At 43.6% G+C, this 576716-nt stretch overlaps 8 protein-coding genes, 2 long non-coding RNA genes, 4 other non-coding genes and 4 pseudogenes across 26 annotated transcripts; 8 read left to right on the forward strand and 10 right to left on the reverse strand.

Moving 5' to 3' along the window:
* Positions 1–8470: 8470 nt before the first annotated feature.
* Positions 8471–9713, reverse strand: LOC143685777 (somatotropin). The gene is made up of 4 exons (XM_077162980.1): positions 9630–9713; positions 9279–9395; positions 8928–9089; positions 8471–8745 (listed from the first exon to the last, which is right to left on the reverse strand). The coding sequence occupies exons 1-4, from the start codon at positions 9711–9713 to the stop codon at positions 8545–8547; spliced, it is 564 nt and encodes a 187-aa protein (XP_077019095.1). The 3' UTR covers positions 8471–8544.
* A 7603-nt stretch (positions 9714–17316) lies between these two features.
* On the forward strand, positions 17317–17423 carry LOC143689111 (U6 spliceosomal RNA). Its single transcript, XR_013178580.1, has one exon. It is a non-coding gene; the product is annotated as a U6 spliceosomal RNA (small nuclear RNA).
* Positions 17424–32864: 15441 nt separating this feature from the next.
* CD79B (CD79b molecule) lies at positions 32865–36287 on the reverse strand. 2 transcript variants are annotated; one of them, XM_077162982.1, is made up of 6 exons: positions 36149–36287; positions 35415–35465; positions 34442–34747; positions 34060–34178; positions 33553–33594; positions 32865–33451 (listed from the first exon to the last, which is right to left on the reverse strand). In XM_077162982.1, exons 1-6 carry the CDS (start codon positions 36213–36215, stop codon positions 33353–33355), a joined length of 684 nt encoding a protein of 227 aa, XP_077019097.1. In that variant the 5' UTR covers positions 36216–36287; the 3' UTR covers positions 32865–33352. The 2 variants fall into 2 exon arrangements, with proteins under 2 accessions (XP_077019097.1, XP_077019096.1); XM_077162981.1 differs by having other exon boundaries at positions 35415–35468.
* Positions 36288–39573: 3286 nt separating this feature from the next.
* On the reverse strand, positions 39574–69406 carry SCN4A (sodium voltage-gated channel alpha subunit 4). Of its 4 annotated transcripts, XM_077163573.1 has the most exons (24): positions 69134–69406; positions 68924–69042; positions 68690–68779; positions 68360–68488; positions 67862–67953; positions 65055–65351; positions 64216–64279; positions 63871–64012; positions 62953–63162; positions 62217–62367; positions 60421–60659; positions 58480–58653; positions 57222–57578; positions 52840–53310; positions 50392–50527; positions 49563–49717; positions 48893–49066; positions 48226–48348; positions 46575–46853; positions 46249–46302; positions 45869–46006; positions 45245–45349; positions 44445–44715; positions 39574–43596 (listed from the first exon to the last, which is right to left on the reverse strand). In XM_077163573.1, the coding sequence occupies exons 1-24, from the start codon at positions 69404–69406 to the stop codon at positions 42371–42373; spliced, it is 5469 nt and encodes a 1822-aa protein (XP_077019688.1). In that variant the 3' UTR covers positions 39574–42370. The 4 variants fall into 4 exon arrangements, with proteins under 4 accessions (XP_077019688.1, XP_077019686.1, XP_077019685.1 ...); XM_077163571.1 differs by lacking the exons at positions 68924–69042; positions 69134–69406 and having other exon boundaries at positions 45869–46003; positions 68690–68876; XM_077163570.1 differs by lacking the exons at positions 68924–69042; positions 69134–69406 and having other exon boundaries at positions 68690–68875.
* LOC143687010 (uncharacterized) lies at positions 65127–95860 on the forward strand. The gene is made up of 5 exons (XR_013177354.1): positions 65127–65366; positions 67105–67190; positions 93779–93946; positions 94783–94859; positions 95671–95860. It is a non-coding gene; the product is annotated as an uncharacterized LOC143687010 (long non-coding RNA).
* Positions 95861–103471: 7611 nt separating this feature from the next.
* Positions 103472–111287, forward strand: PRR29 (proline rich 29). Of its 2 annotated transcripts, XM_077163576.1 has the most exons (6): positions 103472–103567; positions 103842–103917; positions 104115–104221; positions 105605–105828; positions 105987–106057; positions 106232–111286. In XM_077163576.1, exons 1-6 carry the CDS (start codon positions 103508–103510, stop codon positions 106258–106260), a joined length of 567 nt encoding a protein of 188 aa, XP_077019691.1. In that variant the 5' UTR covers positions 103472–103507; the 3' UTR covers positions 106261–111286. The 2 variants fall into 2 exon arrangements, with proteins under 2 accessions (XP_077019691.1, XP_077019690.1); XM_077163575.1 differs by having other exon boundaries at positions 105987–111287.
* Positions 107034–143694, reverse strand: ICAM2 (intercellular adhesion molecule 2). The gene is made up of 5 exons (XM_077163574.1): positions 143626–143694; positions 111369–111473; positions 109474–109740; positions 108028–108348; positions 107034–107365 (listed from the first exon to the last, which is right to left on the reverse strand). The coding sequence occupies exons 2-5, from the start codon at positions 111427–111429 to the stop codon at positions 107178–107180; spliced, it is 837 nt and encodes a 278-aa protein (XP_077019689.1). The 5' UTR covers positions 111430–111473; positions 143626–143694; the 3' UTR covers positions 107034–107177.
* A 2047-nt stretch (positions 143695–145741) lies between these two features.
* ERN1 (endoplasmic reticulum to nucleus signaling 1) lies at positions 145742–263421 on the reverse strand. Of its 2 annotated transcripts, XM_077163580.1 has the most exons (23): positions 263223–263421; positions 262123–262257; positions 226488–226608; positions 209666–209699; positions 208605–208677; positions 204229–204301; positions 201180–201302; positions 197764–197865; positions 196600–196861; positions 195252–195330; positions 194000–194165; positions 190745–190863; positions 188175–188366; positions 186460–186727; positions 185369–185459; positions 184942–185131; positions 182969–183068; positions 182487–182686; positions 155462–155609; positions 154272–154399; positions 151721–151844; positions 151197–151264; positions 145742–150421 (listed from the first exon to the last, which is right to left on the reverse strand). In XM_077163580.1, the coding sequence occupies exons 1-23, from the start codon at positions 263262–263264 to the stop codon at positions 150209–150211; spliced, it is 3051 nt and encodes a 1016-aa protein (XP_077019695.1). In that variant the 5' UTR covers positions 263265–263421; the 3' UTR covers positions 145742–150208. The 2 variants fall into 2 exon arrangements, with proteins under 2 accessions (XP_077019695.1, XP_077019696.1); XM_077163581.1 differs by lacking the exon at positions 262123–262257 and having other exon boundaries at positions 263223–263419.
* Positions 212671–213299, forward strand: LOC143687016 (large ribosomal subunit protein eL13 pseudogene; annotated as a pseudogene).
* An 11684-nt stretch (positions 263422–275105) lies between the features above and the next one.
* On the reverse strand, positions 275106–300077 carry LOC143687017 (uncharacterized). Of its 2 annotated transcripts, none has more exons than XR_013177355.1 (3): positions 299389–300077; positions 298924–299003; positions 275106–275317 (listed from the first exon to the last, which is right to left on the reverse strand). It is a non-coding gene; the product is annotated as an uncharacterized LOC143687017 (long non-coding RNA). The 2 variants fall into 2 exon arrangements; XR_013177356.1 differs by having other exon boundaries at positions 299203–300077.
* LOC143685779 (enolase-phosphatase E1 pseudogene) lies at positions 277039–277551 on the forward strand (annotated as a pseudogene).
* Positions 282210–283200, reverse strand: LOC143685780 (myeloid leukemia factor 1 pseudogene; annotated as a pseudogene).
* LOC143689280 (small nucleolar RNA SNORD104) lies at positions 299680–299750 on the forward strand. Its single transcript, XR_013178724.1, has one exon. It is a non-coding gene; the product is annotated as a small nucleolar RNA SNORD104 (small nucleolar RNA).
* On the forward strand, positions 299934–300065 carry LOC143689303 (small nucleolar RNA SNORA76). Its single transcript, XR_013178745.1, has one exon. It is a non-coding gene; the product is annotated as a small nucleolar RNA SNORA76 (small nucleolar RNA).
* A 960-nt stretch (positions 300078–301037) lies between the features above and the next one.
* TEX2 (testis expressed 2) lies at positions 301038–432845 on the reverse strand. Of its 3 annotated transcripts, XM_077163579.1 has the most exons (13): positions 432727–432823; positions 418616–418668; positions 373543–375211; positions 341863–342063; positions 339821–340160; positions 334945–335192; positions 327538–327684; positions 322564–322663; positions 314049–314181; positions 308119–308244; positions 306446–306655; positions 304075–304195; positions 301038–302512 (listed from the first exon to the last, which is right to left on the reverse strand). In XM_077163579.1, exons 3-13 carry the CDS (start codon positions 375184–375186, stop codon positions 302390–302392), a joined length of 3393 nt encoding a protein of 1130 aa, XP_077019694.1. In that variant the 5' UTR covers positions 375187–375211; positions 418616–418668; positions 432727–432823; the 3' UTR covers positions 301038–302389. The 3 variants fall into 3 exon arrangements, with proteins under 3 accessions (XP_077019694.1, XP_077019692.1, XP_077019693.1); XM_077163577.1 differs by lacking the exon at positions 418616–418668 and having other exon boundaries at positions 432727–432845; XM_077163578.1 differs by lacking the exons at positions 418616–418668; positions 432727–432823 and adding an exon at positions 391724–392120.
* A 43600-nt stretch (positions 432846–476445) lies between these two features.
* On the reverse strand, positions 476446–535213 carry PECAM1 (platelet and endothelial cell adhesion molecule 1). 4 transcript variants are annotated; one of them, XM_077163582.1, is made up of 16 exons: positions 534950–535213; positions 534834–534860; positions 523735–524028; positions 518839–519144; positions 515538–515813; positions 509880–510128; positions 508283–508558; positions 504682–504969; positions 503935–504042; positions 502775–502802; positions 501981–502057; positions 498528–498581; positions 497350–497412; positions 491669–491725; positions 482163–482185; positions 476446–477531 (listed from the first exon to the last, which is right to left on the reverse strand). In XM_077163582.1, exons 1-16 carry the CDS (start codon positions 535011–535013, stop codon positions 477502–477504), a joined length of 2220 nt encoding a protein of 739 aa, XP_077019697.1. In that variant the 5' UTR covers positions 535014–535213; the 3' UTR covers positions 476446–477501. The 4 variants fall into 4 exon arrangements, with proteins under 4 accessions (XP_077019697.1, XP_077019699.1, XP_077019698.1 ...); XM_077163584.1 differs by lacking the exon at positions 491669–491725; XM_077163583.1 differs by lacking the exon at positions 482163–482185.
* Positions 535214–547701: 12488 nt separating this feature from the next.
* On the forward strand, positions 547702–548367 carry LOC143685781 (U2 small nuclear ribonucleoprotein B'' pseudogene; annotated as a pseudogene).
* Positions 548368–562203: 13836 nt separating this feature from the next.
* On the reverse strand, positions 562204–562308 carry LOC143689184 (U6 spliceosomal RNA). The gene has a single exon (XR_013178646.1). It is a non-coding gene; the product is annotated as a U6 spliceosomal RNA (small nuclear RNA).
* Positions 562309–576716: the final 14408 nt, after the last annotated feature.

A 576716-nucleotide genomic window follows, 5' to 3' on the forward strand; every position in this document is an offset into this window, starting at 1 on the left:
GTCATCTATAGAAAGATGTTTTATCTTCAAGACTTGAGAAAGCGGCAGTCCCACCTTCTCCAAGGGCTTAGGCAGCGGCCCTGCTCTCTCCAAGCACTAGGGTGAGGGTCCACTCTGAAGGGACCACCATGTTCTCGGCTCCAACCTCTTTCAGCTTTGAGGCAGCACCCGAATTCTCTGCCATCTCCGAGACACACTCTCACCCCTTTAGTTAGTAGGGTGATGGCCAAGTTCTCCCCAATCCCTGGGGAATGTGCTCCTCCATTTGAGGCCTGGGGCAGCAGCATTCTTCACTGAACAATGGGGTGACCGAGCACCTCACAATTCCCCGGGCATCTGAGAACCCTGGCATAGAAACTTTCTGAAGGTCCACCCTCTAAAAACTTCAGGGTAACCCTCTCCATGTGCATAGATGGGTCTGCCCTCCTGGCCTGAGGTTTCTTGGTTCCAGACCTTAGCTTCCATGGTTCTACCTTTGAAGTAATTTTTCCTTCCATCTGTCCTTTTCTGTTAGTTCAGGCTGCCAATGGTTCTGTTCATACAGATCTCACAAAAACTTCTCAGTTTGACATGCAGCATACAAGGTTCTAACCATGAGACAATAGGACTTTCCTCAAATCCCTCCTGGATAACCCCATTTCCAATCCTGGCTTGTCCTGCAATGGCTGGCTGGTTCTGTGTTTGTTTAAATCTTCATGTAGGGCACTACTCTCTGGAGATGCATTTTTCAAATGCTCAGAATTTTCCAAATTATCAGTTTCTGGTTTCTATGTACCCAAGAGTTCAGTTCTTAGCTTATCTCTTTCCTCTCACATTTTTACTATAAGCTGCAAGGAGAAGCCAGGTTGCATGTTTCCACATTTAGTTTGGATATTTCCTCAGCTAGATATCTCAGCTTGTTGCTTTCAAATTCTCCCTTCCATCCAACACCAGTACTCAATTTTGCCAAATTCTTTGCCATTTTAAAACAAGGGTCGCCTTTCTTCCAGTTTGCAATGACCTATTCATCATTTCTGTCTAAGGCTTCATTGGAAATACCTTTAGAGTCCACATTTCTACCAATAGTCTCTTCAAAGCAAACTAGGCCTTTCCTACCAAGGATTTCACAATTATTCCAGAATCTTCCCCTTTTCCATTTAGAGAGCCTTTCTAGCATTTTTTGCTATTTGAAAATTGCTGCACCCTACTCCTGACACCAAAATCTGTTTTGGTTTGCTAAAGCTTCCGGAATGCAATATACCAGAAATGGATTGGTGTTTACAAAGGGGATTTGTTAGTCTACACATTTACAGTTCAAAGTCCATGAAAATGTCTTAATTAATGCATCAAAAGGAAGATACCTTCTCTGAGGAAAGGCTGCTGACATTTGGGATTCCTCTGTCACATGGAAAGGCTTATGGCGACATTTGCTTGTCCTTCTCTTCTGGATTCGGGTTTCAAAATGGCTCTCTCAACTTCTGTGGGTCCTTCTTGCTTCTCCTAGGTTTTTCTTTCTCCAAAATGTCTCTACCTTTTATCCCTTCCTAAAAGACTCCAGGAACAAGACTGAGACACATCTTAAATGGGTTGGATCACATCTCCATGGAAACAACCTAAGCAAAAGTTCCCACCCATAATAGGTCTGCACTCATAGGGATGGAATAAAAGAATATAGCTTTTCTGGGGTACGTAAATAACAGATGTAAACCAGCACACAGGACTTTGTCTGGCTAAGGATGACTCTTTGCTTAGGTTTAGAGATTTACAGCTCTAAGAGTTCATCCTGCAAGGCTCTTGCAAATTGAATTTGACTGTTCTTCCTATAAAATTGGAACCTCTCTCTCCTTTGCCTCCACAAATATCCATACAACCAAGGGTCAGGCAGCTTTTCTTTGTCAAATCTTTTTTTTACTTGTTGAATTCTTAAAGCATAACAAGTTTCAGCTTTCTGGTATAATAGAGATGCTCTCTTCCCAGCCTTTTAAGAATAGCTACTTTCATCATCTCCAGAAGGCCCACTCTGCAAAATTTGATTGTTCTCTTTCCAGATAACAATGCAACCAGCTTATATTTAACTGCAGTTACTCTGATTATCTCAAGGGGAAGAGAGTTACCTTTAATACTCCAAAAGTTTACTCTCTTAAGGATAATCATGGTGTCTTTCTGGCATCTCTCTCTGTCAAGCTGAGAAAATACTAGTTAAATAATCAGTGTGGCTTCTTATTATAAGGATAATAACAGGATTTACCTTATTGGATTATAATTAGAAAGAAGTGACATAGTACCTGTAAAACACTAGTATGGGATTGTATATGCATATTCATAAGTGTTAGCTTTTATTATCACACTAATAATGGTGGTGTCAGGCAATCATAGTCATAATTATAATCATAAACTCAAAGCAAGAGTCAGTAATCCATGAGAACTTTTGAGGACCATCAAAAGTCATACACACCATATACACTGTCTTTCTCTTTTCCATCATATTCTTTTTTCCTCCTTTTCAATTCCTTTTCTTCTATCCTCCTTCCTCTACTTTATTATTATTATTATTATTTTTTACCTCTTTTTATCCCTAAGATTTAGGACTATGTTTTGGTTTTCTAATGCTGCTGGAATGCAATGTACCAGAAATGAATTGACTTTTACAAAGGGGATTTATTAGTTTACAAATCTACAGTTCTAAGGCCATGAAAATGTCCAAATTAAGGCATCCAGAGAGAGATCTTGTGCAGGTTTGAAAGGATTATGCACCCGAGAAAAGCCATGTTTTAATCCTGATCCATCTGGTGGAGGCAGCCTTTTCTTTTAATCCCTATTCAGCACTGTAGGTTGGTAATTTGATTAGATTATCTCCACAGAGATGTGGCACCCAATTGTGGGTATTAACGTTTGATTAGAGTGAGATGTGACTCCACCCATTCCAGGTGGGTCTTGATTAGTTTACTGGAATCCTTTAAAAGCTGCAGAGCCACGAGAACCATAAGAGTCGACACAGCCAGAGACCTTTGGAGATAAAGAAGGAAAACACCTCTGGGGTAGCTTCATGAAACAAGAAGCGTGGAGATAGAGCTAGCAGATGTCTCCATGCTTGTTACATGTCTTTCCAGTTGAGAGAAAAACCCTAAATGTCATTGGCCTTCTTGAACCAAGGTATCTTTCCCCAGATGCCTTAGATCGGACATTTCTCTCTCATAGCCTAACTTGCAACTTGATAAGTTCTCCTTTTTAAAAGTTGTTTTGTTGCTAGTATATCTCATTCTGACAGCTAGCAAACTAAAACAGATACACCTTGACTTTGAAGAAAGGCTGCAGGCATCTGGAACACCTCTATTAGCTTGGAAGGCATGTGGCTCGCGTCTGCTGCTCCTCACTCCCATTTCATTGTTTTTAGCCTCTGATTACAGTGACTTTCTCTTTAAGCATCTTAGAGTCCTCAGTTAGCTTCTCCAGAGCAAACTCTGGATTTCATCTCTTAGCTTAGCATGTCTTGGTTTCCTCTTTCTGCTCTCTGTGTCAGCTCTCAACTCTCTGTGTCAGCTCTTTTAAGACCCACCTGGAATGGGTCTTAAAACTAATTAAGACCCACCTTGAATGGGTGGGTTCACAGCTCCATCTAATAGAAAAGTCCCACCCACAGCACTAGATAAGGATTAAAAAAACATTGCTTTTCTGGAGTACATAACAGTTTCAAACCAGCACAGACTACCAGCCCTTAAAATTTAGGACTACCGGTAGCATGACCAACAGTACCAGTTTGCATTGAGCTGAGGGTTTCCTGGGATGCAGGACTTTCAGTACTGAAACTGGGAAAGTCTCAGGCAAGCCTGGATAAGTTACTAGATTGGTTTGCTAACGCTGCCAGAGACCATATACCAGAAATGGAAAAAATAAATTTTTAAAAAGAATTTAATAAGTTTAAAGTTTACATTTCTAAGGCCATGAAAATGTCCAAATTAAGGTACCAACAAGAGCTTATCTTCACTCAAGAAAGGCTAATGCTGTCCAGAATGCCTCTATGAGCTGGGAAGTCACATGGCTGGCATCTGTGGGTTCTTGTTCTTGGTTCTGTTACTTCCAGCTTCTGATGTCAATGATTTCCTCTGTAAGCATCTGTGGGCCTTCTCTTAGCTCCTCCAGGACCCAGCTCTGGGTGTGGCTTGCTTAGCATCTCATGGGAAGGCACATGGTGACATCTGCTGGACTCTGCCCATGTCTAGGCATCTGTTCTCTGTCCGCATTTCAAGCATCGCCAAACATCCGTATCTCTGTCAGCTTTGAAACAACTGTACTCCAAGCTTCTGCATCTGAGGTTTCTAAAAAATGTTTCCCCCTTTAAAGTACTCTAGTAAACTAATCAAAATCCACCTTGAATGGGTAAAGTCACATCTCCATCTAATCAAAAGGCCACACCCACAATTGGGCATGCCATATCTCCATGGAGATGATCTAATCAAAAGTTTCTATCCTACAGTATTGAATCAGGATTAAAAGAAACAGCTGCCCCTACAAGATTGGATCAGGATTAAAACATGGCTTTTCTGGAGTACAAAATAGTTTTAAACCAGCACAGTTCATAACCCTAATATCATAATAGTATCATTCAAAGTATTTCTCAGCCATGCTGAGAAACCTTCTGAATTAAACTGCAAGACTGCTTGGCCCAGAAGTCCAGCCCCTGTGAAGAGAGAGTAAGTTATCATTTCTGCTCTCAAATATGTACAAAGGGACCAAACTCATGTTATGTGTTTCAGCAGTGCTAATTGCTGAAATTCAGAAGTGGTCATTTTAGGTTAAAGTAAATTCTAAAAAGTACATGGAGTCAGAAAAACATAATCCAGGGGTCAAGGGTTACCTGAGCTTTGTCAATTAAGCTCTTCCTTGTGAGAGTCTCACTAATCTGACCCTCAGGAACATTTTTCATTAGAAAATACTATTTAATGACAGGTTAGAATTAGAAGTAGGTTGCTCCACGACAGCCCCAGGTCTCTTGTCTCCTTTGGCCCTGTCTTATCAATACAATAAATACATAGACAAGTGTATCTGATCTTTGTGGTCCTTAGCTCAGTGTTTCTCAATCTAGCTTGCACAGTAGAATCACCTAGAGAGCATTAAACATACTCATTCCTGAATTCCATCCCAGACCAATTAAAGTAGAAACTCAGGGAGTGGAGGTTAATGCATGAAATGTTCAGATGTTACTAATCGGAACAGGTGTTGGGATCCACTGCTTAATCGAAGAACTGGAAGGCAGAATGACAGTTGGCAAACTAAAGACTTTAGGGTAGAGGGTAGGTGGTCTTTAAAGTCTATTTAAATTCTAAAATTTCCCCAAACCAGCTAGCATTTTGTAGCTCCCCAATAGCAGTGGTGGCGTTGATTCTGCTGTACCTGAGAGGAGATGGGTGCACACTCCCTGCAGGCTACCACTGTGCTCACAACCTCACTTTAGAAACATCTGGAGTGGCAGCTCTCACACTCCTCTGAAAGAGAGTTTGACTTTGTAATTTCCCTGCCACATTCACTCAACAGATACTTAAGATGATTCACCTTTCCTTTTCAAACAATTACTCAAGCCAGAGATAGTTATATTTGTGTTCATTACACCAACCTTTTAAAACCATAAGATTTCTAAATAATTCTAAGGCCAGATAAGGGATGTTACAGGGAGATTGATTTTAGCCTAATGTAATACTGAAACCAGAGCTGTCTAATAATAGAATGAGTTGCCTTGCAAAGTAGTGATTTCTTGGTGCTAGTGTTATTCAAGTAGTAGCTGGAATGCACAGGTATATAGATAAGGAAAGTATAGAATAAGATTCCTAAATTAGGAAGAATTAGGATAACCTATTCGGCTCTTCTAATTCCAAAATTCCATGACTCTAAAGCCAGATAATAAATGAATAATCTAAGGCAAGTGAATGGTTTCTGAGCTATGAAATTAAACTCTAAAATTCTGATCATTCTAACTTTCAGCCACACCCAAAGACTTACTTACTAAATATAAAATATTATAAAAATGAACACGGGGGTCCTTTTTAAAAGGAAACCATTGCAGCATATAAAAATCCAACCTTCTCAAGAAGATTACTTGGGGGTTATTTGCATTATAAAAGGATTATTGACTTTGTAAAACCATTCACACTTTGTGAGTAATAATAGAGTTATAGTTGTGCCTCTAAGTATTGATTTACAGGCCATTAGCCTCTTAACTAAGGTCTTGGGAGACTGAAAACTTAACTCTAAAGTGTTAACTGGTATTTTTAAAGTTCATTTGATTTAACAAATGACTGTGACTACTGATTCATTATATAGATATTTCTTTTTAGTTTCTAGTGTTTTAGAATGGCCAGAAGAAAATATCTGAGGTTGTTGAACGTAACCCAGTAGTCCTAATCTCTGATAGTGTGTTAGTTAGATTCACTTGTCAACTTGGCCAGGTGAGCATACCTAGGCTTGTTGCTGCGGACATAAGCCAATGGTACGTGACCCTCATCTGTTGCTAATTACATCTGCAGTCGGCTAGGAGGCGTGTCTGCTGCAATGAGTGACGTTTGACTTAATTGACTGGTGCTTAAATGAGAGAACGCAATGTAGCACAGCCTAGCAGCTCGGCATTCCTCATCTCAGCACTCGCAGCTCAGCCCAGGCCTCTGGAGATGCAGAAAGAAGTCACCCTGGGGAAAGTTGTTGGATCCCAGGGGCCTGGAGAGAAGACCAGCAGAGACCATCCTGTACCTTCCACGTAAGAAAGAACCTCAGTGGAAAGTTAGCTGCCTTTCCTCTGAAGAACCAACAAAATAAATCCCCTTTTATTAAAAGCCAATCCATCTCTGGTGTGTTGCATTCTAGCAGCTAGCAAACTAGAACAGATAGTAATCATACAATTAAATTGAAAAAAAAAAAAGTCAGTTGCACGTATTTGCATGGATCTACTTCTGGATGTTTTGTTTTGTTCCACTGATATAGATATATGTCAGTACTATACTATCTTAGTTAACCTACCTCTGTTAAGTCTTAAAATTGGGTACACTGCAATATTAGTGCTCAATAAGAAGGAGGAGTATGGAGTATGGGATGTACGGGTTTTTTCTTTTTATTTCTTTTTCTGGAGTAATGCAAATGTTCTAAAAATGATCATGGTGATGAATACACAACTATGTAATGATATTGTGAACCACTGATTGCATACTTTTGATGGATTGTATGGTGTGTGATAATAAAATTATGTTAAAAATTTTAAAAAATTCACTTGAGATTAAAAAGAAACAATTGAGATGCCATAACAGGATCTAATTTATAAATAAGTATTCAAACACTATCAGGAAACTTGAAACACCCCAAAATGCCATGCACAAATAACAACTTCTTGAGTGCTGTAATATGTCAATCACCTCAGAAAAATCATGCCATTGAACCCTCCTACAAGCCTTGTAAGGCAGCATACTATTATCTCCATTTTATAGGTGAGGAAAATGAGTCTCAAGATGATCGAATAATTTGCTCATGAGCCCAAATCAAAGTCCAAATCTCTCCGATTCTCTTAATATCAAGTTACCCCAATTCACTACTCTTAGAACAAAATTGCTCACTGACAGCTTGAAGACTGAATATGGGCTAATCACTGTTTGCCCATAGAATGCTTTCAACATGAATTAGTTGCCAATGTTTAAAAATTGGATTTCACATAAAAGTCTGGATGTTCTGCTCCTGGAAGAGGCCAGCCGTCTGATGGCCCTTCTCCAGCAGCCCTGAATGGAGATGGGGCTGGGTGGGGTCTGTCTGGGAAGGGGCCTGAGATCTTAGGGTTGCCCTGGTCTCCACCCCGTGCCCCCGCATGGCACCCACCCCCAAGAAGCCTGCGTGTCCTTGAGCCTGATCCCTCACACTCATCCCTCACTGAGTCAGCTCCAGTCTGCACCTGCTGGCACTGGGTCAGCAACCCCCAAGCGAGACCCTCACTGCCCTTCACTTGCCCCAGTTCTAATCCCAAATGCTCCGGTTCTGTTCCTTCCAAATCCAATTTTGCCTTCTTCCCATTTCCCTAGGGCAGCTGGGCCTGATGTGCCTTCATCATAGCGCTTCCGTACCCGGGTAATTCTACGATTTCTCACCATCCTACAGGGAGCATTTTGTTTCTGCACTTAACAGCTTGTCTGGCTCTCGTTTCTTCCCACTTCTGGGGAGCACACGGATTTGGTGGTGTTAATGGGAGAGGAAGAAACGCTTCCGAGTGTTTGGTTTGGGGAGTGGGGGCTGACCTGTAACTGATATGACTGCAGAGTCCACAGACTTGGGGTAGTGGGACTTCCGTGTGTAATAGAGGAGTGGCCACGTCAGCTTTGTTCTGGCCCGGGGAGAGCTGGGTCAGTTATTTTTCCCTGGCCTGGTTCCCAAGAGCCTCGGCAGGCCTTGCCAAAGCACCCTTGGGTTCATCCCCCTCTCCTCCACCATAACAGCATGGCACCTCTTCAGACAATGTGATGCAACTTTATTTTATTAGGGCAAAGGACAGCAGGCACGTGGAGTGGGACATCAGGGAGGGCTGAGAAGCATGCCTTGTGGCTAGAAGGCACAGCTGTTTTCCACAAAGCGGCGACACTTCATGACCCGCAGGTACGTCTCAGCCTTGTGCAGGTCCTTCTTGAAGCAGGAGAGCAGGCCGTAGTTCTTGAGCAGCGCGTCATCACTGCGCAAGTTTGTGTCAAACTTGTCATAGCTTTGCTTTAGGACCTGCCCCACCCGAGGGCTGCCCTCTTCCAGCTCCTGCAGAAGGGAAGGGGGAGAAGGAGAAGCCGAGTCCTGGGCAGCTCTTCCCCTCCCCATCTGCCTTTCCCCCTCCCCTCCGGAGCTTAGAGACAAGGGATGGAGGATTCAAGTGGGGAAACGAGGAGTCCGATGAGCTCTCCTGGGTCGCGGGCTCAGGGCGCCGGAAACCGGTTGCTCACCCGCATCAGGGCCTGGATGCCTTCCTCCAGGTCCTTGAGCTTCTCATAGACCCGGTCCGAGGTGCCGAACACCAGGCTGTTGGTGAAGACCCTGCTGAGGAACTGCACGGGGCCCAGCCACGACTGGATGAGCAGCAGCGAGAAGCGGAGCAGCTCCACGTCCTGCGGGGAGAGTGGGCGCTGCTGGGGGCGCGGGAGGGGCGCGGGGCTGAGGGGTGGGGAGGCCACCTGGGGCCCGGGTGCCGGCGGGGACCGCGCAGCCCCGCTGCTCCGGGGGCTCCGGGGGAGAAGGGGGTAAGGTCTCAGAAACCAGGGAGGCCCCTGTTCCCCTGCCGGGCCCCGGCCACCTACGGATCTCTGCTGGGCCTCGTCCTTGCCGGTGGGGGCCGGGATGGTCTCCGAGAAGCAGAAGGCAACCTGGGCGTTCTGGATGGAGTACCTCTGTCCCTCAGGGATGTAAGTTCGCTCCTGGGATAGGGAACGGCAGCCAGAGGTCTGAGCCAGTGCGCGGTTCTCACCGCTACCCAGCTTGGAACCCCCCACCCCACCCCCACACTCCGCCGCCCTGGGGTTTATTATGCTTCTTTGATAACATCTTCACTTGGATGTTTTTAAAACCCTGAACTTGTTAGTTTCCTCCCAGTACTCCCCATTCCTGCCCGCCCCCTACCCCAGCCCCAGGCCCATTCCTCGGAAGCTCACAAACTCTCTGTAGGTGTCTGCGGCCAGCTGGTGCAGATGCTGGGCTCGGAGCACGGCGTTGGCGAACAGGCTGGACAAAGGCATGGCGGGGAAGGCGCCCACCTGCCGAGACCCGGGCAGGCAGAGCAGGGCGAAAGCCAGGAGCAGGGAGGGCTGGGAGCCTGCAGGGAGACTCCGGGTGAGGGAGGGGTCCCCCGAGGGTGCAGCAGCACTTCCAGCTGCTCCCTGTCCCGGGGGGCTTCTCCTGTCTCCCCTTTGACCTCTCAGCGACTGGGAACATTTTAAACCTGGCCAGGTGTCTGGGCCCACATTCGGAAGCCCCAGACCCCAGAGGGCTAGTGTCACGGTCCCATCCACAGGGCCGGCCGTCTCCCTCTGTACACACCCAAGCATTTTCGAGTTGCTTACCTGCAGCCATCGCAGCTGGGTGAGCTGTCCTCAGGACCCTGAGTGGTTTCTGGAGCTGGGTTCTGGGATCCTGGAATTGGTCTTTTGCAGGCCCTTTTTATACCCTGGCCCCTTCTCTCTCCACCCAGCCCCCACCTATTTTTTTTCCTATACATTTATACATGATGGGCTGTGCTGATGGATAATTTAGAATCTCTTCCCACTCATCCTGTTCCCGCTCCTCTCCTGGGGTCATGTCCCCTGGGCTTGTCATCTTCCCTCCCGATTGCCGTCAGCCCCGTGACGCTTGTGCACACACTGGGTCTCGGCTAGAGAGAGCCCATCCAATCTGTCCCCTTTTTAAAGAAGTAAGAGCCGATTGAGTCCAGGATTTGTGGGTTTGTCCTCTGGGATGAGGAGGGTCTAACCTGATCCCCCAAAGGAGGGCTGTGTTAGGATGGCTGCTCACATGGGAGCTGTGCAGACCCTTCTCCATTCTCCATCCCTTATCCTCCTCCCTATACTATTCCCCTCCATGCCCCAGAGAGAATGTGTGTGTTGGGAAAGATTCTGGGGTTTCTGGACACAGTTTAGCGTCCCCACCATCCCCCTTCCCGGTTGGGCCTGGGGCAGCTGGGTGCAGTGCTAACACTGCCCACTAGAGGGGCACTGACCCTACACAACAGCCCTTCCCTTTAGGACCAAAACTTAAGAATTTGCCCCTGCTCCTCAGGACCCTCCACGGAGATGCACAGCAAGAAGCAGAAATCCCGGGAGCAGACATGGATGACATGTGCTTCTCCTGCAGAGAATCTCAAATTTGGAAGAGCCCTTGGGAGCTTGAGCCTCCTTCACAGTGCTGGGGAGTCTTGTAGCCTCCAACTCTCTTTTCTCCTCCTCTTTATAGTCAAATGGAGCTTATCAGGTAGCAGAGAGCTCTGCTACGCATTCTCACAGTTGACCCCACGCCCATCCCATGTAGGGAATATTATTACCCCCTTTTGCAGAGGAAGAGACCGAGGCGCAGAAGAGACTGAACTAGCTCAGTCAAGGTTGCAGATTTCCAGTCTTGCTCTTTCCCTACATCATGTTGCATCATCCAAAGCCTTTTCTCCAAAGCAGACTGTGCTGGTGCCTCTCAGTTATTTTAACTTCTAAATCACTCGGAATACAGGAATCCTGTCCCTAACCTAAAGGGCATTTTGCTTCATTTTGTCCTTGGCTAAGGCACAGCGTGTTCTCTCTCATTTCCCAAGTTAGAAAGGTCCTAAGACTCGGGACTGCTTGGGCCTTGCCACCTGACCCTCCAGACATTTTTTGGACCAGACGGTAGAACTTCCATCGTTTCCCAAAATATTGTTCAAACGGCTCTGTTTCATTCTCAGCTGGGGAGGGTTCTCCGGGAGCTGGTCTCCAGGCAGGACTGTGGAACGCTCATAGTAGGTTTGTAACCGAAAAATCAGGATTTAAGGGATGATTTTGATTACTGAATCATTATATATATATTCCTTTATGCTTTCTGATATACTGGAGTAAACAGAGGGAAATTCTTGAAATCTTTGAACTGCCTTGATCTCTAATAACGATTGGATAGCCTTTATCTTCTGCCTCTGTGATTGTAAAAACCTTGTGACTAACCTTCATCTGTACCCAGTTATCCAGTTTTTCAAATACTTTAGAGTTTTCTAATCACTAAAGACAGCCCCTAATATTTATTAATGAAGGATCTTGGGTTAGCCCAGAACCAACCCTCCCAAATCCGAAGTCATCTTGATAACAGAGACAGGATCTAACCAAAATGGGCCTGCCTGACACGTGCAGTAGCTTAGACTTTAGCCTACACGTCACCTATACCTCATTCTACTATTTTCTTCCATACGTTCTCTAAGCATGCCATCAATCTGTGCATGCTCAATAATTAGATCGCCTCTAATTACATCAGCTGGGGCTACTGTGCTCATTATCCTAAACCCTGCCCATCTTTTTCTCTAATAAAACTATCAGAATTACTGCAGTTCAGAGAGACAGATTTTGGGCCGCTAGGTCATCTGCTGTCCTGCCATGTGCCTAACAACAAATTCTTTCTCTCTTTGAAACCCCGGTGTCTCAGAAATTGATTAATGAGGACGTCTGGCAAAAGAATCCATCGTCTTTATCTTGTAGCAATTTGGCAACCCAGATGAGATGAATGCCCGAGGCTCTGGAGCCCCAGCAGAGCAGGTGAGCCAGGTGGCCCAGCCTTTTGCCGCAGCTGGACTGATTTTAGGCTGGAGGCTAGGCAACCGGGATTCTCTGTTCTGCCAGCACTCCAGAAACTTTGGGCACCTTAAAAAGCTTCAGAGAGAGAAACCGTTTCTAGTTCCATGTCCGGACAGCTGACTGAGTGAGTGGGTCAACAAGGAGTGAAAGTGGATCAGGGAGTGTTCTAGTTTGCTAGCTGCCGGAATGCAATATACCAGAAAAGAGTGGCTTTTAAAAAGGGGAATTTAATGAGTTGCTAGTTTACAGTTCTAAGGCCGAGAAAATAAAACAAGTCTATAGAAATGTCCAATCTAAGGCATCCAGGAAAAGATACCTTGGTTCAAGAAGGCCGATGAAGTTCAGGGTCTCTCTGTCAAGTGAGAAGGCACATGGCAAACACAGTCAGGGCTTCTCTCTCAGCTGGAAGGGCACATGACGAGCAAGGGGTCATCTTCTAGCTTTCTCTCCTGGCTTCCTGTTTCATGAAGCTCCCTGGGAGGCATTTTCCTTCTTTATCTCCAAAGGTCGCTGGCTGGTGGACTCTGCTTCTCGTGGCTATGTCGTTCTGCTTTCTCTGAATCTCTCTCTCCAAAATGTTTCCTCTTTTATAGAACTCCAATAAACCAATCAAGACCCACTCAAATGGGTGGATACATGTCATCCTCTAATCCAGTTTAACAACCATTCTTGACCAAATCACATCAACCAGGGAGATGATCTCATTACAGTTTCAAATATACAGTATTGAATAGGAATTATTGTACATTTATGAAATGGGATTTATATCAAAACATGGCTTTTCTTAGGGGGCATACTTCCTTTCAAACCAGCACAGGGAGTAAATGTGGTTGTTCGAGTCCCCTTGACGGAGGCCGGGGTCACGCTGCCAGGACGGTCCCCTGTGCTCTCATCCCTGCGCCTGTTTTCTGGGTACTGCACTGTACAGAGTTTGAAACCCTGACCTAAATTTGTCCGTTGAGTATAATCCTAAAAAATAATCCAACAATTAATTAGTATTTAATGAAATTAAGTAGGCCCATTTAAGTGCTAGCCAGTGTGTTACCCGAGTATAATAAGAGTTTAATGCTTGCTTAATTGGTACTTGGTGTGCTTCATCTAGTTACTAATTGGTATGTTTTTTAAATAAAAGTGTTAAGTGTTTGTTTAAATTTGCTGATTTGTGTGTTCGTGCTCTTGTATTGGACAAATGTTGCTAACTGGTTAGTGATTACAGAAATTCTTTAAAAAGGGAACCTTTGGACTGTATTGAAAATTGAAAAGATTTTAGGTATGAGTCTATAAAAAAGGGTTTGTATCTGTAACATAATCTGACTTCAAAATGATTTAAAATGAAAATACCACCATTGTTAAAGATATAACAGTTAAAATTGTTCTGTAAAAATAAAAAAAGGCAAAAATGGAATGAGAGAATATATCCAATCCTTCATTTGTCCCCCTCAAAAGTATTTCTGTGTTCCTGTTTCTTGTGTAACTAATTTTCTACTCTGTCTGTCTGTCTGCCTGTTCAATATATATTCTCGTACCTCCGGGTGGTAACAGCAAATTAATAAGAAAGTTCTTAAAGAGCGCTATTTGAACTGCTTAGAAATAACTAGGCACCTGATATAAGTATATAAATAAATAAATCGGGACTCTGAAATAAATAGAAAAAACTCTTAAATGGCAAGATTCAAATACCTTAGTTTTGTAATTATTGTAAACAAACCTGGACATAGGAAGAAAGCACCCCTGTAACTTCCTTAAGGCAGCAGGAAACTGTCAAAGAACTGCCTCTGGAAAAAGCAAAGCCCTTTTCCAGTGATGCTGGTCACAGCTTCTAGTAAAATAAATCTAATAACTGGAAATAGTTAAAGAAGGGCATAGGAACTCTCAAAATTCTAAAAGCCAGGCTTCATTCTGTCTGTGCAACCTATCCCTGCCCCCAGGCCTAACCGCCTAAAGCAATCCGAGGAATAGGGGAGGGCTAGGCACAGAAAGTTGGGGGAGATGTGGTTTAGAATTCTTTTATTACTGCCTGGAACTTAGAAATGATAAGCATTAAAAAATGCTACAAAATAGGCTATGTGTGTTAATATTATTTTTTTCCCCAATAATACCTTTGCAATGATAACGATAGCAATCAGATCATTATTAAAATATAAATAGCTTTCGGATAGGAGTAACTGAATAAAATCCAATTACCAAATTTCAGTATGTAAAATAAAAGATCATTGAGAGATAAGGAAACATTTTCCTGGATTTAGGCTTGGAATAAATTAAAAAATTGCAGTATATTTTCCAGAACTTGATAGTGAATGTACTTCTAAAACTGTAATGTTAAAATATGAAGATAAGGAGATTTTTTCAACTTCTGATAAAAGGAATTTTATGATAAAATTTGAATTTTACAAATGTGATTTTATTCTGTTTGGGTGTGTTCTCCCTAAAACTATATAAGCTTACTGATAAAATAAGCTAGTATTATAAACACATTCTCAAAATTCCTCTTAAAATTATCTAACTAGATAGGTTAAGTTATATAAACTGAGCAATGTACCTGGTAATAATGACACCTTATATAAAGTATAATAAAATTTAAAATATGCTAATGCTTCAAATGTATTCCATTTAAGAAATCAATTTAGTAAGAAATATAAATAGATTTTTTTATAACCTTTATTACCATTACCTGGATTTCAAAGAACCTGGCTTTTGGTTACTTGGCCATTGGTTTCCTCAGTATGTGGAAGAATTTGAATTTGTAGTGGCTTTGTTAATGTCAATCAGTATATTTTGTTAGTAAATGCTGTCATAAATAGAGAAAACCTAATTCTTAGCTTCAAAGAGTTTATATTCTTGTTAGAATATACCAGTACTAGGAGATAGTATAAGACAGTAGGAATAAAGAAATAAAGTGCTGGAAGAATTTAAAAGGCTGATAGCTAAAGAATGGTTTAAATTTGCATCTGCACTGATCTTTCTCCAAAATGTTTCCTCTTTAAAGGATTCTAGTAAATCAAGACCCATCTTGAATGGGTGGAGTCGCATCTCATCTAATTGAAAGTCACACCCAAGATGGAAAATATTAGTAGTCAGTGAGAGGGAGGGGTAAGGGGTATGGTATATATATATGAGTTTTTTTCTTTTTTCTTTTTATTTCTTTTCTGGAGTGATGCAAATGTTCTAAAAAAATGATCATGGTGATGAATATACAACTATGTGATGATATTGTGAACCATCGATTGTACACCATGTATGGAAAGTTTGTATGTTAAGAATGTTTGTGTTTGTATGTTGTTTTATCAATAAAAAATATTTTAAAAAATTAAAAAAATGGCTTAAGAAGACCTCATAGAAGAGACGATACTTATAAGCCTCTAAATAAGAAAGTAGCATTTAAATAAATAGAGCTATGAACTTTATTTTTTAGAAACCATAACTTGATTTTGTGAATTAACATATTCCTGGTATTATTTAGAAGTTGGAAATAATGTTGAGGAAAAAAATGAGTTTTTTTTCTGGATATAAATCCCTTGGATATCAAAAGCCTTACTATATTTCAAACTTAGGGCTTTTCTGACATTTGAAGGTAGTGCTGGATTGGACTGAGAGATTTTAGGTATATTGTAAAGTAATCATTTGTGTATTCTGAGTATAAAGTATATAAATGCCTGGCTGTGTTCCAAACCCAAGCATAAATTTCTTCTGTCTTCCATTATTTTGTAGTATTTATGTCTCTTCTCACCTTCTTAAATACTGTTATTGGCAGGAAGTATGCAGGTTCAAAACCTTTGTGAATTTGTCATCAAATTTATTTCTGATTAGGTGCAGTCTGGATAAATAAAAACTATTTTTTTTTATGGAATGGATATGGAAGGTGATAGAAAGTTTAACAAAATGGATTTTGTTTGTTATAGTCATTGCGACTATAAGCTCTGAATGAATGTAGAGAGATGTAAAAAAGGAGTTTATGAAAGTGAATTCTGTCTGTTCTAGTCAGTGCTGACCAAAATTTAATGTCTGTTTATCATATTTCAAAAAAGAAAGGTTTTGTGTCAAGCCAGGTATTCAGATAAAAGTTTTCTCCCTGTTAAAATAATGTGGATTGTTAGTCTGCTCTTAATATAAAGTTTTATAAAGTTTTTCTTACTCATTTGAGTACTCTGTCTAGAAAACAAAGGTTTTACATAATAATAATACCCTTGCTAATGTTTATTAAAACAAGTCTTTTCACTGTTAAGGGAAAATTGTTACAAATAATTTGTTGTTTCACCTTGTAAAAGTAAGGTGCTAAAATAGTTTAACATATTGCATAGGAGGTGTTTGGGAAATATTAGAGTGGTTAAAAGGGATTTATTTATTTTTATATTTATTTTTAACCACTCTAATATTTCCCAAACACCTCCTATGCATTATGTTATTATTAATTATTGCTGGTTAAATTTCTATAGGTAAAATATTATTGATATGTTTAGAGATGGTAAAAAATTACTAAAAAGTTGACAATGTTCTTACTATCCATGTTATATCCTGATACTAATCTATATGATGTTGATGATATGTTGCTGTTAGTCATGGTTTAGTTATTCTTTAAAGAGCCACAGATCATAGAAACAGGCAGGTTTACTTGTCAGCTGCACTGCTTTGCTCTAATACTTCTCTAAAAGTATATGTGGTCAGCTATAGGTGAGAGCTCCATCTGTAACAAGGAAAGACTTTAAAAGAAAGGCAGGACAAATATATAAATTATATTTTATCTGTTAATTAGCATAATTCTGGTAAATGGGTAAAAGTGAAAGAAAGCAAAATCTCTGCTATGGTTTGTAAATATAAAACAACTGTCTAACAAAATGGGATATGTGCATTCATCATTCACCACCCTGACTTGAGCAGTTGGCCTCCTTAGGGCACTGGCTATGATGGGATCTCTTCCCCTCCTCTTTTGGACCCTTTCTGCTGTATAAATAATAAAGTGGTCATTACTTGAGAAAAACAAACAAACAAACAACTGTCTAATGTTTTATTTCTGAAAGTAGCTTCATTTAAAAATGCTTATAAAGTGCTCGCTTCGGCAGCACATATACTAAAATTGGAACGATACAGAGAAGATTAGCATGGCCCCTGCGCAAGGATGACACGCAAATTCGTGAAGCGTTCCATATTTTTGCACTTTAAAAAAAAATGCTTATAAAAATTAAAGCCCAGACTATAAGCTTTAACTTTTATCTTTAAATTCTGAAATGCTTTACTCTTTGTATAGCTTAGTGCTTCCCTGGACTTTAAGTGTCTGTACGACATCCGAGACTTAGATTTAGTCCTCCACTCCTGAAAAATCAGCATAAGTCCATACAGCAACTGTTAAAAAAATAAAAAAAAGATAAAATCCAATTAGAGGGCGGGCCACGGTGGCTCAGCAGGTAAGAGTGCTTGCCTGCCATGCCCAAGGACCCGGGTTCGCTTCCCGGTGCCTGTCCATGTAAAAAAAAAAATCCAATTAGAGAGGTGATGAAATTGATCTGGTTAAAACTAAGGTAATCAATATGCAAAAGACAATACACACACACAAAAACCACAATAATGTTTGTATTTTAAAACTTTAACTTTTGTGTGAGAGAAAAAGAAGACTGAAAAGACAAAAAGAAAAATTTTGTCCAAAATTTAAATTTTCTGTAGCACACTATCTAATTTAATCTGTCTAGTCAGTTAATTTAAACAACTTAATTCAGTTATATTTGATATAGAACCTGGAATTAGGGATAAAATCTTAATATTCTGTACAATTTAATGTTATGCCATGATGCATATCTGAATATTTGGGGCAGAAAATGAAAAAGTATTTGCAAAGTCCCTTGAGGGACTGGAAAAAATAGAACAATTAAACATCCCCACCTGGGGAATTCCTGACATTTTCTGAAGCAAGAGGGACTCCCAATTTAATAAGCCAAGGCCTCAATCCTTTTTTTTTTTTTTAAAGGTACACATCATCTCATAGTTAAACCTTTATTTGTTTCTCTCATTCAACCATCACCTATCTTTTTAAATTAATTTTTAATTTTTTTTGAAATGCAATTTTTTTATTAATTAAAGAAAAAAAGAAATTAACACAACATTTAGAAATCATTCCATTCTACATATGCAATCAGTAATACTTAACATCATCACATAGATGCATGATCATCATTTCTTAGTACATTTGCATTGATTTAGGAAAAGAACTAGCAAAACAACAGAAAAAGATATAGAATGTTAATATACAGAAAAAAATAAAAATAATAGTAAAAAAAAGAAAAAAGACAAACAAACAAACAAACAGACAAACAATAAAAAAAAAAACCCTATACCTCAGATGCAGCTTCATTCAGTGTTTTAACATATTACTTTACAATTAGGTATTATTGTGCTGTCCATTTTTGAGTTTTTGTATCTAGTCCTGTTGCACAGTCTGTATCCCTTCAGCTCCAATTACCCATTATCTTACCCTGTTTCTAACTCCTGCTGGTCTCTGTTACCAATGACATATTCCAAGTTTATTCTCGAATGTCGGTTCACATCAGTGGGACCATACAGTATTTGTCCTTTAGTTTTTGGCTAGACTCACTCAGCATAATGTTCTCTAGGTCCATCCATGTTATTACAGGCTTCATAAGTTTATTCTGTCTTAAAGCTGCATAATATTCCATCGTATGTATATACCACAGTTTGTTTAGTCACTCGTCTGTTGATGGACATTTTGGCTGTTTCCATCTCTTTGCAATTGTAAATAACGGTGCTATAAACATTGGTGTGCAAATGTCCGTTTGTGTCTTTGCCCTTAAGTCCTTCGAGTAGATACCTAGCAATGGTATTGCGGGGTCGTATGGCAATTCTATATTCAGTTTTTTGAGGAACTGCCAAACTGCCTTCCACAGTGGTTGCACCATTTGACATTCCCACCAACAGTGGATAAGTGTGCCTCTTTCTCCATATCCTCTCCAGCACTTGTCATTTTCTGTTTTGTTGATGATGGCCATTCTGGTGGGTGTGAGATGATATCTCATTGTGGTTTTGATTTGCATTTCTCTAATGGCCAGGGACATTGAGCATCTCTTCATGTGCCTTTTGGCCATTTGTATTTCCTCTTCTGAGAGATGTCTGTTCAAGTCTTTTTCCCATTTTGTAATTGGGTTGCCTGTCTTTTTGTTGTTGAGTTGGACAATCTCTTTATAATTTCTGGATACTAGACCTTTATCTGATATGTCGTTTCCAAATATTGTCTCCCATTGTGTAGGCTGTCTTTCTACTTTCTTGATGAGTTATTTGATGCACAAAAGTGTTTAATTTTGAGGAGCTCCCATTTCTTTCTTTCTTTCTTCAGTGCTCTTGCTTTAGGTTTAAGGTCCATAAAACCGCCTCCAATTGTAAGTTTCATAAGATATCTCCCTACATTTTCCTCTGTTTTATGGTCTTAGACCTAATGTTTAGATCTTTGATCCATTTTGAGTTAACTTTTGTATAGGGGGTGAGATACGGGTCTTCTTTCATTCTTTTGCATATGGATATCCAGTTCTCTAGGCACCATTTATTGAAGAGACTGTTCTGTCCCAGGTGAGTTGGCTTGACTGCCTTATCAAAGATCAAATGTCCATAGATGAGAGGGTCTATATCTGAGCACTCTATTTGATTCCATTGGTCGATATATCTATCTTTATGCCAATACCATGCTGTTTTGACCACTGTGGCTTCATAATATGCCTTAAAGTCAGGCAGCGCGAGACCTCCAGCTTCGTTTTTTTTCCTCAAGATGTTTTTAGCAATTCGGGGCACCCTGCCCTTCCAGATAAATTTGCTTATTGGTTTTTCTATTTCTGAAAAATAAGTTGTTGGGATTTTGATTGGTATTGCATTGAATCTGTAGATCAATTTAGGTAGGATTGACATCTTAACTATATTTAGTCTTCCAATCCATGAACACGGTATGCCCTTCCATCTATTTAGGTCTTCTGTGATTTCTTTGAACAGTGTTTTGTAGTTTTCTTTGTATAGATTTTTTGTCTCTTTAGTTAAATTTATTCCTAGGTATTTTATTCTTTTAGTTGCAATTGTAAATGGGATTCGTTTCTTGATTTCCCCGTCAGCTTGTTCATTACTAGTGTATAGAAATGCTACAGATTTTTGAATGTTGATCTTGTAACCTGCTACTTTGCTGTACTCATTTATTAGCTCTAGTAGTTTTGTTGTGGATTTTTCCGGGTTTTCGACGTATAGTATCATATCGTCTGCAAACAGTGATAGTTTTACTTCTTCCTTTCCAATTTTGATGCCTTGTATTTCTTTTTCTTGTCTAATTGCTCTGGCTAGAACCTCCAACACGATGTTGAATAATAGTGGTGATAATGGACATCCTTGTCTTGTTCCTGATCTTAGGGGGAAAGTTTTCAATTTTTCCCCATTGAGGATGATATTAGCTGTGGGTTTTTCATATATTCCCTCTATCATTTTAAGGAAGTTCCCTTGTATTCCTATCTTTTGAGGTGTTTTCAACAGGAAAGGATGTTGAATCTTGTCAAATGCCTTCTCTGCATCAATTGAGATGATCATGTGATTTTTCTGCTTTGAGTTGTTGATATGGTGTATTACATTAATTGTTTTTCTTATGTTGAACCATCCTTGCATGCCTGGGATGAATCCTACTTGGTCATGATGTATAATTCTTTTAATGTGTTGTTGGATTCGATTTGCTAGAATTTTCTTGAGTATTTTTGCATCTATATTCATTAGAGATATTGGTCTGTAGTTTTCTTTTTTTGCAATATCTTTGCCTGGTTTTGGTATGAGGGTGATGTTGGCTTCATAGAATGAATTAGGTAGCTTTCCCTCCACTTCGATTTTTTTGAAGAGTTTGAGGAGAATTCATACTAATTCTTTCTAGAATGTTTGATAGAATTCACATGTGAAGCCGTCTGGTCCTGGACTTTTCTTTTTAGGAAGCTTTTGAGTGACTGATTCAATTTCTTTACTTGTGATTGGTTTGTTGAGGTCATCTATTTCTTCTTGAGTCAAAGTTGGTTGTTCATGCCTTTCTAGGAACCTGTCCATTTCATCTAAATTGTTGTATTTATTAGCGTAAAGTTGTTCATAGTATCCTGTTATTACCTCCTTTATTTCTGTGAGGTCAGTAGTTATGTCTCCTCTTCCATTTCTGATCTTATTTATTTGCATCCTCTCTCTTCTTCTTTTTGTCAATCTTGCTAAGGTCCCATCAATCTTATTGATTTTCTCATAGAACCAACTTCTGGTCTTATTGATTTTCTCTATTGTTTTCATGTTTTCAATTTCATTTATTTCTGCTCTAATCTTTGTTATTTCTTTCCTTTTGCTTGCTTTGGGATTAGTTTGCTGTTCTTTCTCCAGTTCTTCCAAGTGGACAGTTAATTCCTGCATTTTTGCCTTTTCTTCTTTTCTGATATAGGCATTTAGGGCAATAAATTTCCCTCTTAGCACTGCCTTTGCTGCATCCCATAGGTTTTGATATGTTGTGTTTTCATTTTCATTCACCTCGAGGTATTTACTAATTTCTCTTGCAATTTCTTCTTTGACCCACTCGTTGTTTAAGTGTGTGTTGTTGAGCCTCCACATATTTGTGAATTTTCTGGCACTCCGTCTATTATTGATTTCCAACTTCATTGCTTTATGATCCAAGAAAGTGTTGTGTATGATTTCAATCTTTTTAAATTTGTTAAGACTTGCTTTGTGACCCAGCATATGGTCTATCTTTGAGAATGATCCATGAGCACTTGAGAAAAAGGTGTATCCTGCTGTTGTGGGATGTAATGTCCTATAAATGTCTGTTAAGTCTAGCTCATTTATAGTAATATTCAGATTCTCTATTTCTTTATTGATCCTCTGTCCATTGATGAGAGTGGTGAGTTGAAGTCTCCAACTATTATGGTATATGTGTCTATTTCCCTTTTCAGGGTTTGCAGTGTATTCCTCACGTATTTTGGGGCATTCTGGTTCGGTGCATAAATATTTATGATTGTTATGTCTTCTTGTTTAATTGTTCCTTTTATTAGTAGATAGTGTCCTTCTTTGTCTCTTTTAACTGTTTTACATTTGAAGTCTAATTTGTTGGATATTACTATAGCTACTCCTGCTCTTTTCTGGTTGTTATTTGCATGAAATATCTTTTCCCAACCTTTCACTTTCAACCTATGTTTATCTTTGGGTCTAAGATGTGTTTCCTGTAGACAGCATATAGAAGAATCCTGTTTTTTAATCCATTCTGCCAGTCTATGCCTTTTGATTGGGGAATTCAGTCCATTAACATTTAGTGTTATTACTGTTTGGATAATATTTTCCTCTACCATTTTGCCTTTTGTATTATGTACATCATATCTGATTTTCCTTCTTTCTACACTCTTCTCCATACCTCTCTCTTCTGTCTTTTTGTATCTGACTCTAGTGCTCCCTTTAGTATTTCTTGCAGAGCTGGTCTCTTGGTCACAAATTCTCTCAGTGACTTTTTGTCTGAGAATGTTTTAATTTCTCCCTCATTTTTGAAGGACAATTTTGCTGGATATAGGAGTCTTGGTTGGCAGTTTTTCTCTTTTAGTAATTTAAATATATCATCCCACTGTCTTATAGCCTCCATGGTTTCTGCTGAGAAATCTACACATAGTCTTATTGGGTTTCCCTTGTATGTGATGGATTGTTTTTCTCTTGCTGCTTTCAAGATCCTCTCTTTCTCTTTGACCTCTGACATTCTAACTAGTAAGTGTCTTGGAGAACGCCTATTTGGGTCTATTCTCTCTGGGGTGCGCTGCACTTCTTGGATCTGTAATTTTAGGTCTTTCATAAGAGTTGGGAAATTTTCAGTGATAATTTCTTCCATTAGTTTTTCTCCTCCTTTTCCCTTCTCTTCTCCTTCTGGGACACCCACAACACGTATGTTTGTGCACTTCATGTTGTCCTTCAGTTCCCTGATCCCCTGTTCAAATTTTTCCATTCTTTTCCCTATAGTTTCTGTTTCTTTTTGGAATTCAGATGTTCCATCCTCCAATTCACTAATTCTAGCTTCTGTCTCTTTAAATCTATGATTGTAGGTATCCATAGTTTTTTCCATGTTTTCTACTTTGTCCTTCACTCCCATAAGTTCTGTGATTTGTTTTTTCAGTTTTTCTATTTCTTCTTTTTGTTCAGCCCATGTCTTCTTCATGTCCTCCCTCAATTTATCGATTTGGTTTTTGAAGAGGTTTTCCATTTCTGTTAGTATATTCAGCATTAGTTGTCTCAGCTCCTGTATCTCATTTGAATTGGTTTGTTCCTTTGACTGGGCCATATCTTCAATTTTCTGAGCATGATCCATTATCTTCTGCTGGTGTCTGGGCATTTAATCAGATTTCCCTGGGTGTTCGACCCAACAGGTTGAAAGATTTTTCTGTGAAATCTCTGGGCTCTGTTTTTCTTATCCTGCCCAGTAGGTGGCGCTCATGGTGCTCGTCTGTCTGTGGGTCCCACCAGTAAAAGGTGCTGTGGGTCCTTTACCTTTGGAAAACTCTCGCTGTGGGGGAGGGTCGCAATTCGACTCTCCCAGCTGGCCCGGGGATCTGCTCGCGGGGAGGGTCGCCCGCCTGCGCGGCTTGGGGGGGTGCTTGTCCAAATTTCCCAGCAGGCCCGGGGATCCGCGTGCTGGGAGGGTCGCCAGCTGCCGCGGCTTGGGGGGAGTGCTTGTCCAAATTTCCCAGCCGGCCCGGGGCGCCAAGTGTGGTTGGGGGGCGCCAGCTGCCATGGTTTGGGGGATTGCACCGTTCCCAGCCGGACCGGGAAGCCACGTGTTTGGAAGGGACCCTGGTCGCCGTTCTCTGTGGCTTGGGGATCTCCGATCCAATTCTCCCAGCTGGTCCGGGGGGCCGCGCGTCGAGGGGGGCCGCCAGCCACCGCGGCTTGAGGGAATCGCCTGTCCAATTCTCCCAACCAGCCCGGGAAGGAGGGAGGGAGGGACTCCATCAGCCTGCCGCCCCCTCCCGGGGAAGCCCGCGCCCCTCGGCAATCTCACCGGAGCAGGTTCTCCCAGCCAGTCAGCCATTCCAGAATGGGGTACGCTGTCTTCTTGGTCTCTGGCGTGGCTCCAGGGGCTGTTCTGTATCATTTCTGCTTCCCTAGTAGCTGTTCTGGAGGAGGAACTAAGACCCGCGCGTCTTACTAAGCCGCCATCTTCTCCAGAAGTCTGCGTATGCTCGGTCACCACATTCCCGTCGGCTTTATCCGAAGCGTGTGTCTAAATTTTTTTTAAATACTAAGAAAATACCAAACGCAAACATTTGTAACTGTTTGATCATTCCATTCTACGTATATAATCAGTAATTCACAATATCATCACATAGTTGCATATTCATCATCATGATCATTTCTTGGAACATTTGCATCTATTTAGAAAAAGAAATAAAAAGAAAACAGAAAAAAGTTCATACATACCATAACCCTCACCCCTCCTCCTCATCGATCACCAGCATTTCACTCTAAATTTATTTTAACATTTGTTCTCCCTATTATTCATCTTTATTCCATATGTTTTACTCATCTGTTGATAAGGTAGATAAAAGGAGCATCAGATGCAAGGTTTTCACAATCACACAGTCACATTGTGAAAGCTATATCATTATACAATCATCTTTAAGAGACATGGCTACTGGAACACAGCTCTACATTTTCAGGCAGTTCCCTCTAGCCTCTCCACTACATCTTGACTCACAGGTGATATCTACTTATTGCATAAGAATAACCTCCAGGATAACCTCTTGACTCCGTTTGGAATCTCTCAGCCATTGACACTTTATTTTGTCTCATTTCACTCTTCCCCCTTTTAGTTGAAAAGGCTTTCTCAATCCCCTGATGCTGAGTCTCAGCTCATTCCAGGATTTCTGTCCCACATTGCCAGGAAGGTCCACACTCCTGGGAGTCATGTCCCATGTAGACAGGAGGAGGTGGTGAGTTTGTTTGTTGTGTTGGCTGGAGAGAGAGGCCACATCTGAGCAACAAAAGAGGTTCTCTTGGGGGTGACTCTTAGGCCTAATTTTAAGTATGCTTGACCTATCCCAAGGCCTCACTCTTGAAGCTTGCCCTTATGAAACTTGAAAGATTTAGGAGGCAAAAGGGTGAAAAAGAAGAAAAGTAGACCAGGAAATTTAAAGTGAGCGAGTTTATTTCTGCGCTCCCGGGTAGAGCTCACTGCATCCAAGATGGAGAGAGGTGAGTCCGCACGTGGGCTTCAGTGCGGGCAGCTTTTAAGGATGGGGGTCAGGTAACATCCGGAAGGGGCGGTTCATTAGTTCTGGAAGTCAGGTTGGGAAGGGTGACACAGCCTCTGCAGCTCCAGCTGCAGTGCCTTTCCCCGTTCCCCCGACCTAACAAAACTTATTTCTGCAATAGTAAACTGAGCCTACTTATAATTAACACCTAGTGTCATCTCCAGAAAATCTCTGCTGTTGCTCAAATGTGGTCTCTTTCTAAGCCAAACTCTGAACTACTCCCCTATGTAGGACATAATTTCCAGGGGTTATAAGCCTGGCCCTGGTATCATGAACCATAACTGGCCCTGGCATCGTAAGCCATAACTGACCCTGGCATCATGAGACGTAATTTCCAAGGATGAGCCTGGCCCTGGGATCATGGATTAACTGGCCAAATGGGGGAAAAGAAATAAAGTTTCAATGACTCAAAGATTTTAAATCAAGTCAAGAGATCATTTTGGAGGTAACTGTTACGCAAGTTTCAGCTAGATATTGCAGATTGCCACAATATGGTATATCCCAACAAACAGTATTCCTGGAAACCCTGAAAGAGATGCTGCACTCTATAAAATTTTACTTATTAAGTTTGCTTTTCAGGGACTTAAAACCTTCAAATTGTCCCAATACCAGAGAAGCTATGAAACCCAGAAATAATGGACTCCCCAAGAACCACAGCCAGTTTTCATCTCTTTGCCCCTTAATGACAACATCCCTTTTCAGCCTTGAAGTCATCACCCAAATATTCCTCAAGTTTGAGGGATCATTATCAAATGAGAGGGAGGAATTGTAGCTGAGTAATCAGTTTTTATGGGATGATTTTAAATTACTGAATCGTTACATAGGTTATATAGGTTATAGATATTCCTTTTTGCTTCTGGTATATTGGAGTAGACAAAGGGAAATTCTTGAAATCTCTAAATTGTAATCCAGCTGCCTTGATCTCTGTTATTGATTGTATAGCCCTTATCTTGTGTCCCTGTGATTGTAAAAAAGCCTTGTGACTAACCTTTATTTTTACCCAGTTATCCAGTTTTTCAACTTTAGAGTCTTGTGATCACTAAAGACAGCCCCTAATGTTTAGTCATTAAGGGTCTTGGGTCAGCCCAGAACCAATCCACCCAAGTCTAAAATTATCTTTTTTTTTTTCCAAAATTATCTTGATCACCGAGATGGGATCTAACCAAAATGGGCCTGCCTGACATGTGCAGGAGCTTAGACTTTAACCTACATGTCCCTATACCTCATTCCGCCATGTTCTTATGTACATTCTCTAAGCATGTAATCAATCTGTGCATGCTCAATAATTAGATCACCTCTAACTACATCATCTGGAGTCACTGTGCCCACCCTGCCCACCATTTTCTCTAATAACACTATCAGAATTACTGCAGTTGAGAGAGACAAATTTTGGGCTAGTAGGCCATCTGCTCTCCTACTGCACACCTAGTAATAAACTCTTTCTCTCTTTGAAACCCCGATTTCTCAGGGACTAGTTATTGAGCACATCAGGCAAAGAATTCATGGCCTTTGTCTGCTAATAGGATGTCACTGAAATCTGAGGCTCTGAAGAAAGTGGGACATGTGGAAGGCAAGGACAACCCTCTCCTCTCCTTCTCCCGGCTCCATCAAAGAGGAGAAGCCAGGTGGGAAAGGAAGGAGAGTCCCTGAACCCCATAACATCTTCTGCCTTCTCTGCCACCTGGGGGATGTGGCACTGATGTAGAGCCATCCATGATAGAGGTTTTTGCCCAAGACTGGGGACTTGCGTGTAGACCTTTGGGGGACACCTCTGGCCTCCCCTAGGAATCAGGGCAGTAGGAGCCAGGACAGAAGGAACCAGAGTTGGGGGTGGTTGTATGGTCACATGACATGGGCACCAATGAGGTGTGTCTGTGGCTTCCTACCAGGTAGGTTACTGCCAAGGACAGGTGGGACCAGCCAGGGGAGGGTGGGGAAGGATGTCTCCCCTGATCACACCCACTTTTGTCCAACTCAGAACTAGGTTGGCACAGAAGACTCTGGGGAACCCTGAGGATACATTTTGCATCTTACAAAAGGTTATCATGGCAACCACCAGAACCAAAGTGGGAAGAACTGAAGGGTGTTCTTGTGGGGTGGTGGTGGAGTTGGTGGCCGTGGAAGTTGACAATCCTTTTCTCTGATCTAGACCCTTTCAGGGCCTACATTGATGGAGACCACATACTTAGCCGGTAGAGACCACATATCGTTGGTAGAAGATTAGATTTGAACTAGATTTGGGATTTTCCCTGCAGTGCTGGGAAACTGGTTGCCCTTTGGCCTGCCAGTCCTCTTGGGCCCAGTAGCCCTCTCTTGGTGAGCCACTTGCCCAAGCAATGGCCTCTGAGCGGCTGGTGGGCAGAGGTCATGATCAGTATCTCCCCCAAACATCTTGGTTTTGCTCAAGCACACCTCTATGATAACTTGGGATCCATAAATTTTTCTCAATGTGCTTAGAAGCCTTTAATATTTCCAAACTTAACCATCTCTGGGATTCTCTATACCAACTGCGGAAGGTCACAGACCTGCTCTTGGACCTAAAGTGGCCTCTTCCAGCCTTTGAGAACCCCTCTTAGGTTCAAGTCCCCAGGGTCTGGGGCAATCTCATATTCAGAGCCATACCCACCTGACCTTAGGGATGGCTTCAAAAGGACTGGTGGCTACCCTTTCGTTCATTCACCTTGCCCACTTGAAGCCCATACTTCTAGCTTCTAGCTCTCTCCTGCCTTCTGTGAGGTCAGAGGTTGTTGATGCACTCAGGACTGCTCTACCTCCTCTTCGCTTCCTACATCCTTTACATGAGTCTTAGCATCAAGCTGATCACTCAGCAGAGAGAATAGTGTCTGAGGATTCCCAAGGGCTTTTCCAGGGGAAGTGGGGAAGGAAATCAACATTTCTGAGTGTACACCATGTGCCAGGCCCTCTACTGGACAATAGGGAGTGTGCGCACATTTCCTAGCTGAGGACCCTGAGGCTCAAAGAGATAAAGTTGGTGATCCCAGCTCCTGTGATGGCTGCCCAAGACCCATGGTCTTCGCTCCTGTCTCATAAAGCCAGCAGTGCTGCTGGGTGTGGACAGAACTTTCCTCAGTACAAAGCCAGTGAGACAGGGATCAAGTCCGGGCACAGAAAATGTTCAACGAAGGGGGAGGGAGGGATTGGGGAACTGAATGCAAGTAACTTCAGCCCCCAAATGAGGCATCCACAGCACTAAAAAAAGAGGCAGAAAAAACAACCGATGTAGCCTGATTTAGTGAACCAAGCCACACTGTCCTTCACATTTGTATTGCACGTTTCAATGTACATCGTGTTTTCACTTCCTTTATCTCATTGGACCCTTGAATCTGCCACATGATGAGGCCAGAGAGTTCAGGCATGGAGGGAGGGGTTTGGGGGCTAGGGGGTGAGGGGGTGGGGCAGACACTCTTGTGTATTGCTGGGGTTGTAATTTATACTGGTTGAGAAATTCTGGAAAATCTGGAGGTATGTAACAATCTTTACAACAGGACCTGCTAATTTCCACTTTGGAGGACTATTTTCCAGGGAGGCAGCCCCATTTGAAAAAGCAGTAATAAGTAAAGTGCAGTCATAGGAAACTCAGGCACGTTCCTGATGCCCTCAGCTAGAAATAACCTCTTCCTTCTTTTACCTTGGCCTGCAGTTATTTGTGGACACCTTATTTCCCTTAGTGGATTGCAAACTCTTTGAGTCTGGATTCATTCATTCATTCATCCATTCACTCATTCTCTTATTCATGTATTAACATATTCATTATGTTATGCCCATACCATGTGCCATACATCGTTCCAGGCCAAACGGGCATACCTAGGTGAACAAAAAGTATGATCCCTTCTCTGCTGGAACTTACAGTCTGCTGAGGAGAGAGACAGTAGCAGCAAGCAAATAATGTATAATGGTAAAATATATACAGTCTTTCATATGGTGAAAACAGCCATGAAGGAAACAACTAAAATAAAGAGGTGAGAGGATAGCCTGGGGAGTGGGACGATTTGGAAAGTGGGTACAGGAACTCAACAAGTGTCTGCCAGTGTAGACTGAATGAATGGAAGTACAATGCCAAGGAAAGCACTCAAATACCCAGCCAGCTGGGAATGGTAAGGCAGACCATGTTGTGTCTTGATGTCTTGCTACTAGTATAGTTACTTTTAAATAACAAGGACCGGAACTTGCAATTCATGGCAATATATACATGGAAAAAGAGTTGCATGAAAGAAGTAGAATAAGGCAGTATGATGTTCTGGTTTCAAGTACATACAAATATTCTATTCAAAATCAGATCTTGCAAAACCTTAGCACTGAGCGGGACCTCAAGGAGCGTCTAGCCTTCCCTCCTGCCATGTGGAGAAAGTGGTGTTAAGGTCAAAGCGAAAAATGTCTTTGCTTTTTTTTTTTTTAATTTGAAAATTGCTTTAGGGTCCGTCTGGATGTGTTTTAACAAGCTGCAATATGATTAAATTCAAGACTTAAGGCTCAGTGATTTTAGTTCTCAGTAAAGTTACTGAACTTTCCAAGTGAAGTTTTTTTGGGTGGAGAGGGCAGGTAGAGTGTCCCAAGGGAAAGGTGTTTTTTTGTTTTTTGTTTGTTTTTTGCAACTGAGTTGACAGTGGGACCTGAGAGTGAGCCCGTAACCAGGAGCAGCTTGGAGACCTGGGGCACACCCAGGAATTTCCTGGACTCCTGGCCGGGAGCCCAGCTGCTGACATGCGGTACCGCCTTCCTGATGGCCTGAGGCCCTGCACAAAATTGGCCTGACCGCCTGCTCAGGGAGTCACACTCCCTGCTGGTGACAACCAAACACAGCAGTTTTTTGGGCTCTGTTTTGTTTTGTTTTTCTCTCACCTCTGATTCTGCTGGAAAAATACCCAGACCCAGGGGTCCAGAGCACCCGGACCTGGCAGCACCTGCAGCGAGAGGGCCGGAAGTCAAGCTAGAATGGAGGAACCAGCCTGCGCTTAAACCAATGTCCCAAGGGACCCGGCTGGATTCCCCCAGTGGGCAGTGGGGCATGTGCCCACGAAGGGGGCCTCGGGCTGCACTCTGGGGAAGGAGAGGGGCGGGCAAAGGGCTCCGGGAGAGAGGGTTCAGTGGCAAGGCCTCTCAAGGGTGCTGGGGGAGGGGTGCACCCATCCCCTCCCTCCAGCCCCCCACACCCCCAGCCCCAGCTTCCGAACTCGTGAACAAGGGTAAGAGCAGATCTTTTCAAGTCCAGACCTGTGAAGATGGCCCAAGCTGCCCCCCGATTCCCACCTTCCCCCCACCGCCCACTCTTCCTCCAGTTCAAGGTCTATGGCTGCAAAGCCTTTCAAGGGAGGCACCGGTGATGCCGTGGAAAGAGTGCTGGGTTTGAAGACAGAAGGTCTGCGTGTGACTTTTGGCCAAAACAATAGCCTTTCGAGCCTTGATTTCCTCATCTATAAAATGGGGATAACCCTATCCCCTGCTGGGCTAAGCCGGGGCTTAAGCAAGATCATGTAAATGCATATGGAGGTGCTCAATCAATATCTGTTGGTCCCAGTAAGAGCATTTAGCTTGCGTTCTGTATCTTGATGGTGGTGGTGGTCAAACAGCTCGATACACCTGCTGAAATGCCTACACCTGAATGTCAAGAGGAACCATCAACTACACCATATGGTAATTTACAAAATAAAGCATCTGGTTCAATTTTATGACGCTCCTTTCACAGCTAAGGCAGCTGACACCTGAGACGCTCATTGTTCCCGTCACTGTCACCCAGCGTTGTTTCCACCGCCTCCGCTCACAGGTCTGGGGACCCACAGCCTGTAGGGCGGACACGATGGCACAACATTTAGTCTAAGACCCAAAACAGCAGCCTGCAGCACGGAGGGGCTCTAGATAAGTCCATGAGGCAAATGCCCTTTGGGGGCGTCCCATGGATGGGGCAGACCTGGCTGCTCAGATGATTCTGTCAACCAATACTTGAAAGGCTTCGGGAAACTCAGGTTTGCAGACGTGTCAGGGAGCCAAGGCCTTTTAGTAGAGCCAAGGCCTCCCCCCACCCAGGGCAGCCCCGAGCAGGGGGAGACCCTGCTGGGGGGAGAAGTGAAGACTCTCCCCAAGCCTCTGCCCTGGCCCCTCCTGCCCAGGGTCCCCGGTGGAGAGAGGAGGACAAAATTAGCGGCACTATGCAAAGCAGCAGGAAAGTAAGGGCTCCAGCTCAGTGGAGACAGATGCCAAAACAAGCCTGTTCCTTGGCAGCCCAGAGATCGTGGAGGGAACAGGGCCAGGCTCAGCCTGGCCCCAGGGAGGCCCCATGGAGTGACAGAGGGATTGAATTCCCGCGTAGGGGATGCCTCACCCACCAGCCCCGACACTCCTTTCCAGGGGAAATCTGGTTAAAACTGGTTAAGGGAATTCAGAGCATGAATGGCAAGAGAGTTGTTTTGGGGTCCCCCCAAAGTCAGCGGGAAGCGGAGGGCGGCTTGGCTTGTGAGGGAGGCGTTGTACCTGGAGGCTAATCGCGTTTGAGCTCCCAGCTCTGACCTGCTCCCAACAAGACCCACAGCTGGTGATCGGGGCCCTAATTTGTAGGGCCTTAGGGACGGTTTTGGGGGGGCCCTTGGGGGCTCTGATGTGATGCTGGGAAAGTCTGAAGTGGTCGCCTGACGAAGGATCCCCCAAACTTTACCACCACACTGCACAGCCTCCCTCTTAGGAATCTGTCTTGCATGACTCCGGGTCATATTAAAAAAAAAAGTCCCAGACTCGGGGTGGGGGTGCGGCGGGGTGGGGGGAGAGATGTGCGGTAGAGGCAGGGGAAACCCCTACCCTCAAGGAGCTTCCAGTCTAGTCGGAGAACCAAGGGCCTGCATGTGGGACCCGCGAGAGCAGCACAAGGCAGCGGGTAAGCCAGAGCGGCATGGGGTCTGAAAGGGGTTTGGGTGGGGACTGGGGCACTTCAGGAGGACTTCCTTTAGGTGGAGGGACTTGAAGGACAGCAGACCTGGGATAGGTACAAGAGAGGTGGAGGAGAACAAAACGCTCCAGGGCAGAGATCCAGCCCTACACAGCAAGTCTCGGTGGCTGTGCGTGGGCTAAATGGAACGCAGGGTGGGGGCAATCCTGCTGAGGGAGGGGCCGGTCCAGTCACCCTTTCTCCAGCTGCCCTGGGGACATGACCACAGGACGCAACTGGGCCTTAGAGAGAGGCCTGGGAGTTGGGCCCAGGAGACGCGCCCTCCCAAACCTCCCAGGCCCCTGGGTACCCACATTCAGACAGCATTCATTCCCAAGCAGACACCCCTAGATGTCACGCAGCCATAAGATGTCACCAGCCTGTGTGTGGATTCTCAAGACACACTGTTTATTCTGTGGGCAGATGGCTCCGGGCCTAGGAGCCCCATTGGAAGGGAAAGGGTGCCTGAGAGGGACGCAGCTCTTGGTGGCCTGTCTGGGGCCGAATGGGGGTGGGAGTGGGGGCTGTGGCCCTGCCCAGGCTCTTTAGGGAGCTGGTCTGCTCTGAGTCCATTTGCAGGCTCCGGACAAGTCTCTGCCTTCTGCATCCCAAACGGGGGGGTGGATCCCTGCATAGCACCCCTCAGAAGTCTGGTCCAGTCTACCCCAGAGGGCTCCGGGCTCCAAATCACTGTCCTGCGGCCCCTCCACTCCAGACAGGGGCTGGAGTGGGGAGGCAGATCTGGGGGGCCGGCTTTGGCGGCCGACTGGGGGTCCAGGGAACGGGGGACGGGGCTGGGAGCCGGGCAGGCTCTGCAAGCAGTCGATGGAGGCCCCGGAGGCTGGTGCCCAGAGGCGTGGGGAGGTCCTGGCCACTTACTCCTGGCCTGGATGCTCACCCACTGACCACTTCACCTCCCCTGTCCGCAGGGTCACTATGTCCTCGTAGGTGGCCGTCTGGTCAATGTCTAGGCCCTGAGGACATGGAAAGGGGCTCAGGCCTCGGCCCCATGCCCAGCCACCCCAAATAGATGGTGGCCCCTGGCCGCACGAGCACAGGGGGGCGGGCCCCTTACCTCATAGGTGTGGTCGTCTTCCATCCCAGCCTTGCTGTCATCCTGATGGGGGCGGGGGCGGGGGCGGGGGAGCAGAGCGTGAGCTTCTCCTGGCCCCGTCCCCGGCAGGGCCAGGCCCAGGGAGGGCTGATGGGCCGGAGGGGGCGAGGTCCAGAGGTCAGGGGTCGGGCAAGGTGCACTCTGTGAGAGCGGTACCCAGCCTGGCATGGCACCCGGCCAATAAAAGGTGCCCTACCGATTAATTTGAGGAACAGATGAGTGCTCAGGCAACTGAATGAATGAGTGAATAAGTGATTGAGTAGGGGAGGACATGGGCAGACTCGGACCCCGGCTGGCCCAAGTGAATAAATGAGTGAATAAGTGATTGAGTAGGGGAGGACACAGGCAGACTCGGACCCGGGCTGGCCCAAGTGGGCAGCCAGGGAGGTTGGGGAGCTGAGAGCCTCTGTCCCCAGGTCCGCGGGCCCGGGGGGCCACCTCCCCGCCCCCACCCGCCAGGGCGGTCACCTTGTCCAGCAGCAGGAAGATGGGGACGGTGATGAAGAGGCAGATGAGCAGGGTCTGGACCATGATGATGCCATCCTTCAGGGTGTTCCGCCGCTTCAGCTGCTCCAGGGAGCTGAACCCTGGGGGTGGGGGTGGGGGCCGTGAGGCTGGGGGCGGGGCCTCACGGGAGTCCCGCCCCAGGGGCTGCCGCAGTGGCTCTCCTGGGTGTTCTGGGGACCGTGGTCACCTCCAAAGTGTGGCCCCTCCCCGCTGGCGGTGGCAGGGTCGGGCAGGGCTGGCCGGGGGTGGGGGGTGGGAGGTGCACGCAAGATGAACAGCCCGGGGCGCTGGCCGGGCTCCCCACCCCGCAGCCCAGCCCGGCTGGCGGACGCCCCGCACCCACCCATGACCCGCAGCTCCGTGCCGCAGCCCCTGTGCACGGCCCCGGAGCATTTCTTCTGGCAGAAGTAGATGCCGTTGTCCTCGAACTGGATGCCACGGAGGGTCAGGTTGGTGTACCAGAAGGGTCCTTCGTGCTCAAAGCGGCTGGGCTCCCAGGCCAGCGGCTGGGGCTCCGAGTCCATCTCTCGCTTCCGGAGCCAGCTCACCGTGCCGTTGGGGCTGTCCATGTAGCACCTCACTTCAACCTCGGAGCCCCGCTTCTTGGCCACGAAACGTGGGCTCTGCCAGACCCCAGAACAAGCGCTTCCTGGGGGTGCCAAGGTCAGGCTCAAAGTCCAACGGGGCGACTTACCGCCCGCCCGCCCATCCGGACCTCGGGGCTCTGTCCTGAGTGGCAGGGCCCCCTCCTCAGCTCCCCACTCTGGGGTCTGGGGACACCCCAGAGGCAAGAGCTGCGGGAGAGCTGAGCCACGTGAGAGGCCACGGGCTGAGCAGGGACTCCGCCCCTTCCTGAGCGCCCCACCCCCACCCCTCCCAGCTGCCTTTCCCTCGGAAGGCTCTTTAGAAGGCTCTGGAACCCATCTGATCCCTTTCCACTTCCACTACTGGCCTGATCCCGACCTCACCCCCCAGGCCACCGTCCCCCTGACCTGGAGGTGACCAACTGGTCCTCAGGCTGAGCCCAGTTCCCAGCTGGACAGACCCAGCTCTGACTCCTCAGCAGAATTCCTTCTGGCTGTCCCTCTGCTCTGATCACCACCACCCCCCAGCTTAGCTCACCCCTCAATCCAGGACGGGAGTGCAGGGGGCCTCAGGGGGCCTACAGCCCAGAGGCAGGAGCCCAGGAACCAGGCTTCCCAGGGGGGCCCTCGGGGGCCTGGGGATGAGAGGCCGGGGTGCAGAGAAGCCCTGGACAGTGACCAGCAAGGGGCCCAGCCACACTCGTCCCTGCAGGGGTAGGCGAGGGCACTGACCTGAGGGCCTCGAGACCAGGTTCTCTGTTTTGGCCACCGGCACAGGCCCACCTGCTGGGGGAGGGAGGAAGTAGGTGGGGTCCGGTCAGGCTTTGCGCCCCTGCTGTGTGGTGGCTCCACCTCTGCAGCCCCCCACATTCCCAGACCCACTTCCTCCCCCCAGACAGCAGCTTCCAGGCCCCTCAGCACACAACCCCCACCCCACCCCAGTCCCTCCACTGTGAGACCAGAGTGGGGTGGGGGGCACCAGAGCCCCCGCCTCCCAGTTGCCCTCTTCCTCTGGCCTTGAGCAGTTGCCTAATGAGAGAGGAGGGAAGTCACAGCTGGGAGGATTCTCCCATCTTCCAGATGAGGAGACCATTTCTGGAACATGTGTCTACATGGGGCTGGCGGAGGTGGCCTCTCCCCTGCCGTGCCTCCTCCTCCCCAACACACAGTGCTCCCAGGGGCCCCGGGGAAGGGGACACCACAGGCCTCTCCCCTCCCCCACTCCGGGCCCAGGTCTTCCACAGTCACAGCCCCCAACCCCTTTCTCCCCTCACACCCGGCTCAGCCCAGATGCCCTCCAGGCAGAGCCCAGAGCCCGTCACCACGGCTGATACCCACAGACCCCTCTCCAGGGCAGTCAGGGGCAGACAGGAGGCAGAACAAGGGAGAGATGGTGGAGGAGGATGGAGAAAGGAGCGAGACGATGACAGAGAGTGAAACCAGCAGGCCTCGTCACAGGGTTGTACCTGAAAGCAGCAGCAGCAGCGGCAGCAGCCAGCTGCTGGGCCCCGGAGACAGCGCCAGCCCAGCCATGGTCACTACTCCAGCCGCGACCCCAGCCCCGTGACGCCTTCGGAGGCTCCTGGGTTGAAACGTATAACTGCCCAGCCTGCAGCCTGTCCCCTCCCCGCCTCTTCCCTACCAGGCCCCTTCCTGCCATGCAAATCGGGACCCAGGGGAGGCACCTGCTCTCCGGGGGACTCAGGGGGAGGGCGGGCGCTCTTGTCAGCTGGGTTGCTGAGGCTCAAAGGTTGCCCCAGCCTGGGCACCACAGCTGGAGTCCGTGGTGGGTGCCCTGGGAGGGTGGGGTCTCTGCGTCTTCTAGGGGCAGCTTGCACTCTCCTCCCTGGGACCCCCCCACTCCACTTGCGGTCTTCTCCTAGGGCTTGCAACCCTCCCACCATGCAGTCTGCAAGCTCTTGGAAGAGTAAAACCCTGTAAGTCTTTAATTTATCCACACCACACAGCTCAGGCAAATGCTTAGCCATATGCATGGGGGTTCTGTATATGCAATTTGGGACCAGCTACATCCTTTGGGACAAAGAGCACCAAGGAAGGCCCAAGTTGGCAATGGCGGCGGGGGGAACAGCCATGGACCCAGGCCAGGTACCTGGAGGGGTCCAGGGCACAGCTTCTTGGCTTGGAGTGCAGGTGGCCATGTTGGGAGTTGACGATGATTTGCTCCCATGGAAGAAGGGAGTTACAGAGGTTCTTGAGCAAGAGCAGGCTAAGTGTGGCAGCTGCTTATGAAAAGTTCTGACCCTGCCCTGGGGAAAGGCTTCCTTCCCTTCCTCAGACTGGTGGCTGCCACAGGGGGTGACCCTAGGTGGAGATGTCTTAGAGACAATCCCCATCAGCCATTGGGGGCTTGTTCCTGGAGTTCTTAACTGCCTGATTCTGAAGGCCCTGAAGCATTGTCCACAGTTCCAGGACGCTTGGGCAGAGAACAGGAGGCTAGTACGGAGGCCCCCTTGGGGCAGAAACTCAAAGGCTCACAGGTTTTATCCCATGAGTCATCAGGGGAGGTGGACGGAACCAGAAGGTTCAGGAGCGAGGTTAAGCTGAGCTTCACGCCCCTGCCCCTCAGTCAGACACAGCCCCAGCTCCTGTGCTGGGTATCCTGGTGCAAGGCGCAATCTGCACAACTGCACCCAGCAGGCTTGCAAACCTCAGCCCTGCAGCCGGGTCCTCTCTCTATCATACACTGGCCTTTAGGAGAGGAGCAGAGATGCTAAATCCTAGATGTCCGTTGTCTACACCTACTTTCTTTCATGACCCTCCATTTTGCAGACAGAATGTGCTGCCTGCAGGCGTGTTTGGGTTGAGGGAAATGCAGACTCGCCTCCCACACCAGGGCTGGCAGGGAGACAGGCAGAGGGACCGGGGTATGTTTGGGGACCCCCTCCCCTTGGCCCCAGGCCTCACCTGGCAGGGGAGGGCTGCCGCTGAAGGGTGCAGGCCAGGACCTGAGCTATGGAAAGTGGGAACAGGAGGGTTAAAGTTTCATCCCAGGGACAGCTGGTTCTGCAGCGTCCCAGATGTTCTTGCTTGTTTCCAGATGTTCCAAATGGAAAAACATTTCTGTGAAAAGCTGTCAGATGTCCAGTTCACAGAACAAACAGCCCAAGAATATCAGCATCACCTGAGGTCAGCGTGGGGACCTCGGGCCTCCTGGTGCTTCTGGGGCTTGCTGAAGAGGGTGAGGGAAGCAGCTGGGCAGAGAAGGGTTGGGTGGGTCTGGGTGGGACTCCCCCCAGAGTGGGGCAAAGTCCAAGAACCTGTTTCTTTAGCAAACTCACCCCCTTACAAGTCTCTGGTGATGGAGACCTTGGTTAGCTTTGGGGCTAGCGTATCCCCAAAGTAGGGAGGGTAGTTGGTAGGGGGGTTTGGGGCATGCGTGCATTGCCCAGGTTTTGTAATTGGGGGGCCTCCTTGGGAGCTAGTCCTGAGGCCCAGGTGACAGCAGGGGCACTAAAGTGGGGGCAGGGCAGTTGGCGTCCACCAAACACGCACACCTCAATGTACCCTGCGGGCAGGGATGCAGATGTGTCCTTTGGACCTCATTTCCATTCACGCTTGGCAGGGATCTGTTTTCAGGAGGGGGCCCCACAGGCTTATTGGAGGCCACACTGTCCCTCCCTGGTGACAACAGCACTGAGCTTTCTCTGGTGCTTGTGACGCCCTTTCCTTTCCCAGAACAAGAGGCAGCGAAGCCCACCCCTGCTCTGTCCCCGGCTGCCCTGGACCGCATTCCCCACCCCCCCGCCGTCCCCTTTCCAGGAAGGCAGCATCAAAAAGAGTCAGAGAGCGGCTGAGGGAGGGGACAAGGGGCTCAGGGGCAGGGGAAGCAGGAAGGCAGGGACCCTGAGCAGCCCTGGGAAGGATGGGAGATCCTCAGGGAAAGAAGGGCTCAGACCCCTACCCCTCTCCCCCAGTCCAGCCTTACTGCCTGGGAGGAGGTCTGCAGGCTAAGAAGGACGTGGGTTTGCATCCTGACCTGCAGTATAGCAGCCGGAAAGCCTCACCAAATTACCCTGTGGTTCTCAACCAGGGGTGGTCCTGCCTCCAGCCCAGGGCCCTTTAGAAATGTATGAAAGCCATCGCAATGGTTGCAATGACTGGCGGGTGCCGCTGGCATTCATGGACCGGGACCACTAAAGGCCCTGCGGTGGAAGGGACAGGGTCTCACAAACACAGAATTTTTCTGCCCCACCTGCCAGTGGCATCCCAGTTAAGCAACACCCCTTCATAACCTGTTGGAGATCAAGTATCCTCATTTGTGTAAAAAAAAAAAAAAAAAAGCAAAAAACAGCTAACAAAAAAAAACCATAGTATGTTCCTCCCGAGGCAGCTGTGAGCATGACGGGAGCCCTGTGTATAAACACTTGGTGAGGTACCCAGAGGACAGGGCACGCTCAGAAAAAAGTCTTGAGCAGCAGCGATAACTCAAAGAGGGTTTTTTTGTTTTTGGTTTTGTTTTTTTTTGCATCAGCCTATGTTATCTATATTCTTTTGCCCAGTATTTTGTTCTTATTCTTTCACCATTCGAAACTTAGGGGAAGTGGGGGCATCCCGCAAGACTTCTGCCCTTGGGATCAGATTCGGAGAAACTTGAAGTGCCCCCTTCCTGCCCCCAGTGTGCCCTCAGCAGACAGCTGCAGGTGTCCCTGTCAGGCACCCAAACCCCCCAAACAGGCAAGAGAACTGCCAGGTGGGAAAGTGCTGCAGGAACAGGCTGAGTGCCCCTTACTCCCCACAGGTTCTCTGAAACCTCAGGACCCAGGAAAAGGGAGTGCAGGAGCCCTGTAAAGTAACCCTGAAAAGGGTGGGATCAAGTATTTACTAGTTTGGAGAAATAAATCCCAGAAGCCAGAAATCAAAATATAGAAAATAAAATTGTATAAAAAACTGTATTTCACCCCCACAGGGCTTGTGGACTGATGTATTTCATAGTAACATTTTTCATCCCAGTTCCACGTGACCCTGGGTTCTATGGGGTCAGGGGTCAGAGGCCGAGTCCTGGGGGTATGGGGTGCCCCATAAGCACCTTGGGGTCTTTGAGGGAGGGGTCAGGGAAGTGAAATGAAGGGAGCTTCCAGAGAGGAGGAGCTGGGGGTCACAGAGCCCTGACACATATTTTCTGGGTGCTGCCAAGGCCAGGGAGGGAGGGGTGGTGTTGCCTACTTGGGGAGTTAGAGCCCTCCTTATCCTGCCGTCCCCCATCCAGGAGACTCCCCACATCTCCCCCACTTGACCCCAAATCCCATCAGCTCCTTGTTCCTTCTTGCTACTCTTGGCGTACACACACACACACACACACACACACACACACACACACACACGGCCATGGAAGGGAGATGCCAAACGTCAGAGGCATTCGGGAGGTTTATTGTAAGATCTGTACGAAGGAGCCCATCTGCCCACTGGCTTGAGGCCTGTACCTGCCCAGACGAGACAGGAACAGGTGCGGGTCTGCCCAGGGGAGGCCTGGACCCTGCTCATCTACTCGTCCTTTGCAACCTGCACACAGTCTGGTGGCAAATGTCCAGTCCAAGAGCTTTCTGAGGTTCTTGGGGCTACGGCAGTTTGGGGCCAGGGGAGGGAAAAGCAAGAGAGAAGGGTGCTGGGCAGGGAAGAGGCCGAGCCCCTCCCGGATGGAGCTGGGGAAGGAAGAGACAGAATCACCGCAGGGAGAGATGGGAGGAGTTGAGTCCCCTCCACAGAGGAGACACAGGTGGGAGATAGGGAGGAGGGCTGAGGCCATGGGTGCCATGGAGAGAGACAGAGGAAGGGGAAAAGGTGGAGCTCAGGGGAATGGGACAGAGGGGTGCCCAGGCAGGACAGAGAGGAGGTGAGTGAGCAGGGCAGACAAGACAGAGGCACTGGCCTGTGGTCAGGTGTGCATGCCCACACATGCACACACATCTTGTTTTGAAGGGTTTGCTGTTTCCTGAGTTTTAATCATACTGTTCATGAAAAAAACAAGAAGAAAAAGAAGAGGAACTTAGGTCAACAGCAACTCAAAGTGCCAACCTCACTACATGTATTTGCATCCATACACATACTCACTAGCACAGGCCCATCCTCACACATACAAGCGCACTCATAAAGCAGGTCTGCACAGAGAAGACACACACCAGCCTGAACTCACACAGGGACCTTCAGACACAGAGGAGCACACTGGCACACCTACACAAATACTCACATACGTACAGGCCCACACTTACACATACAGGCACATTCACTTGAGCAGTCCTGCACAGAGGACACACACACACACACACACACCAGCCTATATTTGCACAGGGAACTTCAGACACTATACAGACACAGTGACGACGTATCCACAAAAATACCCATCCATACACAAGAGGCACGTATCACGGTACCCAGCGGCTTATACATACAGTCACACACTTGAATACACACAGCTCTAAGCATCCAAGTAGACACACAGGCCGCACAGCTGCACACCCAAGTGAGTACATCCAGCTACCCCTGAGCAGCTCTCTTGGCCCCTCCTCCCTGCCCAGCCTGTCTGTTCTCTGGGAGCCAGCAAAGGCCTGGCACCATCACCTCCAGATCAGTGGTGCCAGCAGAAGTAATGCCTAACTCTCCAGGCAGCAGGAAGTGGGAAGGTTGAGCCTGAGCCAGGTGGAGATTTTTCTCTGCATGTCCCAGTGTTGAAATCTCTACTGTAAGCTCAACCACAACATTCTTAGGATCAGTTTGAAGAGAGGAAAAAAAAAAAAAAGAATGAAGGGGAAGAAGAAGAGATGGGCATGGGGAGAGATGAGAAGGAGGAGGCTCGATGAGGCAACAAGTTGCCCTGGTGGTGCTAAAGGACAAATGAGGAATGGAAGGAGGGAACAAGAATCTTATTGAGCTTCAGGGTCCCTGACCCCAACCAGTCTGGGTGCTTAGGCCAGAAGGAGCCTCGGCGCCACTGTACTTCCATGCTTCCTGGAAAAAGAAAACTCCCACGTGGAATCCATCCTTCTGCTCGTCCCCTAAAGGCCAGCCAGGGGAGCCCTGGGCCTGACAAAACCTGGGAAGTGGTTTCAGGGGCTGCAATCCCAGCCCGATGCATCAGTTTCCAGCAGCCAATTAGGTTTAAGGAGCCATTTCTATACTGGTGACATTTCCCTTTTCCAGGGAATTCCTGAGCCGGCAGGGTGAAGCTGCATCCGGGGTGAGGATGGAGGGCAGGCGGCCCGCTGAGGTCAGGTGTCTGCACCTTAAGACGTCTTTGTCTGGGATGGAGTTGGGGAACCTGAGCCACTTCCTGGGGAGAGGCCAGCAGCCCTTAAGACTCTGAGACAGGAGGGCAGCCAGTCCCACCGCTGTGGTCCAGCTCCTCCCCACGTTGGAGGTGGAGGGTCTGATGTTCTGACCTTCCCCTGGACCAAGGGGAGGGGGTGGCAGGGCCCGTGCGGAGGTGAGAGCAACTCGAAGGCAAAATCATGGCGGCGGGGCCTCAGGCCCAGCACGGAGCTTCCAGGCACAAGTCCACCTCACGTGGCCTGGGGAGGCAGGTGCTCCGCTCCAAGGGTCAGCCCAGCACAGCTTCATCCTGTCCCCCACGAAGGAGGCGGACACAGCCCCAGAGTCCCAGCCCCGCTTCCTCAGCGTGCAGGTCACGCGGTGGGAAGCTTTAGGGCTGTGCCAATGCTCAGCTGACCGCTGTGCTAGACCAGGGACTCTTTGACCCCTGGGCGCACCGTCTGCCCCAGTGGCGGTGAGGGTGGGAGGGTGGCGTCCGAGAGGCCTGCGGGCGTGAGCCCCGCGGCTGGTCCGCCGTCCCCTACCGAGGCAGTCTCCTCGGCCTGGCTCTGCATGCTGCTGCTCCCGTTCTCGGGGCCATACATCCTGCTCATGTTGCTGGCGACCAGCCCCTCCTTCTCCGGGGCCTCGTCCCCATTGCCGTCCTGGCTGTGGCGGTACATGTAGGACGCCTGCTTCACCGAGCGCTGGAGCAGGTGGCGGCGGTAGGCCCTCTGGATCTTGATGGCGCACACCTCCTCGTGCTTCCTCTTGAGGGTGGTGGTGATGGGCTCGTAGGAGACCTTGGAGGGGTTGGCCGCCATGAACTTCTCCTCCATGGTCTGCTTGAGGGCGTCCATCTCTCCAGAGTCGCCCAGGACCTCTTTGGTCAGGGCAAACAGGATGTCCAGGCAGTGGATCTTGTCCCCCGGCACCATGGGCAGGTCCAGGGTGATGAGCTTGATTCTGTTGGGCTTGGCGATCCTCAGCGGCTCCTGCAGCGTGTCCACGAAGTCGGAGAGGCGGCTGTAGGCGATGAACTGCGTGGCGTCGGGGTCAAACTTCTCCCACGTCTCGTAGAACATCTCGAAGTCATCCTCGCTCAGGGGCTCGCTGCTCTCCTCAGTGGCCACGTTGAAGTTCTCCAGGATGATGGCGATGTACATGTTGACCACGATGAGGAAGGAGATGATGATGTAGCTGCAGAAGAAGCAGATGCCTATGGAGGGGTTGCCGCAGTCACCCCGGATGCTGGTGCCCGGGTTCTCCAGCATGGGGTCGCAGTCAGGGGGCCCGCTGTTGAGAATGGGGTTGAGGAGCCCGTCCCAGCCGGCCGAGGTGGTGATCTCGAAGAGGCAGATGATGCTGTTGCCGAAGGTCTCGAAGTTGAACATGTCGTCAATGCCTGACTCCTTCTTGACGTAGGCGAAGTTGGACATGCCGAAGATGGAGTAGATGAACATGACCAGGAAGAGCAGGAGGCCGATGTTGAAGAGGGCGGGTAGGGACATCATGAGGGCAAAGAGCAGCGTCCGGATGCCCTTGGCCCCACGGATGAGCCGCAGGACGCGCCCGATCCGCGCCAGGCGGATGACGCGGAACAGCGTGGGTGACACGAAGTATTTCTGGATCAGGTCAGAGAGCGCAAGGCCTGCAGGGAGGAGCTAGTGAGGTCTGCTGCCCTGAGGGGAGGCTGGGCCGGGGGGGGGGGGGGGGGGGGCGGGGCTGTGGGTCACGGCGGGGCTCGAGGAGCCCGGCTCGTGTGCTCTTCCCAAGAAGGGGCCAGGAGATGCCCAACCCTCCGAGCACAGTCCACATGACCGGACCCATCAGGCCAGGCTCCCCCAGAGGCTTCGGGGCCAGGGGCTGAGTCTCTGCCCTAACACAACAGGAGATGGGATGGGCTCAAGTCGATGGGGCTCATTCCTAAGGCTGTCTGCGGATAAGGGAATGTGTGTGTGCACGCGTGTTGTGCCTACAATGTGGGCATATGACTTAGCTTGTCGGTGACGCAGTTAAATGGGAGTGACAACACTATTTGCTTTGTAGCACTGTCATGAACAATTAGCGGGAGAACGCCTGCAAAGGGCGACTGCATGGTGTCAAGAGTACAGCAAATGCTCAAAACAAATGGTGGCTAGCGATCACTGTAATCACGGGCGTGCCCGGCACTTCCCCAGTGTGCACGGACACTGGCACCGACTTCTCTTGCGTTTTACTAAGTATGCAGGCCATGCTTGTGCATCTATTAGTAAGCTAAGTGTTTTTTAAGGCACATTTATGTGTGTGCAGGTGACAGTCCGGACCCACCCTCACGTGCCCCGGTGTCTAAGTGCGGATGCCAGGGTCTGTCTGTGTGTGCGTGCGCACACGCGTGTGCGTGTGAGCATGCAGGGAGCACGGCAGGTGTGTGTGCACGAGCCAGGGAGCACCGGGTGTCCCCAAGGGACCCAGCCCGGCTCTGCCCTGCCCGGCCCCGCCCGGCCGGGCCCCGCTCACCCGCGATGGACAGGATGACAACCACGAAGTCGAAGATGTTCCAGCCGACGGTGAAGTAGTACTGGCGCAGGGCGAGCATCTTGAGCACGCACTCGCCCGTGAAGACGATGATGAAGCCCATGTTAATGTTGTACAGGATGTCCACCTTGAGCTGGCTCTGGTCGTCCGTCTCCACCATCATGGTGACCATGTTGAGGCAGATGAGCATCATGATGGTGATGTCGAACGCCTGCTTCATCACGAGGTCGTACACCATGCCCTGAACCTTGTTCTGCAGTGCGGGTCGGGGGCAAGGACGCATGTGGGTGCGTGCGGGGCGGGCGGGAGAGGTTGGGGCCCAACAGGACACGGGCAGGCCCAAGATAGAGGATGACCCCACAGCAGGACCACGAGGGAGGAGAGTGGGCTTGCGGTGGGCCCCGTGGGAGGGGCGGGGCGGCTGGCCCTTCTGAGGGGGCCGAGGCCAGGCCTGTCTGTGCTCGGGGTCCTTGGGCATCCTTCCTCACCCTGGGGCTTTTCCTTCCTTCAAGGTCTCCCGGAAAACCCCTGCCTTTCTCCCAAGGCCACTGGTCATTGGGGACTTGGCCCCCATCTCCACCCCCTTCTGGGGACCCTTACCCACTGAGGGTCTCAGGCGGGGACGGACACTGGGGGGCTGTGGAGGGCCAGGTGGGGGGAGTTTAGCAGGGCAGATGACACAGAAGCGCCTCTTCCGGCCCGTGGACCTGCTGCCCCCTCGGGCAGGCGCCTCATACAGGCTCTGCGCCACCTGGCTACAGTGGGGGGGCCTGGGGTGTTACCTGGGGCCGGGGGATTGGCTTCTGAGGTTTCTTGGAGCCCAGCTTCTTCATGGCGTTATAGTATTTCTTCTGTTCCTCCGTCATGAAGATGTCTTTTCCTCCAAAGTACAGTGGGATGGGGCCTGTGAGTATCAGGTGGGAGCTCTTTCTCTGCCTCTGGGACCCCCTATCTCAGGGGCCACCCTGAAAGCAGCCCCCACTCCTGTGGAGGGGTCAGATTTGGGAGTTGAGGGGATAAGGGGGAAGGGGTCTCAGAGGGACTCAGGGACCAGAGGAGGAAGGGGAGGGAAGTGGGGGCAATGGGCCGAGGGAAGGGGCCAGTGGCACCCCACAGCCAGTTTCGGGCCAGACTCTTTCCATCCATATCTAGTTGGGCCTTTAGAATCACCAAGCAAAGAAGCTGGTGTCAACCCATTTTACAGCTAAGGAAACTGAGGTTTGGGGAGGCCAACTCCCTGGTTCCCAGTTGGGGGGTGGGGTTGGGACCCAGGCTTGCTGCCAGCAGCAGGCCATGCTTTCGAATAAATGAAGGAGTGGGTAGAGGAAGGCAGGGAAGAGGGAGATGAGGTGTGGGGCAGGGGGCGCGGGGAGAGTGCGGGGCAGGTAGGCCTGGCGAATACTCATCTTTTTCTTCTGCTGATTGAAGTTGTCAATGATGACACCGATGAAGAGGTTGAGGGTGAAGAAAGACCCGAAGATGATGAAGATGACGAAGTAGAGGTACATGTAGAGGTTCACCTCGTACTGCGGCTGCTCCTCCTGCTGCGGGGCCACGGGGCAGGCAGGGTGTGCTGGGGGCGCTGCACACACGCCTCTCCCTGCTGCCCAGCCCACTGTGGGCAGGATGGGGACCTGGGGCCCAGAGGGGGGCCCCCCCCCGACCCCCAGCCTTCTGGCTCTCAGGGACTCCTGGCGGGCTGGGGAGGGGCATGTGGCCCTGCGTCTCCGGGCTGGGTCCTCTCCTCCGCTAGCCCCACAGCCATATCTCGGCAACTCCCACTCACCTCCCGGGAATCCACGGCTGCATACATGATGTCCATCCAACCCTTGAAGGTGGCCTGAGAGAGTGCAGTTGAGGGTGGGAGGGTAGGGGGCTTCTCTGTGCTTCCATCATCCCCGAGTTTCCCTCCCCTCTGTACCCTGGCCCTCCCCAGGGGCTGCCTGCCTGAAGCTCTCGAGAGCCCGGAGAGGATCAGGGAGGACCCCAGGGTCTCACAGCATGGGAGGCAGGGTGGGCGGCCCCTCCCAGGGAGCGACAGTGGGCGTGGGTGCACTCAGAGAGCTTGGGGCGCCTCCAGCCCCGCGCAGAGCAGGCAGCGGCTGCACTCACCACCTGCAGCAGGGAGAGGTAGCCAAGGCCCACGTTGTCGTAGTTGACCTTGACGTTGAGCCAGCGGACCTGGCCCGTGTACATCAGGCTCTCGCACTCAGACTTGTTGTTGACCTCGGAGATGTCGAATCTCTCCGAGGTGGTGGTGTTGATGCAGTAGTAGAACTTGCCAGCAAACAGGTTGACGCCCATGATGCTGAAGATGAGCCAGAAGATGAGGCAGACGAGCAGCACGTTCATGATGGAGGGGATGGCTCCCAGCAGGGCGTTCACCACCACCTGGGGGGCAGGGCAGCGGTCACTGGCAGACCCTTGCCCAGGCGGGTCAGAGAGACCTGGTTTCCTCCGAGACTGGGCCCCCTGCCTACACACCAGCCAGGGACCAGGCTGAGCTGGGCATGGTCATTCAAGGAAGGCTTCCTGGAGGAGGGCCAATCTGACAAGGGCCTGTGGGGTAGCAGTTATTTGCCTGTGTGTGTGTGTGTGTGTCTGTGTGTGTTTCTGTGTGTGTGTGTGGTGGAGAGGGGTGGGGTGGGGGGCTGCCGGCCTGGTGGTCAGGACGGGTTCTCTGCTTGGCTGGAGGTTTCTCTGGAAGCAGCTCAGCCACGGATCACCAAGCAGGAGACAAACACACACTCCTTCCTCAGCCTCCATAGGAAACTCAGTTCCCCTGCCTGGCCCCTGCTTACCTGCTTCCAGCATCAGGGACTCAGACCTGGGCTCAAAGAAGACACCCGGGTCTTCAAAGCCACAGGACCCTGGGCTGGACTCTGCCCCCACCAGCTCTGGTTACAGGGACCAACCTCACTATTTTGAGCTAAGCTAAATTAGAGAACTGACGGTTTTGTTTTTTTTTAGGAGAAGTGTTTTGTCTTTAGACAGAGTGGGCGGCTCAAGCCTGGGGATTCCCGGGGCAGGGGGTAGCATCTGCCCTGGCTTGGGCACTCCCAGGGGTCCACTTCCCCTCAGCCGGGCAGCAGTTCATTCCGGAATAAGCAGGAAGGGGTCCTGGGCCAGGCACACTGCAGCTCACAGCCAGCTCCCTCGGGGGGACTTGGCCCTCGGGACAGGCCTGGCTTCCAGCAGCCCCCAACTTCAGCAAGTCCCACCTGTCTTCCTCAAACCCTGTGTTTACCTGTCCTGTCCTCTAAAGGACCTCAGGGGATCCTCTCCAAACTCAGCAGGACCCCAAGCTCGAGCCTGGGGGACTCAGGACCTGAGTACCTTGCTGCTTGCTCAGGTCTCAGAGAGCTGGGGGGCCCCATCTGAGGTCGGGGGGGACCACCATAGACGCACAGACCCGCCTTCCCGGCTCCTCTCCCTCCTGCCAGGGGCCCTCACTGCCCCTTCCGGGTGCTGCCGCGGCCTTTGCTGCCCCCCAGCGGTGGCAGAAGTGAGCCATGGGCATGCTGGCGAGGGGGGCTGGGGCAGGAATGGGGCAGGCGGTGGGGCCAAGGGCACTGGAGACTGCTGCTGCGTGCAGGAGGATGTGTCCAGGGCCCCCAAACCTGTCCGCAGGGCGGCTGGTCCAAGCCCTCTGCCTTCCCCTGGTGGTGGCCGGAGTACAGGCACATGTCCCTCTACCTGCCCAGCGGGGGCCTGTTCCCGCCCCCCAGTCCAGAGCCCTAATCAGAGCCCCCACAGCGCTCACCCTCATGCCCTCGAATCGGGACAGTGCCCTCAGGGGCCGCAGGGCCCTCAGCGTCCGCAGGGATTTGATGGGTCCCAGCTCTGAGTAGCCCAGCCAGTTGGCCACCAGGCTGATGATGGAAACCTGCAAAGGGGGATTGGGGGGTCAGTGAGGGCCGGGCCCCGCCTGCCCCCAAGCCCAGGGTTTCTCTCCCACACTCCCTCCTAGTGGGGGACCCCGACTAGTGGGACACCAGCAGCCCTGGGCTCATCTCAGTGCAGTTGTCAATTAACTGGGGGTGACAGGCCATGGCAGGGAGGGCCCCCCACTTCCCTGAGGGGTCTGTGTCCTGGCCAGAGAAGACACTAACTGCTCCCCCATATTGGCAGGGATCCTAAATGCCCTTCTTCTCATCGCCTTGCTCCCTGCAGGACCCAGGTCCCTTGGGACAGATAAAATATTTCCCTGCGTGGGTTTCACCAGCCCCCTCCCTGGGCAGCTGTCTGCCCGAGAAGCTTGGACTGAACAACACGTGCAGAGCGACGTCTCTCCCCCTTCCGCTTTGAGTGAACCGAGGTGCTGCGTTGTCAATAAATCATTTGCTGCTGTTGTTGTGATAAGCAAGGTGGATCCCGGCCCCCAAAGGCCCTCGGCTGCCGTGGCCGAGGGCGGGGGCTGGGACACTCACGTCCACGATGAGGAAGTCCAGCCAGCACCAGGCGTTGGTGAAGTACACCTTGAAGCCGTAGGCCACCCACTTGAGCAGCATCTCCATGATGAAGACGTAGGTGAAGACCTTGTCGGCGTACTCGAGGATGGTGCGGATGACCGGCCGCTGCTCAATGTAGATGTCCTCGAAGGCCTGGGGACATCGGTGTCACCAGGGGCGGCAGGGCCCTGGAGACTGGCCAGCAGCATGCTCCCCACCCTGCCCGAGGCGGCCGCTCCCAGGGTCTGAGGCCGGGTTGGGGGACAGCCCAGAGGGACAGGCTGCAGGCAGCTCCCCGCCAAAGACCGGGTCAACGAGCTCCCCCGTGGGGAGATGCCCCTCAGCTCCCCCCACCCCCCCAGGCCAAACATGATCACCAGCCAGGGCTTCTGAGGTGACACCCACTCAATCCTGCCCCCCACTCCTGGTCCCCAAATCCCACAGTCACCTGGGGGTGCACAGCCCACACAGCCAGGGGGCCCCAGATGCAGCTTAAGGAGGGGAACACAGGCTATGGCCAATGGGTGGGCTCCCTGAGGGCTCTGAGCCCAGGCAAGGCCTGCTCTGCCCATGCTGCCACCCCCCCCCCCCGTAGCCTCCCCACCCACCCCCCACTCCCGACCTGCGCTGCCCCTAGGGCTGTGCCTACCAAGGCCCCGCTGCTGAGCAGGATCATAAAGACAATGAAGGTCTCGAACCAGTTGTGCTCCACGATCTTGAAGCAGGCCCTGCGGAGGGTCCACCACTGCTTCCCGCGGCCCTCGGAGGTGTCCACGTAGAGGAAGGGGCAGCGGTTCACGCAGGCTGGGGTTGGGGGGGCACCGCGTCACAGGCTGGGGGCCGCCTCAGGGCGCCCGCCAGCCCTCCCAGAGGGGCACCCACCCCTGTTGGGCTCCTCCACCTCGCTGCCCCGGAGCCCCGAGGTTGGGGGCCTCCCTCCGCAGCTGCTGTCGGGGCGGACACGCGGAGGAAAGGCTGGAGGGGAGGCCCAGCCCCGAGCCCGGGCGCCGCTGCGCTCAGCTGCCCCCATCCTCCCCGACCGCCCAGGGAGCCCTCTCTCGGCATGGGCGTGGGACAAAACTGTTTTCTTCCAGGCTGTCTCGGACGGAGGGCAGGACGGGCAGGCCTCTCTCCGAAGGCGAGGATGAGGAAGGCACGGCGCTGCATCCCCGAGCCCCCGCCTCCAGCCCCGGGACGCGCACGGCAGCCGGCGCGAGGTTCCGCCACCGTCCTCGGCCCACAACCGCGCACCCCTCTCTGGGGTCGCCCCCGGCAGGGACGGGGTAGCATCAGGGAGGAAGCTCCCCAGGCCCCCCGGCTGGTGGTGCTGTGCGTGTCCCAGAGGCTGCAGCGCGCTGGGGCTGGGCCGGGGCTGCTGTCCCCTCTCCGGCCCTAGCCTGGCCTGTGCCTTGCAGCACCTGCTGGGCTGGGGGAGGCGCTGTGAGGCGGGGGCTGCCGGCAGGTGGGCTGGCCCTCACCCTCGGTGAAGCACTCCTCAGGCTGCTCTCCCTCGGGGTTCTCCTCGGCCTGCTCTTCGGGGTCCTCCTCGGGGGGCTTGTAATCGGCCGTGCTGCAGACGGAGGAGTTCCCGTCGTAGAGGGGCTGTGGCGGCTTCTGTGGGGGCCACAGGGTCACGTGATCCCTGGGCCCCCAGGGACCCCCTCCAGCTTCCCCCGGGGTGGGGCAGAGGGAGGTCAGGATGGGAGCTGGGCAGGGAAAGGAGAAAGAGGGGGTGGCTCAGCCTCATTCATTCACTCATTCATTCATTCATTTGACCCTGGATTATTGGGCTCTGTGCAGTGGCTTTTGCAGAAGAACCAGTGGCCGAGTCACACGTGATTCTGTTCCCATGGGACTAACGTGTAGAGTGGGGAGGGCCCAAGGCCTGGGAGGGGGCATGAGGAGACACAGGGGGTGTCAGGTCAGGGAGGAGGCTGGGAGAAGGGGGTGGCTTGGGGGGCTCAGCTGGGCCAGGGGCTCAGGGAGGCATGGAGAGGCATGCACGGGGCCAGCAGAGGAAGAAGAGGCCTGAAGGAACTTTGGAGGGGGCAGGGCACGAAAGGGGGTCAGGATGGAGGTGGGGGTGCCACAGCCCACAAATAACAGCTAGTGGTGATCCCAAGATCTGAACCTTCCCACCCCCGGGGTCTGCTTGGCTGAGGAGTCCAGAAAGGATGGAAAATTTTCCCCAGCCAAAGCTCCTGCCTGGCGCCAAGGGAACTTGATCACAGCAGAGGCGGAGTGGGGGAGGCTGGCACTCTGGCTGGCCAGGTCTCCCCCCCACGTCCTCCTGGTGCCATCCCAGACCAGCTTCCTGAGGCCCCAGCCTCAGCTCCTCAGGGGGCTCTTTCAGGGCTGGGGGTGAGGCCCCTGAAGAGGAAGATGGAGAAGAGGCAAGCCAAAAAGGCAGCTTGGGGCAGCGCTGGTTCCAGAGGGGCGACCAGGAAATCAGGGGTCCTCATCCCAGTTGACAGAGAGGGAAACTGAGGCACGGGACATTAGGCCAGCCAGGGCATCCACAGAGCTGCTTTCCCTGACTGTGCACCCCAATGTCCACAGTCTTCCTTAGGGCCATGCTTGCCTCCCTTTAAAGAGTCCCAGAACCCCTTCCCCTTCCCCTCCCAGAGCCTGGACACCGGTGCTGTCCGCCCCCCCTCCTCCCACGCTCCTCATAGCGAGGTCAGCACCACATCTCCCCGGGTATTTATAGCTCGGCAGGCACTCGGCCCCCTGTTAAGTCAGCGTGCCACATATTTGGGGAGAATAAGAAGTCAAATGATTTCAGGGCAAAGTTCATTCCGGCTCTGGTGCCAAGTTAGGCCCAGGGCTGATCCAGAGGGGTGGGCAGGGGTCTCTGCCTCAGCTTATGCACTCATCCCTCCCTTGCAAGAGCCGGAGGGGGCCGGGGGGCTCGGAGTCAACCCCTCTGGGCGTTCCTGGCAGGGCCCAGCCTCCACCCCTGGGGGTGCACACCACCCAGGTCCAGTTCTTTCTACAGCCTAGCAGGAGAGGGGCGGGGGAAGGGCGACCTGGCCAGCAGCAGGCCCCCTGTCTCTGCTCTCTGCCTTCTCTGCCCCCAGCTCCCATTGCCCCTCTAGGTCATGTCCTCGGAGACAGAGTCCCAAGAGTCCTTGGGCCGTATGAGTTAAATTAAAAAAAAAAAAAGCATAATAAATAAATTAATAGAGGGAGATAAAGGGTAAAAATTAGGTTGATTGAACTACTGTGGGTCAATGAAAGGGACAGGTAAGGGGTATGGGACTTATGCGTGTTTTTTTTTCTTTGTATTTCTTTTTCTGGAATGATGCAAATGTTCTAGAAATGATCATGGTGAAGAATACACAACTATGTGATGATATTGTGAGCCACTGATTGTATAATATGGTTGGACTGTATGTGTGTGGATATTTCTCAATTTAAAAAATACACACACACACACACAAAAGAGTCCTTGGTCCACACTGTGAGGTTGGAACCAGTCCAGGTGGGGTCTAAGCAGAAACAGGTGATGACAACAGGGACCCAGCAGGGCCTTCAAGCCTGGGGGTGGGGGAGGCAGGCAGTTAAGCGAGGCCTCTTGGGTCCCAGGCCCTGGGCTGTGCTGCACAGGTAACAGCGTCCTGAGAATGCCACCTGCTGGTCGGAGAGGGCCCTGTCGTGGGGCGGGGACTGGGAGAGGAACTCAGAGTATCGGGGCAGGGGGCTCTGATGGTAATAAACACGTGACCTTTCGGGGACAACAAGGCACCATTTACGGAGAACTCACCAAGTGCTTTACACTCAGCATCTCACAACGACATGTGAGGTAGGCACCATTCCCCCCATTTTACAGATGGAGAAACCGAGGCTCGGAAAGGTCCTGTGACTTGCCCAAGGTCACCCCTAAATCTGCACCCGGGTCTCTGTGTCCCCCCGGATCGGCTCACCTTGCCGTCCTCAGGCTCCGAGAAAGTGTCAGTTTCCTCCTCCGTCGGCATCTCCAGGTCGGACTCCTCAGAGGCGATGGGCACCTGGATGGTCAGGTAGGGGTTGTTGATGAAGTTGAGGTGGTCGAGCTCGATGCTGGAGGGAGGGCCGTCGGCCAGGTGGTTCAGGATGTGACTGTCCTTCACATCCTTGCCGTTGTCCTCAGGCGGCGGCTCCTTCTTCTCGTCCTCGGGGCTGCTCTCCCCGGCCTCCGCAGCCTCGCGGGGGTCCCCGAGGCGGAGCATTATGTCCTTGGGGCTCAGGAGCCTGCCGTGCAGCAGGCCCAGGAGGAAGGCCTTGGCGAAGCCGATGCCCCACTTGATGCGCCCGATGGCGATCTGCAGGTTGTTCATCTCGCTGTCGTCGTCAGAGGCCGCCAGGCTGTCGGCGCTGAAGGAGCTCAACAGCAGCGCCAGGAACAGGTTCAGGACCTGGGGGGCCGGGGGGGGCATGCATTCAGCCCGTGGCCCTTGGGGGCGCTACCCTCAGCCAGCATGGATGTCACGCCGACATGGCAGACCGGCCGCATGCTAGGCATTTCAAATGACCTCGCCTCACTGAATGCTCATGGCCGCCCGCGGAGGTGTGGGCTGCACTAGGCAGATAGTGAAACTGAGGCTTGGGCCTATGACAAAACGGCGGGACTCTTTCCGAACCTCTGCCCTTCACCTCCACTGCCCGGGAGTGGGGGAGAGGGGGAGGCTGCAGATCAAAGCACAGGACTCAAGTCTCCAGGCTTCCTAGAAGTGTTAGGAATCTTCATCAGGTGTGCCTTCTTTTCCTCTTCTGTTAAGTGGGACTTCTCACAGACCCAATGGACCCGAGTGGCAGACACCTGTCCCCTGCTTTTTCGGAGAAGGCACCTGATCTGCTGCTATTCATCTCTTTTCTCCCTTGGAGCTCTCTATCCCACCTGGTTCTCTTCCCACATCCCTACTGGAAGGGACTTAAGAGGCCACTGGCCCACCCCGCCCACTTTATTTCCCACTGGACAGACACTGACTAGTCCTGCCACTGTGTCAGAAGTGAGTGGACTGCGAGAACTCCCAGCCTAGTAGAGAAAGACGTTTGATCAGACAAGAACAAAACAGTGAGTTTGGATGGTAGTACAGATTGGGGTACACAAGCTTTGAAACTATGCTGCCTGACTTTGAGCCCCAGTTCACTAGCTGTGTGTCCTGTAGCAAGTAACTTCACCTCTTTGTGCCTCAGTTGCCTCATGTGTAAAAGAGAGAGAATTCTAGTACCTACTTCCTCGTGTTGCCATGAGAATTACACAATTGACGCCGGTAGAGCACAGAGCAGGTGCTCAAACATGTTGGTTACTATGTGTGCAATAACAGAGAATTGTGCAAGATACAGGGAAGAGTTTGATTAACTCTGAGGCCAGCTCCTTCATTTTATGGAGAGGATACTGAGTTCCAGGGAGATGGGGTGACTTGCCCAAAGAGCAGTACGGCCGGGACTAGAGTGCAGGTTTTTGGACATTGTGTAACTTTATGGAGCACTATTCACTTAGACTACAGTGTGAATGGCACCCTGGAGGTGCACGGCACAGCGGCCCTGCCTTCCACCAGGCCCCCTTCCATGAAGCAGGGGAGCCAGTGTGTGTGGAGCCACCACTGACCCTCTTCTCCATGCCCTCTCACTGTCTGGCTTCCACCACTGCTCTCCGAGATCTTTTTGCCATTGTCTTAACTGCCATGTTAACGTAGCATCTTGAAAAAAATTCTAAAACCACCTTTGGAAGAATGTGTTGGAGGGGTTCCTCTCCCAGTCCCGTGTCCCCTAGCCATGTCCCCTAGCTACTTCACTGCCTTTTGTACCCCATCAAAGTTTGTTGGGCTTTCTTTCCTCTCTTGGGGTGGGGGAGGGGAGAGGCGTCCAGTTGCCAGAAACACATCTGAGCTGGGAATTAGCTGCTCTGTGGGTCAGCAGGGTTTGTACACGGCTCCTGCCAGGGCCAGAAATAGCTGCCTTAGGCGAGGCAGGGGGTGGAGGAGGTGGAGGGGAGGGGGGCGGACGTGACACTCTCCCCTGGCGGCGGCACTGTGGTCAGTTACGTATGACTTAGTCACTTCCTTTTCTTCACAATAACCCAGAGGAAGCGCCCAAGTGCCATGGGCGCAGGGGGCACGGGTCCCCATGCTCCCTGGCTTGGCGCCCGAGTGCCCTTTGGCAGACAGACACCTGCTTCCGTGTGGCCTGGGGGTGGGGGAGGGGGAGGGAGGAGACAGTGCCTTGGACACTCACAGTGCCATCCTCCCTCGGCCACTCTACACCCCCTGAGCAGACCAGGAGAGCAACAGAGCTGGGCGGGAAAAGGGTGTCAGTCCTGTGCACGTGTGTGTGTGCACAGTGGGAGGTGGGGGCGATGGCCCACCCTGCACACAGAGGCAATGCGAGGCAATGCTGTGGACTCAATCCGGAGCCGGACAATTGGATTCAATTCCTAACAGACCTCCTGTGACTTTGTTTCCTCATTTATAAAATCGAGATAAAATAGCCTGTCCCTCATAGGCTGGTTTTGAGAATTAAAGGAACTAATAAGCAGGAGGTGCTGGGTGATGCCACAAAAATGCCAGCTTTCAGCCCCGTTGTCGCTGCTGTTGGTGCTATTATTTTTCTGGTTACTTTTATTATCGTGATTATTATTATTAGGGGTGACACAGGGCCAGGCCCTACTCCCAGCCCAGTTTCTCTCTGGCTGTGCAGTGCTGGAGATAATGTGACCTGCCCACAGGGCCAAGAGAGGATTAGGGGCAATGCACCTAAAGCCCTACGCACAGGACCCGCACGAGGCAGGAGCCCCCAGCCCTGGAGCTGTCACTCAGACGGCGGGTCCCTAAAGGCCATTCCCCAGCCCCCCAACCCCCATGCCTGCAGCATTTGACCTCCCTTGGTCTTGGGGGCCAAGCGCTTTGCTGAAGACTTAGATATGCATTGTGTGCTCCCCACAACCACCATCACCATCACCCCCATTTTCTCAATACCCCCATTTTCTCAATACCCCCATTTTCAAGATGAGAAAACTGAGGTCCAGAGAGGTTAAGTAACCTGCTCAAGGATTCCCAGCCAGAAGGTGGCAAAGCGGAGACCCGAAATGATTTTGAGTTCACGCACACAGAAGCAGAACCCCCAGGCCCACCCCCACCACGGAGCCTCAAAGTCACCCCCATTCCCTAAAACGTACATTCAGGACTCAGCCCCTGCGACGTCCCACTCCCTAACTTGTCCCACAGTCCTGCCCAGGCGCTTTCTCCTCTCTCCCCACTCCCCAAGTTGCCTCCCGCCCCAAGGGCAACCGGCCTGGGTTTTCCTCTCTAGCTGTTCCTGGGGGCTCAGGACCTCATCCCAAGGTCTCCTCCTCCGGTGGAGGTGACCCCTTCACACCGGGCTTGGCCTCCGCCCCTAGTCGTAGCTCAGCAACATCCGAGCCGCGCTGACCTAGCAGCCCGAGGATTCCACAGGCCTTTGAGGAACGTGGGACATGCGTCCTCCCACCCCGCTGCCCAGGACAGCGCCAGCCACTGCAGGGGGCAGCTGGGACCGGCCTGTTCCCCGACGGGCCACTCCCTAAGCCACAGAAGGTGGCAGTAGTGATGCTGTTTACACCATCTCTGGGTTCTCCCAAAGCTTTGGGCCTGATTCTCTTTTTTCAGAGCCTGGATCCCACAGGCCCGGGGACAGAGGAGTACAAGACGACGCGAGCAGGACACCAGGCTCGTGGGTCCCAACCCCTGGCTGTGCCTTTCTGCACTCTATCTCACTCCATCCTCCTGGCAACCCTGCGAGGCCTCTGATATTTTCCTTCCATTTGACAGCTAAAGAACGCGGCTGGACCAGAAGAGGGCAGTAGCTGGGTCAGGGCCGGCCAGCTGGTGGTGACAGAGCTGGGACTGAACCGAGGCCTGACTCCATCGTCTCCATCGTCTTAGGACTTTATCGGAGCCACTGGGCTGAGACAGTGCTATTCCCAGTGCATCGCTGCGGGGCCTGTTAGAAATGCAGAGCCCCAGGCCCGGCCCCAGAGCTGCTCCCTCCGTCCCTGGGGCTGGGGGCTGGGAGGCTATGCTTTCAGAAGCTCCTGGGGGATTCTTAAGCATGTTAAAATTGGAAAACCACTGGGTTAAGCCACCTAAAGTTGCCACATGGGGGCAGGGCAGGAAAAAAAAAAAAAAGCAGCCAAGTATCATGAATTCCATACAGTGGAACTGACTAGGAAAAAAGGCCCTGGAACGACAGCCTGATTTGAAGGGACTAAAGGCCTGGGGCACGTGGCAGCGGGGGTGGAGCCTGGCGCGGGGGCTGGGGGGAGGGCCCAGGGTTTGGCCGCACTCACCACCAGGTTGCCGATGACCATGACCATGAGGAAGACGGTGAGGCACAGGGCCTGGCCGGCCACCTCCATGCAGTCCCACATGGTCTCGATCCACTCCCCGCACAGGATGCGGAAGATGATGAGGAAGGAGTGGAAGAAGTCGTGCATGTGCCAGCGCGGCAGGCTGCAGTCGGCAGCGATCTTGCACACGCAGTCCTTGTAGCTCTTGCCGAACAGCTGCATGCCCACCACGGCGAAGATGAACACGATGATGGCGAGCACCAGCGTCAGGTTGCCCAGCGCCCCTACCGAGTTGCCGATGATCTTGATGAGCATATTCAGCGTGGGCCACGACTTGGCCAGCTTGAAGACCCGCAGCTGCCGGGCAAGGGGGCGGCGGCAGGGGTGAGGGAGGCCCGGGACCCCCGAGGCCCAGCTCCAGGGCGCCCATCCTTAGGAGGTGGAGGTGGACCCAACAGCTTGGACGCCCCGCCCCCACACAGTGCTCCCCCACCCCCGGGGAGATCTGAGGCCTCTGCTTGCCCCTCTGTTAAATGGGCGCATCCACATCCTACCACCTCCACTCTTCATGTGAAGGAGAAGGAAAGCTCTTCTCCGCTCGAGATACAGCCTGAAGTATTTACAAGTGAAATGACATGTTGGGTTCTGCTTTAACATAGCAGATTTCCCAGGTCCAGGGACCCCCTGACAACCAGGGCAGAACCTGTCCCCTCCCATTAAAAGTTGGGGATCGGGGAGAAACTAAAGCAATACATTGTTGACTGCTGCTGAAGCTGAGTGACCTTGGACATGGGGGTTTGTCAGTGTCACCATGCTTTTGTACATGCATGAAAGTTACTATAATAAAATGTAAAAACTAATAAAAGTGCTGCTTATGGGGCTGTGGAGACAACACTAATTCCAAAGTCCCAATCCCACCACTAAGGGGCTGCCAGAGCCTCTGTCTTTCTGCATTATGGGGTGAAGTCCCTGTTCCACTCCCACCCAAAGTCATTATGGATCGAACCCAGTGTCAGCTCCAGGGGCTGTCATTTTGGTCCCCCGGGGCAGCCGTGTGTGGTAAGGAGGGAGGGCGCCTTTTTTCCTACTTTACAGCTAAGAAAGGTTGGGAGAGATGAAGTGGTGTGCTCAAGGGCACAGGGACTCGCCCGCCCAGACCTCTGGTGTCTCATCTCAGATTTCTCCTCCCCCCACCCCCACGCCCACCCTTCGTACAGCCTCACCCGGGCCCCAGCTCAGCCCCCAGGGCCTCACGCACCAGACGGAAGGAACGCAGCACGGACAGCCCCTGGACGTTGGCCAGGCCCAGCTCCACCAGGCTGAGGGTGACAATGAGGCTGTCGAAGATGTTCCAGCCCTGCTGGAAATACTCGTAGGGGTCCATGGCAATCAGCTTCAGCACCATCTCGGCCGTGAAGATGCCTGTGAAGACCTGCGGGTGGGGTGGGGGACCCGGTCACAGAGCCTTAGGGAGCACAGGGCCTTAGGAGGCCCCCAGCCCATTCCGGCCTCCTAGCCAAGCCTGCAGGGGCCGAGGGGAAGGGGCAGGAGCCTCGAGGGGGCAGGGGGCGGCACCCACCCCCACAAGCATGTATCTATGAGCTTGTGTGTGTGTGTGTGTGAGCACATGTATGTGTGTGTGTATGCACGTGTGTGCATGGAATGACCATGCAACAGGGCAGAGGTGGATCAATTTCTGGCTTGTGGCCAAGGACAAGTCATTTAACTTCTCAGGGCCTTGACCCAAACATGATAATATGTGCCATTCACAGAGAGCTTCATGGGTCACATTATGACCCTTTGGTATCCCAGTGTCTGTGATGTTAGGAAGGATTGCCACACTCGTGCCACAGGTGAGGTCTGCAACACACAGAGGCTGAGCGGATGGCTCCAGGTCACACTGCCATGTGGGGATGGGTCAGGTCTCAAACCCAGTTCTTGGGGTGCTCAGTGCCTTCTCCTGTCTATACCCTGTGCCTCTCTACCCTGGTTGTCAGGGGGTCCCGGGACCTGGGAAATCTGGGTGGGCTTAGAGGTCTAGGGGAGGCCAAAAGGGGACAAAGTCCAGGATCAATGAAGAAGCCCAGAGCGGCCCCCAATCGCAGACTCAGAGGTCCCTGAAAGCTGCTGGGACACAGCACTCCCCCTCCTGCAGCCACCAGCTGCCCTGGGTCCACAGCCTGCCTGGGCACATGCTGAGCCCCTCCCAGGAGCTGTCTCTGGCCACAGCAGGTGCCCAGACGGCAGAACCGTGTGGGCTGGGGGCGGGCAGGCCGGGCCCATCACGCACAGCCCAGCAGCTGCACCGCTGAGGCCGAGCGCGTCCTTGCCCTCCAGCCCAGCCTGGCCATGGCTGCCTAGGGCACCTCCCTCGGGATAGAGTCACCTGCCTCTCAGGCTGGAGGTCCAGGATCCCTGTGTGATTACTGCATCACCCATCAACCCCCGTCTTGCCCCAGGCTCCAGTCTCACTTTCCCTAGGATCCCTCACCCTCAGGGGCCAGGGAAGCATCTTGCCCATTGGCCATCCTGGAAAACTGCAGAGGGAACGGGGAAGGGTGGGGCAGGCTGGAGGAGGAGGCGGCTTTTCCCCTTTGTCAGGCTCTGCTAGGGGCTGGCAATGAGGTGATAATGCCTCTAATGGGCAAGGATAAGCAGGCGGATCAGGACCAGAGCCTGTCAACAATAGTGGAACAGGGCCTGCCGGAGCAGAGCAGAGCAGTGGGGCCCAGCCATGCCAGATAAGTGGGAGGGAGCAGGGGAGCGAGGGCTGGGGAACTCTTCCTGGGTGAGTGTGGGCCTCTTGGGCCTTGGGTGCTCATGGCTATATGCCCCACTTCCAGGTTCCCAGGCCCTGTGACCATCTCTGGAAGTGTAGAGTCTTGTCACCAGCAGCCCCTGCCTCCAGGCTGTGGGTGCCCTGGTTCCCAGGCCCCCAAGGAGTCCTGACCTTAGCAAGCCCAGTAGCCCACACCCACTCTCCCTGTCCCCAAATACCCTGACACCCAAATCCCGCATCCTAAGGGTTGCCCCGCGTATCTCCCTCGTACACCAACTCACAGCCCCCATAAGCAATTAGCGCCAGGCTGGTCCCCTGGCCCCTCATGGTGCCCCCTGCTTCCACCCAGCCCAGACCATCCCCTCGGGCCGCCCCCCTCAGCCTGCGCGGGCACGGCCCCCTGTGGCCCTCGCGCCCTACCAGGTTGCCCACGGAGAGCACGTGGTCGAAATGCTCGGTCATGGGGTAGTGCTCCATGGCCATGAAGAGTGTGTTGAGCACAATGCAGATGGTGATACCCAGGTCCACAAAGGGGTCCATGACGATCAGGTGGATGACGCGCTTGAACTTCACCCAGGGCGGGCAGCAGTCCCATATGAGCACTTTGTGGGCGCACTTGTACCACCATGGCGGGCACTTCTGGTGGGCCTCTTCCAGCTCTGGGAGAGGGGTGGCAACCGACACCTGACCAAGGGGCCCCGCCCTCTCAGGGGCTCCTCCACTTGGATCTCCTGGCCTGCTTCCCAAGCCCGGCCCCTGCCAACCCCTCAAGCCCCGCCCCCTCACAGGGCCTACAAGCTCCACCTCTCAGGTGACCCCAAAGCCCCTCCCCCTATAACTCCGCCCCTTTGCTGCCACCCTCAAAGCTCCACCCCTGAAATCCCGGCCCCTTAATGCTCTGACCCCCAAAACCCCACCCCCTCCAAGCCCCGCCTCCCTCCAAGCCTCCCCACCCCTTGGTGCACCCCACCAAGCCACATCTGCCCTTCAGTGAGGTCTGGCCACGCACACCCCCACCCAGGGCTCGAGGCCAGGGAGACTGGCCTAAGGCCCTGGGAGGAAGTCGCCCCTTGCCCTGGACTTCCAGGCCCCCCACCGCCGAGGGAGACATTGGCTACAGCCGTGATCCCATTTAAGGGCCACAACAAACTTAGGAGGGGATCCTATCAGTAGTACCCGTTCCATACTGGAGTGGGTGACTGCCCCAGGGCTGGGTGCATGCCTGGGAAACTCCCAAAGGGGGGGCCAGGCTGACTCCCACCCCACCCAGGAATTAGCACCCCAGCCTCACTCAAAGCCTGGTTCCTGCAGGTGCCCCAAACAGTGTCTGAGCCAGATCCTTCCCGGGCAGGTCCCAGCAGGGGCAGGCTGGAGTGGCTACCCCAGCCAGCCCTGTCCCCCCTACAGGCCCTGGGGCCTTCCCTGCCAGGACACACAGACAGACACCTGGAAGCCTGTCATACAATACAAGACCAGGTGCCTGGTGCAAAGGCACAGAGCTCTGTAGGACCCTCAGCCCATGCTGGCACAAGGCAAGCTGGCCTGGAGAGGGGCCTTATCTCTTCTGCTAGATTCCTCCCTCCTTCCCCCTTTCCCTCCCTCCCTCCCTGCCTCCCTCCCTTCTAACTTTCCTTGCTCCCTTCCTCACCCCTCCCTCTTTTCCTCCCTCCTTCCCTCACCCAGCCTCTTTCCTCCCTTTGTCCTTCTTCCCCCACTCCCTCTCATCTATTCCCCCGCCCACCCATCCATCTGCGGGTCTCCCCACACCCCACCCTTGTTCCCTCACCCTCATTCTTCTCCTATGACTGGGCAGGGGGAGAAAGGGGTGAGAGTGGGGTGGGGGAGGGGTCTGGCACTCCAGCTGGGCATAGTTTGGTCTTTCACCTTTAACTCTTGCCCAGAGGACACTTGAGGAGCAGGATCTCCGGATTCCGGCCTTCCTGGTTAGTATTCTTAGCCCGTCCTTCCCCGTTGCCTAGGCAGCCCCAAGGTCCTCCCGGAAGCCCCCAGTTCCCGCAGTGACTGGGCCTTGCAGCCAGGACTGGGCCAGGTGAAGCCAAGACTATATATATCCCGGCCGTTTCTTCGATGCCAATATTAAGTGACTGTCTTCCTGAAGCTGGGCCTGGCCAGGCCCTGCCCCACCTCTCAGGAGCCTGAGGGCTGCAGGGGCAGGACCAGCATAGCCGGTGGGGGTGGGGGTGCCGGGCACCCACCTTCCATGGCATCCGAGATGGCGCTGTCGGCGCTGCAGCTCTGCCGTGGGGGCTTCCCCCCCGCCGAGGTGTCCAGGCTGCCATTGCGGTCTTTGCCGTGGGCTGGGCCCCCACCTGCCTCTCCGCCTTCCAGAGCCTGTGCGGCCTCGGCCTGCCGGGCGGGAATCAGCTCTGAGTCAGAGGGATGAACTAACTGACTCTCAGAACTTCTTCTGAGCCCTTCAGGGTGGGGGCCCCTCTTCTTAACCTGCGCTCAGCCCAGTGGAGTGGGGTAGAGACCCAATTTTGGTGGGGGAGTCGGGGCAGGGAAGGGACCAAAGTGATCGAGGAGGCCCTCAGTCCCCTGCGCTTAAAGGGACGATGAGAAAATGGGGAGCTGCCCCCCTTGTCGGGACTTAGACGCTCCCTCAGCACGGACTCCTATGTTGGCCAGAAGGAGAATCTTCAAAACTATAGATTTTTGAACTGGAAGGACACTTGAGGTTTAACTATTGTGGATTCCTTGTTACATATAGGGAAACTGAGGCACAGAGCAGGGAAATACTCTTTCAATGGCATAGATGTCACTGATCCCACCAAAGCCCCCAGCCTGGGGCCTTCTGTTCCCCCCGCTTTGCACCCCTCACCACCGTGTGCCCCCCACCCCCAGCTGCCTGGAGAAGGCAGTAGCAAAGCAGCCCAGGCGGAGGGGCAGGGAGATCCCTGGATGCATGGCCTCCTATCCCTGAGGCCAGACCTTCTCCTGCTCCTCCTGGTGCTTTTTTAATTTCTCGAGCATCTGCTGAAACTCCTCCTCTTTCTCCTGGTCCTCGGCCAGCGTGGCCTCGTTCTGCTCCGCGTACGCCATGGCCACCACTGCCAGGATCAGGTTGATGAGATAGAAGGAGCCCAGGAAGATAATGACCACAAAGAAGATCATGTAGGTCTTGCCAGCTGCTCGCAGGGTCTGGGGGCGGGGGCAGGGGGACGGGGCATCACACGGTGTCCCGCCTCCGCCTTCTACATACCCACTGCCTGAGGGGCTAAACACAGAGGGCCCTGGGGACATGAGGACCTCTGAAGCAGGGTATGGTCACCCTTCACGTGTGGAGCTGCTTTCCACGGAGCTTCAAGACATATCTTGGGGATCCCACCTTTCTTGGGCTCCTGCATCAGGGAGCCCTGCGGATGCTGGCCTAGCATCCCCAGATTGAAAGCCAAGGTTGAAAATGGTGAATATGGGCTTTGGGGTCAGCTCCTTCCTAGCTTTGCCACAGTGCCTGGCACCTGGTCGGGATAAGACAATGACTAGCTGTTCTTGCCAGTATATCACCATCATGCATGTCAGAAACCCCGCCAGGGACAAGAAGGCACTGCTGCCTGCCCTGCTAAATAAATGTGCATGGACAGAATAGACTTTCTCAGGTGCCCCGTGGATCACCGGGAGGCCTGGGGGTTCCTGGGCCTGAGCCTGCACCCGCTCTTAAGGCCAAGGTCGGGGAGGAGCTGGGCAGATGCCCAGTGTCAGAGGGGGGCCCAAGAACCTTCAGGGGGCACTGGGAGACTCCCATGGAAGAGGAGGTCCCTGTTTCAGGGGCTCAGCCATCCTGGGGTAGGCCCCTCCTGGGCCTAAGGGGGCTATAGGGACTGAGGGTGGGAGGCAGGGCAGCTGTACCAGTTGGAAGAGATTCTCCCAATAGTCTTGGGTCATGAGGCGGAAGAGGGCCAGGAAAGCCCAGCTGAAGGTGTCGTAGCTGGTGTAGCCATAGTTGGGGTTCCGCCCAGCCTTAATGCACTCGTAACCCTCGGGGCAGTGCCTGAGGAGAGGATGGGGGATGGGGTTTAGCGAGGGAAGGGAGCTCCAGCTGGGGGACAGAGATAAAGGAAAACTCCCTCAGTCATGCCTGTGCCACTATCACTCCCATCCACCCCAGGTCCTCATCCCTAATCAGCTCCCATCTTCCCAGGACCCTGGGGCTCCCTTTCCCTGCCTCCCTGCCCCACCCCCAGCATCACTCACCCAGCGTCACTGCTGTTCCCACAAAGCAGGGCATCATTGGAGCCCTCCAGGAAATAGAAGTTCCCTTTGAGAGTTAGAGGCCACAGGGAGGCATGTCACCCACATATTCATGCAGGGGCGCATGTACCCACTGCTCGGTACACCAGGTGGATGTCCTCCGGGTGCTCCTTCCCCCTCCTCTGGGGCAGCCCCAAGCCCCGCTGCACAGCCCTGGCCTCTGGGTGGGCCCACGGCGAGGAGCTCAGCTCCAGGTGGTGATAGTGCCTAGTGGGAAGGCAGGAAGCAGCAGGGGCCCAGCAGGGAAGGGAGGATTGTGTGCGTGTGTGTGTACAAGGTTCTGCCCTGGACACTTCACGGAGGGGCCGGGGGGGCTGGGATCCAGAGAGCCAGGCTGAGGAGGTGGCACCCTTTCCTAGTTGGCAAGCAGGCATGGGTGGGCTCTGGTGCTGTGTGAGGATGTGTGCGCACCTTGTGTGTGGGTGGCTGCGGGGTCTGGGTTTGCAGACCTGATGTGGGCATGGGGTGGTGGCCCTGCCAGGTGTGAGCATGGAGTGTGCTGACTGAGAACAGGGACCACATCTAGCTTAGGGATTAGGGACTAGAGGCCGTCACTTTTTATAGGGAGTGCTTTAAGATTTTCAAAGCAAAGTTGACATTTGTTATCACACTAACCCTTTGAGGAAGGCATTGCAGCGAGGGCAAGGGACTTGCCACAGGTGTGGCGCTCAGCCTCGTGCTCTGATTCTCAGCCCAGTGGGCCTTGCTCTTTGTCTCCCAAGAGGCTGAGGAAGGGGCTGCCCTGGAGCCCACCTGCTTCCCCCCCACACCCTCCATGTTACCTTTGTCACTGATGTAGGCGTCCCAGTCAAAGGTGAAGTTGCTGACCCAGCCCGCGTGGGTGTTAAACGTGTCGTTGCCGTACCACGTGTCGTTGCCGTACCACGTGTCGTTGCCGTACCACGTGGTGTTGGTGTCGTTGAAGGGGGGCGGCCAGCGCACACACTTCTGCCGCAGGTTTCCCATGAAGAGCTGCAGCCCCACCAGGGCAAAGACGCTCAGGCAGAAGACGGTGAGGATCATCACATCCGACAGCTTCTTCACCGACTGGATCAGGGCCCCCACGATCGTCTTCAGCCCTGACCGCAGAGAGGGTAAGAGTATTGGGGGGCTCTTGCCCACTCTATCTCCTGCAAGGCTTGCTTTGCTAGGGGCCGCTTCCCGGAAGCCTTCCCAGATTAGCCCCACCCTTTTCTCATCACATCCTCAACCTGGAGCCTTCGGATTGCCTGAGTCTCAGCCACTAGAAAAACGGACTGTCAAGTCGTGATGGGCCTGGCGAGCTCCACAAGGCACAGAGGGGAGCTTAATCAATGTCACTAGGCCAGCACTCTCAGAGTGTGTTCCACAGAACACTAATCTCCCAAACTGTGTCCCTAAAGAAAGGGGATCAACATGTTTGGGAAACGCTACGCTCTGTATTCCACTCTTGGAGAATCGTGTAGATTACCCTATTAAAGGCTCTGATACGTCCTGCAGAAACAAACAAAAACTGTTTAACTTTGTTTAATACCACATTTCCTTATTTGACCAGAGTCCTTTTTCTTACAATACCTATTAACATTCAAGGAGCAGCAGAGTTCACCCTAAGATGCTCTAGACTGACCTTGAAATATCCCCGGCCTCTGCCCCTTGGACAGACAAGGCATAAACAATTCTTAAGGAATTCCAGGGACAGTCCTATCACCAATGGAAGAGCCAGAACTACTTCCTTGGGGGCTAATCTTAGTGTCTGTTGCTTCAGTATTAGTTCATTTCCCTTTCTTATCCTGATATAGAAAACAAACACACAAAGCCTCTTTATAAAAACCCTCTGGGCCCTGCAGCTCTTGAGAGCCTGGCCCAGAAGAAAGGGGATGTGGCCTTGGCTTGATGCTCATGTGCTGTGGCCTCCTGGAAGCATTTCACCTCTCAACGTCTCACCTTGAGACCTACGATATTTTCCAGCTTTAAGACTGAAGGATTCCCCTCCCTCCCAGAGCCTGTTCTCCTCCCTTTATGGATTGTTTTCCTCTCCACTGACAGAACCATCTCCAATTCCTCCACAGGCCTCCTGTGCCGATTGGGAACTATTATGCACCCCCACAAAAGCTATGTTTTAATCCTGACCTAATCTTGTGGAACCAAACACATTGTTTAGGGTGGGAAACTTTGATTGGAGAGTTTCCATGGAGATGTGACACACCCAATTGTGGGTGCAGCTTTTTATTAGATGGAGGTGTGATTCCACCCATTTAAGGTGGGTCTTCATTAGTTCACTGGAGTCTTTTAAAGGGGAAACATTTTGAAGAAACTTCAGAGACAGAGCCGACAGCCAACATGAGAATCCAGACTCTTGCAACTGCAGAAAGTAAATACCCCCAGGGAAGCTGTTTGAAACCAGAAGCCAAAAACCCCAGCAGACACCAGCTGCGTGCCTTCCCAGCTGACAGAGGGGTTCTGGACCCATCAGCCTTCCTTCAGTCAAGGTATCTTTTGGATGCCTTAATTTGGACAATTTTTATGGCCTTAGAACTATAAACTTGCAAACTAATAAATTCCCTTTAAGCCAACCCAATTTCTGGCATATTGCATTCCGGCAGCTTTAACGAACCAGAATGCTTTCCCCCACCCCCACCCTATTTTCCCACTGGATTATACTTCATTTTGAAAATATAGGAAAGAATTCTAGAGTGACGTAGAAGTATCACCCATGATTCCTGACCTGCAAGAATAAAAGTCATCCATGCCCATTCACACCTTGGAATCCTCCATATCTCCTGCCTGTTCCTGCCACCTCCACTCCCCCACCCCCTCGAGTTCCTCAAGGTCTCTCTGCCTCTTTCTCTCCAGGTCTCTGAGTCTTCCATAATGTGGAACGGGAGAACGTGAAGGAGTGGATCCTACTGGCAGGCGGATGAGGGGTGACACAAGGTTAGGTAAGTGTGAGCCTCAATCCACAATCACAACAAAGACCTATGCGCATGCTTTGGGACTCTGTTTTGTGTTTCTTGGTACGTTACTTTGGAATTGTCCTGGCCCCACTACTCCTGACTGAGTCCCGAGGGCTGGGGCTCTCTGCACTGGTTTGCTCTGTGTGTCTCTCTCCAGGGGAGGTTGCTGTTCGGGCCAGTTTGCTTCTTCTATTGAACACACACTAACAAATCACAGACTCTGTGCCTGGTGCTGTTCCAAGCGCCTTAAAGATGTTGAGACATTAATTCTCATAACAACCCTTTGTGGGGAGGAGGCTATGTTCACCCACATTTCACAGTAAGGAAACTGAGGCACAGGGGTTCAAACCACAGTGAGGAAGTGGAAGAGGAGAGAGTCGATCTAGGGTCCCTGCACTCAGCCACCTTCCTGGCTGCCTCTCAATCACTCATCTCTCTGCAGGGGCCCCTTCGCCTCTCTGGCCCTGGGGGTCCCCCTGTGCCAGCCTTTAGAGTGGGCCCTGTGTGCACACAGCCGGGAGTGCTGTGACCCCAGGTCAGGCTCCCAGAATCGAGGATGGGGTTGCAGGCTTGGCATGGGGGCGTGGGGCGGGGGTGGGGTGGGGCTTGGGGCGGGGTGTTGGTCCAGGCAGAGGGTCCCTGCGCCTCCCGGGTACCTGGGATGACCGTGATGGTTTTCAGTGCCCGCAGCACCCGGAAGGTCCTCAGGGCTGAGATGTTGCCCAAGTCCACGAACTCGGTCAGGTACCTGGGTGTGTGTGGGGGGATGGATTGTAGGGCAGAAATAGGGGCTTTTCCAGGCCCGGATTCCCAAGGATTCCTCATAGTGGGGGTGACCACAGGGTGCTGGGGGGCATCCCCTCCCCCCAGGGTTCCTCTTGGGGCCTGAGAGTTGGGAAAGCCTGCAGGAGCTGGGGGTGGGAGTGTCAAGGGGAGCCACCGTGGCTAGACGTGGAGGGGCATCAGGAGAGCTTCAGAACGAGACCCTGCAGGCGGCAGCTCCTGGAACTGTGCAGTTCACAACCCGCCCCATGGACCGGGTGGCCTCTGCCATCTGCCCTTCTGCGGGGGTTGGCCCAAGCAGCTGCCCTCTTTGAGGCCTGGCCCCTTTCCCTCACCCCCGCAGCCCCAGGCTGCCCTGGGGCCCTGCTCACGCCATCATGATGACGCTAAAGTCCAGCCAATTCCAAGGGTCCCGGAGGAATGTGAAGTCGTCGATGCAGAAGCCTCGGGCCAGCATCTTGATGAGGGACTCAAAGGTGTAGATGCCTGTGAAGGTGTACCTGTCGGGAGAGGTCACGTCCGGGTGGGGTGCGGGCGGGGGGCGGGGCGAGTCTCCCGGGGGGCGGGGTCGCAGAGAGGAGACGAGCCGCCCGGGCGCCGAGGACCCGGATGACGGGCGCCGAGGACCCGGATGACGGCTGCATCCTCCCGGAGGACAGCGTCCTCAGAGGCCCGGCGCCCCGGGGTGGGGGGAGACTTACTCCACGTCCTTGGACCAGGGCGGCGGGTTGCTCATGGTCATGAACACGCAGTTGGACAGGATGGTGACCATGATGAACATGCTGAACAGCGTTGGCGTCACGGTCAAGGAAAGTCAGGGGGCAGGTGGGAAGGGGAGGCAGACGGAGGCTCCTCTCGCCCAGAGCACCCCGCTCTGCCCCCCCGGACCCCCAGCTCCCAGCCCCGCGCCCACGTGCCCCTCCGGGGCAGGATATGAGTGGATGAGCACCTTGATGGCGCCACGCCGGACCACGCTGAAGGGGCTCAGCAGGTAGAGAGCGGGCGTGGCGGAGAAGCGGAAGATGGCCTTGCCCTTGTTGAGCACGATGAAGGTCTGAGGCAGGGAGAGAGCCTGTGAGGCCTAGGGACAGACAGACACATGGGCCACGGACAGACAGGCAGAGGGAACCCTTCCAGGCCCGGACCTTCTTGTCGCTGTAGTAGGGGTCCAGGTCCTCCAGGGGGATGCCGATGACCTCCGGCGGAGGGTCCCCGTAGATGAGGGGCAGGTTCTTGCCGGCCTCCAGGTCGCTGCGTGGTTTCTCTTCGGGCTCCTCGATCTCCATCTGCTTGTTCCGCAGCTGCTGGGCCTCCTTCTCCGCTGCCCGCCGTTCTATGGCCGCCAGGGACTCCCGGGTGAAGGGGCGCAGGCACTCGGGGCCCAGAGGCACCAGGGTGGGCAGAGATGGCCTGGCCATCCTTGCATCCTGGGCTCAGGGGCCAGGAGGGTGGCGGACGGCCGGGGCAGCTGCAGCGGGCAATCCGTGGGGGACTGGGGGGCCACCCCGCCCTGGGCCTGCGGTCCCCCCTGGCCTCCTGCCTGGCCAAGGGCAGGCTGGGGAGGTCGGTGCACAGGCCCTGCCTGGATTTGGAGATGTGCTTCCAAGGCCTGGCTGCTGCTGCTGCTACTACAGGGGGCTGGACACAGGGGCATCCCCCCTACCCCTGCCCCATGCTGCACTTCCCCCAGCAGTGGGATCTGCTGTCTTCAGGACTGACAGCAAACCTGACGGCTGCTAGATCTTCTTCGGCTGGCTGTAGAGATTTGGGGCCAAAGCCCCAGTGCCCTCCACCACCTCCTGGGCCCAAACTCTAGGAACTGTGTGGCTTCAGCCTGCAGGGACAGAGAGAGAACCACAGCTGTCTGTGCCCACATAACCCCTACCTCACAGTGGGGTGGGAGGGAGTCAAGGGTGAACTGTGGTAGCAGGCCCAGAGGGATGGGCTGGGGTGAGGGATCACCCCCAGTGGATTGGTGGGTTGGTGGGATCAGACTAAGGCAGGAGTGGCACATGGATTTCATCCTGAGGGTGGACTTGGATCGACTGGTACAGGCTGCCTGGAGATGGGGCAGAGCAGATGCAGTGAGAGAGACTGCTGATATTGATTAGTGATGCCTGCCAGGGGCACAGGAGGGCAGAATGTGATACCTATGCCCCTATTTGCCATCTCCAACCTGGAGGGAAGGGAAAAGGAAGATGTGGGGCTCCAGCATCCCCTTTCCAGAGCTTTAGGGAAGCTTGGCTGAAGTGGGAGAGGGAAGGAGCCCTGCTGAGGCACCGAACATCTCCCCCTGTGGGACCTCGCCCACTAGGCAAGCAGGGAGCTGATTCAGGGTGTGCGAGTGGGGCCATGAAGGGCAGCCTTCAGAGGCTGACATGGAAGGGAGGATACAATAAGAAGACGGGAGACAAGGAGACAGACAGTTCCAAAATGGGGGCAGGATGAGGGCTCCCAGGCACCACTTTTGGCTAATGGTCCCTGCATGAACTGAATGGGGGAGCCTCGAGGCCTGTGAGAACTTGTCTGAGGCCTTGTGTCTCCTGGGCCAGACCCTCGGTCTCCCCACTGCGGCCCGACCCTCCTGAGCCTGTTCTCTGTGCCCCGGAGGTGGTGGGTCGCACTGGTCGCCAGTGTGGGGAATGACCCACATCTGCAAGTGGGCTCAGGGAAACCACTGCAGCCCAGTCACACACGGCCACCGCCGGGTCCTCCTGGAGCCACCCCGCCACCACAGGGACCCCTGGATTGGAGTTTGGGTGGGGGGCAGCCCTCTCACAGCAGCCCAGATGCTCGCTGCAGCGCCTCTGCCCCGGCCAGCGCCTCAGGTTGGGTCAGCAGGTGGGGAGGGTGGCGGGGAGAGGCGGGAGGCTTTGGGCAGAGCCGGCCACTCCCACCGGGACGGCTCCCCAGCTGCTCCCCACCCCAGCCGTGAGCCAGGGCTAGTGTTTCCCAGGGATGGTTCTACTCGCTCCCGCCCACCCCGTCCCTCAGCTGCTCATTGGCCCCGACGTAAGCGTGGGCATGCACACACACACACACACACACACGTGCACACGCACATTTGCCCAGCCTGAACCCCCCACCGCTTTCCACAGCCTGTCATACACCTTGCCACCTTCATCCCCATCACAGAACCTCCCCCAGCCCCAATGCCCATCCTCCGCCCTCCAATGGAAGACACGGCTGTGCAAGGTGGCCTTGGAGGGACCCACGGCTCCTCACCCACCCAGGTCACAACTCTTGCTTGTCAGCAATCCCCGGCTCTGAGTACACTGCCCATTCTCCCCTTCACAGGAACAGAAAGGGACCCCCAAAAGCAGAGTCGCACAGTCTGGCTCCCATCCCCAGCGCCCCTTGGCAGCACCTCTCACCTGAGCCCCCAGTGGCTCCTGCGGAGGGACCCACTGGTTTCCCTGCTGACCTTCCTGGCTCCTCCCCAGCGCCTCCCAACGCTCACCCGCTTCCCTCGCCGCCCGCCCCTCCGGCGCTCTTCCCGCCCCGCTCGGATGCGCCCCCTGCCCTGTCCCTGAAGACGCGGGTTCACCGGGGCCTGGTTTGCAGCCCCGGGCTCTCTGCCCAGTGCACACCCATGGGGACAGACTGCCACATGTGTTCCCGCTGCCCTGGTGGCCCCAGATGCGTGCGGTCGGGGCTGCGTCTCATGTGCAGCCACAGCCCTTCCTACAACCGTAGTCAGTTCCCTGCTCCTGGGGTTGTCTGTTGATTTGTCTTCCCCACTTAAGGCCCCAGCGGCCCGGGCTGGGTCACCGCTGAGTCCGGGGCCGGCATGTTGGCGCATGTCTGTTCCCAGGCCGTTGGCCGCTCCCGGGCCTCCTCTCCACCGGGGCCCTCCCGGGAGCCCCGGACCCACAGACGCCACAGCCCACCTGGCGCCTCCTCCTGCTGTTCTCCAGCAGGCCCCCAGCGGGACTCCACGCCCCTACATCCTAAACCCCTCTCCTCCTGTCCTCTTCACCAACCCTGAAGCCACCTCATGCCCGGACTGCTTGCGGAGTGAGGGAACAGCTGCCCCCATTGGCCAGGTCGAGGCTGCTAGAAGCATCCTGGCGGTACCAGAAGTCAGTTCCCCAGCTCTGCTGATCCTCCCCAGCATCTGCCCCCGCCTCTCCATCCACCGTGGCTGCTGCTGCTCTTTCACCCCTCACCTGCTCTCTTCAAATAACCTCCCACCCGCCTCCCTACCTCCTGCCCGCCCTGCAGCTCCACTCCAGCTCACCCTTTACATTTCTGGAACCACAAATCTTGCTTAACTCCTTCACTGCCCTCCCACTGCTTAATAGTTATGTTCAAACTCCTCTGCATGGCTCTGAAGGCTGCCCATCATCCATCCCTCCCTTGTCGCCATGCTATTCTGGTTCCCCTGTGCACCTGCCCTCTGGCCATGCTACCTTCAATTTCACAAATGGGCCAAGCTGTTTCCCACCCTGTTCCTTTGCTCAGGGCTGCCCGCCTCCTGAAGTATCCTTCTTCTTTGTGTCCGTGAAAAGCTTCAATTCATCCTTCTAGACTCAACCTGCCCAAGAACCACCTCCTCCAGGAAGTCCTCCCTTGGCACCCTGGACAACTGGGTCAGCCCCTGCTTTGTGTCAGCTATGTGCCTAGTGCTCAATAAGAGCTTATTGAATGAATTAATGAACAAATGAACTAGTGGGATACTCCACTCCAGCGCCTTTCTCCTTTAAGTGCACCCCGAACCTAAATCATAATCAGAAGCCCTATCACCTCTGATAGCACCGCCACAGACACTCCTCTCTCCCCCTTGGGTGCTATAATCCTTGGACTTCTTCATGTACTCCGTACTTTGACCCTGGACTTCCTCCCTCTCTATCAGACCCCTTCTGAGGTCACCTCCCTCCTTCTCTAGCCTCAATTATACTCTCCAGCATTATACTCCTGCCCTTGCCAACACCTTCAACTCCTGGTCTTCTCTGTCCTTCCATCGCACTCCTGGGAAACCCCAGCCTGCACATCCTCAGCTCTGCTTTTATTGAGTCAGCACTGAGCAGCTGCCTGTTGCTAGAGAAAAGACACGGCCTGGCTGGCTTCACGTTGAATTTGTGGCTACAAACTCCAGGTTTATAAATCTGCCCAGAAAGTACAGGTTTCTCTGGCAGGTTCATTTTCTCACTTTTTTTGAGAGCAACTATTTCAGGTTTTCTCTTCTCTCTTCAACACTCTTCCTTCCCCACTCCTCCCCATGATACTTCCAGCTGATGACCCTGCCTTATCCTTCATTGAGAAAACATGGGTGTTCAAGAACTGTCAAATCTCCAGAATTTTCTCCACTGCTCCCATCTCCTTTTCTCATCTTGTTAAAACAGAATCATCATCATCATCATCATCAAAAACCAGGCCCTAAAAGATGGAAACAACCCAAGTGTCCATCAACTGATGAATGAATAAATAAAATGTGGTCTATCCATTCCATAGAAAACTATCCAGAGGTGGAAGGAATGAAGTCCTGAAGCACATGACAACACGAATGAACTTTGAGAACATTCCGTTGAATGAACTGTCAGACACAAAAAGACAACTATTGTATGATCTCATTAATATGACCTAATTATAATATGTAAACTCATTGTTCTAGTTGGCTAGCAGCCGGAATGCAATATACCAGAAACGGAATGTCTTTTAAAAAGGGGAATTTAATGAGTTGCTAGTTTTCAGTTCTAAGGCTGAGAAAATGTCCCAGTTAAAACAAGTCTATAGAAATGTCCAATCTAAGGCATCCAGGGAAAGATACCTCAGTTCAAGAAGGCCAATAAAGTTCAGAGTTTCTCTCTCAAGTGGAAGGGCACGTGGTGAACACAGTCAGGGTTCCTCTCTCATCTGGATGGGCACATGGCGAGCACGGAGTCATCTGCTATCTTCTTCTTCTGGTTTCCTGTTTCACGAAGCTCCCCAGGAGGCATTTTCCTTCTTTGTCTCCAAAGTGCTGGCTGATAGACTCTGCTTTGAGGTGCTGCAGCATTCTCTGCTCTCTCCGAATCTCTTATTCTCCAAAATGTTTCCTCTTTTATAGGACTCCAGTAAACCAATCAAGACCCACCCAACTGGGTGGAGACATGATGTCCCCTAACTGTTGACTAAATCACATCATCCAGGGAGATGATCTGATTACAGTTTCAAACATACAGTATTGAATAGGGATTATTCTACCTTTATGAAATGGGATTTTGATTAAAACATGGCTTTTCTAGGGGGCATACATCCCTTCAAACCAGCACACTCATAGACATATAATCTAGAATATAGGTTACCAGGAGATAGAATAAACTAGGGAATGGGGGGGGCAGTTGTTAATATGTGCAGAATTTTTAATTAAGTTGAACTTGAATGTTTGGAAATGGATAGAGGGGATGGTAGCATGTTTTTGTGGGCATCATTAACAGTCCTGACTTGGGTGTGGATGGGAGTGACAGGGGAAGTTTAGAGTCATGTATGCCACCAGAAGGAAAGCTAGAAGTTAAAACATGGGAATGTATAACTGTCAGTCTTAGGGTGGGTGATACCTGTGATCAACTGTTCAGATGTAAAAAAAGTCCTTTCACTTGCTAGAACAAATTACAACACTGTACAAGGACTTAATAGTAGAGTGGTATATGGGGAAAAAATGTACCTATTGGAAACTATGGACTATATTGACAGTATAGCTGTAACATCATATTTTTTCATCAAGAGTAACAAATGTACCACACTAATACTAGGGGTCAATAATGGGTGGGTGGGGGTATAAGGGTATGGGAAGTTTTGGGTTTTCTTTTTTTAATCTAATTTTTTCAGAAGTGATGAAAATGTGCTAAAATTGATTGTGATGATGAATGCACAACTATGTGATGGTACTATGAGCCATTGATTGTATACTTTGGTGGGATTGTATGGTATCTGAAGATATCTCAATAAAACTGCATTAAAAACACACACAAACACAAAAACCCCAGGCCCTCCACTTGGGCTCAGGACCTCAATCCCTCCTGCCTTCCCTAGAAGCTCATTCCCTAGTTAACTTCTCTCTCTATCAAGCTATGAGCAGGCTTCAGTGTCTCCCACTTTTAAAATAACATCAGTAATGACAAAAACTACCTTCCTGGCTCCACACCTCCCTTCATCCATCAACCTATTTTTCTGTTCCTGTTCATGGACAAACTTCTTGGAAAGTGTCTACACCAGCTGTCTCTACTTCTTTACCTTTCATTCCCTCTTCAACCCACTCCTGCCTCGCCGTGTTCCCCCCACTGAACTGAAATGGGTTTTTTTTACATTTTTTTAAATTAATTAAAGAAAAAAAGAAATTAACACAACATTTAGAAATCACTCCATTCTACATATGCAATCAGTAATTCTTAACATCATCACATAGATGCATGATTATCATTTCTTAGTACATTTGCATAGATTTAGGAAAAGAACTAGCAAAACAACAGAAAAAGATATAGAATGTTAATATAGAGAAAAAAATAAAAATAATAATAATAGTAAAAAAAAAAGACACAAACAAACAAACAGACCAAAAAAAAAAAAAAACCTATAGCTCAGATGCAGCTTCATTCAGTGTTTTAACATGATTACTTGACAATTAGGTATTATTGTGCTGTCCATTTTTGAGTTTTTGTATCTAGTCCTGTTGCACAGTCTGTATCCCTTCAGCTCCAATTACCCATTATCTTACCCTGTTTCTAACTCCTGCTGGTCTCTGTTACCAATGACATATTCCAAGTTTATTCTCGAATGTCGGTTCACATCAGTGGGACCATACAGTATTTGTCCTTTAGTTTTTGGCTAGACTCACTCAGCATAATGTTCTCTAGGTCCATCCATGTTATTACATGCTTCATAAGTTTATTCTGTCTTAAAGCTGCATAATATTCCACCGTATGTATATACCACAGTTTGTTTAGCCACTCGTCTGTTGATGGACATTTTGGCTGTTTCCGTCTCTTTGCAATTGTAAATAACGCTGCTATAAACATTGGTGTGCAAATGTCCATTTGTGTCTTTGCCCTTAAGTCCTTTGAGTAGATACCTAGCAATGGTATTGCGGGGTTGTATGGCAATTCTATATTCAGTTTTTTGAGGAACTGCCAAACTGCACTTCCACAGTGGTTGCACCATTTGACATTCCCACCAACAGTGGATAAGTGTGCCTCTTTCTCCACATCCTCTCCAGCACTTGTCATTTTCTGTTTTGTTGATGATGGCCATTCTGGTGGGTGTGAGATGATATCTCATTGTGGTTTTGATTTGCATTTCTCTAATGGCCAGGGACATTGAGCATCTCTTCATGTGCCTTTTGGCCATTTGTATTTCCTCTTCTGAAAGGTGTCTGTTCAAGTCTTTTTCCCATTTTGTAATTGGGTTGGCTGTCTTTTTGTTGTTGAGTTGGACAATCTCTTTATAAATTCTGGATACTAGACCTTTATCTGATATGTCGTTTCCAAATATTGTCTCCCATTGTGTAGGCTGTCTTTCTACTTTCTTGATGAAGTTCTTTGATGCACAAAAGTGTTTAATTTTGAGGAGCTCCCATTTCTTTCTTTCTTTCTTCAGTGCTCTTGCTTTAGATTTAAGGTCCATAAAACCGCCTCCAATTGTAAGTTTCATAAGATATCTCCCTACATTTTCCTCTAACCGTTTTATGGTCTTAGACCTAATGTTTAGATCTTTGATCCATTTTGAGTTAACTTTTGTATAGGGTGTGAGATACGGGTCTTCTTTCATTCTTTTGCATATGGATATCCAGTTCTCTAGGCACCATTTATTGAAGAGACTGTTCTGTCCCAGGTGAGTTGGCTTGACTGCCTTATCAAAGATCAAATGTCCATAGATGAGAGGGTCTATATCTGAGCACTCGATTCGATTCCATTGGTCGATATCTCTATCTTTATGCCAATACCATGCTGTTTTGACCACTGTGGCTTCATAATATGCCTTAAAGTCCGGCAGTGTGAGACCTCCAGCTTCGTTTTTTTTCCTCAAGATACTTTTAGCAATTCGGTGCACCCTGCCCTTCCAGATAAATTTGCTTATTGGTTTTTCTATTTCTGAAAAATAAGTTGTTGGGATTTTGATTGGTATTGCATTGAATCTGTAGATCAATTTAGGTAGGATTGACATCTTAACTATCTTTAGTCTTCCAATCCATGAACACGGTATGCCCTTCCATCTATTTAGGTCTTCTGTGATTTCTTTTAACAGTTTTTTGTAGTTTTCTTTGTATAGATTTTTTGTCTCTTTAGTTAAATTTATTCCTAGGTATTTTATTCTTTTAGTTGCAATTGTAAATGGGATTCGTTTCTTGATTTCCCCCTCGGCTTGTTCATTACTAGTGTATAGAAATGCTACAGATTTTTGAATGTTGATCTTGTAACCTGCTACTTTGCTGTACTCATTTATTAGCTCTAGTAGTTTTGTTGTGGATTTTTCTGGGTTTTTGACGTATAGTATCATATCGTCTGCAAACAGTGATAGTTTTACTTCTTCCTTTCCAATTTTGATGCCTTGTATTTCTTTTTCTTGTCTAATTGCTCTGGCTAGAACCTCCAACACGATGTTGAATAATAGTGGTGATAGTGGACATCCTTGTCTTATTCCTGATCTTAGGGGGAAAGTTTTCAATTTTTCCCCATTGAGGATGATATTAGCTGTGGGTTTTTCATATATTCCCTCTATCATTTTAAGGAAGTTCCCTTGTATTCCTATCTTTCGAAGTGTTTTCAACAGGAAAGGATGTTGAATCTTGTCAAATGCCTTCTCTGCATCAATTGAGATGATCATGTGATTTTTCTGCTTGATTTGTTGATATGATGTATTACAGTAATTGATTTTCTTATGTTGAACCATCCTTGCATGCCTGGGATGAATCCTACTTGGTCATGATGTATAATTCTTTTAATGTGTTGTTGGATACGATTTGCTAGAATTTTGTTGAGGATTTTTGCATCTATATTCATTAGAGATATTGGTCTGTAGTTTTCTTTTTTTGTAATATCTTTGCCTGGTTTTGGTATGAGGGTGATGTTGACTTCATAGAATGAATTAGGTAGCTTTCCCTCCACTTCGATTTTTTTGAAGAGTTTGAGGAGAGTAGGTACTAATTCTTTCTGGAATGTTTGATAGAATTCAGATGTGAAGCCGTCTGGTCCTGGACTTTTCTTTTTAGGAAGCTTTTGAGTGACTGATTCAATTTCTTTACTTGTGATTGGTTTGTTGAGGTCATCTATTTCTTCTTGAATCAAAGTTGGTTGTTCATGTCTTTCCAGGAACCTGTCCATTTCATCTAAATTGTTGTATTTATTAGCGTAAAGTTGTTCATAGTATCCTGTTATTACCTCCTTTATTTCTGTGAGGTCAGTAGTTATGTCTCCTCTTCCATTTCTGATCTTATTTATTTGCATCCTCTCTCTTCTTCTTTTTGTCAGTCTTGCTAAGGGCCCATCAATCTTATTGATTTTCTCATAGAACCAACTTCTGGTCTTATTGATTTTCTCTATTGTTTTCATGTTTTCAATTTCATTTATTTCTGCTCTAATCTTTGTTATTTCTTTCCTTTTGCTTGCTTTGGGGTTAGTTTGCTGTTCTTTCTCCAGTTCTTCCAAGTGGACAGTTAATTCCTGAATTTTTGCCTTTTCTTCTTTTCCGATATAGGCATTTAGGGCAATAAATTTCCCTCTTAGCACTGCCTTTGCTGCATCCCATAGGTTTTTTTTTTTTTTTTTTTTTTTTTTAAAGATATAAAATGTCAATATAAAGAAAAGAAATAAAAGTAGTAGTAATAGTAAAAAACAACAACAACAAACAAACCAACAAGCAAACAAAAACAAAAAAAAACCCTATAGCTCAGATGCAGCTTCATTCAGTATTTTAACATGATTACTTTACAATTAGGTATTATTGTGCTGTCCATTTTTGAGTTTTTGTATCTAGTCCTGTTGCACAATCTGTATCCCTTCAGCTTCAATTACCCATTGTCTTACCCTGTTTCTAACTCCTGCTGAACTCTGTTGCCAATGACATATTTCAAGTTTATTCTCGAATGTCCGTTCACAACAGTGGGACCATACAGTATTTGTCCTTTAGTTTTTGGCTGGATTCACTCAGCATAATATTCTCTAGGTCCATCCATGTTATTACATGGTTCACAAGTTTATCTTGTCTTAAAGCTGCATAATATTCCATCGTATGTATATACCACAGTTTGTTTAGCCACTCTTCTGTTGATGGAGATTTTGGCTGTTTCCATCTCTTTGCAATTGTAAATAACGCTGCTATAAACATTGGTGTGCAAATGTCCGTTTGTGTCTTTGCCCTTAAGTCCTTTGAGTAGATACCTAGCAATGGTATTGCTGGGTCGTATGGCAATTCTATATTCAGCTTTTTGAGGAACCGCCAAACTGCCTTCCACAGTGGTTGCACCCTTTGACATTCCCACCAACAGTGAATAAGTGTGCCTCTTTCTCCGCATCCTCTCCAGCACTTGTCATTTTCTGTTTTGTTGATAATGGCCATTCTGGTGGGTGTGAGATGATATCTCATTGTGGTTTTGATTTGCATTTCTCTAATGGCCAGGGACATTGAGCATCTCTTCATGTGCCTCTTGGCCATCCGTATTTCTTCTTCTGGTAGGTGTCTGTTTAAGTCTTTTTCCCATTTTGTAATTGGGTTGGCTGTCTTTTTGTTGTTGAGTTGAATAATCTCTTTATAAATTCTGGATACTAGACCCTTATCTGATATGTCATTTCCAAATATTGTCTCCCATTGTGTAGGCTGTCTTTCTACTTTCTTGATGAAGTTCTTTGATGCACAAAAGTGTTTAATTTTGAGAAGCTCCCATTTATTTATTTCCTTCTTCAGTGTTCTTGCTTTAGGTTTAAGGTCCATAAAACCACCTCCAGTTGTAAGATCCATAAGATATCTCCCAACATTTTCCTCTAACTGTTTTATGGTCTTAGACCTAATGTTTAGATCTTTGATCCATTTTGAGTTAACTTTTGTATAGGGTGTGAGAGATGGGTCTTCTTTCATTCTTTTGCATATGGATATCCAGTTCTCTAGGCACCATTTATTGAAGAGACTGTTCTGTCCCAGGTGAGTTGGCTTGACTGCCTTATCAAAGATCAAATGTCCATAGATGAGAGGGTCTATATCTGAGCACTCTATTCGATTCCATTGGTCGATATATCTATCTTTATGCCAATACCATGCTGTTTTGACCACTGTGGCTTCATAATATGCCTTAAAGTCAGGCAGCGCGAGACCTCCAGCTTCGTTTTTTTTCCTCAAGATGTTTTTAGCAATTCGGGGTACCCTGCCCTTCCAGATAAATTTGCTTATTGGTTTTTCTATTTCTGAAAAATATGTTGTTGGGATTTTGATTGGTATTGCATTGAATCTGTAAATCAATTTAGGTAGGATTGACATCTTAACTATATTTAGTCTTCCAATCCATGAACACGGTACGCCCTTCCATCTATTTAGGTCTTCTGTGATTTCTTTTAACAGTTTTTTGTAGTTTTCTTTATATAGGTTTTTTGTCTCTTTGGTTAAATTTATTCCTAGGTATTTTCTGCAAACAGTGATAGTTTTACTTCTTCCTTTCCAATTTTGATGCCTTGTATTTCTTTTTCTTGCCTAATTGCTCTGGCTAGAACTTCCAACACAATGTTGAATAATAGTGGTGATAGTGGACATCCTTGTCTTGTTCCTGATCTTAGGGGGAAAGTTTTCAATTTTTCCCCATTGAGGATGATATTAGCTGTGGGTTTTTCATATATTCCCTCTATCATTTTAAGGAAGTTCCCTTGTATTCCTATCTTTTGAAGTGTTTTCAGCAGGAAAGGATGTTGAATCTTGTCAAATGCCTTCTCTGCATCAATTGAGATGATCATGTGATTTTTCTGCTTTGATTTGTTGATATGGTGTATTACATTAATTGATTTTCTTATGTTGAACCATCCTTGCATACCTGGGATGAATCCTACTTGGTCATGATGTATAATTCTTTTAATGTGTTGCTGGATACGATTTGCTAGAATTTTATTGAGGATTTTTGCATCTGTATTCATTAGAGAGATTGGTCTGTAGTTTTCTTTTTTTGTAATATCTTTGCCTGGTTTTGGTATGAGGGTGATGTTGGCTTCATAGAATGAATTAGGTAGTTTTCCCTCCACTTCGATTATGTTGAAGAGTTTGAGGAGAGTAGGTACTAATTCTTTCTGGAATGTTTGATAGAATTCACATGTGAAGCCGTCTGGTCCTGGACTTTTCTTTTTAGGGAGGTTTTGAATAACTAATTCAATCTCTTTACTTGTGATTGGTTTGTTGAGGTCGTCTATTTCTTCTTGAGTCAAAGTTGGTTGTTCATGTCTTTCCAGGAACCTGTCCATTTCTTCTAAATTGTTGTATTTATTAGCGTAAAGTTGTTCATAGTATCCTGTTATTACCTCCTTTATTTCTGTGAGGTCAGTAGTTATGTCTCCTCTTCCATTTCTGATCTTATTTATTTGCATCCTCTCTCTTCTTCTTTTTGTCAGTCTTGCTAAGGGCCCATCAATCTTATTGATTTTCTCATAGAACCAACTTCTGGTCTTATTGATTTTCTCTATTGTTTTCATGTTTTCAATTTCATTTATTTCTGCTCTAATCTTTGTTATTTCTTTCCTTTTGCTTGCTTTGGGGTTAGTTTGCTGTTCTTTCTCCAGTTCTTCCAAGTGGACAGTTAATTCCTGAATTTTTGCCTTTTCTTCTTTTCCGATATAGGCATTTAGGGCAATAAATTTCCCTCTTAGCACTGCCTTTGCTGCGTCCCATAAGTTTTGATATGTTGTGTCTTCATTTTCATTTGCCTCTAGGTATTTACTAATTTCTCTTGCAATTTCTTCTTTGACCCACTTGTTGTTTAAGAGTGTGTTGTTGAGCCTCCATGTATTTATGAATTTTCTGGCTCTCCGCCTATTATTGATTTCCAACTTCATTCCTTTATGATCCGAGAAAGTGTTGTGTATGATTTCAATCTTTTTAAATTTGTTAAGACTTGCTTTGTGACCCAGCATATGGTCTATCTTTGAGAATGATCCATGAGCACTTGAAAAAAAGGTGTATCCTGCTGTTGTGGGATGTAATGTCCTATAAATGTCTGTTAAGTCAAGTTCATTTATAGTAATATTCAGGTTCTCTATTTCTTTATTGATCCTCTGTGTAGATGTTCTGTCCATTGATGAGAGTGGTGAATTGAAGTCTCCAACTATTATGGTATATGTGTCTATTTCCCTTTTCAGTGTTTGTAGTGTATTCCTCACGTATTTTGGGGCATTCTGGTTCGGTGCGTAAATATTTATGATTGTTATGTCTTCTTGTTTAATTGTTCCTTTTATTAGTATATAGTGTCCTTCTTTGTCTCTTTTAACTGTTTTACATTTGAAGTCTAATTTGTTGGATATTAGTATAGCCACTCCTGCTCTTTTCTGGTTGTTGTTTGCATGAAATATCTTTTCCCAACCTTTCACTTTCAACCTATATTTATCTTTGGGTCTAAGATGTGTTTCCTGTAGACAGCATATAGAAGGATCCTGTTTTTTAATCCATTCTGCCAGTCTATGTCTTTTAATTGGGGAATTCAGTCCATTGACATTTAGAGTTATTACTGTTTGGATAATATTTTCCTCTACCATTTTGCCTTTTGTATTATATATATCATATCTGTCTTTCCTTCTTTCTACACTTTTCTCCATGTCTCTCTCTTCTGTCTTTTTGTATCTGACTCTAGTGCTTCCTTTAGTATTTCTTGCAAAGCTGGTCTCTTGGTCACAAATTCTCTTAGTGACTTTTTGTCTGAGAATGTTTTAAATTCTCCCTCATTTTTGAAGGACAATTTTGCTGGATATAGGAGTCTTGGCTGGCAGTTTTTCTCTTTTAGTAACTTAAATATATCATCCCACTGTCTTCTAGCTTCCATGGTTTCTGCTGAGAAATCTACACATAGTCTTATTGGGTTTCCCTTGTATGTGACGGATTGTTTTTCTCTCGCTGCCTTCAAGATCCTCTCTTTCTCTTTGACCTCTGACATTCTAACTAGTAAGTGTCTTGGGGAACGCCTATTTGTGTCTAATCTCTTTGGGGTGCGCTGCACTTCTTGGATCTGTAATTTTAGGTCTTTCATAAGAGTTGGGAAATTTTCAGTGATAATTTCTTCCATTAGTTTTTCTCCTCCTTTTCCCTTCTCTTCTCCTTCTGGGATACCCACTACACGTATATTTGTACGGTTCACATTGTCCTTGAGTTCCCTGATACCTTGTTCAAATTTTTCCATTTTTTTCCCTATAGTTTCTGTTTCTTTTTGGAGTTCAGATGTTTCCTCCTCCAAATCACTAATTCTATCTTCTGTTTCTTTAAATCTGTCATTGTAGGTATCCATTGTTTTTTCCATCTTTTCTACTTTATCTTTCACTTCCATAAGTTCTGTGATTTGTTTTTTCAGTTTTTCTATTTCTTCTTTATGTTCAGCCCATGTCTTCTTCATGTCCTCCCTCAATTTATCGATTTCGTTTTTGAAGAGGTTTTCCATTTCTGTTCGTATATTCAGCATTAGTTGTTTCAGCTCCTGTATCTCATTTGAACTATTGGTTTCTTCGTTTGACTGGGCCATATGTTCAATTTTCTGAGCGTGATCCGTTATCTTCTGCTGGCGTCTGGGCATTTAGTCAGATTTCCCCGGGTGTTCGACCCCACAGGTTGAAAGATTTTTCTGCGCAGTCTCTGGGTTCTGTTCTTCCTATCCTGCCCAGTAGGTGGCACACGTGGCACACGCCTGTCTGTGGGTTCCACCAGCGAAAGTTGCTGTGGGTCCCTCAACTCTGGAAAACTCTCGCCGTAGGGGAGGTTCGGCAACCGAAGCGTCTTGGAAGAATGCCAGCCGGCCCGGGGTTCCAAACGCGGGGAGGGTCGCCGGCTGTCGCAGCACAGGAGAGCGTCCGGCCAAATTAGCTAGTCGGCCCGGGGCACCAAGCGTGGCGGGAGGGCGCCAGCTGTCGCAGCCTGGGAGAGTGCACTGCTCCCAGCCGACGGGGGAGTCACGTGTTTGGAAGGGATCCCCCGGTCACTGTTCTCCGCAGTCTGGGGATTTCCGACCCAACTATCTCAGTTGTTCCGGGGGGCCTCGTGTGGTGGGGGCACCAGCCGCCGCGGCCTAAGGGGACCGCCTGTCCAATTCTACCAGCTGGCCTGGGAAGGTGGAAGGGAGGGACTCCGGTCGCTTGCTGTCCCACCCAGGAAAGCCCGTGCCCCTTGGTGATCTCACCGGAGCTGGTTCTCCCAGATAGTCAGCCGTTCCAGGATGGGGTACGCTGTCCCTTTGATTTCCCTCGTGGCTCCGGGAGCTGCTCTGTATTATCTCCACTCCCCCAGTAGTTGTTCTGGAGGAGGAAAGGTGAGGGCGGCAAGGCTGTCGAGGCTGGTGGCGGAGGAGCACGGTGAAGGCGGGGGAAGAGGGCACCGTGTTGGTTGGAGAGCAGCCGGAGCAGGAGGGGGAGGAGGGGGGTAGAGAGGGGGTAGGGAGGTCGGGCGGCTCGGCTGCTGCGGGGCGCGTGCGCCGCGCGGCGGTCCGGCGGAGAGAGAGAGGGGGTAGGGAGGTCGGGCGGCTCGGCTGCTGCGGGGCGCGTGCGCCGCGCGGCGGTCCGGCGGAGAGAGAGAGGGGGTAGGGAGGTCGGGCGGCTCGGCTGCCGTCCCATAGGTTTTGATATGTTGTGTTTTCGTTTTCATTCGCCTCGAGGTATTTACTAATTTCTCTTGCAATTTCTTCTTTGACCCACTCGTTGTTTAAGAGTGTGTTGTTGAGCCTCCACGTATTTGTGAATTTTCTGGCACTCCGCCTATTATTGATTTCCAACTTCATTTCTTTATGATCCGAGAAAGTGTTGTGTATGATTTCAATCTTTTTAAATTTGTTAAGACTTGCTTTGTGACCCAGCATACGGTCTGTATTTGAGAATGATCCATGAGCACTTGAGAAAAAGATGTATCCTGCTATTGTGGGATGTAATGTCCTATAAATGTCTGTTAAGTCTAGCTCATTTATAGTAATATTCAGATTCTCTATTTCTTTATTGATCCTCTGTCTAGATGTTCTGTCCATTGATAAGAGTGGTGAATTGAAGTCTCCAACTATTATGGTATATGTGTCTATTTCCCTTTTCAGTGTTTGCAGTGTATTCCTCACGTATTTTGGGGCATTCTGGTTCGGTGCATAAATATTTATGATTGTTATGTCATCTTGTTTAATTGTTCCTTTTATTAGTAGATAGTGTCCTTCTTTGTCTCTTTTAACTGTTTTACATTTGAAGTCTAATTTGTTGGATATTAGTATAGCTACTCCTGCTCTTTTCTGGTTGTTATTTGCATGAAATATCTTTTCCCAACCTATCATTTTCAACCTATGTTTATCTTTGGGTCTAAGATGTGTTTCCTGTAGACAGCATGTAGAAGGATCCTGTTTTTTAATCCATTCTGCCAGTCTATGTCTTTTGATTAGGGAATTCAGTCCATTAACATTTAGTGTTATTACTGTTTGGATAATATTTTCCTCTAACATTTTGCCTTTTGTATTATATATATCATATCTGATTTTCCTTCTTTCTACATTCTTCTCCATACCTCTCTCTTCTGTCTTTTCATATCTGACTCTAGTGCTCCCTTTAGTATTTCTTGCAGAGCTGGTCTCTTGGTCACAAATTCTCTCAGTGACTTTTTGTCTGAGAATGTTTTAATTTCTCCCTCATTTTTGAAGGACAATTTTGCTGGATATAGAAGTCTTGGTTGGCAGTTTTTCTCTTTTAGTAATTTAAATATATCATCCCACTGTCTTCTAGCTTCCATGGTTCCTGCTGAGAAATCTACACATAGTCTTATTGAGTTTCCCTTGTACGTGATGGATTGTTTTTCTCTTGCTGCTTTCAAGATCCTCTCTTTCTCTTTGACCTCTGACATTCTAACTAGTAAGTGTCTTGGAGAATGCCTATTTGGGTCTATTCTCTTTGGGGTGTGCTGCACTTCTTGGATCTGTAATTTTAGGTCTTTCATAAGAATTGGGAAATTTTCAGTGATAATTTCTTCCATTAGTTTTTCTCCTCCTTTTCCCTTCTCTTCTCCTTCTGGGACACCCACAACACTTATATTTGTGCGCTTCATATTGTCATTCAGTTCCCTGATCCCCTGTTCAAATTTTTCCATTTTTTTCCCTATAGTTTCTGTTTCTTTTTGGAATTCAGATGTTCCATCCTCCAGTTCACTAATTCTAGCTTCTGTCTTTTTAAATCTACCATTGTAGGTATCCATTGTTTTTTCCATCTTTTCTACTTTGTCCTTCACTCTCATAAGTTCTGTGATTTGTTTTTTCAGTTTTTCTATTTCTTCTTTTTGTTCAGCCCATGTCTTCTTCATGTCCTCCCTGAATTTATCGATTCGGTTTTTGAAGAGGTTTTCCATTTCTGTTCGTATATTCAGCATTAGTTGTCTCAGCTCCTGTATCTCATTTGAACTATTGGTTTGTTCCTTTGACTGGGCTATATTTTCAATTTTCTGAGTGTGATCCGTTATCTTCTGCTGGCATCTGGGCATTTAATCAGATTCCCCTGGGTGTTGGACCCAGCAGGTTGAAAGATTTTTCTGTGAAATCTCTGGGCTCTGTTTTTCTTATCCTGCCCAGTAGGTGGCGCTCGTGGCGCTCATCTATCTGCGGGTCCCACCAATAAAAGATGCTGTGGCTCCTTTAACTTTTGAAAACTCTCGCTGTAGGGGGGGGTCGCCAGCCGAAGCGGCTTGGGGGAGCGCCTGTCCAAATTTCCCAGCCAGCCCGGGGCACCAAGCATGGTGGGGGGGGGCGCCTGCCTCCATGGCTTAGGGGAGTGCCTATCCACCGTTCCCAGCCGGACCAGGAAGCCACGTGTTTGGAAGGAACCCCGGTCACCGTTCTCCGCGGCTTGAGGATCTCCGATCCAATTCTCCCAGCTGGCCCAGGGGGCCGCACATGGAGGGGGGAGGCGCCAGCCACCGCGGCTTGAGGGGACCGCCTGCCCAATTCTCCCAGCTGGCCTGGGAAGGAGGAAGGGAGGGACTCCGGCCGCCTGCCGTCCCGGCCCAGGGAAGCCCGTGCCCCTCGGCGATCTCACCGGAGCAGGTTCTTCCAGCCAGTCAGCCGTTCCAGAATGGGGTACGCTGTCTTCTTGGTCTCTGTCGTGGCTCCGGGAGCTGTTCTGTATCGTTTCTACTCCCCTAATAGCTGTTCTGGAGGAGGAACTAAGACCCGTGTATCTTACTAAGCCGCCATCTTCTCCGGAAGTGAACTGAAATGGTTTTGTCGAGTCACTAACACCCTCTCTCCTGCCAAGATAATGAACATTTCTCCATCTTTACCTCCCTCAACCTCTCTCAGAACCATTCAACCCCTTGGCCTCAGCCCCTTTTTGGAAATGCTGTATTCTCTCAGCCTCCGTGATCTCAAACCTTTGGTTTCCCTCCCACCTCTCTGGTTGCTCCTTCTCAATGTCCTTTGCTTGTCCCTTTTTCTCTACCCAATCTCTAAAGTTTCTTAGGGCCCAATTGGGTATAGGTGGCATTATTCTAGGATACATAACGTATCCAGGGACATGAGAAACCTGCCCTTTGAACTCCAGACCAGTATGTCTGACTGCTTACTACGCTGCCCCATGTGGACAGCTAACAGATATCCCAATTCAAAGTATCTGGGGTGAAACATTTCTATCCTTCCACTGTCCCAATCACAGTCTTTCCCCACCCAGGAAATGGCACCCCCAATCACAGAGTTGCTCAAGTAAAAAATTGGAGTGGAGGAAGGGGTTACATACAAAAGAATGTTATACGGCCATAAAAAGGAACGAAGTACTAACACACACGATAGCTAGGATGAAGCTTGAAAACATAATAAGTTACAGAAGCCAGACACAAAAAGTCACATATCTTTATGATCTCTTTTATGTGACATATTCAGAATAAGTAAATCCAGAGAGACAGATTAGAGGTTAAGGGTATGGAGGGAGTGATTACTTAATGGGTATGGTGTGATTTTATGGGGTGATGAAAAAGTTTTGAAACTAGAAAGTGCCGGTGGCAGCACAACATTGTGAGTACACTAAATATCACAGAACTGTACACTTTAAAATAGCTAATTGTGTATTACATGAATTTCACCTCAATGAAAAAAAAAAAGAGTGGGATGTCCCCTTGAATTCCCTTTTTCGCCCACACTCCACGTCCAGCCAAAATTCTATAATACCATCTCCAAAATATACCTGTTTTTTTTTCCATCTCTCCTGATCCCCATCTCAATAACCTCAGTGATCCCAATAATGGCCTGTTTCCTGCTACGTGCATTGCCCCTGCCCTCTCCAAACCAGTCCCTTGAAGAAGCCAGTGATCTTTCAAAAACAAGAAGCGAACCGCATTGTTTCTCCTGCACACAATTCTCTAAATGCCTCCGTTGCACTTAGAGTAAAATATAAGCTTCTTACAGTGGGCTCCAAGGCCCCAGTGTCCCACCCTGTCTCCTTCTCTACGTGGTCTCCTGATCGTCCCCCCTTTGCTCACTCAGCTCCCGTCCCACTGGCTGCCTTCCAGCTTGGTGACCACCGGGCCTTTACCCTGCCTTTTGACCTTTTTCCAGCTCCTCGTTCTACTTGGAGTTCTCACCCCTCCCTCTTCACATGACTGTTCCTTCTCATCCCCCAGGTCTAAGCTCCAATGTTCCCCTTTACCTGGGCTAAAACTCCCCTGTATTTTGCTTCATGTAATTTATCACAATTTGTAATTATGTGTTTATTTGCTTAATGTATCTATGTGTCTCCCTCACTGGACCAAGACGCCTCCGGGAGAGTAGGCACAGTGATCATCTGGTTCCTCATGACCAGTCCCAGCACCAGGCACAAAGTAGGCATTCAGTACGTGCTTGTTGAATGAATGAATGAGCAAATGAGTGAATGAGTGAATGAGTGGGCGAGGCCTCAAATTCAGACCTTTCAAGGAATAAGACTGTTATGTTTGGTTCCATCCTTCCATCTATTCATGGGCACCCAAGGCTAGGACACAGAGACACACAGTGGATATCCTGCCTCCAGGGAGCTGACGGTCTCGGGGGTGGGGTGGGAGGAGAGGAGGAGAAAGCAATGCCTGCCCTAAAGAGAGATTTCCTTGTGCTGTGGGAGTTTAGGTGGATGAGTGGTTGCTTCTGGGTGGGGGAGGGAAGATGTGGCTGAGATGTTGGATCTCAAAGGATGAGTAAGTCATGAATACAGGGGAATGGATGGAAAGAGCATTCTGGGGAGAAAGATCAGCCAGAGCAAAGACAGAGGCAGGAAATAGGGAACAGCATTTAACATTAGTCTTTGGAAGCACAGAATCTGTTTAGGGATTTGGGGGAAGGGGGGTTGGGCAGCTGGGGCAGGGAGTCTGGACTTCACTCTAAAGCCTTTGGAGACCCTTACAGGGACAGTGGCTTGGGTGGGGCCATGACAGCCCCCATGCACATTCCTTCTGCCCACTCACTGCATGTGTCTAGAATAGATTTCAGTGGGACACCAGTAGAAGAATGAAGGGAGATTTGGGATTTAGTGATGCTGCCTTCCTGGCAGGGGCAGAATCACTGACTCTACAGGATGGGTTGGATGACAAGTGGGTCCTCCAGCCTCAACTTGGAATAAAAGAGACCAACCCAATACTTTGAACCCTCCTTCCATCAGCCAGAGATTGGACTCTGCCTCTGTCCTAGCCTGTTCCCTGGGATACAGCAGCTGAGAGGCTGGGGGCCTCCAGGCATCCTCTTCTGATGGAATTTAGGAATGCTGGAGTCGCAAGAACCTGAGAAAACGAGTCCCACTCTCAGATGGGGAAATGAAGGCCCAGAGAGGAATAGCAATTCAGTGTAGATCACACAGGTATTCATTCAACAAACATTTTCTGAGACTCTACGGCATGCTGGGCTCTGTTCTGGGTGCCAGGACGCGGCAGTGGGAACATCCCTGTCCTCATGGAGCTTGCATTCCAGAGCAAGGAGGCGGGCAGTAAATAGGGAAGCAAGTAAGATAATTTTAGCGAGTGATAAATGAGAAGCTGAGCCAGGGCTCAAGCCCAGCTCTCCGGACACCAGGACCAGAGCCCGTTCTGCAAGTGAGAAGCCTGATGGGCACCTCCATCCATCACAGAAGTGTGGGCGGAAATGGTGGTCACATCAGGCCTTCTTGGGGACCTGGAGGTGGTGAGGGGACAGGGACGGGGTGCAAGGAGGAAGAGTACAGAATCCGGGAGCCAGCTGTCCGCAGACAGGGAGCCAAGGAGGAGGGTGCTGGAGGGTGGGGCAGCTCTTCTTTGGAGCAGGTCCAGCACAGGATTGTCTCTCTGTGGGGCAGCCAGAGCAGAACTCCCAACTCCAGATATAGTCTCACCACCGTCTTTTCTTGGCCCGGATGTCCTCTGTGTTCATTCATCCCAAAATGGCATTCGCTCTTTAGCAGCCCAGTTGCCAAATGGAGTTTGCAGTTAACCAACCCCGAGTCTCCTCAGATCAGATCTCCTCCCTCCTATAAACCCAATAATAGGTTTTTCTTTTTCAAATCCGGGTGTAGGATTTTACATCTACCTCTGTTTACTTTCCCAGTGTCCATTGTACCTCTTCACTTCCAGTCTTTCATGCAGGCTTGTTGGGTCTTGATTTTCTCAGAGTCTGAGGCGCTCCTTCGCTGCCTGTGATTTTCGGTGTCCCCACATATTGGCCAGGACTTAGGACAGACTCTCATATGCTTCCAGAGTCTTCTGTCTTAGACAACTATACTTTTAGGGAGAGTCCTCTGAACATCTGGAAACCCACCCAGGAGTATATTGCTTGGGCCTGAGATTCTCCAAGTGGCTCCCGCCGTGCCCCAGCCAGCCCAGGACGTGGAAAATCCACCCGGAAGGTTGAGATTGGACGGGACTTGCTCCTCACAGCCCTCTCTGCTCAATCTAGGTCCACCCCCTGGACACAGAGATGGTGGGTTGCTTACTGGCCTTGCTTGGGTCCCTCTTGCCAACCAAGATTGCCTTTCTCCAGTAGAAAACCCCTTGTCACCCTCCAGGGTCTGGTGTCTTGTTTCTCTCTGGATTTGGGAGCAATGACCCAAGTTGCCAGCAACCCATGGAGATGCCTCCTTCAGTCCCCTAACCCAGAGGTGTCGCCAGGTCTTGGAGCTCACACTCAGAACTTTCTGGGAGACTATAACCAACCAAACCTTTTTTTTAAAAACTTGCCTAAGACAGCACTTGGCATCTGGGTGGCCCAAATCCCAAATTCCTGCATTCCTCCTGTGGTCCAGCTCTGGGAGTGAAAAATCAGTCCCATACCCCCCTGTTTGTAAGTCTCAGGTCACAGCTTTTGCTCTGCTGGGTCAGGCTGGGGTTGGGGAGGGGATGGCTGGGCTGTGTCTCTGCCAACATTTTGGGCCTAGAGAGAAGGGAGTGCAGCCTCGGCCCTGGCAAGCCAGGGGCCTGGAGGAAGTCCCCTCCTGGCCTAACACTCTCTGCAGAGGAAATCTGCAATAAGTGGCCTTGGAGGGCGGCCTGGAGTTGGGAGCCTAGAGTGGAAATCCCCCAACACGAGGGACCCAGGGAGTTCCAGAAACCAACTGGGGTTGCGTGGGGGACTTCTGGGCAAGGGATAGGCTAAAGCTGATGGCATCTTCCACCCAGGGCTCACTGGGTCAGAACAAGCCTCTCTTTTGTAGGCATCTGATCCAACTAGCTGATAATTTGTCTCCCTAAGGAGATATTTATTTGTTCTTACTGTAGGCCAAGGCTGGCTTCCTGGACAGCTCCTCCCCCCACGCACACCCCCATTCCTGCCAATCCCCTAAGGCCTTCCATCATCTGCCTCCACCTCCCAGAGTACTTCTGTTAGCTCAGGGCCTGATGAAAGCCAAATCCATCAAATAGGCTGAGTTTGGGTTTTGTGTACCTGCCTGCCTCCTCCCCAGCTCCCTTTCTTGATCTTTTGTCTTTTCTCGAAGCTTTTCTCTCCAGGAGCAAATGCCTGAGCTTGGATTTCCCTTCCCATGACTGTGCCTTAAATCAAAGGAATTTATGTCAAGATGTAGAATTCCAGGCCTCAGTCAGCTTGAGAAAGAGTCGAATTTAGAGTGGGAGGGGATTGGTCCCCAAACCTCCATGCATCCACCCCTGTTTTGCTCATGCTTGCAGGCCCATAAGGTGGAGGCTTAAGAAATGTTTCTTGAGAAAAAGCAACCATAGATGCATTTATTTGGGGCCTACTGTGTGACAGGCACTGTTCCAAGTGCTTCATATTTGTCATCCCATCTAACAAATGGCAGAGCCAGCATTCAAGCACAGTCTCTCTGACATCAGAATCCCCAGGCTCCCTCTAGCACTATGGGGAACTAGCAGAAGTTGCCCCTGGGCTGGGCTGGCCCTTGCCCATTTGTCCTCTACAATGGTAGACCAGAGCTCTTGGACCAAGCACCTGAAATGTGTGGGCTGGAGTGGGCATCGGCCTGGGTTCAGGCCTCCTGGGGCTTTATGCTGGGAGCTGTGGGTGCTGGGGACAGTGGATCATAGTTTGGTAAAGAGCCTTCTATGAGGTGTGGTTTTATTTGCAGTAACTGACCCCCACCCTGCCTCAAATCCCACCCTGGCCCATTGTGCACACTACAAAACACACACACACACAGCTCACTCACTGTCTCTGAGTCATTTCCCAGCTGCTCCAAAGGGCGGAGAGGCTGATTACTTCCACCCAGGCATCGGGCTTCCCGCCCTGTGTTGGTTTGGATATTTCTAAGGAGTCCCTGAGCCGGGTGACTTGAACTCCACGGATGCACCCCTAAAGCACGCACTGCCTCCCCAGTGTGCCCCCTTCTGCACACACATCTGAGCCCACCTCACCTGCCCATGGGCAGACCCACCCTCTGTGCACGGCGCTGCAGCCCCTCGCCCAGCCCACTCCCAACCCACTCACCCCCACAGAGGTCCTGCCTCTGTTCTCTGTCTCTGCAACACTTCCACATGCCCAGACCTCCCAGACCAGGGCTGACAGACCTTTTCTAGGCCTGGGGTCTCCTAAGAGGCCAAGAAGAGGGCGGGCAGGTCAAAACTTCCTGCCTGAGCCTGGTGAACTCCCCAGCCAAGCTGGCCTCCTGTCCCCTCCAACACCCTCCCAACACACACACTGCAACAATCAGTTGGGTAGGGTGGCATTTGCTGTCTCCCCACTTTGGGCCCCAGGCCCTGCCGGATCCAGGGAGGTGGGTCCTGGCCACCAGCACGAGGACCAACAGCCCTCTCCCTGCCTGCCGAACCGAACCGATACCTCTGCGCTCTGTCAGCTCCGATGAGAGCAGGCCCCTTCACATGCTCTGGTCCTGCTCAAACTCAGAAACTGTCTAGGGATGTTTTCTCATTGACTGTCCCTGTAAAAGACCCTTCTCCAGAATTAGGCCACTTAAGACCTTGCAGGCCTCATCAAAGACAGACACCAGGAGATCTTCCTTAAATGTGAGCTTCAGGAACTCTGCTTCGCAGGCCTCTGGGGACATACGCAACTAGGGGCCCTGGCAGAAGGGGTTTTGCTGTCCATTTTCTGGAAGGACGCATGCTCTCTCTCCCTAAGCCAGGTGCCGTGAAGGGTCTGCAGTGTGGAATAAGGTGGCCCTGCTCCTGCCCAGGCCACACTGTCTTCTGGTAGCTCCTACCTCTCACGACGGGACATGTCATTTCAGGGTCACAGCTTGGTGACAGGCATAGCAGTAGTGATTAACATGTAAGGAAGGCTGACTACATGCCGCCACTGTCCTGGGCACCACACACGGGCATGAGCTCATGGTCCTCACCACCATCCTATTGTTATCATCCCATTTGGCAGATGGGGAAACTGAGGCACAAAGAAGGTGAGTAACTTGCCAGAGGTTATTTATGTAGTAAACTGGGTCTGGGTACCCCTCGGGGGGTTCTTAGAAGAGACCACCAGCTATGCTGCCACCCCAGTTTAAACTGGTCCACACCCTTCTTGCAGCTATGGGGTGAGGGGTGGGGAGTGAACAAATTGGTCCCAAATCAGAGTAGGGTATGGTGACCACTGGGGTTTTGCCTGTTCTTCCTGGTGGAGCCTGGGGGCCTGCAGGGAGGGGGTGGCAGTCTGCCTTGCAAGGGGCACATGGGCTCCCCATCGCCCCCTCTGCCCCTGGGCTCCCCAAGCCGCTCCTGCTCCTCCTGCTGCCCCATCCCCCCAACAAAGTCTGTTGACTGAAAACTGTAGGGAATAAAAATAGCTGTTGCTGAGGCAGCAGAATGGGGGCCAGAGCACAGGAAGGGCCTGGGGCAGGGGTGGTGGAGATGGAGGGATCCTGGGATCCCTGTCCCCAAGGAAAACCTTCTAATGGAGCCACAGGAAGCGCTGGCTGGGGTCACCAGCACCGCCCAGAGCCCCAGCAGCTGCCCCCAGCACCTACCACCCTTGGTAGGCAGGGAAAGCTGCTGTGAGGCTCTGCTGCCCCAGGGTCTTGGGAACGAGCTCTGCCCTCCACGCAGCCTGCACCAGCCTCAGCCTCTGCCCAGAGCCCGGCGCTCCTGGCTGCCCCCCTGAGGAGGTGACAGCCCCCTCTGAGGCTGAGTCCTCCCTCCCTAGGGAGTCGAGGGCCTGAAAGTGTGGGTAAAGCTGGAATGCTGTTGTTTCTTTCTCTCCTCCTCATTGGCTCCCTTTCCCACCTGCTCTCCGAGGCCTCAGGCTCAGGTTTATCCATTCCTCCTTGTCACCTGGAGCCTCGCTCTTCGTCACCTGGAGAGAGCCGTGCACTCCCCTCTGTGAGTTCCAGGCCCTTCCCTCCTCCGGCTGGGCCTCCCCTGGGAGCCTTCTTGGAAGACCCCTCCCCAGCGGCACCCTGGCCCACCCCCACTGTTTTCCACACCTTTCCTCTGATCTTATGGCCAGAGTTACCCCCCCAAAGGCAGAGCTCTTCTCAGAACCACCCCAACACCTTCCTAGGAGCTCTGGGTTTTCAGCATCAAACTCAAGTTTCCCCTCTGCCTGGGCTGGGGCCAGTCGTGGGCTGGGGAGGGGCACCTGGGTTGGGAGTCTCCATCCCATGCAGGCCCAGGCTGGGACAAGCACACTTAGGTGGGGCCCTCGGTAAACCTTCCTCCAGCCCTGCTAACACCCAGCTCAGCCTGCTGGGAGATGCCTGGGACGGAGGTGGGGGTCCCTTGCTGGGAGCCGCTGGGGTGGGGGAGGTCTGGGGGCTGTGCAGGGGGGGCGCCTCAGGACCACCCACCCTGCCTGACAGTGGGATCCCAAGACCTGGTCTTGTCTTGCTCATCAGAAGGCACGACATTAAATGGCCCCTGAGTCCGCTTCCGGATCTAACCTCCCCAGGCTCTGGGATGATTTAATTCTGTACGGGCCCCTGCTGTGGGTGTATGGGTGGGAGGGGGGTATGTCCACCCTGAGGGCCTCCTTCCCTGGGTGGGGCACTGTGAGTCCTCAGTCCTGGCCCTGACCTCATGCTCCGAGCTGGGACCACCCTACTTAACTGGGAGAGGGCGGCGGGGGGGCTCAATCCTTCCCTCTCACACGAATTCATTCTTTGTAACCCCCCCCCCCCCCACCCTCGGGAAGAAGCTGGAATTCCCCAGTCCTTCGAACAGATGTCCCCCTCTGGTAAGCACAACTCAGCCCCACTGCCACTCGGATCGACGAACCTCCAAAAACATGCTCCCCTCAATTGCTCAGGCCGTTTGCCTAAGCCCCAGTGCCGGCTCTGCCAGCAGGGAGGGAGGAGGGGGCCGCGGCCAGCCCTGGCGCTGACCCTGTCCTCACCGCCCCCCGTCCACAGGCCCCTCCTGAGACCTACCAGGGCTCCTCACCTCCCCCCCACCCCCAGCCCCTCAGCGCCGTGGCCCCCTTGTCTTCCCCTCAAGCTCAGCTTCCTGGCTCCCCACCTGCCCCCTGAGGCCCCTGCGCTCTGTGGGGCCCCCCCCCAGGCCCCCCCTCCTTCTAGGGGCTCAGCGCTTGGGGCCTCTCCAGGGAAACAGCCGCCGGCGCCCCAGGCGGGGCCGGGAGGGGCGGGCGGGTGGGCAGAGCCCGGGCAACGCCGCCTGAGACGTGTCCTCCGCTGGCATCTCGCAGATTCCTGTTTCACCAGAGCAAAGGAGCCGCCTGCCACCCCCACCCCCCACCCCCGGCCTCCCGCCTCTCTCCTCCCCCCACACCCCTGCCTCCCCGGCCGCGGCCCGCAGGCCCAGCCGCTCTTCCCTCCGAGGAGCCGCCGCCCGCTCCCCGTCCCTCGGGGCACCCCGTGCCTGGCCGTGGCCGAGCCTTAGCCAAGGGGCCCGTGGTGACCAGGGCGAGGAGGACGCTGGCCGAGGGCAGGGACGGGCGGCCAGGCAGGGCAGAGACAGCGGAGGACCGGGCAGAGAGCGGCCCGGTCGGGGAGGGAGCGCGGGTCAAGGCACAAGGAGACTGGGCAGGCCAAGGGCGGCGGACGGAGCAGCGGCCCGGGCACGGGCAGGAGGGGAGCGGTGCCAGCCGTCAGGGTGCCCTCCCGGAGCCGGCCGGGGTGGGGGCCGGGGGAGCGGAGGGGCGCAGTACTCACGCGTGGGTGGCGGCGGACGGCGGCTGACAAGCCGGGAGCGCCGTGCCCACCTCGGGCTGGGGCTGGAACTCTGGGGGACTTGGCCGGGGGGCCGGGCCGCGGGGACAGCTGCTGCCGCTGATGTCACAGGGTCATGAGTGAAACCTGAGGACTGGCCAATCTTCAGGTGGGAGCCTCGGCCGGCCGCCCTTCCCTCGCCGGGTGTGCTCTGGGCACAGCCTGGGCCGCCCCGGCTCCAGGGCCGCCCTGGGTCAGGAGCGAAGGGCTGGGACACATCACACTTGTCCGTTCACTCACACACACCCGTGTGCGCACACTCGCAGGGGTACACTTGAGAGTCCACACACGGTTCCGTTCCCTGCCTTGACGAACAGACACAGTCTCATTCTCACGTATAAATCTCCTGTCACACACATTCCCAGAGCACTCCTGGGACACACACCGGTTCACACCCACCCACACCCATAGTCACTCTGGCACACACACGTACACTCACACACGCGCTTAGCCGCACATGTAACTCACCCTTCACACATCCACACGCATCCTCCACTGTGCATTACACCCATTTACACACATGCTTATGGCTCACACGTACAACACACTCTCACACTCAACAGGCTCATACACACGTGTGTATTTTAATGTACATTACTCATGCACATACACCCACCGCCATATGTGTTCCCATGCACACTCATGCCCAGACGAACACAATCGCCTCAACCATGATCGCTACACATTTTTCGAGGCTATGTCTGTGCACACACCCCACGGTTGTGCTCACGCATTCAGGCATTTTCATGCTTTTACTTAAATACACGCAGACGTCTGTGCCCACATCCACCCTCCGGTCCACGTGAATACCATGCCACATACCGTGGTCACTAGAGTTGTAACAAATGTATGCCTGTCTGTACACACACACACACACACACACACACACAGCTGCTCGGCTGGACCACACAGCAGCCTCCGGGGACGCTGCTCCACTCCTTGACCCCCACCTGCTGGACACGGCCCTCGGAGCCTGGTGGAGGCTGCAGCTGCTCCAGGCCCCGCCTCCACTCCGGACTATGGGCTGGCGCCCCCTGGCGGAGCTGCTCTGAAACGGTCCCCGCTCCTTGCTCCGCAGAGCCAGGCAAGCAAGGGTCCCCGTGAGAAACTCGAGGCGTATCCCCCAGTTCTCCTGGAGACATTCAGCGTTGGCACCTCCCCGTGCCCATCACAGGCACCCTCTCTTCTGGCAGCCCAGAGCTCCAACTGCTGCCTCGAACCTTGAGCAACCCAGGACACAGCTGCTTTTGGGAGGGGTCCAGTGGTCCTGGGCCTGGACGTGGGCCCCACCGCCCCTCTCCTCCCCACTACACCCCCACCCCCCCACCCCCCCACCTCCCCACCTCCCCACCCCCCACCCCCTAGCTCGGGCCCACACTCTGGATACAGCCTCAGCCTTCCGCGAGCCCTGCCTTGGGGCCAGGCCTGGCCCAGGTTTGAGAAGTTTCTAGTTTCCCACATGACGTCCCACGTCTCAGCCCCTGCCAGTGCTGTGATCACGGGCTCCAGCGGGCATCACCTCGCACATCAGAGGTGTGTTTCCCAAACCTAGGTGTGAGCCTTAGTGTTCCTAGACACAGCTGTGTATCCTGCTTTGCTCGCCAACCTTTGTGACAATCATTTTTCATTTAGTTTTATTGCTAACGTCATCCCAGTGCCTGCCCCACCCCTGCCTCTTATTTGCGTGGGTCTGCTGCTGCCAGCGTTCACAGGGAAAGCGGGGAGTCATCTCCTCGGAGCTGCCCCTCGGGGCTCCTCTCATCACTCCCGGCCCTGCCGTGGCTCCAGCTTACTTCGCTGGTTCCCATCCCTTTAACAGAACCCTACCCCCACCTGTGGGCGCTGGCAGAGGACTGGCCGGAGCCAGCCGCCCTCCCTGCAGATGGCTCTGCCCCTTTGGGCGCTGCCTCACCACTGCTCAAGGCTCTATGGAATCAGACTCTCTGTAAGGAGGGACTGGAATAATCGGAGGGAATTACAAAACAGAAGGGGGCAGGGCTGCTGCATTTCATCGTACAGGTTGCGCACTGCAAAGCTCCAGCCACTGACCTCATTTGCCGTCGTTACGGATTAGTACATAAGATGATACTTAAGATGATAATTTTCTGGTGGATAGCAGTAAAGTGTCTGGAGGGAGGGGCTAATTTAAAAAATGTGCACAAAGGGGTCATTTGGATTAGGGCTGGAGCTGCTGGGAAAACATAAAGCTGTATGTTAAACGTGACTTTTCCCACAACCCAAGGGGAATGAATGCCTCCCTCTCGTGGTAACAGTACCCCCTCCTTCCTTTGGGGAACTCTTCCTCCCTTAGTCCAAACATGTGATACTGGGGGGATCCTGATTACAGGATGCACCCCCCACCCCCACCCCGCCACAGGGATGAACAGGTGACCTAGGTCTGGCCAATCCTCTTAGCCAGAGCAGCTGGACCAAAAGCTGGGCGGAAGACTCAGGCTGGGTAATCAAGTCCTCCCTGGCATTTATACATGCTCAGATGAAAAGAAAGAAACTCTGGGAGTCTCTGAATTTGTCTGACATGACAGAAATACACCTGAAGGTGCCTGAGGCTGGGGCCGTGGGGAGGCAGCCTGCTGGCAAGAGGAGGACAAAGAGCTCCACACAGAGGATGAGAGATGAAGGAGAGGGAAGGAGAGAGGGACCTGAAGACACCCTTTGAGTCCCTGCTCCAGTGAAACTACAGAGCAACTTCATCACTCTCCTTCTAGATCACATAAGCCAAAAAACACCCTTTATCTCTTTTTCCCTCCAACTTTTTTTTATTCTATAATATAACATATACAAAGCAAAGAGAAAAAGAAAAAGCAATAGTTTTCAAAGCACTCTTCAATAAGTAGTTACAGGACAGATCCCAGAGTTTGTCGTAGGCTGCCATTCCATCATCTCAGGATCACCCTCTGTTTCTTAAGCTAGTTTAGATTGCGTTTCAGTTGTCCACAAACAAAAGAATTCTGCACGATACGTCCACCTTTCACAAAATCCCACCTTGACCCCCAGGAATAGGTCTTATCGTGATCCCTTTCCCCCTACCGCTGCCTGAGCAGACCCTTCCCCAGAGTCTTCCGCATGTGAGTTGTTGGGTTGGGGCGGTTTCCTGGTAACTGCAGCGGGATGCCCTCTCATGGTTCCCTGGGGGTCACCGGGGGGGGGGGGGAGGGCTCTGGAGTACCACCCAACAGCACAATTCTGGTGGGATGGGATCTTGAAACCGGGTTCCCCTTCCAGGGCATCCCATCAGAGAGACCTAAGTTTCTAAGTCCCCAGAGTACCACCAGGTGTCTGTTGGATAGAACCCCTCACATGTATCTCAGAAGGATAAGCATAATTAGCAGAAACAGTACAAACCCCCCAAGCAAGGAAATGGAATTTCTTCACTGTTGCATTACGAGGCTCCTTCTCTCCACATATCCAGTTAGTCACATAATTCTGTAGTGCAGGATTTAGTGCCTTTCCTTCACCTTCCAGCTTCTTCCAATTTGTACCTCTTTAGGAACCGGGCCCCAATAAAGGGCTCATTGCTGGGTCTTCTCTGAACATCTCTCCCTCATCTGTCTCAAAAAGAAGCGTTGAGATTTCCACTCTTTTAACAACTCTACCCTTTTCTCTCCATCTTCATTCGAGGAGAGAAGGGAGCTTACTTTTTCTGGTTCCACTATGTTTAATGACTACACAATATTCCTTGGAGTGGATTGCCTTAGTTACGTAAACCACTCCCCTATTCTTGGACATTGAGTAATTTTCAATTTTCAACTCTTAAAAATAACACTGCGATGAACACATTTGAGTATAAATCTTTTTCCATGTTTAGCTCAATTCCCAGAAATAGATTTAACACGGCAACAGGGAGGACTTTCCTTATATATTGTCTTGGGACACTAAAAGACAAAACAAAACACTCAACGATATAAACTAGAGTCCCCATTGAGGAAAAATGAAAAGGAAATAGGTGGAGTGTTCAACGTCTCGAAGAAAATAATAGTGGGCAGGGCAAGTGCCTGGAAGTCCCCTCCTCCACTCTGGTGGACTGATGTTAGATACTCGATAAGCAAAGAAGTCCAGGCAGATAAGTTTGTGGCTTTTATTTTCTTTAAAGGTCAAACACTTCAGTTTCCTCTGACAAAGAACCTTATTAAGCACCAGAAGCCAAAGAGGTTTTACCTGAGTCTTGTTTCCAAAATGAAAAGTTTCTCATAGGGGTAACATACAATTTTATTCCAGAAGTATCAGAAATCATCATCTCTTCTTCTTTGCTTCCCACAGCCCCTTCCAGTCTGCTCCCTTTGCAGGATGAGGTACTGGTTCCTTGCCAGCCTCACTTCCTCTGCCTTTTCCTCAGTTTACTCCATTGACCATTATACTCCCAGACTACATTCCTTCAACGTCTATTTCAGTATTTCACTTCTCTAGAGTGGTTTTTCCTAGGAGTTTTCAGCAGCCGGGGGCAGAAGTGGAGAAGGTAGGAGGTTGGTGTCTTTGTTTGAATTCCCCAAAAGGAGACCCTCAGACAAGGATTTGGGAGCAAGTACTTACCTGGAGGGAGACCCTAGGAAGCACCGTGAGGCAGCGGGGGAGTGACAGGAAAAGGAGAAGACCTATTGCACATGCTCAGCCACCCCCGGGCTCCTTTGCAAGAGTTGGGGGTGGACACTCAGAGTTAGTCCATGGCAGGGCGGGGGCTTGCCTCAACTCCCATCACCTACTGGTTGGGGGTTCCTCCTGGGGTGACTTCTGTCCTGTCTCTCCTGTAGCCAGAAAATGTCCTCAGGTGGAAAGACTGTAGGTGTGTGCAGGATTGGCAGGTGCTAACAGCTTCTCTACAGCTGGAGCTTTTTCTCTCTCTAATATATATATATTTATACACAGTGCATATATATATATATATATATGCATTTGCATATACACACATATATGGTTTTTTAAACAAAAATGAGATCTTACTATGCTAACCGATTGTTTTTGCTTTTGACTCTCTTGAACATTTTCCCATATCAATATATTCCATGCCATAATCATCAGTGGCTGAAAAGTATTCCATTGGGTGGACACATCCCTATCAGCCATTGACATCTGCTATTTCTAATTTTTAGTTGATATAAACAAAGATGTAAGGAACAAGAAAACTCTTTCTAAAACATTACCGTGCACATGTCACTCCTTTACTTCCCTCCTGCTCTAAATCCACCAATAGTGCCTTCTCACTCACAGGGTAGAGCCTAAATTCCACTGCCTGGCCTTCGAGTGTGTGCCATGGGAACTTCTACTGCTCCCTGCCCGGCTCCCTGCCCGGCTCCCGCACCACAGCCAGACAGTTTGACCCACTGGATCCCTACAGGCCTGTCCATCCCTGTGTCTGGGCTTTTGCCTGGCTGTGTCTACCCCAGCCTGGACTGACCTCTCCCTTCCACTCTGCTTGGCCCGGTCCCCAGGGCCACCTCCCTCAGAAGTCCATCTCTCGGTGATTGAATCCTCTCTTTTTCATTATCCCTCTGTGTGTCTTGCCCATGGAGCACTTTGCGTAGCCTTGTCTTTTTGCTCTCTTTTCATGGGTACATTTTCTTTCCCACCAACGCTGGGGCTACACTGCTGGGTAACCACTCTGGGTTTCCAGTGATCAGAATGGCTCCTTGAACATATAGGCACTTCCCTGGTCTAGGTTTGTTGATGCCGATATGACGGCCATTTTTTTCCACCTGGAATGAGGGTGGAGATGGAGAGACGCACCTCTGTGTCATTCCTGCTCATCGGAGCCTGTGCCCACAGTCCTCGGATCTCAGCGTATTGATGACTGTTGAATTCATGAGACACACAGGGACAGCTAATGCCCAACCCACAGGCCCACCCCACCCCTGGAGCCAGGAGCTAGGGCACCAAGAGAGGTGGCAATGGTCTCTCTAGTTCTAGACACCAGGACTCCAGGAAGGGGAGCTGAACAGAAGTGGAGGGGGTGGGGCGGGGTAGGGCAGGGTAGCACGGAGGTTGCTAATCCCAGTTTCCTGTCTGGATTTTCCTTTACTGCTGCTCAGGGCCTGACTTAGGATGGTTGCAGCTGCCGAAATGGATATCCTCCCTCACCTGTTTCTAAGCAAAGAAAACCTTGCTCACTTCCTGTCAGGAAGTATGCATGCTTTGGTAATTTTTCCAAACATGGGAACCGTGGTGTTGAACTCCCCAGTTTCTCCACCTCTGAGAATCAGTGGCTCACCTTGGCGTTGAATCAGAGAGCAAACAGCTGCAGCGAGTCAAGGGACCAGCCACGTGCCTCTGGCCAAGACCCAGCCTCCTCCCTTAACTTGGCAGGTGTTTCCCTCCTTGGTCTGTTCCAGAAACCCCAGGACACCCCTCCAACTCAGTGAGTGACAGAGAGCAGATCCTTTGCCCTTTTTTACTGGTGTAATTCTCAATTCCTGCATAACTCCTCGTCTGGGCCAGTCCAGCTCTCGGGCATGGAAACCAAGTGTCCGAGTTGAAGCCCAGCCTCCTCAACCCGCTCAGTCACTCAACAAACACGGTCCCCCAGAACCAGTACTGGGGATGACCAAGGGGTGGGAGGTACAGCAAGGAAGAAGTCATGATGTCTTGGGAGCCGTGGCACAGAGGGGTTGAAGGCGGACGCCCTGGGAGAGAGGGAGGCCTCCTGGCGGGTTCCTAAGGAACCCTACATCCTCGGAGCCTGGAGGGCGGAGAGCTGCAGAGGACAAGGGGCGGGGCCTGCGCATGCGTGGGACGAGACCTCGGCGCCCGCGGCGTCGCCGCTGTCGCCATGGTAACCCTGACCTGAGGCCCGCCATGGCTGCACCGACAAGCGCGAGCTGCGACTGCCCGGCACCTCAGACTGCAGCCGCGACGGTGAGGGCTGAGCCGTTCTTGACCCGAGGCCGGGGGTGGGGGTGGGAGAAACGACAGGATTGGGGAGCAAAGGGGGTGAAACCCTGAGGAGAGTTGGGAGGTGAGGAGAGCAGGAGGAAGAGCCTCGCCAGGCAGTGGAGCAGGGACGAGAGCACGTGGCCCCTGCGGGACTGGGGAGTCAGACCGCGGGGGTGGGAGTGGGGCTCGCGACCCCACCCTCCAATCCCCTTCCCCTTTCCCTTCCCTGCCTCGCTGACTCTCCCTCCGCCCCCAGCCCTGTGTGACAGTCCTGCAGCCCCTTGCGTGGGTGGTCCCGCCTCCACCCCCGCAGCCGGGCCGCGTGAAGGAAGGTGAGACTCCGGGGTCACCCCACCTCCATCCAGCACATTCTCTGGACGTCCGCACTGCACCTCACCCCCACGCTTCTGAGCTCCCGGAGGCCGGGCGTCTGGGAAGGGGCCTACGGGTCAGGGCGGGACGGCAGGGCAGGGGAGGCTGGGGGAGGCTGGGGTAGGCCTGGTATGGGCTTGCTGAACCCCTACCCTAGACCTGCTGGAGTTGATGATGCTGCAGAACGCGCAGATGCACCAGCTGCTGCTGAGTCGCCTGGTCGCCGGGGCGCTGACCCCCGCGCCCTCCATGCCCCATCCACAGGTGCGTGGCCCGAGAGGTGGGGGAAGGCACGGGGTTCTCTCACCTGTGCCTTTAGAGGGTAGGTATCCATCTGGGGTTACTTCCTCTCCCCATCCTCACCTCTGAAAGATTAGGAGACAGAGAAACGGGGAAGCCAGAGCACACCTATCTGACTGGGTCTGTTTGGCATTTTTTATGTGCCAGGTTCAGTGGTAGCCACCCTCAGGTAACCCAACATCCAGACCCCCCAGGCCTTGTTTTCAAGGTTTCCCTACAGTGCATTCCCCTCCCCTGAACTGTTCCCGGTGTCTGGCTCAGGAACTGACACTTATTAGGGGCTCAGTAGATATTTGTCAAACAAATAAATGTGTCGATGGATAACTGGAGACACAAACCAGCATTGGCTGTGACTGACACATGTGGAGGTACAAAGCATGAGCACGTGCCTGTTTGGGGGACGAGGAAAAGCTCCTTGGAGGAGCAGGTGGCATTTAAGCCAGATCTTGAAGGCGAGGTAGGGTTCTGACCTTTGGAGGAGGCAAGGGCTGAGTTATCCAGGCAGGGACAGGAGGCAGAATGGAGGGGTCCAAGGGTGAGCCTAATTCAGCGTCAGTACATGCTCTGGAGCATTTTGAGCAGGGAAGATTCTCAAATGGAAGGAGCCTGCAGAGGCCAGCAAACCTTGTGGGAAGCAGCCTTGGGAGAGGCCAAGAGAGGGACCTAGGAGGCTCTCACCTAGAGGTGGGATCCCGCTGGGAGCCATATTGGAGGTGGGTGGTTGGAGAAGGAGGAATGATTAATGAAGAGCTGAGGTTGACGCTGGTGCCTGCGAGGAGAGCAGGGTTGTTGGCCAAGGCTGGGAAGTTGGAAGAAGTGCGGGCTGACTGGCAAGAGGAGGCAGGTCAGCTTGGCGAAAGTGAAGAGCAGTTCAAGGAAGGGCTGGTCAGTGGAATCAAGCACAGGAGACACTCGGGAGCTACTGACCCCCCCATCCCCCCCCATAGAAAACTGTGGAAGCTGGACAGGACAGGAAGTGTTATCCCACCCCACCTACAGGCCCTCAGGGGCTCTTGGGATGAGCACCCCATCTCACAGTTGGGGCCCGGGTGGGTCCACGGGCTGGGGTAAGGCCAGGGGTAGCTTGGTGAACTGGCCAGCCCAGCTCTCAAGTCAAACCTGCCTTCTTTCAGTCCCTATTCTACCACTTATTACGTGACCCTAGACAAGTTTTTCCACCTCTCTGAGCTTCCGTTTCCCCACCTTGCTGGCAGGTTGTAAAAGCTCAGTGGATGGTGGCCACTGTTATGATGTGCAGCTGAAGAAATAACAAAGGGGAACAGAGGAGCAGGAGTAGGCGGGCTTGGTCCTGGTCACTGTCTTCCCTCCCCTGACCCACGATCCCAGGTCTACGTGGAGGGCCGGCAGGAAGAGCCTGAGGAAGAGGGGGAGATGGAAGTCCAGGAGGAAGGGCCGCTTGTGTTCCACCACCACTACCTGCCCTGCCCCATGCCCACTCTGGGCCCCCTGCTTCCCTGGCCAGTCCCTTTCCCTCCTCCTCCACACCAGCCCCCCTTGCAGGATACCCCCAGGATTCAGCACCACCCTCCTGCCTCCAGGAAAAGGGAGAGGTAAGTGAGACTGCGAGTTCTGGGTGCTATTCTGGGGTGGGGCTAGAAGAGCTCTCAGAGGCTGGGACTGGGGTGGAGATACTTGGGGTGAAACCTGAAGGCCACCCCTGGGCCACTAATGGGCCACTGATGGGAGTCTTTTCTCTCTTCCATCTCAGGAGAGTTGTGCCCCCACCCCCACCCCCCAGCGCCACTGGGACTGTGGGTGCAGATGTGCCCCCAGCTTCAGGTAGGGAGCTGGAGGGGGCAGGGCCCAGCTCTAGGATCTGAAGGGCCAGGGGTCCCGGGGTGGGGGTCTCCTACCCTTACCCTTGTGAGGCGACTGGCCTGTCCCCTCCCCTTCTCCTCCATGGGGTCCACTGAGGCAGGAGGAAGTCAAGTGAGGGTGCCGTATCTCTCCCAGACTACTATGATGCTGAGAGCCTACCATGAGGACGGACACGGGCCCTGGGACCTGTGCCAGCATCAGCACAGGGGCGGAGATGCCCCAAGGCCCCACTCCCTCCAGTGAGCCTGTGGTGTCTGCACTGTGCCTGCAGCCTTCTCATCCCCCAACCCCACAGGCCCTCCTGGGTGAAGCAGTCCTCTCCGCACCCCATGGAGGGCTGAACTGCCCGGACGTGACTCTGGGCTGAGAACCCCTAGAGCACCACCAGGGCCCAGAAGCCACATACAAGCCCGATTCTGTCCCTGTTGCTTGCCCAGACTAGGGAAGGCCTAGGAACCAGAGCCTCTCCCCTCACCCCCTTCCCTTACCCCACTCTGGGCTGACGAGGGCTCTGGGCTCTCTCTTGGACTAATAATGGAGACAGCAGGACGCGGGGGGCTGCTTCTCTTCCACAGCTCTTTGAAGGCCCCCATGGGGGAGAGGTTGACTGAAACTGCTCCCTGGGGCTCCACCTCCCTGGGAAGCTGGCCCCTTGGCAGAAGGGAGAGGACAGAGCCAGATCCTGCCCTTACCAGATGTGGCCTCCAGTCCCACAGGGACCCACTGCCCAGCGGCTTATTCCTACCTGCCTCAGGAGGAAAGTGTCCTCAGGGCTGGGTGAGGGACGGGCTCCCCAGGGCCTGGGCTTCACCCACCCTGTGAAGGAGAGGATGAGAGGAGGCTGAGGTAGACACTTGGGGGTGGGGGAGCCCACACTCAGTGGGTCCCCCTTCCAGCCATGGGGTGTTATCCCAGAGGAGACAATGAGGGCACAGGGTTAAGTCCGGGACTTTGTATTCAGGCTAGAAAAGGAAAATGTCCCCAGAGTCCTCTGCTGCTGGTCACAGTGCTTCAGCCAGGGCTGGACCATGCCCTAGGAACCAGGCTGAGTTCCCTTGGCCACCGCCCGTGGGCTCGCTGTTCATGCAGATTGTGCCCGGTAGGCCTGGGGCCGCCTCCTCCAGGCAGCCCGCACCCCGTAAGCACCGGTCCGCTTCTGGCGCCAGTGCTGGCCGAAGACAAAGCACAGCAGGACAGATGTCACAAACAAGAACAGCAGCACTGACACGACCGTGACGATGATGACCAGCTGGTTGTCCTGCATGGGCTCTGGGGAGGGAGGGATGGTGGTCTTAGAAGTCGTCCCGTCCCATGTACCAGAGCCACCATCACCCATCCACCCTGTGCACAGAGATGAGTGGTTACTGGTGTCTGCCCCCCAAATATTGCCTAGGAGAAGAGTGGCTGAAGGTCCAGGCCACCGGCCAAGCCTCTGCCAGGCTGGGAGGGCAGATGTCTATCTGCCATCAGCCCTGGGACCAGCCTGGCATAGAGGGTGGTGTGGGCCAGGCCAAGCCCCTCCTCGGGCACAGCTGAGTGTCATGCCACCTTCCCCAAAGACAGGGAATGCCCTGGCCATCCATGAGTCCCAAGACAGCAGAGTTGCAGGGGGACTTGGGGTCAGCAGGCCATTCTTCTCATTTAGAGAGAACCCAAGGCCAGAGAGTAGACGTTGACTCGGTCAAGGTCACATACCTAGAGAATGACCCAGCAAGTTATTTAGCTCTCCTGACCTCTGAAACAATCAGGGCCCAAGTTGGGGACTTGGGGGAGAGCTTCAGGGAAAAGGGAAAGTAACTCCTCTGGGGTCAAACCTGGTGGTGGGAGCCCACACCCAAAGCTGGCCAAGAGCAGGTCTAAGGTTTCCCCACAAGGGGATGAAAGTGGGTGTCTGCTCTGTCCCCCCTCCACTTGTGGGGCTCCCTCCTCACCATAGACCTCGAGGATCTGGGGCTCTGAGGCACTCCGAAAGATGCCCCCACCCCGAGACCGCAGGTCCAGCTCCGCCTGGCAGGAGAAATTGCTGTGGCTGTCCTCCTTGTGAGCTGTGGTGCTCAGTGTGGCCGTGGCCTCTTGGGGAGCAGGTGCAGCCCCCCCAAAGGTCTCATTGTACAGGGTCTCCTTGCCACGGAGCAGGGTGAGGGTGAGGCTCTCGAGGGGTGCCACAGCAGGTACCCTGCACTCAATGGTGAAGGACTTGCCCGCAGCCACCCACGCAGGCTTCAGCTTCAGTATCACCTGCTTGGGAGGTTCTGCAGGGAAGAAGGGAAGAAGCTCTGGTCAGGATGCGGGTGCAGCAGGCCCCGCACGGCCAAGACCCCTGCCACCTGGCTGGGCTTGCAGGGGCGGGAGTGGGCTGAGGCCTACTAGCTGTAGATGTGAAGAGAGGAAGGAGGAGGCAGTGCAGAGTGAAGGATGTACTGAGTAGGAGTTTTACAGACGTGATTGTTTCAAGAATGGAGGTGGTCAGGTGTCTACCAAGAGGAGGTCCAGCAATTGTACTGGAAAGATACAAACTGTCCCCCTCTCCCCAACTCCAGGAATTAAATACAAAAGTCCAAAATTAAACACTTGGATGATAATGTTGAGAAGCACCTAGATGGAGGTGGTCACTGGAATTGGGCGGTGAAAGGTGAGGCCCCTTACTGGAAGGGGTGGCTTGGGCCTGGGTTCGAGCTGCCCTGCCTCTCAGGGTCACCACCCAGGTGGCCCCCGGCGTACCTGGAGTCCCCGTGGCACTGGATTCTTGGCCTCCACTCCTCTCCACCCCCATGCCACGCCTGCATGCTGCATTTGGGACGTCTTTCTGTTCACTGGGAGAATCTCCGGGAGGTTTTCAGGGTTCACGGGCAGGTGTGTGTTTGCGACAGTTACACCCTTGACAAGGCCCCCCGGGGAGGATAGGAACATGGGCGTAAACCCATCCTTCTTTGCACTGGGAGTAAGGGACCACTGGAGAGTGTTCCTGCCTCTCCTGATGGTGTCCCCACTGCTGATGGGGACAAGGGTGGCTCTGGTGATGGGGCTGGTCCTGAGCTGGGAGGTGAACAAATAGTGCTCTGGGAAATGACTTTCAGACTTGGGTAAACCTTGGTTAGGCTGCTCTTCTCTGAGAAAACTCAAAGCACTGTTTGTCTGTTCCTGAGATGCCAGCGGCCTCAAGGAAGGCTGTGAAGCGTATGAGCAGATTTTGAGCCAACTGGCCTGGGCCCTGCTCCTTGTCTCACCCAGAGCTCAGTGGTGTGGGGCCAGGAGAGTGCCCAGGGCAGTAGCAGCGAGCGTACAGTCAGTATAGACCCAAGAGTTGGCCTCAGTGGAGAGGAGGAGCAGGGGGCGGGGGAGGGGGGATGGGAAGGTCCACAGTACAGGCCACTCACGGTACACGCTGATGTTGAGCATCGTGGACAGCTGCTTCCCGGAACAGGTGAAGGAGCAAAAGAGGACCGTGTCCTGGGAGATGTTTGACACCAAGTACTGCTTCCACTGTGGCCGTTGGTCCAGCAAAGTCTTGGTTAGGCTGGTCTCCAGACCACCAGCCTCTGGATGGGCACAACTAGTGCTGCAATTGACTTCCCAGGACCCTCTGCGCTCAACTGCCAGCTTCTCCGGCCACATGTGTACCTCGAATGCATTCTCACCAGCCCCTGGAAGATCAGCACCTCTGGGCAGGGTCCACCTGGCACGGGATCCCTGCTGCCCTTCCCAAGGGAGCTGCCCACTGCTGGCAGTCTGGCTCAAGGGTCAGGTGTCCAAGAAGAGAGGCCAGGGATTGCCCCTTTGGTTTTTTCTCCTGTTCAGGCCCGATGACCTCATGGCTAGGCCGATGACACTGGCTCCAGCTACTCCTGCCCTCTGGCCCCAGCTTCTCCTGCCCTCTGGCCCCCCAACTATCTTCCTGCCTCTGGGCTCTCCTTTCTCCTTCCTCCAACTCATCAGATTAGTCTTCCTCATGAACATCACCCATCTCCATGGAGAGGGCTCCTACTTTACCTTCAAGTTCTAGCCAAAATGTCCCCTCCTCCACAAAGGCCTTTCTAAAGATAGTGGTAAACTCGGAGCTTCTGTGCCCTGTGGTTTTACCCTCTGTTTAACAAATACTTCAGGGACACCTGCTGTATGCCAGGCACTGTCCTGGGCTCCAGGCACACAGCACTGGTCAAAACAGACCAAACCCTGCGCTCGTGGAGCTTATGTTCTAATGAGGGGACAGACAAGAAACAAGTAAAATACATGGTCTGTTGGACGGTGGAAAGTGCCAGGGATAGGGGTGGGGAGGGGTGGCCACTTTAAATTGTGTGGCCAGCAGAGGCCTCGCTTAGGTGGAGCTTAGTGAGGGGGCGGTGCAGAAAGGTAAAGGGTCCACCTTGCAAATGACATGTTGTCCTTGTGGCTTGAGCTCACGGGCCCTCTCCCCTGGAGGTTTTGGAGCTCTGGAAGGCAGGGCCGAGGCCTTACATGTTCCTCAGTGTGCCTGCCACAGTGCCCCAGGCACGGCAGGCCTTCAGGAAGTATTTGCTGCTTGAAGATTGAGCCCTGAGTGCCAACCTCCTGCTCAGCAAGCCCGGGAAGGGCCTCGGTCCTGCCCAGCTGTGCCTGGCTGTGTCCTGGGCTCCCACATCCAGGTGCTCACTCAGCCCCCAGCTAGGGGAGCGGCACATATTGAAATAGCAAGAAAGCGGCTTTGCGGGTACACAGCACCTGGCCTGAACCCAGGGTTTGTCGCTTTCCAGCTGTGTGGCCTTGGGCAGGGTGCCTTCTCTCTCTGAGCCTGTTTCCTCATAAGTCCAGGGGGCTGGTATCCCTTTCCAGCAGGGTGGTTGTGAGGGCTAACTGAGATCCCCCTTGAAAAGTCCCAGGCCAGTTGTTCCGGGCACAGAGAACTCGGAACAGGATGGCGTTTTCTTTCACAGTCCCCTTGAGACCCAGAAATGGTTTTCATTTTCGTATTGCCTACCACCAGCAAGGGGGTGCACTTTCTGTCCTCCGTTGTCTCCTAGCCCACTTCTGAAGACCAGATGGGTGTATGCCCTCACCTTCCCCTGGTCCCCAGTGTCCCTTCACATCCTGAGGCCCCCATTCAGACCCCCGTTCAGCCTCCACGACCTGCCATAGGGCCAGCATTCTGCCCCGACCAGGGAGGGGAAGCCCTGTGTTCAAAGCCTCAGCAACATCAGGGCTGGGGTCGGGGTTGGCCAGGGGAGCCCCACAGATGCTGTCACCCCACCCTCTGGGCTGGCACGGGCCAAGCCAGGAGCCCCAGGCAGCGGCTCACCTGGGCAGCAGAGCAGGGCGAGAAGGGCCGCGGGCAGGCCCCAGCAGCTGAAAGGGGGCATCTCCGGCAGCGTCCGCGGGCTCTCAGGGAGCAGCCGAGGGCCGCCTGGAGGGAGATCGAGGGCGCAGGTCAGGGAGGGGCCCTGCAGCCCGGAATCCCCAGCATTCTACCAGCCGGTGACTGCATTTCCTCTCATTATCTGAGCGCTCCTCGGGAAGCCATGTGCACAGGCCGGCTCCCAGAGCGCCTGGCCGCAGGGTAGCCAGGCGGAGGAAGTCAGGAAGCAACTGATAAGCAGGGCCGTAAAGCTGTCCTCCTGGCAGGCAGGCGGGTGAGTGATGGGCACATGTGGACACACATGGGCATGTGTGAGTGATGTGTCAAGGGTGTGCACATAGTGGAGGTGTGCTGTGTGTGTCTTTGTGTGTGTGTGGTTTGCTAAAGCTGACAGAATGCAATATACCAGAAATGGGTTGGCTTTTACGATGGGGATGTATTAGCTTATAAATGTACAGTTCTAAGACTGGAAATGTCCAAAGTAAGGCAACAACCGGACTATCTGAAGACAGGCTGCCGGCATCTGGGACACCTCTGTCACAGGGGTGACTAGCATCTGCTGGTCCTTCTTTCCTGCTTTCATTGCTCCAGCTTCTGGCTTTAGTGGCTTCCTCTCTCAGCTTCTCTGAGCTCTCTGGGTTCTGTGTCTTGGCTTCTGAATGTGTTTTTGTTTATTTGTTTTTAACCTTTGCAGTTCATGCAATAACTTGTTTAGATTTGTAGTGTTAATTGGTGGGACACATGAGTCAATACAACCTCTTTCAATCATGTTCACTTTTAATATGGTAGCATTACTTATAGACACACTAGTGAACTGCCTTCACTTCAGTCTATTCCGTTACAATTAAGTTCAACCTCATTAGAAAACTATTCACCCATCTCAAGCTTCCCAGCTTCTGTGTATCTCTCAGTCCCCTATATTCTGTATTATAAGCTTCTGAATTTACCTTTACCCTGGTCATAAAAGTGGACTCATACAGAATCTGTCCTTTCATATCTGGCTTATTTCACTCGGCATTATGTCCTCAAGGCTCATCCATCTTGTCATGTGCTTCAGGACGTCATTTCATCTTACTGCTGCATAATAATCCATCGTATGTATATACCACATTTTGTTAATCCATTCATCTGTTGACGGGCACTTGGATCATTTCCATCTTTTAGTGCTTGTGAATAGTACTGCTATGAACATTGGTGAGCAAATGTCTATGTGTGTCACTGCTTTCAGCTCTTCTGGGTATATACTGAGTAGTGGTATTGCCAGATCATACAGCAACTTGAGAACCACCAGCCTGTCTTCCATAGCAGTTGTACCATTATATATTCCCACCAGCAGTGATAAGTGTCTCAATTCAATTCAATAAGTGTCAAGACTTCTATCTTTGTGCCAGTACCATGCCGTTTTTTTTTTTATTCTTCGGATCATTTTTATTGGTTAAGATTTTTTTTTAATTTTTTATTAATTAAAAAAAAATTACAAGAAACACACACATCCCCAACACATACACTCAGCAATTCACAATATCATCACATAGTTGCATATTCATCATCATGATCATTTCCCAGAACATTAGCATCAATTCAGAAAAAGAAATAAAAAGACAACAGAAAAATATAACAAACAGAAAAAAAAAATTTACTGCTTGTGAGAATATCAAGAATTCAACTTGGGGAAGTTGAGTTTTCCCCTGTTCTCACCATTCCCTGAAGGGGACTTTGCAAATACTTTTCCACTCACTGATCAAATCGCTCTGGGATTCATCATGGCATCACCTGGACAAACCAACAAAATCTCATGTGAGTGCCATGCCGTTTTGACCACTGTGGCTCTATCATAAGTGTTAAAATCAGGGAGTTCTAATCCTTCCACTTCATTCTTCTTTCTTAGGATGCTTTTAGCTATTCGGGATCTCTTTCCCTTCCAAATGAATTTGGCAACTAGCTTTTCCAAGTCTTCAAAATAGGTTGTTGGAATTTTGATTGGCACTGCATTGAATCCGTAGATCAATTTGGGTAGACTTGACATTTTAACTACGTTTAACTGTCCTACCCATAAACATGGAATGTGTTTCCACCTATTTAGATCTTCTTTGATTTCTTTTAGCAGTGTTATGTAGTTCTCTGTGTACAAGTCCTTTACGTTCCTAGTTAAGCTCATTCCTGGATATTTGATTCTTTTAGTTGCTATATTGAATGGAATTTTTTCCTTAATTGACTCCTCAGTTAGGTTGTTGCATGTGTATAGAAACATTACTGACTTTTGCACATTAATTTTATAACCTGCCACCTTACTGCCACTTACAAATAATAAGTATTTGCTTATTAGCTCAAGTAATTTTGTTGTAGATTTCTCAGGTTTATCCAAGTATAGTACCATGCCATCTGCAAATAATAAAAGTTGTTTTAATTTTTCCTTCCAAATTGGATGCCTTTTCTTTCTTTTTCCTGCCTTATTGCTCTAGCAAGAACTTCTAGTACAACGTTGAATAATAGTGGTGACAGAAGGTATCTTTGTCTTGTTCCTAATCTTAGAGAGAAAGCCTTCAGCCTTTCTCACCATTGAGTTCAGTGCTGGCTATGGGTTTTTAATATATGCTATGCTGGCTTGAAAGGATGTATGTACCCTATAAAAGCCATGTTTTAATCCTAATCCCATTTTGTATAGGCAGCCGTTTCTTCTAACCCCTATTCAGTACTGGATTGTTTGAAACTGTAATTAGATCACCTCCCTGGAGATGTGACTCAATCAAGAGTGGTTGTTAAGCAGGATTAGGTGGAGTTATGTCCCCACCCATTCAAGTGGGTCTTGATTAGTTTACTGGAATCCTATAAAAGTGGAAACATTTTGGGAGAATTTGAGAAAGCAGAGAACGGAGTAGCCCCACCAGCCAGTGACTTTTGGAGATGAAGGAAAATGCCTCCCAGGAAGCTGGAGAGGAAGCCAGCAGATGATGCTGTGCTCGCCATGTGCCCTTCCAGCTGAGAGGGAAACCCTGACTGTGTTCACCATGTGCCCTTCCAGATGAGAGAGAAACTCTGACCATGTTTGCCATGTGCCTTTCCACTTGAGAGAGAAACCCTGAACTTCATCAGCCTTCTTGAACCAAGGTATCTTTCCTTGGATGCCTTAAATTGGACATTTCTATAGACTTTTTAAATTGGGACATTTCTATGACCTAAAAACTGTTAACTTGAAACTTATTAAATTCCCCTTTTTAAAAGCCTTTCCATTTCTGGTATATTGCATTCTGTCAACTAGCAAACTGGAACATATGCCTTTTATCACATTGAGGAAGTTACTTTGATTCATACTTTTTGAAATGTTTTGAGATGAAAAGGATGTTGAATTTTGATGAATGCTTTTTCAGCATCAATCGAGATGATCACATTTTTCCCTTTTGATTTGTTAATGTGCTGTATTATATTAACTGATTTTCTTGTGTTGAACCATCCTGGCATTCCTGGTATAAACCCCACTTGGTCATGGTGTATAATTATTTTAATGTGCTGTTGGATTTGGTTTGCTAATATTTTGTTGAGAATTTTTGCATCTATGTTCATTAGGGAGATTGGTTTGTAGTTTCCCTTTCTTATATCATCTTTACCCAGTTTGGGTATTAAAGTGATGTTAACTTCATAAAATGAGTTAGGTAGTGTTCCTTTTTCCTCAGTTTTTGGGAAAAGTTTGTGCAGGAGTGTTGTTAGTTCTTTTTAGAATGTTTGACACAATTCTCTCCTTGAAGCCTTCTGGGCCTGGGCTTTTATTTGTAGGAAGATTTTTATGACTGATTGAATCTCTTTATTTGTAATGGGTTTGTTGAGATCTTCTATTTCTTCTTGTGTCAGTGTAGTTTGTTTGTGTGTTTCCAGGAATTTGTCCATTTCATCTAAGTTGTCTCGTTTGTTGGTAAATAGTTGTTCATAGTATCCGTTATGTTTTTTTTTTTTTCAGGCATTTCTTGAATCCACCATCTTTTCCTTTGGATTTTATTTGTCAGCCCTCCCTCTCAATTCTGATTTTGTTTATTTGCATCCCCTCTCTCACTCTCTCTCTCTCTTTTTTTTCTTTGTCAGCTTTGCTAGTGGCCCATCGGTTTTGTTGATTTTCTCAAAGAATCAGCTTCTGGTTTTATTGATTCTTTCCATTGTTCTTTTGTTCTCCCATTCATTTAACTCTGCTTCAATCTTTGTTATTTCTCTTCTATTTGCTTTGATGTTAGTTTGCTGTTCTTTCTCAGGTTCCTTCAGGTAAGCAGTTGAGTCTTTGATTTTTGTTCTTTTTTAACATAGACATTTAGGGCAATAAATTTCCCTCTCAGCACAGCCTTTGCCACATCCTGTAAGTTCTGATATGTTGTATTCTCATTTTCATTTGTCTCCAGATAGCTATGGATTTCTCTAGCAATTTCTTCTTTGACCCACTCATTGCTTAAGAGTGTGTTATATCTCCATATATTTGTGAAAGTTCTCATTCTTTGGTGGTTATTGGTTTCCAGCTTCATTCCATTGTGATCAGGGAAGGTACTTTGAATAATTTCAATGTTTTAAAATTTATAAAGATCTGTTTTGTGCCCCAGCATATGATCTATCCTGGAGAATGTTCCATGAGCACTAGAGAAGAATGTATATCCTGGTGTTTTGGGGTGTAATGACCTATATATACCTATTAGGTCCAATTAATTTATTACATTGTTTAAGTTCTCTGTTTCCTTGTTGATCTTCTGTCTGGTTGTTCTATCTGTAGAGAAGAGTGGTGTATTATTGTTGAAGCATCTATCACCTCTTTCAGTTTTGCCAATGTCTGTCTCATGTCCTTTGGAGCTCCTTGATTGGGAGCACAGACATTTATGATTGTTATTTCTTCTTGGTTATTTGTTCCTTTTACTAATATATAGTGTCCTTCTTTGTCTCTTATGATGTTTTTACATTTAAAGTCTATTTTGTTTGATATTAGTACAGCTGCTCCTCCTTTCTTTTGGTCACAGCTTGCGTGGAACATCTTTTTCCATTCTTTCACTTTCAATCTATTTGTAACCTTGTGTTTAAGATGAGTTTCTTGCAAGAAGCATATAGCTATATTTTATTTCTTAAACTCATCCTGCCAATCTGTATCTTTTAATTGGTAAGTTTTGCCCATTAACATTCAAAGTTATTACTATAAAGGCATTTCTTGAATCCACCATCTTTTCCTTTAGATTTTATTTGTCAGATCTATATACTCTTTTCCCTCTTTTTTTTTTTTATTCTTTAAGTTACTCTTACTGGTACGCTTCAATTTGCACCCTCCTCCAGACCTCACTCTCCTGTCTTTTTTTTTTCAGCTGGCAGAACTCCCTTTAGTATTTCTTGTAGGGCCGGTCTCTTGTTGACATATCCCCTCAGCTTTTGTCTGTCTGCAAAAATTTTAATCTCTCCCTCAGTTTTAAAGGATAATTTGGCTGGGTACAGAATTCTTGGCTGGAAGTCTTTCTATTTCAGTATCTTAAATATATCATACCACTGCCTTCTTGCCTCCATAGTACCAGTTGAGTAGCCTGAACTCAGTTTTATGTGGTTTCCTTGTGCATAGAAGATTGTTTTTCTCTTGCCGCGCTCAGGATTTTCTGCTTCTCTACAACATTTGACAGACTGTGTCTTGGGGAAGGCCTATTTGGATTTATTCTATTTGTAGTTTATTGAACTTCTTTGATTTGCATTTTTATGTCTTTCATAAAGCTTGGGAAGTTTTCCCCCATTATATCCTCAACTACTCTTCTTAGCCCTTTACTCTTCTCTTCTCCTTCTGGGACACTGATGATTCTTATATTTGTGTGCTTTGTTTTGTCCATCATTTACTTGAGATCCATTTCAAAATTTTCCATCTTTTTTGTCATTTGCTCTTTTGTGTGTTCAAGATCAGTTGTTTTGTCCTCTAGTTTGCTTATTCTTTCTTCTGCCTCTTCAAATCTGCTAGTTTTGAAGTGTGTCTCATATGTTTCTTATTTGGTCTACAACATCCTTAATCTGTGTGATATCTGCTATTTTTCTATTTATTCCTTCAGATTCCTCTTTGTGCTCTTCTACTGTCTTCTTTATCTCCTTTATGTCACTAACCATCCCACTGATTTTTAGTAGAGTTATATGAACATCTTTGGTTAGTTGTTCCAAAGTCTGTGTCTCCTGTGGTGTTTTGATTTGGTCATTAGACTGGGCTGTATCTGTCTGTGTCTTCATATGGGTAGTGACCGTCTGTTGTTTTCACAGCATGTAAATATATGGATAGGGTTACTTTGGAAGTTGATTTCCTTCAGTAGTCTAAAGCTGTGTATTTGCAGGATGGGTGTGGAGCAGGATGCAGGGTGTGGGGCGGGGTACAACGGTGCGCTGATGGGTTGAGATGCAGGTATATGCACAGGTTGGGGACACTTCACTGGTGCCTGTGAGCATGGGGTGCAAGTCATGGGGTTGTGGATGTGCAGTTTGGGGGCCATGGGGTGAGGTGCAGCTCAGGCAGGCCTTGGAGTTCAAGGGCAGGGTGTGGTGTGCGGGACACAGAGATAGGATATGCAGCAGGAGGCAGATGGGGGCCTAAGCACATGGGGCTGGTATGTGGGCAGGATGGGGGGGCATGTGAAGCATATGGGTTGTGGGTGATAGGGTGTGGGGTACAGGGAACAGGCCAGGGCACAGGGAAGTTGGGGTACAGGTGTGTTCTTGTACAGGGGAAGGGGCCAGGGGGCCAGAATGCAGATGTGTGAGTGTGTAGGGGTGGGGCACAGGTTGCAGAGGTTGTGGGACATGTGTCAGGTGGGTGATGATGGGTGGGCGGGGCCCTGGGGCAGGTCTGCAGATGCAGAGGTGGGGTGGAGTAGAGGTACCCGCTAGTGTAGTGAGGAGACTATGTAGCACAGATGTGCCTAAGGGCACCTGCCAGGTGTGGGAGAAGGGCAGTTGTGCAATGGGGTAGAACAAGGTTGTGCACATGTGTGGGGCAAGGATGGTGCAGGGGTCAAGAGGTCTGTGCATGATGCATGGGTGCCTGGCAGGGAGGAAGTGGCTGTGCTGGTGTGTGGATCTGGGGGGCAGGGCCCTGGTATGCGCAGGTCTGGGGGGCAGGGACCTAGTGAGCAAGTGAGCAGAGCCCAGGGGCAGCGGGGTGGGAATGGCCCTGTGGGCTGAGGGTGGGTGTGGCCTGGATGCATAGGTCAGTGCTTGCCCAGAGCTTAGGGGGTGTGGCATGAATGGTGCATGCGCGTGCACACCTCTAAGGGGCTGGGTGCTGATGTGCATGTGCACCGAGCTGGTGTGGGGGGCAGCAGAGTTACGCAACTGTATGGGCTAGGCGCAGGTTGGGCCGGGGTATAAAGGTGAGTGCCTGCAGCCCAGATGCTCAGGTAATTGCCTGCAGGGGGCAGGGAGGGGGAGGTGGGGATCCTCAGGTTGGCCACTGAAAACAGGTCTCGGGACGGGTGGGGCAAGGCGAGACTGCCCACCCATCACCACCCACCTTACACATGTCCCACAACCTCTGCAACCTGTGCCCCACCCCTACACACTCACACATCTGCATTCTGGCCCCCTGGCCCCCTTCCCCTGTACAAGAACACACCTGTACCTCAACTTCCCTGTGCCCTGGCCTGTTCCCTGTACCCCACACCCTATCACCCACAACCCATATGCTTCACATGCCCCCCCATCCTGCCCACATACCAGCCCCATGTGCTTAGGCCCCCATCTGCCTCCTGCTGCATATCCTATCTCTGTGTCCCGCACACCACACCCTGCCCTTGAACTCCAAGGCCTGCCTGAGCTGCACCTCACCCCATGGCCCCCAAACTGCACATCCACAACCCCATGACTTGCACCCCATGCTCACAGGCACCAGTGAAGTGTCCCCAACCTGTGCATATACCTGCATCTCAACCCATCAGCACACCGTTGTACCCCGCCCCACACCCTGCATCCTGCTCCACACCCATCCTGCAATGGCGGATGCACGGAGCAGGGGTGTGGGGGGGATACGTGGGGGGGGGAACAGGTGTGCTTGGAGTGCGGTGGGGGATGATAGGGTTTAGGTTGTGGGGTGTGGGGTATGGGGAGATTTGTGGGTCACGGGGCTGGGGTGGCTCACGTGAGGATAGCGCATTCAAGGAACGCAACTTGGTTTACTGCTCCTGATGGCTCTGGATCTCTGTCTGGAAATGGATGTGCTAGGCTGTTAGCACTAGCTGGCGGGTCTCCAGTTCTCTGCATCTCAGTTCTTCTACTTTTTCAATCAGGGCCTCCCTGTGTAGTGTAGAAGACCCTCCCATGTCACCTACACAATGGAGTCGCTCTCCAGTCTTTTTTCTGTCCCTTCTCTAGCTAGCTGTTCTTTGGAGCAGGGGTGAATCTGACGGTTCTAGTTTGCTAGCTGCCGGAATGCAACACACCAGAGATGGATTGGCTTTTAATAAAAGGGGATTTATTTCGTTAGTTCTTCAGAGGAAAGGCAGCTAATTTTCAACTGAGGTTCTTTCTGACATGGGAAGGCACAGGGTGATCTCTGCTGGCCTTCTCTCTAGGCCTCTGGATTCCAACAACTTTCCCCGGGGTGATTTCTTTCTGCATCTCCAAAGGCCTGGGATGAGCTGTGAGTGCTAAGATGAGGTATGCTGAGCTGCTTGGGCTGTGCTACGTTGAGTCTCTCATTTAAGCACCAGCCAATTAAATCAAACATCATTCATTGCAGCAGGCATGCCTCCTAGCTGATTGCAGATATAATCAGCAACAGATGAGGTTCACATGCCATTGGCTCATGTCCACAGCAATAGATCTCAGCACCCTCACCTGGTCAAGTTGACAGCTGAATCTAATTACCACACTGACCTATCCTATTCGGCTGTCTTCCCGGATGTCTTCTGTGTGTGTTTTATCCTCTTATAAAGGACTCCAGTAAGGGGATTAAGACCCACCTTTAAAGGGGTGGGTCACATTTCAGTTGAAATAATCTAATCAAAAGGCCCCACCCATAATAGGTCTACACCTTCAGGAATGGACTAAAAAAATATGGCCTTTTCTGGGATACACAGCAGCTCCAACCTAACACAGATGCCTCGAAGCCAGGCCTGGAGAGCCCCCAATCCCCTAGGACACAATGTCTGAGCCACCTCTGGGAAGAGAATATCCAATGCCAGGGTCTGTCCATAGCAAAGGGCATAGAGGAATGGGCTTTGCTAGGGAACCCTGGGCAGGGATTTGAGGCTTTCCAGCCAAATGCAATCTCCAGCTCAGTTTTCAACTTACATCTGCCCCTGATAAAGCTGATTCAATGCTTGAGGCCCAGAACTTCAGGAAATGCATCACACAATAGCCCCCAGGAGCCCCAGCCAGACGGACAGAATGGAGGTGTTTCAGTTTGCTAAAGCTGCCAGAATGCAATATACAATAAATAGGTTGGCTTTTTCAATGGGGACCTATTAGGTTACAAATTTACCGTTCTAAGGCCATGAAAATATCCAAATAAAGACATCAAATGGAAGATGATGAAAGGCTGAGGAAAGACTTCTCTGAGGAAAGGCTGCTGGCATCAAGGGTTCCTCTGTCACATGAGAAGGCACATAGCGCTGTCCTTCTCTCCAAAATGTCTTTGTGTTTCTGTGGGTGCTTATTTATTTCTCCTGGGGCATTTCTCTCTCTGAACTCTCTCTAAAATGTCTCTGCCTTTATCCTTTTATCCTCTCATAAAGGACTCCAACAAGGGGATTAAAACCCACCTTGTGGGTGGACCATGATGGCTCAGCAGGCAGAGTTCTCGCCTGCCATGCCAGAGGACCTGGGTTCGATTCCTGGTGCCTGCCCATGTTAAAAAACAAAACAAAACAAAACACCTTGAATGGGCTGGATCATATCTTCATGGAAAGAACCCAAGGAAAGGTCCCACCCATAGTAGGTCTGCACTGGGATGGATTAAAAGAACATGGCTTTTCTGGGGTACCTAACAGATTCAAACCAGCATACACCTCTGGATCCCCCAAAGACATGTTCTTTCCATATGCAAAATACATTCATTCCATCATACTATCACAAAAACTTAAATCATGTCAGTAACAATATTGAATTGTTTAGATAAGAGCTAAACCAGTCACATGCATGGTTTGTCCTAAGGAGGGACAGAAATAGGATAAACATTCCCATTTCCATAGGGAGAAATTGGAAGGGATCAAAGGTCCTGATTGTTTCTGAAAACCTGCAGGGCAAACTCCGTTAGATTTCAAAGTCTGAGAGCTATCTACAGAAAGATATTTTGTCTTTGCAGCTTGAAAGAGTGGCAGTTCCACCTCTCCAAGGACTTGTGCAGTAGCCCTGCTCTATCCAAACACTGGGGTGAGGGTTTTAACATTTCCAAGCATTGGGGAGGTCACCATTTTCTTAGATCCACCCACTTCAAGCATTGTGGCAGCACCTGGACTCTGATATATCCAGAGCATAGTCTCAAACCCCTTAGATCAATGGGGTGGTGGCCAGGCTCCCCCCAATCCCTAGGGAATGTGTTCCACCCTCTCTGAGGCCTGGGGTGCCTGAACAAGGGGATGGCCAAGCTCCCCTCAATTCCCCAGGCATCTGAGAGCCCTGGGGTGGAAACACTCCTCCTGAACAATGGAACAGGAAGCCCATCCTCTGCAAACTCCAGGGAAAACTCACCCTCTCCATGTGCATGAGCAGGTCTGCTTCCCTGGCCTGAGGTTTCTTGGCTCCAGATCTTAGCTTCCAAGGTTCTGCCTTTGAAGTCATATTTCCTTCAATCTATCCCTTTTCTGTCCCTGTAAATCCAGGTTGGCAGTGATTCCATTCATACAGATCTCACAAAAAATTTGTTGGTTTGGCATGCAGCATGCAGTGGTGCTAACCAGCAGACAATAAGACTTTCCACACATCCTTCCTGGATAACTCCATTTCCAATCCTGACTCCCGCTGACGTGGCTAGCTGCTTCTCCCATATTTGGTTAAATCCTCACATGGCACTCTATTCTCTGGGGACTCACTTTTTTGAACCTCTGAATTTTCTAAGCTATCAATTTTTAGTTTCCTTGTACCCAAGAGTTCAGTTTCAGCTTATTCCTTTCCTCCCACATTTTGCTATAAGCTTCAGCTAGTAAGGATAAGCTAGGCTGCATTTTCCACATTTTGTTTGGAAATTTCCTCAGCTAGATAGCCAAACTCATCACTTTCACATTTTGCTTTCCATCCAACACCAGGACTCAATTTTGCCAAATTCTCTGCCACTTTACAATTGACTTTTTTGTGTGGAAAATAACATATATTTAAAAAGTAATAAATTTCAAAGCACATTTCAATGATTAGTTGTAAAACAGATTTCAGGGTGCATGAGTGGTTCAGTGATAGAATGCCTACCTGCCATGTGGGAGACCTTATTTCAATTACTGGCCCATGCACCCAAACAAATAAACAGACAAAAATGGTGCTTTTTTAAAAAAAATGGTGATCTTAAAATTTGGTATGGGTTAGAGTTCCACGATTTTTATTTTTTCTTCTAGCTACTCCAAGACACTGGAGAACAACAAAAATCAGTATAATGATTCAGCAGTCATACTCATTTGTTATATCCTATCATCTGTTATATCCTCCTTCTCTTTAAATAACATATATACATAAAAACAATAAATTTCAAAAGTATGTTGCAACAATTGGTTGTAGAACAGATTGCAGCATTTGGTATGGGTTACAATTCCACAATTTTAGGTTTTGATTTCTAGCTGCTCTAAGGTACTGAAGACTAAAAGAAATATCAATATAATGATTCAGCAATCATACTCATTTGTTAAACCCTACATTCTCTGTATAACTCCACCATCAGCTTTGATATTTCTCCTACTCTTCAGGAGTATTTGGGCTATTCCCATTCTAACTTTTTCTTGTTTGAAGAGGCTTTCAATAGTATGGGATAGGGGGATGGAACCAGCTGAGTTCTGGAAGGGCTGGCCCCTCTGCAATTTAGGACTTCTGTGGTCCAGGCATCCATTTGGAGGTTGTAGGCTTCTGGAAAGTTACCTTAGTGCATGGAACCTTTGCAGAATCTTATATAATGCTCTAGGTGTTTTTTTAGGATTGGCAGGAATGGTTATGGTTGGGGGTTGGCAAGTTATGATAGGTAGCAATGTCTAACTGATGCTTGCGTAGAGTAACCTCCAGAGTAACCCCTCAACTCTATTTGAACTCTCTCAGGCACTGACAACCTTGTTACACTTCTTTTCCCTCTTTTGGTCAGGATGGCATTATTGATCCTATGGTGCCAGGACCAGGCCCATCCCTAGGAGTCATCTCCCATGCTATCAGGGAGATCTTCACCCCTGGATGTCTTGTCCCATGTAGTGGGGAGGGCAATGATTTCAATTGCAGCGTAGGGCTTAGAGAGAGAGACCACATCTGAGCAACAAAAGAGGCCCTCCAGAAGCAACTCTTAGGCATACCTATAGGTAGGCTAAGCTTCTCTGCTACATACATGAGCTTCACAAGAGGAAGCCACAAGATCAAGGGCTTTGCCTGTTGATTTGGGTGTCCCTAATGTTTGACACAGTGTTAGGGGTTTCCCTGGTAGTAAAGTTTAATAGTTTCATGTTTTTTCTCCCATCCCTGAAGGGACTTTTACAATACTTTTTGATTATCTGCTTAATATACTGTGTAATATACTGTGTATCCAGGCATGACATTAAGCTATACAGGATTAAAGGCCCTCATTCTTATTCTGGGCTCCTGGTTTTGGATTGTTTAAATGATCTATCCAGACAGGTTGAATTAGATTATGTGCTACAGAAAATTTAGGTTCTGGACAAAATAAACCTTTCTTCCTTTGATCTCAAAGAAAATGAGATTCTAAAATATTAAGGAATATTAAATATTCCTTACCCCTGTATTCTGATCAGCTTCATTCTTATCTCTAAATACTAGGTTATACATACATAAAACAGCCTCTCAAAATCCAGAAGTAACAATCACCACTCCAGATAAATGTGACTACAATAAGAGCTTCTCTTCCACTTTAAAACAATGGTTGTCTTTCTTCCAGTTTACAATGACACATTCATCATTTCTGTCTAATATCTCTTGGGAAATATCTTTAGAGTCCATATCTCTACCAGTCATTTCTTCAAGGCAATGTAGGCTTCGCCCTAGGTAATTTTTAGGATTGGCGGGAATGGTTTGGGTTCAGGTTTGGCAAGTTATAAAATTCTTCCAGAATCTTCCCCTTGTCCATTTATATACCATACCAGCACTTTTGATATTTGCATCTTGCAGCACCCCACTTCTCTGGTACCAAAATCTGTTTTAGTTTGCTATAGCTGCTGGAATGAATATACCAGAAATGGGTTGGCTTTTTCAATGGGGATTTATTAGGTTACAAATTTACAGTTTTTAAGGCCATGAAAATGTCCAAATTAAGGCATCGAGAAGAAGATACCTTTTCTGAGGAAAGACTGCTGTGATCTGGGGTTCTTCTGTCGCTTGGGGAGGCACATGGCCATATCTGCTGGTCCTTCTCTCCAAATATCTCTGGGCTTCCATGGGTCCTTGCTTGTTTCTCCTGGGGCATTTCTCTGGGCTTTCTCTAAAATGTCTCTGCCTTTTATCCTCTCATAAAACACTCCAGCAAGGGATTAAAACCCCGCCTTGAATGGACTGGCTCGCATCTCCACGGAAACAACCTAAGCAAAAGGTCCCACCCACAATAGGTCTGCAGGAACAGAGACAGATGAAAAGAACAGTCTTTTCTGGGATACATAACAGATTCAAACCAGCACAGGGAGCCACTCCGGCTGCAGCCGTAACCCCCAAGCCCCCAGCCTTGATTTCCTGGCATGCCTCCCTGGTTTTCGTTCTCTATCCCTCTCCCTTCCTCCAGGTAGGGAGCCTCAGTCTGGGCAGGTGAGGGCCTAAGGAATCCCAGTGTCCTTCTTAGGGGGACACAGGAAACTTTGCCACCTGTTGAAAGAAGCTCCAGATTGAGAAAACCTTTCGACCAAAAGGGGGAAGAGTGAAATGACACAAAGTGTCAATGGCTGAGAGATTCTAAACAGAGTCAAGAGGTTGTCCTGGAGGTTATTCTTATGCATTAAGTAGATATCACCTTGTTGTTCAAGATGTAATGGAGAGGCTGGAGGGAACTGCCTGAAAATGTAGAGCTGTGTTCCAGTAGTCATGTTTCTCGAGGATGATTGAATAATGATACAGCTGTCACAATGTGACTGTGTGATTGTGAAAACCTTGTCTCTGATGCTCCTTTTATCTACCTTGTCAAGAAACGAGTAGAACAAATATAACTTATGCAGATAGTTGATTGAACACCTTAAGTATATGGAACTTTGTATAGGACATGAGATTTTGTTGGTTTGTCCAGGTGATACCCTGATGAATCCCAGAGTGATTTGATCAGTGAGTGGAAAAGTATTTGCAAAGTCCCCCTTTGGGGAATGGTGAGAATGGGGGAAAACTCAACTTCCCCAAGTTGAATTCTTGATATTCTCACAAGCAGTGTGGACAACCAAGCTATAGGCTGAGCCCCCAGTCTTGGGGGTTGTTCATATGAAACTTAACCCCACAGGGGATAGGTCAAGCCTACTTAAAATTAAGCCTAAGAGTCACCCCCAAGAGAACCTCTTTTGCTGCTCAGATGTGGCCTCTCTCTCCAGCCAACACAGCAAGCAGACTCACCACCCTCCCCCTGTCTATGTGGGACATGACTACCAGGGGTGTGGATCTTCCTGGCAGCGTGGGACAGAAATCCCAGAATGAGCTGAGACTCAGCATCAAGGGATTGAGAAAAACTCTAGAATGAGCTGAGACCCAGCATCAAGGGATTGAGAAAACCTTCTCGACCAAAAGGGGGAAGAGGGAAATGAGACAAAGTGTCAATGGCTGAGAGATTCTAAACAGAGTGGAGAGGTTATACTGGAGTTTATTCTTATGCATTAAGTAGATATCACCCTGTTATCCAAGATGTAATGGAGAGGCTGGAGGGAACTGCCTGAAAATGTAGAGTTGTGTTCCAGTAGCCATGTTTCTTGATGATGATTGTATAATGATATAGCTTTCACAATGTGACTGTGTGATTGTGAAAACCTTGTGTTTGATGCTCCTTTTATCTACCTTGTCAACAGATGAGAGGAACATATGGAATAAAAATAAATAATAGGGGGAACAAATGTTAAAATAGATTTAGTTTGAAATGCTAGTGATCAATGAAAGGGATCAGTAAGGGGTATGGCCTGTAAAAAATTTTTTTCTTCTGTTTGTTATATTTTTCTGTCGTCTTTTTATTTCTTTTTCTGAATTGATGCTAACATTCTGGGAAATGATCATGATGATGAATATGCAACTATGTGATGATATTGTGAATTGCTGAGTGTATGTGTTGGGAATGTTTGTGTCTTGTAATTTTTTTTAATTAATAAAATAAAAAAAATTACAACTTGAAAAAAAGAAACGAGTAGAACATATGGAATAAAAATAAATAATAGTGCTAGTGATAAATGAAAGTGAGGGGTAGGGGTATGGTATGTATAATCTTTTTTTTTTCTGTTATTGTTTTATTTCTTTTTCTGTTGTCTTTTTATTTCTTTTTCTGAATTGATGCAAATGTTCTAAGAAACGATGAATATGCAACTATGTGATGATATTGAGAATTACTGAATATATATGTAGAACAGAATTATAAAAAAGAAAGAAAGAAGCTCCAGTGCAGTGAGCAGGTGAGAGAAAGTTTTTGCTGGACTTTTGATCCTGAAACATCCAATTCTCTGATCTCCCAGTTAAGCCCAAGATCCCTTGGGACCAGCAAGGCCTGAGGAGGGGCAGACGGGTGAGGGGAGGGCAGGTTTCCTTGTTTTCCCAGGGAACTCCAGATGGGATCTTCCCAAAGGGCTGGCCCAGTTTCCACGGCCCAGGCCTAACTCTGCTACTCAAGCAAAAGGAGGGAGATGGAGGGGGAGGGGTGTTCCAAAGAGAGAGAGATGGAGAAGAGGGCGGAGCCGCAAGCCCAGCTGGGAGGGAGCTGACTGATTCTACACACAGCAGACAACTCCTCCAACCAGGCTAGAGGCTGAGGGGTAGCAGAGAGCTGGGCAGGCGCTGCTAGCTCTCGTGGTGGGGGCTTTCCTGAGGCATCACTGGGCCTGCTCACCGCCTCCCCTGGCCCCCCATACTTTGTGGCTTCTGGGCAGATCGCTCTCAGTGTCTATTTCCTCCTCTGCTACAAACGAGATGAGGACGGCCACACTTGTCACCCCCTGGGGCCCACTCGGGCCCGCCTCACTCGTGCTACTCATTCTCCTAACCCCCACTGAGGGCGCATCCTATGTATGGAAGTTCAGAATCAGGGAGACCTTTAGCCAAAATGATAGACTGACCACTCATGTGATTGGCACAGGAGACTGCCCTCTAACAGGTTGTAGTCAGCCTATAACCATCCCCATAAATCCTAAATCAGTTGAAAAGGGCCTGAGGCCATATGCCTGCTTTCCATATGCCCAAACTGAAAGCTATTGTAACCAAAACAACTATGACAACATATATGGGGGATGCTCCTATTGGTCATGCAGAATACATGATGCTTATGTGGAGGCAGCTCATAAAGGTACCTTCTACATTAGCTCCCAGCAATTTTACATAAATACTGCAGATCTCTGGGACACAAGATGGGTAGCAGGAATCCAAGGCAAGCAATACTACAGTGGCTGGTCCCGATACCCTGTAAGCACCATTGAAATACACGGCGAATATGTCCTCATTAATACTACTTTTACCCCGGTATCCACGGACATTTCGCAGGCTGAGCAAAGCCTCTCCAGCCACCTTGCCCAAAGCTCTGCCTCCACAACCCCTCATACGTGGCCCCAAATCCTCCAACAAACCTTGCAATTCCTCAACCAAATGCAAATACTCCCTAAGGTATGCCGCTGTTTCCTCTGTGCATCATTAAATAGGCCACTATTGGCAGCCGTCCCTATAAATCTCACTCAAATACACAATCATAGCCCTGATTCCTGCCATACCACTCTAAAAAATATCCCCCTATGGGAACCAGAGCCTGATAACCTTCCCTACCTCCTGAAAACCTGCTACCTCACACACATAACCGTAAATCAAACAAAACATCACAGCAAGTGCCAGATTAACGTCGCTATCCACAACACCAGCCATGCCCCAGAAGGACAGTATTTCTGGTGTAAGGGAACTCTTACCAAGTGCCTTAACTCCACTGCCCCAGGACCATGCTTCCTGGTAACTATTGTTCCTCAATTGACCCTCTATGAGGAGTCCGAACTAACCCGGCTACTGCCCTCTCCTCGCTCAAAAAGGGCTGCCTTTCCTCCTATCCTAGTAGGCATCAGCCTAACCGCTTCAGTCGCAGCCGCAGCAGGAGGGACGCTGGGACACAATATTTTAACCACTCAAAACTTCGAAACTCGACTACAGGTAGCCCTGGAATCAACATCAGAATCCCTCTCCTCTCTACAACGCCAACTCACCTCACTAGCCCAGGTAACTCTTCAAAATCGACGGGCCTTAGACCTGCTGACAGCGGAAAAAGGAGGAATGTGTGTATTCCTCCAAGAGGAACACTGCTATTACCTCAACAAGTCGGGTCTGGTGGAACAAAATATTCAAACCCTAAACAAACTAAGAGACGATCTCCACCACAGAAAACAAGGAACCAACTCTGCCTTAAGCTGGTTTTCTTCTCCCCTGGCGACATGGCTCCTCCCGCTACTAGGACCAGGCATCCTAATCTGTCTCTTTTTTCTCCTAGCTCCCTGCCTCCTCAGCTTCCTTCAGGGACGCATGAAGGAGCTATCCCAGGTAGCAGCCAACCAAATGCTCCTGCATCATTATCATCACCTGCCCTCCTCACCAGATTCCTACAGCCAGCCTCCCCACTCCCCTGGCCATGATGGTTCCGGCCCATAACCCCACACCGCCCCATTACAGCAGGAAGTATCCAGAAAGATCTCGGCGCCCTATTATCACAAAAAGGCTGGAATGTTAGGTCGGGGGAACGGGGAAAGGCACTGCAGCTAGAGCTGCAGAGGCTGTGTCACCCTTCCCAACCTGACTTCTGGAATTAATGAACTGCCCCTTCCAGATGTTACCTGATCCCCATTCTTAAAAGCTGCCCACACTGAAGCCCACGTGCGGACTCACCTCTCTCCATCTTGGATGCGGTGAGCTCTACCCGGGAGCCCAGAAATAAACTCGCTCACTTTAAATTTCCTGGTCTACTTTTCTTCTTTTTCACCCTTTTGCCTCCTAAACCTTTCACTAAGTTTCCGACACATTCCTCTTTGAACCGCCAAGACCACGCTCTGTAAATGTCTATTGAACTTAAGTGAGCCAGGGGCTTGGCTTTGTGGGACCTACATTTTAGAAGAGTGGTTCTCAAACTTGAGCCCGGTCGGCATCACCGGAGGGCTTGCTAAGACAGTTGCCGCACCCTGCCCCCAGAGTTTCTGATTCAGTTGGTTTCTGGTGAGAATTTGCATTTCTAACAAGTCCACAGGTGGTGCAATTGCTGCTGGGGTACGGCCTACACTATTTTAGCAAGAAACAGAACGTGGTCTCAACCTACCGGCGCTCTGGCTAATCACAACCACAAGCGGAAACCAAAGACTCGGAGCAGAAATGGCGACAGGCCCTGGGAAGCCCAAGCTCAGTCAGGCTGAGCAGAGCGAGTAGGGCCTGTGTTTGACCCTCTCAGCCCCCGGCCTGCTGCGTGACCTTGGGTAAGCTGCATACCATCTCGGAGTTTCAGTTTGGTTATCTGCAAAGTGAGTGGTAATAAGAAAATAACCAAAATATCTGTTGTGCTTACGTGTGCCAAGCCCTACTCTAAGGGCGGTTACACATTTCGTCAGGTTTCCTCCTCACAACTCCCCTAGGGGCAGATGCTATTGTTGGCCCATGGTGCACATGAGGAAACTGAGGCACGGGTTGAGTGGTCGGCGACCAAGAGGCCCAGGAAAGAGTCCAGGCAGCTGGGACCCCACATCCAAACGCTTACAAGAGGGAGCCCTTCTCAGCCACCTCAGGGCCCCCTCCAGGGGTTCTGGGGAATAAAGGTGATGAGCAGCATTTACTCAGAGCCCGGCAATTAGAGGCGGTTGTGGCTGCTGGGACCTGGGCACGCACACCTCCACGTCCTTGCAGGGTGTGCTCGAGGCCACCCTACTGAGTGTATTGACATCGCCGGAGCCGCAGAATGTCAGGCACGAGGGATCACTCCCACCGGGCGCAGGGCCTGCCCGCTTATGCTGTGTCTTGGTCCTTTAACGGGAAAAGCGTGTGAATACGCATTTCTTAGAAAATGGCAGGCTGAAAAGGAATCAAGTTGACAAAACTAGGTTCCTCGGTCATCTTTTGTCTGGGCCCCAGGACCATTTCACTTCTGGGGCCGCCCGGCTGAGGGCGGGGTTGGGGGTGAGGGATGGAGGGCGTCCGGGAGGAGGGGGAGAGAAGGAGGGGCCTTAGCCGCGCAGGGTCCCGGGTGAACGCGGGGACCCAGGAGGAACAGAGCTGCACGCACGCGCCCTCTAGAGGCCACAGTGAGTACGCGTCCTGCCGCCCAGTCTGTATTCCAGCAGCCGCGGGAGATGACGTCCCTTGACAATCACAGGTAGGTTTGGGATGAGCTGGGAGCTTGAGCGAATGTTTTACAAGGAGGGGGATTTATGTAGCAGCGGCAAATTTATCCGTCAATATCCAACAGCCAGAGAGCTGAAGGAGGGAGAGGCGGCTCGTCTCTCCGGCGAACACGGACCTTGTAAGCACCAGCCCTCCGCCCTTTTCTTTCTTTTCCCTTTACAACAAAGGAGAGGATAAGCCAAGATACTTCACTAGGAACTCAGATGGGAAAATGGGCTATTTCATTTGGAAAGATGTCCAAGACATCTCCTTGGCTTGTTATAGAGAGTAAAGGTAAAATCCAAGAGATATACAAGGTTATTTTTGGTTTTTTGGTGTTTTTACTGTGAAGTTATTCTGTTTTGGGGTCTGAATCTTAGATTAAGAAATATTTTTTGTATAGTTGAAGATTACATTAAAAAATCAATTATGTTTATCATATATTAAAAAAAGTTTTGTGTTAAACTGTGTACTCATACAAAACTGAAGTTTGGCTTTCTCTCTGTTAATGTGGATTGTTAATCTGCTTTTAATGAAGTTAAATGTTTTTCTTAACCATCTAAGTACTCTTTCTAGAAAACAAAAATTTTATATAAGAATAATATCTTGGGGTGGGCCGCGGTGGCTCAGCGGGCAAAGTGCTTGCCTGCTATGCCGGAGGACCTCGGTTCGATTCCCGGCCCCAGCCCATGTAACAAAAACGGAGAAACAGAATATAATAAAACAAGAAAATGTTTAAAAATGTTTCCCTTTCTTCCTTCCTTCCTTCTATCCTTCCTTCCTTCTCTCTGTCTTTAAAAAAAAAAAAAAAAAAAAAAAAGAATAATATCTTGTTAATGTTTATGTGGACTTTATCGTCCTTTATTTCAGAAAACTTGTCTTATTTTAGAAGACAAGTCTTCTTTTAAAAGAAAACTCTTATGAAGCATTTTTTCATTCACCTTGTAAAAGTAAAGGCTAAAATAGTTTAACATATTGCACAGGAGGTGTTTGGGAAGTACTGCAGTAATTAAAGGGAATTTTCTATCCTGTTATTAGCTACAATTATATCAATAAAATGTTATTCATGTCTTCAGAAATTGTATAAAAATTCCTACAGATTTGACAATGTTCTCACCGTCCATGTTACATCCTGATACTGACTGTATGTTAGACAATGGTGTGATGTTGTTAGCCATGGTTTTAGTTTTCCTTAAAAAGGCTTCAGATCATAGAAACAGCCAAATTTACTTGTCAGTTACACTTCTTTGCTCTAATGCTTCTTTAAAAGTATATGTGGTCAGTGTGACTGAAAACCTCGATACTGATACACCCTTTGTGCAGAGTATGGACAGATGGGTAAAAAAAATACATAAGGACAATAAATAAATAAATAATGGGGGGGGATAACAGGTAAAAAAAAAACGGGGGTAGATTGAAATATTAGTGGTCAATGACAGGGAGGAGTAAGGGGCAAGGATGTATGATTTTTTTTCTTTTTATTTCTTTTTCTGGACTGATGCATATGTTCTAAAAATGACCCTGGTGATGAAAACTCAACTATGTGAAGATACTGTGAGCCACTAATTTTTCATTTTTCATGACTCAACTCAAAGTTTCCAGGCACCTTTACTCTCTCTTTCCACCCCCCCCCCCGCCACAGATTCATTAAACTGGATTATGTAAACTTACTATGTGTTTCTGTGAAACTTGTGAATACTGTAGCATCTTCACTTTTAAATCCCAATAGTTTACAAAGTGCTTGTCACACAGGAGGTACTCAATAAATATTTGTTGAATGAATGAATGAATTCTTACTTACTTCTACTATCTTGTCCTGAAAATCCTCATTCATAACTAAAGGACTGAACTAGATGATCTCTTAAAAAAAAATCAATTACATGGGTGGTTCAGTGGTAGAATGCTCATCCCCCCAATATGGGAGACCCAGGTTCAATTCCTGATCCATGTGCCCACCCCTCCCCCCCAAACAAAAGAAAACAATTTCACATTGCAGGTATTCATGATTTCTAAATGGATTCTTCTGCAAATCTAGCCATTTGAGTACGTGGGGACATATGGCTTCTCTGGCATCCTGGCTGCAGACCCCACCTTCAGAGGACTGTTAGGAGGTGTGAGCACTTCCCTCTCCAGAAATGGAAAATGCCAGACACTCACTTTTCCAGCCTCCTTTGCAGCTGGGGCTCAGGCAGTGGCCTCAGCTCCTTCCAGACAACTCACCCTTGACTATGCATCAGTAGGGAGTGACACAAGAAATAGAGACGAGGGGCGGCCTTTCCAGCCTTGCCAGAGCCAGAGGTGAGAGCTGCGGGGTCCAGGCCCAGCAGCAGGAAACGGAGCTTATCAGATGCTTCTGGGGTGTGATTCTGGCATCCCTGTCCCCCAACTGCTGCGCAGGTTCTCCAGCCATCCTGAGGCCACCCAGCCAGTGTCAGATTCCATTGTAACTAAGAATTTGAATACAGAGAGCATTCTAAAATCTGCTGATGGTGTATAAACAGCCTCGGCAGCTGACAAAGTCAAGGCCCCAGCAACCTCTCGGGCCCCCATGTCATTCCTGGCTCCCAAGCAATTTCCCATCAGCATTCCAATAAGAATGTAGAGACAAGTTATTTTCACCCATGCATACAGACCTGGGCCTCCTCAGCTTGAAATACAAACTCCTGGGTTCCCCCAGCTCCTGAGCTGTCATCCATATTCAGGTAAGTGACTCTCTTGGCTCAAAACTCTCCCCAGTTGCTCCCTGAAGCCTGTTTTACTGGAGAGAAATTTGCCTACATCCTTCACAGACCCTCCCTCCATTTCCTTGACCTGACTGGAACCAGCCTTCCTCTGAGGATGCCCCCTCCCCTCTTTTCCTTCTGAGTGGGGCTTCCTGTGTCACAGGGCTGAGCAGGCGTTGAGTATGGCTGACAGTGGCCTGGGAGAAGTCCACCTTGTGCAGACTGCTCCTCCCGGAGGCCAAGACTCTCCATCTCAAGGCCATTCCCCCTTCCTAGGAGTCTGTCTTCCCATCGCCACCCCTCCAGTGGTTACTGGAAGGCCCAGCCCCACCTGAGCCTCAACATTCTTCCCACGCCCCACTCCCGGCCCCTGCAGCCCATCCCTGAGTTTATCACCATATTCTTCACCTCCAGCATCTCCTCTGAACACATCCTTCTCTCTGTCCAGGAGTCTGGACCCCAAGCTCACTCACTTTCCTGTCCACCTCCCCCATCATTCCTCTTTGCATGTGCTGTGCCCATCCTGTACTCCCACCACCAGCAGGCTAGGTTTTCTCTGTAGGCTGCAGCCCCAGCCAAGGAGAGTTGCTACTGCCCACAATATGAGTGAATGAGATATAGCTGAGCTGTTGAAGCCCAGCAGAACTAGAGGCTTCAACTTGAAGATTTCTGGAACCATAGTGGAGTTTGGCAATGAAATGTGGGAACTAGAATTGGCTGGAAGTTGGTTCATAGAACATTTGACCTTCCCACACTACTGACACAGAAGGACAATAGTAAGAGTCAATCCCTAAGCCAACAATCAAAGGATTTTTCTCCAAAACCATTAAAGAACCCTGGAGCAAAGACCTCTACGTTCCCGCATGTAAGGGTTCCCCATAGGATCACCTAAAAGCAGGTCTCACCACTCAATGAGCTCCTCCCACCATGGAGCAAGCACTCGGAATTGAACCCAGGTCTCCCACATGGCAGGTGAGAACTCTGCCTGCTGAGCCACCACGGCCTGCCCTCAAACGGCTTTTTATTGTCTCATTTTTTAATATTATTCAAATTATGAAAGGTCACCAGACCTTTCAAGAATCTGTAACTTGGAAAAGAAAGATCAAGATAAACCAAAATGATCCCAGAGGATATAGAGATTATACAGGGAACTGAACACAACTTTAAAGAAAATGTCTAGTTAGTATACTTAGATACTAATTCCCCTATAAAAAAGGGACAAGGCTCTAGAGCCTTTGGGAATTAAAAATGATTGCTGAAATTAGTTAGGATTTTCGAGAGAAACAGAATCAACAGGAAATGTCCATAAATATAAAATTTATAAAAGTGTCTCACATAACTGTGGGAACATAGAGTCCAAAATCCGTAGGGCACGCGTGAAGCTGATGATTCCAATGGAAGGTCTGGATGAACTCCACAGGAGAGGCTCGCCAGCCAAAGCAGGAAGAGAGCCTGTCTCTTCTGAATCCTCCTTAAAAAGCTTCCAATGATTAGAGTAAGCAACACTCATTGCAGAAGACACTCCCCTTGGCTTATTATAAATGGAATCAGCTGTGGATGCAGCCAATGTGATCATGATTTAATTCTATGAAATGTCCTCATAGCAACAGAGAGGCCAGCACTTGCCCAACCAGACAAACAGGTACTACCACCTGGCCAAATTGACACATGAACCTGACCATGACAGTCCACCTCTTGTCAACTTGGCAGATATATCCATCACCTTAAACCATACCTAATTTCTAAACAGAAGACAATAAAAGATGCATTTTTTCCCTCACCTAACAATACTCAGCTGTCGTGCATATAACCAGAAACACACCAAATTTCCCCAGAATAGGGTGCAAGTCCTTGGGTAATATTCATTTTTAAACTTGTTATCTTACAACTTAAATAGTATAACATGAACAAAACAGCATTACAGTCCTCATTTCTGTAACTGATTACGTGGTCATAGTTCATATTTATCACTACCCATTCCATGTTCCCTTTCCCCTCAGCAAGCACTTCAGCTGGCCATGGTTCTTTGCCTGGTGGGGTGACCCAAACCTTCATTCCTGAAGTTTCAGGGCCATTGGTAGACCTGCCTGGATTGGGTTGTTGCAGTTTTCCATTGATTTTAATCATAGGGTATGGTAGTACTAAAAGATGATCTAGGGGATCTCCTGTATTCCAGGAAAACTCTTCTTTACTTACACTGTGTAGCTGCAGTCCTATTTCCCCCGATAGTGAGGGTCAATCACCCCAGCCAGTAATATAATCCCCTTCTTGGCTCGTTGATCCAGGGGCATGAGTAGCCCAAAGTGACCACGTAGCAGTCATAGATTCCAGTTCAATGGAATCACTGTTGTTTCTCCTGGTGGAAGCACTCCCCCTTTTGAAACTAAAACCTGTAGGCCAGCAGAGCTCAAGGTTGCAGGGATGGGAAGCAAAAATTTTCCTAGTGGATCACTAGGAGTAATAGTTTACTATACCAGTGCAGATATTTTTAAGGACTTTGTACTTGATATTTTGAGAACATTCACAGTTTTGCGAACTGATCAAATGGTATCTAAGTGTTTAATACTTAGAATTTAAGAACTTTGCTCTCTGAGTTTTTCCCTTGTTGCCTTAATTTTAAATTGATTTATGAAACTTACTGCACAAACACAGGATTTACAATGATTATATGGCTCCTTTATTTAAATACGCCTATGGTTAAGCTAACTAATATCCACTGTTGGTGGTTCTAAGTGCAATGTTTGTTTTCTTAAATAAAAAAAAAAGAATAACAACAAATCTAATTGTATACTTTAGATACATATACATTATATGTTAATAATAAGATGTAATAAGATAGATTGCTAAAATAAACAAGATTCAAAACAGCATGTATAATAATGTGTGTAAAAAATTAATTGGGTGGAGGTGGGTAGAGTATATATTCATGTTTGCTTAAACAATTTCTGTCAGATTACAAAAGAATCTAATGGGGATTATTTACTGCTGGTGGAACCTGGCAAATAGGGGCCCGGGAGGGGAGAGACTTTTCACCATTAACCTTCCTCTAGTTTTGGACTTTTGAATCATATGCAGTTATTTACTCATTAAAACAATATTAGAAATTAAAATATAATCCAGCCTGAGTATTGCTGCATTTTAATAGGTGAGTTTATGCCATTTACTTCTGTTGTTTGAACTATTCTTGCAGCTAGTTTTGTGCTTTTCTTGTTTCCTCTCACACAGTTTGTTGGATTGAGTTTTTTTTTTTAATTTTTTTTATTAATCAAAAAAAAGAAAAGAAATTAACACAACATTTAGAAATCATTCCATTCTACACATGCACTCAGTAATTCTTAGTATCATCACATAGATGTATGATCATCATTTCTTAGTACATTTGCATTGATTTAGGAAAAGAACTAGCAAAACAGCAGAAAAAGATATAGAATGTTAATATAGAGAAGAGAATTAAAATAATAATACTAATAAAATATATATATATATATATATAAAAGGAAAAAGAAAAAAACAAAAACAAAAGATACAAACAAACAAACAAACAAAAAACTATATTTCAGGTGCAGCTTCATTCAGTGTTCCAACATAATTACATTACACTTAGGTATTATTGTGCTGTCCATTTTTGAGTTTTTGTATCTAGTCCTGTTGCACAGTCTGTATCCCTTCAGCTCCAATTACCCATTATCTTACCCTGTTTCTAACTCCTGCTGTTCTCTGTTACCAATCATATATTCCAAGCTGATTCTCGAATGTCGGTTCACATCAGTGGGACCATACAGTATTTGTCCTTTAGTTTTTGGCTAGACTCACTCAGCATAATGTTCTCTAGGTCCATCCATGTTATTACATGCTTCATAAGTTTAGTCTGTCTTAAAGCTGCATAATATTCCATCGTAGGTATATGCCACAGTTTGTTTAGCCACTCGTCTGTTGATGGACATTTTGGCTGTTTCCATCTCTTTGCAATTGTAGATAATGCTGCTATAAACACTGGTGTGCAAATGTCCGTCTGTGTCTTTGCCCTTAAGTCCTTTGAGTTGATACCTAGCAGTGGTATTGCTGGGTCATAATCCATTCTGCCATTCTATGTCTTTTGATTGGGAAATTCAGTCCATTAACTTTTAGTGTTATTACTGTTTGGATAATATTTTCCTCTACCATTTTGGCTTTTGTATTATATATATCATATCTGATTTTCCTTCTTTCTACACTTTACTCCATTCCTCTCTCTTCTGTCTTTTCGTATCTGACTCTAGTACTCCCTTTAGTATTTCTTGCAGAGCTGGTCTCTTGGTCACAAATTCTCTCAGTGACTTTTTGTCTATAAATGTTTTAATTTCTCCTTCATTTTTGAAGGACAATTTTGCTGGATATAGAAGTCTTGGTTGGCAGTTTTTCTCTTGTAGTAATTTAAATATATCATCCCACTGTCTTCTAGCTTCCATGGTTTCTGCTGAGAAATCTACACATAGTCTTATTGGGTTTCCCTTGTATGTGACAGATTGTTTTTCTCTTGCTGCTTTCAAGATCCTCTCTTTCTCTTTGACCTCTGACATTCTAACTAGTAAGTGTCTTGGAGAACGCCTATTTGGGTCTATTCTCTTTGGGGTGCGCTGCACTTCTTGGATCTGCAAATTTAGGTCTTTCATAAGAGTTGGGAAATTTTCAGTGATAATTTCTTCCATTAGTTTTTCTCCTCCTTTTCCCTTCTCTTCTCCTTCTGGGACACCCACAACACGTATATTTGTGCGCTTCATATTGTCATTCAGTTCCCTGATCCCCTGCTCAAGTTTTTCCATTCTTTTCCCTACAGTTTCTGTTTCTTTTTGGAATTCAGATGTTCCATCCTCCAGTTCACTAATTGTAGCTTCTGTCTCTCTAGATCTACCATTGTAGGTATCCATTGTTTTTTCCATTTTTTCTTCTTTGTCCTTCACTCCCATAAGTTCTGTGATTTGTTTTTTCAGATTTTCTATTTCTTCTTTTTGTTCAGCCCATGTCTTCTTCATGTCCTCCCTCAACTTATCGATTTGATTTTGAAGAGTTTTTCCATTTCTGTTCGTATATTCAGCATTAGTTGTCTCAGCTCCTGTATCTCATTTGAACTATTGGTTTGTTCCTTTGACTGGGCCATATCTTCAATTTTCCGAGCGTCATCCATTATTTTCTGCTGGTGTCTGGGCATTTGATCAGCTTTCTCTGGGTGTGGGACCCGGCTGGTTGAAAGGTTTTTCTGTGAAATCTCTGGGTTCTGTTTTTCTTTTCCTGCCCAGTAGGTGGCGCTCCTGGCGCTCATCTGTCTGCGGGGCCCACCAGTAAAAGATGCTGTGGCTCCTTTAATTTGCCAATCTGAATCTCGCAGTCGGCCCGGAAACCGTGCGTGGAGGGGGGGGTCGCTGGCCGCCGCAGCTTGGGAGAGTGCCGGTCCAAATTGCCCAGCTGGCCCGAGACGCCAAGCGTGGCGGGAGGGCCCCGCTATCCAACGTTCCCAGTCAGACCGGGGAGCCACGTGTGTGGAGGGGACCCCAGTCGCCAGCCGCCCTGGCCGGGAAAACGCGCGCCCCTCGGGTATCTCACCGCAGCGGATTCTCCCTGCCCGTTCAGCCATTCCAGAATGGGGTACGCTGTCTTTTTGGTCTCTGTCGTGGCTCCGGGAGCTGTTTCGTATTGTTTCTGTTTCTTTAGTTGCTTTTCTGGAGGAGGAACTAAGACCCGCACGTCTTACTAAGCCGCCATCTTCTCTGGAAGTTGGATTGAGTTTTATAGATGTTCCTTTCTCCACCCAGCACGAATAGCTTGAAAATCCCATTTTTCTAGCAGTCACCATAATTAACACACCTGCTTAAGTTCATCCTTCCGCAGTGTGGAGGGTCAGCCATTTTTCACATTGTCCTACCAAGCAGATGAAGAAATTTTGCATGCTTTGACTTTTACCCATTCTTTCCTCCTAACGCTCCCCCTTCCCTATATTTGGGAATTTTAGACTCAGATTGGTGGAAGGGAGAAATTTTAAAGAGAAATTACCTATAGACTTCATTTGAAAAAATTTCTATGCTTACTGGTGTAGGTTCTGGCATTCTGCTCTCTCGAATCTGTCTTTGTGCTAGTGCGAACCCACCAGTAATTCCTTCATTGTGGGTCTGTAAACTTCATCTTTCATATTTGTAAACATCTTTATTTGGCCCTAACCACTAAATAATAGTGAAGCTTGATATGGACTTTTAGGTTCCAAATTTCTCCCTCAGCAGTTAGAAGCTATCATTGCGCTGTTTTCTTGCAACATGAAAATGATGTCAGTTGTTTTTTTTGTCTTTTTCTAAGAATTCTACACACATACACACACTCATACCCCACTACTCACCCAGCTGCTTTTAGGATTGCCTCTTTGTCCCCCAGTTACAAAGTTTCATCACTTTGGGATTAATTAGTCTTTATTTGTGCTGCCAGCCCTTTCAACTTGAGAAGCACTATTATTTGGTTCTGAGAAATCATATTTTTCTTTAAATATTACCTCCCTTCTATACTTCCTTTGGGGACTTGAATTTGGATGGATTTTGGAATTTCTGGTTCTATTCTACACATCTGAATTAGTTTGCTACTGGCTACTGCAGTAAATGTAGTGGCTTAAACAACACACATTTGTTATCTTACGTTTCTGGTGGTCAGAAGTCCCAATTTGAGGTGTTGGCAGGTGTATTAGTAAGGTGCCGGATTGCAATAAACCAGAATTGGAATGGCATTTATAAAGGGAATTTAATAAGTAACAAGTTTACAGTTCTACACCTATAAAAAACGTCCAAACAAAGGCACCCAGGAAGAGATACCTTAAATCAAGGAAGGCCAATGGGTCAGGAACACCTGTGTCAGCTGGGTAGTCACCTGGATGGCAACTGAGGGTCCCTTGCTCCTGGGCTCCGCTGCCTTCAGTTTCTGCTCCTGTGGGGGTCCCTCACTTTGCTTCTTTGGGGCTGGTTTTCATCTCTTGGCTTCCCTTGGCTCTCTCCAGGTTCTGACTTGCTTAACATCTCATGGTGACGTCTGCTGGGCTCCAAGCATCTCCAAACATCTTTGTCTCTGTTCTCCAAGTGTCAGCATCTGGGTCACCTCTGCTCTGAAGTTTCTGTCACCTCTATTGTTTCTGTCATTTCTGGCTCTCTCCAAAATGTGTCCTCTTTTAAAGGATTCCAGTAAACTAATCAAGAATCACCTGGAATGGGTGGCATCATGTGCCCATCCATACAAAAGGTCACACGCACAATTGGGAACACCAAACACCCATGGAGATAATCTAATCAAAAGTTTCCAACCTACAGGATTGAATCAAGATTAAAAGAAATAGCTGCCTGGGACTCAGCATCAAAGGATTGAGAAAACCTTCTCGACCAAAAGGGGGATGAGCAAAATGAGACAAAATAAAGTATCAGTGGCTGAGAGATTCCAAACAGAGTCAAGAGGTTATCCTGTAGGTTATTCTTACGCATTAAATAGATATCACCTTTTTAGTTAAGGTGTAATGGAGAGGCTAGAGGGAACTGCCTGAAAATGTGGAGCTGTGTTCCAATAGCCATGTTTCTTGAAGATGATTGTATAATGTTTTAGCTTTCACAATATGACTGTGTGATTGTGAAAACCTTGTGTCTGATGTTCCTTTTATCTACCTTTTCCACAGACGAGTAAAAGATACGGATTAAAAATAAATAATAGGGGAAACAAATGTCAAAATAAATTTAGTAGATTGAAATGCTAGTGATCAATGAAAGGAAGAGGTAAGGGGTATGGTATGTATTTTTTTCTGTTTTCTTTTTATTTCTTTTTCTGAATTGATACAAATGTTATAAGAAATTATCATGATGATGACTGTACAACTATTTGATGATATTGTGAATTAGTGATTATATATGTAGAATGGAATAATCATATGGTAAGAATGTTTGTGTTTGTTATGTTTAAAAAAAAAAAGAAAGAAAGAAATAGCTGCCTCCACAAGATTGAATCAGGATTAAAACATGGATTTTCTGGTGTACATAATCCTTTCAAACCAGCATAGCAGGTTTGAAAGCAGTCTTTGGAGGCTCTAGAGGAGAATCTGTTTACTTGTCATCCAGCTTCCCTGCCTTGTGCCCTCTTCTGCCATTTGCAACACATATCACTCTAACTCTGTTCCCATCATCACATCACCTTCTCTGGCTCTGGCCCTCCTGCCCCCCTCTTACAAGGACCCTTGTAATGGGTAAACCAGGGTCATCTCCCCATGTCCAGGTTTGTAACTCACATCCGCAAGGTCCCTTTTCTGTGTGACATCGTTACGGGGTTCAGGGATTAGGGTATGGACATCTGGGGGGGGGGGCTGTTCTGTCCACCCTCACATCTCAGCTTCCTTTCCTGCCTTCCATCCTATCTCCTTATGCTGAACTCTGGGGGAAATCTAACTTCTGAACCTCCAGGTCACTAATTTTTCTCTTCATTCTGTTCATCCATCCCCAGATTAGCTTTATTTCCACAATCGCAGCTTTCATGTCCAGGATATCTAATTGGTTCTTTTTTCCCAAGTGGCACTTTTCCGTGAATGTGACACCTCCTGTCTCTAAGGATACTTGAGTTATGCTGCGCTTAGAGCCCTATCCTGTTTCTTCAGAGGTGAGCCCCTCTGTGAAGTCTCCTTCGTGGAGGGGCTGAGCTGTGCTCCTGTGCGATCAGGAGTCCTGGCCGGGGGTCCTGATTGTGGAAGTTGTAGGGAGGCTGCGGGGCCCTCACTGTGCCTTGTGGGCAGCCAGGGTGGGGTAGCTGGGGAGGCACCTGGGCAGGTACTGCTGCTCCCATGGGTACGGGCCCCAGGGGTCTTGGCAGCCCCCAAGTCTTGGCACGCCCAGCTTTTATGTGGAAACACGCCTCCCCACTACTGCTCTGGGCCTATAGGCAGGGGAGGCGGACAGTGTGTCCTAGGGAAGTCCTGGCCCCACTGGGTACCTCAGCCATTTACTCTCAGCACCTGCCCGGGCTGCGGCCCCTAGTGGGCCCTGAAGCCCCTCTCTGCAGTCTGAACACATCTACTTCGGATTTTCTCAGCAATTCTTCCCCAATTCTGGTTCAAACCATTCCCGGCTATTGGGAGTGACGTAGCATCAATCTCTTCCCTCATTTCCAGGTCTGGGCGTAGGAAGAGGGCTGCAGTGGGGGCTCAGTCTGCACCTTGAAATTCTCTGAGTGTTGTAGGAAAAAATGCTGAGCCTAAGGACACAGCACAGTGACTTTTCCAAGGTCGTGTTTGCTGGTTATGGCAGAGCAGGGCTGGTGCAGACGCCTTGAATCGGGGCCCAGCAATCTTTCCCTGCCCCACGCTGCTCCTTTAGTGGAGCTTTTCTTGCCAGGCTGAGTCAGCACGATGCCAGGCATCAGGCCTGGGCCTGCTCCGGCTTGTGGTCCTTGGTTCTGTCGCCCCTGCCAGCTCCTTAGTGCACCCGTGTCTGCAACCTCAGACACCCCTGGCAGGACCGTGGAGAAGTGCCTCCCACCCCCGCCACGCCGCGGGTGGATGCCCCACTGGGGACAGTCCCTCTAGGAACTCAGCACAGGGCGGCGCGGCCTCAGCCATGGACTCTTACGTGGGAGGGACCTTAGTGCAACCTCTCGCCTAAGAGAGAATGCTTCCCTGCCCCCCCACCCCCACCCCGGGGTCCCCCCAGCCGCTGGCGCAGCCCCCCACCCTGCGCCCCACCTCTCCGGAAAGACAAGTCCAGAGCCTCATCCACAGGGCAGATGGCCGCGGACCCAAAGGCCCTCACGTCTCTCTGGGCCAAATTCCTCTCGTTTTCTTCAAATACCTGTGAGCTCCCGAGGTCCTCGCCGTCCCGCCTGGCCCAGACCGTGGTTAAGCAGGACGCGCACGCGCACGCGCAACACAGATACCCGCCCCGCCCCGCGGCTGAGGGGGGGTCCCCGCGGTGGGAGGAGGCGCCCAGCCCAGCCCGCCTGGCCGCGCCCCACGTGGGCCTCAGGCAGCGCTTTTCCTTTCGGGTAGGGCGGGGTTTCCCGTCACCTGTCGGGGCCTGACTCAGGCAGTTTCTGGTAATCTGCTGGAATCTTGATTTGGTCATGAATCATGCTGGTGAATAGTTCTTCTTCCCTGCTTAGTGTCACCTGCCAGCAAACTTGATGAGCGGCTTCGGTGGTTTCACCCGCGTCACTGTGCAGGGCTGGGTGGGGGCAGGTGGACTTGGAGAGGCAAAGGGAAGGGGGGTGCGAAGAGGGAGACCGTGAGCAGAGTCACCTGGGCTCACCAGCCAAGCCCTCTCTTGTTCTGGCTGTCCTGCCCGGCCACTGCACCCCTTGCCCGGCCACTGCACCCCTTGCCTGGCCGCTGCACCCCCTGCCCAGAGCTGCACCCCTCCCCCGGCTGCTGCACCCCCTGCCCAGAGCTGCACCTCACGCCCGGCCCCGCACGCCCTGCCCACGCTGACTTTGGGTATGGCTCCCCAGGGGCTGCCTATTCTCGCCTGCCCTGCCACTCTGCCCAGAGGCTGTTGGTGCAGAAGTGAGCTGATGACCTGACTTTTGGCCTTGGCAAAGGGTCTGGTCAGTCTCTCGGAGAAGTGAAAGAGACCACGTGTTTTCAATCCTGAGGAAAATACTGGTCTGCAGGAGAGAGGAATAAGGCCTGTGAGCCACGAAGGCACACCATGCCTCAGCACAGGGCCTGGCCCATGGTGGGAAAGAAGACAGATGGTGCCGGCTGATACGATCTCAGGAAACTAAGGACACAGATGATACGAATGAATCACTGCCAAGTGGTAATTCACTGATGGAATATAGATATGCACATTTATATATGTACTTACATTTGGTTATATATTTATTTAACAAGATGTATCAAACATTCAGAAGAAAGCACCCTTTTTGCAGCCCATCACTATCTCGGCCTGCAAAACTGTGAACACTGCCTCAGTGCCCCTCTCTCACCACCACCCTGGCAGTGCCAGCAGGGGACAGGCAAGGGAAGCCTCCGCCACACTGGCCTCCCTCCCGTGAGACCCTACACCACTCTGTTCCCAGAGGCAGCTATGGGTGCTACCAGTGCCTCTCTCCCGGGTTTGGGCCATTTCCAGAATTGGTCCAAATGTCCAAATCACACGAGGCAGTGAACAGGTGCCAGCAACATCCTGCAGCCCCTCATTCTCCCCCTGATTTGTGTTCAAGACCCAGTGCTTCAGTGGAGAGGGTGTGTCCATCATTTTCGGTGACGATCCTGGTGCCCACTGAGGTATGAGTGTGTGTGTGCGTGCGCGGCGCGGAAGGAGCCAGCCTTGAGGTAGTCACCACTCAGCTGTCTGGGGGCCTCTGGGCCCTTCGGCACCCTCCCTGCGTGTGTGCACCCTGTCCTGGTGGTGCAAGGAGAAGTGGAGCCTGCTCTGATGGGGCAGAGGTAGGAGAAAGCATGTTGGGAGGATCTTAAAATCCAGCCCGGCAGGCTGCTGAACTCATTCCTGTGTGTGTGTGTGTTTGCTTCTGATGCTCCCAGGTCTTGGTTTTCCCATCACTTTGTAGGCCAAGTCACTTCAGTGGTTTTCCTCCTCCCCTCGATTTCTCAGTCCTGCACCTGTTCACTGGACGCATGACCTAACCTCTGCTGGAGCCTAATTCTTACCTTGTGGCAAATCTGCCCCAATCTGGCCACCTTCCTGGAATTCAGCCCCAATCAAAACTCAGGGGAACTTCCTGCAATGTTTCAAAGAACTCCCCCCACCCCACCCACCACCACCACCACCACCAGCCCTCCAGCCCCTTGGACCTGCCACAGCCACTAGCAGGCAGGTCCCACCCCCGACCTCCCACAGCTGAGCCAGCGCTCAGACCGCAGCACCCAGACGGGTCCAGGAAGACGGCCGAGAACGACTCCCTCATCTGAGGTGCGCTCAGAACTTGAAGAAGATGAACTTGATCTCCAAATCTAAAACTACCTTTATTTGTGGTTGGCTCAATATAAGATGCCATCATCAATCAGCAGAATTATAAAACTGTACAGGAGGTACAAAAATATGCTGTTTAACTTATATAATGACCATCACATCATCAAGCTTTAAAAATACACATAAAAGTTGTACAATCTGGCAGTTTATAAAATAAAAAAGAGGTGTTTAGGCTCCACAAAGAGGGCTGTATTACACAATTAACACGTAAAATTCAACAATAATCGTCCACAGAGAACATACAATGGCACAGAATTTTTAAAAAATCACCTAAAAATTAACATTTTTACCCTGACCAAATTATTCACCCTTTAATGACAAGACTACTGCAAGGCGTCCATCACTTGGAAGGATACAGTATAACTTTTCCTTTTCCAGTTTTATAATGGTCAGGGGTGTCCAAAATATATCTGATGTGCTTTAAAGCAAGTACAGTTATAACTGGATACACTACGGTGTAAAAATTAAATAAATATAAATAGGTTAAATAAATAGGTCTTCGCAAAAAGAACACTACACGAGGTATGCATCTGAGAATGCCGCGTGAGTGACTGGTAATGCTTTCTAGGTAGGTGGGGTCTCCCCCGTCACAGCTTTAGGGATACTGAAAAGGAATACTGTATCCACCAAACACATAAAGCGCACAGGCAGGAGGGAAATGGGAGAGAGTGGGGGGCACTCTGGCTGCAGGTGCTGATTAAGGCTCCTGTCCCATTACAGATGTGTTCTTTGTAATTACCCAACACACAGAAAGGATTTAAGTATCAATACAAAAATCAAAACTCGAGTTCTAAGGGAAATTGCTGTTCTATAAAGAAAACAAAAGAGCAGACACTTTGGTTTTAAAGATAATGGCCCAACCCTGAAAGGCAGAATTTTTGCTTACCTGTATGGGACAACTGAGGAGTTTCTTCCAGGAATAGCCAAAGCTAGGCCGCACACAGCTAAAAGAGCTACTTCAGGACGGTGATGGAATGGCAAGGAAAAGAAATGCTGGGAAATACACAGCCAATCAATTTCCTAATTGAAGAGCAGAGAGAGAAAGCTAAAGCAAGGTTGTGAAGAGGCTCTTTCCTAAGCCAGCCCACCTTCCACGAGGATCACCAGAATCAAATGGAACCGAGATGGAGGACACAACAGCCTTGGGGAAACCAAACCTGGCCAAAGTCCAACTTCTGAAAAGAAAGTGGCATGGAGACAAAGTTTTACAACCTGAGGTCCCCATATCCACAAGAAAGGCTAATCAGCAACCAGTTAGCCTCTTTTATTGTGGTGAGAAAGAATAGCCAATGATAAATGAGTCACATGCACACAAAACTTACCAAAAAACAACTGGGATTAACTCTGATAAGAACCTTTCTTTTAGAATGGGAAAAACACCTTTCTGGACCCACTAACCTGTGGATCTTCCAACACAGTGCATGTACTTGATGAGAGGGCACCCCACCGGAAAGAGCCTGACGACTATTGCACGGGGGGGTGGAGGGCACCATTGCACCCAGGATTTTACATTTCATCCACCAGATGGTACAGTGACTTATCAAGTAATACCAATGATTACCAAAAGTGCAAATGCTTTGATGCCTAGTGACTTCTGGAGCTCTTTAAAAACTGAAGTTGAAAAGACTCAAGAAGCAACAATAGAAATTCTGGCATGGACATGTGTGCACACAAAGACACACAGACACGTTCAACACTAGATCTAAATAAATAATCATGTCCTTTGGGTTCCTAACAGATGTAACTATATCTGTCTAAGAAGACAGTAACTTCTAAAAAGTTAAATGGTGGAAAGAGGGAGAGTAATTCCAATAATTGCAGAAGTCCCATTACTTGAATTAAACAGCTCAGCCACAACAGGAGGTACAATGCGGCAGATCTCTGTCCAGTCCAAAAGACCTCATACTGCACTGACTGCAAAAGGAAACTAGATTTCTAGAAACCAGAATTGGATTTACCAGATGACGCCCAAAGTGTTTTCCATGACAAATGTCAACAGGAGACCTCCTCAAATCTCTGAAGGACTAACGAGGGACCGGGTGTCTCAAGGGGATGGACAGAGATGGACAGAAGATGACCAACTAGATCTGGGTGGGTTCTGGGACAGAAGAGATGCAAACCCAGGACGCACGCCTCTGCCTACCCACTTTTCTTTTCCCTCGTAGCATGGCTATGTGTAAGCGTCTCTCTCACAAAGGCAGAGATTTTGTCTCTTGTTCGGCCTACCCACTTTTCTTTTCCCTCGTAGCATGGCTATGTGTAAGCGTCTCTCACAAAGGCAGAGATTTTGTCTCTTGTTCATCTCTGTATCCCCAGCATCCAATATCAGGCCTGGCTCATGTAATAAGTGTTCTAATAAAATACACTGAATAAGCAAGTTTGAGAAATTTGGGCTGGATGGAAACTAATATGATAAGCAGAAAAGGCTCTTTGAAAAATGTTGTCTTGGTGGCAAGTTAAGCCAAAACGGGAACATGCTGCAACCACTGGGCAGCTAGAAATCACCGGCTACTCCCAAAAGAGGAACTCCCGCAAAGAGAACGAGGTGAGGCAGGAGTCTCTACGACAGCACAGGAAGCTGAAAGTCCCGATGGGTCGCTCGTGCACGGTCTACTCTGACACCATCAGGCTATTGCCATGGGCAAGGCTGAGGGGTGGAGTTGCGTGGAGGACGGTGGTTAAAGCAGGTCCCATCACAGGGCATCAGACTGTGGAGGAGAGAAGCTGCCTGGCGGGGCTCCTGAAAGGTGGACAGTGTGGGAGAGAGGCCAGTGTCCCGGGTTCCCAGGCCCAAATGAAGTCATCAATGTGGTTCAAAGACATAGGATAATATGATTAAGGGAAAAGTCACTTTCTGCATTATGAAAGGAAGAAAACTAAGTTCTACAAAGCCAAAAATAAGAACTTTTGATGAGTGGCTCTGATAAAAATACACAAAAAACATCCTACAAGAACAAGAAACAGTGATTTCTCTGAAAGTTAATAGAAGTAGACAATCAAATTCCTACTTCTGAATGGAGTCTGCAGAACACATCAGGACTAGAGAGTACCCTGAGATCATTTCCTTCCAGGGCCCCTGATTGCATTTAATTTCTAAGGCTCTTGGTACAGAAAAGACAGAGGAATTGTTGACTAAAGTTAAAAATTATATTAAATTTAGAGAAAAAAAAGGATGTGGCATAGACATAATTTAGGGGATGTAATTTTGAAGTCATTTAACACATTTACATAGTGTTGCTATGTTTCATTTTTCAGCATTAGAGAATGCCCTAAATATGAGCACTCTTTCTTGAGGGGAATGGGGATTTTTGGTAGTTTAACCACGAAAAGATGTATTATATCTTGCATTTCTTTTTCATGAGTAAGCATAAAGTTAAGTTTGGCTTACTTACAGCTAATGCAGCATTCTACAGTTTGATAAAAATCTAAAGTGATTAGAATCTGCCAAGAACAACACAAAAGCCTGCCCACTACGTGTGGTGACACTGGCTGGCCTCCCCACCTCTGGCCCCACCCCTGGAGGCTCTGGGGTGCTGTGAATGTCCTTCTCAGCCTGCTCCCCCTTGGCTCCCTGAGGCCCAGCCCTGGCTGGGTCAGAGCTGCCACTCTTAATAGTCAGGACACTTACTGCCTCTTGCCCCTGGGGCTCCTAAACAACCCCGAATGGCCCAGGGCACAGATCCACACAAGGCCATGGTTCAGGTCACCAGTGCATTGGGCTGCAGCTGCTTCCAGAACACAGCATGCTCCCCGTTTCTGAGAGAAACCTGCAGAGGTCACCTCTAAGTCCAGAATGCATTGCTGGCCAGTCCCTAACACTGTGCCCCCATGCAGGGTTCTTGCTGTCTCTGAGAAAACACTGGTTAGAAGTAGACTGGGAACCTCTGCGCTCACCTATGGTCAATGTACCATCTCCTGCCCTCAGGAGCAACACCCTCTGAACCTCTACCTCAGCAGCCCTCACCTCCCGAGCCCCGTTTCTAGTGGAAGCTTGATGCATTCCTAGTCCAGCTGGTTGAGGAGAGAGATGCCTCCAGTCCCAGCATGTGGGCAAAACTTAGGATTCCCTCCTCACCCCTCCTCAAAGGTTCTCTCAGCCCACAGGACTACATCAAACAGGAATTTAAAAAGAAACAGCAGTCCAAAGCAAGTCTGTCCAGCAGAAGTTCAAAGGTGCTCCTTTCGTTGCCTCTGGGTGGACCCTCCTTCGTAGACATTCCCGACGGTAAAGCCTTCATGGCCAACGTTCTCCAGCTCCGCTGATCAGAAGGGGCCACTCTCCACCTCCTGAGGCAGCATTATCCTCTGCTGGCTGCAGAGCAGGCAGCTCAAGGCACTTGACTGGGAAGGCCCTGCCTAGCCAGAGGTGGCCAGCTCTGGGCTGTACAGACCAAGCACTCGGCCACAGCTGGGACCGCCCAGAATGGAAGGCCTGCCTGGCTCAGAGGGCATCCGGGGCCAGTGGGGGCTGGGGCTCTGGGGGCTCCTGGGAGTAGTAGGGCTGGAACAGTCTCTCATGGCTACACAGCTCCATGGCCCGGTGAGTGTGGGAGAGGAGGTGGGGGAAGCGCGACGTGAAGTAGCGCACAAAGTCATCGGGGAGGGAGCCCAGTGTCTCCCGCACCTCCGTGGGGAGCTCCCGGTAGTGGTGCTTCTGCAAATGGGGCGGACACACAGATAGAGAGGTTTAGCAGTTAGAGCACTCAGGAAACTGGTGAAGACCCTTTCTTATTCAAGCAAGATAGAATGTTAGTGATTTGGGGTCACTGTAAAGAATAGGAAAAAAGGTTTATGTGACTTATAACCTATTCCCACCACCTTGCTTGCTTCCTTCCCCTTGTTCAGGAAGGGCCCAGGAAGAGCTCCACTCCCACAGAGGCCAGCTGGGTGGGGGTCTGACGGGCTTTCTGTGATGGTCAGACCTGAATGGATTCCTGGCAGCCACAGGAGGAATAAAGTTGCCTAGAACTGAAGGGCCTGCCCCAGTGGGCTAGGACGCCTCTTCTGTGTCTGGGGCAGCCCGTTTGAAGATTGCTTGGTGACAGCTCAGCAGGACAGCATACCCAGGCCCCTCCAGAAGACAAGTGGGGCCCCTGCCCTGAGCCCCTGGAGACCAGGCTCCCCATTAGGGGTGTGTTTACCTGCCTCATACGCTAGCTGTATGAGGCAGGTTGAGGGTACTGTAAAAGTCAGCAAGGAGAGACCATGAAGGACATGGGTGTCAGAGGGGGGGCTTCTCAGAGTCTAACTCCCACTGCAATGGCCCTGAAGAGAAAACCAGGTTCAGTGAGGAAATAGCCTCTAGTTTGTCAAGTCTGGCTAAGGCCTCCCAGCCTCTGAGATGCCAGTATACCAGCAGGATAAAAGGAGGAGGGAGTCTGTGCTGCTGTCACTCGGTCTACCCACCCCAGTACCCACAAACCTTTTACCTTATTTCTCATAGCTCGGAGAAGGTCTCTGACGGAGCCACCTTTATAGGTTCTGAACTTACGAAGGTCTAGGAAATAAACATCAGGGAATGCAATGGTCAAGCTTATAAATAAGTAAACAAATTTTAGGCAACCAGGTCAAAATGCAGGACCCCTCCACATTCACAGTTCACAGTTCACAGGAGTGTAACAAATCGAATCGAGGGCACGGCAAGTCGAACCCCACCTCCTGACTACACCTACAATCAGGAATAAACATCCACTTTTCCAAACCTAGCATGACACCTGTTTCTAACCTGTCCCTATAAGAGAAAAAAAACAAAACACTTAAGTGCAAAGACCCTAATTTGTCTTCAAACTACAGAAGACACTCCCAAAGTCTCAAACCCTACGAGTAGTACTGGGAGTCCAAAGAGCCCGCAGATGCCATTTCCGCCTTTGCTTTTTAGAAACTTGGAGCTGCTGCCTCTGAAACGTTTCTGCTGGCTCTGGCTCCTGCATCTCGAGGGCTTCAGCCAAGTCACCTGTCTGGAGGGGGACGGTGATGTTCTCCCTCCAGTCCATCTTCACCACGGCTCTTCCACCTCGCTCCAGCTGCTTCACAATCGGGCCGTCCAGGGCCTCCTTTTCTATTCGGTCACTCACGTCCTGTGAGGAAAAAAAGGGCAACGAATGACAGTCAGCATTTTAGAGACGCTGAGAGCTGGAAGGCTGAATGCTCAGTTAGGAGAGTCATAAGCAGACGGATGGCCTAAAGAGGCTGAGCTCGCAGCAAACACCCTGCTCCCCCCTCTAACCCCTTCCCCAAATCTATTAACTTCTTTCCCTACGAGGCACCCGACTATGGCTCCCCGGGGGCAGGCCTACAGAGACCCTCACCGCCACGGAGAGATGTACCCAGACGCACACTGGCACAGCCCCTGAACGCGTTAGGTAGTTCCCACGTATACATGCACGCACATTCTGCACAGAGGCACAGAGCCATTGCGCGTAACCTGTATTCATCACTGAAAAATAGAGTTCAATTTTGATTTGCATCCAGTGCTTTGCCTACATACTGAAATGGACCAGGCTCAAATGCATAACTGGCAGAGAGTCGTCACTCCTAATTTGAACATTAGAGCAGAGAGATGAAGCCAAGCCTTCTTTTAGAGAAGGAAACTTAGTGATCAAAGCATGGGCCCTGCAGGTCCCCGCCCTAGATTCAAACCGTGCTCTGTGTCTGACTGTGGCAATACAGGGAGGCCCAGGAGGCACCCTGAGCACCAGCCTCTCTAGGCCACCGAGATGAGACAGGTCAACAGCTGAGGAAACAGCGAAGGAGGGGCCCATGTCTGTTCATGTAAAACAACCTCTAGGACCAAGACTTCTATTTCTTTGATGAAGCTGGGGCCAGAGTGGCTGAACCTGTATCTAGCAACTGCCAGAGAAAAGCCTTGGAAAGATGACAGGTTGTGGATGTGAGTTATGTTGGAAACACATGGTTCTGAGCTGCAAAGCCCTTCCAGCCAGGTGATAAGGATGGAATGTCTCAGAGATACTTGGAAATACTAAAAATTTAAATCCTAACCCAGGCTGGGGTGAAGGTTCCTTTTGTGAGTTTTACTCCCATTCTGTAGCTTGTCATCACCAAAGTGACATGGTTAGTTTTCTGAAGTCCTTTATAGACTTCAGAATTTTTTTTTTTTGCATGGGCAGGCACTGGGAATCGAACCCAGGTCTCTGGCATGGCAGGCGAGAACTCTGCCTGCTGAGCCACGTTGGCCCACCCTAGACTTCAGAATTTTAATGTTATCTCTCATGGAAAACAATTATGAATTCTGATACTGTACATTATATACCAACTGGTTGTCATGGAAAATAGCATTCCATCTGTCCCCTAATCCCATTCCATCCAGACAGGCATTAAGCAGTGCACGTGCGGGCAGTGCTGAGGTGTTGGGGACCCAGTGGTGAACCATGCAGGAGCGCACATTCTGGAGGTTTCCCTGTGGCCAACCCTACAGTCAGACCCCAGCACAGTGTGATGAGCACTTCCAGACCCCAGCGCTCACCCAGCTCTGCTCTGGGCCTGGACCCTGGGGGAAAGCACTGTGCACACCTGCGTGTTCTGTAGAGATGGTGTGCTGGGGGGAGGCACTGTGGGCGAGTTATGCTAAACTCTGGGAAGACTGCAAGAAATTTACCTTTCCACAAGCCCCTGGTAATGTCCCACCACCTTAAAAAGTCAAACACCCAAGAAGTTCACATCCATTGATCCTATATTTTAAATTCTCAGAACTGGCCTTAGGCAAAAAGAGATCTAGGCAAAGATGGAGGAAAAGATAACAGAAAAAACCTCTAACATAAGGAAATGTTTAAATTATGACTCTTGGATGAAATTTACATGATATCTGGGATTTGCTTCAAAATAATCTAGGGTGAAGAGAGGTTGGAGGTTGAGTTACTAATTATTGGAGTTGGGTGATGTGTACATTCTCTTACTTTTGGTTTGGTATGCTGTATGGTGGGGTCACATTTCATTCTTTTTCATGTGAGTATCCTGTTATTGTAGCACCTTTGTTGAATTTTTGTTTGTTTTTTGCTTGTCTGTTCTCCTTGCTTGTTTTCTGGGGGAAATGTAAGGACCAGGAATTGAACCTGGGTCTCCCGTATGGCAGGTTAGAATTCTACCACTGAACTACACTTGCACCACGCCCATTCTCTTTACTTTTGTATATATCTGAAAACTTTTTAAGTATTAAAAGTTATGGTATGTCCATATGCTTGAATATGCCACTTTTACCTGTGGCAATATAGAGAGGACCAGGATTAAATTTTAGAATTTTAAACATGGGAAAATACTTAAATTATTACGTACAGTACAAAAAAAAGGGGGGGTATAAGCCTGTATATACAGTTTGAGCCCAATTATGTTTGAATATATGTTAAGAAAATATACTAAAATGTCCATGATGATTATCTCTTGGTTATGGGATTATGGATCATTTGTTTTATTCTTTGTCCTTTCCTATATTTTAAAAGCCTGGGAAAAGTGATATGAAGATTATTGACAAAGGTATCAGACATCTATACCTGAAAGAATTGGAGCTGCTTTTCTACATCCCAGAAGAATGGATGTTTTAACACATGCTTTGCTGAGGGACGTTTCTGAGGATCCATTGCAATCATTTTCTCTATTAATTCACGTGCAATGATGTCTTCTACAAAGGAGGAAAATAAATGAGCAACTGTTATTCCCAACCAAAAGACACATGATATACCAAAAACCTTAACAATTTACATGCCCTTTGACTCAGCAATTCTACTTAAAGGAAGTCATCCCTACAAAATAATTAAGAATGTGCTAAAAATTCCAGCTAACAAGGAGAGTTGGTGCATTCTTTTTAAAAAGAAACAAATGGAAATATTCACTATCAGAGGCTCAAGCAAATCCATACTGCAACTCCACATACTGTGATATATACTCATATACCATGAGCCATGAAAATGATCTGTGGCTGAATACAGATTGAAGAGGCGAGGTAGGCAAAGTGATGTTTAAAAAAGCATGTTGCAAAATAGTATGTAATATTCAATCTCAAAAATAAAAATATGCATATATACCTAGATAAATGCCTAGAGTAACGTATATAAAGATATTAACAACAATCATTACTGTATAATGGAATTATGAGCCTTTAAGCTAATTTGTTTTTTCTATAAGGAATTAGGAAAACTAATCAATGAATAAAAAATAAGTTGCTTTACTTTTTTTTAAGAACAGCACTAGGGTGTCAAGGGCCAACTGTAACCCAGAAACCCTGAAATCAGGAAGAAAGATTTGTTGCATTTGCACAGGACAGCAAGGCCAATGCTCCCACTGTCCCCCCAGCCCGGCCCAGCCCACATGCCTGCTGACCACTGCCTTCATGCGATAGTCCAGTATATGGAACATGGACAAGGTGCCTTCCCAAATGACAGTGTAGGAAGGCGCCTCATGTTGTTTAACCCTCACAAGTTGAGCTAGAAAACAGAGGTCCCCAAAGGGGGGCCCTGCCCAGGTCACACAAGTAACTGAGTGACCTGATGGAATCACAGGCAGCACTCAAAGGGTAACCCAGCATCCACAGGCTTTAAGAAAGAGTCCTCAGTTTACTGCCACGGACAGGGTAAGCAGCTGGGAAGAAGCGCCTCTGGGAGTGCAGATGCAACACCATCCCGACCCTCAGGGGCCACCCAGACGCTGAGGAGCTACTCCCGTTCCTCTCCCACCGCCTGCTCACCGTGCTTTTCTGAGTGTAAACAGTCAAGGCTGTAGGCACCCAGGAGGATGTTGGCCTGCCGCTGCAGGGACTTGCCAAAAGGGTGGCTGCCCTCAGATATCACATAGTAAAAGACGCAGCCCGCAGAAAAGATGTCCACTGTGTAGGTCTGGAAAAAAAATGCAGGGCTTGAGAGGCCTTCCAGAGCAGAGCTCTCATGCTCGCTCAGCAGGCAGGGAGAAGAGTGTCGCTTTAACGCCTTGAAGGTGTCTTGGGAGAATCAGCTGGTGTATGCGAGGAGCTCAGAACAGGTGTGACTCATCGTAGTGGAGAACCTGGATTTGGAGCCGAATGCCTGGAGGACTGGCTCTGCCCCTCCCAGCTGGAAGGGCTCAGATGGGCCCCTTACCCACTATGTGCCTCAGTTTACCTGCATGTCAAATGATGATTACGATGTTTCATGTTCCCATAGGATTGTTGGGAAGATTAAATGCATCAGTAAGTGGAAGGGCTAGTTAGAACAGTGTTCAGCTCACAAGACCTCCTTCCTAGCTGTTAGTTGTTCTTTACCAACCAGAACATAAATCCTTGTTGGCAGGGATTTCTGAGTGTTTGTTTCTCTCTTGTAACCCCAGGGCCTAGAATAGTGCCTGTATGTACATAGTAGGCATCAAAACTTCTTTAATAAACAAATGAACAGTGTTTGGTTCAAAAATAGCCCTGGGGGAAAAAACTATCTGACAAGTTTCCAATGAGGTCATGTTTGATGTTAACTGAAAATGCCTCTCACTTATCCCAGCCCTGTGGGGGGAACTTCCCAGGAAGAGAACTGTGGTTATTTGATGGCTGTATAACAGAGGTGAGGAGCACCATAAAGGTCAGCAAAGAGAGACCGCAAAGGACCATTCAGTATCTACTCATGAGCTTCTCTTTAGGGAAGTGTGCATGGGTTACTGTTAGCTACAGCTACTCGGGATGTAAATTTGGGGTGGCTCCTGAGCACAGCTTAAACCCGTATTGCCAGGCTCTGCCTTGGATTTTCCACCAGACAACACGAGGATCTGATGAGAGGAAAGCGGGAGCTCTTGTCTTACTCCTTTTCCAATACTGTACTTTCATTTAGCCCCACAACAGCTTTCTAAGGCTAGCAGACTAAATGTTGCCATCCCCATTGATGACATGGACAGAAAGTTTCAATGGCAAGCCCAGGGTTACTGCTGGAGAGTGACAAATCAGGAAAAGACTTGGATCTTCTAATTTGCAAGCCCAGTGTTCTTTATTCTACCTCATCAGGATTTTCCTTAGGGTTGACAACTTGGGATACGAGGAGCATGTTGGCTCTCCCTAGCTGTCACCTCACCTCCTCCCTGCATCATTCTATGCTCCCATGCTCTCCGCAGCCCACCTGAAGTCCCCAGGATCCTCAGTGCATCCTTAATGCTGACACTTTCCCCACATGCCTGGGTCCCTGTGCTGAGTTATGATCTTACCAAAACTTATTAATGCCACCTGTAATTTAAATATCCAATAACCGGACAATATATGAGTGTGAGGAAAGTCTGAACCTTTTGGAAAGATAATAAAAGCAGTTTCTCATGCTGTGGAATTAGATGGGAGAGGTTCAGCTGTAAGGAACTGGGGCATAATAACAGGGGTAAAAATTGAGTATCAAGGTGCTTAGTAAGTGTTTGAAACGTCTAAGTCTCAATTTACAAGTCACAGAAGTTGGCACAGTGAGTGTGTTTTATGCAAAAGAGAAAATGTACAACTCTAATCGTTGGACCCAAATTGAAAGAAAAGACCATTACTCTATATGCAAAGCTTTACATTACTCAAAAATTATATTACGGGTATTACCATATTGAGGATGAACAAGACTGAAAGGGGTCATATAGACCTACGTGTCCCACTGATTAACACTAGAAATATGAATTCGTTCTTGCAAGAATTACTTCAAAGATATGATTCATGTACAAAGAGCGTTTAAGTCCAGGGTACAGAGGGAAAACTGCTATTGCATGCTATGGGCTATGTTCAAAAGGAAACCATCGACACTACACAGCAAGAGCAGAGGTAAATAATTTGGAGAGGGACAAGAGTTAAATGAGGTTTAGATTTCCTGTTTGGCAAGGGTGTGTTTATTGGTTTTCTTTCTCTTGAGAACAATGAAATTATCTAAAATCAAGAATGTTGATGGACTATGGACTTTGGGTCCTCTACATGATGGCTGATGAATGCAAGTGGCTGAAGGATGCACTGACGGAGAAGTAGATTGGTGAATGGTGGTGTACACTTATAAACAAAGGTTGTGCTGCCACAAAAAGGGACAAAGTTGTGAGGTATGCAACAATGTGAATGAATATGTGGTAAGACAAAATAAGCCAGAAACAAAAGAACAACAATAGTAAGGTCACCTTTAGAAAATGCTTATAAGAAAACAGGGGCCTAGATTGTAAGCTTTTAGAGCAGACACATTAAGTCTGGAGTGGTGATTATTATTTCTGGATTTCGAGAGGCTGTTTTATATACATATAAAACAGCACACACACACACACACACACACACACACATATATATATAACCTGATATTTAGAGATAAGAATGAAGCTGATCCGATTGGTGTTAAAATAATTCAAAACACAGGGTATGGAAGACAGTGTCTAGATTTTAGAACCACACATACTCTTTGAGACCAAAGGAAGAAAGGTTTATTTGGTCTGGAACTGAAATTTTCTGTAGCACATAATCTAACTCAACCTATCTATATAGCTCATTTGAACAACTGGAACACAGGGAGCACAGAATAAAAAAGAGGCCCTTTAATCCTGTATAGATTATTGTAATGCCTGGATACATCCTAGAATATATTAAGCAGATAATCAAAAAGTATTGGCAGGGCGGGCAATGATGGCTCAGTGGCAGAGTTCTTGGCTGCCATGCCGGAGACATGGGTTCAATTTCCAGAGCCTGCCCATGCCAAAAAAAAAAAAAACCAAAAAAAGTATTGGCAAAGTCCCAAGGGAGGGGAGAAAAAATATGGAACTATTAAACCTTACCATCAGGGAATCCCGATACTGTGTCAAACTTTAGGGACACCCAAATCAATAGACCATGCTCTCAATCATGAGACTTACTCTTGTGAAGCTTATGTAGGTAGTAGAGAAGCTTAGACTACCTATAGGCATGCCTAAGAGTTACTTCTGGAGGACCTCTTTTATTGCTCATATGTGGTCTCACTCTAAGCCCAACTCTGCAAGTGAAATCATTGCCCTCCCCCCATATGGGAAATGACATCCAGGGGTGAAAGTTTCCTTGGTGACTGGATGATGACTCCCAGGGTGAATCCAGACCTGGCACCGTGGGGTCAACAATTCCATCCTGACCAAAAGGGGGAAAAGAAGTGTAACAAATAAGGTATCAGTGTCTGAGAGAGTTCAAATAGTTGAGAGGCTACTCTGGAGTAATTGCTCTTATGCAAGCTTCAGTTAGACTCTGCTTCCTATCATAACCTGCCAAACTCTAACCAGGACCATTCCAGCCAATCCTAAAGAACATCTACGGTAATATATAAGATTCCATAAGGGTTCCAAGAACAAGAGTAACTTTTCAGAAGCCTACAACCTCCAGATCGGTCCCTAGTCTAGATAGGTCCTGAAACGTAGCCCAGCCCCTCCACCACATCAGACAGTTCCATCTCTCTACCCCATATTAGTGACAGACCCTTCCAATATGAAAAATTTAGAATGGCCATAGCCCAAATACCCCTAAAGAGAGGGATGGAAATATCAAACGTGATGGTGGAGGTAAACAGTGAAGACAGGATTTAACAAATGAATGTGAATGCTGAATCATTAAACTGGTATCTCTTGTTAGTCTCTAGTACCTTAGAGCAGCTAGAAATAAAAACCTAAAATTATGGAATTGTAATCCATGTTAAACTCTGAAATATGTTCTAGAACTAATTGTGGGGCTGTGCTTTGAAATTTATTGCTTTTTTGCATATGTTATTTTTCACAGGGAAAAAAGTTGATTGTGATGATAAAAAATATTTCAGCCTTCTAGCCTCCTATATTCTGGAGCAGCTAGAAGGGTCGTATGGTAGCCCATGACAAACTTTGGGATTTGTCCTGTAACTACTTGTCGAAGAGTGCTTTGAAAACTACTGCTTTTTTTATTTATTTGCTTTGTATATCTGTTATACTATACAATTAAAAAGTTTTAAAAAAATTATATCATGGGCGGAGCAGGAGTTGCTCAGTGGTAGAATTCTCACCCACCATATGGGAGACCCAGGTTCTATTCCTGGAGCCTGCACATGCCAAAAATAGGAAAAAAAAATTATATTACTTGCTGTAAGTTAAAATAAAATGCTTAAAGTGTGTATCTCCTCATGATTCTTTACTAGAACTGACTTTTTTGATTTACTGATCAACTACTGATCCGAAATGAATTGGGTAAGAGGACTTCTACTGTATTTAATATGTTTTCGGATGGCTGATTCCATCCAGGTCTGGATCACAGAAAGTATAAGATGGGTGTTCTAGTCTGCCAAACCTGCCGGAATGCAACACACCAGAGATGGATTGGTTTTTAATGAGAGGAAATTTATTTAGTTAAAAACATATAGTGCTTTAGAGCAAAGGCAGCTAACTTTCAACTGAGGTTCTTTTTTACGTGGGAAGGAATGGGTGATCTCTGCTGGCCTTCTCTCCAGGCCTCTGGGTTTCAACAACTTTCCTCTCTGCATCTCCAAAGGCCTGGGCTGAGCTGTGAGTGCTGAGATGAGGTATATGCTAAGCTGCTTGAACTGTGCTGCGTTGAGCTCTCTCACTGAAGCATCCAGCCAATTAAATCAAACATCATTCATTGCAGCAGGCACACCTCCTAGCCCACTGCAGATGTAATCAGCAATAGATGAAGTTCACATACCATTGGCTCATGTCCACAGCAATAGAACTAGGCACCTTCACCGGGCCAACTTGACACCTGAACCTAACTACCACAATGGGCCTATGATGTTTTGTGTTTTCTGGAAAGTAAGGAACTCAAATATGAATGAGGTCTTATCAAGAGGATGTAGAAGCAGCTTGAAGAACTCCCATTGGCCAAATTTGGAACAATTTGTGTATCAAAAATAATAAGGACTTTGGGTGCATGGGTAGTTCAGTGGTTATAATGCCCGCCTTCCATGTGGAAGACCCAGGTTCGATTCCTGGACCATGCATCAAAAAAAAAAATAAATAATAATAATAATGACTGAGAAGCAGCACAGCGGCAGGTGGAGATTTCCAGGGAAGATGGCAGAGTAGGGAGCTCCAGGATTCAGTCCTCCTAACCAAAACAATGATTAAACAGGCAGGAACTGTCTAAACAACTATTTTGAAACTTTAGAGGATAGAATAACACCATACAGCATCCACAGAAGAGTGGAAGGATAAGACAGATAAATTATGGTGAAGAACTATAAACTGCTCTCTCTGTGTGGCAGCTACTGACATCCATCCCCCACTCTTATGTGGGGGTCCAGTCCCTGGCTGCCTGCTGGTGAACAGAAAAGGACATAAAAATCCTCTTCCCCAAGAACAGGGGTTGACATGGCCGATTGCTGATCATGGCTTTTAATTAGCAAATGGAGACTGCTGGGTCCTGGCTCTGAGGGCAGCCACTGTTTCAACCTGCACTGACAAAGGCAGCAAGGCAGCAGCAGTTATTGTTTCAAGCCTTCCCAGACAGTGGTAGAAGCAGTGGAGATTTAAAGATGCAGTGCTTCTCTTCAGGGCTGCAGGGGTTAGCTGAAGGGCTGCCTTTGCAGAAAAGGCCAGGAAAGCTCAGCTTTGGGGAGCCATCAAAGAAGAAACAATTGGTGTCCATCCTGCTCCCCTCTCAGGGCACTCTGGAGGCAATCTTCGCCCCTTTTGTGGGTCTGTCCAGGATGACCCTCCTCCAGGAATTTGCCCTCCAGGCAAAAAAAGCATGAGACAATTAAAGGAGTGTAAAAACTATAGAGGTATATGGTCTGATACAAAGACCTGCCGGGATCAAATACCTAGGAGAGGGAAGTCTGTCTCCTGGGGAACAGAGAAGACAATCAAACTCCTGTAATCAGGGGACTCCAAAACAACTAACAGGCAAAAGCCCAGGACAAGATAGAGGCCCCAAAGGATAGGGAAAGCCCTGAACACTGCATTTGTCTTGGGTAGACCTTCCTGATAGGAGGAATGAAGCTCAAGAAAATCCCTGTCTTATCACCAGCTGGTTACAAAACCAAGAAACAGGCATCCCATGGAGTAAATCCCAGAGTTAATATTTTAAAATGTAAAAATGTTCAGTGTTCAACAAAAGACTGGCAAGACAAACAAGCAAGAGATGCTGTCCCAACCAAAGGAAGAGGATAAAGATACAGAAGATATCAATGAGGAAGATGAGAATGTGGACAAACTGAACTTTAAAAAATGATCTTAAAAATGCTCAAGGTCACTTGTCATGCCGGAGACCTGGGTTCAATTTCTGATCCCTGCCCATGCAAAAAAAACAAAAATCCTCAAGGATATGAAGAAAAATACAGAGAAAGAACTAAAGGGTATGAAGAAAATAATGAATATGTTTCATGAGAGTCTAAATAAAGAGATAGAAATTTTTAAATGGAACCAAACAGAACTACTGGAGTTGAAGACCACAATAACTGAAACGAAAAGTGCCCAGGAAGGTTTCAAGAGCAGAGTAGAGCTGACAGAAGAATACGTGAACTTGAAAACAAGACACTTCAAATGAGTCAGGCTGAGGAACAGAAAGAAAAAAGAAATATTAAACGTTAGCCAAGGCTCTCTCTCCAGCCAACACAACAAGCAAACTCACCACCCTCCCCCTGTCTACGTGGGACATGACTCCCAGGGGTGTGGATCTTCCTGGCAACGTGGGACAGAAATCATAGAATGAGCTGAGACTCAGCATCAAGGGATTGACAAAAACCCTAGAAATGAGTTGAGACTCAGCCAGCATCAAGGGATTGAGAAAACCTTCTCGACCAAAAGAGGTAGAGTGAAATGAGACAAAATAAAGTGTCATTGGCTGAGAGATTCCAAACAGAGTCAAGAGGTTATCCTGGAGATTACTCTTATGCATTAAATAGATATCATCTTGTTAGTCAAGATGTAAAGAGGCTGGAGGTCACTGCCTGAAAATGTAGAGCTGGTGTTTCAGTAGCCATGTTTCTTGATGATGATTGTATAATGTTACAGCTTTCACAATGTGACTGTGTGATTGTGAAAACCTTGTGTCTGATGCTCCTTTTATCTACCTTATCAACAGACGAGTAAAACATATGGAATAAAAATGAATAATAGAGGGAACAGATGTTAAAATAAATTTAGATTGAAACGCTAGTGATCAGTGAAAGGGAGGGGTAGGCTATGTATGAATTTCTTTCTGTTTTCTTTTTATTTCTTTTTTCTGAATAGATGCAAATGTTCCAAGAGATGATCATGATGATGAATATGCAACTATATGATGATATTGTGAACTACTGATTATATATGTAGAATGGAATGATCAAAAGTTAAGAATGTTTGCTTTTGTTTCATGTCTTTTGGTATTTGAAAAAAATTTTTTTAATTAATAATAAAAAAAAAGTTAGCCAAGGGACTTCCAGGAAGATGGCTGAATAGACTAGCTCGAGCTTAGCTCTGCTCCACGGAAAATTAGAGAAGGGACAAGAGGGTGACTGAGGTGGCGATTCGGGAGTGCAGCTGACCTGGGAGAGCCTTCTGTAGCACATATGGTAGCCCTGGTCGCGGAGGCCGAGCAGCTGAGAGGCAGAAATCCAGAGCCTGGTGCAGAGCCTGTGGGAGTGCCCGGACGGAACGTGGGACTAACAAGTAAGCCAGGTTGCATTCCTTGGGCACGCTACCCTCACCAGCACAGCCCCATGACCAGTGACTCACCCCCACCCATGCACCCAAACTCCATCACCTACTCCCATTCCCCAGGCGCCCACAACCCCACCAGCCCCCAGTGCATGTACGTGTCCCATACCCACACCCCAAGTGCAGCCCAACCCACCTCTCCTGCACCCTACTCAAGCACTACCTCCCCCTCCCTGTTCCCTGAAGGCTGGTGGCAGTGCATCAAGGCTGTGAGCACTAACCTCCATACCTAGGCTACCCCTGCCCCCACCTCTGCCCATAGTGTCGCACAGCCTCATTCCACCCCCTCTGAGCTCTGTGCAGCCATTTATGGCACTCCCAGGCCTGTGCATGTACACAGGTCCCCAATCATCTCATTCAGCTCTGGGAACCACACTTTACAGCAGTCCTAGAATGGTGCATTCGCACGGCCCTCAGTCACATTTCCCAGCTCTGAGAAAGTGCCGACCTGCATAGCCAGGTCATATCTGGCCCCAATCCACAAAGGCATAACACCTAACTGCTGCCACAGCTCTACGCATGCACACAAAGGGCCCCGTGCCTTAGACCAATGACCACCAGGGTTACGACCCCCAGACCGATGCACCTGCACGGCTACATCCTCCCTGGCCACTGGGTGCCCACATTCACAAGCATCAGCATAACATCCCCAACTTGCACTATACCAAATTCATCTGGAAGGGAAAGAGACCCTGAATAGCTAAAAGCATCCTAGAAAAGAAGAGTGAAGTGGGAGGATTAACACTCCCTGACTTTAAAACCTATTATAAAGCCACAGTGGTCAAAATAGCATGGTACTGGCACAAAAACAGAAGCACTGACCAGTGGAATCAAACTGAGAGTGCAGAAATAGATCACCAAATCTATGGTCAACTGATTTTTGACAACCCCCCCAAATCCTCTGAACTGGGACAAAACAGTCTTTTCAATAACTGGCATGAAAGAACTGGATATCAATAGCCAGTAGAATGAAAGAGGACCCCTGTCTTACACCCTACACAAAAATTAACTCAAAGTGGATTAAACACTTAAATATAAGAACTAGCACCATAAAGGTTCTAGAAGAAAATGTAGGGAAACATGTTCAAGACCTGGTAATAGGAGGTAGCTTTCTAAATTTTACAGCCAAAGCACAAATAACAAAAGAAAAAAATAGATAAATGGGAACTACTCAAAATCAAATGCTTCTGCACCTCAAAAGACTGTCAAAAAGGTGAAGAGGAAGCCAACTCAATGGGAGAAAATATTTGGAAATCACATATCAGACAAAGGTTTGATTTCCTTTATATACAAAGAAATCATATACAACTCAACAACAAAAGAACAAACAATCCAAATATATAATGGCCTAAAGATATGACTAGGCATTTTTCTGAAGAGCAAATACAGATGGCTCAAAAGCACATAAAGAGATGCTTATTTTCACTGTTTTTTAGGAAAATGCAGATCAAGACTACAATGAGATACCACTGCACACATATAAGAATGGCCGCTATTAAACAATCAGGAAACTATAAATGTTGGAGAGGATGTGGAGAAACTGGGACCCTTATGCATTGCTGGTGGGAATGTATAATGGTGCAGCCACTATGGAAGACTGTTTGGCGGTTCCTTACGAAACTAAATATTGAGCTACCCTATGACCCAGCAATAGCACTACTTAGTGTATACCCAGAAGAGTTGAAAGCAACAACACAAACAGACATTTGCTCACCAACGTTCATAGCGGCATTATTCACAATTGCCAAAAGATGGAAACAAACCAAATGCCCATCAACAGATGAGTGGATCAACAAAATGTAGTATATACATATGATGGAATATTATGCAGCTGTAAGACAAAATGACGTTCTGAAGCACATGACAAAACAGATGAGCCTTGAGGACATAATGCTGAGTGAAATTAGCCAGACACAAAAGGACAGATATTATATGATTCCACTTTTATAACCAGCATAAAGATATAATCAGAGACTTATAATACAGAATACAGGGGACCCAGTGATACATAGAAGCTAGAGAAGGGTGAACCGTTAGCCCCCAATGAGGTTGAACTCCAACGTAAGGGAATAGATAGGAGCAAAAGTGACTCTCTAGTGGGTCTAGAAGTAATATTATCATATTGAAGACAAACAAGATTCAAAGTGGTTGTATAGACCTACGTGTCCCACTGACTAACATTAGAAATATGAATGAGTTCTTGTAAGAATTACTTCAAAGATATGGTTCTTGTACAAAGAGTATTTAAATCCAGGGTACAAGGGGAAAACTCCTATTGCATGCTATGAGCTACGTTCAAAAGAAAACCATCAGCACTACCCCAGAAACAACAGAGGTAAATAATGGGGTGAGGGACAAGAGTTAAGTGGAGGTTTAGATTTCCTATTTGGCAAAGGTGTGTTTATTGGTTTTCTGTCTCTTGGGAACAATGAAATTATGTAAAATTGAGAATGCTGATAGACTGTAGACCTTGGGCTCTCTCTATGATGCCCGATGAAAGCAAGTGGCAGAAAGTGCACTGACGGAGAAGTAGAATAGCAAATGATGGTGTATACTTACGAACGAAGGCTGTGCTGCTACAAAAATGAACAATGTCATGAGGCAGGCAATGATGTAAATGAACCCGGGACATTTGGTGAGATAAAATAGGCCAGAAACAAAAAAACAACAATGGTATGGTGATCTTTAGAAAATGCTTATTTCTGGATTTTGAGAAGCTATTTTATATTTATAGCTTGGTATCTGGAGATGGGAACGAAGCGAAGCAGGTTGGGGTTGAGGTGTTTCAGAACATAGGGGTAAGGAAGACAGTGTCTATACTTTGGAACCACACATACTCTCTGAGACCAATGGAAGAAAGGTTTATTTGATCTGGAACTGAAATTTCCTGTAGTATGTAATCTAATTCAACCTATCTGTACAGCTCATTTGAACAACTGAAACACAGAGAGCCCAGAGTGAGAGGGGATCCTTTAATCCTTATAGATCATTGTGGTGCCTGGAAACATCCTCCAGTATATTAACCAGATGGTCAAGGAGTGTTGGTGGAACCCCCTGAGGGAGGGAGAAAGACTATGAACTGCTGAACCTTGCCATCGGGGAATCCCCTGATGCTGTGTCAAGCTTTGGGGACACCCAGGTCGGTGGGCCAGGCCCTCAAACGTGGGGCTTACTCTTGTGAAGCTTATGTAGGTAGCACAGAGGCTTGGACTATCTATGGGCATGCCTGGGAGTTACTTCTGGAGGACCTCTGTTGTTGCTCAGATGTGGCCTCAGTCTCTCTAAGCCCAACTCCACAAAGGAAACCATTGCCTTCCCCCCTACATGGGACACGACATCCAGAGGTGAAAGTCTTCCTGGTGACGTGGGAGAGGACTCCCAGGGATTGATCCAGGCCTGGTACCATGGGATCAACAATTTCATACTGACCAAATGCAGGAAAAGAAGTGTAATTAATAAAGTATCAGTGGCAGAGGGAGTTCAAATAGAGTTGAGAGTTTACTCTGGAGGTTGCTCTTATGCAGGCTTCAGGGAGAACTTGCTACCTATCATAACCTGCCAACTACTAACCGGGACCATTCCATCCAGTCCTAAAGAATACCTAGAGGAATTTATAAAATTCCACAAGGGTCCCAGGTACTAGGGTAACTTGCTAGAAATCTACAACCTCCAGATGGATTCCTGGTCCAGATAAGTCCTGAAACCTAGCCCAGCCTCTCCAGAACATCAGATAGTTCCATCTCCCTACCCCATATTAGTGACAGACCCTTCCAATATCAAAAATTTAGAATTGCCATAGCCCAAACAACCCCAAAGAGATATGTGGAAAGATCAAAGGTGATGGTGGAATTATACATAGAAGACAGGATTTAACAAATGAATATGAATGCTGAATCATTAAATTGATATCTCTTTTAGTCTCCAGTATTTTAGAGCAGCCAGAAGTAAAAACCTAAAATTGTGAAATTGCAACGCATTCCAAAATCTGAAATATGTTCTACAACTAATTGTGGTGCTGTGCTTTGAAATTTATGGCTTTTTTGTATACATGTTATTTTTCACAAAAAAAAAGAAGGATAAAAAATCAATTGTGATGATAAAAAAGTATTTAAGACCTCCAGCCTCCTATATTCTGGAGCAGCCAGAAGGAAAAATCTGAGAGGATCATATGGTAGCCCATGACAAGCACTGGGATCTGTCCTGTGACCACTTGTTGAAGAGTGCTTTGAAAACTACTGCCTTTTTCTTTTTTTTTGCTTTGCATATATGTTATACTATGCAATAAACAAAAGTTAGCCTAAGACAGCTGTGGGATACCATCAAGCACAACCATATATGCGTTATGGGAATCCCAGAAGGAGAAGAGAGAGAGAGGGCAGAAAGAATAGTCAAAGAAATAAGAGATAATGACAGAGAACTTCCCAAACTTAGCAAAAGACATGAATATGCACATCCAAGAAACTCAAGATAACATCAAACAGGATAAACATGAAGAAAAATACACCCGATTTCACCAACAAATGCAAAAGACATTGAGAGAGTTCTGAAAAAAGCTGGCAGAGAAAAGCAACAAGTTACATTAAAAGGAGTCCCACTTAGATTGAGTGCTGACTTCTCATCATAAACTTTGAAGGTAGGAAGGCAGTGTGTTTAATTTTACTATTTATGTTTGGTCACTATTCATCCAAATCTAATATATATTTAAGTTTTGATAATTTTTTTTACTAGAAATAATTGCAACAATAATTTCATGCAGAAGAAATTAACATCTAGAAACTTACAATCTAATTGTTAAATTATGGTCAAATAATGGAGATTTTTCATTGCAGAGAAGAATATTGGGTTAATTAATAAAGGTAAAAAAATACATTATGATCAAATTCTGGGGAGGCTAAAAAATTGAAAGCAGGGACTTGAACAGATATTTGGACATAGATTTTCATAGCAGCATTATTCACAATTGCCAAAAGGTGGAAGCAACCCAAGTGCCCATCAAGGGATGAATGGATAAAAATGTGGTATATCCATACAATGGAATATTTTTCAGTCATAGAAAGGAATTACTGATATTTGCTACAAGGTTGATGAATCTTGAAAACATCACGTTGAGTAAAATAAGCCAGAAGCAAAGGGACAATATGATCTCACTGATATGAGTCATAGAGCCATGAATTAGAATACAGGTTAACAGAGGCAAGGATGGGGGTGGAGAATGGAGAGTTGATGCTTAATTGGTAAGGAGTTTCTGTTTAGGGTGATGAAAGATTTTAAATAATGGATAGTGGTGATGGTAGCACACTACAGATAATAATATAGTTATAACAATATTGGCTAAATAAATATAACAAAGGTACAACAATGCAAAATGTCAATAATAGGGTAATTGGACTGTGTGTGTAAGGGAGTGGTATATGAGAACTCTATACTTTTGGCATGATTCTGTAAACCCACATCTGCTCCACTAAAAGAAAATTCTTGGAGGAAATAAAATGTAAATACAATTTTTGAGTACAATAAAACATTGGATCAGTGGGGGGGGAAAAGGGAGTATGTTGAAATGCTGAAGGAAAACAACTGCCAGTCAAGGATTTCACATTCTGTGAGACTCTCTTTCCAAAATGAGGGGGACGAGGAGTGGCTTTATTATATTTTACCATACAATTAACAGCTTATTATAGGACCTTCTCAACTAAGGGAGCCAATATTGGCCTGGGTGCTATTCTTCTGTATTTTTCTGATTGGAAGTTCTGTGATCTCCTGGGCAATCTGACCTACCCCTGTATCACCTTCAGCTCAATCCCTGAAAGTGCATTTTGAGAATGCTGAGTTAGTTTCTCTTGTGCCAGATGATGTGGTGTTGGACAGCATTTTAGCAATTATTGAGACTTTTCTCCACCACCATCCCCAAGACATCCAGTGATCTTTGGAAAGCAACTCATTCCACACCTTGTTTTTCTAATCTACTGACTGGCCACAAAGAAATTCTCTATGAATTTCTGAATTTTCAGAAGCTGAAAGATGACCATTTGGGATCCTGCAGGGTTAGAATTTGTTCCATCTTAAAGCAGTCCCCGTGTCACTCATCAGTCCCATCCTCACTACTCCTTCTGCAGAGCTCAGAAAGACTGTGTGACCACCACACTCATGACCACGCTATCTCAAGGCGACGAGTTTGTGCACAAGGTGGAGGAAGCCTTGAGCTTTTAATGTGATGCCAGCTTCCCAAATCCCTTGTCTGGACTTCAGGAAAAGAGAAGCAAAGCTTGGACTCCTCTCCCATTTCAGTTCTTTCATAGTGCACTTTGCAACTGCCCAGTGGGAAGTGCCAGTTCCACTCCGAGTAGGAGATTAGCAGCTAGTCTTTCTCGTATACTTCATGTCTATGGACTCCCTTTGAACAGGCACTGAAACTGCCTACTTGGCGAACCAATTGCTCCTTTTCTCCTTTCACATTCCTTTAATCCTCTCTTATCAGGTCATCCTTATTTTAGCTTAGTATCTGTGTGCTCCCTATCCAAATAAGTGTCTTGCTTTAACAGCAGCACCTACCTAAGATGCTGCCTTCCTCTACATACACTGGCTGCTTTTAAAATGGCATATTGACCTGACAACAGACTCAGCTTTCAGGGAAATGTGTGTTAGCGTCAGTCTTGAAACAAATAGTCCTATGCTGCATGCATGCCTTTGGCAGGAAAAAACAATGACTCTATATTGAACTCAAACTAATTCAATCTAAGAATGTCATATGCTCCAGCCATCTGATTCCTATCCTCCTGCATTTACTTCGCACTCCTCTCTCATACACTGTTGGATTAGCCAGGAGGACAACATGGACATATAAATCTTTCCCACCCTACTCTATCCTGCAGTTGGAGCTTCTCAGTGTTTTTAACCCATCTTGATTCCTGGTACATACATATATATATATATATGTATTATTATTTTTTTTTTTTGCATGGGCAGGCACCAGGAATCGAACCTGGGTCTCCGGCATGGCAGGTGAGAACTCTGCCTGCTAAGCCACCATGGCCTGCCCTATTTTGAGTAATATTTTTACTTGAAATACTTTATACCAGTCTGTGAAAGGGGAAAAATGTATAAGGCTTGATATACATGTTGCAGTGGTCAGTGGCTGAGAGTCCAGATTCCTGGCATTCTTAGTCATTTAAGATTTGGGATTGTGGGGTAGGTGATTACAGGGTATAATGATCTTGCATGACTCAGTATTTGGGGGTCTATGTAAAACTGTGATTAAGAGGAGTGAGGGCTGACCTCTTAAATTTAGTGCACCTGTAACTTAATTTTCGTCCCTTGTCTCTGCTACACTCACTTTCTTACTGATTTAACTGAGTCTTGTGACTTCAAATGAATCTATGTAACAGTGACTTTCAAATTTATATCTCCAGGCAATCCCCTCCCTTGAACTCCAACTCATATACCTGACAGCCTACTCAGCTTCTTCATTTGAATGGCTAATAGACATCTCAAATTCGATGTGTCAAAACTAAGCTCCTCAATTTCCACTCCTGCTCCTCCTCTTGCTTTCCTCATCTCAGTGGACGGTAATTCCATCCTTACACTGAAAAACCTTTGAGTCATACTTTAAGTCTTGTATTTTTATTTTACTTTTTTTGTCATTTCTCTCTTACCACAACCCCACCCCTCCCCAAACCATCCATGAGGAAATCCTGTTGGATCTACCTTCAGAATTTTTATCCATTCATATTACTTTTCATTAACTCCCCTGATACTACAATGGTGCAAAACATCATCTTTTGTCCAACTTACCGTACTAACTTCCTAATTACCTCCAGCTTTCACCCTTAGACCCTACAGTCTATTGTCAACACAGTAGCTAGAATGGTCCTTTCATCAGACCAACTCCTCTCTTAAAACCCTCCAGCGTCTCCTAGTTCATCTAGAAAAAAAGTCCACAATGGCAATGGCCTACAAGATCTGACGTGATCTACCTCCATCACCTTGCCTACCTTCGCATAATATTTCCCTTTCCTCACCCTGCTCTAGCCACCCTAGCCTCCTTGCTATCCGTCACACATACCTGGTACACCTCGGCTCTAGGGTCTCGGCACTGGTTGCTCCATTTGCTAAATGCTCTTCACCCGATATTCCCAAGGCTCATTGCTCCCCATCTCCTGCAAATTCAGCCTTCTCAATGAAGCCTACACTGGAACATCTGTTTAAAATTACAGCTCTTCCCCTCTGGTCTTCCCCATTTACCTTAACCTGCTCTACTGTTCTCTTTTTTCCATACCACTTTGTCACCTTCTAACTTATTTATTCACCTTACACATTGTTTATTTTTTGTCTCCTCTCCCTCATGTTAGCCCCATGAAGGAAATAATCCTGTCTATCTTGCACAATACTGTATTCTAGGTGCCAGGCACAGAGTAGGTACCCAGTGGTATTTATCAATGCAACAATGAATGAGAAGTCTGTGGGGGTCAGTTAATGGGCAGCCCATAGGTCTGTAGTGGGGTATATGACTGTTTAGCTATGGAATTTGGTTAACCAGTAGGGTCTGTTAAGGCAGTGACTGGTAGGACTGGGAAGGTCAGGGATAGGTATACGCAGGTCAGTGAATTTGGACATCTTTGCAGGATTCAATTGTTTGGGAGGCTGGCTGTCAGCGACTGTGGGAGGGGCTAATTGTCTTGCCCAGGGTCAGCCTTGTAGTTGATCTCAAGAATTTTAACCACAACGCTATACAACTTCAAAATGTTATAGCCGAGTTCAGGAAGACTACAGTGGTAGGGGCATGACTAGGTCTGTAGAATCTGGAAAGTGTCCCTATCCAGCAAATCGGAAGGGGAAGAACAACTCAGGATTTGATACTGAAAAAAGTCAACATTCAGGAGCTCTGGAAGAATAGCATAATGGTAGCTTATCTGCTGGATTCTATCAGCGGACAGAGCCTGAGCCATGATACTCTAGACAACGCATCCTTCCTCCTATTTCTACTTCTTAGTCTGCAGGTAAATATGAGGGCGAATCACAACAACATGGAAGGCTCAGGACTACTGCAGTGTTCATAGAAACATGAGGGAAATGGTGCCGTGGAAAGATAATTTTGATACTGCTGTGGGGAAAGGATAAGAGGGGAGAGACACAGGAAACAGAAAGACTAGTTAGTGTTCTGCCATAACAGTCCACAAATTAGATGATCAGGCTTAAAATACTCAAGTCCCATTCTTTCCCTGGTTTGTCTCTCTACACCTTTGTCTGCTTAGTCCATCTAATCTTCCTATCTGGTCTCTCTCCCCATTCTCTTAACTCAGAGCATTACCTCTTCTTGGTTCTTATTCTTTGTATTTTTTTACCCTTGTCTCTATAGGTTGCAAGGTCATCTCTGAGAATGCCAAAGCTGTTTGAAATCACTAGCAATATTCTGTTTGTCTGTCTACTTAGAACAGTTTTATTTCCTTTCAAAGCCCAAGAGATGGAAAATATTGATATTTAGGACTTCTTTCATATTTTGATAAAGCAGTGTCAATATAACAAAGGGTAATCTGAAAAAGTTTCATTCTCTAAAATGACAGTGGAAAGATTCACTTGGAATTGTGCATTTTATTCCATTTTAGAGAGAGTCTTGCAGTTGCTGATGAAGAAGCACCACAAAATCCAAGTCAAACTTTAGGGAAACATTACATTTTTATTTACTAAGAAGTTGCCAACTAATGACAAGAAATGTAATGACTAAGGGAGATATTTCTGAAGGGGGAAAATGTAATAAATGTGAAAAAAAATGAGGGGGAGATTAAGACATTCTCAGATAAACAAGAGCTGAGGGGCTCATCACCCCCAGCCCAGCACCACGAGGAATGCTAAAGGAGGCTCTTCAGAACGAAAGAGAAGGACACTAGACATGAACTGAAACAGTATAAAAAGTAAAGACCTGTGGTAAAGTTAACAATTTGAGTAATTATAAATGTCAGTTTATTAGATTGTATTGTTTGGTATGTAACTCCACTTCTGACTTCGTACAGGTCCTAAAATGTAAGTGGCTAAAAGGTAATGATAAATCTAGGTTTTTGGACACATAAGGCACAAAAATATAAGTGGTAACAAGTACAAAAAAAATGGTGGGGACACAGCACGATATGGAAAAAGTATATATACATACTATTAAAGTTAAGTTGGTTTCAAACCAAATATGATTGTTATATATTTAGGATATTAAATTTAAACCCATGGGAACCACAAAGAAAACAGAGGAAAATATATCCAGATAGAAGTGAAAAGGCACTCAATATGGCACACGCAAAAAAAGCAAACAAATATAAAAGTAGGCATTAACAATAGTAAGGGACAAAAAAGCGATAAGACTTAAAAAGGCTAAAAAGCAAAATGGCAGAGGAAAGTCCTGTGTTATGAGTAGTTACTTTACATGTGAATGAACTAAACTGTTCAGTCAAAAGGTAGAAATTGGCAGAATGGACAAAAAAGTATGATCCAAATATATTCTGTCTGTGAGAGACTCACTTTAAAGTCAAAGACACAAGTAAGTTGAAGGTGAAAGGATGGAAAAAATATATACTACTCAAACAGTAACCAAAAGAGAGCTGTGGCAGCTATACTGATATCAAATAAAATAGCCTTTAAGTCAAAAAGTTATGAGCGAAACTGAACGTACTACTTTGAATGTGTCTACCCAGTCTTCTACTTACAAACCTAATTATGAGGTTCTGCCTTGGAATGTATTTTAGTGCATACTGCAGTAATTTTGCATTTTTTTACCTAAATTTTTTCTTTTAGTAAAATTGCAATGATTTATATAGTCCCTATTTGATTTCTTTTGTTTTCAGCTGGCATTTGTAATAGTTCAAAATAAATAATGTTTCTTTGAAAAAAAAATAGTTATGAGGGACAAAGATGGTCATTTTATACTGAGAAAGGGGATACTTCAACAGGAAGATAAAATAATTATAAATATATGACCTAACAGCAGAGCCCCATAATATATAAAGCAAATACTGGTGGATTTGAAGGGAAAAACTGATGGTTCTACATTAAGAGTGGGAGACTTTAACACACAAATCTCAAAGACAGATATGACACGTAGACAGAAGATCAAGAAGAAGTACAGGACCTGAATAATACACTGAACCAACTAGACCTAATAGAAACATACAGAAGAGAATACACAGGAGTGTATGGGGATCATCCTCCAGGAGAGACCACATGTTGGGTCACAAAACAAGTATCAACAAATTAAAAATATTTAAATCATACAATGCATATTCTCTGACCACAATGGAATGAAGACAGAAATCACTAATCCCATAAGAGGGAGAAATGGCAAATTCCAAAATCTGTGGAAATTAAAAACATACTTTTAAACAACCAATGGGTTAAAAAAGGAAATCAACAAGCGAAAATAGGAAATATATTGAGATGAATGAAAATGAAAATACAACATACCAAGATTTATGGGATGCAGCAAAGGCAGTGCTGAGAGAGAAATTTATAGTTCTAAATGCTTACATTAAGAAAAGATGAAAGACTTCTTCAAATCAGAGACCTAACCTCAAAACTGGAAGAACTAGAAAAAGAAGAACAAACTAAACCCAAAGTGAGCAGAAGGAAATAAAGATTAGAGCGGAGATAAATGAAATAGAACACAAAAAATAGATAGCAAGAACCAACAAAATTAGAATTTGGTTCTTTGAAAAGATCAATAAAATTGGCAATCCTTTAACTTGACTGACAGAGAAAAAAAAAGAGAAGGCTACAAATAAAGAAAATCGGAAATTAAAAGGGAGGCATTACTACCTATCCCACTAAAATAGACTTTAAGAGGATACCATGAACAACTGTATGCCAATAAATTAGGTAAACTAGATGAAATGGACAAGTTCCTAGAAATACATAAACTACCTACATTGACTCAAGAAGAAATAGAAGATAGTAACAAACCAATTACCAGTAGAGACCAAATCAGTAATCAAAAACCTTCCAAAAAAGAAAGCCCAGGACCAGATGGCTTCACAGGAGAATTCCACCAAACATTTCAAGACTTAACTTCAGTTCTGCTCAAACTCTTCAAAAACACTGAAGAGCAGGGAACATTCCCTAATTCATTCTATGAGCCCAACATCACCCTTATACCAAAGCCAGAAAAAGATACCATAAGAAAAAAAAACTACAGATCAACATCTCTTATGAATATAGATGCAAAATCCTCAACGAAATTCTAGCAAACTAAATCCAAGAGCATATTAAAAGAATTATACACCATGGTCAAGTGGGATTTATCTCTGGTATGCAAGGTTGGTTCAACACAAGAAAACTAATTTAATAATTACTACATTATATAATATCGTAATTCATTAACAGAATGAAGGGAAAAAACCCACATGATCATCTCAATTGATGTAGAAAAGGCATTTGATAAAATATGGCACCCTTTCTTGATTAAAAACACTTAGAACAATAGGAAGGGAAATTCCTCAACATGATAAAGGGCATAAATGAAGAGCTCACAGCTAATATCCTATTTAATCATAAAAGACTGAAAGCTTTCCCTCTGAGATCAGGAACAAGACAAGAATGCCCATTGTCATCACTGTGTATTCAACACTGTACTGAAAGTTCTTGCCAGAACAATTAGGCAAAAAAGAAAAAAAAAAAAAAAGGAATGAAAAGGCATATGAATTGGGAAGGAAGTAAAAATTCCTCTATTTGCAAATGATATGATCCCAAACAGAGAAAATCCAGAAAAATCCACAACCAAGCTCCTAGAGCTAATAAATGAGTTCAGCAAAGTGGTGGTGTACAAGATCAACACCCAAAAATCAAAAGTGTTTTTATACACAAGCAGATGAACAATCAGAAGAAGAAATATAGAAAAAAATTCCATTCACAACAGCAACTAAAAGAATCAAATATCTAGGAATAAATCTAACCAACGATGTAAAGGACTTGTACACAGAAAACTACAAAACACTGCTGAAAGAAATAAAAGTAGGCCTCAATCAATGGAAGATACTCTGTATTCACAGATTGGAAGACTAAATATCATCAAGATATCAATATTACTCAAAGCAATTTATAGATTCAATGCAATCTCAATCAAAATTCCAAGAACCTCCTTTGCAGAAATAGAAAAGCCAATCATCAAGTTTATATGGAAGGGTAAGGGGCCCCGAATAGTTAAAACCACCTTGAAAGAGAAGAATGAAGTTGGAAGACTCACACTTCCTGATCTACATCTTATTACAAAGCCACAGGAATCAATACAACATTGTACTGGCACAAGGATAGACACATAAAGCAATAGAACAGAACTGAGAGCTCAGAAATCGATCCTCACATTTATAGCCAACTGATTTTTGACATGGTGGCAAAAACCACTCAACTAGGAAAGAAGAGTCTCTTCAACAAATGGTGAAGGGAAAACTGGATCTCCATTTGCAAAAAAAAGAGGAGGACCCTACCTCACACCATACAAAAAAATAAACTCAAATCGATCAAAGACATAATATAAGAGCTGGCACTATCAAACTCCTAGAAGGAAACATAGGGAGGCATCTGTAGGATCTTGTGTTAGGCAATGGTTTCTAAGACTTTACACAGAAGTGCAAGCAACAGAAGAAAAAACAGTTAAATGGGACTTCATCAAAATAAAAAAATTATGTTCTTCAAAGGACTTTATCACAAAAATAAAATGACAACCTATGTAATGGGAAGAAATATTTGGAAACCACATAGCCAATAAAAGTTTAACATTCAGAACATAGAAAAAAAACCTTTCAACTTAATAACAAGACAAACAACCCAATTAAAAACTGGGCAAAAGGCAACATGGGACAAAAATCCTGAGATGAGCTGGGACCTGGAATCAAGGGATTGCAAAAAGCTTCTTGACCAAAAGGGGAAAGAGAGAAATGAGGAAAAATACTATCAGTAGCTAAGAGATTTGAAACAGAGCTGAGAGGGTATCCTGGAGGTTATTCTTACATATTATACAGATATCCCCTTTTATTCTATGGTTTATTGGAGTGGCTAGAGGGAAGTACCTGAAACTGCAGAGTTGTGTTTCAGTAGCCTTGTTTCTTGAAGATGATTATATAATGATTTGGCTTTTACAATGTGACTGTGAAAACCCTGTGTCTCAGTGTGACTGTGTGATTGTGAAAACCCTGTGTCTGATGCTCCTTTTATCTACTTTATCAATAGACGAGTAAAACATATGGAATAAAGATGAATAATAGGGGGAACAAATATTAAAATAAATTTAGATTGAAATGCTGGTGATGGGTGAGGGGGAGGGGGAGGGGTATGGTATGTATGAATTTTTTTTTTAAATTTCTTTTTCTGAATAGATGCAAATGTTCCAAGGAACGATAATGATAATGAATATGCAACTATGTGATGATATTGTGAATTACTGATTATATATGTAGAACGGAATGATCAAAAGTTAGAAAGTCTGCGTTTGGTGTTTTTTGGTATTTTCAAAAAAATTTTAAAATTAATAATAATAAAAAAGAAAACCCTGTGTCTGATGCTTCCTTTATCTAGGGTATGGACAGATGAGTAAAAAATAGGGATAAAAAAATAAATAACAGGGGGAACAAAATGTTAAAATAAATTGGGTAGATGGAAATACTAGTGGTCAATGAGAGGGAGGGGTTAGGGGTATGGTATGTATGAGCTTTTTCTGTTTTCTTTTTATTTCTCTTTCTGGAGTGATGCAAATGTTCTAAGAGATGATCATGGTGATGAATACACAATTATGTGTTGATATTGTGAGCCACTGATTGTACACAATGTATGGAATGCATGTAGGGAATATTTGTGCTTGTATGTTGTTTTATTGATAAAAATTTTTTTTTTAATGGGCAAAAGACACTGGTAGTAGTGGTAGTTTATGGCGGTAGCATTCGCTATTTGTAATGGATGAAGGTGGCCTAACGGTATGACGACTAAGGAACAGAAGGGGGGGCTGTGGTGTTTACATACAATAGACTACTGAGTGGCTCCAAGAAGGAATGATACAGTGAGGCATGCAACTAGGTGAATGAACCTTAAAGACAGTATGTTGAATAAAAAATGTCAGGAACAAAAAGACAAATATTATCATACCTCACTCATATGGATCAACTATGAACTACAAATTTGGAGAACTGAAGTTAAGAGCATAGGTTATCAGGTTGGAGCCTACCGTAAAGGCTTGTAAGCTCTTATAGCAGTCACATATATTTAGGAGTTGTAACTGAGATTTCTAAATTCTGAGATACTGAGCTATTTGTATATAACCTGGTTGTTTCCTGAAACTCTGGATATTTTTGTGACACCTGAGACTCAGAGTTAGAGTACTGAAGCTATGAAGCCATTCAAAGTTGCTACCCCATTCAGCAACTGTTAAAAAAGCTGAAAAAGTGACCAGACTATGTCTGGAGATATGAATGAAGCTGACCTGGATAGGACTAAGGTAAATCTGACTTTATCCAGAATCCTGGGTAAAGAATGATATTTTCAAACTTCAACCTCTGTGTGAGACCAAAGGGACAGATGTTTATTTGCTGCAAAATTTGTATTTTGGGTAGCACATTATCTAATTTAACTTGTATGGTCAGTTTATTTGAACACCATAATTACATGGAACCTTGAATAGGGCATGAGATCCTGCTGGTTTGTACAGGTTAGTTGATGCTCCAATACATCCCAGAGTAATTTGGGCAGAGAATAAAAAAGTATTTGCAAAGTCCCCTTGGGGGACTGGGAAGAAAGCAGGAAATGTTCAACTTCCTCATCTAAGGAATTCCTGATATTCTTACACGCAGTGGAGACAACAAATTCAATAGGCTGAGTCCTCAATTGTGGGACTCACCCTGATGAAGCTTATTCCTGCAAAGGAGAAGCTAAGCCTACTTAAAATTGGGCCTAAGAGTCATCCCCAGAGAACCTCTTTTGTTGCTCAAATGTGGCCTCCCTCTAAGCCAACTTGGCAGGTGAACTCACTAAGTGAAGAATTGAACATCCTTAACAAAAAATTTATAGAGGACCCTGATTTTATAATCAGAAAGAATTGGACAGACAAGTCCATTGCTATGTGTTCATAACTGATAACTGGCTCCAGAACAAAAAAGTCCAGCTACCACTTAGAGAGAAACACAGATTATTTGCTGCTAGGAACTACATAAGTACCATGTCCAACATCACTCACTTCCAAGCCTCCTGGATATCCAGGCTGAAGCCCCCAAATATATCACTGAACAGTTTTTCTTGTGCCCAGGAGGCTCTGCTGCATGGAGGTGGCAGCTCCTCTCTGAAGAAACAGCGGGTTCCCTTTCAACAGGTGGATCCAGGTGGCTGTAGGATCCCAGGCATTGAAAAGGAACCAGGCTATGCTTTGGATTATCAAGGTGATACAGGAAAAGGACCTTCTCCTGCCTATCCTTTTTCAAACTATAGCTCATTACTGCAAACTCAGCAAGGAAAGTTGCAGAATGCTTGGGTTGTCAACTGCAGTAAGCTCAATAGCCTCAGAATTTGAAAGAAGCCACCATTCCAGGATCAGCTTCTGAAGCATCTGAGGTATGGGAATCTAGGGCAGGGATTTCCCTCCACTGAGTCACAGCAGTAGAGTCAGTATCCTCAAAACAGTGGACAGTCCCTATGCTCACAGCTATAGCAGGCCACTACCCAAAGAGTGTTCAGGTCACCACTGATGCCTCTGGGGCAAGATTTTCAGCAAGGAATTGCAGAGCAACTGAGGGCCCAAATGCAGCAGCACTGGAATGAGAGGTCCTCTCTGCTCCAAAGGTCTGCATCTCAGGGACCAGAGAAGTAACTCCAGAAAATGAAGCCTGGGTTGAGAGAGCAATAGGCAGGTATGAACCAAAGATCTTTTCAGTGGTCTAAAAGTTTAAAAAAAAAAAAAGAAAAGAACAGCTGTTATTTATAAAATGGAAAATAGCAAGTGTTGAAGAGGATGTGGGGAAACGGGAACACTCATTCTTCGCCGGTTGCAATGTAAAATGGTGCAGCTGCTATGGAAGACAATTTGGCAGTTCCTCGGAAAGCTAAGTGTAAAACTACCATAGGAACCGGCAATTCCACTACTAGGTATATTCCCAAAAGAACTGAAAGCAGGACTGAAACAAATATGTTCACACTGATGTTCACAGTGGCATTATTCACAATTGCCAAAAGATGGAAGCAACCCAAGTGTCCATCAACCAATGGCTTGATAAACACAGTGTGGTATATACATAAGTTGGAATATTATTCAGCTGTAAAACAGAATGAAGTCCCCATACATGCGGCAACATGGATGAACCTTGAACATATCAGTTGAATGAAATAAGCCAGACACAAAAGGACAAATAGTGTATGATCTTACTGTTTAGAAACCATTAGAATAAGCAAACTCAGAGCTAGAATCTAGCATATAGGTTACCAGGGAATGGAATGGGGTAGGGGGCTGGGAATGGGAAATTAAGGCTTAATATGTACAGCCTTACATTTAGAATGATGGAAGTGTTTTGGTTATGAACAGTAGTGATGGCAGCACAACATTGTGAATGCAATTATATGTATACATGAATGTGATTAAAATGGGAAATGTTACAGTACACATAAGGTAACAATAAAAATTAAAAATCCATGGAACTACACTACACAAACAGTGAACCCTAAGTTAAACCATGGACTTTAACAGTATAATCATACAAATGCACTATCATATATTACAAGAACTGTTCCACCCCAATGCAAAATGTTAGTGGTGGGGTGGTATGTATATGGAAACCCTGTATTTTATGCATGGCTGTTCTATAAACTAACAACTTTCTTAATAAAAGAAAAAAGAAATAAGGACCATAACTGATTATAATACTATTTTTAAAACCCATGAATCTGTAGTGATTCTAAAAAAAGGAAAATAAAGCTCATCTCTACAGGAGAATGTAGAAGGAATTTCCACTGAATTAAGTGATTCAGGCAAGGATCATCAATGGATTCTAAAGCATTGGGTGAATGACTGTTGGTAAACAGGATATTCAAACTGTGCCAAAATATCACCCCACAGGTGGCTTACTAACAGCAAAGAGCACCGTACCTTTCCATTACAGAGATGCGATGGTCCAAGTTAGCATCACTAAGAACACAACCGTAATAGTACAACCTGCCACCAGGGTGCCCCCGATGTGTCCTGTAACTACGCTTGCCATAAAGCATTTAACATGAATCTAATCAAGTCTTAGGCTTAACTTCTAGTTCACAGGAATAAGTAATAGAAAGACATGTTACATACAAAGAAACAATCAGACAAATCCAGACAGAGTGAGGGGCATTCTAAAAACAACTGCCCAGATGCTTCAAAAAGTCAATACTGTGGAATAAAAAGGTGGGAAGTGTGATCTAGATTAACAGAGAGGTATCAAATGCAATGCAAGACACCTGATTGGGCGCGAGTACACAAAAACCAGCTGTATAAAAGACATTTGGAGAATAACTGAGGAAATCTGAATATGGGTTGAATATTAGATGATATTATGGAAATAGTACTGTTTAGGCGTGTTAACAGTACAGTGGTCGGGAAGCAGAATGTATTTGTTCTCGGAGATACCTGCTGAAGTACTCAGGGATGAAGGGCCAGGATGCTGGCACTCAGGTCCAAATGGTTCAGCAACAGATCAACAGAGCGATAAAGCAAATGTGGCAAATACAGTAACAAATGTTGACTCCAGGTGGAGGGTCACAGATATCACTAGAATATCCTTTCAGTTCCCTGTGGGTCTAAACATACTCAAAATAAAACACTGGGAAAACAAGCAACTTTTTTAAGAAATGAAAATTTGAGCTTTGTTCACTTTATCCAAGTCCTGATTCCACAGTTCCCCAAAATAGGGGGGAAATGGTGATTGGAAGAGGAGGGGAAAAAATAGACAATTGTTCTTTTTGCCCCGGTATGAACATGAGATGAGAGAGAGAACACCAGCTGCATGCAGGAGTTCACGCGGAAGCTACGTGTTACAGAAATGTCATTCTCAGCTGCATGTGCCTAAGCCCCCACCTCTAGCCTTTGAGAGTTTTTCCCCCTGAAGATCCCACAGGCTGGTTGTGTGGTTTTCAAAGGGCCATGACCATTTACTCACAGGGTTCTCCTTACAGTCCTCACTCAGCATCTCTGGAGCAATCCAGCCTTCTGTGCCAGGCACCCCAGAACGGCGACTGAAGCTGTGCCTGCCCACTGCCAGCTTCTTGCAGAGGCCAAAGTCAGAGATCATGGCCTTGATCTTGCCATGTGCATTGGGCATGGAAAGGAGAATGTTGTGGGGTTTCAGGTCTCTGTGAACTAAGAGGAAACTCCAAATGAGTCCAGTGTTGACTGACAGTGACACCAGGCCTTCTACAACAGGGATACGTCCCCTTCAGATTCCCAAGGGACCTACTCCTCATTTTTTATGGTTTTCCACGATGTAAGATTCCTCCTCAAATTCATATATAACTTGACAAAAGACCATTTAAAAACCCCACCTGCACATCAGTGATGTAGAAAGAGCTTAAAAGAGATAAACCACACCTGAGCAAGGTGGTCACCCTGCCCCGGCCTGGCCTGGTAAGGGCAGCCTCTCACCAATGTTGAGGGAGTGGAGGTGAGCCAGGCCCGAGGTGGTCTGCTGCAGCAGGGTGATGGGCTTCAGGCCGAGGTGGGTAAAGTCCTTCTGCTCCACATACTGCAAGACACGGGATACGAGGTCACGGCACAGCCCAGGACTTGGCCCCTCAGCTCATTTTCTCTTATCATGTATTGAGAAAGAAATGGGAAATTCAGTTCTCAGTCCAAATCCATATTTTCTAGCAGAAGTTCTCCTGAAGATAGAGGCTGACTTAAACAAATATACAGACAACAAACCTCCAGTGTAAATTCACAATGGAAAAATAACAAGAGGGCAAGAAAATTCAAGTTCACTGCCTCATGTAAGTAAACCTACAAAGGAAGCCAAATGATATTCAAATAGTTTCTTGGTGAGGCTGGAAACTGAGTGAAAGGAGCTTGCTGGATGATCTTAATCACCGGAGCCATTAACCAGCACCCTCTAAGGTCACTTCAGCCAAGCCTGGTGATGGCAAGGACACGCCTGACCAGGCTTCCTGGAGGCAAAGAGGGAGACAACATTCGCAACTAAAGGCCACCGCAGGTAGAGAGCACCCAATTAAAAGTGGGGTGGTAAAAATGTTCTACATTTTGCTTATGTCTATGACTAAATAGACAAACACAGTCATCAAAATGCATCAAACTACGTTTAAAATAAGTGTGTTTTACAGTGAATAAAAAAAGTATTTGCACAGACCCCTTAGGGGAATGGCAAGAAAAGGGGAAAATCCAACTTCCCCATGTGGATAATTCCTGATATTCTTACAAGTAGTGGGGACAACCAAATCAACAGACCGAGCCCTCAATCTTGGGGTTCGTTTATATGAAACTTATCCCCACAAAGGATAGGCTAAGCCTACTTAAAATTAGGCCTAAGAGTCACCCCCAGAGAACCTCTTTCGTTGCTCAGATGTGGCCTCTCTCTCTCTCAGCCAACACAAGAACCAAACTCACTGCCCTCCCCTTCTCTACATGGGACATGACTCCCAGGGGTGTGGACCTTCCTGGCAATGTGGGTCAGAAATCCTAGAACGAGCTGGACTCTGCATCAAGGGATTGAGAAAACCTTCTCAACCAAAAGGGGGAAGTGAGAAATGAGACAAAATAAAGTGTCAATGGTTGAGAGATTCCAAACAGAGTCGAGAGGTTATCCTGGAGGTTATTCTTATGCATTATACAGATATCACCTTTTTAGTTAAGGTATACTGGAGAGGCTGGAGGGAAGTGCCTGAAAATATAGAGCTGTGTTCCAGTAGCCATGTTTCTTGAAGATGATTGTATAATGATACAGCTTTTGCAATGTGACTGTGTGACTGTGAAACTCTTGTGTCTGATGTTCCTTTTACCTACGATATGGACAGATGAGTACAACATATAGGTTAAAAATAAATAAAAGGGCAACAAATGTAGACTGAAATGTTGGTGATCAATGAAAGGGAGTGATAAGGGGTATAGAAAAAAAAAATAGGGGGAACAAAGGCTCAAATGTATTGGGTAGACGGAAATACTAGCAATCAATGAGAGGGAGGGGTAAGGGGTATGGTATGTAAGAGTTTTTTTCTTTTTCTGAATTGATGCAAATCTTCTGAGAAATGATCATGGTAATGAATATACAACTATGTGATGATATTGTGAGTTATTGATTATATACCAAGAATGGAATGATCATAAAGTAAGAATGTTCGTGCTTGTACGTTATGTTAAAAAAAAAAAATTGTAAAAAGTGGAGTTCAATCAACTCATCATAACCAAACCCATAATAAAAAAAAAGTGCGTTTTATTGTATGCATGGTATGTGTCTCAATAAAGTTAATTAAAAGAAATAAGGAAACAAACTGGTGATCCCTAAAAATCACTCCCTAGTTGCCAGGAGGTGTGTGGGAGAAGGAGGCTTTGGTGGCAATGGCCAAACTGCTGGGAACTCAGGTACCCCCAAGGTCAGGTGGACCCACCTCCTGCAGAGTGGCAGCGCACAGCTCAATGGCGATATACTGGAACTGCCGGTCCCGCTCAGTACAGAAGTAACGGATCACGTTTGGGTGCTCGTCTGATTCGCGTAGCAGCCTAACCTCACGGTCTGCAAAACTGAAACACTCGGGGAGGATCCTCTTCACTGCCACATCGCGATTGTCAAACATGCCCCTGCAGGAAAAGAAGCAGGAACTGTGTTTGGGAAGTGCCAGTCAGGCTGTGGAAAGCAGCAGAAGACACATGGCCATGCAGCCTCCTCCTTCTGGGAGTTAGAAGCCTCTGGCATTAACTTCTCCGTGGAAGGGATCCTCCTCCTCTGCCAGACCCTGGGGCCCAGGTCACTACCTGCAACCCAACAGGCACTCAAACGTGAGGTGGGGAAGACACGGCTCCTTCTAATGCACTCACCGGTAGACAATTGTGCCTTCGGCTCCATGGCCCAGGACATCCTTGGGACAAAATGAAATCTTCCCAACCAACACAATGCTGGTCTCCTCATCTGGGACAAAGAAAGAGAAAAATACAAGGTTGTTTTAACAAACACTTTCTAAAAAAACCTTGGGGCTAAAATAGCTAACAGGAGTTAAGAGGCTCTCTACACACACCATCAGTCCCTTAGGAAGCCAGATCTTGCTGGCTCTACACCCCATTCACACCCAGGGCCTCCTCCCCTCTGAATTTCTGGGTTCCTGACTTTAAATATTAGGAACATGAATGTCTTATGACATTCCTGAAATCAGGAATCACATCTGATGATTCTCTGAATTTTTTACAGTTCTATATACAGTTTAGAACTAATTAATAGCTGTTAATGAAAAGGAAAAAAAAAAAAAACCTACCCCAAAGAAGTCAGAGATTTGCCCCTTAAAACACTGAGGTCAAGAGAGCAGACACACTTTTTATTTCTTTTTCCAAATCGATGCAAATGTACTAAGAAATGATGAATATGCAACTATGTGATGATATTAAGAATTACTGATTATATATGTAGAATGGAATGATTTCTAAATGTTTTGCTTGTTAATTTTTTTTAATTAATAAAAAAAAGTTAAAAAAAAAGAGAGAGCCGACACATGAAATGAAGAGATAAGGCACAACAGTTCCAGCTTGAGGCTTAGGGTTCCAAGGTCCCTTGCACCAGCTCTGTGCTGACCCCCTCAAGATAGAATTTGCATTTGGCCCTGCAAGCATACTGAGCTAACTTCCCAGAGTGGAAAGTGGAGTCACCGCTGCACTCTACATTTGGCCACTGACCGGCCTCATTCCCAGCCCCTGTGGAGTATAGAGGGAGAGCCAAGGCCGCTCCTGGATGTCTCCTGAGGGGGATGGAGAGAGAGAGACCCACAGAGTGGGAGAAAGCCAGGGGACAACATGGTGAATCTGTGGGAATGGTACTTTATAATCCCATAAAGACTCTGAAGAAGAGCACAGTGCTTTATAGTTCTCTGGTAGTATTCAAATGAAAGGTGAAACAGCACCAAAATGGCAACTGACTTTACCTTCATCGTCTTGCTCTAGGGCAGGACTGGTGCCAGTCTTGGAGACAGAGCTGCTGGAATGGAGTGAGTGGTTGGAGGCTCTGGGGGATGTGCTGGGGCTACTGGTGCCCGAGCTCTCTGAGTATAGTCCAGATGTGTCCAGGAGCTCAGTGTCCTGAGCCATGTCTCCAGGTGGGTGGAAAGGCAGCTGTTGCTGTTGCAGGAGCTGGATTTTCTCCAGCTCCTTCTGGAATTGCTGGTGTTGGAGCTGCTGCTGTTGATGCATGCTCTGTGAAGAGAAACATACATTCAGACCAGTGCAGCCCGTTCTGCCAGGGAAACAAGCAGCTCCCCAGTGGCAGACAAAGCAGATTCACTTAATATGACCCGAAGCCAGCAAGAAGGTACACAGGCACAATGAGATCAATGATTGGAGCTACTTCCTGACAGTAGTTCCCAGTAGAGCCCACACTCCCACTAGAGAAGCATGGCAGGGTCTGAATGGCCACCAGAGGGGGAAGTCTGCCTTAGGTAGATGGCTGGAGCAGCTAGAGAGGGTTCCATCCAAGTTTTACATCCTTTTAAATTTTTTAGACTTCCTTTTACAAAAGCCTGGGAGTTGCTGAAACCAGAGGTCAAATGGTTTACCAGATGGTTGAGTACATGGGATACAGGGAGGACCTAGGATTGCTGCCCATTGTGGGCTATGTACTTCGCAGAGGTCAGCTTGTAGACCGCCAGCGACCCACCCTCGCAGCCAAAATGTGGTGGAGTGGGGTCGAAACACCCCAAGCCCGGCCATTCCTGTATTCTTCATTTCATCACACTGCCTGTCCTTGGCCCCCACACTTATGTTTATTCTGAAAAGTTGACATCACATCAGATTTGCAGCGGCAGCAATCTGTGGCTATTACTACCCATGTACAGAAAGGTAACTAAAATACCTGGTGAGTAGCTAACAACTCACTCTAGAGTTTTCTAGCTCCCTCCCATAACCCTGGGTTGAGGTTTCAGAAATGCTTACTGGCTGAGTAATCTTGGGAAAGTCATTTAATCTTCCAAAGCCTATCTCTTCATTTGTGGAAAGAGGATAAACATAATAATCTCTCACTATTTTGAGGTACAAATAAAAGAATGCAAGTGGACACATTTTGAGGAGTGTGACGTGCTGTTGAGGATTGCCATTCCAATTTCCAGGTAGGACATGTGCTTCCTGAGTGATTGTGCTTTAAGGTGATAATATTTCAGTGCTTTGAACAAACTGAAGGAATATTCCTCTAGAATATTTCATCCAGTCCCCTTAGCTACAAAATGCTAGCTCACTTATTTCTAACTAGAAAGTCCAAAAGGAGTTGATAAACTGTCTTTTCACTCCAGCTAAAAATTCTGAAAGACAGCTTTTAAAGGACAAAAGTTAAACAGATCGTCATCTATCATCCCTACTCTTAAAGAAGGAAAATACAGTTAACTAAATGATGTGAGCTATGCTTACAAATCAGCTTTTACAGTTAGTTACTTGAACAATTCACATTTAGGTACAAAACTTTTTTTCTGAGAAGCTAGTGTCTCTCTAGTTATGGTGTTTCTGAAGATAGGCAAACACTGAGTTGTAAATGTGGAAAGAAACACATGTTCTCGCTCGCTGTCTCTGTCTGGACCTCGCTGACTGGCGTGTGGAGTTGGGTGCAGGGGTGTGGAGCAGGCGGGAGGGCGCGGGGGGGGGGCCGGTGCGTCACCAGGGGGTAGGTGATGATGAAGGCCACCCAGCCGATAAGCAGGAACGTGCTCAGGATGATGGTGGCCACGTCCTTCAGCATGGAGTCCACAGGGGCCTCCGGCTTGGCAGGCGGGTGCGCCGACTTCTCTTCTACATCCTGAGAAACCACGGTGGGTGCGTTTTCTGAAGTCTGGTCCACCAGGTGGATAACCTCGGGTGGGAGAGAATTGCTATGTCACTGCAAAACTCCTAGCAAGACATAATGAGGCAAGCAATCGAGAGAAGCAGTTTCTGTTTATAAGGTATAACTATATTGTCATGTGCTGGACTTTTTTTTTTTTTTTTAAAGTCCACTAAAGATCATGTAGCCAGATGATCATGAGCTCTCTCAGAGCAACTCCCGTGAGAAGCCATGCACTTACTGCAGTGCAGTGATGATACCATTAGCCAAAACGGTTTTTAGAGCAATACTTTTGGAAGGGCCTTCAGAGTGTATTCTTTTTGGGGGGGGGGGGGGTACATGGTCCTGGCATTGAACCTGGGTCTCCCACATGGAAGGTGAACATTCTACCACTGAACCACCAGAGCGTATTCTTTTGAAAATTCTCATGGAGGCAAAAACTTCCTCTTTTGACAGCAGATTTGATATTTGGGAAAACTCTGAAATCATCTAGCAAAGTCTAGCACATCGTTAGAAAGGAAAATTATACACATACCTGCACGTGTATGTCTATAAAGTAATAATGCACCTATCTGACATTGCTTATAAACTTTTGGTGCCAACTCCAAAATAAAAATCATTTATTCAAGAATTCCACTGTTTTTCCAAAGTTCTTAAAAGTATCAAAACCCTTGGTTAAGTTTTTTTAGAAGCCCAAAATTGAATCAGATAAAAGTGGAGCTTCCCTCCAAACTCCCCAGAATCTCTAGGACTTCACGGAAGTCTAGAAAAATGCACTGATTCATACAGCAAACATCTACCATTAAATGATATACTGCTGCCTGCCCAAGGAAATTAACAGACAGCCTCTTTGGAAGACCATATGCAGGGGCTCTGCAGTCCTCACAAGCTCCTGCCCCTTCATTCCTCTAGACCTCTGCTTAGAAGGCCCTGCCCTGTGCCCTCAGCTGTCCCTCATCCAAGGACCCTGCCTACTTCCCACCTGCCTCCCCTTTCCAGCCTAGGGCCTCCCACAGTGCTCTGAGTAGACTGCTGAGGAATGCTTCCTGAGAACACAAAGAGGGACAACATTCCTCTGGATATATTTGCTAAAGGGTGTTCGTTAAAAAATAAGTCCCATTAAATACAGACACACCTCAAAGCATTTGAATGAATTTTTTTCAAGACTAGATGGTTACATATGAAAATCTCAACTGTGGTTGTATCTTGAGTGTTAGATTAATGACATTGTTTTATTTTCTTCTTTATACTTTATTTTCCAAGCATTCAATAATGAATACGTGCGACTTTAATAATCATATCAAGATCAGATCAAGATTTCAGGGCACCAAAACTACCAATGGTTGCTGTTTGAGAATCTGATCAATTTCTACAACTCAGCGATCTTGAGATGGGGAAATACGATCTTGAAGACAACATAGATACTGTGCCTGGAATCTTAAAATTTTCTCTCTCTGGATACAACCTCAATTTCTAAAGTGAATTTGTCATCACAGTGGTGCCCACATCAGCTGGCCACTCTCATCTTCCTCTGGCCCTGCCTATGAGCTAGTGCCCTTCCCAGTCACGAGGTCCCTGCTAGGGTTGCAGGAACTGCCCAGCCCAAATGGCTCACTAAGGCCTTCAGACTCCCCTGTGCTGGCCATGTCTGTCCACTTCTGCAGACCCATTCTCCAGCCTCGACTTGCTCTGTGCCCAGAAGGCTGGACCCAGTGGATCGAAAGGGAGAAGAGAATGAGGTTGGCTTCCATGGGGCTGCTGGATCCCTCAACTGGAGCTTTCAGCTCCTGGTCTGGGCCTTTCATCTCTGAGTTCATCAACCACTTCCTTCCCTCCCAGTGCCCTGAGAAACTTGGCAGACTAAATGGCTGAACTAGGCCATTTTCAACAGGCCATTTCAGACTTCATAAGATTTCCATCTTCCCACTTCCTACCTTCATCAACTTAACTCCTCTGCTAGGCTGGTCCAAGGCTTTGGTTACATAGTCACTTTTCACCATCTGATCTCACTTCCCAATGCTCTCTACCTGGTATTCTCCTGCCCGTCAGGCCTGTCCTGTCCTGTCCCCCGAGAGTCTGTGAGCTGGCCATACCAGAGTAAGTCCCACCTTCAGCCTTTACCTATGCTGCTCTTTCCTCCTATGTCCTCTCACTCCCCCGCCAGCCAACTTCTACCTGGTCTTCCAGGCCTAGCTCTGTCCTACTGCCTACAGCCTTCGCTAATGCCTTCCTCTTCCTCCCCATCAGTCCTTAACAGTTTTGTGTTGCTTGCCACAGATTCTCATGCGTTCCTCTTCCCTCCTTGATTAGACTGTGAGCTCTAAAAGCAAGAGCAAAAAGGCTCATACCCTATTGCCGCAACCCCAGGCATAAAAAGCCATTAGCCAATGGTTCATTTCCCCACTCACTTCCTCAAAACTCTTTTTCTCTGAATCAGCAGGAATCACATTTTCCCGATGTTTGGGCAGATTGTTGGGAAATCTCTCCAGCATCTTAGTAGACGCAGACAGTGGAGTTTCATGGTGTCCTACGAGAGATAACAAAACCTATAATGAGAACAGTTTCCCCAGTGTGTGGTCACACTTGATGTTAAACTTAGGTGACAGTCACTATCCTTGGAAGCACAGGCCCAAACACAAATCCTCATAATTATGAAGTTAAAGGAAATCAGAGGTAGTTATTAGAAAACTACATCAAAACAGAAATTTTATTATCAATGGCAAGTATACAGTATCCCCAGTCTCATAATGAGGAATAAGAAGTGTCCTTGTCATGACAGGAGTCAGAATGTTCAGAATGTGTTCAAAGCAAAACTCTTGTGGATAGCTCCTCCCTTCTCAGTTGCAGGCAGCAGGATCCCCTTAGTGGCTGAGTCATGCCTGAGGCATTAGGAAGCTTCACCGAAAGTTCAAGTTCTCTCTTCAACCCTTTTTTCTGTAACATCATCCTACTAAGACTATCACATTCCATCTTGGTATTTAAATTGCTCGGTTGGGGGAGTCTTTTGCTCCTTCTATTATTTAATTGTGAGCTCCCACCCAAAAAAGTGGTGAATTATCCATAAGAGAGCAATAGGACATATTTACTATATAGACAGGGGGTCAAGGCTCCCACTCAATATTCATTCATTGTTCTCCATACATAGTTAACAATGACCTAGAATTCATTACATAGTTATTGTGCATCTATCGTGCAAATTATGATAGGTGAGAAAAAGTTGAACAAAACAGGGAAATGATGGCTTGATAATCTGTTCAGCTCTAAAATGAATGGACTCTGCGTACTTTCCAACAAAAGCCAGTTCACGTTTTCACTCAAGGCTGACGCCAGTGCCCTGACATACTGACTTCCCTTGCTCTCTGACTCTGGTCTCACCCATAGGATCTTTTCACTGTTCTCTCAAACTATCAAAGATGTTTTGATATCTTTTGACTGTCAAGACAAAAACAAACAAAAACTAGTCCAAGCTATGTACATTTCTTTATCTGGAAAAATGTTCTTTGATTCCCTATCTTTAGATCAGCTGTCTATCCAAAAACATTACATTGTTCATTAAGGGAAATCTAATTTTGTTTCAAAACACTACTAGTTTCCCCCTCTCCACCAAAGAACTCTGAGACATGCTTTTGCTTTGATGTTGGCTTTCCCAACACATCTGCCCACTGCAGACTCTCAGTCAGTCCCTGCCTGCGGGGCCTAGGAACCCGAATGCGAGCACCCCCACGTGACTCCTGAAGCTCACTAACAGGAAAACTGGTGGTTCTAAGAGAAATCAGGTTGCCCTTCCACATGCTGCCTTGCATTGCAGCGACCCCCTGCCATCACTCCCCACCCCTTAATCCTCAGAGCCCCCTCATTTCGGGTAGGCCACCTACCAACAGACCACCATGGAAGTCATAAGCCTGACTCTCCACCCTTTCTCCTGGCCGCCCCCATAAACAGGCTTTCACTGTATGGCTGGGCCTTCAGTAATATCACATGGCACACTCTGAACCAAACGTTCAACAAGCTTAATCATTAGATCATTAAAAAATGTTTGAACAAATAGTTTCCGTTCTAAGCAATTTATTATCTATCACTGCCAATTAGGTCAAGACTTCAGAATTTGTAGGGATGCTTACCTAATTACTACTGTGTTGGATTTCCTACTTTCTTATTCGGACAACCTTTCTATTTTAAAAGGATATCATTTTGCCATTTCACCAGGAAGACTTTTTCCCCCACATTTTTTATATTCTCGCATACCCATTTCTTTAGTTTCCAATCACTATTTCACTTTGTAACCAGTGGTAGGCACTTCATGTACTCCTTAACTGGTACATAAACGGAGTAGCCTTGTAATTCAAATGGCCCCTGCTCATCGGCTGTGTTTTCTCACCATGGGCCTATTCATAATGTTTCCTAAATTACTGATGTTAAAAAGGTAGAATTAATTTGTTAGTCTCTTTGCAAATTACTCGACAAAAATAATATACAAAAGAAAAATGGCTAAAAGGAATCAGGATAAACAAAGAACAGGACGTGATGATCTACAAAGGGAAAGATCAGTGCTCAAGTTGACTCTGTTTTCTGCTCTGGAGCACCTGGTCACACAACCCCTGTCCGTGAGATTGCATTGTCTGGCAGAACCTGCTGCTTCCTGGGCCCCCCACCCTCCTCCTCATCCCTTCCCTGAAGGCCCCAGCCCTGACCTCTTTCTGCAGGAAACACCAAGAGGAAGAAAATGGGGAGAAGGAACTTCATCAGCCCCTGTGTACTGGGGCACCCCTTCTTAACCCCCCACTGGGGCTGTATCCCATTCCTCACCACCTCTCGGGGCTGGGAGGCAGCAGATCAGCAGGGAGGACACAGGGAGAACAGATAAGGCTCAAAAAAACACCATCTTGCTATAATTAGTTGGGACACTTGCCAAAAAGACAGCTTCTCTCACCTGATTCACCTGTCCCACTCACTGCCTCTCCCCAGCCCTAGATGTCATCGCTACTTCTTATCACTCCCACTGACAGGGCCTCCATTTCAGCCCCCTACACTATCAGGGCCAGGAGGCATGGCAGTAACAATGGAGAGGGAAAGATAAAAATGAGCCTCCCTGAACAAGCCCTGATATACGGTCCAGAACTTCTGCTGTGGCTCCTTTGGCAAAAGTCCAGCTCTAATTCTTCACCACTCAATCTCTTCCTCCTGGGTCTACACCCTCTCTTCCCCCAATCATCCTCCCTCTAAGCCCAAAACAACTCCAAGTAAAGTCTTCCATAGGATAGTCTCAGTTTCCTGAACGATAAAATGGAAATAAACAAGGACATCCACCTCACACTGGGCCACTGTGAGAAATAAACAAAGAAATGTATCCCAAAATGCTCAGTGCTGCATCCAGCACATAACAGAGGCTCAATGTGTCTGATATACTTTCACAGAATCTACATTTAGTATTTGAGTTTTGGAAAATTAACAGTTAAGAAATTTTTGAGAACTGACTTGGTAACACAGCTACCTGTTTATCTTCTGTGGGAGGAAAAATGTCCCCAAGCCTAAGCAACCAACTTGGAGATGAACTGAGCAAAAGGCATTCAGAGATGAAAGGGGAATGTAAATTGGCAATACCAGCTTTTGTCCAGCAGGAGGCAGTGTGTTATCACCTAAGGCCAAGGGAAACCAACTCTTACCTATCAGTAGCCAGTAATTCCGCAGGTAGTTGAGCTTATTCTTCCCTTTGAGCCCAGGGTCAAACTTTAGGTCCGTGCTGGGTGTGATCACACACTCCCCTTTGTCCCCAATGGTGACACCTTCGGTCTGGGGGCCTTCCAGCAAAGGAAGAGTGCTGCCTCGGGGCTGTGGAGACAGAACTGGAGGTGAGGACTGGGGAGCCCCTGCTGGCAAGCAAGTTCACCAGAACCCACAACACACCTTCCCGGCGACTATCCGTGGTACCAAAGAAACGGCCACACCTCAGGGGGACTGAGATTTCTAGTGTGGGGCTAGGCTGAGACAGTCAAAACAAGACCCCAAGGCCTAAGACAGGAGAAGAGAAGCTCCTCCCCAGGACGGGAAAGTACTATACTAACATTCTTAACATGGAGGCCTTTTTAACTTCTCACGTATGGGTATTGGAACAGGAAGGATGTGTGTGGAATTCTAAGAAGCAATTATAAGAAGCAGATACAAGTGCAGAGGAATATGTGACTACCTACTAGTCCGTCATGCACTCTGGAAACTCGGATTGGAGTAATGAGTGAGTGAGGAATAAGCTTCAGGCACAAGTCTGGTGCTGGCACAGGCACCACAAAAGATACAACAGGAACAGGTGCCACCTGCTCACAGGGAAGACAAGAGATGCCACCAAAATAGCTCAAACACTGTAAGGATCAGTAGAATGGCCAGGATCCTAACATCTCTGACATTCAGAGAGGGAGCACTCAAGGCAGGCTGGTGAGATCTAAGGAGGTCATGAGAGACTGGAAAGGATCTGAATAGGGAAAAGGAAAAAGAGCATTTGAAGTGGGGCGAGTAGTCTGAACAAAGGCTCAGAGGTAAGAAGGATGAATAGGGCATTTCTGGAAATCAGGGAGAAGATACACTTGGCTGAACTGTACAACTCCCACTGGGAAGCTAACAATGTGGCTGCAGGGTGCTGTGGATTGGACTGAGACTCGCCTTCACATCAGCCTGCAGAGTTTAGATATGAACATGAAAGCAAGGGGAAAAACCAGGCTTCCCAGGATTTAGGAAGCTGCTTTTGTTACATGTCTCTTCTTGCAAAGTAGAATGTGGTCTGTGCAGAAATTGTTTTTGAGGACTTAAGATCTGTTTTGCATTCTTAACCAATAGGATGACCATATACATAACTCAGTCACTCTTTGCTAAAATGGAAGAGGAGGGCTGGAGGCTGCATCTGTGAGCTTCCTATAGTGGACTTACCACAACAGCAACCCCCTCATGTACCATCGAGGGGGAGGCGTAGAGGCTGGTAGAATATTTCCCAACATACAAGGTGGGCCTACGAGAAAAACAGGTACATGCATTCCAAAGTCATTTAATTTCCAGATCCCCCAAGAGGGGACTTTTTGGAGAGAATCATAGCCCCAAATACCAACCACATAGGTAAGTGAATTAACTCCCATGCAAGGAGGAAAGTACCAGGATATGAAGGCAGACACACTGCCCTGGGGACCAGAACATAACCCAGTTATTTCTAGCTACCTATAGAAGCATGGACCTCAGTTTCTGCATCTCCAAAATGGCAAGGCCAGACATCCAAGTAAGGATCAGGGACATGATCATCTGAGAGAGCCTGAATGTTTAGCAACCACTGCCAAACCTGTAACACGGCTCTCACTGCCATGCTTTGAGACTGAGCTGCATCAGGATCACCACATCCTACCTTGTAAAATTTTTAAGGATTCTAGAGGTTCTACAGAAGCCCTAAGAAACAGCCAAGTGTATTAACGGGAAGGCCTGTAGCAAAAAGGATGCCTAAGAAATTCCAAATGGGTAGAATCCCTGACTGGGGCACCAAGGAGAGGATTGTGGTGTATCAGCTTGAAAACGGTGGGAGCCATCCTCCAGACTCCCTGGATACTGCCAATAGCCAGTTTGGGATTGGCCATCTCCTGAACTACCTGAGTATGTCTCAATAAATATCTTATATTTGAATAATGCTTTACAATTTAGAGAACACTTTTTCATGCATACTATCTTATTTGACCTTCTCTGCAAGTTCGTCATGTAGGAAACTAAGGCTAGCAAGTTTAAGCTACTTAGTTAACACCTGGAGATGGAGAACAAGAGCCTGATAAGTAAGTCTTAGACACATACAATGTTACACCTTTTTTCTGAGCTTAAAAACAAATACACCCAGTTTGTTTCCCGGTGCCTGCCCATGCAAAACACTAAAACAAAACCAAATATAACTTCAAGTTAAAATTTAGAAAATAAAGTAAAAAAAAAAAATATATATATATATATGTCTCTACTAGTCCCACAATCTGAGATACATCCGTATTGTATCCAGGTTATACCAGCAGCCTCTTCCCCACCCCACCCATAATTTTATATTGATTTAAGATTCAAGAACTCTGATGCATCAAAGGATTCTCCGTCCCAGTCCCTACATTCTGAAATTTCTGAATGACCCAGTCTTGACTCTATATTCCTCCCAGCTTCAGAAACCTCTGCCTTCCCCCGCAGTCCCCATTTGCTCTCCTTGCTGCAGCAGTGCCGAATGGCGAGCCACACTGCCCTCGTACGGCCCGGGCTCCGGACTCACGTCAACTTGCTCTTGGCCTCCGTCTCCTTGGGGAACGGGTACTTCCACTTGGTGATGCGCCCCACACCCCCCGACATGAAGGTCAGGTAGCGCAGCGTCTCCACCGCCACATTGGTGTGCACCACCTTCTTCAGACCCTCCCGCTGCCACACGTAGAAGGCCACCACGGGGGAGGCATAGTTCTGGATCCACAGGACGTCCCCAGATTCACTGTCCACGGTCACCACCAGCCCATCACCATTGGACACAAAGTGCGACATCTCTGTGCAGATCAGACAAACAAAGATGTCACGAATCGCCCATCCACAAACCACATCCTCTACCGTCTTGGTAAGCTGCAGGTGCTTGGCTAAAGGCAACGAGACTTCTAGAGTATTCTCAAATTTCCTCTGAACAATTTCTCTTGTTTCCAATGAACCTTCTCAGGCTCTACGTCTACAACACACTACAAGCTGCCTGGCTTATACACATAAGGCAGGATTGTCCTCCAAAGGCAATTTACTCTGTGTTGATGTGTTCTGTTCAAGAAGCAATAAATACCGAGGGGAAAGGAATAAATGGAGAGGTCTATTAATCTGGCATTTTGTAGCAGTCGTTTAAAAACTGTCACTCAAACTGAAAGACCTGACCCTGATGCAGCCCATATTTGGCTCCGAAAGGAGCCTTCAAACATAGACACGTGGGCAGAGTCAAACATAGACACGTGGGCAGAGTCTCGGTCCCAGACAGACACAGGCAAAGTTTCTGTAGACTTTCAGACACCAGTGTTGTGAAACTGATTTTCAGTTTTTACATGTGCTGGAGGAAGGGTAACTAGAGAAGTAACTAGGGATGACCTACTGGCCTTCTTGATGGGTTGTTTATGTCATATGCTGATTTTAAATTCTACTTTCCATAGATTTGTATTCTTTGACAGGGGATTCAAAAGGTGAGTCATAAAGCTCCCTCTGGCTAAGCTGTCCATCATTTTATTTTGGTCACCCTCTGCACTTGGCACACAGGTCCCTCTACAAGGACTGGGAGCATCCCCCACAAACCCATGGCAAATCCAGGACCTGGGGAAGAGTAATGTATTAAAAGAAAACCCTACTCTTTGGAGTGACTTTCTGGAGTGATCATCACGTCATAAGTCCTGAACTTCAGAATCAAGTGGGGCACACTTACTGTAGTCCAGGTCCTCCCCCGGCAGCGAGGCTGCGTAGTCGAAGTAGGTGGCATTCCACCGGAGCTCCCGAGTTTTGGTGTCATACATGGTGATGGTGTACTCTGGAGGACACATACCACCCCATTACCACAGATGGCCCACAGCATCTACTGTGCTGTTGACCTCATCCAAATTATAACAAACAGATTCTCTGCAAATTGCAGGTTAAAAAGTTCAGGCTGTTCATGTGACAAGAGAAAGGCCTTATCATACTGAAGTCCCAGACATTCTAGTGAGCTGGGAGCATGAGGAGCACAGATAAGCCACCCCTATTGTACCCTTCCTGAATGCATAACTCTCAGGATCATAAGTAATAGAGCAGTGACTGGTTTAAGCAACTTAAATTTGGGGATGAATTATACAGGGATAGATAACTGACACAGAAATTTGTACTGAGAAGTGGGATGGGACCATAAAAACCTAAGTACTCTGGGACAAAGCGGTGGATGGAGGCTGGAAGAACAACAAGCTGACTGCTAGGACAGACTGAAAGAGCAGTGAGGAAGCTGCTACCGGTGATGACACAATTAGTGAGACCTCTGCTTATAGTAATTTGGACGATAGACAAAGTACCTAATGAACTTGTACATCTGGCTAAGATTTCCAGACAAAATGCAGAAAATGTTAAATGGTTTTTCTTAGCTATGAATGATATATATAATATACTGCAAGAGAAATGAGCTAAAGAAAAATACATTCCATTTCCAGAATGGCTCTCCAGCTGCAAAATATTCTCAGTGTAGAAAAATGGCCTTAGGGCAAAGATCAAATACAGGGTACAAGGAGGGGAAAATGGCCTCAAGGTCAAGATCCAACAATAAGTGAGGCTATACATCCTTCTTAGAGAAATCAGAAAGATTTAAGGTGGGACCTCCTAGACTCTCTCGGCTGGCATGAAGGGTTCTAAGAACCCTAAGGGGCTGCCCCATAGCACTCTACAATTCACAGTAAAGGGGAGCTTGTCTCCAAGAGATTTGTGGGTTTGACTTTTATCAAATAGAGTAGACTATAGTTTGACATATGGCATTATATCCATATGGACTAAAAGGACCAGAGATGGTCAAAATGGTAAAAGGGCCTCTAAGCCTCCAAATTTCTATGGGCCAGGAACAAGCCGAGAAAGCTACAAACACAGCCATTTCTCACAGAGAAGAAAGGATTTCTCAGAGGACAGAACCAGGAGTCACTGAGAACATATTAGGGAACCATCCTCAGGGGCAGAATTGGGCCCTAATCAAGGACTATTCCCTGACTCCAGAGTAGGGAAAACATGTGCCAGGCTGGATTTTAGAATTACCATGAAGCAGTGACTATTCATGCCTCTCTTCCCTTCCTTTTTTGAATTCTGCGGCTCCCCTGTCCCTGTCTTACCACTATGTGCATGCTGGGGGAAGGGAGCTATGTGTGTGCGGAGTGGGGTAGATAACTTGCCACTTTAATTCACAGGTCCCCAGATCACACAGAGCCATACCTAAGGAGCCTTATATACCTCCAGACCTTACATAAGCCCAAGATGGTGGATTTTGAGACTAGTTAGACTTCAGTAGTCCTGAAAGGAGTTGAGTATATTTTGCATGCAGAGGGGCTAAAAACTACTGCAGCCAGAGGAAGACCATGGTAGATGGCATGGAAAGGTACTCTCCATAGTTCCTCTCCTAGTTCTGCCTGAAATGGGCTTGCCACTCTCCCCATCTGGAGGCCAAGTCTATTTCCCCACCCCTTGATTCTGGGCTGGCTGTGTGACTATCTTTAATTAACAGACCTCAGTGAAGTGAGGTTCTGGGACTTCAAAAGCCCAGACCTTATGAGGTTCTGCAGCTTCCACTTTTACTCAAGAGGGGAACCCAGTGCAGAGAGGTCCAAGCTATCTGTATGAGGAAAGGCCACACGGAATTGAACCAAGGTCCCAGACTCCTGAGCGAGCCCAGCCAACACCAGGTGGAGTAGAGACAAACCCTCCCTGACTCCCGACACAAAGAACTGTGAGTAATAAAATGGTTGTTTTATGGCACTAAGTTTTAGGGTGGCTTGTTATGTACTTAATACAGAGCATATCCCAACTCCCTGAAGCACCATCATTTCACCTGAAAACTCACAATTTTTAGTCCTAGGTGAAGCTGGAACTGGAAGGTTTTAGTCGATAGAAAGGTAAACAAGCACAAATCCTAAGCAGTCATGCTTATGATTACTTGATTTATTGGAATACTTGATTTTTATGGGGGAGAAGTGGTGGGGGCTACAATCTAAGTACAGACCTCCTTCCTACCTTCAGGGGAGCCCCATCTTCAGGGGCCAAGATTAGCCTCATGGATTTCTAGAAAGGCACTGTTTTCCATAGCACCCGAAGGAAGGTATACTCTCTCTCAATCATTTATTAAAGTCTTTGCTACCTGAATATTTAGACTGAAATTCAGTGCTCAACTGTAATGACTTCATCCAAGTTTTAGTATAATTTTCTCCTTCTAAATGTTTTCTTGCTCCCCTTTTTAGCTTTATCTGTCACTCAGCCATGTTTACCAAGTGCCTGCTATCTGTCAGATGCTGAACACATAAACATGAATAAGGCAGATCCCTGCAGTGACAGACTTGCCCCTTCACTCATTCAAGTGTATGAGCACCTACTGTGTGCCAGGCAGTAGGCCCAGTGCGGGGGTACAGCAGGCCAACAAAACAAAGTCCCTGCCCTCATGAAGCTGAGTCTATAGGGGGAGGCAAAAATAGGCAAATAAAAATGTTTAAGTGTGTACTGACCAGTGTTAAGAAGGAGGAGGCTGAAAAGAGGTGGGAAATGGAAAGTAGAGCGGTGAGGAGGGAGCTGGCCATGCATGTAAAGGATGATGTGGGTAATGCGGTGGTTGCTACAATAAGCCATGTACCAACTGCTCTGTGTGCCCAGGGAGTGGAATAAGGGAGACCCCTGGGCAAGGGAGGGAGCTGGGAAGCTGGGGCAGAGGCTTCACAGAGAAGGCGAATTTTGAACAGAGTTTTGAAGGAAGGAAGGGCATTTGCGAGCTAGGTTAAACAGGCATACTTGATAGAGAGGGACTACTAAATTTTAAAAAATTGCACGGCTTATTCTGGGACTTGCAGATGGTTCATCTGACGGAAAGTGTATTAAGTGAGGGAAGTGTAGAAAGGGATGAGGTAAAGAGGTAGCGTATCACAGGGGCTCTGTGGGCTGAGGCACAGAGATTAGACAGTATCTTGTGGGCAACAGGGAGCTACCAGAGGGTCTTATAAAGGGGAACAACACGACCCGATCTGTGTTGGGAGGGATCAGGTCTGCGTCTGGCTACTCTAAAATGAACCTGGGAGGGAAGGCTACTTCAGATCTCTTTTGGAAATAGGTAGATTATATACATTCATCCTTTCTTACCTGTTCGTCCAAGATACAGAAGAGAGGTTGATGGGCAGAGACTTTCTGCAAAGGCTGAAGACAAAGTCTGCTGTTTCTCCCCCGTCAAGAGGTCAATCACATACCAGATGTCCTGCTTTTTACCTGAAAGGTCACAAGGACACACTGTCATTTACACCCATCCTATACGGAAGAAAAAAATCAGTGCCAAACTAGCAGCCCAAGATGTTCTCTATGCTGAAGAATACAGGCCTCAAATCTTATGGTATCAAAGGCATTCCTATGATTCTCTGAATATAAATGGTAATGCAAAGATAATATTTCTCAGGCCATTAGATTTTATAATTACTTACTAACCTAATCATGGAAAAAGCTCTCTAATCATAGGGGGAAAAAAAAAAGAGGTTCTCCAAACTTTCAAGGTAAATCTTACTGCTTTGACCAGTAGCCTTACATGTGAAAATTCTTGCTGGCAAACAGCACTCCTTTTCTCACGGTCTGTGATCTACATAAATATAGTAATACACCCAAGGGCTCATCTCTCTGGTAACCATCATTCAATATCCCTACTAATTAGCCCACATGTACAGAGGATTTACAGTTCCAACTATAATTAGCTGGTACCCGTGACTGGTCAGTGGACTTGGGTACACCTGGTCCTGATGAAGCCAAAGTTATGTTAGTCCCTGTCCCCACTCGTAAGTTACACCTTGGCCATAGGCCATAACCCTAACTTGGGACAGGTGATTAGACAGTATGAGCAGGTAGACAACACAGCGAAATGATACCATTAGGAAATTTCAAAGTATATATATTTATGGCATATATATTAAAGCATCCTGGGAATGGCAAGTCAGTTATCATGGGCCTCCTATCTGAAGGCCAATGCATTCACTGTGATGTGTATGTTTTTGCTTTTGTGAGGCATGGCCTCTACTCACCTGTATCTTCCCAACATATTGCCAAAGTTTCCCACTTCGACGGTATTTTGGAAACAGAGTATTAACATGCCAGGGAAGATCACAGGTCATTAAAATCTGCTTAAGACTGGCAATGTGGGACAGAAATCCTAGAATGAGCTGGGACTCAGCATCAAGGGATTGAGAAAACCTTCTCAACCAAAAGGGGGAAGAGCGAATTGAGACAAAATAAAGTGCCAATGGCTGAGAGATTCCAAACAGAGTTGAGAGGTTATCCTGGAGGTTATTCACCCATTAAATAGATATCACCTTGTTAGTAAAGATGTTATGGAGAGGGTGGAGGGAACTGCCTGAAAATGTAGAGCTGTGTTCCAGTAACCATGTTTCTTGAAGATGAATGTATAATGATACAGCTTTCACAATGTGACTGTGTGATTGTGAAAACCTTGTGTTTGATGCTCCTTTTATCTACCCTATCAACAGACAAGCAAAACATACGGAATAAAAATAAATAATAGGGGGAACAAATGTTAAATTTAGATTGAAATGCTAATGACCGATGAAAGAGAAGGATAAGGGATATGGCATGCATGAATTTTTTTCTGTTGTATTTTTTTTCTGAATTGATGCAAATGTTCTAAGAAATGATCATGATGATGAATATGCAACTATGTGATGATATCATGATGATGATATTACATATGTAGAACAGAATGATCAAATGTTAAGAATGTTCATGTTTGTTTGTTATATTTTTTTAAAAAGTTAATAAAATAAACAAACAAAACCTGCTTACACCACGCTTGGCTCTAACAGATGTAATATACACTTCTATCCCACATGCATGAAATTTGTCCATGGGTCCTAAAGTTGTTCTCAACAATAAGATCTCACTATGAAAAAGATCTGAAGATGGAGCAAAAACTTCACCCAACAGCTGTGACCATGAATGCTTTTTCATCCGGCATGACATGCATTCGTTTCTTCAAGTAGTAGCATAACCCAGCTACTACTTTAGTGGGTGAACTGGGCAATGACCAAGCTCTTCAGTATGTTTAATGAACTCACTTAAGAGAGCAGCATACAGGGTGGGCCATGGTGGCTCAGCAGGCAGAGTTCTTGCCTGCCGTGCCAGAGGCCAGGGTTCGTTTCCCAGTGCCCTTTTATTGCCATGAGAAAAAAAGAGAGAGAGAGAGAGAGAACAGCATACAAAGATGCTGAAAACAACATCCCAGGAACACCGTAAGTGATGAAGCATTGGCCAAACCTGGAAGACCAATTAGGAGGCAAGGACACAGGGGTCCAACTTTGCCTTGATTTATTCTGGGGGAAGGGCCAAGTCATGAGAAAAAAAAGCCTGTACTGATCACTAACCCTTAGGCAGGGAGTTCCTCATTCTAAAGGCGTAGAAGGGAGCTAGAGCTCCAGTGTCTCCAGCAAAAATTTGAAACCTGCCCTACATTTAGACCCAGAAATACATATAAAGCTTCTGAGGAATGAACAGGCAATAAGCACTTTCGGTTCTTTAGAAAGAAAGCTGCCCTATAAATACAGGATATTATTTCTACTACGATTTCAAGATAAATACAGCTTTCCCTTGTGTTGCAAATGCATTTTTATTGACATTTTGGCAGCAAAAGGTTAAAAGAAAAGCAGGTGATCTGACGCTTTGAAAGATGTGACCCCTGTAGGTATGAAGGCAGCTTTTTTAGGCAAGCTGCTGAGTGCTGTTTTTATCAAATATTCCGGTATCAGGAAATACCAAGAAAGCCCTATAATTAATAGGCAGAGCCTGGCTTCCCTTTCTTGGCTCAGACTATTGTATTCACTTTAAATTTTATCCAATTGCTGCTGGGTATGTTGCAATCTTTAAATCACTAGGGGTAAGTCAACACAGCAGCTAAAAGCTTGTTAAATGAATAACCATATTAATGGTATCAATTCTTCTCCCAAGGGGGGTAGAGGGACCTTTATTAATTGGTCAGCTGATCCTGGCACAAACAGTACCCACAGCACAACCAAGGCGGGAAAGCCGTTTCCCAGAAGGGTTAGGCAGGGAGTGAAGACACACCTCCCAGACACACCACCGCCAAATGATGAGGCTAATTTTCAGAGATAGACATGTAGGCACCGAAAACAGGAACTCTTACCCATGTAGAGAATTCCATCGGAACTTCGGCATGGGGATGCCTGTACCAACTCCGGGATGGTAAAAGGAAGTTTCTTTGAAAAAAAAAAAAAAGGTTAACCAAGTCTTGTGCAATTCTTACAACTTTCCTAAAGGATCTGTTTCTGTTATCCAATTTTACTAAAAGAGAGAACTGTTGATGGCAGATGGGAGTTTTCCTAACTGGAAACCAAAGAGAAGTGGGTGTCCACGCCTGACCAGCTTTTGGCTCCCACGTCCCCATGCCTGGGAAAACACCAACTCCTTTACTCAGTGACGCCAGGTTGCAGAGGCCTCCTCGAGGTCTCCTGTCCAACAGCACTTCTTAGGGATGACACAAACGCTTTCTGAAAAATTACACACAAATGGAGATTTGCAAAACCTCTGAAATTCTAAGGAAGGAGAAAGCATTCTCTTATCTTGGAAAACTGACTTGGAAATGGTTAGCCTGAGTTGAATGCTTCTTAGAGTGGGAGTGAAACATGAGATTAATTATGAAGAGAAGCCAGCAAGAGTTCAGTTTAGACGTTGAAGGAAAGGACAAGCCACCATTTTATGGGCAATATAGGAATTTGACATGGAAAAGTAGTTTTTATGTTTTCTTCAGCAAATAATTCTTTATTGAAAAATGGAAGAAAAAAAAAGCAAGCCTTTTGGTAGTAAAAAAGAAGTTATGGTACGTGCCAAGAAAATAAACTCAAAGGAATCCAAATGTTTCAAGTGTATTTCATCATTAAACTGATTCTTCTGAGTTGTCAACAGCTGACATCTCAGGTGTTCTTTTGGTTAATGTTTGTTTCAGTATATCTTATTTTTAGAACATTATGTGTTCTTGAAACTGTTCATAGATATCTCCTTCTATAGAAACTTCAGGCTTCTGTGACACTGTCACCATCTTCTGTGAGAAAAAATACTCTCTCTAGTTTTTATAATAAACAGAACTTAAAAAAAAAATTAATAATTTGGATTTCTCCAACATTCCAAACTAAGCCATAGAAAAGGAGAGGCTGTGATGACTGGGTTTTTTGCCAGGTGTTTCTAAGAATCAGAAATGACTGCAAATCTTCAGGTGTGTGACAGATCACATGGGTCCTGTCATCTCTACAGAGCACAGCTACAGGTCTTCTGATTCAAGACCCAAGCTGGGAAGCATGCTGTTTCTGAAGATGCTAAACCACAATTTAGGAGGATGTACAGGGCAGTGGTTAAAGTGCCGTTTGGAAATTAGAAAGGCCTCTTCAAATTCTGACTCCGATATTAGAAAGGCCTCTTCAAATCTGACTCCGATGTCTGTAGCTCTTGCTTTGGGTATATTCTCTCATCTCTCCAGGCTTGGTTTCCTCACCTAGAACACAGCAGTGTAACATAAATCTAAGAGGACTGCTGTGAGGTTTCAATGAGATAACTCATGCAAACACTCAGAAAATCTGGCCAACTCAAAGTGTTAAAAACGTAGCACCTACAGTAAAGTGGAGAGAAACCAATGGAGAATGTTAAAGACAAAATACACCAGGGGGAAGGTACACATAGCTCTACATGAGGCCTGCCCTTCTCCCATCTGTTTCAGACACAGGTATTCATAACATAATAAAAAATACCCAAATTAGAGTTCACAATCAACTTATGGTCTAGTCAGTGGTTCTCCATCCTGGCTGCACATTAGAACCACTTGGATGCCTTTTACACTTTCTATTGAAGCATAGCACATAAACAGAAGAGCACAGGTAAGTCAAGCTCAGTTAAGTTTTGCAATGTGAACATACCCAAGTTACCAGCATCCAGATGGAGGAAAAGAACATCGCCAGGACTCAAAAGCCTCCTTCTTGCCCCTCTTCTAGTTATAACCTCTCAGGGTAACCATTATCTTGACTTCAAAAGAACACAGACTAGTTTTTCCTGTTTTTGAGTTTTATAACAAATCAATCATTTAGGGTGTAGTTTTTGTTTGTTGTCTTTTGCTCAACAGTACGTTTGTGAGATTTGTCTGTGTTGTTGTACAGGGTTGCAGACTATTTATGCTCATTGACGTAGAGTATTCCACTGCACGAATATTCCACAATTTATTTAACCATTCTACTATTGTTACAATTTGGGTAGTTTTCACTTTTTGGTTATTATAATTAGTACTTCAGTACATTTGGGTACATGTTTTTGAGTGACTACATACATGCATTTCTGTTGGGAATATAACCCGTTTCCTTTTCCGTTTTTCTCATTTTGGCCCATTCTGGTGGAAGGACAGTAGGGTAACATTGTGATTTAGTTTGCATTTCTCTAATGACTAATGAAGTTAAGCATCTTTTCAAACGTATATTGACCATTTGGATATCATCTTCCCTTACCATTTTTCTATTGGGATGTCTGGTCTTTGTTTTTAATGATCCATAAAAGTGCTTTATATATTTTGAATATGAATCCCTTGTTGGATATTTGTATTGCAAACACCTTGTGGCCGGTCTTTTCTTCTCTTAATAATGACTCTAAGTAAAGAATTTTAATGTCATTCATTCAATATACCATTTTTTTTCCTTTATGGCTAGTGTTCTCTTTTTGTTTTTTTTATACTATTTAAGAAATCTTTAACTTTTCTGAGGTCATAAAGATAATTTACTGTTTTTTATTTTCTTAAAGCTTTATCATTTTACAGTTCGCATTTGGATCTGTGATCTCTTTGGATCTGACCTTCGTATATGGTATGAGGTAGGAGTCAAGATACTCTCCACACGGATATCCCAATTGATTCACACCATATATTGAAAAGACCCATCCTCTCCACTGCACTACAGTGTCACCTTTGTCTTAAATCAGGTGACTATGTGTGTGGGCCTATTGCTAAACTCTCTTAGCTGGGGAGATTTTTTAAAATTCTGATGACCTAGCTCAATTAAATTGGAATCTCTGGGATTGGGACCTAGGTTCAATATTTTTTAAAGAGTTCCCTTGGTTATAGCAATGTGTAGCTATGGTTAAAATGAAGAATATCGGTCTGGATTCTCAAATGGAGGAAGGGGTGGAATATCACATACACTTCCACACAAGAAAAAACAAGGACATGCTGAGTTGTGAGCAGTATTTTAAACTATATATTTCCTCTTCATTTAAGAATCACTAAATGAAACCCTGTTACTAAGCAAACCCTGTTACTAATGGGGGATGTACTGGCTTGAAACTGTCGTATACCCCAGAAAAGTTATGTTCTTTAATTCTGTTTCAATACTGCTGGGTGGGGTCTTTTTAATTAAGTTGTTTCCATGGAGATGTGTCACACCCAATTGTGGATGGTACCTATTGATTAGGTGGTTTCCATGGAGATGTATCTCCAGTCATTCAAGGTGGGTCATTTACAAGAGTCCTTAAAGAGTGAACAATTTTGGAAAAAGCTTCAGAGTCCATACAATCAGAGACCTTTGGAGATGCAAAAGGAAAATGCCCCCAGGGAAGCCTTATGAAAGGAGAAGTTGGGAGAAAAGGCTAGCAGACCTCACCATGTTGTCTTCCTTTTCAAGAGAGGTGTCCAGAAGTCAAAGATCCCAACAGATGCTAGCCACATGCCTTGTGTTTCAGACCCATCTGCTTCTCTTGAGCCAAGGTATCTTTCCCTGGATACCTTAGTCTGGACATTTTTATAGCTTTAGAACTATAAACTTGCAACTTAATAAATTCTCTTTTTAAAAGATGTTATATTTCTGGTATATTGCATCCCAGCAGCTTTAACAAACTAAAACGGGGGTTATATATCCTTCTGGTGTGTTGACTGGGCCATGAGAACATGCTGGTCTAGATCGGTGTTATGATCTGCATATTTAAAAGCTCATCTAAGAAGCTTTGAAAAGATATTGATGCCCAAGCTCTACACCAGATCACTGAATCAGAATCCCCAGAAGTTTTGTTTTGTTTTTTGCATGGGGAGGCACCAGGAATCAAACCTGGGTCTCTGGCATGGCAGGCTAGAATTCTCATTCACCATGTGGTGGGGGAAGTGGAGGATTGTGCATAAAACTATTAGACCCACAGAGCTCTCATTACAGTTACACATAAATAGCGCATCCCTATGCTGGTGTATACTATACTTGAATGGAGAAAGAGTATAAAATCATAGAAGATTAAATCATCATTTGGTCAAAGTACTCTGGGTGAGGGTGAAACAAATAAAAAGGAAACTGCAAGTCTACTTCCAGTTTCCACATCAATTGTATACAGAAATTCAACATTTATTAGCATAGTATGGTACATAAACCACTGAGCCACCATCATACTGCCCCCCCGCCGAAGTTTTTTTTAATAAGCTGTCCAGTTGATATAGCGGAGGACCACTGATCTACAACCTCCACAATAGACAAAGAAGTTAAATACACTCACCGTCAGACCTTCATTATTTTTGCCACCGAGTGTATATAGGCTGCCATCATTGGGATCTGGGAGAAATGCAGGCCTAGAGATTAAGTGATAAGTATAAATAATGAATATGGCAAGGACATAGAACAAAATATCAAAGCCATGTGGGTGGGGGGAGTGGAGGATTGTGCATAAAACTATTAGATCCACAGAGCTCTCATTACAGTTACACATAAATAGCACATCCCTATGCTGGTGTATACTGTACTTGAATGGAGAAAGAGTATAAAATCATAGAAGATTAAATCATCATTTGGTCAAAGTACTCTGGGTGAGGGTGAAACAAATAAAAAGGAAACTGCAAGTCTACTTCCAGTTTCCACATCAATTGTATACAGAAATTCAACATTTATTAGCATGGTATGGTACATAAACCAACAGAATAAATCCACCTTCAGTTTTCAATGAACATTTATTTTATTTTCAAACTGAAGGCAACAAAAGATTCTGAAAGCTTGGCATCAGAGAGACTCTGCCTGGCAGAGGGTACAAGGTCTCATGGTCAGTAGCTTTCATGAAGCAAATATGAGGTCTTTTGTAAAGCTAATCTGCTAAAGACTATACTATAACCAGAGTCACTGAGAAGCCCCAGGCTTAATCTTTGCTCTACTTAGGATGTACTGTCATACAGGCAATATCCAACTTTTACTCTAGGACACATGCTCCAGTAGCAGTCCATATCCGTGTTTCCTTTCTGCAGCAAAGGGAGAGTGATCTAAAGACCCTTGGCTCTTCTTGGGAATTTGAGATCTTAAGTTCAAATCTCAACTGATATTTCATCTCAAATAAGCCTTTTTATACCATCGTCCCTGTTCTTCTAGGGAACTGACTACTCCTTCCCTCCTCTCTTTCCAGCTTCTATCATAGCCCCTCATATAATTTACTCATTCTTATTACACCTTAAACTTAGGTGTGTGTGTGTGTGTGTGTGTATATATTTATGAAACGATAAGTTTCATAAATACTGACTGAATAAATAAGAAAATTAACTAAAGAGAGGTGCTGAAGCAAATAAAAAAACTTACTCTTCAACGTGTGTTGGAACCTGCAGGACTGGATCTGCACAAAAGAACAAAGGCACCATCAGACAGATTCTAAAATATCAAGATTCCTAGAGGGTTTCCAGGACCAAGTCATGAGTTGTAGCCATAACTTAGATTTACCTGCATGAGATACGATATGTGAAGGCACTTTAGAAAATATAACACAAAAAAGACATAAATAAAATTATGATCTGTTGTTAAGATTGGCTAAAGAACTGACAGCAGAATGGAACTGCTGTTAAGAAACTTGCATATAACCTGAGGGACACAGCAGTCACAACCCACAGTGGATAAGCTACGCCAACCATCGGATCACAAACCTAAATCACTACCTGGCCAGATACCCAGAATGGTACCAGATGTTTCCATTAGGAAAAGCAAAACTATTGCTTAAGAATCTATTTTATTGTTGATGAGAATTTGATTGGATGGTAAATAAATAATACCTTTTTGGAGCAGCAGTCTGCTAATTCTAGAGCCTTCAAGTGTTCATCCCCTTTGAGTTTCTTTGGCACATTAATTTCATTTCTCTAAACTCTAGTTTTACAAAGATGTTCACAGCAGCTTTATAAATGGCCTAATGCTTCAATATCATTAATTATGGAATGTTCACTTGGCAGATGATTAAGGTTTCTAAAAGGGCTTGTGAAGTTTAAAACATGTATAAACATTTTCTGAAAATAACATTGTACAGTTTTAATGCAACTATGGGGGGAAACAGCCAATGCACACAGAAAAAACTGAACGGAAAGACAAAATATTCATTGGAAGTTATCTTTGTTAGAAATACAAATGACTAGCCACTCCCCCTTTTCCTCACTTTTTCTGTATTTCCCAAAATTTCTATAAGATCAGGCATTACTTCTTAAATTGGAAAAAAAAGATTTTTCTCAAAGACGATGTTATGTTTGCGGCTGTTAAAAACAGCAGAGTTTCTCCCACCCTAGATTTTCCTGGACACAAATCAAGAGGAAGCTCCTGAATCCTTGGGGTGGATAGCAGTGGAGGTGGCAGGACATGAATACTGAGTCCACAGGCATGAGACTGCACAACAACGAGGTATTTCCAGCAATCGAAACCTCATGGGCTAGGGTGGGCCATGGTGGCTCAGCAGGCAGAGCCCTCACCTGTCATGCCAGAGACCCAGGTTCAATTCCTGGTGCCTGCCCATGCAAAACAAACAAACAAAAAACCCATGGCTGCCCATCCAAACCATACTTAATTTCAAAACTGGGCCAAGGATGGCAAATACTGTAATAAGATTTTATATACAGAGTACCAGAGTCTAAGGGAGACCTTATGATGACAAACAGCTGTCCAATACTTCCAGCCACTTGGGCTTCTCAAAGGAAGGCAAGTCTTTCAAGCCTTATCAAATGTTGACTTTGCTTTAAAAAGCCCAGCTCCCTCATGATGGTGTATGGTGTTCACAACAGATGTACAGAGACCATATGTGGTCTGTGGGCAGCAAACAAACAATTCATTAAACCAAAAACATTTTAGGAAACAGGAGGAACTTTCAGTCAGTGAGCATATGTTTATCTTTCCCATTAATCATCTCTCGGTACACTCTCACAAACAGACTGATGCAAGAGACAGGAAATAAAACGCACACAACACTCATTCCACTGAAACAAAGCAGGCGAGGTACAATTATAACCCAGTTCCCTCAACACAGCCCTTAAGCCATATAAGCCAGGAGAACCAAGAATATCATATTCCAAAGAAAGCACGACAGCAAAGAAGGCATCTTTCATGTTCATTTCAGCCAATTAGGTGTCACAGAAAAACACAGATTAAAAGGACAATGCCAAAGTCTAGCAATTCACCAGAAAGACGACATGGAGACCAAAATAACTTAAATTCCTTTTGCTCACTCCTGTGGACTCATCTTCAGATGTAGATTTTCCACGGCTTATCCACTGGTTACCTGACATGGGGCCTCAGGTCCCAAAGGGAGCCCAGCACCGGGAAGGTTCTGGGTCAGACACAGGACATCTGCAGTAGACAGGGAAGATTCCTGGGGCCACCCCAGTGGTAAGAGCCCTGATTTTCTAGGCTCAGGCAGTAGTACTCACCAGTAGGAGGACCTTAGCACGTGAGCATTACTATCTACTCATAAAATAAGATACCTGGAAAAAATTCAAAGTTTTTTTGAACTTTCAAGTGCAAAGCTGCAGGCCACGTGAAAACGCAACTATTAAGACCACTCGGACAGAGGCAAGCAAACTGCTGCTCGGCAGGCTACTGAGGTGTAACAATGAGCTAATATCCTACAGAATTTTTTTCCTTAAAGAATCATTTATATCTGATATTTGCTTTAAAACACTACAGCCAAAAAACTGCATGGGGAATATACAAAAAAGAAGAAATGACAGACTATTGATAACTGTTAAAGATGGAAAATGGGAATATAGGGAGGGAGTCATTTTACCATTCTCTCTACTTTACATACAGTTGAAATTTTCTAAAATCAAAACAAGTATCATCTGAAAACTTGCAATGAAAGCTCAACATGAAAAAGTGATTGCTTTTGCTTTAAAAAAAAGGTTTTGCTTAAAAAAAATGTTTTCAGGTATGTGAAAAGAAACAATGGCCTCAAGGTAAGGCTATAAACAAACAATGGCTAAACATAAAACACGCTCCACAGAGACTGATAAGGATTAAAAGCTACTCTTACATAGCTATTTACTTTCAGGAAAAAAGGGGGGAAGGGATTTACTTCATAAATTTAAAAATAGGTGCTACTTAAGGTAAAAGTAAAGATATCAGTATTAGGAAAAAAAATCCTTGAAATCAATGGTCTCTGCAGGATTAACACGTCCCCCTGAGCAGCCACTGTACTTACATGATTCCTCCTAGTATGGCCAGCTAAGGCCTGAAGGCTCAGCCTTTAAAACTTAGAGAAACCAACTCCCATCCCAGGAGGCTTTACAAGGCAGCGTTTTCGTCTTGGTGGTTCCCCCCTGGCGAGGGCTGTAGCAGCCATGCCTCCCAGCTGGAATGGCATGATCCTGACTCACTTCCACAAGGACAGGCTGTGGCGCATGGCCACGTGGTTCAACCAGCCAGCCCAGAAGATCCGCAGAAGCAAGGCAAGCACAAGCATGCCGCACTGCCCAGCGCCCTGCATCTGGACCCATCTGGCCCACAGTGAGGTGCCCTATGGTGAGGTACCACAACAAAGTGAGAACTAGCAGGGGCTTCAGCCTCAAAGAGTGGAGGGTGGCTGGCATTTACGAGAAGGTGGCCCGGACCACTGGTGTCACCGTGGACCCCAGGAGATGGAACAAGCCCACCAAGGCTCTGCAGGCCAATGTGCAGCACCTGAAGGAGTACCAATCCAAACTCATCCTCTTCCCCAGGAAGCCCTTTACCCCCAAGAAGGGAGACAGCTCTGCTGAAAGAGCTCAAACTGGCCATGCAGCTAACCGGTCCAGTAATGGCCATCCAGGATGTCTACAAGAAGGAGAAAGCCAGGGCCATCACAGAGCAAGAGAAGGACTTCAAGGTGTTTGCCAGTCTTCAAAAGGCTCGTGTCAATGCTCAGCTCTTTGGTATCTGGGCAAAGAGAGCCAAGGAGGCCGCAGAACAGGATGTTGAAAAGAAAAAGTAAAACGCCATTGGGGATTGTTAATAAATCAATAAAGGTGCAAAACAAATTTACAGAAACCAATGTCCTGGATGAGGTTTCATGCACTCACTGCTACTGCTTGGTCTTAAGTCTCCTTTTTAACCTGAGACAGAAACGACTCAAAATAGATTTTCCCATGTTTCCTTTCTCCAAATTCACAAAGATAAAACTTAAAAACACTTCTATCTCCAAAAGAGGTGAATTTTCATCTTTCATTTCTCACCTTTGCCCTCAATCCTGTCCTCTTCTAGACCTTGTACCTTTGATCTCTACCTAGGTTCTAGGCCCCACACTGGTACTTGACGGCTCCCTTCATGAGCAGTGGGCCTTGGCAGCTCCATCCATCAGCACCAACAATCCAGCCCCTTCTATTCCTTCTCAGCCACTTGGGCTGGATCTGCCACTCACCGCTGCCCCTAACACCCTCTCAGAGGCAGCTTCCCTTCACTGCCCCTTCCCAAATTGCGGCACTCCTCCATCCCCTTCACTCTCTCTACCTCTTAGCTTCTGTGGCGCTGTACTGCCTGTTTTTTCTCCCATCTCTCAAGATTTTGATTCTCTTTTCCTCCCCACTCCCTAACTCCAGTATAAAGAAGAACATTTCCAGGTTCTTCCCGCAGCCTCTCTTCTCTCAGAAAGCACATCCATCTCTATAGCTCCCACCATAACCACATGGAGTGGTTCTAGGTCTCTATCTCTCAAGCTCTTTTTCTTCTGGATCAACTAGACGTTTCCACTGATCTCCCTCTAGTACTGCACCCTCCACCTTTATGAAGTCATGCCCCTTCAGTTTTGACTCCAGACTGGATTCTCCTCTTGACTATTCTATTTTGTTATCACAACCACCAACCTCCTAGAAGATAGCCACACCTCTGACTACACCACTGACACCTATCTCTCCCTAACACATCCAATCGGTTGCCGAACTTTTTTGTCTATTTTTATAAAGATCAGCATTCTGGTTCCTTCTCTCAGAATCTCTTCAACATCTCTGGAATCCCCTGTCTCTCAAGTTCTCCCTTTTCTCATCTATGTGGTCTTTGGAATCAGGAAAACTTAGGCTCAAACTCTACCTCTGCCAATTACCAGCTAAGTGACCCCAGCAATGTTACTTAATCTTTGTGAGCTTCAGTTTTCTCATCAGTAAAGAAAAAATAAAATGGATATTACACCAACCTCACGAGGCATCTCTATGTGGATTAAGGATTAAATGTCAAGACTTTAAGTGAATGCCTTAACTCAGAGGGGAGTGATTCTTTTAGGACATAATGTCAGATTATGCTTCTCTGCCACCCCAAATCCTTTGTTGACTTCCTATCTTTATGGTGGCCTATAAAATCCATACATCCCACTCTCTCACACATACCCTGTCACCCTCCGATAGTCTCCCACCATTTCCACTCCCCTCACTCTAATCCAACCATGCTGGGCTCCTTGTATTCCTGCTATACCACCAGCGACGCTCCTGCTTAGTACCTTTGCACTGTTTTCTCTGCGTGGAATGCTCCTCCCCCAGGTGTTCACATGGAACATTCTCTCTTTGATAAAATATCACCATCTCAGATATGTCTCTCTTGACCACAGTTTACTCCTCTTCCCTGTTTAATCTTTCTCCTATGGCACTTACCACCTTTGAAATACTATGTATTTTACTTATTTAATGTGTGACTCTATAAAGCTCCATGAGGGCAGGAATCTTACCTTTTGTCTTCTTTTATATCCCCAGCATCTAGAACAGTGTCTGGCTCATAGTGGGTGCTCAACATATTTGATGAATGGAGCAATCAAGAAATGTTAACTTCTTTCCTACTTCCATTCCTGCCCAGCATGGCTATATACCATAGATCACTTCTAAAAATCCAACCCTCCACCCAGGATCTGCCAGCAATCATCCCCTTTACTCCACTCACCCTACTAAGGGGAAACACACTACCATCATTTGTGAAGGTACATCTATGGCCAGTTGGGCCCCACATCATCAGCAGATAACTTTTATCTGCTTCCCGGTTGGCCTCAGTCCCATTTCTCACAGCAGGTGCTTCAAACCTTAGCTCTTTGTCTCAAAGCCCCTATCTCTCTGCAAATGATTCTTTCCTACATCACAGAGGAAATAAAGAGGGGACAGGGTGTACTCTCTGAAACTTCCTGCTCTTTATCCTCCAAGTTTATACAACTCTAACCTTCCCTTCTCATCTCTACATAAGAACAATGCTTTTACCTTCATATTCATAGATATTTCACATCCATCTCTAGAATCCCCAGGAGTACAACCTGTTTCCAAGGACCTTTAATCCTTCCTTCTGGCTGGCTAGCTCCTCCTCTGGGTCCCACCCACCGCTCTTTCGTATATGCTTTCTTTTTCTCTGAAATGCATCCATTTTAAGTGTACAGTTCAATCAGTCTTAACAAATATATACATCCATGTAACCAATCTTATGATCAATATACAGAAGATATGCATCACCCTCAAATGTTTTCTTGTGCCCCTTTGGACTCAATATCCCAAACCCAACCCCAATCACTGATAGATTCATTTTGACTGCTTCAAAATTTCACATGTAGCTTGTGTCTGACTTCTGTCTATGTGCATAATGTTTCTGAAATTCATCCATATTTTTTGTGTTACAGGTCACTTCTTTTTATTTCTGAGTAGTAGCCCACTGTATGGATATACCATAATCTATCCACTTACCTGTCGATGAGCATTTGGGTGGTTTTCAGTTTTGGACTATTGTGAACAAAGCTGCTATGAACATCTGTGTACAAGCCTTTGCATGGACCTGTGTTTTCACTTCTCTTGGGAAAATATCTAGGAGCGGGACAGCTGAATCACAGTTTATGTTTGACTTTACAAGAAACTGTCAAACAGTTCTCTAACATGGTTATACTATTTTACATTCTCACCAGCAATGTCTGAGAATTACCTATGGAGTTTTTAAAATTTTTATTCCTAGACTCTTTCTCCAGGAAGCTGACTTCTATAGGAAGAGCCAGGGAATTTGCTTTTCAAACACATGCTAGGTGGATCTGATGCTGGGGAGCCACGCTGTACACCCTCTGCATTCCACTTCAGCTTCTGCTCCTTCCTCAGCTCCCTGTTCTCTGGCTCCCTACTGTCAGGATAAGATCAAAACTGCTATTGTTACATCCCAGTGACTAAATCGAGCCCAAATCTCTAAATTCTGACAGCGCTCTCCTTTGGAGTCTATAGCCCTAGTCCCACTTCCAAACCGCATATGGGATATTTCAAACCCTCATGCCACATTCCCTGAAACCTACTCCCTCTTTCACATCCTTCAAATTTGGCTGGTTGGCCCCACTTCCATCCCAGTAACACAATCTGGAAACTCAAGAGTTATCCTGGACTCTCTCCCTTTCCCTTAATTTCATCCCTCCCTCACCCATCCTATTAGATGCTGAGTTTCATAAGATTAGACTTACTAAACATTTCTCAAAATCTGGGTCCTCCTTTCTATCTTTACCACTGCCAAAATTAGGCAGCCATCACTCCTCACTGATCTACATATTAGTCTCCTAACCAGATCCTGTCTCTGACCTCTGCTCCCTCAGCTACACGTTCTGCCTGCTGCCCGAGACAGCTGATAAAGGCAAACACGCTCATGTCTTTCTCTCAAACAAAATCCTGAAGTGGCCTCCATCTGTCTACAAAGTACTTTCCATCTCTGTGGCCAAAGTTCCCAAACTTTGTTGGTCTATGGTACCCTTAGTGACTCAGTAATTTTTTCATAGTGCCCTGAGAAATACCTAATGGTTCCACTCATTAACCTGTTAGGTCCAAAGAACTTAAATATTTCGGCCCTAACAACTCAGTAGCCATTTGAAAAAAGTACATACATCAATTGAAAGAAAAAAATCATTTCATTCTTAAATAACCATAATTACTAACGGATACAGAAACCTGTTGGGTGAAGTACAACTTTCAGCATTATAACCAGACTAGGCATCTCCACCACTGTCACCATTCACACTGACTTTCACGCGGGTTTTGATTTTTATTACAGCAACTGCCACACCCCAGCTTTGTAAAGATATGATGTCACTGAAAATGCAGCTCAGTTCAATGTTAAAACTATAAACTACTAGAGCTAGCAGTTCATATGGTATTAAGTATCACTTTGTTTCCCTCGAAATGGCAGTGCCCATGAATCCACTGTGGCACTCCAGGCTCCCCGGGCACACAGCTTGGGAACCACAGGCCTAATCAAGGCCCTCCAGAACTTGGGCCCTATTCTTCTCCATGATTCTCTCTCAATCATGTCTCTTCCCAAAACTCACCCCAAGATTTCATGTTGGTCTCTGTTCACCATTACCTGTCCCATCTCCAACTAGTTAAAGCTGCTTGTCCTGCAGGGTCAGCTTAAATCAGAGCGAGACATCCCACAGCACCTGCTATCTTCTTATCACGCACTCACCATACTGCTCAAGGGACAGGCACTTAACCGCGTGTGTTCTCGCTGGTTCTCAAACACTGGGGGGACAGGCTGAATTTTAAGCACTTTGAGAGGGGTGGAGACCTTGTATTTTGTTTATTGTGAAGAATACAGAAAAGTAAATAAAGCTCAGTTACAATCTAATGAATAAACTGAGAGCAAACACCTGGAAATTGCTGCCCAAAGCTTTATTCTCCTCATACTTAGTAGGCAATAGTGTCTGTGGAATTAAAGGAAATCAATAATTTAAGATATTTAACATTTTATGTGGAATAGTCATTCAAATAATTTTTTCCTAATTGTGCTGGTTTGAAACTGTTATGTACTCCAGAGACACCATGTTCTTTTAATCCTAATCCAATCTTGTGGGGCAGCCTGTTGTTGGGTGGGACCTTTCGACTGGGTTGTTTCCATGGAGATGTGACCCACCAATCGTGGGAAGGACCTTTTGATTCGATGGAGATGTGATCTTGCCCATTCAAGGTAGGTCTTTATTAGTTTATTAGAGTCCTTAAAAGAGCCGATACAGAACAGACACAGATGTTTGAAGATGCAAAAGATGCCAGAAGCCCCAAGGATGCCAGAAGCTTAGAGAGCTGTTTGAAATCAGAAGCTGAGTGGGAAGGACAGCAGACATTGCCATGTACCTCCCCATGTGAGAGAGAAATCCTGGACAGAGAAAATCGGCCTTTCTTCTGAGAAGGTATCCTCTTGTTGGGTGGCTTAATTTTGGACATTTTCACTGTCTTAGAATTTTAACTTGTAACTTAATAAATCCCCTTCATAAAAGTCAATTCATTTCTGGTATAGTGCATTCTGGCAGTTTTTGCAAACCAAAACATTAATAAAAAGGACTTTTCCACACAGAGACCTACATAATAAAAACCAAAAAGAGCTGCTTCACATAATACTGTTTGTTCACTCACATTCAAATTATTTAAACATATGGATAAAATAATGTGGCATTCAGAACAACAGAGGGAGCTTGGGGGATTGCCATGTATTGATCAAAGCTCGATGAAAATTTCGTATTATTCTCTGCACTTTTGTAGATGTTAACGTTTTCTAAAATGAAGAAGAAATAAAAATGACAAGCTAAAAAAACAAACATCTATTTAGGGAAAACCTTTCCAATGGGTTGAAAAGAAAAGTCTGTCCTTTCTGCTCTCACCTGTACTAAGAATCTTGAGTGCCTGATCCTACAATTTCACAGGGTACAGAGCCTGCAGGGTCATCCACAGCAGAAGCATGGAAGACCTTGTCGATATCATGACAGCCTTCCTGAAACACAGGCCTATCGAAATTGTGAGGGGCTAAACAGAAAAACGCCTTTGATGAAGTCAACCAAAATTCAAGCAATTGTTTCAAATTGGGTTGAAGACTGCCAGGCATTCTCTCTAAAGAATTAGCTCTGGGCAGATTTTCTTCTACGTAGGAAGAAATAAGATCCCTTTGATTACAGAGCCACAAGAACAGGTTGCTCATTTGACTGGAGCTCAAGGAACCGTACAAGATCATTGTCTCCTCCAGATGAACACTGATATTTCTGGGACACATGCTTCTCCAGTGGTATCTAGAGGAACACTGGTTTTACTGCCCTCCTCCACCTTACTCTTCTTTCTAAAGCACAACCACCTATCGACCCACACACACTTGGCAGTAACAACCAGCTTCCCCTCTGACTGGAATCTTCTCCAGGTACAACTGACATCATGGCGCAGTTAGAAATTCTCCAACCCAGCTCCTTCCAAGTCTTCCAGCAAATAGAACTGCTTGATCACGTGTGTCTCTTGGGCCCTGCACATCTAGCAATGATTTGTAATGTTCTGAATTGAACCAAAGGATCCCAAAAGAATTCCCAACTGTTCTATGTTCCTTATGAACCTCCCCATATGCCAAGTACTCAAAGGCTTCTCTCTCTCTCTCTCCTTTCCCTCTCTTCCCATCCTCCCATCCTCCTCTCCCCACTCTCCATCATTTCCGCCTTTCTTTCTTTGAAAAGGAAAAAGTTGACAACCCAACTATTTATAATTATATACTGAGATTTAACACACATCTCAAATACAAATGTTGGACATTATTAGCTTGGTTCTCTGTTAAAGCTATGTGGGATAAAGAAAGCAGCTTCTGGTTTGTCTTACAGTGTACTAAAATGGGTGGTATAGACCACAGGTGCCACAGGACTTCCTAGGTGAGGGACGTCAGTGAGGGCTTAGAGGACTCAGGGAAGAAAGACTTCATAAAGGCTGGCACAGAGTATAGGGATTAGGAGACAACACGAGTGAAGATGCATCATCCCATCTATGGGAAACAGAATACAGGCTGGACAGGTATGAAATGTTCCTGCTAAGGAACAATACAAAAAAGTTTGGAGAGCAGGAAACAAGACTGAAGAGAAGAAAGCATTGACATTTTTCAGTGTGTTATGGTGGGCACTAAGGACCAACTGGATGGAGGCTTCTGAGAAAAAGAGAATAGTGATTCAAGCCCTCTGAAGGAAGGTTAAATGGGTGAGTGTCAGGGTACAAAGTAAACCAGAAAGGGGAGAAGGAATCTCATGGGGTAATGAGGGAAGACAGGTCTGAGCCAGTGAGGGCAGGGGTGGATGGAGGAGGGCACACAGAAAACCAGTGGCAGGGGTAGGGCAAAAAGACTTAGAGACTTAGTCCTGACCAGATAAGAGAAGTGAAAAGAAAGGACTAGATTTTAATTCTAGTTGCTAGGTAACAGTGAAACTAGAAAAGTATAGTCTGAATTTGATAAACAACTGTAATTTCCTCAAGAATATGCCTATGGTTCTAATAGTTTATTACAGAAATTACTGGTAGAAACAAAGTCATTCATCTTCCTTTAACCAAAAGCTTAAGCCTCTCAAATATGTTTCATGTGGTTAAGTGACCCAATTAGGGAGCACATCTCCCCAGTGGCAGCTTATTTTTTCCCTCCAGAGGAAAGGTGCTTCATTAATCTAAACTTTAAACTCCCGTTAAAATTGTTAGGACCATACTGTAAAGCGGAAAGTCTCATACATTCCTCAAAATTCAGTTTTCATGAGGAGATAGTTTAAAAATAGACACCTAATCAGAAGCTCCTCAGATCTAAATCTCATCAGAACTAGAAAAGGATGTAATGAGTTTCCTTCAGACGTAACCTCTGCAAATCATGAAATGCCATATTTGACAAAGATGATCATGTGAAAACACCAAAGTAATCCGAAAAACTGCTCACAATACAGGTGGCTGAATTCTATTTTTTACCATCTTCACTTCGGTGGGGTTAATTCAAAGACCTAAACACACACCTTGTAGTCAATAGAGAAGGAATTAAAGTGGGGGATAAGACAAATTCAATGCTATGGTCTAAGCCCAAGTGCCTCTCAGGATGTAATAACTTCACAGGACTCATACTCAAGCTACAGGAGTTCCATCAAATGACACAGACACCCAAAGATGCACAAAAGGACAAAAAATTATGTCACAGCCAAAAAACAAGAGCTTTATCAATGTACTTCAACAATCACAAAACTGTATTATGATAGATATGGTCAGAGTTGGAATCTATATAGATACTCCATATAGTAATCGCTACTGAAGAGATGGCATATGAAATGATGGCTGTATTACTTGGAAGTAAATCCCACACGTGCGGGAGGGAAGTGGTGGTAGTAGGGTATAGATGGACGAGACTAGACATAAGGTTGGTACTCTGAAGCTGAGTGATGGTACATGGGGTTCACTGTACCATTATCTCTGTTTGGATATGTTTAAAATCTTCCATGATAAAAAATGAAATACAAAAGAGAAAGTATGTTGAACCCATATTTTTAACATACTCAAAAGCAGAACAGGTCTCTTTCATAAAATTAATTTTCACCCACCAAAACAACACAGAGGAAATAAACACTTTTCTGGTGCCTAAGCAATGAGGTGGAAAAGCAGATGATACATATCCTAAGTCTAGAAAATTCCTTAAGAGAAAAACAAAAACAATAAACATCATCACTTTTCACAACTTCCCCCTCTCATGTTTCCATCCCACCTCTGAAGACACCACTCTCCTTGTCCAGAGGAACAAGCAGGAGAGAGTAACTGCAAAAGCCGCATGAAACTCAAGATCAGAGAGTGAAGTGGAAACCGCTGTGCCTACAGCACGAATGCTGGGCAACGCACCCTGAGGAAGCAAAGTCAAGGCTCTTGTGTCTCAGGGCTCCCAGAGGCACACAGTCCGTCGGGTTCTTGGACCCCAGCCGGTGTTAGCAGCGTTACCTGCACCAGACACTTACTGAGCACTTCCAGGCTGTCAGGCTCTGGAGTCCAGACACACTCTCCTCAAGGATCCAGCAGGAAGATAAAAAAAAAATCACAACCCAAGCAGGAAGTGCCAAAACAGGCTTCAGAAACCCCTCCAGGAATGGGGCTCCTGCTTGGGGGAGTCAAGGGGGAGATCTATGAGGAGATCTTAATAGATGAATAGGAATCTGTCATACATCACAGGCTGCTGGTGGGGAGGTGGGGGTTGTGTGTGTGTGTTTGTGTGTGCGCGCAATCAAAGGCATGCCATCTCTAAGACCCGGTAAGGAGTTCTGAGGTTGTTCCAGGGCACATGCAGAGGCAGAGAGTGAAGGAAATTGAGGCTGCAGAGGTGGGGGAGAAACTGAACATGACCCTGCGAGCCAGCACTTCTCAAACTAACCTTGGCTGAAGGACCAGCTGTCTAAAATTTCCAATCCACTAGGGATGGTGTACTCTCCCTTTTGTACCCCTAGGGAACAGGTAACAAGTAAAACAGACCAATTCCGGTGGGCCTGTGACACTCTAAGCAGAAATGCTATAGGTGACTTTTTTTTTTTCCACATGGGCAGGCAGCGGGAACCGAACCCAGGCCTCCGGCATGGTAGGCGATGGCAGGTGAGTGCTCTACCACTGAACCACCATTGCCCTCTAGAAGACATTTTTAAGAAGGGGTTCAGCACAGTCCAATTAATCTTTCTAGAAGGGGATCTCTAACAGCAGTGTGATGGGCGACTGAGAACTAAGAAAGGAAGCCGAGATGACAGTCGGCAGGGAAGGTAGAGGGGAAAACTTGGATTAATCCAGGAAACTGGTGTCGAGAGTCTAAGATGTTGATAATGGGGACAGAGGGAAGGTATTAGATTTGGGAGACATTTCCTAAGTCTACATGACAGGACTGGGTGACCAACTAGATGTGAAGGGGGAAAGGAACAGAGAATCACTCTATTTTCTAGACTCAGTGGGCTTTTGTGCCTGTTAGCCTAGGGAGGAACTATGCGAAGAGAAAGGAAAACTCACATGGGAATAAGGTTTTGTTTGAACCTTTCCTCATACAAAATCTCCAGAATCAACCATTCAAGGATGGCACAGGAGTCTGGACCCATCTGGGTGGGAGAGTAGCCAAATCACACGTTAGCACATTTTTATGACTAGTAAGAATGGTTCTAAATTGGGCCCAGTCCTTTGTGCCTGCTATTAGTAAGGGAATGGGAACAGGACTGCTAAAAAAAATTAAAAATAAAAAAATAGAAGGGAATGAGAGCAGGACTGCTAAAAATATATATATATAATTTGACGAAGAATTGAGTGTCAAAAATCAGCATTAACTAGTATCTCAAGGTGAGCGCAAAAAGCCAGCCCCCGTAATATCTACAAAGTCCTTTCACCTCCACCAAGCCAAAGCAGCTTTGTATAGCTAATCTAAAACAAAACATGACTAAAACAGTTTCAATTTGCATTTGGGTTGAAGTGCAGAAATAAAACATACTCAACCATGTTCACTGCTGAAATTTCAGAAAAAGACAGTGATGTTGCTACAGTTACAAAATCACAATAAATCACAGTTAAAAAAGATCACATCTAAAGTAACATGTCAGAACTCAATTAGTTTCTGAAAATAAATAAAACCCTGCTTTCTATACTAGGTGTAGCTTGCTGCTATGGTATAAGAGACCTCCATTTCTGGGAACTGCAACACGTGTTTGGTTGAGGAACAAAAGAACCTGCCAAAACCACTCTGTGGAAAGAAAAAAAAACACCCTCCCAGTTAGTTGGCTCCTGAAAAAAGTAAACAGTTAGGAAACCAGGAATTTGGAATAACAGGTGCATATACATATATATACTGATTTGATCAGAGCAAAAGTTCTCCTTTTTATGAGTTAAAAGTATGTGTTTGCATCAGCAGGTTTCTTCCATCTGATTTTGACTCCCCTGCCCATCTCCTTCCTTGCCACAAAAAGAGCCCCTGACTGATCTCCCAGCCTCCTCCTGCCCCCTGGTTTATTCTCAGCATAGTGACTGCTGATCCTGTGCAAGTGGAGGATGGGGCATGTCACCGCTCTGCTCAGATTCCTACAATGGCTCTGAAAAAGCCAACCTCCTACACTGGCTACCAACCCATACCAGTGATCTTCACAGGGAGCGCATGGAAATCCGTGAGAGCATTTCCTCGTGGTCACGGTGACAGGGGACGACACACGCACTAAGCACAGAGGACCAGGGCTCCAGGTTGTTCTGCACAACTGAGGACCGCCCCACGTCTGCATGCCTTTCTAGTGTTCTGCCAAATACTCAAAAGGATTAAAAAACCTCTAGTGATTATTTGAGCCTACAACCTGTTTTACACATAAATACAAAAGTACTTTTTGCATAATTTCACATATTGAATTTTCTCAAAATGTAATGCTATATTAGTCTGTTAAGATTGTAGTTTTTTGTTTGGAACATTATCAAGAATCATTCACCACTTTGGAAATCAGTCACCACAGATAATGCTGCTCCTGGCATCTTAGTCTGTATTAACAGACATTGCATTCACAGTGACTCCATGCATGGGGGGGGGGGGGGGGTGGCAGTATGTGTGTGAGCACTGACAATTTAAATCATCTACGTAATTAAAAATTACTTTCCTATTATTTCAGTTGTAGATTTTCAATGGGGTAATATATTTCTTTTGTAAATTGTCTGTGAAGGTAGCTTACTGTCTATAAATTTCATTTCAGAATAACAGTGGGAGTGTTTTCATAATAAATGTTATATAAAGGGGACACTGGATTCCTCCTGCTCTCCATGACAGCCTCATTATCTCTGAGCGCATCTCCTACGACTCTTCTCCCTCCCCTGCTTACTCCACACCAGCCAAATACTCAAAAGGATCGAAAACCTTTAGTGATTATTTGAGCCTATAACCTGTTTTACACATAAACACAAAAGTACTTTCTGCATAATTTCACATATTGAATTTTCTCAAAATGTAATGTTATATAAGTCTGTTAAGATTGTAGTTTTTTGTTTGGAACATTATCAAGAATCATGCCGGTGGCCATGCCCCTTCCTTTATAAACCAAAGACACTGCCACCTCACGCCTTTGTCCCTGCTCTGCCTTCTGTCTACGAGACTCCCTTGCCCCCTTAGGTCTTTCCTAAAATGATGCCGTCTCAGTGGGACTGTCCCTGTTTAAAATGGCAGCACCCCCTAGCCAACCCGGAACTCCCCATTCCACTTTTCTGCTTTATTTTTCCCCACAGCTCTTAAAACTACTATGTCGTTTCTTTCCTTGTGTTTCCCCATTAAAAAGAAAGCCCCATGAGGGCAAGGATTCTACCGGTTTTGTTCCCTTACTGCAATCTCAGGGCCAGAACAGTACATGCACGCCTTTATAATCTACATATTAATCGTTTAGAAATACCAATTTTGAAGTCTTTAATTTTAATTGCAAAATTAAAATTCAGTTGAAAAGCCAGGGTCTTCACTCTCTACCATCTTTAATCTTCGTATAGATAGACAAATTGAAGCTTCTGGTATCCAGGGCTGAATTTAACTAAGATAAGCCAGTTTGTTCTTAGAAAAATAATGAAACACTGACAAGATTATGCATGACGGTATGACATATGCCAATATTTTTCCATCTAGAATACTGTTTTGGAACATTTCATTAAGGAAGCCAAAACATGTGCCGTGCTCATGAAAATAATGAGTCACAGACTACTGACGAAAGAGAACCTGCCAGTCAGACTCTGACTTAGGCCAAATGAGAATTATTACTGGACAGAATAACTGGAGATGACTGTGAAAGCCCCAAATCCTGGGATTTGCTTGGCTTTACTTGGGAAGATTACTTTGAAATTAAATACAATTTCCTAGTTGTAGTATTTGACCCTGCTAATAATTACCCCCTGAAGAGAAGATCACAAGACAGAAGCATGGCAGGTTATCTGTCTTTATTTTTATTTCTTTATTTCCCTCACCAAAAAAACTCAATACAGTGGCTAATTTGGATGAATGTCAAGTCTTGCAGCCCTCAATCCTCAATTATTTCAGTGTCTTTATAAAAACAAATGAGTAATTTGAGGTACTGGGAAGATAACTTTTGCAATTATGATTACAAGATGCTAATCAGAGCAATGTACAACAAATCTAATGGAGCATGTCTTTATAAAGATCAACCAAGCCAGAGCTATTAATAAAAAAGCCTAGAGTCACTTATATATGAAGCATAAAGAAAATAGCTAAGAAGAAATGTGTCTCTTCAAATGTTGCATGTAGCAGATAATCATAATTTGAGCTGCAAACATACCCACTCCCCTCCTTAATTCGATTCTTCTTTTTTGTTTTATTAAATAATATAAAACTGTTTTCTCTTTTTCTGGGATATGGTTACTCAGAAGCAGCTGAGCAAACTGCCACCCGAGGATCAAATCCAACTTACCTTCTTTTAAAGTCCATTTGATCGAGCCTGTCCTCTTGCTTACAGCATGCAGACTTCCATCCAGCGTGGACACAAATAACAAGGTTTCAGGAAGCGTCACTGTGCTGGTACTTCCAGAAATCTGTAAGGAGATGGAGAAGACTCATCATGGTCAATAGGACTCTTTACCTTAGGAATGCACAAACTTACATCCCCACCCCAGAAGTTATCTTTCCAAAATCCTCTTTCTTACGATGAAGAAACTGAGTTTGGAAAGCTTCGATTTCCAGCAAAGGTACACATCTAGACAACAGCTGAGTCAGGACTGGAACCTGGAAATCCATACTCCAACTAAGATGCCATCCTACCTGCAGACAAACAAGCTCATGGCCTAACCATGACAAGGACAGGAATTCTGAAGTAAGCTTGGGCAGCCTCCTCTGAGACAGAAGGGGGAAAGTATGCTCAGCCCTCTAACTGACTTCCTTCTCTCCATTACATGTGGCTTTTTAAAACCTGGCTGTTTCGCAAGACTCCATGATAAAGAAGAATGCCAACACACCCCTAAGCCCTACACTCACCTACGAAATTTGAAAAAGCAATGAACTAGGGGTGGGGTTAGGGAATAGGAAGTTAAGGCTGAAAATGCACAGCTCTCCTATTTGGAATGATGGAAACGTTTGGTAATGGATGGTGGTGACGGTAGCACAACGTGAATATAGTTAACACCACTGAAATACAGATCTGAACTGGTTAGAAGTGGAAATGTTGGCTCATAGATATGGTAAAGGAATGAAGTTTTTTTTTAATCTGTAGAACCGTACAACACAGTGAACCCCGAGTTAAACCGTGGACTATAGTTAATAGTACAATTATAAAAATGTGCTGTTATCCATTGTTACAAATGTTCCACACCAACGCACAGTGTTAATAGGGTGATATATGGGAATTGCATATTTTATGCATGACTGTTCTGTACAACCACAACTTCTCTAATAAAGAAAAAAATAAAGCAATAAATTAGGGAGAAATGTTTAAAGCAAAACAGCAACAACAACTTTCCTTACATAATAAGTTTGTATACTAATAAAACATCACGATTTCAATAGGCATGTTGTAAAGGAAATGAATATAGGGGGTACCAGGGTAGTTCAGTGGTAGAATTCTCGCCTGCCATGTGGGAGACCCGGGTTCCATTCAGGCCCATGCACTTCCCAAACAAACAAAAGAAACGAAAACAGATGAAAAAAATTGAACAAATGGTGCTGCAATAATAGGATACCCACATGGAAAAAGAATGAAATGTGACCCCGCCATACAACATATACAAAAAAGAAAATGAATATAAACGAATATCACAAACTGGTTGGCTTAAAAAAAAAAAAAAAAAGGACACGAATAAAAAACATAACTCAAATTTCTCATTTATAATCAAAATACAATTTAAATCAAAATGTGCCTTCTTTGCTCAATGAGTTAAGACAAAAAAACTTTAAAGAAAATAGTCAAGGGTAGTCAAATTCACTTTCTCATCCACTGCTGGCAGCAATTAAAACTAAATTAGCACAATCTTTCTGGAAAGCACAAAAGTGTTCATACTTTTTGATCCTATAATTTTACCCTAAAGAAAAGATTCCAACTATGGAAAAAGCTGTATACAAGGATATTGTATCTTTATATCTGTTCTAGTTTGCTAGCTGCCGGAATGCAATATACCAGAAATGGAATGGTTTTTAAAAGGGAGAATTTAATGAGTTGCAAGTTTATAGTTCTAAGGCCGAGAAAATGTCCCAATTACAACAAGTCTATAGAAATGTCCAGTCACAGGCATCCAGGGAAAGATACCTTGATTCAAGAAGGCCGAAGAAGTTCAGGGTCTCTCTCTCAAGTGAGAAGGCATGTGGTGAACACAGTCAGGGCTTCTCTCTCAGCTGGAAGGGCACATGGCGAACATGGCATCGTCATCTGCTAGTTTTCTTTTCTGGCTTCTGGTTTCATGAAGCTCCCCAGGAGGTGTTTTCCTTCTTCATCTCCAAAGGTTGCTGGCTCGTGGACTCTCTGCATCTCATGGCTACATCTTTCTGCTCTCTCTGAATCTCTCATTCTCCAAAATATTTCCTCTTTTATAGGACTCCAATAAACCAATCAAGACCCACCCAAATGGGTGGAGACATGTTGTCCCCTAATCCAGTTTAACAACCATTCTTGACTAAATCACATCATCCAGGGAGATGATCGCATTACAGTTTCAAACATATGGTGTTGAATAGAGATTATTCTACCTTTATGAAATGGGATTTATATTAAAACATGACTTTTCTTAGGGGGCTTACTTCCTTTCAAACCAGCACAACATCTCATTTATACACACACACAAAAAAACCTGAAAAGATCAGGCAGCTAAGTATAGAATTGCCATATGATCCAGCAATCCTGTTACTAGGTATATATTCAGAGGACCACCTGAAAGACACAAACGGACATTGCACACCAATGTTTACAGCAGCATTATTTATGATTGCCAAGAGATGGAAACAGCCCAAATGTCCATCAATGGATGAGTGACTAAACAGGTTGTGGTATATACATATGATGGACAATTATGCAGCTGTAAGAGAGAATAAAGCTATGAAGCAGGTAGCAACATGGATGAACCTTGAGGACATTCAGCTCAGTGAAATTAGCCAGAAACAAAAGGACAAATACTGTACGGGCTCATTAATATGAACATTAATGAGTGAACTTGAAGAATTTCAGTTAAGAACACAGGTTATCAGGAGACAGAAATAGGGTAGAGATTGGGCAATTGGTGAAGGAATGCAGATTGTGCAACATGATTGACTGTAAAAATTCAGAAAAGGATAGCACAATACTACCTGATTGTAGCACAATATTATAAGTATGCTGAATGTGAGTATGATTGAGGGAGAAGGGCTGGGGACACATATGAAGCCAGAAGGAAAGCCAGAAGATAAAGACCAAGATGGCGTAATTTAGGAATGCCTAGAGTGGATAACAATGGTGATTAAATGTACGAATTAAAAAAAAAAATGTTTTTGCATGAGGGAGAACAAAGAAATGTCAATATTAGAGGGTACTGAAGATAGATGGTATATGGGAAAAAGTACAATCAATGCAGGCTAGGGTCTATAGTCAACAGTAACATTATAGAATGCTTCAACTGAAAGTAACAAAAGCATTACGCCAATAATAATGGGGTGAGGGACAAGAGTTAAGAGGAGGTTTAGATATCCTATTTGGCGAGGGTGTGTTTACTGGTTTTCTTTCTCTTGGGGACAATAATCTAAAATTGAGAATAATGATGGACTGTGGACTTTGGGCCCTCTACATGATGCCCAATGAATGCAGGCGGCTGAAGGATGCACTGACAGAGATGTGGATTGGCAAACGATGGTATATACTTATGAATGAAGGTTGTGCTGCTATAAAAATGAACAAAGTCATGAGGCATACAACGATGTGAATGAACATGTGGGATGTGGTAAGACAAAATAAGCCAGAAACAGAAGAACAAGAATGGCATGGGTCACTTTTAGAAAAATGATCATAAGAAAGCACCAGCCTAGATTGTAAGCTTTTAGAGCACACATATTAAATCCAGAGTGGTGATTATTATTTCTGGATTTTGAGAGGCTGTTTTATATATATAACCTGATATTTAGAGATAAGAATGAAGTAAAACAGGTTGGGGTTAAAGTAATTCAGAACATAGGGGTAAGGAAGACAGTGTCTAGATTTTAGAACCACACATACTCTTTGAGACCAAAGGAAGAAAGGCTTATTTGGTCTGGAGCTGAAATTTTCTGTAGTGCATAATCTAACAAAACCTATCTGTACAGCTCATTTGAACAACTAAAACACAGGGAGCACAGAATAAGAAACAGGTCCCTTAATCCTGTATAGATTATTGTAATGCCTGGATACATCCTCGAGCATATTAACCAGAAAATAAAAAAGTATTGGCAAAATCCCTTGAGGGATGGGAAAAAGAATATGGAACTATTAAACCTTACCATCGGGGAATCCCTTGATCAGTGTCAAACTTTAGGAACACCAGGCTATGCCCTCGATCCTGAGGTTTACTCTTGCAAAGCTTATGTAGGTAGCGGAGAAGCTCAGACAACCTTTAGGCATGCCTAAGAGTTACTTCTGGAGGACCTCTTTTGTTGCTCAAATGTGTCCTCACTCTCTCTAACCCCAATTCTGCAAGTGAAATCGTTGCCCTCCCCACTACATGGTACATGACATCCAGGGGTGAAAGTCTCCCTTGCAACATGAGAGATGACTCCGAGGGATGAATATAGCCTGGCACTGGGGGATCAACAATTCCATCCTGACCAAAAAGGGAAAAAGAAGTGTTACTCTGGAGGTTACTCTGGAGGTTGCTCTTACGCAAGCTTCAGGTAGAAGCTATCTACCTTCTTACCTATATAACCTACCAATCCTCAACCAGGACCATTCCAGCAAATCCTAAGGAACACGTAGGGCAATATATAAGATTCCACAAGGGTTCCATGCACTAGAGCAACTTTCTAGAAACCTACAACCTCCAGATGGGTCCCTCATCCAGGTAAGTCCTGAAACCTAGCCCAGCTTCTCCAGAACATCAGATAGTTCCATCTCCCTATCCCATATTAGTGACAGACCCTTCCAGTATGAAACATTTAGAATGGCCATAGCCCAAACACCCCTAAAGAGAAGGATGGAAAGATCAAAGGTGATGGTGGAGGTAGACAGAGACAATAGGATTTAGCAAATGAATATGAATGCTGAACGATTAAATTGATACTCTTTTAGTCTCCAGTATTTTGGAGCAGCTAGAAGTAAAAACCTAAAATTGTGAAACTGTAACCCATGTCAAACTCTGAAATATGTTCTACAACTGATTGTGATGCTGTGCTTTGAAATTTATAGCTTTTTTGTATATATGCTACTTTTCGCAAAAAAAGAAAAAGGAAAAAAGTCTATTGTGATGATAAAAAAATATTTAAGCCCTCTAGCCTCCTATATTCTAAAAAAATATTTAAGCCCTCTAGCCTCCTATATTCTGGGGCAGCTAGAAGGAAAAATCTGAGCGGATCGTATGGTGCCCCATGACAAACTCTGGGATCTGTCCTGTAACTACTCGTTGAAGAGTGCTTTGAAAACTATTGCTTTTTTATTTCTTTGCTTTATATATATGTTGCACTATACAATAAAAAAAGTTAAAAATAAAAAAGCGTTATGACAAAACAGGCATAAATATCAACAGGTAGGGACACATGGGGAAGGCGTATGGACTCTTCGTGGAAGAAAAGGAAATGTCTTCAGCTACAGTAGGGTGGCGAAGGCATGTCTGTACACTTAGGTTAGATTGTATGATGTGTGAATAGAACTGTTTAAAAATGAACAGAGAGAAATAAGTGCTGGAGAAAATGCAGGGAAGGAGATGTACCTACTCACTGTCGGTAGGGAAATGAGAGGTGCAGCCCCTCTGGAGGGCAGTGTGGTGGTTCCAGGGGAGGCTAGGGGTGGGGTTGCCATTTGATCCTGAAACCTCATTGCCCGGTATATATTCCTGGGGGGACTGAGTGTGGGGACACGAATGGACATTTGCACACTGGTGTCTATGGCAGCAGTGTTCCCAATTCACAATGGATGGAGGCGCCCTGGGGGTGCAATGACAGAGGAATGGGGGGGCGGGTACTGTGGTTTATACATACAATGGACTGCTGAGCGGCTGTAATAAGTAAGAAGGAATGAAGTTATGAGACACGTAACTAGGTGAATGAACCTTGAGGGCTGTATGTTGAATGAAATGTCAGAAACAAAAAGACAAATATTATCTTGCCTCACTCATACAGACTAACCATAATATAAAAACTCAGTGAACTGAGGTCAAGAGCATGGGTTATCAGGTTGGGGCCTACTGTAGAGGGGCCTGGATTGTAGGCTCTTACAGCAGCCACATATATTCAGGAGTCGTAACTGCTGTTTCTGAATTCTGAGATAGTGAGTGGTTTGTTTACACCCTGGTCGTTCCCAGGAACTTAGGGTATTTGTGTGACATCTGAGACTCGGAGTTAGAGCTCTGAAGCTATGAGGGTCAGCAGTGCCCCATATAGGGACTGTTTAAAAGCTGAAAAATGGACCTGACTTTGAGTAGAGATATGAATGAAGCTGAGCTAGATGGGACTAATGTAAATCTGAGCGTAGGGTAAAGGATGATATCATCCATGCTTGGAAACTGTTTGAGACCAAGGGTAGAGATGTTTATTTGGTGCAAAACTTGTATTTTGGGTAGTATACTTCCTAATTTAACCTGTATGGCCAGTTTACTTGAATGTCATAAGTGCATGAATTGGGTGTGAGACTTCGTTAGTTTGTCCAGGTCAGAATGATGCCCCGGATATATCCCAGAGTAATTTGGGCAGTGAATAAACAACTATTTGTAAGGTCTCCTTGGGGCACCAGAGAAAAAGGAGAAAATATTCAACATCCCCCTTTGGAGAATTTCTGATATTCTCGCAAGTGGTGGAGACAAATCAATAGGCCAAGCCCTTGATCTTGGAGTTTGCCCTTATGAAATTTATTCCTGCAAAGGACAGGCTAAGCCTACTTAAAATTATGCCTAAGAGTCACCCCTAGAGAACCTCTTTTGTTGCTCAGATGTGACCTCTCTTCTAAGCCAATGTGGAAGGTGAACTCGCTGTCCTCCCCCACCTTCCCGGCCCTGCATGGGACATGACTCCCAGGGGTATGGATCTCCCTGGCAAACCGAGACAGAAATCCAGGGATGAGCCAGGACCTAGCATCAAGGGATTGAGAGAGCCTCCTTGACCAAAAGGGGGAAGAGAGAAATGAGACAAAATAAACTTTCAGTGGCTGAGAGATTTCAAACAGAGTGGAGAAGTTATCCTGCAGGTTGTTCTTGCCCATTATATGGAAGTCTCTTTTCAGTTTGTGGGGTGCCAGAGTGGCTAGAAGGAAGTGCCTGGGCCTGATGAGCTGTGTTCCAGTGGCCTTCATTCTTGAAGATGATTGTATGACAATACAGCTTTTGCAATATGACTGTGTGATTCTGAAAACCTTGTGTCTGATGCTCCTTTTATCTAGGGTATGGCCAGATGAATAAAAAGTATGGATAAAAAATAACTAATAGGGAGACAGGGGTTAAAATACATTAGGTAGATGGAAATGCTGGTAGTCAATGAGGGGGACGGGTGGGGGTATGGGATGTATGAGTTTTTTCTTTTCTTTTTATTTCTTTTTATGGAGTAATGCAAATGTTCTAGAGAATAAGCATAGTGAAGAATGCACAACTGTATGACGATATTGTGAGCCACTGACTATGTACCATGCATGGAATGTTAGGATTTATCAATAAAAAAAAAAAAAAAACAGAAAAGAACTGAAGTTCCATTACTATCCAAATGACTAAAAATTACAATACTCAGTGGAATATTATATAATCATTAATATAAAACAATCATTGGGCAGTGTGATGGTGGCTCAGTGGCAGAATTTCCGCCTGCCATGCTGGAGACCCAGGTTTGATTCCCAGGGCCTGCCCATGCCAAAAAAAACAAAAACATAATAATTAATGTAACACTTGGAAAAACAATATAGAGGAATACATGTATACATTAACAAGTAAAAAATACAGAGCCCAAAATTTGGTACACACTATGACTGTAAACTGTCCTAGATTGTTTTGTTTTTTGTCTGCCTGTCCTCTGGCTTTGCTGAGAACTGTCCCATCACCCATTTTCCATGTGAGCAGCATTTATGTGTATGTGTGTGTGTGTGTGTGTGTGTGTGTACATGCACACACATGCAACGCACAGGTAACAGCTGAAAGCTTTCCTAGGTCAAAATCCTTTTAGGGTATGGAGCTTTCAGCAATGCCACCATTGTAATGAGAGTCTCTCTTCCTCTGTCCTAACTTTCTTTCTGTCCTGTAAATTAGCTGATTCCTGTGGGTCTTGAATTTAAAGCAAGCCAACCCAACTTGCTTATAGTGTAACAGTTTGAATCTAGGCACAACAATGCTAATTGTGAAATACAGGGATATGGCTGGCTTTTAGCAATACAACTTAAAAAGATTGGAGGTTACTTGTGCATTGAAGCCTGACTCCAAAATGCATGGCCACTCTTGTAATAACCGTGATGATGCCAGTTAGTCCCTTAAAAGAAAGCCCCAATGTGTCTCTCCAGGGCAGAACGAGATAGCAGGACAAACACTCAAGTCCCTGTACTCCTTTTCCACAGTGGAGACCTGGGAAAAGGGGTGAAGTAGCTGCCAGAGCCTCCTTCGCACCCCACCTTATTTATGTGTGTCCTGTCTGGAGGGGGAGAGGCTTAGTCCTTTGCAACGCCCAGTACCAGGGCACACCCATCTGGAATGGGAGAAACAACAGTAAGATCTGTTGCCACCTCCTGAGTTCGTGCTCTGTGTAAAACTGCAAATGTGAAGAAAAAGAATTTGCCTTTGGAACTAGGAAATTTGTCTCTGAGGACAACTAGGGTTAGGACAACAGAAACTTCAAGGGTGGGATCTGCCGAGGATCCAAAGATCAGAAAAACCAGCTGTTTTGGAGGGGTTAAGACTATTTTAGACACAGGGCACAGATGGTGACAAGGCACACCTGTACCTGCCCATACCTGAACCAGAGGAGTGGGCATCACCTGGGGGCACCTGGTCCTGGAGAACAGCATCCCCATGACCAGGCCTCAGTGGGCTGTAGCTAAATGAACCTTTGAGTTGTCTCCCCTTGAGGAGGGGGATATGGGTTTGCAGTCTGATGAGATGGCTAGATTATGGTAGGTGGCAACAGTTTGAAGACTGAATCAAAGAAAAGGGAAGGTGTGTGCACATCATTTATACAACAGGTCTTGGGATCACAAAAGAAATGGGTTGGACTCTCTGGGCAACTGAAGTGGAAAGAAATAAAACCTGGGAAATTTCAGTGAATATGTTTTCCCACTATGTGGAAAAAGCGAGATGAGCGAGAAAAGACAAGAATGTAAGTAAGAAAGAAGCCTGAGAAGAAACATGGCTGAAAGACGGGAGAGTCTGTGGCTTCCACTATTCCTCAGGCCTAGCCAAATTCCCTGAACTCAGAGACACCGCAGTATTCACAACAAATTCCCCTCTATGCCTCAGCCAACTGAAATTAGGTTTCTGTCACTTCGAGAAAAGACAAGAATGTAAGTAAGAAAGAAGCCTGAGAAGAAACATGGCTGAAAGACGGGAGAGTCTGTGGCTTCCACTATTCCTCAGGCCTAGCCAAATTCCCTGAACTCAGAGACACCCCAGTATTCACAACAAATTCCCCTCTATGCCTCAGCCAACTGAAATTAGGTTTCTGTCACTTGCAACCAAAACAGTGCTAATACATATACACAGCTGTTTTAAAAATATAGATATAAAAAAGATAAGAAAATATAGCAATAGTTTTTTCCTCTAGCTTCTATATTTTCTAAAATATAGAATTTATAAAATATGTGATTTACAATTAATTTTTCATAAAATATGAAGAATATGGACAAGTTAGCAGGAGAAGAAAGCAGTTCCAGTTGAAATGCATTCCATCTCAGGATATTAGGCAACTTGACCATGTTTGATCAATAGCCACCAAACAAGGGAAAAAAGTTTAGAAACACAGGTCTCCAATAAGAAAGTTTGCATCCAAGAATTTGGTGTTGCTATTAAAGCCCACAGTACAACTATAATGAACAAACTGGATCTTATCACAAATATTAACATTAAGAAGGGTCAATATTTACTAAAATATATCCATGCTGCTTCATGGCTAGTGGGGAAACAAAAGTCACCTGTTTGAGTATCTCGGAAACCAGATGAGGAGCAATTGTCTATGGGTGGTTGAACAGAAATAAAACATTAATTACATAAAGTAACGTAGTCTTCAAAAATAGAAAGTTATATAAAAGTGGAATTTAGCAACTGGGAGTTCTGACAGTTAATCATGATATCAAGAATGACATCATAAACCATATCACAACTGACAGGCTCTTTTCTCTATTTAGGTTCTCAACTCTTTCAAATCTGAAAGCCTGGGGAGCCACTCTGAACAGTGTGTTATTCTGTCACATGGCAAATTAATATGACATACAAATTTTTTTCTGGCTTTTTCTACCATTTTTTTTTAAATCACGAAAAGGCCTGTCTTTGAATATTGTTGCTACAGCTTACATGAATTAAGTAAGCTTCCAGAACAGAGGTCTAGTTTTAGGCTAGACTAGATTATCCGCCAGTGCCATTATCACCCTCCACAATGTTACTGTGTTTACTTCCTAGAAAGTCACCATCAAATCCAGGAATGTATGTCCTATTAGTATTTAAAAGGAGAACTGATTCTAGATAGCCACCTTGAAGTAGTCCTCACAGAGGAGAGATTCTGTCCATTCAAGGCTTCTCATATGAGGTGGTCCAAGATGATAATTCTGGATCCGCCCAGCTGAGGATCAAGATGGAAGTCCTGAGAGCTGGCTATAAGGTCTGGTGATTCAAGGTAGATGGCACCGGGGACACTGGTGCTGGAAACCTAGCTCATTTCGTTGGTTCCAGCAGTTGAATCGTCCACACTGCAGCCCTCTTCATCCAGGACTTCAACAAGAGCCTTCCACCAAAACAAGTGCGATTCTACAGCAACGTTCTGATTATAATGGAAGGCTTCACAGAATCCAGCAGCTTCACTGTTTTGTAATACATCACTCACTCTGCCCACAAAGCCATGGAAGCCAACCGCCAACTGCTTATTCAGAGACGATTAAAAGGCAAGTCACTGACAATTTAATTAATCTCTAATATTCTGAACTCAGCTAAGTTATTAATGTAATTTATTCACCTTAATCAATTCATTTCCTTATATTGCAAAAAATCTTTTCTAAAAGAAGACCTGAAATAGCTTGGTTTCAAAAACATCTTCAAGATCTAGTAATATGAGGTAGCTTCTTAAACTTTATAACTAAAGTACAAGCAGTGAAAGAAAAAATAAATGGGAACTCCTTAAGATCAAGAACTTCTGGGCCTCAAAATACTGTCAAAAAGGTGAAGAGGCAGCCAACTCAAGGAGAGAAAATATTTGGAAATCACGTATCAGATAAAAGCTTGATATCCTGTGTACATAAAAAAAAATCATACAGCTCAACAACAAAAGAACAAGCAACCCAATTACAAAATGGGCTAAGGATACAAACAGATACTTTTCCAAAGAGCAAACAAAAATGGTAAAAAGCACATGAAGAAATGCTCATTTTCATTAGCTATAAGGGAAACGCAAATCAAGACAGCAATGAAATATCACCTCATCTATAAGAATGGCTGCTCTTAAACAGAAAACTACAAATGTTGGAGAGGATGTGGAGAAATTGGAACATTTATTCACTGTTGGTGGGAATGTATAATGGTACAGCTGCTATGGAAAACAGTTTGGCGGTTCCTCAGAAAACTAAATATTGAGTTGCCTTATGACCTGGCAATACCAATACTTGGTATATATCCAGAAGAGCTGAGGGAAGTGACACAAACAGACATTTGTACACCAATGTTGATAGCAGCACTATTCACAACTGCCAAGAGATGGAACCAATACAGATGCCCATCAACAGACGAGTGGATAAACAAAATGTGGCATATACATACAGTGCAATATTATACAGCAGTGAGATGAAAGAGGTCCCGAAGCATGTGACAACGTGGATGAACCTTGAGGACATAATGCTGAGTGAAATAAGTCAGACACAAAATGACAGATACTGTATGATTTTACTTTTATGACTCTAGCAAAGATAATCTCACTGTAGAATATAGCAGACTTAGAGGTACACAAAAGCTAGAGATGGGAGAAAGGCTACCCAATGAGGTTGAACTTAAATGCAAGGGAACAGATAGGAGTGATGGTAACTAATTAGTGGGGTTATAAGTAACATTTCCATATTGAAGGTGGATATAATTGAAAAGAAATGTATAGTACCATGTATCCCACTGATTCAATCCACAATTATAAATAAGTTCTTCATGAACTATTTCACAGGTTTGATACTGGACAAACAGTCAATAGCAGAAGGGTATAGGGTGAAAACTAAAATTACATACTATGGCCAATAGCTAACAGGAAGACATCAACAGTACCACAGCACTACCGGGGCAACAACAGTTTTGATTTGATATAAGCTGTGTTTATCAGTTCTTGGTCTCTATGGACCAAAATTGACAGTGCTGCTGGCTGTACAACCAAGTGAGAACATTGTAAGACATGGTTTATTTTGGACATTACCCATCATACCTAATAGATGGAGGGAGCTGAAGGGTACAATGACTGAGAAGCAGGATGGCAATCTGTGATACATTTATATGGTACGAAATGGTACAGCTACAACAAGGAAGGAAATGGAGAGGCACATAATGAACTGAATAAATCTTGGGGCAATATGTCGTGCGAAACAAGTTAGAAACAAAAGAACAAATACAGTAAGGTCTCTTTCAGAAAATCCTTACAAGAAAACTGGAGCCTAGATTGTAAGCCTTATAGCAGCCAAACTGAGCTTGAAATTGTAAGTGTATTTCTAGATTCTAAGGCACTGAACTATATGTATGTCAGCTGGTATTTCCCTGGTACTTTGAGTTAATACCGTGACATCTGAGACTCAGAAATGGAGTGCTGCAGCCCTGAAAGCTAGCACAGCTATATACAATAACAACTAAAGTAACTGAAAAAGAGATCAAGCCTCAATTAGAGATAAAAACAAAGCCAATCTGGCTGGGACTAAGGTAAATCAAATTAGAGGGTAAAAGATATAGTGTATGTACTCTAGACCCTCACCTACTACTATATGAGATCAAAGGCAGAGAGGTTTATTATGTCTTGAACCTACATTTTCTATAACAATCTAAATCAACCTGTCTGGATAGCTCATTAAAAACAACCTAAATTCCTGGAGTCCAAAACAGGAACAAGGTCTTGTAATTCTGTATAGCTTAATGTAATACCAGATACATTTCAGACTATGGTGGGCTGATAATTTAAAAGTATTGGCAGAGTCCCTAGAGGGTCTGCAGGCAAAAAATATATATACATTTATTTTTTAAATACATATAAATATATATATATATATATATATATATATATATTAAACTTTCCTATCTGAGAAACCCCAGGTATCTTCTCAACCACTGGGGACTCCCAAGAAAATAGGCCAAGCCCTCAATTTTGAGGCTTGCCTTACCAAATTTATTTCTCTAGTGGAGAAGCTAAAACTACCTATAATGAGGCCTAAGAGTTTCTTTCAGGAAACCTCATTTGTTGCTTAGATGTGGCATCTCTCTCTCTTTAAGTCCAACACTACAAGAAAAATCATACTCTCCCCAATACATGGGACATGACATTCAGGGGTAAAAGTCTCGCTGACGATGTAGGGTATGACTTCCCCATTGAATCTGGCCCTGGCACCATCACCTTCCTGACCAAAAAGGGAAAATGTATAATAAATTAAGGCATCAGTGGCTAAGAGAAGTCAGATAGAGTCAAGAGGCTATTTTGATGCAAGCTTCAGTTAGATGGTGTTAACTACCATGGCTTGCTAAATCCCAACCAATTTCACTCCTGTTAACTCTTTTTTTTTTTTTTTTTGGCATGGTCAGGCTCCGGGAATGGAACCTGGGTCTCTGGTATGGCAGGGTAGAATCTGCCCTTGTATCACCATTGCACCACCCCCACTCCTGTTAACTCTTAAGAACACCTAGGGCTTGAGCTATAAAAGTCTCAGGCACTAAGTCTGCTTTCCTGGAATCTGTAATTTCCAGAGCGTTCCTAGGCCAGATAAATCTTGAAACTCAGAGGAACCACCCTCTCCAAGATTACCAACGAATTATATCCTTTGGTGTCAACGCCCCTTCTCAATAGGAAAAAGTCAGAATGGGCACTGCCTAAAGATCCCTACAGATGGGGAGAAGACTCAGAGGAGGAGGAGGAGTTATAACCGAGAAAACAGGATTTAACAAACGAGTAAAGACTGCTGAATAACCATATAGATATTTCTTCTAGCCACCAGTGTTCTGGAGCAGCTAAAAGGAGAAAATCTGAAAGAGTGAAACGGAAACCCGTAACAACTCTGAAATCTGTTCGGCAACGACTTGTTGAAGTATACTTTGAAAATTACTGCTTTTCTTTTCTTTGTATATATATTTCACAATAAAGACTTTATTTATTTTAAAGAACATCTTCAGTGAAAAGAATCATGTATATAAGGCGAAGGTAGGTGTTAAAACAGCACGAAAACAAATAAAACAGCCTCTAACAAAGACCTCCTAGTTTCTAAGACAGAACAGGAGGCGATTCAACGGTGGCTGGAGGAAAACAACCAGCAAGGACAGGACCTATGGCTTGGTTTCAGCTGCTACATCTATCACTGAACTGGCATTTTGTCACTCACCCTCTGCCACCTGAGTAAATGGGACAGGAAGGCACACTTCAAGCTCCTCAAAAATTCAGAATGTGTACAAGCCAAATGTTTCTCATGAGGGAATTTTCAGAAATGCTACATTTTCCAGAGAAATACAACTTCTAAATTTCAAACATACATTTCAAGAAATAGTTCCCAAACTGATTGGCAATCTAATAGTAACAGTCAGAAATATGTTTAATAAAAATAGCACAGACCTTTCATCTCTAAGTCAGTGGGGAGAAGTGGTGCTGTAAACACAAGAGTTTCACACCATAGTTTCCTAAAGAGATCTAACCTTGATGGGTATTGTAATATCTGTTACACTTTTAAAAAAAAGAAAGGGCATATTCTACCCCCACAAAAAAGGAGGCACACACATAACTACAGAAGGCCCAGTGTGAACAAGAAAACAAGCTACGTTTCTCGGGTAGCTTGTAAATCAATCAAGTCTAATCCAATCGCACATGTGTAAAAGTTAAATTCATACAGTAACACTCTAGTGATAGTTTAACTAAAAACACTAAAAACAGTTAAAAATACTTCTATGAATCTTCTCCTCTTTCTACCTCCACCTCAACAGACTACAATATCTGTTAATATTAGATTACAATAATTTGGCTAATAACAAAATGACATTTTTTTCTTTTAGGAATACCACATTGATTTCAAGTACCACTTGTTCAGAGGCTAAATTTTTACTATTTTTCCCCTGTGGATCACTAGATTACCACTATATTGCATAATCCTAGCCTAAAGATTTATTTGTTTATTTAGGGTTATTTAAAGCTAAGAAAGCCAAAAGACAAATAGTATCATGCCTCACTCATATGGACTATGATACAAAAACTTGGTGAACTGAAGACGAGAGCATGGGTTATTCAGTTGGAACCTATTGTAAAGGCTCCTAGATTGTAAACTCTTACAGCAGTCACACATATTCACGAGTTGTAATTGTTATTTCTAAATTCTGAGATGCTGAGCTGTTTGTTTATAACCTGGTCATTCCCAGAAACTTCGGGTATGTGTGTGACACCTGAGACTCAGAACTAGTGCTCTGAAGCTATGAAAGTCAGCAGGAAATACAGGAACTGTTTAAAAGGTTGAAAAAGGGATCTGACTCTGAGTAGAGATATGAATGAAGCTGATCTGGACAGGACTAGGGTAGATCAGAATACAGGGTAAAGGATGATATTATCCCTATTTTAAAACTTCAACTTCTAAGTGAGACCAAAGGGAAACATGTTTATGTGGTGCATTTTGGGTACTGCATTTTCCTAATTTTACTTTTATGGTCAGTTTAGTTGGACACCACAAGTGCATGGAGTCTTGAATAGGGAGTGAGACATTGATTTGTCCAAGTTAGTATGATTCCCCAGATATATCCCAGAGTAATTTGAACAGTGAATAAAGAAGTATTTGCAAGGTCCCTTGGGGCACTAGGGAGAAAGGAGGAAATAGTCAACTTTCCCATTTGGAGAATTTCTGATACTCCTGCAAGCAGTGGAGAAAGCCAAGTCAATAGGCCGAGCCCTCGATTGTGGGGTTCACCCCTATGGGACTTATTCCTGAAAAGGATAGGATAGGCCTATTTAAAATTGGACCTAATAGTCACCCCTAGAGAATTTGTTTTGCTGCTCAGATGTGGTCTCTTTCTCTAAGCCAACTGGGCAGGTGAACACACTGCCCTCCCCCCACTACAGAGTACCTGACTCCCAGTGGTGTAAATCTTCCTGGCAACATGGGACAGAAACTCCAGGATGAGCCAGGACCTGTCATAAAGGGACTGAGAGAGCCTTCTTGACCAAAAGGGGGAAGAGAAAAATGAGACAAAATAAAGTTTCAGTGGCTGAGAGATTTCAGAGTCAAGAGGTTATCCTGGAGGTTATTCTTATGCATTATATAAAGATCCCTTTTTATTTTATGGTGTATTGGAGTGGCTGGAGGGAAGTACCTGAAACTGATGAGCTGTGCTCCTGTAGCCTTGATTCTTGAAGACGATTATATAACGAAATAGTTTTACAACGTGACTGTATGATTGTGAAAAACTTGTGTCTGTTGCTCCTTTTATCTAGGGTATGGACTGATGAGTAATAAATATGGATGGGGAATGAACAAATAAGGGGACAGAGGTTTTAAAATAAACTGGGTAAATGGAAATACTAGTGGTCAATGAGAGGCAGGGGTAAGGGGTATGGTAAGTATGAATTTTTTCTTTTTATTTCTTTTTCTGGAGTGATGCAAATGTTCTAAAAAACGATCATGGTGATGAATGCACAAATATGTGACGGTATTCGTGAACTATTGATTGTAAACCACGTATGGAATATTTGTATGTTAAGATTTATCAATAAAAATATTTTAAAAATAAAAGTTCAGAAAACCATCCTCCTAACTAAAAATACAATACTAACAAGGGCATTGCTATGTGTTTTCAATAGCATCTCATGATACAATGTACTGTGTACCTAAATTCCTGGAACCTATAACCTGCCACCAACAACAAGGCTGCTTGTCAGAGCTCAAATCCACGGACTGGCTGGCCACAGAGTTGTAAAGCAGAGGTAAACTGACTCAAGGTCCGTTCTGGTTAGCTAATGAATCACATTATAGTATTACACATAAGACTTAAAACAGGTACGCAAGTAAGGGAAGGTTCATATAAGAAAGATTTCCAAGATATTTAATTGTAGTACCTAGGAAGGACCGTATGAAATCTTGCAAACAACTAAAGGTGCATGTCAAGAAATGCAGAATTATATATTTCAAGTGGATTAAAATTGCTAAGGAATCAGAATTTATAATTATAAACCTTAGCAATAATACCTTAGAGGTGAGAAGGGCATTCTTTACAGAGGGATTTGCCTCTAACCTAAAACAGGGGACAAGAAAAGACAGCCTGTGTACTCGAGGGTGTGTGTGCACCTGCAGAAGGCAATGAGTGAGAAGGTGGCATCTGACGGGTGAGACAACAGAAGTAAGGGGCAATGGCAAATCGACTGGCTTATTCTGCCGGCTGATTTTAAGGGATATCAGTGGGACCCTTTCTGGTACGCCATAACATGGTATCAGTCCCTTTAGGGCTTCTTGAAGGAAAACACACACCCATACACACGCAAAAAAGACAAAAACACAAGCCATACTAACCTATGAAGTAATGTCAATCCAATAAGAAAAAGCACCTCAAAATAATATTTTTTTTTTTTTTTTTTTTTTTTAAAGACAGAGAAGGAAGGAAGGATAGAAGGAAGGAAGGGAGGAAGAAAGGGAAACATCTTTAAACATTTTCTTGTTTTATTATATTTTGTTTGTTTGTTTGTTTTTTTTTTTACATGGGGTGGGGCCGGGAATCGAACCGAGGTCCTCCGGCATAGCAGGCAAGCACTCTTGCCCGCTGAGCCACCGCGGCCCGCCCTCAAAATAATATTTTATATCACTCCCTTGGCAGGCAGTAAACAATATTCAAAATAAGAACATATGGGCCCACAACTCTTCTATCTGCAGCAATATCATCTACTTCAGACCACAAATTCTAACAAAGCCTAGCTATTTGGAATTCTGGCTGCTTTACAAAAGCATGCAGAAGAGTGCTGTCATTCTAATGCCATTTGATCATGATGGCAGACGGCTGTGCCCAAACCATCGAGAATTCACCAAATTAGGATAATACTGAACTCACTGCCTGGTATAAATGCCAGCACAGACCAATTACATACAGATCTCTCACTGATACATAAACCCACATGAGTATAAGTAAGCTTCATGCTGACTGGGAACGTGAGCTTGATTCTAAGCTCCCAAAAGGCTCAACTTTGAAAATATTTCATGTAAAGGCCTGATTAGACATTAAAAAACAAAAACAAACAAACAAACAAAAACCGTTTTTCTTCTAATTGAACACTGCTCCCACCCCACCCCATCTCATTTACATGTCTGTTCCCACAGGTGAGCAAAGTGCTTATCTCCAAATATGGAGACTTCTACTTAATTCTTTGCACACAGTGAGAACAGAAACCTTTTAGTTTTTAATCCTGTCCATTGAATCGGAATAAAGAAGAAAATTAAAACATTGGCAATTTTAAGAACACTTTCTTGTTTAGTTGTACATATACTTTAAAGATTTCAGTCTACTACAAAACCATTCCAAATTTCATTACACTTCATTTAATCCATCAACCACATAGTTCCTTCTAACCAATCTATTGGCTGTTTCCTGATCTATATCAACAAGGGTAACCATGACATTTGCTTTGGATTGGAGTCAAGTGTCTGGTTAGGATGCAGTAAAGGACAAGGCCTAACTGAATAGCACTGTGTGGTTTCCAAACTCAGCAGATGAGGGAATAAAAGTAGTATTTGTGGTAATTCTGGTGTGTGGTGTAATTAACCACCGTTGAAACAGTTACAAGTCTTCAGTTTAGATTATTCCTCTTCTTTAATAATAAAAGGTTCCTCATAAATCCACTTTAACCCTGAGTGGAGAGGTATGCTCATTTCACAATAGGTGCATGTATTTCCCCCAAACTGGTTTTGGTGCCCCAGGCTAAGTGCATGAATTCAAGTCGCTCTGTTTGTCTTCACGGTCCCTCAGCCATCAACTCCTCCTGCCACCCCCGGAGGAGGAAATGCACTTGGCAGGAGAGGCGCTGCATGATGAAGCCCTTTCCACGCCATGGTCAGGAAAACAAGCCCTTGTTCTTAGGACGCTGACAAACCCAGGGGATTTGACTCAAACCTCGCATTTCATAGATATGAAGACCAAAAACCCAAGGTTATACAAATCATTCAGCAGCTGAGTTTCAGAATGTAAGCACTGCTATTATATCACGCTGTCTTCACTAACAGGAAAATAGGAGCAATTTAGACCTCATAAAAGCTGAGAAACCTAGTTAGGAGGCTCACTTAACCTACTGGAGAAGAGTTTTAAGCAAACTAAACTACTAAAGTCTGACTAGACTGAGAATTCATATGGTCAGTACCATCCTTACAAAAAATCAAATTTTATCCATTTGAGTATATTTACAAGCTTATTATCAAAAAACTCTTATATGGAAACTTCAAAGAAAAAGAAGATTCCATTAGATACCAAGTTTTTCAGAACTGAAAATGGCAACTAATTCAAAATTCTCAATTTTGCTCTTTACTTGGTTAGAGATTTCCTGGGCAGGGTGTCAGGGGTCAAGTTGAAAATGGATAAATGATCTAGTTAAAATTATCTACAAACAAGTATGTTTATGACATAATTGCCACCTACACTTGCCAGATGTTGCCAAGTTTTATTATAAAAGTTATAATAAAACACTATGAAAAGCATTTCCAGTTGGGATGCCTGTCCAGACTGACTTCTCCCAGACCAGATCCACACAGTCTGAAGTACATATGAGGATTCTCTACTTCCTTACTGGCCCAGTGCCCCACACCAATGAGCTAAATAGTTGTTTAAATTCCTACGGCTCCATTTTTTTCCATACAACACAGATCAAACTGTAGGGACTATGCATGGCTTCTGACATACATAACTGCAGAGATCACCTTACCAGGCCCTTTCATCTTACAGGAGAGGAAATCATGGCCAGGAGAGGCGAAGTGACTTGCCCAAGGCACCCACAGACAGATAAACCATGGACATGGGACTGGACCCAAGGTCTCCACCTTCGCATCTGGACCTTTGCCCACTACATCGTACTATAATTTCACTGCTTTAAATCATGGTTTTCTGAGAGGCAGAAGCTTAAATTACTTCAGGCCTGAAGCTCTCCTCTCAGTCTTGCTGGGGGAAAAATGAAGATCAATACTCAGTTCTAAGATGAGGGTAGGAGCTTTTGGACAAAAACAAAATGTAATTTGTAGATCTCTATAGACACCCAGTTTCCAAAAAGCACTGCAAATTATACGGAATGGCATCTTTAAAAAAATGTTCTGGATGAAAATTCCCGAGTTCCCACTACAGATCTAAGTGGGTGAGAATAATATCAAAAAAAATAAAAGATCACTGTTTTATCCCCCATAAAAAGTTTCTATAGCACACACTTATCCAGTCCAGTTCTAAAGGTTAAAAAAAAAAAAGGCTCTTTGATGATGATGCAGTAGCCACTGCCAGTTCCTTTGATGAAGTAAGTCATTATTTTAATGCCAGAGCCAAGGAGACGCACATTACTGATGAGCACAGGACAACTCCTTTGAACAGCAAGGACCATTTTAATGACCAACCATAAACTAATAGAGCTCACGCAGTAGGCTGTGACTACTCCACTAAGCAGGAATAAGATACTTACAAAAAAGGTGGAAAAAAAACAACACAGAACTCAATATTGACGTTGTATGTGAAAAAAAATCTCATGCCATCAGATTTCCGTAACTTCAGCAAAGAGTTCTATTTCCTTGCTTTTCTGAGAGGCAGATCTAAACCCCTCTATGCGATTATCACACATCTGGACAGGGATAAGAAATGGCTTAGAAGACTAAGTTGGCACAACCAAATCTACAGAGTTAAGCTCGAGAACTGAGGACGCCAAGATCCAAGCACAAGGCAAGAGGAACTAGCCAAGACAGAACAGCCCTGCTTTCTCTAGCACTATCATGCAGTAGGCAGGAAACAGAAGCAGGAAAGAATTACCAATAAAGATACCAAACCTTTGGGCTCAAGGAAGAGGCCCTCCCAGATATCAACGAGAAGAAAATGTTCCCTTGCAGAAAGAAAATGGCTGTCCAAGGCAGGGATGGGAGAGGGGACATACTTTTATAGGATACACTCTGCTCTCAACAGGCTTAATTTTCCCAGGGACCTCTTCCTGAAGTCACCATTCTGGTCCGGCATCTGCCTAACCCGGATGCTTTCGAATCTTACTGCCAACTTCTCCAGGCCTGAGAAGTGGACCATATGGACATCTGAACTGTGTGGCAAGGCGGCTAAGCTTCCAAATTCGTTTTCTCCTTTTGAAAACTCAGGAATTGCAACATCTTCCTAAACGCTTAAAAAGCAAACTAAATGTTACGAACTGTAAAAACAAGAATTATGGAAGTATTAGGGAAGATAATTTAAATAGAGAAATTGCTGGTGGCCAAAGGTATCATCAGAAAGTAAACAAAGCTCAAAAACCTGATTATCCATTTGTTTCAAATCTCAATTGTACCTCTCTTCTCTTTACCCTTATGAGCAGGTGGCAATAATGCAATATTGACTGGTGCCAACAATCTGGGATAACTAAGAAAAGCTTAAAAAATGTCAGGTTGGTGGTGTTTAAAGAAGGAAGAAGTGTATACCTATTAAGAAGATTTTCACTAAAAGGTACATATTTTAAGATCTGGAACCATATTTTAGTTACCCGAAAACTCACTTATGGAGTAACCTCATTTTCTGATGATACTGAACTAGTCAACAAGTGTTTGTTAAGCTTCAATGCAGTGCTGGGGCAATATAGGGTGGTGGTTAAAAGGGCAGACTCTGGAGCCAGATTGCTTCAATTTAAATCCAGGCTAGGCCATTTACTAGCTGTGTTGCCTCGAGCAGTCATTTACCTCTCCATGCTTTGGGTTTCTCGGCTGTAAAATGAGCATGATAATGACACTTACACCAAAGAGTTGTTGTTAGCCAAAAACTGTGCCAGATGGTGGTATGTAAGCACAAGAAAGGAGATTTGATTCCTGCCCTCTTGGAGCATACAGTCTAATAGGGAAGCACAGTAATCAAATAATTACACAAACATAGAACAACAGATGGTGAGAAACGCTATGAAAGAGGCATAGGGCAAGCTCTGAGAGCTGCTCCGGTCTTGCGATAGGGAGCAAGACAGTGTCAGGGAAGGTTCCCGAAAAAGCGACAGTTAAGAACCATGGGAGGGCAGCATGGAAGGAAAGAATTTTCCGGGTAGAAAGAGCAGCCTGTGCAAAGCCCCGGAGGAGGGAGACAATTCTCTGTGTTTGAGGACCTTGCAGGCAGCGTGGACTGAGGGAGAAAGCAGAGGGAGCAGTAAGACAAGGTGGGGCTGCGGAAGCAGACAGAAGCCCAAGCCTACACTTGAACAGCATGGGCCACAAAGTCAGAATTTTTTTTTTAAACATGTTGCATTTGTCTGCTGCACAGCCGGCGGGAAGAATAAGAAGGCATGCTGTTGATATCCATGTGAAGCAAATCTGGGGGTAAAACACCACTCCACTAAAGCGATGCGTTTGATATGCCAACCACTGATTAGAAGCTGTGTATACACCCGATGAGAGTGTTTTCTCATGTTTTAATTTACACTAACATTAGACTAATATTGTCTAGCTGGGTAAAAACTGAATACGAGCACAGACATCAAAACTTCAAAAGTTTAATAAATAAAAGGGTAGTCTGTTGTGTTGACAAATCCCAATGCAAAGTCTCTTGCTTTCTGAAGACCCCTTGTCAGGGAACTTTTCTGGCCAACCACCTGCATGGAATACAAAGCTCTCTCTGCAGACCCAAGTTATTAAACTGGCCTCCTTTCTAATCTCCCGGGATGCTTCCTACACACACACACACACACAGTCAGTTCCAGGCCTATCTTTACCACCCAGGCAATCAATCTTGAAGGTACTAACCTGATAGAATCAGATACATCACCAACTCATGGTCTCACATTACTCAAATAAGTTGGTAAGGATTTAGAGTATTTATCAGTCTTTTCTAGGCACTCCCTATTTCACACTTCTTCCTGTTAGCTGACACTTCTATTTCCAATTCTTACTTGCTAGTTCACTTATTTCAACTCCACCCCCAGGCTGGACTCTCTCTTTTATTCTATATACATACAGAAAGTCTTGCTATGGATAAGGCACTGGAACCCCAAGGATTGTAATTCCTGCCTTCAAGGAGTTGATCATCTAGTAGAGGATCCATGTAAGACAGGAAAGATGGCAAGTTCCAGAACTGGGCCTCCTGAGTACTGGCTTGGCAGCATTCCCAGTACCTCCCTAGCAATTCCCTAAACAGTCTCTTCCTGATTCTAAGCCACACTACCTTGCTCAGGCTGAGTCTTCTCACTCCTTGACCTACTCTGTGTCCACAGAAATCCAAAATCTGTTACTTATCCTCTTGAAACTTCAAATTAAAAAAAAAAAAAAAAAAACTCCATGTAGCTCCATAAACTTGGCACATGCTCAGTGGATGTGTTTTGGATGAATGAAGCTAAAAGAAAATGAGATAGGACACAGAGATATGACTTATGTTTCAGGATCTGTGCAAGTCACTAAATTGATCTAGGTATCAGTTTCTGAATCTATGAGGACTGGGTTAGATGATGTCTTTTAGCTCTGAGGGGCAATGATCCATGATTTACCAGGCCCTCACCTCTCCTCAGGCTTTACTGTGGATTTTTCTCATCCCAACCAATCAAATGACATGTCCAAAATCCATTTAAGAATTTGCAAGTTTAGAAGTCTTGATGCCTTTGAATACAGTCATTCCCAATCCTGATCTTGCAATGTCCCAGTGTCTTCATTGTCTTGAAATATTGTGATGTTACAAATTAGTAATAATCTGATTCACTCTAAGATTCATAGTGGGGGGGGGAAATACCACAGAAAGCAACTAATGTTTGTGGGATGACTGAGTGATGCCTAAGAACACATACAAGCTATAAATTCAAACTCACCATCGACTAAACTGAAAGGGGATGGGGGGTGGGGGTACCTATTCCTTTTTGAACCACAATCAGATAAGTGTTTGAACTATACTCATGCATCAAAAGCCCCAGAGATTTCCAAGTACTGAATTATCAGAACAAGACGATAGAGTCGGTTTTAGAAGTAACTGTGGTTTGGTTCCCAGGCAGCTGGATATCAAAACTAAAGATAAATTCATTCTTAATCTCTGTGAGTAAAGGAAACCGTTTTATTCTTTGCAAAACCAGACCACAGCAAGTGGAAAATAAACCCTAAAAAAATTATAGGATGAGGTCACTGGATTGTTCAGAGTCTAGTTAGTGCCTTCGAGGTTAGAGATTCCCCAAACCCAGCTTTGTAACATTCTTGTAGCATCTGAATTTATCTGGAGATGTTATAAATACTTCTACCATGGGAAAAAAACAATTAATTTTAATATAAAAATACATGTACACAATACGTATATTTAGGTACAGAGTCATTGTAAAAATCAAAGAATTGTTGGCGCTGAATCCTGAGACATGGGGATTTGACAGAATTTAAAAATTTCTCGTCACATCATTAAAAAATCAACATTCATGCTTGCTTAATGTGCTATATACATATATGCTTTTTCAGTACCAGTTATCCAATTTATTAGAGTTTGGTTTCTATTTATAAAACCCAAATTCATTCATTTTTACCTGCAGCATTTAGGGGACAATTTGATGACTTCGTGGCTTTTCAGATTATCATTCTCTTAAAGTACCAGTTGTGTTAAAATTACAAGCCTTCTTGTAATTTTACATCTTTGGGGATGGAGTACTATTTTGTTATATTATTTTAGATTCTTTCCATTTGCATTTGTTTACTTATGGTTTCAAGAGAAAGGCTGAACACTGAGTCCTGGATAATACTAATAAACTAATAATTGCACAGGTTTTAAAAAAATGCAAGGTACTTTTAACACCATGGTCATAATTAATGTTATTTAGACTGTCAATATTACAACCACCCAAACTGTAACTGGAGGTGTGATGGGCAGTCAAAACAGAGTTGTTCTTTTTGATGTTGCCTGTAGAGAAATAACAAACCCCAGCCCCTGCTGGAGGGAACCAGAGGACTTTGTTTCTTCAGGACCTGTGGTTAGGGCAGTTCTGCTGGGCCTGGGGTGAGTCTGGACAGTCACTCTACAGTCTGGAGAACAGCCTCGGGAGCCCATCTTAATGACTCTTTCCTGATGGTCGAAGTCTAATCTGTTCTTTCTGGGAGAACTGGTGGCTTAACACCCTTATCTCAGTCTGTGACACCTAATTGCACTCTATGACCCTTCTAACATTTAAGAAAAGTATCCAGTTAATTTTACTGTCAGCAATAAACGAACGTTTATGCAATTAATGTGCCATATTTGCACAGAATTTTAGGACATGCATGAGAGCTGTCAACACCAGTCCTCCAGGAGATCAGGCAAGAAACAAACTGGCACACAGATCTACATATTCACACTAACACAAAATGGTGTGAATCCCACTTGAGAGCAGAAAGGGCTCCAGTCTAGGAGAGTGCAGTGGTCAGGGAAGGCCACAGGCTTTTGCAGGGTCCTACAGGACACATAAGCAATACCTGATGAGACCACAGCCCATTGTTATAGCAATTATCAGGTCCCCATCTCCCGTGCTCTTCTCAACTTTTCTTCTTATTCCATTGTGTCGATCACCTTCTCACACTCTACATAATTCCTTTTATTTATTATGTTCTTGCTTCTTGTCTGTCTCTCTCCCAAGAAGATGTAAGTTCCTTGAGGGTAGTGGGTCTTTGATTTGTTCACTGTGTCCTATGTACCTGAACAGTGCATATAATATAGACTCAAAACTGTTGATGACAGATGAATAATCAGATGGAAAGGTAGCTCCTCTTCAATCAGGAGCTAGGACCCTGGAAGGTTCAAAGCAAAGAAGCTCTCTCATCTTAGACCTTCTCAGGTGAGAATATAAAGCTGTAGCAGAGAAGTAAATGGCTGGGGGACTGGTCACTCTATCCTAAATAGGGTGCCTAATTTGGAAAGTCATTTAGAAATAGGCCCACTGCAAAAAACTCCTTGTTCCATTACTTTGTTTTACAGTTGAGGAAGCAGACAGAGGAAATAATTTATTTGCTAGTGCAGAACACCTTATCTCCAGATTCCCACTTCACTGAAACAATGTTTTCAACATATGGGTCAAAACATGCATGCAAACAAAAGACAGTGCCTATTTTAAACTTCATGTTTAAAATAACAAATGAAAAACCATGACTGTCCATCTATACTGTAGTCCACTTACCCAAGGGGTACAGAACTGAAGCTGCCACTCCGTTTCCTTTCAGCATTAGATTCTGTCTGGAACACAGCCCTGATCCCGGAGTTTACACAACACTGTTAAGTCAGATGCCAAGTCCTGTTCAGAGGTTCTCCTCAAAGAGTGACCTCCTTGAATGTATAATGATACAGCTTCTGCAAGGTGACTGTGCGATTGTGGGGAAAAAAAAAAGAGTGACCTCCTAATTCTACTGACGTGTTTCTTGTTTCCTGTATGTTTGGTCCCACTCAGTCCATGGGAAGCTTAGAAGTGAGTGAGCTTCCTCTAGTTTCTAAACCAGTTGATATAATTCTCTGAGTACCAACTGAGATTAGTGTAGGCCCTGAGTCAACTGACTGGTCACCTCCTGCATTCTACAGTCAGGCCTTTCAGCTATATTTCTGTTGTCCAAACTCTTCAGGGGAACAGCTGCCCCACTCAAGCAGCAAGGCTGTTGAAGATTCAGCGCTCCACGGCTGTCACATGAAAATGGCAGGGGGTGGCGGACAGTCCCAAGCAGTACCTTCCTGAGATCTGCTTCTAACATACATTCTCACCCAGATCAGAAAAATTCCTTTCGGTCTATATCCTTCATTCTTGTACTTTAACCCTTACACAAATCCTTTCCCCTTCTTCTACTCACTCCCATCAGCTACTTCACTCTTGCTACATGAGACACTTTGTTTTGGGTATGCTGTATGGCAGGGTCACATTTCTTTCTTTTTCCAGGTGAGTATCCCATTATTGCAGCACCATTTGTTGGTTTCTCTGCTTGTTTTGGGAAGTGCATGGGCCAGGAATTGAACCCAGGTCTCCCACATGGCAAGCGAGAATTCTACCACTGAACTACCCTTGCACCCCCTATGAAATGCTTTTAAAACCACAAGGATATTTTTACCAGCCAGGGTACTATGAGAGACCTGGAAAATAGTACAGTTTTGATTTCTTGGACCGCTTTTTTTTTTTTTTTTTTTTTTTACATGGGCAGGTACCGGGAAGCGAACCCGGGTCCTCTGGTATGGCAGGCAAGCATTCTTGCCTGCTGAGCCACCATGGCCCGCCCTCTTAGACCTCTTAATATATGAAAGACAAAAAATAATAAAGAAACATGAGTGGTAAGTGACCGAATTCTAAACATTTTTATGATTTACCAACGAAGCATAATTTGAACTTAAGGCCAGTTATCAGTTAAAGCTGGTAAGAAAAACAACTCCAGCAGTTAGTACTCAAAAAAATATATATCCATCTGTCTTGAATTACCTGTTCTTTAAAAGTTGGTCAGTATAGAACACTAGGAAAAAACATAATACTAGGTTCTTCAGTTTCTAGGTCTGTCACTAACTAGCAGAATACATCAAACCTCACCTTGTCTGTAAAATGAGCCAGAACAGTGGAGACAACCTAATCAATAGGCCAAGGCTTCAATTCTGAGGTTCACCTGTATGAAACTTATTTCTGCAAAGGACAGACTATGCTTACTTAAAATCAGGCCTAAGAGTCACCCCCAAGAGAACCTCTTTTGTTGCTCAGATGTGGCCTCTCTAAGAGGACACGGCAAGGGAACTCACTGCCCTGCCCCCACCCATGCATGGGACATGACTCCCAGGGGTGTAAATCTTACTGGCAAAATGGGGCAGAAATCCCGGGATGAGCCAGGCCCCAGCATCAACGGATTAAGAAAGTCTTCTTGATCAAAAGGGGGAAGAGACATGAAACAAAATAAAGTTTCAGTGGCTGAGAGATTTTAAAGAGTTGAGAAGTTATCCTGGAGGTTATTTTTACATATTATATAGATATCCCTTTTAGTTTGTTTATTGGAGTGGCTAGAGGGAAATATCTGAGACTGTTAAGCCATGTTCCAGTAGCCTTGATTCTTGAAGACGATTATATAATGATATAGCTTTTACAATATGACTACATGATTGTGAAAAACTTGTGTCTGATGCTCCTTTTATCTAGGGTATGAACAGATAAGTAAAAAATATGTGGATAAAAATAAGTAACAGGGAGGACAAAGGTTAAAATAAATTGGGTAGATGGAAATACTAGTGATCAATGAGAGGGAGGGGTAAGGGGTATGGTATGTGTGAGTTTTTTCTTTCTTTTTATTTCTTTTTCTGAAGTGATGCCAATGTACTAGAAAATGATCATGGTGATGAATACACAAATTATGTGATGATATTGTGAGACACTGATTGTACACCATGTATGGATTCTTTGTATGCTAAGATCTATCAATAAAAATATTAAAAAAAAAAAAAAACGAGCCAAAAGCTGAGCAATGCATTCCAAAAATCAATAAAATTGATAAAAAAAAAAAAAAAAGCTGAGCAATGCAGATGTATTTGCTCTGTCCAGGAATAAGACAGGGATTACTTGACGGCATTAACACAATGGTGCTCAACCTGGCTGCATATCAGAGTCAACTGGAACTTAAAAAAATAATAATTACAAAAAAAAAAAAGCCTGAAGGAAAAGGGATGGATTGCTATGATTGTTGAAGCTGGGTGATTACCTGGGGGGTTACTATATTGCTCTTTACTTTTGAATTTGTTTCAAATTTTCCCTCTTAAAAAAAGCAAATGTATAGAAAAAAATAAAAAGAACTGATAGCAGCCTCCACTACCAGAGATTCTGATTTAATTCACCTTAAGTGGGGTCTGGACATGGGTTTTCTTAAAAAAAAGCCACTCCAGGTGACACATGCCTGGTTGCAGCTGAGGCCCTCTATACAGATGTTTCTCTCACAAGGGTCCCACATGAGTCAGGGTTCATTTGCTTTAAGAACAAAGAGATCTGATTTATTTGGGCAATGAACTGCTCTGACCCAACTGGAGATAAGTGATAAGGTCAAGTTCTGGGGATTTGACAGTGCTCGTTATTCAGAAAATATATGAAAAAATCCGATTGCCATGACAAACACCCCTGTGGCCTAGAAAATTATCTCCTCAGCTGAAGGAGAGGGGAAGAAATAATCCACTGGAGAAAGGGGTGGCTTTGAATTATAATTATAAATCAGTCTACTAACTAGGCGAATCATGTTTAATACCTAAGAGGACAATGCTGGATCAAGGTTCATTTTTTAATAGTGAGGTATCATGCTGAGTGAAAAATGAGACTGACATGGAATAAACACAAGCCATTTATCTCATGGAGTTTGGCAACGGAAAAATTCAATATTTGCTGAGTGCCCACTACAGGGTGTGGGCCACTCACCATTCTAAAAGCCACAGAGGATGCGAAATAAGCAAGACAGGCATCCTCAACTCTAGGACAAACCAGCAAGGGAAATGAGATACCCCTCCCCCACCCCCCCAACCCCCCCACCCCGACCCCAAGGCACTCTTCCTGGCTTTCCTCTTTCCCATTACACTCTCCTTCTGGGACCCAACTAAGCTAACCTGAGTCCCTCCACTGTGGTCCAAAGCCATTCCCACACTCTTTCCTATCCTCACAGACCCATTTCCTGGTGCCAGAATTGTTTGGGAGGTGGGGACCTCTGCAAAAGCCCAACCAGCAAGATAATTAGAGTTCTGCCTTTTCCGTATTACTTGGCCAAGGCTTTGACTGTACTGGAGAAGAATAACTTAGGTTAAAGGCTGCTAAGACAAGAACTTTCAATTCTGCTATTTCAGAAATGTTACTGGGTAAGATGCTACTGAAAAACATACACCTGCTTGGATATTATTAGACTCTCAGCAAAGAAATGAGTATAAGTTGAGAATTAGGTTTAAGGGCCTCTTTTAATTCCTACTCACTTCATATTTGCAGGATTCGACTCCAGCATTGAAAATGGTCAGTCTCCTGGATAGAGATTCTCAAGTGAAGAGAGCATTTCCATCTCAAAGCTGCCTCCTTAAAGAACTGGTAATAGGCGTGCTCTTAGAAGCCACGCCTCAATATCCCAGCATTTCTCCCCAAGTTTACAAGAAACCCTACCTGCCTGGTCGGATAGACGCCATCCCTCATGGTAACACTGCGTGGCCCACTCCTCGGAGAGTGAGTGGGGTCGCTGGACTAATTTGTTCCTAACAAGCACATTAGAGCTTAAGCATTGCAGGGGCTGCTCTTCAAAGGGAATCAGTAGGCGTAGTTTCAGGTTTGGTTTCACCCCTGACCCATGACCTTGGACAGGTCACCAGCCCTCTCTGGAGGCAGCTTCCTCATCTGTCTTCTTGGGGGGGGGAGGGCAGAACAGGTTAAGGATTTTTCAACTTGGGAGGGGTGGGTGATGCTGGAGAGAGGGTAGTGGTAAATGCCCCAATCACCACCCTCTGAGACCCTCACATGCTCCCACTATGACTGAAGGACATGCATAGTTTTCCTTATGTGCAACGGGGTAAGGAAAAAAATTGACCATCAGACTAGAATTGCCAAGATCCCCTCTAGTGGTCTAATATACTCTGATTTTAGATACCTTGGGAGGTCATACATTCAGTCATCTACGCTCCCACTGCTCAAAATACTTCTGGAAATTTTTGGAAATTCCCCTCAAAGAACAGACTCCTGAATCCCGTGAGTGGTGGAAGTCCTGCTCATCGCAAAGAGAGATTGGGTTTTTACAAAACATTTGAAAAATCAAACCCAACTGTCCTTAATAAACTGTGTAATCAGGCTGAGTAATAACAATTTTGGTCAAAACTGAAGTGTAAACCATGTAAAAGTTATATTCAAGCAAATATTGGAAAGAATTGGGAAATATTTTAAGCTGTGTAAAGACAATGAGCTTTAAGAGTGAATAATTGTCTTCTAAGGGTTTCTTTTTTGCTTTAAAGGAGAATTATTAAATGGGCTAAATTAATTACTAAATGAAATAAAAATAAACAAAGACTGACATGTGACATGAAAATTGGTCCTACAGGAGTGATTACTTTGAAAATGGCAACACTCATTGGATGAATCATCTCAGGTGTGTGTGAGGGGAAAACAAAACAAACACCAAAGGCATTACTTTATTGTCACAAGCGGTACCTGTCTCTTTCTAGGAAAAACGGGTGTATTTACAAGTTTTCAGAACTGCAGCCTCCAAGAGGAGCAATCAATTTACCAACTCTGGATATATGAACAGTCTTGAAGCAAAATGTTAAATAGCCTAAAGAAAGAATCTTGTCTGCAGGAGGTGAGCTACCCTCAAAACCAAACTCACAGAATTACCCTGAAGTTATCTCAGGGCACTTGTGGGAGCCACATCTGGCTAGAAAGCTGATCTGAAACCACTGCAAACCAAAGGACCTTGCAAACAAGTTACTTAACAGATCAGAATAAAAACATTTTCTCCACAGCTTTTCGGTACATAAGGCAGAATCAAGAGACTGCAGTGGGTATTTGCCTGTGACAGGTATTTGCAATTTCAAAATATAAACAAAATATAAACTAAGCATCCCATTTTCACCTCATTTTATATACATACTGCTAAAAGAAAACAGCTTACTTTAAAACAGCTATCATAAAACCAACTTAGGTTTGGTTTTATACCTTTTTAAAAGACCTATCAACATTGCATGGGGACTGGAAGACCGGCTATGAAAGAGTGCATAGAATAAGGAAATTCTGATTCTAGGAATTTACCCCAAGAAAATAATTAAGCCGTTAAGATGCATGCAAACATTTAAGATAAAAGGTTTACATATTAGAGTACTGAAAATTAAGAACAACTTCAATATCTAAATGGCTGAATAGTCACATTATGGTACATTCAATGAGAGAAGTACTATGCTGCCAATAAGAATAATGTTGAAGAATCAAATTTACCGACACAGAAAGATCTACTATATGTTCCAGTTTGGGGATGAAAAATATTATCTATGTAAATATGCTCACAGAAAATAAGAAACAAAAATAGTCTGGACAGATATGCATCAACACGTTAACAGATTAGCCTCCAGGGAAATGCAAATCAAAATCACAATGAGATATCACTTAACACCCTCTAGCACAGCAGCTATAATAAAAAAGAACAGCTAATAGCAAGTGTTGACAAGGATATGGAGGAATTGGAACCCTCCAGCATCGCAGGTGGGAATGTAAAATGGTAAGGTTTGGAAAACTGTCTGGAAGTTCCTCAGAAGAACTTCCTTAGAAGGATAAACACAGAATTACCATATGACTCAGTAATCCCACTACTAGGCATGTACCCAAGAGAAATGAAAACTTACGTACACACAAAAACTTGTACACAAGTGTTCATAGCAGCTTTATTTATAACAGCCAAAAAGGAAACACCCAAATGTCCATTAACTGACGAAACAATAGCCATACAATATCTGGCAATAAAATGGGATGAAGTACCGATACATGCTACAACACACATGAACCTTGAAAACATGATGCCAAGTGAAAGAAGTCTGTCACAAAAGACTCCATATTGTATGATTACATGTATATGAAATTTCCAGAACTGAGAGTTGCACAACTCTGAACATACTAAAAAACATCAAACTGTACACTTTAAGTGGGTAGATTACATGGGATGTAAATTATGTCTCAATAAAACCGTCTAAAGATTTGCTTTTTTTTTTTTTAGGGCTTATCTTTTCTAACTTTACTTCAATGAGATGATTACTTTGAGGAAATTTTTTTTTTCAATCTTTCAATGTTATCATACAGACAGCACCAAACACACAACAGATTTGAAGAATGAGAATATAAACCTTTCCTCCTAATAGTGGGAAAAGCAGAAACAACCCAAATGACCCCAGCAGGGCAATGGCCAGGCCAAGGACAGCTCAGAACAGTGTCAACCCCGACTACTTGTGACTCCAGGCCATAACCTGGGGCCAGACACAGAAGGGACAAATGCTTTCTATATGGATGAAGGTTTACTAAGTGCTACTAAAAGTGATGAATGCAATGGCATACTGAGAACATTTCCTACGAAAATATAGAACACATGTTTACGTTGCTGTATTTGCTGTGTGTTTACAGGTGAACAAGAATCATAAGACAACCAGAAGTGATGTAGATACGTCTAAAAGTAACTTAAATTCAAAAGGAGGAATACAAGCAAGGACCTTATGATGAAGATTGTAAATTCTACTTTTCTCAACAAGTCCTGAGAAAAATGAGTCCTGTTGTACTCATTTAAGTATCTATGATAATAAACTGCAATAAAGCAGGGACGTCTGAAACCAAACCTGGGGTGTAAGTAAAGATGGGGGGCGGGGAACCTAGCTTCTGGGAAATACATCCCAGTGGCATTTTTATTATTCATGGACTATGATTCACTGTTTCTACATTTCAAGCCAGCATCACAATCTAATCATATTGCTAGGTTGCAGGTCCCAAGTTAATTGTGCATAATAAAAACCGAATACATTACAATGATAATTAGGCTTTTCTCCCCTATCACATCTATTTAGGGAGAACATCAGTTGTTACTGTAAAAGATACAAAACACCGAATCTAAAGATTATTTTGGATCCTCAAACAAAGTTTTTAAGTGAAAATGAACCAGTTATCCAATGATTCTTTGCCTTGAAAAACAAACCTGAGTGTGGCAAATAACCGTTTTTCTCAGGCTAATGCAGGCTGTACTAGTCTATCCAGACAGAAACCACCTTTATTTAGCTCACTGGTTTTATATTCAGGGATATGGTCTATCACCGAACTCGCTCAAGAGTAATGTGCACATATATTTTCACTCAGGCTCTGAGAGGTAGCTATTCTACAGAAGAAAGCTGGGTGGGCTGGCATATTAATGGAGCAATGCAAAAAACACATGTATGCACCTACAATCTAATTTCATGATCAGCAGCTGCCCAAACAGTAAGAGTTTAGGGCAACAGTCTACTCGTGGCCTCAGTATAAATTACCCTGATATCTCCCATTAAGGCAATTCATGCAGGTGATACCTATCAAAAGAAATGCTAAGCAAGGACAACATATCTAGTTAATCTCTCAGATGATATTTTGCATGTGTTTCTGTACACATGTGGTCCTTGGTTCTCTGTGATTTTTTTTTTACTCCCCTCTAAAACGGAAACACTGACTCAGTAAAAGCAATTTTGTTTATTATAACTGCAAAAAAGCATTTTCCCTCACGTTATGGATCTGTATCACTGAAAGAAGGAGTACCTAAACACCATTAAATAAGGATCACGAAGCGGTAAAAGTATAACACAAACCAATGCTATGGTCTAGGAAGAGGGAACACTCACTAAGCACGTTCTCAGTTAACAAAAGACACCTCACATGCTTAATAAAACTGATGTTACTATATTTTGGGTCTGGTAGCCTAGAGTATCAGCCCGTAATGAGTCCAGGTCTGGCTCAATCAGAGACACACTGAAAGAAAAATCACACTATTGCCTCCAATGCATGGGTTACTTTTTCAATTAAAAAAACCCATCAAAACACATTCCTTGCAGAGGCATAGTATAACATTAAAAATAATGACTTTGACTAAAAAGCACCCTTAAGTGGGGAAGGAGGTTAAAGAGAATTAACATTTATTTTCTGTTATATGCAAGGTGCCTTCACACTGTAAGCTGTCTCCATTTCACACATCAGGAGTCTCTAAAAAGCAAAATAACTTGCCTGAGGGTATAGTGAGCAAATGACCAGTTAGAACTCAGGTTTGTCTGATTTTACAGGAAGTATGTTCTGCAAGACATCACTAGTTTAACTGCAAATTTGGCAGAGCATTTTCTTGAGAATTTTTAAAAAGATTCTGTGTTTGGGGAAAGTCAAGATTTTTATTGGGACATAATTCTGGATATGAAATTTTGACTTTTCTCTTAAAAAGCAATTGTACTAAAACATAACCTTTTGACACGGGTCCGGAATATTTTACCATGAACTCTGAGAAATTTGGATTTTTAAATACAACTTGAGAACATTTATGTGAATTGAAGCTGTAGTCCCAACTGAAGCGAAATAGTTATTTTTGGTTCTATAGCCTAAGCTATACTATAATTAAAACCCTAGAACCCAGTCAAAAAATAGCAAATGGAAAGACATGGCAAAGGAAAACTATATACACCACGCCCCAGACAATACGAAATGTTGAAATGATCGCTTTCCATGTCACATGTTTGGCCATTCTGTTTATATTATTATTGGTGAACAGATGCCAGGCAGCAGGTAACCAATCCAAGGCGAAGTGATCAAGTTCAAAACCCGATTCTAGTTGTGAAAGCGGAGTTTGTTTAAAGATAGCAAAATCACTTATGTAAGTTCTATCACGAAGAAAAGCGTGTATGGATGTGACTATTCAAACACCTGAACTTGAAAAAAGAGGCCTTATTTATTACCTGGGCTGTTTCCGAATTCTTGTTACTCCAAGAACACAGCCTGTTCGCCAGAAATGCAGAACCTCCCAAGTTCACACTGTGGCACTCAGGTACACACAAGTCGATTTTCCACCTGGATCCCTGGAACACGCCATGCTGAGCAGTACACAGTGGAAGTCATTAAACAGAACCTGAATAAATGTGCCATGGCCACATCCGGAACAATAGGCTTTTTTTCAAAAAGCATTCTTTAACTTAGGTTCTTCCAACCAAAAGGAAAAAAAGTTGTTTTCCCACAGAACGTTTTCCTCAGGCGAATCCACAGCCCGAGTGAAGGTGTAAACGGTTAAATAAATGTAAAGGAGGAACTTTCATTCTTCTCAAGAAAAAAGAAATGCAGACATTTCTGACTACCCCAGCGCTCTCACGTGAATAAAATCTTTCATTTAAAGTTTTGAAGCAGCTTCACCTCTATCCCATACGGGGGCCTTAAAAAAAAAAAAAGAAAGAAAGCCAAATCCCCACAGTTGAACTTGCTTAAGGAAGTCTTGGAGACACAAAAGGTAGCCTCCTGCCTTCTAATACCACGAAACCTGCAACAGAATCAATTCCCCGGTAAAATGCTCACCCGCTGTTACATTCGTTTCCCAAAGTTTTTGCGTTTTTCAAAGTTCAAAGAAGGATTTCATATAAAAGACATTTCCTTCCCCTCGATTACCAGAGCCCTGGAAACTTCTTCGGTGGTCATTGCCGAGCGGAGCCGGCGCCCACCTGTGGGGAGGGTCCGGCAGGTGAGGCTGCCTCCCAAGGACCCAGGCCCTTTGGACACACCAAGGTGCGGCCACCAAGTTGCATCGGAAGCTCCGGGTCCTCCGGAGCCGCTGCCCGCGACAGAGGGGCGGGCGCCTCGGGCAGTGCCGACGCGACTCGGGCCAGGCGGGCGCTCCCGGCCCCGCGCCGCCTCCTGCGCCCGACCCAAGCCTCGGCGAGGACTCCCCCGGCCTCGGCTGCCGCCGCGCGCCCGACTCGGACTCCGGCCCCAGGGACCGGCGCGACCGTCCCCCGGCCACGACGCGGCCCGCCCCTTGCTGTCCCCCACCCCACGCTCCCCGGCCACTCACCCCGGGGACGGACAGCAGCAGCAGTAGCAGCCAGGCCGGCATGGCGGGGACTCGGCCCTGGCTCCGCGCCGGACCGGCCGGCTCCCGGGGGCGGTGCGAGCAGGCAGAGGATCAGGCGGGGGCGCCGCGACGGCGCGGCAGGGTCTCAGCGGACGCAGGGCTGACTAGGCGGCGGCGGCACAGTCATTGCTTGCCCTATAAGCACCGGGTGCCCGCGCCTCTTCCGGTCGGGGCGGGACTAGGGGCGGGCTCAGGGGCGGAGCTGGGGGCGGGGCCGTGGTGAGAGCTCCGAGGTCCCGGCCCTCCCTTGCAGGGGGCGGGCGCGCCTGCTGCTGGATGCGGTTCTGGCGGCCCCCGCAGTTAAAGGGCAGGAACAGGCCTGGCCGTCGGGCCTTTCGCGGTGGTGGGCGATCGAGCCGAGGAACTGGTCCGGGGGCTAAAGAAGGCCCACTAATCCGCCCCCAGGATCCGGCTGCGTCAGACCCGATCAGGGGTCAGGGCCAGGAGAGGGACGGTCCCGGCTGCCCTAGCCGCTGTCCTCTTCGATTTCCCGCTATGGTGGGATCATCGGCGACGTTTACTGGGGCGATCTCTGCCAGCAAGGGTTAGCTGCAGGCAACTCCAGGGAAGCCGGCGCTTCTGCCTGGGTTACGGCCCTGCACTCCTCCAGTGGTGCCTCATCTAGTCCCAAGCCTCTCGTCTTCCTATCCTTTGCCCCTAGAAATTCAAATCATGTCCGACAGGCAGCATTTCCCTTTGGAAAAAGCCACGGTCAAGCCATTACCAAAAAGTAAATGCAAAGAAGGAAGACTTTTCGGCTTCATGTCACGTGTGTTAATGTGGCATTTGTAGCTGTGTCCTTGTAGAGCTTGAGATGACATGTGTCACAGATCATTGGAAGGAGTGGGTCGAGGATTGTGCAAGGTCTATTTAGGTTTATGGGCTATTAATCTGAATTAAAGAGCCTGGAGCTGTGTGACCACTGGGTCCCAGGCAGCCCTCCCCTGAGAAGGAAGGGGGCGGGAGGACATATTGTTTATATCAGGAGAGTAAACTAAAACTTGGAGCACAAGAAACGATATTTTCTTTTTCACTATAGAAGGAAAAAAGGGAAGGGAAACTATTAACTTCTCTTATTTTTCCTGACATACATAATAGCCTCAGAGTTTTCAGGGTTTGGAGGAAAGGAGCAAGCAATGAGCAAACAGCAAAGAAGCAGTGGCAAACCTATTAAATGTGCTTGTGCTGTGGACTAAGCTGATCTACCTGTCCCAGATAGAAACGCTCATAGTGACTGTGCTGGTTTGAAATGATGCATGTACCCTAGAAAAGCCATGTTTTAATCCTAGTCCCATTTTGTAAAGGCAGCCGTTTCTTCTAATCCCTATTCAGTATTGTATGTTTGAAACTAATTAGATCATCTCCCTGGAGATGTGATTTAATCAAGAGGGGTTGTTAAACTGGATTAGCTGGAGGCGTGTCATCACCTATTAGGGTAGGTCTTGATTAGTTTCTGGAGTCCTATAAAAGAGAAAACATTTTGGATAATGAAAAGATTCAGGGAGAGCAGAGCAGAATGACATAACCACAAGAAGCAGAGTCCACCAGCCATCAACCTTTGGAGATGAAGGAAAATGCCTCCCAGGGAGCTTCATGAAACGGGAAGACAGAAGAAGCTAGCAGATGATGCCATGTTCGCCATGTGCCCTTCCAGATGAGAGAGGAACCCTGACCGTGTTCACCATGTGCCTTTCCAGATGAGAGAGAGACTCTGACTGTGTTCGCCTTGTGCCCTTCCACTTGAGAGAGAAACCCTGAACTTCATTGCCTTCTTGAACCAAGGTATCTTTCCCTGGATGCCTTGATTGGACATTTCCATAGACTTATTTTAATTGGGACATTTTCTCGGCCTTAGAACTGTAAACTAGCAACTCATTAAATTCCCCTTTTTAAAAGCCATTCCGTTTCTGGTGTATTGCATTTCGGCAGCTAGCAAACTAGAACAGTGACCAACACCCCTTAAACAGGGTTCCCTATTATCAATCCCCTGTGCCTGGACTGATCCCTACCAACACTGGAGAATTCAACACCCGGTTTCTTGGCAACAGTGGAAGCGAAAGACACATGTTGAGAAGTGTGCACATGTTTATAAAGCAAAGGAGGGGTTCGGGATTGGCTGAGAGATATGCAGAAACACTGCTAAACTGTGTGACCAGGTTCTCCAGGAGGAGCCTACAGGAAGGAAACTGGGAGGAGATCTGTAATTATTACCTGTCCAACTTGCGAGCTGACAACAGGATCTGTGAAACCACGTGCTTGAGTTAAAAGAGAAGCATGACCAAAAAAGACTGCTTTCACATCCCTTCTCCAGAGCTTTTTCTCAAACTAAGTAAATCTGGGGGGTGGGGGTGGGGGGTGTAGGATTTTCTGTGCTAGAGTTCTGACAGCCCTTTTATAATTCAAAATGTCACTGTAACCTGATAGGTGCCACCGATGAAACACAAAGGGGACTGCTCACCTCAATCTGACTCATAAATCAGTTTTAAAGATCCTAGAAGGGAAAATAAAATTTGCTTCATGGAGCCTGGCCTAGGCATATTTATCTTACACTAGGGTTTATTTATTTATCCTGTGCTCTGCTGGGCCAGATCATCGGACCTTAATATACTGCTACATGTTCTTAGAATTGCTTGTGAACCAGTTAAACTGTTTTTAAGCTTAACCAGTTTGCATGGTTTGTGCGCTTCTCCCCTCTATTAGCAACCTCCAACTGATTTATGGCAGCACTGCCTGTAATCTTGTTCCACAGGGGAGTACTGTTTTAAGACATGTTTTTGCTGATGGTAAAGCAGAAGCCGGCATCACTGATAAATACAAGGGGGATGGAATTATTTTGTAGTGTTCCTTTGAAGTAGATTTGCCCATGTAATAGACCCCAAAATAGGCCAGTGACTGACATTAAACAAACATCCACTAAACAAGGCAAAGGTCATGGTCTTAGGGTTAAGATAAGGCCCTCTTTTCCACCAAAGTAAAAAATAACTAAATCAGATGTAACATAGACTGCACTTGGAGGAATGTGTATGGGGGTGGGTGGGAGAAAAGGAGTAAAAAAAAAAAGATCTTATTTTCACGCCCCTCTAAGCCCTAACTTCCCAAACGTGGAAAGCTCTGAAGAAACAGAGTTCCAAGACCTTTCTGTGCCCTCTTTCCCTACCGATTCAGAATCTCTAGAGGTTGAGTACAGAGACTTGGGTGTTTTACGATTTCCGCAGGAGACTGAGGTAGCCAAGTTGAACAACCTGAACTTCAGCTACCTGGCACCCTGTTAATCCTTTTTATTTATTTTAGCAAATGTCGCCCTCTAGTGAAAGAAGTGATTACTTTAAAACCCTTAAATATTCCATTTAAAAATATGGTGAGGTTAGTTCCCAGATTCTCTTGAAGAAGGAGACTTGAAAGGAAAAGCTGGTAAAACCAGAAAGAGAGGTCACGGTGGAAAGCTGCAATAATGCCTCAAAGGAACAGTGTCTTAATCAGAATAAATCTACTCATTCTTTTTCAGTGGCCTCACTGCTACTGCTGCTGCTTCCGAATAGACCTGAATTTACAGCATGGGTGAGGAATAAATAAAACAATGCAGTAAGAGTCTCCGGTAGCAAGCTAAATTTTTATCTCATTTGTGTTGTAATGGTTCAGGGAAATAAAAGCCTCTGCCACTGTGAGTGATCTGAAATAGGACTTTGGCTCTTCCTGTTCAAGGATGACTGGATTGGAAAGATTGTGACATTTATTCTGAAGAACTTCTCCTGACCGCCGGATCCCACCCACCGCACACTTTCTCATATTGCAAAAGCGAATCTTTGTTCCTAGGGCAGCTGATATTTATTGGGTGTTTACTATTGTTTGGCAATGTGCAGATAGCGTGCATTATAGGATCACCTTATATCATCTGCACAACAGTTCTACCAGGTGGTGTTATTCGCTCTATTTTACAAACAAGACACTGGAATGTAGGAAAGTTAACAGTCCAGTAGGGATTAGAATCCAGTTCTCCTCTTGGGCTGTGCAAAAGAATGTCAGGAGAACAACCAGCCAGCCGATGATGGCAAGCTTCCCCCCAGGTTTTTTGCCCCTATGAGGAAGTTACTTGTTCACTTGCCTCTCAGTTGTTTTATTTCCCAACCGTTTATGCCAAGGCGATGTGCCACCACGGTGAAGAGGTCATAATGTCACCAATTCATACTCATATTAATATTCTCAAAAGGGCTAGTGCAGTGCTAATAAGGAAATTGCTGCCTACACTTCCTTGCAGCTCATTCTCTCCTAGTCCCTTGGGGTTTGGCTTGTCTCCACGGAACGCTCCTGAAACTTCTCTCAAGCAGCTCATAAACATTCTCCCTCATGTAACATCCCAGTGGCCACCACGTTCCAGCCCTTTCCTCTCAGTGCCTCTTTTCAACTCAGGTACTGTTAGCAGTCCTCTCGTGAACTTTCTCCTCCACGGATGTTACCATTTCTGGCTTTCCTCCCGTCTTTCTGCTCTTTTTTCTCTTTCCAAACTGAGGAAATCCCATGAGTTAGTCAGCCTCATTTTACAGATGACTTCATCTTTGCTTGACTCTGTGTCGATGTTTGACTCTACATGGATGATTCCCATTCATCCATTAATATATTCTTTCAACAAATATTTTTAAGGGCTTCTAAGTACAAGGGATTAGTGCCATGAGGGAATATCAAAGAGTTCACACATTAGTAAAAGTGATAGGACAGGCACGGATATAACCAAGTTACAAGGAAGACTGTGAAGAGCACAAGAAGGTGGAAATAAACTCAGAGAGACAGAACTATGGTGCTTAAGAGAGAGACTGTGCTGGTGACAGGAGGGAAGTGGGATGGATAAAGCAGGGAGGGCTTCATGGAAGAGGTGGTATCTGGGCTGGGCATTTGGACAGATTTGACAGAAGGAAGGAGAAGAGGACCTGAACAAAGGCCTGGGGAAAGGAAAGCACCATGTGGCTTCATGGAAACCCAAGAAGACTCATCAGTGAGCTGAAGCTTGGCCCCTACACAGCGGAGCAATGGCAGATGAGGATGAAGAGGCAGGCAGGTTGGGCAAGGCTCTTGATATATTTTAACTCTAAATCCTGAAAGGTAGATAGTTATTTCTGCTTTCAATCACCCTTTCCTTTGTCAAAACTACTCTTTGTTCTCTGAGAAGGTTAAGTCCAACGCTCACATGGACACACTTCACTCTTGAGGGAAGGTTGCTAAACTCCGACCCCATGAACCACTGATGGTCCTTGCCTGTGTAACACTCTGTAACTGGTAGCTCATGTTATTCTCGGTGGGGAGATAAATATGGACTGTGGCTGTCACACCAAGGCGCTTGACCTTGATCAGACTATGCCATAGTCCTGCTTAAAACCTGTCAATGACTTTTTTTGCCCTTAGAAAATCCAAAGCCTTTACCATATGCCCTGTCTGAATGGTCCCTCCCTTCCTTGCCAGCTTCATCTCATCCCACTTCTCCCTTGTTCTCCATGCTCCAGCCATCCTCACTTTATCTCTCCTCCAGAAAGAGCCATGCGATTCCCTACCTCAGAGTTTCCCACAACTACAAATAATATAAGTCATTAACCTCCAATCCTGCTAATTTATTCTTCTTTGGAAAAGTGTGTGCAGGCATGAGAGCATTGTACAGGGGAAGCAGGGGAAATGAATTCTAATTACCTAGCATTCTAATTACCTAGCTCCTGAGATGTCAAAGATTGTCGCTTTGTTCTTGACTTTGAAAATCAGAAAAAAATAGGTTTAAAATTAAACAACGTGGTGAGTATATGTGGTTGTTTTAGCATCCTTTTCCCTTTCATCTCTTTTCCAAAAGTCCTGGATTACCATTTGGACACTCCTGCTGTTTGTAAGTGATTAACACTACCTTGAACTTCAGAAATAGCTCAGAATGAGCAAACCAATCAGCACTTTCCTCCCCTGGCCACCGTGACTGGTTTAGGCATGAGCCCATGAAATAACAAATCTTTGGTAGGAGAAGTGTCCCTAAGGGCACAGAGAGCCCCAGAAGCTGTTGGGCTATCTTTAGGATGAAGCTGATACCTTTAGGATGAGCAGGGTGATGGGGCAAGCCCTGCCTGGAGCCTGGAGCCTCAGTGTTTTTAAGTCATGTGAATGAATAATTTACTTTATGGCTTCAGCCCATTTAAGATGGGTTTTCTATTATTTATCATAACAACCATTCTGGAGGATAGGCTCAGTTCACCCCTATTCTGTGGAATAACTAGAGAAGTGATAGAAAAATGACCAGGACAGCGGTTCCAGGGTACAAGTGATCAGAGAGGGACTTCAACATTATATAATAAGATCCTGGATGAGAAAGTGGAGAAATTTGATTGAGAGGATGCCTGAGATTACCCAGTCACACCGAGGGTGGGCTGCACTGTGCAGGCTGGGGCAGGTGCTGAAGGAGGGCCCTGCTCCCACTCTCCCGCCTCCTACCAGGTTGACAGATCTTCCCTCTCAGCTTCGCAGCCGGGAACTCCCATGGGGAGCCTGGAAGCCAACAGACTAGGTTTACCTGTGCAGAGAGATCTTGTTGCCTGGGCACAGTGCCTGCCCCCCACCCCTGAGGAGGCTGCTGTGGACACCTGCTTTAGGCTGAGACTGGGGGTGGGGGTGGGGGGTAGGGGCCTCCCCTCAGGAAGGCAGGGGACACAGAGCTGAGTGGATCTGACAGTTGGCCAGGGAAAGAGTCCCCCTGGGTCCCGCTGCTCCTATCCTTTCTCCACGTAGGCCTGGAGCACAGATGGCATGCATGGGCGGAGAGGCGGGGACAAGTGAGCAAACAGTGCCTTTAGGCCAGGCATTCCCAGCTGGGTGTGGGCAGGGGTAGTTGAAATACTCAGTACCACAGCCCAAGGTCATTCCACATGGGGACAGCCAGACCCATGGTACCCATAAGCAGATTCACCACCTGTGTGCACACTGCCCGCCTCCAAGCCCTGAGGTTGGTGGCTTTCAGTATACATGGAGACATGCGGGCTTCACTGGATTTTCACCTGGTTGAGTTCCAGCTAAGGCGTCTGGCTTAGTCAGGGAGTGGTAGGCCCTGGGGAAAAAGTGACCCAAGAGCGCTGTCTTCTAGGAAGACACAGAAAGTACAGTTTGGCAAATTGCCTTTATGCCTAGATCTTCAATTAGAGTAGCACCTCCTGCAGGGGGTCCTGGCCTTGGTTGGGAATTACTGACAAACTAAGTGCGAAAGAAGACCTTCAAGGCAAACCCAAGCAACTGCAAAACCTTAGATGAGCAAGGGAAATCAAATTTCAAAATAGCCTTACTAAGATAATCAAATGCCTCAAAGCTAGAAGAAAAGCACAAAGCATAGGAAGATGCAAGAAAATATGGCCCAACCAAATTAAAACACGAGAGGTGACCCAGATTTTGGAACAACTAATCAAAGATGTTCATACAAATCTCCTAAATAAGTTCAGTAGTTTGGCTACTGACACTGAAGATATTAAGAAGACACTAGAAGAGCATAAAGAAGAATTTGAAAGAATAAAGAGAAAAATAGCAGATCTTACTGAAATGAAAGATACTGTAGATCAAATTAAAAATATACTAGAGACATGATAGCAGATTTGAAGTGGCAGAAGAAAGAATAAGTAAACCAGAGGACAGGACAACTGAATTAAAATGTGCAAAAGAACAAATGGTGAAAAAGATGGAAAATTATGAATTGGACCTTAGGGAAATGATGGACAACAAAAGCACACAAATACAAGAATCACTGGTCTCCCAGAAGGAGAAAAGAAGAGTAAAGGGTTAAGAAGACAATTTGAAGAGATAATTGGGGAAAATTTCCCAACCCTTATAAAAGACGTAAATATGCAAATCAAAGAAGTCTGATGAACTCAAAATAGAATAAATCCAAGACGCATACTAATCAGACTGTCAAATGCTGAAGAGAAGCAGAAGGTCCTGAAACCAGCAAGAGAAAAGTGATTCATCACATACAAGGGAAGCCACGTAAGACTAAGCTCAGACTACTCAACAGGCACCATGGAGGTGAGAAGGCAGTAGTATGATATATTTAAGATTCTGAAAGACATAAATTTCCAGTCAAGAATTCTTTATCCATCAAAGTTTTCCTTCAAAAGTGAAGGAGAGAATAAAATTTTCACATACAAATAAATGCTGAGAGAATTTGTTAACAAGAGACCAGCCCTGCAAGAAATACTAAAGGGAGTTCTGTCGGTTAAAAAAAAAAAAAAAAAAAAAAGGCAGAAGAGAGAAATCTAGAGGAGGACACAGAATTGAAGAGTATTTGTTAGGGTAACTTAAAGGATGAAAAGAGAGAGAGGGGAAAATATAGACTTGACAAATAAAAACCAAAGGATAAGATAGTAGATTCAAGAACTGCCTTTACAATAATAACTTTGAATGTTAACAGAATAAACTCACCAATTAAAAGATATGGATTGGCAGAATGGATTTAAAAAATATGATCCATCTATATGCAGTTTACTAGAGACTCATCTTAGACCCAAAGAGATTCAAAGTGAAAGGATGGACAGAGATATTCTATGCAAGCTGTTATCAAAAGAAATCAGGAGTAGCTATACTAATATCAGACAAAATAGACTTTAAATACAAAGATGTCATAAGACACAAGGAAAGATACTACATATTAATAAAAGGGACAATTCACCAAGAAGAAATAACCATCATAAATGTTTATGCACCTAATCATGAAACTTCAAAGTGCATGAGGTAAACATTGACAAAAAAGAAGGGAATAATAGATGACTGTACCTTAATAATGGGAGACTTCAATACACCACTCTCTTCTATAGTTAGAACAACCAGACAGAGGATCAATGAGGAAATAGAGAACCTAAACAATGTTATAACTGAATTAGATCTAACGGACATATATAGATCATTACATCCCAAACACCAGGATATACATTCTTCTCTAGTGTTCATGGAATGTTCTCCAAGAAAAATCCTATGCTGGGGCGCAAAACAGGTCTTAAATTTAAAAGATTAAAATTACTCAAAGCACTTTTTCTGACCATAATGGAATAAAGTGGATATCAATAACCACCAAAGAACCAGAACTTTCACAAACATATGGAGATTAATTACAAGAGAAATCAGCAAGTATATGGAGATGAATTAAAATCAGAATACAGCATACCAGAACTTATGGGATGTGGCAAAAGCAGTGCTGAGAGGGAAATTTATTATCCAAAATGCCAATATCAAAAAAGGAAGAAAGAAAAAAAAAAGAAGACTAAGAAAGAGCAAAAATCGAGGACTTAACTGCTCACTGCTCACCTGGAGGAACTAGAGAAAAGAAACAGCAAACTAACCCCAAAGCAAAAAGAAGAGAAATAACAAAGATTAAAGCAGAAATAAATTAATTGGAGAACAAAAAACAATAGAAAGAATCAATAAAACCAAAATTTGGTATTTTGAGAAAATCAATAAAATTGATGAACCCTTAGTGAGGCTGACAAAGAAAAAAGAAAAAGAGAGAGGATACAAATAAATAAAATCAGAAATGAGAGTGGGTCATTCCATGGACCCTGAAGAAATTTTTTAAAAAATCATAAGAAGCTACTATGAACAATTATATGCCAACAAACTAGACAACTTAGATGAAATGGACAAACTCCTAGAAACACAAGAACAACCTACACTGACTGGAAAAGAAACAGAAGATCTCAACAAACCAATTACAAATAAAGTGATTAAATCAGTCATCAAAAAATCTTCCTGTAAAGAAAAGCCCAGGGCCAGGTCACTTTACAGGGGAATTTTACCAAACATTCCAAAAATAACTCATGCCATTCATGCTTAAAGTCTTCCAAAAACTTGAGGAAAAAGGAACACTATCTAAGTCATTTTATGAAACTAACATCATTCTAATACAAAAACTGGTTGAAGATACTACAAGAAAGGAAAACTACAAGCCAATCTCCCTAATGAATATAAATGCAAAAATTCTCAACAACATACTTGCAGATTGAATACAATGGCTTTTTAAAAGAATTATACACCACGACCAAGTGGGGTTTATTCCAGGCATGCAAGGATGGTTCCATGCAAGAAAATCAATCAATGTAATACAACACATTAACAAGTCAAAAGGTAAAAATCATGATTATCTACATTGACGCTGAAAAGCAATTGACAAAATTCAGCCTCTTTTTCTCATACAAACGCTTTAAAAGGTAGGAATCAAAGGAAATTTCCTCAACATGAAAACGGCATATATGAAAAACCCACAGCCAGCATCATACTCAACAGTGAGAGACTGAAAGCCTTTCCCCTGAGATCAAGAATGAGACAAGGATGCCATATTGAAGGTGAATATGATTGAAAGGAATTGTATAGAGCCATATAACTCACCAATTAGCACTACAAATACAAATAAATTTTTGCATGAACTACTTCAAAGGTATGACACTTGTACAAAGTGTTAATAATAGAGGGGTATATAGGAAAAACTATTTAGTGTACACTAAGGTCTATATTTAACAGGAATACATCAGTACCACAACATTACCAGGGGTAAATAATTGGGGAGGGGAAGGGAACAAGAGTTAAGGGGAGTTTGGGATTTTCTCTTGGTGTGGGTGTGTCCATCTGTTATTTTTCTCTTTGGAGCAATGAAATTTGTCTAAAATTGAGAGTGATGATTGTACAACTAAGTGAGGATACTGTAATAAGCATTGATTTTTTTAAATTTTGGATAGAATATATGCTATATGAATATATCTAACAAAATCTGCAGATTAAAAACAAATAAACAGAAAGAGTCAAGTGCTAGACAAAACATGGAGAGAGAGTGTTCTAGTTTGCTAGCTGCCAGAATGCAATATACCAAAAACAGGATGGCTTTTTAAAAGAGAAATTAAGTAAGTTACAAGTTTACATTCCTAAGGTCGTGAAAATGTCCCAATTAAAGCAAGGCTATAAAAATGTCCAAATTAAGGCACCAACAAGAGGTTACCTTCACTCAAGAAAGGCCACTGAAATTCAGGGTTTCTCTCTAAACTGGAAAGTCACATGGTGAACATAGCGATGTCTGCTAGCTTTCCCTCTAGGCTCTTTGCTTTATGAAGCTCCCCCCAGGGGCATTTTCCTTTTTCATATCCAATGGTCTCTGGCTGCGTGGACTCTCGTGGTTCTCATGGCTCTCTCGTGGCTCTGTCACTCTCTCCAAAATGTTTCTAATCAAGACCCACCTGGAATGAGAGAGTCACATCTCTCTCTAATCAAAGGTGAGTCACATCTCTGTGGAGATAATTTAATTTCAAACTACAGTGCTGAATAAGGATTAAAAGACTCTTGCCTCCACAAGATTGGACCAGGATTAAAACATGGCTTTTCTAGGGTACATAATTCTTTCAAAACAGCGCATAGCGGTATACCTATTCAATGTTAGTAGGGTAGCAGAATGGGGCAGCCTCTCTGGAGGATAATGTAGTGGAGTCACAGGAGGCTAAATATAGGGTCTCCATGTGAGTAGGCAATCCCATTACAGGGAATATATTGAAAAGAACTGAAAGCAGGGACTCAGATAGCCATTTGCACACTGATGTTTATGGTGACATTACTCATGACACCCAACGGATGGGGGTGGCCGAAGGGTTTAAAGGGCTAACTGTGGTATATACCTACGATGGAGTATTGTGCAGCTACAGAGAAGAATGAAGTCATGAGGCATGCAATGAGGTAAATGAGCCATGAGGATATTATGTTGAGCAAAATAAGCCAGAAACAAAGGGACAAATATTGTATAGTCTCTTTTAGAAAATATTTATTTAAAAAATTGAGCTCTAGACTGTAAGCTCTTATAGCTGCCACATTTATTCTGAGTTTTAAGTGTTATTTCTAAATTCTGAGATGCTGTACTATATGTGTATAAACTGGTATTTTCTGGGAACTTTGGGTACATGTGAGACACCTAAGACTCAGAGTAGGAGTTCTGCAGCTCTGAAGGTCAGCATTCTTACATACAGCAACTGTTCAGCTCTGAAAGTCAGCATTCCCACACAGAGCACCTGTTAAAGAAGTTGAAAAAGAGATCAGGCTTCAATTAGAGATAAGAATGAAGGTGATCTGGTTCAGACTAAGATAAATCAGGATACAGAGTAAAGGATGATATTGTCTGTATTTTAGAATTTCACCTACCGTATGAGATCAAAGAAAGAGAGGTTTATTTTGTTCAAAACCTAAGCATTCTTTAGTACACAATCTAAACTTAACCTGTCTGGCCAGTTCAGTTAAGCAACCTAAACACATGGAGCCTGGAGTTGGGAGCCAAGGTCTTGCAATTCTGTATAGCTTAATGTAATATGGATAAATTCCAGAGTATTTTGGGCACATAATTAAAAAGTATTGGCAAAGACCCTTGAAGAACTGGAGAAAAAAATATGGAACTATTTAATTTTCCCACCTGGGAAATCCCTGATATTCTCTCAAACATTAGGGACTCCTAAATTAATAGGCCAAAATTAATAGGCCAAGCCCTTGATCTTGAGCCTTGCTCTTATGAAACTTGTATCTGTAATGGAGAAGCTAAGCCTGCCTATAATTATGCCTAAGAGTTACTTTCAGAGAACCTCTTTTCTTGCTCAGATGTGGCCTCTCTCTCCTTAAACCCAACTCTGCAAGGAAAATCATTACCCTTCCCCCTATATGGGACATGATGCCCACGGGTGTAAGTCTCCCTGGCAATGTGGGAGGACATGACTCCCAGGGATAATCCTGGGCCAGGTAGTGGGATTGACAATGCCTATTTGACCAAAAGGGGGAAAATAAATGTAACAAAATAAGGTATCGGTGGCTAGGAGATTTCAAAGATAGTCAAGAGTCTATTCTGGAGGTTACTCTTATGTAAGCTTCAGCTCGAGATTGCTGATTACCACGTATGCCAAGCCCCAACCAACAGTACTCCTGTAAACCCTAAAGAATACCCAGGACTCTATCTGAGACTCTATAAAAGTTTCACTCACTAAGTTTATTTTTCCTAGAAAAATAAAGAAACCTAATATCTCCAGATGGTTCCTAGGCCAGATAAGCCCTGAAACTCAGAGTTACCATCTCTCCAAGAGCATCAACCAGTTGCATCCTCTTACCCCATAATATTGACATCCCTTTTCAACAGGAAGAAGTTAGAATGGTCATTGTTCAAATATCCACAAAGATTGGGAGAAGGATCAAAGGAGAAGGAGGAGTTGTAACAGAGAAGATAAGATTTAACAAATGAATCATTATATTGATATTTCTTTTTAGTCTCCAGTGTCTTAAAGCAGCTAGTAGGAAATACCTGAAATTGTGGAGCTATAACCCATCCTATACTTTGAAATTTGTTCTATAACTACTTGTTAAAATGGACTTTAAAATTTATCGCTTTTTTGTAAATATGTTATATTTCGCAATAAAGGTGTTTTTTAAAAGGCATTCTGAAAATTTAAAAGGTCACATAATTGCAAATTACTTCAAAAGATAAAACAAAACAAAACAAAACCCAGCCTGTAAAGTACAAAGAAAAAAACAAGAGAACCTTTCCATTTAAAGAACAATTAACCCATGGTAGCCCTCCCAGACATTTTATTCCCTTACATCAAAGAAAATGTTAAAGAGTATCTGCAGACACATTAGGAAGAAGAGGAGTGCCAGCAGGATGTCAATCTTTTGAGGAAACAGGCTGAAGAGGATTCCTGGATGGGGCTGTTCTGATCCCTGCAGTTTCTGGAAGCGGGTGGATGACCTACAACAGATGAGCCAAGCTGTGGTAGAGAACATGCTGGCAGGTGTTGCGGGACCCAAAGACCACGGCATGGAAGCAGCTGCAGGACCACATGTGGAGGCCAGCATGACAGCTGGACACATGAAAGCAGAGTCCTTTGGAGATGTAGTTCCAGCAGTCAAAAAATGGAGAGAGGCTGGAATGAAGGTATATATCTATTCTTCAGGGAGTGGAGAGACACAGAAACTAGTATTTGGGCATTCTACAGAGGGACGTCTTCTGGAGCTTGCTGATGATCAGTTTGATACCAAGATTGGATACAAAGTGGAGTGTGAGAGTTACCGAGAGATTGCAGAAAGCATTGGGTGCTCAACCAACACCATCCTGCTTCCGACATGTGTTACTCAGAGGCCAGTGCTGCCCAGGAAACCAGCGTGCCTGGAGCTGTAGTGGTCAGACCTGGCAGCACAGAATTAACAGTTGATGAAAAGACTTACTGCAATCACATCCTTCAGTGAATTCTACCTGCCCTCATCAACTTAGAAAAGGGTTTCTCACTGTTTACACTTGTTGTTCACAGAGTTGTCCCAATAGTCTAGTTTTATTCTAACAGTAAACAAAACTTAAAAACATTAAAAAATATATATATATATAGACACACATTATGTCTGTGTATGCTCAAATACCTTCCACAGGTACGTAAGTGAAAACAAAACAAAACACAGAAACCTCAATTCAGTGAAATGAAAGCTTATTTTAAAATGTATTATATGTAGAAATTGTTTGAAACACAGCTCTAGCCCTCATTAAAGTCAAAGCGTAGGATATAGAAGAAATTACTAAAACACAGATCAACAATACAGATCAAATGTGTTAGATTTATCAGGTCATGTACCAAAACAGAGAGCTAATTTTTGAGAGGTTACTCAGAAGCCTTGTTACTTAAAAAATTCAAAGATATTTAATGTTCTAAAAATAATTCATGGCCCCATTTCATTGTTGATTTAGTTGTCTGAAGATTACAACAGCTGTATTTCACAATATTTGCCTCTCTGTGTCCACAGGACAAAGGTATTTGCTTCTACTCCAAAAAACAGCAAAATTGGGAACGAAAATCCCCTTAAATCTTGATCGACCAAGTATCTGTTACTTAAGAGGATACTTGCTATTTATCCTGATACCCACAGCAAGCTATTGCCTTACCAGTGAAAAGGTGCACTGATATAACAGCTAAAAGAGAAATTAACATTTGTTAATGTTTAACAAAGCAGTCCTAATCCTGTCAGTTGTTATCATTAGAGATTGTATAGTTCCCTTTCTAACTACTTAGCACAGTTTGAAGATGTATGTTAATTGCCATCTAATTAAAAAAAAATGGTTTTACTAAAATCAGTCTATAAAGTAAGAGCTCTAACATGTAGTATTTTCCTCTGAAAAGGATGGGAGAAATGTAAAAGCATTGCTTATCCTTGTTCAATTCCAAAAGGACATCATGTCAATTTCATGTTGTATTAATAAAAACATTTTCTTTACTCAGTTTTATGTAGTTCCCTGAACTATATCACAAACTGCCATAAGCAAAAGAAAAATTTTGACTGAAGAGAGAATAAAAAATAAGAATTAAAAAAAGCAATTAACCAAGAGAAATGAAAACATATGTCCACACAAAAACTTATATACAGATGTTTTTAGCAGCATTGTTCATAATAGCTGAAATGTAGAAACGAACCAAATGTTCATCAACAAAAAACAAAAAACTCAATTACATGCTGTCTACAAGCATTACATTATATTTCAAATATAAAAACACAGATAGGCTAAAAGGATGGAAATGCTATATTCTTAGTGGACAAATGGACTTTAAAACAAGAAATATTTCCAAAGCTAAAAAGGGACATTTCATAATGATTAAAAGGTTCATTTATAAGGGCAGGGTGTCCCGAATAGCTAAAAATATCCTGAGAAAGAAAAATGAAGTCGGAGTTTTCACACTATCTGACTTTAAGGCATATTACGAAGGTACAGTGGTCAAAACAGCATGGCACTGACATAAAGATAAATATACTAACCAATGGAATCGAAAAGAGGTTCAGATATAGACCCTCTCATCTATGGAAAATTGATCTTTGATAAGGCAGTTAAGCCAATTCACCTGGGACAAACTGTCTCTTCAATAAATGGTGCTTAGAGAACTGGATATCCACATGCAAAAGAATGAAAGAGGACCCATATCTCACACTCTGTACAAAAATTAACTCAAAATGGAAAAAAGATGTGAATGTTCTAAGAAATGATCATGATGATGAATAAACAACTATGTGATGACATGAGTTATTGATCAAGAATGAAATGATCATATGGTAAGAATGTTTGTGTTTGTGTGTTGTTATGTTGAATAGAAAAAAAAATGGTTCAAAGACCTAAACATTAGATCTAAGACCATAAAACTTTTAGAAGAAGAAAATGTAGGGAAATATCTTATAAATCTTATAATAGGAGGTTTCCTAAATCTTACACCCAGAGCACAAGCATTGAAGAAAGAAATAGATAAATGGGAACTCCTCAAAATTTAACACGTTTGTGCATCAAAGAACTTTGTTGAGGCATCAAAGAACTTTCTCGAGAAAGTAAAAAGACAGCCTACACAATGGTAGTCAATATCTAGAAACAATATATCAGATAAGAGTCTAGTGTCCAGGATATATAAAGAGATTGTTCAACTCAACAACAAAAAGACAAACAACCCAATTACAAAATGGGCAGAAGACATGAACAGACACTTCTCAGAAGAGGAAATACAAATGGCTAAAAGGCACATGAAAAGATGCTCACCTTCCCTGGCTATTAGGGAGTGCAAATCAAAATCACAATGAAATATCATCTCACACCCACCAGAATGGCCATTATCAATAAAACAGAAAACAACAAGTGCTGGAGAGGATGTGGAGAAAGAGGCACACTTATCCACTGTTGGTGGGAAGGCAGTTTGGCAGTTCCTCAGGAAGCTAAGTATAGAATTGCCATATGATCCAGCAGTACCATTGCCAGGTATGTACTCAAAGGACACAAACGGATATTTGCACACCAAAGTTTATAGTATCATTATTTATAATTGCAAAGAGATGGAAACAGCCCAAATGTCCATCAACAGACGAGTGGCTAAACAAGCTGTGACATATACATATGATGGAATATTACTTAGCTGTAAGACAGAATAAAGTCATGAAGCATGTAACAGCATGGATGGACCTTGAGGACATTATGCTGAGTGAGATTAGCCAGAAACAAAAGAACAAATACTGTATGGTCTCACTGATATGAACTAACATTAATGAATGAACTTAGAGAATTTCAGTTAAGAACAGAGGACATCAGGAGATAAAAATAGGGTAGATATCAGGTAATTGGAGCTGAAGGGATACAAATTATTCAACAGGACTGATTGTAAAAATTTAGAAATATAGGTGCACGGATAGTTCAGTGAGAATGTCTGCCTTCCATGTGAGAGACCCAGGTTCAATTCCCAGACCATCCACCCACCCCCAAAAAATTCAAAAATGGATAGCACAATACTTCGTAATTGTAGCATAATAATGTTAGTACACCAAATGAAGCTGAATGTGAGAATGATAGAGGGAGGAGGGCTGGCAGCACAAATGAAACCAGAAGGAAGGACAGACCATAAAGACTGAGATGGTATAATCTAGGAATGCTTACACAGTGTACAATGATAGTGGCTAAATGTACAAATTAAAAAATGTTTTTGCGTGGGGAAGAACAAAGGAAAGTTAATATTGCAGGGTGTTGAAAATAGATGATCATTCATATTTTAAAACTTTAACTTATGTGTGAGACTAAAGCAAAAAAATGTATATTTGGTACAAAATTTATATTTTGACTAGTGCATTTCCTAATATAACTTATATGGGCAGTTTAATTGAACACCATAAGTACATGGAACCTTGAATAGGGCATGAGATTTTGTAGGTTTGTTCAGAGGGATGCCCCAACAAATCCCAGAGTAATTTGAACAGTGAATTTAAAAGTATGTGCAAAGTCCCCTTGGGAGAATGGCAAGAAAGGGGGAAAATTCAACTTCTCCATTTGGAGAACTCCTGATATTCTCGCAAGCAGTGGGGACAACCAAATCAATAGCCCTCAATCTTGGGGTTTGTTCCTATGAAACTTATTTCTGCAAAGGATAGACTAAGCTTACTTAAAATTAGGCCTAAGAGTCACCCTCAGAGAACCTCTTTTGTTGCTCAGATGTGGCCTCCCTCTCTCAGCCAACACGGCAAGCAAACTCACCACCCTCTCCCTCTCTACATTGGACGTGACTACCAGGGTTGTAAACCTCCCTGACAATGTGGAACAGAAATCCTAGAATGAGCTGAGACTCAGCATCAAGGGACCGAGAAAGCCTTCTCTACTGAAAGGGGGAAGAGAGAAATGAGACAATATGAAGTTATCAGTGGCTGAGAGATTTCAAACAGAGGTGAGAGGTTATCCTGGAGGTTATTCTTATGCATTATATTTTAGATTAAGGTGTATTAGGCTAGAGGGAATGCCTGAAACTGTAGAGCTGTGTTCCAGTAGCCATGTTTCTAGAAGATGATTGTGTAATGATATAGTTTTCACAATGTGACTGTGTGATTGTGAAAACCTTGTGTCTGATGCTTCTTTTATCTACGGTACGGACAGATGAGTAAAACATATGGATTAAAAATAAATAAACAATAGGGGGATCAAATGTTAAAATAAAAAAATATATGTATTGGATAGATGGAAATACTAGTCGTCAATGAGTGGGATGGGTAAGGGGTGTTGTATGTATGAGTTTTTTCTTTTTTCTTTTTATTTCTTTTTCTGGAGTGATGCAAATATTCTTCATGGTGATGAATATACAACTATGGGATGATATTGTGAGCCATTGATTGTACATCATGTATGGAATGTTTATATGTTAAGAATGTATGTGCTTGTACATTGTTGCATCAATAGAAATTTTTTTTAAAAAAGGTCCATTTATTAAAAGCACATAATTCAAACAGAGGTGAAAGGTTAAGAGGACTGAAAACGGATGAAGCAAAAACAGACACAACCAAAAGGGGAACAAGACTAAACCCCCGGTTCAGGATGTTTTTTTTTTTTTTTTTTACAGAAGAACAATTTATTCACATTATTGAAAATCAAAGATTTATTCCTGCAGTAGGGACAATACAAAGCTAGCACTTCCAAGAACATTCAGATAAGCAAAGAAAGTTGCAAAGTACAGTAGTGATTTAAAAACAAGATATTGGTCTTATGTGTATTAACCCAGCACCATCACTTTCTCTGTTCAAACAACCCAAACTAAACAAATCAAATGCATGCTGATTTATTTTTTTGCTGCTTTTGACAGGCGATCCTTTGATGTTGAGTTTGTCCACAAAAACGTTGGATCTTCTTCTACTTTCACTAGCTGGACTTAGGTGAGGTCTCTCCCTTCTTTTAATTTCACGGGATCCTGAATTTTCATGACCAACACACGCATCCTAGTGTTTTCTAGATTGTGCCCTCATCCCCCTGGTCTGTACTTCAAAATCTCATGTTGCCATTCATCATCAAAAGCATGAGCATCACTTTCATTCATATGATGAACTTTTGATTGACCTCTTCATCTCCAGTCCTGTTGTTCTTTGACTTTTTAATGACATGAGCTCAGTCATGGATATGATGACCAACAGCCATTTTTTCAAGTCCACAGTCAGAATCTCTCAATGCTCTCCTGGTTTCCTTTATTCCTCCAGGAGCTGTACGGGTTTGAGTTGAGGCCTGGAAAACTTTTGGTGGCTCATCACCTACTTTGGAATAGGTCATAACTGAGGAAGAACAAAATGAATGTCCATTTGGATCCATTGAAAGCTGACCAAAGTTTCTTTGTAATTCCTGCATACTGTTTCGCATATTTAACATCATTTGGTCCATTGCCTGAAAAGGGTTGACATCTGCACGAGTCAAGGAATTTTCACCATCATCATGTCCTCTACGATTACGAGCTCTTTCTCTACCATCAGAGATGGTCCCAGCCCTTTTATCAGCAGCCCGTGAACAATGGCGGGGCAGACGCGCCCTGGCAGGGCTTTCAGCCACGGTCCAGCCTTTTGTCAGTGGCTTACTGGAACGGAGCGAGTCCATTCAGCCGAAGATTATCAAAATCAACTCGGGGCCGTCTCCCTGGCAGCTAAACACACTTTGATTTCATAAAGACATAACTGATCGCACATGCAAATTAATAATTTCGATTCTAGCCTTCCGAGGGCTCGGGGACTCTGCCGGGATTTTTAAATTTCATTTTAAGCAATGCCCACATGGAGGTGAATCGTCATTCAAAGAGCTCGGGTGGGTTCCAGCGACATCGGCTGGGATGTAAGGGGGTTAGGGAGCAAAAGGAATTCTAAAAATAAGCTCGCTGGTTATGTCACCAAGGACGACCAGGGCGCAGGGAGCCAAGGGCCGCCACACAGAACCTTCTAGAACGCACATTGGCCCCGCATTCTGGGATCTCTTGCTTCTTTTTCCAGCCACAGCTCTTGCCACCCCCTTCCCCAAGCCTCCGGCCACAAGGAAAGTGCCTCTGCTTCCTCAGGGGAAAAAACAATACAAAACAAAGCAAACCATGCCGCCCCAAACCAGATAAAGAGCCTGGCTGCCTGGGCAAGTCTTGCCCGCTTGGGGCCGGCCTGGAGCCCAGCCCGCCAAGGGCCGGGTGAAGCCTGGTCACAGCCCAGGAGAGTTCAACATACCTATCATTTACTGATTGGACATGTAGACAGAAACCACCCAAAGTTAAAAGACAAGCTCTTCCAAACGTTGCACTACTGACATTTTGTGTCAGATAATTCTTTGTTATGGAGGCTGTTCTGTGCATTGTAGATACTCAGCAATATCCCTGGTCTCTAACCATTAGCAGCCAGTACTTCCCTGCCCAGTTGTGAGAACGAAAAATGTCTACAGAAGTTACTAAATGTGCCCTAGGTAGCAAAACTGTCCCAGATTGAGAACCACTGGTATAGGAGACTGAATACCTCTGTCCACTGACAGTCTTAGAACACTATGCCCAACGATAGCAGGATACACATTCTTTTCAAATGTAAGAGAGGACATAAATTGGGCAAAAAATAAGTCTCCGTGTGGCAATCAACCTCCAAGATGGCACCCCAGAATCCCTGCCTCCTGGGATCGACGCCCTTGTTGAGTTCCCTTTCACGTTTGTACCAGGGTTGGTCTGTAGAAAGTGGGAAGCACTGTTATGCCCCTTCTGAGATTAAATTATAAAAGACCTTGCAGCTTCTGACTTGGTCTTGCATACTCTCTGTCTCTGTCTCTCAAGGCTCACTCTGGGGACATCCAGCTCCCCTGCAGCACTGCGGAGAGGCCTACTTGGAGAAGAATTGAGGCCTCAGCTAAGAATCAAAGAGGAACGAGGCTTCTTGCCAGCAGCTTCTGAGCACAGTTGGAAGTGGATCCTTCAGTCCCAGCGACGCTAGTAATCAATGAAAGGGAGGGATAAGGGGTATGGTATATATAATTTTTTTTTTCTGTTTTCGTTTTAATTTTCTGTTGTCTTTCTATTTCTTTTTCGGAATTGATGCAAATGTTCTAAGAAATGATCATGGTGATGAATATGCAACTATGTGATGATATTGTGAATTACTGATTATATATATAGAACGGAATGATCATATGTTAAGAATGTGTTTCTTTCTTGTAATTTTTTTTTAAAAATTAAAAATTAAAAAAAAAAATCTGTGGGATGCATCCAAGTAACTACAGACCTGGTCCACATTTTGGTTGCAACTGGGCCACAACCACCCAACTATGTCACTCCCTAATTCCCTACTCACAGAATCTATGAATTAATAAGTGTTTGGTGTTTTAAGTCACCAGGTTTTGGGTTAATTTGTTATGTAACAATAAATAACTAATACACTCAATAAATGTAAAGAGGCTAAAATCATACAGGGTATTGTGTGGTCACAACAGAATTTAATTCAATCAAATAATTTAATTAAATTATTAATTTAATTTAAATATTTAATTTAATTATTAATTTAAATTAAATAATTTAATTAAATTAGAGCAATAACCAAAAAAATCTGGAAAATTATTATTTGGAAATAAAAACATCAAATGTATAAATAATCCTGGGTAAAAGAAGAAACAAGGGAAATTAAAAAATATTTTGAACCAAATGATCATGAAAGCACAACATATCAAAATCTGTGGGATGCCCAAGAGAACCTCTTTTGTTGCTCAGATGTGGCCTCTCTCTCCAGCCAACACAACAAGCAAACTTACCACCACCCTCCCCCTGTCTACGTGGGACATTACTCCCAGGGGTGCGGACCTTCCTGGCAACGTGGGACAGAAATCCTAGAATGAGCTGAGACTCAGCATCAAGGGATTGAGAAAACCTTCTCAACCAAAAAGGGGAAGAGTGAAATGAGACTAAGTGTCAATGGCTGAGAGATTCCAAACAGAGTAGAGAGGTTATCCTGGAGGTTATTCTTACACATTAAATAGATATCACCTTGTTAGTCAAGATGTAATGGAGAGGCTGGAGGGAACTGCCTGAAAATGTAGAGCTGTGTTCCAGTTGCCATGTTTCTTGATGATGATTGAATAATGATATAGCTTTAGCAATGTGACTTGTGATTGTGAAAACCTTGTGTCTGATGCTCCATTTATCTACATTGTTAACAGACGAGTAGAACATATGGAATAAAAATAAATAACAGGGGGAACAAATGTTAAAATAAATTTGGTCTGAAATGCTAGTGATCAATGAAAGGAAGGGATAAGGGGTACGGTATATATAATTTTTTTTCTGTTTTCGTTTTATTTTTCTGTTGTCTTTCTATTTCTTTTTCGGAATTGATGCAAATGCTCTAAGAAATGATCATGGTGATGAATATGCAACTATGTGATGATATTGTCAATTACTGATTATATATGTAGAATGGAATGATCATATGTTAAGAATGTTTGTGTTTCTTTCTTGTAATATTTTTAAAAAAACTTAAAAATTAAAAAAAAAATCAGTGGGATGCATCCAAAGCAGTCCCTAGAAATTCATATTAGAAAAGAAAGATTCAAATTAATGATCTAAGCTTCCATTATAAGAAACCAGAAGAGGAGCTAAAATTTAACTCAAGTGAAAGGAGGGAAATAATGAAGGTAAAAGTAGAAATCGATTTTTTAGAAAACAAAGAATATCAGTGAAACTAAAAATGGATTAATTTCTAGCTACACTGTTCAAAGGAAAAAGACACAAAAACTACCAATATCAGGAATGAAAAAGGGAACATCATTAGAGATCCTTCAGACATTAAAAGAAAAATAAGGGAATTTTATAAACAACATTTTGCAAAAAAATTCAACAACTTACATAACATGGATGAATTCCTTAAAAGATATAAATTGTTAAAACTGATGCAAGAAGAAATATAAAACCTGAATGACCCTGTATCAATTAAAGAAATTGAATTCATAATTTAAGACCTTCCCACAGAGAAAACTCCAGACACAGATGGTAAATTGGTGAATCTATTAAACATTTAAGGAAGAAAGAATAACAATCTTAAACATACCTTTGTAGAATATAGAAAAAGAGGAAAAATTTCCAACTCATTTTATGAGGATGGCATAACCCTGTTGCCAATGATAATTAAAGGCATTGCAAGAAAAGAAAACTATAGGCCAATGTCCTTTTAAAATTATTAGATAATTGAATCCAGCAATACATAAAAATGTAATGCATCATGACTAAGTGGAGTTTATCCCAGGAATGCAAGGTTCGTTTAATGCTGGAAAATCCATCAATACAATTCAAAAATTGGCAGAACAAAGGAGAAAAATTATATGATTAATTCAGATGAGGCTATAAAAGCATTTGACAAAATTCAACACCTACTCTTGGTAAAAAACTATCTGCAAACTAGGAATGGAAGGATACTTCCTCAATCTCATAAAGGGCATCTAGGAAAAGTCTACAGTAAATCATATTAAAAAATGAAAGAGTAAATGCTTTCTACTTAAAATCAGAAACACTATGAAGTTTGCTCTCAACACTTCTGTTCAACCTTGTGTTAGAGTGCAATATGGCAAGAAAAAGAAATGAAAGACATACATACTGGAAATAAACAATGTACATAGAAAAATCCAGATGAACCTACAAATAGCTACTAGAAGTAATAGGTGAATTTAGCAAGTTGCAGAATACAAAGTCAATTTACAAAAATTAATTGCATTTTTATATGCTAGCAATGAACACTTGGAAATTTAAATTAAAAAATAATGTCATTCATAATAGTATTGGAAATGAAATACTTTGGGATAAATTTCATGAACGAGCATAACACTGAAAACCACAAGACATTGCCAAGGGAAATTACTAAGACCTAAATAAATGAAGAAATATACCATGTTTGTTAGATGGAAGATTTAATATAGTTAAGATGGCAAGCCTTCTCAAATTGATCTATAGAGTAACAGAATCTCAGTCAAAATTCCAGTTGACTTTAGGGCAGAAATTGACTTAAAATTTACTTGGAAATATAAAGGGCATAAAATAGATGAATTTTGAGAACGAACAAAGTTAGAGGCTATACTACTTGATCTTAAGAATTATTATAAAAGCTACAGTAATCCAAAGTATGGTGTTGGCATAAGGGTAGACAAATATATCATGTGACTAAATAGAGTCCAGAAGTAAACCCACACACATACTGTCAAGTGATTTTTTATCAAGGGTGACAAAGCAACTCAACAGGGAAAGCACATTCTTCAATAAATGGTGCTAGAAGAACTAAATATTCATATGCAAAAAAGTGATCCTAACCCTTACCTCACACTATACAAAAAAGAATTAACTAGAAATAGATTACATATCTCAATGTAAGAGTAAACACTATAAAACTTCTAGAAGAAAACACTAGTGAAGAATCTCGTGTTAAACAGTGATTTCTTAGATCTGACACCAAAAGCAGTATCCACAAATGAAAACTATTGATAAATTGAACTTCATCAAAATGAAAAATGTCTCCTCTTTGAAAGAAATTGTCAAGAAAATTAAAAGACAAATCACAGACTGGGAGAAAATATTCACAGCACATATATATCAGAAAGGATTTACATCTAGATATAAAGAATTCTTACAAGTCGAGAATAAGAAAACAATTTTTTAAATGAACAAAAGAGCGGAACAGACACTTTACAAAAGAGATATACTAATGGCATCAATAAGCATATGAAAAAAAGTAATCTTTTGTACAGCATAAAAAAAAAAAGCAAATGTGCTGGTTTGAAAGGATGTGTGTCCCCTAGAAAAAACATGTTTTAATCCTAATCCCATTTTATAAAGGCAGCTGTTTCTTCTAATCCCTATTCAGCATTGTATGTTTGAAACAGTAATTAGATCATCTCCTTGGAGATGTGATATAATCGAGAGTGGTTGTTACGCTGGATTAGGCGATGATATGTCTCCACCCATTTGGGTGGGTCTTGATTAGTTTCTGAAGTCCTATAAAAGAGGAAACATTTTAGAGAATGAAAGAGATTCAGAGAGAGCAGAGCAGAACGATAGCCACGAGAAGCAGAGTCCACCAGGCAGCGACCTTTGGAGATGAAAAAGGAAAATGCCTCCCAGGGAGCTTCATGAAACTAGAAGCCAGGAGAGGAAGCTAGCAGATGATGAACTGTGTTCACCATGTGCCTTCTCACTTGAGAGAGTAAACCCTGAACTTCATCGGCCTTTTTGAACCAAGGTATCTTTCCCTGGATGCCTTAGATTGAACATTTCTATAGATTTAATTCGGACATTTTCTCGGCCTTAGAACTGTAAACTAGCAATTTATTAAATTCCCCTTTTTAAAAGCCATTCTGTTTCTGGTATATTGCATTTCGGCAGCTAGCAAACTAGAACGGTAAATTAAAAGCAAAATTAGGTGGCCTATCTATACAATGAAATAGTACTTGGCAATAAAAGGAAGGAATTACTGATAAAGACAGTATAATGCATGATTCTGAAGACATTAGTTTGAGCGCAAGAAGCCAGACACAAAAGAATATATACAAGACTATCTACAACAGGCAGAACCAATCTGTAATGCTAGAAGTCAGACGAGTGGTTGCCAACGGGAGGGGAGGAGGGTTCTCTGCAAAGGGGCATGAGAGAAGTTTTTTGGGGGTGGCAAAAATATGCTATATCTTCTTAACTGAACACCATAAGTACATGGAACCTTGAGTAGGACATGAGATTTTGTTGGTTTGTCCAGAGTGATGCCCCGATGAATCCCAGAGTGATTTGAACAGTGAATAAAAAAGTATTTGCAAAGTTCCCTTTGGGGAATGGTGTGCAAGGGGGAAAATTCAACTCCCCCAAGTTGAATTCTTGATATTCTCACAGGCAGTGCAGACAATGAAAGCTATAGGCTGAGCCCCCAATCTTGGGGTTTGTTCATATGAAACTTAACCCCACAAAGGGTCAAGCCTACTTAATATTAAGCCTAAGAGTCACCCCCAAGAGAACCTCTTTTGTGGCTCAGATGTGGCCTCTCTCTCCAGCCAACACAAGCAAACTCACCACCTTCCCCCTGTCTACATGGGACATGACTCCCAGGGGTGTGGACCTTCCTGGCAACGTGGGACAGAAAATCTAGAATGAACTGAGACTTGGCATCAAGGGATTGAGAAAACCCCTAGAATGAGCTGAGACTCAGCGTCAGGGGATTGAGAAAAACTTCTTGACCAAAAGGGGGAAGAGTGAAATGAGACAAAATAAAGTGTCAATGGCTGAGAGATTACAAACAGAGTCAAGGGGTTATCCAGGAGGTTATTCTTACGCATTAAATAGATATCACCTTGTTAGTCAAGATGTAGTGGAGAGGCTGGAGGGAACTGCCTGAAAATGTGGAGCTGTGTTCCAGTAGCCAAGTTTCTTGAAGATGATTGTATAATGATATAGCTTTCACAATGTGACTGTGTGATTGTGAAAACCTTGTGTCTGATGCTCCTTTTATCTACCTTATCAACAGATGAGTAAAACATATGGAATAAGGATGAATAATAGGGGGAACAAATGTTAAAATAAATTTAGAATGAAATGCTGGTGATCGGTGAGGGGTAAGGGTGGGGGGAAGATATGCTGTATCTTGATTGTGGCTGAGGTTATACAAGTGTATGTATTCGTAAGAACCCAGGGAAACGGATGCTTAAAATGGATGCATCTTATCATATACAAAGTTGATGGTTAATAAAAAGCAAATACAGAAGAGAAAACATAATGGCCAACGATTGATTGCTAATCATAAAAAATATATATTAAGTCCTTTTAAAATTTAAACATGAAATACCATTTCAGCAAATATTTTATAAGTCAGACAATATCAAGAATTGGGAGGGGTTTAGGCTAATATGGGGGTGCAAATTAGAGTATACACTTTGGAAAATAACTTGCTATTTCCTAGAAAGTGAAAATGTGCCTATCCTGCCCCCAGCAATTGGGTATGTAGTATTCCCCCCCTGAAGGATCCCTTGCATACACACAGAAATATCTGGACCAGCATTGTTTGTAACAGTAAGGACTGGAAGCTACTACAACAATCTAACATAAAGAGAAAAGATGTGAAAACTGCAGTATAAGTGTACACTGAATGTCACACAGGAAACTGATGTATTACTTCTACATACATGAGTGAATGTCACCAACAATATTAAGCAACAAAAAAGCAAGTCACAGAAGAGTAATGCAGTACATCTGTTGTTATAAAGCTCAAAATCAAGACAAAATAAATAATATACAAATATATGGTGCAAAACTTTGAAGAAGAGAAAGAACATGACAAAATTCAGGACAGCGGTTTTCTCTGTGAGTGAGGGAAAGGAGAATGTTATTTTTCTTAAACTAGGTGGGGGATATATGAGTTCAACTTAATCTCTAAACCACAAATATATGTACTGTTTTGTATAGGGAGGCATGCAATAATAACAATTGTAATTGGATTATTAAAAGGCAAATATTTTTACATTGGGCTAAAAACTATAATCCAGCCATGGGCTACATACAAAGGACATGCTGAAAACAACACAGAAAGGTTAATAGTATAGGGATGGGCAAAGTTATAGAGGCAAACACAAACAAAAAGAGCATGAGTCCCAGTACTGAGGTAAGATAAGTTATGAAACTTATCAAGACGAAACTTATCAAGACGAAAACCTAATAAGTTAGTCATTTCATATTTTTAATATTAATATATACATAAATCTTCATGATGAAAATATTATCAGCCATATACTTTTACAAGCTGAATAGCACAGCTTCAAAAAAGTTTTCATTAGAAATAATAAAGGAGGGCAGTGTGGTGGTTCCACAGGAGGTTAGGGGTGGGGTTGCCATTTGATCCTGCAACCCCCGTTGCTCAGTGTATACCTGGAGGAACTGAGTGTGGGGACACGAATGGACATTTGCACACTGGTGTCTATGGCACCAATGAATGGAGGTGGCCTAAGGATACAATGACTGAGGAATGGAAGGGGGAACTATGGTGTTTACATACAACGGACTACTGAGGAACTGCAAAAATGAACGAAGTTGTGAAGCATGCAACTAGGTGAATGAACCTTGAGGACTGTGTGTTGAATGAAATGTCAGGAACAAAAAGACAAATATTATCATGCCTCAATCATATGGACTTTAACTATAATATAAAAGCTCAGTGAACTGAAGTCGAGAACATAGATTATCAGGTTGGGGCTCATTGTAAAGGGTCCTAGATTGTAAGCTCTTATAGCAGTCACATATATTCAGGAGTTGTAACTGTTTTTTCTAAATTCTGAGATACTGAGCTGTTTGTATATAACCTGCTCATTCCCAGAAACTTGGGGTATTATGTGACACCTGAGACTCAGATTTAGAGCTCTGAAGCTATGAGAGTCATCAGTACCCCATACAGGAACCATTTAAAAAGTTGAAAAAGGGATCTGACTTCAAGTTCAGATATGAATGAAGCTGATATGGGCAGGACTAAGGTAAATCAGAATGCAGAGTAAAGGATGATATCACCCATATTTTAAAACTTCAACTTCAATGGAGACCAAAGGGAGAGCTGTTTATTTGGTGTAAAATTTATATTTTGGGTAGTGCATTCCTTAATTTATCTTGTATGGTCAGTTTAGTTGAACACTGTAAGTACATGGAATCTTGAATAGGGCGTGAGATTTTGTTGCTTTGTCTAGGTTAGGGTGATGCCCCAGATATATCCTAGAGTAATTTGGGCAGTGAATAAAGAAGTATTTACAAAATCCCCTTGAGGGACTGGGGAGAAATGAGGAAATATTCAACTTCCCCATTTGGAGAATTTCTAATATTCTCACAAGCAGTGGAGAAAGCCAGATCAATAGGTCAAGCCCTCAATCTTGGAGTTTGCCCCTATGAAATTTATTCCTGCAAAGAATAGGCTAAGCCTACTTAAAATTATACCTAAGAGTCACCCCAGAGAACCTCATTTGTTGCTCAGATGTGACCTCTCTCTCTAAGCCAACTCAGCAGATGAACTCACTGCCCTCCTCACCTACGTGGGACATGACTTCCATAAGCATAAATTACTTTGGCAACAGAATTCCCAGGATGAGCCAGCACCCAGCATCAAAGGATTGAGAAAGCCTTCTTGACCAAAAGGGGGAAGAGAGAAATGAGACAAAATAAACTTTCAGTCACTGAGAGATTTCAAACAGAGCAAACAGGTTATCCTGGAGGTTATTCTTATGCATTCTATAGGTATCCTTTTTAGTTTATGGTGTATTGGAGTGGCTGGAGGGAAGTGCCTGAAACCATCGAGCTGTGTTCCAGTAGCCTTGATTCTTGAAGATGATTATATAATAATACAATTTTTACCACGGAATTATGTGATTGTGAAAACCTTGTGTCTGATGCTCCTTCTATCCAGAGTATGGACAGATGAGTAAAAAACAATGAATAAAAAAATCAACACATAAAAGGCAGGACAAAGGGTAAAATAAACTGGGTAGATGGAAATACTAGTGGTCAATGAGAGGGCAGGGTAAAGGGTATGGTTTGTCTGACTTTTTTCTTTTTCCTTTTTATTTCTTTTTCCATAGTGATGCAAATGTTCTAAAATGATCATGGTGATGAATGCACAACTATGTGATGATATTGTGTGCCACTGATTCTACACCATGTATAGAATGTATGTGTGTGAAAACGTCAATAAAAGTATTTTTTTTTAAAAAAGAAAAGGGCGGTGTGATGGTGGCGCAGTGGCAGAATTCCTGCCTGCCATGCTGGAGATCCGGGTTCGACTCCCGGAGCCTGCCCATGCCAAAAACAAACAAACAAACAAAATAGAATTAACAGGGGAAAAATGAATAATAAAAGAAAATAATTGAAACAAAATTTTAACACATCACTGTCGATCAATGATAGGACAAACATTCTCAATCAAGTACATAATACACTGACTAGAAATTTGAACATAATTACAGCCAAAATAAAGGCTAAATTAATGAATATTCAATATCAAGATTTGTACATGAAATAGAGACCATCAGGAGATAGAAATAGGGTAAGATATTGGGTAATTGGAGCTGAAGGGATACAGACTGTGCAACAGGACTGGATACAAAAACTCAGAAATGGACAGCACAATACTACCTAACTGTAATACAATTATGTTAAAACACTGAATGAAGCTGCATGTGAGAATGATAGAGGGAGGAGGGCTGGGGGCATAAATGAAATCAGAAAGATAGACATTAAAGATTGAGATGGTACAATCTAGGAATGCCTAGAGTGTATAATAATAGTGACTAAATGTACAAATTTTAAAAATGTTTTTGCATGAGGAAGAACAAAGGGATGTCATTATTGCAGGGTGCTGAAAACAGATGGTAATTAATATTTTAAAACATCACCTTATGTGTGAGACTAAAGCAAAAAATGTTTATTTGGTAAAAAATTTATATTTTGACTAGTGCATTTCCTAATATAATTTATGTAGATAATTTGATTGAACACCATAAGTACTTGGAATCTCAGGTAGGACATGTGATTTTGTTGGTTTGTCCAGAGTGATGCCCCGATGAATCCCAGAGTGATTTGATCAGTGAGTGGAAAAGTATTTACAAAGCCCCCTTCGGGAATGGTGAGAATAGGGAGAAATTCAACTTCCCCAAGTTGAATTCTTGATATTCTCACAACCAGTGTGGAGAACCAAAGCTATAGGCTGAGCCCCCAGTCTTGGGGTTTGTTCAAATGAAACTTAACCACACAAAGGACAGGTCAAGCCTACTTAAAATTAGGCCTAAGAGTCACCCCCAAGAGAGCCTCTTTTGTTGCTCAGATGTGGCCTCTCTCTCCAGATAACACAACAAGCAATCTCACTAACCTCCCCCTGTCTACATGGACATGACTCCCAGGAGTGTGGACCTTCCTGGCAACGTGGGACAGAAATCCTAGAATGAGCTGAGACTCAGCATCTAGGGATTGAGAAAAACCCTAGAATGAGCTGAGACTTAGCATCAAGGGATTGAGAAAACCTTCTGGACCAAAAGGGTGAAGAGTGAAATGAGACAAAGTGTCAATGGCTGAGAGATTCCAAACAGAGTGGAGAGGTAATCCTGGAGGTTATTCTTATGCATTAAGTAGATATCACCTTGTTATTCAAGAAGTAATGGAGAGGCTGGAGGGAACTGCCTGAAAATGTAGAGCTGTGTTCCAGTAACCATGTTTCTTGAGGATGATTGTATAATGATATAGCTTTCACAATGTGACTGTGTCATCGTGAAAACCTTGTGTCTGATGCTCCTTTTATCTACCTTGTCAACAAATGAGTAGAATATATGGAATAAAAATAAATAATAGGGGGAACAAATGCTAAAATAAATTTAGTTTGAAATGCTAGTGATCAATGAAAGGGAGGGGTAAGGGGTATGGTAGGTATAACCTTTTTTTTCTTTTCTGTTTTCGTTTTATTTCTTTTTCTATTGTCTTTTTATTTCTTTTTCTGAATTAATGCAAATGTTCTAAGAAATTATGAATATGCAACTAAGTGATGTATTGTGAATTACTTATTATATATCTTAATGTTTTATTAGGTTTGTTAATTTTTTTAAATTAATAAATAAAAAGAAAAAAGATTTGTACATGATAGTGAAAATATCTCCATTTTAAGAATCTATGGAAAAATTGACAAAAATGTATCATATTCTAAGCTACAAAGAAACTGGTAATATATTTCCTGATATAGAAATTATAACTCAATAATAATAAATATAGATGTTAACAACAAAAGTTTAAACAGCTATACAAATAAATAATCATCTAGATAATCTAAAACTCTTGCCCATGTAATTATTATTTTGGATCAAAGAGAAATTTTAAAATTTAATTAAATGATGAAAATCAGAGCCTTATTCAATGATTAATTTATAGTCTGAAATACTTTCATTATTACAAAAAAACAGTAAATTATTACAAAAAACAAAAACAATAAATAAGTTAAGGGGGGAAAGGAAAAGTATTCAAGGAAATAAAGACAAAAGTCAAATACAATAAAAATTTTAAAAACATAAAATTGGCAGAACTGAAAGATAGTATTTTGAAACAAAGGCAAATCTAATCGGGTAAACAGTAGAGAACTGAAAATATACAAACTTAGAGTTTTAGAATATGCAAATAAAATATATAATATTAGAAAAAATGTATAATTATTATGTAGAATAATTTCAAAATTATAAGAGCTAGAATACACAACAACTTTGAAGAAGTAGAAACTCTGAACTGGAAAATAACAGTGGTAGGAAATGGAAAAGTTATTAAAGAATTATTGCTAAATAATCTGTGATGAAATTTTCCCCCCAAATATAGGGGAAAATCTTCAGGACCTTGCATTAGGCAATGGGTTCTTAGGATACCAACAGTGCAAGCAACAAAAGAAAAAATAGATAAAATGGACTTCATCAAAATAAAAAATGCTTGTACCTCAAAAGACATTATCAAAGAAGTGAAAACTTAGCCTACAGAATGAGAGGAAATATTTGGAAATCATATATCTGATAGGGACTTACTAACCAGAATATATAAAGAACTACTACAACTCAACAACAAAAAGACAAACTCAATTGAAAATTTGGAAAAGGGCTTGGATAGACGTTCCTCCAAAGATACACAAGTGGCTGATAAGCCCATGAAAAGATGCTCAACATCATTAGCCATCAGGGTAATGCAAATCAAAACCACAATGAGATACCACTTCACACCCACTGGAATGACTGTTATTAAAATAAAAGAACAAAAAAAAAATAAAAAAATAAAAAATAAAAAAATAATTAAAAAAAATAAATAAATAAAAGAACAAGTGTTGTAGAGAATGTGGAGAAATAGGAACCCTATAGTTGGTGGGAATGCAAAATAATGTAGCTGTTGTGAGAAACAATTTGGTGACCACTCAAAAAGTCAAGAATAGAATTACTGTTTGACCCAGCTATCCCACTTGCAGGTAAACGCGCAAAAAAACTGAAAGCAGGGAGTCAAACAGATTCTTGTACACCAATGTTCATAGCCACAATACCCACAATAGCCAGTAGGTGGAAATAACCCATGTATTCCTGGACAGAAGAATGAATGAACAAAATATGGTATATGCAATGAATATTATTCAGCCATAAACAATAATGAAGTTCTGATATATGTTATAACATGGATGCACCTTGAAAGCGTTTTGTTTAAGTGAAATAAGCCAGACAAAAAAGGACAAATATTGTATGATTCCACTTATATGAAATATCTAGAATAGGCAAACTCATAGAAAGATTAGATATAAACATGGGTTCAGAAGGAGAGAGGATAGGGAGTTAATGGACACAGAATTTCTGTTTTGAGTGATGAAAATGTTTTGTTAATGGATGGTAGTCATAATGGCACAATATTGTAAATGCAATTAATGCCACTGAATTGTACACTTCAAAAGGGTGAAAATAGCAAATTTTATATTATACAAGCATTACCACAATTAAACAACAAACATACAAATATTTGTTTACTATTTAGAATGTGCCAGGCAACTGACATATTAATTAATTTAATCCTGACAGCTTTATAACAGGATTATAAAGTGATTAAATGTATGAGCTCCAGCTCAGGAGCAGGACTGCCCCCTCAATTCTCAACTCTGAGACTCAGTTCTTTACATTTAGATCGCAGACAATAGCATTTACCTCAATTAAAGTGTTGGTGAGTGCTCCAATCAAGCTCTTGCAGAGCTTGGGCCAGGGCAGCTGGAAGACCAAAGGACACGTCAGGCCTGGAGTTAGATGTGAATTTTTCTTTCTTTCTTTCTTTCTTTTTTTTTTTTTTTTTTGCTGCAATCAATGTCTGATTTAATTGGCTGGTGCTTAAATGAGAAGATGTGAATTTTACCTGGACTTATGGACAGGAGAAGACTTTTCACCGTGGCAGCCATGGAAAATGAAGCTCAGCATTGTGCAAAAGGGGTGGGGAGTGCAAAGGTTTATGAGGGTTTAGGACAAGGGTGTGAGAACAGAGTTTCCAGGGGCTTGTGACAACAGGGGTCTAGACTCTACTATCACAGTGATCAAGGGTGGGAAATTTTTTTTAGTGTTTTTTTTTTTGGTGAAAAATAACACATATACAAAAAAGCAATAAATTTCCAAGTATATTTTAACAAGTAGTTATACAACAGATTTTAAAGTTTAGTATGGGTTACAGTTCCACGATTTTCCATTTTTTTCTTCTAGCTGCTCCAAAGCAGAGACCAAAGCAAATATCAATATATTGATTCAGCAGTCATATTCATTTGTTAGATTCTATTTTCTCTATTATACTCTTCCTTCTCTCTTTTTCTTTTTTTGGTGAAAAATAACATATACTTTTTAAAGAAGCAATAAATTTCAAAGTACATTGCAACAACTAGTTGTAGAACAGATTTCAGAGTTTGGTATGGGTTACAATGCCAAAATTTTAGGTTTTCACCTCCAGCTGCCCTAAGGTACTGAAGACAAAAAGAAATATCAATTTAGTGATGCAGCACTCATACTCATTTGTTAAACCCTACCTTCTCTGTATAACTCCACCATCACCTTTGCTCTTTCTCTCACTCTTTAGGGGTATTTAGGCTATGCTGATTCTAACTTTTTCATGTTGGAAGCAGCTGTCGATAACATGGGATAGGGGGATGGAACTAGCTGAGTTCCGGAAGGGCTGGCCCCTCTGCATTACAGGACTTATCTGGTCCAGGGACCCATCTGGAGGTTGTAGGTTTCTGGAAAGTTACCCTAGTGCATGGAACCTTTGTAGAATCTTATATAGTGCCCTAAATGTTTTTTTTTTAATACATGGGCAGGCACCGGGAATCGAACCGGGGTCCTCTGGCATGACAGGCAAGCGTTCTTGCCTGCTGAGCCACCGTGGCCCGCCCCCTAAAATATTCTTTAAGATTGGTTGGAATGGTTTTGATTGGGGTTTGGCAAGTTATGATAGTAGCAATGTCTAATTGAAGCTTGCTTAACAATGACCTCCAAGAGTAGCTTCTCAACTCTATTTGAAGTCTCTCAGCCACTGATACCTTATTTGTTACACTCTTCTCCCTTTCTGTCAGGATTGAATTGTTGATCTAAGGTGCCAGGGTCAGGAGTCACCTTCCACACCACCAGGGAGACTTTCACCCCTGGATGGCATGTCCCACGCAGGGGGGAGGGCAATGACTTCATTTTCAAGGGGAGGGGATTTTTAAAGCTTTGTTTACGATACTATCTGTACATTCAACCCCGCCCTCCCCCCTGTCTGATGACCTTCAATGTCTGTCCAGGTCAGACGGGCAGCTGCATGCAACAACCTACTTTCAGTATGGAGGGGAATCCAGGACTCTGGCTCCTCATAGTGCATCAGGACAGGGCTGGCCCAGAGTCCAGCCTGCGACCTATTTAGGAAAATTACCACAGGCACAGTTCTTACTTGGTACTGTCAGGCATGCGACCTTCATTGGGGCTTAGAAAGGTTAAGTGCGCAAAATCTAATAAGATTTCATCACGAAGTCAGGATGTTACCGTTCTGTCTGCTTTTAAAGCACACTTTTTACCACAACAGGTTACTTCTGAGGCAGGGGCAGTTTTGTTCACCTTTACATCCTCAGCAACTCGTCTAGCTACTGGCACAGAGTACCTCAGCCAAATTAGGAGTTAACTGTCTTCTGTTGTAAAGACAGTTTACAAAAGTCTGCTGGACTGTTTGTTTTGCGTACAGTACTCAGAAGCTGGCACTGCAGATGTGTAAACTAACTACTGACGGCTGCGCGATCCTCAAACCTGTCTCCGCGTCTTTTCCCTTGGCTTCTATCTCTATGGTGAACAGGAGAACACTCTACACCCTGGAGGACTAGGCGAGCACGACCAATCACCAGGCTACCGTGCTGACATGTGGTCCGAAATTTGACTTGCTATTGGTTAATAGCCGTAAAGTCCGCCCCCCATCCTCTTCGATAAATAGGCGCAGCGGGCGCCCACTGGCCTTTTGGCAGCTGCGAGGCGCGGAGGTGAGGTCTTGTTCTCGCCGTCGTGGGTCCCGCGTCCGAGTCTGGGGTGGGAGGCGGGCGGCCTGCCATGATGACGTCCTAATTAAAGCACGTGTTAGACTGCTGAAGCGGGTGATGCGAACTGGAGTCTGAGGCCGGCCGGCGGGGCGGCGGGGAGGGAACTGGCCGGCGGACAAATGTCCGCTCACTCTCTTTGTTGTCCTTGCAGGTCCCTCCATTTACCGACGTCGGGCCATTTGTCCCCACTTTTTGGATCCCCCAGCAGTCCTCTAATAAAACGGCTCGTATGTAACGCTGGTGTGTTTTTTTGTCGGCGACGCGCTGCCTTTGAGCCCCCGCCGCGCCTGCGCGTGGCGCCGGGGGTTAAGCTGCAGCGCCAGAGCACGCGCTTGCGCATAACTGGTGCCGCCCGCTCGCCACGGGCGGCGCCTTTAACCGCGAGCTACAGGGCCGCCCAGGCTGTGGGAGGGCGAAGCTGCGGGGAGGGTGTAAGAAGGCCTCAGCCTTTAAACCCGAGGCTGGAACGTCTGGTAGGACAAGGGTGGTGGTTGCTACATGGGGTGTATCCCGTGTGCGTGCCCCGTGAACGTTCCTCTTCCTCGACTATCTTGGCAGTGCGCTGTGCTTCGCCGTGAGGCCCCAGCCGACCCTTAGGTGAGGGAAGTACGCCGTGCAGGTTCAGTTAGATGAAGTGGGATGTCTGCAGGGATTGTGGAGGGAGCTCTGGCTTTGCCCTGGAGCAGTTTAAGGGCCATGGTCTGCTTGGCATATTGGCTTCCGTCGTGAGCTGTGAGGTGCACCTAGCTCACCTACCTGTTAACGGAAAATATACGGCACAGTGCTTTACTACTGTCAGGGATGCGACTAAAGCTTCGTGAGCCTAAAAGGTTCACAGAAGTGAGACGCTTGTAAAGGTGAATTAGGTTTTAGATATGGTTGGGCACAAAGCCGGCAAGATAACCCTATAATCAACTTTTTACAGCAAGGCTCAAGTAAAATGTGCATTGAGTGCAAGGCTGAGCGTGTCAAAGGGCCAGGATTAACAGGACTTAATAGCGTCTGCACCAATTAAAGGAGTTGGTGAGGATTCCTCAGAACAGGGTTAGTCCAAAGTGCAATAAGTGAAAGCTGCTGGCAGATGAGGTCCACTTGGCGCTTCTGTCCCTGATACTTAAGCAGTTTTCAGTAGAAATAAATTAGATGTTTACCTAGTATTTGGCATGAGATATTTACTTTGTGAAACAATGCAAGCGATCCCACAGACCATTTGAGTAAGTGCAACAGTACAGTCGTGTAATCTACACGGTAGTGCATCTAGTCCTCTGCTTTTAGTTATTGCACAAGTAAACCAGTAAACAAGATGTATGGACCCTGACAGGCAAATCGGCCTACACAAATGAGAAATCAGAACAGTACACAGACTGGAATGGTCATAATTTAAAATGTTTTAATGGTACAATTGAAGTAATCCAATAAGGGTTCAAATATATTTTTCTCAATATATTAATTTCTTCAAAGTCACATTCAGGCAAGGTGCTGTTTAGAAAACCACTATTAGCTTTGTCCACAGATGTAAGTTACCAAAAATTACTCAAAAGTAATTTTGATGTTGACGTTTAGAACAAAAATATGTATTGTTTACTTCTCAAAGCAAATTACACAATTAGAGGGAGACCCCTAACTTGTAAACTAAAAACATTCTGACACAAACGCACAAAATAAAGTTGGCAACGTTAAGGAAAGGTCATATTAATTTTTAGAGGTGTAGTGTTTGATGTTGAGCAAATGTTTGCTCTTGAGTCTCCACATGACAGCAGTTCTCCATTTTGGCCATCAGAAAAAGAACTGCCTATAGGATTATCCCAAACTAATCAGATTAGTGGCATTTAGATTCCTATTTAAAACTTCCAGGAGCAGACAGAAATACCAGATGAACTGACTGGCTCTGGCTTTCTACCCCACCCCATCTATACTACAGGAACAATCCAGTTAATGTGCAGCGTTTGACATTCTCATGTATGCTTATATCTCAGGAAAACATTCAGTATTAGTTATAAGCCAGGTGATTGTATCTCACTTGTAAAAGGTTTAGGATGATTTGTTCTCATGGCTTTGCCTAATGTTCACATAAATCCCACCGTCCTTACTCCAGCTGACAGTGTTAGTGTGCATGTTCTATGGCTACTTGCTTCCAAAATGCACAATTGAATATGAAAAAAAAGTTGCTGAGATCTCTTTTACCACCAATGAAATAACTCACAACATTTCACTCCCCACCCTCCACGTACATTACCACATTGACATTCTCTGGGAGTGTGAAGGACTGCAATTGTGCATATAAATGGTAGAAGTTTAAAATGTTCTGTTGTGCGCTGGCTGCCTAAGGAAAAGCTTGGGGGGAATCAAGGCAAGGGGAAGCCTTCCAGTTGTAAAGCTTAACTCCTCACGTATTCTTGCTGTCACAAAAACTGGTGGACTTAAAAAAAAAAAAAAAAAAAAAGCCATGGTGTGAGCCACCTGTAACTTCTGGATCCATCTAATGATTCTTCCATAGTTTCCTTTGCCTGGAGAAAAAGCTTTGCAGCAGGCAATCCAGACTCTGTCTCTGCATGCGTGGAATGACACCTCACAGTGGAATGGGCACCAGCAGGCAGAAGCAGTTCTTTACAGAACAGGAGCTGTGGCACAAGTGAGGGCCAGTGCTACAGCACAGATGGCAGCCAAGAACCCCGCACCTGGAGACTAGATCTAATACTGGGGACAGATCTTCACCATCACAGCTGCTCTGCAGCCTCCACAAGTGGGTCTTTCAGGAGGCAGGAAGTAGAGCGGGGGTCCATGGCTGAGTGCATTATAGGGATATAAACATCATCCATATTTGGCATGACAAAAACTTTCTGTAGAAAGAATTAAAGAACAACCATGTGGATTAGATTGCTTTGCTTTCTCAGGCTTCCACCCTACTCTGTCCTGATACTAATTTTAGGCTTTAGAGACGTAAAAAAACACATATGAACAACTTTTTCCGCACGTACCAAACTAATTCCCCTAACATGCTTGTTTTAAGAGAAGTATTGTATTGGTACATGAATACAAGAACCCAATAAATCAGGCTGGAAGCAGAAGCAGCACTGATGTCATGTGCACACACTAAAATTACTCATGAATTACTTATCAATAAATAGTCAACAGCATTAATTTAAGCCAACTGGCTTAAACTATTCACAGTATTTTCACATTACTATGTCCAGAACATATCCAAGTGAATTTATCCTTTTAAATTCTAGCAACAAAATCAGACTAATTTTTAAATTTCAAACCAGAACCGCAGAAAGCTGTACAAAAGAAATTATATAGTGAATACCCAAAGGACTATCATTGCTAGTGATGGTGCTCTGTGTATCTTTTCATATAAGTGAATTCTAGCAATCCACTCAATCTTCAAGAATGTTCTCTTACAAAAACAAAAGCAGGTGGCTATGGAAAGGGATGCAGCAGTTATCTTTTAATTTCCCAACTGCCTTTAAATATCCCAGGCACTAATCTCTGCTCCCTCTTCTCTTTAAAAGGAAGTAACTGAAGGCATGAGGTTGTCCTTCCCCTAACTAGATTAAAGGTACTTTTTCATTTGGTGATTATTAGCTTTTCAGAAGGTGGTTATCAGCTATTTAATCTCCAGCTTTTAAATAACAGGAACAGGCTTTTTTAAAGGAAATATCTCAAAATCTACCAATGCAAAAATAATGTGGGTCTTTTTCAAAAGGTGAGATTCATTATGAAGTAAATAGTTTGCTAATCCATAAAACCTCGAAAGACAACTGTGCCTCACATATTTTGATAAAGATTTGATAAAAAAGCTTATCCCAGGTGTCAGCTACATTACTATTCCCTTAGGTGGCAGAATGTAGAAACAGTAAAACAGGCTTGGAGAATGAGCTCCCTGGCTTAGTAAACTCCAAGACTTCCCTAGAAGGTACACAAGGGAGGGACCAGGCCTGATTCATTTGTAGACTTCCAGGGCGATCCCTGACACACGGAAGGGGTACATGAATGTTTACTGAACTGAACCCCCTGAGCAAGGTGGCTACCACACAAGGGCAGGGACCAACCTCCCTGACAACGTGCTAGGTGCTACCAACTGGCCAATTCCAAGTCACATACTGGGAAAAGCAATATCCAAAGAGAGCCACAGGAGGCAGTTTTGCTCTTTGACCAACATCTTTGATTTTCCTCTGAAGACTACTCAGTTCTGTGAATACGTTTCAGGGTTTCTGAAACTGCACCTAAACTTTTATGCGTATGTTTGATCATATGTGAACTTTCATGGGAGGAGGTGCTCATGAAACTACAGGTTTCATCAAATTGTTAAAAGAGAATCTTGACTCGAAGTTCAGAACCGCTGTTTTACTCAGATGTGTTTATGCTCTGTGTGAAAACACTAGATAGCACTATAGTTTACCTGAAACTCTTGCTCCAGTTTCTTCTCTATCCAGTCTGTCACATGAACTAAAGTTACTTCTCTCTCTCCAAGTTTTGGCCGAGCTTTCAGCTCTACATGTGGTGGTTTCTGGAAACCATACCTTTTATGAAGAAAACAAATGATAAACCTAATAACTTTTAGAAGCAAAGAAATTTGGTAGACAAGGTGATAACATTCCTCATTTATACAGGGCTTTATCTCTATTTAAAATACCCTCTTATTCTGAAAATTCCCTCTAAAAATATTTCAAAATAGCAAATATGAATAGCGAATTTCCTGTGTGTCCTGAGTATGTTCAGAGCTGTGATGAATTTGAGTACTTATGGCAAACTGGGAAATCCAGAAGAGTCCCTAGAAAAAGTCCATGACCTATTTTTTGTTTTTTTCCTAAGATGGTAATATCCTTTTTTTGTCTTGTCATTTTTATGAAAGTAGTATATGTGTGTTACCAAAATTGAAGCATAAGCTTATATAAGGCAGAAAGTGAAAGACACTGCCTCTCTCAGAATCTTTTTATTTTTTGGCATGGGCAGGCACCGGGAAATGAACCTGGGTCTCCGGCATGGCAGGCAAGAACTCTGAGGCTGAGCCACCGTGGCCCTCTCTCAGAATCTAAACCTCAAGACAGGACCACTGAGAGAAGTGGGGTTAATTTTTCCTACCCTCCTAATATGCATATACAAATAGATAATGTCCTGTAATCTTTTTCACTCCACACTGTCCTATATATGGCTTCACAATGGAACAGGATGGCACTCAGAGCTGTTAGTTAAGTGTCCAGACAGGAGATACTTAGTCTAATATCTTTGTAAAATACAATAGTAATGTCAAATTGCAGCAAAAGTTTCTAAATGCGCAATAGCTATGCTAATCTCTTTGTGGATCAGTAACAAATAGTTCAGCATTTGCCCACACATCGGGTACCATTATCCTTAGAGGCCTTTAATTTTATCTCTCTGTGAGCAGCGACATTTACTTGTAGTTGAAAAATCAAAAGCTTGGAAGTAAAAGGAAGGAACTCTGGATCAACTCTCACCATTTCAAAAAAACAGATCTTTGTTTTTTTAAAAGGTTTGGAAAACGGTATGTTAAGGTATTTACAGTGGTTGTTTCTGAATGGTAGGATTACGGAACTTTTTCTGGGTGTTCCTTTTTTCATATTTTCTGCCATCTTTTCTCATTTTTTAAAATAATGAAGTTATTTAAAAAATAAAATCTATAAAAGTATTTTTATTTTTAAGTTTTTACTAGGAAACACTAGCAGCATCACACATCCTCTTCTGGTCATTCCTACAAAAACTTCGGGATACCAAGGAAGCACACCAGCATGCTAGCTTCTTTTTACAACACAGCAGGGCTATATTTCTCATACAAGAGTGTGTAGTTCATGGCACAGTAAGGTCTCTTATGTAATCATCACATACACTTAGTCTATTTTAAAGGACTTGGAATGTGAATTTTAAATTGAGATTTATAGTTAGTAATTTTCTTCTGTGGGACCCAGGAATGATTTATTTCAGTGATTCTCAACCCTGGCTTAGAGCCCCACCCCTAAGTCCTGAGATGTGGGCTGGTCATGTGTGTATTTTTTTTGGATGCTGTATGGTGGCAGTCACAGTTCATTCTTTTTATCCTGTTATTACAGCACCATTTGTTGAAATTTTATTTTTGTTGTTTGTTTTGTTTTTGGGGAAGTGCATGGGCTGGGAATCAAACCAGGTCTCCCACATGCAGGCAGTAATTCTACCACTGAATTACCCTTGCCTCCCTCATGTGTGTATTTAATAGGCCTCTTGGGTGGACTGTGATGTGCAGTGGGGTTGAGAACCACTGTTCAACAGATGCAAACTCCTTGGCTGACCTCCTGCCACGATCATCAAGTGTACATGCTGCTGCCTCCCCCACATCCAGCTCATACTTGGGGAGGTCTTCCCTCACTGCCCAGACGCTGCTGTAAAGTGGGATAACAATGGCACTTACCTCAAAGGGTGCTGTGAGGACTGACCAGGAGATGCAGTGGCAACCCAGGTCAGGCTGAGAATAAAGGCCCTAACAAATGGCAGCTGCTATTACTGCTGGAAGAGTTGGTTTTAGAGAGGAGGAAGAACAAGAATACAAATAGCTCATCCCACCAACTTTATGTATTGACCTTACCTTTTTCTAAACATGTGAAGATAAATTTTTAAATGTGAATTAACTATTCACAGATTGAAAGAAGAATCAGATTTAGAACTAAAATTAAGTTTCCATGAAAGACATCTGAAAGTGCTTTTGCCCAGAAGGTACTTTCCATAATGTTAAGGTTAAGAATGCTGGGAGTTTTATGGCTACGCTGGGCCCCTCTACGCACCATATCCGGTCAGTTGGGGGTGGAGGAATGTTGACTGCCAAGGTGCCTCTACATTCTTGTACTTCCACTGTTAGCAGCAGGGGCGTGTTGGAAACTTCTTCAATCTTCTTTTTAATGAACTCTGTCTCCGTTGCTTTTTGGAAATATTTTGACTTGGTGATTTTGTCTACAAACCTCATAATCTTACTTGTTCGATGACCTCCAACATACCTTCAAATGAGGAATACAAAGGGGGCATTAGTGTAAACTTTGTTCTTTCATAAACAAAAATCTTGTGGCTTTTGTTCACCTTACTTTAAACCAGTGTTTCTCAACTACAGCATTCATGATGTTTTTGGACTGGGTAATTCTATGTTGTTGGGTGATGTGCTGTGCATTGTGGGAGGTTTAGCAGCATTTCTGGCCTTAACTTAGGGGATATCAATAGCACAATCAAAAATGTCTCTAGTCATTGCAAAAGCACCCCCAGTTGAGAACCACTGCTTTGGAGAAGGTACATACATCAGAGAGAGCCCGAGTCTTGACAATGGGGAGTAGACAACGTCTTCATGCTGCAGACAGAGAGGGCATCTCACCCATCCTCCTTTATATCACTCAAATACAGAATACAAATTCAGTGTCCTATTAGAGAAATCTTACTATCTCTATACAGCAAATAATAAATCATGCTGCATTAATAGATACACATAACATAGTAACTGGCTGGCTTTTAGGTGATGTCATACCAAATCTGAGTTGCAATTACTTTTCAAAGGGCTTAGAAACATCTAAAGAATAATGCTGCATCAAGCCTAGAAGACCAAGTACATTTTTGTATCAGGTCATATCCACCATAAAACCTCCCTAAGAAGAGAGAATACTTGCTTTTAAAACTCTTCAAAGTTTCAGAGTATCAGGAATATATGTGTGTAGGGAAAGTCATCATTCTTAAGAAAGTCAAGCTGGTAGATTTGAAATAATACACACAAACTTTAGTACCCACTCCTCAAATTGCCTGGATTCTCTTTTCATCTTCTGTGTGATTTCAGTAGTGAATACATAGGTTGATGTTTTCTTACAAAAGCTTCTAAGTCCCTTGGATTCTTTCTAAGTCCCCTGGATTCTTTATAATCTTAGTTTCTTCAACTTACTTTCAATAATCAAAAGATCCTTACAGAGGGGCTGTGGAAATACTTTAATCATTCCATAGCATACGTAACAAGCAAAGGAAGCCCCCCAAATGAATTTCACGATCCAAAAGATCAGCTAAGTCATCCACATTTTCACAATTCACAAAATAAATCATCTGAATGTTTTGGCAACGAAAGAACCAGCAGCTCAACAGCCAATGGGACCCAACTGTAGGGAAGTAATACTCTCCTCTCAGCACCAGGGGGAGGTGGTGAGCAATTTGTGCTCAGTGAAAACACGGGTTGGTTCATAATAAACCTGCCCTACATCTTTTCTATTATTTACTCAAATGGCAGGAAAAAGCCATTGTAATGTGGGATTGTCAAATAAGGACAGCTATTCTGATCTTTTTGCTCTGGGGACTGGAACAAACAAGCCAGAGATACTGGATATTTATTAATACAAAAAAACTCAGTGTGAGGGGAAAGGAAGAGAAAAAAGGCTCACTCCCAATTTGCTGGTGCCTGTCCCCCTGGAGACCTCAGAAGCTCTGGCCCACTCACCCTTCGGCCCCTGGGAGGAGCTGCTTATCTCCCCCACTGGGTTCTGGTGCATCATCTTCATCGGAGGAGCCGGCGCTGGAGGATTCCTCATCGCTGTCAGCCAGACAGTATGCTCTGGGCCTGCAACTGAGAAGGGGAGTCACCACCACGCCTGCCCAGCACCCCAGCTCCACTTCAGAAGGAACACACTCAGCCCTCCCACTGCAAGGGGATCCAGATGGAACCGCTGCAACACGCTATCATTTTCTCCAACCCTCCCAACAAAAGAAGAGGCCCAATCCAAGAGGCCTTGGATCGGCACGGTTACTCAGGAAATTCTTCAGGGCCACAGGTCCTGACTCAGCTGCAGAGGACTTGGGCCCAGGAGAGTTCGCATTTAGCATGCATCAGTACAGATGGTGGGAGTGTGATGCAGCCACACAAAATGCAGTGATATCAACAATGCAGGGGTGGCCAAGGGGAAGGGTGAATGGAAAGAGGATGGTTGCAAGGGTGAGAGGACAGTTTATGTTGGAGATACAACCACTTCTCAATAGATGACAGGGATTTTCAGGCAAGTCCCTTGACTGTGGCTGATCTCAATATCTTAGATGTTCCCTGACTTACTGATTCTGATTCCCAAGTTAGTTCTGACCCAAGACCCCTTCCTAACAAAAATATGTATCTTACCCCTCAACTGCCTCATCTCCTAAAGGTCATGGAAAAAGTCAGCAACCACAAGGCAGAAGTCTGAAGAAACTCTAGGAAGCACCTGACACAGGAACCCAGGACCTTTACTGGACATGTACAAATTAAAGATCAAACTTTTTACTCTAGAGAGGAACGTTACTCATTAGAGAGAACTGTCTCTCATTAATCATTCCAGGTTGGATAATCAGTTTCCAGAGGCATGGGGTTGCTTAATCATCAGCAGAGGCGAGGGCTCTGGATTCGCCTTTGAGGAGCACTGGAAGCTGGGCATTAGCCCACAAAAAAGGCAGCCCCCTCCTTGGGTTATGGATTCACTTCAAAGAGAAGTGGCAGCATCCATCTCTGAGGCCCACAGGCAGAACTGCGATAAAATGAACACAGGACAGAATAGTTTCGAACACTGATAAGGAACCAAATGGTCACTAAGCAGAGGGCCTTGGATTTTAATAAGGACAAAATCACCCAGAGGGGTCAAGGCCATGGAGATCAGGTCCTATCCCTGCAGCTGCAATCCTTTGGTTTTCCTCTGATGCTCTCCTTGGGCTGCCAGAGGTCCATTTAGACAGTCATCTGGCTGCGGGGCCAAGGGAATCAAGGCCAGAACACACATGCCAGTGTGGTATTTCAGGCCTGGCAGAGGCTCCGGCACAGTGCACTGGGAGGGCGGGACAGAAACCTCTGCCCGGAAACAGGAGCCTGGCTGAAAGAGGACCTTGCAAGTGTCCTCTGCAGCAGGACATGCAGATCCTCCTCAAACCTGACGCTGAAACATTAGAGCTGGCTGCTTCAGCTGACAGGCTGACACCTAAAGGGAAACTCCCTCAGCAGAAACAAAAGCCTCTTGTGCCTCACCGTGGGGCCAGTAACAAATCTACTCTTTCTTCCTTCTTCCACATCAGAGGCCTGGCAAGCCCAGGAAATGCTGCCATGCATTCCTTGACCACAAAGCCATTTCAGAGCTTTTAGTGGTTAGGCAGGCTTCACAAGAAAGATTCTTTTGTTTGAAGTGTACATAACAAAAAGCCCAAATTGAGTCTTAGGGACCAGGAAAGCCAGGAATGTAAATCCCCAAAGATTAAATCACCACCTTAAAAACATCTCTTTACTTCTCCATCAGCAAAACGACTGCCCTCAGGCTCTCAGACCTTGTGAGGCTAGCTATGGAATCTGTGCTCATTATGGCACAGGCAGGTGGCTTGCTCCTCATCCACAAAAAAAAAAAAAGGTACTGGAAGATCTGGTACCATGGTGAAATCTGCGGAGCCACTAGCTTCTGTGTGTCCCCACTGGTATTTGTCACCTGGCAGCCCTCAGACCCTGAGAAGAAGACGCCAAAGGCTGAGTACTGCAATGAGCTCTCACACTCACAAATTAATCTTCCAAGGGACAGAGACCAGGACAACTTGTGTGGCTTGAAGAAAAATAATTTGATAATGCAGATCAAATGATATAAAATTCTGATTTTTGACCAAATGGTGCTTCTATTTGCAATGGGAGCTGTTATTTGGTGGCACCTACTTAAATTAATCACTAAATGTTTGGCTTATAATTAAGGACACGCATTTTATGATCTCAACCTTATGATAGCATGAATTTCAGAGAAAGACACACTGCTCTTTCTTATATAAGATGTGCTATAATTTTAAAATAACTAGCCTAATTTTTTTTAAACACACCTCAGAATTTCAGATGAGTTGTGATATCCTTTTACAGAGCCACCTTAGAAGGTTTATTTCAGTTATGCTGCCTCTGCTAAAAACCTTTAGGGAAATGTGTCTGGTGAATTATTTTGTCATTAATATTTTGTCTTGGACCAAACATTTTATTTTATTACTTGGTTTTGTAATCACGATTGTCTCGGAATGACTTCTAGCAATTTCTCAAAGATCCAATCTGTCTACAAAGCAGGATGCTTCTGCTGCTACTCAGCATAGTTAAAAGATGGTCAGGGACTCCAGAGGCAATTCTAAAAAGCAGCTCCAAAAATGCTTTAAATGAAAGATGCATAATTAAACAGCCCTGTGAGGTGTTTGCTTTGTGCAGGACCACAGTCCTGTGAATGTATTCATTTTCTTTCTTTTTTTTTTTTAAAACAGACATGAAACACTTATTTTATGTTTTTTACATGGGCAGGCACCAGGAACCGAACCGGGGTCCTCTGGCATGGCAGGCGAGTATTCTTGCCTGCTGAGCCACCGTGGCCCGCCCTATTCATTTTCTTTTATTTAAGAAAAATCAGCGCCATACATCAGCAATGTGTATCTACACACCCTCAGAACCAGACTGTCACAGCATAACCAGCAAATATCAGCTTCTAGAATAGCACGAGTTAGGGGCAGAGGCTAGTTTGGGGAATGCTGTGGACCACTGACCCAACAGGAGGCCAAGGGGCTGCCATACGGGGTCTGGCATGCTGGGCCCGAGCTACGGGGGTAGAACGTGAAGAGGCTGAGGGCCTCACAGGAAACGCTCCGCTCCAAGGCCACTAATCATCTAAAGACTACCCAACACAAGGTGTTTCCCTTCTGAATGACACATTTTGGACCTCTTCATGTCAATTCCTCAAGTTAAGGCTGTTCAGTTCACTCTCCTGAATTCCATTTTGAGCACGTTATTGTCCAAGGGTTACGTTAACTACAGAATGTAACGATAAAACTACTGGGGGATAAGAGGACTAAAGGAAAAATGCCTACAAATATGAAGTATATACACATTTCAAGGGAAAGGACTTCACTAGAACAAAGCAATGTAGATTTCAATTTGTCATTGTTGTCCTCAGGTTAATGTGAACAAACTTCCCACCAGTCAGCAGGACACCTCACAAATTGAACAGCACCTCCTCAGAGACTCCCCAAGAGCACAACCATTGGCATACTTGAAGGGGGACTGCCAGAAGCAGGGAGGCTGAGCAGAGGCCCTGCCAGAGCAGGGAATGAGGAGTGGACTCCTGATCTGAAGTAAGGCCTCAGACAGGCAGCTCCAAGGCCAAAGGGGGTAGAGTGGAGGGAGGACTGCTGCTGGCTAACTCCGGATATTCTGCTCTTTGGAGAGGTTTATTATTCAGGAAAATGTCATTTCCAAAGATCACATGCTTAATAACGGCTATTGTATATACAGACCTGGGCTTCTCCCTTGGCTATTCAGTCTCAGGATGATTCCATATACTTAAAACTGAGACAGTGAAAAAGGGGTCTCTAGAATCCCCTCTAAGGTTCTTTCCCATGACTGGGCTTCAGAGGCTCTCAATGACCCCAGAAACTGTGGGCCAAATGGGGCAGGCTGAGACATTTTTTTGGAGCAGCATCTAGACCTCTCAGATTCCTGAGGGGGTTCATTGCGCAAAAAAAGGTTAAGGGTCTATTTTACCTTTTCTTCTTGAATGAAATACTTTTGGGTTATATTCTTCCTTGCTTTTAAAATTAAATCAGCCAATTAGACACATTAATATATAATTTACTACCTTCACAGGAAGAAGTGAAACACTTTATATCAGACTCTTCTAAAAAAAAAAAAAAAAGGTACTTTAAGAATATATTAAAGATATGATACCATCATCTTCCTGAAGCAGAGGTTTTGTTGTTTTTCCAGAGAAATTTTAAGCAGGCATCATCTGTGGTCCCCTAAAAAGGCAGGACAAGATGCCTTTCCCTTCACACTTAGTCTGAAGGGAAAGAAGTACTGCTTGCTCAGAAATAAGTCCATCCTCTGGTTAGCCAGATTTTATGAACTTGAAATCCTGCCAAGAGAACTGCATGAAAACAGTGAATGTAGGATGCTTAAGTGGCGAGGCCCTTAGGGACCTGCCTGACTGGGGGCCCCACCTGATGCTGAGACACCCCCTTTCCAATGGTGTCCTAGCACATAAATGCTTTTGACTGAAGTTTGTTCTGTCATATTCTTGTTTAGTTAGCCCTCCTCTTCCAGAAATTTTCGTGACTACTTTTCTACCTAAGGTGCTTCATTTTCTAAGAAGCTGGCTCTGTAACTCTGTCGTCATGTAGCGGGATGGGTGATGCCCAGCCACGTGTAGGTAGGGGCACCCAGGGACAAATCTAGTTTGATTAGAGAACTAGGTCAGACCCAAGCAGTTCAAATCAAGGAAGTTTGTAAGACTTTCCCTGCCAGAAATGCTTCTTAAGTACTCCCAGATCTCAGTCCTCTCAGCCTACAGAGTGTGCCTTTAGCACTAGGAAAATGATGAAAGGATGAGCCTCTTGGAGGCTTCACATGGGATCAACAAGATTCAGTACTTATTGGGTATGAAATGCTATATGGAGCGTTCACAAATACCACTCACCAGAAAATACAAATCCACAGATTGCCGAATCCAAACACATTTTAACAAATAGCAGAAAAGTGAAAAGAAAATAGCATAGATACAGGTTAGAGTGCATAGAGCAGGCAAAATTCTCCAATTAAGACAGGAACATTTCATTAAGTAACCTGGATACATGAGGATAATCTAATTAAAGAACATTTTCAAATATAGGACCCAATTCCCCCAATCTGCTATATATCAGATGTATGAATAAAAACATTAGATCAGTATCATAAACTGGCAAAAATCTAAGAGCCTGTGTTTTATATTTAGACCCTGAGAAGGTGGTTCCCTGTAGTGTTTTCCTGTCATTGTACTGTTAATTCCATGCAAAGCGACTTAAACATGAGAAGCACAAAGAGAGGAATTTAATAAGCAAATCATTATTATATTATCCTCCTCAAAACACTTTAGAACACTTATTTGGCTACAAAATCGAACATCTGATTACAAATAATTCTGCTGTTGTGATCAAAGCAGATAGATCTCCTAGGAACTTTGGCTTAGTCCACATATTACTGTTTGTGGAAGTTGAAGGAGTTTTTTAAGTGATAATTTTATTCACAGAGCACTTTATTGCTCACATAAGCCTGCCCTGCTTGTCTGAGTGGGTGATGTTTTCTGGGTAATGGATACTGTGTGAACCATCGCCAGCACCGCAATGAGAAGGTGCTGCAAGTAGCTGAGCAGAAGTAAGTGTAATCTGCCCACCAGAAGCCGCTACGAGACAGAGACTGGCTGTCTACTGGGGATGAAACTAGGAAACCCTTCTCTGACATGGTCTGTGGTTCAGAAGCATTAAAATAGATGCTCACACAATATCCAGGGGGTACAACACATCAAACTTGCTTCTCTAAGGATAAAGGGAGAAGTTGGTTTCCCAGGGTTAGATTACAATTAGTAAGTTCATATAGCCCCTTACCCTTCTTTGCCAATTTCTCCAACCTTCAGGGCTTCAACAAGAGGCTCTTTACCTAGTTTGGTCAAATTCATTTTGGTCTCAAGAGTCATCAGAAAGGACCCATTGTAGGACATTTCCAAATTGATCCAGAGTCCTGAAAAATGGTGAGAAAACAGATGTTGATTTATTTCTCCCTGCAAAATATGACTATAAATGACAGTATAAAAAATTTAAAAATATTTAAGTAGGGTTCATATTGAAAGCCTATAGATCATTTGTACTATCCACACATGTAAGAAGAAGACCATGAAAGAGCTTATACAGCCAATGTTGTTGTATAAAATGGTGAAAGCTTCTGGAAATGGATTTAAGAGATGCTGGCATTCCAGTCTCCATTAAAATGGTCACTGTGAATGTGCAGCTTATTAGCACTGAAAGGGTTCCATCTTCTGGTTTCTTCTCACATTTAGGTCAGAAAACACACTCCCAGAGGAGGAAACAGCTTGACTCAGGACAAAGTCAGGATAAGATCTGCTGATTTCCAGCCGAGGCAGAAGGGAAGTACAGAGACTTTACTGCAAGCTGGGGTACTTCTTAAGACACATGTGAGAACCACTGTTCTTAAAATTATCTAGTGGGGGAGAGGCACAGAAAATGGTTCAGATTTAGTTTGGTATGATAGGGATAGTGACAAAAACCTTTTAAAACCCCCTTCTTTATGGGAATGGCCTAGTGATGGAAACAAAATAATTAACTTTTGACTCCCAGGATTATCCAGATAAAATTGGGTGACCCCATTGTACTTTAGTTAATAAACGTATTCCTTGGAAAGACACTAATGGCAATGAGATCACATCTAACAGGATTTTAGCTTTGTGGAATTTCAGTGGTGTGACCCACTGTCAGAAGTGGTCACTGACCAGTAAGTAGTCAAAAATGCAAACAGGAAACAGGTTACCACACTCTTCTACTAGAAGATTCTATGATTTGGCAAATAAGGCAGGTTATACTGAGAATTTTCAGACTCAGAGTTCCATAATATCTCATAGACTTTCAATCAAAATGTGATCCTTCAAGTGACTTTTTAAATGTTAATAAACTTTTATAGATCCTAAGACAAATGACTACATCTAAAAGGAAGCAAGAAATTAATCCAAAATGAGTATTCATGTACAACTGCATTTTCAAGTAATTACAGTAAATAACTCATGCCCTATTTGGCCACCACCTCAGATAAAAATTTTGTTTAACCTCAAGAAGCACTCATGGTATAATCCCTTAATAAATTCAGAATAATTTCCATTATGTTTTCAATAAATTCTTTTTGTCATAATTGAAGGCAAACATTTTCCAAGAATAACCTGCTTTAAGTGATATGCAGACCAGCTGTAATTATCTTTTTTTGCAGCAACGTCCACGAAACTGCTTTATTTCTTGCTTACATTAAATAATTAAAAATCATTAGTCAGCTTATTCTTCAAAGGTACTGTTACTGGAAATAAAGGGCACATCTGCTTTAATCAAGTCATTTAATCACTCATATTAGAAAGAGGATTGGGGCAAAAAGCTGTATTTTAATACAGATTTTAAACTCAACATAAAAGAACACCAATAAAGAAGTTATTCTTGTTGTGTATTTCCAGCTTTATTTAATTTGAGAATCAACAGATTCAAAACTACCTGGTTGCTATATGAATATTCAGATGCAATCATGTCTTTTGAAAATCCTGGTTGGGATTTCAATAAAAAATACGTATGGTATTTGAAATTGTCATTTTTAAAGCACCAGTTTTTTTTTTCCTACTTCTTATAAAATGGAAGGTATTGCTAGTTTGTCTTTTTAAAATGGGGGGGCATATGGATTTAGGCTTAGTAAACTGCTGGCTCATACTTCAGTCAAGTGAACCTTCTACCCACCCAACCATGTGCGGAACTGAGGCCATGAAGTGTGTGAACCCCAGACCTGGGAACTTGCATTTCACTGAAATTACCTGACCTCTGTGCATCCATCTCCTCATGTGCACAGTAGGGCAGATGCCTCTTCAGGGGATTGCTGTGTACAACCTGTTCCTGGCACTGGCCTCTTTCATTTCTCTACTATTGCTAGTCCTAATTCCATACTTCCAGGACTTCTTGCTCTGGCCCAGCCTCCTGCTGTGCCATGGCAGATGGGGTTCAGTCCAGAGAAGGCAGCAAGGCCAAGAGGGATGGGACTACCAGACAGCCCTACTTGGGACTGGGAAGGAAGGAGGACTGGACATCGAACTGAGCCTCCACATGGGGGAGGAGATGTTTTACATACCATTGCATATGTCCCACAAGACCCACCTGCAGAGCCTTCAGTTCTGGCACTCAGTAAAAATGTGAAAGAATGAAGGATGGTTTGAGAACCTTTATAAACAGTATCAGTGGCAAATAAATACTCCAACAATAATATGACTGACATTCTTGCTTTCAGACAAAGGCAAAGAAATTTTAGCATTAGGTGGAAAGAAAAATTTGCTTCTGTGACAATGATTAAGCAGGCCAAAAGCTCCTTGAAAACCTGGGTGCAGGCACAACTCAGAGTCAAGACTAACTGGTTATGCAACGGGTGAGTCAGGAGGTCTCCGTCTTGAGTGACTGAAAGATGAAATTAACACTAGAAAGGTTGTCTTCCTATTGGGGATAAATGTAGCAACAATGTGAAGATGGGAACATACACTGTTCCACGAGTGGCATCTTAACTCTGAGTTGAATCCTACCAATGTAGGATTCAATAGAATAATGTAGTTATAGAGTTATAGAGTTTTTCTTTTGCGTTCTTGACAAATGTTAAGACTTTATTATGAGTCTTATTGTTTAACATGCTCTTTTCTATAACCATCTGCTCAGGGCTTGAAGGACAAAAAACCAGAAGTCTAGTAGCAGGATAATTTGATGCTTTTCTATAAATAGAAACAATGCAGTCAGCCCTAAGAGGGTTTCTGGAAAGCGGACTGGGGTCATGAACACAAGGGTCTCTACACAAGGTGTCCCATGTTGAGAGGACATCCAGTAGTGAAGGGTGGTACCTGGTCATCAGTGAGACCCTATAAAATTGGCACTTTAGTCAACAACACTGGAAACACAACTGGCAATGAAAACATAAGCTGTTTTAGTCAGGCTTTGCAGAAGGACCCATGTGGAGTTTGATGGCTGTTTTTCCACCCTTCTGCTTCATGAGGGGATTATCCATTACCACCACCACTACTCAAAGAGCTATTGGGCAAAAGTTACCCCTCATTCTGCCCCAAAATTTTTATTAGTTCTTAATGCAAAATAGCAGAGTTAAAGGCACTGAAGTGACTCCCTGCCCTTGGGAAGTTAACCTTGAAGAGGAAGAAAGACGGTTGAGGCACATGGTAGCCTTGGTGCAGGTCAGAGTACAATGCCACCAGAGATAATGAACATGTTCTGGTGCGTGCCCCAGAGACAGGGAGTAGCTGCCACTGGAACAGAGATCCAAGTGCCTTCTCCTGGTTATTCTACTGAACAGACCCCCGTGGTCTTAGTAACAGTGCTACTGTGGCCATATAAATCTAGTAATTTCACTTAGCAGTTTGTGGGTTTATTACTACTAAAGTAGCTAAAAGGCACCTGTTTTGGAATAGATTTACCAAGGCACCTGCTATTCAGAAGGAGTTAAGGGAATCTAAAGGTTTGCTTGCCGGAGCTTGGTTCTCCCAGTATTTGCTCCTGCATTTTCCTCTGCCTGACATTATTAATGGCTGATTTTCACTTTGGAAATCAACACTTGGCATCTGAGAACAACCTATTTAAATTGGGACGTTTGATAACATAATGTCAAGAACAGATGTTTGAGTTATTCGGTTCTTAAAAGGAAAATGTGCCAGTGATTGCTTTGTTCTTGGCAGACAGATTGGTGCCACACTGCTCATTCAGACACCACAGAAAATTAGCAATTCCTTGTATTTGGATGTGTCTTTTAGGACATGCCTGTTTTAGCTTTGTCTACCTGTAACTGTTTTCCAAAATAGAGCTCTGCCTCTTCAAGGTTGACACTGTCACAAATCAAAGTCCCCTCTCCCCCACATCACCTATTTCTACAAAATGTGTATTTTCCTTCTTCAACCTGACCTGGTTGCCATTTGAGTGTGCAATGCCTGTCAGCACTGAGCTCTATGGCCTGGCCCTGCCTTGTCTCACAGACCTGGATGGTCCACAGACACTGCAGCTGCTCTTCTAATGCCTGCTCATGAAGAAGCCTCAGCAAGAGGACCAGGGAGGCCACAGACTGATTCTGGTTCCAGCTGTCTGTAATACTCAGTTGTCACAGTGACTTCTGCCCCAGCATTGGGGTTAAGGCCTCGAACAAAAGAACAGAGAGAGGATGCTGCACAGTCACAACTAAGGGCATCTCTGAAGACAGACAAGGCTCCTATTCCTCTGGGACCCTCAGTTGAAACTTGGGTTGCTATTTGGATATATCAAGACAGGGAAAAAAATAGGATGGTGCTGACCATGGTGGTACGAGGTGACTATCTGCAGCCTTGAATGTGTGCAGCAAACATCCTGAGGACTAAATGAGTTAATCTGAACTGGAGGAGGCCCAGCACACATCGTTGGTCCATTCTGATTCTGCCAGCACACCTGTAGGCACTGCTCTGTTAGCCTTGGTTCCAGGAGTGGAAGATGAAAACCTGGCTAACGGAAGAAGGTCCCCAACTAGCCCTTCGGGAAGCTCCCACCAATAACAAAGCTTTGTGGCTGCAGCAGCTAATACTTACTGATGACTTACCATATGCCACATAGGGCACTTTACATGTAACATTTCATCTCCAACACAACCAAATGAGGCAGACACTACCTCCACGCCCATATTATGGATGAGGAAACATCCATGCATGTGGAGAGGATAGTAAGTTCCCTGAGGACTCACTGCTGGAGTGAAAGGGCAGGACGCAAATGCAGGTGGCCTGGCCACAGAGCCTCAGGCACTGGCCTAGAAGCTGTGCAACAGAACGGAACTTGTTGAGAGTCAAAGCATCACCTGCCGTTGGGCTTCGGCTCTTCATCTAAAGCCTGGCAGGTTCTGGCTAGGTGATCCCTGATTTCCCTTTTGAGTCTAAATAGTTAATCTGCTCAATTCTTTAATTTTTATCCATAAGATTAAAGGAATATAATAAAGAGTTAGCTGTGCTACTTCTGAATAGTGGCATGATGGGTAACGTTTTCCTCTTTACCATTTCTAAATACTTCAGTTTTCCCCACAATGAGTATTCTTCGAATGAATGAATGAGCAGTATTACCCTAACAGAGGTAATAAAACAACTGCAAAGAGCTGGCTGAGAGGGATGGGCCTGGTAACCTCATAGGACAGGCCCTGGAGACCACAACCCAGGGAAGGGATAAGGAGTAGGAGGGGAGGCCACTCCAAGGCAGGAAGTCCTGGGTGCTTCTGTGTGGTCTGAGGGATGAAAGGGGACCCCAAATACACTTCATGGTCAGAGGTGTACGTCGAACAGGGAGGGTTCAGAGCTAAGGCAGGAAGGAGTGCACAGCCAGTTTCTAAGGGAGAGAGCGATTCTCCATCTGCCAGCCACTTGTCATTGGTGAGGCATGAAGATGCCCTGGGAAAGGCAGTCATTTAACCTTATCTACTGTGCTAGAAATTGGTTGTGTGTCCTTAGCTGAATGGACTGACAGTTGGTAAAGCTCATGTGCGAGTTCATACAGACTGTTCTTTTTAACAGTACAGTAGTGAAAGCCGAGCATGGATGGATCAACAATTAGAATGGATCAACCCCACATTCTAAACTCTTTAATATAGCAGCAGCGATGATGGCAAAAATAGTAATAGCTAGCACTTAGATAGCACTTGCTGTGCTCCAGATTCCATTCTAAGTGGCTTTAGTATACTAACTCATTTAATCCCCATGATAAGCCTACGAAATAGGTGCGGTGAGTATCCCCATGTAATAGATGAGAAAACAGAGGGCAGGAAGGTTAAGGAAGCAAGCTGTTGGAGCACACAGAGCTGTAAACTCTGGCAGCCTAGCTGCAGAGCTAGAATTTAGAACAACTTCTCTCTAATTGCTTCAAGAAGAACATCCCCCTCTCCTCACCCTAGGATGGAAGAATCCAACCAGCTCTGACCTGAAAATCCCTCCTCGGGATTAGGAAAGCAGATTAGGAAACATTAAAAAGGGAGAGAGGGGTATTTAGATCCTATGGGACATGGCTCTCCTCAGAGCTGTATAAAGCCTTATTCACTGTGGGCTGCATTTCCCTTGGAGGTGAGTTTTCAGAGTCAGTTTGAGCAGGTCACCCCAGACTTTAAATTCCTAAAAGGAAAAGTTTCCATTAGAACGATGGGCTCCAAAACACACATTTCCTTAACGTTTGCTTCTGTTTTACCATCACATACATCTTTTGCAGACTTGAAAAAAACACTAGTTTGATCAAACTTTTTAAACCCACAGGCTTTATGTCTTTATCTTTCCTTTCTTTAGTAACATTTTCTCCCTTGTTACATAAGCAGGCAGATCTGTAAAACTTATACCTCAATGGGATTAAAAATGGGCAAAGCTTTTCATCTCTATAATGACATATCTTTACCATAGCTCCTATTCTAAAGGAATAGGAAAGAAACTCAAGACTTAGGGGATAGGTGAACTTTACTCAAAGCCAGACCAAAGCTGGCCCATGAGACTGCAGAATTCAAAGTCGCAGGGACACTTCTTAGCTGATGCAAAGCCCAGCTGTGGTCTGGCTTTCCTCTCATAGGAAATGTCTACTAATTCAACAGATGAGAGGCCTGAGATAAAAGACAGCTAACACATTAGAAAATAGAGCATTTATATGTACTTTGTACTTCCGTGAAGCCTGACTCACTAGAGTTCTATGTTGGTTTATCATTTAACAGCCTGTTAACAGGTCAAATCCTGAAGAGACAAAGAGCAAAGGGCAATAGAGACTCCATTTGAGTCAGAGGAAGGAAGGCACCCTGTGGTGGAGAGCCACTTATTCTGTAATTAACATACAGATAACACATCTTTTAAAATTTTTGCACAGGGTTAATACAATTCTAGCTACACTGAACTGTACCCATGAAAGTGGTTAAAATGGCTGATTTTGTGTTATATATGTTACTACAATAAAAAAAATAATAAAAAGAACTCTTGCTAAACTATTTGCAAAGAATCTAAATCTTTTCTAGTTTTACTCTCAGTAAACCAGAAGGTAACCAAACCCAGCCATATACACAGGGAAAGAGGCAATCTTGGCATGCAGCTATTAGGGAGACTTCTCCATTTGCAGATGATGCACTGGTCTTTCTCTGAAATCGATGTGATTTTAAAAGCATGGAAATATGCGCTCATGGTCAGCTGAAAGATACTGTTAGAGAAGTTTGCTAGAGCTGCTGACTGAAGGGCAAAAACTTCTCTTTGTATTTACATCAAATGTACACAACAATAGAAAATGCTTTCACTAAATGTGATACAAGAGCCACCTAATATAAGTATACAGAGAGACAAGTAGCTTCTACAGTCTAAAGTTTTACAAAATATTTACTTCCAAACAAACATCCCTCTCTTGGAAAATTGTACCCATTCTCTCCCTTACCTTGCTCACAAGTTTTTTTTTGTTTGTTTGTTTTTTTAGGAAACATGTAAATATTGTTTGAGTGGAAAAAGGCTCACTTGGAAAGGGATGCTACCATAAAGAAGTTGGATGCTTCCATGATAGTGAGACCTTTTCTGGCCCCAAGGGCCTATCAGGCTCACTCTTCTTTTCACCAAACACCTGTGTACTAAATGTTCCCTGTCAATGTCTTTTTAAAACCATGTGGCACAAAATATATACGTCTTTACATAATTTTGTTTAAGTCTCTCTCCATTTTAATCAACTCCTACACCCACAAGAGTAGGCATAAATATAATGTTAGGAGCACTAAAAATCGAATCTGAGAACTTCCCTCCAGCTGCTGTCTTACTCTCAAGATACTGCCTTAGAATGTGTCTTTATTTTTCAAACATTTACTGAGCATCTATTAGGAATGGCAAAGCTATAACAATGTAAAAGATGAAGGTCAAAGAATCTGCAACCCAGAAGTGAGGTCAAGGTAAAGATGTGAATATGTATAGCAGGAGGAGCTCCTGGGAAGGGTCTAGGGCAAATGCACATGTAAGGCCTATAGGGTGAGCAGGGCTGAAATCTAGCCCACTGCCTCGCACCTCAGCAAGGGCAGCAGCCACCCAGGGCAGGTGCTGTTTTCTAAGACACACAAAAGTTCAGGTCCTATCAATTGGCATGTCAACATCTATGGGTTGGAGCAGGCCCTAATAAGGATCCAAAAAAACCAGAAGGATTAGGAGGGGGAGGCCAATTCTATTTCCCATCATCTTAAGACACTCAAAATGAAACAGGATGGTTAAAAAAAAGTCCCCAGCCCACTCCAAACACAAAGTCTTGTTACTGAAGCTGTAGCAATGCAAACATCTGAACAGTCACATAAGTGGTCAGTTCCTCTTTAGAGCCAATTAAGAGTTACCTTGATGATCAACATAAGGCTTGAAGGCCTGAAGGATTTTTGGCACAGCCACCCCCATGTCAAGTTCCGTCAGAGTTAGCTCATTCATAAAGTAGGGGAGCTGGAGAAAAGAAGTAAACAATGAATGAGACATATTAGTAACTTGTAAAACCACTGAGCTAAGTTAGAATTCAACATTCTCTTGAAGGGAATGGTGGTCAAGGTTCTGGGAACACAACCACTTAACCTAACATACTGAGCATATACTGCGTATGAGGCATCACCTTGCAGAGAGAGCTGTGAACAAGTCAGGCAAGTTCCTTGCTCTCAGGGGTTTATACTGGAAAAGGAGAAAGAGGTGCACAGACAAATAAATAATATAGTTTCAGAGTGTAATTAATGCTACAAAGAATATATAATGGGTAATGGGACAAGAGGGAGCTTGGGGCATGGGTGGAGGGCTTAATTTGGCTCAGAAGGTCAGGGATTTGAACAGGGACCCAACTGTGGACAAGGAACCAGCCAGGCTGGTTACATGAATAAAACCAGGGTTGGCTAAAGACTGGGAAGATGGACCTCTCTTAGACTACAAGGGTGGGGGGGCAGCACACAAAATTGCTAAAATATATCTGATAGGCAAACTCAAAACATGCATTAAAAAGCTTCCACATCCCTTTGGCTCTGTGCTGGACATCTTCCTTTTGTCCCCCTGGAGCCACGCTCTACCATCTACCTGACAGCTGGCCTATGTGCACCCCACTTATGGGCTCTTTTGTGCTCTGGATTCTGGTTGGGATTGGCCAATGGGATGCACCCCTGGGCAGGGGTGCTGCGTGCGGAGAAGGGTGTTGTGGCGGTACCTGACTGCTCCCTGGATCCCTCTATGGAATGCTACACTCCCATAAGGCAGGCAGCCCTCTCCACACAGCTCCTGTCTCTGGAGCAGCAGGAGCTTCTCCCTGCTGCTAACTCCGGGGTGCTGGTCTATTCCTTTTGGTCTCTCAACACCTGCCACACCTATATAAATCTCTCCCCTCAGGTATCGGAATTTGTGTGTACATCTGCTTCCTCCTGGGAAATTGGGTCTCCTCCTCAGACTGACTGATACAAATCTATCAGGGGGAATTTACTCTAAGGAAATAATATGAAAGGACTAGGATTACACTTAGAAATTCTTACTATGCCTCAAGAATGTAGAATTAATCCCCCTACATTTCCAGCTACTAGATTTGTGTATGTTTTAGATTTTTTTGTTTGTTTGTTTTGGGGGGGGTATGTGTGGTGTGTGTGTGTGGTTAAACACTTAGTCCATTCAGAATTTTAGCAAAATATATAAAATACCTACCCACCTTATTTTTTCCCCAAGTGGCCAATCAGCTGTACCAAGCTATTTATTGAGCAACCAAACCCTTCTCTTCTCATTGGTAACGCAATCTACAGACACTAGAACTCTACTATACCAGGATGTGTATCAAGCATTCTTTTTCTACTGCTTTACTGTAGTTTTATAATCTATTTTGAAGTCTGTCAAGTCCTTCTCTTTTCTTTTCCCCAATAATTTTCCTAGTTATTTTTCGCAAGTATTTTTCCAGTTGAACATTACGATAATTTTGTAAAACCGAGAATTAAGAATTTTTTTTAGCAATTGAACATATGCTGAATATTTTCCATAAAATGAATTAGCGTCCAGCTAGGCATAGACTTCCCACGTAACCTGGCTGGACTAATTCAGCTGTCTCTCTGCAGAGAAACTCAGATACTTTTAGAATTAACCAGTCTTCTGATTTCATCACCAGTTTCAACTCTGTCTCTGACTTTTCTGGGGAATAGGGGTGAAATGGAGGTGTTACTTTAAAGAGATTATGATGCTTATAATGGACAAAATGTGAGTATAAATAATATTCACATGTGGTGAATATTATTGAATTGGTGGTTTGTTTTATTTGGAAAATCTTTTCCAAAGAATCAATGTTAGAAGTGGGGGGTTGGTTCCCCAATCAGCCTACAAAATGCTACTTAGCCAAGAATGTAACCAAAATCATGCACACTTGCCACAGTCCTTTACCTCCCTATTATTGTCATTCTAAAACCCATTATTTTGGAGCATGCAGCGTGAAAGACAATTCTGGGGCTAGCCAGGGAATGGCACCACTTCCAATGGTGTTTCTATGGGAACATGAGTCTGACATTGAGCCATACGGATCAAGTACAGAAACAGCTGGAACATAATTGTCCTTTCCCTCTACCCCTTACCCTATAGAACCCACAAAGGCGAAGGAAGGACCTAAGAGATAGGACCTGAGATAGAGGAGGGACTGAAGGATTGAGAAACTATTGGCAGGAGTGGGAGTGGGCTCAAATTACCACAGCAGAACTGGGAGGTGGAATCAGCAGGACCTGGTTTCCTATTTATTCATCTGTCTGCCAAATTTAAAGATTCAAGACCATCTTTAAATCCTCCCCACCACACATAGCCTCCTTGTTTAGATCCCTGACCTGAGTCAAAACTGTGGACTGGGCCCTAGAACAGCCTCCTTCCTACCTAGAGGGAAAGGCACAGAAAGATCACTCCCTTCTGTTTTTTACCACCAGAAATTCTTTTCCTCCTACCCAAAGGGCACCACAGGGAGACAGGAACCCAGTGGCACTTTCTTTACCCTCTTGGGTAAACCCAGCTGGGGACTACACACTTAGGAGTATGGGACATTCTCAGGTTGGTGGGTGATAAGCCAGATGTTGTATGCAGTAATAGCAGCCTTGCTGACGGGGGCATAAGAGGTCCATAACCACCTAGGGCCCATGGCGGTGTGCTAGCAGCTGACCAAGGCCAAAAGTGCACTTGCTTTTGGGGCAGAATCTCAGCTTGTTTTAAACTCATGACTGTATACCAAATATACACACAAGGCTGCTCTTTAATAACATGAGTCTTTATCACATATAAAAGTGATAATCTGGGACTGTAGGGCAAAGGTAGCAAGGATTTCTCCATAGGTGGAGGCTTCAGGAGAAACCGGAGACAGAAGATGGTGGAGAACTGAGTCATGGAAGATGGGTCAGGCTCCCCCAGTCACCACTTCTCTGTCCCCTTCTGGCTGTTAACTAATACCCACTCACTACTGCTTTAAGGTAAAGCTGTTCTCAGGGATACTAGGGTATTTAATGGTAGCAGGTTTAGAATTTGGGTAATACTCTACTCCTGTTTATTTAATTGCACAGGTCTTCTCTGATGTGAGGCTACTTTGCAGGGCAGCAGCTCAGGTCAGGGGTAGAGGTTGTGGGGGTATACCATGATGGCAATTGATAGAATGACACCCCACTCCCGCCTCTCAATTGTTGTTCCTGCTGGATCTAGGTTACATTTCTCCTTTTTAACTTTTTAGTATTTCTGAACCTCAAAAAAACAAAAGGGAGTTTAAGTTTCGGAACTGCACAAGTCCATACTAACAGCAAAGGGAGAAAATGAAAGTAAAAGACTTCCCCTCATCTTCCTCTGGAATGAGGAAGCCCACTATTATCTTCCAAGGGGACAGAGATTCCATAGACTTCTAGCTCCAGGAAGAAGAGTGGGACACTCCTCTCTTCAAGTTCATTTAGGAGTGTGTGTAATAGGGAGTGTGGCATCCTGTCTGAAGTTCAAACATGCCCTGCTTTTTGTCTCACACTGCCGGAAACTGCAGCCCTCCCATTCAAAGAATGATATAGGACAGTATCTGGGAAAAGAGCAGTGCCAGCCACATGCATCTGCCTTGACCAGAAAGTCAAGATCTCCATTGTTTCCCAAAAAGGGCAAAAGTTTTAGTGAACTTGAGGCTGGATGCTCAACTCTGATCTCCCAAGACAGAAGGGTCACTTCTACTCACGGCTTCACTTCTACATAACTGGCTGGCAGAAATGGGTTCAACCCATCTTAAGAACACAGATAGGGTGGCATTTGTCATCAGAGTTGCCTCAAATCTCTGGCCTGACTTCTGTCTCAAAACCTGCCCCTCCAGCTCAAAGGGCAGCACCTCCTGTTCATCGCGGGTCAACAAGGGGATTACTGGCCTGTGGTCAGCAGACAGAGCTAACAAGAATGTGGCTAAGCCAGAGCAAGTTCTGTTGCTTATTCAAAGGAATGACAGTCAAGTCAAAGCTCTGCCATGCCCACAATTTCCTACTAACATAATTTTACCTTAGCACACAGTTCCCTAACTTGGAGCCGTTGAACTCTCTGAAATTGTAGCCAAAATTTTGTGTCTACGCACATTTTTCTAGAGAAATGATCCACAAACTTCTGCTTCTCCAAGCCAACCATAACCTCTGTGATTCAGAACCCCTGACTTGAGACACTGCCTATTTTAGCCCTCAGAGAAGATTTGGGGATCAAAGTTACTATTCCTTGGCTGGGTCTTTATCAGGTCAAACATACTTCTTAATAACTGAAAAGATGGCACCGAAGGAGTTATTTAATGACAATTGTGAGGACACTTCACAGTGTAAACTCACTTCCAAATAGGGCTGGGTCAGCACCAGGACTGTTTCTTCAGCAAAGAGCCCAAAATAATGTACCATCTGGCCAAAAAGTAAAGGTCGGGAACAAACATATTTAGAGCTTAATGCTAACAATCCCAGCTTCTCAGACTGTCTACTGGGCAGCCCAGACTACTGTGAGGCTGATGGGCTCTAGACATACAACTTAAGATTGGTGCTTACTTAAAGATAAAATTTTCTACAAATCAGCTATATAAGTTTACATTTTACTATGGATTATCACCCAAAGTGTTTAACAGTGAGGGCAGCACAAGAGGAAAATAAATAGAAGTGCTCACAAGCTCCAGATACAGTTAGCCATATGATCAAGCCACAGACCAGAAAGTTTTTTGATAAAAACTCACTACCCTCATGGTTTCTATGCTTTAAACCAAATTATTTTTCAATTACAACATAATGGTACAAACCTTCTAGAAATTAAGAAATGTGAAAAATTATGTGGAAAAAATGTGTGGAAAACAATACCTTTATTTTGCTGAGTTTCATTTGTATTTTCTTAGACACCAGATCAGACCAGTATTTCTCGCCTAAGAAGTCCCAAAATATTCTTCCGAGCAAAGCATTCACCCAGGCTTCCTGTTCTTCCTCCTCAGAGGGTGGAGCCTCTGGCAACTGGAGAAGAAAAGGGACGAAAATTAGTTAGAAAGAAACTGGAGCCTATACGTGCTTATTTTTATAAAGTCACTGAAGCTCCCTCTCTGCAGAGATAAAGAGAACACATGAGTCCCACATTACATTGATAAATAGAAAACGGGAGAAACAAAAGCTGCCATCTTGGCTCTTTGTCTGTTTGTCTTTCTACCAGTCTTCCTGTGCATCATTTAAATATTTCACACAATTAGCTCAGCTAAGTAAATTGCCCCAGACCAAAAATCAGCTTTATATAAACATTCTAAATAATGATCTATCTGATCAATTGCTGGCCTACCTTTTTCAAAGCTAAGGCGCCATGGACGTGGAACTGTCAAGCTGGTCCTAATCTAGGCAGAAACCAGTTTCCCAAAGCTGATGCTTACATTCAGCCTGATCCTTATGAGGTCAAAATTCTCTTGGGGATGGGAGAGGATTTAAACAATACTGTGCGTGGGTTCCATCTCCAGAAATACTAAGGTATCAAGATTTTTAGGAGCTCCCTGGATAATGTCATGAGTAGCAAAGTGGAGAACCACCTTGTCTCTGGATTAGAGATAGCTGTTCTCAGACCTTCTATGAAACGCTATAGCTGTTTTCACAACCTCAGCCCAGTGACATACCCTGATCTTCTCCATTTCATTTCATTCATCTGAAACATCTGATATGGCAAATATGTGAGGTGGGAATAGAGCAAACCCAAGTTAGTCTCCAATTTCCCAGGCTAACTATTAGACCCTGGACTCTTGCCTGGAAAGGATCAGGGATGGGGGTGATGAAGGGGAAGCAGCAGCAACACCCACAGAGGGTGCTGTGACGTTGAAGTGGTTACTACAGAGAATGTGCTTGGACACAGTTAGTGTTCCCAAAGGCAGTGGTGATAGTTATTCACTGACCATGTGCCAGGTCCTGTGAGAGACTCTTATGTTGCCTCATTTACCAGAGAAAGACATGAACTTTTACCTAAATATACAGACGAGCAAACTAGATGAGATGAGATAAGATAAGAAAATTCATGAACACCAAGCAACCTGGAAATTTCAGTGACCTACCCAAGGCCCCCAGTTCATGAATGCAGTTGACTCAGAACCTTGTTGTCCTGGTTCTCCACCTGCTCCGTCTTGGGGGGTGTGAGGAGGGGGCAGTACCTGGCCCCCGGCAAGACAGATATCTCCCAACACTAAAGTCTTTAATCAGACCACAGTCTTACACAACAATTAGCCTTGGAGAGCCAAGACCAAAAGAACCAGAAATGTACAAACTCAATTCCCTCCCTCACGTGGCCATCTGTCCTGCCCTCATGGGCTGGATGCAGCCATAGCAGGCATATGATGTGGCCATACCCCAGATACTCTCATCATCTCTGTGCTCTAAGCGTGGGCTCACGAGGTACTGACTGTTCCGGGCAGCTGTGACTATGCCCACATGACAGCTGTGTGTGTCTAGACCAGTGGCCTAGGAGACAGATTGTTTAGTGTTCATGCATTTGATACCTGCAGGTATGATAACCTGTGAGTACCCCCAAAAGTCTGCTGGCATGTAGCTTGTACGATTTTCCAGAGTGTCTGAGCCAGGTGAACTGGTCGCTGAACCTTGAGTGAGCCTCAGAGACTGCTCAGCAACCACCTGGCTGGTCTTGCCAGAACTTGAACTATTTAGGGATCTGAGATTCACTTACATTTTTCAATCACATGTTATTGTATCTAAGGGGAGATATTTTATGTTCTAGGAATCTTTCAAATTTGGTATTTTCAAAGGTCTCATTAAAAACAAAATAAAACAGAACATATGACTCTACCTCATCCTTTTAAATGACTGTATAGTATTCCACCTGTGCTTTTCTGGTGCCATAATGTCTTTTGATATTGCCCAAGGTATTTTCTCCCACCAAGCCCTGTCTGTGATGAGTGAGCACTCTGGCCACAAGCTGTACATGTTTTTTGAATCACTTTTCAAAAAGATGTCTGAACATCTGTACCCCAACCCTGAGGGTATCTGTTCCAGTTTTTCTGAGGTTACCATCTTCAAGTCACATCATATTATCTAAACAGACTTCTGAGTGAACATTCATCCAAGGAGAATGCCCTCCCAAGTATCCAGACAGTGCTAAACTGTTGCCCACCCAGGGCACTGGTGGTCTTATTTAGATTTATAGGCTACAGATGAGGGAATAAGTTACTCTTTCTCCGCTCAAGCAAGAGATGGCTTTTTATTAATCTTTCTTTACAATCCCTAGTTATTCACAGGAGGAAACAGGTTAGCACAAAAATAGCAAGAAACATAGGCTATTTCATAATTTATGTCCAAGCCAATTGCACATGATGGTGTAAACAGATTTCTGAAATAACTGACAAGTAGGTTATTTTTTTCTTTTCAACGGTTGCTTTTGCTAATGCAAGCTTCTCCCACAGACTCTCATTGGGAACAAAGAAATATCCAAGAGCAACCAAACACTGACAATGCATCAAAGAAACTTTATGAATAAGATCTGGATTAAACAGGCTGCTAGGAAGAACTCATGTCCAATGACTGTCATAAAAATACAAGTGCTTAGAGATCAAATGTGCATACATTTCCTAATATTACTGAAGAAATGTGAAGAGAATACTCATTTCACCATTTCAACTATATACATACATTTAGAAATGGTAGCTTTCCAAAGACTATTTCTGAAAAGAAGACTTGAGAACTCAATGGTTTAAAGTCATTAAACCAAGGCCATCATAAGGGTCTGAGTAGCTCTTGGGATATATTTTATTAAAAATTAACCTACATAAAAAAAATAATAATAATAAAAATAAATAAATAAATAAAATTAACCCACAGTTTGCCAAACCCCAACCAAAATCATTCCTGCCAACTCTAAAGAACACCTAGGACTTTTTCTGAGATTCTACAAAGGTTTCATGAAATACGATTACTATCCAGAAACCTACAACCTCCAGATGGGTTCCTGAGTCAGATAAGTCCTGAAACCCAGAAGGGCCAGCCTCTCTAGAACAACTAGATCCATCCCCCTATCATATTATTGACAGCCCCTTCAGACATGAAAAAGCCAGAATGGGCATAGCCTAAATAACCCTAAAGATTGAGAGAAAGATCAAAGAAGAAGGTAGAGCTATACAGAGAAGATAGGGTATAACAAATGAGTATGATTGCCAAATCATTATACTGATATTTCTTTTAGTCTCCAGTGTCTTGGGGCAGCTAGAAGGAAAAACCTAAAATTGTGGAGTTATAACCTATATCAAACTCTGAAATCTGTTCTACAACAAATTGTTGTAGTGTGCTTTGAAATTTATTCCTTTTTTGTAAATATGTTGCTTTTCACACATACATACACACACAAAACACAAAAAACTAACGTACAAATTAAAGTAGTACAGGTTTACTTGATTTTGTAGTTTAATATTTCCAGTTACAAATGGGTAGGATGATCAGCCTTCTTTTTTTTGTTATACAGAGAGCTTAGCACCTTTGTTATGCAGCAATAAGTAACTGGAGTAAACACCTACCTTATTCAAGACTGTCTCAACCATTTTACCACCCCTAAGAGCCAGGACATGGGCCAGATATGCTTCAGGTAGACCAAGTGGTTGTAGGAGCCCAGCACTAAAGTTCATGCACTTTCTTCAAAGGCCTCTTTCAAAGGCAGTTACTTTTATTTACACCCAATTCCGGCTTTCTGGTTTCCTAACCCATGGCAGATGAGAATTATTAAATGAAAAAGTGTGAGAGTGAATGTGTGTGGGGGGGTGGGGGTGGCAGTAAGTGGTCAAGGAGAAGCTAGTAGAAGGATATTCACCAGTAGCAGCCAACTGACAACCAAGAGGAAATGCTGTAGCACTAGCAGTCCGGGAGCACTCAGAATGGGGCGGAAAGGCCTTCCAAACAACCTCGGGATGCCCTGCATTACCAGGGGCCTGAATTTCCATTTATTCTACTAAGTCTTTGTATTATCAAGAAAATATTAATCATCTTTGCCTGCTCTGCCTAAGGGGGTCAGGAAGCGTAATTATGCTTTTAAAAGATTTTTATTGAACTTAGAAGAGGAAAAATACGTTCTGGTCCTCAAAGGCTTAAGTGTAAAGCTTCTAGAAAGTAGTTAGTCTTAAGAAAAGCCCCTACTGGCAACAAGTTGGGTAGGGGAGCTGGGCAGTGACCACACACTACAGTATGTAACTTATATTGAGGAAACAATGTTCTAAAATACTGTTTTGTTTTGAGTTTCTTTTTAAAAAGAAAACATTCTAGTTGATAATTCTTTTAATGTCAGTGTTCAGTTCCCCTTCTGGTTTTTCTGAGTCTGATGAGAGTCCAGGCAGCAGATAGCCTAGGGAAGAGATGGAATTCAGGGGAGGGGGGGCAGAAGAGGGGAGGAGGAGTTCATGAATGATAAATAGGACAGTTTTTGAACAGTTTTCTATTACCCTACCCTAAGCCTAGAGGGAGTTCTACTTCCCACTCTAGAGATGGTAATTTGGTAGAGGAATTGGGTCAGAGGCCAGACAAAAGGCATGTGGTCTTTCTTGACATGATAAGCTCAAGTAAGTTAGGTAAGTGGTTTGAGGACTTACCCTCATTGAAGAGGATCAATGGAATTAATAAAGACCAATGATGAGCTAACGTCACAAAGAGGAAAGGAATCAAACGCCTCCCATTAAGAATTAAAATACTGTCACATTAAGAGGCCAAACTCTTTTTAGCAATTGAACATGAAAAACAGGCTTCATGCACCACAGAGAGTGCCTCAGAGTGCTGGTGTGCAGTAGAGGAACAGAGGTCCTCAGGTTAAGCAAAGTGCTAGAAGGACCCACCAAAATGATGGTCAAGGGCAAGACCAAGGCCTTTAAGTCTAAAGATCAAGTTTTGCACAGCCCATCACTTAGGAGGTATGTTACTGAGTTACTTACCTTCTCTAAGTCTTAGTTTCTCTATTCACAAAACAAAGAGAATACCATCTAGTTTGCAGGACTATTAAATAGACTGGAGTAAATATATTAAAGGGCCTAACACAGTTTAGCATATGGCAGCTTATATTATTTATCTCATTATAGATCATATCATGCCAATATCCAGCTTGTTATACTTGGAAAATGATGCTTGTGATAAGTCTTCAAAAGCACTGGATATAGCTGAGAAGTCTGAGAACTTGGGAACACAATTACTGAGGAGACTTCCATTACTAATGATTTTGTAAAACTTACCCTCTGATCACCCAGTTGTAAGTTTTAACCCAGCTCAGGTCAAAACTCCAGAAGTCAACTTAATTCCTCTCAGCTCTCACAACCCACCCAATGCTTCAGCAATGCTTACACACACTGTAAACCTAGCCACTGCTCCCCACCTGCTGCTACCTCCTTAATCTCAGCCCCGGCCCCAAATGCAAGGATCACCTCCCACTCACTGTTCTTCCTGCTGTCAATGAATCACTTACCTTTTAAAATTTAAAACAAATCAGTGTCAACCCCTACTAAAAACCCTCCCAGGAATTACTCAAAATCGAAAACTTCAGTGCATCAAAGGACCGTCAAAAGGCGACTGACTCAAAGGAGAAAATATTTGAAAACCACATATCTGATAAGGGTTTGATATCCAGAATATATAAGGAAATCCTACAACTCAACAAAAAGATAAACAACCCAATTAAAAAATAGGCAAAAGACATAAATAGACATTTTTCCAAAGAGGAAATACAGATGTCTAAAAAGCACATGAAAAGGGGCTCAACTTCACTATTAGGGAAATACAAATGAAAACCACAATAAGGTATCATTTCACACCTACTAGAATGGCCACTATTAAACAAACAGGAAACTGCAAGTGTAGGAGAGGATGTGGAGAAACAGGAACACTTATTCACCGCTCGTCTGAATGTAAAATGGTACAGCTGCTGTGGTGGTTCCTCAGGAAGCAGAGTACCGAGCTGCCTTACGACATGGCAATCCCACTACCTGGGTTATACTCAGAAGATCTGAAAGCAGGGATGCAAACAGACATTTGCACACCGATGTTCACAGGGGCATTATTCATAATTGTCAAATGTCCATCAACAGATAAATGGATAAACAAATTATGGTATGCATATGATGGCATATTATTCAGTAGTAAGAAGGAATGAAGTCCTGAAGCATGCAGCAACAGGGATGAACACTGAGGACATTATGTGAAATGAAATAAGTCAGACACAAAAGGACAAATATTGTCTGATCTCACTGATATGAACTAATTGTAATATGTAAACTCATAGATAATAAAATGTAGAATATAGGTTACCAGAATACAGATTGAGGCTAAAGAATGGGGAGCGGTTGCTTAATATGTGCAGAATGATGAGCTAGGTCGAGTGTGTATGTTTGGAAATGGATAGAGGTGACGGTAGCACATTCTTGCGAGAATAATTTACAGTAGTGAATGCTGTGTGAGTTGGGAGAAAGAGGAAGTTCAGAGTCATGTATGTTTCCAGAAGGAAAGCTGGAGGTTAAAACACAGGAACGTAGACCAAAGTGACTCTTGTGGTGGACAATGACTGTGGCATTGGTTTTCTTTTTAATTTCTATTTACTTTCGGGAGTAATAAAAATGTTCTAAATTGATCATGGTTATATATGCCCAACTATGTGATGACACTTGAATGTATACTTCAGAGAGTTCGTATGGTTTATGACTATATCTCAATAAGATTGCATTAAAAAACAAAAACAAAACAAAACAAAATCCTCCCAGGGCTTCCCATCACCGAACTGATTCAGTAAGATCCTGCCAACCCTCTAACCTCACTTGCCTACTCCTCTCTCTCTCTCCCTTATTCAAGTTGTCCAGCCACACTGGCTTACTGCTGTCCCTTGGAATTCCACCACATTTCCACTGTGGTGTCTTTGCACTTGCTGGTCTCCATCTGGAGGGCTCCTCCCACACATATCACTGTGGCTCCTTCCTCACTTCAGCCATGCCTCTGCCCAAAGTTCACCTCCTCTAAGAGGCCCTCTCTGACCACCCATCTAAAACAGCAGCATGGCCACTGTCCATCCTCCCTTATCCAACTCTAATTCTTATTACCAAAAAATTTGTTCCTTGCTGGCTCCCCAACTAGAGCATAAGTTTACTAAGGGCAGAGCCTTTTCTGCTTTATTATCGCTGTGTACCCAGCGCCTAGAAACGGTCTAGCACAAAGAGCAGATGTATGGAAAAGTGAGTTAAAGAAGAAGAGCAGAAAAGCCATGACACAGGCAGCTAGCTTTACCTTTTTCCCAGTTGTGGGGCTGCTCTCCGCACTCTGCACTGGGCTCCTTTGGGGGCTTCGGCTTTCTTGGGGGACACACCTGGCCATGTACGCACTGTAGTCCAGAAGCATCTTCTGTCGCACGCTGCCCACCAGCTCCTTCTGCTTCGGCTGGGACATGATCTCCTCCACGCTGCCTTTGCTGCTGCTACGGCTGTGGGTCAGGTGCCCGGAGGGGCTGTTGTGCCTGCTGTGTGTGGCCAAAACCCCTAGAACAAAGAAGTGAGGGCTATTAATACAAAGACAATGACTGCCAAGTAAATGGAACTTGAGAACACACCCAACTGGTGTGTTAAAAAGCAGCTAAACCCCAACCAAAACCATTCCAGCCAATCCTAAAGAACATCTAGAGCATTATATAAGATTCTACAAAGGTTCCATGCACTAGAGTAACATTCCAGAAACCTACAACCTCCAGATAGTCCTGGACCAAGTAAGTCCTGAAATGCAGAAGGGCCAGCCTCTCCAGAACATCAACTAGTTCCATCCCCTATCCCACATTATCGACCGCTCCTTCGAACATGAAAACACTGGAATGGGAATAACCAAATACCCCTAAAGAGTGGGAAAAAGATCAAAGGTGATGGTGGACTTATACACAGAAGGTAGGACTTAAGAAATGAGTATGACTGCTGGATCACTACACTGATATTTCTTTTAGTCTCCAGTATCTTAAAACCTAAAATGATGCAATTGTAACCTATACCAAAAAATGCTGAAATCTGTTCTACAACTAATTGTTGTGCTGTGCTTTGAAATTTATTGCTTTTTTGTATATATGTTAGTTTTCACAAAAAGAAAAATCCTTTCTAGCCTCCTATATTCTGGAGCAGCTAGAAGGAAAAATCTGAAATACTGAAATGGTAACTTATAACGAACTTTGAAATCTGTACTCTGAAATCTGTTCTTTATCTACTTGTTGAAGTGTACTTTGAAAATCATTGTTTTTTCTTTTTTTACTTTGTATATATATATATTATATTTAACAATAAAAAATGTTTTAAAAAAGCAGCGAAAATACTATCAAATGATTGTTTTAAAGATATTTATAAAGCTACTTCTCACCCTCTAAAATACCGTCTGTTCTAATGATGGATAATTTTTAGAACAGTGTTTCATTCATCTCCAAGACAATTCAGAGTAATGAGAGCAATGAAATACATCTGGTAGGGACCTTTTTTTTTCTTTTCTGGGGATCTTTTAGGGTTAAATATAGGACTGACAGACCCCAAGTAGCAGTGGATCTGTGAGTGCTACCAGGGGCAAATGGAAAGTGGGCAGAAAGCTAATAACTTCATCTATAGCTCCTGGCAATTCCAAGCAGGCTATCTTTCATTCAACAAATTATTCATCCAGCCCTTTCTATGGGCTAATTCTGTGCTAAAAGGAAGAATAAGACGTAATCCCTGCCCTTGAACCTAGCTTGGTAGACACATCACAATATGCATAACAAGTATAGTAGTAGTACAACTGAAGAATATCTAAAGGAACTTCAGGGAAGAAAAAGGGCAACTAACTCGGACAAAGTTGAGACACAGACTTTCACAGACAATGGCATCTGGGCTGCATCTTGATATTCCAAGGAATAGTTGGCATTTGTCTAGGTCCAGGTGGGGAAAGAGCATTCCAGGAAAGGGAACAAGATATGGAAAAAGCAATGATAAAAACAAAAGCAAAAAAAAGCAATGATAGAGCACAGTATGTTTTAAGAACAGTGAGAGATTCAGTGAAGTTCCAAGCAGAGCACACGGGGCAGAGGGATAGGAAATGAGGATGGAGAGACTGATTACAAGCAGAATGCACAGTGCCTCAAAAGCAAATACTGGAATATCTTACCATGTAGTGAAAGTGGGGTTTTAAGCATGGGAATTACAAGGTGAAGGTAGAGTGGAAAAATCAAATCATTTTATTTTTGAGAGACACCAGCCTTATGATCTGCAAATCTCCACTGCCTCACAAAGGACCAAGCAAAACATTTGATGTAAATTTTAGATAGATAAATTTCCAGCTTTTGAGTAGTTCAGATTACCCTAGAATTCTGCTAAGTGACTACATAGCTTCCCAACTCCGTCCAGGCCCCCTGCTCTTCACACAGCTGCCCTCAATCAGAATTTGAAATAGTTACTATACTGCATGAGTATAGAAATAAATTTTTATAGTCCTTTATTATCTTTTTACCATTTCAATATATCTTTAAATGTTGCTATAAAAACTATTCTGCAAACATTTAAAAACAAAGGACAACTGCAAAGTATACCCTGGATTGGATTCTGGAATAGAAGAAGGACATTAGAGGAAAAGCTAATGAAATCCAAATAAAGTCTAGAGTTTAAGTTTTTTTTTTTTAACAAACAGGGACGCATAACACCAACACTTCAAATCAAACTGATCTGTTCACTACTGAGCTTAATACAAAGAGGGGAAGAAAAGAAAGCCTTTTGCTCTACAGCCCTAGATAATGTCAGGAACCTCTGTGCAGAGATCACCCTAGAATTCTGCTAAGTGACTACACAGCTTCCCCACTCCCTCCAGGCCCCTGCTCTTCATAGAGCTGTTCCCCAGTCGCAGTCTGGGCGTCATTTGGAACTGATGCAGAATCTTGGTTCTATCCCAGACCTCCTTAATCAGAACCTGCATTCTAACAAGAACTCCTCAAACAGTCAAGTTTGAAAAGCATTAAAATCTATGATTTTAGAGGCGGGACTCCTGAAAGAGACGACAGGGCCAAGATGTTGAGCAGGTCTTCTACCTTTTTGGTACCAACAGAATGTACCTGGACTTGGAGGATTAGCACCAGTCACAGCAGACAACAAGCCACCCATGCCCACAGATGGGCTCAGAGATGGTTTTGAAGAACAGCACACCCCTCATCAATTTATCTTTGCTATGAGTTTGCATACACTTTTTTTTTTTTTTTTTTTTTTTTTTAAAGAGAGAGGGAGGAAGGGAAGGAAAGACAGAGAGAAGGAAGGAAGGGAAACATCTTTAAACATTTTCTTGTTTTATTGTATTTTGTTTGTTTGTTTGTTTGTTTTTTTTTAACATGGGCTGGGGCCGGGAATCGAACCGAGGTCCTCTGGCATGGCAGGCAAGCACTTTGCCCGCTGAGCCACTGCGGCCCGCCCGAGTTTGCATACACTTTTGTTGGCTTAAATTTACTATCAATATCTCAATTCACAGCCTTTCACAGCAACTCAGGATATATACTTGTATATATTAGTGGTGTGAGAGAGCAGCCTAGTTTGGTTTTAGTTCAAATAAGTACACTGAAGGTTTTCTCACATCTCTGACTCTTACTATCAAGTTTGTTTGGTAATGAGTGAAAGTCTGGGAACTTTTGGCAGGCTTTTCAAAAAGACAAACTCACTGTAAATAAACAAATGTCTAAATCAGCACTGTCCAACAGTAACATAATGTGAGCCATATATGTAATTTTAAATTTTCTGGGGGCAACATTAAAAAAGTAAAAAACAGGGCATGCAATGGTGGCTTAGTGGCAGAATTCTTGCCTGCCATGCCAAAGACCCAAGTTTGATTCCTGGAGCCTGTCCATGCATGCCAAAAAAAACCAAAAAAGTAAAAAACAAAACAAAAACACTAGATGAAATTAATTCTGATTATATTTTATTTAACCCAATATACCCAAAATATTATCATCTTAACATGTAAACAATATTTAAAAAAATAAGATACTTTACATTCTTTTCTTTCTACTAAAACTTTGAAATCTGGTGTGCATTTTATACTAAGAGCACATATCGATTTGCATGGCCAAATTTAAGTGCTCATTAGCCCCAGGTGTTTCGTGGCCACCATAGTGGACAGTGCAGGTTTAGACCTACCAGAAAGCAGTGGCTGGAATTTTCATCCATTTGAATTTCCTTTTATCCAAGAATCTCCTTATTCATTTTGATTTTTAGTGTTCTTAGGTATTTCCAAGGGATTTCTCAGATCTCAGCTTAGGGACTAGGATGGTAGCCAGTGCTGAAGGCTGACAGGATGATAGGTCAGCAAATGTCATAAGGTGAGCTCATCTTCCAAGGGAAGAAACCAGAGCAATGTGCTGTAATATCTGAAACTCATGTGACCCATACAACTCCATAATCAACATGAGGCCTTGAGATCTGTTAGGTAAAGCCCCAATCCTGGTCTTACTCTCCACCCCAAAACGCTTTCCCTAATAATGCTGACACTGATCTTGCCGTTCTCTGATCTCCTACAACAATTACTGGCTACATGATGCTCATCTCAGCACAGTAATTTGCTGTCTAACGTCTGACTCATATGGGTCAGTTTTGTCAAATAAGCACAGCAGCTGACGAACAAGGGTGCTGCTGCTTTGTTCTGTCTTTGTGCCTCTTATAGCCCCCTGCCCAGCCAGAGCTGAGCAATGAGGTGTTGCATAGTTGCCAGTCTGAATGGATGCTTTATGATTCTGCATTTCTATGGCAATCTCAGGCTTGGAGGACATGGCGAGGGTCAGGAGCTCAAGAGCACCACCTGAATAAAATTTCTTCCTGACTCCCCTCCTTCTTACATCTAAGGCTCTCCCTTTGTTCTCCTTTTGTCGCTTCTTTTCGCAGAAAAATAAATATAATTCTGAGGAACAAGTAAAGATTAGCAAACATAAATCTGCAAATGGTTCCATCATTTGTTAACTGATTTGGTATAGGGGGTTGAAGTGATTAGACTGAAAGGTAAATGATTCATGAGACCACACCTCAGGAGGCAGGTGACAATCAATTAAGGTTGGGCTTCCTTCCTACCTGGGACTCTTTCTCAACTGCCCTCACAGACCTTTTAAAAATACACAAGCATTAAGCACACATGTTAATACCTGCTTTATTTCCAGAGACACCAGGTGGCTTTTTGATTTCTGACTTCAATTTAGAGGCCAGGATAAATCTGCTAAACCACTCCTCCTTTTCTCGGCCAGTTCTCCCAAAGAGATAGAGTATTTGGTCACGCTGGCCAGATTTTGTTCCCTCTTGAGGATAGGGTGGCTTCTTAAGGTCCTCACTTCCCAGCTCTCTCTCAGGTGGTGGTTTATCTTCAGAAATTTCCTTATCAGTCTGGGTCTTAGACATAAAGTCATCTTGTCGACCAAGTTCAATACAAATGGGGTACTTTTTATTCCAGATGCGTTTTCGAGCCAAACTTTTAGGTACAAGATAAATCTACAGAGAAAGGCAAATGACAATTTATACACCAAATTAAGGATTAGCTACATTGTTTATTAGTATTATGCATACCACACATGCAAACTTTATAATTTTTTTTTTTTGCATGGGCAGGCACTGGGAATCGAACCCAGGTCTCCAGCATGGCAGGAGAGAACTCTGCCTACTAAGCCACCGTGGCCCGCCCACTTTATAATATTTTTGACTGGAATGATGAATGTGAAATAATTTTTACTACCTGTCTATAACATGACTTCAGAAACTAGAGTAGAATTTTAGAAATGACTTATTATTCTCCAATATTATTCCAGTAAGTAGACTTTTAAGATTTTGCAAGAGTTACACACATCTACAATTTTCAGGTAACATTAGCACCATAAGTTTAGTTGACTATCATCAACTGAGTTTTATCAACTGAGTTGACTAACCCTGGGTCAAACTTAAGCTTGGGGAGAAAAAAAAAACTCATCAAACTAGACAGGAAGCTCAAGTTTATCAACGTTAAGTATAAATTCATACAAAAATGATTTAAAACAGTTTTGCCATTTGGGGGGAAATCAAAGATCATTCAGAAGTGTCTAAGAAGAATAGAGAACTTATAGCTTTGTGGAGTAACAAATAACACACATTTCTCACAAAAAAAATATATAGTACTTAAAAAAAAATGCAAACAGGGTAAGATAATGGGTAATTGGAGCTGAAGGGATACAGACTGTGCAACAGGACTAGATACAAAAACTCAAAAATGGACAGCACAATAATACCTAATTGTAAAGTAATCATGTTAAAACACTGAATGAAGCTGCATCTGAGCTATAGGTTTTTGTTTTTTTTTGTTTTTGTCTGTCTGGTTGTCTTTTTTTTTTTTTACTATTATTATTACTTTTATTTTTTTTCTCTATGTTAACATTCTATATCTTTTTCTGTTGTGTTGCTAGTTCTTCTAAACCAATGCAAATGTACTAAGAAATGATGATCATGCATCTATGTGATGATGTTAAGAATTACTGATTGCATATGTAGAATGGTATGATTTCTAAATGTTGGGTTAATTTCTTTTTTTCCGTTAATTAATAAAAAAATGCAATTATTTTGCATATTTACATTTTCATATTTACAGAGCCTCTGATAGTTGCCACCCTAGCACCACCACACATAATTTTTTGTTTGACTGAAAAGGTTAACTCATTCAGAAGAGTCTGCAATGCCTCTTGCTCTCAAGTATGGTCTATGGACCAGCAGCACTGTATCACCTGGGATTGCATAAAAGTGCAGATTTTCAGGCCCCTCCCAGAGGTGCTGAATCAGAATCTGCATTTAAAAAGATGTTCATATAGGGGGTGCAAGGGTAGTTCAGTGGGAGAATTCTCGCCTGCCATGCAGGACCCTGGGTTCGATTCTCGGTCCATGCACTTTCCCCCACAAGAAAACCAAACAAGCAAAAAAGAAACGAACACAAAAAACCTCAACATATGGTGCTGCAATAACGGGCTACACATGGAAAAATAATGAAATGTGACCCGCCATGCAGCATACAAAAAGAAAAGATGCCTAGATAATTCTTATGTACATTAAAGTTTGAAAGGTACTGCTATAAATTATATTAATGCTTAGAAAAAGGCGGGGGGCTGGTGAGGAGGAATGCAGTAAAGCAACCAAGATTTCAAATACATTTTCCTTCCCAAATTACTCAACTCACCTTGCTATCTGAGAGGTCATAGATTTTCTGGCTGATGTAGGTGACCTCTGGCTTTGTTTCATTGTAGCTCGCCCTCCTGGATATATTTTTATTGGGCTTTGAAAGTCTTAAGGTCCCACCTTCAAGTCGAACAAAGACTGAATGTGTCAAAGTCGCATGGTAAGTTTCTGGATCATAGCTGTAAATCTCATTCATCCATCCCTAATGGAGAAAAACTTCCATTAGTAAAACTCAAAATAACTACAAATCTGACTCAAGGGGAAAATGATGAACTCTGTGACATTCGGTACACCAAAACCAAATTTGGCTATAACACAGGTGTCAATTTACTGTTGACTACAGACTGCTGAGACAAGTGCTTAGCTTGAGGAGAAATTTGATATGCCTTAAAAAAAAAACACACTTTTTTTTATAGTATAATGTAACATATACACAAAGCAAAGAAAGAAAAAACCAGTAATTTTCAAAGTACTCTTCAACAAGTAGTTACAGGACAGATCCCAGAGTTTGTCATGGGCTACCTACCATATCATCATCTCAGATTTTCCTCCTAGCTGCCCCAGAATATAGGAGGCTAGAAAGAATAAATATCTTTTTATCATCACAACAGACTTTTTTTGTGTGAAAAATAACATATATACAAAAAAAGCAATACAGTTCAAAGCACAGCACAACAATTGGTTGGAGAAGAGATTTCAGAGTTTGGTATGGGTTACAATTCCACAATTCTAGGTTTTCACCTCTAGCTGCTCCAAGACACTGGAGACCAAAATCAAGATCAATTTAATGATTCAGCAATCATATTTGTTTGTTAAACCCTACCTTCTCTGTATTAACTCCACCATCACCTTTGATCTTTCTCTCACTCTTTAAGGGTATTTGGGCTATGGCCATTCTAACTTTTTCATGTTGGAAAGGGATGTCAATAATATGGGGTAGGAAATGGAACTAGCTGACGTTCTGGAGAGGCTAGGCCTCTGGGTTTTAGGACTTATCTGGTCCAGGGACCCATATGGAGGCTGTAGATTTCTGGAAAGTTAACCTAGTACATGGAACCTTTATAGACTCTTATATATTGCCCTAGGTGTTCTTTAGGATTGGATGGAATGGTTTTGGTTGGGGTTTGACAAGTTATGATAGGTAGCAATGATATGCTTTTGATAACTAAAAATCTGGATTGGGGGTAGAATAACAGTGTTCATTATCTTAATAAAAGGTTCTTTTCTTTCCTTTTTTTTTCAAAGTTGAGAAGCAAATCAGGAAAACGAAAAAGTTTTGTTTACATAACTAGAGCAAGTCTCTCTGCTCATCTCCTCTCGGGGAGAGTGTCTAATCCCACCAAGGCTGGCCTTCTAAACTGGCTAAACACACCTTTTTCTCAGACCATCTGCAAAACAGCTTTGACCATCTTAACTCATATTGCTATTCCAGGACTGAGAACATTTACTACTACATTTCTCTCTCATCACAACTTGGGTCTCACTGAAATCACATAGTCAAGCAGATGATCAAAATTTGGGAATTAAATAAATCATAAATATGATAAAAATGTCAAAATTTAAATAATAAATGAGTTCAACTTTGCTCCAGGCCCTTCCCCCCTCAAATAACTGATATAAATGTAGTTATATATTGACTTTCAAGAAGAGAAACATATTGTGAAGTATAGAGATAACACAGAGAAACCTAACATACCATGAAATTGTGCTAAAGTTAATCTTCTAGTTATAATCAATATTCATCATTTAACACTCTGCCTGCCCCAAGGTACTTTTTCTGATAATATGGGTGGCCCATATCTCCTTAAGTTTTCTAGGGATTTTAAACAGCTATTCCCCCCCTCCTCTCTTTTTTATAAATGTCTTTGAAGTGAGGAGAGAAGTATTATATACTACTGCACTGGAGCTGTGATTGTCTTCTTTTCAAAGAATGACCATTTCCATGGTGAATAGAAGTTTGACTTGTTAGCTCTTGAAAATAAGAAATCCTCAGAATTCTTTTATCCATTCATCCAAACATATGTTGAATCTCTCTACGTGCCAAGTAATTTATCAGGAATCGATACAAAGATTTTAAAAAAAGGATAGGACTCTCAACCCAGGGTGCTCCAAAAATAATAGAGAAATATTAGGTCCGCATGCCACCATCTTACACCCTTCTAGAGTAACCATAAAAGAGAAAAATTGTCACAAAAATAGCACCCTACCCACTAGGATGGCTACAACCAAAAAGTCAGATAACAACAAATGTTGGTGAGGCTGTGGAGAAAACAGCTCTCAAACACTGCTGGTGGAAATGTGAAATGGTGCAGCACTTTGGAAAACAGACTGGCTCTTCCTCAAACGATTAAATGAAGAGTTAGTATATAACCTGGCAATCCCACTCCTTGGTGGCATTTCAAAGAGAAATGTCCACACTAAAACTTGGACAAAAATGTGCAAACAATCCAGTGTTCATCAGCAGACAAATGGATAAAAAAACATGGAATGTCCATAGAATGGAAAATTATTCAGCAATAAAAAGGCATGAAGCACTGATACATGCTACAACTTGGATGAACCTTGAAAACATGCTATGTGAAAGAAGCCAGTTATAAAAAAAACCCACATGGTATAGGATTCCATTCATATGAAAGTCCAAAATAGGAAAATCTAAAGAAACAGAAAGTAGAATAGTGGTTGCTTAGGGCTGGTGGAGAGGAAGGGGGTACTGGGGAGGTGGGGGTGGGGGTGGGGAGCAGCTAAAAGGTACAGGGTTTCTTCTGGAGGTGATGAAAATGTTCTAAAAGTAACTGTAGTGATAGTTGCACATTATCTGTGAATATATCAGAGCCTCTGAACTGTACTTTTTTAATGGGTGAATTGCATGGTATGTGAATTATATCTCAATAAAGCTGTTTTTTTTTAAAGAACACCTTAGATGGATGATATGGAAGTAAAAGTGGATAAACATACTTCTCTGTCATGGTATGCATGGTGGTGGTGGTGGGAGTTTATGGGCCCATTATAGGCTTTATACACCTCAGTACACTCTTTTGCATGAGCTGGGAATAGCTTAACGTCGTCCCAATGAGTCAGTCTCTATTCAGAACTGTCAAATGAGCAAGCAGTGGCCATGGGAAGAGGGTGTGAAATAGATGTTTGTAAAACAGCAACAATCAGAGCAGTGAAGTGAAAAAGGAGGACAAACAACACAGATGACAGTGGGGCGTGAAGTGGACTGTATTGTCAGGGCTGAGCATGATGGATTTATTTTACTAGGAATATAATTAAGAATATTCTTTGGTCCACAGTCTTTTGCCTTCTTCTTCAGTCTCTTATTATGGTGCCTTACACTGACTGACTTTTGAATGTTGAATCAGAATTGCCTTTCTGGGATAAACAAATGTCTTAGGATGACATGCTGAAGCTGGCATGTATCAGTTTTGAGAGCCAATTCTGCACACCTTCCCAACTCCATGTTCAATAACATCATATTGGTAGTTTGCAACTGGCCAAGGGGTAGTTTTTATGCTATGGAAATCAGTGAACAGTACAAATCAGGGTTTTTATTTTTCCCTCATGGAGATCCAGTTTACCATCATGTCACTATCATTATCCTTCTTACACATCACTGAATTTGAGTTGTTAATATTTTCATAATTTTCCCTCTATGTTTATAAGGGAAATTGGTCTGTACTTTTCTTATAATGTTTTTTTGGAATCAATGGAATGTTAACTTCATAAAATGAGTTGGAAAGTATTCCATTGTCTCCTATTTTCCAGAAGAATTTGTGTAGAATTAGTATTATTTCTTCCTTAAATGGCTGGCAGAATTTGCCAATGAAGCCATCTGAGCCTGGAGTTTTCTTTGTGGGAAGGTTTTAAACTGTGACTTCAATTTCTTTAATTTGGACCATTACAGTTATTCATTCCTTCTTGAGCAAGCTTTGCAAGTTTGTGTCTTTCACGGAATTTGTCTTTTATCTAAGCTAATTTGTGAGCATTATATTTGTAGTATTTCCTTATTATCCTTTTAATGTCTTTCAGGTCTGTAATAACGACCAATTTTTCACTCCTGACATTTGTCATTTGTACTTCCCTTAAACCTTTCTTCTTTTTAAATATATTAAAAGCTATTAATTTCCTTCAAAGCACCAAGTTAGCTGTAAATTTTGATATATTTTCATTTAGTTCAAAAGTTTCTAATTTCCTTGTAGCTTTATCTTTAGAGTTTATTTAGAAGTGCTATTTAATTTCCAAATGCTTGGGAATTTTCCAGATATCTTTCTGTTACTGATTTCTAGTTTAATTCCATTACGGTCAGAGAATATGCTTTTTATGATTTTGATTCTTTTAGATTTGTTCCAGTTTGCTATATGACCCAAATATGGCCTATCTTGATAAATGTTCACTTGAAAAGAATGTATATTCTGCTGTTATTGTGTAGAGTTTTCTATAAATGTATTTATTTGTCTTTTTAAACACAAACACTTTCCCAAGATCTCCTGGTACAGGATCCAATGCCTTGTTTTTATCCATTTTGTTTGAAAGAAGATGCTTTCTTGTATATAATGTGCTTACTAGGTTTTAAAGTTTTAAAGGCAATTAGATTACTGAACTTGAAGCAGATCAGATTTTTCTGGGCGCTTCTGGGCTACTAAAACCAAAACTAATCCAAGGAAGGGAGGAGGGGCTAAGCTGGAGAACTGCCTAGGGTCAGGGAATGACAACTAGATGAAAACAGCACCCTGCTATCAGTGTTACAGATGAACCATGGTGGCGACAGTCTCCACCTGGGATTGTGCCTCCTGGGTCACTACTCTGAGAGGAACCTGGCTAGCGCAGAGGCCGCCTGAGGGAACAGAGCATATGTGATCTATGGGCCCTTTACAACACCTTACTGAGGTACTCAACAATTACTTAATTACTGTTTTGAGTATGATAATCATAATTTGACATAAGAAATATCACCACAACAATACCTCTATATAAAAATATTTTCATTAGTTTCGAAATATGTAAGATTAAGGCAAACGTAATAAAGCCCATAGAATTAACCTTGTACTACAGTGTGTTATGCTGGGATTTGGATAAATTCCCAGCATTACCGTCATCATCTATCTAAAATGGCTGAAGGGAGAAAAAACATTATATTATGAAGTTACTCTCAAATAGATGAAGAGTCTCTGACAAACAGAACAATGTGAGTAGAGAGTTTTCCCTTTCAAAACTTCTGAGATTAGACAATTATCTGATTTGTGAGTAAGAGGAATGTTAGGAATAAAAGGTTGTTTCTCTCCAACTGTTTTCATTTTTATCCAGGGCAGCACTGTCCAAAATAAATATAACTGAGCCACAAATATGAGCCATGAAAATATGTAATTTAAAAATTTCTAATAAGCACATTTAAAAAAGCAAAAAGAAACAAGTGAGATTAATTTTAATAATGTATTTAACCCAATATCCCAAATGTTATTTTAGGATATGATTAAAATTATCATCTCATGTAAAATATTATTACATTCTTTTTTTGTATGACGTCTTTGAAATTCAATATGTATTTCACATCTTTGTTTGCACTACTGAGTACATGTCAAGTATTCAATAGCCACATATGGCTACCATATTAGCACAAGAGCAAGGGACTTTAAAATTCCTGGGTTCTCCTCTTGCATACCTAGATACTGGCTCGGAAGAACGGTCAAAATCATACCCCTCTTTGCAGGCTGACACTTCCAACACATGCCCATTACCTTAACGATAATAGGTATTTAACTTAATATTTGACAGTTCTGTGTTGCATTTTACAAACTGCTTAACATAATGAAATGAGATGAGATCATTTACGTCATCTCCAGATGAAACTTTCTATTTGAAAAATCCAAAACCCCTCTTCCTGAAATCAGGAAAATATTTAGTAACATAGGGTCATTACTACAGCAATGCAGATATTTGTAAGAACTTTCTAGTCGATGTTTTGAGAACACTCCCAGTTTTGACAGCTGATCAAATGGTATCTAAGTTAATGTTCAATATGAACATTGCTGTTGAATTTGTAGATTTTTTCCTTGTTGCCTTAATTTTAAATTGGCTTATGAAATTTACTGCACATACTCAGGCTTTACAATGATTATATGGATACTTTATTTAAATATGCTTATGGTTAAGCTAACTAAGACATCCATTGTTGGTGATTCTAAGTGTATTGTTTGTTTTCTTAAATAAAAAGAAGTTTAAAAAAAATTTTGGAAAAAAAATAAATACACACAAAAAGCTATCATGGAATATTAAAAATTTAGGATTAGGAATAAAAGTAATCTAACTTGTATAGTCAGTCTATTTGAACACCATAATTATGTGGAATTTTTTTTATTTTTTAAAAAATATAACACCAAACAAACGCAAACATTCTTAACTTTTGATCATTCCATTCTACATATATAATCAGTAATTCACAATATCATCACATAGCTGCATATTCATCATCATGATCGTTTCTTGGAACATTTGCATCAATTCAGAAAAAGAAATAAAAAGAAAACAGAAAAAAATCCATACATACCATACCCCTCACCCCTCCCTTTCATTGATCACTAGTATTTCAATCTAAATTTATTTTAACATTTGTTCCCCCTGTTATTTATTTTTATTCCATATGTTTTACTCATCTGTTGATAAGGTTGATGAAAGGAGCATCAGACACAAGGTTTTCACAGTCACATTGTGAAAGCTATATCATTATACAATCATCTTCAAGAAACATGGCTACTGGAACACAGCTCTACATTTTCAGGCACTTCCCTCCAGCCTCTCCATTACAGCTTGACTAACAAGGTGATATCTATTTAATGTGTAAGAATAACCTCCGGGATAACCTCTCAACTCTGTTTGGAATCTCTCAGTCATTGACACTTTATTTTGTCTCATTTCACTCTTCCCCCTTTTGGTCGAGAAGGTTTTTTCATTTCCTTGATGCTGAGTCTCAGCTCATTCTAGGATTTCTGTCCCACATTGCCAGGAAGGTCCATGTCCCTGGGAGTCATGTCCCATGCAGACAGGAGGAGGGTGATGAGTTAGCTTGCTGTATTGGCTGCAGAGAGAGGCCACATCTGAGCAACAAAAGAGGCTCTCTTTGGGGGGTGACTCTTAGGCCTAATTTTAAGAAGGCTTGACCTATCCCTTGTGGGGTTAAGTTTCATATGAACAAATCCCAAGATTGGGGGCTCAGCCTATAGCTTTGGTTGTCCACACTGCTTGTGAGAATATCAAGAATTCAACTTGGGGAAGTTGAACTTTCCCCCTTTCTCACCATTCCCCGAAGGGGACTTTGCAAATACTTTTTTATTCACTGTTCAAATCACTCTGGGATTTATTGGGGCATCACTCTGGACAAACCAACAAAATCTCATGTCCTACTCAAGGTTCCACGTATTATGGTGTTCAATTAAGCTGTCTACATAAGTTATATTAGGAAATACACTAGTCAAAATATAAATTTTGTACCAAATAAACACTTTTTGCTTTAGTCTTACACATAAGTTAAAATTTTAAAATATTAATTACCATCTATTCTCAGCACCCTGCAGTAATGACATTCCTTTGTCGTTCCTCATGCAAAAACATTTTTTAAATTTGTAATTATGTGGAATTTTGAATAGGGTGTGAGATCTTGTTGGCTTATACAGGTTAAGGTCAGTGTGATGCCTCGATATATCCCAGAGTAATTTGGGCAGAGAATTAAAAAGTATTTACAAAGTCTCCTTGGGGGACTAGAGAGAAAGAAGGAAACTTCAAACCTCCCCATCTGTGGAATTCCTGATATTCTCACAAGCAGTGGAGACAACCAAATCAACAGGCTGAGGCCACAATTTGGGGCTCAACCCTATGAAACTTATTCCTGAAAAGAAGCTAAGCCTACTTATAATTATGCCTTAGAGTCATCCCCAGAGAATGTCTTCTGTTGCTCAGATGTGGCCTCCCTAAGCCAACTCGGCAGATGAACTGCCTCACCCCTACATATGACATGACTCCCAGGGGTGTAAATCTCACCGGCAAAATGGGATAGGACTCCTGGCACACACCAGGACCCGGAATCATGGGATTGAGAAAGCTACTTGATCAAAAAGGGGAAGAGAGAAATGAGACAAAATAAAGTTTCAGTGGCGGAGAGATTTCAAACAGAGTTGAGAAGTTTATCCTGGAGATTATCCTTACGTATTATACAGATATCCCTCTTTAGGTTATGGTGTATTGGAGTGGCTGGAGGGAAGTACCTGAAACTCTTGAACTGTGTTCCAGTAGCCTCGACTCTTGAAGATGATTGTATAATGATATAGCTCTTACAATGTAACTGTGTGACTATAAAAAACACTGCATCTGATGCTCCTTTTATTCAGGGTATGGATAGGTGAGTAAAAAAAATAAGGAAAAATAAATAAACAAAGAAACAAATGATACGGGGTTATATGGGGTAAAAAAAATTGGGTAGATTGCAATACTAGTGGTCAATGAGAGGGAGAGGTAAGGGGCATGGGATATATGAGTTTTTTCTTTTCATTTCTTTTTCTGGAATGATGCGAATGTTCTAAAAACGATCACGGTGATGAATATACAACTATGTGTTGACATTGTGAAACACTGATTGTAATACCATGTATGGAATGTATGTATGTAAAGATTTCTCAATAAAATATTTAATAAAAAAAGAATAAAATCTAGGTAAACAACTATTAAAAAACTTACAGTTCTATAATAGCATCAAAAGATACTCAATTTGAGAACAAAATTACAATAACTTTATCTTATTTATTTCACGTAGACAAGAACCACGGGCATGGGTGTTTAAGTACAAGCACTGATGAGCTCACAGGACAGTTGGACTTGGGTGATGAGCCACATTCTGAACCTGTCTAATAAAGTGCTGCCTGAGTTACTGCTCCAGTAATATTCTTGCAACTGATTAGCAAAAGCAACCATCTCACATTGTCTCAGGAATTTGGTTTTTAGCTGTGAAGCCAGGCTCTCAACCAAGCAGCCTGAGCTACTACCTTAGCAGAAAAGCCAGCCCCTACAGAAAGTTTGCTTGACTGCAGTTCGTATCTTCAGACATGACTACAGTTCTAAGATGAGTGTGCAGATGTCCTTCTTTGCTGAGAGCTCTGACTGATACAGTTCACTCTCTACTACTCACAAAATTCTAGGAACAGGAGAATAACCTGAATCAGAGGGCTGTGAAGGAGAGAAGAGTTCCTGATCCAATCTGGTAATGAAACATAAAACCTTCTACCTGCCCCACTGTATGAGGCAGAAGTGAGAGGCAAGGGATAGGGAATATATTGTTGGCCTAGGAAAATAATCTAGGAGATGCCCTGATTTGGGTAAGCCCTGAGAGGCTCCAAATTCCCTTCCTCTGGGTTGGGCTCACTTCAGAATCACCAGCTGCTATATTTTGACAAAGGGAAAAACAAATGCACTTGTGGCTTCTCTGCCACAAGCTCCTCCTTCCAGCACTATGATTTTCTTTCCTTTGTGTTAAACATCTACCAGAGGCTAAAGTCCACAGCTGTCAAAAAATAAATACAGGATAGGAGGGGCCAAGATGGCGGCTTAGCAACGTGCACGTTTTAGTTCGTCCTCCAGAACAACTTCTAAATAACCAGACACAGTACAGAACAGCTCCTGAAGCCACCTCAGTGACCGGACACACAGCATAACCCAGTCTGGACCAGTTGGACCAGCTGCGAACCCCCCCAGAACCGTGAGTTCCCCAAGCCACAGCGGCCGGCACCCCACCCCCACAGGCTGCTTCCCAGAGGGGAAAGGAAAGAGACTTTACCAGCAGCAGGGGCTGGGCCCAAACAAACACCAATTGTGGCATTAATTAACAAATTCTGACTACTAAAAATAGGCCCCCAGCTCAGGTGAACCTGGTCAAAGCTGAGGTCGCTCATTGTGCTGACAGAATAAGAAAAAAAGAAAAGAAACAGAGGTTTTTATGGCTGTGTTTCTACAAAGGCTTGACTGCCTTTGGATACAGCCGCAGGGCTTCTCAGGCTGCAACTGCTCCAGGAATAGGCAGAAACAAGCTCGTTTGAGGGCTTGTCTGGAGCCTGTGCGTTCCCCAGGGGAGAGGTGAAGCCCAACTCAGGTGGAATCCCTCCCTCAAGGAATTAAGACACCAGACCTTGGTAATTCGAAGCCATTAAAACCAGCCTACAACCTCTCCTCTGTCTCCACCACACCCCCAGCAGGGGGAGTCTGCCAAAGTTAAAGGTACTGCATCATCTTATGCTGGTGGGACCTACAGGCAGAGAAGCGCCAACATACTGGGCAGGATAAGAAAAACAGAGTCCAGAGACTTCACAGGAAAGTCTTTCAACCTGCTGGGTCTTACCCTCAGGGAAAACCGACGCAGGTGACTCTTTCCCTCTGATAGGAGGCCAGCTTGGTCCAGGAAAATCCGGTTGGGATCTATAATACCTATGTAGATCCTCCTATGGGTGGGGGGAGAAAAGGCACCATACAAGCAGGGCAAGAAACAAGAAAACAAGAACTGAAAAATTCTCCTCTGTTAAACAAAACCTAAGCTAGAGATCCAGAAAAAGCTGAACTTAATGTCAAAGAAAAGACAGACAACAGATTCATCCAGCAAGAAAACCCTAGGTAAAAGAAGTGAAAGCAATCTCCAGAATAAACTAGTTAAGGTAATTAAATGTCTAGACGCCAGCAAAAAATAACAAAACACATTAAGAAAATTGAAGATATGGCCCAGTCAAAGGAACAAACCAACAATTCAAATGAGATACAGGAACTGAAACAATTAATTCAGAATATATGAACAGACATGGAAAATCTCATCAAAAACCAAGTCAACGAATTGAGGGAGGATATAAAGAAGGCAAGGAATGAACAAAAAGAAGAAATGGAAAGTCTGAAAAAACAAATCACAGAACTTATGGGAATGAAAGGCACAGCAGAAGAGATGAAAAAAAACAACGGAAACCTACAATGGTAGATTTCGAGAAGCAGAAGATAGGATTAGTGAACTGGAGAACAGAACATCTGAAATCTGACAAGAAACAGAAACTATAGGGGAAAAAAATGGAAAAATATGAGCAGGGACTCAGGGAGTTGAATGACAACATGAAGCACACGAATATATGCACCATGGGTGTCCCAGAAGGAGAAGAGAAGGGAAAAGGAGGAGAAAAACTAATGAAGGAAATTATCACTGAAAATTTCCCAACCCTCATGAAAGACTTAAAATTACAGATCCAAGAGGTGCAGCATACCCCAAAGAGAATAGATCCAAATGGACATACTCCAAGACATTTACTAACCAGAATGTCAGAGGTCAAAGAGAAAGAGAATCTTGAAAGCAGCAAGAGGAAAGCAATCCATCACATACAAGGGAAGCCCAATAAGACTATGTGTAGCTCTCTCTGCAGAAACCATGGAGGTGAGAAGACAGTGGGATGATATATTTAAATTACTAAAAGAGAAAAACTGCCAACCAAGAATTCTATATCTAGCAAAATTGTCCTTCAAAAATGAGGGAGAAATTAAATCATTTTCAGACAAAAGATCACTAAAAGAATTTGTGACCAAGAGATCAGCACTGCAAGAAATACTAAAGGGAGCACTAATGACAGATATGAAAAGACAAAAGGGAGAGGTGTGGAGAAGAGTGTAGAAAGGAAGACTATGAGTAAAGGTAAAAAGAAGGAAAATTAGATATGATATATAAAATCCAAAAGGCAAAATGGCAGAAGAAAGTACTACCCATACAGTAATAACACTAAATGTTAATGGATTAAACTCCCCAATCAAAAGACATAGACTGGCAGAATGGATTAAAAAAACAGGACCCATCTACATGCTGTCTACAGGAAACACATCTTAGACCCAAGGAAAAACATAGATTGAAAGTGAAAGGTTGGGAAAAGATATTTCATGCAAATAACAATCAGAAAAGAGCAGGAGTGGGTCAAGGAAGAAATTACAAGACAAATCAGTAAATATCTCGAGGCAAATGAAAATGAAAATACAACATATCAAAACTTATGGGATGCAGCAAAGGCAGTGCGAAGAGGAAAATTTATTGCCCTAAAATGCCTTTATCAAAAAAGAAGAAAGGGCAAAAATCGAGGAATTAACTGTCCACTTGGAAGAAGTAGAGAAAGAACAGCAAACTAATCCCAAAGCAAGCAAAAAGGACAGAAATAATGAAGATTAGAGCAGAAATGAATGAAATTGAGAACATGAAAACAACTGAGAAAATCAATAAAACCAGAAGTCAGTTTTATGAGAAAATCAATAAGATTGATGGACCCTTAGCAAGACTGAGGAAAAGAAGAAGAGAGAGGATGCAAATAAATAAGAAAGGGAAGAGGAGACATAATCACTGACCCCAAAGAAATAGAGTAGTGACAGGATACTATGAACAACTTTATGCTAATAAATACAACAATGTAGATGAAATGGACAACTTCCTAGAAAGGCATGAACAACCAACTTTGACTCAAGAAGAAATAGATGGTCTCAAGTAAAGAAACTTTCTCAACAAACCAATCACAAGTAGAGAAACAGAATCAGTCATTAAGAATCTCCCCAAAAAGAAAAATCCAGGACCAGATGGCTTCACGTGAATTCTACCAAACATTCCTGAAAGAATTAGTACCAATCTTGCTCAAACTCTTCCAAAAAATTGAAGAGGAGGTAAAGCTACCTAATTCATGCTACGAAACCAACATCACCCTCATACCACAGTCAGACAAAGATATTACAAAAAAAGAGAACTACAGAACAATCCCTCTAATGAATATAGATGCAAAAATCCTCAACAAAATTCTAGCAAATTGAATCCAGCAACACATTAAAAGAATTATACATCATGACCAAGTAGGATTCATCCCAGGTATGCAAGAATGGTTCAACATAAGAAAATAAATTAATGTAATACACCATATCAACAAATCAAAGCAGAAAAACCACATGATCATCTCGATTGATGCAGAAAAGGCATTTGACAAAATTCAACATCCTTCCCTGTTGAAAACCCTCAAAGGATAGGAATAGAAGGGAACTTCCTCAAAATGATAAAGGGAATATATGAAAAACCCACAGCTAACCTCAATGGGGAAAAACTGAAAACTTTTCCCCTAAGATCAGGAACAAGACAAGGATGTCAACTGTCACCACTGTTATTCAACATTGTGTTGGAAGTTCTAGCCAGAGCAATTAGACAAGAAAAAGAAATACAAGCCATTAAAATTGGAAAGGAAGAAGTAAAACTCTCACTGTTTGCAGATGATATGATACTATATGTTGAAAACCCTGAAAAATCCACAGCAAAACTACTAGAGCTAATAAACGAGTACAGCAAAGTGGCAGGTTACATGATCAACATTCAAAAATCTGTAGTGTTCCTATATGTTAGTAACGAACAATCTGAGGGGGAAACAAAGAAATGAACTCCATTTACAATTGCAACCAAAAGAATAAAATATTTAGAAATAAATTTAACTAAAGAGACAAAAGACCTATACAAAGAAAACTGTAAGAAATTGTTAAAAGAAATCACAGAAGAGTCATGGAAGGGCATACCATGTTCATGGATTGGAAGACTACATATAGTTAAGATGTCAATTCTACCTAAATCGATTTACAGATTCAACGCAATACCAATCAAAATCCCAACAACTTACTTTTCAGAAATAGAAAAACCAATAAGCAAATTTATTTGGAAGGGCAGGGTGCCCCAAATAGCTTAAAGTATCCTGAGGAAAAAAAATGAAGTCGGAGGTCTCACACTGCCTGACTTTAAGGCATATTATGAAGCTACAGTGGTCAAAACAGCATGGTATTGGCATAAACATAGATATATTGACCAATGGAATCGAACAGAGTGTTCAGATATAGACCCTCTCATCTATGGACAATTGATCTTTGATAAGGCAGTCAAGCCAACTCACCTGAGACAGTCTCTTCAATAAATGGTGCCTAGAGAACTGGATATCCATATGCAAAAGAATGAAAGAGGACTCATATCTCACACCCTATACAAAAGTTAACTCAAAATGGATCAAATACCTAAACATTAGGTCTAAGACCATAAAACAGTTAGAAGAAAATGTAGGGAAATATCTTATAAATCTTATACTTGGAGGTGGTTTTATAGACCTTACACCCAAAGCAAGAGCACTGAAGAAAGAAAGAAAGAAATAGCAACTCCTCAAATTTAAACACTTTTGTGCATCAAAGAACTTCATCAAGAAAGTAAAAAGACTTCCGGAGAAGATGGCGGCTTAGTAAGACGCGCGGGTCTTAGTTCCTCCTCCAGAAAAGCAACTAAAGAAACAGAAACAATACGAAACAGCTCCCGGAGTCACGACAGAGACCAAAAAGACAGTGTACCCCATTCTGGAACAGCTGAACGGGCAGGGAGAATCTGCTGCGGTGAGCTACCCGAGGGGCGCGCGTTTTCCCGGCCGGGGCGGCTGGCGACTGGGGTCCCCTCCACGCACGTGGCTCCCCGGTCTGACTGGGAACATTGGATAGCGGGGGCCCTCCCGTCATGCTTGGCGTTTCGGGCCAGCTGGGCAATTAGGACCGGCACTCTCCCAAGCCGCGGCGGCCAGCGACCCCCACCTCCACGCGTGGCTTCCCGGGCCGACTGCCGTGCAGACAGACGAGCGCCACGAGCGCCACCTACTGGGCAGGAAAAGAAAAACAGCCCAGAGATTTCACAGAAAAACCTTTCAACCAGCTGGGTCCCACACCCAGGGAAATCTGATCAAATGCCCAGACACCAGCAGAAAATAATGGATGACGCTCGGAAAATTGAAGATATGGCCCAGTCAAAGGAACAAACCAATAGTTCAAATGAGATACAGGAGCTGAGACAACTAATGCTGAATATACGAACAGAAATGGAAAAATTCTTCAAAAACCAAATCAATAAATTGAGGGAGGACATGAAGAAGACATGGGCTGAACAAAAAGAAGAAATAGAAAATCTGAAAAAACAAATCACAGAACTTATGGGAGTGAAGGACAAAGAAGAAAAAATGGAAAAAACAATGGATACCTACAATGGTAGATCTAAAGAGACAGAAGCTACAATTAGTGAACTGGAGGATGGAACATCTGAATTCCAAAAAGAAACAGAAACTATAGGGAAAAGAATGGAAAAACTTGAGCAGGGGATCAGGGAACTGAATGACAATATGAAGCGCACAAATATACGTGTTGTGGGTGTCCCAGAAGGAGAAGAGAAGGGAAAAGGAGGAGAAAAACTAATGGAAGAAATTATCACTGAAAATTTCCCAACTCTTATGAAAGACCTAAATTTACAGATCCAAGAAGTGCAGCGCACCCCAAAGAGAATAGACCCAAATAGGCGTTCTCCAAGACACTTACTAGTTAGAATGTCAGAGGTCAAAGAGAAAGAGAGGATCTTGAAAGCAGCAAGAGAAAAACAATCTGTCACATACAAGGGAAACCCAATAAGACTATGTGTAGATTTCTCAGCAGAAACCATGGAAGCTAGAAGACAGTGGGATGATATATTTAAATTACTAAAAGAGAAAAACTGCCAACCAAGACTCCTATATCCAGCAAAATTGTCCTTCAAAAATGAAGGAGAAATTAAAACATTTATAGACAAAAAGTCACTGAGAGAATTTGTGACCAAGAGACCAGCTCTGCAAGAAATACTAAAGGGAGCACTAGAGTCAGATACGAAAAGACAGAAGAGAGAGGTATGGAGTAAAGTGTAGAAAGAAGGAAAATCAGATATGATATATATAATACAAAAGCCAAAATGGTAGAGGAAAATATTATCCAAACAGTAATAATACTAAAAGTTAATGGACTGAATTTCCCAATCAAAAGACATAGAATGGCAGAATGGATTACGACCCAGCAATACCACTGCTAGGTATCTACTCAAGGGACTTAAGGGCAAAGACACAGACGGACATTTGCACACCAGTGTTTATAGCAGCATTATCTACGATTGCAAAGAGATGGAAACAGCCAAAATGTTCATCAACAGACGAGTGGCTAAACAAACTGTGGCGTATACCTATGATGGAATATTATGCAGCTTTAAGACAGACTAAACTTATGAAGCATGTAATAACATGGATGGACCTAGAGAACATTATGCTGAGTGAGTCTAGCCCAAAACTAAAGGACAAATACTGTAAGATCCCACTGATGTGAACCGACATTTGAGAATCAGCTTGGAATATATCATTGGTAACAGAGACCAGCAGGAGTTAGAAACAGGGTAAGATAATGGGTAATTGGAGCTGAAGGGATACAGACTGTGCAACAGGACTAGATACAAAAACTCAAAAATGGACAGCACAATAATACCTAAGTGTAATGTAACTATGTTGGAACACTGAATGAAGCTGCACCTGAAATATGGTTTTTTGTTTGTTTGTTTGTGTGTTTGTATCTTCTGTTTTTGTTTTTTTCTTTTTCCTTTTTATATATATATATATTATTAGTATTATTATTTTAATTATCTTCTCTATATTAACATTCTATATTTTTTTCTGCTGTTTTGCTAGTTCTTTTCCTAAATCGATGCAAATGTACTAAGAAATGATGATCATACATCTATGTGATGATACTAAGAATTACTGAGTGCATTTGTAGAATGGAATGATTTCTAAATGTTGTGTTAATTTCTTTTCTTTTTTTTGATTAATAAAAAAATTTAAAAAAAAAAAAAAAAAAAGAAAGTAAAAAGACAACCTACACAATGGCAGACAATATTTGGAAACGACATATCAGATAAAGGTCTAGTATCCAGAATTTATAAAGAGATTGTTCAACTCAACAACAAAAAGACAGCCAACCCAATTACAAAATGGGGAAAAGACTTGAACAGACACCTCTCAGAAGAGGAAATACAAATGGCCAAAAAGGCGCATGAAGAGATGCTCAATGTCCCTGGCCATTAGAGAAATGCAAATCAAAAGCACAATGAGCTATCATCTCACACCCACCAGAATGGCCATTATCAACAAAACAGAAAATGACAAGTGCTGGAGAGGATGTGGAGAAAGAGGCATACTTATTCACTGTTGGCGGGAATGTCAAATGGTGCAATCACTGTGGAAGGCAGTTTGGCAGTTCCTCAAAAAGTTGAAAATAGAATTGCCATATGACCCGGCAATATTACTGCTAGGTATCTACTCAAAGGACACAAGGGCAAAGTACAAACGGACATTTGCACACCAATGTTTATAGCAGCATTATTTACAATTGCAAAGAGATGGAAACAGCCAAAATGTCCATCAACAGACGAGTGGCTAAACAAACTGTGGTATATACATACAATGGAATATTATGTAGCTGTAAGACAGAATAAAGTCATGAAGTATATAACAACATGGATGGACCTTAAGGACATTATGCTGAGTGAGATTAGCCAAAAACAAAAAGACAAATACTATATGGTCTCACTGATATGAAACTGACACAGTTTTGCTGTGGATTTTTCAGGGTTTTCGACATTTCGACTGTGGACAAATGTCCAAAAATAAACTTGGAATATTTCATTGGTAACAGAGACCATCAGGAGATAGAAATAGGGTAAGATATTGGGTAATTGGAGCTGAAGGGATACAGATTGTGCAAGAGGACTGAATATAAAAACTCAGAAATGGACAGCACAATACTACCTAACTGTAATACAATTATGTTAAAACACTGAATGAAGCTGCATGTGAGAATGATAGAGGGAGGAGGGCTGGGGGCATAAATGAAATCAGAAAGATAGACATTAAAGATTGAGATGGTACAATCTAGAAGTGCCTAGAGTGTATAATAATAGTGACTAAATGTACAAATTTTAAAAATGTTTTTGCATGAGGAAGAACAAAGGAATGTCATTATTGCAGGGTGCTGAAAATAGATGATAATTAATATTTTAAAGTGTCACTTTGTGTGTGAGACTAAAGCAAAAAATGTTTATTTGGTATAAAATTTATAATTTGACTAGAGCATTTCCTAATATAACTTATGTAAATAGCTTGATTGAGCACCATAACTTCTTGGAATCTCGGGTAGGACATGAGATTTTGTTGGTTTGTCCAGAGTGATGCCCTGATGAATTCCAGAGTGATTCCATCAATGAGTGGAAAAGTATTTGCAAAGTCCACTTTGGGGAATGGTGAGAATGGGGAGAAATTCAACTTCCCCAAGTTGAATTCTTGATATTCTCACAAGCAGTGTGGACAACCAAAGCTACAGTCTTGGGGTTTGTTCATATGAAACTTAACCCCACAAAGGATAGGTCAAGTCTACTTAAAATTTAGGCCTTAAGAGTCACTCCCCAAAGAGAGCCTCTTTTGTTGCTCAGATGTGGCCTCTCTCTCTAGCCAACACAACAAGCAAACTCACCACCCTCTCTCTGTCTACATGGGACATGACTTCCAGGGGTGTGGACCTTCCTGGCAACGTGGGATAGAAATCCTAGAATGATCTGAGACTCAGCATCAAGGGATTGAGAAAAACCCTAGAATGAGCTGAGACTCAGAATCAAGGGATTGAGAAAACCTTCTCGACCAAAAGGGGGAAGAGTGAAATGAGACATAGTGTCAGTGGCTGAGAGATTCCAAACAGAGTCGAGAGGTTATCATGGAGGTTATTCTTATGCATTAAGTAGATATCACTTTGTTATTCAAGAAGTAATGGAGAGGCTGGAGGGAACTGTCTGAAAATGTAGAGCTGTGTTCCAGTAACCATGTTTCCTGATGATGATTGAATAATGATATAGCTTTCACAATGTGACTGTGTGACTGTGAAAACCTTGTGTCTGATGCTCCTTTTATCTACCTTGTCAACAGATGAGTAGAACATATGGAAAAAAAATAAATAATAGGGGGAACAAATGTTAAAATAAATTTAGTTTGAAATGCTAGTGATCAATGAAAATGAGGGGTAAGGGGTGTGGTATGTATAATATTTTTTTTTCTCTGTTTTCGTTTTATTTCTTTTTCTGTTGTCTTTATTTCTTTTTCTGAATTGATGCAAATGTTCTAAGAAATGATGAATATGCAACTAAGTGATGATATTGTGAATTACATATATAGAATGGAATGATCACGTTAATGTTTAAGTTCGTCTGTTTAAAAATTTTTTTTAATTAACAAATTAATTTTTAAAAGTAAGAAATAAATATAACCCATGAATCAGAATTTGAATTAAAGTACAGCTACAGTCAACAAGCATTTGTGAGCTTAAGTGAGACCCTACCCTTGATCGTATTTGATGGATGAAAGATTGCTGTTCAAAACAGATGCACTGAAATCAAACCATATCCACATTAGCAGAACCAGTAAGATCCTGACAGACCTGAGTTCAAATCCAGATTTTCTCACTCACTCATTCACTGCCGAGTTAAACAAGATGCTTATCACTCAGACTCTTGGTTACCTCACCTGTAAAAGGGTCCAGCATGGCTTACTTCCCAGCCTCATGCCTCCCTGGCCCCCACCACACTCAATGCTCAAGTCACAATGGGTGTTTTTCATGCTTACAGTACTTCATTGAGATGTAATTTGTAAACAACAAAATGTGCAATCTTAAGCACAGGATTTTTTTTTTAATTAAGCATAGGATTTTAAAAATACTAACAAACATTTATAATAATAGCTACGTTTTAAGCTTTTACTATGACCCAAGCACCACAGCTTCATGATATCCTTTACTCTGCCAATACCTTGTGGGTTTGTAAGTGAGGAAGGTAAAGTGAGGGAGGTTAAGTGATTTGCCTCCTAATGTCTAGAGAGTGGCAAATCTGAGACTGACACCAAGTCCACCGGACTCTGAGGCCCAGGCTCCACATTTCACCTCCATGGCACAGCCCCACCCCCAGTCTGGCTAAAACCAAGTCAACTCTCAGGTCATGGCAAAGGTGACATTTCCAGGAAGTTTCCCTGATATGTAGGCTCAGTGATTCTAGCATCACTATATTGTAAACTGCCTCATTAACTTAGCTGAGCTACACATTCCACACCAGCAAAGGATCGTGTCTGTCAATAACTGTTGTAACAAATGTTTGTTGTTGAGTACAAGAATGAAACCTAATCTAGAGGGTGGCTGTGAGTGCTAAATAAAATCTGTAAATAAAGCACTAAGTATGTGGAACAGGCTAGTGTGCCCTTCACAGCCTATAAGTACAGTTTAACTGCATATATAGAGAAAATGAGAAGAACAAAGCTTTTATTGAGACACTACTAAGTGCAAGAAGTTATAGAAGTTACTTAGAAGTAGAAGATTGACCACTGTTCCTTCTCAAGGAGAAGAACCAAGTTATAATTGTACCAAATAGCACAGAGCAAGAAAATAAGTAACCCCAGAGAGAGTCTTATTTGACAGTAAACTGTGGCAGCTTTTTAGAACAGAAATTGAATTAGTTATTTCTTATCTATAACAGAAGAGAGGTGGGACTAGAGTACAGGTTTCCTGACCACTGCTAAGGCCCTTTCCAGAATACTACAAGCTTTGATACGAAACCTTGCAAGAATCTCAGGGGCTTCTACTTGGCCCATATCAGCCAGACCAGTTGCAGACTGGTCAAAGGGAAGCTGAAACCAAGCGGTGGCCAGGCATAGCTCTCCTTTGAATCTCTCCCTGATTCTGATCCCTAATGCATCACTGTTCACTCAAATTCAGGTTGACCTTGCAGAAAGCAATTTCTTATGCAAACCCTCAATACCTTTTTTTTTTTTCATGGGCAGGCACCTGGAACCGAACCCGGGTCTCTGGCATGGCAGGCAAGAACTCTGCCTGCTGAGCCACCGTGGCCCACCCACCCCTCAACGCCTTTTGATATCATCAGTTGGCTAGTTCTTCTTTTTTCCCAGAACTTGGTCAACTCCCAGGATTAAGTTGTACATGGAATTTCCAGATCTAAGCAGTCTAACAGCAGACAATGAGAGCAGAGTAGCAACTCTAAGGTCTTTACCCTGTTCTTCATATAGGGCCCAACTGCCCACTGCTCAGTTGCTCGAAAATTCTTAACCCTGAAGTCCTTACCAAGTAAGACAGCTCTCCGATTTCATTTTGTTCTGGGGCATGGGAGGGGTATAAAGAGTTATAGCACACAGTTAGCAACTCATTCCACTTCAAAAGCTCAACTAATAAAACTCAGAGATGCTCCCAACCCACATTAAAGTGACTCAGCCAAGCTTTGTTTCTTATTGAGGCTGGAACTGTTAAAATGGAAACAGTACACACTGCTGTGGGACAATGAACACAGTCAGCCAGGCTGCAGCTGGTCCCACAGACTAGTCCTGTGATTACACTTGTAAAAGGTCAGAGGTTTCTCTTCAATTTGCTGCTGGATTTGGAAGCCATGTCTGGCTATAAGTAGAAACCCCAATCTATAAAAGGACCATTAAATAGTTAGAAAAATTAAAAGTTATAATTAACCTTTTGCAAAATAATGTGGTCTGGAAGAACCTGGTTGCAGTGGCAACCAGGAGTTCAAGGCCAATGTTCTCTTGGTCAGCTTGATGTTAAGCCCACTAAAGAAAAGCATCAGCCCTCTGGCCCGAGGAAGTAACTGGAATTTCTCTCTTCAGTACACTGGGAGCTAGGCTGGCCTTGAAACACTGCAGTATGTTTTACCGTGCTATTGTGTGGCTATGCTGGCATTTGAGGCTGCCTGCCCTTCAGATTTCCAGTATCATTCCCCCATTCAGTCTATAAGGGAAGGAGCAAATCTAAGACTTAAAAACTGAGCCAGGATTTTCTGCTGCTGAAAATCATTTCTGAAGCACACAAAAAGGTGATTATTCTTCTTTTGTCCCCAAAACTGAACCATAGCAGTTTTCTCTTTGCCAAGTGTGCTGGTGTGAAACGATTATGTACCCTAGAAAAGCCATGTTTTAATCCTGATTCCATCTTGTGGGAGCAACTCTTTCTTCCTATTCAGTATTATATGTTGGAAACTGCAGAGATGTGACTTACCCAATTGGATTAGAGGGAGGTGTGACTCCACCCATTCCAGGTGGGTCTTGATTAGTTTACTGGAATCCTTTTAAAGAGGAAGCATTTTGGAGAGATTTCCTTTTAGAGCCATGAAACCTTTGGAGATGAAGAAGGAAAACATCCCCGGGGGAGCTTCATGAAGCAAGAAGCCTGGAGAGAAAGCTAGCAGACATCGCCATGTTCACTCCGTGCCTTTCCAGTTGAGAGAGAAACCCCGAATGTCATTGGCCTTTCTTGAGTGAAGGTAACCTCTTGTGGGTGCCTTAATTTGGACATTTCCACAGCCTTAAGGACTTCAAACTTGCAAATTAATAAATTCCCTCCTTTTAAATGCCGATCCAGTTCTGGTATACCACATTCTGGCAGCTAGCAAACTAGAACACCAAGCCTAAACTGTTTTTTGACACATAATGGTTTACAACTGCAGTCTTCAGTTATCTGTAATATCTACATCATAGAGTTGGAGAATATGGCAGGAAGAGTCTACTAAACCACAGAACTTCTGATATAAACTGGACTTTACACATGAAAGATAAACAGGCTTACTGACATACAGAATTCATACTATGAATGATAGCCTCATGGCAGATAGCCAACATTCAAAATAAATGCTGCTCAAAGATACCATCAAGAACATTAAAATAAACAAAAAAAAAACAGTCCATTAGGGGAAGGAGTTACCGGCATCAATGCCATCCACATCCTCCCACTATCTGCCTCAAGGTCACCTTCACAGCAGTGTCACTAAAGCACTAGATTCAGGGCTAAAGCCACAGACTGTGTCTGGGAAAATGGGCTTTATCCCAGCTTTTCCAGTTCTCCAGGGAAGCATCTCCCAAACTCATATGACCAAAGAACATTTTCAAAATTATAATGTATTGGCAAGATAGTAATAAAGCTAGGAGATAACAAACACTTGAACTAGACAGAAAAATTAAATGACCTCAGATGAACCACTGAAATAATAAATACCTGATTTATATTAATATAGATGATAAACATTAAATTATATTAAACAATAAATGCTGCAATTATAAGATGATAAAAAGAAAGGCAAATAAATCTCCAAACTTTTAAAAGCACAATTCTATCAGTTAAAAATTGGGTATGCACCCACGATATATATATTTTCATATGAATTACATACATATTCACATATAATACAGCTTTTATAAAAATTAAAATATAGAAATGAATAAGAGTTAAAGGAGAAATAACCTTTTTGCTAGTTTTTAGTTTTTTATATTATGATGACTTCATACTATCTTTGGCTCATAACTCAAGTGTATAGATACATACACTTAGGGTGAGGCTCATCATTAATGATAACATCAATAAAGTATTATTACCATATTTATAGTACAATATATACCATAAATTATATAATATATTAAATATTATATATTTATAATATAATAATTCATATAGTTTATACTATATATCATATTGTAAATAGTCTTGTTGATAGTTCGTAAGCTTTTGGGCCAAAGGTTAATAAAAGATCATTTGTACATTAAATATTACCAAGGTTTATTTACTTCTTAGATAGAAAGAGTCAAACTAGATAAAAATAAGAACTTTAATATTGTCTTGTACCCCAACAAATACTGTCTTCAGCATCACATTTTGGAGACCACTGAAAGAAGCATCAGAATGAAGCATGAATTAACAGTGGGCTGGGCACCAACATACCAATATGCTTTTGCCCCAAAGTCATCCTATTTGTACCCTCTCCTTTGTGTTTGAAGGAACAGCAAACTTCTTCTTAAAGGCTAATTATTGCACAATAAGAACAGTCTTCGATATATTTAGTTTTAGAAGTAAAAATATTTCTAATGCATTTTATTCATGGTTAACGTTTTACTCTTCCAAAACACACAAACTGAAAAATTTTAAAGGCACAATACCCACAGTCTCTCTCTTTATTCCACCTGGAACAAAACCAGAGAGGAAGGGTCCTGGAATACCTAGCCTAGAATTCAGAACACATTTTCTCAAAGAAATATGCCATAAATTGAACTATATATGGACGGACTAGAACCATAGTTCAACCATGCCATAACTAACAGATTCAGTAAAAATGGGCAAAATGGGACAACTGAAGCTGTATGTTGAGTAAATGGAGGTTTATACTATTGCCTCTACTATTGGGTATATTTGAAATTTTCTACAATAAAAATTTTTAAAAATAAAAGTTAACACAAAATGACCTGATACCTTAACTACTACCCACTCATAACATGTTCCTATGGAATTCAGGAAGCATTTTCCACACAGCTGCCTTTCCAACCAATTTCAAAACATGGGGTTTTGTGTTGCTTGTAAGTGCCTGTGAGGGCTGCATGCATTAAAACACTGTACTGATAAAGCTTTCTAGCAACCAAAAGCCTGGGAAATAGCCATGTTTACAAGCCATACATAAAAGTTTGAGTCACCAATTACAGGAACAGGATATTTTCAGTTAAGTAGAATGCATAAAAAAAAAAAGTTTTCATATTTCTTACACTCATTGTGGTGAGGTTTAAAACAGACTAGTACTATGCTTTCAGCTATTTGTGATGAGGATATTTCTTCTGAAGGTTTTCTCACTAATTTCTTAAAATAAAGGAAAGAATTTAATGAGATTTGAAATTAAATTTATAAGTCAGAATTTATTCTCAAAATTGGTAAAATATCCTCCCTACAAAATTATTCTTTTAGCTATCAAAACCAAACTCCATCTTTAAGGAATCTAATTATTTTTTAAAACCCTATCCCTCTTATTAAATACCTAAATGTGACATAATCTAAAGAAAAAAGGCTCTTCCAAATCCATTTCTATTAGTCTCTGCAATGGTATAAATGAATTTTAGCCAACCTTCTAGGCCATTTGAAAAAGAGAAAGGTTGGTGTTAAAGTAATTCAGAACACAGGGGTAAGGAAGACAATGTCTGTATTTTAGAACCATATACACTCTTTGAAACCAAAGGAAGAAAGGTTTATTTGGTCTGGAACCAAAATTTTCTGTAGCATATAATCTAACTCAACATATCTGTTTAGCTCATTTGAACAACTGAAACACAGGGGGCCCAGAATGAGAAAGAGGTTCGTTAATCCTGTATAGCTCAATATAACGCGTGGATACATCCTTGAGTATATTAAGCAGATAATCAAAAAGTATTGGGAAAGTCCCTTCAGGGATGGGAGAAAAAATATGGAACTATTAAACTTTACCATCAAGAAATCCTGTTAGTGTGTCAAACTTTAGGGATACCCAAATCAATAGGCCATGCCCTTGGACCTTAAGGTTTACTCTTGGCAAGTTTATGTAGGCAACGGAGAAGCTTAGTCTACCTATAGGTATGCCTAAGAGTTACTTCTGGAGGACCTCTTTGTTGCTCAAAGGTGATGGCGGAATTATACATAGAACATAGGACTTAACAAATGAATATGAATGCTGAATCATTAAACTGATATTTCTTTTGGTCTCCAGTATCTTAGAGCAGCTAGAAGTAAAAACCTAAAATTGTGAAATTGTAACCCATGTCAAAGTCTGAAATATGTTCTACAACTAATTGTGGTGCTGTGCTTTGAAATTTATACCTTTTTCGTATACATGTTATTGTTTAAAAAAGAAGGAAAAAAAATCAATTGTGATGATAAAAAAGTATTTAAGACCTCTAGCCTCCTATATTCTGGAGAACCTAGAAGGAAAAATATGAGAGAATCATATGGTAGCCCATGACAAACTCTGGGATCTGTCCTGTAACCACTTCTTAAAGAGTGCTTTGAAAACTACTGCTTTTTTATTTCTTTGCTTTGTATATATGTTATACTATATGATAAAAAAAGTTAAAAAAAAAAAAAAGAATACAGGGTAAAAGATGACAATGTATGCACTCATGAGGCCAAAAGCAGAGAAGTTTATTATGTCTAGAACCTAAATTTTCTGTAAAACAATCTAAATAAATAAACAAACAAATCACTGTGAAAAAGAAAAAAAAATAGATGCCTTTACTTTTTTCCTCCCTTTCCTCATAATGTGAAGTCACAATGGAGAAAAACTATGCTCCCTGAATTGTTTATGGAGCCAGTAAAGGAATCAGAATCTCAGTCCAGGCTGCAAGGACTTCCTGGACCCCTCAATGAGTACATATGTAGCTCAGACGTTTGAAGACACATGGTCTCCTAAAATACTTCTTATGCTGCCAGAATGCAATATACCAGAAATGAAACGGCTTTTAAAAAGGGAATTTAAAAAGTTATAAGTTTACAGTTCTAAGGCCATAAATATATCCTAACTAAGTCATCCAGAAAAAGATATCTTGGCTCAAGGAAGGGTGATAAGGGAAGGAACGTGGCTGGTGCCTGCTGGTCCTTGTTCCAGGTTCCATTGCTTCCAGCTTCTGGGGCCACTGGTTTCCTCTCTAAGCATCTGTGAGACTCCACTTAGCTCCTCTGGGACACAACCCTGGGTTCTAGCTTGCTTAGAATCTCATGAGAAGGCAGATGACGATATCTGCTGGGGTCTGCCCGTGTCTAGGAATCTAATCTCTCTGTTGTCATTCCAAGCATCTTCAAACATCCATGTCTCTGTCAGCTCTAAAGCAACTGTTCTCTAAGCATCTGCATCGGCTCTGAGCTTTCTCCAAAATGTTTTCTCTTTCAAAGGACTCCAGTAAACTAATCAAGACCCACCCTGAACTGGAGGAGTCATATCTCTAGCTAACCAAAAGACCACCCCCACAACTGAGTATGCCATATACTGGAAACAAACTCATCAAAAGGTCACACCCACAACTGGAAGTACCACACCTTTGTGGAGATAACCTAATTAAAAAGGTTTCCACCCTACAATACTGAATCAGGATTAAAGGACATGGCTTTTCTGGGGTATATAACACTTTCAAACCAGCACAAGCACCAGGTTCCACTTTGCTTAAGCCATTCTTCTATTCCCTTTGAGTTCTGGAGGGCAGCACTGGGAAGAACAGAACAGACTTGCTGCCAGACAATTTCTTAACAACAAACATCAAGTTTCAATTCCTGTCAAAGATGGACCATTTTGGCTTATGTACTTCAGGGGGGGGACCTCCATAAACTGTACTTTAATTATTTTTCATCTTCTTAAAAGCACCTACCAATGCCTGACTAAAAATTTTTTTAAAGCAGGCATCAGGGATTCCTTTTAAAAAGCAATTTAACTGGGAGATAGGGTCAACACTGACTCACTGCCAACAATTACTTTGTGTCTAACATGTCAGGAGCTGGGAACACAACAATGAACTAGATGGACATGGCCTATGTGCTTATGGTACACTGGGAAAGACAGATAATTAATAACAAAAGCTATCCTAGCTTATGCAGAATATAAAATAAAATGTCAAATGAGAAAATATAAAAGAAAAAGATGCCCAAAGTTAAGACTACGCCATATTTTCTTATCACAACATTTGGACCCTAAACTTAATGTCAATCCTGCTTAAAAGTTTTAAAGTGGTTCCCAAGAGTAGGATTTTACACTCAGTAAAATTATGCCCAAGGTACAACTGCACTTGAAATCTCTGGCTGGAATACCCAACCTACCTTTCTAATATACTGTGTTCTTTTTCTAAATAGGGAAAAGATTTAGCTAGGTCACTAAGTTACACAAAATAAAAGATCTCAGGCTAAAATATACGTTTCTTTTCATTAGTAATGAAGCTAATCTAAAAAAGCAAGCCCAAAGATGACAGCAAATTACCAAAATGATTGATCAGAGTTGTTCAAACGTCAATTGAGAAGAAGACTTTTAAGTCAGCCCAAGACAATTTGCTTACATTTCAGGTTTCAGTTCATGACAACACTGAAGTACATGCTCTCCACATGTGAAAATTCAAACACATTTGTTTAAATTCAGATACACTTATCTCAATCACTGAGGGAAAAACACCTTTCTCAAAAAACTGTTTAGTCCTGCCTAACTCCACTACTCACTGACTGTGTGGCCTTGGACAAGTAAACGTAACCTCTCTATGCCCCAATTTCTTCAAACATACATACACTAATCAAATAGGGTTATGGTGAGGCTTAAATGAGATAATGTACCTAATACTTAGTCCAGTGTGGATGCTCAGCATTGCTGTATTGCCTTTAGTGTTTCACTGATGGGATCAAAGCAACCAGGCTGTGCTATAACATTGAAGTCCCATTGCTCTATGTGGTTAGTAAATTCTTGATATGTAGCAGTGATTCAACTCAACACTATGGTGACGGGATTAAAACTGAAATCTTTCCAAAACAATTAACGCTTAAACCAGTGTAAACTGAATGTCACAGTCAATCATTAGGAACTGAAGTTAATATAAATACAATTTTTCTTAGCTAAGATCAGCGTTAACTTACTTAGAGGGAATTCTGACTCAGGTAATCAGTCACAGCACCACCCAATCAAACAAGCTTAGCAAACACGCAGAATGAGTCACTTTTGCTCCACTTCACATATTAATGCTAATGCTAAGCTTAAGTATGTTACATCCTCAAGACTCAATGCCAGTGTGGTGGTTTGAAACCTTATGTACCCCAGAAAAGCATGTTCTTAAAATTAACTCATTCTTGTGGGTGTGGACCCATTGTAAGTACAATCTTTTGATGAGGCTACTTCAGCTAAGGTGTGATCCACTTCAATCAGAATGGGTCTTGACTTTTACTGGAGCCCTTCAAAGAGAATGAAATTTAGACAATCAGAAAAAGCCATGGCAGCAAGAAGCTGAAATCAATGAAACTTAGAAGAAGAGGAAGAGAACAACAGATGCTGCCTTGTGCCTAGCAATGTGGCAGAGGAGCTAAAGATCGCCAATAACTGGTCTTCAGGAAGAAAAGCATCACCTTGATGCCTCAATTTGGACATTTTCTTGGTCTCAAAACTGTAAGCTAATAAATTCCCATCATTTAAGTCAATCAATTTCATGGTTTTGCTTTAAGCAGCCTAGGAAACTAAAACATATTTTGGTACCAGGACAGGGGGGTGCTGCTATTGCAAATGGTTTGGAATTGGATAATGGGTAGTTTCTGTAAGAACTGTGAAATGCTTGATAGAAAAGGCCTAGTTTGCTTTGAAGAGACTGTCAGTAGAAATATGGATGCCAAAGGTACTTCCCATAAGGCCTTAGAAATTTGAGAGTGATGAGTTTGGATATTTAGTTAATGAGATTTCCAAGCTAGGTGTGGAGACTGCCGCCTGGTTTCTTCTTGCAGCTTACAGTAAAATGCAAGAGGAAAGGGATAAGCTGAAAACTGAACTCCTGGGTACAAAGAGGGTTTAATTCAATGGATCCAGTCAGCCATTTCAGTGCAAGTCAGGATAGGAGGTGCAGTTAGTCAGGAAAGATCTGTGGAAAGTCCTGCTGTATTATGGATTAGACCCCTGTATACTACATGCAAAACTGACAAGATCTATATGAATGTGACAACTGCCAGCTTGGACAAAAGGTGACAGAAAAATACAATGAAGGAAAAAAAACCACTTCAAAGGCAGGACCACAGAAGCTGAGATCTGGACCAAGCTGAGATCTCTTCTCAGGCCAAGAGAGCCAACCCACCCACGTGTGAGGAAAGGGTGAGTATGCCCCAGAGCTTGATGAAGGCAGGCTTTCTGCCCCCTTGTTCAGGAAGAGTTCTAATATCTTAGTTTTCTCTGACTCCTAGGAGATTGCTGAAAGTCTGGCCACACCCAGATGTTTGATGAGGGTGGAGCCTTTACCCCAAAGTTTAGGAAAAGCATGGCAGCTGCTCAAGTACTTGGAAAGGGTGGGGCTATCACTGTACCAAGCCCAGAGGACAAAACATTGTTCTATAGATGACTCTCAGAACATGAAATCTAATAGAGCATGTCCTGCAGGGTTTCAGAATTGTTTGGAACCAGTGACCCTTGTTTTTCTTCTAATTTCTCCTTATGGGAACGGAAATGTTTAGTCTATGCTTGTCCTTCTGTATACTGGAAGCAGATAACCAGTTCTCTAGATTTCACAGATTCACAGATGGAGGGCATTGTGCCCCAGAACAGACCACACCTCTAACTGATTTTGATGAGACTTTGTACTTAGTAATGTTACTGAAATGCCTTTGGGATAAGGCTTTTGGGATATTATGATGGAATTAATGTATTTTACATATAGAAAGAATATGTCTTTTGAGGGTCCAGAGGGTGGAGTGTGGTAGTTTGAAACCATATGGCTTTGAGCAGCCTAGAAAACTAAACAGTCTTATATTACCAACTAAAAGAGAAAAATATCCCAGAAATAAAATATATGATCCCATTAAAACCAAAACAGAAAAAGTATGTGAGTACGCCTTTATGTGTATGTATATGCATGTGTATACTCATAATATGCTGAAATTTTTAAAAAGACTGGACTTTATACTGAATTATTAGCTGTAACTACCTCCCATGAGTGTGATAAGGAATAATTTTTAATTTGTGTTTCCCATGTTTTCTAAGCACTGACCATGTATTTCTTTTGAATAAGGAAAAAAGTTCATGAATTTTTTTTACAAGCAGTAATTTGGAGTCTGAAAAAGTTCTTCATCTTGTTTTTTGTCTTCCAATAAAGAGAGATCATGCTGCCGCTTTTAGATCATTCTTATTTAACTAAAAGAGGAAGAAAAAACTCTAACAGAGAAATCAAACAAGCTTTAAGGGTAATAACTAAAAATTTAAAACCACTCCAAGGAAACTGAGGTCTCCTTTCCATACATCTCCTATAACACAAGGCAGGTCGTCTAGGCATGAACTTTTGCAGAACGGTATCATGGGAAAGTCAGGAAGATGGCGCACAGGGCTTTGAATTCTACCTCCACTATTTAAGTGGCAAGAAATCTTGAACAAATGACCACCCCTTGCCTTGTAACCTGAGTCTCCTCATCAGTAAAACTGGAAGCATCAAACTCCTAAGGGTGATTCTGAGGCTTGAATGAGGTAACTTTTATGAAGCAGTAGTCTCTCAATTTTTCTGATTCTACACCCTACCTGTAAAAACCATACACAAATTTATAAATGATGAGTGTGTATGCATGTATATGTATGACTTACAAATTATATGAGTTACAAGTATATTTTTATATCGTGCATATAAGAAAACATACACAAAACCCCAAAAATTTTAAAAATAAATACAAATAAAAATCTAATGTTTTCTTTCTGTACCCTGATGGCTTGTCCTGGCATCCCTCAGGAGGCCCAAAGTCTGGCATCTGACAGATACTTAAAGGTGATGTCTCTCCAGCTCCTGCCCCACTGTGCACAGGGGCAAGAGGAGCACCAGGAGGGGCTAACAGTTGACATTAATTCGCCTTCTCTCTCACATTTTCAAGCGTATTTAACCCTTCTCCAGGGTCTCAAAAATACTTACCCCTAAAAGAGTCAACTATAATTTATCCTCAGCAAGTAGCAAATCCCCAGCAAGGTTACAGACCAAAATAGGATGTGGTTGTAAATGCTGCTCTTTGGAGCAATGGAGAGCCTCAAAAAAACACTTGGTGATTCAGCAAAATGTGAGGTACAATATGGTTTACCTGACTAGTCTCTTAAGTCTTAAAAACACTGCTTGTGCAAAAGCATGGAACAAATAACTACCCTAAAAACATGGTAAGATCTAAAATAAGGTTGCATGTGAGAAAGAGCACAAGTGTGCGCTAGTTAGCTGCTGTAGAGAAGGCTTACCTTTAATATTTCAGGTTCTTTGATATCCAGAGATCTTGTGTTCCAATGTTGTACATTTATATGTGACCTGTAATATTTATGAGCACTTGGTGGTGTAAAAAACCAAATCATGCAAACTGCAGTCATGAATCCAAGGGCAATTCCAAGACAGAGTCCACTTACGTAATGGGGAAGGGGGAGGATGAGATACGCATAAACACACAATATAAAGAAGCCCAAGGTCTTCGTTGGTAATTCTGGGTGCTGCTTGGCCGAGTCTACCTCATCTTCACTGTCAGGAACCATGTCATTGTCTGTAAGCACCTGTGGCTTGAGGAGATCTGTGGGTTTATCAACTTTACTCTCCCTCTCTGTTTCCAAATCAAAGTCCTCAGTGTACAGCTCACAAAACTCTTCATCTTCTTTGCTCACTAAGGCAGATAAAGAACATTTCTCAAGAACTAGAGAACTTGTCTTCAGGCCAAAATCCTTTAGACTGCTACCCTGGGAACTTTTTGGTTCCACCTCTTTTGCAGGCTCATCAGTGGACTTTGGGTGGTCACTTCTGGGGATGTTGGAATCGCTTCCCTGGCAGTCATCCTCGGAATCACACTCCTCTTCCTTGATGCTGTAGTTATTATTGCTTTCCAAGTGACCATTCAAGCTGGAAAGATTGGAGAGTTCTGAAGCACTTGAAGATAAGGCTTTGGGCCTATGGCTGCCACTTTCTTCCCCCATAATTTTACTAAGGAGCTGAAAAGGCTCATATATGACTTCTGAAAGGCGTCGCTTAGTGTCTTCAATTTTAGCCTCCATTTCGGGCACTTTAAAAAAGGAGCGAGTATCAGAGGGAGAAGTCAGTGGGGAAGAAGGTGCAGTTTTGGAATCTCCACCTGTATTTCGTGGCTGAGTGAACTGTTTGAACAGGTGTAAATTCAGTTTGGAATCAGGTGGCTTATAGGACACAGTCTCTGACTCCTGCCTGGAAGTATCTGTGGACAGAGACTTGACTAACGTCTTCATCAAGTGCCTATGCCTTGAGGGGTGTGGGGATTCTTTTGGCTCCACCTCTGTTGAAAGGGACTTCACAAGGCTCAAAAAGGGTTTTGCACTGGAAAGAGTGGAAGATGAGGCACTGGATGAGAGGATAGGAGACTTGGAAGGAGAGGACAAGGGGGAGGAAGAACTAGTTTTCTGCTCGGAAAGAGAGGACACACTGGGAGAGCTAGCTAAGGGCCCCAATGAAGATGACCCTGAGGAGAAAGCTGATGGCACTAACACAGTACTTAATACTTGGGCTGTTGGAGGAGGGGACTCCAAGAACTTTACAGTGCTCTCAGAGATGGGCAAAATGCCAGGGGACTGGGATACCGAGAGTACTTCTGCCAGGGCAGGCAAGATAGCAGGGCCAGTGGCATCATGGCCGTCCGGTTCAAGATAGAGGTCTTCCTTGGCTTCAAGCCCTGTTACGATGCTTTGGTCGTCCAGCCCCTCCTCAAGATACTCCCTGAACTCCTCCTCCTCTTCCTCCTCCTCTTCCCCGGATGCCGAGAAGTGAATGGCAATGGTGTCTCGGGACACGGACCTCTGTACGTGCACTTTGGGGGCTGATGGTTTTGGCATGTCAATGGTCTTTTCGGCATGGCTACCATTCAGACTTGTCATTGCCAGCTTCACAAGGGCTCAGGCTCTGTGGAAACAGTGAGAACCAGAGTCAGAAAGCAGTTTCTCCACAGGAGACACTCATTTATTTGCACACAGGAGCACAGAGGAAACTCAGTTTCAAATGGTAATCATGCTTTTACTTGGCAGATGTCCACTATTTTTCACTTCAGAGCATTTAATGGTTTAATTTTCACTAGATAAATTCGTTAGACACTCTCTTTTATGAGTAAAGTACAAACCAGTGTTATAAATGTATAAACGTCTTAACATCACAATATCTGAGTAGTCGCTTCTTCCCTTTTAACTGGCTCATTTCTATCAGTAATTGTAATATTTCAAAACTGAAAATATGTGCAAAATAAGTGCTACCAGCATTACTTCACAAGTCCACCATGATAAAATGTAGCATCTTGGTGATTTTGAGGATTTTGGAACAAGCAATTCACTAGTGGTTTTCTAGCTATAAAAAGCTAACCCATGAGGGGTACTGCTTCCAGTGCAATTTTCACAGCAATCCTAACAATTACTCGGCTTGCCTCTTCCCCAAACACTCATACAATCTTACTATTGCAAATAAGTAGCAAAGTATCCAAGTGTGGAAAGAGAAATGTGCAAATTAATTACCTGGACGTTGGCATCTTTATTCCCCAAATGGTATATGCCATAAGGCCAGAGTATTTAGATAGCCTTGAAGATATGACCCATGTTCTGAGTAGTCAGGAGGGGATTCAGAGCAGGCAAATGAAGTATCAATGCAATAACCTACCACCTACCAAGAACTCCACTAAGGACTATGGTGAGGGGCAAAGAGTTTCTGTTTTTTGTCGTTCTGGAGTTTAGTAGTTATTAGGGGAGAAGAAAGACATATGAAAAATTTGGCAGCAAAACAAAAGACATCCTTTCACTGAACTGTAATACTTAAAAGCGGTTAAAATGGTAAATTTTATGTTGTAATATGTTACAAGGAAAAAAAAAAAGACACCAGGCCTATCTTGTGATGACTAGAACATTACATCTCTCCCTATTCAACTCAAGGCCCATTTACTGGGCACAAGCATCATGACAGGCCCTCTAAGATGGAAATCAGCACTGCAACCTGGACAGAGATCCTATCAAATGAGTTAAAACACAGGGTGGGCTTTATGACTCTGAGGGTGAGACCCGTGTGGGTAGGCCTCTGGTCTTTTGGGGGGGAGGTGGGAGTGCACACAGTAATCGTGGGTCAACAGGAATAGGAAATGCATCAGTGACAAGAATGTTCTAGGGCCCAGCCACATCATGGAACTACACATTTCAAATATCAATTCTTGAGAGAAATTACTTTCATAAAAATTTCTAATATAGTTTTGCTCACATTCATTCTGTGCCTCCGGCTCTCCTATTCCCATTGGATCCAGGAAAAGGGAATAATATCTATCGACCAGACAAAGTAATTTAAATCTAGGAGCTGGCAGCAAGCTAAAAAGACAGTCTCAGGTCCAAGCCTATCCTTCCCTGTTATCTTTAAGCCAACTGGCTTGCAGTCTTAGTAAAACACATGTTTTTCATTTAACTATCACCTAGTTTTATAAGAATAATTTAAAAAGAAAATTATAGAGGTAATTTAGAAAGAAAATCTGGTACTTGATCATTCGCAATAGGTTGAAGAATAAACTCCATTTAAATTGCTTTAATAACATAAGGATGATACATAAGGCACTCCTGCTCTGAAGCTGCTTCACAGGGAGAAACGGCCATGAGTGAAGGTTCTGAGCCCATATACAAAGAGCACAATCTCAAGATTGAAGTGTGAGCGGTCAGTTGGGGCACTCAATCCAGCCAGTGAGCAAGACAAGCGTGGAGCGGTCCAACTGTAGTTGAGGGTGGGATGGCCTGGGAAGCCACAGGGCAAAGTCAAGCCCAGCCCAGGGCCAAAGGGTGAAAACAGCCGTATGACCAGGAGCCTCTGGTAGCAGTGGTAGGAATCAGGCAAAGCCCTAAGGAGCAATGAGCAGGCATCTGCTCAGGAAGATATTTTTTATGCAGGTCTAACCCACTCCATGAAGTTAAGCCTCTGGCCTGCTTAAAGAGACCTCTGCTGAACTCTGAACAGCCTTTCTCAAGATTTGTGTCAACCAACAGGGCCCAAAATGGGCCCCTGGAGAGTTGGGCCCCAGGGAACCAGCTGGGGGCACAGGAGTCTGGGTCACCATCATGACTGTCTTCCTCCAGGGGTGAGGCAGTGACTTTGGAGGTCCCAAAATCCACACTGACATCCCAGCTCCATTTTACAAGCTTCTTACTGAAACATGCTATGTGAGACTGGAGCATCACTGCTACTTTTTATACAAGAAAAGCTGGGATCTCTGTTTGCTCACCTGCAGAATGAGGGGATTAGACTAGATAAACACAGGCTGCTTCTAGCACTGACACTGCTGGGTAATAGTTCAATCTATTGGAACTAAATTCTATATTTGGGTTCTAGACATTCACCAAGTGGTCACTCCCTCCTCCTCCTGGGGACTACTCCAAACTCCCTTTTCTCCCTGTCCTCCTAGGAGTTGGTTGCTGGGGCTGGCAAAGCCAGATCCTCCCCACTCTTGGCTTTCAGAATAGCCAAGACCAAGAGGAAAGAGCACTGAATGACATCCAGGAGGATGCATGGTTTGTACAGGATCATAGCACTAACTAGGAGACCAGTCAGACATGGACCTTCTGTCACCCAGTCCTAAAGCCTTTCCCACCAGAGCAAGCTGCGTCCTCAAGCATGTCACATACAACCTTCACTACTGTTTTGTCCTAACCTTGGTACCCATCCTCTGTGCCCTGCATGGCCCACTCCTGTGAGCTAAGAGCTCAGATCCCCCCAGTCAGGATATGACCAACTGCACTGAGAAATGAACGGTATCATTATTCATCTGGGTTCTCTCCCTGCAAACCTCCTTACCCCAAACTCAGTTACAACTTGGAATACACCAGGCTCAAAAAAAGACACAACCTTGAATCCTCAGGAACTGAAATGCCAAAAAAGGAAATTTCCTTCCTAGCAGGTCTCTTTCTTCCAAAGCCGCCAGCAGACCACAAGACCTTGGGTTTTGACGCTGCCTCCTGTTTCCTTTGAGGGTTGAGCTTAAAGTTCACGCGGTTGCTATTTCCACAGGAGGCCAGTCAGTCTTTTTCTTCTTCCACAGGTGTATTTCCTGATAGAAAACTGTTTAAGCAAAGCCTGACATGATCAAAGTGGTGCTTGACTATGATTGATGACCTTCAGACCCAGAACGGATGAGGGTAGAGCAGAGGCACTGCTGAGAAATTAAAGCCAAGGATCTTTCGATGTCTAGAAAAGACACCTGCTGCTGAAGACAACTAACAGCAAATAGAACATTTTAAGGAAACATCTCTGAAAAGCACTGAAACTTTGATAACTTAGTAAAGAATAACCAGGCCAAAACTAAGGAAAATGGGAACTCAGAAAAATGAGCAGAGAAGCCACTTTTGCCCTCAAAGCATTTGCTGAATTTGACAAATTGGAACTTTCATTTTAATGGCCTCCTAAACAGAAAGCAAAGTCCAGGACTGGCTGAGGTGGAACTGTAACTAGAGATTCTTTCACAAAAAGCTGGAACCCCAAATGGCTACATCTTCCCAGTGATAGGGTAAACTAAAAGCAAACCAGCCATCACTTAGATTTGAGGCCCAGGTTCACCTCCTTGGAGAGGACTAGAGAATCTCATCCATGAAACTCCTTTCAGGTGGTCCTAGACCAGTACCTCCAGGTGCCTGGCAGACGCAAACAAAATTCTCTCTCAGAGCAAGCACTTTCATCTGAGTCCTCAAGTGATTCCTATACATTCTTTTTCAAATACAAGGAATGGTACATTATCAAAGATAACTAAGCAGACAAGGAAACAAGACTGAGAGCCAGCAGAAATTAAAGATTAGAGAAAAACAAAGACTTCAGACAATGGAATTATCAGGCACACAGCATAAACAAGTATGCTTCAAGATGAGGTAAATATGTGCAGGGAGAATTACAAGCAGGTAGACTAATTTGCAGGATATGGCAGTCTGGGCATGAGATCAGAAATCTCTGATCTCAAGGTTGGACATGGGACTGGAAGAAAAGGACAGATAGGAAAGAAATGGAAAAAAATGGAGGCAAGAGGAGTACATGAGAAGGAGTCCAACTGACTCAAGTCAAGGCAAATGTGAAAGCAAATGGGAGCCACAGGGAGTATAGCAGGCAGAATAATGGTCCTCAAAGGTGTCAGCATCCAAATCTCCAAAACCTGTGAGTATGTTACCTTATATAGAAAAGAAGACTTTGCAGATGTGATTAAATTAAGGATCTTGGATTGGGAAGATTATCCTGGATTATCCAGGTAAATCCAATGAAGATTATAAGGGATGGAAGAGGGCAGCAGAGAAGGAGATGTGACCACAGAAGCAAGGGTCAGAGTGATGCAAGGAAGAGACCATGAGCCTAGGAATGTGGGCAGCCTCTAGAATTTGGAAAAGGAAACAGATTCCCCTCTAAAGCCTCCATAAGAAATGCCTCCCTGCAGACACCTTGATTTTAGGACTTCTGACCTCCAAAACTGCACAAAAATAAATCACTGTTGTTTTAAGCCACCAGGTTTATAGTAATTTGCTACAGCAATAACAGGAAACTAATACAGGGAGGTACTTTCAAGACAGCCTTGGTTAGGTTAATCTGTCCCCTTAAATAATCAGGATACATTTTTAAAGTAGGAACTTAGTGTTGTTGTAGCCAATGTCCAAAGCACTGAAAAAATACTGAAACGCTTTCTCCATTAATAAGCATCTCTACAAGCTGAATGTGAGAATGATAGAGGGAGGAGGCCTGGGGGCACAAATGAAATCAGAAAGAAAAGACAATAAAGACTGAGATGGTATAATCCAGGAATGCCTAGAGTGTATAATGATCGTGATTAAATGTTCAAATTTAAAAATATTTTTGCATGAGGAAGAACAAAAGAATGTCATTACTGCAGGGTGCTGAAAATAGATGGTAATATTTTAGTGAGACTAAAGCAAAAAATGATTATTTGGTACAAAATTTATATTTTGATTAGTGCAGTTCCTAATATAACTTATGTGGACAGCTTAATTGAACACCATAAGTACATGGAACCTTGAGTGGGGCATAAGATTTTTTAGGTTTGTCCAGAGTGATGCCCCAATAAATCCCAGAGTGATTTGAACAGTGAGTAAAAAAGTATCTGCACAGTCCCTGTGCTGGTTTGAAAGGATGTACGTACCCTAGAAAAGCCATGTTTTAATCAAAATCCCATTTCATAAAGGTAGAATAATCCCTATTCAATACTGTATGTAATCATCTCCCTGGAGATGTCATTTAATCAAGAGTGGTTGTTAAACTGGATTAGGTGATGACATGTCTCCACCCATTTGGGTGGGTCTTGATAAGTTTCTGAAGTCCTATAAAAGAGGAAACATTTTGGAGAATGAGAGAGATTCAGAGATAACAGAGAAGAATGACAGAGACACGAGCAGCAGAGTCCACCAGCCAGTTACCTTTAGAGATAAAGAAGGAAAACGCCTCCCGGGGAGCTTCATGAAACAAGAAGCCAGGAGAAGAAGCTAGTAGATGATGCCGTGTTCACCATGTGCCCTTCCAGATGACAGAGGAACCCTGTGTTCACTATGTGCCCTTCCAGATGAGAGAGAAACTCTGACTGTGTTTGCCATGTGCCTTTCCACTTGAGAGAGAAACCCTGAACTTCACTGGCCTTCTTGAATCAAGGTATCTTTCCCTGGATGCCTGTGATTGGATATTTCTATAGACTTGTTGAATTGGGACATTTTCTCGGCCTTAGAACTGTAAACTAGCAACTCATTAAATTCCCCTTTTTAAAAGCCATTCTGTTTCCTGTATATTGCATTCTGACAGCTAGCAAACTAGAACAGTCTCCTTGGGGGAATGGTGAGAAAGGGGGAAAATTCAACTTCCCCAAGTTGAATTCTTGATATTCTCACAAGCAGTGTGGACAACCAAAGCTATAGGCTGAGCCCCCAATCTTGGGGCTTGTTCACATGAAACTTAACCCCACAAAGGATAGGTCAAGCCTACTTAAAATTAGGCCTAAGAGTCACCCCCAAGAGAACCTCTTTTGTTGCTCAGATGTGGCCTCTCTCTCCAGCCAATACAATAAGCAAACTCACCATCTTCCCCATCTATATGGGACATGACTCCCAGAGGTGTGGACCTTCCTGGCAACGTGGGACAGAAATCCTAGAATGAGCTGAGACTCAGCATCAAGGGATTGAGAAAACCTTCTCGACCAAAAGGGGGAAGAGTGAAATGAGACAAAATAAAGTGTCAGTGGCTGAGAGATTCCAAACAGAGTCGAGAGGTATCCTGGAGGTTATTCTTTCGCATTAAATAGATATCACCTTGTTAGTCAAGATGTAATGGAGAGGCTGGAGGGAACTGCCTGAAAATGTAAAGTTATGTTCCAGTAGTCATGTTTCTTAAAGACGATTGTATAATGATATAGCTTTCACAATGTGACTGTGTGACTGTGAAAACCTGTGCCTGATGCTCCTTTTATCTACCTCATCAACAGACGAGTAAAACATATGGAGTAAAAATAAATAATAGGGGGAACAAATGTTAAAATAAATTAGATTGAAATGCTAGTGATCAATGAAAGGGAAGGGTGAGGGGTATGATATGTATGAATTTTTTCTGTTTTCTTTTTATTTCTTTTTCTGAATTGATGTAAATGTTCTAAGAAATGATCATGATGATGAATATACAACTATGTGATGATACTGTGAATTACTGATTATATATGTAGAACAGAATGATCATATGTTAATGTTTTGTTTGTCATATTTAAAAAAAAGAAAAGAAAAAAATTAGCATCTCTAGGACTCATTGTTTTTGAAATAATAATAAGAGTCTTATACTACTTACCTTAAGGAAATAATAGGGAAGTAACCAGTTAAAAGGAAAGGTCCATAAGGTGGTGGAGAAACAAGTAAAGAAAACACCTTTCGTATTTTCTAGGATTAAAGTTTCACCCTTCAAAATTTTACAATATAATAATACAATACTTTGAACTATTTATCATGCCAACTAAAATAATTCTTAAAAAAGGTTACATTATTCTCTAGTAAACTAAAGAGTGGCTAAGGTGCTGAGATAATAGATACAAATATATTTATGCTCCCATACTTTTAAGAAAGCGGAAAAAAAGCTATTTATTGGCAAATGCTCTCTGAATCTTTGCCAGTTAGCCAGATATGTTTCTGGGATGCATACAGTCTCAAACTGTACTGCTGATGGGCATTTCTTAGTCTTGACCGTAAAACTTCATCAAAGTTACTCTGTCTCATAAAGAAGTTTATCTCTCTCACTAAATTTGAGAAAACCTCTAATAAGGGTTTCTCTCCCAAGCACATTTACATAGGACTTTAGTCTACCCACTCCATCAACAAGAACAAAAGCAATGGTTCCCATCTAGTGAACTCAAAATAAACAGAGGCCTCAATTAGGAAGCCAGCAGCCAACTGCCCTTCCTATCACAAATTCTGTGAGCCTTTCAAACTCAGTGGAGTCAGTTCAAACACCAAAACATCAATGACCAAAAGAGTTGTCATCATCAATTAGGCCATGAGAAACCTATCAACAATGAATCAGACAGCACAGTGCAAAATGAAGAGCTACTTCAAGACTCAATGTTAGTATGTCTTATCTCAGAGGTAATGAATACTCTTGTCATGGTTAGGTTCATGTGTCAACTTGGCCAGGTGGTAATACCTGTTTGTCTGGTTGGACAAGGATTGGCCTGTTTGTTGCTATGAAGACATTTCATAGAATTAAATCATGATCACGCTGACTGCATCCACAGCTTATTCCATTTGTAATCAGCCAAGGGGAGTGTCTTCTGTAATGAGTGATGTTTAATCTAATCACTGGAAGCCTTTTAGAAAGGATTCAGAAGTGACAGGCTCTCTTTCTGCTTTGGCCATCAAGCCTCTCCTGTGGAGTTTGTCCAGTTCTTCCATTGGAGTCGCCGGCTTCACAGCCTGTTCTATGGATTTTGGACTCTACGTTCCCATGGTTTTGTGAGATACTTTAATAGATTTTATATCTACAGATATTTCCTGTTGATTCTGTTTCCCTAGAGAACCCTAATACATCTCTGAATCTGTATTTTTCTTTTGTTTTCTATAATAACAACTGCCCTTCCTACTGTCAGCTGTATTTGAAATACGTGCCTAGGAATCCAATCCTGGAATCCTACCAACAGACACACAGAAAAGAGAGAATAGTTCCTTCTAGGTTGCTCTCTTATGACTGACTCATCAGCTTGGTCCTCTCTCAGAAGGACAAATAAATAGTAACGTGGCCACTGAGACAAGCTAGATTCCTTTTCTTTCTTTCTAATCCATATACTGGATTGGAGGAAATGCCAGAGGAAGGAAAGGTGAGAAGGAGGGAGGGAGGAAAGAAAGCAATTTTGGTTGAAATTTTAATTAGTCTCCAGATAGAAACCAATAACAGCATCTTAGAAGGTGAGCCAGGTTTGGAATATGCTTCATTTCTCAGAAGCATTCCTAATTCTTTAAGGTCACTATTAAAATTTTTTGTCTTTTTAAAATATAGCCTGCTTGATATTTGCTGCCTCTGAACAAGCTTGTGGTTGGACATATGATATATGAATATCATCTGCTAGCTTGGGTTCTATTAGTCAATAGTTTTAACTTAAAAACTTCTCTTGGCAGAGGAAAAAGGCAAGCTGCACTATTCTGCAGTGGGATATCTCAACACCTTCTATTTGTGTATTTTTAATAGGAGATGGTTTTTTAAAAAGGGGGAAGAGGAGGTAAAACTGCATTTTTCTGCTTTGATGCTGCATAGGAGACAGTGGATCAGGTCAAAAGGAACCTTAGTTGCTTTTAAATCCCAAGTACTTTTAGTCTAAAAATTCTAAAAATCTGAACCACATTTTAATAGCTAACCCTTGGTTCACTTAAATTCAGTGATGCGGCTGAGAACTGCCAGCAGCCACTTTAATCTGTTAATACTCCACCTAACAAACAAAAATCAATTTGACATTTTAGAAAATGAACTATTTCTACTCTTAGCTTCACTTAAGAAAAAAGAATAAGACATAAGAAAGAAAAACAAATATTCTCTACTTCAAACACAATCTTCCCAAAGCACTTATTCCTTGAGTGTTAGAAATTCTAGAACTCCCTCTCTCATTAATTATGAAGTTCCCAGACCAGAGCTTCAACGTCTATTCCACCCAGAATAGTCTCGCAGCACAGACAACACAGCACAGGGTTTAGTTTAACTTCCTTGAGTAAAGCCCAGCTAGGAAGAGGGCCATATCCCCAAAGATGAAAGGTGTTCAAAAGCATCAGTAAGATAAGAATTCTGCTTTATAGATTTGCTAGATGGTTCTAACAATGAAATCCAAATTCAGCTCACAATACTCATTCAAGATCAATTTATACAAGGCCTGTCAAAGTTTGTAAAAGATAACATCCACGGGAGGGAAGGGGGAGAATGACAACACTCAAGGAGACAACAGATTGACATCAGACAATGACACATATAGGAGGGTAAGGTAAGAAAAATCAGGACAGGTATGCCCTTCGCTAATGACGAAAGAAGTCTGGAAATAACTTCTATTCTTTATAAGCAGAAAAGGCACATACATGATTTAGAAGGATATAGATTAAAGGACATTGCAAATATGAAAGATAACACATGCAAAGGCACTGAGGTGGGGACAAGTCAGTTGCATAAGAGGAATAGTATATACATTAGGTTAAACACAGCTGAGGGACTGCACTGGGGTACGGGGGATGAATATTTGAGTTTGGGGCAGATTATCAACTGTTCAAAATCTTTAAAGGCTAATTGTGTGAACTTATATGTAAACCATAAACCTTAGGAAGTAGGTTCTTGAGAAGCTTGAAGACTGGGCATAAACATTTTTCTTCAGGTGAGTGAATGCCTGAACCTAGGAGACACAGTGCCGAAAACCCAGAGTACTAGAAGGGAGAAGTGACTGTGGTCACCAAATAATTGCACATTTAAAAAGCTGATGATCAGGGTGTAAAATACTAACAATAAGTGAACTGGGGAAAGGGTACATGGTGTTCCTCATTCAATTTTTATTTTTCCACCTATGTGAAATTTTGAAATTATTTCCAGATTAAAAAGAAAAGAAAGAAAAAAAAAAAGAACAGTGCTCCTAACCATCATTTTGGCTTTGGGTCTGCCCTATATCGCACACCTTTTCCACCTTTATTGACTCTATCAGTCAAAATTATAAAGCAAAATCATAGGTAGTAACAGGAGGAAGCCAAAGTTTTATCATTCCTTGAATTTTTAAACTTTATTTTGAAATAATTACAGATTCACAGGAAGTTACAAAAGTAATACAGATATGCCCTGCATAACTTTCTCCAATAATTCCTTAAATCTTAAAGTCAGAACTTTAGAATCAGATAGATGCTAAGTGGTTAAGAAATTAGGTTTAACTTCAAGCCACCAGATCACTCCAAAAGAAAAATGCATTCTAACTGGTAGAGCAAACATGCCCTTATAAGGGTTCTGTTCTTTCTTAACGATTCCCAATGGTCAAATTTAGGAAGGCATCTGTAATAGATACTTCCCAAGTACATACTCACACAATTCACCCCAAAATTCAAAGATCCAATTAATAAACAAATAAGATGTTTTAAGAAGTTCAACTTTACTAAAAAACCCAAAGAATCAGAATATAAATCAATGAAAAAATTTCTGCCAAAATCAATAGATTATAATGTGTCACACTGGCAAGGGTACAGTAAGACAAGCCCCTTTTCACACTAATGGTTGGAACATAATTAGTAAAACTTTTTCTGAAAACAATTTTGCAGTAACCGTTAATTAAGCACCTCAAAAATATTTATATGCATAAACATACACTAGGCAAAAAAAAAAAAAAGGGAGGGGTAACAGTAACACTAGTTTTCTCCATATAAACGATGTACCAGTGATTTTTACTTTCTATTTTTAGGAATTTTCAAATACTTCAGTGATCTGGAAAAAAAAACTACATGTAAATAAATGCATGTCCTCTTTAAAATGAAACCATTATCTTCCTAATATAAAAACCTTACCCCTTCCCCTCACCTTACGCATGAGAAAACTAAGGCACAGAAAGATGAAAATTTTTATAAAATATGGCAACACCATACCTAAGATTATATAACCTGCTTTTAAATTCAAGATTACACAGTGAAGTAATCCAGCATATAGGTACCAGCGAGGGCTTTGGCTTCAACTCCAGCACCTTGCTGGCAGTCTGAGCTAGGGCAAATTATTTACCCTAAACCTCAGTTTGTCCATCTGTAAAATAGGATTAGCCACAGACCATTAGAAAGATTAAAGAATTTATGCAAATTACTGAGCATGGCCCCTGGTCTGGAGCAAGCAATCCCTAAATGTTAACTGTTATTACAAATATTTCCTCAAGTCAATATCTTTTATACATGACTTTTAGTAGCTATATAAGATGAACGTGCACTAAAGTAACCATTTCAATAAAGCATAGTTTCAAATTCTTTGTTATTATAAATAATGCTGCAAAGCCCCACATAAAGCCATATATAAACCTTTGACTGCCTCTCTGATTAATTCTTTAGGAAATATTTCTAGAAGTGAAATTATAGGGTTGGATAACTTGTATAATTTTTCATTTCAATTTTTAAAAATTGTAATTTCAAGCTCATTATAAAAAACCCTCAAAAACAGACATAGATAAAGGAAAAGAAGAAGTTTTTTCCTTCTCTCTCCAACTCAACTATATGGAATGTATCCTTCCAGACCTTTTGTATGTATTTGTAAATATTCACAGGCAATCACACACACACACACACACAAATAGAGCTGTTTTAGTTTTTACTCTTAAATGGAATCATACTATACGTATATTTCTTAGACCTCTTTCTATGCTTATACACAAAGATTGACAGCAATATATATATATAAATATATATACATACACATATATGTATATATACACATATTTTTTCCTATATAGTATGAATATACCATCATATACTTTATCATTCCTTTATTGATGTATTTGGGTTGTTTCCAGTTTTTACTATCAAAAACCATGCTCCCTTGAAGAGCCTTCTATATAAATCACAAGGACAAGTCTATCCAGAGAATGCATTCTTAGAAGTGATGTTGTGGGTCAAAGGAGGGAAATATTTAAGTTTTTGATTATGTTCTGCCAGTTTGTCCAATTTACCATTTTACACTCTGTTCTAGTTTACTAGCTACCAGAATGTGATATACCAGAAACAGAATGGATTTTAAAAAGGGGAATTTAAAAAGTTGCTAGTTTAATAAACTGCTAGTTTACAGTTATAAGGCCGAGAAAATGTCCCAATTAAAACAAGTCTGTAGAAATGTCCAATCTAAAGGTATCCAGGAAAGATACTTAGGTTCAAGAAGGCTGATGATGTCCAGGGTTATTCTCTCAAGTGGAAAGGCACATGACGAACACGGCATCATCTCCTAGCTTCCTCTCCAGCTCCCCAGGAGGTGTCTTCCTTCTTCATCTCCAAAAGTTGCTGGCTGGTGGACTCTTTGCTTCTTGGTTCTGTGGCATTCTGAAGCTTTCTCCACAATACTTCTTTCATAGGATTCCAGCAAACTAATCAAGACCCACCTGAAATGGGTGGAGACTCATTTCTACCTAATCAAGTGTAAAACCCACACATGATTAAGGTACATCTCCATGGAGATAATCTAATTAAAGTTTCCAATGTACAGTATTAAATAGGGATTAGAAGAAGTGACTGTCTTTACAAAATGGGATTAGGGTTAAAACATGGCTTTTCTAGCGTACATAATTCCTTTCAAGCCAGCACACACACCTACTAAGTGTATAAAGTGTTCACTTTAAACTCTTGACAACAATGAACATTAATTTTTGCCAATCCAATGGGGAAAAGGAATTTCAGTGCTTTAATCATCATTTCATATGTATTTTGGCCATTTGTTTTTCTTCTTCTGTTAACTGGCAGTCATAGTTCTTGCCTAAGGATTTTTCTTATTAATTTTATGTGAATAAGAATACACTTTGTCCAGATATTCGCACACCAATGTTTATAGCAGCATTATTTACAATTGCGAAGAGATGGAAACAGCCAAAATGTCCATCAACAGATTGTGGTATATACATACGATGGAATATTATGCAGCTGTAAGACAGAATAAAGTTATAAAGTATGTAACAACATGGATGGACCTTAAGGACATTATGCTGAGTGAGATTAGCCAGAAACAAAAGGACAAATACTGTATGGTCTCACTGATATGAACTGACATTAGTAAATAAACTTGGAGAATTTCACTGGTAACAGAGATCATCAGGGAATAGAAACAGGGTAAGATATTGGGTAACTGGAGCTGAAGGGATACAGATTGTGCAACAGGACTGAATGTAAAAACTCAGAAATGGACAGCACAATACTACCTAACTGCAATACAATTATGTTAAAACACTGAATGAAGCTGAACGTGAGAATGCAGAGGGAGGAGGGCTGGTGGCACAAATGAAATCAGAAAGATAGATGATAAAGACTGAGATGGTATAATCTAGGAATGCCTAGAGTGTATAATGATAGCGACTAAATGTACAAAATTTAAAAATGTTTTTGCATGAGGAAGAACAAAGGAATGTCATTACTACAGGGTGCTGAAAATGGATGGTAGTTAATATTTTAAAAAATTTTAACTTATGAGTGAGACTAAAGCAAAAAAATGTTTATTTGATACAAAATTTATATTTTGACTAGTGCAGTCCCTAATATAACTTATGTGGACAGTTTAATTAAACACCAGAAGTACAAGGAACCTTGAGTAGGATATGAGATTTTGTTGGTTTGTCCAGAGTGATGCCCCAATAAATCCCAGAGTGATTTGAACAGTGAATAAAAAAGTATTTGCAAAGTCCCCTTTGCGGAATGGTGAGAAAGGGGGAATTCTTGATATTCTCACAAGCAGTGGGGACAACCAAAGCTATAGGCTGAGCCCCCAATCTTGGGTCTTGTTCATATGAAACTTAACCCCACAAAGGATAGGTCAAGCCTACTTAAAATTAGGCCTAAGAGTCACCCCCAAGAGAACCTCTTTTTTTGCTCAGATGTGGCCTCTCTCTCTAGCCAACACAACAAGCAAACTCACCACCCTCCTCCCTGTCTACGTGGGACATGACTCCCAGAGGTGTGGACCTTCCTGGCAACGTGGGACAGAAATCCTAGAATGAGCTGAGACTCAGCATCAAGGGATTGAGAAAACCTTCTCGACCAAAAGGGGGAAGAGTGAAATGAGACAAAATAAAGTGTCAGTGGCTGAGAGATTCCAAACAGAGTCGAGAGGTTATCCTGGAGGTTATTCTTACACATTAAATAGATATCACCTTGTTAGTCAAGATGTAACGGAGAGGTTGGAAGGAACTGCCTGAAAATGTAGAGCTGTGTTCCAGTAGCCATGTCTCTTGAAGATGACTGAATGATAGAGCTTTCACAATGTGACTGTGTGACTGTGAAAACCTGTGCCTGATGATCCTTTTATCTATCTTGTCAACAGACGAGTAGAACATATGGAATAAAAATAAATAATAGGGGGAACAAATGCTAAAATAAATTTAGATTGAAATGCTAGTGATCAATGAAAGGGAGGGGTGAGGGGTATCGTATGTATGAATTTTTTTTCTTTTTATTTCTTTTTCTGAATAGATGCAAATGTTCCAAAAAATGATCATGATGATGAATATGATCATGATCATGATACTGATTATATATGTAGAACAGAATGATCAAAAGTTAAGAATGTTTGCGTTTGTTTGGTGTTTTTTGGTATTTTTTAAAAAAATTTTTTAAAAAGAATACATTTTGTCTATAGTGTATGTTGCTAATGTTTTCTCCCAATCTCTGACCTTTTTTTTTTAATTTTGTTGGTCTACGTTTCTTTTAATATAAAGAAGTTTTACACTTTGAGATTATAACTCTCTCAGTCTTTTTCTTCATAGTTTCTGGGGTTTACAGCTTCCTGAGAAGACTTCTCATTCCACCCGTGAGAAAGCATTATTCTCTGAAATCTTTTAGAAAATAATATCAGTGGTGTCAGGCCTATATATAAATTGCATTCTATTCTTTGTACAAGGATCTGTCTTTTAACTTCAGAAAAACTGACTGATGGACTATCATTTCTCTGTATTTTTTAGTTATACAAAATGGTAAAGTATTTGGATTTTTTCCCCTCCAAATCCATTTTTTTCCCTCCAAATTAGAAAACCTAATTAGACATCTGAATCCATTAGCATCGACTCATCACTCAACATCTCCGTGTCAGAAAATATTTCTGATGAATTCTTTATAAATTGAGAAAACTTAGAGAATTCAAAGTACAAAAAATTAGCCTTTCTTAAAAAAAATTAGCCTTTTTTTTTTTCAGTCAGAAACAATAATATTTTAATATATGCATCAGCAGACTTCACACTGATACCAGGTAGGAAAATCTGCCAACTATATCTTAGATCAGAATTTTATCTTCAGGTAGGGAATCTGAGGTCAAAGAAGATAATTAAAAAAAAAAAATCAGGTTTGAGATGTGTAAAAGAGGGAGACGGTGGAGGTGGGGGGAGAGGGAGAAAACCGTATGTATATGTGTACGTGTGGTAGGGGCAGAGGGATGGTGAAGGTGAGAAAGAGAAAACAAAGGAAGGGGTGAGAGGTTTCCCAGAGGCAACACGTAAGCCTGCCCCTTTAGACCTGACAGACTGACTAGAAGAGACTAGGGCTGGGCAGTACATTTCAAATAGAGGACAGTGCACGAGAAAGGGAAAGAAGTAGGAAACCCAAGGTCACATTCAAGACATTCAAGAAGGTCAGGAGATACACATGGATTACACATGGGGAAAAAAAAAAGGCTGTATCTGGAAGTGTAAATTCTTTGCACTCACAAAAGCTGTCTAAATTTAAACACCATATCCACAATAAGAAAACTGACCATAGGAATCATAGTGGCGAGATGAGGGCAGCACAGCAGGGTGTGGGGCCTGCTCGGGTGGGAAAGCAGCAGCCTGGTTCACAACACTCTTGCACCCACCCCAGAATGCAGGGTCAGCAGTCACTCCTCCAAGTGCAGCCCATACAAACTCAGGTGCTTCTCACCAACAAGCACAAGGTCTCCTCTCAACAGCTGCCCTGAACTTTAAGATATACAATATTTGGAACTCATCTCTATAAGCCATGGTAGACGTTATTAAAAGAAAAATAATATTCTAAACATTTTTCAAATTTAACGTTAACTTATGAACAAAGTCTTACTTAAAATTCTCTCTAGTGTCTCTGGCCTTGAAGAACACAAAATAACCCTGCTCCCAACCACTTCTCAGGAAAAGAGAGAAAAAAAGGTGGAAAAAATGCGATGGTATGGAGGAAATAAGCAAACCAGGGAACTCAGCAACTGGCTTCTGGGTCCTACCTGGCAGACACACGAGCCCAGCTGGCCAGTCAGTCTGAGTAGGCTGTACCATGGTTCCCCTGGAGGACAGCAACTTGCCTAGAGGCTCTGTGAGGGGACATTCCCCCACACCACCTTCACTGTGGATTGCGCCTGGGGAAAACTTGTGCCAAAGTGCAGCTCACTGATCGAGTGAGCTGGTCCAAAAGCTCCACTCAAGCATGAGATGCTGACAATTGTTCAATTGATGGTAGAATCAGTCTCTGAAAATATGTATTGAGTGAGGCCATGAGGCAGCAGTGGCAGAACCTCCAAGGCAGATTAAGCCATCAAGTGACAGTAAGAGAGCTTATCCAAGTCACCTCCCTCTCTGAGTCTGGGGTTCTTCTACCGTTAACCGAGGGACCTTTCTCCATTGTCTTCAAGGAACTTTCCAGAAAGCTCCAAATTCTACAAAGCTATGATTTTATAATTCAATTTCCATGGGCTAGAGCATACTTTGAGTCCTACTTTCCATTTCGCAGCAGAGAAATTCTTGACAACTGCTAAAGTCAAGCAAAGGAAAAACCAGGGTGCACTTGAAACTGACCAATGTGCCTAAGGCAATCAAGTAAAAAATATTTTTCAAATAACATTGAAACAGCTCATCTCACATTAAAAAATACCTCAAAACCTCCGTACTAGTCTTAGTCTTGTTGTAGAAACATCCCTAACTTCTAACTGCTGAGTCTACAAGGAATTAGATGCAGATAATGAGCACTTACTTGTATGTGCTGTGGCAACAGAGGATGGCCATCCATTTGGCTTCTTCAAGCATCCCTCATCCACCCCCACCCCACCCCCTACTGCCAAACTGTATCAAAGATAACTCCTGCTCCAGCTACCCATGCCACAGTAAGGGCAGAACTTGCATCTAACTCTCCACCCCAGGACTTTATCCTTCTTCTCTGAACAAACATCATTCCAAGCACCACCTCTCAGCTTCACCCTGTCATGGATTCAAACAGTACTTGTTCCCATGCTTCTACCATCCTCCTGTTACAGTACCCTGCTGAGCCCTACAAGACCTCCTTCTGCTTATAGGACCACAATCCACCACCCTCTCACAAAAAAATAACCTCTTCCTACTCTGCCTGGCTCTTTTTAAAAACAGGAAGGAGAGGAAAGTACGAGAAACGCCAGCCTAGTTTTCAGATCAAACCACCATCTGCAGCATCCTCCCTAAGTTATTAACACTACTATCTCCTGCCCACAAAACGCCAGTCAGTGCTCCCCACAGTCCTGAGTCACTCTAACCATCAAGGAAATCCATCCCAGCTGGTGGGGAGGGGATGGGGAGGGATGGCAGGTTGGGGGGTGGGGTTAACTGCAGAACCCAGCCAGAAGGCAGCTATAGCATGCAGACTTGGTCCAGTCAACCCTATCGTTGTTGTTTCCTGGAAATTTCTGAATTATCTCATTGATTTACTAGTTAGATTGTCCACTGGAGTGATTCCAGGCCTAGCTTGTCTCTTATCCATGTCTCCAATTTCATCTTCCTCTTTTCCCCATCAGCTGTCAGCAGAGGTCCTTGATCCCAACTCACAAGGGGGGTAAGACTTGCCATCTTCCCTCCTGTTCCCAACTCTATATGTCTATCACTATCCCATCCCTCCAAAGCCAGGAATTCTTCTATCCATTCCCTTCTATTCCCCTTCACACAGGGACCTTACCGAAGTCCAAATGGGCCTAATGCTAAACCCAATGGACCTATATATCCCCTCATTCCTGCCCACCCTAACCCAACTCCACACCAACTAATTCTCATCCATCAGTGGGACTTCCAACCACCAAATCCCTAAGCTGAGCTTATTCTATAATAATATAGCTTATTCTATAAGCTTATATTCTATAAGCTATAATAATAATCCCTAGCTTATTCTCTTCTTTTTTCTTCAAATATTTAGTCCCTCAAGACCTATTGACTGAGTGTTTCTATCACCTTATACCTCAGCAATTCTCACTGACTTCATCCTGTCCCTAATCTCCAGCCCAACTGGCATTCTGTCACAAACCAGCCTAGGCATTACTCTCAACCCTCACTCTTTTGCTCAAAAACCTATTATGCTGTATTTCCAAATAAAAGTTAAAAAAAAAAAAACTATCATGTTTTTGTGTCTCTTCTAATTTCCTTGGTTTTCTGAGCACAATATAACTCAGTCTCTCTATCTTCTCAACCTTATTTTCAATTATTCTCCAATGTGTTCCCCAGGTTTGATAAGCCACTGGCTGAAGCAAAAACCAACTTTCTTTCTGCCTCTGTTCAAGCAACTTCCTGCATTGGAAATGTCTTCCTCTCTTTCCTCTGCCTTGCCAAATCCCACCATATTCCACGAAGACAGTGATGCTTGAACTGGGCTCCAGGCCTTCCTCCTGAGATGACTCCAGTCTCTCAGCTAACTTCCTACAATATTTATTCATTTATACATATACCATGTAAGTAATCACAGAAAATTAATTCCCAACCAAAAGTAGGCTGCATTCCAAAAGTACATCAGTAAATCAATTGTATGAAACTCGGCATCCACTTATCCACTCAAGGATAATAAATTGGAAATAGGTTCCCAGGTGCACAAAACTTATAAATTCTCAATAATATAACCAAACTACAGTACTAATGTACTTTTTCAAGTATACAAAACCATTTTTACAACATAATTCAAAAGAAAAAACACATTCTGAGTTCAGATTATGCAGGACTCTAGAATAAGAGCCCCTTGTTCACACTTCAGAAAAACACAACTCTACAGTTATAGGAAGCCAAAGCCCCAGCAAGTAAACCCAACATTTCACATCCATCTGCCCCAACCAGACTCGAAGAGTCTAATACCAATATTCTAATTTCCAATATAGCCCAAGGGCATTAAGTCTGCTTTGATTCATACACAAAACTGTCTTCATTTAACAGAAGCAAGACCCTGGAAAAATACTGAAGAACTGGATCTCCTTCCCCCCCGACACAAAGGAGCCTAAGTAGCAGTCAGAAAACTCTGCTGTCCCCCCTATTCCCACCCCTCAACCCGCCAAGACTGCTCCAAGTAGCAGAGTGGCCACCAAGCATAGGAGCAGAAGTGTCCTGGAACAATTGAAGATCTAAACTCAGCTATGTAGGTGTGTTTCAATCGACTTCCCCTACTAGAAGGCATCAGGGAGAACATGAGGAAAATATTAATTTGTCCAGAGAATGGAGCTGAGCATACAGATAACTTCTAATTAGTTAGCTCAGGAACTTTGGTAGCCACTCCCCAGTGGAGGTTAGGCTCCAAGGTCAGGGCAAAAAAGCAAGCTACCCACAGCCAAAATGATCCATGAGAACCACTTCAACCTCCCACAAAGTACTGTAAAACTTCAGGCTGACATGTAAGTATAGGGCCCACTCAATTTCAAGAAACACAGAAGTAGATTAAAGGATGGAACCAAAGGAAGGTCTGAATGTGGACTGGCCATTCACACCACTCTGCCCCAAATATGAGTGGGAAGTTCTCAGGAGCTTCTGCTTGCCTTCAGGGTTTATGTTATTTTGTTTTAATACTAAGTCTCTGCAACAAAATTCTTGCAAATTGAATCCAGTAGCACATTAAAAGAATTATACGCCATGACCAAGTAGGATTCATTCTAGGTATGCAAGGCTGGTTCAACATAAGAAAATCAATTAATGTAATATACCATATCAACAAATCCAAGCAGGAAAACCACACGATCAAATCGATTGATGCAGAAAAGGCACTTGACAAAATTCAACATCCTTTCTTGTTGAAAACACTTTAATGGATAGGAATAGAAGGGAATATCCTCAACATGATAAAGGGGATATATGAAAAACCTACAGTTAACATCATCCTCAATGGGGAAAAACTGAAAACTTTCCCCCTAAAATCAGGAACGAGACAAGGATGTCCACTATCACCACTGTTGTTCAACATTGTGCTGGAAGTTCTAGCCAGAGCAATTAGACAAAAAAAAAAAAAGAGAAAGAAATGCAAGGCATCAAATTTGGAAAAGAAGTAAAACTCTGTTTGCAGATGATATGATACTATATGTAGAAAACCCTGAAAAATCCACAGCAAAATTACTACAGCTAATAAATGAGTACAGCAAAGTGGCAGGTTACAAGATCAACACTCAAAAATCTGTAGCATTTCCATACACTAGTAATGAGCAATCTGAGGGGGAAATCAAGAAAAAAATTCCATTTACAATTGCAACCAAAACAATAAAATATTTAGGAATAAATTTAACTAAGGATACAAAAGACCTATACAAAGAAAACTACCAGAAATTGCTAAAATAAATCACAGAAGACCTAAATAAATGGAAGGGCACACTGTGTTTATGGACTGGAAGACTAAATACAGTTAAGATGTCAATTTTACCTAAATTGATTTACAGATTCAATGCAATACCAATTAAAATCCCAAAAACTTACTTTTCAGAAATAGAAAAAAACAATAACCAAATTTATCTAGAAGGGCAGGGTTCCCCAAATAGCTAAAAATATCCTGAGAAAGAAAAATGAAGTTGGAAGTCTCGAACTACCTGACTTTAAGGCGTATTACGAAGCGACAGTGGTCAAAACAGCATGGTACTGGCATAAAGATAGATATACCGACCAATGGAGTCAAATAGTGTTCAGATACAGACCCTCTCATCTATGGACAATTGATCTTTGATAAGGCAGTCAAGCCAACTCACCTGGGACAGAGCAGTCTCTTCAATAAATGTGCCTACAGAACTGGATATCCACATGCAAAAGAATGAAAGAGGATCCATGTCTCACACCCTAAACAAAAATTAACTCAAAATGGATCAAAGACCTAAACATTAGATCTAAGACCATAAAACTTTTACAAGAAAATATAGGGAAAAATCTTATAAATCCTATAATAGGAAGCAGTTTCCTAGATCTTACACCCAAAGCACAAGCATTGAAGAAAGAAATAGATAAATGGGAACTCCTCAAAATTAAACACTTTTGCGCATCAAAGAACTTTGTCAAGAAAGCAAAAAGACAGTCTAAACAATGGGAGACTATTTGGAGGCAATGTATCAGATAAGGGTCTAGTATTCAAAATATATAAAGAACATGTTCAATTCAACAACAAAAAGACAATAACAAAATGGGCAAAAGACATGAACAGACACTTCTCAGAAAAAGAAATAGAAATGGTTAAAAGGTACATGAAAAGATGCTCAACTTCCCTGGCTATTAGGGAAATGCAAATCAAAACCACAATGAGATACCATCTCACATTCACTAGAAGAGCCATTATCAATAAAACAGAAAACGATAAGTGCTGGGGAGGATGTGGAGAAAGACACACTTATCCATTGTTGGTGGGAATTTAAAATGTTACAATGGCTGTGGAAGGCAGTTTGGCAGTTCCTCAAGAAGCTAAATATAGAATTGCCACATGATCCGGCAATACCATTGTTAGGTATCTACTCAGAGGACATGAGCACAAGGACACAAACAGACATTTGTACACCAATGTTTATAGCAGCATTATTTACAATTGCCAAGGGATGGAAACAGCCAAGATGTCCATCAACAGAAGAAGATAAGCTGTGGTATAACATACAATGGAATATTATGCAGCTGTAAGACAATAAAGTTATGAAGTATGTAACAACATAGATGGACCTTGAGGACATAATGCTGAGTGAGATTAGCCGGGAATAAAAGGATAAATACTGTATGGTCTCACTGATACGAACTAACATTAATGAATGACTGGGAGAATTTCAATTAAGAACGGAGACCATCAGGAGATAGAAATAGGGTAGATATTGGATAATTGGAGCTGAAGGGATACAGATTGTGCAATAGGACTGAATGCAAAAATTCAGAAATGGATAGCACACTATTATCTAACTGTAGAACAATAATGTTACTACACTGAATGAAGCTATACGTGAGGCTGACAGAGGGAGGAGGGCTGGGAGCACAAATGAAATCAGAAGGAAAGACAGATGATAAAGACTGAGATGATATAATCTAGCAATGCCTAGAGTATACAATGATAGTGACTAAATGTACAAATTAAAAAATGTTTTTGCATGAGGAAGAACAAAGGAATGTCAATATTGCAGGGTGTTGAAAACAGATGATAATTCATATTTTAAAACTAACTTATGTGTGAGATTAAAGCAAAAAATGTTTATTGGTACAAAATTTATATTTTGACTAGTGCATTTCCTAATATAACTTATATGGACAGTTTAATAGACCACCATAAGTACATGGAACCTCAAGTAGGGCATAAGATTTTGTACGTTTGTCCAGAGTGTTGCCCCAATAAATTCCAGAGTGATCTGAACAGTGAGTAAAAAAGTATTTGCAAAGTCCCCTTGAGGGAATGGTGAGAAAGGGGGAAAATTAAACTTCCCCATTTGGAGAAGGCCTGATGTTCTCGCAAGTAGTGAGGACAACAAAATCAATAAGCCGAACCCTCAATCTTGGGATTTATTCATATGAAATCTATCCCTGCAAAGGATAGGCTAAGCCTACTGAAAATTAAGTAAATAAGCCTACTAAGAGTCATCCCCAACAGAACCTCTTTTGTTGCTCAGATGTGGCCTCTCAGCCAACACAGCAAGCAAACTCACTGCCCTCCCCCTCTCTACATGCGACATGACTCCCAGGGGTGTAAACCTCCCTGGCAATGTGGAACAGAAATCCTAGAATGAGCTGGGACTTAGCATTAAGGGAATGAGAAAACCTTCTCAACTGAAAGGGGGAAGAGAGAAATGAGACAAAATAAAGTGTCAGTGTTTGAGAGACTTCAAATAGAGTTGAGAGGTTATCCTGGAGGTTATTCTTACGCATTATATAGATAACCCTTTTATAGTTTAAGGTGTATTAGAGAGGCTGGAGGGAAGTGCCTGAAAATGTAGAGCTGTGTTCCAGTAGCCATGTTACTTCAAGATGATTGTATAATGATACAGCTTTCGCAAAGTAACTGTGTGATTGCGAAAACCTTGTTCTGATGCTCCTTTTATTTACAGTATGGACAAATGAGTAAAAAATATGGATTAAAGATAAATAAATAATAGGGGGAACAAATGTTAAAATAAATTGAGTAGAGGGAAATACTAGTGGTCAATGCAAGGAAGAGGTAATGTGTAAGGCATCTATGAGTTTTTTCTTTTTTCTTTTTATTTCTTTTTCTGGAGTGACATAAATGTTCTAAGAAATGATCACGGTGATGAATATACAACACTGTGATGATACTGTGAGCCACTGATTGCACACCAAGTATGTAATGTTCATACATTAAGAATGTTCATGTTTGTATGTTGATTGGTTTTATTAATAAAAAAAATTAAGTCTCTTAACGTTAATGCATATTAATAGATGTGCTTGTTGTGAGTATTAAACTAGAAGGTAATTAGAAAATCCATTGAGAACTGAGTGGACTTCAGTGGTGCAACACCCCTATACAGAAAACCTGGTTGAGAATTCAAACTCACATTAAACTTACCCAGATCTGGAAGCCAGTTCTACCACTTATACGCACGTGATCCTGAACAAGTTACAAGTTACAAGATCCTGAACAAAAAAAAAGAGGCTTTTTTCCTCATATATAAAATGAAGATAAGAGTGTCTACGTTGTAGGAACTGCTGGCAGAATGAAGAAATAATACATGGCATGTGTAAGCTATTGTTATTATTGGCACCTGCAGCAAACCGTGAGCACATCTTTTTCATCCATGCTGACTCAGCCTGCAGACTACAGGCCATGCTGTCAAGGATCAAACAGCTTGTCTCCATCCTTCCCTAACCATCAGAATTAGATTGCCCTGAACTGTCTGACTTCACCCTAGCCTGTTTTAGGTTTAGTTTAGGCAGCCATAATCATTAAGAAGGACACAAAGGAGGACAATGCAAAAATATGGAAAGGTTTATACGTTGTAATAATACAAAATGAAAAAGCAAGACTTGAGATGATACTCATATAAAGAGCACAACTATGTAAAAAGTATGCACAATCAAGAGGCTCCTAGGAGGCTACGGAGTATTAATAGTTGGTATTTTACAGTGAAAGTGTTATCTTTGTTTGCGTTTAGTGCAAAGATGACTAAAAGCTGGGTAAGATTTGTAGTTTCACTAAGTCCTTTTTTCTGTCCCCTCCCCATTTCTGGCCACATTTTGCAAGATGCTAACAATGTTTACCAGTAATTGATTCTGCTTACTATTTTTCCATTTCAACACTGATCCAATTTTAACCAATAATCCATATTCATAAAGGGCTCATAATAACATTATGAAAGCAAATTCACTGCCACAGGTGTGATGCTGGTAAATATAGCTAAGTAAGCAAGAAAGAATCAGCAGCTTAATTTTGATAGTCAAGGCCAATCCCAGTCTGAAGGTACTGAGCATGTCTAGTTTGTGGTAAGACCTGACATAGACTCTAGTAAAAGTGTCCAGAACTAGACCAGTCCTGTCTCAGAAATTCCTATTATGTCATCTACAGCCAATTAGAACTTTTAATCAGCATGAAGCCATACGGAATTGATACAATTCCAAACAAAGGCAAGGAAACTTGATGGTTTGGGTAGCTTTTGTGTTCTTCTCCTACCTAAACGTACAGTGTCTATTAAGGCTTTTGAAATCCTAAAAATGAGCCCCTGGCTTCCAGAGGTTCATCTGTGATTGCTCATTTGTAATCACTGGCCTAGCTCAGCTCCAATGAGCAGACTGCCAGTGGAACAATCACCTCAGTTATGGTTCTCAAAGGGCAGGTGTATCCTGAGATTAGGGGAAAAGAGGTAGATCAGAAAATCCTAAGGAACATCTTCAATACACAAGATGACCAGCCACCCTTCCCCATTTCAGGGAATCATAATTGGGAAGAGTAGATTGGAAAACACATAATTTGAAAAAATTCCCCATGTAATCACAGGCATAGGAGTATACAACCTGCCATCCTATTCCCCAACTCCCCACTGTCCATCCTAGAATTAAGACTCACTGGTCTAAAACAGCCTGAGGATCAGGAACACATTATATTTACTCACAAAACACATATGCACATGGAAAGAGGCGATGAAATCATAAGAACTCATTAGGAGATACAGTACCAACTATTCCTGGGCACCAATAATTTGTGAATCCAGTCTACACCAACGCCAGAAGGCACCACTCTATATGCAATTACTTCATAACAGGCTGTTGCTCCATAATTGCATCAAAAAAAGGGGAAAATCTCTACCAAGGTCAATCAATCAACTACTTCAGATATTTTTAATTAGGAACCTGCTTTCATGGGTACAGGGCACTGCTGGACTGAGTTCTGCCCCCGGTCTTTGCTACATGGTCTACACTGCTTGCCTGTGGGTTGTGATCTCATTCCCTGGGGCAGGGCCCCAGTCCTAACCTCACAACCCAGACCCTTGGTACAGAGCTGACCACAGTCAGGAATTCCACAGCCACCCATTCCTGAAGTTTCTATTTCATTCCTGTCTCAGAGGTCAAGAGGAGAGTAGAAGGCAGAAATGATAGGGTAGGAAAGAAAGGTGAGTGGGGGAAAATAAAAAACTTGGGTGCACAGAGAACAAAAGAAAAACTGTTTCTCAGAAGATTGGGGAAAATAAGCACAAGTAGCATTTCATAAACAGAAATGTAAGAACACAGCACAGAACCAAACCATCTAATCTAATTCTGGAGCACCAGAAACCTGATGGCTGCATTGGGGCTCCATTTAATATTTTAAAAAAAACAAATACTGCAAATTTGAGATCCTGATGTTTTCTGTTCACAGGTCCAATAAATACATAACGGTAGTGTCTTGCCCTTTCCAGATTATTAGTGCTGAGTCTGTTGCTGGGTTATTTTTTTCCAGCTCATGTGGATCCTCAGAGTACTCTCTGCCAAAACAGAATGCCAAAACAGAACAAAATTTTCTGGCCATCCATGTGTAATTAGATCCCATTAAATACCACTCAGATAACGCAACATCCTAAAGCACCCTCCATGGTAAGATCTGACTAATGGAAATTACACCAGCTTGGGGAGCAAGACATCTATCTAGTTCAAGACACATGTGTACACACACACACACACACACACACACACACCTGCTCCCAATCTCTGGGTCTGAATTTCCCAGTCTGTTAAATGAGGCCGTGACGATTCCCCACCCCTTGAACTGTTGGGAGAAATAATAAATGTGACAGCATTTCATAAACTGTCAAATTTAGGAAGTTAAAGCCTAGAAATGTTGTAATTGACCACATTACTCTGTCCACTTGGATATGATGGATTCAAGTACACTGAGGAAATATTATTAATTGTTCTTGCAAGTCCCTGTAAGTGTGGCAGTTATTCTATTTAAATAAAGATGTGTAATGGGTATTTTGTTCTTGAAAAAATATAGGTGTTTTTCACCCCCAAATTTTATGACAGATACTTTAGTTTCCATGGTAAAGAACACAAGTATGTTACTGATTATTCATATCCTGAACAAGACATTACCTAGTCAACAAAAGCAGCAAGAATTATTTCTCAGAAGAAAGAAGGACCAAGGGCCATGGACAGCCAGGCAAAACACAGTCCTGATTTGTGAAGATGTAGCAGGATTCTGAATCAGTAACAATAATTCTCGGTTATAACAGTTCTGATAGGGAGATTCTATTATCATCCCATTTTACAGAAGAGGAAAGAGACAAAGTGGTTTAGGCAACCTAACAAGGTAACAAAGCTTCTAACTAGCAGAGCCAGGTCTCATGCTCCAAGGCTTAACCACTGCTCACACTGCCTGATTCCAGCATTTCCATCGATAAATCAATCTGAAGGTAACAGAAGCATTCTACAGATGCTCTGTGCTCCGAGGAAGAACTCCCATCAGTTTAACATTCATTGGGCAATGACTGCATGACAAGCCCATCATCGGACAAAGACCCCTTTCCCCCCATCTGCTCAGGGGCAGGGGAGTACCAATCTTTTAGGGATTCTGAAATAGACGATAACTTGGGAAAGTGCTGGAAAATAATTTTTTAAAAAAGTCAAAGTAATCCACAGAAAAGGCTATATAATATTTCAGTCTCTCTATTGTCCTAGGTCCCCAAAGCCTTCCTGGGATAACCAGTAACCTATTGAGGAAATATTCTCCATATTGTAAAGACTTTCTTGTAGTGTAGTAAACCACAGTTTACAGCAAAAATAAATTCAGCAGTCCTACTTCACCCCTCAGTACCACCTATCTTATCCCACCCTTCTCATTTTCTAGATAAAAGTAAATGTTATATTACATATACTAAAATCACAAAACCCTCCAAAATACTGCATATCTCTTTTTGTGTGCAATGGGGACATATTTCTGTTTTAAGGGAAGTTGGTTACGGTAAGCCTGGGACCTTACTGAAACACTAATAGAGGCTACATCAGATAAGGCTCCCTACGGTCCTCTATCTGTAGCAAATGTTCAATCCATGTTATTAATTACCTGGCAACTTTGTTGATGACTGACTTCCCACTTACACTGGGTTTCTCAGGCAGTTGCTATCACAGACTTTTTTCCCTACTAAATTACTCCCTGACATGTTCATCTAAATGGCTCAAGGTACTACCACACAGAAATTAATTTTAAAAATTCCCAGTTAAAGACAAACTCTTATTTTCCACTCAATTTATTATATAAATAAAACAAGCATTTGGAGTTTATTACAGCTCCAAGGCACTAATTTATGCACTGTTACAGGTTGATTTGCACAAACATTTTAAAGGAAGTCAAGTCTTTCTGGTTGGACACATGGAATTTAAGATTAGAGCACAAGGCCATGATTTAGTATTCAGTACCTGACATTTCTGTCCTACCTCAAAAGTCACAAAGCAGTGCATTACTCAAGCAGCTCTTAAGGAGCTTCGAGCAGGGTGAGGGAAGAGACGACCATAACACAAGCGCTATAAAGAAACCTAAAGGGAGGCAAGAGATCACAAACAGCAGGGAGACCTGATCATTTGAGTGTTAGTCATGGAAGGTCCCCTGGGCAAGTAAAAATTGGATTGACACTTTGAGGATGAGTCAGAGTTGTCTCAGTGATGACAGGGTAGTTATTCCAGAAGAGAGAATAGTATGGGCAAGAGCCCTGAGGTAGAAATGGGCATGGCCCAACGGAGGAATCCAAAGAAGGGCCAGGTAGTTGTGTGTGTACATGACAGGAGATTGCAGAGGTGAGGCCAGGTCAGACAGCGCCTTGGAGGCCACGCTGAAGGTTTGAGGAAGGTTTGAAGCCAAATTGAAGAGATACTGTAAGTGGCCTGCAGGCAGACATGGAGGCAATCAGATGCATATTTTGAAATGCTCACTCTGGTACAGTGTGGAAAACAGACAGGGAAGAGACAAAAAAGGGGTTCAGGAAGGTCAAAAGGAGATTCTTATAACATTTTAGGTGAAAATCTATAGCCTGGACTAGGGTGGTGGCTATGAACAGGGAAGAAGGGATTTGAGAGAGAGTTAGGAGATGAAATGCATGGGACTTCATGGGATGGATATGGGGTCAGGAAGAGGGAGTTCTTGAACAAGACTCAGGCTTTGGGCTCTTAAGACTAGAAGGACAGTGATGCCATTCACTGAATCAGGGAACAAGAGAGGAGGATTGGGTTTAAGAGGAACACAGTGCGTTCAGTTTGGGACATATTAGTGTCTGAAATATTTGTTGAACTCCAAGGGTGGATGTCAAAAATGTGCTCCAAGATGTAGTGGAGAGGCTGGAGGGAATTGCCTGAAAATGTAGTGCTGTGTTCCAGTAGCCATGTTTCTTGATGATGATTGAACAATGATATAGCTTTCACAATGAGACTCTGTGAATGTGAAAACCTTATCTGATGCTCCTTTTAGCTACTATATCAACAGAAGAGTAGAACATATGGAATAAAAATAAATAACGGGGGAACAAATGTTAAAATAAATTCAGTTTGAAACAGTGGTAAATGAAAGTGAGGGGTAAGGGGTATGTACGTATAGTTTTTTCTTCTCTATTATCATTTTATTTTTTTCTGTTGTCTTTTTATTTCTTTTTCTAAATCGATGCAAATGTACTAAGAAATGATGAATATGCAACTATGTGATGATATTAAGAATTACTGATTATATATGTAAAATGGAATGATTTCTAAATGTTTTGTTTGTTAATTTTTTTTAATTAATAAAAAAAGTTTTAAAAAAAATGTGCTCAAAGTTCTGGTTCAGTAAATGATACTATTACATATCACACCCATTTCCATTCATACGGGAGACTAGTGGTTTCTTAGAAATAACCTAAAACCAGTACAAAGATAACTCATTGACTGGTGAAGTATTTTCTTGAAGTTACAAACTTCTAACAATGCTGTGCAAGTAACATATACAATAAAACCATTTCAAAAAATCTGCATATGTTCAACTTTAAAAAATACATCTTCCAAGAGAAAGTTAACTCCATCTATTATTCTACACAAAAAATGTTAGACTTTGGTACCCCAAATTAAACTAAGCAACAAACAAGAAACTTTAAAATGAAAGGAAAAACAACTGTTCCATAAAACAAGCAGGGAGTCAACTTTTATTGAAAATTTATGTACCAGACACTTATGTCAAGACACCCCTCCATAAACTTCAAAGGAATTATGTTTCTATTTCCCAAATAAGGAAATAGACACAGAGAAGTTAGGGAACTCTCTTAAGGCATCACAACTACCAAAAGAGCAGAAATGCATATCAAACTAATGTGCAAGGCCAGGAAATGGAAGAAGCAGTCATTTCTTTGGTACCAGTCCTTGCCTTGGAGACAGAATGTTGGGAGGTATATTTCAAAATTTTTTTTTGTTTTCTTCTGCAATTCAGCAATTACTAAAATAACCTTAATTTTTAAAAGATCTAAAAATTAATATTTTATTTATTAAAATAATTTTAATAAATATATATATAAATCTCTATATATATAGATTATATATAAATCTATTTGTTAATAAATGTCTAAAAGCCTAGTAATTTAGTCTAACAATTACTAAATAACCTTAATTTTCAGATGTCTTTGTCAAGTCATCCTCTTTGCTTTAGCTTCTTAAAATTTTGAGTTTTATCTGGTTAGACATATAATCATGTACAAAATGTTTTACTTATAATTGCTTGTAGAACGTGGACCAAATTGTCAACACAACTCTGGAAAATGTCATTCAGCAAATGTCTATTGCATGTTTCAAAATCCACTGAAAAATAGTGAATAAGCCACAACTAACTTACAAAATAATCTTTCAAAAGTAACTTTATTCTTTCTTTTTTTAACTGTTGTAGGTCCCTTTAAAAAAATTTTTTTTTTGCATGGGCAGACACCAAGAATCGAACCCGGGTCTGTGGTATTGCAGTCAAGAAGTTTAAATGTTTTTTTAAAACTGTGAAATATAACATATATTCAAAAAAGCAATAAATTTCAAAGTACATTTTAAGAAGTAGTTATAGAACAGTCTTAAAAGTTTGGTATGGGTTACAGTTCCACAATTTCAGGTTTTTCCTTCTAGCTGCTCCAAAACACTGAAAGCTAAAAGAAATATCAATATAGTGATTCAGCAATCATACTCATTTGTTAAATCCTATCTTCTCTGCTATAACTCCTCCTTCTCCTTTGATCCTTCTCCCAATCTTTGGGGTTATGCCCATTCTAAGTTTTTCTTGTTGAAAAAGGGTGTTGACAATACAGAATAGGGGGATAAAATTAGTGGACATTCCTGGAGAGGCTGGTCCCTCTGGGTTTCAGGACTTGTTTGGCCTTGGAACCAACTGGAGATTATAGGCTTCTGGAAAGTAAATTTAGTGCATGAAACTTTTGTAGACTCTCAACTAGAGCCCTTGGTGTTCTTTAGGGTTAGTAGGAATGATGTTGGGGTTCAGTAAACCATTGCAATTACCAATATTCAGGTGAAGCTTGCATAAGAATGCCTCCAGAATAGCCTCTTGACAGTATTTGAGCTCTCTTAGCCACTGATATCTTATTTTGTTACATTTCTTTTCCCCTTTGGTCAGGAAGGCATTGTCAATCTCACAGTGCCAGGTCCAGGCTCATTCCTGGGAGTCATGTCCCATGTTGTCAGGGAGACTTTCACCCTTGAATGTCATATCCCACACAGCGGGGAGGGTATGATTTTCCTTGCAGAGTTGGGCTTACAGAGAGAGAGAGGCCACATCTGAGCAACAAAAGAGATTTTCTGGAAGTAATTACTACGCATAATTATAGTTAGGCTTAGTTTCTACACTATAGAAGTAAGTTTTGTAAGAGCAAGCCTCAAGATCAAGGGCTTGGCCTATTTAAAAAGTAACTTATTCTTAAGCCAAACTCAGAACTCATTTTCCTATATACATAATACTATGAGATAAATTCCTCACCAGGCCATAGAAGGTTAACAACTCCAAAGGTAAATCAAGGATTCAGGAACTATTCCATAGTCCTTACACAGGGCAAATATGTGCACTAAGTAGAAATGTGGAAATATGTAAATGTAATCATGACAAATGATGGAAAAAGCACAAACTAGTAAACGGATTATACACTTTTAAAATGCAAATGAATGTCTGAAATAATAGGATGATATGGAGCTTAACTTCCCTCTATGGTCTTTTATATACATGCATATATGTATATAAGTATGTGTGTACAAATATGCATGTGTTTGTGCATGTGTGTACATATATATATATATATATATATATATATATAAATCTCTCTATATATAGATTACATATAAATCTATTTGTTAATACATGTTTAAAAGCCTACTAACCCTCCATGTCCCTGAGATAAAAGTACTTCTCAACTAAGCACTGCCCGCCTAAGGCCTCGCTCATGACACTCTGCCCTGCCACGGACTCAAGCAGGCCACTGGCTCAGACACTGGCAAGATGACTGAAGAGACCCGGAAGAGGAGGAGGGCAGGGATGGAGTTACACAGGGAAGAAGGGAGCAAGGAGCAGGTGGCCTCAGGCAGATCAGATGTGTCTCTGATATGGTGGAAATAGCATGCTCTTCCAAGTCATACCCAATGCAAACCCCAGCTCTGCCCCTCATCAGCTGTGTGACTTCAGACAAAGAACATAATCTTTCTGAGCTTCGGTTTTTCAACTGCAAAATGTGAAAAATAAGGTCTCCTTCATACATCTGAGTGAGGCTGAAAAAAAGCACTGTCAAAACCCCGCCACAGAAGGGATTCAGAAAAACTTTTCGACCGAACGGGGGAAGAGAGAAATGAGACAAAATAAAGTGTCAGTGGCTGAGAGATTCCCAACAGAGTTGAGAGGTTATCCTGGAGGTTATTCTTACACATTAAATAGATAGCACCTTTTTAGTTAAGGCATAACAGAGAAGTTGGAGGGAACTGCCTGAAAATGTAGAGCCGTGTTTCAGTACCCATATTCCTTGAAGATGATTGTATAATAATAAAGCTTTTGCAGTGTGACTGAAAACCTTGGGTCTGATGCTTCTTTTATCTACCTTATGGACAGATGAGCAAAACATATGGATTAAAAATAAGTAGATGATGGGGGGAGCAAATGTTAAAATAAATTTAGTAGATTGAAATGCTTGTGATCGGGGAGGGGGAGGGATAAGGGGTATGATATGTATGAAATTTTTTCTGTTTTCTCTTTATTTCTTTTTCTGAATTGATGCAAATGTTCTAAGAAATGATCATGATGATGAATATACAACTATGTGAATAAAAAAAAGAATGTTCATATTGTATGCTGATTGGTTTTATTAATAAATTTTTTTTTTTAATTACAAAAAAAAAAAAAAACCCGGCACAGGCTTCTCCCTGTCCAGCCTGTCTTTGCTTTCCTTCCTTGGTGGAATTAGCATCCGTGTCCTCATCTGCAAAGGGGCAAGTAAGTCAACAGAAACCACTAGATGTCGTGAGGATTAAAAGAAGATGGACAGGGTTGCAAGGGTGGTTCAGTGGTAGAATGCTCACCTGCCATGCAGGAGACCTGGGTTCGATTCCTAGTTCCTGCACACAAAAATAGAAGCTGGATGGCAAATGGAGTCTGCAAACTGTACTCCTGCACAAATACAGGTTATTAATGTACTCTGGGTCATGAGAATAATTGTGGAGCTGATTATCAGGCCATGTCTGTGAAAAAAAATTTTTTTCACAGCAGCACTGGGAGAAATATACTGCTTCCAAAAAGATAGTTTTATAATTTTGTGGTTCAAGGCTTAAAGATGACACTCAAAAGTAAAATAGCCTCAGGTCAACAGCTACACTCGCTCACCCTGTACCCAATCCCTTGCATGTGGAATTGGATTTCAAACTCAGGCCAGTCTGTCTTTGGACATGGCTAGCATTCCAGGGAAAGCCTTCAGGGTGCTAGGCGTTGTGAGTGACTACTGAAAGGTCGATCCACACATCTGAAAGTCAGTTGGGCATGTATAACATCAGGAAGCTAGGTTCAACAGCTGAGCTCAGAGGGCAGCCAGAGAGCAGGAAGATAGGTGGTTCTGTCTTGAACCCTGGCAAGGAGGCTAGCAGCAATTTCATCTCTCCCCCATGAAGGGAAACTGACAATGCAAAGGAAGCACCGAACCAGAAATAGCAGGAAAATTCTCTCAAAAGGCTACCAACACCAAAGTCCTGACGCCTCAAAAGGTGCTCCAAATGAATCCGACAAAATTTCTGCAAAGACAGCTCACTGAATTCCATGACCCCAAAGAAGACAGTTACTTCCAAAATTTGTTATAGTAAAATTAATGGCAACTCTTGGCTCAAATGTCACCTCCTAGGAAAGACTTCTCTGACCACTTTATCCTAAAAGATCAGGTTACCCATCTCCTGTTCTTTATTTTTCATAATCATATTACCTGACATTGTATATACACCTAGTTGTCACCTGTTTCCCCACAAAAATATTTGCTCTACATGGGCAGACACTTTTAAATATTAATAACTGTGATATCCCAGATATACCAGCTCATAGTAGGCACTCGAATATGTACTCCTTGAACGGATGAATGAATGAATGAACTCTGCATATGATACATAAATAATCTGTTCATGGCCATTTAAAAAAATTCCATATATAGTATAAAAGATAAATACATCATTTACAGTTGAGTACAATATTGTTTGCAGTCATTACTAGTTTTAGAAATTGTACTTCAGGTTTTAGCTCAAGAATGTAACAAATTACAATTCTATTTCTATGAAAAACAGCGCTAACTTAAAACCCAGATCATTTCTACTCAGTAGTATCTTTTCCAGAAACACAAGCCTCCCTAATAGAGGACTAAGTCATAGCACCTCTTCTTCCCACAGAACTATTTTGTATAACGTTATTTATACCGGGAAAATGCAACTCTCTTTGAAAACTGAAATTCCAATACAGCTGCTGTAACAAGGCAAAGGATCCTTTAGGAAAAAAGGGCAATACTCTCGGGTGATGGCAATCCCTTAGTTGTTGTCTAGTAAATAAAAACTCCCCTGCAGGTCAGGGGATCAGAAGAGAAATCAAGCAGCTGTTGCCACTAACTAGAGGCTCTAGACCTCTAGCTTCAGGGCCTGGCTTGCATCTGAATCACCCCACTGTCATGAATTCCAGATCCTGGTAAATTCAGCAGAGGATCTGAAAGCAGGATATAAGTTCAATTATATGCAGTTTTCATAACACACTTTCTTAAAATCATATTCTCAAATGGGAGAACTCTGAAATCTTCTTGTGCATTACACAAGCATGTGATGCCTCCTCCATAACTAACATAAAAAGCAATTTATCTCTCAAATTAAATCCAGGCTCTTAAAACCCCATAGGGTCAAAGGCTATATCAGTCTTTTTAGTCTAAGGGAAAGAGCATATAAATAACCTGGGAAACTAATGCAGAGGTGCTATTGCTGTTTTAAAACACACATAATAAAACTGCCCTTAGGCAAAAATACCTTCTCCAAAAAGACCTGACAGGAAATATTGGACCTCGGCTCCTGAGGTCTGAGGGGTGTTGCACCTTCCAGAAACAGTAATTGTATAACCCTCCCAAAGGAAGTTTGGCTGGCCTGATCCAGCCCTGCTGAACTTTTCTGTCAAGCAGCCCCAAAGTGCATTCTGAGAGAATGCCTCAACTCTCCAGTGAAAAATGGCATCTGTATCAGCAGAAAACTCCCCTTTCCTTCAGAATTCTCTTCAAAATCTTACATCTCATAATTTTATTTTTTTATTATTTTTTTTATTAATTAACGGAAAAAAAAAGAAAAAAAAAAAGAAATTAACCCAACATTTAGAAATCATACCATTCTACATATGCAATCAGTAATTCTTAACATCATCACATAGATGCATGATCATCATTTCTTAGTACATTTGCATCGGTTTAGAAGAACTAGCGACACACCAGACAAAGATATAGAATGTTAATACAGAGAAAAGAAATAAAAGTAATAATAATAGTAAAAAAAAACAAAACAAAAACAAACAAAGCCTATAGCTCAGATGCAGCTTCATTCAGTGTTTTAACATGATTACTTTACAATTAGATATTATTGTGCTGTTCATTTTTGAGTTTTTGTATCTAGTCCTGTTGCACAGTCTGTATCCCTTCAACTCCAATTGGCCATTATCTTACCCTGTTTCTACCTCCTGCTGGACTCTGTTACCAATGACATATTCCAAGTTTATTCTCGAATGTCCGTTCACATCAGTGGGACCATACAGTATTTGTCCTTTAGTTTTTGGCTAGACTCACTCAGCATAATGTTCTCTAGGTCCATCCATGTTATTACATGCTTCATAAGTTTATCCTGTCTTAAAGCTGCATAATATTTCATCGTATGTATATACCACAGTTTGTTTAGCCATTCTTCTGTTGATGGACATTTTGGCTGTTTCCATCTCTTTGCAATTGTAAATAATGCTGCTATAAACATTGGTGTGCAAATGTCCGTTTGTGTCTTTGCCCTTAAGTTCTTTGAGTAGATACCCAGCAATGGTATTGCTGGGTCGTATGGCAATTCTATATTCAGCTTTTTGAGGAACCGCCAAACTGCCTTCCACAGTGGTTGCACCATTTGACATTCCCACCAACAGTGGATAAGTGTGCCTCTTTCTCCGCATCCTCTCCAGCACTTGTCATTTTCTGTTTTGTTGATAATGGCCATTCTGGTGGGTGTGAGATGATATCTCATTGTGGTTTTGATTTGCATTTCTCTAATGGCCAGGGACATTGAGCATCTCTTCATGTGCCTTTTGGCCATTTGTATTTCCTCTTCTGAGAGGTGTCTGTTCAAGTCTTTTTCCTATTTTGTAATTGGGTTGGCTGTCTTTTTGTTGTTGACTTGAACAATCTCTTTATAAATTCTGGATACTAGACCTTTATCTGATATGTCATTTCCAAATATTATCTCCCATTGTGTAGGCTGTCTTTCTACTTTCTTGATGAAGTTCTTTGATGCACAAAAGTGTTTAATTCTGAGGCGCTCCCATTTATTTATTTCCTTCTTCAGTGCTCTTGCTTTAGGTTTAAGGTCCATAAAACTGCCTCCAATTGTAAGTTTCGTAAGATATCTCCCTACATTTTCCTCTAACTGTTTTATGGTCTTAGACCTAATGTTTAGATCTTTGATCCATTTTGAATTAACTTTTGTATAGGGTGTGAGATATGGGTCTTCTTTCATTCTTTTGCATATGGATATCCAGTTCTCTAGGCACCATTTATTGAAGAGACTGTTCTGTCCCAGGTGAGTTGGCTTGACTGCCTTATCAAAGATCAAATGTCCGTAGATGAGAGGGTCTATATCTGAGCACTCTATTCGATTCCATTGGTCGATACATCTATCTTTATGCCAATACCATGCTGTTTTGACCACTGTGGCTTCATAATATGCCTTAAAGTCCGGCAGCGCGAGACCTCCAGCTTCATTTTTTTTCCTCAAGATGTTTTTTGCAATTCGGGGCACCCTGCCCTTCCAGATAAATTTGCTTATTGGTTTTTCTATTTCTGAAAAATAAGTTGTTGGGATTTTGATTGGTATTACATTGAATCTGTAGATCAATTTAGGTAGGATTGACATCTTAACTATATTTAGTCTTCCAATCCATGAACACGGTATGCCCTTCCATCTATTTAGGTCTTCTGTGATTTCTTTTAGCAGTTTTTTGTAGTTTTCTTTATATAGGTTTTTTGTCTCTTTAGTTAAATTTATTCCTAGGTATTTTATTCTTTTAGTTGCAATTGTAAATGGGATTCGTTTCTTGATTTCCCCCTCAGCTTGTTCATTACTAGTGTATAAAAATACTACAGATTTCTGAATGTTGATCTTGTAACCTGCTACTTTGCTGTACTCATTTATTAGCTCTAGTAATTTTGTTGTGGATTTTTCCGGGTTTTCGACGTATAGTATCATATCGTCTGCAAACAGTGACAGTTTTACTTCTTCCTTTCCAATTCCGATGCCTTGTATTTCTTTTTCTTGTCTAATTGCTCTGGCTCGAACGTCCAACACAATGTTGAATAATAGTGGTGATAGTGGACATCCGTATCTTGTTCCTGATCTTAGGGGGAAAGTTTTCAATTTTTCCCCATTGAGGATGATATTAGCTGTGGGTTTTTCATATATTCCCTCTATCATTTTAAGGAAGTTCCCTTGTATTCCTATCTTTTGAAGTGTTTTCAACAGGAAAGGATGTTGAATCTTGTCAAATGCCTTCTCTGCATCAATTGAGATGATCATGTGATTTTTCTGCTTTGATTTGTTGATATGGTGTATTACATTAATTGATTTTCTTATGTTGAACCATCCTTGCATACCTGGGATGAATCCTACTTGGTCATGATGTGTAATTCTTTTAATGTGTTGTTGGATACGATTTGCTAGAATTTTGTTGAGGATTTTTGCATCTGTATTCATTAGAGAGATTGGTCTGTAGTTTTCTTTTTTTTGTAATATCTTTGCCTGGTTTTGGTATGAGGGTGATGTTGGCTTTGTAAAATGAATTAGGTAGTTTTCCCTCCACTTCGATTTTTTTGAAGAGTTTGAGGAGAGTTGGTACTAATTCTTTCTGGAATGTTTGATAGCATTCACATGTGAAGCCGTCTGGTCCTGGACTTTTCTTTTTAGGAAGCTTTTGAATGACTAATTCAATTTCTTTACTTGTGATTGGTTTGTTGAGGTCATCTATTTCTTCTTGAGTCAAAGTTGGTTGTTCATGTCTTTCCAGGAACCCGTCCATTTCATCTAAATTGTTGTATTTATTAGCGTAAAGTTGTTCATAGTATCCTGTTATTACCTCCTTTATTTCTGTGAGGTCAGTAGTTATGTCTCCTCTTCCATTTCTGATCTTATTTATTTGCATCCTCTCTCTTCTTCTTTTTGTCAATCTTGCTAAGGGCCCATAAATCTTATTGATTTTCTCATAGAACCAACTTCTGGTCTTATTGATTTTCTCTATTGTTTTCATGTTTTCAATTTCATTTATTTCTGCTCTAATCTTTGTTATTTCTTTCCTTTTGCTTGCTTTGGGATTAGTTTACTGTTCTTTCTCCAGTTCTTCCAAGTGGACAGTTAATTCCTGCATTTTTGCCTTTTCTTCTTTTCCGATATAGGCATTTAGGGCAATAAATTTCCCTCTTAGCACTGCCTTTGCTGCGTCCCATAAGTTTTGATATGCTGTGTTTTCATTTTCATTTGCCTCTAGGTATTTACTAATTTCTCTTGCAATTTCTTCTTTGACCCACTTGTTGTTTAAGAGTGTGTTGTTGAGCCTCCATGTATGTGTGAATTTTCTGGCACTCTGCCTATTATAGATTTCCAACTTCATTCCTTTATGATCCGAGAAAGTGTTGTGTATAATTTCAATCTTTTTAAATTTGTTAAGACTTGCTTTGTGACCCAGCATATGGTCTATCTTTGAGAATGATCCATGAGCACTTGAGAAAAAGGTGTATCCTGCTGTTGTGGGATGTAATGTCCTATAAATGTCTGTTAAGTCTAGCTCATTTATAGCAATATTCAGATTCTCTATATCTTTATTGATCCTCTGTCTAGATGTTCTGTCCATTGATGAGAGTGGTGAATTGAAGTCTCCAACTATTATGGTATATGTGTCTATTTCCCTTTTCAGTGTTTGCAGTGTATTCTTCACGTATTTTGGGGCATTCTGGTTCGGTGCGTAAATATTTATGATTGTTATGTCTTCTTGTTTAATTGTTCCTTTTATTAGTAGATAGTGTCCTTCTTTGTCTCTTTTAACTGTTTTACATTTGAAGTCTAACTTGTTGGATATTAGTATAGCCACTCCTGCTCTTTTCTGGTTGTTATTTGCATGAAATATCTTTTTCCAATCTTTCACTTTCAACCTATATTTATCTTTGGGTCTAAGATGTGTTTCCTGTAGACAGCATATAGAAGAATCCTGTTTTTTAAACCATTCTGCCAGTCTATGTCTTTTGATTGGGGAATTCAGTCTATTAACATTTAGAGTTATTACTGTTTGGATAATATTTTTCTCTACCATTTTGCCTTTTGTATTATATATATCATATCTGACTTTCCTTCTTTCTACACTCTTCTCCATACCTCTCTCTTCTGTCTTTTCGCATCTGACTCTAGTGCTCCCTTTAGTATTTCTTGCAGAGCTGGTCTCTTGGTCACAAATTCTCTCAGTGACTTTTTGTCTGAGAATGTTTTAATTTCTCCCTCATTTTTGAAGGACAATTTTGCTGGATATAGGAGTCTTGGTTGGCAGTTTTTCTCTTTTAGTAACTTAAATATATTATCCCACTGTCTTCTAGCTTCCATGGTTTCTGCTGAGAAATCTACACATAGTCTTATTGGGTTTCCCTTGTATGTGATGGATTGCTTCTCTCTCACTGCTTTCAAGATCCTCTCTTTCTCTTTGACCTCTGACATTCTAACTAGTAAGTGTCTTGGAGAACGCCTATTTGGGTCTAATCTCTTTGGGGTGCGCTGCACTTCTTGGATCTGTAATTTTAGGTCTTTCATAAGAGTTGGGAAATTTTCAGTGATAATTTCTTCCATTAGTTTTTCTCCTCCTTTTCCCTTCTCTTCTCCTTCTGGGACACCCACAACACGTATTTTTGTGCGGTTCATATTGTCCTTGAGTTCCCTGATACCCTGTTCAAATTTTTCCATTCTTTTCCCGATAGTTTCTGTTTCTTTTTGGAATTCAGATGTTCCATCCTCCAAATCACTAATTCTATCTTCTGTCTCTTTAAATCTATCATTGTAGGTATCCATTGTTTTTTCCATCTTTTCTACTTTATCCTTCACTTCCATAAGCTCTGTGATTTGTTTTTTCAGTTTTTCTATTTCTTCTTTTTGTTCAGCCCATGTCTTCCTCATGTCCTCCCTCAATTTATTGATTTCGTTTTTGAAGAGGTTTTCCATTTCTGTTTGTATATTCAGCATTAGTTGTTTCAGCTCCTGTATCTCATTTGAACTATTGGTTTGTTCCTTTGACTGGGCCATATTTTCAATTTCCTGAGCATGATCCGTTATCTTCTGCTGGCGTCTGGGCATTTAGTCAGATTTCCCTGGGTGTGGGACCCCACAGGTTGAAAGATTTTTCTGTGAAATCTCTGGGTTCTGTTTTTCTTATCCTGCCCAGTAGGTGGCGCTCGTGGCACACGTTTGTCTATGGGTTCCACCAGTAAAAGTTGCTGTGGGTCCTTTAACTTTGGAAAACTCTCGCCGTGGGGGAGGTTCGGCAGCCGAAGCGGCTTGGAAAAGTGCCAGCCGGCCCGGAGGTCCGAATGCGGGGAGGGTCGCCGGCCGCCGCAGCCCGGGAGAGTGCCCGACCGAATTTCCTAGTCAGCCCGGGGCACCAAGTGTGGCGGGAGGGCGCCAGCTGCCTCAGCCCGGGAGAGTGCACTGTTCCCAGCCGGACTGGGGAGACACGTGTTTGGAAGGGACCCCCCGGTCACCGTTCCCCACGGTCTGGGGATTTCCGACCCAACTCTCTCAGTTGGTCCGGGGGGTCTCGCGTGGTGGGGGCGCCAGCCGCCGCGGCCCAAGGGGACCGCCTGACCAATTCTGCCAGCTGGCCTGGGAAGGAGGAAGGGAGGGACTCCGGCCGCTTGCCGTCCCGCCCGGGAAAGCCCGCGCCCCTCGGTGATCTCATCGGAGCTGGTTCTCCCAGACAGTCAGCCATTCCAGGATGGGGTACGCCATCCCTTTGATCTCCGTCGTGGCTCCGGGAGCTGCTCTGTATCGTCTCCACTCCCCCAGTAGCTGTTCTGGAGGAGGAAAGGTGAGGGTGGCAAGGCTGTCGAGGCCGGTGGCGGAGGAGCCGGTGAAGGCGGGAGAGGGCACGGTGGTGGTTGGAGAGCCACCGGAGCAGGAGGAGAAAGGGAAGGATAAGATGGCGGATGGAGTGCCGCCGGAGCAGAAGGGGGAAGAGGGAGAGGAGGGCGGGCTGGCTGGCGGGGCGTGAGCGCCGCGCTGGGCCGGCGGACAAAGAGGGAGAGCACATCTCATAATTTTAAACACAGGTTCTTACCATTCAGATGCATGCAAAATTTGGTCTCTGTGTAGATGTGTGGTTTTCTGAAAGGAGAGTCCCAAGTGTTCAGAGTCTCAGCAGGGTCTATGTCTTGAAGTAAGTTAGCACCATTCATTTACAGGGTAGTATTAACTTTACCTTTGGAATTATTTCAGGAAAACAAAGTTACAGAGTCACCTCTGGTGAGCAAGGCGTCTAGCAAGTTGGGAACTGTTTGGGGTAAAAAAAAAAATCCTTTTTTCCAGGAAAATGACTAGGAAGCCAGCGTACTAGCTCACATATTCCTTTTGTGTGCATGCCTATCATGTTTTTAGAGTGGCCAATAACACCCTGCTGGACCTAACAGCTTAGGCATTCCCTGAAATCAAGACAAGTCAATAAGGTCTTCACTCGGGACTCCAATTCTTGAATGTGCTTTGGATTTATGGATGCTGGCATTTTCCTCTGCAGGATTTGACACATCATAACTGTGTTAGTTTGAAGCTGTTACCTACCCCAGAAAAGCCCATGTTCTTTTAATTCATTCTTGTGGGTGCACACCTACTGTGGATGGGACCTTTGATTAGGTTATTTCAATTGAGATGTGACCCACCTCATTCAGGGTGGGTCCTGAGCCTCTTGCTAGAGTCCTTCAAAAAGAGAATAAAAAAGATGCTAAGAGATGAAATAAAGAGAAGTTTAGAGAAAAGCCCCAGAGAAACAAAGAGAGGACCCACAAAAGCTGAGAGAGGAAGCCACTGAAGCTAGAAGCTAGAAGTCACGAAGCCCAGGAGAGAAAGACCAGCAGACGCCAGCCATACATTTTCCCAAGTGACAGAGGTGCCCTGGATGCCAACAGCCTGTCTTCAGAGTCTAGGTATGGTCCTGTTGATGCCTTGAGTTGGGCATTTTCACCACCTAAGAACTGTAAATTATAAGCTAACAAATCCCCATTGTAAAAGCCAACCCATTTCTGGTATATTGCATTTCATCAGCTTTACTAAACCGAAACAATAATAAATTACTCTTTTATTCTCAGAAATATATTGTTTTTATCCGGCTTTCTAAGAAAGATCAAAATAAATGTTGAGTCTTCAATAATTCAGTACATCACTCAAAATGCAGGTTCATCTCCACAGAAGCTTTCCTCCTAAGCAAGGCTTTTCTTCAACTGAGCATTTCAACATTTAAATGAAGTAACCATTTGGTCCCTGGTTCCACTGTTCTCTGGCTTTCTCAACAAACAATGTCTCAGATATTAAAAAAAATTTTCAACATATTATAACATATTTTAAAAGTAAAATATACTTTTAAATGATAAAAAGTATATTTATCGTTTTTGTTTTGCCAAACACTCTTGCTCTCTATGAGCTTTCTCTAAAACTGAAATTTAAATATTACATAAAATACAGGAACTCACCACTTCCACTGATCCTAGCTGCGGAACCTCTTATGGCCACATATCTTCTGTTTCTAAACCCCAGAAGAAAGCAAGCTCATTACTCTGAAAATCCCACTTTCATTCCAAATCTACCCAAATACCAATAATATTCTTTCACACACATGGCAATTTTTGGACTTTCTTCAAAAAATGTGGTCAAAGGTGCAATAAAAGAAAGGCTGAAAAAATGACTGCTTTCTGCTTGTGCTCCTGGACTACAATTTTCCTCTACCATTTCTACTAAACCAAAAAGTACCATTCTATTTAGAAAACAATCAGTTTTAGAAGAAGGCATCTTTACATTAGTATTCCCGGAATAGCTGGACCTATAAAATAAGAAACCACAATCTGTTGAAAATATTACAAAATAATTTCTAACTCTATTTGCTATAATTTGACAATTCCATGTGTTTTAGTTCGCTAATACTGCTAGAATGCAATATACCAGAAATGGGTTGGCTTTTATAAAGAAGATTTATTAAGTTACAAATTTACAGTTCTAAGGCCATAAAAATGTCCAAACCAAGGCAACCAGGAAAAGATACCTTGACTGTGAAGAAAAGGCCAATGGCATTTAGGGTTTCTCTGTCACATGGGAAGACATCACATGGTAATGTCTGCTGACTTTCTCTCCTTCTAGTTTCAAATGGCTTCCCTGCGGGGAATTTTCTTTTTGCATCTCCAAATGTCTCTGTCTGTGTCCGTTCTGAGCTTTTTCCAAAATGGCTCCCTCTTAAAGGACTCTAGTAAGCAAATTAAGACCTACCTTGAATGGGCAGAGACACATCTCCACAGAAATCACTTAATCAAAAGTTACCACCCACACACATGCAACCTTAAGGACTATATGTTGAATGAAATGTCAGAAACAAAAAGACAAATATTATCATGCCTCAATCATGTGGACTAACTATAATATAAAAATTCAATGAACTAAAGTTGAAAGCATGGGTTATCAGGTTGGGGACTATTGTAAAGGGTCCCAGATTGTAAGCTCTTACAGCAGTCACATATATTCACAAGTTGTAATTGTTATTTCTAAATTCTGAGATACTGAGCTGTTTGTTTATAACCTGGTCATTTTCAGAAACTTCAGGTATTTATGTGACACCTAAGACTCAGAATTAGAGCTCTGAAGCTATGAAAGTCAGCAGCACCCCATACAGGAACTGTTTAAAAAGCTGAAAACGGGATCTGAATTCGAGTAGAGATATGAATGAGGTTGATCTGGATAGAACTAAGGTAAATCAGAATACAAGGTATAAAGGATGATATCATCCATATTTTAAAACTTCAACTTCTGTGTGAGACCAAAGGGAGAGATATTTGATGCAAAATTTATATTTTTGGTAGTATAATTCCTAATTTAACTTGTTTAGTTTAGTTGAACACCTTAAGTTCATGGAATCTTGAATAGGGCATGAGACTTTGTTGGTTTGTCCAGGTTATATGATGCCCTGATATATCCCAGAGTGATTTGGGCAATGAATAAAACCAGCTGGTTTTCACTCCCAAATTTTTGTCCACAACATGTTTTATTATTTTCTTTTAAATGCACTGGACTTTTTACTTCTAGATGATCATTAGAAAAGAAAAGTGGAATGGATAATCTCAACCATTTGAATTTGGAATATGTTGCCCTTTTTGGTAGCTTCCCATTAAAATGGGTCTATGTCAGACAGTGCAATGGTGGCTCAGTGGCAGAATTCTTGCCTGCCATGCAGGAGACCTGGGTTTGATTCCCAGTGCCTACCCGTGCCAAAAAAAGAAGAAATGGGTCTGCGTCATAGGAATAAAAACTGACTAGCAGAGAAAGGAGCCCACCGGCACAAAAGCCAACTTAAGTCTTAAAGGCAAGAAATAATCTACATGGATAATTGAGAATTGATGTTACAACTTCCTCTGTATTTAAAATACAGTGCTGACTCTTCATTAACTTTACATGAATTTCACAGTAGGTATTCTGTAATTACCAACAGCTTGCATTACCAGCTCAGAAGCTGGTTCTATCAATTAAGAGATCCAGTTTCTTAAGCAGAGCCTCTTGATCACACGCCTACCTATGTGTGAAAGTGTGTGCCACCAAGAGGCTGAGTCTGCAGCAGTAATGAGGAAAGGAGACCTTCCTCTAAGCCCCTATAAGTGCCAGATCCCTGACCTCCTAGGGGCACAGGGAAACAAAGGTAGGAGACAGTCATCTTTGACTATAACTTAAAATTCTGCTGCTTCCAGGGCTCTGTAATAATGTGTATTTGTCAACAGTATTGACTTCTATATGGGGCTCCTGGATGAAAGGTCTTTCTGCCTTTGGCAAAACTGAAATGGGGGGGCGGGCTACGGTGGCTCAGCATGCAGAGTTCTCGCCTGCCACGCAAGAGACCCTTGCCTGCCCATGTAAAACAATTAAAAAAAAAACTGCAATGGGGAATATAAAACAATCATACTTTCACGAGCAGAGCTTGACTCAGCAGGACACACACACATGGTTCAGGAGAAAAGGAAAGAGAAGGCAACCACTGGTGATGGCAGATGTGTGCTCCAGACTGGGTGGCAGGCAGCGAATCTGTGTTTTTGGACTTCTAGGTTGGAAGGGGTGAGCTGAGACCCTCAGACATTCCAGGAATGAGGAAGAGGGCAGTCTTTTACTACTCCCAGACCCTCACCACTATTTTTATTCACAGAACCAAGACCTTAGAGGGAAACGAGCTCATTATTTCCTCAATACTCAAAAACAAACAAACAAACAAATAAAGCAGTAAAACTCCAAAGTATACTTAAGTGCTCACTTAAATTCAAAAGAAAGATAACAGAAAAACTGGCTCACTGATTTATAAACCATTAATCTGGGAGAAAAGAGTCTAATTAGCCATTTTATAATTAAGAATTTATCATGTTTAATGCTGTTCAAGGGGTAAAACACTTGCTTTAAGATTCTTCAAAGACCTTCACTGAAAGGAATGGCAAGGTGAGGAAGGGCTTCATTTACAAACTCACAGCAGACTGGCCTCTCCCTGTGAGAGTGTGGACCTGCCCAGTGGTGGTCCCCAAGCACAGTACCGTCTTCTGAGCAGCGTCACTAGCTGAAGGCTCAGGGGATCACTGCATAGCCTATTAACTCAATCTGGGGATGACCTGTTTTTAAGCCCTTTCTCAAGCCTCAAAGAATTTAGCTTGAAATCGTCCCATTGGTTAGATGAAGGGTCTTCAGGCCAGTTTCTGGGCTTCCTGCATGTCTGGCAGGACACCTCCCTCCCAATAGTGCTGCACCTTAGAAAGATACTGCTGTGTACTCTACACTTACAGAGGAATAAGGACTGAAAGAGCCAAACCAGGTACCTCTGCTCCTGCTCAGCCAAAAATCTCTCATTCCCACCTTAAACCTATTTGGGCACTTGTATAAACAAGTTCTTAAAACAGAAAATGTGACCAAAAAAACACATCTTTTTTCCTTAGCATCCTATAAATCACACATCTCATTCAACATTAACTAGTCAGCAGTGCCCGGCTGCCCTGTGCTTATCCAACATGGTGTTGGAGTAGAAGCTAGGACACCCTGTTACAGTGTCCCAAAGGAAGCCCCAGGAGGAGCAGGCGAGCATTCGTATAAGCAGAAACTGAAGTTAATGGATCAACTGCGCTCAGATAATACAAAACGATGACTAAAATTCTTATCAGGACACAGCAGAGCTTGGTTTTAGAAATATCTAAATCTGCAAGTGCCTGGAGACTCTTTCAAAACTGCAGGTCCCAAAGAAAAAAAAAGTAAACACTTTTTAAATTTTATTTTTTGAGATTACCACTCTGGCATTATATATTCAGAGTCCTTTGGAAGGACCTCTCAACCATCTATCCCAGAAAATTCTGGGCCCCTGTACTTGCTACACTTGCTGCCAAAATAATTCTACCATCCAGTACAGAAATTCAAGATGTGTTTTTCCCTCCCATAAGATTTAGTACCACAAATCAGACCTCATGAAATAAAATTCACTTCAGGCTTATTAAGCCTCCTGCCAACACTCCCTCTCAATCACAGTCAGGCCTTATAACAAAAACGAGGCTACCAAATGAGTCTGGTCTCTGGCTCAGAGCATGATCAATAGTCATTTCTGTTGGGAGTGTATCCTTAAAAAAATTAATGTTTCTGCTTTACTGTTAACCTATCCCACCAGGATTGTCTCTCATTATGTCCCCACAGACATTAGCCTACCCTGGGAAATTAAAACAAAAGCAACTCTTTTTCCCATAGGTTTTCTCCAACCCATGGACTTATTTTCCCCTTCGATCTGCCTCTGAACTTAGCCAGGGCAAGCAACTCAATTTTCCCTGAGGACAATTCCCTTCAAGCTCCAAAAGATGGATATCAGAGTTTTCACTATTGCGCCACTTCTGGACCCACACTGCTGCTAAGTCACACAGGTCTCTATATTATCTGGTTCTGCACTTTTCCTGTATACTTTTCTGTTCTCTTAATATTCAGTTTAAAGCCTTCTAAGTGCCCCAGAAAACAAATCACTCCGTTTTTCATGAAATACCTCAGGTTATCAGAGGCTGGTTGCCTATGAAACCAGTTAGTGAAGTCCCACACCAGCTTTCTCCTCCAGACTCACAATCACAAAAGTTGCAAAAGGAACTTAACCACCAACTCCACCCTTGATTCCCTATTTAGAACTTTAAAGTTCCCAGGGAAGATCCAGGTTTCTTCTATGAGTCACTTCTACATGATAGGTGGATCTGATGAGCACTGGCAGACTCTCCAACTCATCTTGGAAGTCTGCCCCAGGAAGATAACAAGTCTCCCAAACTGCAGAGTCAGGTCTAAACACAGCTGCTTCAGTTCTCCCCAACAGGAGATTTCCCTACAACATGCGGCCTCTTTCCCCCAAGGCACAATCTGAATTCCCTCCTCCTACTGCCTAGAGTCCTTTTTAGGATCCACCAGGCATTATTTCTGGGTACTGCCAGGGGCTATTAACAACCACTTGCTCAGCACCCCCAACAGGCAAAGTACTATATTTGCTGATGGGAGTGAGGGTGTAAGTAAAAAGAGGGAGAAAGATATAAACATGAACAGGGCACAATCCCACACCCAATCCACCCCAGCTTTTCCTGACCATGGATTGCGTATGGAAGGCCATGGAAGACTGCAATTTTGAAGTCTCAAATTTGAGCCCTGCTCCTGGTGACATCTTCAGTGAGAGAGTGGTACCTCCTGAGGTTGGGAGCAGGAAGACCATTCAACGGAGGGCCATGATTAAATTCTATCCTTGCAACTTGGCAGGTGAAGGCAGCTTTCAACTCTGGGACAGGAGCACAGAATGTGCTTCTTTAGGCCCCGTTTTCATAAGAGGAACTCTAAATTTGCTATATAGATGCAAAGATAGATCCCCTTGGACTTTTTTTTTTCCGGTTTCACTTCCTGGGTTATTTTAATCTAAAAACCATTTAACCTCCCCAATAAACTCAAGCTTTAAAGGGCATTTCTTCAGTTACTTCTTGTTCTAGTGTGCTTGCATTCACTAATTCAGTGATTCACCCAACAAATATTTAGGATGTATATGCAATAGGTCAGATAATGTGTTAGGTGCTGGGTATATAAAGGTGAGCAAAATGGATAAGGTCTCTGCCCTACTAAAGGAACGGGTAAAGGCAAAGGCAAATGTCAATTAAAGAATATGTAACAGACTGTGATAAGTGCTACCAAGGAGAAAGAAAGGGGGTGCGATTACTAGGGCAGAGTCCTTTCCTGAAGAGGGAGCAGCATAGAGGTTCAGCTCCAGAAAGGTCTAGCTCCTTTCCTGCTGGGAAGGGAAAAGTGGCCAGTGTGTCTGGAATGCAATGACCCAGGCAGAGAGAGGCACAGACCTAGCTGGAGAAAGCAGAAAGGATCAGATCACACACACTTTTTAGGACATGCTCAGAATGTGGGGCTTTATCCCAGGAGCAAAAAGAAGCCTTCATAGGGTTTTGTGCAAGGATATGCCATGATCATATTAGGAATTTTTTTTTTCCAGAATCTATGCAATTTATTATTCATCATATTAGAATACAGCTCAAACTTAACCAACATATGAGCTAAGAAAATGGAAAACAGGGCGGGCCACGGTGGCTCAGCAGGCAGGAATGCTTGCCTGCGATGCCAGAGGACCCGGGTTCGATTCCCGTTGCCTGCCCATGTAAAAAAAAAAAAAGGAAAACATTTGTTCGATTCCCTGCTTTCAATTCTTTTGGATGTATAACTAATAGAGGGATTGCTGGGTCATATGTTAATTCTATCCTTAGCTTTCTGAAAAACTGCCAACTGTCTTCCACAGTGTCTTCACCATTTTACATTACTACCAACAGTGAACTGATTGTGCCTATTTCTCCATATCCTCTCCAACAATTATTTTCCTTTTTTTTTAATAGCAGTCATTCTAGTGGGTGTAAAATGATATCTCTTAGTAGTTTTGATTTGCATTTACCTGATGGCTAATGATGTTGAGTATCTTTTCATGTGCTTTCTGACCATTTGTATATCTTCTTTGGGGAGATGTCTGTTCAAGTCTTTTGCCCTTTTTTTTTCTGCCCTACTTCTTTTTTTCTCATATGTTTATTGATAAAACTTAATATATAAACATACAAGCATTCCATACATGGTGTACAATCAATGTCTCACATAGTTGTGGTATTCATCACCATGATCATTTTTGAACATTTGCATTACTCCAGAAAAAGAAAGAAAAAAGAAAAGGCTCATATATACCATACCTTTTACCCTTCCCTCTCATTGACAACTAGTATTTCCATCTCCCCAATTTATTTTAACCTTTGTTCCCCCTGTTAATTACTTTTTATCCATATTTCTTATTCATCTGTCCATATCATAGATAAAAGGAGCATCAGACACAAAGTTTTCACAATCACACAGTCACATTATAAAAGCTATATCATTATACAATCATCTTCAAGAAATAAAGCTACTGGAATACAGTTCTACAGTTTCAGGTACTTCCATCCAGCCACTTCACTATACCATAAACTAAAAAGAGGATATCTTTATAATGTGTAAGAATAACCTCCAGGATAACCTCTCGACTGTTTGAAATTTGTCAGCCACTGATACTTTATTTATCTTTCCCCTTTTGGTCAAGAAGCTTTCCTCAATGTATGCAGTGTGGCATTGAATAGATTCAAAAGGGGGTAGAAGTAGATGTGGGAAGCCAGTGAGGTGGCTGTGACAGACTTACAAACAAGAGATGGTCATCTGGACTAGAGTAGTGGCCATGAAGTGGGAGAGAAGAGAACCATTCAAGACACATTTAAAAAGTAAAAATCAACGTGACTTGGTAATGGACTAGATAAGGGCATGGGGGAGAGCAATCCAGCTTGCACTTGCAAGGAGAGAAATGTCAGTGACCTCTGGCAGAAAACACTGGGGTACTCTGCAGTTTACTGGTAATATGCGTCCCTTAGGCCCTCTTTTTAGGAATTTCTATATAAACTTAAAGCTCTTCTTATTTACCTAAATCTACTCCTGAAAACTGTCATCTAGTTTTGCATTCGTTTACTCAACACATATTTTTTGAGTACCTACTATGTCCTAGGGACACAGAGGTAACCAAGACAGCCTGTGCCTCTGTATGTGTCATCACTGAGACCCTGGTCTTCCCAGGAGGCAGCCTCTAAATACTTCTGGCAGCACACATGAACTCCCAAGGCTGGGGGTCATCTGACCTTTTGAAATCTTCATATATACTTCACAGACTTCTCTCTACTCCTCAATGCAACAAGCAGCACAAGCACTGTTCATTCAGGAGAGTCACATCTCATTTCATAAGATGCCGAGTCTCGGGAGACATTACAGCATCAAATCTAACGTATCTGAACCTTCAGAACCTCACTTTTTTATGAACCCCACCAGGTGGTTCTTCCTTCCATGTAATCAAACTCCCATTCTCTAGAATGTACTGAGAATGGAAACTATATTTGATTTATGCTCTTTTGTTTGTTCCTCAAATTAGTTCATGTTGGCTTCTATCCTATCATTGAGACTGGTGGTTTTATAAACCGAGAATTGCACTGTCTATTTAAATTTAAATGAATTTAAATTAAAATTCAGTTTCTTAGTTGCAACAGCCATTTTCAAGTGCTCAAAGTTCAATGTGGCTAGTGGCTACCATACTGGACAGCACTGCCTTAGAGGGCATCTTGAACAGAGGTATGCTACAGGGCTCTTTTCATGTTTGATTTGAACTACCCTTAAAAAAAAAAGTAATACAGAAAATTTTAACACATGGAGACTTTTAACATATTAACTTGCATCCTCTTTGATTTTACAAGTGAACAATTAATCTATAAATTTAAAATACTGCTTTTTAATCCATTCCATTATTTGGGCTCTGTGTAAATCTCACTGCTAAGAATGTTTGAAAATGACCTTGTGACTTCCTTGTGGGCAAGAAAGGGACCATAATTTTACAAGCCATTCTGGGTAAAGACTGTCTTATTTTTATATATACCCTACACACTGTCCAATACAGTCAATATTTACTGAATATAACTGAATACATAGAGTAATTGGTCATCTTGAAGGTACTCTCATTTTTATGGCTATTTACTACAAGCAAATGAAAGGGGCTTGAAAGATATGTCCAATCCAGATTCTGAATTTCAACTACCCAATACCAGCCCTGTAATTATCCTGCATGCATCTACCATATGATTTTATGGTCCAAAGGTACGTTTTGTCAGTGTGAGAGAAAATTCACCAACAATGCTTCAAATGTGAGACTATCTTGGAACAAAATTAGCAAAATGTCAATAATTACTGAAACTGAGTGACAGAAATGTGGGATTATATTATATTTTCTCTACCTTTATATTTCTTTAAAATTTCCAGAAAATAGTTTTTTAAAAAGAAACCAAGGGGCAGTGCAACGGTGGCTCAGTGGCAAGAATTCTCACCTGCCGAGCTGGAGACCCAGGTTCAATTCCCGGAGCCTGCCCAAGCCAAAAAAAAAAAAAGAAACCAAGGCAATTATATAAAAAAAAACTTATATCAGTTCTAACAAACAGTTTGGAAGATGATAAAATTTAATATGTCTGGATTTATAATACTGTACTGAATATCCCAATACAGGCCAAGGAGCAAAAAGTGACTTGTATTGCGAAGTCTCCCCTTTGTATGATTCCAAGGTGTGGTTATTCTGTTTCAGAGGTGGGGGTGGGGGGTGAATGTGTTTCAGGGTTCAGGTGGGGTGCACACACACCAGTGTCATATTTGATCACCTGGTAATAAAGTTGCTGGCCTCTGCATCCTCTTAACAGAAAATAAGTCTAAAAATCCTCCTTCCACACACAAACACTAAAGTAGACGACTGCAGGATGGGCAGGGGAACAGCTCTCTGGTTCATCCTTGCTTCATGTTGAGTGCTGCATCCAACTGCAGAATCTCCTGCAGGCAGGCCCGAGCCTCAACAGCAGGCTGTCCTCATGCACCAGGGACTTAACAATTTGTGCTTTACAGACAGCCCTGTGCCAAGCCACCTTAGTGTCCTCTTAGATGCCCCCAGTGGGCATGCATCTCAGCCATTTCAGTTTTACCTTCAGGCCTATGGCTTCTTTCAAAGGAAATGATGAAAAGCACTGACTACAAACAGAAGCTTATCCACTCCACGTCAAGTTCCCCACCGCCATGAGAGTGAACGGCCCTAACCCTTTCCATACATGTCAAGCACTGCTCTCAAAGGGCTTTCCAGGAATCAGCCCATTTAATCTTCACAATAACTCGGACTGAGGTATCAAAAGGTTAACTTCATAGTACCCATCAAGCAGTGTCTGGCTTCAGAGCCCCTGCTCCTCACGTGTACCTGCCTCTCCCTGTGACATGTGGGCCTGCCTTCCCCATCTCTGCACCTCCCCTCTCTGCCCCTCACTCACTGCATCCCAGCCACACTGATCACATGCTACTCCTTCTTTTGAAATGTTCTTTCCAACACTCCCACTTGCTGGCTCCTTCTTTATTCTTGCTCAGTGCCTTGTTCTTTTCCTTCACAGGAAGGAAATTTCACACTTATCACAATTTAATATATATGAAGCACATGTCTGTTGACTCATTTAACGTCTGGACTAGATAATGTGCTGTGTGCCAGCAGGGACCACATCTGTTTTGCTTTCCATTGGCTTTCCAATGTGGAGAACAATGCTAGGTCCCAATGTACATTTATAAACTTGCTGAATGACAGATCATCTTTGTTCAGTCAGTTCTTTCAGGAGAAAGATTTTCAAATTCTCTATTTCAAGTCGAAAATGTTAAATATAACCATCTTTAAGAATACTGCTTAAAAGAAAACATTATGTGTAAGCAAGGACTTAAAACTGAATAAGACAACAAGCAAACTTAACGCCAGCTTTAAATAGCAAAAGAGAAATGAAATTCTTACAAAACACATAAAATTCTTAAAGGTTATTTGCAGGAGCAATCCAAGAGCTCCTTCTTAATATCAAATTCTTAAGAAGTTTAGGATTAAAGAGAACTCCTTTCTCCCTGCACCATTCTCAACTGTTAGGATAAGTCAGGGAGGCATTCAACTTGCTAGTTTCAAAAATCTCCTTAGAACCAATATTCTAGGCAAATCAAACAGACAAAAGTGAACCTGGTTATGTTTCAAAGCCAACACAGGTTTTCTATCCCTCCAGCTTCTTCTCAACAGTTCGATTTACGCTCATGGTGGCTTAGCCTATGGCTTTTGTTCACCAAAGAAAAATCCTTCCATTCAAGGACTTAAGTCTCTTACAACTCCCATAAGGGTTATTTTTTAGGCTTAATAAAATTTTCTCAACATATAGTGGACATCCTGATTGGGAATTTAGAATTTAAACATAATAATAAACTGGGAATTTAAGACCCCACAGTAGTGGACATCTTACTTGTTAAACTAGAAAAATTCCAAGGATGCCAAGTGGAGTAAGGGTTCACTTAAAGCAACCACAGAACTCGTGCTTATGAACCTAAGGCCTGGTCTAATCCCAGCTCTAAGCCCATGACCTCACTGTGGGACCCTGAACAAGTTACTTAACGTCTCTGGGTTTCCGTTTCCTCACCTTAAAATAAGATAGAAAATTATGTATTACTGTCTACTGACCTTAGGATTAAAATAAGAAAAGGGCCTGGCACATAGTAATTCTTCATAAACGATAGCTACAAATATTATCACCTACCTATTGCTTTCTGCTTTATAAAGCACTATCACAAACATCCAATTCAAAAGGACTGAATTCAAAAAGTCATTTCCTTTCAGCCATTTAATTTGTCAGATCCTTAGATTAATAAACTCACATATCTATGACACCAGTCAGAGACTTGGGGTGGAGGTGAGGGAGGGGACTAAGAAAGTAAGTCCAAGTCCTCTTCTTGGAAAAGAAATGCTTGAGGCCAGAGTGGTAAAGTAATATGCTGAAGCATCTGAGGTAACAGGTGAGACACTAAGGAGTGGAACCCAGGCCTCTTAATTCCAACTTCAGGGCTCTCTCCAACTTACCCAGTGCCAGGCAAGGGCTTTTATACCTCCATGACCTCTGAGCATCCCTCTGTTAATGGTGCCTCACGGACATTGCATATAATGCTATTAAGTGTTACAAAGACTTTGAAAAAGGACAACACTGATTGTGTGTATACACACACAAAAGATAAATATATAATGCCAGAGACCCGGGTTCAATTCCTGGTGTCTGCCCATGCCAAGTAGACCCTGAGGGAAACTCAGGCACAGAGAATAAATTGGAAGTGCCTGGAGGACAGGGACAGTGTTTGGTTAATGAACTTCTGGATAAATAAATTAACAGGGGAAAGCTTAAAAAAAAAAAAGAACAGGAACTTAAAGCCATCAAGAGACAAGGGTCAACAGATGAGGATGAAGACAGATTTATAACCAAACCTGACAGAGAACACGGATCTTTGAAGATTCAGTTTGATATCAAAAGTAAGCTACAGCAAGAACTTCCTTGTTCCTCTATTTTTTTCTTCATTGAGTAATGTTCAGTGTGTTTCTCCCTTTTCTTGTCTCAAGAGCTTCAGAAAATCCTCAGAAGACAGGAGCTTTTGATGCCGAGAGAAGGGGAATCAGATGGCATATAGAAACAAACTTTCAACTGTTCTCATCATATCCTTAATGCCCAGCATGCTTTCTGGTTCTTGGCAGACACACAATAAAAATGAGTTGAATGTGATCCCCACCATACAGCATACAAAAAAATAAAAAATTAAAAAATGAGCTGAACGAATATTTCTTGACTTCTTCATGTAGTTTCTTTTTGACATAAACTTCCAAATATCCCATACATTTATTCTATCTAAAAACCTAATCTTCCCTGTATCTTCTTCAGAGACATTCTAATAACATATTCTTTAATAACAAACCATACACGTGGTGTATGCTGACTACATGATCTCTCTCTACAAGATGTACCCCCAACAAGGCCCAGCATACTCAACCCAAACCAAACTCCTGAACTTCTTCCTTGCTTGCCCCAGTCCTTCAAGTTAGTCATCAGCAGACGTGATTACCACTATGTTTCTGATCTCCATCAGTCTGTTAATCTCTTTCCTCTCAGTATAGCCCCTTTTCTTGGAGCTAAATGTGCAAATTCAGTTAACTCAGATTCCTTCCACCTCCTCCCCTCCATGTCCAAAGAGGTCCATGTGACAAGAAAGAAACTGTATGGGAAAATCTAGCTTTATCCCCATGACCCCAGGAGACTTACTTGTTTTCTCCAAGTTCCAGGCAGCTACCAGTTTTGGGAAGAATTTGAAAGAACACTGAAACAGTTGAAGGGTTGGGTAAGAGCTAATGGAAAAGGCTGTTGCACTTCCCCAACACTGTCTATGATACAGACTGCATTGTGTTGCCCAGTTCTCAAACCCACAAACCTAGACTCCTCAAACTATCCCTCTATTTTTCCTTATTGATCTCGATATAAAAAGTCACTGGGTTTCCCTCCAATTTATATCTTGCTCCTGAAATGCCTCTTTAAAACCCTTTGATGTGAATCATCAGAGCATGCAAGTCTCCTTCCTTTCCATTCTAGTGCAGAGTTGTCATGGTGTTAAGGCACTGGGCCTGAAAACATGAACAAGGCACAACTCCTGCCCTCAAGGAGCCACGCTTTTCCTTCAATTCTAAAAAAAAAGTACGTCCTCCTGTGCAGTCTACAAGATGTAGCGACAAAGTAATCCAAGGTTTTGGAGAAAGAGCGAGGGTGGAAGCAAGACTGCCCTTGCGCTTTATGTTCTGTAACCATAACAACCGATGGTTTAAGCAACCAACACCACAATGAGGAGTTATATTTTCCAAAAACCATTTTCAAAAAGGGGAAAACTCTCCTGCACCAAATGCCACGGCGTCCGCGCTTTCTGAGCAGTGTGTGGTGCAATTTAAGGCAGCTGTTCCACTCCTTCTTCCCGTCCCACCGTTTCATTTTTATGTTCACCAGCAGCTACAGCCTCCGCCGTCACGGGCGCGCTTCCCGAGAGGGCACCTGGCATTAGGCCTCAGTCCAATGTCACTTGTTAACCTTCCAATCCCCCGGATTTCGGCACGCCGCCGCCTCATTTCTAAGGCACACCAACCACCCCACGGTCACCCACGTTTTCCAGGAGTTTGAGAAAAAAACAACCCGAACCGCAGACAATGACTGACAGACCCGCGTAAAAGTAACTGCGGTTCTCGACTTCGAAGCATTCCCGCGAGGAGGACGGCAAAAAGCCGGGGTCCCATTCATAAAATTACAAACCCTTCACTTTAGTTTGCATGAGGACGGTGCCTCGCTGCCGCGGCTCGAGCCCCGAACTCGGGGACTGACGGCTGGGGGGACCGGACGGCGCGTACTCCGGCGGGGGTCAACCCCTAACCGCCCGAAACGCCCCCAAAAGAAGGGTTCGCCTGCGGGCGTCACGGGGAGCATCCCCGTCAATTCTGGAACCGTGACAGTGGGGTGGGGCGCCTGGGGACCCGACCTCCACGCCTCGCCGCACTAAGGGCCGCTGGACCAGACCCGGCCTCCGCCATGGGACGCCCTATCCTTCGCCCCCGCCCGACGTCAGGAGCGCTCACCCCGGATCCGCTGGCTGCCTCATCGTACTGCGCCGGCACCCCTGCTCCGCCGCCGCCGCGGATCGGGATCTGACTCCCACCGCCCGCCCGCCGCTCGCCGGCCCCAAGGCACCGGCCGCCCCGCCCCGCCGGCGGACCCGCCCCGCGCCCGCGCCTGCCGCCGCCAACCAGAAGGCGATGCGGGTCGAGCAGGTCGCGCGCCAGGCCCGGCCAATCCAGCCCCTACCCGTGCGCCGAGAAGCGGTCGCGGAGATGGGCGAGCGATTGATCAGGTCTGTTAAAGAGAACGCCGCGCGCGGGAGTCGGGGGGGATGGGCGGCGGGAGCGTTCCTTCTCGGCGTCCCGGGAGGAGATCCGGGTTGGGGAGGAGCCTCTCCCAACAGTGCCGTAGCGTTTTCCCCGGCTATTTGCGCTGATTAATTTCCTCCTTCCGCAGCCTGGCAACAGGTGGAAACAGAACCTACCTCTGACAGAAGGGGAAACTGAGGATCTGAAAACCGGAGGTCTCCCACCCGGCACATTCATTAGACGGCTGGGTTTAGCGGACCGTCAGGCACAGCTGTCCCAGTCCAATTCCAGACATTGGCTTAAAATGTGAGAGTTCCAGTCTCCCCCAGTACACACACATACCCCCATGTGACCAGGACATCCAATTCCGAACTAACTGTCGCTAGTTCTTATAGCTAATAAATTACCCATTTTACATAGGCAGTATCGAAGGCCCGGAGAGGCAAAGTGATTTCTAGAGGTAAATTCTTAGAATGGCGTGGTAATGCCCGTTATGCGTTTCTGTCTGTCGCCTGTGAAGTGGGGTGACAGGCCGAAGGACGGCTCACTTCACACGGCCACAGAGCGAGAGGCCCTCTGCCCGTCCCCCTTACCTGCCAGTGTGCCTTCTGCCTCAGGGGGTCCCAGATGGCAGCGTCACAACGTCATGGGAGATTTTTTTTTTTTTTTTTTTTTTTTTTAAAGGAAAGACAGAGAGAAGGAAGGAAGGAAGGAAGAAAGGGAAACATCTTTAAACATTTTCTTGTTTTATTGTATTTTGTTTTTCCGTTTTTTGTTACATGGGCTGGGGCCGGGAATCGAACCGAGGTCCTCCGGCATAGCAGGCAAGCACTTTGCCCGCTGAGCCACCGCGGCCCGTCATGGGAGATTTTAAAGGTCAAATCCCCAGTCCCTTCCCAGGGTCTCTAACTCCCAACGTCTGAGATGGGATTGGGGAAAAGACTGATTTTTCAACTCCCCTTTCTCCCCCGCTTAGATGAGTCTGATACAAGTGGTACCAGAACCACACTCAGGGGCCTATTTCAAGTTTTTACCATAGTAAGAACAAAAACAAAAATAAATTCAACTGTCAAAAGCAAAGCTGAAAAAAAAAAAAAAAAGCAAAGCTGAACTTTTTGTTAATCCTCAGAACCAGTAATAGGACGGGGAGACTTGCTGGTTGAGCTAGAAGTCGCCTCCGAAGAGGCTCAGAAGAGTTCTCTCTATTCTACCCTAGCGGGTCTTGAGTTTAGGACACCGAGCCTGGATGCACCAACCACAGGAAGCTTGAAAGAAATCCTGGCGGGAGGGAGGGGCAAGTTTGCGGCCTAAAGCCAGGGAAGCCAGTTTTGTCTTCTGACTAGTGAGATAGGCTTAAATATCTTAATGGAAAATACGCGGTTTCTCATCGCCATCACCAGTCCCAGCCACAACCTCCCGGAGGTCTCCTGCTCCTCTGGAGCCGCAATCCAATGCCATCAAGTCATACCTGCTCTTCCCACCGCTTTCCTCACCCCTCGCGGTGTCCGGCCACCGGCCTGACTCAGAAGTCACTGCCCTCCGACTTGAAGGTCAGCCCTTCTCCCACCTAGACCCTTCCTTGGCAGAGAGCCGGCCCTTGGAAAGGCCTCGATGCAATAAACCATTTTTTCTTCGTGAGATCTGATGGGCACTGTGTTTGCCAGGGTCAGCTCCGCACACAGGTTGATCTAGGATCACCACTTGCCTCCCCTTATCCTTCCCAAAGAAAAATGACGTCTTTTCTCGAAGGTAGAAGGCTCCATCGGGGATGTTTGGAAATGTGCATAACAAGGGCAAGTAATTGATGAGGAAATAGCCTAAAGCTCTTCTCGGTAATGATGTCAAACCCTGATCCTGGAGAGAGGGTGAGGGGCACTGGCCCTGGCATTGTGCCAGGAAGAGGGTCCTTGGAAGCAGACACCATGTATCCCAGTCTTTGGTCATGCCAGGCCCTATGTAAATATTAGGTAAGTCAATACATTATCAACCTGACGTCAATATATTATCAACGTGGCCTCAAACTAGGGGGCCAGAAAGATCAGGCATGAACGTTTAGAAGGAGCCCTTCTTCAAGAAAAGTGAGGAATTTGGATGCTTTGAAAGGCAAATGAAAGTCTAATAATTATATTATATATAATAAATTGTTTCCTACCTATTAAGAGTTCACACTGCACCAGATACTGTGTTAACTTCTCCATATTCATTTAAACCTTACAATAACCCTGTGTGGTAGGTTTGATGTTATTTTTTCCATTTTACAGATGCAGAAACTGAATCTCACTGAAATTTGGTGACGTGGCCAAGATCATCAGGCTAGTTAAATAATTTATTACCCTAAAGCACAGGCTCCTTCTCTGCTTCAGTGCCTGCCAAAATGACCTTTCCTGCTGTCAGAGACAGGACAGATAACATCAAAGGGCAAAAGAGGAAAATATCACTGATTTTCAAAACATAGGAGCAGTGCCTTGCTGTAACTTACCATTTGCTTGGTGAGTTAGGTAATTCTATCTCTTTGACCCTTGGATTTCTCGTCTATAAAATGGGGACAGTAACGAACCCTGCCTCCCTGAGTTGGCATGAAAATCAAATCAGATGAGTAAATGAATATATATGTGCTTATAAATGAAAAGCGTGGTTATAGAGCTCAGCATCTGTGACTCATTATAGTGACATCTGTCAAAGGTCAGGGATTGTGATGCTAAATTCAGATATCAAACAAATTTCCTTACTCTACCCACACCCCCAACTATCTGTTCTGTATGTAAAGCATGTATAAAGTAATCTAAATATTTTCAGCCTACTGTAGGATCATAAGTCCTAGAAATTCCAGCCCAAATTACTCTGCCATCCTCCCCTCCACCCTCCACCCCTACCCCAGGCTCTTTCACAATCCAGGCTTTACGCATCAGTTAAGCCCACACATGTTCTATTATGCTTGAGTTATTCCCAATTATGACATTTCAAGATAATCCCTATTTTCTCATGAAATTCTTACCAACCCACTCATATCCCCCCACTGCTGGGAAAAAAAAACAGTATAAAATTTTAATTCCAACTTTAGACACTTCATTGTACTTTTGGAGGGAGAAATGTTTAAGCTTAGGGAAACAGACACAAAAATGTGATCCACTTGTACATCTAAAAAAGATTAGGCAGAAAACAAGTGTTAGTGAAGATGTGAAGAAACTGGAACCCTCCTGCATGCTGGTGGAAATGTAAAATGGTACAGCTGCTATGGAAAATGGTTTGGCAGTTTCTAGAAAGTTAAACAGAATTACCATATGACCCTAGGAATATACTAAAAAGAATTGAAAAAAGGGACTCAATGCTGTGTATTGAAATGATATTAATGATCTTCAGTCCCAAAAGACAATATAAATATATTGGCTACAATTATAACGTAAGCAAATTGAAGGAAGAAAACCTCACAAATACGGTAAACATGTTAAACACAAACTAACTGAGGAGAAAGTGTTTTGTAATAAGTGGTAACCAGACATTTGTGCGAAAAAATGATATGGACTGGCTTAATGCCATCCAGATGGGCAGTTCTTATAAAAACCCAGGGCAGATGCCATTTCAATAAGTATCAGCTTGAGGCAGTGACCTCTGGTCTCTGACTCCCAGCTTCAAAGCCCATGCTGGAAGATTCGCAGTCATTCTTTCTGACACTCTGCAGTCAGAACAGCATCTCCTGCTGTTAGCTTTGGAACCTCTAGGAAGTGCGGTGTCGGACCTGGCTCCCAAGTCTGCTAGTTAAAAAGTATTAGCCCACAGTGCTTCGGCTCTCAGACCAATGGACTTTAGAGGTTCTGATATCCTTCACTTTTAAATGTGTTGCTTGCTCTGACCCAGTTATTGTGCATTGGTCATATTGGCTGCTTGCAATTAAGCACTGAGCATTCAAACTGAAGTTGTGTTGGACCTGTTTTCAAGTGCCAAGTTTACTTTCAATTTCTATGCAACTATATTTACATGACACTCAAGCAGATATTTGTACACCAGTGCGCATAGCAGCACTATTCACAGCTGCTAAAAGGTGAAAACAACCCAAGTGTCCATCAACGGATGGGTAAAATGTGGAATATACATACGGTGGCATATTATTCAACCATAAAAGGGAAGAAGTTCTGATATATGCTACAACATAGATGAACCTTGAAAGCATTATGCTAAGTAATATAAATCAAATACAAAAGAATAAATAAATGTATGATTCCAGTTTTATGAAATATTTAGAATCAGCAAATTCATAGAGACAGATTGCAGTCTACAGGTTACTGAGATAGAGGGCCTGGACAAATTGGGAGTTACTGGTTCGTGGGTACAGAGTTTCTGTTTGGGATGATGAAAAAGTTTTGCTAATGGATGGTGGGAATCAACACAATACTGTAAATATAATTCGTGTGTACACTGTAAATATAATTGTGTACACTGAATTGTACACTTAAAAATGGTTGAAGTGGCAAATTTTAGGGGGTGTGTGTATATATTTTATAAATATGTTTTATACATAAATATATATATGTTACCACAATAAATATTTTTTTAAAGTTCACAGTCTACAAAAGTGGACAGCTGTGTTAAAGCAAGTTTATTTCAATAGATCTAGAAAGAATGTTATACTTAAAACTAAAGCTAAAGGGCCTACCCTGATCAAGATGGTGAGGTAAGACATTTCAGGGCTCTGTCCCCACATGGAAGATTTGAGCAACCTGCTAGAACTGGCAGAAACATTCTTCTCAGGGCTCCCGAAAATGGTTAAAAGATTGCAGTAACAAGGTGAGCACCAAAGCAAGAAAAAAGCCACTTACAAGTGGTCAGATTTCCCTGAGCCCTGGCAGACCCTTTTCCTTTTCCCTTTTCCATTCAGCATGGGGTCAGCCTGTGTTCCCAGTGCCAGTACCCTCCTCCTGGTTCCAGAGGAGTATGTAGGCCTGCCCCACTCTGTTTGGTGGTGGCCCGAGGGACTCGCCATCCCAGAACTTACCCTGCTTGTACAAGGCAGCTCAGTGAGCTCTCCTACAGAACACTGTAGGTGAGCAGTTAAGTCGTGCGCCCTGGAGCAAGGGGTTGCTGGCTACAGGGCAAACAGTGCAATACCTGAATTGTAAGGAAACTGTTTCCCAGGGAACTTGGGACATTTGCATCTGTGTAAATGGGGGAATTCCTAGGGCCAAATGTGCATGTCCAAGATTGTCATGGACAGTGTTGGATGCAGAAAGGATCGGGGAAGCCCCTATGCATTGGCCTGGAGCAATTCTCATACAACCCATTGTACTGATATGCCCTGAAGGAGAGCACTTGCACAGGTACATCTGCAAAGACTGGGAAAGGTGTTTTCTTTTTTACCTTTTTTTGTTTTGTTTTGTTTTGTTAGCTCCTGACATTCAAGGAAATGTTGATTATAAAACTAGCTAAATACAAACTTAAGGAGCAGATACCAAACAGTCTAAATTTCAGCAACAACACATTAAAATATCACAATGTTCAGGTTTCAACAAAGGTTTACAAAATATACAAAGAAGGAGGAAGTGATGGCTCAGGCAAAGGAGAAATTAAAGCATGAGAAATCATCATTAAAGAGGACTAGACCTCGGACATAACAAAGACTGTTCTTAAATGGTCCTAAATAAGCTCAAAGATCTAAAGAAAAACATGGACAAAGAATTAAAAGAAATCAGGAAAACAATAGACAAACACAAAAGGAATATCAATATAGAGATAGAAATTATGAAAAGGAAATAAAAAGTGGTGAAGTTCACAGTATCAGAAATGTAAAGTTTCCTAGATGGGTTCAAGAACAGATTAGAGTTGGCAGAAGAAAGAATCAGAGAACTTGAAGATAAGACCTTTGAACTCATTCAGTTTGTGTAGATGACACTATCCTATATGGAGAAAATCCTGAAAAATCCACCACAGAGCTCTGAGAGCTAATAAATGAATTCAGCAAAGTGAGGGGTGGGGGTACAAGATCAACACCCCCAAATCAGTAATGTTTCTATACACAAGCAATAAACAATCAGAAGAAGAAAGCAAGAAAAAATTCTATTCACAATGGCAACTAAAAAGATCAAATATCTTGCAAAAAAGACTAACCAAGGATGTAAAGGACTTGTACACAGAAAACTACAAAATATTGCTATAAGAAATGAACAAAGACCTAAATAAATGGAATGGTATTCCATATTCATGGATTGGAAGACTATCATTATGATGTCAATCCTACCCAAACAATTTATAGTTTCAATGCAATCCCAATCAAAATTCAACATCCTTCATTGCAGAAATGGAAAAGCCAATCGTCAAATTTATATGGAAGGGTAAGGGGCCTTGAATGGCTAAAACCATCTTGAAAAGAAAAATGAAGTTGGAGGACTTATACTTCCTGATCTTAAAACTTATTACAAAGCTACAATAATCAAAACAGCATGGTACTCACACAAGGGCAAACATAAAGACCAATGAAATAGAATCGAGAGCTCGGAAATCAACCCTCACATTTATGGCCAACTGATTTTTGATTAGGTGGCAGAGGCTACTCAATTAGGAAAGAATAGTCTCTTCAACAAATAGTGCTGGGAAAACTAGATCACCATTTTCAAAAAAAAAAAGAAAGAGCACCTCTACCTCAAACCGTATGCAAAAATCAACTCGAAATGGGTCAAAGACCTCAATATAAGAACTAGAGCTATCAAACTCCTGGAGGAAAACATAGGGAAGCATCTTCAGAGCTTTGAAAACTTTCAGGCAAAGTTTTCTTAAACTTTACACCTAAAGCACAAACAACAAAAGAAAAAAAAATAGATAAATGGGACCTCATCAAAATAAAAAAACTTTTGTTCCTCAAAGGAGGTTATCAAGAAAATAAAAGGACATCCTACACAATGGGAGAAAATATTTGGAAACTGCATATCTGATAAAGGATTAATATCCAGTAAATATAAAGAAATCCTTTAACTTAACAATTAAAAGACAAACTACCTAATTTAAAAATGAGCAAAAGACTTGAACAGACATCTCTCCAAAGAAGATATACTAATGGAAAGTATATGAAAAGATGCTCAACATCATTAACCATCAGGAAAATGCAAATCAAAACCACAATGAAATAGCATTTCATGCCCAATAGAATGGTTATAATTGAAAAACACACACACACACACAAACAGAAAATAACAAGAGTTGGAGAAGATGTGGAGAAATAGGATCATTCATTCACTGCTGATGGCAATGTGAAATGGTGCAGCCACTGTGGAATATAGTTTGGTGGTCCCTCAGAAAGCTAAGTACAGAACTACCATTTGGCCTGGTAATTCCACTACTAGGTATATACCCCCAAAAGTTGAAAGCAGGAACTCAAACAGATATTGGCACACTGATATTCATGGCATCATTATTCACACTGCCAAAAGATGGAAGCAACCCAAGGGCTCATCAACTGACAAGTGAATAAATAAAATGTGATATACTGACACAATGGATTACCATTCAGCTGTAAAAAAGGATGAGGTCCTGATATATGCAACAACATGAATGAAACTTGACGATATTATGTTGAGTGAAATAAGCCAGACACATGCTTACTTTTGCCTCATCAATCCCTTGCTCCTTCAACTGGATTATTTTAAAGCTAATTCCAATTTCTCCTTGGAAACATGGAGGCAAGAAGGCAGTAGGATGAAATTGCTTCCATCTTTTGGTAATAACAGGGCCCTGCATCTCTTGTCCCCACCAGCAGCGGAGATGGGGGAAGGCATTCAGCTGGCCATTTGACAACATATATGTCATATGCATCCATCTGAACACAGTGTGAGTGTGTGTGTGTTTAATCTTGAAGAGATGATTTACACAAACGATACGGAGTAACGAGAAGTCAGAAAGAAACACCTGACCCCACTGAGTTGTTAAATAGAATTGTGAAGGGAAATAGTGGAATCGTTGACCTTTGTCGCTTTCATGTGGCTATTCAGCACCTATGGAATAAAGAGGAGACGAATATAGTCAATAACTTAGGCCAAAACAACAACAACAACAACAAAAACGGTTCACTCTCTTTTGGCCAGGGTTCCCCAGAAGACAGAGTTTGAGACAAAAATGCATATGTAAATACATCAATGGGGAATATGAGTCCTGGAGAGAAGAGTGAAGCCCTGGGGACTGAAGCATGCGTGGAGATGGGGAGAGGCATTGAGAATGCGTTAATGGGTGGCCAGGTTCCTGGACCCCTGATTCAGAGGCTGCCTGAGAAGCCCAATGATAAGCATCTCAGGACCCACCATCTGAGGTGGGGGGAGGAAAAGGGAGGTATTATTAATTCATTAGCTCCTGACCCTATTTGGGGAAAGGCTCACCACAGAGGTAGAATTCTGCTGCCAGGGTGGACTTGCCTGGCCCTGAGTGAGCTGCGTCCGTCGCAAAGGGCCTGAGGTGTCAGGTTGCACCTGCCGGAAGCCTGGGGAGCATTCACAGAGCCGGCGGCTACAGCTAGCAGAGGCTGGAAGGATCTCCGGGGGTGCAGAGGTGTCTGAGGGTCTATCTGCAAAAAGAGGGGCCTTGAGCTACCCCGTACTGGGAGAGAAAAGCTACCATCTTGCTAAGTTAGGATGGAGGGAGTATGCACAATTTTATCCTTTTATAGAATGTCATTAGGTTCTTTTTAGGGAGGCACCATTAGGCTAGCAGCTTTGGGGTCATTTCCACCTGGGTTCGGATTCTTCCTGTCGTTTCCAAGCCAGATGACCTTGGACAAATCATTCAACCTCCCTTAACCGCCGCACCCCATCCTTCCTCATCTGTAAATTGGAGATAATCCACATCATGTTACTGTAAATATTAAGGGCAGGTAAATGCTTAGTGTAGCATCTTTATATAATAGGTGCCCAATTAATGGAAACTTTTTTTTATTTTTTATTTTCTATTTTTAAACATAACAACATACAAACACGAACATTCTTACCATATGATCATTCCATTCTTGGTATATAATCAATAACTCACAATATCATCACATGGTTATATATTCATCACCATGATCATTTTTTAGAACATTTGCATCAATTCAGAAAAAGAAATAAAAAGAAAAAAGAAAAAAACTCATGCATACTATACCCCTTACCCCTTCTCTCATTGAGTGCTAGTATTTCCATCTACCCAATATATTTTAGCCTTTGTTTCCCCTATTTTTTTGTATACCCCTTATCACTTCTTTCATTGATCACTAGCATGTCAATCTACTAACTTTATTTTTTACATTTGTTCCCCCATTATTTATTTATTTTTAATCCATATGTTTTACTGATCTGTCCATACTGTAGATAAAAGGAGCACCAGACACAAAGTTTTCACAATCACACAGTCACATTGTGAAAGCTATATCATTATACAATAATCTTCAAGAAACATGGCTACTGGAACACAGCTCTACAGTTTCAAGCAGTTCCCTCCAGCCTCTCCGTTACATCTTGACTAACAAGGTGATATCTATTTAATGTGTAAGAATAACCTCCAGGATAACCTCTCGACTCTGTTTGGAATCTCTCAGCCACTGACACTTTATTTTGTCTCATTTCTCTCTTCCCCCTTTCAGTCGAGAAGGTTTTCTCAATCCCTTGATGCTGAGTCTCAGCTCATTCTAGGATTTCTGTTCCACATTGCCAGGGAGGTTCACACCCCTGGGAGTCACATCCCACATAGAGAGGGGGAGGGCAGTGAGTTTGCTTGTTGTGTTGGCTGAGAGAGAGAGAGGCCACATCTGAGCAATAAAAGAGGTTCTCTGTTTATTAAAAATAAATAATAGGGGGAACAAATGCTAAAATAAACTTAGTTTGAAATGCTAGTGATCAATGAAAGCAAGGGGTAAGGGGTATGGTAGGTATAATCTTTTTTTTTTCTTTCCTGTGTTCGTTTTATTTCTTTTTCTGAATTAATGCAAATATTCTAAGAAGTGATGAACATGAAACTAAGTGATGATATTGTGAATTACTGATTATGTATGTTGTTTTATTTTGTTTATTTTTTAATTAATAAATAAATTTTTTTAAAAAAGAGGTTCTCTGGGGGTGACTCTTAAGCCTAATTTTAAGTAGGTTTAGCCTATCCTTTGTGGGGATAAGTTTCATATGAACAACCCCCAAAATTGAGGGCTCAGCTGATTGCTTTGGTTGTCCCCACTACTTGTGAGAATAACAGAAATTCTCCACATGGGGAAGTTGAATTTTCCCCCTTTCTCGCCATTCCCCCAAGGGCACTTTGCAAATACTTCTTTATTCATTGTTCGAATCACTCTGGGATTTATCAGGGCATCACTCTGGACAAATGTACAAAATCTCATGCCCTACTCAAGGTTCCATGTACTTATGGTATTCAATTAAACTGTCCATATAAGTTATATTAGGAAATGCACTAGTCAAAATATAAATTTTGTACCAAATAAACATTTTTTACTTTAGTCTCACACGTAAGTTAAAGTTTAAAAATATGAATTACCATCAATTTTCAACACCCTGCAATATTAACATTACTTTGTTCTTCCTCATGCAAAAACATTTTTAAATTTGTACATTTAGTCACTATCATTATTCACTCTAGGCATTCCTAGATTATACCATCTCAGTCTTTATCGTCTTTCCTTCAGATTTCATTTGTGCTCCCAGCCCTCCTCCCTCTATCATTCTCACATACTTCGTTCAGTATTCTAACATTATTGTCTTACAGTTAGGTAGTATTGTGCTATCCATTTCTGAATTTTTACAATCAGTCCTGTTGCACAATCTGTATCCCTTCAGCTCCAATTACACAATATCTACTTTATTTCTATTTCCTGATGTTCTCTGTTCTTAACTGAAATTCTCCCAGTTCATTCATTAATTTTAGTTCATATCAGTGAGACAATACAGTGTTTGTTCTTTTATTTCTGGCTAATCCCACTCAGCATAATGTCCTCAATGTCCATCCACGTTGTTACATGCTTCATCCTTTATTCTAACTTACAGCTGCGTAATATTCCATTGTATGTGTATACCACAGCTTGTTTAGCCACTCGTCTGTTGATGCATTTTGACTGTTTCCATCTCTCGGCAATTGTAAATAATGCTGCTATAAACATTGGTGTGCAAATGTCCGTTTGTGTCCTTGCCCTCATGTCCTCTGAGTAGATACCTAACAAAGGTATAGCCGGATCATATGGCAATTCTATATTTAACTTCCTGAGGAATTGCCAAACTGCCTTCCACAGCAGTTGTACCATTTTACATCCCCACCAACAGTGGATAAGTGTGCCTCTTTCTCCACATCCTCTCCAGCACGTGTCATTTCTGTTTTATTGATAATGGCCATTCTGCTGGGTGTGAGATGATATCTCATTGTGGTTTTGATTTGCATTTTAATGGGAACATTTTGCTTCTGGGATAATTACTGGTCATGGAGAACGAGTATGTTAGGCATGAAGGAAGACACTGAAGCGACGTCTTTAAGTCTTAAAAATAGATGGAAGATATCACATAGTTTCAGGAAACCAAAAAGAACTTCTAAATACTTCAAAGAACCAAACAATTTATATGTGCAGAGAATACATGTCTTGGAGTCTCTAGGACAGCATCCATTTCAAATGGTCTCTCTTGGGGTCCCCAGACATAAACTCATATTCGAGAGACAGTCACGCTGCATCCTAGATACATCCCATCAAAAAGGGAGAACACCTGCACCTAGTTTCCTTCGCTCCGCTCTCCCGGGAGTGTTGGCAGCACAGGCTCTCTTTTCCAGGAGGTTCTTCCTCCAACATCGCAGCTGAGAGGGCAGCTTTGTTTGCTCCAGTGAGTGGATCGACAGTCATGTGGCAATCAGAAGAACCAGGCACCTGAAGCACAATGCCTGCCACCTAGGAGGAAGCAAATCCACAGTGGAGTCCCCACCCCCACCCCAAGCCCAGCCCTCACTCCTGCCCGGCCGATGGGATCCGCCACAGCAGGAAACGGTTTTTAATGTTTTTATCATGAAAGTGATAGACGCTCGTTTTAGAGGATTAAGAAAAAACAAACACGGAAGAAGAAAAAACTCACCCATGTTCTTGCCTCCTGGTAATAACTATCATCAACAGTTTGATGTGGCTCTGTTTTTTACAGCATAATTTGTTTCATGTTGCTGCTATTTTACACAACTGATGATTTTTTTCTTTTTTTTTTCCCATTTAAAACTTCGTGTAAAATCATGAGCAGCAAGCTAGCATAAGGGAAAGAAGGGCTTGGCTTGGAGTCCAAGTGTCTGGGTGTTAATTCCGGCTCTGCCACATACCAGTTACAAGGCTTCGGGCATGTTATTTACCTTTTCTGAATCTCAGTGTTGTCATCTGTGTAATGAAGGTGAGAGACACATCCATTCTTGGCCACTCATTTTTGTGTGATCGTCTAGGCTGCAAGCTCCTTGAGCAGGGTTGGACTTCGCTGACTCCCTAGAGCCTGGCTCTGGTAGATGAAAGATGGCCGCAAAGTCTTTGTTGCTTCCCCCATTGAGAGACACAGTTTCTCTGTCTGAGAGACAGAGTTTCTCACTGACCGCCCTTGGGTGCTGGCCAGTCTCCAGGATGGCCCCCCATGATTCTCACTTCCTCCTCATCTATGCGAATCAGGGCTGGTCCATGGGACAAATAGAGGATGGTGGGAGGGAGGAGATGTGTGACTGCTAAAGCTAGGTCATAAAGGGCATTGATCTCTTATATCGCTTGCTCTGGATGAAGCCAGCTGCCGTGTGGTCAGGATACCCAGCGGCCCTGTGGAGGGGCCCATGTGCAAAAGAACTGAGGCTTCCACCAGCAGCAAACAAGCCACCCCGGAGGAGGGTCCTCAAGCCTTTAGTTGACTGTAACTCCAGCCAACATTCTGAGTGTGATTGAATGGGCTACCCCAAGCCGGAACTGCCCAGCCAAACTGCTCCGCAGCTCCTGACCCCCAAAACTGTGTGAAAGAAATTTCAACCGTCATTTTAAATGGGGATTATTTGTCATGCAACAGTAGATAACTAACAGACCCCCTGACTGGCTCTGACCAATGGAATGCAGCAGAAGTGATGTTCTTCCAAGCCCAGATCTTAAGAGAACTGACAGCTTCCACTTCCCGGTTCTCCAGTACCAGCTGCCAAGCTGTAAGAAGCTCCCACAAGGTGAAGGAGCCACAGAGAAGGGAAGTGAAGCACTCCGGGGGATAGCCCACAGCCAGTGCCAGCAGCCTCAGCCTTCAGCACATGCAGCAGAAGAACCACACATCCAAGCCCAGCTGACCCACAGAAAGGTTAGAAATAAGGAAATGACGTTGCTTTTAGCCTCTGAGTTTTGGGGTGATGTGTTACACGATGGTATTTAACTTAAACGCTGGCCCAGAATCCTGGCTCATGAGAAAGGTCTGGTGAATAAATCGATAACCCTTGTTGGGCTGTTGGGCCTCAGTTTCCCTTTCTATAAAATCGCAGCGGTTAGGCCATACCATGCCTTACATTCTGTGAGCCTCCATTTCTCTGCTGTTTTATGGCTACTGCTTTCCTGGGCTGCCTGCCAAGGGCCTCACTTTACTCACAGAAAGGCTCCAGTGTCTGTGGCATCTCTCCACCCCCAAACCGGTTCCTTTTGCTCTCTTTCTGTGGTACTCACACGCCCTGGACACCTGTTCTTTACAAAGGTCTCCCAGTTATTTCAAACTTGGCAGGAAGAGAGGCAGAGGCCTTGCACCTCACAGGTAACACTGGCTCTGTTCAGTCGGAGGAAACTGGAAACACTCCCAGCAGGTCTTTGAGACACAGGCAGAGGGCCGAACAAACTCGGGCTGTGTTTTCCATCTACCCTTCCTCAGGGCCGCGTTCTATGGTTATCTTCTGGCTGGAAAATGACTGGGTCTTTCCTGGTGTCCAGATCCTGAAGCCGAGTTTCCTAAAGTAGAGATGAGGTCTCTGCTTCTGAGAATGAATGTTCGGCCCTTGATTTATTAGTTTCCCTGTTTGCCACAGCGGTGCCATGATTGCTTTTATTAGTGGTGCCTACCACCATTCGGGGTGGATTTCTATCATTTCCATAAAGAAAAAAATGAAAAAAGGAAACTGACCCCAGAGAAGTCAAGTAGCTAGCCTAAGGTCACAAAGCAAACCTAGTGTATTAATGGGATTGGAACTTTGCCTCCCTTGCATTTCCGTAACACCCATCCCACCCTCCTATGCCCACCCCAGGCTGTCTCCCCTCCCATGTCCACTTTGAGCAATCACAGGGTGTCCCATTTAATAACTATTCAGAAGAGAAGCTGACCCATCCTGACTGTAAGTCATCTCCAAGTCATCATCATAATTATTTGACAAGGCCTTTCTCATTAAGCTATGAAGTTACCTGTCTCAGACTTTAAAAAGTCACCCAGTTTCAGCCAGTCTCTGGATTATAATATCATTTATCCATACAGCCAAAAAATACTGATTGAACACCTATTGTGTTCTAGGTGCTCTGCAAGGTTCTAGAGGCACAGTATTGGACAAAACCCAGGCCTGCCCAAAAGGAGCTGAAAGTCTAGTGGGAAACACTAAAGCCTTTTCTCTGCTTTTGTGCAAATGATATTGAGGAATGTCATATACCAAGGACCAGCTCAGGGTGTAGTTTCATAAATTGTAGAGCAGAGGAGAAACCCCCCCGCCCCCCCTTATATTCCAGCCTTACCCGACTTCCGCTTGGCTTTCCTCTTGGGTGCCCAATAATCATCTCTGAGTTAAAATGCCTCAAACAGAGCTCTTGGTTTCTGTCCACCTCCAGTTGGGTCCAACTTTTGCCTTCCCCTTTTTATTAATGGCACCACTGCCTGACCACTCACTTGCTCATTGTCAAGGACAATGGGTCAAAATCCATGAGCAAGTCTTGGTTTGCATATATCCAAACTCTATCTCAATCTGTCTGCTTTTCCCTATCTCCACAGCCACCATCATCTCTCACCTTCTCTCTCTGTTCAACTCCCATTCAATGAGTTCACCTTAAATTGATGATCACACACCTCAAATGGGCACTCAGCCTTGCTTGGTCACCCTACATTTCCTGGGTAACTGCACTTTCTCATTCTAGAAGTAATAGACAACTATTATTGCTCTCACTTCAGATGCCCAACACCTCCTTTCCCCTCTCAGCTAGAGACCTCATTTCATCCTTCCCTGGAATTACAGGCACAGTTAGCTAGAAACCCCTCCATCTTTTCAGAACCAAGCATGCATACCTGTGCCTATGCAGATATCTGTTTTCTGTCCTTGACCCTATCAAAGGCCTAAATACTGTGGCTTCTCAAGAGTTTCTTGCTGCGATCATCTGCTCCAATCATCTCCCTCTTTCTCCTGCATCATCAGTTTCTTCCCTCCTGCTGGATCAGTCCCATAGACACCAACATGCTCTAGTATCTCCCGTCTGAAAATTCCTCTCTGTCTTGCCCACAATCCCCTCCCATGGCTGCCCAATTTCTTTGCTGTTCTTTACAGCAACACTTCTCAAAGGAGATCTTTTCTTTTTCTCCCATCATGTACTCTTTAACATGCTCCAAGTGGCTTCTGTCACTCCCCTGAAACTGCTCTTGTCAGTTGATGACCTCTACTCTGCCAAATCTAATGCCCGCTTCTCCATCTCTGTCTTACTTGACCCTCAGTTCTTTTTGAAACGTCCACTGACCACCCTCAACTCATCCAAGCCTCATCAGTGGCCTATTGCCTCCTTGTTCTTTCTCTTTTCTCTTTCCATTTTTAACTCTCACCTACCTTGTAGCAAAAGGAGCAAAAATCTTCCTGGAGTACCAAGGAATTTCTCCAAAGATAGCCCTCTTTAATTAAGAGGAATTGGTCTGAGCAAAATTTTCTTTACCTATTAACCAAGACTAGTGTTACCCCACAAACCCACTTCTGCATTCCCAGTGACACAGAAGCCCCAAGGCATAAGGCTCTTTTCTCTTTCCAGGGCCTGCTTCTACTTTGGAATTCTGGCCACCATGTCAGTAAACTGATATGTGGCCTCATTGCCTTAGTCTGGCCTCTCATATTCCCTCTAAGCCGTGGTGGGACAGAGACACAAACTTTGCAACCAAATTACACATTTGTGGCGGTCAATTTCTTCTCAGATTGCCTTATCTCCACTACACTCAAGGGCTTAAGTTCTCCATTCTTTGAAGACAAAGCCAAGTCCTGCCATCTTGGCAACCCATTTCTTCTGGCCCTGGGTTGTCCCTCTGGTCCTCTCCTGTGGCCCCCTGTGAGTCCCCTCTGTGGCATTTATCAAAAAAAGAGGTTGTTAGCATCTCGGCCCCTGGACTTAAAGCTCCAGGAGGGCAGGAAGTGGGTCTTTCTCCTTTCCCAAGTCCAGACCCACCATCGGCTTGTACCTGGAGGAATGGCGTCCCCACAGGGCTGGTGAAGAGCTCTCTCTGGGGATGTGTGGACCTGGGGAAAGGCCTTTCAGCTCTTCTCTTTGTCCTGGCTCATACAGACTCAACATGATCTATCCAATTAGGATTCAGAAAGGTCCTGTCTCACTCCGATCTTGTCTATCAGAAGGAAAGAGAAAAAAGTTAAAGCCTGATGAGTTGAGGTATTTTTAGGCTAAAAGCTGCTCTGGCTCCACCATGGTGACAGATATCATGTATCTCTGCACCTCAGAACCTTCAAACTGACAAGTCCTCACAAGAGAACAGGGTTGCACCATGAGATAAAAGAGATGCAAACCCTTTGGTCTAAATCTTAAGGATAGCATTTCCAAGGCTGGGGGATAAAGGACAAAAATCCTTCCAAGGTCTGAAATAGGGGGAGGGAAGGTGACTCCAATGATAGTACATCCAGCATCAATTGAACCTAATAAAATCCTGAAGTAGCAGTAAATGTTTAAGATGGTAAACTTTCTCTGCCTTAAAAGAATATATAAAAAATAAAAAATTTAATAAAAAAGATATATAAAGATAGGTAGAAATTCCTGTTCTGTGGCAGAGACTGTAAAGAATAAAAAAGAGTGGGGTGCTTAGTTTTACTTTCTCTTTAAAGACTTCTGAAGTTGGAAACCTCGATTTATTGAAAGAGGTACCATGTAGTCCCCTGACTTTCCTGGGCCTCCTCTTTTGTGTCTTCCCTGCTGGTGACCAGTTCTGCTGTCCTCTGTGAAGCTGGCTGGGCCTGCCAGGGGACACCTGTGTGTCCTTGGGTAGCGAATGCAGGAGTGGGTGGTGGGAATGGAGGGAGAGAAGGTGCCAGTCCAGAGAAGGAAGTAGGCATAAGAGGGAGAGGTGGGAGTCAAACCAAGGCAGTGGGTGCAAAGAGACAAGAGCAGAACTCTCTTTCCTTTTGACACGGTGACCTCCCCCAAGGGACTCCAAGTGCTCAATGTTCATCCCTGTCCTTGAAACACAAAACATTTTGCTTTTTAAATTTCCAATGGTAAGTGAGTTTCCCCACTGTGCCTGGGGACACTGGACGTTTCCAGAAATTTACCAAAGACTGAATCAAGCTATGGGCTGGAAAGTGTGCCGTGTAAAATTGTCTTAAAAGTATTGATTATAATTTAGAAAAAGATTCCCAGAAGTTTAAAAGAGTGAGATCTAAAATCCTTTTTAGTTCTATAATACTATTTTTAAAAATGAAAGAAAGGGTTCAGGAAAAGCAAAAGTGACTGATATGGTTTAGGTTTAGGAAGAACTTAACTCTTGTTTGATGAAGCGAGAGAGTTGGACAAAAATGTTCTAGAAAGCTATGCTTTTTTCATGTCTTCCTTATTAAGGAAACAGACTAGGAATCATGGGACGTCTCTTGAAGATTTTAAGGTCTTTTTATATCTATATTTTAAACTTTTTGTTATAGAAAAATTCAAACATATACAAAAGTAGAGAGACTAGTATAATTAATTCCCATACACCTATGACCCAGCTTTATCATTATCAACACATACCTAATTTTGTCTCATCAATCCTCTACTCCCTCAACTGGATTATTTTAAAGCTAATCCAGATATATTATTTCATTCGTAAATACTTTACCATGTATCTCTAAATAAAGGCTCTTTAAAATATATATAACCAAATAAAATAAAATAAACCAAAAGAAAAATTTAAAAATATGTAACCATAATACCATTAGCATGTCTAGAAAAATGAACAATAATTCCTTACTATCATAAAATATCCAGCCTAAGTTCAAGTTTCCCTTTTTTTTTTTTTTTTTTTCATATTTGGCACTTTGTATTTATCAAGAGCCTTTAAAAAGTTTGGACTCACTTCCAGTAGTATTCCTTGAATCCAGAAAAGGTTTTATACATGAAGAAATTTTCTGTAGCTTTATTTGAAATAATGAAATTTGGTGATAAATTAAGTGGACACACTAGGTGAATGGTAAAGTAAGTTGTAGTAAATCTGTCCAATAAAATAGCATCCTGGTTAGAGAAAGGTCATGATGTTGGACAAACTCATTCTACCACTTCCTATCAAGTCTTCTGATTTCTTTAGGCATCATTTTACTCACAGATAAAATATAAAGAATAATAGCATCCACCTCTTGGCATGGGCGCTACTATTGTGAGATCTAAGTAAGAAGGTACATAAAACACTCAGCAAAGTGCTTGTCTGGTTCTAGGTGAGCCCTCAACAGATGTTTATTGTATAATGGGCAAAGCAATAAGTGTGTTTGTGGAGAGCTTAAAGTAATATAGAAAAATATAATAATATCAAATTTAAAACAATTATGCATGCCATAAAAATGCAACTGTGTAAAGAAAAGGTATTTAAGGAAATGGTGATGATTTTCTAGTAGTGATTTTCCCCCTTCCATTCTACTTTTGTAAAGGCAAAGCAAACTCATTGCAGAAAATTTGGAAAAAAAAAAATCTAAAAGTTGGTCAATTAAGACGTGGGCAATTTTGAGATTAAGAAAAAAAGATTCACAATGCCCCCACTCCCTCAAACTATCAACTCCCATGCACAGAGGCGCTACCTCGTGGTCAGACTAAGCAACTACTCTTAGATAAAAAACCCAACCAAGAACTGAAATGACAGTGGCAGAGCTCTCTACGTAGCATAAGTGTCAGGCTGGATCTCCCAAGGAACCTACAAGCCAAGCTCCATGATAGTCCATGGCCCCGTTGGGTATCCTGAGGGCCCCATGAAATTATTCTTAGGTGAAACACATGGCTCCGAAGTATTTCATACTACCTAGTAGCCCATTACACATCCTCCAGGCATCTCACTCACTTGCTCATAGCTATTCTGTTTTCAGTTGGCAATACTTTTTGAAAATGTGTCTCCACAAGTCCAACTTTCAAAGTGGAGTCCACCTGCCTCAGTAGTTACCATCGGTGCTCTTACCCCAGTGCAGAGAAAACCCAGGGACACCTACCCCCACCAACAAATCACCCGAGAGAGAGCGGAGTCCAGCGGAACCCCCAAGTGCATTCTGTTTTGTAACTCAACCCCCACCAGGATCCCCACTGTGGGACCTTGTCAAAATCATTCAGCACCACTAAGCCTCAGCTTCCTCTCCTGTAAAGGCAATGGAGGTTCCCAAATGCTGGAGTTGGATCACCTGCATCAAACTCTTTGACGAAATGAGTTTTGTTTCTTGCACCCAGAAATTCAGATGTAGGAGGACTGCGGTAGGCCTGGCAGTTTGTAATTGTCAAAAGCTGGGTTTGGGGGCCTGGGAATTCTTAGATGATGTCTAAGATCCTTCCCAGGATTGCCACTCTCTGTCTTCTTCCCACAGAGTCTGGAAAACTTCCTCTTAAGTGTTGCATTGTTTCAAGGATACCCTAAAATGAAATGCATAGTGGTTAAGGGCAAAGCTCTGGAGGGTGATGGTCGATTTTTTCCTGGCTCTCTTCCTTAAAATTGCTGTTTTAGCTTCTTTCTTTGTGAAATGAGGATGATAATATTAATATTGACCTCACAGGGTTGTTGTGAAGATTAAATTAATTAATATAGTTATTTAATTACATTTATGTGTATATATAACTATAATAATTTAGTATACATGAATCCCAAAGCCCTTAAAACAGTGTGCCTGTGAGCCCCCAGTCTTGAGGTTTGTTCATATGAAACTTAACCCCGCAAAGGATAGACTTAAAATTTAGACCTAAGAGTCACCCCTAAGAGAGCCTCTTTTGTTGCTCAGATGTGGCCTCTCTCTCCAGCCAACAAAATGAGCAGTCTCACCACCCTATCCCTCTCTACGTGGGACATGACTCCGAGGAGTATGGACCTTCCTGGCAACATGGGACAGAGATCTAGGAATGAGCTGAGACTCAGCATCAAGGAATTGAGAAAACCTTCTCGACCAAAAGGGGGAAGAGAAAGTGTCAATGGCTGAGAGATTCCAAACAGAGTCGAGAGGTTATCCTAGAGGTTGTTCTTATGCATCAAGTAGATATCATCTTGTTATTCAAGATGTAATGGAGAGGCTGGAGGGAACTGCCTGAAAATGTAGAGCTGTGTTCCAGTAGCCATGTTTCTTGAGGATGATTGAATGATACATCTGTCACAATGTGACTGTGTGATTGTGAAAACCTTGTGTCCGATGCTCCTTTTATCTATCTTGTCAACAAAGGAGTAGAACTTATGGAATAAAAATAAATAATAGGGGGAACAAATGCTAAAATAAATTTAGTTTGAAATGCTAGTGATCAATGAAAACGAGGGGTAAGGGGTATGGTAGGTATAATCTTTTTTTTTTTTCTTTCCTGTGTTCATTTTATTTCTTTTTCTATTGTCTTTTTATTTCTTTTTCTGAATTAATGCAAATGTTCTAAGAAATGATGAATATGCAACTAAGTGAAGATATTGTGAATTACTGATTATGTATGTTGATGTTTTATTTTGTTTCTTATTTTTTTTTTTTTTTTTTTAGCATTGGCGCAAATTTATTCAAATTGACACCAAAGAAATCATAGATCTCTGAGTTGAAACAAACTATAGTACTTTTCTGGGCACCAAGAAAGTTAAAGGAAGTAAAGGTTTGTCTAGCAAGCCAGCATGAATGCAAAACTCAACAGCAGAGCACGAATTTATGAGCTTTGCTTACATGATGTAGGATGGATATATCTACATTTCCCAATGACTGGATTCTTTGTTTTTTTTTTTTTTTTTTCCATGGACAGGCACCAGGAATCGAACCCAGGCAATGACTGCATTCTTGTAATCAGTTTTAAGTAATCTTAGAATCTATGGCTCAAAAAAGGAAATGAAGAGAAAACTTTCAGGAAACAGAACAGGAAAAGCATTATGATACTAAATGGAATCAGGACAACTGATAGAAATGACCTGAAAGCTAAGTTGTCGACAGTTTTACTGCCTCAATTAAGAATCACTCCAGTTCTGAAATAGATGTCACTACTATCTCCATTTTACAAATGTGGCTGTTGACGTGGTAAAGTAATGTGTCCAAGTAACAGAATTAACAATTTATAGAGTTAGAGTCTGAATTAATGGATTAACCTTAACCATTAAGCTACCCACCCCCGCCAGGGTTAAAACACAAAATAAGAGGTTGACACTATTCTGTACTAGGAATAAAAGATAAAAGATTGTTCAGAGCTTTATTTGACACAAGCAAAAACAAAGAAAAAAGAGGGGGAGGTTTGCCACAGGGAGGCACTTATTAAGTATTTATTTAAAGCATGACAAGAAGCACCACAAAATAGAGTCACCTGACAATGAAAATACAGATCAAAAGCCTATGTTCTCTCTCACCAACTGGATAAAAGAAAATGTCTTATCTACAACCCCCCAACTCTCCTGTTCTTCTCAATATATAACTGGGAGCTTACCTTTTCAAGAAAGTCTTCCTGGATTGATCTGAAGGAATTAAGTTTAATAACTTTTATACCTATTCTACTAAAGGGTTACACCAAATGTATAAATTGGGCCAATAGATATAATGTATATTTTCTTCTTTCTCTTTTCAGTAGGTCCCTCAAATTGAGGAAATTTGAATATCTGGGTACCAGTACATGCATACAGACACACACACACACACACCTCAGACACCAGCTAGGGAGAAGTAACCTGCTTGATTACACAAGCTAGGTTTTTGTTTTTTGTTTGTTTTAAAAACAACTATAATTAACTGTTGCATGTGCAAAATATGTCATTAATAAATTAATTCAACTTGTAGTTTTGGGGGTCCTGGAAAATTAGTGAAAGAGACATGCAAATATGTCTGTGAAAGAACTTACATTCCAGCATGGGCATAATGGAAATATCCTTTAGTAGCAAAAGGCTAATTTAGGGTAATAAATAAATTAATTAATTAAAAATTAAAAAAAGAAAACAAAAAAAAACAGTGTGCCTAATCCAGAAATAAATACATACATCTATGGTCAATTGACCTTTGACAAGGGTATCAAGGCCACTTAATGGGGGAAAGAATAGTTTCTTCAACAAATGGTGCTGGGACAACTGGAAATTCACACGGAAAAGAATAAAGTTGGATCCCTGCCTCACACTGTATATAAAAATTCAAATGGGTCAAATAACTTAAATCTAAGAGTTAAACTATAAAACTTTAGAAGAAAGCATGGAACAAGCCTTGATGACCTTAGATTTGGTAATGGATTCTTAGGTATGACACCAAGAGTACAACCAACAAAAGAAAAAATAGATTAAATGGACTTCATCTGTGAATAAATTTTAAAAACCACTGAATTTTATGGTATGTGAATTATCTCAGTACAGCTATTAAAAAAATTTATATTTATCTATTTATGGCCTTTATCTAGTCTCAGCCACTGGGCAATAAGGCTGACAGAGATGGATGTGGCCTTGGCTATTTTCCCAATTTAAAATAAAAATTATAAAAAATGAGCTAGTGGGAAGGGGTGGTAGTACGCAGCAGGGCCTATAAATAAGACCTGGGTTTATAGCTGTCAGATGCAAGGTGCTGATTAGGGCTGATTATCCCTGCAAAGGACAAGGTTTGATCTCAATCTATTTACTAAAAACCCTAGAGTGAGGCTATGGAGATGAGGAAGAAGAAAAATCCTCCTTGATGCCCAGAGGATATAATTAAGAAGCATAAATTATATATTTCAGGCTTTGAGGCATTAGTCATGTGGCTTTCCACAGGCATTGCACCGACAAGATGATTTGGAGGATTCCGTGAATTATCTCGCAAAATGAAAAGAGGAGGAATCTCTGGAGTTGCGGACACAGCGGGTGGGGAGGGAGGGAAGGAAAGGAGGATGGAACTGCAGTTCAGTAGCCACCTAGGGCTGGGGGTAGGTCTTGAGTGGATTCACAGCTTCCAAGGCCAGGACACGTTATATGGGTTCATGCAGTATTAGAAATTTTCTTGATCAGTTTTCACAAGAATGTAAGCTTTAAGAGGGCAAAGATCTTTGTTCTGTTTATTGCCACATTCCTAGTACTTGGCTGGTGTGCAATGATTTCTTTGTGGTTTAAATACATGAACAGTTGAAAATTAGGAGACTTGACTTCCATATCTGGCCAAGAAGAAGAAACTGGGACCAGGTTTAACCTCTGGTCTGAAGCAGCCAAAAAAAAAACCACACAAAATACATGAAGCAATGGTTTTCAAGACACTGGACATCAGGCAACAAAGGACATTGATCCTTGAGAGATGAGAAACAAACAGGTGTACTTTCTGATAGCCCCAGCTTGCTTTCTGGAGTAAAGGTACATGGTCTTGGGAAGGAGGAACCCAGATGGGGCCTGGAGCTGGGAGTCCAGGGAGGCCAAGACAATTAGTTCATAGGGCAGAGTCCTGAAAAGGACAGAGCTACACACAGAGAGAGCTCCAGAAATCTGCACTGCCCCCCGCCCCAAGTTGTCAACTGAGTGCTGATCAGCATAAACATGTGATGAAATAATTGAATTCAAGGACAGAATCGCCTAAAAGGAGCAGAGGGAACAATTCTTGGAGTTCACACTGGATTGGGACTAGTTCATGTTCCTACCGATCAAAGTGGAAAACCACGTAATTCATGGGGCATTGGATGGAAGGGTTTTTTCCCTCAGTAGTGGGAAAAAGTTAGTCCTTGACTAAATATTACTCCGGTCTTGACTAAACATTGCTCTGGTCTTGCCTAACAAAGCTTAACAGCAAGACTTGAAAGGATTCAGCTGTTTTCAAGTAACTTAACTGCATCCCTGCACAAAACTCAAAATGATGCATAGCAATGCTAAAATATCCAGAACCCATCAGGGTAAAATTCACAGTCCATGTAATAATCAGGGCCATTCAGGGGACAGAAACCTCAGAGTAATTTGAACAAGGAGCGTTTAATATAAGCAACAACTGCAGCAGGGTATTAACTGTAAATGGATGAAGAGCATGCTAAAGAAGTTTCCAGGACTGAGGGAAAGTACCAAGGCTGGAATTCAGACTTCACTGGAGAAAGTGTGGCTGTGGCCCACCACAGTGAAGTTCACTGGGTTGTCCCAGGCCTCCTTGTCCACAGTTGCTGGGCAAGTAGCAAACTTCCACTTGGAGTACCTATGGGTGGAGGTTGGTGGGCAGAGAACCATGGTTGCGATTGACAAGCAAGAAATCCCTTCACTGAGCTGCAGATGGGTGAGGCTGGAAAGTCAAATGCAGTAGTGGCTGCAAGACTCACTGAGAATCCACCCACGAGGGAGCTGCTGAAACTTGATGGGAAGCTGCCAATGGGGATGCTGCTAAAATTTGATGGGGGTGAGGATCACAGGTGGCTCTACATGCTTCTCTGGCAGCCACGCAGTAAGAGTGAAAAACTAACAGAACAAAATGGGAATTAGGAAGAGAAGCCCTTTCCACCTCCAGTGTGTCCTACTGACCAAGCTCAACATCATGCAAACTGCAAAGGAGAAACAGAGGCTCCAGCTCTGTAACCACTGAGCAGGCAATGAAGGGTGGATTTGGAGTTGAGAGGAAATAAATTTATAACCAATTCAAAGTCTGGTATTTGGTGAAAAAGTATCAGGCATGCAAAGAAGCAAAAATAAATATGGTGTATAATGAGAAGAAAAAAATCAATCAATAGAAAGAGACCTAGACACAGATGATAGAATTTGTAAACAAAGACATTAAAACGTTTTCTAACAAGTATTATGTTCATGATATTCAAAAAGGTAGAGAAAAGATGGAGTATATTAAGTAGAGACATGGAAAATATGAAAAAAAGATACAAACTGAACCTCTATTAGATGGAAAATACAATGTCCTGAGGAGAAAAACACACTGGATGGAATTAATACCAGATCAAATGCTACAGAAGAAAAGATGAGTGAACTTGAAGACAAAGAGTTAGAAACCATCCAAAACAAAACAGAGAGCAAAAAAACTTTTTTGAAAAAAAGCAATGAAGAGCACATCACCTCCCTGCTTCCCCTCTTTCCCTAGTACAGGCATCTACAAACTCTTTCTTAAAGGGACAGACAGTGAATATTTTAAAAGCCTGTGGGTCATATGGTCTCTTGCTATTACTTGACTCTGTTCAAAAGCAGCCACAGGCAATATGTAAGCAAACGGGCATGTCTGTGCTTCAATGAAACCTTATTTTACAGGAATAGGGAGCCAGTCCGTGGGCAATATACAGTTTGCTAACTTCTGCCCTATAACATCCAGTGAGGGTTCTGAGTGTTTATGCAGCTCCCCCCACATCCAGAGAGACCACCCGAGCCTGTTAGAGAACTCTCCCAAGTTTCAGTCCTTTCAGCCTTTCTCTTCTTCTTTTCTTCTCTTTCTCTTCCCACCTAACTAACATCTCTCCTCCCAGATCTCTTTCCCTGGAGCTTCCAAAGTGAGCTAGAAGACAAATGAATCTGTTAGCCACTGCAGGAAGCTGAAAAACGCCCTTCTCCCCCTGCCCCCCAAGATATCCATGTCCTAGTCCCCGGAACCTGTGAATGTTATCCTATATAGAAAAGGGTCTTTGCAGATGGGATTAAATTAAGGATCCAAGATGGGGAGATTATCCTGGACTATCTAGATGGGCTCTAGATGCAATCACATGGTCCTCCTTGGGGGAGGCGGAGGGAGTCCATCACGCACACAGACGAGAAGACAGAGAGAGATTTGAAGTTGCTGACCTTGGATTTTCATGGCCACACCAGGTGCCAGAAGAGGCAAGGAGCGGATTCTGCCCTAGAGCCTCCGGAGGGAGCGTGGCCCTGCTGCTACCTTGATTTCTGCCCAGAGACACTGGTTTCAGTCTTCTGGCCTCCAGACAAGTAAGAAAATACATCTTCTTGCTTTAAGCCACGCAGTTTGTGGTCATTTGTTACAACCGCCCTGGGAAACTAATAGAGTCACCTAGTAATTATCTACACTAGTTAGCTAGGATTATCAGTCAAACTAACGGGCTAATGACAGGTCCCCATCCTGGTTAACAGGCTTAGAGTGAGGTTAAAGGAGGCCTTTGGGAGCCTCTGCCTTCCTCCATGGGAGCAGGAAGACAGAGTCGCCTGAGGAAGTGGATGCAGCACTGACCTGGTTGCCAGGAGATCTGGGTTTGAGTCTTGCTTGGACTTTCCTTACTGAGTAATCCCAGGCAAAGCTAAATCTTTGGTTTCCTCACCTGTAAAACTCCCAGCTGGGGTGGAGGAGGAAGTTTCCCTCCTGCTTCAAGAGCTATTAAGCTTTAAGGAAATGCCGATGAGGACATCTGGTGCAAACATGCTATTATGACCTCTGAGGCTGGGGAAACTTGCGGCAGCTCTTCAGAGTCTATCACTGGTGGCCACTCTGTTCTGGGTTTTAGGAAGAACGATAATGGTAGCAGCAAGAGGTAACCTTTATTGTGCACCTACGATGTGCCAGGCTCTGTGCTAAGTATTTTAGTTCTGTCCTTCTCCAGACACAAAGTGGAAATAGGATAGTGGAGTATGGGCTATGGGGTGGAACCTCAGATCTGCTGCAACTGGCTGTGTGACCTCAAGCAAATTAGTTAACCTCTCTCAGTAGCCGTAGCCTCATCCACAAATGGAGATACCTTTACCCACCTTCCTTGGATGTGGTGAGCATCGAATATACCTTAAGCCAAATGCCTGGGACACTCCTCTTATGACCATTCTTTGTTCTTTGTAATGAGTGGAGAATTCACCGCGAACACAGATATGCTAAGTGGGGTCTGGTCAATATCTCTTGGTTGGAAAACACGTAAATGCCACCCGGCATCCGTTCAAAAGGCAACACTTTCACTCCCACCCAGGTCCACAGCTGTGAAAATACAGAGCATATCTTTTGTGCCAGCACCCAGATACATGCGTGCATAGTGTATGTGTTGTTCGGGTGAGAGCTGAGCAACTATCTTTCTCACCTAAAATGTACTCTTCCTTCTTTTGTTACTCTAGGCTGGGGAGAAGATGAAATAAAAGCCCTCTGAGTCAGGCAAAGAAAAACAACCCGAAAGGCTATTTGAAACTGGAAGTAATAATTGTGTCTACCATCCTAAAAAAATAAATAAAGCAAGGAATAGCGTTTGGAGCCGGTCTTAAGTCATCCAGGAAGGATCTGAGTGGGAAAGGGGAGGTCACACATATCAGCAGTTCATCGATTTGCTCCCTAAAATGCTGCTGTGGATTTACAAGCCACAAGTACAGACCCACAGGTGCACTCAGTTTTGCCCTCCCCCTCCCAGTTCAGCCTCCCCCTCCCCTGGGCAGCTGCACAGCATGTTCATTAGTGAACCTGGCCGAGCACCCTTCACAGCAGCTGCCAAGAGATCTGAAGCACAGATGAAAAGATCACAGTGTGACTGTTCAATACTCAGAACCTATTGGATGTCCTCCATGTTGCTCACATCCTTTCATTTATGGTCCAAAAGCCTACAAGAAGGCTCTGACTTCTTGCTGATGAGGCAACCTGCTTAGGGTCACTGAGCTGCTGTGAAGTGGAACTGGAATTTGAACCCGGGGATGTGGGACTCCTCAGTTTGTACTCCTCTCATTTCACTGGTCTCCCTCGTGGGCTTCTCACCACCCACAGCTGAGTTTCCTAAACTATACCCTGGGGACACCACTCTTAGAAGGTTAAAAAACAATTTTGGTGAAAATCACATAACATAAAATTAAAACAATTTTGGTGGAAATCACAGAACATAAAATTAACCATTTTAAAGTGAACAATTTGGTGGCATTTAGTACATTCACAATCGTGTGCAACCACTAGTTCTATCTAGTTCCCCCCAAATTTTGTCATCCTAAAATAAAACCTCGTACTCATTACCCCGTTATTCTCTCAGCGCCTGGAAACCACCAACCTGCTTTCTGTCTATACGAATCTACCTATTCTGGATATTTTGTATAAATGGAATCACACAGGATATGACCTTTTGTGTGTGGCTTCTTTAACCCGGCATAATTTTTTCGAGGTTTATCCATGTTGTCATGTATCAGAACTTCATTCCTTTTTATGGCGGAATCATAACTCACAGTATGTATGCACCACACATTTTGTTTATCCATTCCTCTGTTGATAGATATTTGGATTGTTCCCACTTTCAGCTATTTTGCATAAGGTTGCTATGAACATTTCATGTTCAAGTTGGTGTTTGAATATCTTTTTTCATTTCTCTTCACAATATACTTAGGAGTGGAATTGCTGGGTCATATGGCAATTCTATTTTTATCTTTTTCAGGAACCACTAAACTGTTTTCCATGGCAGCTGCACCATTTTACATTCCCATCAGCAATGTACGAAGGTTCCAATTTCTCTACATCCTCTCCAACACTTATTTTCTATAAGATGCTAATAATAGTTTTTCTTTTTTAAAAAAGTATGGATATGGTGGGGAGCAGCCTGTGGGTAAATTCAGTTTGGGACGTGTTCCCTATGGGGCCCTCCTTGGAGAATCCTGGGCACATTAGCATATAAAAAGCTTTGATGCGTCCTGCAATTAAAAAGAAAAATGAACCCTTTAACCCAGAGTTTTCCACGGGCATTCTGCCACAGAACCCCTTTGCATTGAGTTTCCAACAGTCTAAAGGAAACCTGGGGTTCCTTGGCACTCAGTCTGGGAACCACCGGCCTCCTAGCCCAAATTTTGGGTCCTTAACCTAGTATACCGGCTACCGACCTGGCCCTGTCTGTTTCACCTCCTCTTGTGCCCTCATATTGACTTTCTGTTCTAGCCACACCTCACTGCCCTCATTTCCTCAAACGTGCAAGGACTTACAAGCCTCTGAGCCTTTGCTTGACCTGTTACCTCTACCTGGAATGCACTTGTCTCTAGAACAACCTAAAATGTCTCCTGTTGCACTATCCCTGTACCTAACGTTTAGCTTTGGTATAACATGTCTCTCTAAATATTGAAAAATATTTGTTTTAACCTGGCTGTCCCCTGTTGTAAAGTGTGAACATCTTGAAGGCAAAGACAGCTTTCTTCATTTCTGTGTCCTTAATGCCAAGCATGGGACCTCGCACTTAACAAGTGTTTCCCTGCTGCATTTCTCATTGTCTTATAGTTTATTTTCTATTCTTAATGCAAGATTTTTTTTTCTGATTATAAAAAATAATTCATGCCCATTGTGGGATGTGAAAAAAAAAAAAACACATACATTTAAAGAAGAAATATTTACCTGTAATCCTAGAGGTACCACTGGATAATTGGATTTGCATCAGAATTACCTGGGGAAGTCTGTTAAAAAACAGATGCTCAGGCCTTATCCAAGCCACTCTTCTCTGGAGGCCAGCGTGTGCATATGCGTGTGCATGTGTGTAAACACTCATGTATTGAATAAATTGTCCACGTGATTCTAAAACTCATCCCTGATTCAGGGCCACTCCTTAGGTGATGGCCAATATTTGTTTGCTATAAACACTGTGACGAATATCTTTGTACATGAATCTTTGTTTATGCTCTATTCATTGCCTTAGGATAGATTCTTAGAAATGCAATTACTAAGCCAAAGGGCAGGAGGGCTTTTCAAGGTTCTTGGAACATTCTCAGTTACTCCCCCAGAAAGACTGCCAATCCCCTCTTCTACCAGTGCCTTCTGAGGGCCCTTGTCTCATCACGCCCCCAGAATTATGGCCACTTTAGATAATAAAGAATACAAGAATAATTGCTATTAAATGTGAAAGAAAAATTGCCTGGCTGGGTGGTTTTTAAAGAGGAGCATTTAGTGAGCTTTTGAAACATAATTACTGTTTAATCAAGCTGAGGAATGCACGGCTCATTATTTTCTTTTTGCAGAGCCTGAAAATCACCAACTTGTGACAATTTTACCAACGCTGTGGGCATCCGTCACTTCATCTGCTTTCCCACGCTTAGGCTCCTTGCGCGTTTTCCTAGCAGAGCTTCACCCTCTCTCTCGGTGAGGGGACGTGGCCTTTCAGTTTCCTCCACCCAGAAGCTCAGCGAGGGGCAGGCCCCTTAGCCCACAGCCTCACCTGAGACGCTCATGCCCACCCAGGGTATTGCTCCCAAGCTCAGATGTTCTTAGCTGCACATTTCATGGCTCTTTGAAAACCAATGCCTTCCTTTCCTCTTCCATCCGTTTGGACCCACCTGCCTTCAAGGAACGAGCCCCAGCTGGGGTAGCCCATTCGGGCCCAAGGATGGGGAGAACCGCAGCTGTCTGTCTCTCCCGTGCTCAAGAAGTGCAGAGGCTCCACCAGCCGGGGTGAAAGCAAGTAGTTCCTGGGAGGAGGGAGCAGCGCCTGGACCAGGAGGATGGAGTCCATTCAAATGTTAAGTGCACGCATTCTCTGACCTGCAGCTCTCAGACCTGGTGTCCCGGAGAATGCACAACGACACACATGCATAAGGCTATTCGCAGGGACTTTCCCGCCGTTTGCAACTGGGAGGTGGGGGTAAGCTCATTAATGGCCAACTTGTTAAATAAATGAGAGTCTTTCTATATTATGAGATACCAGGCAGTTAAAAAGAACGAGGCAGACCTGTATGGACGTCGAGAAAAGATCTGCCAAGTGAAAATAGCAGGCAGAAGAAAAATATGTACAAAAGGGTCCCATGGAAGAGTGAAATGAGACAAAATAAAACGTCAGTGGCTGAGAGATTCCAAACAGAGTCGAGAGGTTATCCTGGAGGTTACTCTCATGCATTAAATAGAGATCACCTTTTTAGTTAAGGTGTAATGGAGAGGCTGGAGGGAACTGCCTGGAAATGTGGAGCTGTGCTCTGATGGCCGTGTTTCTTGAAGATGACTGTATGATGATATAGCTTTCACAACGTGACTGTGTGGTTGTGAGAGCCTCGTGTCTGATGCTCCTTTTGTCTACCTTACTGATGGACAAGTAAAACATATGGATTAAAAATAAATAAATAGTAGGGGGAACAAATGTTATAATAAATTTAGTAGATTGAAATGCTGGTGATTGGTGAAGGGAAGGGGTAAGGGGTGTGGTATGTATGAATTTTTTTCTGTTTTCTTTTTATTGCTTTTTCTGAATGGATGCAGATGTTCTAAGAAATGACCATGATGATGAATATACAAAAAAAAAAAAAGGGTCCCACGTATGTAAAAGAAAATATTTAATTTATTCAACCAACATTTAAAAGGCCCCTACTTGGGCCTGGCGCTGTGGATTCAAAGAAGCCACACAAGCCCCTGTCTTCATGGAATGTGCATAGTCAGACTTTATGAATATATGGAAAAAAGACTGCAAGGAACAGTTAACACTGATTATCCCGGGGCAGGGGGGGGAAATGGTTGTAGAAGAGAAGGATCTTCAAATTTTACTTTCTATCCTTCTCTCTCTATTTTTTTCATGACAAACATACATGGTGTTTGTTATTTAAAATAATAATCCAAAATGAGAAAATTAAATAAGCATGAGATGCAGACACGGAGGCCGAGATACTTAGGCATTGCTGGGATTTTGTGACGTTCCACAAGGATTGTGTCTTCTTCAGATTGCCACCACACCCACACGCCTGTCCCTCCCCTGGGCACCCACACGCCTGTCCCTCCCCTGGGCACTCACACGCCTGTCCCTCCCCTGGGCACCCACACAGCCCGGGTTTTCCAGTCATAGCCCTGTTTAAAATACAGCAGCTCTTTGTAGGGACTCATCAATATGAGATGTAGCCATGTTTTCACGTCCACCCAGGTACCCTGAGGATGGCCAGCTCAGAGTGGGGGCCAGATGGATGGTGAGGATAATGAGTCCTTGCCAGGCGGGTCAGCCTGGCTGGGGTGACTTGGTCCCAAATCCCACTGGAGCAGACAGATGTGATCCCACGTTCACGAGGTGGAGCCTGCAGATGACTCGGCCGAGGGTCTGGGGCTGAGGTTGCAGGGCAGGCTTAGGGCCACGCTGTTACTTTGTAAGCACCTGCCAGACCCTGAGCCCCAGGCAGACCTGGCTGCTGCACCCCCAAGTTGGGATGTTCTGATGCTGCCCATGTGGCCAAATGAAGGTATTTTCCGTTTCTGGTGGGATTGCAGGTCACTTCTCCCAGCGGAAGCAAAAGGCCTACAGCACTGGCCCCCCTCGCTGTACGTGTAATAGGATCACCTGGGGAGATTTTCACACTTACCAATGCCCATTTATCAGACATAAAAAGGAATGAAATTCTGTTACTCGACAACATGGCTGAGCTTTGGAGATATTGTGTTGAGTGAATCCAGACACAAAAGGACAAATAGTATATGATCCCATTTATATGAAATCTCTAGAAAAAGCCAATCCGTAGATAGAAAATAGATTACAGATTACCAAGAGCTGGGAGGGAGTGGGGAATGGGAAAGTTTGCTTAATGGGCACAGATTTCTGCTTTGGGTGATGAAAAAGTTTTGTTAATGGATGGTGATGACATTGTAAATGTAATCAATGGCACCGAATTGTCATTAAAATGGCAAATTTTATGTCATATACATCAGTCAGGAGAAACCTGATTTGAGGACCATTATGATAAACTTTATAGTTGGGTTTTGAGGAGCCTTAAAACAGAAAACTCACCATCCAAAATTCCTTTTATTTCTGAAGAGCTTTGGTCTTGATGAGTTTCACAGGAAAGCCTTGGAAATGACATGCTTGGTCAGTGGTTCTTGACTCTGGCTGCACATTAGAATCATCCAGGCAGCTTTTAAACTGCCCTATACCCAGGCTGCACCCCAGCCCAATTAAAATGAGAATTTTATTTTAAGATGTGGCACTACAGGCATCAGAGGATTTTAAAGCTCTCCAAGTGATTCCAATAGATAGTGAAGAGTGTGTGTGGCCACCCAACCTGCTGTGTGGCCATGGGTAAATTGCTTGACCTCTCTGAACTTTACTTTCCTCATTTGCAAAATGAGATAATCCCTTCTTCAAATGTTAGAGTGAAACTTAATTGAGATCATTACTTGGAAAGAGCTCAGTAAATTGTAAAGTGTGAAAAAAATATAAGTTATTTTCTGTCTTGGTTATCTGCTTCAGCAGAAATAGGAAGAGATGGAGGTCAGGCAGGGAAGTGCTGGGTTAGCAGAAAGGAAAGGGGCTGAAAGATTTCAATAGGAAAGGCAGATAGGGGTAAAAGGATGACCATTTGGATGAGGCCAGGAGTCCAAGTTAATCCAGGGCCGGAGGGTCCATTTTCCTCTTATTCCCAAACTGTGTCATCATCTCATTCTGGGCACTGCGAATGAGGAGCTGCAGAGGGCAACGCCTGGGGTTAGAGATCTGACAAGATGGGAAGGTGCTGAAGGGGCTCTTTCGGCTCTGCTGGGGAGCTTGCAGCCAGGGAAGTCCCTTCCTCAGGGTCTCACCTTCACCTGCTCCACTCTGAAGAGTGGATGCTTCATGCAGGCAACTGGCCCCAGATACTTTGTGAGTGAGAGGCAGCCCAGCCTGTCTGTCCTGGTGGGGAGGCCGAGGGGCCTGCAAGCCTGAGCTTCCCCGGCTCTACAAAGACCCCCCCCCCCCAGAGTAATGCGATCAACTTGCAGCTGTAGAGCCGCAGGCATAGTGGCTGCACTTCTGTCTGACTCAACCTACCTCCCACCCAGTGCCCCGGGCTCTTCCACTTAAACTTCCTCTTTCCATAGCATAAGCTTAGTGAATGTTGAGTGACTAAGAAAGTCCTAACTTGCAATGAGCTCCATTCACTTTCAGTTATTGACTTTATGATAAATTACAGTGATTTCTTTCGGATGTTAAACATTTCAAGCCTTCAGAAGTGTTACAAGAAATAGTACAATGAACATGTGTCACCCACGTTCACTCATTGTTAATATTTTGTCCATTTGCTTTCTCTCTAGAGAATATGATACAGATATATTTAGATATATATGTATAGTAAAGTAATATAAATAGCATCATTTATTTGTTGGTTGATTTGTTTAAATTTTTGCTGAAACGTTTGACACTTAGGTACAGGCATCAGAAGGCTTTATTCTAAATACTTCAGTCTGCAGCCCCTAAGAATAATGCATTGCACAGAACCACAGTACATTCCCACACTTTGGAAATCTAACATTGATATTATGCTATTATCTCATATACCTTCTTTATTCAATATTTCCACATTGGCCCAAAAGTGTCCTTGAACAGCGTGGTCTTTTTTTTTTTGGCCTGGGATCCAACCTGGATCACATATCGCGTTTAATTGTTCGATCGCTTTAGTCTCCTACAACAGTTTCTCAGCCTTTTCATTTCTTTTTTGACATGGACATTTTAAAAAGTCCAAGCCAGTGTATTGAAGCTATGATGACTGTAACATGATACCCGAATTCCACCCGTGGTGGTTCTACTAGAAATGCAAAATTTACTTCTGCTGCCCCTAGGTGGTGCTCTCAGTAGCCAAAAGCCCTGCGAAAGGGCAATTTAAGGCAAGCGAACCTGCTTTGTTTTATTTAGGTCTTATTTATGAAAGCATTTGCGTTTGTTTTGCAAAGAGAGAGAGCGTAGATTGCTGACCAGGAAGCAGGAGATCAAATGGCCTCTCGACCTAAAAATCTGTCCCTTGCCCCGCCTTGAGCAGGGCTTCTCACGGGAACTGCCCGGGGATCTCATTAATCCGGATTTGGATTCAGGAGGTCTGGACTGGGCCCCAAGAGTCTGCCTTTCTTACAAGCTGCTGCAGTTCTGGGAGACCACACTTGGAGGAGCGAGGGTTTAAAACAAGCATGTGAAGAAGCAAATTTATTTACAATTCAGCAACCTTTATTTTTATATCGTAATCACAACGAAGCTGATCTCATCCAGCCTTGGCCTCCCTGCCCCTGGCGCTCTAGCTGCTCCCTCTGCCTGGAAAGCTCTCCCCACAGGAAGAAATCCTTCTGTGCGGCTCCCTTCTTTGACTCCCTCAAGTCTCTACTCAAATCTCACTTTCTTAATGAGGCTTCCTGAGACCACCCTACCTATCACGGCCACCTGCCCCAGCCCTGCCTTCTGTTCCCCTTCACAGTCTCAGTTCTTTTTCCTCTCGTCCTCTCTGTCTTCCCACATGGCATATAATCTACTAATTTGTTATTTATATTGTTTAATTCTGTCTCCCCATGGCAGGATCTAAGTTCCATAAGGGCAGGGATCTCTGCCTATTTTCATCCCTGATATATCCCAAGCCCCTTGGGCACCTAGTAGGTGCCCTAGAAATATTTACCAAATGAATGAAGCTTATGGGGACCTTCAAGATAATGGAGCTCAAAGGCCTTATTTGGTTAATAAAGAAATGAGCTCAAAGAGACAGACCCATCCAGAGTTATGCAGACTGTAGGCATATTGTCCCTGGTCTTTGTAATAATATGATAAAGAGCAGAACTGATTTCAATCAGTTAATTTTTACTCTTTTTTTTTTTGCACTGGCAGGCACCGGGAATTGAACCTGGGTCTCCGGCATGGCAGGCGAAAACTCTGCCACTGCGCCTCCATTGCCAGCCCTCAATCAGCTAATTTTTAAGGTACAATTTTAATTTGTATTATTTATGTTAGGCCTTCTCCCAAAGGGGTCTGAGGCAGCCCATAAGATTAAGGGCAATATAAAATGGGACAGTTAGGATTCAAAATTGAAGAGATATCATCTAAAGGAAGAGGGAGCCAACGTAACAGGCACTTGACAGTACTTAATTATTCTAATTGGGCACAGAATTTGGCTCCTAAATTCTTTGGCAGCTGAGGTTAAACAGGAAGCCTGTGTGACTACAGAGCGCTCATTGTTTGACTTACGAAAGCATGAGTATCAGCAGGAACTCACGTTGGAGAGTAATTTGTTAAAGGAAAACATTGTGTAGCAGCCACTGGACCCCAAACTGGGAAACGTTTATTAAAAAGACCAAAGTCATGGTCGAAGAATATGATTCTTTTTATCTGCAAAGCCTAAGACTATCATTTGTTAAATTACATGATAGCTATTATGGTTCAGGTGAATTTTATTCTGATGATCCACTTGAAAATAAAGACGAAAAGTAGATAGTACAAAAGAATGAATAAAGTCTTCTAGGGATGTCTTTTATAAATATCTGATGACTCAAGTCTTCGATAAACATTGAACTACAGATAATTCATGGATTGGATTTTCATACATTGGGCAGTAAAAATTCAGAAATTTACTGAATTTCTACTATAAATGCTCCTGCCCTTCCTTTCCCCAGTTCCCTGCATGACACTACCTAGGCCTAACTATTTCTAAGGCAGAGAGGAAGAGCTCAGAGGACAGGAGGGGAAGCCAGTTCTGTTTATTCGAGTTGCACGAAGTGTTTTCCAGGATGTGCCACGTGTCTGAAAGAGCGCGAGTGCTCATTCGGCTAATTCACCTCTTCTGGCTGCCAGTGAGTTGTCCTTTACCATACAGCATGGAAAAGCACTGTTTTCTGCCACTGTTTTTTAAAACTGGGTCCTTTCTGCAGAGTCTCTGAACAGCCCGTGAATACTAACCAATACATTTTAAGAAAGGTCAATACGCTTGTGCTCATAGTCCTCTTGTCTTTGTCTTAGGGTGTGTATGTTTTTGTTTTTAATTTAAAGATTTCCCAAGGCATTTCTGCCATCTGGAGCACTCTTAACAAACAGAAGTCACTGTGGCCATGTCTTCAGCTGAGCCGCCGCCGCACTCAGCCTCCGCCCGTCGTGGCTGTGGCACACGCCACAGAATGTCCTTTTCCCGCTTGGCATCAGTTCTGCCGCATTGACAATACTTGGCTGTGAGAGAGCCCAGGGCTTGAACCCGCAATGTGTCAGGTGGCCTCAGTCACCTCCTGACACTGCTTCTGAAGGGAAAACGTCCAATCAGACCCCAGGCTTTTGCTTGGTTCCTGCTGCTCCAATCACGGGGATCAGTTGCTTCCATCTGGAAGGAAGAGACGGATTGGGTTTACCACACGCCTGGTGTGTGCGAAGCAGTGTGGGAAAGCTGCCATCTCTGAGGCTTGTGACAGGCCTTGTAGGGCAGGCTTTTAATCTCATGCTGGTTATTTATAGGCTCCTGCTTCTTGGGGGTGTCTGCTTACCTTGGTGTCTTCAACGCAGCCATGGGCTGTACGGAGCCAGATGCTTGCTGTTCGTTGAATAAATTGTAACAGCAAAGGTGATGCTTTGTTGGACGGTTTGGAGTCCTGCTGTCTTGATTTTTAGATCTTGATTCAAATATCATATCCTCAAATGCCAGCGCCTCCCACAAAATAGACAGGAGCACCTGTGATGGTCTTGGCACAGGATCTGCTGCGAGGGCAGGGTAGGGAGGGGACACCACGGGACTGGGAATCACAGGGCATCCTTGTTCTCCAGCCTGCGTGCACCTGTGTGTGCGTATGTATGAGATTTATGAGCATGTGCACGTGTGTGTACATGCATGTGGCTGCTTATGTCCACTTGTGGACACCGGGCTGTACGGTCAGCTCACCTTAAGATGGTGATTCAAACTCCGACAAACTCAGAGATGAAAACAGTAGACCAATGAGTCCCAACCTGGATAAGTGTAAGACCCTTCTTTAACACATGCACACACACAGTTCACCCCCACATAGACTTATTTATCCTTTCAGCATTTATAGGATGATGAACATATGTCCCCAGGTATTTGAGGACCTTTTGCAATAACTCCAAAGACCCCCATATCTGGGGAATCCACTTCCTGAGTAGACCTTTAACACTGTAAAGTGATAATTCCTGTGAACCTCTGACATTCTAGCAACTCTCCCTCTAAACAAATATGAGTTCTCTGAGCAAAGTGTCCCAAGCTCCAGTGGGGCCAGCCCACATCAGCCTGATTCTCTGGTGCATCCCCTGTACCTAGTATAGGATCTGAACCTTAATAGACAGAAAGAGCGTGTGGTGGTTTGAAACTGTATGTATCCCAAATATATTCTTAAAGCTAAGCCATGTCTGTGGGTTTAAACCTATTGTATTTTGGGGTGGGGGTGGGGGCAGTACATGGTCCAGGAATCAAACCTGGGTCTCCCGCATGGGGATCCATTGTAAATAGGACTTTAGAGGGGTTACTTCCGTTAAGGTGTGACCCACCTCATTAAGGATCCATCTTAATTCTTTTACTAGAGTCCTTTATAAATGGAATGAATACAGAGAGAGAAAGCCATGGAAGCAACGATGAAGCCAGGAAGAGAAGGGAGAGACCAGCAGACACCACCATGCCTTGCCATGTGGCAGAGGAGCCAAGGATCGCCCGCAGCCGGTGTTTGGGAAGAAACCATTGTCTTCATGCTGTCTTGATTTGGTCATTTTCCCAGACTCTAACTGTAAGTGAATAAACTCCCATTGTTTAAGCGGAACCATTTCATGATATTTGCTTGGAGCTTATGAAACAAAAACAAAGTATTTGTTTCAGGAATATCCAACAAGATAGGTTGCTGAGTGGCTGGCTAGGCTCACTCACCAGCTCAAAGAGCATGGCCAGAATTTTTAAGTAGAGGCTGTGACTTTTCAATCACGAATTTCGTTGTGCAACACGTATCATATTATTTCATTATCATTAAACCCAATATAATCTGTCTCTGAATCCCTAGACTGCTGGGAAATTTAAGATTGGCCTTAACTGCCAAATCCCTTCCTTCCCCTAGGGTCGCTCAAGAATCTGAGAGGCTCAGGTGGTTCCTGGAAAACAGGGGAAGGGGAAGGGATTCGGTTGCTACAGTTTGAGGTCCTGATTGTCTAGGCAACAAAGGTCCCTGGAAGGCAGGTGGCTCCACAGGCTCTCTGCTGCTTGTAGCCCTCTGCCAAGGCTAACAGCCCCAGGCCTAGGGGCCAGCCTCCCTGGGTGCCCTTTGCAGCCATTTCCCGGAGAGCCCAGCCTGCACTAGGGGCAAGGATTTGGTCCCTGCAGCTCACTATTCCTAGTTTGAGAGCTGCTCCATCATTGCTCCTTCCACTCCCACCCTCACTCCCTGCAACCTCTCTTGGGGTAGCGGGCGCAGAGGGCTGAAGCCTGGACCTCCAGAGTTGTGTAGAGCATCAGGATCAGGAAGGAGCCCAGGGAGAACTAATACCAAATTTTGATTCAGTGAATGACCCTGCCACGGAAGCCCAGTGAAACAACCTGTCTCACATGTAACTCTTTGGGGTCATTCCTAAATAATCAAAACTTCAGATGTTACCTCTGGAAATGCCAAGGATTAATGACTGCAGGTGGGATGAGCTTCCGTGGACTGTGTTAAGTTCTGCCTCAGGGTCTGTTCTTTTCCTAGGATTCAGCCCTGAGCTGCTCAGACATCCTGACAGTGGGGGGTTTTCTCCTGCTTCAAATTCTGACCCAAAGGACCCAAGCCTTGAGGAAGGGAGTGTTGGCACAAGCAGACCCTCCTGTGCCAAGAGCTTCCAGGAAAACTAGCCCCTCTCAAGAGTGAAAGGAAATAAGGCAGCAACTGGGGACTTTTTCCTAATGAATCCAATAAGGCCTGGGAAAAACAAACCACTGAGGGTCAAATATAGGCAAAAGGCAACTTTGCAGGCGTTTGGAAGTTTGTTTTTTTTTTTAAGAGATTAAAAAATAAAAAAGAAAAGATTCTATGGTATGGCTCTCAAAATAAATACCTGGGGCTATAAAGCTCATTGAGAAATACAAGAAATACATAAACTTCAATTCTGCATTGTGGCCAGTTTAATGGAGGAGGGGAAAAGGTGAAGGAAAAGATGAACTGGAGGAGAAAAGCAAGGGAAAGAAGGAAGCAGAAAAGAATGAGAAAGAGTGGGAGGGAGACTTTGAAAGTCAAAGAAAGCAAGACAAAAACAATTCAGAGGTGCAGCGACATGAAACACAAGAGAGCAAAGCACAGTGAGAGAATACCAGATTGAAAAGGCTTAAAATTTGACGATGAGAAGATTATGTATGCTATTCGCAGGAGAAGCACTGTTGTCGTATCTTTCTATTCACATGAGCATATTAAAAACATGGAGGGCCAGAGCTGCAAGGACGTAAACTCATCTCGTCTAGTCCCACGCTTTGCAGGAGAGCAACCTAGGATGTGGGAAATCTAGATTCCATTGCCAACTACCAATCAAACTCCTATTTCAACTCCCCTTTTAATTGTTCTTCCAAAATTTATTTTGCTTTCTAGTATCTGCTCTTCTTTCTCAGATGATGATTTTTCTCTTTCATTGTCAAAGTTCATTTTGAAATAGGTTTTCTTTTCTCATTATATATTATGAAACCTGTATGAAGGGACAATTCAGGTGTTAGAAATACTTTGGACTATGACGTTTTCAATAAATTCACTGCCTGTTCCTTTGGTGTTCCAAAACAGTATAATGACATCACTTTTTTTTAAAACATGGGCAGGCACTGGGAAATGAACCCAGGTATGCAGAATGGCAGGTGAGAACTCTGCCTGCTGAGCCACCATTGCCTGCCCATGACATTACTTTTGAGAAATGAAAGATGCTTCTTTTCTCACATTGAATTCACCTTTTGTTTCTTTATTCTGAGTAATTTTTTCAAGACAAGCAACTCCTGGTGAGCATATTGAATTTAAAAATTTCTACGAAGTAGCCCCTTTGTTTACAAATGGGTTAACTACTATATTTGGGTTTTCAGCTGGCATCAAAGCAAGTAGCCCTTTTTTGGATCATACCTCCCCTTTAGAAACTGACAAAGCTCTGGACTCTCTCCCTAGAAAATGGCACACCCTAAAATTTTGTCACCTACATTCAGGGGATTCACCAGCAGCCCCTTCCTGCTTGAGCCCCAGTTTGAGAAGCTCAACCGTGGAGGCGGCGGTGAGTTAGCCTGCTGGGGAGACATGTCACTCCTGCTGACCCATTCACTTCAGCCCTTTGGTGTTAGACAAGGGCTGAATGCTAATAACAACTGGGAGAGAATCTTAAAAACAAGTATGCTCAGAAGCTGAGTTCTTGCTGAGCAACTTCCAGGGACCTTCCAGTTTAAGAATCTCAAAGACCAAGTCAGGTCAATGAGAATCCGGCACAAATTCTTAGGGAATGGACGATGGCAGCCTTTGAACAGGGTTATCTGCGTCATGGGGCTGGAAGGGACCTGGAACTGACAAGCTGTCACCTTGCTGTTCCTGGAGGGCACCATCCTCGGTTTTGCCTCATGGCCTTCCTTCACTCCCTGCTTTGTCTGCCAGGGTCCTCACCCGCCGCTAACCCCTGCACCGTCTACCTATCCTAAGGTCTTTGGTTAGAATCAAATTCCTCTTCGATGCTTTCCCTGATCCCCCCAGTCTGTTTTAGAAGCCCTTTCCCTGTGCCTTTTGAGCTTCGTGCTTTGGATTTCACCCGGCAGCCATCACCCTGTTGTAACTGGCTCTCGACTTGACTGTGTCTCTCTGCACTGTGGGCTCCAGGAGGGCTGGGGCCATGTGCCAGCCCCAAAACTCAGCACAGCACCTGGCACACAGAGCACGACGGTCGCAAACTTTTTGGATAAGTAAATGAACAGCTGAATGCTGCAAAGCAGGGTTTCTCAAACTCGGCACCATTAGCATTTTGGTGATAATTGCTTTTGCTTGATAATTAGCATTTGCTTGATAATTCTTTGTGGTGGGTGCTGTCCAGTGCATTGTGGGATGTTCAACAGCGTCTCTGGACTTTACTCACGAGCTGCCAGTAGCACCCTCCCCTCTAGCTGTGACAACCAAAACTGTCTCCAGGGATTGTCAAGTGTCTGTTGGGGGACAAAATCACCCCTGTGGAGAACCATTGCTGTAAGGAACGAAAGTTGGCCTGGGGGTCCCTTCTCTTCTTGGGTCTATGTCAGGAGGCCAGAGTTGTTAGTCCATTTGCTGCTGGAGCTCTCCATATGTGCTCATTGTGAAAGGGATTGCTGACCTCTTGTGACTTCTCAGAAGAGGGGAACAAGTCCACTGTGTGTTTGCTATGAGTTTTGACCTGAGAACACAAGAGGGAGCTCTAATGAGTTACACTGCTAAGAAAGCTGCCTCTCCTGGAAATGGCAGACAGGATGCTCTTGTTTTTTTTTTTTTAATTTTGAGATGACCACATGTATAGACATTTAACTTGGTAGGCCAGGACAGTTGAAGCTAGGGGCCTGGATTTATAGAGATTTCAGCCATTAGTTCCCTGCATGAGAGATTTCCTCCTCAGAAAAATAAGCATAGGGAGATTAAAAATGTACATATGCTCCAACCACTGGGGCTAAGCTGTAGGACCACGGCCTTTACAGCTCCCATGGCAGAGGCCCCTCTGCAGTGGCAGCAAGGGGCTGAGGGGTTGACGCAGGGCCCCTGGGCTCTCCCCAAATCATCGACATATTCAGTGTCTGACACGAAGGTCAACCTAACCCTTTGGCTCCAAGTTGGATCCGTGGCCCTGAAAACTTGGAAATTGTTTGTACGGCGTTGTGGGGGTACAATTTTGTGAGCGTGGGTGTGTGTGTGTGGGTGTGTGTATGGGTAATTCCAAGGCTTTCACCATCTTCTCAAAGGGGTCTGGAACCCTCCAGACATTAAGAACCTTCATCAGTCCACGCTCCTCGTTTTAGAGATGAGGAAATGGAAACACCACGGTCTTTAAGAAGCAGATCAAGCCCCCAGAGCTACAACCTGGTGAGCATGTGCACCAGTCTCCTTCTGCCTGCAGGCCTGGGGGGTCAGGCTCGGATGGGGCCTGGGCCTGCCTGGGAGAGGGGTCTGAGATCCCCAGCAAAGGTGGGAGGGAGGCGTCGTCATGACGGAGGAAGCAAGAGCGCTCTACCAGTAGGGTTGCCAGGGAAAATACAGGATAGCCAGTTAAATTTGAATTTCAGATGGACAACGAATTCTTTTTTAGGAGAAGTTTGTCTCAAATATTTCATGAGACATACTTATACTAAAAAGAAGTATTCATGGTCGATCTAAAATTCAAATCAACCCTACCTGCCAGGGACAGCCTAGGAGTCTCCAGCTGGGATGTGAACCTGACACAGAAGCCAACAGATTTTAAGGCTCAGATACCTCAGGGCCTGACTTCAAGACAGACCAAAGAAGCCCTTGTGTGAACTCAGCCTGCTGACGAGACCCACTTCTCTGTGACTTTGGAGAGCCTGAGGAGTCCTCAGGGGCTATAGGTAAGCTATTTGCATACAGCCTCTCAGAAGATGACATTTCACAGACCCGTGAAGAGTAAAGATCAAATTTATTCAATACAGCACCCTGGGGGTCCCTGCAGCTGTGCCACGGAGGCAGACAGGGGAAGCTGTCTCCCCAGTTAGGTGTGCTCCCAAGTGAAATCCAGAGCAGGACGCCTGCGGCCCCTCTTGCATGGACTCGCACTGTCACCCAGGCTATAGGAAACATCTTAAGACTTGGGGAGACCATTTCCTTATCAAGGAATAAATAAAAAAAAAATTAGTAAGAAAAACACACATTTCAATGTTCTATTACAAAATAATATTTGCTGTAGGCACCCGTCTTCCCGTCTTTGAGCCTTCAGCAAGGTAGAAGGAAAGAAAGAAAAGAGTATTAAAAAAAACAGCTTAAGAACATCTGTGCTTTGTCCAGCCGTGGTCGCTGTGTTGTGCAGTGGCTGGAATGAACCTCGTCTTCAAGTCAGCATTTCAAAGGAGTCTCCAAGCAGCTTGGTTTTCCCATTTGTGGCTGGCAGGAGAGGTTGTCGAGGAGACAGGGCGAAGCTGTCCGGTAAGAGCTGTGCATTTCCAAGGACTGCCGAATCCATGAGCCTTTTGAAGGACCAAAGGGAAAGAGAAAAACTACCCCCTAAGGCAGACCGTGTGCGAGAAGTGATCAGCTGCTAAATCAAAACAGGTTTCTGTGTATGAGGGCACATGGAAAAGTTTTGTGTGTGTGTGTGTGCTTTTTTTTTTAATCTCTGTACAAGACAAAATATTCAAGTTTCAAAATATCCCCATGGCCTGTTTACCCTGAACCTTCTTTCTGCTGCTCTTCCACTCCTGAGCTCCAGGAATCAGAGAGTGATGCTCCAACTCGGTGGGAGGTGGGAAACTCTTACCAGCCCCTCCGTATTATCTTTACACCCGACATGCATGCATTAGGATTGATCTAAGAGCTGGCGAGGTGGCCTGAGGAATTGCTATGTTCAGTGGGAGCAGGGCAGGTTCATAAATAAGTGCACAGAGCTCTTGGAATATGGGAATCTTCTGCTCTTCTTGGAACATGAGGTCCTCCCAGGGATTAACATGGTCCCTTGCCTTCCTAAGTTCCATCAAGGGAACCTTCCGTTCTCTGTAATGACAAGAGACAAGACAATAGGGTCACGCCTTTCAGGACTGAAGACCGCGCTGGTGGAAAGAGATGCAAACTTGCAGACAGCACTTCTCAAATGAACTCCAAAGCAGTGGTAGCACCTGCCGGTTCCTCTTCCCCTCCAACAGGGCCTGCTCCAGCCCACACTCAGGGCTCCCTTCTCTCCACACATACATGTTTCAGATCATCCTATGAACCAAGGTTACCAAGCACCCACGTGCACCCAGCGTTCCCCTATGGGTGCCCCATATACCCACTGAAGAAGAAGGATAAAGTTGAAAGAGACCTGGCTTCCTGCTCCACATCTGCCTCCCAACTAGCATGAGACATAATGTCTCTGGGCCAGTTTGTACATTTTAAATGGAAGGACTGAACTTACATGCTCTTGAAGGCCCTTCTGTTTTAAAATGATCTAACTCCACTCGTTATGGAAGGGAAGGCTGGTAGCACAACATCATAAAAGTAATTAATACCACAACAGTATACTTGAAAGTGATTAAAATAGCAAATTTTGTTATCTATATGTTATCACAATTAAAGTCATAATAATAATAGGTAAGAGAAATGATCTGATTCCCTATACAATCTTACAATGCTCTCTAATGCTTCATTTGGTATTTGTTGCCACCCACCCTCTTGGGGCCCTAGTCTAACCCATGCACTGTGCTCTACGCTGAGGATGCAAGAATCTGCCCCTGGGAATTTCATATTCTATCAACTGATAACTCCACTATGAAGTAGAAGGTGAAAGAGGTCCTGACAAACACAGAAGTTGCTCAGAGGCAAGGAGAGAACTCTGGGCTGGGCAGAAGGGGAATCACAGAAGGCTTCTTTGGGGAGGTCGGCCCCAGGGCCTCCGAGGTCAGCTGGGTTTGGACAGATGACCTTGCAGGGGGAGGGGAAGGGGCAGCAAGGAGGCAGGAGACTGGAGCATGCTGGAAAATACTGACAAGGCCACCTGCAGGAGTAGAGGGAGCCACCGAAGAGCAGGCAGCATCCAAGTCCCCTTTTCTGTGAGCACAGGGCACTCTGCTGCTGGGGGAGCCCGGGGAGGCAGAAGCGGGAGAAGACGTGGGAATTACCCAGAGTCTTGGGAGCCCCCACCGGGCTGTTTGCTTCCTGGGGACAGGCTGAGAGTGTCTCTGTTTTGCTGTATCCCTGCTTGGTCTTAGAGCCTCACGGAACAGGATGCAGAGCAGGGGGGGCCCAGATAGAAGGCCAAGGCTCTGGCTTCCCCTCTGCCAGGAGAGACCCAGAAAAGCAAGCCAAGAAAGCTGTGAGGGCTGGAGTCCTGCCAGCCCTGGCGGCTACTCTGGCCACTTCATTTCCTCCTCTTCACTTGGAGGAGGGAGACAGGCCCTGCAGGTCCTACAGATCGAGTCCCTTCCCAGACACCTCTGCTCTCCCTCTCTGGGGGAAGTAAGTGCTCGGGACATTGCTGCAGGACCTGGGCCTTGGTCAGCGGGACTCTGGGGATGTGGAAGTAAAGGTTGACACACTCACAACTGAAGCCTAGGCTTGCTGTGGTTAAATCAAAGACCAGCCACCAACCACCCAAGTATAGCCACGAAATCACCCTACTTCTGGCAGAATCTGGTTTGAATGCCCTGTAAGGCCATTTTACTTCCCACATCATCAGGATCTCCACTTCCTGCTTCCAGAAAGTGCCCCTGACTGTGGACTTCTAATGAGCTAAGCTTATGCTAGGTGCACATTTAATCCTTGCAACCAGATGAGGGAGGCTTATTATCCCCACTTTACAGATGTGAAAACTGAGGACCCAAGAGGCTAACAAATCTGCCAAAGGCAGCCTGGCTAGTAAATGGCTAGTAAGGTGGGCAAGCCAACTTTTTTTTTTGCATGGGCAGGCACCTAGAATTAAACCCGGGTCTCCAGCAACAAGCCAACTTTTTACTTGGCTTTCTGATCTCTAAGTCAAAGCTTGGCCTAGGACAGCTCCTGGGTCTTGTATAAGCAACAGATACATTCCACTCGTGTGGCAGGGGCATCTCAGGGGCAAGGCGAGTTAATCTTCCTCTCATACCCTCGACTGCCAGACAGTTTGATGAAACGAACTTTTAAACATATAACTAACTTATATATGGTGGTTTGCAGTTTGCAAAGTACTTTGCACATGTGTTTCTCATTCAATCCTCAAGGAACTCCTAATCAGTACTTGTTGTTGCTGTCACCATCATCATCATCGTATCCATTTTACAGAGGAAGTCACTACAGCTGGAGGATGAAAAAGTCACCCAAAACGTGGCCGGAGAGTTGGGACTCATACTCCAATCCCCTGACCCCAACTCCTGGGCAGTTTCTGCTGCAGCCCAGTGGGAAAGCTGCGAGCTGTAAGTGGGAAGAGCCTTTTTCAGGAAGAAGGCCAGGTTCCCTCCAAGCTCCCGAGACCCACTAGGTGCAGATTCACCCCTTCAATTTAAGTACAGCATGTTCCCTTCCACGTTATCTGTCTGCCTCGGCTGCAAACACAATTTATAAACAAGGCAAAAATGTCAGAGGAAAAATGAAGTCAGAATGTACCATTGAAGCAAGTCAAACAATACCAAATTAGCGTTTGGCGAAGTGGCTATCTCATTGTTAAGATATTTCCTTCAATATGTTTTCAGAAGCAACGGCCATGAAACAACTGGGAACGATTGCCAGGTTTGATTTCAGGAAGGAAATCCCCTCCCATTTCCCCACTGGGCAATTCAGTTAATTTTCTCCTGACCCTCCCCAGCTGATTATTAGGGAAACAATATTTGCTTCTTTTTAAAGCAAAATCCATTTGCTGAGTTTCAAGATTCAAAACCCCTTTCCTAATGGCTGGGAACCCCTGCACTCCCACTCAGTGGTTTTATTATTTTGGGGGGCAGGACCAACTGTGGCTGTACAATCAGGAACCTCCTGGGAGCAGAATTCTGGGCTCCCAAGCCTGCTTCTGGGGAAAGGAAAGTGCTGTCTGGCCTGCAGCTGGGAACCTTTGACCAGAGAAACCCTTTGCATGGTACAAAGCAAATAAGTCGGTCCTCCTGGGTATTGATCCCTCTTGGCAGCACACCTGCCCTGGGTGGACACAGCCGGGTTTATCCAAGCCAGTGAATGTGTTTTTATCTCGGTTTCACACTGCCGGTGGAGCAAAGTTCCCACTTCCCACTCCTTCCAAGGCCAGGATTGCCAGGAAAGTACCATTGCTTCTTAGAGGGAGTCTTGTGTCAGGGGCAGAGCACTGGACAGGGAGTCTGGAGACCTGGGTTCCATGCCTGACTCTGATACTAACGAGGTGGGTGACCCCAGGCAAGCTGTTTTACCATCCTGCCCTCAGTGACCTCATCTATAAATTGGGTTTCTTCTCCTTCTGGAGTAACAGTCTCTGATTTCAGGAGTCTGGCTCAGGCTAGAAAAAGGCATCCATTCCTTTCCTTTCTTCCTTCAATTGATAGCTTTCCTCTATTTAAAAAAAAAAAAAGTCAGTGGCTTTCTCTCAGAGGCATAATGAGTTCTGTTTTACAAGAATTCAGACTTGGGCAAAACACAGGAAGTCAGAGGCCCATTGGAAGGGCTACCAGAAATCTTGCTGAAAGTTCCTCCCAGACCTTAAAGAACAGTTTATGAGGCAAATTCCTCATTTCTTAAAATAATAGATGCCCAGTTAACTCCTGCATTGCTGGCAGCTCACATACACAAAACATGTTGGGCCTGGGAAGACTGGGTCGCACGCATCTTTGCAAAATTCTAATCCAGACCGAGGAATTGGAAATTGACCGTCTGTCTCTCTCTCAGACTTTCCCACCTGCCAAGAAGCTGCTTCCTAAATCCTCTGCTTCCTACAGAATGAAACCTCTTCATGTGGTTTCATTCTGCCTCCGACCCCTGTCACGCCTCCAGTTTTTGCTCCTGCTGATTTCTCTACCTGGATGCTGCTGACTCACTCTTCATGGCCTATTGAAAGAACTCTTGCTTGGTGAAGAGCCCTCTAACCCAGGCACAATGAAGGACCCCTTTTCTGGATCCCCTTATGTTCATGGCACAGGTACACTTGTTATCACCTTGCTTTACATAGTCAGGGATCACATGTCTGATTCCCTCATTAGACTGAACTCCTGGTTCAAGGAACTTGAGCACCTAGGGGGCAGTGGATGCTCAGCAGGGGCTTGCTGAATTGAAAGGAGCTGTTGGATGGTTCACTCATCTATGTATGTCTCCCAGCCCCACCCCCACCCCCAAATCTGTCTCCCTTCCAAAGCTTAGGCCCTGTGCGGGAATAGATTTTGTACTTTGAGCATTTGAAGTTAAGTGCCCTGGATTCCTAGTCTTGCAGGGAGGGAGTGGATCTCCAGGGCCTCCCTTCATGGATGGGTTGAGATATACTGATGGAAACAGTGGAAGAGAATATTTGAAATTGGAACTGCCCAGAAAAAACTGGCAAGCCTGGTAACCAAACAGCCACTGGCCCAAGCCAGTTAGAGTCATCCAGGATTCCTGGTCTCAAACAGAGGAGGTCAGAACAGGAGGGGAACTAGTGGGAAGGCAGAACCTGGGTGAGTATGGTGATGTTTCACGGCTCAATGGACTATTTTTAAAATTATGTATATGAAATGTGTACTTACAGAGTATCTGTTTTCCGTGAAATCTGCAAAACAAAAGATAACTCGGGGTAAGCATTATGGAATGCATAGGCTAGGCTTCCTCACCAACATCTGGAGGGCTGGACAGGCCAGGAGAGAGTGAGGGCTGCGGGCTCACTGGATGCTCACAGTCACGTTTCCTTTGCCCACAGAGGGGCTACCCTGGACTCTGGCTCCATGTGACGAGCCTATGAAGTCCCTGGCACCTCATTTGAAAATTTTAAACAGTTTTCAAAAAATTAGCGCCACAGTTTTTTTTTTCCTTAAGAAAAAATTGAAAAACCACAAGACGTAGGAGATAAAAATCATCTTGGGCCCCACTTTCCAAAACAATGTTCACTTTTTTTGGGCATTTTCTTCCAATCATTCTATTCTATGCATACTTTTTAAACAGCTATAATCAGACTGTGTTTGACATTTTCTATCATGTCTTTTTTGTAACAGGATCTTATAAACATTTTCTTAAACGTAATTGCTAGTGGCCGCATAATGATCGTTAAATGGATGTGCCACTGTTTACTAAACCCATTCCTCCTCACTTGAAAAACGTTGCTTCTTTCCAAGTGTGCTGGTTTGAAAGGAAGCATGCCCCCTAAGAAAAGCCATGTTTTAATATAAATCCCATTTCATAAAGGTAGAATAATCTCTATTCAATACTGTATGTTTGAGACTGTAATGAGATCATCTCCCTGGATGATGTGATTTAGTCAAGAATGGTTGTTAAACTGGATTAGGGGATGACATGTCTCCACCCATTTGGGTGGGTCTTGATTGGTTTAATGGCGTCCTATAAAAGAGGAAATATTTTGGAGAATGAGAGATTCAGAGAGAGCAACACTACGAAGCAGAGAGTCCACCAGCCAGCGACCTTTGGAGATGAAGAAGGAAAATGCCTCCCAGGGAGTTTCATGAAACTGGAAGCCAGGAGAGGAAGCTAGCAGATGATGCCATATTTGCCATGTGCCCTTCCAGCCGAGAGAGAAGCCCTGACTGTGTTCGCCATGTGAGCCTTCTCGCTTGAGAGGGAAACCTGAACTTCATCGGCCTTCTTGAACCAAGGTATCTTTCCCTGGATGCCTTTGATTGGACATTTCTATAGACTTGTTTTAATTGGGGCATTTTCTCGGCCTTAGAACTGTAAACTAGCAACTCATTAAATTCCCCCTTTTGGAAGCCGTTCCGTTTCTGGTGTGTTGCAGTCTGGCGGCTAGCAAACTAGAACACCAAGTTTTTGCTATTTTAAATTATGCTGCCAGTAGCCTGGCTGGGAATGAAGCTGTTTCCATGCTCTCTACTCTTTCGTCTGGCTCAGTCCCAGGAGGGGGCTTGCCAGAGCAGAAGGTGCAGACATCGCTGACGCTCTCGATACATCTGGCCAAACGGCTCTCTCAAGAGCACGTCACCACATCCCTTTTCCTCCGGGGGTCCTCATGGTGGCTGTGCAGGAGCCCCTCCCAACTCCTCACCAGCATGCATGCCGGGGAATGATGGGCCCTGCCAGGCTGCTGTCCTGAGAACAGTCCCAGCCCAATGTCAGGAAGATGCGAACGAAGGTGAGAAAGGTCAGTGAGAACCCTGCCTCGAGGGCGTGTGGTCCCTGTTTGTTACTTAGACACGGTTTTCTCTAGAAGAAGCCCGTTGGACTTCTTCAGTGGCACAGATGGAGGGACCGATTCCCAAACTGTCTGTCTATGGAAGCAGGCTTCCAGAAGAGAAGCCACGGGCTCCTCATCTGCAGCCTGGGGAAGGCCCCCAGAGCTGTGGGCATTGGAGATGGCAGCTGTTCCTGCAGGGGGTGGAGGCAACGGCCATAATTCCTCCTCAAGTCCCCAGTCTTACTCAGAGGAGGCACGGGTTATACTCAAGCCTGCTCCCACCTGGATACTGGGCAGTCACAGGCACCTCCGCCAGAGTTGGAGTCACAGCCCTTCTGTTCTCCCTCTAACTTAAAAATATCCTGCTTTCCCAAGTCCACCTCCCCCTCGACCCCTGTCTTATCACAGCTCCATTGTGCTCCCCTACACAGGGAACAGGGCCAGAAGTTCCTAAGGGTCCCTCTTCTGTCCTGGCTGGGCCAGAGGCAGTCGCCAGTGGCCAAATCGATGAATCAGCCTGACCTCTGTGTCGAGCCAGTGTGTAAACGTCCACACATTGAGTGAGGCCACAGGCACCCCCCATACCACACCCTGATCTGGGAGGGCCCGAAGGACCCCACGCTTCCAGCTCCCCCAAAGTACCAAGAGCTCTGGAACCAGAAGCAAGAGGGAAGAGGTTTCAGGGCAGTGCTTCCTAAATTAATTTGAGCATGAATTGCTAAAACTTTTAAATATGCTGCTAAGGCTGATGAAACATCAAGTCCGTGCATACTTGGATTAAACGAAGCAACATAAAAAGGTTTGTAGTTTCTGTTCATTTTTGGTAACAGCAACCACTTCAAAAAAAAAAAAAAAGAAATCTGGTGATCTGATGGGTAACATCCATTTTTTTCATGGAGAGCTTTTTTACCATCTGGCCTGATGAGGTGGGAAACGCCACCCTGGGGGTCAGAACTGGCTGTGCCCACTGGCCTGGCTTGCTCTGGGCCTCACAGGATGCTGAAAAGTGACCCTCAAGTGATTTTCTTCTCTCCCGCCCAGCTGGGATGGGACATGAAGGTCTCCTGTTCTTTGGTTCTTTCTCAGTGATGATTTGCTATCGCAGCTGCTCTCAGCCCAGTCACTCTTGGTTTGCTGGGAGGCAGCGGATGCAGAGTGAGGACCAGGGGTTTCTGCCCCTTCTAAGAAACACCCTGGAAATCTGAAGTCCCGGCCAAGAGGAAGCAGAAGGAAGAAGCAGAAGGTAGAAGGTGAGCCCATACTCAGAAGAGGAGACAGGTCCTGTCTACTCAAGAGCCGCATGCTAACGTCTTGAGCTGGACTTAGCACCTCCTGGGACCCGAGTTATTGGAGGGGATGTGCCAGGGAAACCAAGGGTTGGCGTCTAGACAGGGAAATCGGTTTTCCGAGTGGAGGAGTTACAGGAGGTGAATTCCTCTAAGCCGAGGTTTTCCAACTGTGGCACTGCTGACATTTTGGGCAGAATAATTCTTTGTTGGGGGGAGGGAGGGCTCCTTGTGCATAGTAGGATGTTTAGCAGCAGCTCTGAACTCCTCCCACAAATTGCCAGTAGCACTTTCCCACCTTGCCCCAGGTGTAGCAACCACAAACATCTTCAGACATTGTCAAATAGCTCCTGGGTTGAGAACCAGTGTTCTAAACTGAAAAAATCTCATCCTAGATCTGAATTCTTTCATAGGGAAGAATTTGACTGTGTTGCTAAGTGTAGCGAAATAGCTTTACCCCACTGTCTTAAAATCCTGCGTAAATATGGGCCAATGGGTTTTGTTTGGGATAAACTGCTGGCCATTTTATAAAACACTGCCAGAGGAAGCTGGACTATTGTAGAACTCCAAACACTGAATCAGGGTGAAGATGCAAACGTCCTTGGCTGGCCGGAAACTGGAGTTCACCTAGGGCTCACCCAGGCTGAGTGAAAGCTGTAAGAGCTCAGAGCAGGCGTGGGTGGCCGTGTGTCTGTGTAGCAGCCCCCACAGCTGTAACATCTTCCTTTGGGTTCTGATCATTAGGAAAGTACCAGGAGAATAAGAGGAGAGGAGAAGAAAATTAGACTTTTCTCAGATTATCTGAAACCAGTCAGAGGAAAAGGTGGAGAAGCTGATGACCGATGGGAAGACTGACTTGGGACGGCTTTTGACGTCAGGATGTCCTGAAACCCAAAGTAGTAAAGCTGCGAACAAGCCCTGGAGAGGAGTTTCGGTCTAAACCAAGTGAAGGCAGGTGAGTCATCCCACACAAACATTACCCTGCAGGGAGCCTGCAGCTAACGCGGATGCAAATACACTGGTTCTAGATAAGAGTTAGATAGGTTCTAAATTGTAACCTGGACTGCTTTCCGCTTAATAAAGCCCTCTGTTTTTGTAAGAATAGTGGGGGAAAAAAAGGCTAATTTTCCTATTTCTGGTAAACCAAATCATAAGTCACAACTCAAGCTGCTATCACTGACTTGGATTTGCAAATCTTCACCTTAGGCAAATAAATTAAAAGGAATTAATACTTAAAAAAAACCACGCAAGTGCTAAACTCGCAAATCCACGTGTTATAAGAAAATTATTAGCATTTTCTCCATTCCCCCAAGAAAGCTGACGGTGGTACTGTATCACCCAGGGGAAAATCTGAGTGCTTACTTTCCCTTCCCCTTTAGTTCTCCTTGATTCAGTCTCTTGCTTATACACTTTTTATAGCTCTGGAAGCTCTCTCCTTCCTTCATTAACAGACAGATCTTAGGTGATAGCAAGGAATATGGAGCACCTGGAGAAGGAAAAGCCCGAAGATCAAGAGATTTCCTCATCTTAGACTAAGAGTTAATCACTGGAACAAGAAGTTATTAGCTTAGTCATTTGTTAGCAGGGTGCAGCGGAGTAGCAGACACACACAACCATGGAGGGAGACGGCAAATGGTTGAGTTGGAAGAGATGCCGCCCCCTCCCCTACCACCTTTCAGATGAAGAATCTGATGCTCACACAGGGGGAGTCACTGCCCCAACGCCCCAGGCCAGCCCTTTACTCCTTCAAGTCTCTGCCACCACCCAGGAACAGCCGGGACCCCAGAGAGCCCGAGACTGATGGGCTGGAGAATGGGTCATGGCCATCACCTGGGAACCATTTCCTGGCGTCTAAATTGGCCCCTCATGGCAACTCCAGGTAGGAGAGTTGGAGATGAGCCCCGGGGCTTGAGTCGGGGGCCGCTGGCCTTCAGCGCATTGGTGTAGACCTACCCCTGCCCGCCCTGCCCTTCCCCTTCCCCCTCTCCGCGGCCACCACACACTCCCCGGGACACTGCACTGATTCTGGGTGGATGGGTCAGAGGCATTTTACTGGGAATTGATGAAAAACAAATGCTGGAGGGAGAAGGGAAAAGTGGGGCCAAGTCCCATAAGTCAGGTAAGGTCAGAGCTCTGACAAGAACCCAGGTCTCTAGCTCCCACTTAGGCTGTTTTCCAGCAAGTCCACTGCACAGAGAACCTTCCAGTCGCGACCCTGGGCTGATATGAATGCAGAAGAAACTCAGGACAGTGGCCCTTGAGATCCATGACTTAATTGAAATGTGAAGGAAAACTCAGTTCAGCTTAGAGCAGACTATGGGGCCTTGGAGCGAAGGGGGCAGGGTGTGTGTGTAAGGGATTAGGATTGACTCCAAGGCACCCAGGGAGTGACTCTTAGCAGTGACTGAAATGTTCAGGCGGGTAAATCTGGAGCAACGAAAGCACTGACTTTTATGTCCAAATTCAAGGAAGTTGAGACTCCCCGTGTGTTTTGATTGGAAGGGAACTTCAGGTCCTTGGTCCAACCACCTCATTCAACAGATAAAAAAAGTTGCATTTAGAGCCTAAAGCCGGAGATTGCAAAGCCCTGGCAGAGAGATGCCTCTCCAGCCAGCAGCCCCTGACAGGCCCTCCAGGGCCCTGGTCCCACCCAGAGCCCCCTCCGCCCAGCCCCTCCTTTGGGCTCCTTGGAGGCAGGCTTGCCCGATGCCCTTTTGCTTATCTAGGGGAGCAGCTTCCCTTTGTATCACTCAGGGGAAAAAAGGGGGTTTAAGTGCCAGAACTCCGCCCTGTGAAGCCATTTCCCAGAATAGCCAGCCCTGAACTGTGGCGCCTTGGAAGAGGGAACTGAGAAATTAAACTGGGAGGAGAGGTCCGATAAGCCCTTCTCCACACCCAGCCCACCCACTCATCCTCCCAGATGCCCACGACCTGTCAGGGTCTTTATTTTATTTGGGGTCACCCCGTACCTCTCTCTGTCCAAGCACACACAAGTGTTTTGAGTTATCCCTGTCACCCAGCCCTGAGCAACGCCTCCAGGATTTTGGGGTGTAAGGAAGACCCTACTGCTTAGCAAACGAGAAGCAGAGTAGAAACACAGAGTGGCATGGCTGCAAGGGAGCCCTGAGAGCACCTAGAACAGTAGTTCTCCAGTGTGGTCTCCGGACCGTCAGCTTCAGCATCTCATGGGAATTTGTCAGAAGTGCACTCTCAGCCCTATCCTAGACCCACTGAATCAGAAATTCAGGGGGTGGTGCCAAGCAATTTACGGTTTCAAAAAACCTTCCAGATGATCAAATATGAGAACCACTGATCTAGGCTCCATCTGTTCATGCTCCTCATTTCACAGAAAAAATGACTGAGAGGTCCCATGACTTGCCCAGGGTCACCCAGTCAATATCAGACTGCCACTCTTAACTCTTAAAGGAGACAGAGTTGGATTCTCCAATTAAGCTGATAAAAATGTGGAAACCAAGTCAAGAAAGTTGAAAATGTAGACGCATGCAGCCAAATTTTAACGGGGGTGGGGGTGGGGGAAGAGCCAGTTGGTTTCTCAACACAAAGAAAGGCAGCACAAAGAGGTAGGAAGACACTCCTAGGGTTCAAATCCCTGCTCTGCCACTTTACTAGTCATGGGACACCTACAAGTTACTTGTGTGCTCATTTCCCATAAACAGGAATAATAGGACACCCATCCTAGGGTTGTCTGAGGATTACTTGAGTAATACCTGTAAAGCTCCCCAAACACACAGGAGGTGCTCCATAAATGCTAACTATTATTATGACAAAGGAGTAAGAGACTTCCCAAATCTAGGGAGAATTAGATTATAGGGAGGAAAAAAAGTCACCATGTTACAAAAGAGGTTTGCTCTCCATAGAGGTGGAGTGGTACCCAGGGCAGAGACCTGCTGAAGAGTTTGGGAACCCCAGATGCCAGCTGAGATGACAATGTCTGAGAAAGGATGATGACCCTTCACAAGCTCTGTTGGAAGCTTAAACAAAGGCATGTTAGGGATGAGGTTGGAAGAATGTGGCCCCAGGGATGGGTTCTCTGGGACTGAAGGATCTGGCTCCTTTGAGAATCATTTGGCTTTCCCTAGGCTGAGAGGGGACATTCCTTTTAGGCTGGGAGGAGAGGGAAGTTCAAAGAAGATGGCGAAGACCCAGGAAAATTAAGGAGGGATATCCCCCAAAAGGATGGGAATAATTAAGAGGGAAATAAAGAAAACGCGAGAGGAAAGAGCCAAATGTGGTTTCCTCCACTTGAGCAGCATCTAAGGAGAAGCCCATGTGGAGATGGGAACCCCTTTGTTTTCCAGGACAGGAAGCCTTCAAGGCAAGATGGGGCCCTACAGGCAGTGGCCCTGGCTGCAACACTCAGAGGTCTAGCATGTACAGGGGTGGGGGCTCGTGAACCCCTGGAACCCTTGATGGCCCAGCCGGTGTGGTGGGATGTCCTGGCTTGGGGGTTGGGAGGTCCGGCCGTACCCCCCAGTAGGTGTTCTGCTCTGGTACACATCACTGAAACTCTCTGGGCCTGAATTGGAATAATTAGCACCATCTCCGGTGATCCTTTCTAATCTATTTTCTCATTTAAACCCATCCCCATTTAACAACTGAAGAAATGAGTCTCAGAGAGGTTAGGTATCTTGTCAATGTCACACAGCTGGTAAGTGGAGCACCAGGACAGGGGTGTGAGGGTCTCCCAATAAGACCTGTTCCAGATAGAGACTCCTCTCACAGAAGGGGCAGGGGCCAGAGCAGCCCCCTTTCTCCCAACAGCCTCCCACTGGGGATGCAGAGCATCAGATCCCGAGGAGAACCTTAAACAGCTGCCCTCAAGCAGAGCCCTCTTGGAATCAATGCTGGGTGTGGCCTTCACCAGCTCTAAAAGGGCTTCCTATCACCCGGGTAGCCTGGGGTGACCGCAGACCCAGGGCCTCAAGGTGCAGGCATTGAGGGGCTGGCCTCCAGCCCCCCAGCTGCCCTTTCTGGAAATGGAAGTCACCACGGCTGGGTGTGGAGTCTGGCCAGCTCTTGGGTGCTTCCTGACTGTGTGACTTTGGGTAAGCAGCTTGACCTCTCTGTGTCTCAGTATCATTCATCTGTAAAATGGGTTTTGTTGTGAGAATTGAAAGACATAATGTACAGTAAAGACATAGAGCACTTAGTACAGCCCCTAGCATACAGTAAGCACCCAACAGACATGAGCTATTGCAAACCCAAGGCAACTGAAAGCTAATTCTGCAGTTCTTACTCCAGGGACTGAGAAATCCCACGGACCATAAAGATATAGGAAGCAGGAATTTGCACAATTGCCCAACCAGACCAACCGTGACTCTAACCTCATCTTTAGCTTTTTATTATACTGCAGGAATAGAGAAAGCCTATTTATTTCAGAACTTGCATTTCACTAGCTCTGAATATGCAAAATGAGGTGCCAGAGCCAAAATGCCCCAGAAAATAGTTTTCAATAACTATTTGGTCAGTATCAAGTTCCAAAGGGGGCTGAGTTTCTACTCTACTTATTGAAATACCAGTTGAAAAAAAAAAGATTAAGGAGTGATTCCTATTTCAGATAACCAAGTGTGGGTCTTCAGGTAACCAACCAGAGTACTGGCTATCAGAATCACCTGGGCAGAATCTGGAGCTGCTGATTCTGTGGGGCTGGGCTGGGCCAGTCCCCAGCCCACACTCTGAGTAGCCAGGCTGAACGTGGGAAGCTTCTCCAGGCCGTTTTTGTGATTCCCTTTCAAAGCATTCACTTGAAAAGAGGTGAATGGTACAAAGTAAGAGGGACATAGCAACTGCTTCCCCCAAAACGTCTATGCCTTTGGACTGCTGACATATTTTCAAAATTTAAAAGTAGTCTTTGTGGGTTTCATTTCAACAGAACTGAAAGAATAATTATACAAAAACTGACTTTTGGGGGAAATTCTCCAGTTCCATGTCTGCTCAGGCACTGTGCACAGCCCTGGGCGGGGTGGGGGGGGCGGGGCGGAGTAGCTCCCCACAGGGCAGCATTGGCATGATGTGAAGTGAAGGGGGTGGGATAAATCCAGGCAGAAATCAAAGGAATTGGGAAGATTTATATCATGCCCCAAATGGTCAGCATACTTTTGGAAAGACAGAAGCTACTGAATGTCTTCAAAGCAGAGCCCTTGACTTTGTCTAAGTCCTTTGGGAGCCCCAAGCCGCCAGGGCCCATGTGGGGGCACCTGAGAATAGGGAGGCAGTGCAGTGGGGCAGGTGGAGCACCCAGATCACCCCTGCCCCCGTGAGCACACAGTGGTGCCAGGACAAGCTCCAGTTCAACTCACCCAAATGACGACCAATCACCCATTAGTTGGTGCAGTTATAAGGTTGTTTGCCTGGCACACAGTAGGCACTCAATAAGTGTTTGTTGACTAAATGAATAGTAAATGTAACCCATAGCGATTTTAGGGGTGGTGGGAGAGTGAGTCAACAACTCTGGTGTGAGAGGTGGATTTCTGGCACCTCTTTTGGGCCTCCTTTGCTTCCTCTTCCCTGCCCGCTCCCAAGGCCGTGCCACTGATTCTGGGGGAAGCAGCCCCCCGGCTGGGGGGATTGGGGCACCCTCACTCACCAGGGCCAGCTTTCCGGATTTCACTGTACACCGTCTCTGTGCCTTTTGTTCCCAGAGCTGGAAAAGGGACCAGGCACAGGTCAGTAGCTGTCTCTGGGCACTGGGTAAGCCAGGAAATATCCAAGCAGGAAAATGTCCACGGCTCCCCAGCAAGGCTGTGCCCCCACTGCCCCACCCCATGAGTGCTTGTCTTTAGGAACACCTGGAGACCTTGCCACCCCTAAAGGCCAGACCCCTTCCCAGCTTAGCAGATCCTGGTTTAACCATTTCTCTCAGCCTGAAGTATGAGGTCAGCAGGCCATTATGGGCAGGATCACCTGCTTCAGGGAAACGCTGGCCTGGAGCCTGCAGCCTCCAGCTCAGGGTCCCAACCCTCATTCCTTGCCCCTTTGAACCTATGTCCATCTGCACTGGCTGTCTCCTTACAGCCATCCATTTATTTTAAATTGAAGCATATGCACAGCATGTGTATATATACATATGCACACACAGTGCACACAAGCACACACTCATACCCACATGATGCACACACTGCAGATATACTCACAGTGAGAACACAAAAACACAGTGGGCACACATACACACAGCATATACATACACATACACACTGCGTGCACATCTAGACAGTGTACACTCACATACACACAATGCACACACACTCATACAATAATTGTGCACACACACTATACCCACAAGCTCCAAGGAAACAGGATAAACCTGGCCACTTCCCCAGCTCCTCTCCCCTACAGGAAGGATCAGGAAACCTTGTTTTAGGAAGGAGCCTGATGCCATGTGGGCCAGCATTCTGCTTTTACGGAGGGCAAGTGGAGCTCCAGACAGGGTGAGGTGCTTTCTGCTACAGGTGTTTTTCTCTAGGTGGCAGATGGCCAAGGCTACCCTCCACTCACCTTGCCCCAAGGACACCTCATCCCTCACCTCTGACCCTGCACACACTCCACTTTCCCCTTTTCTGGTGACCTAGGACAAGCTTTATTTGTGCACTCGTGATCACCTGTGTGCACACTCCTCTCACACACACACCCCTTCTCTGCACCCTGGGCCATTGCATAGCTCTCCCCATACCCCTCCCCAGTGGACTCTGAGCTCTTCCAGGGCAGTGACTGAGGTCTTTTAAAATTTGTGCCATGGTAACTATAAACAACATAACATTTCCCATTTTAACCACTTCCCAGTGTACAATCTTGTGGTGTTAATTACACCACAATGTTGTGCATCCATCACCACCATCCATTAATAAAAGGTTAAAAAAATAAGTCTGTGCTCATTAAGCAATAACTCCCCATTCCCCCTCCCTGCCCCTGGTGACCTGTTGTTGACTCTCTGTCTCTATGAATTTGCATATTCTAGATGTTTCATATAAGGGAGATTGTACAGTGACTGAAGTCTTGTTGCCCCCAAATCCCAGGTCTTGCACAGCTACACGGAGGCATTTGATGGGTTTGATGGGACCACGAGAGCCCCCATCAGTGTCCCTGCAGGTATCTCGGTCCCAGACCCCCTGACCAGCAAGACTTGATTATGGTCTCGGCCATAATCAGCCCCATCCCTGAAGTTTTCCCCTCCTTTCTATAAGGACTCTTTCTATAAGTGCAGGGGGGTGGCGGCCAGCTCGTGCTCTGACCCAGTCCTGCGATGGGGTGGGGAAGTTCACTCAACTCACTTCTCTGCATAACTGTGTATCAGCCTGGGTAGCAGGGGTATCTTCTCCTTCTCGGCTGAGCTGCTTGAGGTCATTCTCACCTGGACGGGGACCCTGCAGCTGCCCAGTATGATTTACTGTGGACCTTGTGGTTCTGCCCAGCTCCGCGATGGGAGGTGTTATGCTTGTGTGCGCCTACCTGTGATGGTCCAAAGCTGTATGTACCCCAGAAAATCATGTTCTTAAAGCTAACCCACTACTGTGGGTGTACACCTATTGTGGGTGGGACGTATTGATTAGGTATTTCAGTTGAGGCATGCCCCAGGTGGGACTTAAGTCTTCTTACTGGAATCCTTTAAAGGACAGAGAAGCTAAGAGAGGACACAAACAGAAGCTCAGAAAGAGAGCCACAGACAGAGCAGCCAGAAGCTGCAAACAACAAAACCCAGGAGAAAAAGACCAGCAGGCGCCATCGTGAGCCTTGCTGTGTGACAGAGGAGTCCCGGGTCACCAGCTGCCTGTTTTCAGGAAGAAGATGATGCCTTGACTTGGACATTTTTATCGCCTCAGAGCTGTAAGCTTGGAAGCTAATAAATCTCCATTGTTAAAAGCCAGCTCAGGGCAGGCAATGGTGGCGCAGGGGCAGAGTTCTCACCTGCCATGCCAGAGACCCAGGTTTGATGTCCTGGTGCCTGCCCATGCAAAAAAAAAAAAAAAAAAAAAAAAAAAAAAATCCAGCCCATTTTTGGTATATTGCATTTCGGCAGCTTTAGCAAACCGAAACGCTGTCATCGCCACCTGCCACCTCCTGCTGCTCCGTGGCAGCAGCTGCAAGCTGATGACTAAACCAGGCCCACAGGCTGTTTGTCTCTGCTGTCAGGAATGTTTCCGGATGGGGCTTTATTTTGGCTTCTGTTTCCCTCTGTTTTAACAGAGAAAGAGATGGCTTCAACGTCATGGGGTTTTCCCAGCAATTAGCCTCAGAGCAAACATGCAGCAAAGCCAGGTTTAACAAGTTCCTTCCCGCCCTTCCTCCACCCCTAAGAGACCACTTGGTCCGCTGCCAGGCCAGGGTCAGGGCTGGATGCGCTGGACGCGGCTCTGCGTTGGGGAGGAGGGGAGGCCTTGAGGCTCGGGAGTAGGGTGGGCCAAGTCCACATCAAATTCGCTCCTCACTGGCCTCAAAGCCACAAAACCCCTTCCTTGGCCAGCATCGCCCCCTCCCCAGGCACGGGAAGGCAAAGGGAGAACACTGGAGGCCCAACTCTAAGCCACCACACCAGCCCCCACCTCCTATCACCCTTGCCCCTTAGCTGCCAGGGTGGGGCTGGACCCAGAAAACACAATGAGAGTACTCTAGATGTGCTCCATTTCACCAAAATGACCCTCATCCCGTCCTCCCCAGAGCCCCTGAGCCTCCATGCAAACTGGAGTAAGGTGACCAGCTGGGGACCCCACCACTGCACAGCTTAGCAGGGGACACACAGGCGTCCTTCTTTTCTCCTCAATTCCTCCCCACCTTTAAACAAGAAAAAGAAAACCAGATGCTACTAACATGGAAACATTCCCCAAGGAGGAAGCACCACGTGGAAAACAGAGATGGTTTTCTAAGGACAGAACCCTGCCATCTCTTCAGCCTCCTTAAACCCTGAGCCTTCCAGGCGTCATCCACAGCCCTCATCTTTCCACTCCGACCTGGCCCAGCCGCCAGCCTGGCAGCGGCAGCTCCTGCCGCTCTGCGGGGAAGCCTCCAAATCTTGAATCATGGTGCAGGGTGCTGCACCCCCGCCCGGGACCGGAAGCTGAGGGCCACGCTATCTGCTTCACAGCTCAGCGGAGGATGGAGGGTCAAGCACCAAAAGGACAGCAGGGTTTTTCCAAAGCATGGTCAAAAGCTTCGGGCAACCCTACCTTGCCCTGCCCTCCTGTCCCCTTAAGAGGAGCGATCTGTTACCATGGTGCCAACCACAGGATGCCCGGGCGGGGTGGGAGGGAAGAAGCCCGACCCCAGGCTCAGGCTGGACCAGGCAAGGCCGGCAGCAGCCCCGCCACGGCCCCTCGATCACCGTGCCCAGACTCGGCTCTGAGCACCAGCCCTTGTGCTGTCAACTCGTGGGTGTCTCACGGGCATCTCTGACTTAACCTGTCCCCACCTGAGCCTGCTCTTCCCTCTCTCACACACCACAACCATCCACAGTTGTTCAAGCGAGAAACACTCAGTAATTCCGCGTCCTCCCATCCTGCCCTTTCAGTTCTTCCCTCAGTGCTGTGATTCCAAAATAGATCGTGAATCCACCCACATAAACATATCACTTTCGCTCCACCCTCATCCCCGCTCTCCTGGAGATAAAATGCTAGTCTCTCGGTTTCCACTTTTGTCCCCGTTCAGTCTATTCTCCACCACCACGAGGGTCTATTTTAAAGAAACTGGATCCCGTCACTTCCCTGCTGAGAGCTTCCAGTGGCTCCGAATCCGCTTAGAATAGACTAGAATGCCAAGCCTCCCTCCTTAGAGGCCTGCCGCGCTGGCCCTCACCGCTTCCTCAGCTTCGCCCCTCTCTGCCTCTCTACAGACACAGCTCCTTTTGCACCCTTAGAAGAGCCAGGCTCTGTGCTGCCACACTGCCCTTCCCCAGTGCCCGGGCCAGGCCTCCTGCCCCTCCCCTCGGTGTACCTGCCTTCCTGAGGTCCAAATTTAGATGCCATCCCCTTGGTGAGGTTGCCCGGGCCCACCCGAGCCAGAGAAGGTACCGCCCGAGTGCCTTCTTTTCCTCCTGAGCGCTTCCTCTAATCTGCACCCATATATTTATTCGTTGGTTCCTTGCTTTCCCAGGTCCTGAGGGGAGGGACCACAGGCCTGTCCATCACTGTATCCTCGCCCACTAGCACAGGGGCTGGACGTGTTAGATCACTTGACAGTGAAAGAAAGGAGAAAAGAGCCTCAGGACTGCCGTATCCCCCACTCCCCACAACCCCGACCCCCAGGGTCGGCCCAGATTCGGAAGTAGACATGCTGCAGAGTTATGCCAATTGGGCACTACACAACTCTGGGAGCCGTTCTGACCGTGTGCTATGGGAGCAGTCCCCTCGGGGCTGCACGGAAGAGCCCTATCTGGAAGGTTCTGTACAGGCATCTGCTGACAAGGTGCTGGACTTGGTACTAAGCAAGGGAAGAAAGAGGGCAGCCCAAACTCCTTGCAGATCAGGGAGCAAAAGGCGACTTTAGAGACCTTGCCCCCAGGACACAGCCTGGCCTTAGCCTTGGGGGAAGGGACGCAGATGGCAGTAGTTTAACAAGCCTCCCAGCAGGGCCGGAAAACTCTGGACGGCTGTTTCCTTTGAGTGTGCAGGAACTGAGCCTTTGGGTGAGCTAAACTGGAGGAGGATTAGGATAAACACTTTTTTGTGTGTGTGGTGCCAAAAGAAACTGAGATTAATGTTTAAGCTTTGGCTGTGGACCGTCCCTCTCTGAGTCAGTTTTCCCAGCACAGAACCCGAGCTAGGAAGCTCCAGACCTGCCTGCTCCTGAAAGAACCACGTGCATAAAAGCAAAACCTGAGCCACTGTTCACGCTGATGGGGATTCTTTGCTTCCAAAAGCTTTTGCCCCAGTTTGCTTTTGCACAGTCTGTGAGAACTTTTTTTAGGAACACACTGGGTTTGGGCAAGGGTGGTGTCTCGAGAAGGAGGTCTGAACACCCAGGAGGAGTGAGGCTGCTCTCACAAAGCCTCTGTTTAATAGAAACAAATCTCCCAGCTCTTAGTAAGCGCCTGGCCTTAGTCAAGGCTCAATCAAATCTAGCCTTGACTGGTGGAGCCATGAGCAATCCTTGATGAGATTTTACATCCAAAGCCTGGGTGGGGCCTTTGCACCTGCCTTAGGCCTGTCCAGAAGCTCTGCCCACCACCTGCTTTCCGAGCAACTGAGGGTGACCAGACTCTTGGGGGTGGCCCACCACACAGCCCACCCAGCGTCCACACCCAGGCAGGGCATGGGGAGCCCCAGGGGGAGCAGAGTTTACCTTGGTGAGGCTCAGGTAAGGACACCTCCACTTCTGTGTACTCCACGTTGGAGTTCAGAGGCTCTGCTCAAAGGAACCACAGCAACCTGGGGTCAGACAGAAGCTCCCAGGAGGACTCGGGGACATTTGAGTTTCCATTCAAATGATTAGGGAGTTCCGGACGTGGAGGGGAAAGCTAAACCAGGCTGAACTCCATTCGAAATGGATGGGAAACCTCAGGCTGGGAAGGGTACAGCAGAGTCCTGCACGCCCCTGGGAGGCAATGATGGGGCTCCAGGCCTGCCCACGCCATTTACACAGGCTGTGGAGGGACCCCCTGCCTAGGTCCCCGCTGTTTTCTGTGGTGGGAGGATTTTAAAAGGTCAGTAGATAGAGAAAGCGGCCCCATGTTAGCCACGGCAGTTAACTCAGTTGAATCTCACTCGAAATGCCAGAAGCTTTCTCCTCTACCACGGGGGTAGAAAGCTTAACCCCAGGGTTGAAAGGGTCTCAGGAAGTGGGAATTGGTTCACCAGCCTAAGGAATTCTTTGAGACCTTGGGGCATCCTCATAAAAACCAAAAAAACAAGTAAATGAAATTGCTCATGGTGCTCTGGGAAAATCTTATAAATTAGTCTGTCTTAAACATGTCACCATTGTTTTGTTGTGGTCTCTTTTTTTTTTTTTTTTTTTGCATGGGCAGGCACTGGGAATCGAACCCAGGTCTCCAGCATGGCAGCCGAGAACTCAGCCTGCTGAGCCACTGTGGCCTGCCCTGTTCTGTTTTTAAAGCCCCAAAGAATGAGGGTTTCTCAGAAGCAATTGAAACAGTGATTCTGAGCTCAAGAATCCCGAGGGGCATTTACAGAATCCCTTTACTTCTTTAAGAGCTTTAGGTCCCATGACTGCAGCCCAGAGCGGAAAGGAATTTTGAAAAATGAGTTAGCTCACACCCTCTGCGCTTTAGGCACACTTTAGTTAACAATCTATTGTTAACTGTCCTTAAAAATAAGCAGCAATGCCATTTTAGAAAGATGCCTCCGCCTCTACCACCCAAAAGAAAGATTCTATTACCTTATTCTGTAACTCATTCTTGGAATTTTAAATCTACCTCCTTTGGGAAGTTCTTTAATAGGTATAACCTTTTCCTTTTTTGTGTGTAAAGATCCCCAGTAGAAATTAATTAGCCAGATAATTACCTTTATTTTCATTTATCGGTTTCGTTGCATGGTTCCCCACATCTTCATCGTAACCTGGTTGAAAAAGAACATCATCCATGGGGATGCATGACACTGGAAATTCTAGTGTTCTATAACTTCTTCAAACTTCTCTGCCACTAACAAAAAAAATCAAGCATGACTCCCTTGTGTAGGTGGCAACATGCAGTGTCAGCCTGGTGGGGTTTTGGATCCCCTCTTCTTTCTGCTATGGCCCTGTCTGTATGGTCTGCATCTAATGTCAACATTAGGTGCCCACCAGCCCATGGGCGGTCACGTCTGCTTATGATTCCGAATTGTTCAATTTGAACAAGTTCATTAGAAATGAAAGTTCATTCTGGAAGGGACCAGCCAGTAACCACAAACATGAAGAGGGACTGTTAAATTGGGCGCCGTCTCCAGCTACAGAACGGAATCAATGAGAATATGGCATAAAGAGCAGCAATACCTCAGTGAGTCTCGATAAAAAAATTAAAAAATAAATACAAGAATAATTTTTTTTAAAAATCAAGTTGTCTTCTCTTTAATTCCTAAGATATTATAAATACTATCCTGTAAGAACACATGGTTTCCCAGTATGTGTTTGAACTAATTGCTATTACGATTATTACACTCTATTTATAAACTGAAATAACCCATGCAGAGACAATAAAACAAGAATCTGAGTATTTCTTGCATTTTGGAAGTTTGGGGGAAAATCCTAATGTAATACAAATTTGTACCAATATTTAGTTTAAAGTATCTTTTTACTTATGTATAAGTTATAGATTACCCACTGAAGGTATTTTCTCTACAGCACTGGTTTACTTTTGCTAAATATTCACCAAGATTTTTCCAAACACAGTCTCAAGTGATACATTTGCTCGTTCCTTTTTATGCAAGCATTACTTTTTTTCCCTATAAATCTTTCATTTCATTTTGAAAGTTTATGATTCAGACTATAAGAATTGCTTAGTTCCTAAATGAAATCAGAAAGACGATAAAGACTGAGATGGTATAATCTAGGAATGCCTAGAGTGTATAATGATAGTGACTAAATGTACAAATTTTTAAATGTTTTTGCATGAGGAAGAACAAAGGAGTGTCAATACTTCAGGTTGTTGAAAATAGATGGTAATTCATATTTTAAAATTTTAACTTATGTGTGAAACTAGAGCAAAAAATGTTCATTTGGTACAAAATTTATATTTTGACTAGTGCAGTCCCTAATATAACTTATGTGGACAGTTTAATTGAACACCGGAAGTACATGGAAACTTGAGTAGGACATAAGATTTTGTAGATTTGTCCAGAGTGATGCCCTGATAAATCCCAGAGTGATTTGAACAGTGAATAAAAAAGCATTTGCAAAGTCCCCTTCAGGGAATGGTGAGAAAGGGGGAAAATTCAACTTCCCCAAGTGGAGAATTCTTGGTATTCTCACAAGCATAATGTTTATTTGTTACAAAATTTATATTTTGACTAGTGCATTTCCTAATATAACTTATGTAGATAGTTTGATTGAATGTCATAAGTACTTGGAATCTCAGGTAGGACACGAGATTTTGTTGGTTTGTCCAGAGTGATGCCCCGAGGAATCCCGGAGTGATTTGATCAGTGAGTGGAAAAGTATTTGCAAAGCCCCCTTCGGGGAATGGTGAGAACAGGGAGAAATTCAACCTTCTCAAGTTGAATTCTTGATATTCTCACAAGCAGTGTGGACAACCAAAGCAAAAGGCTGAGCCCCCAATCTTGGGGTTTGTTCATATGAAACTTAACCCTGCAAAGGATAGGTCAAGCCTACTTAAAATCAGGCCTAAGAGTCACCCCCAAGAGAACCTCTTTTGTTGCTCAGATGTGGCCTTTCTCTCTCAAGCCAACACGACAAGCAAACTCACTGCCCTCACCCTCTCTACCTGGGACATGACTCCCAGGAGTGTGGACCTTCCTGGCAACATAGGACAGAAATCCTAGAATGAGCTGGGAATCAGCATCAAGGGATTGAGAAAACCTTCTCGACCAAAAGGGGGAAGCGTGAAATGAGACAAAATAAAGTGTTAAATGGCTGAGAGCTTCCAAACAGAATCGAGAGGTTATCCCAAAGGTTATTCTTATGCATTAAATAGATACCATCTTTTTAGTTAAGGCCTAACAGAGAGGCTGGAGGGAACTGCCTGAAAATGTAGAGCTGTGTTTCAGTAGCCATGTTTCTTGAAGATGATTGTATAATGATATAGCTTTCACAATGTGACTGTGTGATTGTGAAAACCTTGTGTCTAATGTCCTTTTATCTACTTTATCAACAGACAAGTAAAACATATGGAATAAAAATAAATAATAGGGAGAACAAATGTTAAAATAAATTTAGTAGATTGAAATGCTAGTGATCAATGAAAGGGAGGGGTAAGGGGTATGGTATGTATGAATCTTTTTCTGTTGTCTTTTTATTTCTTTTTCTGAATTGATGCAAATGTACTAAGAAATGATCATGATGTTGAATATGCAACTATGTGATGATATTGTGAATTACTGATTATATATGTAGAATGGAATGATGATGTGTTAAGAATGTTTCTGTTTGTTGTTATATTTTTTAAAAATTAATTAAAAACATGTTTTAGAATAAAATAAATATAATTTTAAAAGTTAAAAAAAAGAATTGCTCAGTTCTCAAAACAGATGTCTTAAATATGCCCTATAAAAGGCATAGCCTAAGAATTTCTTTTTCTGTGGGACACTATTACAAAATTAGAAAAGAACCTGTTGAAAAAGAAGGGAAATAGCCCAGAATCTGGTCTGGGGGAGAACTTTTCATCTAATGTAATTATAGCCCCTCAGGGAAATAACCAGCCTTCCTACTAAAATGCTTGAGCAATTTTCTCATAAACTCAAAGGGATTAAGAACTCCTGGGACTGGTTATCCACCCTGCTGAGCTGACACACGCTTATTCCTTTTTCGTACCACTTTTTTTTTAATGCCTCTAAAAGCAAAATCTTTCAATTGGTTTCCACTTGTGGCAAGTTTGAAATAAAACTGTCTTATCCTTATAATAATGTCATTGAGAAGACGTTTTACCAACGCTTTAATTGGATATCTGTCCTCTCTTACAAATGGAAAATGATTGCACTTGGACAATATTTAAAGCTTTCAGAGGTAACACATCATGGGTGCTTTGATTGTGTACTATGATGAGCCTTCATCATTTATTCCTTGTGGTGTTTAGAAGCTGATGAAATTAGAATAAAATGCTCTGCCTTTCTTTTCAAGTTTTTTTGTTTTCATTTGTTTAGTAGTGCACCAGCCATTGACCAAATACTAGATTAAATATCCCACCTGAAGATAGGTTTCTCCTCTGATTTTTATACCACGCCCTACAGTTTCTGCTTTTAAGAGGGGTAAAGGCGTGTGCGCAGCAGGTTGGAAAACACTCTCTACAACCATAGGAACCCACATACCGTAACGACTGTTGGCTTCGGTACTGGGATCTGATGACACCTTCTCACTGTTGGAGCTCAGAAGTGGTGCTGCTGGCCTTCAAATGAGATTTAAGAAGAAAAAAATACATACTTAACATTTTTGGCTTCCACCCCAAACCAACAAAATAACCTAGGGAAGCTCATGAGAAAACCAGGAAGCATTTTCCATGGTGAGGAAACTAACATCTTTTCAACTCTATGATGAATTGACAGAAACTTTTGTTCACTGTTAAACTGAGTGTCAGGGCTAAAGGGAACATGGACACCAGGGATTCTTTATCAGGACTCATTTATCATCATTTATTATCCCTCTGTGCTATTGCCTCTCTTGGGGAATGGAGCAATCGTTTCTATAGTTTTGTATTTCAGATCACATAGAACAGCAATCTATTTACAGAACAGTAAAAAAAGCGAAACCATTTTCTTGGGCCAACATAAATTTGCCAAGTCAGTAAATTCTTAAAATTCTGTCTACTGCTGTCACAACTGCATAAGAAAAGGAGGATTTCACAAACGAAGGAAAGACAGTTGGCAACCTTCCACTGACACACACATTCATACACACACACACTCACATCACACTCACATCACTCACACCCTAGGCCCTTCTTTTTCCAAGTTTGCCAAGAACCACTGAAAACTTCTTAATGACCAGAATCTCCCGATAGACAAGTCCACGGAAACACTTCGTGGTGTCTCAGGTTCCGAGTGGTGGAACAGCTTCTATCTCCAGGCTCCCCAAGAAGCCACCCCCTTTTTACAAGTTCACTGACCTGGACATCTCCACCGGCATCTGCTTGGCTTTAAGGAGAAAGAGAAAAGCCAAAGTCAGTATAAAATATCCACATCCATGCCAGTTAGAAACACTTGCTTCAACCACATTTATTTTCCTGAAGATTCAATACCCATAAAAAGGGAGAAAAGAAAGCTAAACACATTCATGCTAATTTTTTTTTTAAATGAAAGTGGGTCTTTTCTTGTACTTAGAGTAAAAGATTTCACATCATTTCCCCAGACATAGGACATTTTCCCCAGCAGTGATTTTTGTTAGTAAAATGTGATGGTGATATAGACAAGAACCAGATTAGCCAAGTAAGCGGTAGTGATTCCCCAAAGCTATCACTTTATTTCAAAACAACTCCAAGAAGGAAGTCTAAATCAATCCCTTTGCTTTTAGGTCCATGCTGGCCCGAGACCAATGCCAGGATCAGACTTAGGAAAGAGCTTGTTCTGGAGCTTGCCTTCTCAGAGGGGTGAGAGCCTTCATGATTTAGTAAAAACCTAGGGCCCCTCCTTATCCTGTCCACTTCTCCTCTCCCAGGAAGCAGCACCAGGAGCACCAACAGAACCCACCTTATCTCGCATAATTAAGAAAAAAATAATGCTTTCTGCAGAATGTACTGGTTCTGTGCCCCTTATACTTGAGCCTTGGCTAGTGGGTGATCCTTGCTTCCCATCCATGCTGGGCTGATCCCAAACAAAGGACAGAAATAATGACAAGTGGCAAGTTAATAGGGTGGTATTTGGTGGGTGGGGGCATGTGTGCGGGGGGAGCAACTCCATAACTCTTAAAGGCCACTCTACCAAGTGCAGGACCAGGCATGGCCAAACCCACAGAATGCCTTCTTCTGATCACATGGAGATCCAACTCCCGCCCAAATGTTTCTTTTCTCCATTGCCCAACTAGGAAAGCAATCCCTTTCATTTTCACCTAGCTAAATCCAGAAGCAACAAAAGCTTCACACCCACCAAAGTCAACATCTTTGATTATCAAGGTGACCCACTAAAGAGGAAAACCACTGTCATCAGTTACACCCCTTTTGCCCCCACTGGGTGAGAGCACCAGCCTCCAAAAGGCCAAATCACTGCACAGCTATGGCCAATTTCCTGTCAAGGGTAACCTGACAGAATGGAATAAAACACTTGTGCTCACCCTTAGCCTTCCTCAGAAAATAGTATCTGGCCCCAAGTACCAAGGTGGCAATTATCACTCCGATGACCACCACTGCAATAAGTCCTTTCTTCCATGGGGCAAGAAAGACTGGAAATGAAAAACATTTGAAGCATATAGGTTTTTAATCTTCCATTAAAAAATAATTCCAGGTTTATGCAACAAATAAGACTTTCCTTTAGTCCTTGTAACTGGCATCTTACACTTAGAATCTATCTCCGAGGGGCTCTGTATGTACAATTATTTCTGCTCCAGAGGTCAGCTATGGCCTCGGAGAGGAGAACTAATTGGCTTTGTTGGAGTAGACACCTTTTGGGGTGTCTTTTCAGTCCTCTTCCTTCCCGAGGGACAACCCACCCACCCACACCTGTGGGCTCCTTTCACCATGTTCATTCTGCATGACCTAGTGCCTCTGGACATAGGTGATCCATGGGTGGACACTTGACCCTAGGTAAGCCAATCCTCTGGCTCTCTCTGCCTAGAGTTAGGAATTAGGACTTTGTGAAATATCTCCAATTTCTTATAACAATCAGTTTGTCTCTCTTTTTTTTTACTTAAGTTAATTCGAGTGGGTTTCTGACACTTGCAACTGAACAGCCTGGAGGATATTGGTTTCTTAACCATCCATCATATGCACAAAATTCCAACCCACTGCCTCTCATAAGTGTTGTGTTTTCTGGCTTCACCTCTCAGAGCCCTCCGTACCTCCCCTCTGAGATCCCGACTCACCTCTGATTGTCAGTATGTTGCTTTGGGGGACACTCCTGCCGAGGTTGGCTCTGTTGGAGGCTTTGCAGTAATACTGTCCCTCCTCCTCCTTGCTAGCCTTTGCCTTGTGCCAAAATACCTGAGTGTCATTCGAAGTGATTTGGTAGAAGGGCTTGCCCTCATTTGCTCTGTAAAAGCTATAGCTGATTGGACCTGTCCCTTCTTTCACGAAGCATTGGAGCACAATGTCCTTCCCAGACTCCACCTCTTTAGTCAACATAATAGAAAGCTGGACATCATCAACTGGTGCTGAAAAGCAGGAAAAGATCAGCACTGAGAAAAGAAGTGAGGAAGAGACACCATGAAACAGCCCCAGCCTGCAGCCCAGCCACTCTCATGGGCTATGACTTGGATTGGGACCATGCACGTCCTTTGAGTCTCAGGAGTCAGGCTCAGCCTGCCATCTCCATGGGGAGTCCCTCATTAGGCCGATGGGCAGCCATGGAGGCCTCCTGTCCCCACATGTAGGTTAAACACGAGACAGGGTGCCACTTCCCTTCACTTACACCTCGGGTGTTACCGCCCATCTAGCTTGATTATAAAGTTAATCGAATCCTATAACTTATGTGTTCCTTTAGGGTCTACTTTACGCATGTGTGTGATTTCTCTCTTACTTAGAAAGAGGCTTGGCACTTCCAAAGCTTACAAAGAAATAAACTTGACCTATTGCCTTCCCTGGATTTCATCCTGTTTTTCTCCTTCTTTTTCCTTTAACAAGTGGTCTACACCTATTGCTTTCATATCTCATTTCCCACTTTCTTGTTTCCCTGAAATCTGACTCCGTCCCTCTGCTTCTGAAACTGCATACCATCTCTGGTTTCAAAGAAACTCAAAAGGTCTCCTGATCCCCACCGACTCTGTCCCCAAGTCCCCTGCAGTTTCGGTGGTGAACTTTCCCAGTCTGGTCCTCCCATCCTCAGTTGTCCTGTGGCACTGGATGGTACCAGAACAATTCACTCTTCTCTGGGCTTCTATGATGCCTCATAACCCTGGTTCTCTTCCTTGCTCACCCACCACTCCTTCCTTACTCATGGGTTTTTCTTTCCTTTGCCCCTTAAATATGGGCTTTCCAAAAAATTCAGTCCTTGGCTTTTTTTTCCATCTCCATTCTACTTTTTGGTGATTTCACCAAACTTTCTGTGCATATAACATCCATATGTAGAGCTCTGGTCCAGGTTACTTTCCTGAGCTCCAAGTCCTAACTTTTACCTGGGCATTTCCGCTTAGAAGCCCTGCCAGCCCCTCATGCCCAGTGAGTCCAAGTAGAACTTATCTTCCTCCCGTGTTCCCCCTTGCCTGCTCCATGATCAACCACTAAAATTCTGACTCTTGATAGCATTCCCAAGTCGAATTTCCTACTAATGTAAGAATGGACTGTTTAGCAAACTGGCATCCACCGTCTCTGATGACGAGGGGATAGGCTTATCAAACATGGGAAGCAAAGACCAGGTCACCCTCTTGTGAGTGCGGGGGGTACTGATACTAAGGAGCTGCTGGAACTGCAGAGTGGAGCACCAGGGAAGGATGGTGATGATCCCACATAAGGGCAAGCTCCCTGGAGGGTTCAGCTGACCCAACAGCCTCTCTCACTGGGAGCTGAAGCACAGGGCAGGAGTGATAAGCTGGGCTCAGTAGCCAGGTTGCCTGGACTCAAATCCTGGATCTACCACCCACTAGCTGTTTGTCCTAGGCCTTAGCTACCTCATCACTAAACAAGGATACTGCAACTAACCCCCTTATGTGGCTATAGTAAATATCAGTGGAGGTAATTTACTGAAGTACTTCACATAGAGCTGGACATGTGCTCAGAGCTCAGAAAGTTCTAGCCACTGATAATGACCCACATGAAGCCACCAGTTTCACATGGGTTTTTGCATTAGCCTTGTCATATATCCTGAGCTCTGCAGTCTCTATCCTTTCTAACTAGTAGAGCCATCGAGTGAATATTCCTGAAGTTCCATTCTCATCTGGTTCTTCTTCTGGCTCTCTACTGCTTAAAGGACAGATTTCCAACTCCCAAGACTGGCATATCATCCCCTTCACAGTTGGGCTCAGCCACTTCTTCAGCTTACATCCAGTGATACTCCATTCCCAACCTTTGTTTCCAGCCATCTGATTTCCCTGCAGTCCTTGGAACTGCTCCATGGAGCCTTTCACTAATGCACGTGACTAGGCCAGCAGGCCAGCACTAGCACTCTCTGCCCACCTATTATCAAGCTCTGGCTCCTAAGCCATGCTTCCGGGAAGTTTTCCCACTCAAGCCAGATGATATCTCCTATCTCCTGAATTCTATTTTTTCTAGAGAAGTTGTAGGTTTACAGAAAATCTTGAATAAAATACAGAGTTCCCATATGCCAACCTATTATAAATATTCTGCATTAATGTGGTACATTTGTTACAATTCATGAAAGAGTGCTTTTATAATTGTACTATTAACTGTAGTCCATCATTTGCAATAGGGTTCACTCTTTGTGTTGTACAGTTCTATGGTTTCTTTTAAAATTTTTACTCTAGCAACATGTATACAACTTAAAATTTCCCCTTTCAACCACATTCAAATATATAAGTCAGTGCTTAATTACATTCTCAATTTTGTGCTACCATTACTGCCATCCATTACCAAAACCTTATGATCAAACCAAATAGAAACTCCATCTCCTAAATTCTCATCATTATCATTGTAAGGATAGTTCATAGGACAATTAGTTTTGTGTTGCCTCATGACACTTTTTCTATGCCTGTTTGCATTGTTATCCAAATATTTCTCTATTATTTAACCAGTACACCCTGAGCTTGCTGTGTCAATAGAAGAGAAGACCATGTCTTCTCCTCTATGCCCCATAGCATTAGGTGCTTAATATGCACGGTTGATATGAATTTGACAGATATGGCTGTTCTTCAATTATACATTCATAGAGGCAGGAATCTATTTATTCAGCTTGAGATATCTACAGAGACACATGCAGATAGTTATTAAGTAAGAAGGAGAAGAAAGAGAAGAAAGCCTTATTAAGCTTCTTACAACAGGTTACAGACTAAGAGATGCCAGGAACAGCATCCTTAAGGACTTGTGAGATACCCAAGATAGAGTCTCAAGGAAAAGTATCCGCTCTGAGGCAATGGTGTATTTCTCTTGAGCATGAGCATTCCAGGCAAATGTAAGCAAATCCCAGAGCAGCTGTAGTTGCTGTGGGTTCTGCCCATCAAAGAATTGCCCTGCCAAGGCTTAACAGTAGAGAACAACTCTGGTCTACCATTCTCAGAGATGACTGTCAGTTCATCTAAAGTCAGGACACTTTCCCCCTTTTAATCATTTAGCAGTTCAGTTGAAAGGTTCTGAAAAGAGATTACACTGAGTCATGTCAATAGCCCATGAAATATTTTCCAGCCCCTTTTATCTGGGCCTTGGTCCTACTTTGACTCATGTTTGATTCAAGGACTTTGCACAAGAACCACCCACTTCTCTTACAGCCCCCACGATCCCTGGACAACCCTAAATCTTTGAAAATGTTAACTAAAGCCCCAACCCCACATGATTTCTTTTCAAAGCCCTGCAACTTACCTATTACCTTGACCCTCAGGACCTCGCTGGTCATTTCAGCATTGGAATGGCAGTTATCCGCGCTACATCTGTATTCTACATCTTTTGTTGGTTTATCATGGAAGACCGCTGGACCATTTGAGATCTCTTTATGACTCTGCAGATTTTCATTTGCTTTTAAAAGGTGATAAGTAATAGGCAATGTTCCATTTATCGATTGGCAACTAATTTCTATAGTCTGCCCTTTTATCACCTCAGACCTGGTGTTACGAAAAATCCTGGGCTTGGAGAGCATTTCTAGAATGACAGAAAGAGAAATAATCTGAAGGGCACTGAAGGTAAAAGTAAAACATATAGCCCAAGAAGCACACTTGCCTCACACACTCATGAGGTTCTTTCTCCAGGCTCTGGATTTTACTTTCTGCCACTACAGTAGTTTTATATGTTTGCCCGCCTCATGTACCTTTACAGGTTTCCTGCAAGACTGAAAGGTTGTGTTTGTTTGTATGTGCACATGCATGCTTGTGCATAGTGAGGAGGAAAAAGAGAAGATGTATTAAACACAAAATGAGAGGATACAAACTCAAGAAAATACTATATCCTTATAAGTAATTATTTATGTTTTTACATATTTTACATGTGTTATTGACAAAAGACACAAAAGCATAAGAAAAGCAAAATACCCAAAGAGAATACCTTTTTTTTTTTTTTACATGGGCAGGCACCAGGAAGAGAATACATTTTAAAGCAAATTCTCAGTGCTTCCTGAGTTTACTTTTCTGATAGTAAACTACATCATTATTAGAAGTTAGCTTATTTATAAAGCTTATAAAATGAAGTGACTTCCTCCCAAAACTAAAAAAAAAAAATTTAATGTAATGACCTATATTTGTCCCTGGTATTATTTCCTTTTGAGTTAGATGGCTAGAGTTGACAATAGGCAAATATCCTGGTTGGAAAAAGCCACACCCACAAGCTATACTGATGGACCACGATTGTATAATAACTGACAGTGACAGCTTGGATGATGTTTCACATTCATCTAAGGACTCACTGCTCAAAGTCTGGCCCAGGATCCAATAGCATCAGCAATGAGGGGCTTGTTAGAAATGCAGAATCTGGTCCCATCCCAACCAACTGAATCAGACTTTGCACTCTGGGTCCCAGGTGCCTTGCACATTCATATTTAAAAAGCTAGCTTCTAGGTGGTCCCGGTACCCCCTGGAAGTCCAAGCCCTTCTGGTTACCCAGGATATGGACAAAAGACTGGAACATACATAAGTTCAATGTTGACCAAGCAGTGTTTCCTTCCTGGCACTTTGGATGGGACCCTACTCCAGCAGTCAGAATTTTGGCAATTCAGGGGTCACATCATCAGTATGCAGCCACAGTGAGTCATGAACTTGAATTTGGCCAGTAGCATTTTCTTCCTGTGCTCTGACTAGGAATACTCACTTGTTTCTGATCGACTTCTCTATGTCACACCTCTCTCCTTCCCTTGAGTTTTTACCCTGAGTTAAATCTGCTCTGTCTTAAGACTGCAGAGAATGGCATCTGGCAATAAGTTCCCCATCTCCCATTCAATCCCAAGACTCTGAACCACTGAAGATGTACTCACCACACACGGCTATCTGGACTGGATTGCTTTCCTTGAGCACGTTGCCGATGGCTGCAGTACAGGTATATGTTCCGCTGTCCCACTCTGAGGCTATCTTGGTAAAGTTCTGAGCCTGTGTCACAGTCAGACCTCCCTTCTGAATGGTGAAGTTGGCTGGAGGAGCTCCTGGGATGACACACCAGAGGTTTAGGTGTTCACCCTGATCCAGACGTGTGGAGGAAGATTCCAGCTTTGGTTTGGAAAATAGCTCTGCAAAAAAAGACAGTAAGAGAAAAATGACGTGAGACATGGCTGAGCATCAGCCCCAAAGCCTCTTCATGGAGATACCATAGGTCCACCTGGCAGAACCAACTCCCAACCTCCTGCAAGAAACAAGGAACAAAAGTTTTCCTTTGCTTCCTGTATATCTGACGATCACACAATCAATGTGCTATGGCTTCTGAAGCTATGAAAGTCAGCATTACCCCTACAGCAACTGTTAAAAAGTTGAAAAAAGGGACCAGACTTCAACTAGAGATATGAATGAAGCTAATCTGGATAGGACTAAGGTAAATCAGAATATAGGGTAAGGGATGATGATATCATCTATATTTTCAAACTTCAACTTCTGTGTGAGACCAAAGGAAGAGATGTTTATTTGGTGCAAAATTTATATTTTTGGTAGCACAATATCTAATTTAACTTATGTAGTCATTTTATTTGAACAGCATAATTACATGGAATCTTGAATAGGGAGTGAGATCTTATTGGTTTGTACAGGTCAGTGTGACGCCCCAATAAATCCCAGAGGAATGCTTCATTCCTTTGCCTAAATTACTTGAAATCCAGCAAACAATGGTTCCTTCTTCCACTCATTTTTTCATTTACTCATTAATTCATGCCACAACTATTTATTTCAGGCTAACTTTGTGTAGGCCACTTTGTACTGGTATTGGGTAGGCAATAGTGAACAAAAAACAGTCCCTGAGTCCAAAGCACTTATGTTTAGTGGGTGATTCTGATGCAATATTTGCAGCAGAGGAGATACTGAACAGAAGCTTGCGGAATCAGGAAGTTATCCAGGCAAGGAGAAAGATTCTCGTAGGCAGAGGGAACAGCATGTGGGAAGACCTGCCAGAAGGTTCATTTACTCATTCAAGAATGAATGAGTAAATGAATAAATGAGTAAAGGAATGAACCATTGCTTGCTGGATTTCAAGTTGTAAAACTTTTCTAATCATGTCTGTGAAAGTAATTGGATTGACAGGAGAGTCTGCCTGGGACATGGAAACAGTAGGAGAGGCTAGGAGGGCCAGAGGCCACCTGCAGAAGGGTCTTAGGAAGCACCTTAAGACCATGGATTGTGTCCTCAGGGCAACAGGAACCTCTAGATTCTGACTCTTTGAGTTCACTTATTCTAATTATTTCATATCAGTGAGATCATGCAATATTTGTTCTTTTGTGTCTGGCTTATTTTACTCAACATGACGTCCTTAAGGTTCACCCATGTTGTCATGTGTTTCAGAGCTTCATTCCTTTTTACGACTGAATAATATTCCACTGTATATATGCCACATTGTGTTTTTCCATTCATCAGCAGATGGGCATTTGGGTTGCTTCCATCTTTTGGCTATTGTGAATAATGCCACTATGAACTTTTGTGTGCAAATATGTATTTGAGTCCCTGCTTAAGTCTCTGATCTTTGTAACTATAATATGCTATGCCACTTTTAGAAGTTATTAGTACCATAATTTAGGTTGGATGTCAACAGTGATAAAAACAGAGATTAACTTTCAATATGTCTTTCTATCTCCTGATTTAAATGTTCCCTGAAATATATCAAATTTCATAGCTATTGTGTATGTTTTTATTTTCAGCTACAGGGTAATTTCTAATTAACTACTTAACCATTGCAAAGGTGTAGAGCTTTCATGCCAACAAAGGCAAACTGACTGCAGCATTATGATCCTTGATGAAGAAGGAAGGAAGAGTCTGTCCTCAAGATAGTACTTCTTGCAGCTATCTGCATATTGAAATAAGGGAAGGAGACTCTGTGTTCCTCTTTGGAAAGCTACTAGGGCAAGAGGTTTGAAAATACAACCAGGAGTCAGTGAATCAAATTCTACTCTTGACTATAACATTTACCTGCTATGCAGGTTTTGGGGTAGAAAAAAAAATCAGCACTGTCATTGTCATCACTGATGTTATATGGCTATGAAATTGAGTTCCATCATAATCAGAGTCTACATTGTCTTCTTAGTTTCCTTAAAATGGAAAAAAATAAAAGCTTCAAATAAGGTGGTGTCCCAATAATACATCTGTGTTTCATTAAAGAGCCTGCCTGCCTTTCTTCCTTTCATCTAAGAAGCATTGACTTATCTGTGTTTGCAAAACCATCAAAAGCTCTGAGTTAAGTACCACACTAATACAAAATGTTAATAATGAAAACTCTGTGTGTGTGTGTGTGTGTGAAACTCTGTATATAGGAACTCTACACTTGCTTCATGATTTTTCTGTAAACCCACTACTCTAATAAAAAAATTAACAAGAAAAAGCTCTGGGTTAGGAATGGGGAAAAACATCCAAAGAAATGTAAACGCTTACATCTCATTGAGCAGATACCAAAAATGTGGAGGGAGGGTGCGGGGGAGGAGGGGTGGCTTAAGAAGACTCTCAGAGCAATAACTCTGCATTAAAAAAAAATGTTGAAAAACAAAAGTCATTCTGCTGCTGAAGTGGGCCAGGGGTGGGGGGTGGGATTAAAATCAGTAAAGAATCATTAAAGAATAACCCATTTGTAAAGGAAGTGACGGTCGGATGCACGGTAGTTCAGTGGTAGAATGCTCACCTTCCATGCAGGAGACCTGGGTTTGATTCCCAGACTGTGCACACCAAAAAAGTCTGAATTAGGGAAATGGCAGGTCCCAAGACATGGAGAAATAATCAGTAATTCTTGTGTAAACTGATTGGGTGGAGCGACACTGGAAGTGATAAGGGATCAGCCTTCTATTCATTCATTGAACAGGTGTTTATGGAGCCCCTGCAATGTGCCAGGCTCTGTGCTAAGTACCAGAGATGCAGAGTGAATTGAGTCACAGACCTGATCCTCCAAGAGCTCTCAGAGAATGGTGGAGACAGACCCTGACCTAAATCCTTCAGTGAACATCAGTGGGAAGACAGGATGAGAGTGCGGGAGGAACTGAGGTGTGCCTAACAAATAGATTCTAGCTGGGGGAACCTGGAGGGAGCTGTCGGGCGTTGGTTTTTAAGGACAACAGACGCTCCTCAGGCAGCCAAGGGGACAGGGTACTGCAGGAAGATGACGTGGGGGCATTTGGCAGGGAATGGGATCAGGGGAAGGACTGTGAATGGGAGGAAGCATCTTGAATGGCAGCTGCATTAGGAGGGCTTCTCCCACAGTCAGCTGAAGGACGGAATGGGACAGAGATGCCCGGGGGCTTCCGTGGTATGAGGGTCACCACCAGGGCAAAGACAGGGAAGACAAGACAGAGGAGAGAGACCTGGTAGCACAGGGTGACAAACTGGATCTGAGAAGATAAAAAGTGTGTGTGTGTGTTGGGGGAGGAGGGGGTGGAGGAAGCCATTGTTCACTTAAAGAAGACAAACCACTAATTCAACAATTTTATATTTACGAAGTGCGGTGTGTACCCTCAACATTGCCACATAGAACCTGAGCTCAACAGGGGAGCAGAAAACTAGTTGCATAGGTGGGTCTGGAGTCCTTTGCAAAGACTCGGAAGAATTTGAACATGGAGGTGTTTTCCTGCCAGTCCTGGTGTGACTCAGCAACTGCAAGTGGAAAGGACAGAGCACAGCGGGTTGAGGGGACAGAAGGGCAGGTGAGCATAACATACCACCTCCTTGGGCCAGGGCGCCTGACCTACTGGTTAACTTGTGAACATGGCACGACATGGGTTTCTGGATGTGAGTGACCAGGCACAGCAGTATTTTATGGTCCACTGGTGATTTACGCCTCCCTAAGGTGGCCTGGCCCAGGGTAAGGATTCTGCTCTAACCAGCGAGACAGTCTATGGGTTTGCCACCTGGCACTGACCCTCTCACAGTGGTTTGTCCATCCCTTTGTTGTAGTTATTCACTACATAGCATTCTAATGGTCTGTCTGTGTCTGCGGACTCCTCATAGGCAAAATCTGGTCTTAGGTGTTCTCTAGCCCCCATAAGTTGCCCAGCATATAGAAGATGCTCAATATATATTGAATTGGATACTTTTCTCTGATGAGATAATAGACGTCTTATCTGTGAAAAAAAAATTCATGTACCATCAAAATATTTGTCATTATCAGGAATAAACTAAATTACTAGGCACAGAATAGACCAACTGGTTCCAATGCATAGGCCAATTGCCCAGCAGTTGGTAGCCTACCTACGACACTGTTCATTTTAGCTGTGACCATCCACTCAGTGTGTGGCACATAGCGGGCTTCCAGTAAATGAGTGAATGAATGAATGAACACTTTCCCTGGGGAACCAAGAAGCACTAACGCTCTCTGCCCTCTGAAGAACTGCCATCCAATACTCATTTATCCATTCAAAAAATACATAGGAACTCCAGCTATGAACCAAGTTTTGCTCTCAATATCAAGACTATAGCAGTAAACAAAACAGATAACAGGGCGGGCCACGGTGGCTCAGCAGGTAAGAATGCTTGCCTGCCATGACCGAAGACCCAGGTTTGATTCCCAGTGCCTGCCCATGTAAAAACAAACAAACAAACAAACAGATTAACATCCAAACCTCAGCAGCTTACAGTTTAGTGGCTGAAGAAATACAATAAACAAAGAGGAAAAGATAAAGTCCATATATATTTTTTAATTCTAAGTACTATGGGGAGAAATAAAGCCAGGCAGGGGGTCAGGGAGTCTGAGGGAACTTTTAAGTTCAGGGTTTGGAAATTAAACAGGCTTGAGCGTGTATCTTGTTCTTCGCCCTTGGTAGCCCTGTAATTCTTGGGTGAGGTGCCTAATCTCCCAGCCTCAGTTTCCCCATCCATAAAGTGGGAACCATAATACCTATCTCATAGCATTGTCATGAGCATGAAATAAAATGTACATAAATTATACAATGTATATAAACCACATATATACAAATGTTCAACAAAGGGGGAGTTTTGTTATTTTTTCAGTTTACTAACGCTTCTCCACCCCTGACCCTATCATAAGACCTGTGTCTGGGATCTAGAATAATATTTGGCCCGGAGGAAATACAAATGTAAAGCTAAGAATAGAAACTTTAGCTTAAACGTTTATTGGCCACTAGCTCTGTGCCAGGCACTGTGCTAATACTCCATAGCCTAGACGGCTCACTGAATCCTGACAACAGTCCTATCAGGGCAGGGTTTCATCATTCCCACCTCACAGAGCTGAGGCAAGAAGCTCACTAACTCACCCCCGATCCCAGAAGTCTGGGTGGCAGAGTTGGGGTTTGAGCCCAGAGCCTGTTCCCTCCACCACACTCGCTGTGCGTTGACTTCTCCCCTTTCCCAAGACCACCGCGTCTCCAGCCTGGGCATGTTCACTGGGGACAGGCAGGAGCAAAACAGAAAGGGTGGCGGCTTTCGCCGGCCGTGGGCAGTCTGGGTTCTAGCAGAGCGCCTTGTTGAGCCCGCTGCACGCCACCACTCTCCAGGTGCAGCCCTACCTGTGATGTTGACCACGATGCTGCTGACCTTGGAGATGCGGCTGGATTCCACTTTGCAGGTGTAGTTGCCGTTGTGCTCCACTGTGGCCATCACCGAGTACACGGCCTCATCGCTGTGTCTGCTGTGTGCCACGATCACCTTGTCCTTCTGGATTATGATTTCGGGAAACGCCTGGGCCAGATGCGTCACCTGGATGGTACACTTGATGTGGAGATCATCTCCTTCTGTGATCATCCCCATGGGGCGTATGTGGAACTTGGGAGTGGAGAAGGATTCTGCAAGGGAAGAGAACAGCTCAGCTGGACCCGGGTTCAGACCAAGGTAAGGGGAAAGGCCCTTCTTGCTCTTTTCGGCTCTTTGTGCTGCTCCTCTTTCACCAACCACTGATTTAAAAAAGTCCAACGTTTCCTCTCAAAAACCTTCACGCAGGCAGCCCTGACCCTTCCCTCCTGTTTGCTCATTCTTGCACCTTCAGCTGTCTTCTTATACACAATTCTCCAACTTTCTTTAGCTCCCAAAGGTCAGACCACCTTCTCTAGATCTCTTCCAGGGACCTTCAGAAGACCTCAGAAATAACACAGCAGTTAGAAGTAAGCTCTTCCCATCACATGAGGGAAGAAAAAGCCGAGGACCTGGCCTCCCTCCCCCTCCCCGAAACCCTCCAGACCCCACTCCCTGTTCACCAAGGATTTTCCAGCATCTTCTCACACCTACCTAAAATTAGCATTTCATGGAACTATGGCATTTCAGCATGAATAATCTGTTGTTTCTAAAAGTGACAACTATGTAGGCTATGCTGGTTCATGGAAATGCATATCTAAATAACTACAGGCAAAAAAAGGGGGGGCTCTATTCTATTTCATTTTTTAAAATGCTGGCCATGAGTTACTAAATTGATTTATGACTTGTACAGTTTGAAAAAGGTTTTTTAAGTAAAATGTGGGTCAGATACCAGGGCGTGGGATCTTCAGAGGGCGTGAGGGAAATACAGCCAGGCCCTTGGTCTTCCCTTCCACAAAACAAACAAACAAACAAAAAATAAGAAGCAAAGGACTAGATGTACATATAACTATGTACAATACCGATAGGAACATTAAAATGCTAGAAGTGAATTTAGAGCAATGTAATTACCTTAAGATACACTGCTGGTGAGTTTTATTGTTTTTTTTACTATAAGTCATTTAAATTCACTATGAAAAACTACCTTTTTTTTTTTTTAAAGCTTGCATTCCTTAGTAAAAGTCAAAAAGAGAGGGTATATTTTAGGATATTCAAAAAGTGTACCACATCCTTTAGGGTAACTTAATAATAACTAAAGGGCTGTTCTTGTACCCAAATTAACTCCAGATACAGGAAAGATTTAAATGAAGACAAAAACAAAACTACAGAAACACTAAAAGAAAACATAGGGGCATTTTTTCTTTAACAATCTTGTAGTACAAAGGACCTTTAGAGTGAATCCCAAAAGGAAAAAAAAGTTTGGCCAGTTTGACTAATAAAGATGAAAAACTTCCTCATGGGAAACATAGCATAGACAAAATAAACAGAAAAATGACAAACTGGGGGAAATATTTGCATAGGACAACTGAGAAAGAGCTAATCCCCTTCATTTCTAAAGGGCTTAAACAAATCCATAAGAAAAAGTAAAATAGGCAAAGTACATATGAAGAGGAAATTCATTGGGAAAAAACTGGGTAAAAGACCCATAAAAAGAAAGGAACATACTCAATCCCCTAAAAATTAAAGAAATGCAAATTGCAACAACAATAAGGATTTGTTCTTAATCACTTCAAGTCAGTATTTTAGAATGGCAGAAAAAAAATGTTAGTAAGGATGTGGGGAAAATAGAGACTCATCCTTTTTTTTGGTAAGAGTGTTTACCATTTTGAGGAGAACTTCAGCAACATCTATCAATATGGAAAAAGCACAAAACATTTACATCAACAATTCTACTGCTAAGAATTAACCCTATAAATAACTTACTGTTCAGTAATACAATACCTGGAAAAGTACACAAGACATAAATACAGGTATGTGCACTGTGTAATTACCATAATAGCAAAAAACTGGGAAAATACCTAAATGCCAATGCCTTTCAACAGAGGACAAGGTAAATAAATTATGGTATGTCCCTACAATAGAATTGCAAACTGCCCCTAAAATAATGATGGAGACCTATATTTATTGATAAGGGCAAAGTCTATATGACATTGGTAAGGTGAAAAAAGTTGTAAAAGAGAATGATTGATTGATCCAAACTTTTTTGTAAAAAAAAAAAAAGAAAAACAAAAACTGTATGAATGTATAAGTAGCAAAAAGTCTAGAGCACCAAGCCAAGCGGTCTCCTCCAGGTGACGGTACTAAGATTCACCCATTCTTAGCAGTACTAAGAATGATTGTCACTTTGTACTGAATAGCCTTACATATTTTCTACGTTCTCAGAGCGTATCTCACTTTTTTAATAACTAGAAAAGTAAAACTTAAATATATATATGTATATATATGAACAATGGGTGGTGGTGAAGGGAGCTGACACAAGAAGGGGTCGTTTATGGCAAACTTTCGGGCCCTGACTTTGAGAATATTTGTGACTGTCTGCTTTAAAGCGTGCCCTCCTCTGGCTCTTCCCTACTTCGTGGTCTCTCCAGGTCACTGGCAGCTGCCTGCGAACTGTCCTAGAACCGTCTATCCTGCATACCGACATGCAGACTCCCCTTAGCTGCCCCTCTTTCTCTCCTAAGAACGTTTCTCCAGTGGCTTCCACTGTTTCCCATGTGTCTGATGTCTCTGATGATAGGGATGTGTGGCTCATCAGACGTGGGAGGCAAAGGCCAAGGACCCGACCTCCTTTCCTCACTCCATCAGGCCCCGCTCTCTGGTGTCTGAACTCCATTGGCTGAAAGTAGTGGTTTCCAAATTGCAAGTCACGTGATTAATCACTTTGGTGGCTCCTGACCATCATTTTAGGAAACTGAAGTGGAAATAAAAATACTGAAATGCATCATATGTAGCATGAGTAAATACTGTTTGTGAAACTTCTGTTTCATACATATATATATATATTTATATATATTGGGGAGATTATATATCATGTATGTTTTACCATGTCACAGTCAAAGTGTTTGACCAATACTGACCTGAAGGGACTAAGAGCAAGTCCTGAGAACAGTGGCCCAGCCAGAAGGCCCCAGACCCTTTCCAGTGCTGGGTTCTCTCTCCCAAGACCACACCAGGAAATCACAAAGAAGAATAGAAAAGAGAGCAGGGAAAAAGAGAGAGAGAGAGAGAGAGGGCTCTGACCTCTCACGGTGACCAGGTCACTTCTGGTGGTCTCTGACTCCTCCATTCGGAAGCCAGAGACGATCACCGCTTGGCACCGGAACACCAAAACGAGGTCCTGTTCTTCGATGGGGAACTCCAGGGTCACAAAATTTTGGTTCCTAGAATTCTTCTCTCTTTTTTGCTTGATTATCTTCGTGGATAGTTCAAATTTTTCAATTTTAAAATAAATTGGGGCCTTTTCCTCTGGGACAGAACAATTGACCGTCACGATCCCGCCTTCTATCACCTCCTTCTTGTCCAGCATCACCCTGGGACTGGGCACTCCTTGAGGGAAAGAGAACGTCCATCAGTGTCAGTTCGATGCAGCAGCCTCAGCCTCCCTCAGCCGAGTCATTGCGGTCGACCCGTGGAGGGTTCTTTTGTTTTGTTCCCTCCAGGTAATTAAGCATGTGTATATCTAGCACTATACCACTGGACAAAAAGCTAGGGTGGCTCTATACCCATGACCCCATGACTTTTCATAATAAACCTACTGGGTGGGCATGAAGGATATAATTCCCATCCAAAAGCACATAGTCAGCAAGTCCCAGATTGGAGATTGGACACTCCAGATCTGTCTGACACCAAAGCACAAGGGTTGGTAAGGGGTAAGGGTGGGAGTGCTGCCCCCTGTGGCCTTCCAGTTCAAAGGGCAAAGCCGAAAATAGCCAAGAGTTAGACCATGTCACAGAGACCATAAACCATGGATGTGGCAGCTAAGAAGCTCTTCTTTGCCTGGGAGGTCAGAGAAAATCCCCAAAAGGAGTAGGGCCTCAGAGGAGCTTTGAAAGAAGGATGGGCTTTGGATGAGGTGGGATGGAGGCTAAGGGGAGGCATTTCAGGGAGTGCATGAGCATGAGGGAACTGCCTGTGCTTCTAGAGCAGAGAGCAGGAGGAAGGGAAGGACATTGCGTGGTGAGCTGGAGTCAGATTAGGGGAAGCTGGGAGGTCCTGCCTGAGATGAGACATCCTTGTACAGGCCCCGTGGTCTGGGGTTATGAGCTCCATCCTGGAGTCAGACAGACTGAGCTTGAATCCTAAACGTGCCACTTCTGGGATGTGCAACCTCAACCATTCTCAGTGGGCCTCAGCTTCCTCATCTTAACATTCAGGATTCTTGTGGGAGAGAAAGGAGTGGAACTATAGTGCCTGGAAATTAGTGAGCATTCAAAAATTGGAAACCTGACAATTGTTATAATTTGGCAGGTTATGGAGACGAGTAGAGACATAATAAACATGTCACTTTAGGTGCGGCAAGCTGGTTATGGAGTGAGGATTGGCGTGGGATAGAGAGATCAGAGCAGAGCCACTGAAGAGGCTCCCGCAGCCATGCAAATTCAACTTGTACATTCTTTTAGCCCCTCATTTGACAATTTATTCAATGAACCCATATTGAAATGGCATCAAACATGTCCTAAACCCTAAGCCAAGTAGCAGGGTGCATCAACAAACCAAAGAAATGACCCCAAGCAATTAATTAACTGTAACTGTGATTTTTTCTAGAAAGGTGTGAAAGTCTCTAAAGAAGGACCTAACTTTCCAGAGGAAGTAAGATGTAAGTAGAGACTGGAAGGATGAGGAGGGATTTTCTAGGCAAAGGGAACTGAAATGAGCTTTCTGGCAGAGAAATAGCATGTGTGAGGGACAAGAGCCCAGAAAGAGCACGGGGCAGCCATGGTCCTGAAAGAGGGTCAGCATGATGGGAGTGAAGTGGACAAGAAGTGGAGAATGAGAGGAGCTGAGGTCAGAGAGGGGGCAGGGGCCAGGTCCTACAGGATTCTAAAGACCATAGTTGAGGATCTTGAACTGTATTCAAAGAGCAAGGAGGGACTATTTAAGGACTGGGCAGAGAAATGAGAAGATGAGATTTGCAAAGTGCAAATCATCACAGGGCTGCTAGGTGGAGCACGGATTGGAAGGGTCAAAGAATGAAGCAAGAAGAACAAGTAGGAGGCAGGTACAGCAGTCCTGGGGTGGGGATGTGGCTGGGACTGGGGTGGAAACAGTGGGAGATTTAGTAGAAGGTGGACAAGAAAGGACTTGGGTGGGGAATGGGGTAAAAGAGAGTATCAAGGATGACTCCAGAATTTCGTCAGGCTTTGGCATTTAGGTGGTGGTGACATTACTGAGTTGAGGGGCTGGAGATGAACAAGGTTTAAGGAGGAAGATCATGAGCTCAGCTTTCAGCTATGAAATAAGCAGGGTCTGAACCAGGATTGGGGCAAGGGAATCAGAACAGGAATCACAAACCTCACAGAGCTTGTAGGTAAAAGTGACAGGATGAATGGCAGATTAAATAAACATGACTGGAAGAGTGATGAGTGCAAACCAAGCCTAAAGGATTGGCTGTTGAGCCAGCCATCAAGGGTGAAAAACAAAGCAGAAGAAGGAGGAGGGAGTAGGGGAGAGGAGGGAGAAGTAAAAAAGCTGCAAGATCACATCTCAGTGATGTCTGGGTTTTTCCAAGATACGCTGTATCACTAAAAGTTGAGTACATTGACAACTTTATCGACATTATATACATTATTCTCTGCTTCACACAGAGCTTCCCGAAGGAAAGGATCATCATGTCTTATTCATTGTTGGATCCCAGGCCTGATTCGGAGTAGTCAGTAAATGTTTTAACTACGAATGAATGCATGGGCGAATTGGCTTTCTGTTTGCCTAAGAAGATATCATAGTAATTAAGAGTCAGAGAAGCCAACTTTTGGGTCAACTAGACATTGGTTCAAATTCTGGTTTTGCCTTTGATGAAGTAGGAGACCTGCATGTCTCCCAGCCTCTGAGCTCCAGTGCTATTGCAAGGACTAAACGAAATGAACCCTGAGCCCTTAGCACTATTCTTGGGATACCACCATGTGAGGGTCCAATAAGAGATACTTTCAGTAAACTGGAAATAATAGTGTTAATGACTATTCCAATCACAAAGACGAGCACAAAAGTAGAGAAATGACAGTTGTAGCAGCATCAGTTAAAGAAGCACAGAGCGGAACCCTATCACTCTACCCATTAAACATCCAAGTTTGATGGAAAATCATCCTACATTTAAAAAGCCTGCCAGCACATTTCTTCCCAAACCCTCAGCCTGCAGCTCTTTGCCCGTGACTAATGTAAAGGCCCAGGCCTGTTGGTTCCTCTCCTGTCCTCAACGGAGATGGAGAACAGCTCATCTGAAATCTCGAGGTAAGAGCTTCGGCATCCTTGTGGCTGTTGCCCTGGTGGTACCTACAGATGTCCCACCTGGCTGAGCCTCCTGACTGCCCACAAGTTAGGGACAGCCACCAAAGAGCCGGGCTGGAGGAGGCTTTTGCGGCAGCATTCACGTTCGCCTGTGAGAGCTTTTTAGTCAGACTGAACTCATGCAAGGAAAGTGTCTCCTAAACACTTGCCCACTGGTTCTTTCTGCTGTTTCTTGTTGCAGAAAGGGATTTTTCAGCCCCTGAGGATGGCTAGGTTGAATGCCGCCCATGTGAAGGGCATTCCTTCCTTCGGTACTTGGTTACTTAGCATGCTTCATTTGCTATCCCATTTAATTCTCAACACAAAACAACCTTCAAAGGTCCATGCAGTTACTGAGTTAGTTATCCCTCTTTTAGAGAGAAGAAATGAAGACTACAAGAGGTTGGGGCTTTGGTAACAGGGCACACAGTTGCTAAGATACGGAGCTGGGGATACTAACCTCTTTCTCAGCATCTGCTCTTTCACTTATGCGACTTCTCATTTCTCTACTCTTGTTCCACTTCACCATTAAGCAAACTCCTACATGAACTTCCATATCTGGACCTGCTGTCCCTTCCTCCAGGTAGTCCTACCTAACTTCTCCAGGCAGAATTGTTTCCTCCCTCCTTTGTGCTTCCAAGGCACTCAGATCATACTATTGGACTGTAATTATTTGTTTAAATGTCTCTCCCCCATCAGACTATAACTGCCTCAAAAGCAGGGACCTGCCTGATGTCTCTTCATAGCTCTAGCATCTGACCTTTTTCTGACTCACAGCTTTGGGAAATGTTTGAGTGAGTGAGTGAAAGAATGAATGAACGAATGCATGGGATCCCATATCTATGAATCCAAATTCCCTACAATGACCTGCCCTCCTGTTTTTCTATTCCTACCCCACTCTGCCCATCCTTTTTCATCTGTTTAATTCATTCCATGAACATTTATTGAGTGCCTACCATAAACCAGGTACTTTGGTCAGGTTATAAAAATAGAGCAGACACTGTCCCTTGCCTCGTGTTCTCACAGCCCAGAAAAGTTTAATGGGTGAAAAATAGTTGCCATGCTCAGTGAAATAGTGGGCACTTACTATGTACTGGGAATTATGCTAAACACTTTACTTAAACTATTTCTTTTAATTCTCTCACCACTCTGAGCTGGTATTACTATTTTCCTCATTTTATTGATGAGGATTTTGAAGTTCAATAAGGTTAAGGGGCTTCCCCAGACTGGAATTCAGGCAAGGTGACTGCAGATTCCAGTCTATGAACACTCCACCCCATGGCCTTTATACACACAAATACTTTGTATGTATACTATATGCCATATACACAGTCAGGACTACTTCCATGGGGAGCTTAACTTTGTTTGAATAAGTGCCAGAAAGAAGCTTTTGAGTCTCATCTTGATGGAGAAATAGCAGTTCACAAGGAGATGAGATGAAGAAGGGCTTTTCCAGGCAAGGGAACAGCATGTGCAAAGGAAAGAAGGCTAGAAAGAGCCTGGCATAGCAGGGGCATTCTAATGCCGACATTTTCAGGTGAGGTAAATGCCAGGCAGATGAGCGAGTAGACAGGCACATAAGTCCAGTGTTACTATTCATGCAACTGCGTGTGTCATACTTCATCTCTCTGAGCTACGTGCAATTCCAGGACTCACCTTTCACAGACACCTCGTACTCAGGAGTGGTTTTCTCCTTGTTATTCAGAATCACAGTGCACTTGTATTTCCCGGAGTCATAGACCCGGGCTTGGGGAATAAGAAAACTCTCGGTGTTCTCCATGGAGGAGACATTGTAGAACATCACGTCATCCTTATAGAACAGCATCAGGTGCTGAGGCTTGACGTGTGAGGTCGTGCTGACGTCCACGATGCACTGGAGGGTCACGTTCCACCCGTTGTGCACTGTCGAGCTCGGTAGGATCTCCATGCGGATACTGTTGATGGTGAAAGCTAAATGCAAAGGGAAGGAGGGCAGACACCCCTATTATCTCAGCAATGACATCATCCTGGTGACACTGACCAAATCACTTCTTATGGTATTATCACAGCCTATGGAGGAGAGTGTTCTGGGGTCCCAAATGCTTATACAGGCCGGGTAGATAATGGACATGTGGGCCGTGGGTCAAGCATGAGCTGGTTGGTCCTAAGCTGCTCTTATTTCCACCAAGACAAGGTGGTGACTGGCAGGGTGTGACAAATAAAGCATGTCCGTAAGATGTGTGACCTGTGAGCTGCCACATCGTGGCCTCTAAGGGGAGCTTAAGGATCAGGCAGACAAGTGGTCAAGGCCTAGCTGTCACCATCTGGGTGACCTTGGTGATTAACCTCTCTAAGCCCAGTCTCCTCACATGTAATATAGGGGTGATGATACCTACTCATTGGGTTGCTGCAAGAGAGGAGAGCAGTGGGCAAAGCACCCAGCTCAGAGCCTGGTGCACAGTCAGTGCTTAATAACGATAGCTGCCGCCATTCCTAAATCAGAACTCTCCTTTCTCACCCCAAGCCTGATCAAATTAGCAGTCTCAGCCCTCCTTTTCTACCCAATGCACTCAGAGACCTCATCACAGGTTAAGGGCTAAAACCCACTTGTGAGCCAACCACTTGCATTCTCCATCCCCACTTGTCACTGAGAAACGAAGGGTATGGTTTTCCCTCTACTGAGGACCTGGAGTGGCCACGTCTCCAGATCGCCTACCCAGTCTCTGCCAGAAGCCAGGCTCCTGATCAACTGGATGAACTCATCATTTCTGATGTCCTCCAGCCCTTAATGGGGTTATATCTAGCAACCATAGGCTGTCAATAAGATTCAGTTAAATAGAGATTATATTTTAAGGCTCATTTGCAGTAGCAGACCTTCAGGAAGATGTATTCCTTAAAATTGTATGTTCTTTGATGGCGGAAAAGTTTTGGAAATGGAGGGAGGTGATGGCAGCACACGTTGTGAACATAATTAACAGCACTGCATTACATATTTGAATGTGGTTAAACAGGGAAATTTTAGGTTGTATATACATTACTAGAATAAAAACTATTTTTTAAAAATCCATAGGACTATACAACACAAACATTGAGCCCTAAAGAAAACCATGGAGTACAGTTAAAGGTACAATTATAAAAATGTTCTTTCTTCACTTGTAACAAATGTACTACATTAATGCAAGGTGTTAATAATAGGGTGGTATAAGGGAAGTCTGTATTTTATGCATGATTTTTCTGTAAATCTACAGCACTCTCTGACCATTTTAATGAGGTTTTGTTGGGTGGTTGGTTAGTTGGTTACAAAGTATTGCCCTGAAAATTTCCAGGCTGGAATGTTTTGCACCATGCTCACTGGTCAGGAATTTTGCCCAAGTTTTAGAGCAGACAAGAGCAGGTATGTTTTTAAAATAGATCTTCTTGGCCATACCTGTAGGGGTTTCTGAAAGCCCATCTGGAGTCTCAATTATGCCCTTGATGTACCTCAGAGAAGCTCAGCCCTATTCCTCCTATGATTTGTTATCTAAAAACATGGATCTGGGCTTAAGCAGCACTATTCAATACTCACTCTCCAGATTGCCATCAAAAATACGCCTTCAAATAGCTCATGGTCTATATATGGCTAGAAAGAATGGATTGGGTACAGAGGGTTTGGGGGAAATGTGTCTAAAGTCCATGACGTTCAAATCAGGTGTGCTCAGCCCCTCAAAAACGCCCAATCAACTTCCATCAATATATATACTGATAGATAAATCACACTATAAGATAAGTGTGATATATCTATAAAGTAAGGAACTGCAAGGATTATAGACAGCCACAGAGAGGAGACCACCATGTAAAGACACCCCATTCCCTACTTTTCTTGCTGAAATAACCACTGATTTTAGTTTCTCATGTATCCTTCCAGGCAGTTTCCTTATGCATTTACAAGCAAATACGAATGCTAAGTCTTACATACTCTCCTCCACCGTCCTTTTATACAAGAGGTAGCCCTCCATACACAGGCTTTGGCACTTGAAACATGGACCTTACTCAAAGAATGGCCCTTATGAGGACTTCAAAGGCCAGAGATGCTGTGGGACAATCAACTTCCACCATGCCCATGTTCGAGGAGGCTGGAGTGGACTGAATGGTGTGCCCTAACATATATGTCCATCTGGAACCTGTAGCTATTACCTGTATGGCAATACATTTGATTGACTTGAGGCCGTCTGGATAAAATCATCCTGAGTTAGGGTAGAGCCTAAATCCAACGATGGTGTAGGAAACAGAAGAGGGGCAGAAAAGACCCAGAGGAGACCACCAGGGAAAGACAGAGCAATAGTGACCCAGTGGACAGGCCATGTGAAGACTGAAACAAAGATAGGTGTGATATATCTACAAACCAGGGAGCTGCAAGGATTATGGACAGCCACCAGAAGCTAGGATTGTGGCATGGATTGGATTCTCTTTCACATACTTCAGAAGGAACCCACCCTGCTAACACTTCGACTTCTGGCCTCAAGAACCATGAGAGAATAAATTTCTATTGTTATAAGTCACGTGGTCTGTGGCAATTTGTTACAGTATCTCTAGGAAAATAATACAGAGACTATTTAAACACCATTTAGACCTGCGATCTACAGCTACTGCATCTGGTATGCTTTGTTAGCTTTCTACCCCATTTACCTCCATAAAGTATGAATAAAGCAAATACGGGGTTTTTAATTATTTATAAAAAGTTTTAATGGATAATACAGTCAAATGTTTCAATCCCCCCAAAGGCAGATGATATGAACCTCTTAAAAAAGCAAATTGTTAAAAAAAAAAAAAATGAGAGTTTAGGAAAGTGGCTAGATAAAAGATTAATATAAAAAAAATCAGGAAAAAAGAAGAAGGGAGATGGGATAGGGAGGAGAACACAGGTAGATCTAAGGTATTGGTAATGTTGGGGTTTTTTTTCTGCTGTTTTCTTTTTTGCATGGGCAGGCACCAGGGATCACACCTGTGTCTCCGGCATGGCAGGCGAGAACTCTACCTGCTGAGTCACATGGCCCACCCAGGTGTTGGTAATGTTTTAATTCTTGGGTTGAGTGGTGGGGCTATGAGAATTCAATATCTCATTAAAAACAAATACACATATCAGTAAAACAAAAGACAGTTTTGCATGGACCAAAGATGAGTGTGTTATGGAACAAGGATTATAATCAGTCCAATTTTGTACACCTGAGATCCCAAAAAGAAAAATACAGGGGAAAAAAAAGATGCAGTGAAGTCTTTTTCCTATTCCTGTGCTCATCCACCCCATTCCCTCCTCTTCTTGCTGAAATAACCACTGATTTTGTTTCTTCCAGGCAGTTTCTTTCTGCATTTACAAGCAAATATGAATGCTAAGTCTTACATACTGTCCTCTACCCTTCTTTTATACAAGAGGTAGCCCTCCATACACAGGCTTTGGCACTTGAAACATGGACCTTACTCAAAGAATGGCCCTTATGAGGACTTCAAAGGCCAGAGATGGTGTGGGACAGTGGACACCAAAGGGTTATTCAAACAAAACAGGGGCTTCTGGCTTAGGTAAGACTCCCAAAAGTTCAATTCTTATTAGAGAGATGCTCTGATAAGAAAAAAAATTTCCATGGGCTGTAACTGAAGAATGAACATTAATTGAGCCTCCTTGATACTCTAAATCTCTCTTAACCTTTGACCATGGAAGATCTCCAGCTATCTGCATGCTCGGATCACCTCGCTATGGTCCATCATAACGTCATGTTAACTAGGTTAAGCTTTCGCACTCTCTCAAAGGATGCTGTTAAATCATCTTAAAGAACCCAACCTTGCATCAACATCTGGGATGTCACTAGGGATTTGGTCCACAGTTTCAGAATGTTCCAGCTGCACCAAGAAAAGCTATGCTGATACTGGACAGATTCATTTTTACCTTGTGGATTTTACACATTGTCTAATGGGCCCTGTTTTCCTTTTGGCTTTGGCTGCTAAGGCATACAAAGACAAAACTTCACTCCTGCTTCTAGCAACTGTTGGGATGCATTTTTTGCGTGCCTATTGGGCCACAGCGTTATTTTATTAACACGTCTTTATTTTCCTCTCATCCTGATTTCCTTATTAATTTTATCCTGTTGAATAATCACACATAATTTGTATAAGTAGTCCCAAATAACTTTTGGAATAAGAGAAGGCATAGCTCGCTAGCTAGCTGGCCAAAGATACTGGCAAAACCTGTCTTTCTTTCCATTTCTCTTTTAACTAAGTCAAGCCTCTATTTTGAACAATTCAAAATTTGTCCATCATATGTCTCAGATTTTAAAATAAAGAGAATGGTCCCCACTCCCTTCTTTCTTCTGAGCAATTTATTTAAAATATTTTTATTTAAGAAAACAAACAATACACTCGGAACCACCAAAAATGAATATCTTAGTTAGTTTAACCATAGGCATATCTAAATAAAGTATCCATATAATCATTGTAAAGCCTGTGTTTGTGCAGTAAGCTTCATAAACCAATTCAAAATTAAGGCAACAAGGAAAAAAATCTACAAATTCTGATAGCAAAGTTCTTAAATTCTAAGTATTAAACACTAACGTAGATACCATTTGATCAGCTGTCAAAACTGAATGTTCTCAAAATATCAAGTAGAAAGTTCTTACAAATATCTGCATTGCTATGGTAATGACCTAAAAATGGCACTTGATCATTCCATGAGATGAATATATTGATGGTTTAGATTCAAGTTCTTTCCCACAGCATTAATCTTTAGAATTTCCTTTTCTGTCTTTCTCAAGTCCACATTAGCTTCTAGCCTGAGGACCCTACTGGGTGAGATCTTAGAACAGATGTCTCTTTGAACCACACTTAGTTATCAGTTACTATGGTCCTTTCCCAAGCATGCTCTCCCCTCGCTGGGGCAGGTTGGATGACTCCTACAAAGCTTCAGTTCCTCCTCCTTCATTTTAAGTTGTGCTATTTAATCCATTGATTCTATTGAGAGAGAGACATACAGAAGTGAAATGCACAGCGCCAGGCTATCTAGGCCAAGTCCTACCTCTTCTACTGACAAGCTGTATAAACTGACAAGATACTAACCTGCTCTGAGCCTCAGTATGCTTATCCATATAATGGGCATAATAACAGTCCCTGTAAACGAGAACCTGGACTTAAGGACTTGGTGTACAATCCCTGGCACAAAAAAAGTACTTGAGAAATGTTAGCTAGATACTGTCCATCACAGAAATAAAATAAACTCTAAAGTCATATCTCTACTCCATGTTTCGAGGGATTTTTTTCAAAAGAAGATTTAAAAATTTCCCAGGTTAATTTATAATGACTTCTTCAAACCCCCAGTTTTGGTCATAACCCTGTGTGGTCTGCACAGGAGTCATTAGGCTACGTTAATGTCATCGTCCAGAATGAGACATGCACTCAGGACTGGCTGTGTGCCAACTGGGAGACAGTGCTGGCTGGGTACAGGAAGAAAGGGAGTCAGGCACACCCAAGTTTAAGGTCCTGCTCCCATGCTCATAAGTTGGGCCATTTGGAGAGTTACTTAACCCCACTGGGCCACCACTTCTACAAAATGGGTATTTTATTCTTGAACCCATGCCTGAACCACAGTGGCTGAGAGCACTGTAGGGACAACATACATACTGCCCAATGCCTGGCCCCTGGTTGACATTCCCTTCCCTCTTTCTTTGTACCAATCATTCAGAAAACATTAAAGGGGGCTGTTGTGTGTCAGACATTGTACCAGACACTGGGGGTTCAGAGAAGATTGAGGCTGGCTGAGTTTCATTGCCAGGAGCTCCCAGTCTGCATTTCAGACTCTTCCCCTACTCCAGGTCTTCTAGCCTCAGCACCATCCCTGCTAGGTCTCCTATGGACAAGGCCCTATTCCTGTTCTTTTAACAGGACCCCTATCACTTTTTAACCATTTTTATTTTGGGGTGCATGGTCTGGGAATCAAACCCAGGTCTCCCACATGGAAGGCGGGCATTCTAACCACTGAACTACTCATGCATCCTTGGCCATTTTTTAAATGAATTTGGCTAAAACATCTGGCAGCTTTTCTTTTTCTTTCTTTCCTTTTTTAGGGAATGCTATCCATGAGCAGTGGGCATTTCCACAATCTTGTTTTTCTAAGCAACTCTAACACATATCTGTTTAAGTAAATCAACTCAATTATTTCACCTGGAAGAACATCACATTCCATGGCCAGTTGTAACACAGAGGGGAGAAGGAAGGGCAGGAAGTAAGATAAGGAAGAAGAAGCACTTTATTAAATTTATCAAGATATGAGTCCCAGCTCTCCATCTTCACACATAACATCATTGACCCGAGGCAACAAAAACATTAACTTAGATTTTACCGCCATAACCAGCCACCACCACCATCCCTTGTGGTAGCCAACCTCCAGGATGGTTCCCAGTAACCCTTGCCTTCTAGCATTTGTACCCTGATGTGGTTCCCTCTGACATTACACCAGAGTTGACCCATCAGCATATGCCAGAAGTGGTTATAAAAGACATTGCAGCTCCTGTCTTGGTCTCTCTGAGACCACTTGCTGTGGGTGAAGCCAGTTGCTATGTCAGAGCAGCCCCTGAAAACAGGAACTGAAACATCCTGCCAAGAGCTACGAGAGTGAGGTTGGAAGCAGAGCCTCCAGCTCCAGGCCAGCCTTCAGATGACTGCAAACCTGACCAAAAGCTTGTCTACAAACTCATAAGAGACCTTCAATCAGAATCACTCAACTAAGCCACTTCTGGATTTTGGACCTTCAGAAACTATGAGACAATAAATATGTGTTACTTGAAGTTGCTGAATTTTGGGATAATCTGTTAAGCACCAGTAGATAACAAAGGCACTACCCAACCAATCCTCAAAAATTTCCACCTGATTCTTAAGATAATACAGAAAACACCATCTGCTTTATAAATAAACTTCCCAAGCACAGCCAAACCTGGATTACTGTGTGCAGGTCTCACTATTTATTCAATAGAGTACCCATAATCTGGGGTAACTGGACCCTAAGAATCACCTCTAATTTTTATGTAAATGTGCTTTTTTCCTAAGAGAGTGTCCACAGCTTTCTTCACTGAACCCGACATTCCTGAACTGTTGTGATGGAAGAATGAGGTTGTGGAACAGCCTAGAACAGATCAGGTTTTGTTTTTCTTTTTAACCTGGAGAGATGAAGGCCAATGAAGGAGGGTCCAAAGTTACAAAGTCACCCACAGCACGGATAAAGCACCCATGGGCCATGGTGCTAAATCCCAAAACACTGAAACAAAGAAGCCTACTTCCCTTGACCTCCAGGCCACCAGCCAAAGGATGCTTATGTTCCCCAGGAAGGCAAGGCATCGTGACTCAGCCAGCCACCTGGGCCTCAAAGCGGAAATTACTCACAAAGAAGAGAGGAGGGCGGGAGGGCTGGAGGGGGGAGTCACCCACACTTGTCAGGAAAATTACAGGGAGCCACAAAGCATGGAGTCCCTAATGGACTGTGCTCAGTTCAAAGTGTGCAGATCCCATCTCCTCATCTGAATCTCATGCGTTTCCAAGCTCAGTCCACGTTCCCTTCAGCAAGACTTTTGCTGAGCGGGTGCCAGGCACTGGGATTCTAGGGTGAATAAGACATCGCAGGCTGGGTGGAGGGGCACAGATAGCTTGAGAACAATGACGTCAGCACCACAAGAAAGGGCTGCCCAGGAGAGTCAAGGAAAGTCTGAAGGAAGTGACCCCTGATCTGAGTCCTGAACCAGGCCAAGAAGGGGAGGTGGGGTGCTCTGGGCAGGAGAACAACATGTACCAGGAGACAAGGATGTGAGAAGTCACAGAGCATGTGGGCATGGCCAGTTACGGGAACCTGTGAATAGGGCCAGAAGGGGTCAGGTGGACCAGTAGAGAGTGCCAGAATGAAAGGCCTGCTGTGCTGACCTTGTCCTCAGGATCCCTGGGGTCCTCAGAGGAACACTGACAGAATGAGATTTGAGTTTTAGGAAGATCCCAGTGGGCAGAGAGGGGAGAATGAGGCCAGAAAACAGCCTGTGATGATGGTTCAGGTGAAAGGTGATAAGGGCAGTGGGGACGAGGGAAGGGGCAAATTTGAAAAATAGCGAGTAGGCTCAAAAGGACTTTGCTTTCATTTTGACTTGGTTTTGGGGTGATGAAAATGTACTGGAGCTAGATTGGTGGTGACGGTTGTGTAACATTATCAATGTATCAAATGTCACATGGTAAATTTTATGTTATGTGCAATTTACCACAGTTAAATGGTATTTGATTGATCTGGGGGTTGAGGCAAAGAGTGGAAAAAGAAATACCAGGTTCCTGGGTTCTGAATCCAGGAGTCTATAGGTGCCACCAATTGAAGGTCACAATAGTGCAGCTAGGTTTGGGTACCTGAGGGATGACTAGAAGGAGATGTCAACCGTTGGCCCTGCCTCAAGTCTGATGCTCGGGGGAGAGGTCAGGGCTGCATTCGGACCAGGGAGGTGTGTGTAGGTGTAGGGAAAGGAGTTGAGCTCCAGAAAGGTTCAGACCCTCGAGGCCCCAGGAAAAGCAGCCTGTGGCGAAGCAAGGAGCTACTAGGAGGTGCAGAAGCAAAGACAACGGTTATAGATTAGCCTTCAAAGACATCTGACTAAGAAAGTGGCTAGACAGGGGCCACAAGATTAGTGGAAGGGTTTGTTTGTGTGTGATTTCATGTTCATAGATGGAGAGGAAAGAGCCAGAAAGGGGGTGGGGACAGAGCATAGTGAGAGATGTTAAAAGTTGCAAGGGGAAGGGAAAGAAACAATAGTGAGGTCCTGGAGGCAATGCCAGGTCGACTGAGATCCGAGGTGGACTGACTGGCTCTGATCAGCCACAGGGGTGGACATCTGAGGCCCAGAGGGAGTCAGGAGCGTGGGTGGGGAGGCATATAACCCTATAGGCAGGACAGGGCTGCAGCTGAGGAATTTCCCTCCAGAAGGCCACTGTTTTCTGGATGATGATGGAGCTGAGGTCACCTCCTTGGGGAAGGCAGGCCAGAGTTGGGTGGGGGATTGAGGGAACCGAGAAGGTCTGTGATAGAAGGAAGGATAAGGGTTAAGGCTAACAGAAAACCTGACCCACAGACAGTGGACAATGAGTCATGTGTTGCAAATGTACAGTCAACGTGAACCCTACATGCCCTAAGGGGCAGGAGACTTGAGATCCAGTCCCTGTTCTGCTAATGTCCAGTGTAGACCCTGCACAAATGGATTACAACCACCGGTCTCAGGTTCCCCACGTGAAAACAAGCTGGAGACCCACAGAGGCAGCAGGAATGTAATGCTGGGCCAGCCGGCCTCTCCCTGCTCTCAGTTCTGCAGTTCTGAGGGCTTGCCCAAAGCCACCAAGAGCATTCGCTAGGAACCTCTGTGGGCAGTGAGAGATTTACTTGGATTTGAGGCTGGGAGGGAGGTAGGAGGGAATGGAGGTCCTGGGAAACAGAATGTCGAGAGCAAGAAAACCTGAAACAAAAGCATCAGGGTGTGGGCTGGAGTGGACAAGAGGGAGACCCAGTGGCGCAAGTGCTGTGATGATGAAGGCAGGAGAACACGGACATTGAGCATCACTACCATTTGTTAATCATCGGCTGCTGGGCAGTCACTGTGCCTGACGTCTCAGCTAGTTCTCCAGTCTCGTCCTCGACCCTATTTGAGAAGTTCCTTCATCATCTACTTTGGACGTGTTGGAAAGTGGCTCAGAGAGGCAACGAGAAGCCTTGTAAAAGCCTCAAAGACTTGAGTCAGGCCTGTGGCTCCAGACAGAGCGGAGCCTCAGTGGTACCACCGGTCAGTCAGGATGATAGGAAGATAATGGTATCCCTTGGAGGCGCATGGGTCATGGAGCCGCAGGCCCCAGGCAGCCCGGCTTTGCTAGTAACCCCTCAGGTCCCTGAGCTGCTGCACAAAGCCTGGGCTCAAAACACCCAAAAGATCCCTCCACGCGCTTCACCTCCAAAGAGCTCATCTGCAGCCCACTCCCCCCCATTCTCTGCTCACTGAAGTCACTTCTGACAAGGGCACCCTGCTTACGTACCCTCTCTCCATCCGCCTCCACCCCGCCCAGCCCCAACCAAATCCCTTCCTTCATGTGGTCCCCGATAAAGCAGAACAAAATCCGTTTATCTCTTCCTGGTGCCTGCCCGTGTGAAAAAAAAAATCCGCTTATCTCAAGCTATGGTTCAAAATAAGCTCTAAAGTGAATGGTCAGCCGGACTTCAAAGACAGACAGACATCTCTCCCCCTTCCGCTGTGATTATATGAGATATAATCATAGCCTCATTGGAGGATAGGAAACAAGATTCAGTATGTGTTTTAGATCATTTAAGGAGAAAAAGTCTGTAGCTACCATTTAAGCTATGTTCTGTCTTCATAATAAATCCATTATCTCATTTGTGAATAAAACCCATTTGGGATGGAGTATAAAAACAAACATGATGGTAAAACCACAAAAAGCAAATTACGGGATTGCTCACTGCTTTATCACTTTTTTTTATTCCCTAAGCCTCACAAACAGCAATTCACTAGAATCTAGAAAATGTATAGACTTCTAGAACATGCTCATTAGAACTGGCCTCAGAACAACTGTTTTGTTCTAAGACCGTCTATAAATGTCAAAATGGAATTAACTTCATATGCCAGTTAGAGCATTTTATCAATTGTCATAAATATCAAACTTAAGCAATATGATGTGACTTTTAAGAATCACAGCAAAGACAAGCAAAATGAAAGTAGGTTAGAAACATCATAACTTACAGTTTTCTTGACCCTCAAGATTGGAATCTGGAAAAGAAAGAAGAAACATGTTGATTTGGGGATCTTCAACTCTCATGAAGTTTCAGCGACGAGGGAAGAGGATTAAAAAAACTCACAGAACAAAAGCGTCAGCAGGAGTCCAAGCCACATTTTGCCCCCTCGGAGCCACTGGAACTGCATTCCGTGTGGTAGAACTGGGCTTGCAGGCGACGGGACAGCTAGTTCTGCTTTCGGGCCATGCCCCTGGGGCAAAAGACACTTCCCGCAAGCCAGAGACGCAAAACCTGCCCTATGAACGCCGAGGCTGCTCTGGCCACTCTTCCCAGCTGGGCGGCTGGTCAGGTAATGGCGGCCATTGCTGGAAACGGAGAACAATGAGGCCTGGGCAGGGCTGATATCTCCTCAGGAAATGACTGGCCTTCCTGAGGGGTCACTGAACGCAGTCGCTTTTTCCCGTTTCTTTAGGAAAATAGAAAGGAGGGGGGCCCAAGTGGCATTTGACCCTCCTTGCCTGGGTTTGGGCATCCCTTCTCGGGGTGGGGGGAGGGGTTCCTCCCCTTCTCCGATACCCGCCCCCCCCCAAAGGGCTGCTTTCCTTGGACCCCAGAAAGATCTCCCGGCCTCTCCTCTGTCCGCCCTCCCCCAAGGGGGCTCTTTCCACAGAACATAAATCTTGACCTCCTGCCTTTTCTGGCGAGGGCTTACGACAGACCTGGCGTCCGGAAAAGGCAGGACTAGCCAGGGAGACCTGCCACCAAGGGGCAAGCTGAGCTCTGGATTCTGTGGAGCCAGGAGGCTCAGTATGTTTCCACGATGCTGCATTAGAGCAGCCTCCCTCCAGCCTGCTTCCCACATGCTCAAACGCACACCACAGCTTTCTCAGATATGTATCAATTCCTTTCACCCCCATTTGATTCTTGTAACGGCTCCTTACTGGCCTAAAGGGAAAGTCTGCGAGCAGCTTTCCACACGCTGTTCCTTGGTTGCCTCTTCAGCCTGGTCTCTCACCACCTCTCTCCTGGTTTCCGCATGCTGGTGGCTAGACTCTCTAGTTCTCAGAACGCGTCATGTGTCTGTGCCTTTGCCAATGCGGTTTGCCTGCCTGGTGCCCTCCTCCCTCTTCTTTTCTGGCGAATTCTTACCCATGCTTCATAACTCAGGGCAGGCATCAACTTTTCCAGAAGTTTTAGGTCATCCCCAGAGGGGCTGCCCTTCCTGAGCACCCCCTCACTCCTCTCTGGCAGATGCTGTCCCCGAGGTGCTGTGGTGTCTTGTGCTCGCCCAGATGGACTGCTGGCTCCTGGATGGCAGGGACAGCACCTGGACCTTAGCAGATGACCAAACACTGTGGTAGAATGGTGGGCCCTGGGAATGAAGGCAATTCAATGAGTGCTGCCTTGTCTGAATTAGATTATCTCTGCCTCGAGGGCAAGGGGCCAAGTAGTGTCCAAACTGCCACACTCGAGTGTCTCCCCGTGGTCAGGCTGTCAGAGTTGTAACCAAGACGTTAGGAGTTCAGGGATGATTATGATTACGGAAACATTATATAGCTAGTCCTTTTATTTTCTAGTATATGAGAGTAGACAGAGGGAAATCTCTGAACTGAAATCCAGCTGCCTTGATCTCTGATAAGGATTATATAGCCTTTCTCCTGTGCCCTTGCGATTGTAAAACCTTGTGACTAACCTTCACTTGTGCATATTTATCCCGTTTTTCAACTTTAGAGTTTTGTGATCACTAAAGACAGCCCCCAATGTTTATTAATGAAGGGTCTTGGGTCAGCCCAGAACTAAATCCAACCCCAAGTCCAAAGTTATCTTGATAACTGAAGCTGGATCTAACCAAAATGGGCCTACCTGACATGTGCAGTAGTTTAGACTTTAACCTATAATCACCTATATCTCATTAGAGTACTAAAAAGCATGCCCATTATCATATTAAGGCTGTCATTTTCTTACATATGTTCTGTGACTAAGCATATAATCAATCTGTGCATTCCAGTAGCCGTGTTTCTTGAAGGTGATTGTATAATGATATAGCTTTTGCAATGTGACTGTGTGATGTGAAAACCTTGTGTTTGATGCTCCTTTTATCCAGGATATGGACAGATGAGTAAAAAATATGGATAAAAAATGAACAAATAATAGGGGGGACAAAGGTTAAAATAAATTGGGTAGATGGAAATGCCAGTGGTCAATGAGAGGGAGGGGTAAGGGGTATGGTATGTATGAGCTTTTTCTTTTTTCTTTCTTTTTCTGGAGTGATGCAAATGTTCTAAAAAATGATCATGGTGATGAATACACAACCATGTGATATTGTGAGCCATTGATTATACACCATGTATGGAATATTTGTATGCTAAGAATGTTTGTACATTAAGATTTGTCAATAAAATTATTTTTTAAAATCCGCACATGCTTAATAATTAGATCATCTCTAATTATATCATCTGGAGCCATTGTGCTCATTATCTTAAAATCTGCCATATCAGAATCACTGTAATTCAAGAGGACAGATTTTGGGCTGATAGGTCATCTTCTCTTGTGCTTTGCAAGAAACTCTTTTTCTCTTTGAAACCCTAACATCTCAGGAATTGGTGATTTGAGCACATCAGGGAAAAGAATCCACTGTCTTTGTCCAGTAATAATTTGGTGACCCAGTTGGGACAAAGATTCCGAAGGAGTCCACCTACCCAAAGTTCTGGAGCTCAGCAGAGCAGGTTAACGCAGCAACCAAGCCTTTTGCAGTTGCTGGAGATTCTTTAACCCAGAGGCTTGGCAACCAGGCTTTCGTCTGTTCTGCCAGCACTCCGGACCTTCTCGGTGCCTTAAAAAGCTTCAAAGAGAGAAACCGTTTCCACTTCTCAATCAGGACATCTGACTGGTGAGGGCAATCAGGGTAAAAGTGGATCAGGAAGTTAGTGGGACAGTTCCCATTTTCAGAATGAGCCCCCTTGGCTCCTCACTCTGACCTCTGTACCTTTCTGTTTTCTGGGTACAATCCTGTATGGGGTTTCAGGGTCTGGTCTGTCTACACAGGATTTAAAACCCTGTCCTGAATTTCTGTTGAATATACTCTTGAAAAATAAGTCACCAACAATTAATTGGTATTTAATAAAGTTAAGTATGCCTGTTTAACTGTTAGCCAGTGTGTTACCTAGGTATAGTAAGAGTTTAATGCTTGCTTAATTATTAATCTGTGTTAAGAGTTTAATGCTTTTTAAATTGTTAATTGGTATATTCGGTCTAGCTATTAATTGGTGTGCTAAGTAAATATAGTAAGTGTTAAGTATCTGTTTAAATTTGTTAGTTGTTATGTTCCTGCATTTTGTATTGCTTAATTGTACCTAATTGGTTAATGATTGCAAAACAAAATTCTTTTAAAATGGGAAACTTTAGGCTGTATTTAAAATTGGAAAGATTTTAGTTATGAATTATGAGAAACAGGTTTATTTCTGTAACACGCTCTGGCCTCAATGTGTTTTAAGAATAGGGGAGAGATGGCCTGAGATTGGTTCTATCTGTGTGATTAGTATGTTTGTGTACCTCTAGTATATCTTTCATCTCTGTGATAGCTGCTATTTTTCTATTTATTCTTTCAAATTCTCCTTTATGCTCTTTTAGCATCATCTTGATCTCCTTTATGCCATTGGCGCACCCATTGAATTTATTTAGTAGAATTGTGTGGACATCTTTTATTGGTTGTTCCAAAGTCTGTGTGTCTCCTTTGGTGTTTTAATTTGGTCATTAGGCTGGGCTATATCTGTCAGCATGTTCATATGCTTTGTGATTTTTGGTTGACTTTGAGGCATTTAATTGTCTTGATAGGGTTATTGTGGAAGCTGATTTTCCTCACCTGTCTAAGGTTTTCTATTTGCAGGATGGGCGTGGGGTGGGGCATAGTGGCTGGTGGCGGCGTGCAGTGCAGGGTTATGTTTGTGGATGGGGGCACTATATCGGTGCCCAGAAGTGTGCAGTGTGGGGCACATTGTTGTGGGGGAGCAGTGCGGGGCCATAGAGTCAGGTGTAGCTCAGACAGGCCTTGGAGCACAGGGGCAGGGTTTGGCACAGGGGACGCAGAGACAGGGCATAGTGGGTGTGTGGGGCATGGGTGGATGGGGTGTGGGGGGGCGTGGCACAGAGAGTGGGAGGGCGTGGCATGGGTACATGGGCAGGGCAGGGTGCAGGGGCATGGACAGGGCTCAAGTGTGCGTGTGCACAGAGCACGGGGTCGTGAGGATCAGGCATAGAGCTTGGGGTGCAGAGGTGGAGGTGCAAGGGGTGGGATATGAGTGTGTGTGTGTGCAAGGGGTGGGTGAGCGAGGGTTGGGGATCGGGGCACAGGTGTAGGGGGTGGGGCGCAAGGTGCTGGGGTCAGAGGAGCAGGTGGGCGAGTCATGGGGGGCTTGGCATGGATGCACATATGAGCGTGTGCAGGTGGGGATGGGGCAGGGGTGCGTGGGGCGTGGGGCCACAGAGTGAGGTGCATGTGTGCACATGCATGGGGTGGAGGTGGGTGGGTCTTGGGTGAGTGGGGCATGGGAGACAGAGCATTCAAGGAGCGTGGCTTGGCTTACTTCTTTGTCCCTGCCTCCCCGTCCATGTGCTCCTGAGGCTCCGGGCCTCCATTTAGAAAGGGGTGCGTTATGCTCTTTGCCCTAGCTGGATGCTCTCCAGTTCTCTGCATCTCAACAACTCCACTTTTTCATACAGGACCTCCCTATGTAATGTAGGACAACCTGGAACCACTGTTCTGGTTGTTTTTCTGTCCCTTCTCTAGCTTGGAGCATGGGTGAACGCGGCCTGCCCTAATCTGCCATCTTCCTGGAAGTCTCCCTAGGATGAATGTTTAAATTGAACAAATGCAATTTTATTTTTCTTAGATATGTTCTCCCTAAATTCATACAAGCTTGCTGACAAAATAAGCTAGTAAGATAAGTCCATTCTCAAAATTCCTCTAAAATTAGCCTAACTAGAAAGGCTGCATAAACTGGGCAATGTGTCTGTTAACAATAACATTCATATACTATACTGAAATAAGACTATGCTGATGCTTGAAATATATCATATTTAAGGAATCAGTTAGGTTTAGTAGAAAATTGGTCCAACCCAACTTTATGAAGAGCAGCCCCAAGACCAAAGAACGTGTTAGGCGGAAAGGTAGGCATGGCTTTTATTGGGACTTATAAACAGGAGAAGATCCTTCCTGGTGGCAGCTGTCTGGAAAATGGAAGTCAGTGCCCTGCAAAAACATCAGGGAGTGCAAGGCACAGCTTATCAGAGTTTAGGACAGAGATAGTCCACAGGCTGTGAGAACAGTGTTTCAGCAGGTTCTCATGACACAGAGCTCTGGGGGCTTGTTATCAACCATGATCAAGGGAGAGGAGTTTTAATATCTTGTTTATGAAACCATCTGGATATTCTTCCCCCTTTCCCCCCTGCCCCCCAAGAGGTATGATGACCTTTAATTTCTGTCCTGGTCACTGTAGACAGCTACATGCAGTAACTTATTCTCACTATGCAGGGGGCCTGGGCTCCACAGAAATATAAATGAGATTTTTCATAACTTTGATTACATGGATTTAAAAGAATCTGGCTGTTTTGGTTACTTTGCCATTTGTTACCTGAGTATTTGGAGAAATTTGAATTTGTAGTGGCTATGGCAATGTCAATCAGTTCATTTTGATTAGTAAGTACTGTCATGAATAGGAAAGATGTATTTCTTAGCTTCAAAAAGTTTATCTTGTGGTTAGAATATACTTGTGCCAGGGCATAGGATAAGGAAGTAGTGATAAAGGAATAAAAATGCAGGAAGAACTTGAAAAGCAGATAAAAAAATAACTGAAAAAAAAACTCATAAAAGAGATGACACTTGTAAGACTTTTAAATAAGAAAGCAGCATCTAAATAAATAGGGCTCTGAACTGGGTTTTTTTTTTTTAAGCCATAACTTAATTTTGTAAACTAACATATTCCTGATATTATTTAACACTTAGAAACAATGTTGAGAAAAATTTGAGCTTTTTTCTGAATATAAATCCCGTAAGTATTGAAAAACCGATTATATTTAAAACTTAGGGTCCTCTGATCTTTGAAGGTAGTGCTGGATAAGACTCAGAAAGTTTAGGCATATTGTAATCATTCGTGTGTTGTGAGTATAAAGTATATAAATGCTTGACTGTATTCCAGTCCCCAAGGATCAATATCTTCCTTCCATTATTTGGCAGCATATCTCTTCTCCCCTTCACGAATACTGTTATTGGAAGGACGTACGCATGCTCAAAGAGATTCGTGAATTTGTTATCAAATTTATTTCTGATTAAATGAAGTCTGGATTATTTTTGTCCATACTTAGATGATCATATTCTCTGATTAAAGTAGAATTTTGTTTGTTGTTTTAAAAAGTTTGTGAAAGTGAATTTTGTTTAATTCTGACTACAAGCCCTGAATGAATATGGAAAATTTTAGGTTTATAGAGGTGTATTCTATCGGTCATGGGCAATGCTGACCAAAATTTGATAAGCCTGTTTATGACTTTTTAAAAAAACTTTTGTGTCAAATCATGTATTTATACAAGACTAAAGTTCAGTTTTCTTTCTGTTAAAATAATACTCTGCCTAGAAGACAAAGATTTTGCATCAGAATATTATCCTTGTTAATGTTTATGTTGATCTGATCATCTTTATTTCAGAAGACAAGACTTCACACTTTTAAAAGAAGACTGTTACAAAGGATTTGTTCTTTCACCTGTAAAAGTGAGGTGCTAAAATAGTTTAACATATTACATAGGAGGTGTTTGGAAAGTATTGCAATAATTAAAAGGGATTTTCTATCCTTCTGTTACTTAAATTTTTGTGGGTGAAATGTTATCCATATATTTCAAGATTGTATGAAATTCCTAAAAACTTGACAATGTTCTCACTCTCCGTGTGATATCCTGATACTGATCTCTGTGTTAGTCAATGGTACGATGTTGTTAGTCACGGTTTTAGTTATTCTTTTTTTTAAAAAAAGCCATAAATCATGGAAACAACCAATTTTACTCGTCAGTCACACTTCTTTGCTCTAATACTTCTCTAAAAAATATATGTGGCCAGTTGTAAGTCAGAACTTCATCTGCAAAAATAAAAAGGACTTTAAAAGAGAAACAAGACAGATAAGTTATATTTTATTTGTTAATTAATGTAACTGGTAAATGTGTAAAGTTGAAACAGGACAAATCCTCTGCTATGGTGAGTTAATAGCAGTCATCTGTCGGATGTTTTTATTTCTGAAAGCAGCTTCATTTAAAAATGCTTATAAGAAAATTAGGGTTTAGATTATCAACTCGTATAGCAGTCACATTTATTCTTGAGCTTTAAGTGTTATTTCTAAATTCTGAGATACTTTGCTCTTTGTATAACCTGGTAGTTCCCTGGAACTTTAAGTATCTTTGTGACACCTGAGACTCAGAGTTAATTCTTCAGTTACTGAAGAAATGTCAGCATTCCTCCATTCAGCAGCTATTAAAGAAACTGAAAAAGAGATCAGACACTGATTAGAGATGTGAATGAAGCTAATCTGATTAAGACTGAGGTAAATATAGGGGAAAAGAGAAATTTGTCTGTGTTTTTAAACTTTAACTTTCTCTTGGGAACAACGAAATTATCTAAAATTGAGACTGTTGATGACTGTGGACTTTGGCCCTATACGTGATGCCTGACGAATGCAGGTGGCTGAAGGATGCACTGACTGAGAAGCAGATTGGTGAACGATGGTGTACACTTATGAACGAATATTGTGCTGCTACAAAAGGAATGAAGTCGTGAGGCATGCAATGATGTGAATGAATGTGTGGGACATTTGGTGAGACAAAATAAGTCAGAAACGAAAGAACAATTATAATATGGTCGCCTTTAGAAAATGCTTATAAGAAAATAGGGGTCTAGGTTGTCTGCTTTTATAGTAGAAAAAAAAAACTTTAACTTTTGTGTGAGACCAAAAGAAGAGATATTTATTGTGCCCAAAATTTAAATTTTCCATAGCACATTAATTTAATATCTCAAATCAGTTTATTTAAACAACTTATTCAGCTTTATTTAACATAGAAGCTAAAATAAGGAATAAAATCTTGATATCTTATACAAAGTAATGTTATATCCTAATGCATTTAAAAGTATTTTGGCAAGAAATAAAAAAAATATTTGCAAAGTCCCTTGAGAGACTTGAGAAAAAGTATAACTTCTAAACTTCCCAATATGGGGAATTCCTGCTATTCTGTTAAACAATAAGGGTTCCCAATTTAATAAGCTAAGCCCTTCATCTTGAGGCTTGCCCTTATGGAACTTATTTCTATAATGGCAAAGCTGAGCCTACTTAAAATTAATGCCTATGAGTCATCCCCAGAGAATCTCTTTTGTCATTCAGAGGTGGTTTCTCTCTCTCCAAGCCAAACTCTGACCTCCCTGCTCCATGGCGTATGTGTCCCCATGTGGGACATGACTCCCAGGGATAAGCTTGGCCTTGGCAACGTGGGACATGACTCCCAGGGATAAGCCTGGAATTGGTATCATGGGATTGGTTGACCAAAAGAGGGAAAAAGAAATAAATAGAGTCTTGATGCCTAAGAGATTTCATACTGAGTTGAGAGGTCAGTCTGGAGGTTATTCGTATGCAAGTTTCAGCCAGATATTGCAAATTGCCGTAGTATGGCCATCCCCACCCAATAGTGTTCCTGAAAACTCTGAAGGATACTCTGGGATCTAAAAAGTTTACACTTAGTTTGTTTTTCAGAGACCTAAACCCTCTGGATTGTTCCAATGCCAGATAAGCTCTGAAACCCATAAGTTCTGGTCTTTCTAAGAACAAAAATCAGTTTCATCCCTCTCCTCCAAAATGTCAACGTCCCTTTTTCAGCATGAAGAAGTTAGAAGAGTTATGACCCAGACATCCCTCAAGATTGAGAGAAAATTATCAAATGAGAGGGAAGAATTATAACCAATAAGTTGGGATTTAAGGGATGGTTATGATTACTGAATTGTTATATAGATATTCCTTTTCATTTTCTAGTATATGAGAATGGACAGAGGGAAATACCTGATATAGCTGAACTATAATCCAGCTGACTTAATCTCTGATAATGATTGTATAGCTTTTTTATTAATTTAATTTTATTTTTTTAAATACAAAAAACCCAAATAAACGCAAACATTTCTATTTTGATGATTCCGTTCTACATATATAATCAGTAATTCACAATATCATCACATAGTTGCATATTCATCATGATCATTTCTTAGAACATTTGCATCAATGCAGAAAAAGAAATAAAAAGACAACAGAAAAAGAAATAAAATGAAAACAGAAAAAAAAATTATACATACTATACCCCTTACCCCTCCCTTTCATTGATCACTAGCATTTCAAACTAAATTTATTTTAACAAACTATTATTTATTTTTATTCCATATGTTCTACTCGTCTGTTGACAAGGTAGATAAAAGGAGCATCAGACACAAGGTTTTCACAATCACACTGTGAAAGTTATATCATTATTCAATCATCATCAAGAAACATGGCTACTGGAACACAGCTCTACATTTTCAGGCAGTTCCCTCCAGCCTCTCCATTACTTCTTGACTAACAAGGTGATATCTACTTAATGCATAAGAATAACCTCCATGATAACCTCTCGACTCTGTTTGGAATCTCTCAGCCACCGACACTATGTCTCATTTCACTCTTCCCCCTTTTGGTGGAGAAGGTTTTCTCAATCCCTTGATGCTGAGTCTCAGCCCATTCTGGGATTTCTGTCACACGTTACCAGGAAGGTCCACACCCCTGGGAGTCATGTCCCATGTAGACAGGGGGAGGGTGGTGAGTTTGTTTGTTGTGTTGGCTGGAGAGAGAGGCCACATCTGAGCAACAAAAGAGGTTCTCTTGGGGGTGACTCTTAGGCCTAATTTTTAAAGTAGGATTGTATAACTTTTATCTTGTGCCCTTTGATTGTAAAACCTTGTGGCTAACCTTCATTTGTACACATTTATCCTGTTTTTAGACTTCAGAGTCTTTTGATCACTAAAGACGGCCCCCTAATGTTTATTAATGAAGGGTCTTGGGTCAGCCCAGAACTAACCCACCCCAAGTCCAAAGTTATATTGATAACCAAAGCTGGATCTAACCAAAATGGGCCTTCCTGACATGTGGGGTAACTCAGACTTTAACCTACAAGTCACCTATACCTCATATAACTCTAAAAATTGTGTCCATCATCATATTAAGGCTGTCATTTTCTTACATACTTTCTCTGACTAAGCATATAATCAATCTGTACATACTCAATAATTAGATCACTTCTAATTACGTTATCTGGAGCCCTTGTGCTTATTATCCTTAAACCTGCCCACCTTTTGTTATACTATAAAACTATCAGAATCACTGCAGTTCAGGGAGCCAGATTTTGGGCCGATAGGCCATCTGCTCTCCCACTTTGTACCTAGCAATAAACTCTTTCTCTCTTTGAAACTCTGGTGTCTCAGGAATTGGTAATTTGAGTGCACTGGGCAGAAGAATCCACTGCCTTTGTCCAGTAGCAAATTTGAGTAGGTGACCATAGAAATCGAAGATCTCAGCTTGACTTTTTGCTGCCATAGGGTAAGTACCAAGAAGTGATGGCTAAAAGTTTTGATAATGGATGGTGCTGGTGGTAACACAAAGTTGTGAGTGTTGAATTGTATACCTGCAAATGATTGGAAAGGGAAACTTTATGTTGTATGGTATAACAAAAATTTTTTTAAATGCATATAACTGGACAACATAGAGAGTGAATGCTAATGTAATTTAGGGACATTAGTTAGTAGTATAATAATGGTTCAACAGTTGTAATAAATGTAACACACTAATACAAAATATTATTAATAAGGAGAACTGCATGTGTGAGGAGAGGAATATTTGGGGGCTCTGTTACTAACTGCCGGATTTTTCTGTAAACCTACACCTCCTCAAAAAAAATAATTAAAAAAAATCAAGAAGCCATAAAATAAGACTGATAAATTGTGCTCCGTGAAAATAAGTTCTGGTTTAAAAACAAAGAAACAAACATTAAAAAAGAAAGAGAATATCAAGAATTCAACTTGGAGAAGTTGAATTTCTCCCCGTTCTCACCACTCCCTGAAGGGGGCTTTGCAGATACTTTCCAGTCACTGATCGAATCACTTGGGGATTCATTGGGGCATCACTCTGGACAAACCAGCAAAATCTCATGTCCTACCTGAGATTCTAAGTACTTATGGTGTTCAATCAAAAGAGAGCCTCTTTTGTTGCTCAGATGTGGCCTCTCTCTCCAGCCAACACAACGAGCAGTCTCACCACCCTACCCCTCTAAAAAAAGAAAGAGAGAGCAAGGAAGAAAGAAAAGGAAGGGAGGAAGCCAAGAGATAAACTCCAAGCTGGAAAAAAAGTATTTGTAACTCGCATCATAGTAAAGGACTTACCTCATTAATATGTAAAGAACTCTCAGAAATCAAAAAGAAAATGACCAACAATAGAATAGAAAAAATGCTCAAAGGATATGGTAGAGTACCGAATATGGCTTCCCAAAAGTGGGAACTGGTTAGGGAAGGATAAACCCTTAATCTTTGACATTTCCCTGATAGAAGTGTCTTTTTGTTATTCATGGTGGGCCCAGGACCACCTCTCATAGTTCATATGCTAGCGTGATGTCAGGGTGGGGCCAGCCACACCGGAAAGACCACCTTGCAACTAGTTGCTCCAGATTTTTACCAACACCAGTAGTCTTTAATTTTAGCCAATCCAGTGTGTGTGTGTGTGTGTGTGTGTGTGTGTGTGGTAGTGGTATTGTTTCAATTTACATTTTCCAAATGTAACATTTAGAATGTTTCATGCGCTTACTTGCCCTCTGTGTGGCTGTTAAAATCTTTTGTACAATTTTTAATTGTTTTTTTTCTTCCTCATAGCGTTTTTGGAGTTCTCTATGCAGTCTTAATAAAAACCCCTTATCAATTATATAATTTGGAAACATTTTCCCCCAGTTTGTGGCTTATCTTTTCATTCTCTTGATAGTGTCTTTCAGTGAGCAGAAGTTTTTGAGATGAATGAAGGCCAATTTATCTTTTTTTTTCCTTTGGGGAATCCATGGTTTTAATATTGTATCTAAGAAATGTTCCCCTGTGCTTTCTTCTATGTCTTACATAGTTTTAGATTTTATACATAGATCTATGATCCATTTTGAGTTAGTTTTTATATGTGGTACAAGGTATGATCCAAAGTTCATTTTGATTGCAAATGGATGTCCAGTTGTTCCTATATCATTTGTTAGAGAGACTGTCCTTTCACCAGTGACTTCTCTTTGCACCTTTGTTTATATATGTGTGGGTCTATTTCTGGAATCTCTGTTCTGTTCCATTGTTCTATTTGTCTGTCTTTATGCCAGTACCACACTGTTTTGATTAGTCATTTTATAATAAATCTCAAAATCTGATAATATTTATTCTCAAACTTTATCCTTCTTTTTCAAAATTATTTTGGCTTTTCTTGGCCCTTTGAATTTTCATATACATTTTTAAAGCAGTTTGTCCATTTTTACAAAAAGAGTCTTCTGGGATTTTTATTGAAATTGCATTGACTCTATAAATCAGTTTGGGGAGAACTGACATCTAACAATATTGAGTATTCTGACCCATGAATATGGTATATCTCTCCATTTATTTAGGTGTTCATCTCAGCAATGTTTTGTAACTTTTAGTACACTTTCCATGATAAACCTTGGTATGTCTTTTGGTATTTAAATCATGTGAATATATTACCTATTAAAAATTAAATTAAGGAGACACTGTGCAGGCCTCAGGTTATTTGGATAATTTAAATGAAAGCATGGCTATCAGACCCAATCATGCAATTTATATCAGCAATACGAATGACAAAATTAAAAAAAAAGAACTGAAAAGATACCTGTATGCCCTGTTTTCTCAATTTGACCATGTGGTAGATTTTGTAGCTTTAAAGACTATTAAGATGAGGGGGCAGGTTTTTGTTACATTTAAGTAACTGGGCTTATCCACAAATCCCTTGAGACAACTACAAGGATTTCCATTTTATGGTAAACCAATGCAAATCTAGTAGGCATAAACAGATTCTGATATAATATCTAAAATGCATGGCACATTTTCCGACAAAGAAATGAAAAAAGCCAAACTGTGGAACAGACTGCAACAACTGCAAACCAAAAACCTGGTCTGGGAATACCAAATCCAACTCATGCCCAAGGAAATACAGCACCAAATCCCCACGTTCCTGATTATCCTCCAAACCATATTTTATTCCTTAATAACTTACCAGAAGAGACTAACAAGATGACGTTATCCATGCTGTTTAATCAGTTCCCTGGTTTTAAGGAAATCTGTTTGGTACCTGGAAGACATGACATTGCTTCTTGTTGAATCTGAAAATGATGGACAGGCTGGTGCCTCCAGGGATGGGTTCCAAGGATTTAAGATCCCACCACCCTATGCCATGAAGGTCACCTACACCAAGAAATAACATTTGGAACAGTCTTCTCTAAAGGACTTGGTGTTATTTATAGTGTTCGTTTTGATAACATTCAAGTCAGGCCATTTTTAATAGTTGAGGAGAGGACTTAGCGAAAACAAAATTTTTGTGAAGGACTTAAAAATCGTCCAGTCTTTCTTTAGCCTTAGTGAGCTGTGGAATACAAAGGCCTGAATTTTGTACAATAAACTTTTATTTGTATTTTAAAAAAATAAAGGAAGAAAGTGAATTTTAAAATAAAAGTTGTACTTCAGGGGCTGTGTCCACCCCTTCCCAGCACAGACAGTTCTGAAGAGGGTAACTTATGCTGAGATCCCAGAAGCCAGGTTAATGAGGGTAGCTTCCTCCCTGGAGAGCTTCCCTGGCCACTCTGTTTGTCTGTCTATCTTGCTTGCTCTCACTTCTCTTTTCATAAGAATCACTGCTTCTGTTTTTTGGCGAAATCTCTTCCTGCTGTCCCACGCCTGGCCATGATTGAAGCACTGAACCACATCTGCTCCATCATGTATCTTATTTGTTGAAAAGATGATCGTGTGTTGTACGCTAAAACGATATTAATGTCTACACACTACTAATGAGCACTCTGAGGAAATCAAGAAAAAAAATTCCATTTTCAATAGCAACCAAAAGAATCAGATATCTAGGAATTAATTTAACAAAAAACACAAAAGACTGATACAAGAAACTACAAGACATTGCTAAAAGAAATCATGGAAGACCTAAATAAATGGGAGGGCATACCATGCTCATGGACTGGAAGACTAAATACAGTTGAGATGTCAATTCTACCCAAATTTATTTATAGATTAAATGCAATATCAATTAAAATCCTAACAACCTATTTTGCAGAAATAGAAAAATCAATAACCAAATGTATTTGGAAGGGCAGGGTGCCCCAAATACCTAAAAATATCTTGAGAAAGAAAAATGAAGTGGGAGGTCTCATACTCCCTGACTTTAAAGCATATTACAAAACTACAATGGTCAAAAACAGCACAGAGGGGTACTGGCATAAAGATAGATATACTGACCAATGGAATGGAATAGACTGTTCAGACCCTCTCATCTATGGACAACTGATCTGTGATAAGTCAGTCCAGTCATCCTCCTGGGACAGAGCAGCCTCTTCAATAAATGGTGCTGTTGGAGAACTGGATATCCATATGCAAAAGAATGAAAGAGAATCCATATTTCATACCTGACACAAAATTAACTCAAAAGGATCAAAGATATAAACAGTAGAGCAAAGACTATAAAAAGTTTTAGAAGAAAATATAGGGAAATATCTTATAAATCTTGTGATAGGAGGTGGTTTCTTAGACCTTACATCGAAAGCACGAGTAATGAAAAAAGTAAAAGATAAATGAGATCTTCTCAAAATTAAACACTTTTGTGCATTAAAGAACTTTGTCAGGAAAGTAAAAAGGCAGCCTTCATAATGGGAGACAATATTTGGAAACCACATATCAGATAAGCGTTTAATATCCAGAATATATAAAAAGATTCTACAATTCAACAACAAAAAGACAGCCCAATTTAAAGATGGGCAAAAGACATGAACAGATGCTTTTCAGAAGAGGAAATACAAATGGCTAAAAGACATATGAAAAAATGCTCAACTTCACTGGCTATTAGGGAAATGCAAATCAAAAGCACAATGAGATTTCACCTCACACCCACTAGAATGGCCCTTATCAAAAGAGCAGAAAACTACAAGTGCTGGAGAGAATGTGGAGAAAGAGGCACACTTATCCACTGTTGGTGGGAATGTAAAAGGGTGCAACTGCTCTAGAAGACAGTTTGGCAGTTCCTCAAGAAGCTAAGTATAGAATTGCCATATGACCCAGCAATCCCATTACTAGATATATATTCAGAGGAACTGAAGGCAAGGACACAAAGGACATTTGCTACACCGATGCTTATTGCAGCCTTATTTACAATTGCCGAGAGATGGAAAAAGCCCAAATGTCCACCAATGGCAGAGCGGCTAAACAAGCTGTGGTATATACATACAACGGAATATGACACACCTGAAAATAGAATAAAGTCATGAAGCATGTAACAATGTGGATGAACTTTGAGGCCATTATGCTGAGTGAAATTAGCCAGAAACAAAAGGACAAATACTATATGGTCTCACTATGTACTAATATCAATGAGTGAATTTTGAGAGTTAAAGTTTAGAACACAGTTTTTCAGGAGATAGAAAGTCGAGATTGGGCAATTGGTACTGAAGGAGTATAGAATGTGCAACAGGACTGATTGTAAAAATTCAGCAATAGGTAGCACAGTACTCTCTGATGGTAGCAGATAATATAAGTCACTGAATGAAGGTGAATGTGAGTATAGTTGAGGGAGAAGGGCTGGGGGCACGTATGACACCAGAAGGAAAGATAGAAAGTAAAGATTGAGAGTTATCACTTAGGAATGCCTAGAGTGGACAATGATGGTGATTAAATATACAAATATAAGAATGTTTTTGCATGGAGAACAAATGAATGTCAACGTTGCATCCTATTGAAAATGGGATGATACGCAGGGAAAAATACAATCAAGGCAAGCTAGGGTCTATAGTCAACAGTAACATTGTAATATGCGCCCACTGAATGTAACAAAGGCAATATGCCAAAACTAATGGGGAAGGAATATGGGATTATTTGCAGAAGAAAAGGAAATGTCTTCATGTAGATTGTGGTGGCAAAGGCATGGCAATGTGATTATACCAGGAACCATCAATATTTTACTTAGGTTGGATTGTATGCTGTGTGAATAAAACTTTTAAAATGAACAGAGAAAAACAAGTGCTGGAGGAAATGTGGGGAAAGAGATGTACCTATTCACTGGTGGTAGGGAAGCTGAAAGGTGCAGCCCCTGGGAGGGCAGTGTGGTGATTCCACAGGAGGCTAGGGGTGGGGTTGTCATATGAGCCTGCAACCCTATGGCTCAGTCTACCCCTGGAGAAACTGAGTGTGAGGACACGAATGGACATTTGCACACTGATGTTCCTGGCAGCAGTGTTGGTGATTCACAATGAATGGAGGTGACCTAAGGATACAACAACTAAGGAATGGAAAGGAGAACTGTGGTACATACATACAACAGACTATTGAGTTGCTACAAGAAGGTATGAAGTTGTGAGACATGCAACTAAATGAACGAACCTTAAGGACAGTACATCGAATAACACGGCAGAAACAAAAAGACAAATATCATCATGCTTCACTCATCTGGACTAATGATAATATACAAAATCAGAAAATCGAAGTCAAGAGCATGGGTTATCAGGTTGGGGCCTATTACAAAGGGTTCTAGATTGTAAATTGCAGCAGTCACATCTATTCTGGAGTTACAACTATTATTTCTAAATTCTGAGATACTGAATTATTTGTGTATAACCTGGTTGTCTCCTGAAACTTTAGGTCTTTGTGTGACACTTGAGACTCAAAGTTAGAGCTTTGACACTATGAAAGTCAGCATAACCCCCTTCAGCAACTGTTTAAAACGTTGAAAAAATAATCAGACCTTGAGTAGAGATATGAATTAAGCTGATCTGGATAAGACTAAGGTAAATCACAATACTGAATAAAGAATGAAATGGCCCATATTTTCAAACTTCAACTTCTGTGTGAGACCAAAGGAAGAGATGTTTATTTGGTGCAAAAATTGTATTTTGGAGCACATTATCTGATTTAACTTGTATGGTCAGTTTATTCTAATCACATCGAATCTTGAATAGAGGATGAGATCTTGTTTGTACAGGTTAGTGTGATGCCCTGACACATCCCAGAGTAATTTAGGCAGAAAATATTTAAAAAGTATTTGCAAAGTCCCCTTGAGGGACTGGGGAGAAAGGAGGAAATATTCAACTTCCCCATCTGGGGAATTTCTGATATTCTTATTAGGAATATTAATTCCTAATATTAATTAATAAGGAAACTTATTAGGAATAAACTTATTAGAAAATAAGGAAACTTATTCCTGAGAAGGAGAAGCTAAGTCTGTTTATAATTATGCCTAAGAGTCATCCCCAGAGAACTTCTTTTGTGCTTAGATGTGGCCTTTCTCTCTAAGTCAACTCAGCAGGTGAACTCACTGCCTTCACCCTCTACATGGGACATGACTCCCAGGGGTGTAAATTTCCCTGGCAACGTGGGACGTGACTCTGGGGATTAGCCGGGATTCAGCATCTGGAATTGAGAAAGCCTTCTTGACCAAAAGGAGGAAGAGAAAAATGAGACAAAACAAAGTTTCAGTGGCTGAGATGTTTCAGAGTCGAGAGGTTATCCTGGAGGTTATTTTTATGCATTATATAGATATCCCTTTTTAGCTTGCAGTGTATTGGAGTGGCTAGAGGGAAGTACCTAAAACTGTTGAACTGTGTTCCAGTAGTCCTGATTCATTAAAATGATTGTATAACAATACAGCTTTTGCAATATGAATGTGTGATTGTGAAAACCTTGTGGCTGATGCTTCCTTTATCCAGGGTATGGACAGATGAGTAAACAAAATAAGGACAATAAATAGATAAATAATAGTGGCGGGGGGGTAGATGGATAAGGAATAAAAAAAATTTGGATAAATTGTAATACTAGTGGTCAATGAGAGGGAGAGGTAATAGGTATGGAATGTATGAAGTTTTTCTTTTTATTTCTTTTTCTGGAGTGATACAAGTGTTCTAAAAGTGATCATGGTGATGAATATACAACTATGTGGTGACAGTGTAAACCATTGTGTGACAATATCTCAATAAAACTATATTTTAAAAAATATTAATGATCCTGAATCCCCAAAACTTGTAAACATGTTTTTTTTTAAGGCAGTTCTGGTGATTTGTTTGTTCCTCATAAACACTTATTTCTATAGTACAATTCTGAGATTAAATAGAGGCACACAGCTATAATTTCCACCACAGTTTGCTCTGAGGATAAGGGGCTGAGCGGGTGTGTTTGTGTCACTGTGAATAAGCTGTGCAGGGGTCCTATCAGTTGAGATCTGATCCCCAGGCTTGATGGCCAAGGCTCACGGTGCAAGAGATAGAGTGAACCAAATGCAAGAAGCTAAATGCTCTTTTAGTTCACTGCAGTGCTATGAGTGTCCAATTCTCCCTAAATCCCAAGGGGCCGAGGCTGGTTTTACCTACTGGTTCACGGGGAAGGAAAAGTGTCAGCTCAAACCATGCCCAGGGATTCAGTTCATTCTGTGGTAGGGCCTGAAGTGGCCCAGATATGCCTGCCTTTTGCCCTGGAGTAAGTAATAAATGCAAGTTATAAGATTACTGTTTACACCAGTTTTTTCTTGATTCTCCCGTAAAGGGACCCTGTCCAACATCTAAGAAGGGAGAGAGGCACAGGTGGGGATTATCTGCTGTAACGCAGGTAAGAAAGTCAGCCTGCAAGGTCAAGGGAGAGGTAATAGCACTCTACCGAATCCTGCAGGGGGCGGGGTGGGGGGAGAGGGGGTTGGGGGAATAAGTAGAGAAAGATACCAGCCTGGACCCAACCAAAGGGAAGGCCTGGAACCAAGAGTCCACCCAGCAGTACACAAGGGCCTAACACACAGAAAAGCTCTGCCCGTGACTTTCACAGGTCTACCACACTGTCAGCCTATCTTTTTTTTTTTTTTTTAAGTAATTTCTCCACGGTAGCACAAAGCACCCTGGCCCTAGGTTGGAGCTAGGATTATCTGCTTCAAACCCAGGCAGAATGAAGACTTCTGAATAACTTGGCAGAAAATGTACAAGGAAGAAGCAGGTCTACACTGGGTAACCCAAGGTTTTAGAAACAGAGAGTGCCAACAAGTGAGCAAAGGTAGTACCTAACACAAAAAGGTGAAGGAAAGACAGAACCGGGAACAACAGCAGCAGGGTCTGCAGGCCACATCTTCCTTACTGCGATCTCTTGCCTGATTGGCAGGTGACGGAGCATCTCATGAGGCTTCTGCTCCTAGTCATTCTCATCTCTAATCTGGTTCATTTATTCACCTTGAGCAAATCACCCGGGTATCTGCTTTGTCTGATACTTGTCAGCTGGTGCATGCTGTCCCCATCAGGCAGTGCGATTCCCGGCACTCTCAGCCCACTGGACCACAGCAGAACACTTCACGCCACAGCAGCTTATTATCCTCAAACAGACCTTCATTGCCAGGCATTCCATGAGAGCCACCAGGGAAAGTCAGCAAGCCAAAACCATCTCCTCCGCCATTTTTAAAAATTCTCCCTCAAAGGTCATGTTGTGGTGCTGCATGAAGACTCCAACGCCGTTGAACTTGCCTTGGGCAAACTCTCCCTCATACCCTCCTTCCACTCTCCACAATATTCTTTCCCATGGGAGTAGGAGAAGAAAACTTCTGCCAAGGTCATGGTGACAGTGTACAGAAGAAAAGGATGGAAACTGGGTGCTCAGGGCTCTCCAGGGACTCGGCCCCTGAGGTAGAGATGGGAGGTCTGGATTTGGGACCCCCGAGGGCAGCCGGCCTCCAGCCAGCCAACCTGGGCTCTGCCTTTCAGGGCGACCATCACGCCCAGGCTCCAGGCATCAGCAGCAGGGCCCTTTGCTCCACCGGGGTCTCCCCAACACCAGGGTGTCCACAACCTCTGCCAGCCCCTTCCCTGCTTGACGCAGCCATGCCGAGCCAAACATGTGTTTTCTAAACATCTCAAAATAAGACACATATAAGAAAAACACCAAAATATTGTAGAGGCATTGACCACAAATAGAAAGCAAACAAGTTGAGAAAACTGTGTTTTTGTTGTAATGATAACTAGATGCAAGGAAATGAGATGGACTGGCTTAATGCCAGCCAGATGGGCACTACATACCAATACCCAGGGCCGACGTCACCCCAGCAAGCATCAGCTCAAGGCAGACTGGCACCCAGTTCCTGACGCCCAGCTTCCGTGTCTGCACTGTGAGATTTGCTGCGATTCCTGCCAACACGCTGCAGCCAGACTGGCACCGTCCACCACTGGTTTTGGATCCTGTACTAAGTTCTGTGTTGGACCTAACGGTGTCCACCTGCAGTTCAGCAGTGCTCGGGCTGATGGATTTTAAAGGCTCTGCCATCCCCCACCTTTAAGTGTGCTGTGTGCCTCGACCTTGCTTTTGTGCATTGGGCATATGGGCAGTTTACAACTAAGGAGGCAAATGAATTGCACTGAGCATTTAAACTAGACTCATATTGGACCTGCTTTCGAGTATTAAGTTTACTTTCAATTTCTTTCTGCTCCAGGTTTGTTACAACAGCTATATTTACACGACATTGTGCTTTTTATACACCATGGGTAAAATAGGCATCTTATTAAAATTAAAAATGTACAAGTGGAGTGTTTCCTATTTCACCATTTAAAAAATAGTAAATTGAGTGGCTTTTATTTGTGTGTGACCCTGTCATATCTTACCCCTTCCTATCCCTGGTTCTCAGTGGAGGCCTTATCAGGAAAAAAAAAAAAAAGTGCCCTAACAGTTTTAGCTCATCAGTAACTATTCAACAGTCTTACTCCTGCATGGCCAAGGATGGGGACCCCAGCTGCGCCCACCAGGCTTAAAAGGTATCACCCAGGACCGTATTTCTCCCACAACGTTGCTCTCTTCTCCCCCTCCACAGTCAGATGGTATCGAAGGAGGACACACGGTGGTTTCTCTATTCTGTGCTCCTGCCTTCCAAATACCGGTAAATAGCACAAATCTGAATCACAGCAGTTAACTGCACGAGAGAGCTGCCTGCTGGGATAAACCTCAGGAAGTGTTTTTTTCTGAGCCTCTGGGGTGGGGTGGGGGGAGGAAGGGTGGGGCCGGCAGGCGGCGGACATGTCCAAGAGCTAGGGCTCCAGGCAGGACAGGCCCCCATCTATTTCATAACTTCTGAGATCGGAAGTCAGATAAGAAGCCATTTCCCCTGGTCTGTGGCCGCCGGTAGAATTAAGCCTGGAGAGGAGATGAACAGGAGTCATCCTCAAGTCATTGGATTTGGCAGCCACCCCAATTAGAGAATGTGCCTCTACTAATGCATGGACCAGAAGCCTGAAGTTCCAGCACCTTCTGCACTGTTAAATAGCTTAAATGCGTATGATTCAGTTTCCTCACTGATAAAATGAGAATGATATGCTTACTCCACCCACTCCATAGGCTTGTTATGGAGAGCAAATGAGAGCCAGCATTTGAAAGCATGTTTAACTGGCAGAGCCCAGTAAGAACATAGCAATGCAAACACCAGTAATAAAAACGATAGTTGTTAGTCTAGCCTGCCCCACCTGAATTGCTGCCCTGTTAACTCAGCAGTGTTAATGAGCTCAAGCAGACAGGCTCAATTCAATTCCCAGTTTCCCATCAGATGGTGTCAGTGCTAGGGTGGACAGCCACAGCTGTCCTAGTGGCAGGTTACCCATGTACCAACCCACAGTGTACCACGTAAAGTCAGGTATGCTCCTGCTTTCATCAACAGGGACACAGGAATAGCCACTTCAGGAGGGTCAGCTGAAAGAGGGCAGCACTGTTCTTCCACATGAGAGACAGGCCCCAAGATGTCAGGCCTCTCTGCACTTCATGGGCTATTGTTGAAAACATTACAATGCAAGGGATAGGCTTTCCACTTTGTCAGCGTGCTAAGCTGAGCACTCCTGGAATAGGGATTACTGATAATGTCATACACCCACCTCTGAATGGGGATGGCAGTTTGCAGTCACTGGACACTTTTGAGTTAGTCTTTCTACTTGCAGCAAGGTATTGTTTTTCCAAAGGACTGTATCTTAACTCTGCTCCTTTCTGCAATTGGGAACAGAATCCAATAGGTATGTGCTTTGCCTGTTGCTGTTGCCACAAGCCCCAACCAAAGCCAATATCAGTACTGGCCATGTCCAATTTACAAGGCATGTCTGGATCCACCCCCCTTAGAGCTTGTGCCTGTGGTATAGCCTGTTTGGATTTTTCAAAGGCAGTCTGCTGGGGGACATCCCAACTCTTCCCCTTTTGAACTAACAGGCTTTAGAATTGTGCTAAGTACAGAATGAACAGTCTCCAACATCCAAACAAACCCAGGGATACCACTCATTGTTTGGGAATATAGAGGGTGGGATAATTTTGTACCTTGGCAACAACAGCAGAAGGAATAGTTTTAGTCTTACCCGACCAGACAACACCTAAAAACTGGACAGAGCATTCAGGCCCCTGCAATTTGTCTCGATTTACTGCCCATCCCTGGCTTTCAAGGTGGGTCACCACTGGGCTGGTGGAGTTCCTAGGTTTGAAAGAGAATTTAATGGTTAGCATGACATCATCAATGCAATGAAACAGAGCCACATTTTGGGGGGGATTTCCATGCTCCATTGTGGGCCTCCCCATGTGAATGCAAATGGCTGGCTGGAGGGATCTTAAGAAATGCTGAAGAACGTATTAGCAAGGTCTAGTCCAAAATGAAATTGGCCTGAGTACTTCTATCTTGGAATAAAGTAGCATTGTTTGGCACAGCTACAAACAAGGGAGAAATTACTTTGTTCAGCTGTCTGTAGTTAAGTGTCATCTGCCATATTCCGTCAGGTTTCTTTACTGGCCAAACAAGGCTATGGAAAGGACTTTATATTGGTTTGACACCAGCACTTTCATATCATTGTTTATTTTATCTAATTGCTCTGAAAGGCCTGTCAGTAAACAGGAAGAAATCTGCAAATCTCTTTTTTGTAAATCTTTCTTTCTTTTTTTTTTTTTTTTTTTTGCATGGCAGGGAAGAATTCTGCCACTGAGCCATTGTTGTACCACTCTGCAAAACTCTTTTTTAAAAATGTATTTTTATTGAGAAATCTTCACACACATACAGTTCAACCATAGCATACAATCAGCGGCTCACAATATCATCACACAGTTGTATATTCATCATTTTTAGAACATTTGCATCACTCTAGAAAAAGAAACAATAAATTGAACAAAGGAAAAAAAACATACATCCTGTACCCCTTGCTCCTCACTCTCATTGACTACCAGCATTTCAATCAACCCATTTTTTTACTCTTTATCCCCTTGTATTATTTATTTATTTTTATCCTTATTATTATTTTTAATATGCTGTATGGTGGGGATCACATTTCATTTTTTTTCCATGTGCATATTCTATTATTGCACCATCATTTGTTGAATTTTTTTGAGGGTGGTGAGGAAGTGCCCTGGTCAGGAACCAAACCCTGGTCTCCCGCATGGCCGGTGAATAATTCTACTACTGAATTACCCTTATACCCCCATCCTTATTATTATTATTTTTTACTCATCTGTCCATACCCAGGATAAAAGGAGCATCAGACACAAGATTTTCACAATCACATGGTCACAGTTGTATAGTTCTACAGTTGTCTTCAAGAATCAAGGCTACTGGAACACAGTTCAACAATTTTAGGTATTTCCCTTTACTCATGCCAATACACCATAAACTTAAAGAGGATATCTATATAATACATAAGAATAACCTCCAAGATAACCTCTCGACTCTGAAATCTCTCAGCCACTGAAATTTTTTTTCATTTCTCTTCTCCCCTTTTGGTCAAGAATGCTTTCTCAATTTCATGATGCTGGGTTCTGTCTCATCCCTGGATGTCAGGTCCCACATTGCCAGGAGATTTACACCACTGGGAGTCATGTCCCACAGAGGTGTGGGGGTGGAGGGGGAAGGCGATGAGTTCACCTGCTGAGTTGGCTTACAGAGAGAGACCACATCTGAGCAACAAAAGAGGGTCTCTGGGGGTGACTCTTAGGCGTAATTATCAGTAGACTTAGCTTCTCCTTTACAGGAATGTTTCATAGGGGCAAGGACTATTAGTCCGATCGAGGACTCGGCCTATTGAATTGGTTGTCCCTGCTGTTTGTGAGAATACTAGGAATTCCCCAGATGGGGAAGTTCAATATTTCCTCCTTTTTCTCCCAAGGGGACTTTGAAAATTCTTTTTATGCTCTGTCCAAATAACTTTGGGATATATTGGGGCATCACATTAACTTGCACAACCAACAAGATCTCATGCTCTATTCAAGATTCCATGTAATTATGGTGTTCAAGTAAACTGACCATAAAAGTTAAATTAGATAACGCTCTACCAAAATATAAATTTTTCACCAAATAAATATCTCTCCCTTTGGCCTCGCACGGAAGTTGAAGGTTGAAAATATGGGGCACATCATCCTTTACCCAATATTCGGATTTACCTTAGTCCTATCCAGATCAACTTCATTCATATCTCTACTCAAAGTCTGAGCACTTTTTCAGCTTTTTAAACAATTGTTGAATGGGGCAATGCTGACTTTCATAGCATCAAGCCTGTAACTCTGAGTCTCAGGTGTCACACAAATGCCCAAAGTTTCAGGGAACAACCAGGTTGTATACACAAATAGCTCAGTTATCTAGAATTTAGAAATAACAGTTACAACTCCAGAATAGATTGACTGCTGCAAGAGCTTGTAATCTCGGACCCTTTACAACAGGCCCCAAACCTGAAAACCCATGCTCTAGACTTCAATTCTCTGAGTTTGTATCTTATAGTTAGTCCATATGAATGAAGCATGATGGTATTCGTATGAATGAAGCATGACAGTATTCATCATTTTGTTTCTGACATTTCATTCAATATACTGTTCTCAAGGTTCATATACCTCGTTGCACATCTCATAACTTCATTCCTTCTTCAGCTGCTCAGTAGTCTGTGGTATGTGTACACCACAGGTCCCCCTTCCATTCCTCAGTCGTTGTACCCTTAGGCAACCTCCATCTGTTGTGAATCACAAACACCGCTGCCATAAACACCACTGTGCAAATGTCCATTCGTGTCCTCACACTCAGTTTCTCCAGGGGTAGACTGAGCAACAGGGTTGCAAGATCATATGGCAACCCCACCCCTAGCCTCCCATGGAACCACCACACTGCCCTCCCAGGGGCTGCACCTTTCAGCTTCCCTACCACCAGTGAATAGGTACATCTCTTTCCCCACATTTCCTCCAGCACTTGTTTTTCTCTGTTCATTTTAAAAGTTTTATTCACACAGCATACAATCCAACCTAAGTGTATAGACATGGCTTCACCACCACAATCTACTTAAAGACATTTCCTTTTCTTCTGCAAATAATCCCATCCCCTTTCCCATGTCCCTTGCTTATTGACATTTAGTTTTGGCATATTGCCTTTGTTACATTCAGTGGAAGCATATTACAATGTTACTGTTGACTATAGGCCCTAGCGTGCCTTGATTGTATTTTTCCTTGTATAATATCCCATTTTTAATAGGTTACAGTGTTGACATTCATTTGTTCTCCTTCATACAAAAACCTTCTTATATTTGTATCTTTAATCACCATCGTTGTCCACTCTAGATATTCCTAAGTGATAACTCTCAATCTTTACCTTCTACTTTTCCTTCTGGTGTCATACGTGCCCCCAGCGCTTCCCCCTCAACCATGCTCACATTCAGCTTCATTCAGTGTATTTATATTATTGTGCCACCATCAGATAGTATTGTGCTATCTGATAGCACAATATCCATTTCTGAATTTTTACAGTCAGTCCTGTTTCACATTCTGTACTCCTTATAGCACCAAATGCCCAATCTTTACTTTCTATCTCCTGATAAATGTGTTCTAAACTTTCACTCTCAAAGTTCACTCATCAATGTTAGGTTCATAGTAAGACCATATAGTATTTGTCCTTTTGTTTCTGGCTAATTTCACTCAGCATTATGTCCTCAGGGTTCAACCACCTTGTTACATGCTTCATGACTTTATTCCATCCTACAGGTGTGCAATATTCCACCACATGTATGTACCACAGCTTGCTTAGCCACTCTGCCGTTGATGGACATTTGGGCTGTTTCCATCTCTTGGCAATGTTACTGTTGACTATAGACCCTAGCTTATATTGATTGTATTTTTTTCCCTGTATACCATCCCACTTTCAACACCTTGCAATGTTGTCATTCATTTTTTCTTCCTCTTGCAAAATAGCTTTTATATTTGTACCTTTAATCACCACAACTGACCACTTTAGATTTTGCAAAGTTATATAGTCAAATCTTTATCTTCTGTCTTCCCTTTTATTGTCATGCCCCTAACCTTTCTCTTTCAACCATACTCACGCTCATTTTTGTTCAGTGTACTTACAATATTGTGCTGCCATGTGAGAGTATTGTGCTATTCATTTCTGGATCTATACAATCAATCCTATTGAACATTCTATCCTCCTTTAGTATCAAATGTTCAGTCTCTACCCTACCCTCTTTCTATCTCCTGATATCCTGTGCTCAAACTTTAACTCTCAAAGTTCACTCATTAATGTTAGCTCATATTTGTGAGACCATACAGTATCTGTCTTTTTGTTTCTGATTAATTTCACTCAGCAAATGTCCTTAAGGTTCATTCACATTGTTACATGCTTCATGAATTTATTGTGTTACAGCTATATAATATTCCATCCTATGTATATACCACTGCTTGTTTAGCCACTTGTCTGTTGATGGACATTTGGGCTTTTTCCATCTTTTGGCCATTGTAAATAAGGCTGCAATAAATGTGGGTGTGCAAATGTCCTTTGTGTTTTTGCTTCAGTTCTTCTGAATATATACCTAGTGATGGGATTGCGGGATCATGTGGCAATTCTATACTTAGCTTCCTGAGGAACTGCCAAACTGTCTCCCGGAGTGGTTGCACCATTTTACATTTTCACTAACAGTGGATAAGTGTGCCTCTTTCTCCACATACTCTCCAGCATTTGTCATTTTCTGTTTTTGTTTTTTTTATAATGGTCATTCTAGTGTGAGGTGAAATCTCATTGTGCTTTTGATTTGCATTTCCCTAATAGCCAGTGAAGTTGAAAAATTAGAAACACCACAAATTTGTGTATCATCCTTGCACAGGGCCCATGCTAATCTTCTCTTTATTGTTCCAATTTTAGTATATGTGCTACCAAAGTGAGCACTGCATATCTCTTTCTAACTGTAGCTCTTCTTTCAACCTGTGGAATTCTCTACCTTTCTGGGATAGTCTGCTGTAGCTGGTCATATCGCACACAATGATCACTGTAACATAAAATCGGTAGCCCTAGGCCACCCTGGGATTACCCCCAGGGAATCCTAGTATCAGGGAACTTACATACCCGAGAAACCATCGCAATCCACCCTGGGATCCTAATAGTCCTGCGGCCTCTTACTGGAGGGCCATTAGTCCAACCAGGTAGATATAAGCATCTCCATACTCCCTCAACAGACCCCATCCACCTAAGAGGGTAGCCACTCCTCCCACATAGTGATCACAGGCCACCCTGGAATCCCACTTGGGGACTCTCCCTTTCCCATGTTCATGCTGTCAGAATCAGGGGCTTCTTTGGCCTCCTGGCTGGCTCGCCTGTAGGGGTCTTTCCAGATGAGAGACCTAAGAAAGTGCTATGCACGGATTGAGATATGAACCTTATTATACGAATTTACTTACAGGGGTGAAAGAAGGCAGTTAATCAGTGCATCAAACTGCTCTGCTGGCAGCCTGTACAGAGCTCAGAATGAAAGTGTTCACAATTAGATGGGAATCAACAGGGCCAGTTATAGGGGCCCAAGACAAAGACAACAGAGGGGTCTCATGAGATAATAAGTTAACAATAAACATGATTCCAGAAAGGGGAAGTAGGGTATAAATTAACATCTTATGCAAAAAGGAGTCTGGTTTCTTGCGTATGTTGATTATCTGTGCATTCTTCCTTTGTGAAGAGATTAGTTTAACCGTTAACTGACCCAGGTTATGCAAGTGGCTGCATGCTCTTAGAGTTTCACAATAACTCAGGGAATGGTTTGGCCCCTGGGCTCCCATAAAACTGTATTAGTACAAAGACAAATATATTAATATTATTTATTATAATAGTTTACAATTATAATAAATATAATTATAATCAATAATCAATTATAATATTATTGCTCTATAGTATTATTAGAACAATGATTTGATTTAAAAGTTCATTTTTTCTTCCAATTGAAGAAAAGATCTAAACATTTTCATGGGCCCCTGAAAGTATCATGGGTCCTGCACTGGATGTCCAATGCCTAGTGGAGAAGTCCACCCTGACAGCTATCAGTTGCAATTCCTCTACCTTCAGAAGGCAACACCAATGACAAAAACAATCCCGAGGGCTAGAACAGAACAGGCCAGGACACCTGCTCTCTTCCATTCTGAGTGGCCCAGGCACTGACCTGGGAAGAGAATGAAGAGAACCACGATGTGCCAGGCACTGAAGCCTGTATTTGCTTGCTCAGTTCTCAAAACTACCCTAAGCCAAAAGTACAAGCAACAAAAGAAAAAACTGATGCATCAAACTTCATCACAGTTAAAAATTTTGGGCTGCAAAGGACACCATCAAAAATGAAAAGACAACCCACATAGAGAAGAAAATATTTGCAAGTCATATATCGGACAAAGAACTAGTAGTATCCAGAATATATAAAGAACTGACACAACTCAATGGTAAAAAGACAACCCAACTTAAAATCAGGCAAAAGAATGGTATGCTTGGGAGTGGTTGACATGGGAAAGTTTATTTGGGATATGTGTTCCCACAATTTAAAAAAAATAAGAAAGAAAGAGCAACTAAAGAAACAATGACAAGTTTTTTCGTGTGAATGCAATACATGATCTTGGATGGAATCTAGTAAGGGAGGAGAAAGGCTCAAAAGGACATTATTGGAACGTATGAAAAATTGGAATACAGACTATACAGTTTACATCAATGTTAAATTTCTTGAACTTGAGAACTGCACCTAAGGTGGTTACATAAGTGAATATACTAGTTCTTAGGAAAAGTACATGGCAGTATTAAGTGTTCAATGAGCATGATGTTTACAGCCTGCACTCAAGTGTACAGAAAATGGATTGATAGATAGATGAATTGACTGATCGATACACAGAACGATACAGCAAAGGTGGCAAAAAGATAAAAGTGGTGTTGAATCTGGGAATCTGTGGGGAGGCAGGACAGTATGTTGGAGTTGTAACTGTCCTGTAAGTATGAACATATTTCAAAATAAATATATTATTTAAAAAGGACAAGTAATCTGAAATGACAGTTCTACAAATGAGATAAATGAATGGCCAATAAGCACATAAAAAGATGCTTAACATCATTAGTCATCAGGAAAATGCAAATCAGAACTGCAATAAGGTACCACTTCACACCCACAAGGATGGCTAGAATAAAAAAGATAGAAAAGTGTTGGAAAGGATGTGGAGAAATTGGAGCCCTCGTACATTGCCGACGATATCATAAAAGGAGTAGTCACTTTGGAAAATGGTCTGGCACCTCCACAAAATGCTAAGGATGATTTACTATATGACCTAGCAATTCAATTCCTAAGTATATACCCAAGAGAAATGAAAATGCACAAAATGTCTACACAAATGTTTATAATAGCATTATTCCTAAAGGCTAGAAAGTGGTGCCAAGCCAAATGCCCATCAATTGATGATTATATAAATGAAATATTATTTGCCACTAAAATCAAAGAACTACTGATACATCTTTTAACTTAGATGAGACTTGAAAATATACTGGAGGAAAGAAGCCAATCACAAATGACCACTTTATATGGTTCCATCATAGGAAATGTCCAGAATAAGCAAATGTATAGAGGCAGAAAGTTGATTAGTGTTTGTTCAGGACTGGGCTGGGGTAGGATCGGGGAGGAACTGGGGAGTCATAGCTAAAAAATATCGAGTTTCTTTTTGGGGTAATGAAAAATGTTCTAAAATTGTTTGTGGTGATGATTGCACAGCTTCATGAATATACTAAAAGCCACTGGGCAAATAGTATGATATGTGTGCTGGTTTGAAATTATGTACCCCAGAAATGCCTTGTTCTTCTAATCTTGACTCAATATTGTAGGATGGGAACCTTTCTATGGAGATGTAATCCATTCAATTGTGGGAGAAACCTTTTGACTAGATGGAGATATGACTCTGCCCATTCAAGATGGGTCTTGAGAGTTTACTGGAGTTCTTTAAAAGGGGTGACATTTAGAGGAAGCTCAGTTGCTTGGAGAACAGTTCAATGAGAGCCAATTCAGACACAGACATTTGGAGATGCTTGAAGAGCCGGAAGAGAGAGCCGACGCCTAGATTTGGACATTTGGCAAGGCAGAGACCAGCAGACGTCAATATGTGCCTTCCCATAAGATGCAAAGCAAGCCAAAACCCAGAGTTTTGCCCTGGAGGAGGTAAATGAAGGCCCACAGATGCTTAGAGAGGAAACCACTGGCATCAGAACCTGGAAGCCACAGAACTAGGAACAAGGACCAGCAGATGCCAGCAACTTGCCTTCCCATGTGACAGACATTGGCCTTTCTTGAGTAAAGGTATCTTTCTCTGGATGCCTTAGTTTGGACATTTTTATGGCCTTAGAACTGTAAACTTGTAATTTAATTAATTCCCTTTTAAAAAGCCATTCCATTTCTGGCATATTGCATTCCAGCAGCATTTAGCAAACTTAAATTGTACGTGAATTATATCTCAGTGAAATTATTATTTCTAAAAAGCTTAGGAGAGGAGTAAATAAAATTTCAGTGGCTTCTGTAACAAATTACCACAAACGGTGGTTTCAACCAACAGCAATTGATTCTCTCATGGTTCTAGTTCTAGATACCAAAAGTATGAAGTCACTACAACTGGGCCAAAATCCCTTCAAAGGCTGTAAGGTAGAATCTGTTCCTTGCTTCTTGCAGCTGCTGGCTTCTGTCATACTTTAGCTTGTGGCCACATCACTCTAATCTTCAAAGCCCACACCTTCACATCTCTCTATGCTCCATCTTCCCGTGGCCTTCTGCTCTATAGGTCAGCTCTCCCTCTGTCTCCTTCTAAAAATGGCACTTGTAATTGCATTTAAGGCCCACCCAGATAATCCAGGACACACTCCCCAGCTCGAGATCCTTAGCTCAATCACACTTGCAAAGACCCTTTTCCCATTGAAAGTAACATTCACAGGTTCCCAGGACTAGGATCCTGAGCTCTGCAGAGATCAGATGAAAAGCCTGAGGGCCAGAAGGGGAAGGATTGGCCAGGTTCTCACAGCCAGATCCCCCTGCTGGAATGCTCTCAGGCCTCCAGCAACCGACCTTTGTACAGCACCTTCCTGGGCAGAAGACTCATTCCCAAACCCTGACCAGACAACACACGAATCATGGGCCCTGGGTGGCTTTACAGGCGTGGGAGCCGTATAGCCCTGCAGAGCCTTGTGCTTAGAAGGGCCCATGCTTGGTGTCACGCGCTGCTGTTGCCACCTTGACATTCTTAACTTTCATTTAAACTTTTCGTTTGGAAATACTTCCAAACTTACAGGACAGTTGCAAAAATAATACAAAACCCATACAGAGAATTCCAACGTGCCCCCCACCCAGAAACCCAGATCCACCACCTGTTAACATTTTGCCACATTTGCCATATCATCCATCCATCTACCCATCTGCTTATCCATCTATATTCTGAAATTTTAAGAATAGGTTATATACCTCATGATCCTTGAATACTTATTACTACCATATGCATTTCCTAAGAACAAGGATATTCATTTATGTAACCACCCTAAGTGTAGTTATCAAGTTCAAGAAATTTAACATTGATGTCAAGGCTACATTCTACACTCCAATTTTTACAAATGTCCCAGTAGTGTCCTTTTCTTAATTTTAAAATCTTATTTTATTTTTATTGATATATATTATATATTCACAAATGCAGTCATTCAGAGGATACAATCAATGGTGCACAATATCATCATAAAGCTGTGCATTTATCATTGTAACCGACTTTTCTTTCTTGTGAAAAATAACATGTATACATAAAAGCAATAAATTTCAAAGCACATCGCAACAATGTGTTGTAGAATAGATTTCAGTTTGGTATGGATTACAATTTACATTTTTAGACTTTACTACTAACTGCCCCCAGACACTGGAGATTAAAAGAAATATCAGTATAATGATTCAACAAATATACTCATTTGTTAAGCCCTACCTCCTCTGTATAACTCCACCATTATCTTTGATCTTTTTCCTATTCTTTAGGGGTATTTGGGCTATGGCTATTCTAACTTTTACATGTTGGAAGGGGCTGCTGATAATATGGGATAGGGGATGGAACAAGTTGATGTTCTAGAGAGGCTAGCCCATCTGCATTTCAGGATTTAACTGGTCCAGGGACCCATATGGAGGTTGTAGGTTTCTGCAACGTTACCTTAGTGCTGGAACCTTTGTAGAATCTTATATATTGCCCTAGGTGTTCTATAGAATTGGCAGGAATGGTTTTCATTGGGGGTTGACAAGCTATGATAGGTAGCAATATCTAACTGAAGCTTGCATAAGAGCGACCTCCAGAGTAGCTTCTCAACTCTATTTGAACTCTCTCGGTCACTGATACCTTATTTATTACACTTTTTTTCCCCTCTTTTGGTCAGGATGACATTGTTGATCCCATGGTGCCAGGGCCAGGCTCATCCCTGGAAGTCATCTCCCACGCCACCAGGGAAACTTTCACTCCTGGATGTCATGTCCCACAGAGCGGGGAGGGCAATGATTTCACTTGCAGAGTTGGGCTTAGAGAGACTGAGGCCACATCTGAGCAACAAAAGAGGTCTTCCAGAAGTAACTCTTAGGCATACCTGTAGGCAGACTAAACTTCTCCGCTACATACATAAGCTTCACAAAAGCAAGCCTCAAGATCAAGAGCTTGCCCTTTTGATTTCGGTGTCCCTAATGTTTGTTTGTTTGTTTGGCATGGGAAGGCTCCAGGAATCGAACCCAGGTCTCTGGCATGGCAGGCAAGAACTCTGCCACTGAGCCACCATTTGCCTGCCCGAGTGTCCCTGAGGTTTGACACAGCATCTGCAATTTCCCTGGTGGTAAAATTTAATAGTTCCATATTTTTTCTTCCATCCCTCAAGGGACTCCTTTTCTTAATTTTTGAGCAAAGCGCACTTGAATTTTGCGCTGGACCCACAAATTATGTAACCAGTGCTACACATGACCTTGGGTTAGAAAAGGAACAAATGAGATGAAGCGGATGGAAGGGCTCCCCTGATCCTGTCTGCCTGGGTCCCCGCCTCTCCTCCCCAGTTAACTCCTCCCCTCCAGGTCCCACTCGTTGGAGACATGTAAACCAGACTAAGCCACTGGTTGCACTGATTGCAGAGACAGAGTGGGCCCTGGATAATTATTTGTCAAATAAGTGAAAGAACTGGAAGCACTGCCGGGATGTACATGGTCATCATGTAGAATGGTCTTGCTACTGCATCAGCCTTGCCCTGGATGGATAGCCCCAGTGCAGAGTTGGGGCAGATTTCTATCAACGTCTGCTCCTAAGTCCAAGAGGCAAGATTTACTTCTGAAGGCCTCAGGAGTCCACCCAAGTGAAGAGGAGGTGATGGGGGAAGGTGGGGAGCCGCACCCTCAAAGGGCGCACCCTGCCCTCCCCGGGAGAGGGGGTGCGGGCCGACAGGGGGCCACCAGGCCAGCAACCACCTCTGCCCCACCCCAGATGAGTTCAGGGTAGGGTGGCCAGATTTGGCAAATACAAATACCCGACACCCAGCTACGTTTGATTTCAAGTAAGCAATGAGTAAATCTTTTTTTTTTTTTTTGTATAATTATGCCCCAAATATGTCTTGGGATATATTAAAAAAATCATTTGCTGCCTATCTGAAATTCAGAAGGAACTGAGCATCCTGTATTTTACCTGACAGCGCTAGCTCAGAACCCCTTCTGGAATGCAGATTTTGCAAGAACAAAGAACAAACAAGAATAAACTGGAGTCAAGCGCAGGAATGCCAGATCTTTGGGGCACCGAAGCAGCCCATTTCCTAATTTTTTCTCTTTCAACACAGGTTGTTGAGGGGAAAACAGGGCACTAACCGGGGCTGGACAATCAAAGGGAGTGTCAGAAATACTTCTTGCCAGGCCAGGCCAGGCCCAGGAAACAGCTGGTCAGTGTCGCCCGGGGAGGCCCCACAGTGACAAAACATTCCGGGAATGCCTCTCTCGTTCCTGCCAGGTCCCACGCTACATGCTTGGAAAAGAGACAAATGCCACTAAGGGGGCCACAGGGAAGGCTGACCTGTCAGCAGATCATTCCACAGTGTCCCGAATGCAGAGAGAACCTTAAGATCCCCTGGGAGCCAAAGGACAGGAAAGCGCCATGTAAAATCTTATCTTCCCTGGGTGCCGAGCTCTTGATTTCTTTACCTGTCTGCTGTGGTTGACGGTATCTACCTACAGGGCAGGGCCTTTATTGACTTTTCTTAATCGAAAGGACTGCTTTGTTTCTACTTGCTAATTTTATTTGACATTCAGATATTACGAACACTGGTTTCCAGCTCTAGTTTCTTTTCATTTGTATTGTGGTAACATATATACAACACAAAATTCCCCCTTTTTAACCACGTTCACATGTATAATTCATGCCACCACCATGACCACAACTTTTTCATCACCCCAAACAGCAACCCTATACCCATCAAGCATTAACTCCCCATTCTTCCTCTCCCAGCTTTCTGTCTTCATGAACTTGCCTATTTCTAGCGGTTTCATGTAAGTGGACTCGTACAATATTTGTCCTTTTGTGTCCAGCTTATCTCACTCAACATAATGTTTTCTAGGTTCATCCATGGCGATGCACACCTCAGAACTTCATTCCTTTTTTACGGGACTCATATTCCATTCAGTGCATACTCCGTGATTTGTTTGTCCATTCATATGCTTGATGGACACTTGGGCTGATGGATCTTTTGAAAATTATTTTCTCACTTCTTCCTCCCCGCTCTGTCATTCACGGATTTAATCAGATTGTCACCATGGCCCTCATCGAAGTCATTAATAAAGATAATTTATGAGTGGAAGAACGGGGAGAGGGCCGTATGGCATTCTGCAGAGATCTGCTCTTGGCCAACCTTGATGAGAACTCTTTGGGTAGAGTTGTTCCACAAGCTACAAATCATCGTAATCAACTATCATTTACCCCACACTTCTCCATGAGGCTTCTAGGATCCATCATGAGGACTTGATGGAAGCCCTAACACAATCCAGAAACACTGGCAAACTATACATTCGTGAGACGGCAGTTACTTTTGATACTACCATAGCAGCTGTAAAAGCTAATTCATAATAATAAATAATGACAGTATGTATTTTTTGTCTTATACTCTCCCTTCCCTCACACTTTCAATGAAGTGAATTTTATTTGGAACATTTTTTTGTTTATCATATGAGCATGGAGAAATTAAAGCTAGGGACATTCCTAAGAAAAAAAAAGTAGTCATGGTTTATCTTGAGATCAGCAAAATGCATTTTAAATACAAAAGGTGACTTTGGTTTAAAGTACAGGCAATTTCCATCTTATCATCAGGCTTTGATCCAGAAATTGGTTTCAAGTTGGCTATTGAGCAAATGCTAAATGTACTAAAAAATAATCTGACACACATTGATTAGGTTTTCTAGTCGATCACCCAAACCGCTTTCCCATGATCAGGTTGAAATTGCACTGTTAGCAGCCTAAGCCCCAAGTCTTCACACTCTGAGCTTTGAACCCCTTTAATCCAGGAGGAGAGACATGGGAAAGGACTGGACAGCTTCCTTCTCTGCATGTGAGACCCAGCAGCTGCCCACATGCAGGGAACTACTTCTACGTCCAATGCCTACAACTTAGACTTGTTTTAATAGCTGTCCCAGAAAATGGCCTTTAGTTAGGAAAGGAGTGAGTGCAATTCCAAAAACCATGAATCACAGACACCTTGCTATCTTTCTATCCTCTTCAAAGCTTTAGACAGATTATTTATTAGGTTTGTGAACATTTTATGGAGGGCTCCAGACCTCTGCATCAGGGTTTAGGGTAGAGTGGAGAACAGGGAGGCTGAGCCAGGCCTGCAGGGCTGAACTTGTGAGAGTAGATCCCACAAAGAGTCAGGCCTGGTACCCAGAAGAGCAAGCAGAGGGGCTCATGGAGGCCTGGGGCATGAAATAGGAGGGACCGACATTGGGTGCTCAGTGGAAGGACTGAGATGGGAGTCAAGCACAGAGTGGGTGGGTACACATGAGAACAGATCGTACAGGGTGGGCAGAGGGTATGCAGATAGGAAGTGGAAATGGCCACAAACCAGCAAGGATCCCCTAAAAATAAGTCGTGACAACTTAACCTGATTTCTTTTGTTTTCAGGGTCCCTAGATTGTTGAAACAGTAAAATACTGCAGATACAGGGTTTCTGGATTTCAGCAAGACTTCCGACCAGGTCTTTTCTGGGACCCTCATGGAGAAGTGTGTGGGAACAGTGGCTGAGCACTGGGATTGGCAGTTTGTGGAACAGTTATGTCAAAAAAGTTTTGATCAGACTTAACCCAAAGGAAGTCTCTAGTGGACTGCCACATGGCTCTGTCGTCTTCCCTCTTCTGTTCAAACTTTTTATTGATGGCTCAGATGAGGACTTTTAGGGCATGCTGACTAGACCACTGGCTGAGACAGCACTGGAAGGAATAGGGAAGAGGCCAAATGACATAGTCAGGGGTCAAAAGGCTGTCACTAGGATTGGGCAATGGGATAAATGATGAAGCACAAAAGAAAGTTAAGCTCATGACCTTAGTTTCTCAAAACGGACCATACAAATACAGGACAAAGGAGAAGTTGCCTCACAGCAGAATGCCTGGGAAAAAGTAATGAGTCTGAAGGTGATGTGGCTGCCATCATGATTGGCAGCATTAATAGAAGTAAAATGTCCATAAGAGAGGAGTAGACAGTCTTCCTGTATTTTGTTATACATGCTCAGTTTGGCAGGAATAGGAACTCCTACCATGTGATGAAAAATCCAAGATGGGGCCCTTCAAACCAAAGCAGAAAAGGACCATTTGAAGGAACGAGCAATGTTAAGACTAAGAAAGAAGATTTGGAGGAGTATCTGATATTTATCTTTTTAAAATTGCATTGTTTTATATGAAAGAAGAGTTAGACATATTTTCTACCTCTAGATAGAAATTATAGAGTGGTATACTTTAGTTAGAATATTCCAAAACAGCAGATGAGAAGCAGTTTTGAGAAGGTTTTTAATGGCAGCTAAGTGAGAAGGAGATGTTTCTAGAAATCTGTGGAGTCTCCTCTGGTCCAATGTCGGGCCAATGGAGATCAGCGCTCCTCTTGATTACCAGGGTTGAAGCCCAAGAAAGTGGAATAAAAATAGTTGCTGTCAAATTGGTTGCATTCGCAGAGGTAGTGAATTGGCCTCTGATGCCCCCTCCCAAATGTCAAGGTCATGAGCTGGGATCACAGCCTGGCTTGATGCTATCAAGGGCCGTGAAATTGTCCATGGACTTCATCAGGTGAAAAGCCCACCAGACAACAAAAATGTGTCCCTGCTGTGGAAACTTGAAGCAGATCTGCCTGGCCAAACTCAGAGCAACATGACAAGGACCAAAAGAAAACAAAATGTAGCCTGTGTGTCCAGTCTCCACCGCTGGGGGTTGTGGTACAACTGGGGGGACTTCAGCAACAGAATGAAGAAAGCCAGGGGAGGCACACAGAGCTTATAGGGAGAAAGGAGATCATCCGGGAGCGAGGCTGGCTGGCAGATGACAGATTTTGGGAGGGAGGGAAGGATTTGAGGGTGACGACCATGATTTTGAGGGGAAAGGCACAGTTGAGGAAAACTTCTGGCAAATTCTCACCATGAAGCGTGGTATAATTTGCCCCTCAGTGCCCCCTTCAAAGGGCCATGTTATTCTCAAGAGATCTGGAGTCAGGCTTCTGTTTTGGTTTGGATGCATCAAGGTGCTGAGACTGGTCCCAAGGGATGGCAGAGCCAGGCCTGGCTTCCCTGGGCTTCCTTGGGCCTCCCGGCAACCTCAGCTGCCCTGAGAGTCCAGCAACGGCCATACACCTGCATCTTCATTCTCAGGACTCCCCCTGGGATGGGGTGACCATGACATGGGGAAGAAGGAAAGGCCAAGAAGACCCTACAGGAGAGTCGAGAAAAGTGCCCTGTGGCCAAAGTGGCGCTCCCCTACCCCCACCACCAGCGTCCTTCACTCTCTACAAATTAAAGGTTTTGTAGGATCATTTTCAGTTGCTGAGCCTGAACCCACTGCAGGATCCCTCCAAGGTGTGTTCAACCAGCAGTTCAAAGACGGGAGGCGGGAGGTCTTCAAGCCCAAATGTATACAACCCCATGGCAAGAATGTATGAAGTGAAAACTCAACACTTTTATCGTGTATTGGAGTGGCTGGAGGGAAGTACCTGAAACTGTTGAGCTGTGTTCCAGAAGCCTTGATTCTTGTAGATGATTGCATAGTGATATAGCTTTTACAATGCGGATGTGTAATTGTGAAAACCTTGTGTCTGATGCTCCTTTTATCCATGCAGGAGACCCAAGTTCAATTCCCAGTCCAAACAAACAAACAAACAAACTTGTTTGTCCAAACAAGTGAACAAACAAAAATTCAACAAATGGTGGGGCAGTAAGGGGATACTCACATGGAAAGAGAATGAATTGTGACCCCCACCATACAACACACACACACACACACACACACACACACACACACAAATAAATAAACCCCGCCTGCTCTGAGATACCAGGCATTTCTCAGGAATTATTTTTGTAAATAAAAATTATCACATTTGAGTCCCCAGATGAAATGTAGTGGGAAATCAAGGATCCCTAGGGCTGCTGTCTGTCAAAGGGACCCACAGTAATCAGAGGGGGATCACCTCTGGCAGCTGCTCCTCCAAGGAGAAATAATGCCAACCTTTCCCCATCAGATATAATATCAATCTACAAACGAGTGTATGCAATATTTTTACTCGTTTAACGGCGCTACAAAAGTGTTCCATGTAACACGCTCTCATTAGTTTGACATTTAGGGGACTGAGGCTGCCCTTTAGGAAAGATGGGCTGGTATTTTAACTTAGATGAGCCAAATCTTTGTCAAGTCTGTCGTGTATATGTAGTTCTTGTAACAAACTGAATGCTGATCAAAAGCAGAAGTAAACTTAGCGCTCACAAGCAGATTCAGTGTGACTCTGAATTGAATGCTCAGTGCAGTTTATTTTCTTCCTTCATTGTAAACTGCCCATATGCCCAAAGCACAACAGCCAGGTCAGGGCACTCAACACATTTAAAGGTGGAAGATGGTGGAGTCTTTAAAATCCATCAACCCAAGCACTGCTGGACTGCAGGTGGACAACTTTAATGAGTGGGCATGGGAGCCAGGTGCTCCAGAGGTTCCAAAGCCCATGGCAGGAGGTGAGTGCCAAAGGTGCATCTGCATTGAGTTTTATAAGAAATGCCCACCTGGCTGGTATCAAACCAGTCCATGTAATTTCTTTGTATAAATGTCTGGTTATCACTTATTATAAAAACATATTTTCTCAATTTGTTTATGTTCTTTCTGTGGTCAACATGTATACAGGGTTTTGATGATTCAAAATCATTAATGTCATTTTAATATACAAGAATCTCAGCTCACCAGACAGCAGGTTCCTCCTTATAAGGCCAGTGTGGGTTTCAACATAATAAAGTTCTACAGGATTTAGACAACTTTAACAGTTTGTGGTTTGATTTATTTAACATCAAATTAACAAGTATCAGGAAAAATTGAGAAAGACTTTGAAGTAGACCAAAAAATTTTTCTGGGTGTCTGTCACGGTCAAGTTCACATGTCAACTTGGCCAGGTGGTGGTGCCTGGCTGTCTGGTCAGGCAAGTGCTGGCCTGTCTGTGGCTATAAGGACATTTCATGGACTTAAATCATGATTACGTTGGCTGCATCCACAGCTGATTATGTTTATAATCAGCTGAGAGGAGTGTCTTCTGCAATGAGTGATGCTTAATCTAATCACCAGAATGCTTTTAAAGAGGATTCAGAAGAGACAGCCACTCTTCCTGCTTCAGCCAGCAAGCCTCTCCTGTGGAGTTCATCCAGACCTTCATTGGAGTTGTAGCTTCACAGCCTGCCCTATGGATTTTGGACTCTTTCATCCCCATGGTTGTCCAGCCGGCCTCTCCTGAGAGTTCATTGAGGAACTTCATCAGAGTTACCAGCTTGTGGTCTGCCCTACACACCTTGGACTCTAGATTCCTACAGTTCAGTGAGACACTTTTATAAATTTTATATCTATGGATATCTCCTGCTGATTCTGTTTCTCTAGAGAACCCTAGCTAATAGAGTGTCTTCATGAAAACTAGCCAGTCTTCCAGGTTATCAGATCCTATGGGATATCTGTGCCTTTTATTGTCTTTAAGCTATTTTGAACCCTTGTGTAAGCTATAGAATTCTTTCAGTAATGCAAGTGATTCCTGTCCATAGAAATGCAAGTTTCCCTAATGAAATTGGCCAGTTTTACCTCTCTTCAGATTCTCCTCTGAACAGGTTTTAATATCGTACTGGTTCCTCATTAATTGATAAGCTAAATAAAATGTTTGACATGGCTTATTTTATATTTGTACAAAAGTCATGATTTTACCCTATAAAATATTATTCTTTAATTAATATTCTTTAATATGCTCCTATCATGGGGCTTTCATTTCAGTGGTAATAGCAGCTAATACTTATTCAGTGCATAGCACTTGTGCTGGTTTGAAATTGTTGTGTTCCCCAGAAAAGCCATGTTTTCTTTCCTGATCTAATCTTGTGGGATCAGACTTATTGTTTAGGGTGGAAACTTTGATTGGATTATTTCCATGGAGATGTGACACACCCAAATTGGATGTGCCTTTTCATTAGATGGAGATGTGACTCTGCCCAATCAAGGTGGGCCATGATTAGTTTACCTGGAGTTTTTTAAAAGGGGAAACATTTTGGAGGAAGCTCAGATGGTTGGAGAACAGTCGATTGAGAGCTAACACAGACACAGACATTTGGAGATGCCTGGAGAGCCGACAGAGAGAGCAGATGCCTAGATACAGATGTTTGGAAAGGCAGAGCCCAGCAGACATCATCATGCGCTTTCCCATGAGATGCTAAGCAAGCCAGAACCCAGAGTTTTGCCCTGGAGGAGCTAAGTGAAGGCCCACAGGCACTTAGAGAGGAAACCACTGGCATGAGAAGCTGGAAGCAATGGAACTGGGAATAAGGACCAAAAGATGCCAGCCATGTGCCTTCCCATGTGGCAAATATCAGCCTTTCTTGAGTCAAGGTATCTTTTTCTGGATACCTTAGTTTGGACATTTTTATGGCCTTAGAACTGTAAACTTGTAACGTAGTAAATTCCCTTTATAAAAGCCTTTCCATTTCCAGTATATTGCTTTCTGGCAGCATTAGCAAACTAATATAGCACTTCTCATGGATTGTCTAAATATCCTATGAATCAGATATTTTTATCTTCATTT

The sequence above is a fragment of the Tamandua tetradactyla genome, chromosome 6, assembly GCF_023851605.1.
Source record: "Tamandua tetradactyla isolate mTamTet1 chromosome 6, mTamTet1.pri, whole genome shotgun sequence".
Lineage (NCBI taxonomy): Eukaryota > Metazoa > Chordata > Mammalia > Pilosa > Myrmecophagidae > Tamandua > Tamandua tetradactyla.

Bases quoted from the DNA above. Each gene is read 5' to 3' on its own strand.
- LOC143685777 (XM_077162980.1), bottom strand. From the start codon at position 9,713: ATGCCTTTGTCCAGCCTGTTCGCCAACGCCGTGCTCCGAGCCCAGCAT. The intron at 9,090-9,278 runs GTAGGTGGCCGG...CTCTCCCCGCAG, and splicing joins ACGAGGCCCAGCAGAGATCC to GACGTGGAGCTGCTCCGCTT. The intron at 8,746-8,927 runs GTGAGCAACCGG...TCCCTTCTGCAG, and splicing joins GCATCCAGGCCCTGATGCGG to GAGCTGGAAGAGGGCAGCCC.
- CD79B (XM_077162981.1), bottom strand. From the start codon at position 36,215: ATGGCTGGGCTGGCGCTGTCTCCGGGGCCCAGCAGCTGGCTGCTGCCG. The intron at 33,595-34,059 runs GTGACCGCCCTG...CGCCCCCATCAG, and splicing joins TCTTCCTGCTGCTGGACAAG to GATGACAGCAAGGCTGGGAT. The intron at 33,452-33,552 runs GTAAGGGGCCCG...CCATGTCCTCAG, and splicing joins AAGACGACCACACCTATGAG to GGCCTAGACATTGACCAGAC.
- SCN4A (XM_077163573.1), bottom strand. From the start codon at position 69,406: ATGGCCAGGCCATCTCTGCCCACCCTGGTGCCTCTGGGCCCCGAGTGC. The intron at 69,043-69,133 runs GTCCGGGCCTGG...TCCCTGCCTCAG, and splicing joins CCTACTACAGCGACAAGAAG to ACCTTCATCGTGCTCAACAA. The intron at 62,368-62,952 runs GTCTGGCCTCAG...CCCGCCCGGCAG, and splicing joins ACCAGGAGGAGCAGGAGAAG to GCCGAGGCCGCACAGGCTCT.
- PRR29 (XM_077163575.1), top strand. From the start codon at position 103,508: ATGGCTGCACCGACAAGCGCGAGCTGCGACTGCCCGGCACCTCAGACT. The intron at 103,918-104,114 runs GTGAGACTCCGG...CCCCTACCCTAG, and splicing joins GCCGGGCCGCGTGAAGGAAG to ACCTGCTGGAGTTGATGATG. The intron at 105,829-105,986 runs GTAAGTGAGACT...CTTCCATCTCAG, and splicing joins GCCTCCAGGAAAAGGGAGAG to GAGAGTTGTGCCCCCACCCC.
- ICAM2 (XM_077163574.1), bottom strand. From the start codon at position 111,429: ATGCCCCCTTTCAGCTGCTGGGGCCTGCCCGCGGCCCTTCTCGCCCTG. The intron at 108,349-109,473 runs GTGAGTGGCCTG...TCTTCCCTGCAG, and splicing joins GCTCAACATCAGCGTGTACC to AACCTCCCAAGCAGGTGATA. The intron at 107,366-108,027 runs GTGAGGAGGGAG...CTCCCTCCCCAG, and splicing joins CCAGATCCTCGAGGTCTATG to AGCCCATGCAGGACAACCAG.
- ERN1 (XM_077163580.1), bottom strand. From the start codon at position 263,264: ATGCCGGCCTGGCTGCTACTGCTGCTGCTGTCCGTCCCCGGG. The intron at 194,166-195,251 runs GTAAGTCCACTA...CTGTCTCCACAG, and splicing joins ATGAGGGGGTTGCTGTTGTG to CCCCGAGGCAGCACTCTTCC. The intron at 188,367-190,744 runs GTGAGTGGGGAA...CTCCCACCCGAG, and splicing joins AGAAAAAGAGTTTTGAGGAA to GTTATCCACCTGGTGGACCA.
- TEX2 (XM_077163577.1), bottom strand. From the start codon at position 375,186: ATGACAAGTCTGAATGGTAGCCATGCCGAAAAGACCATTGACATGCCA. The intron at 322,664-327,537 runs GTATTGTTTTCC...TCTTTTCTCCAG, and splicing joins TGAAACTCAGCAAAATAAAG to CTCCCCTACTTTATGAATGA. The intron at 302,513-304,074 runs GTAAACTATAGT...TTCTTTCTACAG, and splicing joins AACTGGAGCAAGAGTTTCAG to AAAGTTTTTGTCATGCCAAA.
- PECAM1 (XM_077163582.1), bottom strand. From the start codon at position 535,013: ATGCAGTTCCAGTGGCTCCGAGGGGGCAAAATGTGGCTTGGACTCCTG. The intron at 504,043-504,681 runs GTGAGTCGGGAT...TTTCATTTCCAG, and splicing joins CAACATACTGACAATCAGAG to TCTTTCTTGCCCCATGGAAG. The intron at 498,582-501,980 runs GTATGTGGGTTC...TTTTTCAACCAG, and splicing joins CGAAGCCAACAGTCGTTACG to GTTACGATGAAGATGTGGGG.